General features: G+C 42.5%; 1 protein-coding gene, 2 non-coding genes and 1 pseudogene across 3 annotated transcripts; all 4 read left to right on the forward strand.

Moving 5' to 3' along the window:
• Positions 1-69,525: 69,525 nt before the first annotated feature.
• SUCLG2 (succinate-CoA ligase GDP-forming subunit beta) lies at positions 69,526-323,285 on the forward strand. The gene is made up of 11 exons (XM_038772750.1): positions 69,526-69,633; positions 131,064-131,205; positions 206,615-206,714; positions 207,077-207,167; positions 209,957-210,109; positions 211,474-211,563; positions 212,472-212,568; positions 227,983-228,144; positions 230,271-230,413; positions 308,132-308,252; positions 322,156-323,285. Exons 1-11 carry the CDS (start codon positions 69,550-69,552, stop codon positions 322,269-322,271), a joined length of 1,299 nt encoding a protein of 432 aa, XP_038628678.1. The 5' UTR covers positions 69,526-69,549; the 3' UTR covers positions 322,272-323,285.
• A 33,304-nt stretch (positions 323,286-356,589) lies between these two features.
• Positions 356,590-356,727, forward strand: LOC119920292. Its single transcript, XR_005448050.1, has one exon. It is a non-coding gene; the product is annotated as a small nucleolar RNA SNORA7 (small nucleolar RNA).
• Positions 356,728-510,518: 153,791 nt separating this feature from the next.
• On the forward strand, positions 510,519-510,656 carry LOC119920673. Its single transcript, XR_005448404.1, has one exon. It is a non-coding gene; the product is annotated as a small nucleolar RNA SNORA7 (small nucleolar RNA).
• A 39,536-nt stretch (positions 510,657-550,192) lies between these two features.
• Positions 550,193-551,131, forward strand: LOC119949864 (annotated as a pseudogene).
• Positions 551,132-576,716: the final 25,585 nt, after the last annotated feature.

Here is a 576,716-nt window from a genome sequence, read left to right on the forward strand (position 1 = left end):
AAAGAAAAAAACAAAAAAAACCAAAACAGATATGAATGCATTTTCCTCAAACAATTGACATTTAGTTAGCAACAATAGCATTGGGTGTTTTAACTATCATATTTTCCAGCCTGCAAGATAAATCAAAGGATGTATTTCATGCATTTCTTGGAGGAAATGGTTAAAGAGAGAGATAAATGTCATCCCAAAATAAACCATTTATCTTACCTATCTCTTGACCTATTTCCTTTCTCAATGTCCACGAAAGAAATGCAAGAGTCTTTTAACCTCTCCCTCACAGAAATAGAATCTAAAAATAATTGAGCTCAGAATAACAATTCAATCCTGTTATTTCTAAACAGAGAATCATAGGATCCCAGATCAAGAGATCATCAAGTTAAGAGTCCCTATGGCAAGAAATTCCAGCTTTGGTAAATCACTCCACTGTTTAATCGCCTTTCTTGCTGATAAATTATTTCTTAAATCAAAGTTAAATCCCTTTGACCAAGACTCAAGTCTTTTTCTTCAAGTTCTGTCCATTCTAAAGACAGAGAACGGTTTTGTTTTTATAATCTTTCATAAACTTGACAACAGTTATTAAGTTGCCCTTCGGCTTTTGTTTCTCCAGACTCTTCATAATCGTCAATAAACATAATTCAAAACTGTTTTAGGGTCTTTTCAAAGTACTACACAACTTTTTTAATTTTTATGCAACACACCCTGTTGTTAAAGCAAGTTATACAAATAAAAAAAGAATGTCAAGATATGGACTACGATACACTTTAGCTATCCCTTGATAGAAAAGACAGCCTTATTTGTTTTGTTAAACAGTACATAATTAAAAGTCAATATCCAGGATCATAATAAAATCTGTGTACCTCATCACACTGTGGGATCTGTGTGTTGGAAATCAAATCCATTAAAACACAGCAATGTGCAATTTACAAGAAATCAGTAATAAAATGTTTGCTCTCAACATTATCTGCAAAATGTTCTGTATATTACCAAAATAAATCTATATTACTTCAAGGCTGTAGATAAACATCCATAGGCAAAGTTCACGGTGAGGTTATCTGGCTTACACTCTGAGCCAGGCAGTGCTATTTAGAGGAGATAAATTGTAGTTTACTTCTTCAAGTCTCCAGTACATTGTGCAGAAATGAGTTTAGTTCCTGGGAGAGTATCTGTCATATCCAAACAGCAAAGAGCACCATAATGGGTTGTGCCCATTTCAGAATGAATACAAGATCTGTCTCCACAAGTGAATAAAGGAAGATTCTTAGAATTAAAAGCCCTAAATGTACAGGCTTTGTTGGAGAGAATGAGATAGTTAATCCATTTTAAAAGCTAATTCATTCATCCAAGTGTTGTCATCACTTGAAACCAGAAATCTGCAATCTGTGACTCAGGAGCCATATATGACTCTTTTGGGAACAAAATTTGGCTCTTGAACTTGGGGGGAAGGCATTTCAAACATCCATTCAGGGCCCAGGCTAAAGGGGAGGCCCTCACTGAGCACCCCACAAAGTGGGGTGCCACTGGGCACAACACTGCTACTGCAACCTACCTTAGAGCTGTGGTAAATGGTGTGGGGCCACTGGGCTCTGTCCAATCCATAACTGCTAGGGGATTCAACAGCAGGGAGCCTCCTGAGGTCCTGTCAACAGGAGGCCTTTAGAGATGTTTAGGGAAGCCATGTGGCCTAATGGATAGAGCCTGGGCCTGGGAGCCAGAAGGACCTGGGTTCTAATCCCAGCTCCGTCACTTGTCTACTGTAATAATAATTATAATTATGGTACTTGTTAACTACTTACTCTATGCCAAGCACTGTTCTAAGAACTGAGGTAGATACAAGTCAATCAGGTTGGACACAGTCCTTGCCCCAAATGGGGCTCACACTCTTAATCCCCATTCTACAGATGAGGTCACTGAGGCCCAGAGAGTGAAGTGACTTGTCCAAGGTCACACAGCAGCTATGTGGCAGAGTCAGGATTAGGACCCAGGTCCTTCTGAATCCCGTGCTCTATCCACTAAGCCACGCTGCTTCTCTGTGTGACATTGGGCAAGTCACCTCACTTCTTTGTACCTCACTGACCTCATTTGTAAAATGGAGATTAAGACTATGAGCTCCCAAGTGGGCCATGGACTATGTCCAACATGATTAAATTGTATCTACCCCGATGCTTAGTTCAGTGTCTGGCGCATAGTGAGTGCTCAATAAATAGGATTGAATGAATAGTTTGCCCCTAATGAATACCATTAAAAAAATGGGGGGCTGCCACTCCACCATCCTCTGCAGGAAGGGGTGGTGGGCAATGATCCCCAGAAAGTCACAAACCTAGTTCTGTGTCCTAGTGATCTCTGGGGAACTTTGTGACCCACCAATTGGCCCCAGATGGGACTGGACACACACCATGCCAAGTGCCCATGCTTACACTTTCAGACTGTGGAATCCTTAGCCAGTACTGCCCAGGGATGGTTTTCCCACCCCTTCCCCAAGAGTAAGCCCAAGTACCCAGGAGGTTCCCACGGGCTCAGTGGCTCTTTTAAACCAAGAGGGAATGAAGAAGGTGGGAAGCTGGGGGCAGGAGCAGGTCTCAGACAACCTCCACCCAACCCTGGAAAGCCCTTCCAGTATGTCTGTGCCCTAACAGAACAACCTAAACCTTTCACTGCATCTTACACCGAGCAGGGGAGAGCTGGATTCACCTGTCTGTAGAACTAATCTCTGCCAGTCAATGGTACCACTCCTCATTTCCCATCTAATTAATGTATGTTTGAATTATATGATTGGCTCTGTGTACCAGCTGCTCAAAAGGATCAGCACATTTGGCTCTTCTCCACAAAAAACTGGACAACCCCAGCTTTAAAGCATAAATGAGGAAACTGAAAATGCAACATATGATTAACAATACCAAGTAAATAGTTGTTTCATTGGTAATAATTCCTCTAGACTGTAAGCTCACCCCTCTAGACTGTAAAATTGTTGTGGGCAGGGAATGTGTCTGTTTATTGTTATATTGTACTCTCCCAAGCACTAAGTATGGTACACTGCACACAGTAAGTGCTCCTGAATGATTGAATGAATGCTCATTGCATCCTCATTATGGGACATACTACAAGTCTATGTTAGGGAATGACACCTCCAGTGGAAACTTGGGTAAGAAAATCTCTCAACCCTTGAGTAATTTCTTTTTTTTTTTTTTTACTTCCCAAGGATTTCAAGGAAAATCCAAGTCAGTAGATAAGGTAACTGTGACACAAAAAGTGGGAGTGGAGAAAAGGGAAATGGACTTGGGAAGATTCTGATGAGACTACAAACAGCAACAGCAAATGTATTTAACTCTCCTCCTCTTGGATCAGCTGCTGATGTAATAAATTTAATATTTCCAAAACAGCAAGGGAAGCAGGGTGGCCTAATGGAAAGATGATGGGCCTGGAAATCAGAGGCCCTGGGTTCTAATTCCACCTCTGCCTTCCATGTGACCTTAGGCAAATCACTTAACTTCTCTGTGCCTCAGTTCCCTCATCTGTAAAGTGGGAATTAAATCCTCCTCCCTCTGACTTAGACTGTTAGCTCAATATGGGATAGGGATTGTGTCATACCTGATTATCTTGTATCTACCACAGTGCTTAGAACAGTGCCAAGCACTTGGTAAGCATTTAACATTATACCTAAAAAAAAAAGAACTCCTCATCTGCCCTTCTAAACCTTCTTCACTGCATTGTTTCTCATTTAGGTCAACAATACAAAGTCCTCTCTGTCTTACCCACTCTCAGCTAGAGTCATCTTTGAAGTCTCTCTCTGATTCATCATCAGTCTTATTTCACAGTTCAGTCCTTTTTCTCTTTACTCCTACCCCAACCACTTCAGAAGTGGATTACTGAAACAGCCTACTGCTTCCCTGCAACCATGATTTCCGCCCTCCAATCTATTTGATATGCCTCTTCAAGAACGATCTTTGGTGAATTACCAACTATATCACACTTCTGTTCTCCTCAAAAACTTGCAATGGCACCTTCTAAAACCAAAATTTCATACCAGTGACTTGAACACCTGTTGGTTTCTTCATACATAGCTGTCCTCTTCTTCTCCACTCCTGCTTACGATCTCTGCTCTTTCCAAGATAACTCCTCACCAACTCACACATTCAACTTTTCAAACTCTTACACAATTCTTTCTGCTCAGAATGCTCTCCCCTCTCTGCTACTCCCATTGCATCCCTCCTGTCCTCTGAGGACCCGTAAAAAGCACACATCTCCAAGAGGCTTTCCCAGACTAAACCCCACTTGTCCTCATCTCCCATTCCCTTCTGTGTTGCCCTACCTAGTTCCATTTGCTCTTCCCCACTTCCAGCCCCACAGCGCTTATGTACATATCTGTAATTTTATTTATTTGTATTGATGTTTGTCTCCCCATCTCTAGCCTGTAAGTTTGTTGTGGGCAGGGAATGTCACTGTTTTTTGTTGTGTTGTACTTTCCCAAGTGCTTAGTTCATTGCTCTGCACACAGTAAGCACTCAATAAATATGATTGAATGAATGAATGAAAAATCCCCCCATTATAGAAAGTCTTCCCCCATCCATTCAATACTGCCCAGAACATCATGCTCTTCAGCTTGCTCAGGACTCATTGATATAACTGTCATTTTTTAATTTTATATAGATAGATATTTCTCATACATAATTTTTCTGTATGTTTGTGTTATTACAGTCCTTGTCTCCTCCTTTCAACTGTTACTCTTACAGAGCAGGCACCATTTACCTTTCTTTGTAAATTCTTCCAAGGCTTAATACAGTGAGTTCTTGGTAATAAGCAGTCAGTGGCGGTGTTGGTGGTGGTGGTGGTGGTCGTACGATGATGCTGATGACGATGATGATGAAAACGTTATGACAACTCATTAGCCAAAGAATGTTGGCCCTCAAAATGTCCAAGAATAGCAGGAGAAGAGTGAGCATTAACTCCTTTCCCCTGTAAATCCATATTACTCCCTCATAGAGATCTCCGCTCTCTTGACCCCATCCACCTTTCTGAGCACCTCACACCCCACCTCTCCTCCCTCTCCTCTCTACCCAATCTTGATGATCAGATTACTGCTCTCAACTCTACCCTTTCTACTCAGCTAGACTCACTCTCTCCCCTTTCCCTTCGCCGTTCTCGAACCACTAACCCACAGCTCTGGATCACTGCCGCTGTCTGCCTCCTTCGCTCTTATGCTCGAGCTGCCAAACGCTGCTGGCGAAAGTCTAAACACCATGCCAACCTCATTCACTTCAAGTTTATCCTTTCCTGCCTTAACTCAGCCCTCTCCTCTGCCAGACAAAACTATTTCTCCTCCCTTATTGACACCCATGCCCATCATCCCCATCAGCTCTTCCGTACATTCAACTCCCTTCTCAGGCCCCCGGTTCCTCCCCCTCCTCCTTCCCTCACCCCCAACGATCTGGCCTCCTACTTCATTAATAAAATTAAATCCATCAGGTCTGACCTCCCCAAAGTCACTCCCCCCCCCTCCAACCCCCCGGCTCTCAACACTCTCTGCTACTCTCCCATCCTTCCCAGCAGTATCCTCAGAGGAGCTCTCCTCCCTCCTCTCAACTGCTACTCCAGCCACCTGTGCTTCTGACCCCATTCCTTCTCATCTCATGAAATCTCTCGCTCCGTCCCTTCTCCCCTCCTTAACTTCCATCTTCAACCGCTCACTCTCCACTGGTTCCTTCCCCTCTGCCTTCAAACATGCCCATGTCTCTCCCATCCTAAAAAAACCCTCTCTTGACCCCACCTCACCTTCTAGTTATCGGCCCATCTCCCTCCTACCATTCCTTTCCAAACTCCTTGAATGAGTCGTCTACACGCGCTGCCTCAAATTCCTCAACACCAACTCTCTCCTCGACCCCCTCCAGTCTGGCTTCCGTCCCCTGCATTCCACGGAAACTGCCCTCTCAAAGGTCACCAATGACCTCCTGCTTGCCAAATCCAACGGCTCATACTCTATCCTAATCCTCCTCGACCTCTCAGCTGCCTTCAACACTGTGGACCACCCCCTTCTCCTCAACACGTTACCAACCTTGGCTTCACAGACTCTGTCCTCTCCTGGTTTTCCTCTTATCTCTCCAGTCGTTCATTCTCAGTCTCTTTTGCAGGCTTCTCCTCCCCTTCCCATCCCCTTACTGTGGGGTTCCTCAAGGTTCAGTGCTTGGTCCCCTTCTGTTCTCGATCTACACTCACTCCCTTGGTGACCTCATTTGCTCCCACGGCTTCAACTATCATCTTTACGCTGATGACACCCAAATCTACATCTCTGCCCCTGCTCTCTCTCCCTCCCTCCAGGCTTGCATTCCTCCTGACTTCAGAACATCTCCATCTGGATGTCTGCCCGCCACCTAAAACTCAACATGTCCAAGACCAAGCTCCTTGTCTTCCCTCCCAAACCCTGCCCTCTCCCTGACTTTCCCATCACTGTTGATGGCACTACCATCCTTCCCGTCTCACAGGCCCACAACCTTGGTGTCATTCTTGACTCCGCTCTCTCGTTCACCCCTCACATCCAAGCTGTCACCAAAACCTGCCGGTCTCAGCTCCGCAACATTGCCAAGATCCGCCCTTTCCTCTCCATCCAAACCACTACCCTGCTAGTTCAAGCTCTCATCCTATCACATCTAGACTACTGTATCAGCCTCCTCTCTGATCTCCCATCCTTTAGTCTCTCCCCACTTCAATCCATACTTCATGCCGCTGCCTGGATTGTCTTTGTCCAGAAACGCTCTGGGCATGTTACTCCCCTCCTCAAAAATCTCCAGTGGCTACCAATCAGTCTGCGCACCAGGCAGAAACTCCTCACACTCAGCTTCAAGACTCTCCATCACCTCACCCCCTCCTACCTCACCTCCCTTCTCTCCTTCTACAGCCCAGCCCGCACCCTCTGCTCCTCTGCCGCTAATCTCCTCACCGTGCCTCGTTCTCAACTGTCCCGCCATCGACCCCCGGCCCACATCATCCCCCTGGCCTGGAATGCCCTCCCTCCCCACATCCGCCAAGCTAGCTCTCTTCCTCCCTTCAAGGCCCTACTGAGAGCTCACCTCCTCCAGGAGGCCTTCCCAAACTGAGCTCCCTCCTTCCTCTCCCCTCCTCCCCCTCTCCATCCCCCCCGCCTTACCTCCTTCCCTTCCCCACAGCACCTGTATATATGTATATATGTTTGTATGTATTTATTACTCTATTCATTGATTTTACTTGTACATATCTATTCTATTTATTTTATTTTGTTAATATCAATCAATCAATCAATCGTATTTATTGAGCGCTTACTATGTGCAGAGCACTGTACTAAGCGCTTGGGAAGTACAAATTGGCATCACATAGAGACAGTCCCTACCCAACAGTGGGCTCACAGTCTAAAAGGGGGAGACAGAGAACAGAACCAAACATACCAACAAAATAAAATAAGTAGGATAGAAATGTACAAGTAAAATAAATAAATAAATAAATAGATAGAGTAATAAATATGTACAACCATATATACATATATACAGGTGCTGTGGGGAAGGGAAGGAGGTAAGACGGGGGGATGGAGAGGGGGACGAGGGGGAGAGGAAAGAAGGGGCTCAGTCTGGGAAGGCCTCCTGGAGGAGGTGAGCTCTCAGCAGGGCCTTGAAGGGAGGAAGAGAGCTAGCTTGGCGGATGGGCAGAGGGAGGGCATTCCAGGCCCGGGGGATGACGTGGGCCGGGGGTCGATGGCGGGACAGGCGAGAGCGAGGTACAGTGAGGAGATCAGCGGTGGAGGAGCGGAGGGTGCGGGCTGGGCAGTAGAAGGAGAGAAGGGAGGTGAGGTAGGAGGGGGCGAGGTGATGGACAGCCTTGAAGCCCAGGGTGAGGAGTTTCTGCCTGATGCGCAGATTGATCGGTAGCCATTGGAGGTTTTTGAGGAGGGGAGTAATATGTCCAGAGCGTTTCTGGACAAAGATAATCCGGGCAGCAGCATGAAGTATGGATTGAAGTGGAGAGAGACACGAGGATGGGAGATCAGAGAGAAGGCTAGTGCAGTAGTCCAGACGGGATAGGATGAGAGCTTGAATGAGCAGGGTAGCAGTTTGGATGGAGAGGAAAGGGCGGATCTTGGCAATGTTGCGGAGCTGAGACCGGCAGGTTTTGGTGACGGCTTGGATGTGAGGGGTGAATGAGAGAGCAGAGTCGAGGATGACACCAAGGTTGCGGGCTTGTGAGACGGGAAGGATGGTAGTGCCGTCAACAGAGATGGGAAAGTCAGGGAGAGGACAAGGTTTGGGAGGGAAGACAAGGAGCTCAGTCTTCAACATGTTGAGCTTTAGGTGGCGGGCGGACATCCAGATGGAGATGTCCTGAAGGCAGGAGGAGATGCGAGCCTGGAGGGAGGGGGAGAGAGCAGGGGCAGAGATGTAGATCTGGGTGTCATCAGCGTAGAGATGATAGTTGAAGCCGTGGGAGCGAATGAGGTCACCAAGGGAGTGAGTGTAGATTGAGAACAGAAGGGGACCAACCACTGAACATTGGGGAACCCCCACCATAAGAGGATGGGAGGGGGAGGAGGAGCCTGCAAAAGAGACTGAGAAAGAACGACCGGAGAGATAAGAGGAGAACCAGGAGAGGACGGAGTCTGTGAAGCCAAGGTCAGATAACGTGTGGAGGAGAAGGGGGTGGTCCACAGTGTTAATATGTTTGGTTTTGTTCTCTGTCTCCCCCTTCTAGACTGTGAGCCCACTGTTGGGTAGGGACTGTCTCTATATGTTGCCAACTTGTACTTCTCAAGCGCTTAGTACAGTGCTCTGCACACAGTAAGTGCTCAATAAATACGATTGATTGATTAACCTAAATTACCAGCCCATGGATAGGTTGGGAGGGTGTTTGGGGCAAGAAAAGGGGTGGTTTTTCCTCTGCTTTCTGAACTCCACCATTTCCCTTAAAGGCAGAATTCTCAGATCATTCCCCTGCCTTCATGTCTGCAGTTAACAGATTTGACATTCTATTGGCAGCGATCAGCTATTCATCTAATGATGAAATATCCTCTCTTCCAGTAATACACTCTTTCATTGTTATACTCAAAAAGTGTTCCTTTACAGTGGCTTGACAATATGGTAATTTAATGAATTACTGTGATAATGCCCAGATGAAGAAATACTAATGTTCAGACTAGAAAAGTAATCATCTTGGGGGGATTACTTTTCTCTTGATCAGTATTAAGCTGTTTAAAGTGTGATAAATTGTTTTTCAAATACTCAGAGTAATTAGCATCTTATTACAAAGAAGCTAATTTTACACTGCTATCTTCTGTCTTCTGTTATGACAATTTCACATTGACAATAATGGTAAGTCTTCAAATAAAATGAGCCGCTGGTAGTGTATTAACAATTTACTTAGGTCATAAAGCCCTGTGCTGTACACAGATTTAAAGTACAGTATAAGGTCAGCCTTGAATTTCATGTATAATATGTTTGTCAGGCACTCCTTGTGTAAAATTGACAGTTCTAACCTAGTTGCCACAGGCTGTTTTATATGGCTGGAAATATTGTGTCTATATGACTTGCTTGATATACATGTGGAAAAAAATGCTTTTTATCGAAGAAACTCCAAACAGACAAAATGATGAATTAGAAAATGTTAGTCCAAAAAGGAATAGTTCATATTACAGAGTGCTGAATGAAGGAGAGAAGCCATCAACTCACGCAATCTCCAATCTAGCATGCCTTTCCTAGAGGGTCCATCTAAACTCTTCACACTTTGCTCTGACCCTGCACTGACCCCTTGCCACTTCCACAGCCCCAGCTTTGGCCCAGTACCCCCAGGGCACTGGACAGGCAGCCCTGGGCTCCCAGGGGCAATCAGTACAAAGCTGCAGTAGTGAAGTATGGTGGCAACAAGGACAACATTTGGAGACCACTTCTCTAGAGTGATTCCACCTGGCTGGGGATTTCTGCCCTCCTCCATTCCAGCAGCAACACTGACTCCAGCTCCCAACTGGACTTATTCATTCATTCATTCATTCATTCAATCGTATTTATTGAGCACTTACTATGTGCAGAGCACTGTACTAAGCGCTTGGGAAGTACAAGTTGGCAACATCATCATCATCATCAATCGTATTTATTGAGCGCTTACTATGTGCAGAGCACTGTACTAAGCACTTGGGAAGTACAAATTGGCAACATATAGAGACAGTCCCTACCCAACAGTGGGCTCACAGTCTATAAGGGGAAGACAGAGAACAAAACCAAACATACTAACAAAATAAAATAAATAGAATAGATATGTACAAGTAAAATAAATAAATAAATAAATAGAGTAATAAATATGTACAAACATATGTACATATATACAGGTGCTGTGGGAAAGGGAAGGAGGTAAGAAGGGGGGGATGGAGAGGGGGACGAGGGGGAGAGGAAGGAAGGGGCTCAGTCTGGGAAGGCCTCCTGGAGGAGGTGAGCTCTCAATAGGGCCTTGAAGGGAGGAAAAGAGCTAGCTTGGCGGATGGGCGGAGGGAGGGCATTCCAGGCCCGGGGGATGACGTGGGCCGGGGGTCGATGGCGGGACAGGCGAGAACGAGGTACGGTGAGGAGATTAGTGGTGGAGGAGCGGAGGGTGCGGGCTGGGCTGTAGAAGGAGAGAAGGGAGGTGAGGTAGGAGGGGGCGAGGTGATGGAGAGCCTTGAAGCCGAGGGCGAGGAGTTTCTGCCTGATGTGCAGATTGATTGGTAGCCACTGGAGATTTCTGAGGAAGGGAGTGATATGCCCAGAGCGTTTCTGGACAAAGATAATCCGGGCAGCAGCATGAAGTATGGATTGAAGTGGAGAGAGACATGAGGATGGGAGATCAGAGAGAAGGCTGATGCAGTAGTCCAGACGGCATAGGATGAGAGCTTGAATGAGCAGGGTAGCGGTTTGGATGGAGAGGAAAGGGCGGATCTTGGCAATGTTGCGGAGCTGAGACCGGCAGGTTTTGGTGACGGCTTGGATGTGAGGGGTGAATGAGAGAGCGGAGTCGAGGATGACACCAAGGTTGCGGGCTTGTGAGATGGGAAGGATGGTAGTGCCATCAACAGAGATGGGAAAGTCAGGGAGAGGGCAAGGTTTGGGAGGGAAGACAAGAAGTTCAGTCTTCGACATGTTGAGCTTTAGGTGGCAGGCAGACATCCAGATGGAGATGTCCTGAAGGCAGGAGGAGATGCGAGCCTGGAGAGAGGGGGAGAGAGCAGGGGCAGAGATGTAGATCTGGGTGTCATCAGCGTAAAGATGATAGTTGAAGCCGTGGGAGCGAATGAGGTCACCAAGGGAGTGCGTGTAGATCGAGAACAGAAGGGGACCAAGCACTGATCCTTGGGGAACCCCCACAGTAAGAGGATGGGAGGGGGAGGAGGAGCCTGCAAAAGAGACTGAGAATGAATGACCGGAGAGGTAAGAGGAGAACCAGGAGAGGACGGAGTCTGTGAAGCCAAGGTCAGATAGCGTGTTGAGGAGAAGGGGGTGGTCCACAGTGTCGAAGGCAGCTGAGAGGTCGAGGAGGATTAGGCAACATATAGTGATGGTCCCTACCCAACAGTGGGCTCACAGTCTAGAAGGGGGAGACAGAGAACAAAACAAAACATATTAACAAAATAAAATAAACAGAATAAATATGTACAAATAAAATAAATAGAGTAATAAATACATACAGACACATATACATATATACAGGTATATACATATATGCAGGCACCAGCTGTCCAGCACCAGCAACTCCAAAAAGGAAGAGGAGAAAGACAGTGGTGTAGCAAGCTGCAGTGAGCATGTGCAAGCATCTTGACATGATGGAGGTATGATTTATCACATGATTAAACCACTAGCCTGAGGTTGACCCTGCTCTACATGGCCACTATCTTCAGGAAATCACACCAGGCATCACACAGGGGAAGCACTTCTGACTTTTGTCTCTGGCTGCCTCCCTCATGCACCTTCACATCATTCTACAAGGAGAAGCAGTGTGGCCTAATGGGTAAAGAACTGGCCTGGGAGTCAGAAGGACTTGAGTTCTAATCCTGACTCTGCCATTTACCTGCTGGGTGACCTTGGACAAGTCACTCAAATTCTCTGTGCCTCAGTTATGCCATCTGTATCATGGGGATTAAGATTATGAGCGCTATGTGAGACCTGGACTGTGTCCAACATGATTAGCTTGTATCTATACTAGTGCTTAGTACAGTGCCTGGCACATAATAAGACACAACCCAAATAATAAAAAAAACTACATTATCCACTTCTACCATCCACTACAAATGCTTGGTGCCGTTCTATACCAACTTGCAGCACCCAACTCCACATTCCTAGGTAATTCCAATGGCTTCTCACCTTCCTCCCATCAACTCTATCACCTGTTCTGATACTGGGAGACTTCCACAGTGATGATCTTGCTAATGCCCCTCGGTTTATCACTTTCACACTTACTAGAGATTGCTGACTTCCAACTCTGCCTCAGATTAACCACACACCAACATGATCATCCCCCTCCTACCTCACCTCCCTTCTCTCCTTCTACAACCCAGCCCACACACTTCACTACTCTGGCGCTAAACTTCTCACTGTGCCTCAATCTCGCCTGTCTCACCACCGACCCCTGGCCAATGTCCTACCTCTGGCCTGGAATGCCCTCACTTCTCAAATTCACTGGACAGTTACTCTCCCCCACTTCAAAGCCTTACTGAAGACACATCTCCTCCAAGAAGGCTTCCCAGACTAAGCCCCACTTTTCTTCAACTCCCACACCCTTCTGCATCACCCTGACTTGCTCCCTTTGCTCTTCCCCCCTCTCCCTGCCCCACAGCACTTATGTATTTATCTGTAATTTTATTAATTTATATTGATGTCTGTTTACTTGCATTGATGTCTGTCCCCATTTCCCCCTGCCCGCCCCCCAAGACTGTGAGCTCATTGTGGGCAGGAATTGTCTCTCTTTATTGTGGTATTGTGCTTTCCCAAGTGCTTAGTACCATGCTCAGCACACAGTAAGCTCTCAATAAATACAATTGAATGAATGAATGAATTCCCAGTGCCTCACAATTTCCAGATATTACACCATCTTTTATATTTAATCCCCTACTCCTCCAACGCTGAGTAGTGATTTCTGGTCATAATAAGGGAAGGCATGTTAGAGTCGGTTGGCTTTCAGGAGGGCTTTGGATATGGGGAATTGTGTAGTATCAGATTTCAGGAGAGAGGGAGTTCCAAGGTGGAACAGCTTGAGTGAAAGGACAGAGGAAGAAAGAAATCAGGTTAGGGAGTCTTGGGTGAGTTAGGAGGCAAGACTTGAAGCCAGTTGAGAGGAGTTTATAGTCATGTTTGTTTAGACAACTGAAGCGTTGCAAGGACTGAAGGATTGATCCATAATTTATTTAATGTCTTTCTCCCCCCTCTAGCTTATAAAATCATTATGGACAGGGAACATGTCTGCTAGTTCTGCCATATTGTACTCTACCAGCATGGCTCAGTGGAAAGAGCCCGGGCTTTGGAGTCAGAGGTGATGGGTTCAAATCTTAGCTCTGCCAATTGTCAGCTGTGTGACTTTGGGCACGTCACTTCACTTCTCTGGGCCTCAGTTACCTCATCTGTAAAATGGGGATTAAGACTGTGAGCCCCATGTGGGACAACCTGATGGCCTTGTAACCTCCCCGGCGCTTAGAACAGTGCTTTGCACATAGTAAGCACTTAATAAATGCCATTATTATTATTATTATTATTGTTATTACCAAAAACTTAGTATACTGCTGTGCACATAATAAGTGCTCAATAAATACCACTGATTGATTCAGAGGCAGCTCTATTGCCATCTGAGGGTCATTTATATCTCTGGGCAGATTTGAAAGACCTGATACTCATCATCGCCTGATTGCAAAATTAATGCCTGGTAGCTGCCCTTCCAAGAGAGATGACATTCTCCAAAAGAAGGTGTAGCTTGGCAATGTCTATGTGAGTGCCCTTCATCTGGTAGTCTAATTTCGCATATATATGTAGTTGTCCTTTTTACTCAAAAGAGATGCTACTGATGGAGAAATTCACCCAGAAGGTATAGCTGTGATTGAAAAGGATCCACAGTTCCAGTCACATTGTGCACACACAAAGGTTGCCTCTTGTTTTGCTGCCATGTTTGTCGCTTGGAGTGCCGGGTACTGATTTTTCTTTTGCCCCCTCGTTTCATGATCTTTACGGAGCTTTTCCTTCAAGAGAGCCACTCTTTCCTGATTGTAGCACACTATACTGGTACATTTGTAGCAATTGATTCCCGAGCCATTGGCTGAAATGCAGCATTGTTAATCCATCCATCAATTGTCTATGCTTTCGTGGTACTGCATTCTTAAATCATTTCCTTTGGAATCCTGGCTTTTAGTCTCCTAATTTCAGCTTGCTATACAACAGCTGTTCTACTTTCGCAAGTGCTTAGTACAGTCCTCTACACACAGTAACTGCTAAATAAATATGATTGAATGAATGAATGAATGAATACATTCACCATACATGCCCCCACCAGCACAGTTGTGTTGCAGTGGGCACTGGCTTCCCTGCTGAAAGACTGACTTCATTCTTCTGATTTCATTGCTTGAGTTCTGTCCTGCTATTTGATGTTGAGCATAGGCCTAATAATGCTCATGGAGCTGTTCAAGGAGTCAGATGTGTCATCTATGGGGAGTTAAGGTATCACAGCCATAGAGAAGGTCAGACAAGACTGTCTCCCCCTCTAGACTATAGGCTCATTGTGGGCAGGGAATGTGTCTGTTATATTATTTTATTATACTCTCCCAAGTGCTTATTTTAGTGATCTGCATATAGTAAGTGCTCAATAAGTATGATTGACTGACTGACTAGAGCTCTGTAGTTCGGTCTGGAGTCTGAAACCACACTGCCACCAGAACTCTGTTTGACAGTCTTGCAAAGTATGTTCTGGCCATCTTGATTTGGTTGTCTCCTCCCTTGGCTATAGTTGCTTATAAGTCCCCCTTTATACAGTAAGCTTCTTGTGGGCAGGGAGTGTGTCTGTTATATTGTTCTATTGTATTTATTCAACCGTATTTATTGAGCTCTAACTGTGTGCAGAGAACTGTACTAAGCACTTGGGAGAGTACCATATAACAATAAGCATTGTTATAACAATAACATTCCCTGCCACAATGAGTTTACAGTCTAGAGGAGCATTTAGTACAGTGCTCTGCACACAGTAAGCACTCAATAAATACCGCTGACTGATTGATTAATTGTTGTTGGATTGTTGCTTAGGTATCAAAATTCCGTAATAGCATTTAAGATCTGTGATGGCCGCGTAGATTTTAAATTGTGTGTATGGCTCTCCTGGTGCTGATTTACAGAGTATCATAGTTTCCTTCAGGATTATTGTCAGCCCATAACACCTGGTTGATTCGGCAAAGCAGTTTGAAATCATTTGGACATTTTCTTGGTCATGGACCTTGAGAGTCCCATCATCCGCATACAGTAATTCTTGAATGACTGTCTCCAGGACTTTCAGATGTTTAGTTAAAAGGAGTGGAAGCACATTCTAACATCAGCATCCAGGTCTCTTCTTCCATCTTCACTCTGAGCTTCAAGGCTCTCCGTCACCTCGCCCTCTCCTACCTCACCTCCCTTCTCTCCTTCTACAGCCCAGCCCGCACCCTCAGCTCCTCTGCCGCTAACCTCCTCACTGTACCTTGCTCTCACCTGTCCCACCGTCGATGCCTGGTCCACGTCCTTCCCCTGGTTTGAAATAATAATAATAATAATAATAATAATGATGGCATTTATTAAGCACTTACTATGTGCTAAGCACTATTCTAACCACTGGGGAGGTTACAAGGTGATCAGGTTGTCCCACGGGAGGCTCACAGTCTTCATCCCCATTTTACAGATGAGGTAACTGAGGCACAGAGAAGTTAAGTGACTTGCCCAAAGTCACACAGCTGACAATTGGTGGAGCTGACATTTGAACCCATGACCTCTGACTCCAAAGCCTGGGCTCTTTCCACTGAGCCACGCTGCTACACGTCTGCCAAGCTAGCTCTCTTCCTCCCTTCAAAACCCTACTGAGAGCTCACCTCCTCCAAGAGGCCTTCCCAGACTAAGCCCCCTTTTTTCTCTCCTCCTCCCCATCCCCCCTGCCCTACCTCTTTCCCCTCCCCACAGCACTTGTATATATATTTGTACAGATTTATTACTCTATTTTACTTGAACATATTTACTATTCTATTTATTTTATTAATTATGTGCATATAGCTTTAATTCTATTTGTTCTGATGACTTTGACACCTGTCTACATGTTTTGTTTTGTTGTCTGTCTCCCCCTTCTAGACTGTGAGCCCGTTTTTGGGTAGGGACCATCTTTATATGTTGCCAACTTGTACTTCCCAAGTGCTTAGTACAGTGGTCTGCACACAGTAAGCTCTCAATAAATACAATTGAATGAATGAATAATAATAATAATAATAACAATAACAGCATTTATTAAGCACTATGTGCAAAGCACTGTTCTAAGTGGTGGGTAAATAATAATGGCATTTATTAAGTGCTTACTATGTGCAAAGCACTGTTCTAAGCTCTGGGGAGGTTACAAGGTGATCAGGTTGTCATCATCATCATCAATCGTATTTATTGAGTGCTTACTATGTGCAGAGCACTGACTCACAGTCTTAATCCCCATTTTACAGATGAGGTAACTGAGGCCCAGAGAAGTTAAGTGACTTGCCCAAAGTCACACAGCTGACAATTGGCAGAGCTGGGATTTGAACCCATGACCTCTGACTCCAAAGTCTGTGCTCTTTCCACTGAGCCACGCTGCTGAATCTTCCAGCATGGCTGTGTAGAATAAATTGAAGCAGACCAGGCTACACATTCCTGCTTCACTGGTGAATGGATCAGCCATTCTGTTGTGATGGACTCTCAGAAGCTTATTGAACTTTTCAGGGCTACAATATCAACTCCATATGTGGCCAGTTCATGTGCTACCAGTGCTGATTTTTTTGGCCAATGAATGTTTTCATTGTCAGGTAGCATTCTGATATACCATGATGCACTGTTTCTGTATTAACTCTCAAAATTGCTCCACTTTTTGCATAACTTTTGCAACCCCAAAATAGGGGAGTGGCTAGTACACAGGGAATTCAGTCTAGCAATAAGGGAAGTGGGAGAAAAAATAGAAGAAAACGGGAGGAAGAAAGGAGAAAGGGAAGAGCCTGTATCCCAGGCACCCTAACTCAGCTTTTATTCCTGGCAAGAACATGCCATTATCACTGGTTACAAAAGAAAAGTGTATTTCCTTCTCAAAAACTGGGGAGGGAGGGGCAATTATGTGGCAGAGGCAATTGTGTAAGTCAGACTGTGAGCTTCATGGGGAACAGGTATTGTGTCCAATCTGATTGATTTGAATCTCCCCTAGTGCTTTTCACAGTGCTTGACACACAGTAAGTTCATAACAAACACCATAAAAAAACGTGATGTGTATTGTACAAATTTTTACATCAGCCAAGGTCTACTGGTGAATCCAGTTTAGTTGGCATGAGGCAACCAATAAATTTGGACATCTTTCCTAGACCCTCTTTCCCATTTGGGGTGAGCAGTGCATGCCTAAACAGGGCTGCTCAGATAGGAAGAATGTTGCCAAGTGACTCTACTGCTTCCTCAGTAACCAATATCCTGAAACAACCTTCCTTCGGGTTGCAGCTGCTGCTGCTCTTTTTTTTTATGGTATTTGTTAAGCACTTACAATGTGCCAAGCACTGTTCAAAGTGCTGGGGCAGGCACAAGCTAATCAATTTGGATACAGACTATGTTCCACATGGAGCTCACAGTCTTAATTCCCATTTTTCAAATGAGGTAACTGAGGCACAGAGAAGTAAAGTGACTTGCCCAAAGTCACACAGCAGGAAAAATGGTGTACCCAGGATTAGAACCCAAGTCCTTCTGACTCCCCAGGCCATGCCCTTTCCACTAAGCCACATTGTTTCCATCTACTGCACTATGTGCAGTGCCTGGTGCTGTTTTCAATTCTTCCTCCTTGATTTATTGTCTTACTGAAGCTTAGAAAAACCATCCCATTACATGGTAATCTGAATAACATGACGTTACATTCTTAGATTTAAAAAATGATATGGTGACTTTGGTTTTTTTTATAATAACAATAATAATAATAATGGTGTTTGTTAAGCACTTACTATGTGCCAAGCACTGTTCTAAATGCTGGGGTAGATAGAAGGTAATCAGGTTGTCCACTTGGGGCTCACAGTCTTCATCCCCATTTTACAGATGAGGTACCTGAAGCCCAGAGAAGTTAAGTGGCTTGCCCAAGGTCACATAGCAGTTAAAAGTGGAGAAGCTGGGATTAGAACCCATGACCTCTGACTCCCAAACCCGTGCTCTTTCCACTAAGCCAGGCTGCTTATCTCTTGAACTAATGGGGGGAATGTCTTACTTGGATTAAATAATCAAAACCAATGCTTGCTTTAAATATACATTTATACTTTCCATTGATGTGCATACAATTTTATGGCTAATTCTCTTTTATTCATAGAAATGGAGGAAGAGGAGAACTTCTCTGGTTGCCAAAAGTTAAAAATCTGGCTCCTTTGTATTTCATCTCTTTGCTTTTACCCCCTCGTTCTATTTTGCAGAGAAGCAGTGTGGTGGAAAGAGCTCGGACCTGGGAGCCAGAGAACCTGGATTCTAGTCCTGGCTCTGCCACCCATTTGCTGTGTGACCTTGGGCAAGTTACTTAGTTTCTCTGTGCCTCAGTTCCTTCATCTGCAAAATGGGGATTCAATACCTGTTCTCCCTCCTACTTAGACGGTGAGCCACGTGGGACAGGGACTGTGTCTGACCTGATAATCCTATATCTACCCCAGTAGTACATAGTAAGCGCTTAATGAATACTATTTTTGTTATTATTATTGTTATTATGTGCTGATGGCAGTGAACTGTGCCAAAACAGAAGGCAAAGGCTCTGAATAACCTACAAATTCAGTAATTTGTTTCTGAAAAACTGAAAGTTGGCTGTAAGCAGCACAAAGAAAATGCAAAAGACAATAGAGTAAAAAGTGTAAATTAGTTTTATGCAGAAATCTTCACCTCAGAAACCTACAGAGCATAAAGGGGAACAATGTCTTCTGACTGCTGCTCAACAAAGTAAGACAGTCTCTCACCCCTGGGAAGTAGTTATATTTCTGATCTTACTGACAAAGTGACTTGATGCTTTTTCCTTATTTTGAGACTTTTCCAAACAATGACGAGTTAGCAAAAGCAGAAAATTGAATTGATTATCCCAGTGATTCACACATATGAATTGATTTTCATCTAGTTATTTCAAGTTTATTTGCCTAGTTCATTGATTAGGTGTATTTTGCTGAGTTATCTGAATAATTGCACAACTCCAGGAGGATGGATGTGTGATGGTTGAATTGAGAAGAGGGAGGAAGTTGAAAGAAGGAGCAGTTGGGGGGAGGAGGGAGAAACCAAAAAAGTTTCTATGCCCTAAATATTACTAGGATTGCAAATCCCAGAAACGCTTGGCTAAGAATGCAGGAACACAGAGCTGTGGTCCTATGTCTCTGCCATCATGAGTTGCTCTACTCTGTCATGGCAGCCACTCCAGTAGGAAAGCATGCATTGGTGGAGTGGAGGCTGTAGACCTCTCTCAAGTCTGCAACATAGTTCCAGTGTTCCCTGGGACAAACTGGTCTAGGCAATTTGAACCTGGAAATTAGTAATAGTTGTAATGCTGGGCATTTTCAGATACGTCAACCCACGTTCCTCTGATTTCTTCAGGAAATTTAAGTGAAAATGGAGATTATTTGCCTGGGTTATCTGGATAATTTCTCCAATCTTCTCTCACTGCGAAGACATGGACTTCTAGTACCAATTATGGTGTTACTTGTCCAGGAAATTATTTTGGTCTGTCAACAAAAAATAAACAAATCTGATTTAGTTATTTTTTTTGGACCCCTTTGTGAACCCAATGACTCTAGCTAATTCTGCAATCCAAGCAACTTCAAAAACATTTCAATTTTTTTAAAACAGTATACATCAAAATATAACCTTGATTGGATTCATAAATGCCAAAATCTGCATGTGAACATCATCTTTCCTTTAGACTTGTGATATTCTTTAATACGCAGAGCAGTTATAGAACAATTTAGATCTATAATTTCCAAAGGCCCAAGAACTTAATTTGACATAATCACTAATGCAATACCTTCACAGAAAGTATACCAAAGGAAACCATCTCTATATTATAATATTTTCCATACACTTTGAAATATTTAGAATTCTGGTGGCACTTCTTATCTTCCTTTCAATGGAAAAGAAAATATTAAGCTGTCCTTTCTGTAATCATTTTGAATAGTAAACAGCACTTTAGCACATAGTACTTATCTCTGTTATGCTTAATTAAAGCCCAGTTCTCATTGTTAACCTATAAAGATGAATGATTTTACCAACATGAAAATTATCTTCTGTACTTATAACTTTAATTGTTTTGCTTTTTCTTAAAGTCAACCAAATTGTAATATAACCTGACACACTTTAGTTTCCTTTATTCAGTAGATTGCTTCAGAATATTCAGGTGCTTAAGAGCAGCTCTGTTATGGCTAATCCCTTTCCTTACTCCAAACCAGCAGCCTTTGGCATTCAGTGGTAATGATGGAGAAAACATTTATAATATGTAAGAAAAGCATCCTTACATGCATTGACTCCTAATGATGATTAATGCTGCTGATCTGATGTCTAGCTGAATTTATAATTTTTAAAATTTAGTTTTCATGTGAAGGATCACAGTAGTCATTATAGTGAAATGGAGCTCATACCATTAGCCGAGGATGAAAACAGAAGTTTTGAATGGAAACATCATGGTTTTGTTAAAAACACACATCCCAGACTTCCAAAGTCTTAAAGTGCAGCTAGTTAAATGGGAAAATGATATATTTTACCTTCAAAAATACTGAGGGTTTTTTTGGTAAATTAAGAAGTGAAAGGAGTGAATTTATTATTAGATTCATGTCACTTTGGGCCTTCTTAAGGTCATTTCCTTTCAGTTTGGTTCACAGATGAAAGCTTACAGCTGAGACCCAATGCCCATAGAGAGTTAAATCCCACACAAGCTCCTTTGATCAAAATTGTTCTGCTCTGTCCAGTCTTACTTTTATATGCATTTTAATGAGTAATTAGTAAAGTAACACTATTAATCACATGTATGGGATTTTAATAAGCATTTTTTTCCCTGTAAGTAGAGTTGAAAGATTTATGATGGAAAGGAAAGATTTCTGGCTTTATTAGCATATTGATATTCTTGTTAAATTAATGCAAGCTCTATATTTTCATTTAGCTGGAATTGGTTCCCCCAAACCAATTACACTATTTTCAATAAATGTTCACTAAGTTCAATGTTCGTTTTGATCATAAATTATTTTGTAAAATGAAGTTTTAGTGAAAATATTCCTTGATGCTAAATTTAACTGAGCAAATATGAAAAGCAGCAAGGCCTAGTGGATAGAGCATGGGCCTGAGAGTCATCAGGACCTGAGTGCTAATTCCAGCTCCACCTCTTGCCTGCTGTGTGACCTTGGGAAAGTCATGTCACTTCTCTGGGCCTCAGTTACCTCATCTATAAAATGGGAATTAAGGCTGTGAGCCCCATGTGAGACAGGTACTGCATTAGTCAGTCAGTCAATCAATCGTATTTACTGAGTGCTTACTGGATGCAGAGCACTCTACTAACCACTTTGGAGAGTACAATACAACAATAAATAGTCATATTCCCTGACCACAACAAGCTTACAGTCTTGAGGGGGAGACAGACATTACTATAAATAAATAAATTACAGATACAGCTCTGCACACAGTAAGTGCTCAATAAATACGATTGAATGAATACAGCTTAGTGGCAAGGGCTTGGGAGTCTGAGGTTGCAGGTTCTAATCCTGGCTCCGCCACTTATCAGCTGTGTGACTTTGGGCAAGTCACTTAACTTCTCTGTGACTCAGTTACCTCATCTGTAAAATGGGGATTAAGACTGTGAGTCCCACGTGGGACAACCTGGTTACCATGTATCTACCCCAGCACTTAGAACAGTGCTTGGCACATAGTAAGCACTTTACAAAATACCATCGTTACTGTTATAAATGCTGTGGGGCTGGGAGGGGGGATGAATAAAGGGAGCAAGTCAGAGTGACCCAGAGGGAGTGGGAGAAGAGGAAAGGAGGGCTCAGTCAGGAAAGGCCTCTGGAAGGAGATGTGCGTTTAGTAAAGCTTTGAAAGGGGAGAGAGTAATTTTCTGTCAGATATGAGGTGTCCAACCTGACTAGATTTTATCTACCTTAGCGCTTAATACAGTGCCTGGTACATAATACTTGCTTAACAAATACCTTAAAAAAACAATGAAAAATTTCCATTGGAGAGCAATATTTGTAAAATTGATATCCAACTAAATACTTAGGTAAAGCTGCCTACATGGGGCCCCCAAAAGAGAAACCATGGCTCTCTTCCCCAGTTCAGCAGCCCTCCCATCTTATCATTTCTTTATCTGATGGTTACATCTAGGACATAGCATTGCTATTACCAGTTAAGTTATGAGATTCTTTATGCCAATTTGGATTATTTAGGGAAAAAATAAGCTTAAGCGGGATGAAACTTAAGATAGATCATGTAATTACTGCTTCTGTAATTTCCTATTTATTTTTCTACAATCATTTAGCAATCAAATCACTTGTTGCTAACTCACCGACGTTTGCACTAGACAGGAACCATAATCCTATAGTTTATGCAGGGTTCTATGGCCCTGTATTTCTGTTGTTAATACATTGTAATGGTTTCTGCTATTGACTGGAGGAAAACTACTTGAACCAAAGCAAGACTAATTGTTTTTTTTTTCAAATGAAATGTTTGCCTAGATGGAAAAGGCACAGAAAATTGGGGGCAAGCCAAAAAAATAGATCTGGTTACATTGCAGGAGTTATTATTCTAGATTGGTAATAGCAGTAAAAATAACAGATTTGTTAATACTGAAGTATATCATAACTTGAAGAGGTTGTGCTTCCTGTGAAAGGACTGTCACTGAACTCAGAAAATTAGAAAGCAACTGGTGAAACTTCCTCATATCAGATATGCATAGCCGTAACTCCACTGTTGCTCATTCATCTGCACAATAGGCCACGTGGCAGATGTTCAAATTAGAGTGAATTGAAAAGAAGGAAATTGAAAGGGCAACAAGGAGAGAGGAGAGCGAGCTATGGTAATGATAGCATATGGGTGTACAAGATATTCCATATCACTGTGGAACTTCTTTCCCTGTAAATTTAGTTTCTTTGATATTATGATAGGGAAGCAGAATACTAATGAGACAATATTTAGACTGGCTACAAGAGTCACTTGCGGTAACAACTTTATTTCCTAAAGCTATAAAGCATTAGGTGCCAAATGAATCGCATTTGTCCCTGCTGACTGCCCCTGCTCACTGTCCCTTCATAAACATTTTTGGCTATGATTTCATTATCTATTAGTACCAGAATCTAATTTACTCAAGTAGTTTTTCACATTAGAAAGATTTGTTAGGTATTTTTTCCAAGAAACACAAACCAAAATGGATGACAGGGTGAGTTTTCAATCTGCTGCAAGACAGTGAATAAAGCATGAATACACTCAAATCTATTTCACAACAAAAATGTGTTTTGTGCACATCTGAATCATAGAATAGAAGATACTCCGAAATTTCCACCTATTAAGTTCTGTTTTGGTCCGTGCTAAACATTGTTCCCTTAGTGTATCTGATGAATACATTTTTGAAAGAAAAAGTAATAAAAGAGGAAGTAAGATCACTTTCTTATAACAATGGTTTATAATCATGTCACTGTAAATTCAATAAAACCAATCTATTTCTAGTATTATTACTTTGTTGAAATTAATTCTTCAATAGAAAAAGCAATAAACAAAACATATTTAAATGTCTGAATTTAAATCAATATCATTAATTCCATAATCCACTGCCATTTTCTTGAAACAATCTGTTGTATGTCTTTTTGCTTCACTGCACCCCCACTGACACTCATTTTTGGAGAAAAAGATATTCACCACAAAATTATTGTTGCAGACTATATTTCACCTTTTGTATGTAAATCCAAGCCCAACCCACAAAGAATTTCCATTTTTTTCTTCTTTTTTGTTGAATAATATGCACATTCATGAGCTTTGGAAACTAGAAAGCATATGGCCCCATCCTTCATGTTAATCTTAGTGACTGTTGGATGAAGAAGAATTCCCAGCTTGATTTCACAATCAAAACAGCAGAAGTCTCATGCTGAGGTATTGTTGGACTAATTTTATTCTTGAAGAATCATATCACCCAATAAGGAAGTATTAATGAAATCTCATATAAGATGAAAGCATATAGCTGTGGTAGGGATTTTTATTGAGGTTTTTTTTACTTCTCTCTTCTTGTAGAATCACCAAATGGTTGATCTTTCCATTATTAAGGCATTAAGCTGAATCTCCTAAGCTTTTTATATCAAAGTTAGCTGTAAATTGAATTTACTAAAATAATAGCCTAAAGTGGCAAGGCTCAAACACTGGTAAAGCAAATCAAATGATGATGTGAAATTTAAAGTGCTACAGAAGCTAGTGTCATGCAGCACTTTTATTGATGAAGCAGAATGAGACCGAGATCTGATTTCTTTAGACACTAGGATCATTGTGTATTGATTATGCCACATTGAAGTCAGACTACAAAGTTCTTCAGATAGGATAGTGATTTACTTTCCATCAGTTGATTTTAATAAGGATATCCTTTTAAAGCTTAACAAGGTAGCATTTTATTTAAGTAACTGTACTCTATATCCACTTGGGACAGAAGGGGAAGTTAGATTAAATTGAAGCTGGAGAGATTTAGACTAGACAGTGGGAAGAACTGAGTATATTTTCTGAAGCCGAAGTTTTCAACCTAGATTACAAGTATCCCTGTGAATTCTCCCAAGTATGGTAGTAGGTATGGCCATTAGGGCATGATGATGATGATTATGATGATGATGATGATTATGATGATGATGATGATAATCTGATGTTTTTGTTAAATGCCAATCACTGTGCTAAGTGCTGGGGTAGAGAGAGGGTAATCAGATTGGAAACAGTCTCTGTTTCACACAAGGATCATAGTCTAAGGGGAAAGGAGAACAGGTATTTATTACTATTTCACATACAAGGAGACTTAGGCACAGAAAAGTGAAGTGACTTGCCCAAGGTCACACAGCTGGTAAGAGGCAGATTCAGAATAATCACCCAAGCCTCCTGACTCACAGGCCCATGCTTGTTCCATGAGGCCTTGCTCTATCAGCTTTTATTGTTGTTGAGTTACTTCTTGCTGGGCATCCTGTTGAGAAAAGAACTCCGCAGAGCCCAGGAGAAAGTGGATGGGCAGTTGCTGGAGCAGGGGAGAAGAGAAATCAATTCTGCTGTTGCCACTGCTGTTAGAACTCCAGAGTTCATGGCTCTGCTGGGCTCATAGCAAGAATCAATCAATCAATCAATCATATTTATTGAGCGCTTACTGTGCGCAGAGCACTGTACTAAGTGCTTGGGAAGTACAAGTTGGCAACATATAGAGACGGTCCCTACTCAACAGTGGGCTCACAGTCTAGAAGGGGGAGACAGAGAATAAAACCAAATATATTAACAAAATAAAATAAATAGAATAGATATGTACAAGTAAAATAAATAAATAAAATAGAGTAATAAATATGTACAAACATATATACATATATACAGGTGCTGTGGGGAGGTAAGGCGGGGAGGATGGAGAGGGGGAGGAGGGGAGAGGAAGGAGGGGGCTCAGTTTGGGAAGGCCTCCTGGAGGAGGTGAGCTCTCAGTAGGGCCTTGAAGGGAGGAAGAGAGCTAGCTTGGCGGATGTGGGGAGGGAGGGCATTCCAGGCCAGGGGGATGACGTGGGCCGGGGTTCAACGGCGGGACAGGCGAGAACGAGGCACGGTGAGGAGATTAGCGGCAGAGTAGTGGAGGGTGCGGGCTGGGCTGTAGAAGGAGAGAAGGGAGGTGAGGTAGGAGGGGGCGAGGTGATGGAGAGCCTTGAAGCCGAGGGTGAGGAGTTTCTGCTTGATGCGTAGGTTGATTGGTAGCCACTGGAGATTTTTAAGGAGGGGAGTAACATGTCCAGAGCGTTTCTGGACAAAGACAATCAGGGCACTGGCGTGAAGTATGGATTGAAGTATGAATTGAAGAAGCCCTAGCTGCAGCCCTAGTCCCATACCCAGCCTGTGGTGAAATCAGCAGAAATGTTTTCTCTCCTTACCTGTTCTGGCTACTACTATCACAACTGCTTCCAGTGAGTATTCTTCACTGTGTGTCAGGGAGGTGGGTCTGGGGAGAGAGGGGTCAGGGAATGGAGAGGGCGGTGAAAGGGATGGTGGGAGGGCTTCTTTGGGAAAACCTGGAAACTGTAGAATAAGCATTTCTAAGACAAGATTGAAAATCCCTGGAAATAATCTGTATTTCAGATGTGAAATTGCTCTTCAATTATATTAAGGCAGTTTAAATATCTCATTCAAGTTGAATGCCAAATTTGTTTGGGAAAGTTATATCAATCAATGGTATTTATTGAGCACTTACTATGTGAAGAGCTCTTGGAAGAGCAGGCATGAGTTTACAGTCTAGAGGAGGAGATAGACATTGATTTACATAAATAAATAATGTACAATATATAATTTAAAGATATGTACGTAAGTGCTGCGGGGTTAGGAGTGGCACAAAAATCAAATGCCCAAAGGTCACAGATCCAAGTGCATAGACAATGCAAAAGGGAGAGTGAGCCAGGGAAAAGAAAGTTTAATCGGGAAAGTCATATGATTCATTTCCTGCCCACAAGCAGCTTACAAGTTAATGGAGCAACAAACGAGGTCCAAAATAAAGAGGACATATATACATGAGTACTAAAGGGGGGGGGGGGGGGGGTTAAATTAGCTCATGAGGACAAGCCATCTTCCCCCTTCACCCCTGCCTGATCCTTCCAGGAAGTTTAGGTGGGGATTTTGGTAGCAATAGCTTCCATCCCTACAGGGCTGTAGAGTCTCTGTGCCACTGCCACTTGCCATTTCCTGCTGCTGCTTGCCACTAACACTGCTGCCCTCACAGTGGCAGCAGCAAATGGCAAACAGTAAAGAAGCAGCATGGCCTAGTGGAAAGAGCCCAGGCCTGGGAGTCTCAGAGGACTTGGTTTCTAATCCCAGCTCCACCACTTGTCTGCTGTGTGGACCTTGGGCAAGTTACTTAACTTCTCTGTGCCTCAGTTCCCTCATCTGTAAAATGGAGATTAAATCCTACTCCTTCCACCTATCTAGACTGGGAGCCCTATGTGGGACAGGGACTGTGTCCAATCTGTTTATCTTATATCTAGCCCAGTGTTTGGAACAGTGCTTGGCACAGTGTAAGTGCTTAGTGGAAAGAGTATGGGCTTGGAAGCCAGAGGTCATGAGTTCTAATCCTGACTCCGCCACTTGTCAGCTGTGTGACTTTGGGCAGGTCACTTAACTTCTCTGTGCCTCAGTTATCTCATCTGTAAAATGGGGATTAAGACTGTGAGCCCCACGTGGGCCAACCTGATAATCTTGTATCTACTCCAGTGCTTAGAACAGTGCTTGGCACATAGTAAGTGCTTAACAAATACCGACATTATTATTATTATTATTATTATTAATACCACAAAGTATTATTATCAATATTATAAATTCAATTTATTTAACTCCCAATGAGACTAATGCACTGTTCTAACTGCTTAAGAAGTACAAAATAAGGAAATAACTCATTCCCTTCCCACAGTCAATCAATCATTCAATCATTCATATTTATTGATCACTTACTAAGTGCTTAGAGAATACAACATAATAGCACTGGTATACATGTTCTCTGCCCACAACAAGCTTATGCTCTAATGGTATTATCTGCAACCCCTGCTTCAGACTGGTGGAACACCCAGACAGCCTGGAGCTATTGGGTAGGGTGAGGCAGTAGGATAATTCATACTCATGTGGAGCTGGAGTGAGAGGGTACAAACCAAGTGAGGATGGGAACGATAGTGGTGGCAGCAGCTGCACAACCTTTTCCTTGGGAAACAGCGTAGCTTAGTGGATAGAGCACGGGCCTGGGAGTCGAAGGACCTGGGTTCTAATCCCAGATCTGCCATAGGTCTGCTTTGTGACCTATGTCACTTAAGTCACTTAACTTCTCTGTGCCTCAGTTACCTCATCTGTACAATGAGGTTTGAGTATGAGCCCCATGTGGGACAGGGACTGTGTCCAACCAAATTATCTTATAATAATAATAATTGTGGCATTTGTTAGGTGCTTACTATGTGCTAGGCACTGTACTAAACTAAACCTTGTATACAAGAAAATAGGGTTGGACGCAGTCCCTGTCCCATGTGGGGCTCAAAGTATCTACCTCAGCACTTAGAACAGTGCTTGGCACATAGCAAGTGCTTAATGAGTACCATAATTATATTATTTTTATTATTCCTGTCAGCTGAGAAGTAAGAAGCAGAACTGGCACCTCAGCTTCACCTCTGCTTTCCTTCCAGCTCTGAGGAGGAGGTGGGGGAAAGAGGGGGCAGCATTCACCACAGGTCATTAATTCATTCAATCGTATTTATTGAGCACTTACTGTGTGCAGAGCACTGTACTAAGCGCTTGGGAAGTACAAATCGGCCACCTATAGAGACGGTCCCTACCCAACAACGGGCTCACAGTCTTGACTGTACTGCCCAGAAATAGCCATTAGCCATTAACTCTGCCCCCTTGGTGTTAATCCCATAGGGCACTGCCCTTCCTGAACCTTTTGTCCCTATGGAGTTAGTGTCCATGCATGCTCACATTCCATTAATAGTACATATCAATGTAAGTTTAAAGTACTGTAAGTTATCCTGTACTGATTGCGGCTTCTCAGTCAATCAATCGTATTTATTGAGTGCTTGCTGTTTGCAAAGCACTGTACTAAGTGCTTGGGAGAGTACAATATAACAATAAACAGCCACACTCCCTGCCCACTGTGAGTTTACAGTCTAGAGGAGGAGCTTCTCAGCAGTGTGGCTTAGTGGGAAGAACACGGTTTGGGGAGTCAGAGATCGTGGGTTCTAATCCCGGCTCCGCCACTTGTCTGCTGTGTGACTTTGGGCAAGTCACTTAACTTCTCTGTGCCTCAGTTACCTCATCTGTAAAATGGGGATTAAAACTGTTAGCCCCATGTGGGACAACCTGATAACCTTGTATCAACCCTAGTGTTTAGAGTGCTTGGCACATAGTAAGCGCTTAACAAATATCATTATTATTATTACTATTATGACACAATTACAAAAAGGATTTTATCAATATAGCTGGTGAATGTAAGTAATTCAGACTACAAAAAAGTGTCTTCCTTTTGCCCTAAAATAGGGCATTTTAAACTTCTGGATAATTATCTCAATTCTCCACTTCATATGCCTGAGTATATTAAGCTCAAGATTTAGAAGCCTAGTCATTTAATTGTATATCCTACAGCTAATAAGCAATGCATTTTAGAGAAGGGGAAGGGGGAAGGTGGAGAAAGAAGTTAAGACAAAGGAAACTCGAAGTAATTATTTATTGTCTATGATAGAAAATCTTGGAGTAATTTTCCAGTATATTCTATCTACTACTACATGTCATCAAATAAATAAACTTCAGCACTGCATTTCTGAAAGCATAATGCATTTGAAATTTTTTTATTTACTTTCAATTTTTTTAATTCAAAGAACTTCCTAAATAAATTGAAGGCTTAAATCTTCTGTCAACATTGCTAATTAATATACAGTAACTGCTGTTCTATCAGATCATGCACTCCTTTATTCTGCAACCTTAGAATATTATGTAGTAAACCAACAGGCACCTCTATAGATTTTCATGTTTGTATCAGTAGTTTCTTTCCCTGATCTTCCTGACTTCTGTTTATTAGTAATGGCATGTAATAATTAATATTGACAACTCATAGATATTATTGATTTTAAGTAAGTAGCTTTATGACAATATATGAATTGTTTGCTTCCATTAATTTCATTCGTGGTTGCTTTTTGGTGCAACCTGTAGGCCTGATTTTTTTTTTCTCCAGTTGTTGCATCTCCCACAGCCCAAAGCATTTGTAAATTCTTAGTTAGTATAATATACGTCCCCGATAGAATCAAATTTGGAGAATTCTGTGGAGTTTTACTTTAAATTATTCTATATTACATTTAAAAAGCTAGAGGTTTGGAAATTGATCGCATCAGCTTACAGTGCTCTGCACACAGTAAGCGCTCAATAAATACGATTGAATGAATGAATCAGCAAATGAACGTTGATTCCATTAGATTATTTTAGATATTGTTTCTTGCCTGGAATTATTTTTCAACTATTCCATAGTGCTTTGTATGGATGAGACATAAATAGTTTTTGAAAGGAGTTTTCTCAAAGATATTGACTGTGCATGTGACATACCAATCACTAGGCCCCAACACAACATTTGCTGGGACTGCACTGCCTCAAAGAAAAAAAAAAAATAAGGAAGGGATCAATTTGTATCAGGCTTTGTAACATCACTCCACAATAACATTAATGCTATATCTGTCAAGTAAAGAGCTGAATCAAATTATCCAAATAATTCAGGTTAAAAAAAGACCCTGCTATTGAAGTAAGAGGGCTCTGGGGCCCTGAATTATCCAGACTAACTATTCACATTGATCAAATTCCAGGTAATTGTTATCTCTGCACTTTTTATCACATGGGTCAAGGCAGTCTAGGGCAGATATCAGCTGGAGAAGGTGCTAGAGATGCCACATATCAACCTACTCCAGGCTTCAACATACCTCCTAGCACTGTTTCATCTGATTGTTTTTTTTTTGCTATTTCTCAAGTGCTTACTATGTGCCAATCACTGTACTTAGTGCTGGGGTAGATACAAGTTAATCAGGTTGGACTCAGTCTCTGTCCCACATAGAGTTCACAGTCTTAATACGCATTTTCCAGATGAGGTAACTGAGGCACAGAGAAGTGAAGTGACTTGCCCAAGGTCACCCATCAGGGAAGTGGCAGAGCCAGGATTAGAACCCATGTTCCAGGTGTGACTCCCGGGTCCATGCTCTTCTCACTAGGCCAATCACCTGAACTGCCACTTCCTATTCCTTGGTGCCAGCTTGGGACCTCACCCCTCTGCTCCTGTTCAAGCATCGAAGACACAAAGGAGCATAAGGCCATCAATAGACTCCAAGGGGGAGAGTAGCATGGCAGAGGGAGAAACATCTTGAAATCCTGAAGTTATGGGAGAAGAGGAAACTTCTGAACAGAAAGTCTAAACAGACCACTCTGAAGCCAGAACTCATCACATTCATTTTTCCTCAAGAGCCCTACCATAACAGCAAAGCTACAGCAAAACTTTCCAGTAACTGGCCAATGGCAAAACTTTTTATTAATTAACTTTGTAATTTGGAGACACTTTGATGAGCTTGTCTCTCTTTTGAGCTTGTTCTAGAAACCTTTATATTATAAATTATTTATTTATTCACATGAATGTCTTTCTCCCTCTCTAGACTGTAAGCTCATTATGGGCACAGAACGTGTCTGCTAATTCTGTTGTACTCTCCAAAGTGCTTAGAACAGTGCTCTACACATAGTAAGCACTCAATAAATATCACTGATTGATTGACTAATTGATCAGGACCTAGACTTGATTGAGAAAATGCATTTCCACTTTTTCTGTTTCCCTTTTTGCCAGCAAGTATCCTTCAATTGCTCTCTCCCACTGCTGCTGGCCTTAGAGCAATTCCCAGAGTTCTGGAAGGCCAATGTAATGGTGCAGAATAAGCAGGGCTAAGAGCAACCCTAGATATCAATTGCCAATAATGCACATTTCAAACCAGACAGAAAACACGTATTTGGATGCTATGCCACTACCCTATCTTCACAAGGCTACCGCAGCACTGTCCTGAGAAACTAGATTCAATTGATCAAAAAACATAGCTATGTATTCACCCTTTAGTGGGTTAAAAATGAAGCTGGGCATAAGGTTTCAACTTGAGAATTAGAAGCATCACTTTAAAAGGAGGAGTTTTGAAGGGGTAGAAGACAGAGACAAAGATCCCAAGGAAACAGACTGGCATTCTGGCGGATGTCAGAAGCCACAACCCACCCTTCCCCCAAAACCCCTTCCTCCCAGTGGAGCTCCAAAGGCCTCCAACTAGGAATCTAGGTGAGAGCATGGTAGGGGTGCAGAAATGCTTTATCAGGGCCTGACAAGGGTTTTCTCCCTTCCCAGACCACAATCAAACAAATGTATTTCTTGAGTGCTTACTGTGTGCAAAGGCACTGCAACTAAGCACTCGGGAGAGTACAGTATAACAATATAACAGACATATTCACTGCCTACAATGTGTTTACCATCTAGAGGAAGGAGGGAAGAGCTCCCGACACAGCTTAAGTCTGATGAGGACAAGAGAAGCAAGCCCCAGCCCAGCTCTGGATCCTGGAGGTGGATAAAGTAGCACCCAGCAGGGCCCTAGAGTCTGCATGGAGCAAAGGAGACTCCAGTCAATTGCAACAACCCATGTGGGAAAGAATAGGCCTATGCCCAATCCCGGGACTTTGTGGGTCAACCTCTGCTGCTTGTGTGCTGTGTGACTTTGGGCAAGTCAGTTAATTTCTCTGGTCCTCAGTTACCTCATCTGTAAAATGGGGATCAAGAGTGTGAGCACCATATGGGACAGGGATTGTGTCCAACCTGATTAACTTGTATCTACCCCAACATTTAGAACAGTGCTCGGCACATAGTAAGCACTTTAAAAGTATTATTATTATTATTTTATCTCCTTCCCCCTGCAGGCAAGGTCCATAGAAAGCTTGACCATAGTCATGGCAAGAAGCAGAAGTGTTCCTGGCGGAGGAAGGTGGCGACCTAAAGTGTTCTGTCTGATCCATTCCCCTCTGCCAATGGAGTCAAGCAATCATGCATAATTGGCTCAGTCCTGGTAAATTTATTCTACTCAGCCATGTTGGAAAATTCGACATTTGACATGGATCCTTGAGTTAGAATGTGTTTCCACACCAATAGGAAACTCATCTAACTCAAAAGCCTTCAAGAATTCACCCCAAATCCTTGAAACAATTATGCAAGAATCATTGTTTTGCAACAATAGACAAGGAAATAGAAAACCTATTCAAGAAAGCCTGCATATCATTTGGGAGATTATCTAACAGAGTGTGATTATAATGATGATGATGATCATATTTGTTAAGTGCTTACTATGTGCAAAGCACTGTTCTAAGCGCTGGGGGGGGGATACAAGGTGATCAGGTTGTCCCACATGGGGCTCACAGTCTTAATCCCCTTTTTACAGATGAGGTAACTGAGGTACAGAGAAATTAAGTGACTGGCCCAAAGTCACACAGGTAACAAGTGGCAGAGCCAGGATTAGAACTTCTAGACTGTGAGCCCATTGTTGGGTAGTGACCGTCTCTATATGTTGCCGACGTGTACTTCCCAAGTGCTTAGTATAGTGCCCTGCACACGGTAAGTGCTCAATAAATACGATTGAATGAATGAATGAATGAACCTATGACCTCTGACTCCCAAGCCCATGCTCTTTCCACTGAGCCATGCTGCTTCTCCTGCAAGTGTGGCAACAGCACAGTATCAAGCTCCAGAACAAATAAGCATTTCCTTTGCTCAGTTCTCAAGCACCCAAATGCAAAGGTCGACCCTCCCCTCAGGCATGATCCTAGGCTTCCAGTGTGAGGGGGAGGGCCGGGAGGATTCAGTACCCCTTCCCTCCAGAGCGATCCCAGGTCCCCCGTAAGTGGGGAGAGGGGTGAGAGCAGTCAGAGGTCTCACTATCAGATCTACCAACTCCTAGGAGAAGGGGTTGAATTATGACCCAACAAGGAGCTGCGTCCCCTATGATTGACATCAGCCATGATGCAATCTGGTGCCCACCATGCAATCCACATCCATCTCCAGCAGAGGAAACTGTTCACCAGAGACTCCGTCCCCCAAGCCTGTACCACAGGGTCACCTCCCAATCCTTGCCACAATGGTCAGCTACAAAGGAAGGGCCTGGACAGCCTCTGCCCTCTGCTCTCTGCCCTGACATAGGGGTCAGCTCTGGAGGAAGGGACCCAGGAGAGGTCTTGTATTCAGACATTTCTGAGCTTGGCTCCCACCCCTTCTGGAGAAGGACCCAAGTCCTTCCTTCCATAGCTGAACCCCACAGTGGGGGGCAGTAGGTAGAGGCAGCTCATGGTCTTCCTCCAGGAGGGTGGGAGCTGAGCTCACAAACCCCCTGCAGGAGGGGGTGAAGCGGAGGAGAAGCAGGATCATCGAAAGTCCCACCTTCCTTTCTCTAGCACTGCCCCCCCGCCCCCCCCACCAGTTCCAAGAGCGGGCAACTTTGTAATTTAAGCTGTGAAGACAATCAACCGAGATCTGATATAAACTGCTTGTTTATCAGAGCATTTTGAAGTATTTGGCCTAAGGTGCTGTAGGGCAGAATGTTCCAATCTGCTGTGAAACCTTCTGCACTCCTGAAATGATGGACTGCCTATCTACTTTTGAATGAAGTAAAAATCCCACTGGCCTCAAGAACTCGACCAGTTTACTCCATTTCCCATATTAACTCTTTTATCGTGCTACTCCAAACTTGCACTCTGCATTCCTCCCCAGCTCCTAACTATATGTGGTAGTCATATTGCCCAACTTTGACCCCTTCGTCACACTGAACCTCAGTTTCCCATGCCTTCAAAGTCCTCTTAAAATCCCATCTCCTCCAGGAAGCCTTCCCAATACCCCAAGTCACAACAACCTAACTTTAACACTTAAGTGTTCATTTCTACCCCTCCTCAGCAATTGTGTATTTTGTTATATTCAATTATTTATTCCAATTGCACAGTTTGTACATATTTTCATGTCTGCCTCCCCTGTTAGAGTGTAATCTCCCCATGGGCAGGCAATGTGAGCTATGCTTCTGTTGTACTTTACCAAGCACTTATTATAATGTATTGCACTCACTAGGTGCTCAGTAAACATCACTATTACAACTACTACATGTGAAGCGAACTACCTTTGGCTGCCTGCCCTGCCCAAAATGCCATGAGTGGGAAACCAATGGCAATGCCAATTCCAGAAAGCAAATCACCCTCAAACCCTCTTGCAGTTGGCAATTATGAGGCTGGGAATGCTATGGCTTTTTAACAACAGGAGATAACTGTTCTGATTCTTTTAATATCTTTTCAAACTGAAAAATGCAGTTTGATGTTTGATGCAGTTATGATAATTCACTGACAATTTACTTGAGGGAACCTTAAACGAGTCTGATGTAAGTTAACCTATGCATACGTTGTTAAGAATAAAATGCTGGGAACTAGAAAAAAGAGAGAGAATGACTCAGATATTTACTGACATGAGTAAAATGCATTCTCACACTACCCCTATGTACATGAATATGAAATACCTTTTTTGCTCATATGATCTAGAGCATGGAAGTGATCTCTATAGAAAAAATGTCTTGCCCAGCACCTTATTCACAGAACAAAATAACATCAGGGAGAGACTTACACAGATCTTTTGGCATAAAATTGATCTAAGCATATTGTTGATACAAATCAGCACGGACAATGTTTATTAAATCAACTTTTCCAAGAGTTATATGTCACTTTAGCCATACCAAAATTATGCTTTCGTTTACCTTTCACAAAGTAAATCGAAGATAGAAGTTACAAATAGTCACTTAGAGAAGAAGTGTTCTTAGCAAATGGAGATGCTTTCCCAAGTGATTTATCACCAACAGGGGATATGTAGCATATGGGAAAATGGATGTTCTGAAGCAGTAATATCAACAAGAAGTGGGACTCCCTGAAACTCTAATATCAATACCATCTTTAAGATTTATTGAGCACCTACTGTGCGAAGGGCACTGTACTAGGCACTTGAGAAACATCCAGTAGAAGTAAAAGATGTCCTCTCGAGACATTTGCAAGTTTATGTCTGAGATTTAGTTTCTTTTCTAGGTGAGCCTGCAGAGAGAGGGTGTATTGAAGGCATTCAGTTGAGGAAGTGGAACATCATTTAATTAATTGGCTGGCTAGGAGAACTGTCAGATTTTGTCAGTTGCTTTTGGCTCCTTAAAAACATGAAAATAAAAGAAATTCCTTCACTAGGACAGACTGCCTCAGGCAGTAGCAACAGGATGCTTGGAAGACCATTGTATTGGTTGCCCTTCTTGACATCCCAAAACTAATATTTTCCAAAAGCCAGAATTGAACTAGCAACCTAAAAATGTCTTCCATGGGATAACCATAACTACAGCCTTGAACTCACAATTCAACTATCAAAGGGAATAAATATGAACAAACCCAGAGCCCCATGGTATTATTTTTCCTTCCCAATGCCCTACACATTCAAGAATGAGAATGGGAAAGAAAACTGTTACTACCCAGTGCCATTTATGTACTCTGGTCTCTTTTTTGGTGAAAGACAGAAAACAAATTTTGGGTTTTTTTCTTACCAATAGAGAAGGATTAGTTGAGAATCTAGGGGTGGGTGGAAACCATGATGGCATCAGCCTCCTTGCTGACCTCCCAGCCTCCTGTCTCTCCCCACTCCAGTCCATACTTGCTATGCTGCCTGGATCATTTGGAAGCAGCGCAGCTTAGTGGAAAGAGCATGGGCTTGGGAGTCAGAGGACACAGGTTATAATCCCGGCTCCACCACTTGTCTGCTGTGTGACTTGGGCAAGTCACTTCACTTCTCTGTGCCTCACTCAGTTACCTCATCTGTAAAATGGGGATTGAAACTGCGAGTCCCATGTGGAACAAGGACTGCATCCAACTCGATTCGCTTGTATCCACCCCAGTGCTTAGTACAATGCCTGGCATATTCATTCATTCAATCGTATTTATTGAGCACTTACTGTGTGCAGAGCACTGTACTAAGCACTTAGCACTGTACTAAGCGCTGTAGTAGGTACTAAATATGTACTAGTGCTTAGTATGTACTTAGTATGTACTAAGCACATATTAAGTGCTTAATAAATACCATCATTATTATTAAAGACAATGGGGTGGGGTAAAATGGAGAGGTGGACTGTGACTTATGGCAACCAAAGAGACAGCAGATTCCACATACTGGAGATGTGACCAGGAGGTGCAGCATCTTCCCTGTCCAACCCAATCAGCACTCCACCGCCGCCCCCCGCCCCCCCCCCGCCAAAAAAATACCACCTCATCAGCCATGCTGCCTCTGAACATCTATTCTTATAACAGAACTGAGTTCAGGCCAATTCCAACTTATTTCCAGTCCTGCTGGAAGACAACATCCAATGAAAAGAAAACTTAATGGGAAGTCCAAGAAGTTGGTTGTTCTTTAATCAACTAATTTATCAATAATGTTCTTGAGTGCCTACTCTGTGCAGAGAAATGGATTAAGTATTTGGAAGAGTAGACATGATCTTTGCCCTCAAAGAGCTTACAATCTAATGGAGGAGACAGGCAGACATAAATCATTTACAATTTAATCAGATTAATAAAGTGAATGAGTAATTGAATATCCTTGTGGGTAAGGAATGTGTCCATTGACTTTATTGTTCTCTCCCAAACACCTAGTACAGTAAGCACTCAATACACAGTAAGTACTCAATAAATACCATTGATTGATTGCTGAAAATGGATATAAGTACACAAAAAAGGGAATGTGTGTTTTATTCCTGGTTCTCTCCCAAGAACTTAGTCTGGTGTTTTTCACTTCATAAGCACCACTGAGTTAATGTGACCTGGTGCAATGGAAATTAGTCAGAAGGCCTTCCTGGAAGAGGTGCAATTTTAGGAGGGAGGATGAGAAGTTCTACAGACTCTAGGAACCAAATATACAATTTTGTAAGAACAAGGATAACAAGATGAAAAATTGGCGAAACCACAGAACTATTCAGAGATATGAAGGGCTAATGGGAAAGCTGCAAAAAAAAGTGGAAATAAGGCAGGATTTCTAAAGAGGAATATGTAAAGATAGCACAGTTGTGTAGGGACAAGATTAGAAAAGTAAAAGCAGAAAAGGAAATGAAATTAATGTGAGAAATAAAAGGTAAAAAAAACCCTCTTCAATTACACTGCACAAAAGAAGAGCACCAAGGAAAATGTCATCCCCTGGAGAGACAGGAAGGGAGAGTTGATAATTTGTGAATTGAAAAGGGCAGAAGTTTTCATTTTTTTTCCAACACCTGTCTTTACAAAAAAGATCAACTATGAGTGATCAAGGCTTAATTTGTATGCGGGATAATTGCCAGAACTCAACCCTGGGACCTCTGGCACTTTTAAGAGAGCTCAAACACTTTCTGAGATGTGGTTCCTTACCAATTTCAGGGGCTTCATGGATCATGAAGAGTGATGTGAGGATGCAGACCTGAATCTGTGGGGTAGACAGAGCCACTAGTATTTGCTCTAGCCAGATCCTGAAGGTAAGAAACCACTTAGATGTGGTAAACCCTCATCTCGGAAGTAGAGTTTTTTGCATTCCTCTTCTTTTTAATGGTATTTGTTAAGCACTTTCTAAGTGCCAGGCACTGTTCTAAGCACTGAGATAGATACAAGATCATCAGGTTGGACACAGTCCATGTCCCACATGGGTCTCACAGTCTTATTCCCCATTTTTACAGATGAGGTAACTGAGGCCCAGAGAGATGAAATGACTTGCCCCAGGTCACTCAGCAGACAAGTGGTGGAGCTGGGATTAGAACCCAGATCCTCTGCTCTATCCACTAGGCCATGCTGCTTCTCTTTCCCAATCCTCTCATTCTTCACTCAAGCATTCCATCTGGGTGCACTTTTTTTGTTACCAGCTGAATCTAAGCTTTTACTTTTCTTCCAGTCTTATGAATTCTTGCTGTGTGTGCCTAACCACCCCCACCCCCTTGCCCCTATAGATTGTTAACTCCTCAAATTCAGGGATCTTGTCTTCTTTTTTGACTATATGCTCCCAAGCTCCCATTATAGAGGCCCAGTCAATCTAAGTAGATCAAGGAAAACATCCCTCCCCACCCAATTCTGGAAATCAATGGTATTTATTGAGCACTTGCTGTGTGCAGAGCACTGTACTGAGCATTTGGGGTAGCACAATACAACAGAGTTAGTAGACACAATTCCTGCCCTCAAGGGACTTACAGACTAGCGGAGATCTTATACTGCTCTAAGATTTCGAAGAAAAAAGGGGCTGGAAGTGAGAGCATCCAGGCAAATAATTGCCTAAACGGTGATTGCCCAAATCAGCAGGAGCAATTTGGCACACATTACTGGTGTGTGATTGGGTCAGCAATACACATGTGTGTATTGATGACCAATCAAATTCTGAGCACCTCAAGCCTTATAAACCCACCAGTCATCTCTACCACTTCTGTACTTATTTATGTCCAATCCTCAGTAGTTTTGCAAATATGTTAATTCAATTGTAGAGTTAATGATTACCCTATTTAAAAATAGGTATATGTCTGTCTTCCCCATCAGAGTGTAGGTTCCTGGTGTGCAGGGAGGGGGTCACTTCTCTATTTTGTACTTCCCAAATACTCAGTACAGTGTACCGCATCCAGTAGGCCCTCAATAAATACTGTAACAATAATAATAATAATTGTGTTACATGAACACACTTATTATGTGCTAGGCACTGATCTTTTGGGGTAAGTACAAGAAAATCGGGTTGAACACAGTCCTGTCCCACAGAAGGCTCACAGTCTTAATCCCCGTTTCAGAGATGAGAGAACTGAGGCACAGAGAAGTTGTGACTTGCCCAAGGTCACACAGCAGACAAGTGGCAGAGATGGGATTAGAACCCAGGTCCTTCTGACTCTCAGGTCCGTAAGATATACACTAGGCCACACTGCTTATTACTGTTATTAGGAAGGTCAAAAATGTGAAAATCTACCGCTCCATCCTGTGATTTACTACTCATGCATTTTGTCAGCTGTGATTTCTATTAGCAGTCAGAGTAGACATCTTTATATTCATCTCCAGTGGACAAGAATCTAGAACCAAAGTTAAAAGAGAAGCCCAAGGGCTTAGACTGTGAGCCCTGCGTGGGACAGAGACTGTGTCCAACCTGAGTATTTGTATCTACCCCAGCAATTAGTACCGTGTCTGACACCTAGTAAGTGCTCTACAAGTACCATAATTATTAAAACAGCATGTGGAATGATTCCTATAGTAGAGGTATACTTGAATTGAATTATTACCAGTTGTTACACAATGGCAGCAAATTTCCATTTTAGAGCCAACTGACCTAGATTCCTGATGCAGATATGGAACAGGTAAGGCAAAGGAAGGGAAGTTGTTCCCAAATGTGCCCATACTTCTGAGGCATTCACTTCTCCATTCCTACATCCTTGATCTAGATTGATCTGCTATTAGCTACAGTCCTTTATCTAATGAGCAGAGGAACTACATGGCCTCAATTATGGAAATGTATCCAACTTAAAATATTACCTTTTGATTTAAGCTTTTTTTTTTCTCCAAGGGGGTAAAAGGACATTTTAATGTATATTAAAGTTATTTAACTTTCGCACCCACATAATGCACATGCTGACTTGGCCATAAAGGAACTGTGTGAGCATATCAATTCAATGATGAGTGTCACTCAGATGCAAGACTGGGAACTGCTACAGATGTCACACTCTGTTCGGGAGCATTTTCACCAGCAACACCTCCCAGTCATACCAAGAATCAACTGGCAATCACTCAAAATGAAGTCCTCAAGTAATGTTAATTTACCAGTACAGAAAACACACTTAGTAGTTTGGTTTCAGTGGGACAAACTTACAAAGAGATAGATGATGACATGATACCTAAGCAACTTTTGTTTGGGATGGTCAAGACCTACAGGAAGCAGTGTTGCTCAGTGGAAAGAGCACAGGCCAGGAAGTCAGAAGACCTGGGTTCTAATCCCTGCTCTGCTACTTGTCTGCTATGTGACCTTGGGCAAGTCACTTCACTTCTCTGTGCCATCATTACTTCATCTGGAAAATGGGAATTAAGACTATAAACCCCACATGGGACAAGAACTGTGTCAAACCTGATTAGCTTGTAGTGCTTAGCATGATGCCTGGCACACAGTAAGTGCTCAATAAAAATACCATAAAAAACCTACAGGAACAGAAAAATTGACTCAAAGGCCTTTGAAGCAGAGCTTGAAGCCATGTGGGTATAATAGGTTATTTCTCAGAAGGAACAGTAAGGCACATACTTTAGACTGTAAGCACATTGTGGACAGGGAACGTGATTACCAACTCTGCTATACTGTACTCTCCCAGGTAGTACAGTGTTCTGCACACATAAGTACTCAATAACTATGATTGATTGATTGATGCTATGATGGTATGAAGCCTTCAGAGATAGAGTAGCTCAATTTAAGTAAAAATATTGTAGAGCATGGGAAGCTAATAGATAGTATTCTGAGCAATGACAGAGTCTAAAGACTACATTCTCTTACCATAGGTCAGGCAAGTTGTACAGTATCCTAGTGGATAGAGCACAGGCCTGAGAGTCAGAAGGACCTGAGTTCTAACCCCAGTTCTGCCACTTCTCTTCTGTGTGGCCTTGGGTAAGTCACTTCCCTTCTCTGTGCCTCAGTTCCCACATCTGTACAATGGAGATTAAGATTGTGAGTCGTTTGTGGGACAGAGACTGTGTCCAACCCAATTATCTTGTATCTACCCCAGAGCTTAGAACAGTTTCTGGCACATAGTAAGCACTTAACAAAATACCATTATTATCATTATCATTATTATTATTACAAAAGAGTAGAATCTGTACAGGTATATGCTAGAACCAGTCATCCCATCCATTCCCTGAAGCCCTACATCTGAGCTGAAGGTAGGCTATTCTGAATGTGCTTCCTGGCCAGTATCAGGGCATATCTTAATTAACTACTCTTATCTATCTCAGAAACGCTGGCCCCAGCAAATCTGCCCAAGTGGCATGGCTTATGGAAAATTTGACCAGTCTGCTTCAAGAAAGTAAACTAGTATTATCTCTGACAATAATAACTTTCTCACACTTTTCTGGACTCGTGGTTGATCCGTTTATAACTTCTGCTCAAATAGATGTACCCCATTTCTCTCACTGTAGCATGTTAAGTTCCTCCCGGCATTATTTGAGGCTCTCTTTCACTGTTTCTTTAAGGTTTGTCTTCTTCAAATTTTCAGTACCTCACTGCATGCTTTAGCTAGAAACATAAAACCGTGCTTGGTTCATTACCCTCTACTATTAATTTATTTTTTCTTTAGATTTCCATTTTCATTGAGACAACCTTATGTTCTTCCTTGATACTACATCTGGGAGTACTCTTAATGTTAATCAGATTAGTAAATATACTATGATTTGCTTCCCAAAATGATTATGTGAGTAAAACCTATTATTATACCTTGAGAAAGAATACATAATTACCTACAGAGAAGCAGCATGGCTTAGTGGAAAGAGTACAGGCTTGGGAGTCAATCAATCAATCAATCAATTGTCTTTATTGAGCGCTTACTGTGTGCAGAGCACTGTACTAAGCGCTTGGGAAGTACAAGTTGGCAACATAAAGAGACGGTCCCTACCCAACAGTGGGCTCATAGTCTAGAAGGGGGAGACAGAGAACAAAACAAAATATATTAACAAAATAAAATAAATAGAATAGATATGTACAAATAAAATAAATAAATGAATAGAGTAATAAATACATACAAACATATAAACATATATACAGGTCATCAGGAGTCAGAGGTCGTGTGTTCTAATCCCAGCTCTGCCACTTGTCAGCTGTGTGACTTTGGGCAAGTCACTTAACTTCTCTGTGCCCCAGTTACCTCATCTGTAAAATGGGGATTAAGACTGTGAGCCCCATGTGGGACAACCTGATTACCTCGTTTCCCCCCGCAGTGCTTAGAACAGTGCTTTACACATATGCTATTATTATTATCATTGTTATTATATTTCTAACAAAATATCAAACCATGCAAAAGAAAATGTTCACCCTTGAAATTTGGAAAATGGAAGTGAAGATAAAAGTGAATACAGTCAAGATTAATCTCAACAGTAGAAGACAGGCATGCCTGTACAAATGGGCCATTATCGAACAAGGGACAGTGTGTACATTTTCAGGTCAGTGGAAAACAGATAAAAATAAATCAGCAATTGCACCAAGATGGTAGCAGAAACACATTTGGGAAAATAGATCTTACTACTCAGTCTCTAACAGAATACATACAGCCTACATGTCTTTATTACAAAAATATGCCTCTGACACTTGAGTCCTTCAGAAAGCAAATGGATCTAAACTCTAAGGAGGAAATAGTGTTCTCTTTGATGGCTGTTATTAGGGAGATCCAATCCAGGGCTGTACATCATAAATTGACATACATCTCTAGGACTGTATACTGAAAAGTGTATATTGAAAAGTGATACCAAACTTTCACTACAACAGTTCAACCCCAACCCAGAATTCTGAGATAGTCCAACCACTCATACACAAATCTTCACTGCTTTAGCAGCTACCTACAGACACATTCTTTCGGGGGAAGCACCGTGGCTCAGTGGTAAGAGCACGGGCTTTGGAGTCAGAGGTCATCAGTTCAAATCCCAGCTCTGCCACTTGTCAGCTGTGTGACTTTGGGCAAGTCACTTAACTTCTCTGTGCCTCAGTTATCTCACTTGTAAAATGGGAATTAAGACTGTGAGCCCCACTTGGGACAACTTGATCACCTTGTAAACTCCCCAGCGCTTTGAACAGTGCTTTGCACGTAGTAAGCACTTAATAAATGACATTATTATTATTAGTTTTTCATATTGGTTCCCATCCTAACAAATGGTTTCCCAATTGATTACAGCCTTTTCCCAACACTCCAGTCCTAGCTTTTCTTGTAAGTTCTTTAGTGCCTAGGTGGTACGAAAGTGCTGTTGTGGTATTTGGGGATATTAGGTGGGGTTATTGTTTTATACCATGGGCATATTATTAGAAATTAATCAGGGAACACCTCCTGGAGGAATGTGATTTCAGAAGGGTGTTGAAAATGGAGAGAGCTCTGGTCTGGTGGATATGAAATGGGAGGGAGTTCAAGGTAGGAGGAGGGTGGGAGCAAGAATTAGAGGCAGCAGGAGCTGAGAGTGAGGTGTGGTGAGCAAGAGACCTAGAGAGGAAAGGAAAGTGTGAGCTGCTGAAATGCAGTGGGAGAAGAGATTAGCTAAGTAGGGGGGAAAGAGCTGACTGAGTGCCTTAAAATCAAAATTGCTAGAAGTTTCTGCTTGATGTGGAGAGGCATGGGCAACCATTGGAGGATTTGGGGGAGTGGGGTGATGTGTTCAGAATGCTTTTTGGATAAATGATCCTGGCAGCTGACTGAGGTAAGGACTGGAGAGGCAAGAGACTTGAAACAGGGAGATCAGTAAAATGGCTGATGTAGGAGTAAAGCTGGGAAAAGCTGGGAAAAATGTGATGGCTTTTTGGATGGAGAGGATGGGGCAGATCCTGGAAATGTGGAGAAAAAGCAAACATGATTTGGCAAGAGACTACATATGAGGGTGAAAAGAGAGAGGCGTCTAAGATTATGCTGAGTTTATGGGCTTGAGAGAGAGGGAGGATAAGGGTATTGTCAACTGTAATGGGAAATTCAGATAGAATACTGAGTTCAAGGTTCTGGAAGAGGGAATGGCATGGGATGTGGATGCAGGTTGTATGGGAATGAGCTGATAGGATGTGATGCTCAGAAGGGGTGGTTTGGGATGGCGGTGAACAAGGAGAACAGGGATGGTGCTGGGTTGAGGGGAGAGGTCATGATGAAGTCCTGGGTCCACAAAAACCCCAAATTCCAATTCTTCATCTTGAGTAGGCACAGCCTCCAATCTCTGGTCCTGAGAGTACAACTAAAAGTCATGAGGTTTAGTCCCTGCAGCAGTGAGGGAGGGATGGGAGGGGACTTAGTGTGGGGTTCCCAGGCAAATAGTTTGCAAGGCTTCCCTTATTTTGAGCAAGTATTTCCCTCACAATGACTTCTTCACATTGTCTGAATGAGTCCAATTACTTTAAGAAAATCCTCTTTTTTATTATTATGGTATTTGTTAAGTGCAGGATCAGCTGAGAGAAGCAGTGTGGCTTAGTTGAAAGAGCATGGGCCTGGGAGTCAGAGGACCTGGGTTCTAATCCCGGCTCCACCACTTGTCTGCTGTGTGACTTTGAGCAAGTCAGTTAACTTCTCTGGTCCTCAGTTACCTCATCTGTAAAATGCGGATTAAGACTGTGAGCCCGATGTGGGACAGGGACTGTGTCCAACTTGATTTGCTTTTTCCCTCCCAGTGCTTAGTACAGTGCCTGGCACATAGAAAGCACTTAACAAATACCACAGTTATTATTGTCATTATTATTCACTTACTATGTGCCCAAGCACTGTACTAAGCACTGGGGTAGATGCAAGTTCATCAGGTTGGACACAGTCCCTCTCCCACATGGGGTTTACAGTCTAAGTAGGAGGGAGAAAAGACATTAAATCCCCATTTTGCAGATTCTCCTCTCCTCTATTGCTGGAGTGTGCCCCTTCTCTTGCAGCGGGTCTCCAATTCTTGCTTCTCAGATGTATCTTAGTTTAGTTAGGTTCCCACTCTGTGAATTTGGATGGAATTTATTCAAACTTCACTAATGGGTTTGCCTTCTGGGCTTCTTGTGTCTGTGGATTTGTCTGATTTACCTTGTTTCTTATGGATTAACTGTATTGCTATTGGGAGGGTAATGCCAGGACCTCTACTGTCACAATAGCAGTTAATAATGAACAGAACACCCTATAATAATGTTAGAAGTAAATTTAACAAGTTTAAGTGTCTCACTAAAGTTTTATCTAACAGAATGCTCTAGAGCATTTGGATAGAAGCCATTCTGGAAGAATGTAGGGAACTGCTGAATATGTTGGCAGTGTTTTGCATATTTTATTTTAATTTAGAGAGGAGCATTTGAGGGTTTCGGTTAAAAAGCAGTTTGGCAGTAATGAGCTGAAGTATTTCACCATTTAAACTCAGTTAAGGGAAATAACAACTGACAGTTTCCGTTTCCTAAGAAACAGATGTAATGGCCAAAAAAAAAAGTTTAGAAATGATTTCTATAGTTTAAAAAGTAAAAGGGGTGGGGTAAATAATTGTAGAAAGATTATTATGTTTTCTGTAACAGGGAGGGGAATTTACTTTGCAAAAGGACTCAGCGAAATAACTTTGGTTCAAGCTATTATTTGCTTTATTTCAGCATGTGTATAGTATAGTACATTGTTCTGCACACAGTAAGCGCTCAAGAGTATGGACTTGGGAGTCAGAGGTCGTGGGTTCTAATCCCAGCTCCGCCACTTGTCAGCTGTGTGACTTTGGGCAAGTCACTTAATTTCTCTGTGCCTCAATTATCTCATCTGTAAAATGGGGATTAAGACTGTAAGCCCCATGTGGGACAACCTGATAACCTTGCATCCCCCCCAGCACTTAAAACAGAGCTTGGCACAGAGTAAGTGCTTAACAAATACCACTATTATTATTAAATACCATTGATTGATTGATTAAGAGTTGAAGGCAAACCATACTTGGATATTAATTAAGCATTTTAACAGCATCCTAAATTTTCCCAAATATCTTTTGGGAAACTATGAAACTATCTTTTCATTCTGCCTTTTAAATCCATTTAAAAACTGTGAACTTTTCTATTCTAATTTTTTTAACATTAATGCTCTGAAAAGTTATAAATGCCAAATTCACACAGAGAGCTATTCCACTGGCAAAATGAATGTTCTGCCAAGTTTTTTTTCATCACAGTAAACAAAACTGAATAGAAATATTGAGACATCCATACATGTAATATGTCTAAATCATTGTCCAATAGTTGGAGCTTTTCCATTAAGCCATTTTATTAAAATCACCATATACCTCCACTGGATTTAGGTGGGCAAAATTGTGATCACACAATTGATTTAACAGTAATAAATCCAATTTTCTTCTTCGGTCCACAGCCAGTAATGGATGAAAGTCAATCAATCAATGGTATTTTGGGGGCACTTACTGTGTGCAGAGCACTGAACTAAACAGGAGAATACAATATAACAGAGTTGGCAGACATGTTCCCTGCCCACAGTGAGCTTACAGTCCTGTGCATAAGATGTGCTTACACTCCTCTTGGGTGAGAGCACCAGACTATCCTAAACACAGATGCAGGATCACTACCTGACAGAACCCTGCCTTCCCCTAACTGTCCCCCCAGGTATTGCTTCACAATCACGCTTCCCCCATTCAAAGCCCTACTGAAGGCTCACCTCCTCCAGGAGGCCTTCCCAGACTAAGTCCCCTTTTCATCAACTCCCCCTCCTCTCCCCATCACCCCAACTCACCCCTTTGCTCTACCCCCCTCTGTCCCTCAGCAACTTGTGTGTATATGTACATATCTATAGTTCTATTTATTTATATTAATGCCTTTTTACTTGTTCTGATGTGTATATAGATCTATAATTCTATTTACTTATATTGTTGCTATTGATGCCTGCTTACTTGTTTTTGACATCTGCCTCCCCCCTTCTAGACTTGTGAGCCTGTTGTGGGCAGGGATTGTCTCTGTTGCTGAACTGTACTTTCCAAGTGCTTAGTACAGTGCTCTGCAGACAGTAAGCACTCAATAAATAATATTGAATGAATGAGCATTGCTAGCTGCCCAGTTCTGAAAAGGAATGTGGCCAAGGATTTGAGAAGGCAGCACCATTACAACATAGATGAGATGATTTGCTGTCCAACATCTATACTACCGGTAACTGCTGAAGAGGAGTTTATATTCTTATTTGAGACTTTTCTTGGATGAAGCCCTGAGTCATAAATACCCGGGCTGCTGCCTCTATCCTCCAGATCAAATGTTGGCGTCCAAACTCTTATTCATCTGGCCTCACTGAATTTACCTATACTCCTCTCCCATTATACTGCAACAACAACCCCAAAGACCTACAACAGGAATCTTGGAATACAGTCATCTCACCAGCTAGGAGTCAATGCTCACAGCAACATCTGCTGGCCAGAACACGAGTGGAAAATGGATGACACAGGATGCCAAGGCAGTTATTGTATGGTGAACTGAAATGGGACACATGCAAGCCAGGAGGACAGAAGAAATGATTTAATGGCATTGTGAAACACAGTTTCAAACAATTCCAAATAATAGCGGACTGTGGGGAGACCACTACAGTAGGTAGACTCATCTGGCAGACAGCAATTAAGAGAAGGGTGGTAATCCTCAAAAAAAGATCCAAGTGTTGAAAGCAAGCTTAAAAAGAGATGCAGGCCCTATGTGCGACAAATGCATTACTGTACCAAAAAACAATCTTTGCAAGTCGAAAATATGGAAAGGAGTGTCTCTCTTCACACCAGTTTATTTGACTACTCACAAAAAATGGATAGGAGTAAGCACTCAAACACGATTGATTGATTGATCTCATCACCAGTTGCAACATCTTCAAAAATGTTCAGCTAAATATATATGCATTTATATAGCTGTGATTTTGGTGTTTTGAGTGACTTGGGGATGTGTCTTGCACTCTTGGCTGACTTACCTCGACATCCCCATCCTGGCATTACATTCAATCACTGCAGGTGAATCATGTCCCCACCTCACTTGGCTCACTCCCTCCCTTCCTCTGCTCTCAGTAGTTTTCTTGACAGCTCTTCTCGCACCCCAAACTCTCCCCCTCCTGTCTCTCAAGTCACCCCCTGTTGTAGAAGAAGTAGTAGTACTAGTTCTAACATTTACTGAGTGCCCACTTGCAGTGGTACACTCTACTAGGTGCTTGGAAAGTACAGCGTAAAGAAGCATTTTATTTTTCCTTTGTTTAGCTTTAATCATAGTAAAGGTTGTTGCTGTAGGGGCAACCTTTTCCTCCACGATTGCTACCTCTGTTCTCCCCACACCCTTTCCCTTTCTAGCTTGTAGAACTTCACCTTCCTAACCCCAGCCAAAGCCACTTGAATGGGATAGGGACAGACTGGGGCAGGATGGAGGAACAGTGCTCCTGTGCCAAGATGCTGTCATGACCACCACTCTTTCTTTACTGTCCCAGTTCTTTCTTGTCCCTATTTCAACAGCTTTGGCTGGGATTAGAAAGTGGAGCTCCAAATGGAAGGGTAAAATGAGGTTGGGTAGCAGCACTCTCAACAGCAACTGTCGCCATGGTCAGTTTTCAAAAAAAGAGAGCAAACTAGAGCACAGAGGGTAGGGGAGACATGGAAATGGAGATCCAAGTTTTTAGTGATAGGGACATGGAGGGTGGAAAATACTGGGGGTTGGGGTGAGAGGAAGAGGATCACAGAAGGATATGCAGTGTAAGTTTTGCTAACCTTTTAGTACTTGGCCATCAGGGCTGCTTCTGGAACTAATTCAAACTAATTGCATGTAGATCTACATGCAACATACTCCACTAGTCAACCATTCATAATACCAATTCTGGTTGTACTGTGGAGTACACTTGTGTACACTCAACAACACCCTCTGTATAAATCAGTTTAGCTTTTGGCCTCTCCACTTTGCCCTTCCTGTCTTCCTTCTAATCCTTTGGACACACTGACCCTTGCACAGGGAACAGCTTCCTTACTTCACTGCATAATCATTATCACCATTGATACTATCATAGTTCCGCGTCAGAATGGGTTTTGGTAGGGAGAAACTTAAAATCAAGACTTTTTTTTAATGGCATTTATTACTTGAAAGCAGCAACCTTTATTTCTACTTCCTTCAGGGTGGGAACAAACATGCCCACCAAATTCAAACAAGGAAAGGAACAAAGTTTCCAAATTACACAATAGCTTATATCCCTTATCTCCTGGGAGCTAATGCAGCAGACTCTCCTTCTCAGCACTGCTCCTGCTCCAATTCTACCCCTTGAACTTTACTCCCTTTATGGCCCCTTTGCATAGTCCTTTTAATATAATCAAGGACTTCCTGTCTTATAGGAAGTTCCACCCTCTAGCCTCTCCCTCTTCTTCTTCTTTCTAGTTCATTCAGCCCTTTATGATGATGATTATTATTACTACATGACCTTTCTTACCTCACTTTTAGATATGATTGCCATATTGTTATTACTTCATCTTTTTGTACTTTTGTTGATTTTACTTGTGTATTTTGTCTTTCCTATCAATACCAATCAAGATCAATACAAATCAATCAGTGGTATTTATTGAGTGCTTACTGTGCTCAGTGTGCTTGGAAGAGTACACTACAATAGAGTTGGAAGACAGGTTCCCTGCCCACAATGAACTTTATGTCTTCTAGAGGGGGAGATAGACATTAATATAAATGAATGATTTGTAATATATCATTTATAGATATGTATATAAGTGCTTTGGGGCTGAGGGTGGGGTGAATACCAAATGTCCAAAATACAGAGATTGTGTCTATTATTTAATGTGTCCTTCTAGAGCCTAGTAAAATGTTATAGTTTGTGGCCTACTTATCAATATTTATTGACTGATTGACATAGGCCTGGAGTCCTGTCAAGATGGGAGAACATGAAGGATTTAAGGGAGTGCAGAACAGTTTATCTTCCTTTTCCTTTATTCCTTTCCCAGGAAGCAAAACAATTAGATTTTTCCTGTATGGGAATTAGGGAATAGAATCAAATGAGCCCTATCTTTGTAAAAATTCAGATGATACAAACATGAAAATGTAAGAAATGGTATTACTAGGTCAGCCCCATTGCACTTCCAGCCCAGTTTTGGGGTCTCTGATGTGGCAACCAGATCCTTGGAGGAACTAGGTGAGGGTTGTCTTCCTTGACATTGATGCTAATATTTAGGGCTGTACCTCCTAGCATCTCCTAAATACCCCAACCTTCCTTCTAGCAACCCATTATATACCCATAAATCAATTTACCCAAGCCTTCCTGAAACTATAGACATGTTCTGCCTTCACTGTTTCCCAGGGTAATAAAATGTGTTAGCTTACCATTAGCTCAATGAAAGAGTGGTTTCTTTTGTTTGTTTTAAGCCTACCACTTCCAAGCTTCAATAAGTGTTCCCTTATTCTGGTGAGGTGTTATTTATTTATGGTTTCAGTGGTACTTATTGAGTGCTTACTGTGTGCAGAGGTACTAAGTACTTATAAATACAATTGAATGAATAGTACAGTGGTACTAAGTGGTTGGGAGAGTACAAATGGTGTTGGTAGACACAATCCCTACCCACAAGGCACTTACAGTCTATTGGGGGAGAAGACAGATATTAAACTAAATTAGAGATAGGGGAAATGGCAGGCTATAAGGATAGGTATATAAGTGCTGTGGGGCTAAGGGTAGGGAAAATATCAAGTGCCTTAAGGGTACAGATCCAAGTGCATAGGGAACACAGAAGGGAGAAAGAGAGAGAGAGAGATTAGGGGAAATGAGCCCATAGTCAGCAAAGGCCTCTTGGAGGGGATGTGGTTTCAGTAAGGCTTTGAAGGGAAGAATGGGAGTGTCTGTTGGATATGAAGGAGGAGGGAGTTCCAAGCCAGAGGGAGGACATGGGCAAGGGGTCAGCGAGATCAAGGTACAGTGAGTAGGTTGGCACAATCCACAGAATCCGTGTAGAGAACCCAACAGGTTATTGTACCTTTCCTCTCCCCTCTTTCCACCCCCCTCTTCCCTTCCCCATATTTTTCCTTCCATCCTCTTCCCCTTTCACCTTTCTTCCCTTTGTCCCCCTGAGTTCTGACACAGATGAAACCACAGCTTTTCAAATTTTCAAAGCCCTCCTCAAATTCCACCGCCTTCAGGGAGCTTACCCTGAGTAATTCCCAGTACCCCAAATTTGTCAATGCAACAGCCACTCTTAGCACCTGTGTATTTATGCCCAGCCTCAGCACTTAGGGATATGTGTATATTTAATCGAACTTTCAATTATTTATTAAGCTATTTCATCCTAATATATTTGTTCCTACTACTACCTATTATTCTTGTTCTTCCTGCTTTATCTATTTGTAAATAATTTATGTCTGTCTAGCTTCTCCATTAAATTGTAAACTCTTTGATGGCAGGAAATCTGTGTTTTGCTTCTGTTATATTCTGCTGCTTAAAACAGGGCTCTGAATTCAGTAGGGGCACAATGATATCATTGATTGATTGATTTGGGGATCTCCTCTGGACTCTGGGACTAAATAAGGGTTTTTCTTTCTGCATTGAGCCCTGGAGTCATCTGGGATCACTGAGGTTCAGTTTGGGGTGGGGTGTCTTTCTCAGCTTTGGCTTCTCAAAGCTCCTCTCCACGTTCTCCCCTGCCCTCGAAATGAACCACTGGCAGCCCAGAACGTTTTCACCCTTACATGTCCTGAGGCACCACCACTATGGCCAGTTTAAATCAGTCCTGTCTGCCCTAGGTAATTGTGATTTCTTGGATATTTCAACTCTCTGACCTCTGCATATTCTGAGAAGTTGATGCAATTGGTGGGTGTCTCAAATGTGACTTTAAGAATGTTAATAAAAAGAAAAATAAAAGACATGCCATTCCACAATATGACCTTAGTAATAAAAGTAGAGGCAAGAGAAATTCAGAGGAAATCACTCAATCAATCGTTTTATTGAGTGCTTACTGTGTGCAGAGCATTGTACTAGGTGCTTGAGAGAGTGCAATATTACAGAGTTGGTAAGCATGTTCCCTGCCCACAAGGCGCTTGTATTATAAGCAGGTCTGGAAGCAGAGTAGGGTGTGGAGGCAGGGACCAGTGCTTAAATTGTGCCAGGGCTTGCATCCCTTTCATTGCAAACAAAACATGTCTGGAAGCTGAGGGGAAAATGGAGGTAACCAAGCATTGTATTTGTTAAGGGCTTACTATGTGCCAAGAACCGTACTAAGCACTGGGGTAGATACCAGGCAATTAGCCCTTATGCCACATGGGGCTCACAATCCTAGTAGGAGGGAAAACAGCTATTGAATCCTCATTGAACAAATAAGAAAACTGTGGCACAGAGAAGGTAAGTGATTTGCCCAAGATCACACAGCAAACAAGTAGCAGAGCTGGAATTACAATACATTCTCTACCTTATATTTCAGATACCAAAATGCTATTTCTTTAGAAGCTTTGGATATACGTGGAGAAGGAAACCATTTTTCTGTGTAGTACCACAAGGCTCCTGATGCCACTTCAGTTTCTGCACTGTGTCCATTATGAAAGTTAAACATCTTTTCTTGAAACACACATTAAGTATTTAGATTTTCTGTGTGGAGTAATAGCAGAACCTCTCCTATGAATCAACGCCTTATCGTGGCAGGAGAGTTGAGTACGCTGATGAAGCTTGGAATTATGCCATATAGGGCTACCCATAATGAAAAGATCTAAGTAGATTCACCTGTGCTGGGCAGCAGTGGCATGGGAATGAGTCAAAGGCAGACGATCAAGTGATCAAAATGTTGATCAAATACAACAGCAGAGACTCAAGTTTTTCCTGCGCAGAAGAAGGCAATGGTAAGCCACTTCTGTATCTTTACCATGAAAACTCTATGAATACACATACCAGAACGACCCTATGACAGAAGATGGGACATTTTTAAGAGAGTCGCTATGGGTTGGAAATGACTTGACAGCATTTGAAGAAGAATAGCAGAACATTTTCATAATTACTTAGTACCCATTTGAAGTAATGGTGAACTTGCTTTTAGTGTATGTACTGACTACTTGTATGTGTCTGAGTTAGCTTGCCACTGAGAGTGGGGATACCGAGGATTTGCCAACATATTGTATTTATTTTTTCTACAATGATAGCACTGCTTTTCTTGCTCTTGAATACATACAATTTCTCTATCAGAACTCCATTCCGTTTTTACTTGCTTTCTTACCTTTCCCAAAAGGAATTTTAATAAAGTGTAATTTTTGCAATGTGATCACTCCAATTCTTTCAGAGGAGAGAATGAATAAATCATCTGCACATTTTTAACATACTAACCAAAATATGCTTTTATTTGAATGCCCAACTCCTGGACAGGCCTCTCTGTGTCCTACCTGACTAACAGTGGGCAGCTCCTCCCTCTACAGGTGTGGAGTGGGCAGAAATAGTGAATAAAACATGTACCTGGGAGTCAGAAGGACCTGACCACTTCTCTGCTCTGTGACTTTGGGCAAGTCACTTAACTTCTCTGGGCCTCAGTTACCTCATCTGTAAAATGGGGATTAAGACTGTGAGCCCTGTGTGAGATAGGGACTGTGTCCAACTCAATTACCTTGTATCCACCTCAGTGCTTACAACAGTGCTTGGCACATACTAAGCACTTAATAAACACCATTAATCAATCAATCAATCATATTTAAAGAAACAGAGAGTCTCTAAGACCTGAATCTCTGGGTTCCACAGGGCAAGTCTGCCAAGACTAACCTCCCTGGGTCCCATCTGACTAGCATAGGCCAGAAGCCCCATTCGCTTGCCTTTAGAACCTGTAGAACATCAGGAGAGTTATGGCAGTTTGTAACCGTTGGTTGTTGCCTGGAGTGGGGAGGAGCATAAGTACGTGGCTCAGTGGAAAGAGCACGGACTTGGGAGTCAGAGGTCATGGGTTTAAATCCCAGCTCCACCAATTGTCAGCTGCGTGACTTTGGGCAAGCCACTTAACGTCTCTGTGCCGCAGTTACCTCATCTGTAAAATGGGGATTAAGACTGTGAGCCCCACGTGGGACCACCTGATGACCTTGTATCCTCCCCAGCGCTTAGGACAGTGCTTTTTTTTTCCTGGGTAGGGGGTGAGGGGGAGTGGTCGTGGTGGGGGAGAGGGAGGGAAAAAGCTGGGTGGGAGAGGGGAAGGGCAAGGTGAGGAATGCGAATGGCAGTTGGGAGCAAGGGAATTGAAAGTTCATGGTGAGGTCAGCTGGGCAAGTGACAGTACAGCGGGAGGTTAACAATTGAGATGCAAAGATGATATATATATATGTATATATGTATGTATATATGTATATGTATATATGTATACGTTTGTACATATTAATTACTCTATTTATTTATTTTACTTGTACACATCTATTCTATTTATTTTATTTTGTTAATATGTTTGGTTTTGTTCTCTGTCTCCCCCTTCTAGACTGTGAGCCCACTGTTGGGTAGGGACTGTCTCTATATGTTGCCAACTTGTACTTCCCAAGCGCTTAGTACAGTGCTCTGCACACAGTAAGCCCTCAATAAATATGATTGATCGATTGATTGATTTTAAGAAGGAGCTTGGCTTAGTGGAAAGAGTACAGGCTTTGGAGTCAGAGGCTGTGGATTCTAATCCCAGCTCCACTACTTATCAGCTGTGTGACTCTGCACAAGCCACTTAACTTCTCTGTGCCACAGTTACCTCATCTGTAAAATGGGGATTAATACTGTGAGCCCTACATGGGACAACCTGATTACCATTTCCCCAGCACTTGGTACAGCGCTTGGCACATTGTAAACACTTAACAAATACCATTGAGAAGCAGTGTGGCTCAGTGGAAAGAGCACGGGCTTGGGAGTCAGAGGTCATGGGTTCAAATCCTGGCTCCACCAATTGTCAGCTGTGTGACTTTGGGCAAGTCACTTAACTTCTCTGTGCCTCAGTTACCTCATCTGTAAAATGGGGATTAAGACTGTGAGCCCCAAGTGGGACAACCTCATCACCTTATATCCTCCCCCATGCTTAGAACAGTGCTCTGCACATAGTAAGTGCTTAACAAATGCCATCGTTATTATTATTATTATTACTGCCTCCTTCAACTTTACTGTTTCAGATTGTTGAATTACTAATGTACTGTCCATAATTCACTCTTGATAGTCTTTGAAGCTGCCCCCACTCAGATGGACAGCCCCTGGTAGGATAGAGACTATGTCTAATCTGACTATCCTGTATCCACCCTAGCACCTAGCATAGTACTTGGCACATATTAAGTGCTTAATAAATATCATAACTATTCACAAACTGATGGAAATTCCAAGAAATTGTTCTGTTTCCCTAAAAGCTTGCTAATGTCTCATGGGATAATCATTAAAACATTCCCTTTTAAAATCATTTTCCTAAAAATAACTTCACCAATTCTGAAATTCCATTTTTCAACCGCAATCTCCTAACCTGTTTTCTCTATGTAATGACTGCCAAATCTACCTAGCTAGCATTGACCTCTCTCCTTTGCTTCAATCTCGCATTTCCTCCTACCTCCAGATAGATGTTCCGCTAGCACCTCAAGCTCAATATGTCCACAACAGTACTCCTCTCCTTCCCTCCCAAATCTTCTCCTCCACCTAACTTTGCCATTGCAGTTGACCACCCCATAATAATAATAATAACAATAACAATAATAATAGTGGTATTTGTTAAGCACTTACTGTGTGTCAAGCACTGTTCTAAGCACTAGGGTAGATACAAGGTAATCGGGTTGTCCCAAGTGGGGCTCACAGTCTTAATCCCTATTTTACAGATGATGAAAGTGAGGCAAAGAGAAGTTAAGTGGCTTGCCCAAGGTCACACAGCAGATAGGTGGTGGAGCTGGGATTAGAACTCACGTGCTCTGAGTCCCAAGCCCGTGGTCTTTCCACTAAGCCATGCTGCTTCTCATCATCCTGTTTCTGAAGCCCACAGCCTTGGCATTATTCTTCTCTTTTCTCTTTCCAGCCTCATGTCTGTTACCTAATCCTATTGATTCTTCATCCATAATATCCCCAGTCTTCCCCTTCCTCTCCAACCAAATGGTCCGGGCACTTGAATCCCAGCTTCGTTACTGTGCCAGTAGCCTGCTCACTGATCTTCCTGCCTCATTTCTCTTCCCCCTCCAGTCCATATTTCACTGTGCTGCCCAGATCATTTTTCTAAAACATCATTCTGCACATCTCTCCATTCCTCAAAACTCTCCAATGGTTACACATTCCTCTCCACATCAAGCAGAAACTCTTTCAAAGCACTCAGTCAGGTCTATCCCTTTTACTTAGCCACTCTTTTCTCTCCCACTATACTCTTAACTCCCACACTTCATTCTTTTCAAACTAATCTGGTCATTGTGCTTTTTTCTTGCTTCACCACCCACCGCTTCTTCATGTCCTTTCGCTTGCATGGAACTCCCTTTTAATATCTGACAGACCACAGTTATCCCCATTTTCAAAGCCCTTCGAAAATTACATCTCTTCTAGGAGGCCTTCCCTGAGAAGCAATGTGGCCTAGTGAATGGAGCACGGGCCTGGGAGTCAGAAGGACCTGGGTTCTAATCCTGACCCTACCTCTTATCTGCTGTGTGACCTTGGGCAAGTCACTCCACTTCTCTGGGCCTTAGTCCCCTCATCTGTAAAATGCGGATTAAGACCATAAGCCCCATATGGGACATGGACTGTGTCCAAGCTGATTAGCTTGTATCTACCTCAGTGCTTAGTACAGTGCCTGGCACATAGTAAGTGCTTTAACAAATACCATTTTAGAAAAACACAAAACAAAACATCTTGTCTCCTTACCCTATTTCATCCTCAACTATCATTTCAGCACTTCTGTGTCACCTAAGCACTTCAGCCACTCATAACCCCAGAAGCACTTATTTACCTATCTTATATGCTCCATTGTTTTCAGCTACCTGTAATTCATTTGTCTTTGCCTTCCCCACTCAACTGTAAACTCCTTGAGGGCAGGAATCATGTATAATAATTCTATTGCACTCTCCTAAACCCTTAGCACAGTGCTCTGCATGCAATAGGTGCTCAATAAAGTGCACCTTCTAAGAAAATATCTAGTTAAAATAACTGGGAAGTAAGCCTATTCCTCAAATATCATTACCAAAAGTAGCTACACTCTTTAAAAAAGGCTCCTTTATAGACTGTGATTTAAGCAATAATGGCAAAAGTCAAAGGGAAACTCTAGAAGTGCATATATAGCATTGGCTAACACCCTGTAATATATCCATCTTAATTATACTTAACACAATTCAGCCTTTTAACAGTGGCTTTCATTGCTCTTACTGAATTTTCAGTAAAATATGCATTTTGAATAATAGCTAAATGATTTTCAAAACAAGACATATTTTCCTATGGCAGTTATTGTTAATAATTTGGACTTCACTGATTTTTCTTTGAAAATCCACCTTTTCTCCATCATCGACAGATAAGTTAAAAATCCAGTGGGGGAATTTTGAGCTAAATCTTACCTTTTCCATTAAAAAATTACAGACTTTTCCCAGTGACACAGAATAATAATATAAAACCTCATTTTATTGATGGAAAATGATTTTAATGTCACAGATTACAGCTGATAGCAGGAAAATTAACTTTCTTTCTAATTAACTTTCTTAAGAAAGTTTAAATCACAAAAGCTCTGAACCTTTATTAAATCAGACTGATAGCAGAACCATTAACTGCCTGGAGAAAATTTTTACTTAGATTCGCTATTTCATGCAGAATGTTAGAATGGCATTTTCTAAACTTTGCTAAAATCAGACCAGTAGCATGAGAATTATCATAGTAATTCATTTAACAACTACATCTTGACATACACATTTTTATTCCTTGCTTTTTTATATATACAGTTATACATAAAAAAGATGTAGGACACATGAAAGGTACAACCTTTGCAGTTTTAAGCTGTGGAATTCAAAAAATGTATTTGGTGAAATAAAGGAGTGATCATTACTTACATGCAATTCTAAGCTAACTGCTACTAACACCCTTTCGTTCTATTCCCTTTATCCTCCATCCTCCACTGCCTCTTTTTCCCCAGAGCCCTCAAGTAATGCAGTTTGCATTTAGTTTGCTTAAGGTACCATTATATGTACCTGGAAGAATACAGGTAAACATAAGGTCAGCACAACCTACAAAGAATATCAGAGTATAAGAACAGGAGATGAGTGATGTGGTCCATGTGAAATAGGCAAGATCTTTGAACCTTCGGCAGCATTGCCCAGAGCTGACACAGCAGAAATCTTATCCACAGGAATTTCCAAGGTAGGCTTCTGTTCCAGATTAAATTCCCATCCCCTCCAATTTTTCCACTTACTCGAGTGCTCCTCCAGAGGCACTTCTTGCAGTGGTGACAGCAAGGCAGAGGCCAGCCTCAGTGCACCTTGGTCTTGGCCTTCTTAGGACCAGGAGAGTGGTGGATGCCCCTCTAGTGTGATTGCTGTGCATGACATGACACATTTGTTCAAGTCCCAGCAGTCCAGAGATAAACTTGCACACTCATTATAACACATAGAAGTAGTGTGGCCTAGTGAAAAGAGCATGGGTCTGGGATTCAGAGGACCTGGGTTTTAATCTCAACTCTGCCACTTACCTGCTGTGTGATCTTGGGCAAGGAACTTAACTTCTCTGCGCTTCAGTTCCCCCATCTGCAAAATGGAGATTAAATACCAGTTCTCCCTCCTACTTAGAATGTGAGCCCCATGTGGGACAGGGACTGTGTCCAATCTGATGATCTTGTATCTACCAGCACTTAATCCAGTGCTTGGCACATTGTAAGTGCTTAACAAATATCAAAGTTATTATTACTATAGCATGGTTTTCCCATATCAGGAGGTTTTTCAAAAATCCGAGCCCCATGAAATAGAACTCTGTGTATTGTAGTATGTCCATTCCATCAGATTTGAGCAATAGCAGAGGCAGCAGAAGGGGATTTATCTTTCCTTACCAGTCACAGATTACTCCTGGGCTTTATCGTCATCAAGAATTTTCTAGTAGATGTCTGTCTCTCTGTTGGACTTCCACAATGTTGAGTCTTAGGTCAGCAGCGTGGCTCAGTGGAAAGAGCACAGGCTTTGGAGTCAGAGGTCATGGGTTCAAATCCTGGCTCCGCCAATTGTCAGCTGTGTGACTTTGGGCAAGTCACTTAACTTCTCTGTGCCTCAGTTCCCTCATCTGTAAAATGGGGATTAAGACTGTGAGCCTCCCGTGGGACAACCTGATCACCTTGTAACCTCCACAGCACTTAGAACAGTGCTTTGCACATAGTAAGTGCTTAATAAATGCCAATAAATAAATAAGACAATTACTCTGGATCTCATCCTAAGGACCAAATTGTGGGACCACCCACCTGTTCTTCCTGGTTGTATTTATCACAATGAAACTCTAGATTCCTTCACTTTTCCCCCAAATCATCTCCTTTATAACGTTGGTTAGAGCTTTTTCCTATTCTTTTATCAAGGGAAGTTTGAAGGTGTTGCCACTTGAAGAAATTCATCTTGAGAGTACATTGTTCTTGTCAACAGCTGAGCTTTTACCAGCATTCACATACTTCTATTTTCTCTGACAGGAGTTCAATAACATCCTTTTTGCCCACAAGATCGAGAGTGCTCAACATTCTTGTAACTCAAGGTTACTGGGACCACTAGCCCATTTTTGTCAAGGGGGCCAAGCTCTTCACTTGCTTTATTATAGTTTATTTGCAAAGGCAACACATCTCCTTCAAAAGTTGATCTGCCACTTTAACTCTGCCTTTGATCGATTCACTTCTATCATAATTACGTTTGCTTTTCCGTGCACTCAATGGAGACCAATATCAGAGGATTGAGGAATCGTTATTTGCACCACTTTTAAACACTTCTGCTCTAAATCTTAGAAAAAAATGGGACGGTTACCTCTGATTTTTTTCCCTGCTTCTCTCACTGTATTTTCATTTCAAAAATCCTTTCTTGAGTTTCAAACCCTCATCATATCTTCAATGATAATGCCTAGATTCAGTAGTATTTTATAATTCTCCTACATGGTTCTAGCAGGGTATTTTATGAGGACCCACCGTGAGATAAACTTATGCAAATATTCTCCCTTACATTAGGTGTTTATAATTTAAAGAAATAGAAGAAACAACATGTAATTTTCTTTTATTTTAAGGGTAAGGAGGAAAGAAAGAGCTAGATGGCCCATGTTTCAGAAAACAGGCATTACTCATCAGCTTCCCTAATTAGTGTAGTTCCCTAATTAGGATTGACTCTAAATTTTATTTTTCAATTTTTTAAAAATAAATCTCCCTTCCTTCTTTAAGGTCACCAATGACCTTGTTCTTGACAAATCCAACGGCCTCTACTCTATCTTAATCCTCCTCAACCTCTCAGCTGCCTTCAACACCATGGATCACCCTCTTCTCCTGGAAAAATGATCAAACCTTGGCTTCACTGACACTATCGTCTCCTGGTTCTCCTCCTATCTCTCTTCCCCCTCCTCCCTTACCTCACTGATCTACTTCAACCGAGCTCAAACACCATTCCTCTAACACCAACCTATTCATTGTACAACTTCCTCTATCTTGCTGCCAACCCCTTTCCCACATCCTCCCTCTGGCCCGGAACTCCCTCTTCTTTCATGTACAACAGACCACCATTCTCTCCACCTTCAAAGCCTCATTAAAAGCACATCTCCTCCAAGAGGCCTTCCCTAAGTAAGCCCTCATTTCCCTTACTCCCTCTCCATTTCTACCCTTTAAGCAGTTGATACTGACCCTACCCAACAGCACTTAATGTACATATCTGTAATTTATGTTAATATATGTCTCCCCAACTAGACTCTAAGTTCCTTATGGGCAAGGAACATGTCTCCCAACTCTGTTGTATTGTACTCTTCCAGCTGCTTAGTAAGGTGCTCTGCACACAATAAGCACTCAATAAATACCATTGATTAATTGACCTACTGCCTGAATTGTGCAAGGCATTTCCATTGCTTTTGATTCACTTTCTCCTGCCATTTTAGTATGATGCTGTGTACATAGTAAGCACTCAATAAATATAGGTGATTGAATGATTGATTCTTCAGTCCTATTGTAAATTATTTAATGCTTTTTCTCATGGCTTCTTTATCACTTCATTTCTCCATACACCTCGCCCCCTCCTACCTCACCTCCCTTCTCTCCTTCTACAGCCCAGCCCGCACCTTCCGCTCCTCCGCCGCTAATCTCCTCACCGTACCTCGTTCTCGCCTGTCCCGCCATCGACCCCCGGCCCACGTCATCCCCCGGGCCTGGAATGCCCTCCCTCTGCCCATCCCCCAAGCTAGCTCTCTTCCTCCCTTCAAGGCCCTATTGAGAGCTCACCTCCTCCAGGAGGCCTTCCCAGACTGAGCCCCCTCCTTCCTCTCCCCCTCATCCCCCTCTCCATCCCCCCCCTTCTAACCTCCTTCCCTTCCCCACAGCACCTGTATATATGTATATATGTTTGTACATATTTATTACTCTATTTATTTATTTATTTATTTATTTATTTTACTTGTACACATCTATTCTATTTATTTTATTTTGTTAGTATGTTTGGTTTTGTTCTCTGTCTTCCCCTTTTAGACTGTGAGCCCACTGTTGGGTAGGGACTGTCTCTATATGTTGCCAATTTGTACTTCCCAAGCACTTAGTACAGTGCTCTGCACATAGTAAGCGCTCAATAAATACGATTGATGATGATGATGATGATCTTGCTATTCTTCTAGATTATAAACTCTTTGTGGGCAGGGATTGTGTCTGCCAATACCAACTCTATTGTTCTCTCCCAAGCACCTAATACAGTACTCTGCATACAGTAAATTCTCAATAAATATCATTGATTGATTGATCAATTGATCATCTGACACAATGTGATGTCCTTGCTTCTTTAATATCTAGCATTCTCCTGAAATTTTGTTTGCCTCTTTCAGCCAACTCAAATGCCTTTGCTAATGACTGTTTCTTCCCAACGTTAATTATGCTCTGTGTTTTTCTTATTTTTTAATCCTGACTTTGACCCAGTGTGTCATTACTACTCTAATCTGTTCTCCCTTGAATTCTCTGTGACATAGTGAGCACTTTGCAGGGCTTATTAGAGCCCTTTCAGAATGACTCAGCATCTTTTGTTTTAATTAGAATGACCTAGGAATTAAATCAAAATTAATTATTTCTAATGCAGTGCATTGCAATCATAGGATAATATGTACTGAGAAGTTTGTGCCCATGTAGTTTCCTAATCATACTGTTGAAAGTTAGAAAGAATGGACACAAGTTATATTATTCATGAAGAAAAAAATGGCCTGTCTTTTAATGTAAATTAAAGAGAATTATATTTTCCTAAGAAAACTTATAAATGCTCTTTGTTTCATTGTATAATAGTAATTTTATTCCTGACATGTATCAGCATGAATTCAGATATGTTATTCATGAAAATTACTTTTTTTATTCTAGTCAGCCCTCCTGGTTATAATGAGTTTGTATTTGTCAAATGGATTTATGCTTAAATGAAAAGTTGATGATAAACAACCCTACTGGAACTGCAAGACACACCATCCCATCTATGGGCTAGGTTACATGAAATCCATCTTTAGCAAATAATGGCTTGGAGGGTAACCTTCCTATATTATTTCACTATTAACAAGTACTGCCAAAATGAAGGAGAAGAAATGTGGGAATACTGAGATTTTTGTTTTTCTCTTCTTCTTACTATTTATTGTAACTTGCTGTGTGTTTCTAACACTGGCTAAGGAACAGTCGTTATAAATACTATTTTTAAAACAAATAGGTTGATCATCAAATAAAATACTCACACTAATCCCACTAATGTGTTATATTGAGAACCAGCATGGTGTAGTGGATAGAGCATGGACTTGGGAGTCGTACTGTCATGAGTTCTAATCCCAGCTCCACCACTTGCCTGCTGTGTGGCCTTGGGCAAATCATTTCACTTCTCTGGGCCTCAGTTACTTCATCTGTAAAATGTGGACTAAGAGTGTGAGCCCTATGCTAGACAGGGACTGTGTCTAACCCGATTTGCTTGTAACCACCCCAGTGCTTAGTACAGTACCTGGGACATAGTAAGTGCTTAACAAATGCAATGATTATTATTATATTTAAAATGGTTTATAAATGCCATATTATTAATTATTATTCAACTCTTTTAAGGCAGCAAGGCTTAAACATTTATAAAAGGGACAATTGAGTCACAAATTTTTTTTGGAACTCAATTTTTCGGTAATTTTAAAGAGAGGTAAAGGCAAGCATAAAGACAGATTATACAGAAAAGATGTCATAGAAATAGTGACTTGTGTGGGTTGACTCAAGTTATTCATCTCAAGACCCAGGCTGCAATTACAGTGAAGTTGGAATTACACTTCAGGTTTGCTTGGCACCAGTCAAGTATCCTAAATAAAATAATAGAAGATGTGGATTACTATAAGTATAAGCTTCATGCAAAAGACCAAGAGGGCTGGAACAGCGGTATATTGTAGCTCTCCACTGCCAAGGTTGAATAATAAATGGTTGAGTTCTCTACTGAAATTATTTTATTCACCACCCATTCCTTCACCAATCTCATGCCACTAACCCACAGCCCTGGATTACCTCCATAGTCCACTTCCTTCGCTCCTGTGCAGGAGCCGCAGAATGCTGCGGACTGAAATCCAGATAGCGGGCCGACCTTGTCCATCTCAACTTCACCCTTGCCGACTTTAATTCTGCCCAGCAACGTTATTTCTCCATCTTTATTGACATCCATGCTCATTTTCCTCGCCAGTTGTTTCAGATGTTTAATTCCCTCCTCAAACCCCCGTCCCCCCGCCTTCCCCTCCACTTGCCCCTAAGGACCCACTTTTATTGAGAAAATTGAAATCATTAGGCATGATCTCTCCAGTCCCTCCCTCCTCCTGCCCGTTCTTCAACACCCACAATTTTTCCAGCAGTATCTCAAGAGGAAATCTCCTGCCTCCTCTCAAAATCTACCTTCTCCACCTATGCCTTCAACCCAATCCCTTCACATCTTATCAAAATGCTTGCCCACTCCATTCTTCCCTCCCTGACCACCATCTTCAACTGTTCACTCTCCCATGGCTTCTTCCTCACTGCCTTCAAACATGCTCATGTTTCCCCTATTCTAAAAAAATCCTCCCTTGCTCTAAAGGCCCCTTTGTTATGATCCCATCTCCCTCTTACCATTCCTCTACAAAATCTTTGAGTGAGTTGTCTACATCCACTGCCTCCACTTCCTCTCCTCCAATTCTCTCCTTGAACCCCTCCAATCTGGCTTCCGCTCCCTTCACTCCACGGAAACTATCCTCTCGAAGGTTACCAATGATCTCCTTCTTGTCAAATCCAATAACCTCTACTATATCCTAATCCCCCTTTACTCCTCAACTACCTTCAACATCTTCAATGACCCCCTTCTCCTGGAAACATTATCCAACCTTGTCTTCACTGACACTGTCCTCTCCTGGTTCTCCTTCTATCTCTCTGGCTGCTCCTTCTCAGTCTTTTTCAAAGGCTCCTCCTCTGTCTCCCACCTGCTGTCAGTGGGGCACCTCACAGCTCAGCCTGTCAACCTCCTCATCAACCTCCTTGCCTCCCTTCTCTACCTGCTCCAGTCTTTATTTCACTCTGCTTCTCAGATCATTTTTCTACAAAACCATTCGGTCCATTTTCCCCCACTCTTCAAGAACCTTGAGTGGTTGCCTATCCACCTCTGCATCAAACAGAAACTCCTTACCATCGGATTAAAGCACTCAGTCACCTTGCCCCCTCCTACCTGACCTCCCTGATTTCCTACTACAACCCAGCCCACACACTTCGCTCCTCTAATGACAACCTACTCATTGTACCTTGATCTCATCTATTTGCTGCCAACCCCTTGGCCATATCCTGCCTCTAGCTTGTAATGTCCTATCTCTTCATATCTGACGATGGATCACTCTCCCCACCTTCAAAGTCTTATTAAAAGCACACCTCCTCCAAAGAGGCCTTCCCTAAGCCCTCATTTCCTCTTCTCCCACTCCCTGCTGCATCACCCTCACTTGGATTTTCATCCTTCATTCACGCCTCACTCAGCCCCACAGCAAGACTGTAAGCTCATTGTGGGCAGGGAACATGCTTACCACCTTGTGCTCTCCAAGTGTTTAGTACAGTGTCCTGAATACAGTAAGCACTCAGTAAGTATGATTGATTGAACCATAACGTATTTATATTAATGTCTGATTCCCCCTCTAGAGTGCAAGTTCACTGTGGGCAGGGAACGTGTCTGCCAACTCTGTGATACTGTACTTTCTCAAGCACCTAGTACAATGTTCTGCACACAGTAAGTGCTCAATAAATATGATTGAGTGATTGAACTAGTAAGTCATATAGGCATGAGCCACAAAGCAAATGAATAAGACCACATATGGATCATGAGCCATGATTTGGCACCTCTGCAGTATATCATCAACACTTTCATGGCCCTGATAAAAAGCTTTCTATAGTCTTGTACAGAAATCTGGCCTGGGGTTACAAAGCAAGTTAAGCAACACACATAATAAATAGTGGGATGCCAAGGCTAAGAGATCTCAGGGTAAACATAACAAAACCAGAGCAAGTCAGTCATTCAGTCAATCGTATTTATTGAGTGCTCACTGTGTGCAGAGTACTGTGTGCTCTTCGGGATGGAATATAAGCCATGAAGTAGCTTTTGTGGACTTAACATCTCCATTTAAACAAAGGTGTGTGCTTTCAGAGCCAATTAATAAGCACTATACTAAGTGCTTGGGAGAGTACAATGTAACAAACACATTCTCTGCCCAAAATGAGCTTACATTTCTCTATAGCACTCGTGAATAATCTAGATACCTCTACCTTTATCACAGACAAGGAAGAAATCTTTAAAAGATAGCATCACTTCAACAATCTTTGGAATATCCTTGCTACCATTGATGATAGGGTCATAGGAAGAATAACAACTTTCGAGCAGGGGAGTCAAGAGGACCTGGTTCTAATCCCAGTTCTGCCACCTGTCTGCTGTGTGACCTTGGGTAAATCACTTCACTTCTCTGTGCCTCTTACCTCATCTGAAAATGGGGATTAAGAATGTGAGCCCCATGACAGATATGGACTGTATCCAAACTTGTATCTACCTCAATGCTTAGTGCAGTGCCTGGAGCATAAATACGATTGATTGATTGATTGATTAGAGCATAGTAAGTGCTTAACAAAGACCATAAAAAAGTCACTCAACTTCTCTTTGCCTCTTTTTCCTCATCTGCAAAATGGGGATGAAATATGTGTTCTCCTTCCCTCTTAGGCTGTGGAACAGGGGCAGTGTCTGATTTCATTACTTTGTACAACCCCAGGATTTGGCACCTAGTAAATGCTTATATTATTTGTCTGTCCCCGATGCCCTATTTCCTCACTTATTTTTAGTTTATAAGCCCCTTTGGGGTCAGAAGCCATGTCTATTTCTCATCAGTGTATTATTTTTCAATGCTTAGAACAATGCTTTGTACACAGTAGGTACTTCATTAATACTATTACTATGTTTGAAAAGCAAAATTGCCATTTCAACTTTCTAAACATTGTATACCTGAAGCCTTAATGAAAGTGACTTGTGTAGGATGTTCTCCCCTCTAGAGAGTTGACATGGCACAGGGAATGTGCCTAGAGAAGCAGCGTGGCTCAGTGGAAAGAGCCCAGGCTTTGGAGTCAGAGGTCATGGGTTCAAACCCCGGCTTCGCCAATTGTCAGCTGTGTGACTTTGGGCAAATCATTTAACTTCTCTGTGCCTTAGTTCCCTCATCTGTAAAATAGGGAATAAGACTGTGAGCCCCCCGTGGGACAACCTGATCACCTTGTAACCTCTCCAGAGCTTAGAACAGTGCTTTGCACATAGTAAGCGCTTAATAAATGCCATTATTATTATTATTATTATTACCAACTGTGTTGTATAAGCAGCAAGGTGTAGTGGATAGAGCATGGGCCTGGGCGTGAGAAGGTCATGGGTTCTAATACCTGCTCTGACACTTAACTGCTGTGTGAACTTGGGCAAGTCATTTCACTTCTCTGAGCCTCAGTTCTCTCATCTGTAAGATGGGATTTGAGACTGTGAGCCCCATGTAGGATAGGGACTGTGTCCAATCCAATTTGCTTGTATCCACCTGAGCACTTAGTACAGTACCTGGCATATAGTAAGTGCCTAACAAATACCATTATAATTATAATTATTATTATTATTATTATTCATTCAATTGTATTTATTGGGTGCTTACTGTGTGCAGAGCACTGTACTAAGCGCTTGGGAAGTACAAGTAGGCAACATATAGAGATGGTCCCTACCCAACAATGGTACTCTCCCAAGTACTTAGTAGGGTGCTATGCACACAGTAAGCAGTTAATAAATACCACTGATTGATTGGTTATAACTATTGGTGTTTATTATTGCTGTAGTTAATGCAGTAATTGTGGTCTGCATAAATGTGCAATCAGTTTGGAACATGTAAGAAACAGGCTCAGTCTTCCAGAAGCTTGCTCTGGGGTGATGACATTGCTAGCTGTCACTTGTTACCTCATCTATAAAATGGGGATTAAGACTGTGAGCCCCACGTGGGACAACCAGATTACCTTGTATCTACCCCAGCGCTTAGAACAGTGATTGGCACATAGTAAGTGCCTAACAAATACTATTATTATTATTAATAGAAACACTGAAGTTAGAAATTCTGCTTGGACCAACACCCTGATTTTCCATACTGTTCTTACAATGAAGGTGAAAGAAGCCAAAATATGTTTCTTAAATGCGAAACCCGTAAGTGTCTCCACATTGGATAACTTGATGTGCTCTTCGGGATAGAAAGCAAGCACGAGGTAGCTGTTGTGGACTCAACATTTCCACTGAAACAACTGTGCTGGTTTTCATAGACAATCGATAAACAAAACAAGTGTCAGTCTACTCGGACATCATGACGGAACGGATTGTATCTGAGGGGAGAAGACAGGAAAACGGGGCGTTCGCATCATTCCAACCCTCCCGCCAACGAGCACCAACGGAACAAGGCGCGGACGCCGATTCTGAAAGTGCAAGAAGTGCAAGTGAGAAGCAGCGTGGCTCATCATCATCATCATCATCAATCGTATTTATTGAGCGCTTACTGTGTGCACAGCACTGTACTAAGCGCTTGGGAAGTACAAATTGGCAACATATAGAGACAGTCCCTACCCAACAGTGGGCTCACAGTCTAAAAGGGGGAGACAGAGAACAAAACCAAATATACTAACAAAATAAAATAAGTAGAACAGATATGTACAAGTAAAATAAATAAATAGAGTAATAACTATGTACAAACATATATACATATATACAGGTGCTGTGGGGAAGGGAAGGAGGTAAGATGGGGGGATGGAGAGGGGGACGAGGGGGAGCGGAAGGAAGGGGCTCAGCCTGGGGCTCAGTGGAGAGAGCACGGGCTTTGGAGTCAGAGGACAGGATTCAAATCTCGGCTCCGCCACTTGTCAGCTGTGTGACTTTGGGCAAGTCACTTCACTTCTCTGGGCCTCAGTTACCTCATCTGTCAAATGGGGATTAAGACTGCGAACCCCCCGTGGGACAACCTGATCACCTTGTGAGCTCCCCAGCGCTTAGAACAGTGCTTTGCACATAGTAAGCGCTTAATAAATGCCAATATTATTATTATTATTATCATGATGATGATTAAGAAGCCCAGCTCTGCCCCGACCCCTCGCCAAACGACCGGCCTAGCAGACTGCACCTTCCTCGCCCCTTTTCTTCCCGCCCACCCTCTGTGGGCGGGGTCTCCTCCTCTTTCTTGTCCCCTCCCCACCCTTCCGTGATCCGGCCCATGCTGGCAAACCCGTGACTAGTTTCCAGCTTAAGATGGCGTCTCCCATGGCAACTCAGGCCGGGAAAGTTGTTCGCGAGCTGGCTTGGAGATCGTTCCTCCTCCTGGGCAAGCCCCGGGTGAGTGAGGGCAGGGGCGCTTGCGGGCGGATGGGTCAGCGGGACCAGCGTGCAGAGCAGTCCGGTTTCTTCTCCAGTTCCTCCGTCTCTTTCCTCCTCCCCGCATGGGCGCTGCTCCTGTTTTGGGCCTCCTGTTTGTGCCCGGGCAACTTTGGAGTAGGCGTCTTGGAAGCGCGGGCCGTTTCGAAAACTTTGCGGTTGAGGAGCGGTGGGGCTGCGCTCCGGTGTGTCCCTTTAACACGGAGAGAGGGGGGCAAAGGGGGAGGTAGGAACTAGGGGAACGATAGCCCAACCCCCCCTTCACCCCCCTTTCGATCCGGCCTTGAAGCTGAGCTTCTCGGGGAAGAAGCCTAAGAGAATGGAAATCGTTTAGGTTTCTTGGGTGAATTGTCGTGAGGGGGGTCGGGGGGGAGACGGGGCTTTCTCCCCGCAAGTGATTCTTTCTCCATCATCATCATCATCATCAATCGTATTTATTGAGCGCTTACTGTGTGCAGAGCACTGTACTAAGCACCCGGGAAGTGCAGGTTGGGACAACTAGAGACAAGTTTCTCCAGTTTTGTGTACGTTGAAAGGTTGAGCCTTTGATTTGTTTGGGGCGTAAACCCGGAGTGTAAGCAATTAGGCCATGGCCGACTTGCTAGTTGTCCAACTGAACGTCCTTTCTAAACACTTTACAAATTGGCGGAAACAAAGATGAAATCGGGAGCCGATTAAAGTTAAAATGCTCTAGTAAATTGTCCTTCAAGTGCACGTGGTATGGAGGGGAGAGGGATAATAATGTTGGTATTTGTTAAGCGCTTACTATGTGCAAAGCACTGTTCTAAGCGCTGGGGGGAACACAAGGAGATGAGGTTGTCCCATGTGGGGCTCACAGTCTTAATCCCCATTTTACAGATGAGGGAACTGAGGCACAGAGAAGTGAAGAGACTTGCCCAAGGTCACACAGCAGACATGTGGGGGAGGTGGGATTCGAACCCATGACTTCTGCCTCCCAAGCCCGCGCTCTTTCCACTGAGCCACGCTGCTTCTCTTCCAAGCCTAAATTGGCAGTCCAACCAGAAGGGTCAGGAGCATAGGCAGCTGATCAAGTTACAGAATTGGGGTGCTCGTTGCATGTTACTGGGGTGGAAGGTTTGGCCAGGGTCACTGGAAGCGGGGAATCCCTTCAAGGGATCCTTTTCGTAATCATCTGTTTTTAAGAAAAAATGAAACTCTGTCCATCAATCAGTCAGTGGCATTGAGCACCTTAGTGTAGTGCAACTCCCTTTTTCATTCACTCACTCGTATTTATTGAGCACTTACTGTGTGCAGAGCACTGCACTAAACACGTGGAAAGTATAATTCAGCAACATGACAATCCTTGCCTACTCTTGTTTGTTCTATTTTTCGATTGCTCGCTTTAATTGACTTTTTTCATTGAGTGAAAATAACTTCCAAATCCAAATAGGGCCAAACTGAGTGGCTAATAAAGGATGGGCCTGAGAATCAGAAGGACCCGGGTTCTAATCCTCACTCTGCCGCTTGTCTGCTGTGTGACTTAACTTCTCTCTGCCTCACTTATCTCATCTGTAAAATAGAAATTAAGACTGTGAGCCCCATGTGGGACAACATGATTACCTTGTATCTACCCCAGCGCTTGGCCCATAGTAAGTGCTTAACAAATACCATTATTATTATTATTTTGGGCAAGCCACTTCACTTTTCTGTGCCTCAGTTAACTCATCTGTAAAATTGGAATTAAGATTGTGAGCCTCTTGTGGGACAGGAACCGTGTCTAATCTGATTAATTTATATCTACCCTAGTGCTCACAACAGTGCCTGAAACATAGGCACTTTACTACCATTTAAAAATAAATGAGGACCCAGCTGAAAAGTGAGGACGACACAGCTGAAAAGTTTCATCAGATATTCAGTCACATGACCATTCAATCATATTTATTGAGCGCTTACTGTGTGCAGAGAACTGTACTAAGCGTTTGTGAAGTACAAGTCGGCAACATATAGAGACGGTCCCTACCCAACAACGGGCTCACAGTCTAGAAGGAGGAGACAGAGAACAAAACCAAACATATTAACAAAATAAAATAAATAGAATAGATATGTACAAGTAAAATAAATAAATAGAGTAATAAATATGTACAAACAAGGCTATATTATCTAGGAAGGGAGGGAATTAGCCTGAATTGCACAATCTACTAAATGAACGAGTCTAACCTTTTTTTCCATTGGAAGCACTGTATAGTCAGTTTTTGTGGTACCCCTCAATTGAACAAGTATTAAGCCCTGTGTTTTCATTACGAAAAATTTTGAAGGCATATTAGATTCTTGTTTAAACAGATAAAGAAATTCACTTATGATTACTCTTGAATTTTTATATTTTGTATATTTTTTAAAAAATGTATGGCAATCACAAAGATAGCTAATATAACTGTTAAACCAAATAAAATTTTACTGACCTCACTCAGGGAATCACATGTGATTAAGGAAATCGCCAGGTAGCTTTTATCAAACATTCAGTTTTCTTCCCCCATCCCCTCCACCCCACCACATACACACACTTCTTCTCTCTGAACATTTAACTCTCTGTACACTTATTTAACTTTCTGTAATCTTTCTTTGAACAGATGGTTTTACAGCCCCATCAGGTTGCAAGCGCTCCCCATATAAGCAGTAAGATTCTTGAGGGCAGGGGCCATATCTTCTACTTTTATTGTTTGTTCTGGGTACTTGGGGGCAGTGTTCTTTGCAGAACAAATGCTCAGTAAGATGGATGATGATGATTTAAAAAATAAAAACTTTTCTCTCTCTATATAGGTATAGATGTATGTATAAATGTGTACTTATGCACACACCTAAATAAAATAACTGGTTGAGATCAGGCTCTCTGTCTGTCTCTCTGTCTGTCTATCATCTATCTAGATAGCCTGATCTCAGTCTGTTTGCTTTAATGACCATAGTTTGGGACAAAGAGAATTCTTGGGAATATTGACCTCTAAGATATTCACAAATGTGCCAAAATAAATCTGCTCAGAATAGATCTCCTCTCCATCCATACCGCTACCCTGCTCGTTCAAGCTCTCATCCTATCCCGTCTAGACTACTGCATCAGCCTTCTCTCTGATCTCCCATCCTCGTGTGTCTCTCCACTTCAATCCATACTTCATGCTGCTGCCCGGATTATCTTTGTCCAGAAACACTCTGGGCATATTACTCCCCTCCTCAAAAATCTCCAGTAGCTACTAATCAATCTGCGCATCAGGCAGAAACTCCTCACCCTGGGCTTCAAGGCTCTCCATCACCTCGCCCCCTCCTACCTCACCTCCCTTCTCTCCTTCTACAGCCCAGCCCGCGCCCTCTGCTCCTCCGCCGCTAATCTCCTCACCGTACCTCATTCTCGCCTGTCCCGCCGTCGACCCCCGGCCCACGTCATCCCCCGGGCCTGGAATGCCGTCCCTCTGCCCATCCGCCACGCTAGCTCTCTTCCTCCCTTCAAGGCCCTGCTGAGAGCTCACCTCCTCCAGGAGGCCTTCCCAGACTGAGCCCCTTCTTTCCTCTCCCCCTCGTCCCCCTCTCCATCTCCCCATCTTACCTCCTTCCCTTCCCCACAGCACCTGTATATATGTATATATGTTTGTACATATTTATTACTCTATTTATTTATTTTGCTTGTACATATCTATTCTATTTTATTTTGTTAGTATGGTTTTGTTCTTTGTCTCCCCCTTTTAGACTGTGAGCCCACTGTTGGGTAGGGACTGTCTCTATATGTTGCCAATTTGTACTTCCCAAGCGCTTAGTACAGTGCTCTGCACATAGTAAGCGCTCAATAAATACGATTGATGATGATGATGATGATGATCTGCATGTACAATATTAAGCCCATAAAATGCCCATATCCTAATCTATTGTGTTTTAGTTTTTTCCAAGTTATGTCTAACTACATTTCTACAGAACCTGATTGTGGCCTGCCACCATTCATTTTTAGAGAGTGGAGAATTATTTAGAAGAAGAAAACCATTGTTCAAGTCACTAAGTAAGGGGATTCTGTATTGGTGACTTGGCAAGGAAACTTAAGAAGATGATTTATTAAAGCATTTCTTGGGAAACATAGTGGCCTAGGGGAAAGAGTATGGGCCTGGGAGTCATGGGACCTGGGTTCTAATTCTGCCTTTGCCATTTGCCTGCTATGTGACTTGGGCAGTCACTTAACTTTTCTGGCCTCAGTCCTCTCATCTGCAAAATGAAGATCCAACACCTATTCTCCCTATGTGGGACCTGATTGTCTTGTATCCACCCCAGTGTTAAGCACATATGAAGCACTTAATGAAATTATTAATAATAAGGATGACATTAAGCACTTACTATGTGCAAAGCACTGTTCTGAGCACTGGGGAGGTTACAAGGTGATCAGGTGTCCCACGGGGGGCTCACAGTCTTCATCCCCATTTTACAGATGAGGTAACTGAGGCCCAGAGGAGTTAAGTGACTTGCCCAAAGTCACACAGCTGACAATTGGCGGAGCTGGGATTTGAACCCATGACCTCTGACTCTAAAGCCTGTGCTCTTTCCACTGAGCCATGCTGCCTCTCATTATTACTTTATCTGACTTCTGCCCTCTGATTTCTTGTCATACTATAACTGGGGTTTATTTGCCAGGGATAACACTTATTTTTGTTAAACTGAGACACTGGATCTTTTTCTTTTTTATTTTTTTTCTGGGGTGGGGTTCAGGGGAGAGATGGGGAGGGTGGATTAGCAGGGACACTGGCACAATTTTCCTAATTCTCTCACCTTTATTGTCCATTTTGGTAACTGTGAGAGTGGTGGTCTGTCTCCCCTGTTACGTTGTAAACTTGAGAGCAGGGATCATGTCTTTTATTCTATTGTACTCTCCTAAGTGCTTAGTGATACTTTCTAGTGTGATTGTTTGTATAATTGTTTTTTTCCTTGTCTAACAACTCCTATCTCCTGCAGTTTAAACCCATCTATGTACATTCTGCCCTCAAATATTCCAGTCCTGTCTGTCTGTCTGTCTGTCTGTCTGTCTGTCTCTCTCTCTCTCTCTCTCAAATAATCACAGTTCCTTTATCTTTTGCTCATTGTTTTTGCAGCTGTTCTTCAAGTTCTCCATACCTCTCCATTTGCACATCCAGAACTGAGCATAAGACTCAGAGACCTAAATTCCTTTAGTACTGAACATATTTTGAAATTTTCCACAAGCCTCCTGCAGTATTCGTCCAATGGTAGGCCTTCAAAAAACAAATATTGTTGATGAACAAAGACCTCTATGCTGGGTAGAGTTTCTTGCTCAATAGGTACTCAGCAAAACACTTAAGTTCAAAAAGCAGGGTATTTAGTATATCAAGGTTGTAAATCATAAAGGTTTTCCTCTGGTGCTTGCTTATCTTCATGATATGTAAGTAGAAAAATCTTTGTGGTCAAAGGCTTTAAGTACAAGTTTGCTGTTTCCATTTTCCATTCATGTATGGTCATAAAAGGGGCATATCTGCCTTTTTGCCCCATTTATTTACTTCATGCCTCTTCACCAGGTTTTACTTAGCCTCCCAGGGAACCCACATCCGTTCAAACTAGATTGCTATTACCCCCTCCCTTCCCAGGTTCCCCCGAATTCTCCACACTTGCCCTGTACACCCACACATTTGCTGAACGATGTGCACACTGACAGACTGAATTGCTCATATAGGTCTCTTCAACACAGAGGACCAAGGCAGCACATCAACAGGAGGGGTTTTCCTCCTGTTTCCTCTTTCCTCTCCATCCAAACTGCTACCCTGCTTATTCAAGCTCTCATCCTATCCCGTCTGGACTACTGCACTAGCCTTCTCTCTGATCTCCCATCCTCGTGTCTCTCTCCACTTCAATCCATACTTCATGCTGCTGCCCGGATTATCTTTGTCCAGAAACGCTCTGGACATATTACTCCCCTCCTTAAAAACCTCCAATGGCTACCGATCAATCTGCGCATCAGGCAGAAACTCCTCACCCTGGGCTTCAAGGCTGTCCATCACCTCGCCCCCTCCTACCTCACCTCCCTTCTCTCCTTCTACTGCCCAGCCCGCACCCTCCGCTCCTCCACCACTAATCTCCTCACTGTACCTCGCTCTCGCCTGTCCCGCCATCGACCCCCGGCCCACGTCATCCCCCGGGCCTGGAATGCCCTCCCTCTGCCCATCCGCCAAGCTAGCTCTCTTCCTCCCTTCAAGGCCCTGCTGAGAGCTCACCTCCTCCAGGAGGCCTTCCCAGACTGAGCCCCTTCTTTCCTCTCCCCCTCGTCCCCCTCTCCATCCCCCCGTCTTACCTCCTTCCCTTCCCCACAGCACCTGTATATATGTATATATGGTTGTACATATTTATTACTCTATTTATTTATTTATTTATTTATTTATTTATTTTACTTGTACATTTCTATCCTACTTATTTTATTTTATTGGTATGTTTGGTTCTGTTGTCTGTCTCCCCCTTTTAGACTGTGAGCCCACTGTTGGGTAGGGACTGTCTCTATGTGATGCCAATTTGTACTTCCCAAGCGCTTAGTACAGTGCTCTGCACATAGTAAGCGCTCAATAAATACGATTGATTGATTGATTGATTTATATTTTTGCTCGCTTTGCCAATGGGTACTCAGGGCAGGGAAGGAGGCGGCTAGCCTCCTCTGGGTTTTAAGTTCAGTGCTCCCCCTCAGTAGTGGGAGGTGAGGATTGAAAGGGCATAAGGACCCTGGATGCTTCTTTGTGCCTCAGTTACCTCATCTGTAAAATGGGGATTAAGTGTGGCCCCCACGTGGGACAACTTGCTTATCCTTTATCTACCCCAGTGCTTAGCACATAGTAAGCACTTAAATACCATAATTATTATTATTATTTTCCAGATGAGGTAACAGGGCCAGAGAAATTAAATGACTTGCCCAAGGTTACACAGCAGACAAGTGGCAGAGTTAGGTCTGACTCCCAGGCCCATGCTCTATCCACTAGGTCTTGCTGCTTCTTTCTCAAATAAGAAGTTAAGTGACTTGCCCAAGGTCACACAGCAGGCAGGTGGTGGAGGTGAGATTAGAACCCACGACCTCTGACTCCCAAGCCTCGGCTCTTTCCGATAAGCCACGTTGCTTCTAGATTGTGAGCCCCATGTGGGACATGGACTGTGTCCAAACTGATTAGCTTGTATATACCCCAACATTTAGAACAGTGCCTGGCACATAAGTACCGAACATACCATAAAAAGGAGGTAATTTTCATATCATATCTCACACACACACACACACACACACACACGTCCTTTGTAGTCAGTCATCATCACTCGTGGTGTATTTCACTTTCAGGCGCGTTGTGCCTGAAAAGGCCGATACAGGGCGCACCACCATGTGAACAGCAAAATGGATGTGATCTCTACTTGATTACTGGTTTATCTGGGGCAGTTAACTCAGTTTTCCAGCCTCATTTATATATTTATAAATAATTATTTGTAAATTATTAATTTATTAATAAATGAGGCATAAATAAAGGAGATTTTGTTACACTTAAAACATCTCCTCTCCCCTCTTTACCGCCTCTATACCCCAAAAGGTCCTGAGGTGGTGCCTTGTGAGACTCAGGCGGCCCCAAAGGGGGATAGTATGGCAGTTGTGCCATGAGAACAGTGCTCAGTGCTTAGAACAGTGCTTGGCACATAGTAAGCGCTTAACAAATACCATCATCATCATGATATGACCCCATAAACATGAGTCTGATTTCTGAGATGAGCTGTTTAATCTACCTTAGTGATGGGGCAGAGAGAAGTGGCTGCTGTCACTTTAACAGCAGCTCTCTAGACTGTAAACTCATCTTTGACCTTGAGCACATTGTGGACAGGGATTGCATCTGTTATTGTACTCTCCAAAGCACTTGGTGCAGTGCTCTGCACATAGCAAGCACTCAGTAAATACATTGACTGACCGACTACTACTGACTGTGCCCAAATCAATCAATCAATTGTATTTGAGCGCTTACTGTGTGCAGAGCACTGTACTAAGCGCTTGGGAAGTACACGTTGGCAACATATAGAGACGGTCCCTACCCAACAGTGGGCTCACAGTCTTGAAGGGGGAGACAGAGAACAAAACCAAACATATTAACAAAATAAAATAAATAGAATTGATATGTACAAGTAAAATAGAGTAATAAATATGTACAAACATATATACAGGTGCTGTGGGGAAGGGAAGGAGGTAAGGCGGGGGGATGGAGAGGGGGAAGGGGGAGAGGAAGGAGGGGGCTCAGTCTGGGAAGGCCTCCTGGAGGAGGTGAGCTCTCAGTTGGGACTTGAAGGGAGGAAGAGAGCTAGCTTGGCGGATGTTGGGAGGGAGGGCATTCCAGGCCAGGGGGATGACGTGGGCTGGGGGTTGATGGCGGGACAGGCAAGAACGAGGCACGGTGAGGAGATTAGCGGCAGAGGAGCGGAGGGTGCGGGCTGGGCTGTAGAAGGAGAGAAGGGAGGTGCGGTAGGAGGGGGCGAGGCGCTGGAGAGCCTTGAAACCGAGGGTGAGGAGTTTCTGCCTGATGTGTAGGTTGATTGGTAGCCACTGGAGATTTTTGAGGAGGGGAGTAACATGTCCAGAGCGTTTCTGGACAAAGACAATCCGGGCAGCGGCGTGAAGTATGGATTGAAGTGGGGAGAGACAAGAGGATGGGAGATCAGAGAGGAGGCTGATACGGTAGTCCAGACGGGATAGGATGAGAGCTTGAACAAGCAGGGTAGCGGTTTGGATGGAGAGGAAAGGGCGGATCTTGGCAATGTTGCGGAGCTGAGACTGGCAGGTTTTGGTGACGGCTTGGTTGTGAGGGGTGAACAAGAGAACAGAGTCGAGGATGACACCAAGGTTGCGGGCCTGTGAGACGGGAAGGATGGTAGTGCTGTCAACAGTGATGGGAAAGTCAGGGAGAGGGCAGGGTTTGGGAGGGAAGACAAGGAGTTCAGTCTTGGACATGTTGAGTTTTAGGTGGCGGGCAGACATCCAGATGGAGATGTCCTGAAGGCAGGAGGAGATGCGAGCCTGGAGGGAGGGGGAGAGAGCAGGGGCAGAGATGTAGATTTGGGTGTCATCAGCGTAGAGATGATAGTTGAAGCCATGGGAGCAAATGAGGTCACCAAGGGAGTGAGTGTAGATCGAGAACAGAAGGGGACCAAGAACTGAACCTTGAGGAACTCCCACAGTAAGGGGATGGGGTCGGGGGTGGGGGGGGGTGGGGTGGGGTGGGGAGGAGGAGCCTGCAAAAGAGACTGAGAATGAATGACCGGAGAGATAAATAAGAGGAGAACCAGGATTGTGGGAGTTGGTACTGGAATTCAGTAATCCAGCAGAAAGGCCTGGGAGGTGGCTGAGGTTGCAGTGGCATGTTTCCAGTCAGTTGTATTTATTGCATGCGTACCGTGTGAAGAGCACTGTACTAAATGCTTGGGAGTACAATACAACATACATTCTCTGCCCATAACGATCTTAGTGAGAGAAACAACATAGCGTAGTGGATAGAGCATGGGCCTGGGAATAGTAAGGTAATACATTCTAATCCCAGCCCCACCACTTGTCTGTTGTGTGACCTTGGGTAAGTCACTTCACTTCTCTGTTTCTCAGTTACCTTATCTGTAAAGTGGAGATTGAGATTCTGAGCCCCACGTGGGACAGGAACTGTGTCCAACCTGATTTGCTTAGTACAGTGGCTGGTACATAGTAAATGCTTAACAAATGCCATTATTATTATTAGAGGGCGCTTATATTGCTGTGTCTGTGGGCTCCCCAAAGCCACTGCCCTGTTCTGCCCGTTGCTGCTGGCTGAGTTGGGGCCCTGACTCTTGCAGCATCTGTGCTGGTATTTACTGCTGGGTGGGCAGAATGGCCAGGGCAACAGGATCAATTTACATCTATGCTTCTCTGTTTATAAAAACAGTGTGGCTCAGTGGAAAGAGCCTGGGCTTGGGAGTCAGAGGTCATGGGTTCTAATCCCATCTCTGCCATTTGTTTGCTGTGTGACCTTGGGAAAGTCACTTAACTTTTCTGTGCCACAGTTACCTCATCTGTAAAATGGGGATTAAAGACTGTGAGCCCCATGTAGGACAACCTGATTCCGCTGTATCTACCCCAGCACTTAAAACAGGGCTTGGCACATAGTAAGCACTTCACAAATACCATCATTATTATAGGGCAGCTCTGGTCATTTCTGGACTGAGGATGCATCAATGGTGGAGCATTTCAGTCTCCATCTCCAGGGGATTAGGGGGATTTAGTCCATTCTGCTTCATTCATTCGTATTTGAGTGCTGTGTGCAGAACACTGTACTAAGTGCATGGGAAGTACAAATCGGTAACATATAGAAACGGTCCCTACCCAACAACTGACTCACAGTCTAGAAGGGGGAGACAGACAAAAAAACAAAACAAGTAGACAGGTGTCAATACCATCAAAATCAATAGAATTATAGATATATAAACATCATTAATAAAATAGAGTAATAAATTTGTACAAATATGCACAAGTGCTGTGGGGAAGGGAAGGGCAGAGGGAGGAAGGTGGTGATGAGAGAAAAAGGGGGGGGGGCTCAGTCTGGGAAGGCCTCCTGGAGGAGGTGAGCTCTCAGTAGGGCTTTGAAGGGAGCTAGTTTGGTGGATGTATAGAGGGAGGGCATTCCAGGCCAGAGGTAGGACGTGGGCCAGGGGTCGACAGTGGGACAGGTGAGAACGAGGCACAGTGAGGAGGTTAGCAGCAGAAGAGCGGAGTGTTCGGGCTGGCTTGTAGAGGGAGAGAAGGGAGGTGAGGTAGGAGGAGGCAAGGTGATGGAGAGCTTTGAAGCCGAGAATGAAGAGTTTTTGCTTGATTCGAAGGTTGATAGGCAACCTCTGGAGATTTCTGAGGGGAGTGACATGCCCAGAACGTTTCTGTACAAAGATAATCCAGGTAGCAGAGTGAAGTATAGACTGAAGTGGGGAGAGACAGGAGGATGGGAGATGAGAAAGGAGGCTGATGCAATAAGGCAGTCCAGATAGGATGAGAGATTGAACCAGCAATGTAGCAGTTTGGATGGAGAGGAAAGGGCGGGTCTTGGCCATGTTGTGGAGGTAAGACCGGCAGGTTTTGGTGATGGATTTGATGTGTGGAGTGAATGAGAGAGCGGGGTCAAGGATGACACCAAGATTGTGGGCTTGTGAGACAGGAAGGGTGGTAGTGCCGTCTACAGTGATGGGAAAGTTAGGGAGAGAACAGGGTTTGGGATGGAAGATAAGGAGCTCAGTTTTGGATTTGTTGAGTTTTAGAGGGCGGGTAGACATCCAGATGGAGATGTCCTGAAGGCAGGAGGAGATACGTGCCTGGAAGGAGGGAGAGAGATTCTGTTTCTGAAGGTACTGGGACATGGGCCGCAACTGTGGGAGTGGTAGTGTAGCAAGCACCTTCCTGGATAATAATGGTATTTAAGTGTTTTATGTGTGTCAAGTACTGTATTAAGCACTGAGATATATTTAAGACAATCAGATCGGACACAGTCCCTGTCCCACATGGGGCTCACAGTCATATTGAACGCTTACTGTATGCAGAGCACTGTACTAAGTGTGGTGGAGAGTATGATATAACACACAGTCAATGCCCACGGTGGACACAGTCTGTGGAAGAACTGGTTAGACTGTAAACTTGTTATGGGCAGGGAACCTGTCTACTAATTTTGTTGTAGTGTACATGACAGCATAAGACAAGACTTTCCCAAGTGCTTATTATAGTGCTGTGCATATAGTAAGCATTCAAATACTGTTGATTTTTTTTTCCTCCCCATTTTATAGATGAGACACTATGGCACAGAGAAATTGTAACTTGCCCAAGGTCACACCACAGCCAAGTTGTGGAGCTGGGATGAGCCAAAACAATTTCCAGGCAACGTTGTCGCTTTTCTCAGTGTGAAGCATGCTGTGTGCATCCCTTTCCATTCTGACATTTTGGTCAGGCTTTACACAGAGCTTCTGCTGGCTTTCCCTCCCAGCCAATTACAGGATGCTAGGGTCATGACCCAGAAGGTGACAGGGCCTCTTTTCTATAGGTATGGCTAGATCATGATCTTTGAATTCAGACGGTTAAAGAAGCTCCTCTTTGATTCATAGAGTTGTACATTACACGATGGAGGCCTTGGTAGTTGGGGCAGTACAGGTGCTTAGAAGAAAAACAGATGAAATGAGACTGGGCCAACCTTTGCCCTTGCTGTTTTCTTATACTTTTTAACTAAGGATCCCGGCTTGCTTTTTCCTCTTTCCAGAGGAAAAACAAGTGTACATGTCTTTTGTAAGTGAAGGACCAAAGGTTATGTGCAAGTTCTTATCAGCTAAATGAGGTTGCACAAGCTGCCTTGTAAATGTTGCACCATACCTTTCGCCTTCTGGCTTGGCAAAATAAATGCCTTACTTTTTATGAAGCACACCAGCAATTTAAGTTGTTAAAGCTGAAGTATCCATCTCCATGTTGAAGGGATAAACATGCTGACCGTCTGTAGTGGATGTTAAATGATGTGCCATCTCCTTAAATTGAATTGGCTTTTGATCTGTTAACTGTAAAGGGAGAATTTGTGTTGGTCTGAAAGGGAATGTTTATGTAGAGTAGCAGTAATGGGAACTGAAATGTCCAGCTGTTCCTGACCTGTTTCTCTAGTGTTTACTCAAGTTCTGTCCCCTTTGAGTCAGTGGAATAAATAGATCTCTTCAGAAAATGCTTTGGAAACTGAGTTCCAAATCACCTTAGCTACCTTTGATAATTTGCACTACTGTCCTTGCCATACCTTTTTATAAATCGCTTTCTAGTGCTTGATAAAAGGCTTTTGCCAAAATGAACCTTAGAGAGTTAAGTGCAATTAAACTTTAAAGCATATATATCTTTTCCCTTATCAGCATCTTCACATGTAATACTCTATTCACTCAAATTGCACCTCCACCATTCTCAAAAGACCACTGAATAGTTGACTAACTGCTGTCCAATCTACAGTCATTGGTTTTATCAGCTCGTTTACTGTTTCCTGGTGTGGATTATCATTTAGCTTGGGTAGGACTTCTCCTGCTTGTATGATTGGTCTTAATGAGCCAGAATTTTTAGGGGATACCACAACCTTTCCTCCTTCTCCTCCCTATAGTTTAAAAGCGAATCAAATAAATCTGGAAAGAAAATTGTAGCCATATCTATACTAGCACAGTGAAACTTAAAGTTGAGGCAATTTAAATAACTTTTTTTGTGGTCCTGATTCATCCAGTATTTCTTTCAGTGTGAATTATATTCATTACATTTGATCAGCCCTTTACTTAGACTAGAAACCACATGGGATCCAAGGTTGCTCTTTCTTATACTTACAATTCTAGGTTAGCATAATGAGAAGTTTTTGCATGTCTCTAAAAGTTCAACCATCTGCACTTTGGAGCCCACTGAATTTCTTTGGAGCCCAAGAAATCAGATTTCATAATGATTTCTGATATAAATACAATATTGTTATAAACCAACTAAGTATTTCTGAGGCACATAGAATGCAAATAGTCCTGTTTATTTGAAGGGCGTGGCTCCAGTGATTTTTGGAAATGGAAGCCCAGTTATCTTTGCAAGTGGTGAGATAGTGAATAAAATGGTTCTCTTGTATTCTAAGATTGACTATATTTTCCTAATGTTGTAGTGCAAATCGTGCAAATCCCATCTCTTTTTTTTCCCTCAGAATTAAGATGAAAACAGTACTTTAAAAATAATGAAAGCTCAGGATTCTACAAATGCATAGATTCCTTTCAGTATTGAAAGATTTCATTTTTAAGTTCTCAAGCATACCAAGTGCCTCACAGAGGATTTGCATTTATAAATCCCATTGATTACGGAGACATCTTGTAAATATCTCTTTTGTGGGGAAGTTCTTTTCTCCTATTTACCATTTACTTACTGTTTAAATCTTCTTGTTCGTGTTATCATGGCTGCTGCAGAGAACTTTTTAGCCTGGTTTTTCCAGCCAAAGGTGTAGCTGCTTTCCGCCCTTGTACCATGAGGGATACTAAGAGGTTACTCAGCGTCTCTGCACAGGGACCAGAAGATGAGCGGATGGCTCCTCCTTTGTCAATCCTTGGGGATGCCCTCTATAGATTTACTGCGTGCTCATCTCACCCTCTCATTTTGCAGCCTGACTTTAGTCAGCGAGGCCTAGTGGAAAGAGTATGGGACTGGGAATCAGAGGACCTGGCTTCTAATCCTGCAACTGCCACTTGCCTGCTCTGTGACCTCAGGCAAGTCCCTTGTTCTCAGTGCTTCAGTTTCCCCATCTGTAAAATGGGGACTAAATACCCATTCTTCCTCCTACTTAAGCTGTGAACCCCATGTGGGGTAAGACCAATGTCCACGCTGCATATACTGCAGCATGGCTCAGTGGAAAGAGCCCGGGCTTGGGAGTCAGAGGTCATTGGTTTAAATCCCGACTCCGCCACTTGTCTGCTGTGTGACTTTGGGCAAGTCACTTAACTTCTCTGTGCTTCAGTTCCCTCATCGGTAAAATGGGGATGAAGACTGAGCCCCATGTAGGACAACCTGATTACCTTGTATCTACCCCAGCGCTTAGAACAGTGGTGATGATGATGGCATTTATTAAGCGTTTACTATGTGCAAAGCACACATAGTAAGCGCTTAACAAATATCATCAGTATTATATACTGTATCTGTCCCAGCATTTAATACAGTGTTTAGCAGACAGTGTTTAACAAATGTCATAATTATTTAAGGAACTGATTCTAAGTCAGCCTTTAACTCTGATCACACTACCAATGAAAACACCAAGTGGCCGACTAGCACCTTAACCAAGAATACTGAATGATTCGAAAGCTTTTAAATGAGTGTGTTAATGATTAGGCAATTATCCTAGAGGATAAATTTCTTATTTTTGTAAACATTCATCTGAGAGGTTTTGATACATCAATAAAATTGAAAATACTTATGAAGAAAGGATGGAGGAACTTTTTTTGTCAGTGTTACGGGCAGTGAATGAGACAATATAAATGAAATGTTAGACTAAGCTTATTCCAAGTAGACTAACCCTGAATGACAGAAAGCCTTCTAAAGAAAATCAGAACTAAAAATCTGTAGTAAATATAATTGCTCAAATTGGAAATTCAGATTTTTTAAAATAGTTCATTATTTGCAGTTTTGCCTTGCCTATCACCTGAAGCTTTGAAATTGTACCAAAAAAAAGCAGGATAGGAAAGTTATATCTTGAAGGTGGTAGGGATTTTCTATTAGCAGAAATATTCAAAATCTTAGTGTCCTGCTTTGCATAGGAGAATTTCAGTATAGTAAAACTTTAGTATGGTAGTATAACTATAAAGTTGAGCATCTTAAACCTGAGACAGTATTACACATTGTTTCATTTCACTTTTGAGTTAGTAATGCAGCAATAATGGTTTTTTCAAAAGTAGTGAATATTAGTTTTTCTATCCACTGTTTCTGTGTGTTGTACATTCCTCTGTGAATCTATTTTCATCAGATACTTAGGTCAGGAAGACATGCTTTTCATGAAGCTTTAAAATTTAAAATAAGCGAAAGGGCTAAAATTTAACTAAAATTACTAATACAAAGCAGTATTCCCCATAGTTATTTCATTCACAAAATTAAAATTGAATTTGAGAAATTCTGATATTATAAAACCAAAAGCCATATAAAACACATGAAAAATACCAGAAATATAAAGTTGTTGAGTACCTTTGGCTTAGAAGTATGAAAATGTTTAATGATGACATATAAAAGTCTGTATTAATAGCAAAGGCAGTCATATATTTTTGGCAAATTTTGATTCCGGTCTTTTTTTCTTAACTACAGGAGGTTTTTTTCTGAAATACTTTTCGGCTACATGTGTGTTAATATGTCCAAAACACAATTCCTCATCTTCCCACCCAAACCCTTTCTCCCTGTGACTTTCCTATCACCACCATCCTCCCTGTCTCACATGCCTGTATCCTGGGCATTAACTTCAACTCATCTCTCACACTCACAAAATCCTGTCAGTTCTATTGTCACATCTCAAGATTCTGCCCTTTCCTCTCCATCCAAATTGCTATCATGCAATTATCAATCATCAATTGCAACCAAGAAGTTATCATTTCCTGCTTTGACTACTGTATCAGCCTCCTCGCTGACCTTCCTGCTTCCTGTCTCTTCCCTTTCCAGTCCATACTTCACTTTGCTTCCCCGGATCATTTTTCTAAAAAAAAAAAAAAAAAAAAAAATAATCCACTTCTCCCTACTCCTCAAATACCTCCAATAGCCACCCTTCCACCTCTGCATCAAAGAGAAACTCCTTACTGTCAGCATAAGGCACTCATTCAGCCCTCTCTCTCCTTCTTTACCTCACTGTTCTACTGCAACCCAGTTGGCACACTTTACTCATCAAATGCCAACCTACTCAGTGTGCCTCGATCTTGTGTCTCCCACTGCCAACCCCGTTTCCACATCCTCCTTCGTTGTGGGTAAGGAATGTGTCTGTTGTACTGTTGTTCTACCAAGGGCTTAATACAGTGCTCTGCACTCAGTAAGTGCTCAATGAATGATTGACTCTGAGCTGGATCCCCTTTCCCCTTCTTATCTGACAGTCCACTACTTTCCCCACCTTCAGAACTCTCCTAAAAATTACATCTCTGAGAGGCCTTCCCTAACTAAGCCCTCATTTTCCCCTAGCTGTCCTTCCCTTGTGTGAACTATGCACTTGGCTGTGTACCCCCTTTAAACACTGTGATACCCCAGCCCGAGTGCATTGATATAAATATCCTTATACTACTTTCCCCTATCTTTAATTTATTTTAAAGTCTGTCTCCCTCTGTAGTCTGTAAGCTTGTGGGAGGGGATTGCATTTACCTACTCTGCTATCTTGTACTTTACCAAGTGCTTAATACCACGCTCTATAACTATCATTGATTGCTACCAAATATTTCATTAAATAGTTACATTTGTTACTATTTGTGAGACTACTTTTGCCTGAAGAAAACTGATTATGTACTGGCCTTCATTTGCTGTTTTTATCTCTACTGACAAATGAGTTGAAAGTGGAGAATGAGTTCTGCTACTTAAAGGCAGAATCATTATCCAATGATTCAGGAATAGATGAAGAAATTTCAGTCTCTGTCACAGTGAGCCTGCACACCCTGACCCCCGGCAGAAACTAGGGATGAGGAACAACCAGCCTGTAGAAACCCTAGCACGTTGGAGACTGCGGCAGTTTGGATCCAAGGACTGTGGTCTGGAGCAGGAAAGAAGACCATCAGGATGACACCCTTCAGTGACTATCATTTTTATCTACCTGTCTATGCTCTCAACATTTGATTATTTTTAGAACTTTGAATGTTCCCATTGCCTATAATTTGTCTATAATATATTTGTCTTCTATGTGTCTGCTCTGCATTCCTCTTCCCCATGTAACCCAGAGTGTGAGGTTCTTGTGGGACAGGAGCCATATCTTAGCTGTTTGTTTTTGTATTCACCCCAGCACTGCATAGCAACTCTTAATAAACACCATAACTAAATAGAAAATGCAAGCAAGAAGGCATGTGTGTGCTTTAAGAAACTGACAAGGGAATGATGCCAACTTGGCTTGGGGAGCCATTGTGATGTCTGACTTTTTTGATGGCTGTGAGATCTGGACCTACCAGAGATGCCACAGCTGACTTCAATATCAAGCTTACTGACGCTATCTACCTGCAAAACTTAAAATGCAGTGGCAAGACAGGATCACAAACATTGAGGTGGGGAATGCAATCAATCCATCAGACTAGGCAAATGGAGAAATAGTTTAAGGCACACTAAAACAAAGCCTCAAATGATGGGATCTAGCAGTAGACTGTTGCCAGATAGTGAAACTTGAATAGCCTGGTGTTCGTGAATTAGAAATGGTATAACTCTTAGCACAGAGACTTCAAGATGTTGTGATATAGGAAGAAAAGGAAATGGAGCCAGGCACTGGGGAAATAAATGCAGCAAGGGGTGATCTTTGTACACAATATGGGAGGGATTATTGGTCATGCATTAATCCTATGAGCCATGCTTGCTCACAGTGATCTAGCCATCAGTAGTTTCACCTGTAAGCCCAAAGGACATATTAATTGACATTTGATCAGCTCAAGGATGTGTAAATGTATGAATATATACAGTTGTCCTTTTGCTCAAAGACACCGCTGATGGTGAAATTCACCTGTGCGCTCATGGCTGAGAAGGCCAGTGCAAGACCCACAATTCCGACCATATCGATCTCATGCAAAGATTGTTCCATGTGCTGGCATTGTTGTCATTTGCAGTGCCTGGTAACATTTTCATTTTGCCTCCGTGTTTCAACATCCTTATGAAGCTTCTGCTCCTTCCTTGATTGCAGTATGCTATGATGATCTAACCATGGCAACCGACTCCCAGTTTTCAGGTGAGGTGCAGCATCATCTGAGGCTTTGTTTTACAGTATCCTTAAAAAGGTTTTCTCTGTTCACCTAGTTTCACTTTCCCCAGTTTCGTCTCACCATCCCTCAGCTCCTATTGTGTATTCTCCTCACATGCCCCATTCGGAGCAAGTATATGGTGGGAGCAAAACTTCAGTTCTAGGAGCCTGACTTCATTCTAGGACTTAGTTCCTGCTGCTTCTGTGTTGCCTTTTGATCTGTTACATCAACATACTCCAGACTTATACTCTGCTGTAGTAATAATTTGGGGCTGAACCGAGGTTAGGTCAACATTACTGGTGGTATTTAGTGAGTGAAGAGCCCTGTTGTAGTAGGTGCTTAGGGGTCATGCAGAAGAAGTGTAAGCACATTCCCTGAACTCCAGCATCCTGTGAACTACTTGTAGCAAAACAAAATCAACAGTACCTTGAAGCATCTCATGATAACAAAATGGAGACCTGCGGGGGGATGTACAGAGAAAGGCAAGAAACATGCTTGCTGGAAAATGGGATGCCAGAGGTAAAGATATCCAGAATTTTGCCAGCCACCACCAAAATAATGATTTGTCCTCATCACTAAAGAAGCTGTATAGCCTGTGTACTACCACAGACCTCAGAAAAATGTAGATGGACCCACCATTCCAGACAAAAATGGAATCTTACGAAGATGGCAAGAATGCTTTACCCTTCTGCTAGTTCTGTTGTGTTGTACTCTCCCGAGTGCTTAGTACAGTGGTCTACACATAGTAAGCACTCAATAAATGCCATTGATTCAGAGCCCACCTTTCATCATCAAGGAGGAGGCACTTCCAAATGGAGAAAATGAATCAAATGATGGCGTGACCTTCTCTTGGACTTTGGAGGAATTAACACTCACAGCAAAAGCCATGATAAATGGCAAAGCACCCGTTTCTTACCAAAATCTATTAGCAAGGAGGATATCTCTCCTTATATGTCTGCATGAGCTCTTCTGCAACCTCTGGAGCACTCAAGAAATGCCACAAGACTGGAACCTGGGTGCCCATAGTTTACCTGATCTACTTGCAGGAAGAATATGGTCATGGCTTGGGTACTGGAGCTGTGTCGAATGAATAAATGGAGTTACTCCCACTGCTGGCAAGATGCTAGGGTAAGTCATGGCTGGGCTTGCTCCATGGCTCTGCTGAAGCCTCCCCTCTCTGTGTTCCCCACTTCACCCTCTTCCCTCCTGGTCACCCCTTCCTAAGTAGGCCCTGGCCTCAGCATGACTCTGCCCTGTGGGGAGGAAGTCAAGATGACTGCCTGTTTCCTGGCTGAAGGAATAAGTGGGTTGCACACATGACTGCCCTCTTAGTAGAATCTCCAGTACCTGAAATGTAGCTGGCCCTACCAGTGAGCACCGGCTGCAAAGGAAAGTTGGGCTGGGCGAATAGGGTATTATGTGCTTTTTTTGTTTGTTTTGAGTTTGTGTGGGAGAGTGGATGAGTTCAGGGTAGCTTTGGATGAGTGCTTTGCAGATGTGAAGCTGGGCAGGTCTCTATAAGATGTCAGAGACACTGCCCAAATCACCCCCTAGAGAAAGAAAGGTGAGAGAGCTGATTGTGGAAACCACAAAAGCATCACACTGACAGCAAGATTCTAGCTGGGATCCTTTCAAACAGACTATCCGAACCGCAGTGTGACTCGAGGCTAAAATGCCACAGAGCATGTATTATCTTTACTATGACTGATTGAGAAGTGGCAATGCCTAGTGGAAAGAGCATGGACCTGGGTTCTAATTCTGGCTCTTCCAGTTGCTAGCTGTGACCTTGGGCAAGTCACCTAAGTTCTCTGTGCCTCAGTTTCCTCAACTGTAATATGGGGATTCAGTACCAGTTCTCACTCCCACTTAAGACTGTGAGCCTCGTGCAAGATAGGGACTGTCTGACCTAATTGATTTGTACCTACCTGAGTGCTTAAAACAGTACTTGACACCTAGTAAGTGCTTAATTACCATAAAACAAACAACCAGCCTCCAGACTGTACTAAAGCACTTGAGATCTTTAGACTATTCCATAATGGTAAAAACAGTTGAAAGTGTCTCCTATGACTCTTTCTCCCTCTTTGGAGAAAAGTTAGGGTTATGTGGTTCAACTATTCTATTGTGCCATGCCTGAGGATGCAAAATATTGTCTGCTATCTAGTGTTTGATAAGGCTGCAAGCCTACTGAGAGGCTCTTCCAACTCAGCAGGTTACGAGCATCATTAAAAGTTTCCAAGGCAGTTGCAAACTGGAGTCTACTGTATCCTCATGATTGTGTTCTGGAGCACATACACAAGAAAACAAGCAAACAATTTTGCCTCCCTTTACATAGTGAAGAGCTATATGCTGTTGTCAAGCCTGAAGAAAACTGAGATCACTTACTAGCCAGTGTCTGGGAAGCATTGCACAGTACCAAAGACTTTTCATATGTATCACAGATCTTAATGCTCTCACCAGATCCTGCCACCTCAGCAAAACACTATCCAATGATGCATGAATAAGTAAAAGTAGAAAAATGGCATTAAACAGACCAGCACAGCACTTGTAAGATTGACAAGTTTGACAATAGGTCATCAACTTCATGATAAACTGAAGGTATGTAATACTACTATTTCCAATCATATATGGTTATGGTGTGTGTATATATGTGTATCTATGTGTGTGTGTATATATATAAGGTATATACTATAGAAGATACATTGAGCTCTTTCAGCGGTTTCATCAGCAACACCAATGAACCATTCTCTGTAACCCTGGAACCCATCCTGCTCATTGGACAGTTCTGTGCATGTGAGGAGAATGGATCATAGCAGGACACACAGGCAGTTGTATGGGTGAAATAAAAGGAACACACAGGTGCAAGGAGGGCAGATCAGGCACTTTTAAGGATATAGTGAAATACAGTCTGAAACAATGTGATGCACGAGTGCGTTGTTAGAAGGCCATATCACTTGGTCCATAACAACTGGGAGAGAGGTTGCCCTCCTTTGAATGTAGGCTTCATGGAGACTAGGTTAACAGGGAAGTCTCAAGAAAACTGACAGGTTTTTCATGGGGCAAATACATCAGCACAGTGAGGAACTGTCTTTATGTGCATTCAGTGTGGAAGAGTGTCAATAATAATAATAATGGCATTTATTAAGCGCTTACTATGTGCAAAGCACTGTTCTAAGCGCTGGAAGTCTTGACCTATATTTGAATGTGGGTAAGAGCTCACTATACATTTTTATTATTACTATCATTATTAATATTCTGGTATTTAAATGATTACTATGTCAAACACTGATTTAATAAGGTTGGACACAACCTCTGTCCCATATAAGGCCCGCTGTCTTAAGTGGGAGGGAGAACAGGTATTTAATCCCCATTTTGCAGTTGAGGACACTGAGGTACAGTGAATTTAAGTGATTAGCCTAAGGTTACACAGCATTTGGCAGACCTGGAATTGGAACCCAGGTTTCCTGACTCCCAGACTAATGCTCTTTCCATTAGGTCATGCTGTTTCAAATGGTGTCATCTTCAAAAACACCGTTTATACTGAGGATGGTGTTAAGGCACACATCCAAATTGCTTTTTGTGGAGATGTCAGAAGAACTGAAACAGATTGTGAAAACATCAATGGGAGTCTTATACTAAATTAATAAACTAGAGATACCTAAATCACTGGGGTCATAAGATTTCCACTGAGACTTCTGGAGGAAATTGTGGAACTCCTGGCAAGAGTGTGTTGCCTATCATTACAAAAGCCTGTTGTACTGGAGGATGGGACTATTGCCAGCATAACTGCCATCTAAAACGATTCCAGAGGTGAAACGATTCCAGAGGTGATCTTTGGACTTGTCAATTGGTAAGTGTAACTCTTTTCTACTTAAGGAAACTTGAATCTTAAATTAATCATTGAACATATAGAAAAACACAAGCTGTTGGGGCAAAAGACAACATGGATTCTGTAGCAGGAATCATGCCTCACCCTTGGAGTTCCTTGAAGCAGTCAGCAATAATGTGGCTAGAAGGAAACCAATGAATATAATATTTGTGTTTTTGTGGGTTGCACATCAAAGGCTTAAAAGTAATTGTTAAATTGGAAGAAGTAATGTCAAAATGATGATACTCTAATCAGTCAACCAGTGGTATTTGAGCACTTACTGTATCCATAGCACTGTGCTAAATTCTTGGGAGAGTAATAATAAGTGTGGTATTTACTGTTTGCTCTATGCCAGGCACTTTATTAAGCGCTGGGGTGGATACAAGTAAATGGGGTAGGACATGGTCCGTGTCCCACATTGGGCTCACTCTTAATCCCTATTTTACAGATGAGGTAACTGAGGCACCCAGCAGACAAGTGACAGAGCTGGGATTAGAACCCAGGTCCTTCTACTTCCCAGGCCTGTGCTCTATCCACTAGGCCATGCTGCTTTAGTTCAACAGAGTTGAGAGATCTGTTTCCTGCCCCAAAGGATTTTACAGTCTAGAGGGGGAGATAGACATTAAAAGCAATTATGGATATATTCATAAGTGCTGTGGGGCTGAGGGTGAGGTGAATCTTGGTAGCTTAAAAGGTTCAGATGCAAGTGTGCATAGGTGACACAGGGAGAGGGAGTTGGCAAGAAGATTGTTTAGTTGGGGAAGTCCTTTTGGAGAGGATGTGATTTCAGTAAGGCTTGGAAGGTGGAGAGAGTGCTGAGCAGTCACATATGAAGAGGGAGAAAGTTCCAGGTCAGTGAGGACATGGGCAAGGGGTCAGCAGCAAAACAGATGAGATTGAGGTACAGTGAGCAGGTTGGCAACATAAATGCTAGCTGCATCTTGGCCTAGTGAATAAAGCATGGGCCTGGGAGCCAGGAAGACCTGGGTTCTAATTCTGACTCTGTCACTTGTCTGAAGTGTGACCTTGGGCAAGTCACTTAACTTCTCTGGGCCTCCGTTACCTCATCTGTAAAGTGGGGATGATCTGTAAAATCCGTAGCCTGTGAGCCCCATGTGGGACAGGGACTGTCCAACTTGGTTAGCTTATATATACCCCAGTGCTTAGTGTTTGACACATTGTAAGTGCTTAACAAATACCATTATTATTACTGTGCAATGAAATCTCTTGACATTCAGCATTTGGGAAGTGAAATGCCATGCATGTGTGGATAAACTTCAGGTAAACCTCATAAAACTGAATGGGCTAAAGAATGGCAGCTGAACTCCATTGTGAGCAAGTGCAGGCTAATGTATCCAAAAAGAAAAAAAAAATACCCAAATTAGAATTGCTTGTTGGGCTCTGAGCTGTCAGTTGTGATTCAGAAGAGATCTCAGATTCATTGTTTGTTTTTAAATTATTGGTTTAGTGTGTGGCAGCAGCAGGGAAAAAAGAAGAAAAACCTTGAATACTGGACATTAGGAAGAGGATAGAAAATAAAATAAAATGCATTGCTTTGCAAGTACAGAGAAACATATCCCTTAACATGGAATACTATGTGCACCTGTGTTCTCTGCATTTTAGGAAGGACTTAATAGAGCTGAGATGGTCCAGAGAAGGGAAATAAGGTGATCAGAGGAATGATAACACTTCTGTATGAGGCTAGACTGAAAAGGTTAGGACTCGGCAGTCTGGGAAGATGGCTGGCTGAGAAGAGATTCAGTTTAAACATACATGAAAGATTTGGGCAGGAGGAACAGGGAGCAGTTAATTTTTTTTTTTTAATAGTATTTAAGCACTTACTATGTGTCAGGCACTGTACTGGCACATAGTACACTTGGGTAGATACAAGCTAATCAGGTTGGACACAGTCCATGTCTCAAATGGGGCTTAGTCTTAATCCACATTTTGCAGATGAGGCAACTAAAGCACAGAGGAGTTAAGTGACTTGTCAAAGGTAACACAGCAGACAAGTGGAGGAGCCGGGATTAGAACCCAGGCCTTTCCGACTCCCAGGCCCGTGCTTTATTCACTAGGCCATGCTGCTTCTCTTCAGTTCCCACAACACCAGAATGGAGACCATCTGTGGGTAGGTTCAATGCAAAAGGTGATCCTTCTTCGATGGTGGGAAGGTAAGCAGGCGGAATTTATCGCAGCATGTCTTGCAAGCTAAAACAGTTTTGTAGGTTCAAGAGAAGATTTGGATGAGCAGCCCCAAATGTGTAGCTAGGTAGAAAAATTAAAATTATGGTACATATCAAAACAATACTGTGAACCAAGAGGTGGCCATCACACAGCTCCTGCAGGTGTCCTGTTGTTGGAGATAGAATACCAGGCTGAGTGAACTCTATGTTGAACTCTCCCAAGTGCTCAGTACAGTGCTCTACGCATGTTAAGTGCTCAATAAATGTGATTTATTAGATAGGCTTTCTATCTCCAGGGAGTTTGCAATGTGCATTCATGCTTATCGCCTGAGAATTATATTCTTTCCATTTTATTTTGAAAGCATCCCAAAGGTTAAATAAAAGATGCATTTTAATACCTGAGTTATAGACCTTATGAAAGATTCAGTTTATTTAACTGCTTTTGTAATCAGAAGCATAGCACCAAGCTTCATTTCTCTCCAGTAGAGCAAAGTGGAGATTTAAGAACAATCAGTATGCAATCAAAGACCAATTTATAAACCCACATTTAGGGATAGCAAGGTAAAAATGGGCGGGCGAAAAAACTGAAAGTGATCAGAAAGTGGAGACTTTAGAGTATTTCTATTCATAAGCCATTAATGAAGGTCAGCATTCTGTGGTATGTCAAGTGATTATAGATCTTTTTGTGTGTTTTAAGGGTGGAAAAAGATGACTCAAAGTATGCAAAGAATTACTCTGATTCTAAGAAGGTAATCTAAACCAGCCTTGTAAATAAGTTGAGGATACAAAATTTACCAGCTCACCCTCTAATCAGGAGTGAATTAACAAAATAAGTGTAACCCTTGGGATTATTTCTGGAAAGGAAAATTTTAAGTTAATTTAAAATTCTTCCAAGACAGAGATTCTGGAACTGCTTTTTGTAACCTATCACAGTATTTGTGTTTGCTTTGGTTGGAAATTCTTCCTTATCCAGGGTTTTTAATTCTGCTGAATTGTATTTTGGTACATTCTTCATGAGCTGGGATCAGGCTGGTATCGCAAGGCAAGGTGACATAAGGTTGGATCAGGTGAGAGTATGGTCAGGGTTGACTTACCTTTGCCCTCCCTCCTCCATTGACTACCACTGTTTCCCCACCCTATTTAATCAGGTGCATGGTATATTGCTAAACAGAAAGTAATCAAGATCAAATGGCAAGTTGCTCTGTATTTATTTCAAGTATGGATGCATCCACAGAGCAACTTTACATAGTGACAGCACCTCTGGAAGTGAGTTTTGGGGGTACTACCTGTTTGGGCTGCCACACTGGTGGTTCAGCAGTTCCCCTACATTACAGTTGACTAGAATTCCCATCCACATCTGCCCTGAAAAATCCTCATTGAATCAATTACCTATTCTATATAAAGTCCAATATAAAGCTTTTAAAGCATTTTTATTTTGCTTCTGATAAAATGTACTTTACAATTGTTGGCAGTCATAAGTACATCATTGACAATCACAACAGCCATGTGAGGCTGCCATCAGGCATATGTTGTTATCTACCAAATAAAAATGTTCTATTGGATGAAAAAGTTGTATGGTAGCCATTATTTCCCATATGGCTAACTTATGCATGTATTAATAATATATTTTACTGTTTTTGTGCCAAGCACAGTGCTGACTGCTGGGGTAGATACAAGATAATCAGGTTGGACACAGCCCCTGCTCCACATGGGCTCATGGTGTAAGAAGGAGGGAGAACAGGTATTCCCCATTTTATAGATGAGGAAACTGAGGCCTAGAGAAGTTGCAACTTACCCAAGGTCATAGAGCAGGCAAGTGATGGAGTCAGTATTAGAGCGTAATTATCTCATCCTAAAGTAAACACTGCTGAAATCAATATAAGGATATCAGTTTACTCTGTGGCTACGGCATTGATAAGTGCAAGTTGCATTAGGAGATGTATTTAGACAGATGATACATGGAAAAGTTAGTCCCAACACATGTGATTAATCTTTGACCAACTTGGGAAGCAAAGAGAGGAAATCAGGAGAGTCAAGGTCTCTGTATGGTCAGAAGAGTCATGTTGGCTCAACAAAGTCAAAGGAAAATTTAGAACCCCCCAATTAAGTATGAATTTACTCTACTGTTAGAAGCCCTGGATTAACTGAGGCAGTATTCTGCTGGTTCTCTTCCTATCTTTCCAACTGTACTTTCCTTTGCTGGCTATGCCTGTTTTTCCACTTTGGGTGTTCTGTGCCCTTTGCTTTTTTTTAATTCTGTACTCTTTCTTTTAGGGGACCATCATTATCAGTGTTGATTGCATCATGACTACTTACTGTGCAAAGTCCTGCACTATGTGCTATGAACACATACTTAAAGAGAAGACAATATCCCTTCCTTTCAGGTGCTAACAACTTGTTGAGGCTCATCTGCACACATGGCTTCAACTACAACTTCTGCATGATCCTCCACTCTGACCTCACTTGCTTTTGAGTCGCATTTTTCCCTTTTGGCCTCCAGGATGTCTCCCCCTAGATGACCCACCAACACCTTTTTGGCTAATGCTGAACTCGTTATCTTCTAAATCCTTTCTTCTCCCTAACTTTACAGTCAGGGCCAACTATACCACTAATTGTCCAGTTTCACAAGCTCATAACTTTGATGACTTTCTCCTATTTAGCATCCACATTCAGTCTGTCTTAAATCCAGAAAGTTCGTTTCACAGAACTACTTTCCTCTGCGCTCTTATAATTATTACTCCAGTATGAGCAACAATCGTCTTCTGACTGAATTACTTTAATAGCTTCTTTTTGGTTTCTCTTTGTTTATCATGTTTGTGACTGTAGAATTATAATTATGGTATTTGTTAAGCACTTACCATGTGCCAAGCACTGTTCTAAGCACTGGGGTAGATACAAGTTAATCAGTTTGACAAAGTCCCTGTCCCACATGGGGCTCACACTCTTCCCATTTTATAGATGAGGGAACTGAGGCACAGAGAAATGGAATGACTTACTCAAGGTCATACAGCAGACATGTGGTGGAGCTGGGATTAGAACCCAGGTCCTTCTGACTTCCAGGCCTAAACTCTATCAGTAAGCCATGATGCTTATCTTGCCGAGCACTTCAGTCAGATCACATATAATAATAATAATAATAATAATAGTAATAATAATAATAATAATAATAATAATGATGGCATTTGTTAAGCACTTAATATGTGCCAAGCCCTGTTTTAAGCACTAGGGAGGATACAGGGTGATCAGGTTGTCCCACTTAGGGCGCACAGTCTTAATCCCCATTTTACAGATGAGGTAACTGAGCCACAGAGAAGTTAAGTGCCTTGCCTGAAGTCACACAGCTGACAATTGGTGGAGCCTGGATTTGAACCCATGACCTCTGACTCCCAAGCCCATGCTCTTTCCACTGAGCCATGCTGCTTCTCTGAGCACATCACTTCCCTTCGCTGTGTGACTTTGGGGAAGTCACTTAACTTCTCTGTGCCTGTTACCTCATCTGTAAAATGGGAATTAAGACTGTAAGCCCCACGTGGGACAACCTGATTACCTTGTATCTACCTCAGGGCTTAGAACAGTGCTTGGCACATAGTAAGCACTTAACAAATAGCATCCTTATTATTATTATTATTATTCTCTAAAACCTCTGATAGCTCCCCATTGCCTCTACATCAAGCAAAAACTCCATACCATTGTCTTCAAGCTGCTCCATCAGTTGTCTTCCCTCTTACCTATCATCTCTCCTTCTATAATACTGTAGCTTGCTCTCCCTCATTTTGGAGCACCAATCAATCAATTGTATTTATTGAATGCTTGGGAGAGTACAATACAACTGAGTCAGACACGTTCCCTGTCCGCAACGAGCTCATAGTCTAGAGGGGGAGACAGATGTTAGAATAAATAAATTGAGGATATGTACATAAGTGGGGCTGAGGGAGGGGTGAATAAAGGGAGCAAATCACCCCTCCCTCAGCCCTTGCCCATCAACTTCACCAAATCACATACCTACTTATTTCTAAAACCCTTCAACAAAACTTTTCTTCTTTATGGCACTCTCTGATTAATCCCCCTCTATCACCTGCCCCCCCTTCTCCACAAGCAATTATGATCTCTGTATGTATTGAGTATTTGTTAGTGATTTTATGAACCTCTTCTTGTTTCTGTCTATTCTCATGTTCATTTAACTTCTTTACTTGTCATTTCATTCTTATCTTTTTCTCCGTTAGATTGTAAGTCTAAGGGCAGGGGCCATGACTTCTAGTACTCTACAGTACCTAGTCAGTATAATAGGTGTTAAGTAGAGCAATGGTGCATGTGAACCACTTTTTTGGGAAGATGATTCCCTTTTACGGTTGCTCCGAAAGTGAAATTTGGATCGTTTTTACTTTTGAGTCACTGGTAAACCTTGCAACAGGATTTATAATTGATATGCCCTGTTATACCAACACCAGGGTTGTATTCATTTGAAACCTAACATTAAGGAAAATCCACACTGTAATACCATTCCTCAAGCCACGTGCATGTGCAGAAGTGGTTTCTTTAACGTGGGATGTTGAGGCATGTGTTGTCTAAATATTCTCCAGTCCCCTATTTGCTATTTAGACAATGCATAGTGAAATAGCTTATTATACTTGTTAAGCACTTACAATGTGCCAAGCGCTGTATTAAGTGCTGGGGTAGATAAAAGTTATTCAGGTTGAATATTGTCTCTGTCCTACATGGGGCTCACAGTCCGAATAGGAGGGGTAGGAGTTCATCCACTTTACAGGTGAAGAAATTGTGGTACAGAGAAGGGAATGACTTTCCCAAGGCCACACAGAGCTTGGCAGAACTGGGTTTAGAACCCAGGTCCTCTGACTACCCGTGCTCTTTCCTCTAGACCACATTACTTCTCAATGGCAAAACAGAGTGTAATTAGACTGAGGAAGAATAAGAGATCTGGGAGACTAGGGCAGGGTCAGTATTAAAACTACTAAATTCTAAGGTAAAAATTCACCTAACAATTAACTGTGGGAGCTCTAAGTTTTAAGGCAAAAGCAGATGTGGAGCCAGTGAAGTAGGATTCACACTTTCTTTGATCTTATCAAAAGACTTAGTATTTTTAGGAAGGTAGAAAAGAAATTTAGATAGGAGCTGGTGGAAGATGTCAGTCTGGTCTGGATTTGGGCTCGGCTTTAAGTTGGTGCACATTGGCTGTGCTTTATCTCTTTGGCTTATACTTGCTGCTTGTTTTTGTATTGGTTCAGCAGCGCCCTAAATATGGGAGCAGAAACAGCTAATATTAGTGGCCCTTTAATCCTAGCCCATTACATAGTAAGCGCTTAATAAATGCCATTATTATTATTATACATAGGAGATCCCATTTGTTCCCCAGTATGTTGTGGAAATACAGCTGGCAGATATGAGGGAGTTTGAGTGGTGCTGGGCTTACCACTGGCATTATAATCCATTTCTTTGCCAGGTTCTGAATCCTGAAGTCCCAGGACCGAGGCTCATCCATCCTTGTCAGAAGACTCCACTGTCATCAATTGTTACACATTGCCATAATAAATGGAAAATCTAGAATTCTTGGGACCAGTCATCAAGGCTGCCCTCAGGCTGTACAAGGCAAAGGACATATCCGCTTGTGTGGTACTGCACATCGTGGCGGGACGAGAAAGAGGAGGGCTGTTACTGGAGAATGGTGTAGTAGTTGCACTCCTCTTACAACTGTCCTCTTTATTTTTCCACACCGAGCTCTTGAAGCATTGTTTCTGCGAGTCCTAACATTGGGTGATTGCCCCTAGAATAAGCAGCTTCACCTCTTGTGCGAGAGGGTTAGGGTCTCCTAAAGTCCATGATCTGGGGCAACAACCCTGATTCATCGTGTCCTAGGTATGTGTCTCAGTATGTGCATTTGGGCTTTTTAAATGTTTTAGATCTGCAATCAAATCTTTTTCTGAAATCTTTAATACAGTCCTATAACAAGGGTTGATGGCAGCGCGATTTAGTGGAAAGAACATGGGCCTGGAGGTTAGAGGACCTGGGTACTAACGCTGGGTCTGTCAATTCCTTGTTGTGTGTCTTGGGCAAGTCAGAGCACGGGTCTGGGAGTTAGGTCATGGGTTCTAATTCTGACTCTGCCACTTGTCTGCTGTGTGACCTTGGGCAGGTCACTTCACTTCTCTGTACATCAGTTTCCTCATCTATAAAATGGGGATTAAGACTGATCCCCATGTGAGACAGGGACTGTGTCCAACCTGATTTGCTTGTATCCAAGAAGCAGCGTGGCTTAGTGGAAAGAGCATGAGCTTGGGAGTCAGGGGATGTGGGTTCTAATCCTGGCTCTGCCACTTGTCTGCTGTGTGACCTTGGGCAAGCCACTTAACTTCTCTGTGACTGTTACCTCATCTTTAAAATGGGGATTAAGACTGTGAGCCCCAAGTGGGACAACCTGATGACCTTGTATTTAGAACAGTGCTTGGCACATAGGAAGCACTTAAATACCGTAATTGTTATTCTTATTATTATTATTATCAACCCCAGCACTTGATACACTGCCTGGGACACAGTAAGCGCTTAACAAATACTACAATTATTATTATTATTCTCTGTGCCTCAGTTTCCTCAACTGTAAAATAGGGTTTAAATACCTGTTCTCTGTACCACTTAGACTGTGAGCCACATGCCAAAGAGGGACTGTGTCTGACCTAATTAACATGTATCTACCCCAGTGCTTAGAACAGTTTAACCCATAGTAAGTGCTTAACAAATGCCATTTAGAAAAAAAAACTGCATTCTTTTATAGACTGTAAGCTCCGTGTGGGCAGAGATCACATCTACCAACTCAATTATTTTCCCAAGCACTTAGTACACTTACTGCATAGAGTGAGTGCTAAATTATGCCATTGAGTGTTTAAGGACAACTTGCATGTGTTGCTGGCACATTTGCTCAGACTTTCTGCTGACAGTGGAACTCTATATCTAAATAGATGTATGTTATTGGGAACCTTTCCTTCTTCCCTGACAGTGTTCTAGCCAACGCACGTAGTGAAAACATGCGGTGTGGCAGAGTTGAATGTAGTTACTTTATAACCTGACTTATGTTGCTTATAATGTGATAGTCTCTGTTTTTCATAATGATGATGTTTTATGTGCATTAAACTCAAGTTCATTTTAGTACTTAATATTTTGAAAGTACTTTTTCCAGTTAGTCTTTTTACATTCTTTAATTGAGCCTTTCCTTCTGCTTCATTAGGATGTATTGCAGTTTAACAGTGCACTTTCTTTTTAATTATGCATTTTAGACTACTCTGGCTGTTTTGGTGTTTGCTTTTAAAAATATTCAGTCACCATTCCTTTTGCAAATCCTTATTATTACAGCTACATTTAACTTTTACATTGAACTATCTCATGCTTCTAGAAACACTGGATTAGATATGCGGCAGAGGCAGTGTAGTTTACAATTCTTGGTAGCACCAGTTACTGCATTTTTTAATAGCTGTCATATGCCTGCTCCCTAGAACTGCTTCCTTAGTTTCTATGCTGTGTTCTTCCCTTCCATTTTACCCTGAGTTGGCTGATATCCAGGGACCTTCTCCAATACTGTGGCTTTGTTAATTTGATCTCATGCTTTTATTCTTCCTGCTTTCCTTTTACTGTTTACGGGTTACATGACCTGTAATAGAACATTACACCATCGGTCCAGAAGGTAGAAGCATTTAAGATGCAGCTTGTGAGATGTTATTTGTCATTTAGGAAAACTGATGAAGTTGTTCACACCCCCAGTTACCTTAACTTTCTTTCATTCATTCAGTCGTACTTATTGAGTGCTTACTGTGTGCAGAGCACTGTACTAAGTGCTTGGGAAGTACAAGTTGGCAACATATAGAGACGGTCTCTACCCAACAGTGGGCTCACAGTCTAGAAGGGGGAGACAGACAACAAAATAAAACATGTGGACAGGTGTCAAGTCATCAGAGTAAATAGAAGTAAAGCTAGATGCACATCGTTAACAAAATAAATAGAATAGTAAATATGTACAAGTAAAATAGAGTAATAAATCTGTACAAACATATAAACAGGTGCTGTGGGGAGGGGAAGGAGGTAGGGCAGGGGGGATAGGGAGGGGGAGAGGAAAAAGGGGGCTCAGTCTGGAAATGCCTCCTGGAGGAGGTGAGCTCTCAGTAAAGAGCTTTCTTGCCTCTTTATCTGGGGTCTTCCCCTATCAGTATTATTATCAATAGTATTTGAGTGCCTATTAAGTAGTTGAAGTGCAAACAAAGTAAAAGATGGGATCACTGCCCTTGTGGAACTTATCTCACACACAAAAACATGGTAGGTGAGGACAGAAAAAGCAGAGCAGTGGCTATTGAGATGGAGTTAGTGCCATTTGCAGCCAAACCAGACTCTTTAAGAAATGACAGATTGTCAGTACCGTGCCTTCTTGAAATTGTAGGATGTAAGCTCCCTCTAGACTGTAAACTCGTTGTGGGCAGGGAATATACCAACTCTGTTGTACTATCCCAAGTGCTTAGTACATTCATTCATTCAGTCGTATTTATTGAGCACTTACTTTGTGCAGAGCACTGTACTAAACGCTTGAAGTACAAATCGGCAACATAGAGACGGTTCCTACCCAACAATGAGCTCACAGTCTAGAAAGGGGAGACAGACAACAAAACAAGCAGACAGGTGTCAATGAATGCCATCAGAATAAATAGAATTATAGCTATATACACAGCATTAATAAAATAGAGTAATAAATATGTACAAATATACACAAGTGCTGTGGGGAGGGGAAGGATGTAGGGTGGAGAGAGGAGAGGAAAACGGGGGGCTCAGTCTGGGAAGGCCTGCTGGAGGAGGTGAGCTCTCAGTAGGGCTTTGAAGGGGGGAAGAGAGCTAGTTTGGCAGATATATGGAGGGAGGGCATTCCAGGCCAGAGGTAGGACATGGGCTAGGAGTCGACAGTGGGACAGGCGAGAACGAGTGAGGAGATAGCGGCGGCAGAGAAGAGGAGGGTGCAGGCTGGGCTGGAGAAGGGAGGTGAGGTAGGAGGGGGCAAGGGGATGGAGAGCTTTGAAGCCAATAGTGAGGAGTCTCCTTTTCCTCCCCGGCTGGTTGCCAAGCAACAGAGAGTCCAGGCCCATGGAAAAGTCCTGATCACCACAGCCATGTTGAGATGATGTTCACATTATCTAAGTTAACTAAAACTTTAGGAGAGCTAGTAGCCCTTCAGTTTCCTCTGGCAATTCCTAAGTACTCAGATTTTATTCTGTGTTCGACCAGTTGTGCCTTGCTGAAGGCCCATCTCCTGCAACAGGCCTTCCCTAACTAAGCCCTCTTTTCCTCTTCTCCCACTCCCTTCTGTGTCTCCCTTACTTGCTCCTTCTATTCATCCCCCCACCCCCAGCCCCACAGCATTTACGTAATAATATATCTGTGATTTTATTTACTTATATCAATGTCCGTCTCCCCCTCTCGACTGTAAGATCACTGTGGACAGGGAGTGTGTCTGTTATATTATTACAGTGTACTCTTTCAAGTGCTTAGTACAGTGCTCTGCACACAATAAACCCTCAATTAATACAATTGACTCCCTCAATACAATTGACTGAGTGACTGACCACAAGCCTTTCTGATAAGAGCTCTCTACACACAGTGAGTACTCAATAAATATGATTGATGACAAATTTTTGGAGCAGGATGGATGGTAGATGCAGGGTAGGAGATATGCGTGGTAGCAGACTGAGTAGGAGAGTGACTTCCAGGGGCTCCTGTGGGTTGGAGTAGAATGCCTGTTTGTCTGGCTTTATATGGGGCTGTCTGCTTTCCAGCTGATCTGCCCTGTTTCCAGTATAATAATAAAATAATAATAATAATAATGGCATTTAAGCACTTACTGTGTGTGAAGCACTGTTTTAAGCGCTGGAGTACTGAGGTGGATGCATTTTTTTTTTTAAAGTTTGGCATTTTAATTTAAAGTTCCTGGCCTCCCTTCGGCTCATCTCCTGCTCCAAGTTCCACAGCTTGGAAATGGTGTTGGGACCTTGGAAGGAAATGCAAATGAGGGTGGGCAGGGGATCAGTACTCACTCTGGGTTTGTATGGACTTCAGTAAAGCATCATTTAAACGATAATCACTTTACACTGCGTTTTTGGTGTAACACAAGTACTGTCTAGTGTGTCTCAGGATCCAGCACCCGTGATGGCCATCCTAGGTTTAATGAGGGTTGAGAGTGGGTATGGGGTGGTAACAGGGTAGTGGCAAAGCCAAGGAAGATTACTACTCTTCCTCCTTCTGGAGCAACCAACATCTCAGGAAAGCTAGAGACCCACTTTGAACTGTTACCGTGATTTCTGACAATGCAGCAGTTGCTGATTTCTGTTATGTCAATTTGTTCTCAGGCCATTCCTTGCTTCACATGCAAAAGTTGATACTTCATGGTCATCTTCCTTGGGCCCCGGGGAATTTTCATAGTAATGAATTTCTTAACACTTTTCAGGGCAGCTAAACTTTTTAAAAATCAGGATCCTAAAATTATTCCCATGTGATATAGTTGACCCTGTCAGATTGAGTGAGTCCTTGTCAGTTGCGTTCCCTGTTGCAGACAGCATTGAATAGGGCTACATACAGGTCTGGTTCCTGATGTTCTCAAGTGCCACTGCTTAGGCCAGTCTTTTAGCTAGTGTCACAATACAATTTAGATCCCCTGAGGATCTTTTACATCAGAATGAGAACATCATCAAAATCACTCATACAATACCTAGTGAAACAGAGCCTCAAACTAGCATTGAGCTGATGGGACACACCAACATTCATTCGTTCAGTTGTGTTTTTTTAATGGTATTAAGTGCTTACTATGTGCCAAACACTGTTCTAAGGCTGGGGTAGATATAAGGTCATCAGGTTGTCCCACGTGGGGCTCACAATCTTAATCCCCATTTTGCAGATGAGCTAACTGAGGCACAGAGAGGTGAAGTGACTTGCCCAAGGTCACACAGCAGACAAGTGGCAGAGCTGGGATTAGAACCCATGACATCTGACTCCCAAGCCCGTGCTCTTTCCACTAAGCCACGCTGCTTCTCACTAAGCCATGCTGCTTCTCATTATTGAGTGCTTACTATGTGCAGAACACAGTACTAAGCCCTTGGGAAAGTAAAATAATAATAATAATGATAATGGCATTTAAGCGCTTACTATGTGCAAAGCACTGTTCTAAGTGCTGGAGAGGTTACAAGGTGATCAGTTTGTCCCACGTGAGGCTCACAGTCTTAATCCCCATTTTACAGATGAGGTAACTGAGGCACAGAGAAGTTAAGTGACTTGCCCAAAGTCACACAGCTGACAAGTGGTGGAACCTGGGTTTGAACCCATGACCTCTGACTCCAAAGCCCGTGTTCTTTCCACTGAGCCACGCTGCAATACTGCAATAGAGAGTGACAATCCCTGCCCACAGTGAGCTCCTGGTCTAGAAATAGGGGAGACAGACATCAATACAAATAAACAAACTTACAGATATTTGCATAACTGTTGTGGGGCTGGGAGAGAGGGGAAGATCAAAGGGAGCAAGTCAGGGCTATGCAGAAGGGCTTGAGAAGCAGTGGCTCAGTGGAAAGAGCCCTGGCTTTGGAGTCAGAGGTCATGGATTCAAATGCTGGCTCCGCCACTTGTCAGCTGTGTGACTTTGAGCAAGTCACTCAACTTCTCTGGGCCTCAGTTCCCTCATCTGCCAAATGGGGATTAAGACTGTGAGCCCCACCGTGGGACAACCTAATCACCTTGTAACCTCCTGGCACTTAGAACAGTGCTTTGCACATAGTAAGCGCTTAATAAATGCCATCATTATTATTGTTATGAAGGGGAGTGGGAGATGAAGAAAGGTAGGGCTTAGTCTGGGAAGGCCTCTGGGGGGAGATGTACCTTCAGTAAAGCTTTGAATGTGGGGAGAGTAATTGTCAATTACAGGTAGGGGAAATGAGAGAATATATGAAATTTATATAAGTGCTTTGGGGTGCATATCAAATGCTTAAAGTGTACAGATTAAAGTTTTCACAGAAGGGAGGGCCAATATGGGACAAGGACATTCTCCCTTGACAGGCTGTAATCTCCTTGAGAGCAGTGATCATTTCTGCCAATTGAACTACACTCTCCCCAGCACTTGGCACTGGCACACAGTAAGCGCACAATGTGGCTCAGTGGAAAGAGCACGGGCTTGGGAGTCAGAGGTCATGTGTTCTAATCCTGGCCCCGCCACAAGTCTGCTGTGACCTTGGGCAAGTCACTTAACTTCTCTGAGCCTCAGTTCCCTCATCTGTAAAATGGGGATGAAGACTGTGATCCCCATGTGGGACAACCTGATCACCTTGTATCCCCCCCAGTGCTTAGAACAGTGCTTTGCACATAGTAAGTGCTTAACATATGCCATCATTCTTATAACTATTACTGACTAACATTCCCTTTCCATTTTTATGTCTGTGGTTGCAGATTCACTCCTCAGATCCAGTCCTGGAGGCACTCAATCAGCTGTCTTGCTGTCTCCTACCTAACCTCACTCATCTCCTATACCGCCTGCACTCTTCGCTACTCTAACACCAATCTCTCCTCCTTGCCCATGTTCCTCCTTGGGCCTGGAACTCCCACCCCCTTTGAATCTGACAGTCCACCACTCTCCCCCACTGCCAAATCCTTCCTAAGATCACACCTTCTCCAAGAGGCCCTCTCAGACTATGCCCTTCACTTCCCATATCCTCCTTCCCCTCTGCATCAGCAGGGCATAGACCGGTCTGGCTTGCTACTATTCTGCTATCCTTGCTGCTGCTGTCTTTGAGCAGAGGCTGTAAGATTAGGAGGCCAAGTGACAGATTTGAACACCGCAATTAGGCCCTTCTAGTGGCAGAGGACACAATTATTTCAGTATCGGTCTCCCTCTCTAGACAGTAAATTCCATGTAGGCAGGGATTGTCTACCAATCAATTGTATCGTGCTCTTCCAAGTACTTAGTACAGTGCTCTGCACACAGTAAGCATTCATTCATTCAATCGTATTGAGCACTTACTGTGTGCAGAGCACTGTACTAAGCTCTTGGAAAGTACAATTCAGCAGCAGATAGACAGTCCCTACCCAAGAACGGGCTATCAATAAATACCATTGATTAGAATGGCTTAGCTGTGCCATTGGTACTTTTCCATCACACCCATATGCATAGATAGGATCTCATCAACTGTAGAAGCATCAGAAACATGATGGGTATATATTCACAGTGGAACTATAGTAATGGAATCAGGAGTTAAGGTTATTTTAATGGTGAAAAACTTGTTTAGTGTATCTCAAGAATGATATTTTGGGTATTAAAATAGAAATTTCTGGGAGACTGAGACCTCTTGTATAGTGTTCTGTCCCACAGTCTGCCCATGAAAGTTTTTTTTGCTAATATGGCATTTGATAATTTTGAGTTACTAATAATTACCCAAAATAGTCGACACTTAGATTACATTAGTGAAACTTAAAGGAGGAAATAATTTTATTGTTTAATGAAACTGCCTGTGAATAAATGATAGAAATTTAATTGAGAGAATAATACAGATATTGCTTCTAGTCATTTTCCCCCATATCTGAAAATCCAATTACCTTATCCTTTCACCTTAGGAGCTATTTAAGTCAGTAAAATTCTGAGGAGATTAAAATAGAGAAGCCATAGAGACATTTTGAGTTAAATGTATCAATGCCCACTCTTATTTTCAGGTTTTTACCGTCACTGTAGACAGCATTGCTGTCTTCCTTGTCTCACAAGCCTGTAACCTCAGCATTATCCTCAACTCTGCTTATTCAACCTACATAGTATATGCTACCAAATCCTTTCAGTTCTACCATCACAACCACTAAAATCTGCCCTTTGCTCTTCATCCAAACTACTACTACACTGATCCAAGCACTTATCATCTTCTGCCTTGACTACTGGATAGCCTCTTCCCTGCCTCCTGTCTCTCCCCACTCCATTCCACACTTCACTCTACTGCCTGTATCATTTTTCTAAGAAAAGTTCAGTTCATGTCTTCCTCACTCGTCAAGAACCTTCACTGATTGCCCATCCACCTCTGTATCAGAGAAACTCCTTACCATAGGCTTTAAAGTAATTAGCTCACACCCTCCTACTGTTATTCACTGATGTCCTCCTATAACCCACTCCATTCACTTTGCTCCTCCAATGCCAACCTACTCTCTGTATCTTGATCTCATCTACTCACCGCCACCCCTTGCCCTCATCTCTCCCCTGGCGTGGAAACTCCCTCCCCTTTCATATACAACAGACCATACTCTCCCCTCATTCAATGCCCCATTAAAATAATATTTCCTCCAAGAGGCCTTCCCTGAGCCCACAGTGCTTTGCACATAGTAAGTGCTTAACAAGTACCATAATTATTTTCTTCCTTCCTCTCCTGCATCTCCTGCACTTCAATCTGTACCCTTTAAGCACTTGATATTCACCCCATCCTCAGCCCCACAGCACTGATGTATATCTGTAATTTAATGTCTTTTTCCCCTCTCTAGACTGTAAGCTTGTGAGCAAAGAACATAATAATAATAATAATAATAATAATAATAATTATGGTATTTGTTAAGCTCTTACTTTGTGCCAGGCATTGTACTACGCACTGGGGTGGATACAGTAAATTGGGTTGGACACAGTCCCTGTCCCACTTGGGGGTTACAGTCTCAATTCTCTTTTTCCAGATGAGGTAACAAGCCCAGTGAAGTGACTTGCCCCAGGTCACACAGCAAACAAGTGGCAGAGCCAAAATTAGAACCCATGACCTTCCCAGGCCCGTGCTCTATCCACTATGCCATGCTGCTTCCTCCAACATATTTGCCAACTCCATATGGTGCTTAGTACAGTGCTCTGAACATAGTAAATGCTCAATAAATACCATTGATTGATTGATTGGAAAAGTTGCATTAAGTTTATAGATGTTGACCCGTTTTCAAGATTGTTTGGCTCTTTGCTAGGATTCCTTGAGCAGAAGCGTTGTCTAGTGGAAAGAGCACAGGCCTAGGAACTAGAAGACTTGGGTCTGGCTTTGCCAGTTGTCTGGCAAATGACCGACCGTGGGCTGGTCACTTAACTTCTGTTCCTCAATTTCTTCAGCTGTAAAATGGGGATTCAATATGTGTTCTCCCTCCTACTTAATGTGGGATAGGGACTGTGTCCAACCTGATTAACTCATATCTATCTACCCCAATGCGTAGAACAGTGCTTGACACATAGTAAGCGTTTAACAAATATCATAATAATAATTCCTTGAACTAAAAAACACCCACAATAGAGGAAAATAAGCATGATTAACATGTTGACTCTGTCACCTAATGCAGCTATAAATTATTTGGGCTTGTAAATTAATTTTCTGGTTTAATCTTTAGTGCTCAAGGGTATGGTATGCTTTGTTCACCATGTGCCAATACCTGTGTTTACCTTTAAAGCAGTCTTAGAGAACTGCTCCTCTTAATTAATGTGGTAAAGACATGTTTTAGAGGACAGAAAAGCAGAAAGTCTTTTTCTCTTCCTTCTAGAGAATTTCACTTTTTGTGATTGAAGCCTCTTTCAAATATACACATTATTTGATTTGCCTTATATTATCATCGTCTTGATATTTCATGCCAGGATGCCCCACATTTCTGGCCTTTGAATCTCCAGTCTGCCGAAGTTTCTATTAAGCAACTCAAAATAGGATGTCTTGGAGTTTGACAGGTACCAATTGTTTTTTCATTGAGGCTCAAGAGTTACATGAAAGTTGTGAGGGATAGTCTCTAAGCTGCTCGAGAAGATTAAGTAATATTTATGAGACCATAAAGTTGACATAAAATTACTGACCTAAAAAATAGTGGATAGCATAACTTGTTACTAGAAATTTTAAAACAGAACCAAATGAAGTGGTGGAATTACACTTTTAAAAGCTATGTTTTGACTGTTTTCAGCTGGCAAGTTTATATTGAACTATTTTGTTTGCAAGTTTGCTTTAATGTTTAACTAAACATTTGAATTGTTTCCAGTAGGGTTTTTTTTATGACTGGAAAGCAGGAATTGACAGTAGTGATACAAACACTATTAAAGCCAACAATAGGAAGTATTTAAAGCTATTTAAAATAAGGATTATACCCAAATTACTCATTGGATTTTTACAGAGAACTGAGGGCTTTGGTGGCCTCAGGTCTCTGCCTCAGCACCCCCCCCCCCCCCCCCCCCACACACACACACCCATCTTCTCTTTCCATTTACCATTTCTTTCATGGAACTCTTTTCTGATGAACTCCCTTTTTGGATCTTGTTTTATGCTGTCAAGTCATCTCCGACTCATAGCAACACCATGGGCACATCTCTCTCCGAATGCCTCACCTCCATCTGCAGTCGTTCTGATAGTGTATCCATAGAGTTTTCTTGGTTAAAAAAAAATACGGAAGTGGTTTTCCATTGCCTCCTTCCACGCAGTCAACTTGAGTCTCTGCCCTCGGCTCTATGCCATACTGCTGCTGCCATGCTGCTGCCCAGCACATTTGAGTTTTGACTTGTAGCAGATTGCCTTCCACTCTAGCTACTGCCCAAGCTAGGAATGGAATAGGTATGCCTCTGCTTGACTCTTCCTATAGTAGTCGAGACTGGTAGAGTACTGGGAACTCTCCAGGTACCACCCTGAGAAAGGTCCTTGTGGCTAGAACCACCCAAAGTGGAATGTGAGTTCAGATATGCCCAGAGCAAATGACCAAAAGTCTTAATTGTCATGTTATTGATGCTTTGATGCCATTATTGCCTGTCTACTTTTTTGTTTTGTTGTCTGTCTCCCCCTTCTAGACTTTGAGCCCATTGTTGGGTAGGGATTGTCTCTATCTGTTGCCAACTTGTACTTCCCATACAGTGCTCTGCACACAGTAAGCACTCAATAAATACGATTGATTGATTGATTAGTACAGTGCTCTGCACACAGTAAGTGCTCAATAAATATGATTGAATGAATGAATGCTCTATCTTTTGTTTCATGGTAATAAAGTGAAGACATAAGCTATTAAATGGAAATTTTTTTTGTTTCAGTCTCTTTGGGGATTTGTCAGTTGCAGGAAATACTTGTTTAAACTTAATCTTTTTTAACATTTTCAAGTGATGAGTAGGAAGCTGTCAATCATCATCATCATAATAATTATGGTATTAAAAATACCTTAGCACTTACCATGTGCCAGGCAGTGTACTAAGTACCAGGGTGTATGTAAGCAAATTGGTTTGGAAACTGTCCCACATGGGGTGCATTTTCAATCCCCATTTTATAGATGAGATAACCGAGGCACAGAGAAGTTGTGACTTTCCCAAGGTCACACAGCAGACAAGTGGCAGGGCTGGGATTAGAACCCATGACCTTCTGATTCCCAAATCTGTGCTCTATCCACTATACCATGCTGCTTCCAATGCTAGGGAGAGCTATCATTTGCAATGTTTCTTTCCAATAAATAGATGTTAACCAGTTTGCACTCACTTTATATTCTATCTGTAAACTTTCCCCTTCTCCTCTCCCATCTGTGGTGCTTTCTTGAAGCTTGAAGCTGGGCTGGCCAGGCAGAGTGATTGGCACTTAGGATTTAGGCATGGGGCTTTCATGTTATGCCACAAAACCAATTGTTTGCTTATAGTTGTGCACCTAGCACTTGCAGACAAGAGTACCAGGCTGAAAATACCAAGCATGGTTTGTCCTGCAGCTCTCTGATTTTCTGTATTTACCTGTTATATTCTGCTTTCCAGGGTACTTCACATATTAGCTGATGAGTTAAGATATTCTTATGTTGTTCATAAGTGTTCCATATTCCTCATGATTTTAAGATGCTGAAGAAAATTAGGACCCAAAAGCCAAGAGAGCCCTCCAACTTCTGTGAAACTCAGGCCTTTGTAGTACTTCTTTCCTCCCACCTTCTCTGATTCTTGGGATCCTTTCCTTTTTCATTCTCCTAGCTTCATAATTTCTGGTGCATTTAAGTGTTGCTTTAACCCTTATTAGGAAAGAACTTAAAGTTGCTAAGCCCTTTGGTACCTCCAAACTATTTGAAAACCCATAAATGGACAGATAGTTCCTGGGCTTATAGCTTCATGGTGATGTGCCTTTTATGCTGTTATACTCTGCCTTTTGGGCTTCCCCTCCATTCTCTAGCTCATCATGGGCTAGCTTGAAGGTGGAGCCTCAGGGTGGACACTGAAGTTATGAGATTAGTGCTGGATGCCCCAACTAGAAGTTAAAACCGGGATCAAGTTGATGGACTGTGAACCAAAAAAAATTTAGCCATAGATGACACCCATGGGTTGATCAGTAATTGGAAAATGCTACGGCAAGCTACATGGGTGAATAGTCTAAGTAGGAAAGAGGCAACATCATCTTGTTATCCATTTTGAGAGCACAATTTGAGCACATTTTAGCAGGCCTCCATAAATAGGGGCAATCAGTATTTTTTTTTTAAAGGAGGATTCATCTCGTTCTACTTTACACATCATGATGTAATGTCAGAGCATCCTGAAATCATGATTACTGGAGATGTCTGGTCTTCCTTTCTGAACACAGTGTGCCATTTCTCCCTAGCAGGGCGACTAGAGCCATAAATGGAATTCAGTGACCAGCCCCCTGCACTGAATCCTGGAAATCCTGCCTGGGAATTTTCTGCACTTTATTAACCGGATGTGGTGGTTGGGCATTAACAAATATCAAGCTTTTTCTGGAAGAAGTAGTGTAATTGTTACAGTACCCAAAATAGGTTGAAAACAGTACCACTGTATGGATTTCTTTGTTCCTGATAATTTCTGGCTTTGTTCATAGACTCTGATTATCAGTCTGTCATCTGTGAGAGCATAGTGACAAGCAGCATTGTGGCCTAGTGGATAGAGCATGGGCCTGGGTGTAAGAATGATTTGGGATGTAATCCTGGCTCCACCGCTTGTCTGTTGTGTAACCTTGGGCAAGGCACTTTACTTGTCTGCCTCAGTTACCTCATTTGTAAAATGGGGATTAAGACTGTGAGCCCCATGTGAGACCTGGACTGTGTCCAACTTAGTTTTTTTGTATCTACCCCAGTGCTAGTACAGTGCCTGGCATATAGTAAGCACTTAACAACTGCCATTTTTTTTTTTTTTTAAAGTTGTCTGTCTATTCTGACTTTTGAATGTGGCTCTTCTGGTATATTGCTCACAGATCGATCATAAACCCTATTACCATCACTGAGAAATCTTCTGACGGGGAAGGCAGTGGAAATTGCTTTCAAAGCTGCTGTAGAGCTCAGAGGATTCCTATGTAAAGGGATTCTTTGCCATAGGGAGTCAATTATTGACAAAGCCAATGGTTTTTCAAGTGGGAAGTCTCTTATCTTAATCTGAGGAAAATAAGCAGTTTAGTAGGCAGAAGCATATTTTACAGTTTTGCTCTGAATGGTTTCAAGTTAAATTCCATAAATTTTAAAAATTGTAGTGCCAGAGTTCACTTTTCTCAATAGCAAAAACATAGTTAAATGAGCTGGTAAATTATCTTTATCATTTATCGATTAAAATGGCCCAGGTCTTAAAGGACTCAGATGAGTGATTTCTCTAAGACAGTTTATACACTGGTATTTTAAAATCCACCATTCAGGTCTGTGCATGATAAAGTGGAACCAAAGTGTTATTAATTTTTAATTGAATTTTGCTGGATAACTTTTTTCAGTTTATTTCAGAAGCAATTATATTCAGGAATCCAGTTGGAGGTACATCAAGTAATGTGGACTTCAGTTAGATCTGTCTGACTCCTTCACAAATTTGAGTTATTTTTAGAAACTTAAACTACAGGTATATTAAAATATTCTGCTCCCGTTCCTAAACCAGGGAAGAAGCAAGTGAGGGGTTCTGTTTGTAGGTGTAACTCCAAGTGTTTATTCTACAACTTTTAACTTTGTGTCTAGGTGTTAAGGATGGAAGTCTTAAATGCTGTTCTTTTGAATGGTAAAAGCACGCACCCCAAACCCAATTATAAAACTATTCATGAGCCTGAGACAACAGTTTTTCTTTGATCTTCTCAGATAAAGGAGGGCAAAATGATGACCACAGGGTGCCCAGCAAACATATATGAATGGTTAAATGACTTATCTGGCATGTGAGTTGAATTGAGTTCTTAAACTTGAAAGGAATTTGGTAAAAAGTTACCCTTTGCTTCTCCTTTTAAAGTGTGCCTAAACATTTTCAGGTAAATGTATTCATAAGAGGGCTAATTTCTTGCTATATTCTTTCATTGCAGCAATACCAGAATATTTTTTTCACATAGAATTGGCATTTTATTGGTTGTTTTTTGTGGCAAAGTACCCAAGTGCAAATCAAAATAGTTGAGTAAAATAATATGGATGTTCAGAGACTTGTTAGAATATGGCTTAAAAAGCACATACTTGCTTGAATCATGTAGCTTTTTCCAATTTTTAAAGATTAGCTACTTTGCCAAATAAGGACTTATCTACATAGTGCTTGCTGTGTACTCCATGTTAGCAAATATTGTATGGGAATAATAGTAATAGATAAAGATAATATAATTAATAATGATATAATACTAATTAATAAAGACAATAATAGATTATATTTCCACAGAAATGTTCTGGGCATGTCACTCCCCTCAAAAATCCCCAGTGGTTGCCTATCAACCTCCATATCAATCAAAAACTTCTCACTGTTGGCTTCAGAGCTCTCCATCACCTTGCCCCTTCTTACCTCACCTCCCTTCTCTCCTTCTGCATCCCGGCCCACACACTCCGCTTCTCTGGTGCTCACCTACTCACTGTGCGTCGTTCTTTGTCTATCCTGCTGTCGACCCCTGGCCCACATTCTACCTCTGGCCTGGAACGCCCTCCCTCCTCAAATCCGCCAGTCAGTCTTCCCTCTTTCAAAGCCCTACTGAAGGCTTACCTCCTCCAAGAGGCCTTACCAGACTGCCCCCCTTTCCCCAGCTCCCCCTCCCCTCCACGTTGCCCCGACTCACTCCCTTTGCTCTACCCCCCGCCCTACAGAACTTGTGTATATATGTACATATTTATAATTCTATTTCTTCATATTGATGCCTGTTTACCGGTTTTGATATATATCTATAATTCTGTTTGTATTGATGCCTGTTTACTTGTTTTGATGTCTTTCTGCCCCCTTCCAGAAAGCCCGGTATGGGCATGGATTGTCTCTCTTTAGTGCTGAATTGTACTTTCCAAGTGCTTAGTATAGTGCTCTGCACACAGTAAGCGCTCAATAAATACAACTGAATGAATGAATAAAATACTAATATTTTATGCTAATATCCAATAAGGAATCTGTAAAGAGGAGATGAATCTGAATGTCTACATTTCACTCATGGAATTACTTTATGTACTGTGAAGTCTGAGGGATAGGTAAGTTCGTTGTTGGCAGGGAATGTGTCTGTTTATTGTTAACATTGTACTCTCCCAAGCACTTAGTGCAGTGTTGTGCCCATGGCACTCAATAAATGTGATTAAATGAATACCTGAACTCTAAACACTTACCAACCAATGTGAGGGAGCTGAAGCAGTAGAGGGCTGTCAGTCCTGTGTAAAACTGAATGGAAATGCTGATCTTTCCCTTACCTTCCTTTGCTTAACTTTTTCCTTGGATCACCCTTATTGTCTTTATTCCTTGCTTCCCATTTTTATCATTGCTTCTTTCTTCTCTTGTGTTCTCCCCCTCTGCCTTCCCCCTCTTTCCTCATCTCTTTACATTCCTTTTCTTCTCATCCCTCCTGATAGCAAGTGTCCAGGGAAGTAGTGTCTGGAAGACCCCTTCCTTCCCCATTATCTTCAGTTAACGCTCTCCAACGTGGTTGCCGAGAACACCAGCTCGGGTGAGATACCCTCCCAAGCACTTACTGTGACACAGTAAGTGCTAAATAAATACGATTGAATAAATGAACGAATGCTGGTCTATCTTCATTTGTTGTTGTTCCTTCTGTAGCTTTCCTAAGGTGCAGTGCCCAGAACTCCATGTGGTATTATGGGTGCCAATGTGCCTTGTTTTGTATAATGGCAGAACTTAGTTCTTTGGATGGTTTTCTGATCTTTCCTGATGGTGCCTGCCATTTTGATGCTCTTTTTGGCTGCATATTGGACCAGTGAACTTGGAGATCAACAGCAACTCATGTCTTCTGTGAGTTGTTAGCTTAGAATCCATTATGAAGTTGTGGCTATTTCTTTTTCTTTAGGTCCATAATTTTGCACTTTTCTCATTCGAAGTACCTACTTTTCTGCCTACTCATTCAGCTTTCTTTGATGTTCCTGAAGTTTATTATAATAATAATAATAATAATAGCATTTATTAAGCACGTCCTATATGCGAAGCACTGTTCTAAACTCTGGGGAGGTTACAAGGTGATCAGGTTGGCCCACGGAGGGCTCACAGTCTTAATCCCCATTTTACAGATGAGGTAACTGAGGCACAGAGAAGTGAAGTGACTTGCCCAAAGTCACACAGCTGACAATTGGTGGAGCTGGAATTTGAACCCATGACCTCTGACTCCAAAGCCCCTGCTCTTTCCACTGAGCCATGCTGCTTATCCTCACTAGTACCCCATTTCACCACTCAGAAAAGCTTAATGTCATTTATGAATTTGAAAATTTTCTCTATCAGATCATTTGTTAAAATGTTATTAATAATAATGAAGTTGGTATTTAAGTGCTTACTATGTGCCAAGCTGTTCTAAGCGCTGTCAGGTTGTCCCACATGAGGCTCACAGTCTTAATCCCCATTTTACAGTTGAGGGAACTGAGGCATAAAGAAGTGAAGTGACGTGGCCAAAGGTCACACAGCAGACAAATGCCGGAGCTGGGATTAGAACCCATGACCACTGGCTCCCAAGCCCGGGCTCTTTCCATTAAGCCACACTGCTTCTACAGTGTGTGTTTTAGCACTGATCCTTGGGGAATGCCATGCTCACCCTTTTCCAACCAGGAAAGAGTCCGTGTGTAACTTTGAAGAGAAGAATGGGGTTTTTGTCAGAAGCTTCTTCGAGGGAGGTGAATGGCAGCTATCTCATACCCAGGTATAAATTCCTTTAACAAGATTAATTCTTGAACCTTGAGTTTCACATTATCCAGCTGTCTGGGACTAGTGCCTGAAATTACTTTTTGTGGTATAGGTAGACTGATAAAGCACACTCCAAGTTTGGCTAAGGAAACTTGAATTGAAATATAAAAAGAAGAGGGCTAGATGCTTCAAAGGGACAGAAGATTAGAAGGATTTACTTTTTCACCACTGAAGCCTTCTTCAGGCTGGAAGAAAAAGTAGAAAAGGTTAAGACATGATTATGATGCTTCTCCTATGATGAGGATTTTGAAAATGAGACCAGAAAAAGTGCACTTTAAGAAACTGTTTTGCTTTGAAAATAGCTATCTTCTAAAGCAACAATGTTCCATCAGTCAGCAAAAGTGATGCATTCTGCTACAAGCATAGCTTTTTTAATCATAGTTTTTTTTACCTGGGGTATATTCAAAATGCTTTAGAGAAAATCTGAGAGGTTTATATACAGGGATCATTTATTAGTATTTTCATTGGCTTTTGGCATGCTGATATGACAAGTGTGCCCATGTGTTTGGATTTCTCGAGTCAAAAACAAAAGGCCACTTAAAGTGCTGAAAAGTGGGATTGCTACCTAGAGTATATTAGGTTCCTGATTGTCCCATAGCATGGGGGTTGAGTTCACAGAGAACCTTGTGTTATGGAAAACCTGTGGTATAGTCCTGGGTCCCATGTTGTGTATGTGTGCACAGCCATTTCTATTGTTTCTAATGACAGCTCACTTGTGCTTCACACCCCATTCCCTCTCACCTTGTAAAAACTCTCACCCCTTCCCTCCTCAACTTCCATCTTCAACCACTCACCCTCCAATGTCCTCGTCTCCCCATCCTAAAAAAAACCCCTCTTGACCCCACTGCCCCCTCCAGTTATTGACCTGTCTCCCTCCTACCCTTTCTTTCCAAACTCCTAGAGTGAGTTGTCTACACACACTGACTTGAATTCCTCATCTCCAACTCTCTCCTGGACCCCCTCCAGTCTGGCTTCCATCCCCTCCACTCCATCGAAACTGCCCTCTCAAAGGTCACCAATGACCTCCTTCTTGCCAAATCCAGTGGCTCCTACTCTATCCTAATCCTCCTCGACCTCTCAGCTGCCTTTGACACTGTCAACCATCCCCTTCTCCTCTATATGTTATCCAACCTTGGTTTCACGGACTCCGTCCTCTCCTGGTTCTTCTCTTATATCTCTGGCCGTTCATTCTCAGTCTCCTTCGCAGACTCCTCCTCCTCCCCCTCCCATCCCCTTACTGTAGTGGTTCCTCAAGGGTCAGTTCTTGGTCCCCTTCTGTTCTCCATTTATGCTTACTCCCTTGGTGAACTCATTTGCTTCCACGGCTTCAACTATCATCTTTACGCAGATGACACCCAAATCTACATCTCCTCCCCTGTTCTCCCTCCCTCCAGGCTCATATCTCCTCCTGCCTTCAGGACATCTCCACCTGATGTCTGCCCACCATGTAAAATTCAACATGTCCAAGACTGAGCTTATTTTCCCTCCCAAACCCTGTCCTCTCCCCCACTTTCCCGTCACTCTGGACGGCACTACCATCCTTCCCATCTCACAAGCCTGCAACCTTGGTGTCATCCTTGACCCCCCCCCCTCTCATTCACCCCACACATCCCGTCCATCACCAAAATCTGCCGGTCTCACCTTCACAACATCGCCAAGATCCACCCTTTCCTCTCCATCCACACCGCCATCTTCCGTCCAGACTGTATTATCACCCATCGTGTCTCGGCTGGATTACTGCATCAGCCTCCATTCTGACCTCCCAACCTCCTGTCTCGTCCTACTTCAGTCCATACTTCACTCTGCTGCCCGGATTATCTTTGTACAGAAACGCTCTGGGCATGTCACTTCCCTCCTCAAAAATCTCCAGTGGTTGCCTATCAACCTTCGTATCAAGCAAAAAACTCCTCATTATTAGCTTCAAAGCTCTCCATCCACTTGCCCCCTCCTACCTCACTTCCCTTCTTTCCTTCTACAACCCAGCCTGCATACTCCGCTCCTCTGCCACTAACCTTGTCACTGTGCCTCGTTCTTGCTTGTCCCGCCATCGACCCCTGGCCCATGTCCTACCTCTGGCCTGGAATGCCGTCCCTCCTCATCCGCCAAACTAGCTCTCTTCACCCCTTCAAAGCCCTACTGAGAGCTCACCTCTTCCAGGAGGCCTTCCCCGCTTTTCCTCTGCTCCTCCTCCCCTGCCCATCACCCATACTCCCACCCTCTTCTCTACCCCCTTTCCCGCTCCACGACACTTGTGTATATTTGTACATATTTATTATTCTATTTATTGATTTTGATGCTATTGATGCCTATTTGTTTTGTTGTCTGTCTCCCCCTTCTAGACTGTGAGCCCGTTGTTGGGTAGGGATTGTCTCTATCTGTTGCCGATCTGTACTTTCCAGGTGCTTAATGAGGTGCTCTGCACACAGTAAGCACTCAATAAATATGATTGAAAGAATGAATATGCTTGTATTGTTGGAAAACAAGCTGACTGACAACCTCTTCCACATTGTGTATGTAAATTTTTAATAATGATATTTGTTAAGGGCTTACTATGTGCCAAGGACTGTTCTAAGCACTGGGGTACATACACGGTAATCAAGTTGTCCCACGTGGGGCTCACAGTCTTTAATCCCCGTTTTACAGATAAGGGAACTGAGGCACAGAGAAGTTAAGTGACTTGCCCAGGGTCACCTAGCAGACAAATGGCGGAGCTGGGATTAGATCCTATGTCCTCTGACTCCCAAGCCTGTGCTCTTTCCTCTAAGCCATGCTGCTTTCACTTGCTACCCTCTTGTATTGTTACCCATAGTACCTCCTGCTGTCATTTCCAAAACTTCAGTCACCTCAAGGCAGGCGATTCCCAAATATACCTCTATAACTTTGACCTCTTTGCAATCTAACATTTCTTCCTGCCTCCAGAACATCTCTACATGAATGTCTTGTTGGCTCCAGCTGCAACAAGTCCAAAATCAAATTCTTCCAATTCTCTCCCAAGTGCTCTCCTGCACCAAACTTTTCTTCATAGTTGAGAACCCTAACTGTGCCTTTCTCTTTGAGTCCTCTCTCTCTCTCTCTCTCTCTCTCTCTCTCTCTCTCTCTCTCTCTCTCTCTCTCTCTCTCTCCCCCTCCCCCCTCTCTCCCTCCCTCCCCCCATATTTCATCTGTCACCAAATCCCATTGACTCTTTCTCCACATAGTTCCAGAATCCATCCCTTCTTTTCTATCCTAATGGCTTTGACATTGCCCCAGACACATCACATAATAATTGTATTTGGTGCTTATTATGTGCCAAGCAGTGTTCTAAATGCTGAGGTAGATACACGGTAATCAGGTTGGACACAGTCCATGTACCTCATGGGGTTCACAGTCTTGGTCCCCATTTTACAGATGAGGTAACTGAGGCACAGAGAAGTTGTGACTTGCCCAAGGTCTCACAGCAGACAAGTGGCAGAATCAGGATTAGAACCCAGGTCCTTCTGACTCCCAGGCCCATGCCTGGCTCCATTCTCTCCATCCTCCAGTCCATACTTCACTTTGCTACCCTGACCATTTTTCTAAAGCATCATTCTGAACATATCTCTCCATTCCTGAACAGGCACATAGTGAGCACTTAACAAATACTATTATTATTATCGCCCATTCCTCTCTGCATTAAGTAGAAATTCCTGATCATTGGCGGCACTTAGAGCAGTGCTCTGCACATAGTAAGCGCTTAATAAATGCCATTATTATTATTTGGCATGCTCTCACTCCTACCTACTTACTCTCCACATGAACTCTTCATTTTTGTCACAGTAATCTATCACTGTACCTTCTTGTCATTCCCACAGCATACCTGTTGCATATACCTGCCCCCTACTGCCTGTAATTTCCTCCCCTTCATGTCTGACAGACTACAACTCTCCTCTGTTTTCAGAACCCTTCTGAAAGACATCTCTTCCAGAAGGCTGATCCCAATTCATTGCTAGTACTTCTTCCTTCCGTCCCCTAACTGCCATAAGTATAAGTACCTAAGTATAAGTACTCACAACCCACATAACACTTAACGTACAAATCTTACATCCTCCAGCCTGTAATTTAGCAGCTCTCCCCCTCCTGCTGATCCCCAAAATCCAAACCACCCATCTTGCTCCTCTAATGTTGGCCTGCTCAGTGTACCTTGATCTCATCTATCTTACCATTGCCTATCTTGCCTAAACCTTCCCTCTGGCCTGGAATTCCTTCCCCCTTAATCAATCAATCAATTGTATTTATTGAGCACTTACTGTGTGCAGAGCACTGTACTAAACTTAATGTTTGACAGATCACCACACTCTCCCACCTTCACAGCCCTTGTAGAATCACATCTCCTCCAAGAGGCCTTTCCTCACTAAGTTTTCACATCCCTTATTTGCCCTCCCTTCTGCGTCACTTGGACTTATTCACTTGGCTCTGTATTCTTTAAGTACTTGATATTCACCCCGGCCCCACAGCATTTATGTACATATAAACTCTGACATTTCCCCTATACATACTTTATTTTAATGTCTGTTTTCCCTGCTAGTCAGTCATATTTATTGAATGCTTACTGTATGCAGAACATTGTGCCGGGAAGAGTACAGTGCAGCAATAAGCAGACACATTTCCCAGATTGTAAACTGCTTTTAGGCAGGGATTGTGTCTTCCAACTCTATCGGATTATACTCTCCCAAGCACTTAGTACAGTGCTCTGCACATATTAAGTGCTTAACAAATACTTTTGATTATAACCTACTGGTTAGATTATTAATTCTTATCGATTTTAGTGCACTCCCTTGTTTAGCACATTGCTGTGCATATAGTAGACACTCAATACATGCCTTTGAGTGGCTGGTGCCATTTTAATTTCTCCCTCTTGGTGACATATTTTCCCAAAGCCTAGGTAATCAACACATTAGGATCACATCTCTTCTGTTGCTGTTTTTGAGCTGTCCAGTTGTAATGACCCACTTTTTCAAGCTTAGCTTCATCGTGTCTTAATAGTAATAATAGTAATACTCTTAATATTAAGTGCTCGTTATGTGACAAGCACTGTTCTAAGCACAGGGTAATCAGTTTGGACACAGACCCTGTCCCATATGGGACTCCTAGTCTTTGGGGGAGAGAGCACAGATATTTTATCCTCATTTTGCAGATGAGGAAACTGAGCCTCAGAGAAGTTAACTGACTTGCCCAAGGTCGGGAGCAGGCAAGTGGCGGAGTTGGGATTGGAGCCCAGGTCATCTGACTCCCAGGTGTTTGCTCTTTCCACTAGGCCATGCTACTTCTCTGTGTCCACCCTATATGCAGGTCTCCATTTCCACTCATTTAGTGATCAGTTGTTTGGATGTCTTGTTCCTCATTTTTTTGATTATAAAGGTTTAATCTGATAAATTTTGCTGGTGATTTGACTTTTTTTGTCTTGCCACTTGATAATTGCTGCACATGTGGTGTTGGAGGAATTTCTCTGGAAGTTCAATGTGATTTACAGTCATAAAGAAGTTTGGACACTTCATTTATTTTATGGGTCTTCAGTATAGTTTGAATCCTAATAGCGTGTTAGTCCATCTTGTAGCTTACCAATTTCTGAGGACATAGTAGCTTTCTTGATTCAGTTTTCTTACATCCTTGTTATTGCTTACATTATTGCATCAGGAGTTGTCTAGGTAGCAGAATTCAGTGACAGCTCAATGTTGCCAGTTGAGGCCCTTACTAGTGTAAAGGGTGCTAGGTATGAGCTGGCACCCGGCTAAATGTTAATCCATGGTGCTTTACTGATTCTAAATAGGATTTCATAGTCACTTTCATATCTTCTCAGGTTTGTGCTTCTAAAGCACAGTAATGAGTGTGTGTATATAGAATTGTCCATACAGTGATGCTTTTAACTTCAAGCACAGCTTGGTATTAGGTCCACTCTTGTTCACAGTCAAGTGTGGATAAGCTAGCATTCTGAAAGCTAGTGTTAGACTTCAATGCCAACTTTCTGGAAATAATTCAACTCAATATTTCTATAATAATGGTGTTAGGTGATTACTATGTGCCAAATACTGTACTAAGTACCTTTGGGGCTCACAAGCTACATAGGAAGAACAGGTAATTAATTCCCAATTTTACATATGAGGAAACTGAGGCACAGACAAGTGAAGTAGCCCAAGGTCACACAGCAAGCAGGTGTTTAGAATTGCTTAAAAATTTTGTATTCTAAAATATTGACCGTACGTCCTTGAAGAAATAAAGCACAGCTCTTTCAAACTCTTGACTTTCTTGACTATTTTCTTCCTCCTATCATTTTAGGAATGTCTGTTCTTTTTTGAATGGGTAGATATGCAGATGTATGTGGTGAGGGTGAGGAACAAGGTAGATTTTTTTTTTCCATGCCCAACGTGGGAATTGATGTTACGAAAGAGTGGAAAATCAAAGAACTGGGTAGTTACACTTTATTGAAGTTACACATGTACTTTTATCACTGAAGAAGTGATCAAGAGTAAACCTGAAACAGTTTTCTTTTACCAGTACAACTTGGGTCAGAAATAAATGTGAAACCATTTTCCAAGTATAACATCAGTGAGCAGTCATAATCTCCAGTAGGCCATAATTCTTTATTGTTACCTGTGATTGACACTTAGCAGCTTGTTATAATAGCCAAGATTGTACTTTAACTTCAGGGTGTGTTGTTATAGTATGGAATGAATTCTTTGGACAGCTGTCCTTACTGTGAAATACATTTGCCATTTTTCCAGTCTTTTTCTTTCTTTCTGCTTAACCTAGGATAAAAGGGCATGGCCCAGTTATCTTGGGTCTTGATTCCTTCAACTTAGCTCAGTCTATCCTGAATGTTGTCTTTCTGGTGAAAGGAAATTGGAAGATTCATCATTTCTACCAAGTATTTATTGTTGCTTTGCACTTTCTCTGAATTGAATCCAGAAACTAGAATCTTTTGTACGTTGCCATTTGTTGTTCTTGATTTGTTTCAATCTCTGTTGCTTTAGCTGGTCATCCATTATCTTTGATTCCTTTTTTCACTTTTTTCCTTTGAAAGTAAATGTGCTCTTTTCAGAATTCAGCACTCATAATGGAGACAAGACACCATGTTTTGTCATTTTCCTTGTAAGGGGTACCTTTTAAGCTAACTAATGGAGGCAAGTGGTGGAGATCCTTTTTTCCTTACGTCTTAAGGTAACTTGACTGTGCTTGGGCTTGGCATCTCTTTAACACAAAGTCAATTACCAGAAGAGTACAGATAATCACTAAATGCTGTACATAGTGGTAGGCTATGTACATTCATCTTTGCTTGTAGTTAATTTATCACCAAGAGTTTGTCTTGGGTGGAAAAATCCTGACTGAAAGTTGGTCTTGGTTGGAATTCTGTATTGAAGTGCAGTAGTTGCCTGTAACTATTGTAAACCTTTTCGACCTTTGACATTTGTCTAGCACTGTTTTATGCAGGTTGAAACCAGTGTTGCAGTTTGATTTAAGATCACAAACCTTGTCATAGGAGAGCATCATTTGGCTTTGTCATATCCACCTTTTACTGGGCAACCATATTTGCCAAATGAAGAGGGCAAGTGCAGAATTGCTACTAAGTAAGAGTGCTTCAGGAAAAGTCTAAAAAGACAGGAGATCCCCCTCCCTACCCCCCAAAGCCCCTCAAACCCACACACATACACACACTAATGGATTTCTGGTCACTTTATCCCTGAGGCAACATGAATAAAGGGAACAATTTTAGAAATAGTCATCCTCAGGCAGTTGTTCTCAAAGATTTCAACCAGAAATGCCCTCAGATCTTACATGAAATTCCTGATATTTCCTCTCAACAGTTGGCCTCTGGATTTGTGTTTATAGCAAAGGCAGAGGCAGTGAGCCCAGCAGTAGTAGGAGGCAGCCCATCATATAGGGAAGAAGATGTTTATACAAGTGGACATGGGACTAGTAGGGGAGGAAGAGTTGTCAGGGGTTGGGATAAAGTCAGGTCAGGGCAGCTACAGCTGGTGACCAGCTCTGGATGTTCTAGGCCTGCCAGTTCTCTCCCCTTTGCTTCTCTTTCCCCTCTCTTTCCTTTGCTTCTTCTTCCCCTTTCACCTCCTCCCCTCTTTCCCATCTTTTCCTTCTCTTTCTCATTTTCCTTAATGCAAGAATGCCAACCCCATGTGGGTGAATTAGGTGTATATTTTAATCATTTATCTGTATTTTTATGTAGCTCTCCTTGAAACAAGAGCTTGATCAATGGCAGCCTTATTCTTAAGCCAACAAGGCCTGGACCTAGGGTACCAAATGTCAAAGGTGAAAAATCTAGTCACTGCATCTTCTGAGTGGTCACTTGTAGTTTTCAAGCTCTTCTCGCTTTTTGTCCACTACTCGTACATTAGGAGACAGGGTAAATAAATGCCCACTGAGGATTGAGAATTGAGTGGAGCAAAAGCTTTGCATGGAAAAAGACAAGGAGACAATGGGAAAACACTGGCAGGTTCTGCATTAGGCATCTTTTTGTGTGGCCAGGACTGTGAATCCCACATTGGCTTTTTCAGTCACACCCACACACTCATAAGCTTAACAGTCAGTGGTGCCTTTTTTGGTGTGTCTGTATTTGTATGTAAATCTATCTATCTATCTATCATTTGAATTTCCTAGATTTTTAAGGGTACATGGTTTGATTTAGATTCTTGGGGGGGGTTAAAATGTCATCTTGGAACAGTCAGATCCTCTGACATAAACTTTGAATATGGGGACATTCAGACACTAGCCACCATCCTGAACCACACTGTAACCTGTGTGAGAAGCAGTGTGGCTTAGGAGATAGAGTACGGGCCTTGGAGTTAGAAGGACCTGGTTTCTAATCCTGGCTGCCACTTGTCTGCTCTGAGACCTTAGGCAAATCACTTAACTTCTCTGTGCCTCAATTCCCTCATCTGTAAAATGGGGATTGACTGTGAGTCCTATGTGGGATATGGACTGTCCATATGGAAGTCCATCCCACTCCATATTTGCCAGACCACCACTCTCCCCACCTTCAAAGCCTTTTAAAGTCACATCTCTTCCAGGAGGCCTTCCTAGATTAAACCCTCTTTTCCGTGGCTCCATCACCTTTCTATGTCATGTATGCACTTGGATCTGTGACCTTTGGGCATTCGATATTCATCCCCCCCCCCCCACCCCCCCCCCCCACACACACACCTCAACCTCACAGGACTTTTGTACATACCTGTTAAGTATAAATTAATTCCGTTGTCTGTCTTCCCCTCTAAGCTCATTTTGGTCAGAACATGTCTACCAACTTGGTTGTATTGCACAAGTGCTTAGTACAGAAGTACTTAGTAGAGAAGCAGTGTGGCTCAGTGGAAAGAGCCCGGACTTTGGAGTCAGAGGTCATGGGTTCAAATTCCGGCTCTGCCAATTGTCAGCTGTGTGACTTTGGGCAAGTCATTTAACTTCTCTTTGCCTCAGTTACCTCAACTGTAAAATGGGGATTAATACTGTGAGCCTCCCGTGGGACAACCTGATCACCTTGTAACCTCCCCAGCACTTAGAACAGTGCTTTGCACATAGTAAGCGCTTAATAAATGCCATCATCATCATCATCATTACAGTGCTCTAGACCCAGTAAACTTTCATAAATGCCATTGATGATGCTAACCATCCTGAAGTTCACTGAAACCTATGGTGCTCAGGAGAAAGCCCAGCCTATGCAATAGCCTGGTAGGTTCTAAAGGACATAGTTTTCTTTATTAGGGAAATTTCAGTAAGGGATATGTCTGACAATGCTCTCAAAGGTTTAGCTGAATATTTTTGCAAATTAAAACATTCATATTGCCTTGTCAATCTATAATTATTGCACATTTTTTCCCTTTTCCTTTGGGGACTCAACATATACATTTTGATTGCCCTCTTCCTTTAGTTAATGACTTAAACAGTAACTGTACTGGAGTGAAAATTAAAGTTTGATAATCATGTTCAGGGTTTTATTGAAATTACTGCAACAGTGCATGCCAGAGGTGATACATTGTGCTTTTGAAGGCACAGATGGTGCTGAGATATTTGACTATTTACAAAAAAACTCTTTTGCAGTTTATATAGTAGTCTGGCAATTTAGAAGTTCTGTTACAGTGAAGTATATAGGTTATTTTTGGAAGATATGTCTTCTCACTGAAATATGGCAGTTTAGGATTTGTTACTTGACAACACTTTCACTTGAAGAAAGCAGATGATAAAGTAATATTGGGAATATGACCATTTTCCCATGACTTGTGCTTTTCATTGCTGACTGTAATGTAATTTAGAGGATAGATGGTGTTCCTAAGCATATTTTGGTCTGAGAACACACACAAAATCAGTGAGTAATATCCTTTTTAGAAGTTAAGGAGAAAAGTTGGCCTTTATTTCCCAGAGCAACATAAAGGAATTAACTGTAAAACTGGAACTGCTGTACTTTAATTTTTGTGTAGCCTGAAAGTTAAACTTTGAATTCCCCATTGAACCAGTGCATAGGAAATGTTTTTAGAGATGAGGTGCTGTGGCTGCAGGCCTTAGAATAAATGGTGCTGTACTTTTATAGATATAAAGTTGTTCACATAGTACAATGGCCCAAGGCCACCTACTCTGATCAAGTCTTTCCAGCAAAGAAGAGCTCAAATAATGCTTGCCTTGATCAGTAAACTTTGAAGTTTTCCCTGTTCCTCCTGCCATTTTCGCTAATTAAATTGCCTATTCTGTCAGCACCATTGATAGTGTTATAGTGGTGAGCCATTGAAATTAAAACCTTGATTCTCCCAGAACCTTAAATTACTCCCTCATGGTAAATCATGCACTTTCATCTTCCAGAGCCTTGAGAGGCTGTTAATGTACAGGTGCATGCATTGAGCATAAATAAGCCCTAGTGTTTTGAGAAGATTAATGTGCCTTCAGAAGTTCTTGTTACCTACCAGAGAGTTACTTTAGGCACTGAGAGAAATAGCTCATCAATAAGAATTATAATATGAATGTCAGGTTTGAGAATGATGCTGTTGATGGGATTTTAAGCACAGTTGAAAAGAGAGGTGATTGAAGGAGCCTTTCCACAAAGTGTGTATATAAAGGTGCTGGCCTTGCTGTGGTGTTGCATTTCCTTCCCTTAAAGACACAGCAAAAGTTCATGAAAGGGGATGGAGAGCCGATTCTAAGGTGGTTTGCATACTTTGTTCTACGAAATGTTAATGAAGTTTAATCCTTAGAGATAATCCCATTCAGTGGGACTTTAAAGGCAATTCTATAAATACTTGAAAATTTCAGTACAAACTGATTGACTCATCCTGCCACTGGAGTGAGACAGAAAATTCCACGGGGCAGGGAGTGGATGATGGGTGGGCTCTAGGGATTATCTCAAATGACTGCCTGAGGGACCAGGGAAGTGGAGGAGGCATCCTGTAGGAGAGTAATTCAGCCCCTTTGCCTCCAAGTTAGTGGGATTGATAGGACCCCTGGGACAACCTCAGAAGCTAACAACTTGTTTGTCATGCAAATCACAAGTCAGTCACAGCACTGGGGAGACAAATGGATGCCTATGTGTTCCTGGGGAAGGGGTGAAAGTGAAGTGACAGGGAACATGTCAACAAAAAAATCAATAGTATTTGAGTGTTTACTGTGTGTAGAGCACTGTACTAAGCATTTGGGAGAGTACAGTATATCAGAGCTAGTAGACAGTATTCCCTGGATTAGCAAAATGCTGAAGCAATTATGGTATCAGCCTATAGGTTTATATCTGTATTCTCTGTCCATTTTGGTTTTAAGATGCAGGGCAATAGCTTTCATGGTAGTCTTTCATTAGAGTCAATTTATATTATATCCATGAAGCAAGAATGTGAATCAATGGCAATTAGTTTGTAGCAGATTGCATTAACATTTTCAAAATTAATACAGTGAACATTCTAATGAAAAGGAATTGATCCTGATCATATTGTATCTGTTATTTAGTGGCTATCAAATGTTCTTTTCACACAGATCTTTTTTCTTAGTAATGGCTTTAAAATTGGCATGTCAGCGTAGTCTTAATTTATTGATTCAGCTCTTTTCTTCGCCCCCGCCCCCTGCATTTTAGTTTTGGAGGTGGTCCTAAAGAATAGCATACTTTTATGTTTTCTTTAATGTTGTAATTTTTTCTCCTTCGGGGTGCTTTCGTTTTTCAGGCTAAATATTTCAAGCAATATTGAACACATCTCTTTGGAAAAAGTAGTCAATACAGTATTGAGTTGATGTACTTTCCTTACATTTATGTGGCTTTCTTTTCTTTCCCCGGAGTGCAAACCTTTTTTACTTTGTAGATGAAGTCCTGAGAATTATGTGCTTCATTTTTCCATTTGCAGCAGAATGGAACAATCCAGTATGGATGGCACATGTCTTAAGATTTAAGATCAAAGTGAAAATTTGAGGGAAATTCCCACTCTATAAAACTAAAATTATAGAAGTAGTGAAGTAGTTGAACTGATCTATCTTTTTTTTTTATTTCTCATTGACTTTGTTTAGTAAAAAATTCCCAGGGCAGAGAGTGGTGACCAGAAGGTACAGTATGCTGTACGTAGTGTGAATTTCACAGAGCCACTCTAGGAATAACAAAACCCCACAAACTATCTTCCTTGTCCTCTCACCCTTCTTTCAGAAGCCGCCTGAAAAACCAAAATTACTGAAGCGTGAAAAAATGGCAGATAATACTGTGTCTTTTGAATTTTGTTTATTGGTTGTACAAATGAAAATCTAAAAACTAAATTCAGTACAGACAAGCCTCAGTTATTCAGGGACTGACTATCCAACCCAGTGTGTCTGTACTGTTCTTCATCCTGTTCTCCAACTGTTTGTAATTCACAGATCATTAACACTTCCAGAGAATGATCAAGGAAAGAAAGAGATGAAACATAAAATTGGTCAATTTTACTAACTGACAGCTCTGGGAATGTGATTTGAGGGGAAGGAGGTGAGAAACAATGGCTAAAATGAGTATTCTAAATTTAGTTTATCCATTTTACCCTGTTGCTTATTGACATAGAATCATCAATCATACTTGAGTGCTTTTCATGTATGGGGCACTGTTACTAAGTGCTTAGAGTAATAATAATAATAATGATTATGGCATTTAAGCACTTACTATGTGCCAAACACTGTACTAAACGCTGGGGTGGGTACAAGCAAATTGGGAGGGACACACAGTCCCTGTCTCACATGGGACTCAATATACCAGAGTTGGTAGGCACATTTCCTGCCCACAAGGAATTCACAGCTTAGAGGAGGACATAGACTTTAATATGAATAAGTAAATTACAAATATGTACACATTTGCTGTGGGGCTGAAGGTGAGGTGAAAAAAGAGTGCAAATGCAAGGGCAACACAGAAGGGAGTGGGAGATGAGGAAATGAGGGTCTAGATGGGGAAGGCCTCTTGGAGGAGATGTGCCTTCAATAAGGCTTTAAAGGTAAGAAGAAAGGTAAGACAGATGATCACATCTGTCAGTTGTGAAGGGTAAAGGTGTTCCAGGCCGGAGAAAGGATGTTGGTGAGGTGTTGGTGGCAAGGCAGAAGAGAACTGCAGTATAGGATTTGAAATATTCCTCATCTCACACTTAACATTTAGAAACTTAATAAGTCAATTCCTGCAATGAGTTTTTTCTTTTGGTTGAAGCAACAAAGTGCATTCCCAAATATTTTTGACACAAAAATGGTCACGCATGACATTTTCCTGTAAATAGATTCATTTTCCTCCCCTTTTTAGAAACTATCTTGTGTTGTCAGCTTGAGAAAAGCATGAGGCCTTAATAGCTCAGTTGACTGTTGCATGAACTGTTGATAATTGGTGTTACACTTTTGTGTCTCATTTTTCTAGGCTGTTCAATTAACTCCCAGACGATGGCTTAACCTGCAGGAATTCCAAAGCAAAAAACTGATGGCAGACCATGGGGTTAAAGTTCAGAGATTCTTTGTGGCTGACACTGCAAATGATGCTCTTGAGGCTGCAAAGAGACTAAGTAAGTTGACTGGTAATGGGTAAGATATGCTTTCTGAGATTAGTGAGTTGACCAGCCCAGGCAATAGATTGCTCTGTAATAAGTCATATTTGTGCATAATGCTCACACTGACATTTAGAATAGAGGACTGTGATTTGTGGAATCATCAAGTTAGTAAACATTTGCTCTTTCACTTCACATGTGAAGAGAGCTAATGAGTTGGTACTCAGTGTTTTTCTCCATTGTGTTTGGTCTTATAATATGGCTTTCAAAAAAATTGCATTTTTGTGGAATACTCTAACTCATTTGTATCCGCTGTAATCATCTAGAAACTTAGTGTCATTTTAAGTGGTTGCTTAGATAGATGTCCTTATGGTATAATGGAATAATTGTGCAACTACTGTGCCAAAAATCCTGCTTTTTCCTTTGTACAACAAAAATGCTCCACAGCAACGAAGCCAATATTGGCTGAAGTGAAACTCACAAGGTTTTTTTCCCCCCTTTTTGGCATTCTTTTCAATTAAAGGATTTTTTTCAAAAATTATGTCTTTAGAAGACAAAATGTTTTGGGTGGACTAGGTTCTCCAGAATTCAGCTTATTCCCTAGTAGTGCTTGTTAGGTGCCTGTTATTTACTCTTTCAGGCAACTGACCTATCATTGGGGCACTTACCAATGATGTAATATACTTAACTACACTAGTGTTTCTCTTCTTCATATTCAATAATCAGTCAATCAGAAATGTTTATTGTGCAGCCACCAGTGCCTAGTATGAACAGGGACCAGTGCAAGGGTCCTGTGAGTCCTGAACCAAAAGGCTGGGCTGGATACCAAAAACTCCAGAAGGCTATGACATCCTCTGGTTTCCTTGTGCTCCTCTTTCCCATTGTAGAGCTGTTTCGGGCTGAGTGGTTTGTGGCACGGAAGTTGTTTACTTTCTGATATGTGTAGTGCAACAATAGTGTGTCATGTGGCAATATTCCCCCCCCCCCCAACACACACTCCCCCCCCCCACAACAAGGGGCAGACCATCTTCTAGACCTAGATGCCTCAGCCACCAAATGCATCTTGGGCTAGTGTCTCTTGAGTAGCTCCTTTTTTAGTAAAGTAAAAAGTTATGGTGGTATAGCTAAATCTTCCAGATTATTTTTTGCATTGGAGTATTTTAGCATATAGTCCTGTAAAAAAAAAAAATATGGCATTCACAAAGAACATGCATTAACCTATTACCAAAAATTCAAATGAGAAGCCAAAGAAGTTATTAGAAATTTTATTGTATTGCAAGGAATGGCAAATTGTTAAACTGTATGTAAGCAGTAGGGTGGATCACAGTCCTTTTCTTTTCTCTGAAAGATATGTCAGTTTTGCTGATTACAAGATCTCAGAAAAATGCCTCTGACCATTAGAGCTGGACCACTTTTTTTTGTGGTATTTGTTAGGAACTTTGTACTAAGCGCTAGGGTGGATACAAGATAATCAAGTTGGACACAGTCCCTGTCCCCCATAAAACTCCATATTTTCCCACCAAAACCCTGTCCTCCCCCTGACTCACCCCTGTGCCCCCTTTTTGGTATTTGTTAATAGTTTACTTTTGCTAGGTACAGTACTAAGTGCTGAGGTAGATACAAATTAATTAGGTCGGACACAGTTCCTGTCCCACATGGGGATCTCAGTTTTAATCCCCATTTTACAGATGCAGCAACTGAAGCACAGAGAAGTTGAGAGACTTGCCCTTGGTCACACCACACTTCACACCTAATTCTGTTGTGTGGGAAGTTGTGATCCTACAGAACCCTACGTTAAGGAAAACTCTATAGTTGCTGTTCTCTTGCACCCAACTGTTTGTTCTGAAACAGCATTTTGCTGTAGCCAGAAAAATGATCCCTAATCCTGCTGTTGAGTTCTGTCCAAAATGTGTGGTTGAAACCTGATGGCTGGCACAACTGATTGCATTTGAAATTCCTAAGTAAATCAACCTATAGTTTCAGTTTCCACATCCACCAAATTGAGGCCAAATTTTATTTCATTTTTTAGTGGTATTTAACTGCTTACTACGTGCTAGGCACTGTAATAAGCTCTGGGGTAGAAACAGGTTAATCAGGTTGGAGACACAGTCCATATCCCACATGGGGCTTACAGTCCTAATACCCATTTTACAGATGAGGTAACTGAAGCACCGAGGATCCTTCCGGGAGCAGTGGGGGCCAAGCGGTGTGATGGCGGGTGGGCCTCTCGGGCACTTGGACCCTAGAGCTCATCCTCTAGATTGTAAAGTTGATGTGGGCAGGGAATGTCTATTATATCGTACTCTCCCAAGTGCTTAGTACCGTGCTTTGCACACAGTAAACACTCCATAAATACAATTGATTGACTGACTTGGAATACCTTCTTTGGACCTCACAGTGACTCATTTCCTATCAGTCAATGGCATTTGAGTGCTTACTATGTGTAGAGCCGTGTACTAAGCACTTCGGAGAGTATAGTAGAGAAGATAGACATGATCCCAGTCCACAAGGCTCTTAGAATAGAGGGGAGCTACATTACAGATGGCTATGTACATAAGTCCTATGTGAATGGGGTGAAAATCAAAGTGCTTAGGTGATGCCGAAGGGAGGACAAATAGGGGAAGTGACATGGAAGTTAGGACAATCAGAGAAGGCTTCTTGGAGGAGATGTGATTTGAGTAGGGCTTTGAAGATAGGGGAAGTGGTGGTCTGCCGGATATTAATGGGGAGGGAGTTCCAGGACAGGGAAAGGATGTGGGCCAAGGGAGTTGGTGGTGGGATAGACAAGATTTAGGACAGTAAGTAGGTTGGTGTTAGAGGAATGAAGTGTGCAGATTGAGTTGTAGTAGATCAATGGGGTAAATTAGGAGTAGAGTTCATTGCCTTAAAGCCTATGGTAAGGGATTTGTTTGTGGGATTGCAAGCAACCTTTGGGAGTTTTTGAGGAGTGTGGAGTTGTGGACTTTTTTTGTTTTATTTTTAGAAAACTGATCTGGGCAGCACAGTCAAGTATAGACTGGGGAAGGGAAAGATACGCAGGAGGCTGATTCATTAGTCAAAGCAGAATGTCAGTGTTTGCATGAAGAGGAAGGGGGTGGATTCTAGAGATGTCTTGAAGGTAAACCCAACTGCATTTGGTCACAGGTGGATTGAATGAGGGAGATGAGTCCAGGATTATGACTTTGTGAGGTCGAGGATAGTCATGGTTATGGGAAAGTAGAAGAGGACAAGGCTTGGGTGGGAAGATAAGGAGTTCTGTTTTGGACATGTAGCAGTGTTGGCGGGGAGGTGCAATGTATTATACCTAGTGGGCACTCAATAACTCCATGACTCTTAATTGATGAATTAATGAAAATAAAACACCCAAAGCAAGCATGGCATAGTGTCAAAAGCACAGGCCTGGGCAGAGGACCTAAATTCTAATCCAGACACTTGTTTGCTGTGTAACCTTGGGCAAGACACTTAACTTCTCTGTGCCTGTTATCTCATTTGTAAAATAGGGATTAAGAATGTGAGCCCTATGTGGGACAGGGACTGTGTCCAACTTGATTATCTTTATCTAACCCAGTGCTTAGTACAGTGCCTGGCCCATAATAAAAATAATTATAATAATGATGATGGTATTTAAGTGCTTACTATGTGCCAGGCATTGTTCTAAGTGCTGGGGGAGATAACAGATAATCAGGTTGGACACAGTCCCTGTCCTACATGGGGTTCACAATTTTAATCCCCATTTTACAGATGAGGTTACTGAGGCCTGAAGAAGTGAAATTACTTGCCCAAGGTCACACAGCAGACAAGCGGTGGAACTGAATTAGAACCCAAGTCCAATGATGCCCATGCTCTATCCACTAGGCAATGCTGCTTCTCTTGTTAAAAGTAAATGGCATGATATTTTTATAGTTAGGTGGAGCTTTTCTTTTTGCCGGTTATGAGATAAACAAGGTTTATAAAACTAACAAATATCGGAACAAGGAAATTTGAAATAACAGTTTGACTCCATATTATTTTGCATGGCTTATTTATTAAATAGCCAGAATGAGTGGGTTGAGGATAAATATTTTGCTGTAGTTTCACCCTCAAAAGGAAAGGGCAGGGATCATGTATACTGTACTCTGTTGTGCTTAGTATAGTTCATTCAGTCGTATTTATTGAGCGCTTACTGTGTGCAGAGCACTGTACTAAGCGCTTGGGATGTACAAGTTGGCAACATATAGAGATGGTCCTTACCCAACAGTGGGCTCACAGTCTAGAAGGGGGAGACAGAGAACAAAACAAATTAACAAAATAAAATAAATAGAATAAACATGTACAAATAAAATAAATAAATAGAATGATAAATACGTACAAACATATATACATATATACAGGTGCTGTGGGGAGGGGAAGGAGGTAAGGCGGGGGGATGGGGAGGGGGAGGAGGGGGAGAGGAAGGAGGGGGCTCAGTCTGGGAAGGCCTCCTGGAGGAGGTGAGCTCTCAGTAGGGCCTTGAAGGGAGGAAGAGAGCTAGCTTGGCGGATGTGCGGAGGGAGGGCATTCCAGGCCAGGGGGATGACGTGGGCCGGGGATCGATGGCAGGACAGGCGAGAACGAGGCACGGGGAGGAGATCAGCGGCAGAGGAGCGGAGGGTGCGGGCTGGGCTGTAGAAGGAGAGAAGGGAGGTGAGGTAGGAGGGGGCGAGGTGATGGAGAGCCTTGAAGCCCAGGGTGAGGAGTTTTTAACTGATGCATAGGTTGATTGGTAGCCACTGGAGGTTTTTGAGGAGGGGAGTAACATGCCCAGAGCGTTTCTGGACAAAGATAATCCGGGCAGCGGCGTGAAGTATGGATTGCAGTGGGGAGAGACAGGAGGATGGGAGATCAGAGAGGAGGCTGATACAGTAATCCAGACGGGATAGGATGAGAGTTAGAACGAGCAGGGTAGCGGTTAGGATGGAGAGGAAAGGGCGAACCTTGGCAATGTTGTGGAGGTGAGACCGGCAGGTTTTGGTGACGGCTTGGATGTGAGGGGTGAGTGAGAGAGCGGAGTCGAGGATGACACCAAGGTTGTGGGCTTGTGAGACGGTAAGGATGGAAGTGCCGTCAACAGTGATGGGAAAGTCAGGGAGAGGGCAGGGTTTGGGAGGGAAGACAAGGAGTTCAGTCTTGGACATGTTGAGTTTTAGTTGGCGGGCAGACATCCAGATGGAGATGTCCTGAAGGCAGGAGGAGATGCGAGCCTGGAGGGAGGGAGAGAGAGCAGGGGCGGAGATGTAGATTTGAGTGTCATCAGCATAGAGATGATAGTTGAAGCCATGGGAGCGAGTGAGGTCACCAAGGGAGTGAGTGTAGATCGAGAACAGAAGGGGACCAAGAACTGAACCTTGAGGAACCCCTACAGTAAGGGGATGGGAGGGGGAGGAGGAGCCTGCAAAAGAGACTGAGAATGAACGGCCGGAGAGATAAGAGGAGAACCAGGACAGGACGGAGTCTGTGAAGCCAAGGTTGGTAGCGTGTTGAGGAGAAGGGGGTGGTCCACAATGTCGAAGGCAGCTGAGAGGTTGAGGAGGATTAGGAGCCGTTGGATTTGGCAAGCAGGAGGTCATTGGTGACCTTTGAGAGGGCAGTTTCCATGGAATGTAGGGGATGGAAGCCAGATTGGAGGGGGTCGAGGAGAGAGTTGGCGCTGAGGAATTAGAGGCAGCGCGTGTAGATAACTCGTTCAAGGAGCTTAGAAAGGAATGGTAGGAGGGAGATAGGGCGATAACTAGACGGTGAGGTGGGGTCAAAAGAGGGTTTTTTTAGGATGGGAGAGATGTGGGCATGTTTGAAGGCAGACGGGAAGGAACCAGTGGAGAGTGAGCGGTTGAAGATGGAAGTTAAGGAGGGGAGAAGGGATGGAGCGAGAGATTTCTTGAGATGACAGGGAATGCGGTCAGAAGCACAGGTGGCCGGAGTAGCACTTGAGAGGAGGGAGGAGAGCTCCTCTGAGGATATGGCTGGGAAGGATAGGAGAGTAGTGGAGAGCGTTGAGAGCCGGGGGGTTGGAGAAGCCGGGGGAGTGACTTTGGGGAGGTCAGACCTGATGGATTTAATTTTATTAATGAAGTAGGAGGCCAGATCATTGGGGGTGAGGGAAGGAGGAGGGGGAGAAACCGGGGGCCTGAGGAGGAAGTTGAATGTATGGAAGAGCTGACGGGGATGATGGGCATGGGTGTCAGTAAGGGAGGAGAAATAGTTTTGTCTGGCAGAGGAGAGGGCTGAGTTAAGGCAGTAAAGGATAAACGTGAAGTGAACAAGGTTGGCATGGTGTTTAGACTTTCGCCAGCAGCGTTCAGCAGCTCGAGCATAAGTGCGAAGGAGGTGGACAGTGGCAGTGATCCAGGGCTGTGGCTTAGTGGTCCTAGAGCGGTGAAGGGAAAGGGGAGCTAGCAAGTCAAGCTGAGTAGAAAGGGTAGAGTTGAGAGCAGTAATTTGATCATCAAGATTGGGTAGAGAGGAAAAGGAGGCGAGGTGGGGTGTGAGGCGCTCCGAAAGATGGATGGGGTCAAGAGAGCGGAGATCTCTGTGAGGGAGTAATATGGATTTACAAGGGAAAGGAATGTGAGTGAGGAGGCAGGTGAGAAGATTATGATCAGAGAGGGATTTCAGAGTTGGTGAGGGTGGAGACAGTGCAGTGGTAGGAGATGATGAGGTCGAGGGTGTGCCCATGTTGGTGAGTGGGCGAGGTGGGGAGGAGCAAGAGCTTGGCAGCCTCAAGGAGAGGTAGAAGGCGGGCGGCAGAGGAGTCACCGGGGATATCCATGTGGATGTTGAAGTCTCCCGAGGATCAGAGTGGGCACAGAAAAGGAAGGTGAGGAAGGGGTCAAAATCGTTAAAGAAGTTGGAGGTGGGGCGGGGCGGGGGGTGGTAGATGACGGCCACAAGAATCTGGAGGGGGTGGTAGAGGCGAATAATGTGGGCTTCAAAGGAAGGGAAGGAAAGGGAAGGGGGAGGAGGAATAGTGCGAGAGCGACATTGGGGGGTGGCGAGAAGGAAAGCAACACCACCTCCTTTTCCGGTGAGTCTGGGGAAGTGGGAGAAGAAGAGGCCTCCACTGGAGAGAGCAGCAGAAGAGACCGTGTCGTCTGGAGACAGCCATGTTTCAGTTAGGGCAAGGAGGAGTAGAGAGCTGGAAAGGAATAGGTCCAGGATGAAAGGGAGCTTACTTATAACGGAGCGGGGGTTCCAGAAGCCACACTTGGCAGCAGCTGTTGAGGGAGGGGGAAGGATACGAGGGGTGGGGAGGGTTTGGATTGGGATGAGTTGGCGGGGGCCTGGGCGGTAAGAGTGGGAAGAGAGGTGGTGATGGGAAAGGTGAACTGGGATGGGGTGGGGAGGAGGGGAGGGAGGGGGTTGGGAGGGAGGAGTTGAGGATTGGCACTGGTAGAGAGGGATCCTGGGTAGGGGGGGACGGGTGGTGGTGGGGGGAGAGGGAGAGGGAGGGGGAAAAGCTGGGTGGGAAAGGGTAAGGTGAGGAATGGGAATGGCAGTTGGGAGCAAGGGAACTGATTGTTCATGGTGTGGTCAGCAGGGCAAATGACAGCACAGCGGGAGGTTAACAATTGGGATGCAGAAGCGATAAAACAGTAGCAATGATATAAATAAGCGATGGCATCACAGAGGGTAGTTAACGATTATCATGCTATGGCAGTATCATTGCTACTGTGTTATTGCATCTGCATTTTAGTTGTTAACCTCCTGCTGTGCTGTCATTTACCTTGCTGACCTCACCATGAACTATCAGTTCCCCTGCTCCCAACTGCCATTCCCATTCCTCACCTTCCCCTTCCCCTCTCCCACCCAACTTTTTCCCTCTCTCTCCCCCCGCCCCACCACTCCCCCTCACCTCCTACCCAGGATCCCTCTGTACCAGCATCAACCCTCAACTCCTCCCTCCCAGCCCCCTCCTTCCCCTCCTCCCCACCCCCACCCCAGTTCTCCTTCCTCATCACCACCCCTCTTCCCACTCTCCCCGCCCAGGCCCCCGCCAACTCATCCCAATCCAAACCCTCCCCACCCCTTGCACCCTTCCCCCTCCCTCCCCTCCCTCTGCTGGCGAAAGTCTAAACACCAAGCCAACCTCGTTCACTTCAAGTTTATCCTTTCCTGCCTTAACTCAGCCCTCTCCTCTGCCAGACAAAACTATTTCTCCTCCCTTATTGACACCCATGCCCATCATCCCCATCAGCTCTTCCATACATTTAACTCCTTTCTCAGGCCCCCGGTTCCTCCCCCTCCTCCTTCCCTCACCCCCAATGATCTGGCCTCCTACTTCATTAGTAAAATTAACTCCATCAGGTCTGAGCTCCCCCAAATCACTCCTCCTCCTCCAACCCCCCGGCTCTCAACGCTCTCTGCTACTTTCCCATCCTTCCCAGCAGTAACCTCAGATGAGATCTCCTCCCTCCTCTCAAGTGCTACTCCAGCCACCTGTGCTTCTGACCCCATTCCTTCTCATCTCATGAAATCTCACTCCGTCCCTCCTCCCCTCCTTAACTTCCATCTTCAACCGCTCACTCTCCACTGGTTCCTTCCCCTCTGCCTTCAAACATGCCCACGTCTCCCCCATTCTAAAAAAAACCCCTCTCTTGATCCCATCTCCCCTTCTAGTTATAGCCCTATCTCCCTCCTACCATTCCTTTCCAAGCTCCTTGAACGAGTCATCTACACGCACTGCCTCGAATTCCTCAACACCAACTCTCTCCTCGACCCCCTCCAATCTGGCTTCCGTCCCCTACATTCCATGGAAACTACCCTCTCAAAGGTCACCAGTGACCTCCTGTTTGCCAAATCCAGTGGCTCCTACTCTACCCTAATCCTCCTCGACCTCTCAGCTGCCTTCGACACTGTGGACCACCCTCTTCTCCTCAACACGCTATCCAACCTTGGCTTCACAGACTCTGTCCTCTCCTGGTTCTCCTTTTATGTCTTCTGCCATTCATTCTCAGTCTCTTTTGCGGGCTCCTCCTCCCCCTCCCATCCCCTTACCATAGGGGTTTCTCAAGGTTCAGTTCTTGGTCCCCTTCTGTTCTCTATCTACACTCACTCCCTAGGTGAACTCATTCGCTCCCACAGCTTCAACTCTCATCTCTATGCTGATGACACCCAAATCTACATCTCTGCCCCTGCTCTCTCTCCCTCCCTTCAGTCTCCTGTCTCCTCCTGCCTTAAAGACATCTCCATCTAGATGTCTGCCCACCATCTAAAACTCAGTATGTCCAAGACTGAACTCCTTATCTTCCCTCCCAAACCCTGCTCTTTCCCTGACTTTCCCGTCACTGCTGACGGCACTACCATCCTTCCCGTCTCACAAGCCCGCAACCTTGGTGTCATCCACAACTCCGCTCTCTCATTCACCCCTCACATCCAAGCCGTCACCAAAACCTGCCGGTCTCACCTCCGCAACATCACCAAGAGCCGCCCTTTCCTCTCCATCCAAACCGCTACCCTGCTGGTTCAATCTCTCATCCTATCCTGACTGGATTACTGCATCAGCCTCCTCTCTGATCTCCCATCCTCCTGTCTCTCCCCACTTCAATCTATACTTCACGCTGCTGCCCGGATCATCTTTTTGCAGAAACGCTCTGGGCATGTTACTCCCCTAATCAAAAATCTCCAGTGGCTACCAATCAACCTACGCATCAGGCAAAAACTCCTCACTCTCGGCTTCCACGCTCTCCATCACCTCGCCCCCTCCTACCTCACCTCCCTTCTTTCCTTCTACAGCCCAGCCTGCACCCTCCGCTCCTTTGCCGCTAACCTCCTCACTGTGCCTCGTTTTCACCTGTCCCGCTGTCGACCCCTGGCCCACGTCCTCCCCCTGGCCTGGAATGCTCTCCCTCCACACATCGGCCAGGCTAGCTCTCTTCCTCCCTTCAAAGCCCTACTGAGAGCTCACCTCCTCCAGGGGGCCTTCCCAGGCTGAGTCCCCTCCTTCCTCTCTCCCTCCTCCCCCTCTCCTCCACCCTACCTCCTTCCCCTCCCCACAGCACCTGTATATATGTTTGTACATATTTATTACTCTATTGATTTTACTTGTACGTATTTACTAATCTATTTTATTTTGTTAATATGTTTTGTTGTCTTTCTCCCCCTTCTAGACTGTGAGCCCGCTGTTGGGTAGGGACCGTCTCTATATGTTGCCAACTTGTACTTCCCAAGCATGTAGTACAGTGCTCTGCACACAGTAAGCGTTCAATAAATATGATTGAGTATTTGCAGTGCACTAACTCAGGCCAGTTAACTGATTCAGTGACAGAAGGGAAGCAATCTCTTTGAAATTCAAAATGAAAATCTCTTGAGCAAAATACTCATTTTGTTACTCTGAAGTAGCTTTTATGGAAATACTATTTGATGTACTAAACTAAAACTTTTTGTTTAAACTTTATAAATTGAGTTACAACCATCTGTCCTATCTTTGAGAATTGTTTACCCTTATCAATAGATCTGCTTATTTTGTCTATTATTATGGGGTACTAGGAATACATTTATTCTACTCTTACAGATTTGTGATGCCACAGGTAATTATCAGATGAAAAGTAAAACATTAGACAAATATGAAGGGTCAGCAAGAAAGTTAATCCCCTAAAAATAGATATAACTTAAAAGCAGAAATGAGTTTATGGCTTGTTAGTTGCACAATTAATTAATGATGTCATGGGCTGGCGATATGAAAATCTCAGTGTGAAGAAGGTTCAATTTATATTTTTTGTTAGGAAAGAAATGTGACATTTTGAAAGTATAAATTAATTCTCTCTGCTAATGACATTGCATTTCTAGGATGGAGTTATGCAGCTTTTATTATACTTGGTTAGCTTACGAATGCTTGCAAATACAGCAGTGTCTCCATCCATCACTATGATAATTTTCTGTTCATTTGGTGTAATCACATCCTAAAGCCTGATGAATTACCGTGCCATTAAGGAATTGTATTTTAAGTATAAAGGCAACTTTTATTTTGAGGTGATTGACATACTCCATTAATCGGTTAGGTAATTAACTGAATCCCTATTACCATTTTGCTTGTGGCTTTGTTGTAATGTGCAGTTGGAACATTTTTACATTAAGATTTTAAATTCTGGTAGTGAAATGGTGGTCATCATTTCATTGGTAAGTGAGTGTTGTATTGAGTGCTGTAGTTAATCTTCATAATTAACTGATCAGAACACAAACTAAGTGTTGACAGGCTGTCACTACATGTTTTTTTAACTCTACTGAGTTCAGGGTATTTTGATCTGCATAACTACTCATAAAAAGTAACCAGATAAAACCTTTAAAGGACTGGTGGGGGAGTAAACTGACCTGAATGAGGGGATGAGAACCAGGAATAACTGTCTCTTTTCTGGGTTTGTTGTCAAGGTGTACAACCTGGTTGAATATCCTTTCCTGTGGAATAGTCTGCCTGGGGCAAAATTAGGGCCCTGTCCCTCTTCCTGAGCCAAATCCTAGAAATGTGGGGACCAAAGAGCTTAGTACAGTGCTTTGCATACAGAAAGCACTGAATAAATACAAATTAATGAATAACAATCCAGCTCAACTCCTGGACAGGAGTTGTGCATGGCTTTTACTGTGGACCGTAGTTAGTCCCTTATGTGCAGAATAAATGTCTTGTGTATTTTATTCTGTGATCCCTCAGTTAAAGGTATTGAGCACTTAACTGTGTGCAGAGCACTGTCCTAGGCACTTGGGAGAGTACAATATAACAGTCGGTAGACACGTTCCCAGCCCATGAGTTTACTGTCTAGAGGGACTGTCCCAGTGTAAGCAAGGCTCTCGGAAGGATGTTTTGTATTATTAAAAAATGATGATGAGTAAAAGAACAAAGCTTCTCTGAGTCGGAAGTCATTGCTACCCAAACCAAACCTAGATCTTAGGTTGTGGTTTTCCCCTCTCCCTCAAATGTTGTTTCCTTCCTCTCCACCCGTTCTTGCACCCAAGAATATGAACTATGGGAGACAAGCAAAAACTTTTACCAAAGAATCTGTTAGGCCTTTTTTTTTTAAAAAAATAGTATAATACCAATGTTGATACAAAGTGTTTAAATGTTTTGCAGTATATATGTATTGTGTATATATGGGACTCTTTAAGAATACTTTAAAGATTAATAAGGAGCTTATTTGTAGGAATCATATTTTGGAGGTGAGACTTGTAAAAAAAAAAAAAGGTAAGAGCTCAGCTGTGGAAAAATTTTTTAAATTATAATGTACTACAATGTGAGCATAATAAATATTAATGGCTTTGTGCTCTTTAACATCCTAGTCAATTCCCAGAAGTAATCATTACAGAGTAGACTGTTTGCCAGCTCATTCAAAATAATGCAATATTTCAAGTCAAGATTTCTAGGTTATCAATCAGTCAATCAATCGTATTTATTGAGCGCTTACTGTGTGCAGAGCACTGTACTAAGCGCTTGGGAAGTACAAGTTGGCAACATATAGAGACAGTCCCTACCCAACAGTGGGCTCACTGTCTAGAAGGGGGAGACTGAGAACAAAACCAAACATATTAACAAAATAAAATAAATAGGATAGATATGTACAAGTAAAATAGAGTAATAAATATGTACACACATATATACATATATACAGGTGCTGTGGGGAAGGGAAGGAGGTAAGACGGGGGGATGGAGAGGGAGACAAGGGGGAGAGGAAGGAGGGGGCTCAGTCTGGGAAGGCCTCCTGGAGGAGGTGAGCTCTCAGTAGGGCCTTGAAGGGAGGAAGAGAGCTAGCTTGGCGGATGTTGGGAGGGAGGGCATTCCAGACCAGGGGGATGACGTGGGCCGGGGTTCGACGGCGGGACAGGCGAAATACAAACTATTATGTGCTGGAGTAGGGTGGACCTGTTAAGGGGGTCAGGGAGCAGAGATACCTGAGGAGAGGAGGTTGCTTAGCAAAAGAGAGAAAAAGGCACATTGAGGAAAAATTAAATACAAAAATATTCGTAGATCCACTTTCATTAAGGAAACTGGATAAACAGTTGTAATTACAACCACAATTGTCAGTTTTCTTTTCATGATAGAACAAGTTGGGAGATTATTTTTTGACCCAAATTTAATTGTCAACCAATTATTTGAATAGAGATTTTTTTTCCTTTAGATTTTTCTATTTATTTCTGAATTAGTTCAAAGCAGGAAAAAAATTAGATGAAGTGTGAATAATGGGAGAAGTAGTAATAATGTATTTGAAATGTTAAAATTGAAAAGTTTCTGGTGACTTGATAATCTCCCCCCTATACTGTAAGGTAACTGTGGGCAGGGAATGTGTATGCCAACTCTCTTGTCCCACCTCTGCATCAAACTCCTTAGTATTGGCTTTAAGACACTCAATTACCTTGCTCCTGCCTTCCTTACCTCGCTGCTCTCCTAGTACAACTCAGCCCTCAAACACTTCATTCCTCTAATGCCAGCCTAGTCACTGTGCCTCAATCTCATTTATTTTGCCACCAGTCCCTCACCCATGTCCTGCCTCTACCCTGGAATGCCCTTCCTCTTCATATCCAACAGACAATCACTCTCCATACCTTCAAAGCCTCCTTCAAACAGGCCTTCCCTGACTATGCCCTCATTTCTTCTTCTCCCACTCCCTTCTGTGTCAACCTCACACGTGGATTTGCACCCTTTATTCACTCCTCCCTCAGCATATTTGTATTTGTGGCATATACGAAGTACTGTACAGTACACGATGGTTCAGAGACTGGGCGAAAAATAATCTGTTACTAAACCTAATCTTCTACTTCTTGGGCATTCTTTTATAGCAGAACACTCGTTGTGGGACAGAACATTCTGCGATTCTTGTGTTGTGCTTATATACAAATCATGCACAAAAACACGTTATCAGAACTTGATTGTATATCGATGCATACACTCTTTATTCACTCATCTCGTTAGCTTTCCTTACTCTTGCTACTACCAGTTGCATCCTTCTTCCTCCGGCTCCAATTATTTGTTTGTTATGTATATCTCTCTCCTCCATTAGATTCTATTCCTAGAGAGCAGGGATCTGGTCTCTTGCTTCTGTTCTACTCTCTAAACTCCTTAGTGCAGTTGCAGCTAGTGAATACCATCGAAGGTGATGATGGAGTCTCCTGTCGTAAGTGATAGACAGGTCTAGGTCCAGTCGCAAAGAATAAGGACCAAGAATCCCTGCGAAGACATTGATTTAAGTTCTGTTGTTTTGTGCAGTCTCTCTCACTCTCTCCCCCCTACCAGTTGTGCTACCCTGAGGACAGTGAATGTAGCAAATGAATAGATGATCAAGGATGCGGCACATTTTGAAATGCAGGCAAGAGTTTTACACACTCAATGCATTGATGACCTAAGGGTCTGCAGCATAATGCTATTACTGGACTTCAGCTGGTGGATTCCTGGTAGTTTTCTTGGTAACCACTGCTTTCTTTGCCCACATTAGCCAACTAGTTTCAGGTTTCTTGCTCCGCCTGCCCACCATGCCAGACACCCTATTTGATGCTTTGTTCTTGAACCTTTACTAGTGATGGCATAGTCCCAGCAGTAATTTCCCTTGTTTTTGGCTCTTTCACCTTCCACTGTGATGAGGTGTGGGTTGGGCTAATAAATGCTATTAAATGATTGAGTGATCTTGCTTTTCTTACCACTTTCTCAATTTCCACATTTGATTCAGTGATCATACTGTCGTCTTGGTATGGATGGAGGGGTAGTTGCATGCAAGAACCTGGGAAGTTATGAAATCCAGTGATTGATGGGAGCTCAGAAGTCAAACATTTTATTTTCATTTCCATGTATTTCCTTTAATGGTTGTCTTTGGATAGTTTCAAGTTTTGCAATTCCACGGTCACTAGCATCTTCTGGTTATTGTCCAGTTGATGCATTCATAGTTGTATTTTAATATCTGATTGTGAAAATATTTTCAAATAAAAATTGGTAAAATGAAAGTTTTGAACATGTTTTATAGGGAGATTAGCGCAATGTCTATTACAAAGCTATTAAATCTTATAATGCAAACTACTGTCTTTGCATCAGGACTTAGGGACTGAAAGTTGTGGGACAACAAGGATAAAATCTGTTATGCAAAACCCTTCATAATAATTACAGTATTTATTCAATACTTACTATGTGCCTAGGCACTGGTGTAGATACAGGATGATTGTATTGGACATAGTCCCTGTCGCACATGAGAGTCACAGTCTGAGAAGGTAAAACAGGTATTGAATCTGCATTTTAAATATGAGAAAACTGAGACACACAAATGTTAAGTGACTTGCCCAAAGTCATACAGCAGGCAAGTGGTAGAGCTGAGATAATCATATTGAGCGCTTACTATGTGCAGAGCACTGTCTTAAGCATTTGGGAGAGTACAGTACAACAGGATGTTTCACTATCAAAAACTCCTTGTGGACAAGGGACGTATATACCAAGTCTGTTGTATTGTACTCTTCCAGGTGTTTAGTACAGTGCTCTTTGCACTGTAAATGCTCAATAAATACCATTGATAGATTAAAATGTCCCCTTTCTTCCAACTTTTTGTCATCAGTTGATCCATACCATCACAACTCTTACGTCAGACAGAGTTTCTTCCAGGTTTTCCATTGCCTTTACTCACGTGACAGCTCCATTAGTAATGGAAAGGTACATTTTGTGGAAACATTAATTTGAAAACCTAAACATTGGTGCTTCTGGGAAATGATGTGGAAAAATGACAGTACCTTTGATCAAGTTCGGTGTTTTTTGTTGGAGAAGTACAAACAAAGCAGCTGTAAGCATCAGCCTAATCATTTTTGGTGTTGGTTATTTTACAACTAATCTTAGATGCCAAATGTCTTCATATTCAGTAGATTTATAGTAATGTGAGTAATGTGTAGGGGCCTAACAAATCAAAATCTCATTTCAGATGTTTGACACTAATGTTATGTTGACTTATTGTTTTATGTGTTAGATTTCTGATAAAATTACCAAAGTACCTCCTTGGAAATAGTAACAGAAGAAAAAAAAAATAGAATAGTGTTCTGAATTGTACTTCATTTGTCCTATGTAGGGAATTACTTTCAAATTTTTTTAGTTGTGTTAAAATGTACCAGTCTTAGGATTCCATCAAGTGGCAGTTGCAGAAGGAAAGAGTTGGCAAAAGCTGGCCCTTGAGAGCTCCTGGGGAAGAAGAGACCAGAGACCACTTAGAGGTGTGGGAAAGGAACAAAGAGAAGCCACAGGCAGTAGTAAAGAGTTGGTGGAGCTGGCATCTGGACATGAGTCTCACCTGAGCTCCCCACTTCTACTCTTTGAAGGTTCCTAGGAGCTGCGGTCTCCTTAACCCTCCTGCCACTGCTCTTTAGAATATTGTCAAAATAGCTGTTGATTCAGAAACATCTGATGTGTATCCAAAATTGCTAATGACTAAGCAGTAACTGCTGAATTAGTGTAGATTTAAATAATTGTCATTTCAAAAGGATCAGGGTAGGGTTTACAATGTTGTGCCAGCAAAGGCAAAGTTGTAAAAAGCTCATGGATACAAAACACCACCCCAAACTCCCACAAAGCTAGATTCCATATTCTTTTTTTTATTATCATTCAAGATGATTCTGCAGCTGCAAGATTAACTTGATGTTTAGTTTAGAAGCAAGTGCATGGAATTGTTTGTTCACAAAATTGGAAATATTTAGACAAGGTTTATGTGTAAGGGAAAATTAAACTCCCTCCATCCCTCCCACCCGGTGCAGTCATAGTGACTGTAGAAGAGAGAACTATCACCTTGTATAAAATCTTTGGCCATCTGCCTTTTAAGAGATTTGGAAAATGATTTATTATTTAAATGTCGTTGTGATTTTTTACTTAACTTGGAAAGTGCACACAATGAAGAAAAAACTTATAAATTCTTTAGCGTGTTTGATAATTTACAGGTTTTGCAGATGTTTTTCTATTAAAAATGGGCATAGGTAATGAGGGGAAAAAAAGGTGGAGATTGCAAACTCAGTTTAGTTGATAATTTGGAAGGGTCAATTAAGCCTATATTTAAGATTTATTTTCTTCTTAGTGGCACTTAAGTGAATCTGACTTTCCAATATATTTTTTCCCCTGGTAATAATAGTAATAATGATGGCATTTGTTAAGTGCTTACTATGTGCAAAGCACTGTTCTAAGCGCTGGGGGATACAAGGTGATGAGATTGCCCCACGTGGGGCTCAGAGTTTTAATCCCCATTTTACAGATGAGGTAACTGAGGCACAGAGAAGTAAAGTGGCTTGCCCAACGTCACACAGCTGACAAGTGGCGGAACTGGGATTCGAACCCATGACCGCTGACTCCCAAGCCTGGGCTCTTTCCACTGAGCCACTTTCTTGGGGGTTCCATGACAGTCTCTGTTTAAGGAAGAGATGTCAGATTTTCTTCATATTCATTTGCCATTTGAAGGTATCTCTATTATTTGAATTGCATAATTATAAGGAACACTGTATTTATTGTGCTGTTTTCTGCAGACACCATCTGGGAATTTACTCCATTATGGGAGAGGCTTATTCATGTTTTCATATTTTATCTTTGCATGAATAACAAATTTGTCTTTGTGTTTTTCTGGAACTCAGTGTTTGGTTAGGTTTTTTTAATTCTTTTTGGACAAATCAGTTTTTTTTTTAATCCCAGGAAAGAATAGGCTGAGGGAGTATTTTTATAATTGCCCTCAGGTGTGTGAAGTTTTTACTGGGAGCTCTGGAGGTCTGCTTGCTGGTCAGGGCAGCGTGCTTCTTCCTTCCTGACACCATGAAAATGAAACTGCATCCTTGCAAGAGTAGAGGGCCGGCAGGGATGGAAGTCAGAGGACCTCGGTTCTAATCCTACCTCTGCTAATTGCTTGCAGTGTGACCTTGGGCAAATCACTTAACTTCTCTGTGCCTCCATTTCCTCAATTGTAAAATGCGGATAAAATACCTGTTAGTCCTCCTACTTAAACTGTGAGCCCCATGTGGGACAGGGACTGTCTCTGACCTAATTAACATGTACCTACCCCAGTGCTTAGGACAGTGCTTGACACATAGTAAGTGCTTAACAAATACCATAAGAAATTAATGGAAAAATCCCATGTTAAGCAAAATTTGCCCTGTATTATTCACCAATTCTGCAGCCGTGTGCCACTTGGTATCATCTGACACTGTGGTATGTTCCTATTTTTTTGAAACCAAGTAGGCTCCCTTAGTCACCTGAATGTGTGCTAATTCTTTAATAATAACTTTCTAGCCAAAATGTATGTAAAAATGCATTTGGGCAGAATTGAATGTATTTATTGATCACATTGCACTGCCAATTTTATCTATGCTCATATACTTTTAATTGCATATTGACCTACCTTATGCACATGTTTTTTCCATTAGACTATAAGATCCTTAAAGGCAGGGACCTATACGTCTTTTGTTTATTATACATCTGTTAACAGTGCATTGCAAATAGGCACTCAGTACTCCAGGTGGTGATAATGAATCTGCATAAGTCATTTTTGTGTGTGTGATCCCTTAGTTTAAGGCTAAAGGATCTTCGAAACATAGGGATTGTACAAATTGCCATTATAATGCAGTTGAGTAATGAGTTTGTGACAAAGCACTAGAAATAATACAATCTGTCTGGACCTTAATCCTCTCCTTGATAATGAAGTGTTCAGCATTGAGAGTGCTGTTAATAATAATGGGGTTCATTGATTGAGAGAACTGAGGGAAGCAGTCTGAACAGCGGGTGTCCAATATACCTCCCTCAGTCAAGCAACAGCCAGTTAATATACCCTTCTCCAAATATGCCTGTGTCCAAGAAAGGAAACAGATAGCAAAGAAGATAATTTTGCTGGCAAAAATCGTCATTGTCCGTGACACACAAGAAGCTTGAATTCAGTGACTCGTAATGAATCTTCTAGGAAAGAGACAGTTTAAATAGCTTTGATACCATTACCCATTAAATTTGCTTCTGAATTGCTTCTCTATTAGTTTATAGGATCAAATTTTAAAGTTCACTTATGGAGAAGCAGCATGGCTCAGTGGAAAGAGCATGGGCTTTGGAATCAGAGGTCATGGGCTCAAATCCTGGCTCTTCCACTTGTCAGCTGTGTGACTTTGGGCAAGTCACTTAACTTCTCTGTGCTTCAGTCACCTCATCTGTAAAATGGGGATTAAGACTGAGCCCCAAGTGGGACAACCTGATCACCTTGTAACCTCCCCAGCGCTTAGAACAGTGCTTTGCACATAGTAAGTGCTTAATAAATGCCATTATAAATAAATAAAATAAAAAATGATAATATTTTCAGCAGCAAGCCCTAGCTATGTTAAATATTATCATGGGGTGGATTATGGTTAATTTTAAAATTTGAGTTATTGGTAATGTCACCTAGTTCTAGTCATAGTGTATTTAAACTCCATTGTTTCCCTTACATGCAATTAGTTTTAGTGTTCCTCTCCCCTGCTACATTGTAAGCTCTTTGAGGGCAGGGATTATGTCTAACAACTCTAGTGGTTAGTACAGTGCTTTGCAAACTAAGTGTTCAATGTAAATATTTGTATTCTCTACTGTTTCCCCTATCTGTAATTTATTTTAATGTCTGTCTCCCCCCTGTAGACTGTAAACTCCTTGTGGGCAGGGATTACTTCTACCAGATCTGCTATATTGTACTTTTCCAGATGCTTAGTACATTATGCACTCAATACCATTGATTAAGAAGATTCATAAACAATTAACAAAATAATAGGAATAAGTTCTTTGTTGGTTAGGATTGTTAATGGCAGCCCAAGTCAATATTTCGTAGAATAGCAATAGTGTTGTAGTAGTGCTATCTATTGAGCACCTACTGAATATAGTGTACTATATACTAAGTGCTAGGGAAGTGTAACAAAAGTACATGACACATATCCTGCCCCTGCCCACAAGGCATTTATACTCTGGGGAGATAGAAGAGCTGAGGATTTGCATGGATATACACATAAGGGCAAGAGGAGCCCGAAAGCTTCATAGGAATTAAGGTAGTGCTAATCATGTTGTCTCATTGAATTATCATCTTTAGGAATCAGCAGCCACGAGAAAAACGATGTAGTGGAACCATTTGTCCACATATTATCTATTCCCTAGGAGTCAAATGTTCAACCTCTACTAATTTTTTACAATAAAAATAATTTCTCATCAAGTGGTATTTTTGCATGTAAAGGGAAGAGGAACAGAGCTCCTTATCTTCCCACTCAAACCGTGTCCTCTCCCTGACTTTCCCATCACTGTAGACGGCACCACCATCCTTCCCATCTCACAAGCCCTTAACCGAGGTGTTATCCTGACTTCTCTCTGTCATTCAATCTGTCACCAAATCCTCTCTCTCCCACCTTCACAACATCGCTAAATTCTGCTCTTTCTTCTCCACCCAAACTGCTACCACGTTAATACAGTCACTCATCCTATCCTGCCTAAATTACTGCATGAGCCTCCTTGCTCACCTCCCAACCTACTGTCTCTCTCCACTCCAGTCCATACTTCACTGCCTGTGTCATCTTTTTACAAAAACGTTCCGGACGTCACCCTCCTCCAAAAATCTCCATTGATCGCCTATCCATCTCCATATCAAGCACAAACTCCTCACCATTGGCTTTAAAGCACTCCATCACCTTGCCACCTCTTACCTCACCTCACTTCTTTCCTTCTACACCCCAGCCCACATGCTTCACTCCTCTGGTGCTAACCTTCTCACTGTGCCTCGATCTTGCTTGCCTTGCTGCTGACTCCTGGCCCACGTCCTGCCTCTGGCCTGCAACACCCTCCCTCCTCAAATTTGACAGACAGTTACTCATCCCCTTCCAAGCTTTATTGCATTTAAGTGTTTACTATGCATCAGGTACTGTACTAAGCACTGGGGTGTCCCACATGGGGCTCACAGTCTTAATCCCCATGTTACAGATGAGGTAACTGAGGCACGAGGAAGTTAAGTGACTTGCCCAGGGCCACACAGCAGACAAGTAGCAGAGCTAGGATTAGAACCCATCTCCTTCAAGAGGCCTTCCCAGACTAACCCCCACTTTTCCTCATCTCCCACTCCCTTCTGTATTGCTCTGACTTGCTCCCTTTGCTCTTCCCTCCCCTTCCAGCCCCACCACACTTATGCATGTATCTGTAATTTTATTTATTTGTATTCATGTCTGTCTCCCCGCCTCTAGACTGTGAGCTCATTGAGGGCAGGGAATGTCACTTTTTATGGTTGTATTGTACTTTCCCAAGCACATAGTACAGTGCTCTCTACGCAGTAAGTGCCTAATAAATACAGTTGAATGAATGAATGAATGTTCTTCCATCACAGGTTACCAAGTGTGGTCTGTGTGGTATGAGCCATAGTAACATGCTGTGAACTCCTAGGGATTAGGTAACCCAAGAGAGTTGAATAAATTAGTAGCTCAACAGACTCAGAGTAATCGGATAGATGTAATGCCCATGGCAGTTGGATTCCAGTCGGTGTAATCATTGAACAGGATGGGGTTAAAGGCACAGAAGAGTATTTTTTATTCCCTGCACATCCATCAACCTCCTTTTCCTATGTCTAACACTGTTAACCAGAAATACTGAATTTAGATTTGTAGAAACATGCAGGAGAGGTAACATGATATAGGCTGAGGTAAAACACAAAAAACACCTGCACACAGATGAGTTTCAGTAAATATTGCTGTTTGACTTGACTGAGGGAAGGGAAGAGTTGTAGAGAATAGTTTGGCATCAGAGGAGTGGAGTGTGTGGGTTGGGTTGTCATAGATCAGCAAGGTAAGGTAGGAGGGAGAAAGATGATTGAGTGCCTTAAAGCCAATGGTCAGGAGCTTCTGTTTGTGGAGGTGGATGGGCAAACCACTAGAGGCTTTTGGGTATATGTGGACCCCATATCTGTTTTTTCTAGAATATGATCTGGACAGTGGAGTGAAGTAAACAGGAAAACTGAACAGTGATGCTGATTATATCTCATTATGATTCTGTAAGTCTGTGAAGGTTGGTGGCGCCTGGGAATTATTTCCTAGAGAGCCAGGCACAGTCAGCAGGGCCAGTCTATTCCTGTATTTGTAAATGAAGGTAAGAACTGGAATTTGTTTGACTTGACAAAAGAGGAGAGCTCTTTTAGTCTTCATACTTTGGGAGTAGGATTACCAAGACAGACAGGTAAAGAATCTTTGGCGAGTGCCAGGCCCAAGGGACTGGACAGTTGGCTCAAGGCTAAGCTGTGCCTGTGAGAGAGTTCAGGAAATTTTTGCTTCTGAGAGAAAGTAGGGAGGGGACGAAGGAAGAAAGCAAAGGAAATGAAAAGGAATCAACTGTTGGTGGTTCATGGTTTCTCAGAAGAGTCGATCAGAAAAGGTAAGGTCGAAAGAGAATGGAATGTCAGAGAGCTTAAGTTTAGGCTTTCCTAAACTTAAACTTTCCTGTGAGAAGATGAGGTATATGTTTGAGATTTGGGGAAACAGGCTGTTTTGGTCCTCGTGAAAACATGCTTGTTGGCACCAGTTTATTTACTTTTAAATAAAAAGTCTGGGAAAATGCAGGAAAATATCCTGGGCTACATTTGGGCCGGGGCAGTCTGTCTTCTCTCTTCTGTTTAGGTACATCAATATTTTTCTTGCTATGTTGTTCATTCCAAAAAATAGTTAAAATACATCTTTCATTTTAGAAGAAAGTTGCCAATGTTTCCGATTTGCTTCACTGAAGGAAAAGAACTTGGTCAAACATTTAGGGTCATAATTTCAAAGGGTCTTGCCTGAGCTTCCCTTTTGCACACCCACAGGCCTCCATACACAATTCAATTGTGTTTGACATTTATGGGGTTATGCTTGACATTTCCAAGTGCAATTGATATTTTTTTCCAGACAAGTCAGTTGTGAAATTATGATTGACATTTTGTAAGTGTAGCTCAGTTGTGCTCAGAATTGACTACTGGCCGAGAATGTGAGCTAACCCCAGCTATTGTGACTTAGGAGACACACTGAATCCCCTAACCTTGAGGTAGAAAAAATGACAAGGCAGTCAAGAAAAAAATTATATTTGGTCATCTTGCTACTTCTGCCGTAAGAACATTGTAATATGTTGATAACCTCATTCTAAATATCTCTAGTAACAGGGCTTCTTCCATTCCCCTTCAGAAACTAATTTTCACTTTAATAGATCTTTTATACAGTACAGTTTTTCTTTTCTGACAGAGACCCTTTTTGTTTTCTTTCTCATTGTCACCAGTCTCCCAACAAAATTTGTCTGACTAGTGTCCCCACTTTTTATCCCCGCTCATCTCATAGGAAAAAAGAATAAAAGGCAAAGACACTCCTACTAGTAGAGCAATGTATATGTCTATGAATTAATCTACACCGTGTCAGATTCAGTCCATCCATTATAAGAGAAAACAAGGGAAGCAAATGTAGAGTTAACAATATTATTTTATAAAGTGACTCTCACTATTAGACTACAAAGCAGATGCCAATAATAATTACATAAATTGTTCTATTACATTAAAAGTGGTCTTATGGGAGGGGGAGTAGGAAAAATTAAAGCTCATGCACATAGATTGACAAAAATTACACTTATACACAGACTACATATGGAGAGGGTTTACCCAAGCATTCGTGTACTCATGTATGTACTCACAATCATACCCAAAACTAACCACAACTCCCCCCATGTGTTACTACTAAAATGGGGGGGGGGGGGGGGGGCGGTGCACCAGTCATGTGGAAATTGGTGAATGAATTTAAGCCCTTGCACTGTACTACTGTACTATGCTCTGAGATAGACATAAGATAATCAGGTTGGAGAGAGTCCTCATCCCACAGATACATGATATAGATATGTACATACTTGTAAATTATATTAATGTCTTTCTCCTCCCATCTAGACTGTGAGCTCTTTTGTGGACAGGGAATGAGCGTACAAACTCTTTTGTACTCTCCCAAGTGCTTAGTACTGTGCTCTGCACACAGAATTGCTCAATAAATATCACTGACTGATTAAAGGGGAAGAAGGGAAGGAGGAGCTGGTGGGGAACAGGGGAGATTTTAGGGAGATCACACCTTGATGGTTTCAATTTTATTAATAAAGTATGTGGTCGAGTCATTAGGGGCAAGATTTTTTTTTGTGGGAGTGTCTGGTAGGACAGGGATTTTGAGGAGGGAGTTGAACGTTGGAAACAACTGTCGAAGGCAATGAACACGGGAGTCAATATAAATGGAGTAATAAATGTTGCTGGGCAGAGGAGAGGGTGGAGTTAAAAACAGGTGAAGATGAATTTTAAGTGGACGAGATCAACTCCATACCTGGATTTCCACCAGCAGTGCTCTGCAGCTCATGCCCAGGAGCAAAAGAAGCATACTGTGGAGGTGATCCAGGGCTGTGGGTTAGTGGTGTGAGACGACAAAGAGATAGGGGAGCAAGTGAGTTGAGTTCAGTAGAGGACAGGGCATTGGCAGTGTCAGCTTGTGTCAAAAGAAGGTAGTTTGGATATGGGGGCTAAGTGGGACATGATAACTTTAGAAAATTGGTGAGGATCAAAAGATTGGTCATCTCTGTAGTGTAACAGGACAGATTCTCAGGGAAGGGGTTTGTGGGCCTGAACTGGGCCCCCTTTTTCCCCTCCTCCTCCACATCCCCCCTGCCCTACCACCTTCTCCTCCCTACAGCACCTGTATACATGTTTGTACAGATTTATTACTCTATTTTACTTGTACATATTTACTATTCTATTTATTTAGTTAATGATGTGCATCTAGCTTTAATTCTGTTTGTTCTGACAACTTGACACCTGTCCATATATTTTGTTTTGTTGTCTGTCTCCCCCTTCTAGACTGTGAGCCCGTTGTTGGGTAGGGACTGTGTCTATATGTTGCCAACTTGTACTTCCCAAGCACTTAGTACAGTGCTCTGCACACAGTAAGCACTCAATAAATATGATTGAATGAATGAATGAGTGGGAGGGAAGGCAGGTGAGGAAGTTGTGGTTGGGTAGAGGGATTGAGGAGAAGGGTTGTTTTTTTTTGGACACACAGAAAGACATGCATTGAGAGTATCCCTATTTCTATTCAAAATTCTATGAATTGCTCAAGCACACATTTTTTCTGTCCCCATAGCTGGTGTTTCACATTTGAGATGTGAGAAAAGACTGTCTGGATTTCAAGATATATGCAGCAAATGAAACAAATCTTCCTCACAAAGATGTTAATATACATGATTTTTAAACTCCTTTACCAATGCAAGGTACTATAAAAATGTTGAATATAAGTTGAACATTCATCATTATTATCAAGGAGCAAATGAAATATTTATTGGGTTCCCACTTAAAACTGACCACTATAATCACTACTAAAATGAAAAGGATACTTGAGCTTAGTGGAGAGGTTAGGAATATATATTTACCATCCAGATTTGAGAAGAGTAAGCAGGGACACAATGATGTGAATAAAATTCAGAGAGGGATGGAGAGTGTATGTCACAAAGCTGTTAGAGAAGATAACTGACTCAAAGCCAAAGGGCCTGAATGAAACCAAGGACAGGCTGTGTCCTTCATGTCTGCGTAGAGAGAAGGCTGCATTAATGGACTACCACAGTACCACTGCTACTTTAGAACTTTTAAGCATATTTTTTCTCCATATCATTGTAATTGTGTCCAGTCTTAAAATAGTGCTTTGTGCATAGTAAGCACTTAAGTACCATCATCATTCTGATTGTTTGCAGCAAGGCCATTTGGTCTCAAAAGTTGTACTGAAAGTCATACTATGTACCATTCTGCATCATGGTATGTTTTCACTAGTAGAAATCAATTGATTGTACTTGAGAGCTTACTGTGTGCAGAGCACTGTACTAAGTGCTTGGGAGAGAACAGTATTATGGAGCTGATAGACATGTTTCCTGCCTGCAAGGAACTTAAAGTCTAGAGGGGGAGAAGTAATAATAGAGGGGGAGAAGAAGGGCCAAAATTCAAGGTCTTTAGTGTTTGCCAGCAGTGGCACCACACCCAGGGAGAGAGGAAAGGAGTCACTTCTGGCATGTCCCTGGGCATTACTGGTTTTTATAGTACAGTGCCCAAATCTTTGTGGGCTGGGAAAATGTCACTTCTTCATCCTCTACGTCCCAAGCATCAAGTATGGTGCATTGCACCAGGTGGGTGGTTTTTTTGTTTTTTTAATGGTATTTAATAATGATGGTATTTAAGTGCTTACTATTGTGCAAAGCACTGTTCCAAGCGCTGGGCACTGTATTTGTTAAGCACTTTATGTTCTAGGCACTGTACTAAGCACTGGGGTAGATCCAAGCTAAACAGGTTGGACACAGTCCATGCCCCTCATGGGGCTCACTGTTTTAATCCACGTTTTACAGATGAGATAACTGAGGCACAGATAAGTGAAGTGATTTGCTCAAAGTCACAGCAGACAAGTGGCAGAGCCAGAATTAGAACCCAGGTCTTTCTGATTCCCAGGCCCATCTTCAATCCAATAGTCCAAGCTGCTTAATACTATTGCTATCATTACTACTAACATCCTACACAGACTTCATGGGATGAGTAAGGTATCACATAGGTGTGACTTCCCAGTGACACTACAGACTAATGGGTTTTCTAGAAATTGTAGACATCCATAGTCCTGACCTGCCAGTGAGAGGCCTGAGGGCCTGATACTTGAGAAAACAGAGCAGAACTTGACCAAAACCCAACCAATGTGCTGGCTGGGTACGCTCAGAGGTCTAACTGTTAACAGTATTCAATGTTATAAAAGTAGCGTCACCAATACCTATGTCAGAATGTGTTTGGGTTTGGGAGAGCAAATTTAGAACCAGTCATCCATTCTAGCCACTTGGTGGACTGAGTAATGTCCCCCTGTCCTCTTGTTTAAAGATCCAAGAGGCTTTCTTGTTTTGACTCTGAATTGTCAAGTATTTTATGTCATCCCAAGTAGTAAATTCTTTACATAATGCTCTTGGTCCTGACACATATTATGAATTGTATTAAAAAAAATCACAGAACAGTTACCATAATTTCAGCAGAGCTCCCCACTTAATAGTAACTGGAGTGGAGCCATTATTGTTCTTCTTAGAAGTGTATACTGTATATGCTAGGATTTGTTCTGAAAGTTTTACACTCAAAAATTTTTTTTACCATTTGGAAGGTGAACTGATGTAACTTTGATTTAGGGTTTTATAAATTGTTAGTGGCATTCTAATTTGATAATTGAAACTTTTATGCTTGTGATACTCATCTAGTGCTTACTGTGTGCAGAGCACTGTATTAAGGTCTTGGGAGAGTACAGTACAATAGAGTTTGGTAGATATGTTCTCTGCCCACATGGAGCTTACAGTCTAGAGGGTGACAAACATGAAAATATACAGATAGGAGAAGTGGTGGATTAAAAGGATAGGTACATAAGTGCTGTGGGACTGGGGTGAGTATCACAGTGCCTAAAGAGCACAATCCTAAATTGGCTTATGTGCCTATGGTCCATGCTTTCTATTCTTTTTAGTTGCTTTTGGAGTGCTGCTTTGCACCTAGTAAGTGCTTAACAAATACCATTATGATCATGATTATTATTTTTTCTTATCCTTCCTATTACCTATATTTGCTTTTGTTAGAGAAGGGATCTAAAGATTTCCTAGGTTTAAGGCATCATGGAATTTTCAGATTTTTTTTGTCTTTCATCATTTGTTACCAGATTATAAGAATTTCAGACATGCATTATGGATTTTGTCAACAGTATGTTTTATGTCTTTTTTTTCCTCATCTTTCAATTCCTAGATTCATTCATTCATTCAATCAATCGTATTTATTGAGCGCTTACTGTGTGCAGAACACTGTACTAAGCCTAGATTCTTATTTAATTCTCTTTAACCACCTTTTAAAAAATAAATATGTATTAAGTTGCATTGTCTTAAGTTGTAACATATTGACTCTAAAACCGTAGATCTTTTGTTATCAGTACCCATGCCACAGCCACAATAAAAAAAAAAAATTGGATGGGTTTTCTCCAAGGTCCTTGTTTTACATTTTGGTGAAGTTTAATTTGTGCAACTGTTCCTAAGAGAGCTGATCAACACACATGTTCATTCTCTATTGTAATGGCTAATAGGGTTGTCATCATTTTCTTTTCTTTTTACTTCTCCCTTTCCTTTTTGTCATTATGTACAATTGAATTAACTTTAGAGAGCAGTCCTTTCTGAAAACATTCTCATGAGAACAAAAAGACAGATTTTCTTTGTATTTGAATAAAGTAGTGGGCTTATGTTGGGGAATGAGGCATCTTTAATAAAACATTGTCCCTTTTCTACTTCAGTTCAACTAGGAAAATCAATTTTTGGTTCTTCAAGTGCAAAGAAAGATCAAAAGGGCAAAGTGCGATGCTCTGCTTGTGCTTCTATTCCCAAATGGCTTTTATGCAGGCACCTCTCCAAGCAGAATATATTTACAGAAGAATAAAGTTTTCTTCTGAATTAGTGATATTGGAAGTAGAAGCGACCTGAATATAAAAATTGGAAATCCGTTTCAAATTAATTTTTGCAACTGTCATAGGCAAACAGATCTTTGATATATCAAATCACTAGTACTTACACTGGAAAGAATTGTCACTTATTTTTACCTCTGCTGAATTGGTTAAATTTTCAGTTTCTAAACACATTATGTGATACAAAGGCACCAAAGTTCAACATAATGAAGGGTACTGTTTTTTTCAAAAATGTATTTGAGTCATATTTGAAATCACCAACTAAAAATGAATTTCATTACTGCAAAGAGAAACTGTGTGGAAATTAATTTTTTGGAATGAGGTTTGTCCTTACTAATGCAATTCTATCATAAATGCATATAAAGAAAATTTTTGCTCATTTTAAAAACAGTATAAAAATATTTTTCTTTGACACTTTGATTCAAAATCAAAGTGCTTAGTGGATCGTATTCTTTCATATGAAAATTTGGTGGGCCAGTTTGTGTGCCAGTTGAGTGGGGAAGTGGGGCGATAGTGATAATGAAGTAGGAGAGAGATTTTTCTGAGACTGAACCAAAAGATATAGGGTCCTTCAGTAGTATTTGTTTATGGGCAGAGAACACCAGTAATATTAGAAGTTGCTGAGTTCTGTTCCTTGAAAGATCGAAATTGTGGCCACTTTGCTGTTTACCCATAAACAAGGATCAAAATCAACCATCCTATTTTAAGATCACGATAGAAAGGTGGGGAATTAGGCACTCCCTGTGAACCCAGTTAAGAGCTCTATGGAAGACCCAGCAACCATGACTGAACCAGATTCCCAAATCAGTCGAGATCGAAGTCAGAAGTAATTAGTTCCACAAATGGGAAAAGATTACAACAGAAAATAGTAAGGTCAAGATTTGAAAGATGCTCAAAGCCACTGAGGATTAAGATTGTCAGGGCCAAATTGAGGATTTGAATACCAGAAGGCAGGAGCCATGTGTCCACGTGAGAACCCTACATGAGGAAAAACGTAGGGAGATGGAGACCATCTTAAACCCTAAATTTAAAAAATTACTAAATTAATCTGCTCTCACTTCCTTTATACCCCAGGTATAGCTCAGGTAGAGAGAAATAAATTTATCCCATGAAGGTATCTTCTGGCTGGGTCTCAGGGAAGGCAGTCAACACTTTACAGCCAACAGGAAGCTCCCAACTGTTTGAATCCCCTTCCCCCTGCCCTCAGGAGATCTTGGCTTTGCCCCAAGGCAATGGTTGGAGCTTTTTCACTACTGGCAGAGAATCCATTTTCCTCCCGGATTATTTCAAACTCTTCTGGCATTCCCAGAATATTCTAAACAGTACAGATGGGGAAATTTGTCATTCTGCCAGGCCTGTGTCCTTGCTGCCTAACTAGCAACTAAGGATTTGGGACAGTGTACAAAAAGTTAAAAAAAAAAAAAAAAAGGAAGAACATAAACACACCTGGTAACAGCAAATTCATTCATTCAATCATATTTATTGAGCACTTACTGTATGCAGAGCGCTGTACTAAGTGCTTGGGAAGTACAAATTGGCAACATAAAGAGACGGTCCCTACCCAACAACGGGCTCACAGTCTAGAAGGGGGAGACAGACAACAAAACAAGTAGACAGGTGTCAATACCATCAGAATAAGTAGTTATAGCTATATACACATCATTAATAAAATAAATATAGTAAATATGTACAAATAAAATAGAATAATTTGTACAAGTGCTGTGGGGAGGGTAAGAGGGGAGGGTGGGGGGGCAGTGGGGAGGAGGAGAGGAAAAAGTGGGGTGGGGGGTTCAGTCTGGGAAGGCCTGGAGGAGGTGAGCTTTCAGTAGGGCTTTGAAGGGAGGAAGAGAGCTAGTTTGGCAGACGTGTGGAGGGAGGGCATTCCAGGTCAGAGGAAGGACGTGGGCCAGGGGTCAATGGCGGGACAGGTGAGAACGAGGCACAGTGAGGAGGTTAGCAGCAGAGGAGTGGAGTGTGCTGGCTGGGCTGTAGAAGGAGGAAAGGAGGGGTGAGGTAGAAGGGGGCGAGGTGATGGAGAGCCTTGAAGCCAAGAGTGTGGAGTTTTTGCTTGACTTGAAGATTAACAGGCAACCACTGGAGATTTTTGAGGAGGAGAGTGACATGCCCAGAGCATTTCTGTACAAAGATAATCCAGGCAGCAGAATGAAGTATAGACTGAAGCGGGGAGAGACAGGAGGATGGGAGATCACAAAGGAGGATGACGAAGTAATCAGGAGGTTGATGCAAATATATGGAACATGCTTAAATAAGTACATTTGTTCAACTGACTAGACCACCTTTATACACAAGTGCTAAGGGGTAATAAATCAAAGATTTTGAGTACTTTTTATGGCATTTAAGTGCTTACTTTATGCCAGGCACTGTACTAAGCACTGGGGTAGATCCAACTTAATCAGGTTGGACACAGTCCATGTCCCACATGGGGCTTATAGTCTTAATTCTCATTTTACATATGAGGGAACTGTCCCAAAGAAGTGAAGTGAAGTGATTTGCCCAAGGTCCCACAGCAGACAAGTGGCAGAACAGGGATTAGAACCCAGGTCCTTCTGATCCCAGGCCTGTGCTGTAACCACTAGGCTATGCTGCTTCTCATACTGTACTAGAACACTGTACTAAATGCCTTGAAGAGTACAGTAGTCTTGGGAGACATGATCCCTGGCCACAAGGAGTTTAGAGCAATTCAGATCAATTAGAGATAGGGGAAATGGCAGAATATTAGGATATGTACATATGTGTTGTGGGGCAATTATCACGTGCGTAAGGGGTACAAATCTAAGTGCATAGATGATGCAGAATGGAGGCTCAATAGGGGAAATGTTGGTCCCGGATTGATGCCCGCCCACCATCACACCGCGTGGCCCCCGCTGCTCCCGGAAGGATCCTCTCCTCAGAGCGCCCCCATAGACGCCCCTGCTTCCACACACCCCCCCCCGACCCCCAACTTAAGCGACCTTCCTTAAAGTGCCCCCCATTCCCCCGCCGCCATTGACGCCCGGGACTCCATTCCCAAGAGGCCCGCCTGCCATCACACCGCGCGGCCTTGCTGCTCCCGGAAGGATCCTCTCCTCAGAGCGCTGCCATAGACGCCCGGGACTCTGTTCTCGAGAGGCCCGCCTGCCATCACACCGCGCGGCCTTGCTGCTTCCAGAATGATCCTCTCCTCAGAGCGCCCCCATAGACGCCCCCTGCTTCCACAACCCCCTCCCCCCCCCCACTTAAGCGACCTTCCTTAAAGGGCCCCCCATACCCCCCTTCCTGGTCTGGACCTGACTGACTCCCCCCCCCCCCCCCCCCCCCCCGGAAAAAGGCTCTTGTTATCACTGTTACATTAACGACAACCTCATTCGCACCTACTCAGCAGTCCCATGCTATTTGGCTGTTCACTCCTCTCCCCAGGTATCTCTGCTCCCTGACCCCCTTAACAGGTCCACCCTACTCCAGCATATAATAGTTTGTATCTGCTCTCTGTGGCATCATCTGCCAATTTTATTATTGCCATAGCATGTTAATCGTTAACTATCCCCGTGATGCCATCGCCTATTTATATCATTGCTGCTGTTTTATCGCTTCTGCATCTCATTTGTTAACTTCCCGCTGTACTGTCACTCGCCCTGCTAACCTCACCATGACCTTTCAGTTCCCTTGCTCCCAACCGCCATTCCCATTCCTCACCTTCCCCTTCCCCTCTCCCACCCAGCTTTTTCCCTCCCTCTCCCCCACCAAGACCACTCCCCCTCACCCCCAACCAAAGATCCCTCTGTACCAGCACCAATACTCCACTCCTCCCTCCCAGCCCCCTCCCTCCCCTCCTCCCCACCCCCACCCCACCCCAGTTCTCCTTTCCCATCGCCACCCCTCTTCCGACTCTCCCTGTCTAGGCCCCCAGTCAATCAATCAATCATATTTATTGAGCACTTACTGTGTGCAGAGCACTGTACTAAGCGCTTGGGAAGTACAAGTTGGCAACATATAGAGACAGTCCCTACCCAACAGTGGGCTCACAGTCTAGAAGGGGGAGACAGAAAACAAAACATATTAACAAAATAAAATAAATAGAATAGAAATGTACAAGTAAAATAGAGTAATAAATATGTACAAACATATATACAGGTGCTGTGGGGAAGGGAAGGAGGTAAGACGGGGAGATGGGGAAGGAGGTAAGACGGGGGGATGGAGAAGGGGACAAGGGAGAGAGGAAGGAGGGGGCTCAGTCTGGGAAGGCCTCCTGGAGGAGGTGAGCTCTCAGTAGGGCCTTGAAGGGAGGAAGAGAGCTAGCTTGGCGGGTGTTGGGAGAGAGGGCATTCCAGGCCAGGGGCATGACGTGGGCCGGGGGTCGATGGCGGGACAGGCAAGAACGAGGCACAGTGAGGAAATTAGCAGCACAGGAGCGGAGGGTGCGGGCTGGGCTGTAGAAGGAGAGAACGGAGGTGAGGTAGGAGGGGGCAAGGTGATGGAGAGCCTTGAAGCCGAGGGTGAGGATTTTCTGCCTGATGCGCAGATTGATTGGTAGCCACTGGAGTTTTTTGAGGAGGGGAGTAACATGCCCAGAGCGTTTCTGGACAAAGACAACCCGGGCAGCAGCATGAAGTATGGATTGTAATGGGGAACGACACGAGGATGGGAGATCAGAGAGAAGGCTGATGCAGTAGTCCAGACGGGATAGGATGAGAGCTTGAACGTGCAGGGTAGTGGTTTGGATGGAGAGGAAAGGGCGGATCTTGGCAATGTTGCGGAGCTGAGACCGGCAGGTTTTGGTGACGGCTTGGATGTGAGGGGTGAATGAGAGAGCGGAGTCGAGGATGACACCAAGGTTGCGAGCTTGTGAGACAGGAAGGATGGTAGTGCCGTCAACAGAGATGGGAAAGTCAGGGAGAGGGCAGGGTTTGGGAGGGAAGACAAGGAGTTCAGTCTTGGACATGTTGAGTTTTAGGTGGCGGGCAGACATCCAGATGGAGATGCCCTGAAGGCAGGAGGAGATGCGAGCCTGGAGGAAGGGAGAGAGAGCAGGGGCAGAGATGTAGATTTGGGTGTCATCAGTGTAGAGATGATAGTTGAAACCGTGGGAGCGAATGAGGTCACCAAGGGAGTGAGTGTAGATCGAGAACAGAAGGGGACCAAGCACTGACCCTTGGGGAACCCCCACAGTAAGGGGATGGGAGGGGAGGGAGGAGCCTGCAAAAGAGACTGAGAATGAACGACCAGAGAGATAAGAGGAGAACCAGGAGAGGACGGAGTTTGTGAAGTCAAGGTTGGATAGCGTGTTGAGGAGAAGGGGGTGGTCCACAGTGTCGAAGGCAGCTGAGAGGTCGAGGAGGATTAGGATAGAGTATGAGCCGTTGGATTTGGCAACCAACTCATCCCAATCCAAACCCCCCCCACCCCTCGCACCCTTCCCCCTCCCTCCCCTCCGTCGACATCTACTGCCAAGTGTGGCCTCTGGAACCCCCGCTCCGTTATAAGTAACCTCCCTTTCATCCTGGACCTATTCCTTTCCAGCTCTCTACTCCTCCTCGCCCTAACTGAAACATGGCTGTCTCCGGACGACACGGTCTCTTCTGCTGCTCTCTCTAGTGGAGGCCTCTTCTTCTCCCACTCCCCCAGACTCACCGGAAAAGAAGGAGGTGTCGGTTTCCTTCTCTCCCCCCAATGTCACTCTCGCACTATCCCTCCTCCCCCTTCCCTTTCCTTCCCTTCCTTTGAAGCCCACATTATTCGCCTCTACCACCCCCTCCAGATTCTTGTAGCCGTCATCTACCACCCCCCCCGGCCCCACCTCCAGCTACTTTAATGATTTTGACCCCTTCCTCACCTTCCTTCTCTCCTTTTCCATGCCCACTCTGATCCTTGGAGACTTCAGCATCCACATGGATATTTCTGGTGACTTCTCTGCCGGCCGCCTTCTATCTCTCCTTGACGCTGCCAACCTCTGGCTCCACCCCACCTCACCCACTCACCAACTTGGTCATACCCTCGACCTCATCATCCCCTACCGCTGCACTATGTCCACCCTCACCAACTCTGAAATCCCTCTCTCTGATCATAATCTTCGCATGTGCCTCCTCACTTACACTCCTTTCCCTTGTAAATCCATATTACTCCCTCACAGAGATCTCCACTCTCTTGACCCCATCCATCTTTCTGAGTGCCTTACACCCCACCTTGCCTCCCTCTCCTCTCTGCCCAGTCTTGGTGATCTGATTACTGCTCTCAACTCTACCCTTTCTACTCAGCTAGACTCACTCGCTCCCCTTTCCCTTCGCCGCTCTCGTACCACTAACCCACAGCCCTGGATCACTGCCGCTGTCTGCCTCCTTTGCTCTCATGCTCGAGCTGCCAAACGCTGCTGGTGAAAGTCTAAACACCATGCCAACCTCGTTCACTTCAAGTTTATCCTTTCCTGCCTTAACTCAGCCCTCTCCTCTGCCAGACAAAACTATTTCTCCTCCCTTATTGACACCCATGCCCATCATCCCCGTCAGCTCTTCCATACATTCAACTCCCTTCTCAGGCCCCCGGTTCCTCCCCCTCCTCCTTCCCTCACCTCCTACTTCATTAATAAAATTAAATCCATCAGGTCTGACCTCCCCAAAGTCACTCCCCCCCCCCCTTCTCCAACCCCCTGGCTCTCAACACTCTCCGCTACTCTCCCATCCTTCCCAGCAGTATCCTCAGAGGAGCTCTCCTCCCTCTTCTCAAGTGCTACTCCGGCCACCTGTGCTTCTGACCCCATTCCCTCTCATCTCATGAAATCTCTCGCTCCGTCCCTTCTCCCCTCCTTAACTTCCATCTTCAACCGCTCACTCTCCACTGGTTCCTTCCCCTCTGCCTTCAAACATGCCCACGTCTCTCCCATCCTAAGAAAACCCTCTCTTGACCCCACCTCACCTTCTAGTTATCGGCCCATCTCCCTCCTACCATTCCTTTCCAAACTCCTTGAACGAGTCGTCTACACACGCTGCCTCGAATTCCTCAACACCAACTCTCTCCTCGACTCCCTCCAGTCTGGCTTCCGTCCCCTACATTCCATGGAAACTGCCCTCTCAAAGGTCACCCATGACCTCCTGCTTGCCAAATCCAGTGGCTCATACTCTGTCCTAATCCTCCTCGACCTCTCAGCTGCCTTCAACACTGTGGACCACCCCTTTCTCCTCAACACGCTATCCAACCTTGGCTTCACAGACTCTGTCCTGTCCTGGTCCTCCTCTTACTTCTCCGGTCATTCATTCTCAGTGTCTTTTGCAGGCTCCTCCTCCCCCTCCCATCCCCTTCTGTGGGGGTTCCTCAAGGTTTGGTTCTTGGTCCCCTTCTGTTCTCGATCTACACTCACTCCCTTGGTGACCTCATTCGCTCCCTCGGCTTCAACTATCATCTCTACGCTGATGACACCCAGATCTACATCTCTGCTCCTGCTCTCTCTCCCTCCTTCCAGGCTCACATCTCCTCCTGCTTTCAGGACATCTCCATCTGGATGTCTGCCAGCCACCTAAAACTCAACACGTCCAAGACTGAACTCCTTGTCTTACTCTATTTATTTATTGATTTTACTTGTACATATCTATTCTATTTATTTTATTTTGTTAATATGTTTGGTTTTGTTCCCTATCTCCCCCTTCTAGACTGTGAGCCCACTGTTGGGTAGGGACTGTCTCTATATGTTGCCAACTTGTACTTCCCAAGTGCTTAGTACAGTGCTCTGCACACAGTAAGCACTCAATAAATACGATTGATTGATTGATTGATCCTCTACCCCACTCTCTCGTTCACCCCTCACATCCAAGCTGTTACCAAAACCTGCCCGTCTCAGCTCCGCAACATTGCCAAGATCCGCCCTTTCCTCTCCATCCAAACTGCTACCCTGCTCGTTCAAGCTCTCATCCTATCCCGTCTGGACTACTGCATCAGCCTTCTCTCTGATCTCCCATCCTCCTGTCTCTCCCCACTTCAATCCATACTTCACACCGCTGCCCGGATTGTCTTTGTCCAGAAACGCTCTGGACATTTTACTGCCCTCCTCAAAAATCTCCAGTGGCTACCAATCAATCTGCACATCAGGCAGAAACTCCTCACCCTCAGCTTCAAGGCTGTCCATCACCTCGCCCCCTCCTACCTCACCTCCCTTCTCTCCTTCTACAGCCCAGCCCACACCCTCCGCTCCTGTGCCGCTAATCTCCTCACCGTGCCTCGTTCTCACCTGTCCTGCCGTCGACCCCCAGCCCACATCATCCCCCTGGCCTGGAATGCCCTCCCTCCCCACGTCCGCCAAGCTAGCTCTCTTCCTCCCTTCAAGGCCCTACTGAGAGCTCACCTCCTCCAGGAGGTCTTCCCAGACTGAGCCCCCTCCTTCCTCTCCCCCTTCTCCGCATCTCCATCCCCCCGCCTTACCTCCTTCCCTTTCCCACAGCACCTGTATGTATGTATATATGTTTATACATATTTATTACTCTATTTTACTTGTACATATCTATTCTATTTATTTTATTTTGCTAATATGTTTTGTTTTGTTCTCTGTCTCCCCCTTCTAGACTGTGAGCCCACAGTTGAGTACGGACCGTCTCTATGTGTTGCCAACTTGTGCTTCCCAAGTGCTTAGTACAGTGCTCTGCACACAGTAAGCGCTCAGTAGATACGATTGATTGATTGATTAATCAGGGAAGGCATCTTGGAGGAGATGTTAGGAGGGCTTTATAGGTGGGGAGGGTGGTAGTCTGCCAGATATGAAGTGGGAGGGATTTCTAGGTTAGAAGGAAGACATAGGCTAGGGGTTGGCATGGGATTGATGAGAGCAAGCACAGTTCCAGGCACATAGTAAGCTCTTAATAAATGTCACAGTTATTGTTATTAATCAATCAATCAATCAATCAATCATATTTATTGAGCACTTACTATGTGCAGAGCACTGTACTAAGCGCTTGGGAAGTACAAATTGGCAACATATAGAGATAGTCCCTACCCAACAGTGGGCTCACAGTCTAAAAGGGGGAGACAGAGAACAAAACCAAACATACTAACAAAATAAAATAAATAGGATAGATATGTACAAGTAAAATAAATAAATAAATAAATAAATAGAGTAATAAATATATACAAATATATATACATATATACAGGTGCTGTGGGGAAGGGAAGGAGGTAAGATGGGGGGGATGGAGAGGGAGACGTGGGGGAGAGGAAGGAAGGGGCTCAGTCTGGGAAGGCCTCCTGGAGGAGGTGAGCTCTCAGCAGGGCCTTGAAGGGAGGAAGAGAGCTAGCTTGGCGGATGGGCAGAGGGAGGGCATTCCAGGCCCGGGGGATGACGTGGGCCGGGGGTCGATGGCGGGACAGGCGAGAACGAGGTACGGTGAGGAGATTAGCGGCGGAGGAGCGGAGGGTGCGGGCTGGGCTGTAGAAGGAGAGAAGGGAGGTGAGGTAGGAGGGGGAAGGGAGGTAAGGTAGGAGAGGGAGGAGGAGGAGAATGAATACGATTATTCATTCAATTGTATTTATTGAGCGCTTACTGTGTGCAAAGCACTGTACTAAGCGCTTGGGAAGTACAAGTTGGCAACATATAGAGATGGTCCCTACCCAACAGTGGGCTCACAGTCTAGAAGGTGGAGACAGACAACAAAACAAAACATATCAACAAAATAAATAGAATAAATATGTAGAAGTAAAATAAATAAATAGAGACACATATATATATATACAGGTACTGTGGGGGGGGAAGGAGGTAAGGCGGGGGTGATGGGGAGGGGGAGGAGGGGGAGAGGAAGGAGGGGACTCAGTCTGGGAAGGCCTCCTGGAGGAGGTGAGCTCTCAGTAGGGCTTTGAAGGGAGGAAGAGAGCTAGCTTGGCCGATGTGCGGAGGGAGGGCATTCCAGTTCAGGTAGAGGACGTGGGCCGGGGGTCGACGTCGGGACAGGCGAGAACGAGGCACAGTGAGGAGGTTAGTGGCAGAGGAGCGGAAGGTGCGGGCTGGGCTGGAGAAGGAAAGAAGGGAGGTGAGGTAGGAGGGGGCGAGGTGATGGAGAGCCTTGAAGCCGAGTGTGAGGAGTTTTTGCCTGATGCGTAGGTTGATTGGTAGCCACTGGAGAGTTTTGAGGAGGGGAGTAACATGCCCACAGCGTTTCTGCACAAAGACGATCTGTTATGATGTTTTCCCATTTGTGGTACTGCCGAGCTATCGACTTTAATCTTGGCCATGGGACTGGGAATCAATTGACTAGGGCCCTTGTCCCAGATCTTCCACTTTTTCCTACTTCATGTTGGGCAAGTCAGTTAACCTCTCTGTGCCTCCAGGACAAGATACTGTCTCTTTCCACCTCTTAAACTGTGCGGGGGGTGGCGGGTGGAACAGGGACTCTGTCAAATCTGCTCTCCCTGCCTTCAGCCTCTCCCCTCTTCAGTCTGTGATACCCTGCTGTCTAGATCCTCTTCCTAAAACTGATTCGTATGTGCCCCAGTATTAGACTGTGCTGGGGCACATGGTAAACGTATAATACATACCATAATAATAGTTTTCAAAGCCATTATTTGGAAGCTTGATGCAGATCGAAGTCGTTTATCATTGGAGGCTTTTGAAGAGTTGTGATGCTTTCTGAACAATTGGGCCTCAGTCATGGCGTGGATAGAGCACAGACCTGGGAATCAGAAGAACATGGGTTCTAATCCCAGATCTGCCACTTGTCTGCTATGTGACCTTGGGCAAGTCACTTCACTTCTCTGTGCCTGTTACCTCATCTGTAAAATGGGGATTGAGACTGAGCCCCATGTGGGACAGGGACTGTGTCCAGCTCAATTTGCTTGTATCTACCCCAGAGCTTAGTACAGTGTCTGGCACTTAGCAAGTGCTTAAGAAATGCAACAATTATTATTATTATTAACAATTCATTCATTCAAATGTATTGAGCACTTAGTGTGCCTAACACTGTACTTACTAAGCAGTTGTGAGAGTACAGTACAACAATAAACAGATATATTCCTTACCCACAATGAGCTTACAGTCTGGTTGTGGGGAGACAGACATTAATATAAATAAATTACAGATATGTACGTAAGGGCTCTGGGGCTGAGAGGGGGAAAGAACAAAGGGAGCAAGTCAGGATGACACAGAAGGGAGTGGGAGAAGAGGAAAGAGGGTACTTTATTGAGGGAAAGCCTCCTGGAGGAGATGGGCCTTCAAATAAGACTTTGAAGAGGGGCAGAGAGTAATTGTCTGTCGGATTTGAGGAGAGAAGGCTTTCCAAGCCAGAGGCAGGATGTGGGCGAGGGGTTGGTGACAAGATAGGTGATATTGAGGTACAGTGAGAAGGTTAGCAGTAGAGGAGTGAAGTATGCCGGCTGCGTTGAAGTAGGAGAGTAGTGAGGTGAGATAGGAGGGAGCAAGGTGATGGAGAGCTTTAAAACCAATAGTGAGGAGTTTATGTTTGATATGGAAGTGGATGGGCAACCGTTGGAGTTTTGAGGAGTGTGGTGACATGTCCTATACATTTTTGTAGAAAAGTGATCTGGGCAGCCCGCTGATGTGTGGACTGGAGTGGGGAGAGGCAGGATGCTGGGATTTGAGCAAGGAGACTGATGCAGTAATCCAGGCGGAATAGGTGGTGACTGTATTAACATGTTCATGGAGAGGAAAAGCAGATTTTAAGGATGTTGTGAAGGTGAGACTGACAGGGTTTAGTGATCGTTTGAACATGTGAGTTGAACGAAAGAGAGGAGTCAAGGATAACACCAAGGTTACAGGCTTTTGAGACAGGAAGGATGGTAGTGCCATTTCCAGTGATGGGAAAGTCAGGGTTTGGGTGGAAAGATAAGGAGTTCTGTTTTGGACATGTTTAGCTTGAGGTGACGGGAGGACATCCATATAGAGATATGTTGAAGGCAAGAGGAAATGCACGACCACAGAAAGGGGAAGAGATCAAGGCTGGCGATGTAGATTTGGGAGTCATCCGCAGAGAGGTGGTAGTTGAAGCCATGGGAATGAATGAGTTCTCCAAGGAAGTGGGTGTAAATGGAGAATAGAAGGGGACCCAGCACTGAACCTTGAGAGACATCCACAGTTAGGGGGTGGGAGTCAGAGGAGAAGCCTATGAAGCTGACTGAGAATGAACAGCCAGAGAGATAAGAGGAGAGGATAGTCAGTGAAGCCAAGGTTGGATAATATTTCCAGGAGAGGGGAGTGGCCACAGTGTCGAAGGCAGCTGAGAGGTCAAGGATGATGAGGATGGAGTAGAGGACATTGGATTTGGCAAGAAGGAGGCATTGGGGACCTTTAAGAAGGTGGTTTCTGTGGAGTGAAGGGGATGGAAACCAGATTGGAGGGGGTCAAGGAAAAAATTGGAGGAGAGGAATTAGTGACAGTGGGTGCAGACAACGTGCTCAAGGAGTTTGGAGAGGAATGGTACGAGGGAGATAGGGCGATAACTGGAGGGAGCCATGGGGTCAAGGGAGGGTTTTTTTTTTTAGAATAGGGGAGACATGGGCATGTTTGAAAGCAGTGGGGAAGAAGCCATTGGAAAACGAACAGTTGAAGATGACTGTTAGAGAAGAAGGGGAAGGGCAAGAGTTTAGATACGGTGTGAAGGAATGGGGTTTGAAGTGCATGTGGGATGGTTGGTTTTTGAGAGGAGGCAGGAGCTCTCCTCTTGATACTGCTGAGAAGGATGTAGAGTTGAAGAGGGGGGCAGAAGGGGGAGAGACTGAGGCAGGGCAGGGGCAATTTTATGGAGCTCATGCCTGATAGTGTCAATTTTCTAAATAAAGTAGTTGGCCAGGTCACCGGGGACAAGGGATGTGGGAGACGGAGGGACGGGGGCCCGAGGAGGGAGTTAAATGTCTGGCGAGGGCAATGGGCATGGTGTCAATAAAAGTGGAGAAATAATTTTGCTGGGCATAGGAGAGTCAGAGTTAAAGTATGCAGGAGAAACTTGAAGTGGACAAGTCGGCCTGATATTTAGATTTCCTCCAGCAGCACTCTGCAGCTTGTGCACAAGAGCAAAGGAGGTGGACTGTGCAGAGAAGCAGCGTGGCTTAGTGGAAAGAGCACGGGCTTGGGAGTCAGAGGAGGTGGGTTCTAATCCTGGCTCTGCCACTTGTCTGCTGTGTGACCATGGGCAAGCCACTTTACTTCTCTGGGCCTCAGTTACCTCATCTGTAAAATGGGGATTAAGACTGTGAGCCCAACGTGGGACAACCTGATTAGCGCTTAGAACAGTGCTTGGCACATAGTAAGCACTTAACAAATACTGTTATTATTATTATTATTATTATTATTATTATTATTATTATTATTATTATTATTATGTGATCCAGGGATCTGGGCTAGTGGTACGAGATCAAAGGATTAGGGGAGCGAGTGAGTTGAGTTCAACAGAGGGTGGTATTGAGAGCGTCTGGTCATCTACGGTGGGTAGTTTGGGTATGGAGGCTAAATGGGTCACAGTGAGTTGAGAAAATTGGATGGGGTCAAAAGATCAGCGGTCTCTGGGGGAAGTAGTACAGATTTACAGGGAGGTAGTGTGTAGGAGAGGAGACAAGTGAGGAGGTTGTGGTCAAAGAGAGGGATTTCAGAGTTGGTGAGGGTAGAGATTGTGCAGTGCTTAGAGATGATATAGAGTGTGTCCAAATTGGTGAGTAGGTGGGGTAGAGCAGGAGGTCAGTAGAGTGAGGAGTGCTAGAAGGTGGTCAACAGAAGGGTCATCCGGAACATCGAGGTGGATATTGAATTCCCCAAGGATCAATGTGGGCATGGAGAAAGAGAGAAGGAATGTGAGAAAGGAATCAAAATGGTTAAAGAAGTTGGAGGTGGAACCTGGGGGGCAGTTGATTGACAGTTACTAGAATCTGGAGTGGGTGGTAGAGGTAGATGATAAGAGCTTCAGAGAAAGGGATGGGGGAATTGGAAGGGTGTGATAGTGGCATTGGGGCATGAGAAGGAAGCCAACACCACCTCCTTTCCCAGCGAGTCTGGGGAAGTGGGAGAAGATGAAGCCCCCTCTGAATAGAGAGCAACAGGGGAGACTGTCCTCTGGGGAGGGCCAGGTTTCAGTGATGGCGAGGAGGAGGAACGAGTGAGTCAGGAATAGGTCAGGGATGAAGGGAAGCTTTCTCTTGATGGAGTGGGTGTTCCACAGGCCACACTTGGCTGAAGCTGTGGCGGGGGAGGGGATAGTGGGAGAGGGGACAGCATGAGGGGTGGTGTGGATTTGGTTGGTAGTGAGTTGATGGGGCTGGGGCAAGAGGAGAGGGATGAGCGGTGGTGCTGGGACAGGATTACAGGATGAGGTGAAGTGGGGGAGGAGGGGGTAGGCATTGAATGGGAGCAAGTTGATGGGGGCCTGTGCAGGGGAGAGGATGAAGGTTCTAAAACAATGATTTGATGATCTGGGCAGCAGAATGTAGCAAAGACTGAAGTGGGGAGAGGCTGGAGGCAGGGAGAGCAGATGAGAATAGTAAAGAGCAGTCAGGGTCCATCCAGGAGGTGATGAGAGCCATCCAGGGTGGTGGCTGTAAGTGTGGACATGAAGGGGTGACTCCAGGAAATACTTTGAAGAAAAGCCAACAGCCAGAGTGTGAGATGTGAATGAGAGAAGTTAAAGATGATGCCAAAATTGTGAGCTTCTGGGATAGGGAAGATGGAGGTTGGCTTTGCTCATGATGGGAAAGCTGGGTGGAAAAGCCGGGTGGAGTGGTGGTATGGGAGGAATTATGATTAGCTTAGGTTTAGCCATTAAGGTTTTGGAAGGTCATCCATGGAGAAATGTCCTGGAGGCTAGAGGGGATGTGAAATTGTAAAGCTTGTGAAAGTCGGGGCTGGCGACATAGATTTGTTAATCACGTGCCTAGTTGAAATTGTCCTGCTCCATCATTCTGTCAGCACCCTCCAACTTTAAAATCAACTGACCATTAATAATTTTATGATAAAAGATCTCATTTTCTCCATTTCATAGCCTTCTGTATTGTCCACTCTTTTCTCATCTCTTCCACTATGATGAGCTCATCTTCCATTATTCTGTACATCCTGCAAAAGGAATATGTCTCTTTGAATGTATTATAGAATGTAGAGAATTTTCCTGTAGATAATTGGCTAAGAAAATAAATGTCATTATTAGGCACTTTATTGCAGTTGCATTAGTTTGACATCTATTTTGAGTGTACTTCTTTCTGAGATCTAAGTTTTTAAATAAGTGGATGTGAGACTTTTCCTCTTCTACTGGCTCTTGCATTTTCATGTGGTGAGTCTCTGGTCAAGTTAGGGCTGTCCAATTTCTCGCATGTAACGTCATGTCAACACAATTTCTTTGTCTTCAGTCTGCATTCCAGGTTGCTCAGAACTTGAATTGAATTCTAGTGTGAAGTAAAGATCGAAGAGAATGCCAACAGGAAAAACATGCTTTGAACCATGTAAATCAGTTGTGTAAAATATATGTGCCCAGATCAAGCTCATTAAACGTAGTGCTCCAGGGAAAAAACTGTCCAAATGCAGAGAGAGTTTGCTTCTAGTCTGGGGATATCATCTGTTTACAAAATGAAAGTGTGTTAACTTTGTGAAATTAGACTGCAACTACAAATAAATACAGGCTTTCAAAAAGGAGAATTAAAGCATGTAGATTCAGAGAAACAATTTTTCAGTCCTGTTTTCCGTGTGTTTTTAATTGTAAACAAAAATCATTAGACTACAAAGCCCTTTTCTCATTTTCTAACCTCAGCATGCCACCGCTTCCATTCTTATTTTCCAGTGACAAAGGCTAGTCCAGTCATCATTGCAACATGCTTTCTTATAATTCTTTGAAAGACTGTGCCTTAAGGAGTTGCTCAAATAGAGCATCTTTGGGAATTCAGACTTGAACAATTCAGGAGACTCTGATTCTTAAGAACCAAATTCCTTTGATCTGGCCCTTGTAGCTTAGTTCCCCCAAGTGTGAAAGTGCGTCACCATTATCATTAGTAAGGGCCCCCTTTTATCAGCATTGTATTCAATTCTAGTGGAGTGTCCCAGAAAGTATAAGCAAAAGGCCCAGATTTTTAAATATTTTTAAAGCACTTACTATGTGTCAAGTGCTGTACTAAGTGCTGGGGTAGGTACAAGTTAATCAGGTAGGACACATGGGGCTCACAGTCTCAATCCCCGCTTTACAAATAGGGTAACCGAGGCACAGAATAGTTAAATGATCTGCCCAAAGTCACAAAGCAGATAAATTGAAAAGCCAAGATTAGAACCCAGGTCCTCTGACTCCCAGGCCCATGCTTTATCCACTAGGCCATGCTGTTCATAACAAAGTCAGCCCAAGCAAAAACTCAACCACTAGAGGGTCCAAAATTATAACTGGTCCATGGATCCCATGCCACTGTCTTTTTAGTCAGGTCCATCTTGACTTTCAGTGAGGGAAATGAGGCAGTTGAGGAAGTTGAGGCAGTTGAGCTCATGTGGGCTGGGTGTTTCCTTTGATAGCCAGAAGGTCCTGTCTCCCCCGCCATTCCCTTCTTCACATCTTAAATTCTGTCAGAAGGCTGTCATGCTTCTGGAGGCACTCATATTAATTTGATTTTGTGTATTACTATTAACAGGGCTGTGGCTAGAGATAAATAATCCTCAGGGAAAGCCGCTCTTTTTTCCATGGTATTTAAGTGTTTAGTATGTGTCAGGCACTGTTCTAAGCCCTGAGGTAGATACAAGCTAATCAGGTTGGACACAGTCCTTGTCCCACATGGGGCTCACAGTCTTAATCTCCATTTTATGGATGCGGTAACTGAGGCACAGAGAAGTGAAGTGACTTGCCCAAGATCACACAACAGACAAGGAGCAGAGCTAGGATTAGAATCCGGGTCCTTCCAACTCCCAGGCCCGTGCTTTATCCCCTAGGCCACATTGTTCCTTTAGCCTCATGTAAAAGAAGAAGTGAAGTGATCTTAGCAGAGCATCATAGGTCACCCCTTCCAGTTCCAAATCCCTCTCATTCTGTTGGTTAGGAGGCTAAACACTCTGATTGGAACTTTTATTTCTTCTATTGTAGTTGGAAAATGGTCTAGAGTCAGTTGTTTGAGTACCTGGTAGTAATGTAGAGGCACTGCTTTTAATTGAACTGAGTTACCACATATACCATGGTCTGATAGGTACATCAGGCAGAAACTTCTCACTCTGGGCTTCAAGGCTGTCCATCACCTTGCTCCCTCCTACCTCACCTCCCTTCTCTCCTTCTACAGCCCAGCCCGCACCCTCCGCTCCTCTGCCACTAATCTCCTCACCGTACCTCGTTCTCGCCTGTCCCGCCATCGACCCATGGCCCATGTCATCCCCCGGGCCTGGAATGCCCTCCCTCTGCCCATCCGCCAAGCTAGCTTTCTTCCTCCCTTCAAGGCCCTACTGAGAGCTCACCTCCTCCAGGAGGCCTTCCCAGACTGAGCCCCTTCCCTCCTCTCCCCCTCGTCCGCCTCTCCATCCCATCTTACCTCCTTCCCTTCCCCACAGCACCTGTATATATGTATATATGTTTGTACATATTTATTACTCTATTTTACTTGTACATATCTATTCTATTTATTTTATTTTGTTAGTATGTTTGGTTTTGTTCTCTGTCTCCCCCTTTTAGACTGTGAGCCCACTGTTGGGCAGGGACTGTCTCTATATGTTGCCAATTTGTACTTCCCAAGCGCTTAGTACAGTGCTCTGCACACAGCGCTCAATAAATACGATTGATGATGATGATGTGCACCTTACAAATGTATATGCACCCATATAGAAGTAATAGCATAAGTGGCGTTATTGAGTAAAGAGAGCAGGTAAGAAAGGTGGGACCAGCTGATTGGGATTTTTTGTTTGTGGAAAGACACAGAAAGCCAGTGTATATTTTAGTAAAGAGTGGCCTAATAATAATAATACATATCAAGTGCTTACACTGTGTGAAGCAATGGATTAAGTACTGAGAGTATGTGTACATTGATTCAGACATATCCTTGGCCCAGAAAGTTGATTTTTAGGTAATTTGTTGGTAAATCCTGGAGATATGGGTCTTTGTCTTCCTGGCTCCTCCTGGATATAGGCAGGACCAAACTTTGATAATCTTCCCAACATTCCAGAGGTTGGGAAGGCAACATTGCTCAGCCTCTGCTCTTGTAGGAGTAGGACTTGTTTCCCACTCATTTCTCAAATGAGATGGGAGAGACCCTGGTCCTCAGGGCCCTCCCTGTGGACCTCAGAGCACCCATGGTAGGGAAGCTCCAGGGCACCTGGTGCAGTGAAGTGATCTGCACATAGCAAGAAAAGCAGTTTATACCTTGTATTTGTGCTTTCCCAAGTGCTTAGTACAGTGTTCTGCACACAGTAACTGCTCAGTTAATGCCATTGATTGTAGCAACTATCAGCTAGTGTAACCGAGTTTAAATAGTCTAGGTAGGTCTTCATATTAAGATTCAGTATTGTGGTCTATGTAGCGTTACAAATTAGTGCTAATTGTTAATACTCTTATCAAAATATAAAAAAGGCATAAGTAAACATTTTGGGGACTTTGTTAGAAGGAAAGTGATTTTTAGTTTCCTGACGGAGTTTTAAATGTATGCATAATGTGAAATGTTACAAAGCAGTGTATTAAGCATATGGCGTAGTGGATAGAGCGCAGGCCTGGGAGTCAGTAGGTCATGAGTGAATAATCATTCATTCATTCAGTCGTATTTATAGAGCGCTTACTGTGTGCAGAGCACTGTACTGTGCACTTGGAAAGTACAATTTGGCAACAGAGACAATCCCTACCTGCCACTTGTCTGCTGTGTGACCGTGGGCAAGTCACTTACCTTCTCAGTGCCTCAGTTGCCTCATGTGTAAAATGGGGATTAAGACTGAGCCCCACATGGGACAACTTGATTACCTTGTATCTCGAACAGTGCGTGGCACATAGTAAGTGCTTAACAAATACCATCATTATTAATATAGTAAAATTATAGAAAATGAGAATGTGATAAACACACAAACATGCATGCACACATCCTGACTTCCTGATTGTTTGATGTACCTGTCTTGTCTTATTCTGTTGTTGTGTCCGACCCATAGCGACACCATGGACACATCTCTCCCAGAATGCCCCATCTCTACCTGCAATCCTTCTGATAGTGTATCCATAGAGTTTTCTTGGTTAAAAAATACAGAAGTGGTGTACCATTGCCTCCTTCCATGTGGCAAACTTTAGTATCCATGCTCAACTCTCTCCCATGCCACTATTGCCCAGCACAGGTGAGTTTTGACTTGTAGCAGCCTTCCTCTTGCTAGCCACTGCCCAAGCTAGGAATGGAAATACCTCTGCTTGACTCTCCCTCCCATAGTCAAGACTGGTAGAGAACTGGAAACTGTCCTGGTGCGACCCTGAGAGGGGTTGATGTATTTACAACGGGTTAAATTTTTAGTTGCCACTTACTTTGGAGCTCTCAGATACTTCATAAGGATACACTGTCCTTTGAAAAGTTATAATAATTATTATAAAAAGTCAAGGCACACACAGAATGTGAGTACAATCCTGGCTAAGTGGGGTCTGTTCTCCTTAATTGAAAACGTGATTTCAGAAAAAGAATTTGTCTCCTGGCACTAGTATGCCTGACATTCTTGATTCAGTGTGTGCAAAACTTTATTCAGTCATTGTAGCTGAGATTGTTTGGGCCTGAATTTTCATTTTCTTTTGGGAACTGCTATCCAGAGTGGTAAAAAAAACTCATAAATATGGCCTCTACATATCCAGAAAACTGTTATCCAGTTTTTTTCTAAGAAGTATATGCTTGTCCAGTAGTTCCAGACTGTTAAGTATTGAAGGCCTGTCCCTGCGAAAATACACTTCAGGGTGGATAACTGAAATCTACTGGCTGAGCTCAACAGCAACATAAACTGGACCCTCCAGGACAAAACGATCAACCTGTCACAAAAAAAATGTGTCTGATTAAATACTTTGTAATGCCTTACAATCCAAAATGTCATCTAATTTTCAGGCTATACAATTAACGCCCCCACATGTCCATAAAACTCAGGATATCACTGTGCATTTAGTCCTCTGCATTCTGGATAATTTAATTTTCAAGGAATTGCCCTTGGGTGAAGATCATAAGGAAATGGTGGGGATGGAGCATACCCTAATTTATAGAACAATATGGGAGGTTAATGTCTGAGTTTCCAAAATAGATATCTGTGGCACTTTACCATCCGCAAAAGCAAATCTTAGAAATCTCCACTAAGCATGAGCTTGAAGCAGAATTAGGAGGCATAAAGTGAAACAATTGCTATTATAGCATGTTCTTGAGTGTATGAGGAATTAGTCATTCTGTTCATGTACAATTTTAGGATAAGTTATGCTGTATATATTCAGGGTATTAATCCTTTCAAAAGGAATCCCAATCACAGATTGAGACTTAAATATTTTTAGTATTTTATTAGGAGCTTTCTTATGGACATGAGAAGGATAATCTTGTCTGAAAAACATTTTTTCTTGAGTAAGTGAATGAAGTTCTTAATTGAATGAATTTATTCTTTGATATTTGTGTCAGTCAAAAAACAGTCTCGACTGAGTCTAGGAGATTGATAGCAGCTAAAATTAAACCCTGTCAGATTAATATGAATTACAAAAAGTGTGATATGGATTTTTCTGCTGAACTATTTACCTTGAAAATAGTCCTGAAATGTTTTTACTTCTTACTGATGTTAGGTTTGACAAAATTGCTCCCTTGAGAATTGAGGAAATTCAGGTCACTGATGGTTTTTTGTTTGTTTTTTTTAAATTGGTATTTGTTAAGTGCCAAGCATTGTTCTAAGTGCTGAGGTAGATACTGTGAGCCCACTGTTGGGTAGGGACTGTTTCTATATGTTGCCAACTTGTACTTCCCAAGCGCTTAGTACAGTGCTCTGCACACAGTAAGCGCTCAGTAAATACAATTGAATGAATACATGGAAATCAGGTTGTCTCACGTGGGGCTCACAGTCTTAGTCCCCATTTTACAGATGAGGTAACTGAGGCACAGAGAAGTTAAGTGACTTGCCCAAAGCCACACAGCTCACAAGTGGCAGAGCCAGGATTCAAACCCATAATCTCTGACTCCCAAGCCCGGGCTCTTTCCACTAGGCCACGCTGTTGAATGGGAGGGAGACCAATCCAATTTACAAATTGGCATAAGTTTCAAAAGGAACTGTTTTAGAACCTTCTGGCTAGCGGAATTCCCACCGCTGCATGAAAACTATAACTTGCATTTGGCAGAGTTACTGTTTTCTGGCTATCACTTTTATGGGGCCACTATGAAAGTCATTGTGTGTTGTTCTAAATTAGGTGTGCACTTTCACAATAACACCAAACCACTTGCTGTCTCCTAGCGTGGAGTAAAGAATCCAGAAACTACTCAAGAATGTAGTCAGATGTGTAGTTTGTGCAAAGGTATTACTTCCGCACCCTTTTCCATGAGATAGGAAATGATCAAACTAAAGGTGGTTCATGACGACAGTACTTAAATCCAGGCTTCATGTCCATTGGGCTATGTCTTTTAATGGAGAGAGGGGAGTAACTTAGTATTATTGAAGAAAAGTATTAGAAGTGATGAGCTGCTTCGTATTAGACAGATGCTGTTGATGTTTCAGTGTTCTCCATGGCATTTAAACCATATGTATTTTTTGTGTGTCAAAGGATAGAAAATTAGATTTAATTGTTACTTATGAGGCACCATATGGCTACTCTATAATTTTGGCTTCCCATGGAGCTGCATGTGCATATGGAAAATGAAATTAATTGGAACTCACACCCTGAAATCTATTATTAAGTTAATGTCATTAACAGCTTGTGGGTGTCCTCATACACAGTATGATGTAATTGGGTATAAACGCAAGTTACCATAAACCCGTCTAGAAAGGTATGAGTACAAGGAGGACAAGCCTTTCAAAAGGAAGTCTTGTCAGTTAAGGAAGGATCAACTCTTTCTTTTTTTTAATCCCTCCCAATGAACAAGAAATAATATTGAAATGTTTTAATCATTGATAGCCCTTCTGTTTAGAGACTCAGGCATAATGGCTTTTATTTTGCAGAACACTAGAAAGGTTTGGCCTCATGGTTGCAAAGTCTAAGTGGCAATAGAATTTTAGGAGATTTGTTCTAAAGAATTCACCTTCTGTGTTTGTTCCTGCTATCTTAGTGCAAAGGAAAAAGCAAAAGCTGAAAATCATTGTTCCTTCAAAATAAGCTGGCTTGAAGCACTGGATACAGACACCACAACCAGTATGCACCAGTGAGATTTGGGAAGTATTACACTGGAATACACTTTTCAGGAACCTCTCCAAATCAGTTGTATATGTTGTCTTGAACCATTAGAATGAGTATTCGTATATATGAATATAAAATAGAATGAGTATACTTGTTAAGTGCTTACTATGTGCCAAACACTGTTCTAAGCACTAGGGTAGATACAAGTCAGTCAGGTTGGACACAGTCCCTGCCCCACATGGGCCTCACAGTCTTTGTCCCCATTTTACAGATGAGGTATCTGAGGCCCAGAGAAGTTAAGTGACTTGCCCAAGGCCACAGCAGACATGTGGCAGAGCTGAGATTAGAACTCATGTGATTTTGACTTCTGGGCCCATGCTCTATTTACTAAGCCATACTGCTTTTCTGGCAAGCGGAGATTTGTACTGTTTTGCAGAACTCCCCCAATATTGATTCCCTAATAAATGCCAGCTCCATGGCAGACTTAAGGGGATGTAAAACTAGCTGAGAAATAAGCTATGCATGGAAGGTTGGAGTGCATATTGTATGTCAGGTTGAGAATAATTTGTCACCATACCCTCGGAAGTCTAGTTGGTTTATTTTAATTACCATTGAAATGTTCAAGTACTCATCTTCTGTAATCTTTTGAAGTGTACAACATTTGTAGTTCAAGACTGATCAAAGCAAAACAAAGGTTTCTAGGACAGTATCAAGCAGATGGAAACAAGGTATGCTAGAAAAAAACACTGCTATCGTAAGCCGCCTATCAAGGTAACTACCAGGTCTTCTCTGAGCTACATTAGTGGGCAGATCTAATGTGTAAAAATGGCACTCATCCCCCGGCATCATTCCAAATTTGAGACGTGGCAAAATTTTCTAATTCTCCCCCCGCACCCTTTTTCCCTAACATGTTGCTACTGGTAAACTTTTAAAACTTGAAGGCCTTCTTTCTTCTGTGGAGTGCTACCATTTTATAAAGCAGATGTGGGATGGAAAAGCAATAATGCCGGAACTATGTATTGGGTTACTAATGATCCTTTAATTTGATCTCCAGCCTGCTGGTTAGTTTTATTTTCATTCATTCATTAATTCAATCATATTTATTGAGCACTTACTATGTGCAGAGCACTGTGCCTGGGCTTGGGAGTCAGAGGTCGTGGGTTCTAATCCTGGCTCTGCCAACTCTCAGCTGTGTGACTTTGAGCAAGTCACTTAACCTCTCTGTGCCTCAGTTACCTCATCTGTAAAATGGGGATGAAGACTGTGAGCCCCCCCATGGGACAACCTGATGACCTTGTATCCCCCCAGTGCTTAGAACAGTGCTTGGCACATAGTAAGCGCTTAATAAATGCCATCATTATTATTATTATTACTAAGTGCTTGGGAAGTACAAGTTGGCAACATATAGAGATGGTCCATATCCAACAACAGGCTCACAGTCTAGAAGGGGGAGACAGACAACAAAACAAAACATGTAGACAGGTGTCAAGTCGTCAGAACAAATAGAATAAAAGCTAAATGCACATCATTAACAAAATAAATAGAATAGTAAATATGTACTGTTCTGTTTTGTATGTACTACAAAATAGTAAATTTTGTGTTCTAGCTTCATTTCCCCTGGGTTTTCTTTTTAAATCTTGCTAGCATCTACTATCCCTTCCTATCCTGTAAAAACTTCAGACAGTGGTGCTTGAGTCACAGTAGTTACTCTCAGCAAAGAAAAGTTGTAGAAACATATACTGTTGTGTATCTAAGTGTGTGAGTAGCTCTGAAGTCTAATTTGGGCTCTGTCATAGTTTTGCATTTTGCCTCAGGAAAAGCCACTTTACTACAGCTGTAATCAAAGCAGGATATTCTTGAGCTACTTCATAAGAAGAAATAAGATTTCTGAAATTAAAAAGTACTACACATATAAAATGAATCCCATTTCAGCATGTTAACTGTGCTGTCCACACAATGACAATACTGAAATCAGTTTTTAAGCTAAATGGCCTTTTTTATCTGAACATCTCAACCACTTAACAATTAAGTAAGTAGCTTCATGTGCTTGAATGTCAAGTTGTGAGGTTAAAACTTGTCTATCATATTTCTGTGCCCGTGAAGTTTGTACTCAGGGCCTTGGTGTGCACTTTCACAATAACAGCAAACCACTTGCTGTCTCCTAGTGTGGAATAAAGAATCCAGAAACTACTCCAGTGACTGCCTGGTAGTCTGAGTGGCCCCTTCCTTCCCACTTCCAGCTTCAGTTAAAATCTTAGGAAGTTCCCAAAAGACTGCTCGTTTGGCACTTTGAGTTGCCTAAAGGCTGTACAGTGAAGTATGTTTGCACATTGGCTGTTATAACACTACAATTGTTCTATTTTATATTTCCTCCTGGTCTGGATTTTCCCTGTGAGCCTGCCAACTCCCCCCCCCCCCCCATTTTTTTGAAAGTGAGCTCCTTGTGGGTCAGTGAACTTCTGTGTCAGTATCTACATAACCTACCAAGGACTAGGTACAGTACAGTGTGAGTGTTATTGAAATCTTTGAAAGGCTTTGTTATTGCAAAAGATGTGAACTGTTTATGCAGTGCAACCGGAAGTCCTATCTCACCTTGGTCCTAATAATGTGTCTTTAATATTTAAATACATTTGAGAGGGACAGTCAATTGTCCCTATTTCTAAAGCCTGGGTATCATCCCTAATCTCAACTTTCTCACATCTATCTTTAGGCACAATATTTGATTTTTGTACATTGCGTATTTAATCAATAATCAATCAATCAATCAATCGTATTTATTGAGCGCTTACTATGTGCAGAGCACTGTACCAAGCGCTTGGGAAGTACAAATTGGCAACACACAGAGACAGTCCCTACCCAACAGTGGGCTCACAGTCTAAAAGGGGGAGACAGAGAACAGAACCAAAGATACCAACAAAATAAAATAAATAGGATAGAAATGTACAAGTAAAATAAATGAATAAATAAATAGAGTAATAAATATGTACAACCATATATACATATATACAGGTGCTGTGGGGAAGGGAAGGAGGTAAGACGGGGGGATGGAGAGGGGGACGAGGGGGAGAGGAAAGAAGGGGCTCAGTCTGGGAAGGCCTCCTGGAGGAGGTGAGCTCTCAGCAGGGCCTTGAAGGGAGGAAGAGAGCTAGCTTGGCGGATGGGCAGAGGGAGGGCATTCCAGGCCCGGGGGATGACGTGGGCCGGGGGTCAATGGCGGGACAGGTGAGAACGAGGTACAGTGAGGAGATTAGCGGTGGAGGAGCGGAGGGTGCGGGCTGGGCAGTAGAAGGAGAGAAGGGAGGTGAGGTAGGAGGGGGTGAGGTGATGGAGAGCCTTGAAGCCCAGGGTGAGGAGTTTCTGCCTGATGCGCAGATTGATCGGTAGCCATTGGAGGTTTTTGAGGAGGGGAGTAATATGCCCAGAGCGTTTCTGGACAAAGATAATCCGGGCAGCAGCATGAAGTATGGATTGAAGTGGAGAGAGACACGAGGATGGGAGATCAGAGAGAAGGCTGGTGCAGTAGTCCAGATGGGATAGGATGAGAGCTTGAATGAGCAGGGTAGCGGTTTGGATGGAGAGGAAAGGGCGGATCTTGGCAATGTTGTGGAGCTGAGACCGGCAGGTTTTGGTGACGGCTTGGATGTGAGGGGTGAATGAGAGAGCGGAGTCGAGGATGACACCAAGGTTGCGGGCTTGTGAGACGGGAAGGATGGTAGTGCCGTCAACAGAGATGGGAAAGTCAGGGAGAGGACAAGGTTTGGGAGGGAAGACAAGGAGCTCAGTCTTCGACATGTTGAGCTTTAGGTGGCGGGCGGACATCCAGATGGAGATGTCCTGAAGGCAGGAGGAGATGCGAGCCTGGAGGGAGGGGGAGAGAGCAGGGGCAGAGATGTAGATCTGGGTGTCATCAGCGTAGAGATGATAGTTGAAGCCGTGGGAGCGAATGAGGTCACCAAGGGAGTGAGTGTAGATTGAGAACAGAAGGGGACCAAGCACTGAACCTTGGGGAACCCCCACAGTAAGAGGATGGGAGGGGGAGGAGGAGCCTGCAAAAGAGACTGAGAAAGAACGACCGGAGAGATAAGAGGAGAACCAGGAGAGGATGGAGTCTGTGAAGCCAAGGTCAGATAGCGTGTTGAGGAGAAGGGGGTGGTCCACAGTGTCAAAGGCAGCTGAGAGGTCGAGGAGGATTAGGACAGAGTATGAGCCATTGGATTTGGCAAGCAGGAGGTCATTGGTGACCTTTGAGAGGGCAGTTTCCGTGGAATGAAGGGGACGGAAGCCAGACTGGAGGGGGTCGAGGAGAGAGTTGTTGAGGAATTCTAGGCAGCGCGTGTAGACAACTCGTTCAAGGAGTTTGGAAAGGAATGGTAGGAGGGATATGGGACGATAACTAGAAGATGAGGTGGGGTCAAGAGAGGGTTTTTTTAGGATGGGAGAGACATGGGCATGTTTGAAGGCAGAGGGGAAGGAACCAGTGGAGAGTGAGCGGTTGAAGATGGAAGTTAAGGAGGGGAGAAGGGATGGAGCGAGAGATTTCATAAGATGAGAGGGAATGGGGTCAGAAGCACAGGTGGCTGGAGTAGCACTTGAGAGGAGGGAGGAGAGTTCCTCTGAGGATACTGCTGGGAAGGATGGGAGAGTAGCAGAGAGTGTTGAGAGCCGGGGGGTTGGAGAAAGGGGGGAAGAGACTTTGGGGAGGTCGGACCTGATGGATTTAATTTTGTTAATGAAGTAGGAGGCCAGATCGTTGGGGGTGAGGGAAGGAGGAGGGGGAGGAACCGGGGGCCTGAGAAGGGAGTTGAATGTACGGAAGAGCTGGCGGGGGTGATGGGCATGGGTGTCAATAAGGGAGGAGAAATAGTTTTGTCTGGCAGAAGAGAGGGCTGAATAAGTATTGTGTATCCAGTGGATGCTGCTTTGTATGAATCAAATGCCTCCATTTCCATCAATAAATCGTCCTGGAATTATGGTCTTTTTTCCCCGCCATGATTTTATGAGTCTCGTTAACCTAAATGCACATGACGAAGTGATATGCAAAAACTGTGGGTCAGGTATAATAATAATTGTAATATTTAAGTGCTTACTATATACCAAGCACTATAATTGCTGGGATGGATACAAATTAATCAGATCAGAACAAAAAAGAAGCATAATTGGAGAATAAAACTATCCCTATTAATGTTTTGCTGATACAAACATAATCGGTGGGGGCTTTGCTGAGCTGGGGGTTAGTGGTCCAAAATTACGTGAAGAAGAAAGCAGGAAAAGTAGAGCTGAGACAGAATGGAAGTGTGAAACAAATGCATACTTTCCCTCTCTCCCCGCCTCTTTCCCTCTCTCTACATCATTTTCACATCATTCACAAGAAGGAAGGCACACCTCTTCACCCCTTCTTCAGATTGCCCAGCTCTTTGTTTCTTTAGGGTCTGCTGCTATGGTATGAAGTGATACTCTGTGTAAAGTGCTTTTCCTAAGAACCTTGAACTGTGGAAAGCAGGACTTGGTAGTGGTAGCAGTAGTAGTCCATTTAGTTTGGAGCAAGCCCGGCTTCCAGCAGAGGGAAATAGGTGGACTCCACTGTATCCCTCAAAACCCACTTTCTTGCTATGGCTGTCCTCACAAGCTCTGAGTTTGATGTGCTTATTCTAGGCTATAGACTGCTTGTAGTATATGTTTGTGTGTAATTATGGTATTTGTTAAGCGCTTACTTTATGCCAGGCACTGTACTAAGCACTGGGTTGGATACAACAAGCAAATGGGATTGGACACAGTCTCTGCCCCATATGGGGCTCAAAGTTTCAATTCCCATTATACAGATGAGGGAACTGAGGCCCAGAGAAGTGAAGTGACTTCCCTGAGGTCACAGAGCAGAAGAGTGGCAAAGCCAGGATAAGAACCCATAACCTTATGACTCCCAGGCCGGTACTCTATCCACTATGCCATGCTGCTTCTGTATGTATATACATACATATTCATTCATTCAATTGTATTGATTGAGCGCTTACTGTATGCAGAGCACTGTACTAAGCACTTGGGAAGTACAAGTCGGCAACATACAGAGACGGTCCCTACCCAACAACGGGCTCACAGTCTAGAAGGGGGAGACAGACAACAAAACATGTAGACAGGTGTCAAAATCATCAGAACAAATAGAATTAAAACTATGCACATCATTAACAAAATAGAGTAGTAAATATGTACAAGTAAAATAAATAGAGTAATGAATCTGTACAAATATATACAAGTGCTGTAGGGAGGGGAAGGAGGTAGGGCGGGGGGCATGGGGAGGAGAAGAGGAAAAAGGGGGCTCAGTCTGGGAAGGCCTCCTGGAGAAGGTGAGCTCTCAGTAGGGCTTTGAAGGGAGGAAGAGAGCTAGCTTGGCGGATGTGTGGAGACAGGGCATTCCAGGCCAGGGGAAGGACGTGGTCCGGGGGTCGACGGCGGGACAGGTGAGAACGAAGCACAGTGAGGAGGTTAGCAGTTTCAGAGGAGTGGAAGGTGCGGGCTGAGCTGTAGAAGGAGAGAAGGGAGGTGAGGTAAGAGGGGGTGAGGTGATGGAGAGCCTTGAATCCAAGAGTGAGGAGTTTTTGCTTGATTCGTAATGTAGTGTAGTCTGCCTGACCGTTGCTGGCAACTCTTTATTGTACTTTCCCAAGTGCTTATTACAGTGCTCCCCATACAGTTAAGTGCTCACTTAATGAGTGATAGATTTAGTTAATTATGTTATTTGTTAGGTGCCTACTTTGTGCCAGGCACTGTACTAAGTACTGGGGTGGTTACAAGAAAACGGGTTGGACACAGTCCCTGCCCCAAATGGGGCTCTCAGTTTCAATCTCCGTTTTACAGATGAAGTAACTGAAGCCAAGTGAAGTGACTTGCCCAGGGCCACACAGCAGGCAAGAGGTAGTGCTGGGATTAAAACCGATGACCTTCTGACTCCTATGCTAGCCATAATGATTATAACAGTGATGGTGGAGTATCCCATTAAAAATCATGGCCTCGAGGCCTCAGGATTGAGAATTACTTAGACTGTGAGGTCCATGTGGGACAGGGACTGTGTCTGACCTGATTAACTTGCACTGTTCCCAATGCTTAGAATAGTGCTTGACATACAGTAAGCACATAACTGATACTGTTTTAAAAAAATACACTGGAAGGGATCATCACACAGTGTTTTATGCTGTGCCTCTTGTACTCTCATTCCTTTTTTATGGTATTTGTTAAGTGCTTACTATGTGCCAGGCACTGTATTAAGTGCTTGGGATAGATGCAAGCTATTCAGGTTGGACACAGTCCATGTCCCACATGGGCCTCACAGTCTTAATTCTCATTTTACAGATCAGGTAACTGAGGCACAGAAGTCAAGTAACTTGTCCAAGGTGTCACAGCAGGCAAATGAGCTAGACTGTGAGCTTGTTGTGGGCAGAGATTGTCTCTTTCTATTGTTGTATTGTACTTTCCCAGGTGCTTAGTACAGTGCTGTGCACACAGTAAGCACTTAATAAATACGATTGAATAATAATAATAATGATGGCATTTCTTAAGCATTTACTATGTGCAAAGCACTGTTCTAAGTGCTGGATGAAGTGGCAGAACCAGAATTAAAACCCAGATCCTTCTTACTCCCATGCCCGTGCTCCATCCACTAAGCCATGCTGCTTCATTTGTATCCATTATGGTCAGTCAGCCATTTCTCAGGATTTTCAGGAGTCAGTGATTCAGAAGCTTTCACCACCAGTGGCAAAGTCCCAATAGATTTTTCCCATTTTCTGAGCCAGGACTATACCCCCAGAAGCCATAATGTAAATCAAGGGAGAGGCATTAGTTTTGTGTATTTAATAAAATAATGCAGACACATATGCTCTTGGTTGTTGCATTATTAGTAGGATAATCAGATTTTAAATGTAATATACCTGAGTCCTGCTTAACTATTGCCTTCAAAATTAATTTTATCTGGAATATAATAAGATGAGTGGAATGGTGATGATTAAGTAGCCCGAATATTTTCAAGGATTTATCTGGTTTTATTTTTGGTAATATAATGCATTATGAATAATGATAAAAATAGACAGAGTTCCAGTAACCTTTGTAAATATATATATATATATATATATATATATATTGATTTGGATTATGCTTATCTTAGAAGTTACTGTGTGTGTGTGTGTGTGTGTGTGTGTGTGTGTGTGTGTGTGTGTGTGTGTAGAGAAGCAGCGTGGCTCAGTGGAAAGAGCACGGGCTTTGGGGCCAGAGGTCGTGGGTTTGAATCCCGGCTCCGCCACATGTCTGCTGTGTGACCTTGGGCAAGTCACTTAACTTCTCTGAGCCTCAGTTCCCTCATCTGTAAAACGGGGATTAAGGCTGTGAGCCCCACATGGGACAACCTGATCACCTTGTATCCCCCCAGTGCTTAGAACAGTGCTTTGCACAAAGTAAGCGCTTAACAAATGCCATTATTATTATTATTATTATTATTATTATTATGTATTGGCTTTTAGGCCCAAGTGTATGTTTTCATTTTCCAACCCAGTATAGAGATTCATTCATTCATTCAATCATATTTATTGAGCACTTACTCTGTGCAGAGCACTCTTACAGCAAATTATGCTTCAGGTTGTGCTAATTTTCCAGATTTCCTACATGTAATATTTAAACCAAGTTCACCCAATCTTCATTTCTGCAACTCAGCAAAGTGTGAATTGAGCAGAACAAGTCCAAAATGAAAATTTTCTTGGTCTATCACACTACAGATAATCACCAAAATGAGATTTTGAAATTGGAGAGCTGGTGCATGTATTGCTATAGCTTGTGGATGGGGAATGTGTCTATAACTCTGTATTATCATATTCTCCCAAGCACTTAGTACAGTGCTCTGTACAAAGTAAGTGCTCAGTAAATACCATTGATTGCTGCTGATCTGGAGTGGTGTTGCTTCTTAATGACTGCTTTCACTGTTATGAATTGCATAAAATTCTACCTTAACGAATACATTATTGTAGGATCTGCTATTTCATTAAGAATTTTAGGACAGTAATGATCTCTCTGGCTAAGCAAATTATAGCTAAATTTCATAGTGATATTTTGATCAGGAAAATCAGATATTTGAAATATAACCAAAGCCCCATATTATAAGTGGAGAATGGAGCCACCATCTGTGAGAGAAGAGACATAGGCAAATAATTACACAGTCACTTGTCCACATGGCTCCTTGGGTGTCTAATTCCTTTCCCTCATATGCACTAAAAATGTCTATTTCATGAAAAGCTATTATTTTAAACACAACAAAGAGGAGAGGAATTTGGAAAACTCATAAAAACTCCAAAACAGGGTGATCAAACATGGGTTAGAATGATTACTAGTTTTGATCTTGTTAGGGGAGCACTTGTGACAGTACATGGAAACACACTGAGTTAAGCATAAATTAATAATGCCCAAGTACTTAATACAATACTACTACTATTAATAAGAAATAGAGATAAACCTATATCCAGCCCGAAAACTCCAGAAAAAAACAGTACAGTAAAGAACACGGGACTGGAAGTTAGAGGACTAGGGTTCTAATCCCAGTTCCACCACTTTTCTGTTGTGTGACCTTGGACAAGTCACTTGCCTTAGTTTCCTTGTCTGTAAAACGGAGGTAAAATCATACTCTCTTCTTAGACTGTGAGCCCTGTATGGGATAGGGACTCTGGCCTGATTATCTTGTATCTACCCCCAGCATTTAGTGCAGTGGTTGGCACATATTAAGTGTTTAATGAATGCAATAATAATTATTTAATGTTGTGGGCAGGGAATGTCTACCAACTCTGTTATATTACACTCTCCCAAGTGCTTAGTATGGTGCTTTGCACACAATATGTGCTCAATAATGATTGATAATAACTGTTTAGTATAGTTTCCAATTCTCAATCAGTATCTGGTGGGATAAAACCATATCAACTTGGTATAATTTTAACACTATACATTTTTTCTATCCTATGATGAATATAATGAAATAATAAAGACCATTGAAAATTTCTCCAATGATTTATAATGATGACATACCTAATAAATATTAGAAACTATATTATTAATAAAGGCCACAAAGCTCAGCCTTATATAAAGTTTTATATGAGATTTGGTAATTCTACAGTCTCATCCAAAAACTTTTCAGTAAATTTATATTTCTTAACAGAAACAATATTTTATTTAAACAATTACCCATTCCCACTCCCCATATTTTTTTCAGAATAACCCTAGGAGCAATAACTCAGCAATAACTATTTTGTTTTCACAAGAAGTCTTGCACTTTTCATAAGTGTAGATTTTTTAAATAATCGGGTAGATTTATCTGAATAGTATGATGACCTATAATCAAATCAGTAATCAATGTTTTCTGCAGTTAATTTGTGGTACTTATTGAACACTTTCCGCAAGGCACTGTACTAAGTACTTGAGTACAATGCAATAAAGTTGTAGACCTGTAGCCTGACCCCTCTTTTCTTTTCTTTTCTTTTCTTTTCTTTTCTTTTCTTTTCTTTTCTTTTCTTTTCTTTTCTTTTCTTAGTATTTAAGTGCTTACTATGGTATTTAAGTGCTTACTATGTGCCAGGCACTGTGCTAAGCTCCAGGGGTACATACAAGTCAAAGCAAGGACTGTCCATGTCCCATATAAGGCTCACAGTATTAATTCCCATTTTACAGATGAGGTAATTGAGGCACAGAGAAGTTAAGTGACTTACCCAAGATCACACTGCAGACAAGTGGCAGAGCCAGGATTAGAACCCAGGTTTTTTTTGACTGCCAGGCCCATATCCGCTACGCCATGCTGTTTCTTGATCTTATAGTCTATTGCACTAAAGAAAATGTGTAATACTATCTCCATTTCTCATAAAGAATTATAATCCATATTTCCACTCTACCTGGCTTTCAGTTAAAAAAAAAACCACCAAACAAAACCTTGTTCCTATAGTTGTAGTATAGTAATGACAAAAATCCTTTGGTTACCTCTAGGAACATAAACAATGTATTTTATTTATGTCAGTCTTTTTGCAGCAGTCAAAGCATTTGAGTCTGAGATATTTACTGGCCATACATGAAATAACATGAAGCCTGTATATTTTGTTATGTATGTGGGAATGAATCTTTACACAGGTGATTTTATCTAACTTTAACAATTTTCATCACCAATGAAATGTGTAGTAATGGTTATGAAAGCAATAAATATCAGTGACAGGATCAAGAAAGATTAATTTATTATTATCGATCTTAATGAGTCTTATAATTTAGTAATAAATATACAGTATATTTCATAATGTTATAAAAAGCATGATTTATCTAACTAATTCAGCAAATTGTTAAAATTGTGTATGTGATGTGTGCTTTGTGTAAAGTAGAATGAGATTGTTTTAATGCTCTTGTCAGTGAGGTTGTAAGTAATTACTAAACTTGGAAAGAAGCATGACCGAATTCGGGAAACAAAGTATCCTAATATGACAAAAAATGCTTACCAGACTGCATCTGTGCTATAGAGGATTTTTGAACACATTAAACAAACAGCTGTTTTTTTATGAACCAAGTGGGGTAACACTAAACATGGACTGAAGAAATGTTCTAGGTGTATAATGAAGTTAAACCTCGGGAGATATGGCATAGCCTTGGGCAGCTGGAAGAAAGCAACAGAAAACAAATCCACCTGACGTCTAGCAGGCAGATGTTACCTTGTTAAAATGAAAATTTTTCCCCATTCCAGTGCTGTTTTTATGACAGGATTGTTGGAGTATATGTCAGTGCATTGGACCTGCGATGTCCAAACCAGACCCAATCTTATGCAGAGTGCTGTATTAAGTGCTTGGAGAGTAAAATATAAAAGATTTGGTAGACACGTTCCTTGCCCACAAGGAACTTACAATATAGAGTGGGAAATGGACTTTAAAATAAATTATGGGTATATGTGTGAGTGCTGAGGATGTGGTGAATTAAAGATACAAATTCAAGTGCAGTGGCAATACAGAAGTGTGTGGGGAGGGGAGTAGAGGAAATGAGGGCTTAATTGGGCAATACCTCTTGGAGGAGATGCCATTTAAATAAAACTTTGAAGGTGGGAAAACTGATCATTTGGTCAGAGAGCAGAGGGAGGGCATTGTACGCCTGAGGCAGGATGTGGGCAAGGAGTAGGCACCGAAGTAGTTGAGACTGAGGTACAGCGAGTAGGATTAAGTTGGTGTTAGAGGAGTGAAGTGAGCAGCTGAGTTGTAGAAGAAAATCAGTGAGGTAAGATAGGATGGGGCATGGTGATTGAGTGGTTTAAAGCTTATAGTAAGGAGTTTCTCTTTGATGCAAAGATGGATAGGCGACCACTGGAGATTCTTGGGGTGTGGGGAAACATGGACTGAACCTTTTTTTAGAACAGTGATCCAGGTAGCAGAGGGAAGTATAGACTGGAGTGGGAAGAGATAGGATGAACGGCGGTCAGTAAGGAGGCTGATGTAGTAGTCAAGGTGGAATAAGTAAGTGCTTGCATTAACGTGGCAGCAGTTTGAATGGAGAGGAAAGGGCAGATTTTAGCGATGTTCTGAAGGTTGAACTGAAAGGATTTGGTGACAGATTGAATATGTCAGTTGAATGAGAGAGATGTAATGAGGATAATGCCAACCTATTTCAATTAATCATTATCCATAGAGTAGGCTCACAAGCTGAGGTGGGAGATTTATAAAGGAAGTCCTGGGGAAAGAAGGCTTCTCTCTTATGTTGCCACATTTCCTGAAATTTAAAGGGCTATGTCCCCTCTAAAAGTCAGGCATGCTGGCGTAGACAAACTTCCACTAAAACAGTCCTACCTAGCTAAGGTCACCAATGGCCTCCTTCTCATCAAATCCAGTGGCCTCTATTCCATCCTAATCCTCCTCAACATATAAGCTGTCGAAGGCAGCTGCCTTCAACACTGTTGACCACTCCTTTCCTCCTGGAAACATTAACCAACCTTGTTTTCACTGACAGTGTCCTCTCCTGGTTCTCCTGTCTCTCTGCTCTCTCCTTCCCAGTCTCTTTCATGATCTCAGTTCACTTTGAGTACCCTTCTATTCTCCATCGACACCCACTGCTTTGGACAACTCATTTGTTCTCATGGCTTCAACTACCAGTTCTGTGTAGATGATTCCCAAATCTACTGCTGTAGCCGTGACCTCTCTCCTCTGCAGTCTCATATTTCCTCTTTCCTCAGGACATCCCTACCAGGATATCCCACCACCACCTCAAACTTTCCATGTCCAAAACAGAACTCCTCATCTTCCCACCCAAACCCTGTCCTCAACTTTCCCATCACTGTATACAACACCAGTATCCTCCCTGTCTCACAAGTCTATAACTTGGCATTATCCTTGACTCATCTGTTTTATTCAACCCACATATTCACTCTATCAACAAATCTTGTTGTTTCTACCTTTACAACATCACTAGAATCCATCCCTTTCCTCTCCACTCAAACTGCTACAATGCTAATCCAAGCATTTATTGTTCTCAGGTCTTGACTACTGCATTGGCCTCCTCAATAATAATAATGATAACAATAATGGTATTTGCTAAATGCTATGTGCCAGGCACTGTACTAAGTGCTGAGGTGGATACAAGCAAATCAGGTTGAACACACTCTTTTGTCCCACTTAGGGCTCACAGTCTCAATTACTGTTTTACAGATGAGGTAATTGAGGCACAGACAATAATAATAATAATGTTTTTTGTTTAGCACTTAGTATGTGCCAAGCACTGTTCTAAGCACTGGGGTATATTCAAGGTAATCAGGTTGTCCCAAGTGGGGCTCACAGTCTTAATCCCCATTTTACAGATGAGGTAACTGAGGCACAGAGAAGTGAAGTGATTTGCCCAAAATCACACAGCAGACAAGTGGTGGAGTTGGGATTAGAACCCACAACTTCTAACTCCCAAGCCCATGCTCTTTCCACTAAGCCACGCTGCTTCTCTAAGTGAAGTGACGTGCCCTGGCTCACACAGCAGGCGTGTGGCAGAGCTGGGATTAGAACCCATGATCCCCATGCCCATGCTCTATCCACTATGCCATGCTGCTTCGCTTGACCTCCCCGCTACCCAGATTGTTTTTCTAAAGAAATGTTCAATTCAAGACTCCCCTTCCCCAAGCCTCCTATGGTTGCCAATCCACCTCCACATCAAACAGAAACTCCTTACTGTTGGCTTTAAAACACTCAATCAGCTTGTCGCCTCCTATCTTACCTTGCGGATTTTGTGCTACAACTCAGCCCATATGCTTCACTTCTCCAATAACAACCTGTTCACTATACCTTGATCTTGTCTATCTGACCACCAACCCCTAATCTGCATTCTGCCTCTGGCCTGGAAGTCCCTCCCCCTCCATTTCCATCTTCTAAGCCTTATTAAAATCACATTTCCTGCATGAGGCCTTCCTCAGCTAAGCCCTCATTTCACCATCTTTCTCTCCCTTCTGTGTCACCTATGCACTTGGATCTGTACCCTTTAGGCATTTGATATTCACCCCACCCTCAGCCCCACAACACTTACATACGTATCCACAATTTATTTTAATGTTTGTCTCCCCCTCTAGACTGTAAATACTTTGTGGGCAGGGCTCACTTAATACAGTGCTCTGCACATAGTAAGCACTCAATAAATACCATTGATTGAGTGATCAACAGGCTGAGCACATCATCTGAAATCCTAGTGGCAGTTAATTCATGGGGTTTCTCAATCCTTATGACTGTGGCCTAGAAGCACACACTCAAGAAGACTCAGTTGATTTTCAACCACTTTCAGAGTCAGCCAGAGCTATGGGCTGAACAGTCCGAACTATCAACGTACACTAGGGAAGCTCTTCACACAACAAACAATTTTCACTGGCAGCGTGGAACCGAATACTATTAACTAGGCAGTAAACTGTCCAACAGTGCAATGACAGATAAAGAAGTCACAAATCAAATCAAGAAGGTCACCATATCCTTTGAGAGTCTGTCAGACTGGCAGATAAAAGGGTGGTGGCAATGTGCTATCAGGTCACTGACCAAACTGAAGGGCTGTGGGGCTGAAATGCTGGTTTTGAGACCTGGATCCCAAATAAGTTCCATATCTAGCATCGTACCTGAAAGTTGGGAGATGACTGCAGCAGGCAAACTAATGTAGCACACTGCAATCAAGAAAGGAACTATACTTTTGGAGTAGATGCTTCAAGAGGGTGAGGCAGAGATAAAAATGAAGACAGCCCCAGAAACCTAAAGCACAATTATGATAGTGCAACAAAGTATAGTGTTTTTATGTGTGCATTTGGGGGCCAGGACCATTGATTGTGTATCAAATTTTCAGCCTCACTGTCATAGATAAACTTTGAATATTAAAAGGCAGTTACATATAAAATCTTCATTTCTAGCTGGATGATGAAGAGCATCAAATTCTCTTGCTATGTAGGATGAAAATCCCAGACTGCCCCTCAGAACAAATTAACCCTAGGACACTTTGTGAACCCGTTGTTGGGTAGGGACCGTATCTATATGTTGCCAACTTGTACTTCCCAAGGGCTTAGTACAGTGCTCTGCACACAGTAAGCGCTCAATAAATACGATTGAATGAGTGAATGAATGTGATCTGTAAAGAAAGTGAATATCTTCAAGGTGATTTTGTGTATTGATCAGTTGTATTTGAGTGCTTACCGTATGCAGAGCACTATGATAATAATTGTGCCAAGCAATGTACTAAGCAGTGGGCTAGCTACAAGGTCGTCAGGTCCCAGATATTGAAACCCCTTTTTGCAGATGATGGAACTGAGGCCCTAGTGAAGTCAAGTGACTTGCCTCAGATCACACAGCAGGCAAGTGACAGTGGTGGAATTAGAACCCAGGTCCGCTGACTCCCAGGCCTGTGCTCTTTCCACTAGGCCATGCTGCTTCTCTAAGTTCTTGGGTGGGTACAGTACAGTAGAGTAGCTTGACACCATCTTTGCCCACAAGGAGTGTACAGACTGGAGGAATTTACACTAGCCTTACCAGTATAAATCTTTTGTATTCACTTTCAACTAAATAGGGGCATGTCTTGAAAATGAAATGAAATTAACCAATTATACTGTTTGCCTAATTTAAAAATATGTCCAACATTATGCTTTCATCATTTCACTTGTAATGAGTTTAATTATTAATCAGAATTAATATGCTACCAAAGTCATTTCTTCTGCCGCATTGCACAGTTAAAGGGTATTTTCTCTAAATTAGTGATACTGTAAAATTTAAAACTAAAGCCTAATTACAGTATTATCATCATTTTTATTATAGTGAGTAGGGTGTGGAGAGGAAACACACAGAGAAAATTATTAAATTATTTTTGCATGATTCTACAGTTGAAGACTTTTGCAAATTACAAATCTGTAGTTTATTTTGTTTATGAATTTTAACTTTGGTGTTGTAAATACTGGGATTTAAAAACTCATATTTTTATAGCCTACCAATGTAGGTTTATTTAGAATAAAATAAGTTTGATAAATGCTAACTGAATCCATTCTATATAACTTGGTTGTGAGGATCCAGGTTTAGTATGTTTCTATGCAAAATCTACTAGGGCCTGTGATTTTTTTTTTAATGTTATCCTGAGAGTACTGTTAAACCATCTTATATATTCAGGCTTAAATTGTATTTCTTGTATGGGATATTCTTTTGTAATTCACTTAGGGAATTCAGGAAGAAGATAACACAGAAACAAACATAAATTTTTGTGAGCTTTTCAAGAAGAAATCAGATTTTTAAATAAAATGGAAATAGTGACACAAGTAGTCATTCAACTTGGTAAATACTGAGTGAGCAGGCCTAATTATTGTAAAATAGGATTTGAATATTTTACTTAATTTTCCAGAGCTTGTGTAAGTAACTATTGAATTAAAGTATTGCATGTTTGTTTTCCCCTAAGTTGAGAGAACCTGCTGCATGTATTTCTAGCATAAACAGAAACTTCACCGAGGTTAGATGAATCCTATACTTCTCGCTTCTCATTCTTTTTCTCTGCCCTCTTCTCTTTCCTCTCTGGTTAATTCTCTACATCATTCTCTTTTTCTCCCCTTACCACTCTCCTCCACTTTTCTGCCTTGCAGCTGTTTGTTGGTGCGTATATCTTCCACTTTCCATCTACCTGTGCCTCTGTCATTTGTCTGTCTCTATCCCTATGCACCTCTTCCTTTAGTGACAATACCTGGAATCTGAGTAGCATCATATTCTTTCATTCACTCTCTCGTTCCCCTTTTACTTTGATACTCGGTTATCTTCATTTTCTGAAGTAATAATAATAATAGTATTTATTAAGCGCTTACTATGTGCAAAGGACTGTTCTAAATGCTGGGGAGGTTACAAGGTGATCAGGTTGAATTCTAGATTGTTGTGTTCAGGGAGAGGAACTGGTATTTATTTGATAAATTAAAACCTAAAGAAGCTATCTCATATAGTTATGAAGATGCATGATTAGTCACAGGTGCTATTTAGGAAATGACATGTACTCTTTTTCAGTCAATGGTATTCATTGCATGCTTAGTCTGTGCGGAGCATTGAGAGAGTACCCCACTACTTTTCCACTACCACACAGCTTACACACTTCACTTCTCCAACTTATAACACTTTGATATAGTCTCTCTCACTATCTGCCCTTCCTCACACACTCCCTCCCATTTCATGTCCCACACACTACATTCTCCCCATTTTCAAAGCCTTACTAAAATCATACCTTCTCCAGCCTTCCCTGACAAACCTATTATCCCATTCTTTGATAATTATTATGGTCCTTTTGAGCACTGTACTAAGTATTGTAAGTATTGGCATTGATACAAGATATGAGAAGATATGATAAGCAGCATGGCTCAGTGGAAAGAGCCTGGGCTTGGGAGTCAGAGGTCATGGGTTCTAATCCTAGCTCCGCCACTTGTCAGCTGTGTGACTTTGGGCAGGTCAACTTAACTTCTCTGTGCCTCAATTCCCTCATCTGTAAAATTGGGATTAAGACTGTAAGGCCCCCGTGGGACAACCTCCTCACCTTGTATCCCCCCCCCAGCGCTTAGAACAGTGCTTCACACATAGTAAGCACTTAACAAATGTCATCATCATCATCATCAAGATAATCAGGTTGGATACAGTTCCTGTCCCACATGGAACTCACAATCTAAGTAGGAGGTTGAACAGGTATTCAGATGAGGAAACTGAGGCATAGAACAGTTAAGTGACTTACCCAAAGTCACACAGCAGACAATCAATCAATCATATTTTTGAGAACTTACTGTTTGCAGAGCACTGTATGAAGTGCTTAGGAGAGTAATAATAATGGTAATAATAATGATGGTATTTGTTAAACGCTTACTATGTGCCAGGCACTGTTCTAAGCACTGGGGTAGATACAAGGTAATCAAGTTGTCCCACGTGGGGCTCACAGGCTTCACCCCCATTTTACAGATAAGGGAACTGTGGCACAGAGAAGTTAAGTGGCTTTCCCAAGGTCACACAGCTGACAAGTGGCAGAGGCAGGATTAGAACCCACATCCTTTGAGTCCCAAGCCTGTGCTCTTTCCACTGAGCCACACTGCTTCTGTACATACAGTGCTTCTGTACAGTATAGCAAAGTTTGTAGACAAGTGGCAGAGCAAGATTAGAATCTAGGTCCTCTGACTCCCAGGCCTGTGCTCTTTCCTCTAGGCTACCCTGCTTCCTTTCCTTCTGCATCACCCATAAACTTGTAGTGGGATTGTCTCCCTCCCTCCAAAACACACACACACACACACACACACACACACACACACACACACACACACACACACACACACACACACACACACACACACACCCTTTTTTACAGTCCAGTGTATACCAGAGTGTTAGTCACCACTTGGGGGTAATACTGCATGATAATGATAATTGATATGATATGATAATTGGTTCCACTGTGGCTGCAGTTGACAATTCTAGGAACTCATTAGGGCTGTTCTGATTCTCTAACTTAATGCAGTTGTATTATTTAGTGTTTACTGTGTGGAAAAACACTGTATTAGGCACTTGGGAAAGTAACATAATAACGACCTTGGTCTCTGGGTAGCCAAGTGAAATATGGTCTGGAAGATCCATCAGCATCTCAATCTCAACATGTCTAAAACTGAACACCTCATCCCTTCCAAATTCAATCCTCTCCCCCACCTACCTTTGTCATCACAACTAACCACCATCTTCTCCTCAAACCCATAATTGTTCATTCATTCATGCATTCAATCTTATTTCTTGAGCATTTACTGTGTGCAGATCACTGTACTAAGTGCTTGGGAAGTACAGTTCAGCAACAGAGACAATCCCTACCCAATAACGGCCCCACAGAATAGAAGGGAGGAGACAGACATCAAAACAAGTAAACAGGCAAATTGTTGCATTATTGTCAACTTCTCCCTCTCTTTTTCTGTTGCCATATTCAGTCTGTTGCCGAATTCTGTTGATTTTTTTTCTACACAATTGCCAGAATATTCTCCTTCCTCTCTATGCAAACTGTCATCATACTGATGCAAGCACTTGTCATATCTCAACTTGATTACTGCTTTTGCTTCTTCCCTGACCTACCTTCCTTACTGTAATTTCTTCCCTCTCCAGTCCACACTTTCCTCTGCTGCCTGGATCATTTTCCCAGTACATCATTTGACGTACTTTTCCTCACTTGTCAAAAGCCTTCAATGTTTGCCCATTCCTCTCCACAGTAAGCAGAATCTCCTGATCATTGGATTTGACACTAAACCAGTTCTCCTCTTTATTTATGCTTCCTGATTTCCCACTACATTCCAGCTTGTTTGTTTTGCTCCGCTGAAGCTAATCTATTCACTGTGCCTCATTTTTGTCTCTCTCTCGCCATTGAACTATTGGTCATGCCCTTCCTTCTGCATGATACTTCCTCCCCCTTCACATCTGCCAGAACTCTGCTGTTCCCATCGTCAAAGCCCTTCTGAAATCAAGCCTTCCCTGATTAATCGCTTAGCTCCCTGCTCTATGTCCACCCTTCCCACCCATCAAATGCCACTGTGTCATTCAAGGCTTGGGTTCTTGCTCTCTCCCCCTCAAAAAAAAAATAGCAAAAACACATAAATATCTTTATGTTCTTTCTTCCTCTACCTGTAATTTCATTTTACAGAAGACAGTAGTGGGTCCTAGTGGAAAGAGCACAGGTCGGGGAATCAGAGAAACTGGGTTCTAATCCACCACTTCCCTGCTGTGAGACCTTTTACAAGTCACTTACTCTGTATCTCAGTTTTCTCATCTGTAAAATAGGGATTAAATACCTGTTCCTCTTCCCCCTTAGACTGTGAGCCCCACGTGAGACAGGGCCTGTCCTACCTGATTAACTGGTATCTACCACGGCCCTTGATTCAGTTGTCTAACCGAATTTCACCACTCTCATCTAGCAGGTCTCAGTCCCAGAGCCAGTTTAGATAATGTCACGTGGTTTGTGTATATTACCAAGGGTTCCAATCCTTTGGTCACACCACCGAAGGACAACACAACAGTGCCCATGCCATAGGGTCTTTCAACCCTCCCCACCTGTCCCTAGATTGGCACATATTCTCCTGTTGCATAAATTGTCCTTGGGTTCCTGAAGCGTCTGTTCTCATCCAGATAATGGTGATGTTCATTTTTCTCGGATCAGGTGAAGTGTGCCAGCAATGCAGTTCATTCATTCATTCAGTCGTATTCATTGAGGGCTTACTGCATGCATAGCCCTGTACTAAGCACTTGGGAGAGTACAGTATTACAATAAACGGACACATTCTCTTCCCAAAATTAGCTTACAGTCTAGAGTGTTTTCTTTCCAGAAGGAAAGCTCTTTGCTATGGTATTGAGTGACTGTTTCTGCCTAAGACCTGTTTGTACAGCCCAGGTTGTTCTCCCGATCTTTCCCCATGAGTCTGGCTTTGGGTAGAACTCATGTAGCATCCTGTTAATCAGAAAAGTGCAATCTTATCTATAGACGTTCTAGGCAAAGAAGTATCCCGCTTAGACTGGCCACCAGGGCATCATTGTTCAAAAGTGAGAACAATTCTGTAATCATAGGAAGAAGCAGTACACTCTAGGTTTCTCAGAATTGAGACCTAGGATTACACTGGTCTATCTTTTTGAAGACTGTTCCTCTGTTGTTTAATTTCCATAAACCTTGTAACCTGAAACCTAAATCTTGGTCCAAATAACTGTAAATTATCCCTCCTGTGCTGACAATTCTATTGGTAAATTGCAGACCTGGTTTAAAATTACAAATTGTTTTGATCTTTCCCCTTCAACTTTTTATATCACCCATCACCTTTGAATTGTTGGTATTTTAAGGTTACTAAAGATAGGTGCAATTAGCATGTATTAGTCTTTACTAAGTAGGTATGGCTTTCGGAAAAGATGCCTGCAAAAATGCTATGAACATGTGAAATCCCCATTTTATAATAATGTTGACCCTCATTGCACCAAATATTTGCAGTTAATATTTGGGACATAGTAGAAGGAAAATGGTAACATTTTCTTTGACCTCATTACCACGAATATACTTTTTCACTTTCAGTGGACATGTAAATATCTTCAGAAACCTCTGTTTGGGACTTTGGCCAAAGGTTCTCCTATGGGAAATATGCAATGTTGACAAATACACAGTTCTGGGATGCCTTTGCTTTGGAGTATTGCTTCAGTTTCAGTACTGATTCTAGGCCAAGGGCACTTCAACTCCAGGAGACCTTCCCCAATTAATTGCTTTTCTCCACACCTTACTTCCTGGGGATTAAAATACCTGTCTTCCCTCCCCCTTAGACAGTGAGCCTCATGTGAGACCTGGACTATGTTTGATCTGATTGTTTTATGTCTACCCCAGCACTTAGCACACAGTAAGCACTTAATAAGTGCCGTTGTAATTATTACACCTAAAGGAATAGTGGTGGCAGTTGAAGGTAGGGGGGAGTGGATGAACTTTCCTGGGGGGTGGAGGGGTGGTGGTGAATGAACTTCCCTAAGGGGTCAGTGTAAAGTGAACAAGAGACAGAGACACAGAACCTGTGTTTACAGGTTGTGCCCAAACAACCACCCAGCTTTCCTGGTTTCTGAGTTTCATTCATTCACTGGTATTTATTGAGCACTTACTGTGTGCAAAGCCCTGTAGTGAGTGCTTGGGAGTGTACAATATAACAATAAACAGACACTTTCCCTGCCCCTAACTGGGACTATGCAGGAAGCAGAGTAGATGGCCACCAGGGGTTCTGAAGTGATTTGCCCAGTCACCTTGTATTTACCCCAGTTCTTAGTACTGGCACATAGTAAGTGCTTAACAAATACCACAATTATTATTATTATTTACACTCAGAAATTCTGCTTTGAACCCTTAGGAAGAAAAGGCATATAAGAATTGAAAATATGAATAAAACAGTTATGCTAAAGGAAATCAGATATGTAATTATATTGAAAAGTGGTACCTGAAATCTGTCAGGTACCAGATAGAGAGGCTTGGCTGCCAATCAGTGATGCAGATACAAATCACTAAGTGCTTTTGTTTCTTTTCTTTTTCGCAAAAGAAAACAATAACAAATGTTGAATGGTGAAGAATAGGAAACAGTGTGGGAATTTAGCTGAAAGAGAAGAAAGACAGGTTAAGGGCTAAATCTGTTTAACACCGAGACAAAGCTATTTCAATTTGCCACAGCACAGCTATTAGTTTAAGCTAGCCACCCTCTGCTAACTTTACAGATGAATAATAATAAGGGGCCTAATTCCTTTGGAAAGAACATTAACTATTTCAGAACAGTATGGACATTTTTAATGCATGCTGCATGTATCAAATATACACTGTTGCAAAACACTAAATGATTCCTCAAAAGGATGTTCATTAAAACCTAACCCAAACTAGAATAAACTAGGAAATATGTGAGGGAAAACAGTGAGACCATAAACAGAAAAGATACAAGCCTATTGATGGCTCTAAGGAGGTAGGGGCGAAAAGAATTGACATTAGAAAGATGGCAAGATTTTAGCTAGAGTGTCCTAGACTAACTGTTGAAAAACATAATTATCTTTGTCCACATAGAATTGTAGTACCCACGTCAGAGCATAGTGGGACACCATGTACATAATTTTTGCTGCATGTCAGATAAAGGAGAAGTGTAGGGAACAACTGCAAGACTTGTAGATATCAAAAAACACTTGACACCATCAGTCAGTCTTGGCTCTGGCAATTACTGAAAAACTTTGGTTGCTGTGATTGGAAAAAAAAATATTAACCTCCTCCTCATCATGGTCTAATGGGAAGAACACACTCCTAGGAGTCAAAGGACCTGGGTTCTAATCCCAACTCTGCTGCTTGCCTGCTGTGTGACCCTGGGGAGTCACTTAACTTCTTTGTGCATCAGTTTCCTCACCAATTAAATGGGCATTCAATGCCTGGTCTCCCCTCTCCTTAAACTGTGGTACAGGGGCTGTCAGGCTTGATTATCTTGTGCCTTCCCCAGGACTTAATATGGTGCTTAGCACATAGTAAGCACTTAAATGCCACAAATATAATTACTCAAATTAGGCCCTGGCAGATTTTGGTTATAGAGAAATTTATTGAGATCCTAAGATTCTTCCCCAACCATCTGGGTAGTTGCATCAGAATTGGAGAGCCCATATCTCATCTTTTACCCATCAGCAACTGAGTAAAGCACAACCAGTTCAGCCTGTTCTATGCAGTCATGCTCGAGGTTCCAATAAGGAATCTGAAAGCTGGTGTCAAAATATGATTCCAATCTTCTGGAATACTTAAAACTAAGAAAAGTATCAAAGGTCCTTGACACAAGGTGGCCTATGTTCCCTTTGGTTGACTGACAGACAGAGTGGTGCCAAGATGGAATCAGGAAAGACCTATACTGTAATTTTTGTTTCCAACCCCCTTATGACTGGGAGAACTTTTGGAGCCATTTCACCAACTTCATCTACCTGTACCATATTAACATCAAACAGCAAGAAAGAATTAGCTAAGTTGAGGTCTTGGCATACAGTTCCATCCCTCATCATTGAAACATACCTTTACTGAGAGGGATGTGTGAGAAGAGTGGAGGGCAGCTAGACCCCAAGAAAGTTGCTCCAGAGTTGGCTGCAATGGGGTCAACATAAACTGAGTGGATAGAAGAAATATTTTAAAGACAGAATGAAGTGACCCTCAATACCATGGAGTCACAGTGGAAAGTTGGAAGGCAGTGGCAGAAGACAAGCAAGCTTTGTGTATCCCAACTGGAACTGAGGGAATTGTTAGAGAACAGAAAGTTTGGAAAGATAGTGCCACTAAAAGGAAAAGCAAAAAAATGTGCTGGGCACTTTGCATACAAATGCAGCAGTTTTTACATGCACATCATGTGGATATGATTGTTGGTCCCATGTTGGTCTTGTCAGTCCACATTCATTTGCACTGAAATCATCTCATCATCATGTTCCTAAAAACTTGATGCCATATATTAGACAGCTGGCAGAATTGTGTTCATTGATGTCTGGTTGTATCTAGGAAGAACTATTCTTCCTAGAGTATTTCCTCCTTCATTAATGTGATGTTGTGACACTTTATTTTTAGTATTTAAGAAACACTGTGCTACCCTTAGTGCAAAAGTTTGATATGAAAACATTTTTAAAGCAAGTCTTCAGTTTTTTAAGTTTGAAAGGTAGCTTGACAAAGCATTTATTCCATGAGCAAGTTGTTTCTATCGCTTCTGCATGGCTGCTTCCTTATTTTCATGGTTTTTAAACAAATGCTAACTCTCAGTATTTCTTTTATAGATGCAAAAGAAATTGTTCTAAAGGCTCAGATCTTAGCTGGAGGAAGAGGAAAAGGGACTTTCAATAGTGGATTGAAAGGAGGAGTTCATTTAACCAAAGAGTAAGTTTTTAAGTATCGTATCTCTGCCAAATCACAATATGCTGTATTGGATCTGGGCTTGGGCACTGGGAGCATTGAGGACAAAGAAATTGATACTTGTGTCCAATAAAAGGACCTGGTATAACTGTGGATGATGATTTGAAATCTCTCTGCTTTTCCCTATGGAAGCTTCCCTGCTAATCAGGGAAGGTATTTCATGATGGAATTTCGTCCCCTGGGTAATGTCCAAGAACAACCAGGAAGTTTGAGGAGGAGGAGGAAACACGGGTGTACTTTTGCATTGAGGAATTTTCATTCATAAACATTCTTAAACAGTAATAGGAGATTCAGTATGTTTTTCAATTTTCTTTTTTCTTTCTTAGTCCTAAAGTTGTAGGACAGCTGGCTAAACAGATGATTGGGTATAATCTAGCAACAAAGCAAACGCCAAAGGATGGTGTGAAAGTTAATAAGGTAGTATAAATTTTTTTCATTTTATTTTGTATGTGTGTGTGAAAAGCAAGGCAAACCACATTGAGGAAATAATGAAACAATGCCTCCCTGAAATTTACACTTTATTTCTTATGGTTGTATAATATATGCAACACTGTGATTATTTTTTCATATAGGAAAGCAGTTTATAAATGCAAAGCACATCTGTTAAAGCTGTGTTGGGATAGAAAAATTAGAGGTACTGATTAGGTCCCAAGTTCTGGTTAATTACAAGTACGGTTTATCTAGAAGAGTGCATTGTGTAGTCATGATGAGGACTAGAGAGAGCAGCATAATAGAGGTTATGAGTCTCCCCCCTTTTAGACTGTGAGCCCACTGTTGGGTAGGGACTGTCTCTATATGTTGCCAACTTGTAGTTCCCAAGTGCTTAGTACAGTGCTCTGCACACAGATCACGCTCAATAAATACGATTAATTGACTGATTGATTGAGTAAGGGCTGTAATAATAATAATTGGTATTTGTTAAACACTTTCTATGTGCAAAGAACTGTATTAAACACAGAGATAGATGCAAAATAAGGAGATTGGACCCAGTCCCCATCCCATATGGGGCTCATGGTCTGAGGGAGGGAGAACAGATATTTTATCCCCATTTTACAGATGAAGAAACTGAGACCTAGAGAAGATAAGTAACTTATCTGAGATCACACAGCAAGCAGATGGCAGATTCAGGATTCTAATCCAGGTCCTCTGACTTTCCAGGCACATGTTCTATCCACTAAGGAACAGACATCAGCAAGGAGCTCATGCAAAGGCATGAGCTGAACCATAACTGGATTTGAAATTCCTTTGAAAAATGTGGGTCTGAATATGTAACCTCATGTCATCTCTCAGGGAATTTCCTTAGCCAAAATGGTTGACTAAGAATGGTTTCTCTTAGCCAAAGAAGCTAACACTCCTTAAGTTTGGTTGAGATTGCCTTGTATTTGTGAGGATGGATTTTAGGAATTGAAAGTCATGGTCATCCATTATTTACAATAGTAGACGCTCATCAGTATTTAATAAAATCGCTACTTGCATAAAATGTATTTTTTTTTAATTGATGTATGACAATGTAAATGTAACATACCAGAGAGTAATATGATAAGCAGTTTGATTATAAAAAGTTCTGTTCATTATTAAATCAATGAACTGCAAGCCTGTAATATATTACAGCTATTAAGCAATCTATACATTTGGAAATTCTGAAACCATTAATTTACAGGTGTAATGAAAAACAATTGACATGGGAAAGGGAGGCTAGTTATTACTCTCAGAAGGAACACCAGAAGAACAAATGAACTATGCCTTATGTTTACAAGAGATATAATTTATACCACTTCTTAAAATGATCTAATGGAGATGAATGCATAAAAATAATATAGCATCAGTTGCAATGGAAAAGGAATCTATCTTTGGCAACTGAACTTGATATTTTTTAGTCAAATGCGAGTAAGCAATAATGTTTTTTATATTGCTGTACTCTTGAATTAAAACAGCTGCTTTGTGAAGCTTTTGTAAGTGATTTTTCTGTAAAGAAAAAAGGTAGCAAGAGTTTCTTCTGCAAAACTATGTAGCTGTCACTTTTCAGGCTAACAATATTAAGAAATGGTATGAAAATGGGCATTACAGAGCCTTCAAAATTTCCAATAACTAACTCGATGCTTTTTAATTTCATGGATGGAAAATAAACCCACCCTTTATTTTGCAGCAAGTTTTCATATTGGTCACTTAATAATTACCAGGACATATTCTGTGTCAAATACTGGGTTAAGCCCTGTGGTACGTACTGCATCAGGCATAGTTCCTGACAATCTTGGAATTCATAATCTAGATGGGAATAGACAATGGTACCAATGGATTGCAAGCAACAAGAGTCGATCAATCAGTAGTATTTACTGAGTGCTTACTATGTACAGATCTAGGGAAAGTACAATACAACAATTAGTGGACACATTTCCTGCCCACGATGAGCTTACATTCTAGAGTCAGCAAGCCAAAGTGACAATATCAAGACAACAAGATAGATCTTGGAGATAAGGTGTCTTCAGCCTCTCCTTTAACAACTCAGACAAGATAGAAATCAGACAGCCTTCAAGGTTTGCTTAGAATTTAAGCCTGTATTGAAATTAATATACCTGTGTATCTCTATAGATAGATATAGATAATAATAATAATAATAATGATGACATTTATTAAGCGCTTACTATGTGCAAAGCAGATACATAGGTATATACATACACACACACACACACACACAAACACTTCTGGCACTTTCTTTTGCCTCTATTGTAGTCTTCCAAGCTCTTAGAACAATGCTCTGCATACAGTAGCATAATAATAATGATGGCATTTGTTAAGCACTTACTATGTGCAAAGCACTGTTTTAAGCGCTGGGGGGATACGAGGTGATCAGGGTGTCCCACGTGGGGCTTACAGTCTTAATCCCCATTTTACAGATGAAGGAACTGAGGCACAGAGAAGTGAAGCAACTTGCCCAAGGTCACACAGCAAGCACGTAGCAGAGCTGGGGTTAGAACCCACGACCTCTGACTCCCAAGCCCGTGCTCTTTCCACTGAGCCACGCTGCTTCTCAGCACGGTCTCCTGGAAAAAGCACCAGAAGACCTGGAATCTAGTCCCAGCCCTCCCATGGACCTGCTGTGTGACCTTGCGCAAGTAACTTAACATCTCTAAGCCTCAGTTTGCAAGCAGATTTGGAGGGAAAGACTCACTGCCAAATTAGTTTTATTTTTCTTGCTAATTTTGTAGGTGATGATTGCTGAAGCATTGGATATTTCCAGAGAAACCTACTTTGCTATTTTGATGGACCGGGCCTGCAATGGGCCTGTTTTGGTTGGCAGCCCTAAAGGAGGTGTTGACATTGAAGAAGTGGCAGCTACTACTCCAGAACTCATCTTTAAGGTATATGTGCATTTGATACTGAATTTTATTAATTCATCTTTGTTTAGAAATTCATTTTCTTTCTCTTTGAACTTGATTCATAAAGATTGTATGGCTAGGCTCAAATCATTTCTTGTTCATAGAATGTGATAATTTCTAAAATCTCTGCACAGATATTTCATCTTTTAACTTCAAATACCAGGTAAATACTCTGAGAATGCTACGTCCTGGGTTGCTCGGAATGCCCAGGGATATAATATTTTGCCATAACTTAGAATGATAATATGTCCTGTTCAGTGTGTTGTGAGAATAAATCAGGTAATTGCTGTATTTAAAAGCCTGGGGTTCTTGGGGCTAAGGAGAAGTATTGATGCCAAAGGAGCCTTAGTAATGTCATATATATGTTTCAATAATAAAATAATATTTAACATATATATATAAAGTTCTTTAAAGCAATACTAATGGACCATGGACACATGCTTTGGGAGCATTCCAGAAAATGCCATAAAAATTAACTCGCACTTGGCTTCAAGGCTCTCCATCACCTCGCCCCCTCCTACCTCACCTCTCTTCTCTCCTTCTACAGCCCAGCCCGCACCCTCCGCTCCTCTGCCGCTAATCTCCTCACCGTGCCTCGTTCCCGCCTGTCCCGCCGTCGACCCCCGGCCCACGTCATCCCCCTGGCCTGGAATGCCCTCCCTCCCCACATCCGCCAAGCTAGCTCTCTTCTTCCCTTCAAGGCCCGACTGAGAGCTCACCTCCTCCAGGAGGCCTTCCCAGATTGAGCCCCCTCCTTCCTCTCCCCCTCCTCCCCCTCTGCATCCCCCCCATCTTACCTCCTTCCCTTCCCCACAGCACCTGTATATATGTATATATGTTTGTATGTATTTATTACTCTATTTATTTATTTTACTTGTACATATTTATTCTACTTATTTTATTTTGTTAATATGTTTTGTTTTGTTCTCTGTCTCCCCCTTCTAGACTGTGAGCCCACTGTTGGGTAGGGACCCTCTCTATATGTTGCCAACTTGTACTTCCCAAGCGCTTAGTACAGTTCTCTGCACACAGTAAGCGCTCAATAAATACGATTGAATGAATGAATGAATAAACATTCCTCAAAGCCATCTGTATAGTAATTAGAAGTGAAAACTGGTGTCAGATTGACTTGTCAGCATGCCACCCTGTAGAATTATATATATTTTTGGAAGGACTGTTTCATAGATGGTTTGGTAATTAAAACATATCCTATAGGCAGCAGCAATAGCCCTAATCTTAGAGAACTTTGGCAAACTGCCAGGCTTTAATTACTAAGCACTTTTCTTTTGAAGTCATAAATCTTCTTTCCAATTAAACATCGTAATTCTGTTTATGCATTATAATAGGAAGAAGTAGACATTTATGAAGGATTAAAGGATAGCCAAGCACTTCGAATGGCGGAAAATTTAGGCTTCAAAGATGCTCTGAAAAACCAGGTACTGTGATAAGAAATGTAGCTTGAATCATAAAATATTTGAATCTGGAAATAGCTTTATTGATATATTTTATTAGCATAATCACCAAATATATTTCAAATTAAATATACATCTGTGAAAGTTGTATACATTTTTTATACCATTTATCCAAAATTTGTCTTAAGCAAAATTAACCCTATGATTTTCCCCTTTTCAGTGGAATAAATTGGACTGCCACAAACCCATGCTGCTTTTGCCAGTGCCTTTAACCATAGAAAGGGAAGTATTTCCATGGTTTACAAGTGGAGTCACTTCTATGGAATTACTCCTTAGGTTTCTGAGAAGGCATGGCTTGGATGTTCTAGGAGTCGGTCTGGATGCCACATCTAATGAGAAGTCTTTTGAGGGCTTGGCAATGGCTCAAATTCAAACAGATTACTTGGTTGAGTTGTTGAGGGGACATAAGAACCCTGCATGGTAGTCCTGTAAACTTGGCTTCAGGGTTATTTGAAGAGTTATTGTAAATATCTGGCTGAGATACCCACATAAACCCTGTCAAGAACTTTTGCCCATGTTTGGAGACAAATAGAGGCCAGTACAGGAGAGAATGGTGGTGTTTTCTAAATCCAGAATTCCACTTTCCTTATACTATGTTTCAAAGAAATAATTTGTCAACCAAGATAATTTACCAAAGGCTGATAGCAATTTTTTTGCTGTTCTGAAAATATTTTAGATACATTTGGTCCCTGGAGGAAATTATAACTCCTTTTAATGAGTAGGTAACAGTGGAGAGTTCAATAAATATGTTTTCTAGATTCATTTTTTCTCCAGGTAATCTGTTGTAAAATAGTCATGATCCTTTGTTTTTTTTAATATTTCTTAAAAATAATTTTTTTGTTTTATACAATTTAATTTCATGTCAAATTTAGGCTGCAGATCAAATTAAGAAACTGTATACTCTCTTCCTGGAAATCGATGCAACCCAGGTTGAAGTTAATCCCTTTGGTGAAACTCCAGAAGGACAAGGTAAAAAAAAAACTAACAACAACAAAAATGAAAATATGTTATGATTTTTTAAATGTAAATACTATAAATTAAATTACATTGGAGACATTTGCAGGACCTTAGCATTAATTTTATTTGGGCATTTCATTCCTGTACAAAGCAATGTAGCCTAATGAAAGGAGCATAGGACTACTATAAATCAGAAGACCACTTGCCTGCTGTGTGACCTTGGACAAGTCAGTTAACTTCTCTGTGCCTCAGGTTCCCCATCTGTAAAATAGACATTAAATATGTGCTTTCCCTCCCATTTAGTCTGTGAGTTCCTTGTGGGACAGGAACTATCTGATCTGATATGCTTTCTGTAGCCACAGTTATTATTATTTTAACCATATTCCCAAGTGCTTCCATGCTACAGTTTAACATTTCATAGTATTTTGCTTTTATTATCTAATTACTAAACATAGTAAGAGTGTCATGTTTCACTTAGAAATAACAACTTTTCTTCTTCTGGAGATATTTTTTTCTGGAACTCAGAAGAAATATGGTTAGGATTTTAGTACTCATTGTTTTATGGATGTGACCTATGAACATGATCTAATTGAAATTTTGTAAATCTTTCTGGTTAGTCCAGACCTATATACATTTTACTGAGTTGAAATTTCATTACAAACTCAAGTGGAATCATCCACTCACTATGAATCCTCATATATTTATATTTATTTATATTTTATATTTATATCGGAAGCAGCATGGCTTAGTGGAACGAGCACAGGTTTGGGAGTCAGAGGTCATGGGTTCTAATCCCTGTTCCACCATTTATCAGCTGTGTGATTTTGGGCAAGTCACTTAACTTCTCTGTGCCTCAGTAACCTCATCTGTAAAATAGGGATTACTGTGAGTCCCACATGGGGCAACCTGATTACCTTCTATCTACCCCAGTGCTTAGAACAGTGCTTGGCACATAGTAAGCGTTTAACAAACACCATCATTATTATTATTGTGAAGCAATTCTAGGAGAGTTTTATGGGGTGACTCTGCTAGGCATACTTCTGCAATATGGAAGAAGGAATTTTTAGGTAACATTGACTAGGGATATGATGACTAACTTTTTCAGATGTTTTTTATCATAAATTTAGAGGTGTTCCTAAGGGCTTAGTGCAGTTCTCTGCACACAGCCTTGTGCCCTGAAATTTCTCATATGGCTAATGCTGTTTCTGATAGGCATCACCTTGGTGAGCAGGGTCAGTGAATTCTAGACCTCAAGTTCATAAGCAAAATATAAAATGACTTACACTTTAAGGAGACATTATCTTCCTCTTGTTGTTTGTAATTTCCTATAAAACCATAAGGAAGGACACCCTACTCCCATTCAGTACCCTAAGGGCTCTCGGTTTATCTCAATCAGCACCAATTTTCTCGGCCAAATCAAATCAACAAAAAATCTTTCCAAATGGCTTTAGAGTTTAGGCTTTAGTACCAGGATGTGTCATCACCTCTGCACAATGTAAGCACTCAATAAATACGATTGAATGAAAGAATGAATCACCTATAGATTACCGTCATTTTATCATCTGTACAAGATGGCCAATTAAGGGAAGAAGATCACTGATTCCAGTGCTTTGTTGCCAAACTTAAATTCAATTCTCATATATATGTTTTTTTTCTATAGAACTAGTTTCTTGCTGGGGCATTTCCTCCTCAGGGCTGCAGCCCCTTAAGGAAATTTTAGATTTAGAAGCAAACTCCCGAAAGCCACTATCAGTATTCTTCCTGCCATCCGTGTGCTCCCCACCCCTTGCCAACCTCCTGAGTTTACCACTGCTTTGGGAATATGAAATGTAGGTCATTATTCCTCAGTGATAATTTGTTAGCTATTCATTAACGTCTCTTAATTAGCCAAGTGAAGACGATTCCATCAATGGATGGGCAGTCACAGCAGCAAACCTGTGTAATGTTCCTGTAGATGAGACCTGCAAAGCCGCCATCTGGTCTACCACTCAAATTTTCTCAAAATGCTATTTCTTGGATTACTTTTTGGAATATGAAACCCACTTTGTGTTTTTCTCCGTCATCCTTTATGATATTTCACTACAGTTTTTTGAATATTGACGTACATGATACTAAATCAGTCAAAGGTATTGAGCGCTTATGGTGTGCAGAGAATTATACTAAGCACTTGGGGGAGACTATAAGGGCTTATTCTGTAGACTTCAGAATATGCCTGTTAGATATGATACATTCGAAGAGGCCTAGACCCATTTTTAAAGAATTAAGGGTTAGTCACATGTGTCCATTGCTCACTAGGTTTGTAGCCTCATCAGCTTTTTACGTTTTTTAAATGGCATTTGTTAAGCGCTTACCATGTGCCAGACAGTGTACTAAGCACTGGGATAGATACAAACTAATCAGGTTGGACATTCATTCATTCATTCAATCATATTCATTGAGTGCTTACTGTGTGCAGAGCACTGTACTAAGCTCTTGGACAAAGTCTAAATCCCACAAAGAGCTCAGAGTCTTAATCCCCATTTTGCTGATGAGGTAACTGAGGCACAGAGAAGTTAAGTGGCTTGCCCAAGGTCACCCAACAAACCTGTAGCAGAGCCAGGATTAGAACCCAGGTCTTCTGACTTACAAGCCTATTCTCTTTCCACTAGGCATTCCATCATCTTCTCTCAGTGGGCAGATCCACCAATTTGAGGAGCATCTTGGCCTAGTGGATAGAACACGGGCCTGAGAGTCAAAAGGATCTGTGTTCTAATCTTGCCTCCTCCATTTGTCTGCTGTGTGACCTTGGGCAAGTCACTTAACTTCACTGTGCCTCAGTTATCTCATCTGTAAAATGGAGATTAAGACTGAACCCTATGTTGAGGTTGAAAAGGAGGCATGTGCTTCATGTGAGTCACCTTCCACTTTGGTTTCTCTATTGAAAGTCTTCAAGACCTGAAAGGATAGTATCTGTGTCCAAACAGTACAAGTTTTCTTCCCGCAGACCATCTCCTGCTTTTGTTTCTCTACCTAAGGGCCGGAAAGAGTATTAAATAGGGTTAAAGAAGGAAAAATTTGCCTCCTAGAAAAACTCACCTCATCATTTTTCTACCTAAGGTCTTCAAGACTTGAAGAGAAAATATATGAAGTAGAAAAGGACAAGTCTACTTCATGCAGAAACATCTGTGCGTTACTCCACTTAGGCCTTCAAGGGAGAAATGTGCTTCATGCAAAGACTTGCCTTTTAGATTTCTCTTTTTAAGGTCTTCAAGGCTAGCAGAGAGAATATTTGAGGAGCATAAGGAGAAATCTGCTTCGTGCAAACCATCTCCAGCTTTTACTTCTCTGCCAAAGGTCTTCAAGGCCCGAAAATAGAATATTTGAGGTAAGGAAGGGGAAATGTGCTTCATGCACACCGTCCCCAGCTTTTCTTTCTCTACTTAAGGTCTTCAAGGCCTCAAAAGAGAATATTTGATGTGGGAAAGGAGAAATTTGTCTTATGCAAACAAAGTCTAGCTTTTATTTCTCTAAGGTCTTCAAGGCCTCAAAAGCGACTATTTCAAGCGAAAAAGGAGAAATTTGCTTTATGCAAACAATTTCCTGCACTCATTTTTCTAAATCAGATCTTCAAGGCATGACAAAATATGTGGGATTCAAGAAGAAGAATTTTGCTTCATGAAAAAACTCCTGTTAATTTGTCCACCTTAGGTCTTCAAGGCCTTTCCAAGAGAATCTATGAGGTTAGAAATGATTAGTTTACTTCAGGCAAACAATCTCCAGGTGTTATTTCTATAAGGTTTTGGCATTAAAAAAGGAGAGTTTTGCTTCATACAAAAAATGTCCTGCTTATTTGTCAGTCTAAGGGCTTTGGGGCCATCAAAGAAAATGTATCTGGTGGAAAAAGGATGAATTAGCTTCATGCAAACAATCTCCAACTGTTATTTCTCTATACAAGGTCTTCAAGGCCTTCAATAGCAGATACACTTCCTGTGCACTACTCCACCTCAGGCCTTCAAGGCCTTGTAATTGAGAGTATTTGAGGTGCAAAAAGAGAAATCTGCTTCACGCAAATCACCTCCAGCTTTTACTTCTCTGACTAAGGTCTTCAAGGCATTAAAAGAGAATATTTGAAGAGGGAAAGGAGAAAATGTGCTTCATGCAAGCAACCTCCAGCTTTTATTTCTCTACCTAAGGTCTTCAAGGCCGGAAAAGAGAATATTGGAGGTGAAAATAGAGAAATTTGTTTCATACAATCCAACTGTAGTTTTGATTTCTCTAATAAAGACTTCAAGGCCTCCAAAGAGAATATTTGAGGTGAGAAAGGAGAAATTTGCTTTATGCAAACAACTGTAGCTTTTATTTCTCTAAGGTCTTCAAGGCCTGAAGAGATAGTGTATGGCATTAAAAAAGGAGAATTTTGCTTCATGCAAAAACTGTCCTCATTTTTTCAACTTAAGGATGTCAGGGCCATCAAAGATAATTTGTGTGGTGAAAAAGGGTGAATTTGCTTCATGCAAGCAGTCACCGGCTGTTATTTCTCTATAAAAGGCAGACCTTCAAGGGCAGATACACTTCCTGTGCACTACTTCACTTCAAGGCCTTGTACTTGAGAGTGAATAGAGAATATTTGAGGTGCAAAAGCAGAAATTTGCTTCATGCAAACCTTATTCAACTTTTACTAGAAAAAGGAGAAAGTTTCATGCAGACAGTCTCCAGTTTGAGACCCTGAAGGCCTTAGAGACATACAAAGGAGAAGATTTCAAGTGAAAAGAGGGAAATTTGCTTTATGCGAAACAATTTCCTGCGCTCATTCTTCTAAATCAGATCTTCAAAGAATTAAAAAAAATACATGAGGTTAAAGAAGGAGAATTTTGCTTCATGAAAAAACTGCCTGCTCATTTGTCCACCTTAGGTCTTCAAGGCCTTTCTAAGAGAATATATGAGGTGAAAAATGCTTCGTTTACTTCATGTAAACAATCTCCAGGTGTTATGTCTGTAAAGACGTAGGTCTTCAAGGCCTCCAAAGAGACTATTTAAGGTGAAAAGGGATAAATTTGCTTCATGCCACCCAACTTTAGCTTATATTTCTCTAAGCTGTTCGAGGCCTGAAGCAACAGTACATGGCATTAAGAAAGGAGACTTTTGCTTCATGAAAAAAAGGTACTGCTTACTTGACAACCTAAGGTCTTCAAGGCCATCAAAGAGAATATCTGTGGTAAAAAAGGAGGAATTTGCTTAATGCAAACCATCTCCAGCTTTGATTTCACTATACAAGGTCTTCAAGGCAGACCTTCAAGTGCAGATATACTTCTTGTGCATTCCTCCACCTCAGGCCTTCCAGGCCTTTTATTTGAGAATGAATAGAGATTTTGTGGAGGTGTAAAAAGGAGAATCTCCAGTATTTTCCTTCTCTAAGGTCTTCAAGACCTCAAAAGCGAATATTGGATTGAAAACAGAGAAAATGGGTTTCATGCGAAGCACCTCCAGCTTTTATTTCTCTACCCTAAGGTCTTCAAGGCCAGAAAAGAGAAGAATTGAGGTGCGAAAGGAGAAATTTGCTTCATGCAAACAACCTCCATCCCTTATTTCGTTACCTAAGGTCTTCAAGGCCAGAAAAGAGAATATTTGAGGTGAAAATGGAGAAATTTGCTTCATGCATACAATCTCTCTTCAAGGCCTCAAAAAAGAATGTTTGAGTTGAAAATGGAGAAATTTGCTTTGTGCAAACCATCTCCTACTTTGATTTCTCATACTGAATGTCTTCTGAGAAGCAGCATGGCTCAGTGGAAAGAGCCCAGGCTTGGGAGTCAGAGGTCATGGGTTCTAATCCTGGCTCCGCCACTTGTCAACTGTGTGACCTTGGGCAAGTCACTTAACTTCTCCGTGCCTGTTACCTCATCTGTAAAATGGGGATTAAGACTGAGTCCCACCTGGGACAACCTGATCACCTTGTATCCCCCCCAGCGCTTAGAACAGTGCTTTACACATAGTAAGTGTTTAACAAATGCTATTATCATTATTATTATATGGACTGTGTCCAACCTGATTAGCTTGTATCTACCCCAGCACTTAGTACAGTATAGCAAGTGCTTAACAAATGCCATAAAAAAATTACTATCCATCACAGAATGTGTTCAGTTTTTTCAAAAAACATCGCAATGTGCCATAAACCAGAGTCATTGTATTTTCAGGTGCTGCTGCTTACTAAAGAAATAATTTATTTTATAGTGTAACTAGCAACACATTGCTTGGTCACATGAGCCTATTCTCATTTATTAATATTTTCTTTCTAAATCCCATTACTGTGACAAAAGCTATCATTAATTAGTAGTTCTCATGAGATGATTTTTAGAAAGCTTTTCATTACATTTCACTTTCATCAAGAAGCAGTAGAAATGAAATAGTGTTGTCTTTAACCTCTTATATTCTTGCAAAAAAATCTGTTGGTTGAAGAAAAAGCTAAAAAAAAATGCCTGGAAATGAACCTAAACATTGGGTGATTTGAAGAATAATTAGGATTCCATTATAAACAAAATCTTTTTTAAGGATTCCAAAACTTGGGAATAAATTGCTAAATGAGATAAAGGCTACAATGATTATCAACTTCTAGTAAATCTGGAAATCAGAGATGGGGAAGTGCACAAAAGAAAGTAGACTGCACCTGTTTCATAGAGAAATATTAAAATGTACTTTAAGAATGGTCCCCATACACAAGCAATGCCATAACATCTAGGAACAGCATAGGCATTACAAAAAGGAAAACAAATATTGATAATTTCAATACTTAAGTTACTATTACAATTCATGTAGGTTCCTGCAAAATATATGACCTTTTAAATGAAAATTTTAATCAGTTAATGGATAGTTTTTTAATTAAAAAGTTTTTAAAACCATGAAACCTCCATTTTAAAAGGGAGTTATTGCATCTACATTTCTTTAGGGTACTTTCTTTCCCTAGTAACTTATACATTTTTTGCTTTTATAACATATACATGAAGGTGCTAATGTTATATTCCCAACCTGTAATGTGCTAGGCTGCATATGTAATTAAATAGTATTTTTGTCACACAGAATTAACTTCAACTATCACATTTTCAGTGCTCCCCTGTTTTAATCACATGCAATTGGAAAGTATTATTGGGTGGGGGAGCGTTCCTCTTTATTGAAAGAGAGGCCCTTAAAATGAAATGTAACCTGTTGTTTAAAATCATTCAGCGCACTACTACCACTTAGATGCTTTGTCCCTTCATATTGACAGATTTCCATCTCAAACATATAGTTTTCTTAATTTTATTAAACAATGAATTCTCTCGACTTCTAAGACAATCACAAGAATGCTTTATTTCATGATTGCTGTGAAAGTTATATGTTATAGATGTCCACTTTGGAGCTACATTTTTTTTCCCAAACTATAGGTACATAATTGGACATTTCAACAGTTAAAGTGGAACTCACAAAAATATTGTAACTTTCATCTGTTCCTCATAATATTCGATTCTCCGTTTTGTTTTTTTTTTTTTCTGTCACTCCCAGCTAGGTCAACAATCCTACACACCAGTTCCTTTTAGTTGTTTAAAGCTTTCATCTATTGGAATTAGATAAATAAGATCCAATTTGAACCAGTGGGTTTAGTAACAAAAATTATTGGAAACCTAAGCTATCATCCAAAGTTAGCCAACCAATTAGGTTCCAGTTTTAGTCCAAGTTAATTTTGCTAAATAACTTCAGTGCTTTTTCTTTTTTCAAGAAGGTTTGGGTGTTTTTGGTGGGTGTTTTTAGTGGGTGTTTGCTTTTTTACTCATGTAAAATCATATTGAAGGATATTTTTGCTCTGTCCCTTGTCTTTTTCACATCAACTAAGAGTGTGATCGTAAAATCCCCACAAATACTGGGATATTATTTTTGAGAATGTAAGACTAATTTGTTTCAGAATTTTTAATTTTTCCTGGATGTCCAGGTTTTTGTCAGTTATCTCAAATCAAATGCAGCTTGAAGGCAAAACATATTTTGATTTAAATGCTACACCTATTTCACATAGTTGTGTTTCTGTCTGGGGGCAAATCTCCCATTGGTATTGTGATTCTTATTTAATTTCATTCTGTGCACATTTCTTCTTTTAACATTTTGAGGATCAAAGGTTTCCCTAAAGTGTCAATCATGTTCACCATTTAAATTGTTGAATTAGCAGCTCAGAAAATCTCATGCCACTAACCAAAACAAAAACACTCTGTGAATATAAGAACTGAAACTTTCTTTGATATTTGTCCAAAATGAAAATTCATTTGTATAATACAGCAAGCATATAACAATGCACTTTTGATAGTTAAAAATTGCCTTATAAATATTAATAGGTGTTTTTTCAGCTACTTTGTACGTGGAATGGCCTTTGTTTAAGATGAATATTCTCCAGAACTGAGATTCCGTTAATGTGACATTGAAAATGTTCATGTTTTAGCCAAACTAAGCCTCTAAAACTATGTTTAACTATTGTAGCTTTCTCATTAATAAACCAACCAACAAAAGTCTCACCCAGGAAATTTATTGTTCTCCTGTTGTTAGCATAAAAGGCAGTGGATTTTTAATATGTACATTGTCCTGAAATGTATGTGAAAAATGTGAACTTTAGGTTTCTTATATGAAAAGATTAACATAATGAGCTCAATTCTCCCATATTTTAGAAACAGTGTAAATTTAACTTTGTGGAATTGCATGTAAAATAAATGTCATAAAAACCATGAGGGTCACTACTACATTCTAAACTTCTTCATCCTTCCTCCACACAAACATAGGTACTAGTCTTGAGTCACCTTTGGAATAATGGGAGAATTAGCTTGTGAGCTAGATTTCTTTGATGTGTAATCTACTTCATCAGACTAACATTGACACTTTTATAAAGTTCAGTATAGCAGCAGTACTGGTATTCAACAAGCACTTGCTTAATAGCGTGGCTCAGTGGAAAGAGCCCGGGCTTTGGAGTCAGAGGTCATGGGTTCAAATCCTGGCTCCGCCAATTGTCAGCTGTGTGACTTTGGGCAAGTCACTTAACTTCTCTGGGCCTCAGTTACCTCATCTGTAAAATGAGGATTAATAATGTGAGCTCTCTGTGGGACAACCTGATCACCTTGTAACCTCCCCAGCACTTAGAACAGTGTTTTGCACATAGTAAGCACTTAATAAATGCTATTATTATTATTATTACTATTATTATTTGTACTGAACACTGTGTACTGAATGGTGGAATGAATAGAAAATAATCAAGATTTAGACATGATCCCTGTCCCATTATGGGCTCACAATCTAGGATGGAAAGGATAGTTACTTAGTAAAGAGAAAATGATTATAAACAGTGCACAGAGTATTTTGGCACTTTTTTTTCCAGTGGTATTTAAGCACCTACTGTGCTAATCACTGGGATAGACACAAGATAATCAGGATGGTCACAAGTCTATGTCTCACATGGGGCTCACAGTCTTAATCCCCATTTTGCAGATGAGGTAATTGAGGCCTAGTGAAATGACTTGCCCAAGTTCACATAGTAAAGTGGCAGAGCCAGGATTAGAACCCAGGTCCTCTGACTCCAAGCTCGTGCTCTATCCACTAGGCCAACTTAAAATACAAGAAAAAGTATAAGAAAAAATCTCTCTCTGCTCTACTACAGTCCTTAGAAACAAACTGCTGCAGCCTCCCCAACAATTGAACATTTTGAAAAGTTAGCTATAAGTTTGAAGGTCCCTGCACTTCTTAAAATTGGACTCCAGTGGAGGGTGGCATCTGAGTTCCCATAATGACTGGTGAGGGGAAGTAGGCTGTTCAGGCCCAGAGAAACCCCCTGTAAAGACCAGAGCATGAAGTTACATGAGGGCTCAAAGTCTCAGTATAATTCTATTTTATAAGTTATTACTTCAGTATAAAGCATTATGTAATCCTTGTGGGCCTGAAGTAGGCAGATGCAAAGATGTCTGATTTAAAACCAGGGGGATTATTTAGGCATTAACTCAAGAGGGAAAAAATGTCAAATTGTAATCATTCATTCAGCAGGGCTTTTGAACTGAGGAAGCGTGATTGGCGGATTTGAGCCGGTGGCGGGGGGCATTCCAGGCTAGAGGTAGGATGTGGGCCAGGGGTCGATGGTGGAACAGGTGAGATCAAGGCACAGTACAGCGGAATGTGCGAGCTGGGATGTAGAAGGAGAGAAGGGAGGTGAGGTAAGAAGGGGCAAGGTGATAGAGAGCTTTGAAGGCAATAGTGAAGAGTTTTTGTATTTGAGTGCTGCATTAAATAATATTTAGGATCTTGGGAAAGTATAAATCAGTAGAGTTATTTTACACAATCCTTGGCATAAAAGAACTTGCAGTTTGAAGGGGGAGACAGATGTTAAAATAGATTGCAGATAAGAGAAAGCAGCATGGACTAGTGGAAAGAGGAGTCAGGCTGGGGAGTCAGAGGAACTGGATTCTAATTCCAGCTCCAACACTTTTTTTATGGTATTTTTCAGCACTACTGTGTAACCGTGGGCAAGTCACTTAATTTCTCTGGGCCTCAGTTACCTCATCCAGAGTATGGGAATATGTACACAGAAACCACTACAGTAGCCCTCAGTCTGCCCAGAGTTTTGTGGAGGCCTTACATTGTGCGTATCTATTTCTTGCAGGGGTGGTGGAAGGCAGGATGGGATGGAGCCTCGCTAGTGCTGGTTCCTGGGAAGGCAGCCTCGCTGGCTGTTCAGGGTAGGGGTCTGATAGCATGCGGCAGCAGCTTTTATCCCCAGCTTGGCATGCACAGAGTGCGAGTGGGGCCCTCAGTGACAGGAGGGAAGGCTGCAGTTATTGAGGTTGCATTCCTCAGCCACGGTTGGGGGGATCCTAAGAGTGTGCTTCTGAGCACATCATTTCAAGGAAAATTATATCTCTGAATCGTAAAATTTATGATCTCAGAATATAATTACTGCCTGGCTGGAGGATAGAGCATGCAACGTTTGGGGAGTACCCTCTGGGGAGGTGGGCAAAATAATCACTCTTACACCACATAGAGGGACTTTAAACACTCTCCCCTACAAACAGCATCTCTCCAGTGATGGGCAGTTCAAGACTCAATTTGCATTTGGATCCATTAGGCTGCTAGGCAAAGATTAGCCTTCGAGTGTCACTTGAGGCACATTTAAAGTGTTGTCCAGTCCCTAGATTTCCTCAGATTGTGTGGCTGTATTGGGGTGCTTCTCCATCACAGGGCTTGAGGAGGCAGCTGGGATCCAGTGCTAGCATTGCATGTCCCTAAGTGCAAGGCAGGTTAGCATTGGACTGATCCCCTAGACTGAGAACTCCTTGTGGGTGGGGAATGTGTCAGTTTGTTGTTATATTGTATTCTCCCAAGTGCTTAGTACGGTGCTCTGCACGTGGTAAGCACTCAATAAATATGATTGAATGAATGAATGATTAATACTGAAGTGATTGGTCATGCGTTGCCATCCTCACACACATTGGTACAGTCTCCTAGCCTATATGGAAATTAGCAAATACCTTCAAATTTTATGTGTTATATTGGTTGATATTTGATGTTACAGATGGAGAAATCAGTCTGTGGAAAGCAAGGTGATTGATTTAAGGTGGTAGGCATGGGCTGGAGAACCCAGGTCTTCTGACTCAGGCTTTGAATGTTCAAGCAGAATGAAGTGTGAGATTGAGTACTGAACCCTCCAGTTATCACCTAATCTCCCTTGTACCATTCCTCTAAAAACTCCTTGAGCGAGTTTGTATGCACCCACTGCCTCTTTTTTTTCCTCCTCCAATAATTCTCTCCTTGATTTCCTGAAATCTGGTTTCTGCCCTCTCCATTCAATGGAAACTGCCCTCTTCAAGGTCACCAATGACCTCTTTGTTGCCCAATCTAATGGACTCTACTCACCCGAATTCTCTTCAACCTTGCAGCTGCCTTCAACGCTGTTTACCATCCCCTTCTGGAAACATTATACAATCTTGGCTTCACAGACATTGTCCTCTCCTTTGGCCACTTCTTAGTAGTCTCTTTCACAGGTCCTCTTCTGCCTCACACCCCCTAACTATGTGGAGGGAGTTCAAGACTCAATTATGGGTCCCCTTCTATTTTCCTTGTACACCCACCCTCTTGGAAAACTCATTCACTTTCATGATTTCAACTGTTACCTCTTCACAGATGATTCCCAAATCTACCTCTCCAGCCCTGACCTCTCTCCTTCTCTGCAGTCTCGTATTTCCTCTTTGCCTTTAGGACATCTGTACCTGGACTGTAAAATCATTGTGGGCAGGGAATGTGTCTGTTGATTTTGTATTGTACTCAGGCACTCAGTACAGTGCTCTGCACAAGTAAGCACTCAGTAAATACAATTGACTGGCTGACTGGATGTCCCGCCAACACCTCAAACTTAATGTGTTCAAAACAGAACTCCTTATCTTCCCACCCAAACCCTGCCCCCCACATCTTTCCCCATCATAATCATTATTATTACTAAAGCGCTGGGGTGGGTACAAGTAAATCGGTCTGGGCACAGTCCCTGTCCCACATGAGGTTCACAGTCTCAATTCTCATTTTACAGATGAGGTAACTGAGGCCCCGAGAAGTGAAGTGACTTGCCCAAGGTCACTCAGCAGACAAGTGGCAGAGCCGGCATTAGAACCCAGGTCCTTTTGATTCCCAGGCCCATGCTTTATCCACTAGGCTATGCTGCTTCTCTAAATGGCAGACAATACCACTATCCTCCCTCTCTCACAATCCTGTAACCTTGGCATTATCCTCAATTCATCCTTCTTATTCAACCTCCGTATTTAGTCTGTCACCAGATCCTGCCAGTTTGACTTTCACATCTCCAGAATTAGCCCCTTCCTCTCCATCTAAACTACTATTAAACTGGTCCAAGTTCTTGTATCCCACCTCAACTAGTGCATCAGCCTCCTCACTGACCTCCCAGCCTCCAGTCTCTCCACCTCCAGTCCATACTTCACGATGTTCCCTGGATCGTTTTTGTAAAAAAAAAAAAAAGTTCATGCATGTGTCCCTACTCCTCACAAACCTCCAGTGGTTTCCCTTCTATCTCTGCATCAAACAGAAACTTCTTACTTTTGGCTGTATAGCACTCAATCAGCTCTCTCCCTCCTACCTTACCTCGCTGCTCTCCTACTACATCCCAACCCGCACACTTTGTTCCTCTAATGCCAACATACTTACCATACCTACTCATCGCTCTTGCAGTCAACCCCTTACATTCTCTCTTTTGAATGAAATCTCCCCTAAGGTATTGATGGGAACAGACCAAATGGGTTTAGTCATGACCTTTAGTTTAGTCACGTACTTGGATTTGTACCCTTTATTCACCCCTCCCTCAGCCCCACTGCACTTATGTACATATCCGTAATTCATTTATTCATGTCAATGTCTGTCTCTCCTTCTAGACTGTAAGCTCAGTGTGGTCAGGGAATGTGTCTGCCAACTCTTTCGTGTTTTAAAGCACTCAAGTATTTTAAAAGTGCTTTAAAAGTATTTACCTCACTCCAACCCAACCCACCCCACACACTTCACTCCTCTAATGCTGACTCATTCACTGTGCCTCGATCTTGTCTCTTTCACCACTGACTTCTCACCCGTGTCCTGCCTCTGGCCTGGAATGCCCTCCCCCTTCATATCGACAACATTTTCTCTACCCACTTTCAAAGCCTTATTGAAGGCACATCTCCTCCAGGAGGCCTTTCCTGATTAGGGCCTCACTTTCTCTTCTCCTACTTCCTTCCACCTGACCCTGATTTGCTGCCTTTATTCACCCCTCCCTCAGCCCCACAGTACTTATGTACATATCCATTTTTTTTTATATCATTGCTATCTTCCCCTCTAGACTGTAAGCTCGTTGTGGGCAGCAACTCTGTTATATTGCTGTGGTATTCTCACAAGGGCTTAGTACAGTGAGGTGCTCACAATAATCACTCAATACAATTGATTATTATACTCTACCAAGCACTTAGTACAGTGCTGTGCACACAGTAAGCTCTCAAAACATAGGATTGATTGATTGAGCATTCATTTAATTGAAATTGAATGTAATTGCAGCCAGATCTGGTACTAGCATTTCAGCTATAGAAAATACTATTTTGAAAATACGGTTCAGGAAGCGTAATACTTATAGAATTGTACACATTAATTAGTCTTTAGTTTATGGACAATTTTAAGTAGTCTATAACTGCAAATTGCTCTGGAACACTTTTAACCTTTCATTAACTGTGGTAAAAAATTATTTAAATGATCAACAAATCACATCTATTGTCTACACAGAGTTAACACTCAATAAATACCATTATGATCATTTATGTTCAAATAGGTTAACAGCAATGGATTTAGACATGAGATACTCAGGAGTTAAGTTTTTAACAAATTTTTTAATATATGGTGTAAACCTCATGGGAGGGGACTATTGAAGTCATTTTTCTGTTGATTTAGTACACCAACCATTCACTGCTGTGAAGTACCAGTATAGTAAGCAGAACTCTGGGGGGTAGGAAACACTAGCAGTAGCAATATTCCACTGTAAGATTTTCAGTGTTCTAAAAGGTAATTGTTTTTCAGTTCTATAGAGTCAAAATGATGTGGGTTGGGGCACTGGGCGTTTTATAGCATGGTTAGAGAATTCAGTGGTTCATTAAATACCAGGAAATGGGCTCCCATGTCAGTCATTCTTGGTTTGAGGTAATTTGTCATCTGAGTATGTTATTATGTTTATGCATGGGATTCTACTGTATTAATGAACTCATTTGTTGTAAAGACTATAGAGGTGTGTGTCATCTAGTTCAGTTTTGAGCAATCATTTGTAATCACTATCATTTATTTTAAGTAATAATTGACTCAAAAATGAGCCCTGAAAAGATGAATAAACAGGGCCAAAGGGAATATCTTTAACTTCTGACTTTTTTCTTTGATTTAAAAGTATCATTATGATTATACTGGCAATAACCAGGGGAAAGAACTAAGAACAAACAAAATGGCTAAAACAAGTGTCTGAGTGACCCTTCTGTTTACCTTTAACTCAGTAGATTGGTGATCAAATTAAGAACCCTCTTTTTCCCTCATGTAGTACTGAGTTTTTAACCTTGTAACTGTTGCACCTGCATGTTCAGTACCTTTAAAAAATAAATAAAAGGCCGCAAATGCCTCACTGAAACACACTTGAGCTTCAAAAGCAACCTAAATAATTAGCAGCAATTGCCAGCTCATTCAGCAAAGTCAAAGATGAAAAAGTTGGGAAATTGAACTGTCTGTCCAGGATCCATCTGTGAAACCTTGGTAAATAGATAAGATAAAATGTTTCACTTATGTTTATCACGCAGGGTAATGGGTGTGTGTTAGTTACTGTTTACCCAGTGTGCATAGCCTAATGATCTTTAGTAAATATTCAATAGCTGTTTTCTTTATTTTTTCCTTTCTTTATTTTAGTTGTTTGTTTTGATGCCAAGATAAACTTTGATGACAATGCAGAGTTTAGGCAAAAAGAAATATTTGCAATGGATGATAAATCGGAAAATGACCCTATTGAAAATGAAGCTGCCAAATATGACCTAAAATACATTGGATTGGATGGAAACATTGCCTGTTTTGGTATGAAATGAGTTTCTGCTTTACTAATAGCCTATGTAGCTATGAATAGCTCAAAGTTTCTGCAGTGGAAAAAAGTTAATATTTGAATACTAAATAGATTATCCCTTTTAGTAGCCAGTTGACATCCCCTGATTCATTCTGAAATGTTGTATGTGGAATTCAATAGAGCTAACACTATTTACTGTTTGCTATATCGTTCGCCACAGTTCAATTTTGATTTCCTAAAATTATGCATTTTATCTCTGGAAACAAAGTTGATAAAATCTTGTAATTGTTCTGAAATTTTTGCTGTATTTAAATAGTGTTCTTAGTGAAGTACAAATAGTAATAGTGTTTATTAAGTGCCCACTGTGTGTAAAACACGGTACTAAATGCCAGGGAAAAAGTATCAGAATGAGAAATAGCCAAGGTTGTAGGACCCCAAAGTGTTCACAATCTGAAAGTAAGAGGACGGAGGGAGGTTAGAGCCATGGACACATGAGGAAAGATTAAATCAAAAAAGTACAAGGAGACATGTATATATTTAATCCTTACTCTGAACCTTTTCCATTTCAGTGATAATAGAAATGTAAAGTATTTAATCGGCTACTCCATTTTATTAACAGAAAAATGGATTTCATCATTTTGATCTAAATTTTCTGAAATGGGCTTATTCTGCTGAAATAAGGTTGGGAATGTAGAAGTAGTGTAATTTTTTTTAATGTCCACAGCTTATAGAGTTTAGATTTATACTCTACCTACTTAATTGTAAGAGGCTGTGATTCTGGTGGAACCAATTCATTGCCTTGATACTGAGGTCTTAATCTTAATGGAATTAACATAAAAAAGATTTGTTGCTCATTAAACCAACAGTATCATTATATTCAGAGCCTCAGAGACCTCAGCCTGGTAGTTTGCTGTTCAATACAATGGAAAATGACATAGAATTACATGCCTTACAAAAAGGCTTACTTTGTGTAGGAGCAATAACTTTAATGGGCCAGGCCAGTTACATCAGATAAACTAATATACAGTTTTCCTACTACAAAATTTAAAGGGTAAAACTATACTGGTGTGTTTAGAATAAGTGAAAAAAGCCTCTGTGGTTTTTTATGGTTTTAATAAATGAAATGCTTCAACTTGGTAGAAGATATTTGGCAATCAGTCATATTTTTTGAGCACTTACTGTGTGCTAAGCACTGTACTAAGCGCTTGGGAGAGGACAGTATAAAAATATAACAAGCATTCCCTGCCCACAATGAGCTTTCAGTCTGAGGGGGGAAGACAGACATTAATATAAATAAATTATGGACATGTACATAGTTGCTATGGGGCTGGGAGGACAGGGAGGAATCAGGGTGATCCAGAAGGAAGTGGAAGAAAAGAAATAGAGGACTTAGGGAAGGCCCCTTGGAGGAGACGTGCCTTCAATAAGGCTTTGGGGGTTGGGGGAGAGTATTTGTCAGGTATGTAGAGGACAGGCATTCCAGGCCAGAGGCAGGATGTGGGTGAGAGTTTGGCAGTGAGATAAACGATATCGAGGTACAGTGAGTAGGTTGGCATTAGAGGAGTGAAGTGTGCATGCTGGGTTGTGGTAGGAGACTAGTAAGGAGAGGTAGGAGGGGGTAAGGTGATTGAGTGTTTTAAAGCCCATGGTAAGGAGTTTCTGTTTGATACAACATTTGTAATCTTAGTTGCACCAGAATTAATCAGTCCTGGGTCAAAGGTCTATCGTGGGAATTGAAGGATCAGTAAAAAGTAAAGGACACTTCCAAAGATATATTGTTGAGAAATTATTTGGTGTTTCAAGGAAGATATGATCCAATCTGAGGAAAGTGATTAAGGTTGAGATACCAGAAGGGCAAGTGATCGATATAATTTTAACACAAATATAGAGCATTTTGATATTTTAGAAGTCCCTTTATTCACTTCTTTTTTCTCTAAATCCTAGTGGAACAATGTGTGCAAATGTCAAGAAAGGGACATTTCTTTCCAAGAATCTGTTGTCAATTAGGTGTTGTCCAACATTTCAGATCCTAATGTAAAAGAAAAGCAAGTGGTATTTGTATGTTTTCTCTTTTTTTTGGTTGAAATCATATTTTATTTTGTTGCTTGTTGGATGAAAAGTGTGGCTCTTGCCATTTCAGTGAATGGTGCTGGTCTTGCAATGGCTACGTGTGACATCATTTCCCTTAATGGTGGAAAGCCAGCAAACTTCCTGGATCTTGGTGGTGGTGTAAAAGAGGCACAAGTGTATCAAGCATTTAAATTACTCACTGCTGATCCTAAGGTAACTCATTTAATTGGGAGGGATGCTCTATTGCTTTGTAGTACTATCTGATTCATGGCCAAATATAAGTCAGCTCTTCTATAATATAGTCATTAATGTTCTTTAAGAATTCCACTTTTAGGAAAAGTCATGTTGCTGATTGCACACTGTGTCTGATGCTGCATGATATGTACACCACTGTTTCTTCCAATAATAAATTGTGTTCTATCCAGACAGATTTGTATTGTCTGAAGATCTTGCCCTAATTTTCCATTGTGTTACTAGTAATAATGTTTCTTGAACACCCACTGAGTGCAAGGCACTGTTCTATGTACTTTGAAAATACAAAACAAGCAAGTGACACAATCCCTTCCCCCAGGGGGCTTACACTCTATTGTGGAAAACACACATGCAGATATTTACAAATAGGGTAATCAAAGGAAGTAATTGTATATAAATAAGTGCATCTGAGCTGAAGTATGCTGGTATGCTTATATAACATGGTTGCTGGGAACTAATTGGAGAAGCTTGCAGGAGGAGGAATTTTAGGGAAGGGTATTAAGTGGGGTGGATAACTGTGGTCTGTCAGATTTCTGGAGGGAGGGAGGGAGTTCCAGGGGAACAGGATGGGCAAGGGGACAAAGATGGGAGAGGAAAGCACAGTTAGGTTAGTTTGAATAGAGTGAGTGGGCGCTTTGGAGAAATGGGTGAAAGGTATATATGTTGTAATGATGCTTTTGTGAGACGGGCAAGTTGATGGAGTGCCTTGAAGCCAAGTGTGAGGAGTTTTTTCTTTGATTCAGAGGGATATGGGAATCCAGGGGATGGTTTTGCAGAGTGGAGCAGTGTATCATTCCAAGAAGGTGGTCCATGCAACAACTTGCGATGTAGATTGGAAGGAGAGACTGGAGGCTGATACAATAGTACAGGTGTTTAGGTGGAGAGGAAAGCGTGGATATGGGAGGTATTATGTAGGAAATAGCAGAATTGGGAGATGGCTGGAATGTAAAAATGAAAGATAGAGGAGTCCAGGGTGATACCAAGGAAGCGGGTTTCTGTGAGGGGGGGTATAGTGGTGTTACCAATATAGATGAGAAAGGAGGAGTGAATTTAAAGGGGGAAGAGGAATAGGTCCATTTTTTGATTGAGTTTGAGATGCTGGTGGGATATTCAGGTAGAGATAGTCTGGAAGTAAATGGAGATGTTGGATTGTAGGTTATATGAGAGGTTAGGGCTAGAGATAAATTTGGGAATCACTCTCATAGAAGTAATAGAAAAAGCCATAAGAGTGGATGAGTTCCTCCGGAGAGAGTGAGCTCACTGTGGCAGGGAATGGTCTGTTTACTGTTACATTGTACTCACACAAGCATTTAGTACAGTGCCATGGACACAGTAAGCACTCAATAAATACAATTGAATGAGTGAATGGAAACTTAAAACAGAGTCTTACAGGATACCCTCTGTAAGAGCATGGGTGACAGAAGTGGATCCAGCAAACGAAACTGAGAAGGCACAGTCAGAGAGGTAGGAGAACCAAGTTACTACTATATGCAAAACTGAGGCTTGGTAGGGTTTCGAGAAGAGTATAGCCCTTTGGACTTCGCTACAGTGAGATGATTGGGGACCTTAGGGAATGCAGTGTTCATCAAGTGAAGGAGGAGCCAAAGCTTTAATATGCTGGATTATAAAGGGAGTTTGAGGAGAAGGATTAAAGGTGATGAGTGGGCACAACCTGTTCCAGGAGTTGGGATAGTAATGGGATCATGGAGATGGAGTGGTAGTTGGAGGGGGCTGTGGGAATGAAAGGAATAAAGATGGTTAGTGGGTACAACCTATGCCAGGAGTTGGGATAGTAATGGGATCAAGGAGATGGAGTGGTAGTTGGAGGAGGCTGTGGGAATGAAAGCAGGCTTTTTTTTAGTATTGGAGAGATTTGAGCATGTTTATGGGCAGGAGGGAAGGAACCATCAGCGAGTGAAAGGTTCCAAATAGTAGTGAGGTGATAGAGGAGTGTGGGGTTAAGTGATTTTAGGAGGTGAGAGGAGACAGGGTAGGAGGCACAGGTAGAGGGATGGATTTGGAGAGCAGATGGGACACCTTTTGAGAAACAGCTGGGAAGCAAGGGAAAGATTGAGTGTAGCAATGGAGTGATGCAAAGACTTTGGGGAGTTTGTGCCTGATTTTTTTTCAAGTTTTCCTAAGAAACCAGTTGGCAAAGTCATCAGGAGTTTGGGAGGGAGGGATGAGACTGCAGCCTTCAGGAAAGAATTGAGGATTAGGAAGAGCTGGAAAGGGTTTGTAAGCATGGGAGTCAATGAGGGAAGATGAGGAAGAGTTGCTGAGTGGAAAAAGAGAAAGGGGTGATCACAAGATAGAGTGAATTTGTTAATGGCAAGAGCCAACCTGGAACCTGGATTTCTACCAGTGCATTGAGCGCTGCAGGAGAAGAGGAGGCAGACTGTAGGGGTCATGGAGGGCTGGGAATGATGGCATGGCAGTGATGAAGAAGAAGGGGGCAAGAGAGTTGAGGTTAGTGGGGAGGGCAGGGTTGATGTACTTTTGCATCTAGGAATGGGAGGGTTAACAGAGAGTCATGGAGGGGTGAGATGACATCACACGACCATCTATACCCCAAAATACATACTGTTCAAAACATTAGCAATTCAAGCTCATTGTATTCATTGTCGTATTTATTGAGCGCTTACTGTGTGCAGAGTTCTCATTCTTAAGTGTGTCCTTTTAAAGCAACCATACTGTTTCTAATCTTCCATAATGTCCATAATCATTCATTCATTCATTCAATCGTATTTATTGAGTGCTTACTGTGTGCAGAGCACTGTAGTAAGCGCTTGGGAAGTACAAGTTGGCAACATATAGAGATAGTCCCTATCCAACAGTGGGCTCACAGTCACTGTACTAAGCGCTTGGGAAGTACAAGTTGGCAACATATAGAGACGGTCCCTACCCAACAGTGGGCTCACAGTCTAGAAGGGGGAGACAGAGAACAAAACATATTAACAAAATAAAATAAATAGAATAAACATGTACAAATAAAATAGAGTAATAAATACATACAAACATATACATATATACAGGTGCTTTGGGGAGGGGAAGGAGGTAAGGCGGGGGGAGGGGGAGGAGGGGGAGAGGAAGGAGGGGGCTCAGTCTGGGAAGGCCTCCTGGAGGAGGTGAGCTCTCAGTAGGGCCTTGAAGGGAAGAAGAGAGCTAGCTTGGCGGATGTGTGGAGGGAGGGCATTCCAGCCCAGGAGGATGACGTGGGCCGGGGGTTGACAGCGGGACAGGTGAGAACGAGGCACGGTGAGGAGATTAGCGGCTGAGGAGCGGAGGGTGCGGGCTGGGCTGTAGAAAGAGAGAAGGGAGGTGAGGTAGGAGGGGGCGAGGTGATGGAGAGCCTTGAAGCTGAGGGTAAGGAGTTACTGCCTGATGTGTAGGTTGATTGATAGCCACTGGAGATTTTTGAGGAGGGGAGTAACATGCCCAGAGCGTTTCTGGACAAAGACAATCCGGGCAGCAGCATGAAGTATGGATTGAAGTAGGGAGAGACAGGAGGATGGGAGATCGGACAGGAGGCTGATACAGTTATCCAGACGGGATAGGATGAGAGCTTGAACGAGCAGGGTAGTGGTTTGGATGGAGAGGAAAAGGCGGATCTTGGCAATGTTGCGGAGCTGAGACCTGCAGGTTTTGTTGACGGCTTCGATGTGAGGGGTGAACGAGAGAGCAGAGTCGAGGATGACACCAAGGTTGCAGGCTTGTGAGACGGGAAGGATGGGAGTGCTGTCAACAGTGATGGGAGAGTCAGGGAGAGGGCAGGGAATGGGAGGGAAGACAAGGAGTTCAGTCTTGGACATGTTGAGTTTTAGGTGGCGGGCAGACATCCAGATGGAGATGTCCTGAAGGCAGGAGGCGATGCGAGCCTGGAGGGAGGGAGAGAGAGCAGGGGCAGAGATGTAGATTTGGGTGTCATCAGCGTAGAGATGATAGTTGAAGCCATGGGAGCGAATGAGTCACCAAGGGAGTGAGTGTAGATCGAGAACAGAAGGGGATCAAGAACTGAACCTTGAGGACCCCCTACAGTAAGGGGATGGGCGGGGGAGGAGGAGCCTGAAAAAGAGACTGAGAATGAATGGCCAGAGTGATAAGAGGAGAACCAGGAGAGGACAGAGTCTGTGAGGCCAAGGTTGGATAACGTGTTGAGGAGAAGGGGGTGGTCCACAGTGTCGAAGGCAGCTGAGAGGTCAAGGAGGATTAGGATAGAGTATGAGCCCTTGGATTTGGCAAGCTGGAGGTCATTGGTGACCTTTGAGAGGGCAGTTTCTGTGGAATGTAGGGGACAGAAGCCAGATTGGAGGGGGTCGAGGAGAGAGTTGGTGCTGAGGAATTCGAGGCAGTGCGTGTAGACGACTCATTCAAGGAGCTTGGAAAGGAATGGTAGGAGGGAAATAGGGCGATAACTAGAAGGTGAGGTGGGGTCAAGAGGGGTTTTTTTTAGGATGGGAGAGTCATGGGCATGTTTGAAGGCAGAGGGGAAGGAACCAGTGGAGAGTGAGCAGTTGAAGATGGAAGTTAAGGAGGGGAGAAGGGATGGAGCGAGAGATTTCATAAGATGAGAGGGAATGGGGTCAGAAGCACAGGTGGCCGGAGTAGCACTTGAGAGGAGGGAGGAGATCTCCTCTGAGGATACTGCTGGGAAGGATGGGAGAGTAGCAGAGAGCGTTGAAAGCCGGGGGGTTGGAGAAGGCGAGGGAGTGACTTTGGGGAGCTCAGACCTGATGGATTTAATTTTATTAATGAAGTAGGAGGCCAGATCGTTGTGGGTGAGGGAAGAAGGACGGGGAGGAACCGGGGGCCTGAGCAGGGAGTTGAATGTATGGAAGAGCTGACGGGGATGATGGGCATGGGTGTGAATAAGGGAGGAGAAGTAGTTTTGTCTGGCAGAGGAGAGGGCTGAGTTAAGGCAGGAAAGTATAAACTTGAATTGAACGAGGTTGGCCTGGTGTTTAGACTTTCGCTAGCAGCGTTCAGCAGCTCCAGTATAAGAGCGAAGGAGGTGGCAGTGGCAGTGGCAGTGATCCAGGGCTGTGGGTTAATGGTACGAGAGCGGCAAAGGGAAAGGGGAGCGAGCAAGTCAAGCTGAGTAGAAAGGGTAGAGTTGAGAGCAGCAATCTGATCATCAAGATTGGGTAGAGAGGAGAGGGAGGCGAGGTGGGGTGTAAGGCACTCAGAAAGATGGATGGGGTCAAGAGAGTGGAGAACTCTGTGAGGGAGTAATATGGATTTACAAGAGAAAGGAATGTGAGTGAGGAGGCAGGTGAGAAGATTATGATCAGAGAGAGGGATTTCAGAGTTGGTGATGGTTCAGATAGTGTAGGAGATGATGAGGTCGAGGGTGTGCCCAGGTTGGTGAGTGGGCAAGGTGGGGCGAGGTGGGGTGGAGCAGTAGGTTGGCAGCGTGAAGGAGAGATAGAAGGCGGGCAGCAGAGGAGTCACCAGGGATATCCATGTGGATGTTGAAGTCTCCCGAGGATCAGAGTGGGCACGGAAAAGGAGAGAAGGGAGGTGAGGAAGGGGTCAAAATCGTTAAAGGAGTTGGAGGTGGGGCCGGGGGGGCAGTAGATGATGGCTACAAGAATCTGGGGGGGGGGTGGTAGAGGCGAATAATGTGGGCTTCAAAGGAAGGGAAGGGAAGGGGGAGGAGGGATAGTGCAAAAGCGACATTGGGGGGGCGAGAAGGAAAGCAACACCACCTCCTTTTCCGGTGAGTCTGGGGGAGTGGGAGAAGAAGAGGCCTCCACTGGAGAGAGCATCAGAAGAGACCGTGTCGTCCGGAGACAGCCATGTTTCAGTTAGGGCGAGGAGGAGTAGAGAGCTGGAAAGGAATAGGTCCAGGGTGAATGGGAGCTTACTTATAATGGAGCGGGGGTTCCAGAGGCCACACTTGGCAACAGCTGTTGAAGGAGGGGAGGGAGGGGGAAGATTGCGAGGGGTGGGGAGGGTTTGGATTGGGATGAGTTGGCGGGGGCCTGGGCGGGAAGAGTGGGAGGAGAGGTGGCGATGGGAAAGGTGAATTGGGATGGGGTGGGGGTGGGGAGGAGGGGAGGGCGGGGGCTGGGAGGGAGGAGTTGAGGATTGGCGCTGGTAAAGAGGGATCCTGGGTAGGGTGAGGGGGAGTGGTGGGGGTGGGGGGAGAGGGAGAGGGAGGGGAAAAAGCTGGGTGGGAGAGGGGAAGGGGAAGGTGAGGAATGGGAATGGCATTTGGGAGCAAGGGAATTGATAGTTCATGGTGAAGTCAGCAGGGCAAATGACAGCACAGTGGGAGGTTAACAATTGAGATGCAGAAGCGATAAAACAGTAGCAATGATATAAATAGGTGATGGCATCACAGAGGGTAGTTAACAATTAACATGCTATGGCAATAATAAAATCGGCAGATAATGATGTCACAGAGAGCAGATACAAACTATTATGTGCTGGTGTAGGGTGGACCTGTTAATGGGGGTTAGGGTGCAGAGATACCTGGGGAGAGGAGTGAACAGCCAAATAGCATGGAAGGGCTGAGTAGGTGCGAATGAGGTTGTCGTTAATGTAACTTGGTGATAACAAGGGCCTTTTTCCAGGGGGAGGGGGAGCGGGGAGAGTCTGTCATGTCTGGACACGGAAGGGGGGTATGGGGGCACTTTAAGGAAGGTCACTTAAGCGGTGTCTGGGGGGTGGTGGAAGCAGGGGGCGTCTTTGGGGGCGCTCTGAGGAGAGGTTCCTTCCGGGAGCAGCAAGGCCACGCGGAGTGATGGCGGGCGGGCCTTTCGGGGAAGGAGTCCCAGGTGCCTATGGCGGTGCTCTGAGGAGAGGATCCTTCCGGGAGCAGCGGGGGCCATGCATTATGATGGCGGGCGGGCCTCTCGGAACAGAGAAGCAGTGTTGCCTAGTTGATAGGGCAGGGGCCTGGAAGTGAGAAGGACCTGGGTTCTAATCCTAACTCCATCTCTTGCCTGCTGTGTGACTTTAGGCTACACTTCCCTTCTCTGTGCCTGTTGCCGCAGCTGCAAATTAGGGATTCGATACCTGTTCTCCCTCCTACTTAGATGGTGAGCACCATGTGGAACCTGATTAACTTGTATCTATACCAGGGCTTAGAAAAGTGCTTGGCATCTTAGTAAATACTTAACAAATACCATAATTAATCCTGTCTCATCGAATGTAGTAGTATTTTATCTAATTTGATAAACCAATGTTTTTGATCGTATCCTCACCCTGCACAAATGCATAAATATGAAAACCTGCCAAATTTATCCACACTATATGGGTGAAGATAGCTGGCACTTTTCTGGCTTCTTGCCCAGAAGAGCTGAACAGTCCATCCTAAATATGGGTCTGTGCTTCATTTATAGTGGAGGAGCCAAGACCCAAGCAGTTATGTAGTTTTCACCCAAGATATTATGTAGTTTTCTCCTTGGAAGTTTTTCATGACTTTGAATGTACAGTGGCAATGTAATTCGCAATTCTAATTGACTGGCAAAGCTAAGAATGGCCAAAACCAGAGGTTCCAGGGCTAAGCCCCAGAAAGCCCTAGCATACATTAAACACTGATAGGGCCATCCCATCAGAGGTACTGTCAAAGATAATAATAATAATAATGGTGGTATTTCTTAAGCACTTACTGTGTGCCAAGCACTGTTCTAAGCACTGGAGTAAGATACAAGGTAATCAGGGTGTCGCACGTGGGGCTCAAAGTCATAATCCCCATTTTACAGATGAGGTAACTGAGACACAGATAAATTGTGACTTGCCCGAAGTCACACAGCTGATAAGTGGCAGAGCCGGGATTAGAACCCACGACCCCTGACTCCCAAGCCCAGGCTCTTTCCACTAAGCCACACTGCTTCTAAACCAAGCAATCATGAGGGGTTAACTGCTGAGATCTAGTGATTATGTTTGGAGAGGGGGAGAGGAAGGAGCATCTTACTATCAGCAGGACGTGAGCTTCATTTGTTCCTCCACAGCTGATGATGTGTCACAGTGCTCTATTGGCACTCTTTTGCCTTGTTTTCAAGTAGCCAATGGCATGTTATGTGAGACACCTAGCAAGGGTCTTACATGAGAAGCTACGTGGCCTAGTGGATAGAGCACCGGCCTGGGACTCAGAAGGTCATGGGTTCTAATCCTGGCTCCACCATGTGCCTGCCGTGTAACCTCAGGCAAGTCACTTCACTTCTTTGTGCCTGTTACCTCATCTGCAGAATGGGGATTGAGACTGTGAGCCCCACGTGGGACAGGGACTGTGTTCAACCCAGTTTTTTTGTATCTGCTCCAGTGCTTAGTACAGTGGTTTGCACATAGTAAGTGCTTAACAAATACCATAATTATTATTATGGGTGCAATTTATGTTATGGTTGCAAGGTGAAATCATCTTCATACTGAAGAACTGTACAAATGGTCACTGATAACATTGGACTTGTTTCCAAAGTAATTTACCCCTTAGGAAGGCATGTGCAAATGATGCATAAGATCATCTTGTCATCAATAATTAAATGTGAAAAAAGTGTGTGCTTAGCATTATACTAATTTGGCAGAGTACAATAGTTTGAAAACGTGATCCGTCCTAAAGGAGCTTACCGTCTAGCAGGGGTGAATGATACAAAATAATTCACAGGTAGAAGAAGAGAAAAGAGAAGCAGCGTGGCTCAGTGGAAAGAGCACGGGCTTGGGAGTCAGAGGTCATGGGTTCAAATCCACCAATTGTCAGCTGTGTGACTTTGGGCAAGTCACTTAACTTCTCTGTGCCTCAGTTACCTCATCTGTAAAATGGGGTTGAAGACTGTGAGCCCCACGTGGGACAATGGGACAACCTGATCATCCTGTATCCTCCCCAGCGCTTAGAACAGTGCTTTGCACATAGTAAGCTCTTAACAAATGTCATCATTATTATTATTAAAAGGAAATGGAATATTTAGATAGGTGTTTAGATAGGCTGTGCTATTGATACTTACAGAAATGCTAGTGTTGGGTGTGAGTGTCTGAAATGTATGATTGGCATAGAAGTGCTGAGGTGGTAATTTGTTGGGGTGGGCATACTTCCTGAGGAGATGAAAAAATGATCAAGGAGTGTTGCCCAGTGGAGCTGTGATTTCAGAAAGGTTTTGAAGATGGGAAAGCTTCAATCAGTGGTATTGATCAAGCACTTACTGTGTGCCAAGCACTGCACTAAGCACTAGGGAGAGTACAGTGCAACAGAGTTAGTAATAATAATAATAATGATAGCATTTATTAAGCGCTTACTATGTGCAAAGCACTGTTCTAAGCGCTGGGGGGGTTACAAGGTGATCAGGTTGTCCCACGGGGGGCTCACAGTCTTCATCCCCATTTTACAGATGAGGGAACTGAGGCCCAGAGAAGTGAAGTGACTTGCCCAAAGTCACACAGCTGACAGTTGGCGGAGCCGGGATTTGAACCCATGACCTCTGACTCCAGAGCCCGGGCTCTTTCCACTGAGCCACGCTGCTTCTCTAGTAGTAGACACATTCCCTACCCACAGGGAGCCAGTGTAGCAGATTTGAAGGAGGGGGACTTCCAGGCTGTAGGAGAGGCATGAGCAAAGGGTCAGAGATGGCAGAGAAGAGATCGAAGTGCAGTGAATATGTTTGCTTGAGAGGAAGAAGGGTGTGAGCTGGGGGGTAATGGGAAAATAAAGTAGATAAGTAGGAGGGAGAGAGCTGATTATAAGCCTTAAAGCCAGCGGTCAGAATTTTCCCATTGATGTGGAGAGGAGTCACCTATGGTGAAGTGAAAAGACCTCTGTGCGAAACAACATTGTATGAAAACGATCTGTGTAGCTAAGTGAAATGTGGACTGGATAAAAGAAGAGATAGAAGGCAAGGAGACCAGTGAGCAGGCTGATGCAGTTGTGTATCTGGGATGTGATCAGTGCCTAAGGGGTGTGGGCCACTTGTGTAGAGAGGAATGGGTGGATCTGTGAAATGTTGTTTATTAATTACCTTCTCCTTGTTTCCTGTCCTAATCAGAGGGAAAAACATTTTTTTCTTGAGGATTTCCAGGCCAATTAAAGATTGTAAATATCACAGATATAGCACATGTAACCTCTTTGAGCTCCTTGTTCCATAAAATGCCCTGAGGATAGATGACTGCAATAAAGTACTGAACTTTTAACTCTATTGAAATATAGCTCTCAGAATAATTGAGAGCCCGTGAGAGATTCAATCTACCCGGACAATGATTAGGCTTGCTCTGAAATGGCTTTCCTCTAATGTAGGCTGAATTTCAATTTTATGTGAAATACATAAAAAAGCTATCTTGGAGGAGGAAGGCACACTAACATATTATTCCCTTTTCATTGAAAAGTTTTAACCATAATTAAAAAAGGAATACCCAGACCTTCAGATTAGCTGCCAGTTCATACTGAAAATTCTTAATAGGGGGATTCTCCATCATGTCTTATCTTTCCCATATTTGTCTTCTCTTAAATGTTACATAAGCATTTGAATGTATAATGTAGCTGGCAATGAAATTTATGTATTTTTCAACAACTGCTTGAAATACACACGAAAACCCCTGCTCTTCTGCGCACGTTTCTATAAGACTATAAAAGTGCACGAAACCTGCTATGCTTATGCAAGGAACCTGCTAGTGCTTCTTCCTATAAATATTTGACTGTAGACCCACAATAGCTTGCCGATAACAGAAGACTCCAGGAGTGCAAAGCTAATTATTTCAAAGAAATCAATTTTCTTGTTAACTAGTTTATTCTCTTGTATCCATGGAATCTTGCAATTATAAAATGCATTATTGTTGGTAAATGGATAAAATCAACTGATATTAACAAGTGTTTACTTGTCATATACACAGTTAATTATTTTGATGGATAAACAGTATCATTCCAGAAAAATCTTGTACATTGAGATCCAACACACAAAAATGTTATAATTAATGTCAGATACCCAACTGAACTTTAATTTGTTTTTCTTAATTCTGTATCTTACATGCAAATTTTTCTTTGGGGTGTGTGGGGAAAAAAAATTTCTCATTAGTGTCACAAATGCCTTTCATATGTTTGTTTTGATGCTTTTTAGCCCAGTGCAGTGAAACAAAAAAATAATGAGCCCAGTTCTGCTCCCTGTTTAGGGGTAAACCAGGCTTTTGAGTGAGTCAGTGAAATACTATCCATGCGTGCAGGTATGACTGAAAAGACTAGTGTGGTTCCTCAACAGAGAGAAGCATTTATTTGCCTCACCCAGAACCAGTTAAAAACTGTCTACCTTCCTGATTTTCAGAACCCTCTGCTCAGAGAGGGGCAAAATGTCTCCTCATTGCTCCCCATTAGGCTATCTTCCCTGCAAGTGTGTTTTCCCCTTTCTCATCACCTTCCCACAGTTGCTTGGCTAGCCTAGTACAGTAGCTTAGTACAGTGCTCAGCACCCAATAAGCAGTCAATAAATATGATTGATTAGGAATCTTGTGCTGTCATATAATACTTGATATGGCCTGAAGAAGACAAATCCAGCACTCTTCAAGAAGCTGAATGTGACATTTTCAGTAGGTTAAGCTTCATAGACAACTGAAGCAGCGTGTCGTAGTGGAAAGATCACGGGCTTGGGCTTGGGCTTGGGAGATCACGGGTCGTGGGTTCTAATCCCAGCTCTGCCACTGATTAGCTGTGTGACTTTGGGCAAGTCACTTGACTTCTCTGTGCCTCAATTACCTCATCTGTAAAATGGGGATTAAGACTGTGAGCCACTTGTGGGACAACCTCATTACCTTGTATCTATCCCAGCACTTAGAACAGTGCTTGGCACATAGTAAGCTATTAACAAATGCTATTATTATTATCTGAAAGTTTGGACCCCTATAACTGCTTTATCTACTTTGAATTTCATATGAGGCCTGATGCCTCCTTGTTGCCTATCTCTGTCAATCTAGTAAAATGTAGCACCTAGTACAGTACTCTACAAATTATTCTGTAAATATCATTAAATAGGTATGTCAATATGTTAAAAACCATGCAGGCCTTTTCTAATCTGTTTTTTCTTTGTCCATCCACATGTTACTGTGTCATATTTGTCCCAGGCAGCAGAATTTGATGACAGCACTGTTATTTGTTTGTAATCAATTATAATTGATTGTGTATGTTGTTTTTTCTGACTTACTATCATCTCATAGTGATGACCGTCTCCTATGATGTGATGCATAATCTTTATGCTATTATTCATCCAAAGCACTTTCATGTCAACTAATCTCATTTTATCATCACACCATCCCTGTGAGGTAGGGCAAGGCAGATATTATCGTCTCTCTTGGGCAGTTTATCAGACTGAGGTATAGTGAGGTTAAATGACTTTTTCAGGGTCAAATTTCCCAAATTTCCTGACTCCCAGCATCCTGCTCTTTCCTCTAGATCACTATGATTCCCGTGATACATTGGCTTGTGCAGATCTTTAGACTTGGAAGCGTATGAGCCTTGATGATTAGTCCAGCATTTGGCCATAAATGTGGCTGTAGTGACTCGTGCATCTTTTGGATCAGTCAATCAATGGTATTTATTGAGCAGTTTCTGTGTGCAGAACATTGTGCTAAGCATTTGGGAGAAATACAGTATGACAGAGTTGGTAGGCATGTTCCGTGCCCACAAGGAATGGATGACGTTATGTTCTGTAAAGTACCATTGTGCAACCCAAATATCATACTCCTATTTGTAGTAATAATGTTGGGAACATGTCTCTCGACTCTGTTGTATTGCATTCCCAAGTGCTTAGTACAGTGCTCTGCGCACAGTAAGCACTCAGTAAATTTGATTGATTTTGTTGAGCATCTATGGTGTGCAATGCATTGTACTAAGACCCTGGCACAGAAAGCAATTTTAGTTTATCTTTTCTAAACCCTTATATCAGTCGGGTGATCAGTTTAGCCATAAATCAGGCTGCTGCTTTTTCATATTTCTTAAACGCTTACTGTATGCCAGGCACTGTTCTAAGCACTGGGGTTGATGCAGGCTAATCAGGGTGGAAACAATCCAAATCCCACACAGGTCTCACGGTCTTAATCCTCACTTTCTAGATGAGTTAATGAAGGCCCAGAAAAGGTAAGTGACTTGTCCAAAGTCACACAGTAGACAAAGTGGCAAATCTGGGATTAGAACCCAGGTCTTTTGACTTCCGGGCCTGTGCTCTTTCCCCTAGGCCACATTGCTTCTCACACACTAGCCTTTCAGTGAAAGCCATGGTTGCCTCATCAGCCACTTAGTGATCAGTACTGTGGACTGACAGCTTTTCTCTAGTTGAGTAAGAGTGTCACACTCCAAACAGGGCATGAGGAAGATTTGTTTTTCCCGTAGTGGTGGTGATTTGTGCTCATGTAGACTTTTCAGTGGAGAAGGGCAGAATGTGAATATATTAAGCAGTGTATGCCAGTGACAGTGCTTAACACCCTTTGGGGGTATGTCAGCAGACTCCCATTCCTGACCATTCTGTTGTTTTTTCCATTTCCTGTAGATTCTCACAAGTGCAAGCTATGAAAAATAATAATAATAATATTGATGATGATTGCTTATAGGTTTGCAACAAACAGATGATGAGCACTTACCTCTCCTACTTTACAGGCAGGGTTACAGGGCAGGGATAAAAGGAGGTATTCATGACAGTAATTTATCTTTCTTTAGGATGAAAAGGACATTAGTCCAATTTGTGTATTATTGTTAATTGAGGAAGCATTAGGTATCGTTGGCAGATTCATTTATACCAATGTGACTGCAACTTCCATTTGGAAATTATTAAAATATAGCTCATAGAGCTCAGCAGCTGGTTTCATTGATAGGCCCTTTTTGTTATTTTTGTCACTGAAGTTAGTATTCATGTAATATTTATTTGGAGAGGGCTTAATTATTGAAGGGCACAGATAAATATGGTTCCATGTCATTTAGTACCACAAAGAAATCATTTGAAATAATCTTCAAGAAGCATACATCATTTTTAAGTTATGTGACCCAAGACTTAGGTGTGTTGGTAAATATCAGTTTCTGTGGGCATATTTTCAGCATAAAGTTTATGTAGATGAATTAAGCTTTAACAAATGCATTTAGGATTAATACATTCTATGTTTCCCACTTTTTTAAATTATTCTGCACTACACTCAGTTCAGAGGCATGAAGCAAAATGTTACTTTGATACAGTCCACCTTGATGTCTTTAATACTGTATCTATAATTTGCCTAATGAACTAATGAAACTCTTTAAAAAATTTATTTTGAAATGGAATCCTTACATTTCACAGTTTGCAAGCATTGCCACTCAAATGGCAAGTTTAAATTCCTAGTTTTTCAGGAGGATGATGGTAAGGGCGGAGTCTTATGTTGAAAAGGATTAAGTGCAAAGAAATTAAGGAATTAATGGTATTAAGCTGTTTGCACGATGCTACTTTGGCAAAGGTACAGTAGTTTTGAAAACAACCATTACTTTCATCCAGAATTTAGCACATCACGCAGATTTTTTTTGTAATAGTAATAATATTTTTAAGTGCTTATGGTGTGCAGGTCATTGTACTAAGCTCTGGGAAAGAATGCACAGGTAGGAATTAGACATGGTCTCTGTCCCTCAGGGAAACTCAAAATCTAAGAGAGTTTCTTGATTGACTTCCGGCTTTTACAAATAATAATTTTGTTATACTTCTATACTTAAAGATTGCTTTTATAAACTGGTTTTCATGCACAAACTATGAATAAAACACAAGAATGCCAATGTTTCTTTGATTGGAGGTCTTTTATAGTAGTCTTGACAATGTTATGAATTTGTAGACCTTCATCTTTCCTTGTTTCTAATTCTTTGGAATTCTGAAGTCCCATTGTTGGGGTCCATTTTATTGGCTGGGTATTCACAGAGATTTTGCTAAGCACTTACTGTGTGCCAAGCACTGGGGTAGATATAGTTAATCAGGTTGGACACACTTCCCTAAGTAGGAGGGAGAACAGGTATCAAGTCCCCATTTTACAGATGAAGAAACCAAGGCCCAGAGAAGTTAAATGACATGCCTAAGGTCAAACAGCATGCAAGTGGCAGAACTGGAATTAGAACACAGGTCCTTTGATTCCCAGGCCTATGCTCTTTCCATTAGGCCTAAATAATTTGTATTTATTTTGCATATGATACAAGGAGCCAGACTTTCCAAGGTATCACTAATGGATGCTGTCAGTGTCCCAAAATTCTATGTCACAATTGTCCATAAATAGGTCAAAAGAAGTGTTAATTCTTTATTTTCCTATGATCTATATCCCAAAGGTTTGGCCTTTCCTGGTTCTGAAAAAAGCATCATTTTGGTGGTATTTTGAGGTTGTTTTTAAATTTGGGGTCACATTTGGTTTGATTATATTTTTTTAAAGTTGACTTCCTGGCCCAGACAATTCCCTCAAGGGCAGCAGGAGAGGAAGTTTCCCTTATCTTAAGAGGGAGCAATGGGAAAGATTCATATAGGAGCAAGCAATATTCTCTGAAGCTGAATCTGTGAGATAGGATTATAGGCCAACTGAATGTGGAAAGTCAGTGACAGAGAGGAGTCAAAGGTGATACCAAGGTTATGATGTTCTGGAACAGGCTAGATGGTTTTGTGAATGTGATTAGGAGAAGATGAGTTCTGTTTTTGAGATTATGGTCATGATGGGCCATTTGGTGGTGCTGTCTACAGTAATGGGAGGACAAGGTTTAGGTGGGAAGATGAGTCATCCTATCAGGTTCTCTCATCAAAGTAATTAGTAAAAGGGAAGCACTGGAAGCTTCAGGAAGGAATTATATATTGGGAATAATAACGGGGGATGCAATAGAAAGGCTATCATTATTATTATAAATCATATTTATTGAGCACTTACTGTGTGCAAAGCACTTTACTAAGCACTTGGAAGAGTACAATATAACATCAGACACATTCCCTGCCCACAACAAGCTCAATCTGAGGGGGATATAATAGAATTCTTGTACAGATGAAAGAGCAGCTCAGTAGTATTTGAGTGCATATTTATTGAGTGCTTACCATGTGCAAAGCACTGTACTGAGCACTTGGGAGAGGACAATATAACAGAGACAAATTCCCTGTCCACGACGAGCTTACTTGGGAGAGTAGAAAAAAGACACAATCCTTTAGAGATGGTGCAGATAAAAAATAATTTGCAGATAGGCAAAGAGAAAATACAAATGGTTATGTATAGGATTAAGTGCTCCAAATACTAGGGTGTGGAAGTCAAAGTACGGGAAGGTACATTTATATTAGCAGAAGCCAGTCTGAGCTTTGGATATTTGCCAGGCACACTCAGCTGTATGACTGCAGGCACACTTAGCTGCACGTATGTTTTATAGTAGTAGGATTCAGTAAGCAATTACTGTTTGGAAAGCACTGGCAATTAGATGAGATTTAGACACAGTGTCTGGCCCAAGGGGCTTAGCGTCTAAGTAAAAAGGGAGAAGATCTGACTGGTGACAGATACATATGAAAGATAAAACAATAAAAACACAAAATCAACATGAGACAGGGACAAATGCAGAATATAAAAACAAAAAAAAAACCCCATAAGGCTATTATGACTAGAGGAGTAGTTTCAGGCACCCAAGGCTTAGAGTCCAATAATCACAGCCACAGTAACGGCCACAGCTACAGCAGTTGCCACAGCATTCCCAAAGCTCTCTATTATATGGAGGTTGTGCCCTGCTGCTACTTGTGTCCTCACTACCACAGTGGGCTTGGTTGACAGCTGCAGTGGTGAGAAGTCCCTCTGTCTCTTACATAGCTTTCCTATTTACGACCTTGCAGTTAATCTATGGTATTTATTGAGCGCTTACTATGCAGAGCTACCGTACTAAGCACCTGGGAGAGTACAGTACAACAGAGTTGGTAGACATGGGCCCTGCCTACAAAGCACTTGTATACTGTATACCTTATATACCTGTATATATGTATATACGTTTGTACATATTTATTACTCTATTTATTTTACTTGTACTTATCTATTGTATTTTAGTTTGTTAATATGTTTGGTTTTGTTCTCTGTCTTCCCCTTCTAGACTGTGAGCCCACTGTTGGGTAGGGACTGTCTCTGTATGTTGCCAACTTGTACTTCCCAAGCGCTTAGTACAGTGCTCTGCACACAGTAAGCACTCAATAAATATGATTGATTGATTGATTGAAAGCACTTAAAAGTGTAGAGTACTGTCTTTCAGTATCTGTCTCCCCCAGTAAATAGACTTTTCAGCTTCTTGCAGACAGGGATTGCGTATAACTTGGTTGTACGCTCCTCAAACCTTCAGTGTCTGGGAATATCCATTTTCTAATCCTTTCTCACCTCCCTGATTTTCACCAAAGAAATCAAATACCATGTTTAAAAAAGGTTTTTAAAGGGGAGTAAGATAATTATTCCAAACTATATCTCTCTGAAAATGACCCATCTCCTCTTTCACAGTCCTCCATGTCAGCTGCCACTTTAACTCCTGAGAGCCTACTTGACTTGAGCGCCCTTGCTCTTCCAATCCTGTTCATACCCCTCCACTTACTACATGTTTTTCGTGGCTCATTGAATTTCAATTTCTTCCCTCATTTATACCTCTCCACCACTCTGCTCAGCATTTTAAAGTTCTCTAATTTCTTCCTTTACACTCCTTTCATTTTGCCAGATACACTGTTTTTGGAGATGTAATATGACTTAGGGGAAAGAGCATGGACCCAGGAGTCAGAGGACCTGGGTGTTCATCCCAACTCTCCCACTTGCCTCCTGGGTGACCTTGGGCAAGGCATTTAATGTTTTTGTGCCCCAGTTTCCTCATCTATAAAATGGGGATTCAATTCCTGTTCTCCCTCCTACTTAGATTGTGAGCCCCATGAGGGACAGGGCCTCTGCCTAACCTGATTTTCTTGTGTCTACCCAGGAGTTTAGTACAGTGCTTAGCCCATAGTAAATGCTTAACAAATATTGCAATTATTGTTCTTATTTTCCACTTTTTCCCTTACTCCTTTCTTTGACAATGTCTCTTTTGCCCTGAGCTCAAAGTCCCCTTGCTTTCATATTTCTTTCTCCAAGCCTCTTTTTCCCACCTGTCAAAATAGGGGTAAACTATTTTAGGTTCTTCCTAGAACCATTGAGTAAAAGGGATCAGAAAGAAGGAATAGAAAACAGTGTGGAAGACAGCATCAAAATACAGGAAGTGTCCAACTAATCTTTGTATGTATATATAGTTAATCACACCATTCAATTACTTTCCTCAGTTGTTTTGTCTTTACTATTATCATTATCTACTATTTGAAGCAAGCATATCCTATGGAATTTTATTGACATGTTTCCTAAGCTTTGCAAATAATGGGTATAGATTGTCTTTTGAACGTGCACATTGTATTAACACTGAACAGAATATACACCTGAGATTTTTCTGACGTCTAAGAGCTTTCATTGTAAAAAGCATGGTGTCCATACGACATACAAATTCCATTCTAAAATATTCATTCATTCATTCATTCAATCATATTTATTGAGCGCTTACTGTGTGCAGAGCACTGTACTAAGCGCTGGGAAGTACAAGTTGGAAAATATCTGTTGAAGCAGCATGGACTAGTGGAAAGAACATTGGCCTGGGAGTCAGAGGACTTGGGTTCTAATCCTGGCTCTGCCACTTACCTGCTGTATAACTGTGGGCAAGTCACTTACCTTCTTGGGACATCAGTACCCTCATCTGCAAAATTGGAGTTCAATACCTGTTCTCCTTCCTACTTAGATTGAGCCCCATCTGGGACCTGATTATCTTATATGTACCTCAGTGCCTAGTACAGTGCTTTGTATATAATAAACACTTAGCATATATCACAATTAAGTAATTTTTAAAATTTTTAAATTTTTCTTCAGTTCATTTAGTTTGATATTAAAGATTCACAGATTGTGTCATTCTTAGCCAGAGAGATCCCTTTAATATTTTGTATCAAACGGTGGGAAAAAAAAGTCTTGTGGGTTGCCTTCCTTGACATCCAACTTCGTGGTAGCCATGAACAATCTAATATCTTTATCTGTTCCCCCATTATTGGCCATTGTGGCTTACATTTTAAACCTTTATGAATATTGATATTTTCTAATTTCACAACTTTCAAGTTAGCCATCAGTTTTTTTATTGCTGATGAAACTCTTTGATTATTCACTTGGTACTGACAGACCTACTGATGGTCAGTGTGACCCTAATTCCAAAAAAAGTTTGTTAATCTTTTGTAGTCTTGTGTTTGTGCTTCTAGACCACAGTTATCAACTTTCAGTAGCTCATCTAATAATTGTGGTATTTGTTAAGTGCTTATTGTGTGCCATTGTGATTCCAAAATTATAGTCAGGAATCAAGTCTTTTCTTCTGATGTACTCTCCTAAGCACTTAGTATAATGCTCTGCCGATAGTATGCCCTCGATAAATATTATTGTTTTATTGTTTGGTCTTCATAGTCTGTTAAAATGCAAGAGTTTTCAGAGGACTAGGACCAGAAACTTATTTTTCTACCACCTTCCTGATGCCTTGATAAATCGCTAAGCATGTCTGCATGGACTAAGTTAAATAGGATTGGACTCAGCAAAGGTCTGATGGGGCACTTTCAACTTTGATCATTTTTTTTGTTAAAGTATTTGATAAGCACTTAATATAGTCCAGGTACTGTTCTAAGCTCTAGGGCAGATACAAGCTAATCAGGTTGGACATAGTCCATGTCCCACATGTGGCTCACAGTCTCTATCCCATTTTACAAATGAGGGAACTGATGTTCACAGAAGTGAAGAGGCTTGCCCAAGGTCACACAGCAGACAAGTGGCAGAGCTGGGAATGGAGCCCAGATCCTTGTGACTCCCAAGCTGGTGCTCTATCCAGTAGACCACACTGCTTCTCCCATGATATGACCATTTTGGTCATCATGATGAAACTTTTGGATTTTGATACACTCAAACCAGCCACATTTATTTTGTAGCTACCAGAATTATCAGGTCTTCTAATGGTATATGTGAACATGCAGTGAAATCAATATTTATGGGCAAGTCTCCTTTTCTTACACTTTTCTTGCCTCATTCATTCCTTAAAGTTGTTTTGAAATGTATTTTTCATTCTCAATTTTTGTGATAATTTTATTCTAATTTGGGTGTCAACTCTGTTACAGTCAGTAATTTTTTTGATAGTCATGGATATTCATCTGCATTTCCAGTATTCTCTCCTGGGAATTGCCTGTTAACGGTCTTCTGTAAACTGAGCATTTTGCACACACATATTAGTTTGCATTCCCATGGGGCAACTGGCACAAATCCAAATTAATTATTTTTCTTCCAGCTTATCTATGGATTCTTTCATTAATGGTTATCCGTACGCATTCTGGACACATCCTTTCTCAATTTGAACTTGGATAGAATATTTTTGAGCAAACATTTGGGGTTCTGCTGTAATACTTGAAGCCAAAGTTAGTAAACAGTGTACAGAAAACCCATTTGATGTTTTAATTCTTGATCCTTATGATTGTATTTGTTCGTTAATTCCAAGACAGTTTAGTATTGTCACAAAAATCCAGCAGAGATGAGATGCAATTCTAGGTTCAGTTATTAGGTGTAATATGTACCATGCCATATTTTAATATGGGCATCAGTGTTGTTGTTCAAAATTTATTTTGGCTGACTTGTGTCCTCTCGTGTTAAGTTTGTTTGGGAACTTGCATTTTGTCCATGACCAAAATTGTGGACTAAAAGGTAAGAAGTAAGAATAGCTTTCAGCCTATTAAGGACAGTCTTTGGGTTCATTTTGGGGGCTTCTGAAAAGAAGTAGGCCTGGTCAATGGGAGTGAAGGAACCCAGTCAATCAGGTTACAGGCAGTCTTGGCAGAAAATCAGCTTACACTTGCTAAAGCCATCAGTAGAGCTACTACAGCTTTCATTTTTCACTCTTCATCTCTCCCTCTCCTTCATGTGACCCTTAATTATAAGTATCTGTCCAAATACTTTGGCCAAATTATATTTGGGTAAAGATATTAGAACTGCAGCAACTTATTCATTTAATACCACTGTTGGTTTGCCTTACTGTAAGAGTAAAGAACTGTATCATTGGTAACCACTAGTTCACAGGATAACAGCAAACTTTAAACAATTACAGTTAAGTTTCTAATAATGTTAATTATTGATGCAGGAATGGAGAAACAGTGCCAAAGGCAGCAGGTATAAGTTTAAGTAGCTTGAAATGTCAGATAGTGTTATTTATGGCCATGGAATATGGTGATCACACAAAACCATTAATTCAGTCGTATTTATTGAGCACTTACTGTGTGCAGAGCACTGTACTAAGCGCTTGGGAAGTACAAGTTGGTAACATATACAGATGGTCCCTACCCAACAGCGGGCTCACAGTTTAGAAAGGGGAGACAGACAACAAAACAAAACATATTAACAAAATAAAATAAATAGAATAGTAAATATGTACAAGTAAAATAGAGTAATAAATCTGTACAGACATATATACAGGTGCTGTGGAGAGGGGAAGGAGGTAGGGTGGGGGATTGGGGGGGGAGAGGAATGGGGGGCTCAGTCTGGGAAGGCCTCCTGGAGGAGGTGAGCTCTCAGTAGGGCTTTGAAGGGAGGAAGAGAGCTAGCTTGGCGGATGTGCGGAGGGAGGGCATTCCAGGCCAGGGGGAGGATGTGGGCCGGGGATCGACGGCGGGACAGGCGAGAACGAGGCACAGTGAGGAGGTTAGCAGCAGAGGAGTGGAGGATGCGGGCTGGGCTGTAGAAGGAAAGAAGGGAGGTGAGGTAGGAGGGGTCGAGGTAGGAGAGCCTTGAAGCCGAGAGTGAGGAGTTTTTGCCTGATGCGTAGGTTGATTGGTAGCCACTGGAGATTTTTGAGGAGGGGAGTAACATGCCCAGAGCGTTTCTGCGTAAAGATGATTCGGGCAGCAGCGTGAAGTATAGATTGAAGTGGGGAGAGACAGGAAGTTGGGAGATCAGAGAGGAGGCTGATGCAATAATCCAGTTTGTATACCATGAGAGATTGAACCAGTAGGGTAGCGGTTTGGATGGAGAGGAAAGGGCAGATCTTGGCGATGTTGCGGAGGTGAGAGGGGCAGTTTTTGGTGACGGATTGGATGTGAGGGGTGAATGAGAGAGCAGAGTCAAGGATGACACCAAGGTTGCGGGCTTGTGAGACGGGAAGGATGGTAGTGCCATCAACAGTGATGGGAAAGTCAGGGAGAGGGCAGGGTTTGGGAGGGAAGATAAGGAGTTCGGTCTTGGACATATTGAGTTTTAGATGGTGGGCAGACATCCAGATGGAGATGTCTTGAAGGCAGGAGGAGACACGAGCCTGAAGGGAGAGAGAGCAGGGGCAGAGATGTAGATTTGGGTGTCATCAGCATAGAGATGATAGTTGAAGCCGTGGGAGCGAATGAGTTCACCAAGGGAGTGAGTGTAGATAGAGAACAGAAGGGGACCAAGAACTGACCCTTGAGGAACCCCTACAGTAAGGGGATGTGAGGGAGAGGAGGAGCCCGCAAAAGAGACTGAGAATGAACGGCCGGAGAGATGAGGAGAACCAGGAGAGGACAGGGTCTTTGAAGCCATGGTTGGATAGCGTGTTGAGCAGAAGGGGATGGTCAACAGTGTTGAAGGCAGCTGAGAGATCAAGGAGGATTAGGATAGAGTAGGAGCCGTTGGTTTTGACAAGCAGAAGGTCATTGGTGACCTTTGAGAGGGCAGTTTCCGTGGAATGTAGGAGACGGAAGCCAGATTGGAGGGGGTCGAGGAGAGAGTTGGCGTTGAGGAATTCGAGGCAGCGGGTGTAGACGACTCGTTCAAGGAGTTTGGAAAGGAATGGTAGGAGGGAGATAAGGCGATAACTAGAAGGGGAGCTGGGGTCAGGAGAGGGTTTATTTAGGATGCGGGAGACATGGGCATGTTTGAAGGCAGAGGGGAAGAAACCAGTGGAAAGTGAGCGGTTGAAGATGGAAGTTAAGGAGGGGAGGAGGGATGGGGCGAGAGATTTCATAAGATGAGAGGGAATGGGGTCAGAAGCACAGGTGGCCAGAGTAGCACTTGAGAGGAGGGAGGAGATCTCATCTGAGGATACTGCTGGGAAGGATGGGAAAGTAGCAGAGTGGGTTGAGAGCCGGGGGGTTGGAGAAGGGGGAGTAGTGACTTTGAGAAGCTCAGACCTGATGGCGTTAATTTTACTAACGAAGTAGGAGGCCAGGTAGTTGGGGGTGAGGGTAGGAGGAGGGGGAGGAACAGAGGGCCTGAGAAGGGAGTTAAATGTATGGAAGAGCTGACGGGGATGATGGGCATGGGTGTCAATAAGGGAGGAGAAATAGTTTTGTGTGGCAGAGGAGAGGGCAGTGTTAGGGCAGGAAAGGATAAACTTGAAGTGAACGAGGTTGGCTTGGTGTTTAGACTTACGCCCGCAGTGTTCAGCAGCTCGAGCATAAGAGTGAAGGAGGCGGACAGTGGCAGTGATCCAGGACTGTGGGTTAGTGGTACGAGAGTGGCGAAGGGAAAGGGGAGCAAGGGAGTCGAGCTGAGTAGAGAGGGTAGAGTTCAGAGCAGTAATCTGATCATCAAGATTGGGTAGAGAGGAAAGGGAGGCGAGGTGGGATGTGAGGCGCTCAGAAAGATGGATGGGGTCGAGAGAGTGGAGGTCTCTGTGAGGTAGTAATATAGATTTACAGGGGAGAGGAGTGTGAGTGAGGAGGCAGGTGAGAAGGTTATGATCAGAGAGAGGGATTTCAGAGTTGGTGAGGGTGGAGATAGTGTAGGAGATGATGAGGTCAAGGGTGTGGCCAGGTTGGTGAGTGGGCGAGGTGGGGTGGAGCAGGAGGTTGGCAGCGTCAAGGAGAGATAGAAGGCGGGCGGCAGAGGAGTCACCAGGGATATCCATGTGGATGTTGAAGTCTCCGAGGATCAGAGTGGGCACGGAAAAGGAGAGAAGGAAGGTGAGGAAGGGGTCCAAATCGTTAAAGAAGTTGGAGGTGGGGCTGGGGGGGGGGGCGGGGGGCGCGGTAGATGATGGCTACAAGTATCTGGAGGGGGTGGTAGAGGCGAATAATGTGGGCTTCAAAGGAAGGGAAGGAAAGGGAACTTTCCTTCTTTTCCTGTTGTATAGTATACAAAACTATAGCATGGTAGCCAAAATGATATACATAAAAATGATGCTGAATATACAAAAACACACTAAGCCACACTGAGATAGCATTGCTTGTTGGTCTCAGGTTTGGTACACAGTAAGCAGAATATCTGTTGAAGGACATTAATTTATTATCTTTTCAAACAAATTTGCTGTGTTGTCTCAGGTGATGAGAGAGGATCATGTAGGCTACCTTGGTAACAAGTAGCTCATAAGCTTCTGATATCAGTTATTATTATGAATAATAATAATATGAAGCTTGTGTCTTTGTACCCTATCCTGGCTGAATTTCTGCTGGAAAGCGGAAGTTGACTTCCTACATTTTTTGGTCTGTATCTAAACACTTATGAATTATAATTGTAACTTTCAAGAAGGTTTATTTTACATAAAAAACTGCTACATCTATATACATATATATGTGTGTGTATACATGTGTATGTATATATATATATATATATACAGAGCAAAGAAATAACATTTTTGGTTTTGGGGAGCTTAGATTCCTGCTGATGTAGGTTTCCTTTCGTGAAGAAATGTGCATTATTTCCACAATTCATTCAGTCCTAGATGAGAAAATGAAAAGCAGTAAATGAAAAACATAAACCTAGCCTTCCAGTAACAAGTTTGAAGAAATAGGGCTCTGTAAACTTTGTGTTTGGAAATAGGTAATAATTAAAACTCAGATGAAATGTAAGCAGTTTGACAAGGCGTAGATTGGTTTTGAATCCAGTACAGTTCGTTCTATGACCCAGGTTGGTTGATAGGAGTTCGTGAAGTAGGAAGGCAGTAGTCCCTTACCTACCTTAGATGTCATGGTTTTCTGGGAGCCATCCCTTTCTCAATTCTCCCTCTCATTGGCTCCTGATTCCTGAGGAAGTGTGCTAAACCACCCTATTGGAAAAGTACCATTTACCGCTATTTCTTGGGGGCAATTCTAAATTCTAGGCAAGTTATAACTCAGAACTAGAACTGATTTTTATTCTTTTCCAAATCAGAAAGCTATCGGGTTATTCCATCTGGACCACTGCCAATTTAGCATCTCTATTCAGTCACCTTGGGCACTTTATTTTCCTCCATATTTGAGGTGTGGGCTCTCCTCCCTCACTTTTTTCCTGTTTACCTTCATGCTTATGTAAATTTCAAACTCCAATTAAAATCTTTGATTCCAAAAAAACTGGTTATTTTTCAGACATTACCCGAAAAGATTACGTTTTGATAATGTGAAGGTTCATTTGAAGCAGAGCTTCAAAAATATTTCTCATTTTTCGTAATTTTATTTACTGTCAATAATTGGTAATCTGCATTGTAATTTTCAAGTAATGTTTTTTCTTAACTCCTTGAATCTAATACAGATCATCCCACCTTGATCATCTACTCTAATAGGTCTAATTCATTTTTGTCTCCATTGAGAGGAGTCAACTACTTTTTTTTTAAAAGGAGATTTCTTTCATATTGCTCAGTACATTTAATCTCTCTCTGTATTTTGACTTCCTTTTCCCCACATTGTCATTTGTATTTTGCTGTGATTCAGTCCACTGTCTATTCTTATTTCAAGGTGCAGTTTATTTGGCTGGGTTGGGGGGGGAGGCTTGGTGGGGAGGGGTGGTTTGGTGTGCACTTTTGATGATACTGGGGGATGGGTCATGGAAGTGTTCCAGTCTTTCTGTATTTGCCAATGGAGTGATAATAAAACATCTCAAAATAAAAATGCTGGGTTGACCTTAATATTTGACAAAGGAAATTGGAACATGCAGTGTGTGACATTATCTTGTGTGACTTTCAATCTAAAGATGGAAAAGCGACAAATTGGTGTTTCTAAAATTTCTTTCATGTTGAATGTTGTTCATTCCTTGAAGGAGTTTTTTGTCAAGCACATTCCAGTTTCTTTTTCTGTGGCTAGAAAATAAATTGGTTAGTCTCATCAAGCCATTGGAGAAATGTATATTCCCTCTATCATTTGGAAACACAGAGTTGTGTAGTAAAGTTTTTATTCAGCTGATTATGCTATTCTTTCACTTTTTCTGTTGCCTGCCTCTTTTGGCTATTTCACTGATTGTTAGCACTCCATTTATAACTGGGTAGGAGCTAGTATATAAACTGAAATTTGTCATTAGCCACTGCTATTTGTTTTCATCTCTTTTCTATATCTCTTGATTTACACAGTGTGTGGTTGTTTTTTGTATTCAGTAGGACATGCATCCTTCTAAAGATGTGGTGGAAGAGGTTCAAACAAATGGCCAAAATGAGGTTTGCCAATATTTCTGCTTTCTGTATCAACCTTACCATATACCAGACAGTTGGCTGTAGTGAAAGTCTACGTTCCTATTGGCCCAAGCATCCATTTATTGAAGAGTGGAGCTCTTATATTTGGCATAATCTTTCTGAGTCCCTGTAACCCTCCTTCAATACACCTTGACCCTGTGGCTAACCCACAACTTGCATATTGCATCCTGAAAGGCATTTTTCTGGCTCTCTGATTTCTTTATTTTATAATTTCAACTGTGTTTCTAATTATCATGCCTGAAGTACTGACTTTTTAAATCTATAGTTATTATGAGTAAGCACACTTGAAAGTTTTATAATTTGTAAACCAAGAAAATCAAGAAACAGTAGAAAGTTATGGCATAAACTGAGAAAAACATCTCTAATCACTGTACAATAACTAACCTCACCATCTCAGAAATCCCAGTGTCCGACCACTGCCTCTTCCCCTGCCTTCTCTTTTGCACACCCCTCCATGCCACACTGTCTTTTTACCCCCTAATGGTCGTGCCATATATTTCATCAGTCAAATTAAAACCATCAGGTGTGAATTCTCAGAAATCTTTTCTGCACCTGTTCAGTCTGACCTTTGACTCTCCCATCCTTCCCAGCAGTATTTCAAGAGGAAATCCCATGTCTCCTCTTAAACTAAACCCCCTTCAGCTGCACCTCTGACCTAATCCCATCACCGTATTAAAACATTTGCCCGTTCCCTTCTCCTTTCCCTGACTTTCATCTTCAATTTTTCATTCACCAGTAGCACCTTCCCCGCTGCTTAGAAACATGCCCATGCATCTAATTTCCACAAAAGCCTTGACCATGCTGCACCCTCCAGTTATCATCCCATTTCTCTCCTACTATTCCTCTCCAAACTCCTTGAGTGAGGTGTTTACACCCACTGTTACCACTTCCTCTCTCTGAGTTCTCTCCTTCACCCCTCTCCTCCCCCCCAAAAACAATTGAGTGTTTGAGTGGGAAGACAAGGAATTCTTCTATCCTCTCTCTTCTCCCCAAAAAGTGGTCTCTCCAAGGTCACCAATGACCTCCTTTTGTCAAATCCAATGATTTTCCTTCACCTCTCAGCTGCCTTCAACATTATGGACTATCACTTCTTGCTGGAAACACTACGTAGCCATAGCTTCACTTGTACGGTCCTCTTCTGGTTCTCATACCTGTCTGCCACTCTTTCTCTGTCTCTTTCGCCACCTTCTTCTCTGCCTCCCACCTTCTAATTGTGGGAGGTCCCTCAAAGCCAAGTTCTGGTTCTGCTTCAGTTCTCCATTTACAATCTCTGCTTTGGAGAATTTTCAATAAATACAATTTGAAAGAATGAATGATTGAGTAAATGAACTCATTTGCTCTCATGACTTCAATGACCATCTCTAAGTGGAGGATTCCCAACTCTACCTCTCCAGCCCTCACCTTTCTCCCTCTCTGCAGTTTCACATTTTCTCTTGCTTTCAGGACATTTCTACCTGACCGTTCTGCTGACATCTCAAACTTAACATGTCCCAAACAGAATTCCTTATCTTCCCCAATGTTGAAGACAACACCAGCATTCTCCCTGTCTCACAAGCCCCAAAACCTTGGCTCTATCTTCAACTCAAATCTCTTATTCAATCCGCATATTTTTCAGTCTGTTACCAAATCCTCTCAGTTCTACCTTCACCGCATCTCTAGGATCTTTCCCTTCCTCTCCATCCAAACTGCTTCCAGTCTAGTCCTAAGCACTTACCATGTAATAATAATAATGATTATGGTGTTTGTTAAGCACTTACTCTGTGCCAAGCACTTTTCTAAGCACTGGGGTAGATACAAGGTAATCGGGTTGTCCCATGTGGGGCTCACAGTCTTAACCCCATTTTACAGATAAGGTAACTGAGGCACAGAGAAGTTAAGTGGTTTGCCCAAGGTCACACAGCAGACAAGTGGCGGAGCTGGGATTAGAACCCAGGTCCTCTTGACTCCCAAGCCCATGCTCTTTCCACTAATCCATGCTGCTTCTCTATATCCCACCTTGACCACTTCATCAACCTCTTCACTGAACCTCACTTCTGCTCAAATTATTTTTCGTAACTCATTCTGTGTACATCCTTCCAACTCTTCAAAAACCTCCACATTAAACAGAAACATATCGCCATTGTTTTTACAGCATTGTCATCTCTTCCCCTCCTCCTTAGCATTGCTCATCTCCCACTACCACCCAGCCCACACGTTTTACTCCTGTAACGCCAACCAACTCACTGTACCCCATCCTTGTCTTTCTAATCATTGACTGCTTGCTCATGTCCTCCCTCTGGTGTGGGACTCCCTTCACCTTCACAACTGGCAAACCACCGCTTTCCCCATCTTCAAAATCGTATCTCCTCTGAGACTTATTCCTTGACTAGCATCTCATTTCCTCAACCTATATGCCCTCCCTTCTACATTGTCTGTCCTCTTGCATCTTTACCCCTTAAGCACTTTGATGTTCATCCCACTTCCAGCCCCACAGCACTTATACCTATCCTATCAGTAATTCGTTGTAATGCCTACTAGGATTTAATCTCCTTGAAGGCAGTGATAGTGTCTGCCAACGATATTGTATTGTACTTTTCCAGGTGCTTAGTACAGTGCTCTCAACGTAAGTAAGCACTCAATAAATACACTGTTATTTTAATTCAGAAAAATAGTTTTGTTACCCTATTTCCTAATAGTTTAAAAATGAGCACTTTTGTGGAAATTATGCAGGAGCTGTGGTTTACACTAATGTTTTATAAAAAGTGAGATTTATGATAACTTATAATACAAATAATATGGATTTGAAACCATCCAGGCTTTCAGAGAAAGAAATCCATTATTGGGGGGAAGTACAGGAATGTGCAGAGTCAATATTTTATAGTTGGGAATAGTACTTGAATGCCTGATATCCAGCAAATAATTTGATTTAAAGATTTGGGGCTGTAATGCATGACTTTTCATTGAAGAAATACAAAAGAGTAAATTACTATTTGCTGGCAAGTTACAGAAACCTTATCAGATTTGTTTAATTCCTGCTTTCTAGAGGTTATCCTCCTGAATTACTGATTGAGTATGTGCTCTCTGAATTGTGAAGGATTTGCCTTTAATCAAAACTTTTGCAAGACCCCAAATACTTTTTTTACTTCTTGGAGGAGAAACTCAAATAATGTAGCTTTGTTTTTAACTATAGGCTATAAACTAAAGAGATTTAAATCGATAGATGAAATAAATTACAGCTGACCACAATATGAGGTAAGCCAAATCATAGTGACCCTGTGTCTGGACTCAGTGAGTTGAATTCCTAAGTATTTTCTTTTTACCTTTTTGTTGTAGGGATGAGGCAATTAGAAAATTGTGCTTCTGCCAGACAGATCAGTGTGGAAAAACATTGAAATCTACACTTTGAGCCTCTAAAATAGAACTTAGTGTTGTAAGGATTGTGTGCTGCCCTGAAAGGCAAACAAATGCCCAGAATCCCTAATCTTTCACAGCAGCCTTTCAAATAGCAGGTTTGAGTAATATCCTAATTGGTAGTACAATTTTTGGCTTAACATGTAAGGACCTTAGAAAAGAGTTAAGCCATTCCCTCAAAATACAATATATACACATCAAATCATATATTATAGTTTATTTTCCATTCTTCGACATGGTGGCATTGAATAGGTTGAACCTGAATGGAGATCTGTCAAACAGCCCTACTTGACTCCCTGAAAAGTCTGAGGTGGTAGAATTTGTGAGTGTTTGTAAAACCAAAGTACGCCTTTATGGGGTTTTTCATTCAGTCGTATTTATTGAGTGCTTACTGTGTGCAGAGCACTGTACTAAGCGCTTGGGAAGTACAAGTTGGCAACATATAGTGACGGTCCCTACCCAACAGTGGGCTGACAGTCTAGAAGGGGGAGACAGAACAAAACAAAACATATTAACAAAATAAAATAAATAGAATAAACATGTACAAATAAAATAGAGTAATAAATACGGACAAGCATATATACATATATACAGGTGCTGTGGGGAGGTGAAGGAGGTAAGGTGGGGGGGATGGGGAGGGGGAGGAGGTGGAGAGGAAGGAGGGGGCTCAGTCTGGGAAGGCCTCCTGGAGGAGGTGAGCTCTCAGTAGGGCCTTGAAGGGAGGAAGAGAGCTAGCTTGGCGGATGTGCGAAGGGAGGGCATTCCAGGCCAGGGGGATGATTTAAGTGACTGTAAGGCCGACTTACACCTGTTTCCTTTCAGCAGTCAATGCCATCATGAATAGGATATTCTAAGGTATATAAAACCTTTCACAATGAACTATGAATGTAAATTTAGTGAGAAGCAGCATGGCCTAGTAGAAGGAGCATGGACCTAGGAGCCAGATGACATGGGTCTAATCCTAGCTCTGCTACTTGTCTACTTTAGTACCTTGAGCAAGTCACTTAACTTCCGAACTTCTGTGGGCCTGAGTTACCTTGTCTGTAAAATAGGGATTAAGACTTTGAGCCCCATGTGGGACATGACTGTGTCCAACCTGATTATATTGTAGCCCCCTAGTGCTTAGTATAGTGTCTGGCACGTAGCACTTAACAAATACCTTTTTTATAAAATAGAATACCCATAGAATGATTTGAAAAAATAATTTTGTTCTCTCAATTTCTTATTGGGCTTCTCCCTCTGCTTGTTATCCCACTTAGTTCTTCAATTAATCATATATATTGAACACTTACTGTGTGCAGAGCACTGAATTAAGGACTTTGGAAAGTATTACGTAATGGAAGATTGAGTCTTGAAGCCAGTGGTAAGGGGTTTCTGTTTGATATGGAGATGGTATTGATTGAGTGTTTACTGTGTGCTCTCTCCTTGCCACTCTGATCATTTGGCAAGGTTGGGGCGATGGCAAGAGAAAAAGGAAACAGAAGGAAGGACCATGTTGTTGTTTTTTTACCAGCAATAGTTCAAGAGGAAAATTCAAGAGGATTTAGGATAAAGAAAAATATACACTAGGATTTTAGGTGTTGGCTCCACAAGAGATTCGTTTGTGAAGCTGCAGTTCCAGAAATGTTGTATTTGCATAAGTGTGGAAACTGAGGTTATAATCATACTTCAAAAATGTCATGTTTCTCATTCATTTTTAAAGTTGAACATTTTATTGTATTTGTTTCAGGCTTTGCCAAGACGTAGCTCCCACATAGAAGTTAGTGCTTAGGCTTTAAGTAAAGTACTGATTGCCCTGTCAGTCAGAGCTCTGAGGAGCTTGGAACTTCAGAGATTGATGCTTGACAGAATAATTAGAAAACTGTCACTTGAAGTAACCACTCCAGTTTTCCCTAAAGAAATGTGCCTATGCCAAATGTGTGCTGTCCAAATCTAGAGGTTAAATGTTCAGTAAGAGAAAACATAGCATGTCACCAGAGAAAATTGCTTCAGATGCACAGTGGCACTGATGCTCTTCAAGCTCATAAACAATGACTACCAGTTTGTTGCACCTGTTTTGATCTGACCCATATTTCAGAGCTCTTTAGACCTTCTCCGAAATCGTTGATGTTCTTTTAATACCCATTTGGTTTATTTTGGGGTGCAAGATCTCCCCCTGCAGAATATATATAACGCTCTCTCTCTCTCTGTCTTTCTCTCTCTCTCAATATACACATACCACACACAGTAACTAGGACCCAATGATCTTTCCAGTTACCTTGCCTCCCAGACTTGCCAGTGCCCTAACAACTGGGAAGTAAACTAGTGGCACCTGGTTGCTTCCACCTGATCGAGTACCTCAGACGCTTTCCAAAACTCAGATACTCCACTTCTGTGAGTGGCAGGGATACACGCAGGAACAGTGAAAGATATAGCACGAGTTCTAATCCCAGCTCCACTCCCTGCCTGCCGGGGGACCTTGGCCAAGTGTCTGTGCCTCAGTTTCCTCATTTGTAAAATGGGGGTTCAATACATGTTCTCTCACCTATTTCCACTTTGAGCTCCAGGAGGTAAAGCGACTATGTCCGAACTAATTATCTTACATCTCCACCACCGCTTATTACAATGCACTTAAAAAGACTACAGTTGTTATCTCATGGTCAGCCTGGATAGCCCTACTCTTTCTAGGAGCAGCACCACACTATACCTGACTGCAGGAAAGCACAGACAGATTAGATGAAGTTCCTTGTGCCTTACATTTTCCTAGGTATAATCCAGGGCTTTCTTTTAGACCTCTGAGAAGCTTCTATATCCATGTCTATTGTGTTCCAAGATGTTGCTGGTAGAATTGTAATCTAAATATGTAGGTATGACTGAAAAGACTATGTGACCAATTTTACACTTAGAACAATTCATGGTATTAGTTATTATAGGTCTCAATCATCATATGTGATGTTGTAGCTGAGGTATTCTGTCCAGGTAGAATTTGCCAAAGGAGTCCAGCCCCAACTCTTTCCTCCCTTTCTTGCCTTCACATCTCCCTCTCCCTTTCTATTGCCTCCTCTCTCTCCCTTCTCTCCTTTTTTAATCTCTTCCCTTCCCTCATTTCCCTTTCTACACCCGACCCCGCTCCCCCGCAATCTCCTTTTCTGTGTCTTCATTTCTCCAGTTGTCTCTTCTTTACCCTATCTTTCTTCTCTCAGTCCATTAGCCCCTCCTCATTTTCCTGCTGTCCTGCTTCCCATCTACACCCTGTGTTTCTGCCCTCAGTACCTCACCTCTTATTTTCTTTTTCTCGCTACTTATCCTTATCCCCAAGTCTCTTCCACCCTGATTTTTATCCATACTTCAGAACTGTGGAATTTAGGAAAACAATATGAAAAACAAAAGGTAGAATCTATGGCCATAGGTATACAGCTGGTTGTCCTGAGAACATGGGAAAATCTGGGGAAGAGGAAGAAAAAGGTGAGGATGGGAAAGGAGGTAAATTGAGTCAGAGGATGATCAGAGGCAAAGGCAGGAGGAAAAAATGATAGGAATTGGGCAAATTTAATTTGTGGGCCACCATATTTCCTATACAGACTTTGTTTGGATGGTGTGTTTGCAGATCTACCATGATAAAAGTTTTAATGATCCATTATTTAGTTTTATTTTAGACACTCCATTCTTTGATAACTTGTTTTAGATCTATTTTTTTTGCCTGGTTATAATCTGCATGTAAAAGGGAAGGATGTTCTCTTTGAAAACGTTTTCGTAGTATGTTTCGGTGTTGGCCTTATTGGGTAGAGGTCTTTAAACTTTAAAATACCACAATTATTAAACTATAACATGACAACATGAATAGTACACAGATGAAAAACTGATTTGTTATTTTTATCAGGAACTGAAATGTCACCAGTTTAATGTAAATAGTACTTTTGACCTAGAGTATTTTAACCATATTCCCTTTTCCTTCACTCTGTTATGTGGTTGACAGTTTAGGATAAAAATTGTTTTCAAGTTATGCAAACTACCAATCTATCACTTTGGGGATTTAACATTTACATATTGCCGTCATGAATTTTCTACTTAGCAATTGTGTCATATAGAAGTTGTGTGTTCCCCCACATTTCTATCTAGTATGCATTTTACTACTAATAAAGAAGAATAATAATAATGACATTTGTTAAGCGCTTGCTGTGTGCAAAGCACTGTTCTAAGCGCTGGGGAGGATACAAAGTGATCAGATTGTCCCACATGGGGCTCACAGTCTTAATCCCCATTTTACAGATGAGGTAACTGAGGCACAGAGAAGCTAAGTGACTTGCCCAAAGTCACACAGCTGACAATTGGCAGAGCTGGAATTTGAACCCATAACCTGTGACTCCCAACTGAGCCACTCTGCTTCTCTAACTCATTGGGTGCTCTAGTATGCGCCTTATCAAGTGATACTTTGCATTCTAAACCATTTGATTTTTGGCTTTTTCTCTTGGATAGTCTAGATAAGACAACATTTGATAGTTAATGTATGTAGGGTGTCCCCTGGAATTCTTTTGAAGTTTTTAACCCTGACATCTGTTTATCCTGTCATTAAAGATTAGTCTTAGAGAATTCCAAATATGATTTTTCTTTGGTTATAATTTGAATGTTGGTATATTTGAATATTCATTTTTATCAACTCATGGCATTTGAGTGTTTACTGTGTGCACAGCACTGCACTAAGCGCTAGAGGTTTATGCCTTGTGCTTGGAAGAAAATCCAAATTATTAGTTAAGAAAATTCATTTTGAGCTGTGATGGCAGAATTTTGCTTCAACTAGTCATTATCAAGTAGAAGCCAAAGATGTTTATTTTGCAACAGACAAGGCTTTCCACACCCTAAGCACTATCTCAGAATGTTCATGGTTTAGATTTCTCCGTTTAATGTGTGGTAGACATATGGGAGTTTTTTCATTAACATAATATGCTCTAGAACCTAATAATAACAATAATAATAATTATGGTACTTGTTAAGCACTTACTATGTGCCAAGTTCTGTTCTAAGTGCTGGGGTAGATACACTTTAATCAGGTTGGACACAGTCCCTGTCCCACATGGGGCTCACACTCTTAATCCCCATTATATGGATGAGGGAACTGAGGCCAGAGAAGTCAAATGACTTGCCCAGGATCACACAGCAAGTATATGGCGGAGCCAGGATTAGAACCCAGGCCTGTGCTCTATCCACTAAACCACACTATTTCTCCATTTGAACAATATGTCGATTGGGGCTCTGCAGGTTATCTAAATAACATAGTGCTGACATGCTTTTGGTAAACTGAGGATTGTCGTGCTTGCTTTGTCAAATCCACTTGGATTGGATGCTTGCCCCTCATTTGACCTGTCCTTTACTAGGTTAATTTTTTTTCTATGACCTAAGAGACAGTTCTACCCTTAAGAACCTCTTCTTCTATAGATCAAACAAAAATCTCTCCTAGAGCCACCTCACTATTTGATGAATCATGCCCCAAATAATAGTTCTTGAAATAATCTGTATTCAGGTCTATTGCATATAAGAAATTCTTAAGATAAATGAAAATTAGTTTCCTTTGGCAGCCATATCCTGAAACTTCCCATTGGATTTTTTTGTATTTATGTTTTGACAGCCCTTTTTTGGTGTTTTCTGCTATTTCTGTCTCTAATGACTATTGCATTAGTAAGCCTGTCCATTTCCCAGCCTTTAGCTCAGCTCTGTCTGCTCTGTATTGTCAGGTTTTTTTTTTGCCACTTTTCGTTCTATTTTGCTCTTGAATATAAATGTGCTGAAAATTATAGTTGTCATCATTAAGGTAGATTTTCATTATCATTATTATTATTGTTATTATTAATTGTGGCATTTGACTAGCACTCATGTGCTAAGCACTGGGCTAGACAAGGTGATCAGCTCAGACACAGTACCTGTCCCATGTGGAACTCACAGTCCAAACATATATATTTACTTAACTTTTTCTATCTTTGATAGAGTTTTTAAAATGCACATACTTTTGAAACAAATTAAATATTTAGTGGTAGATTCTCTTAATGAAGAATAGTGTCCTTATGCTTCATGTAGACTTCAGATGTTTAATTTTAGAAAATGCACATATCTTTCCAGTTTTAGGTTTCCTGAGTCTGTTGCCTTGAATAAATTTGTGGCTTAAATAGGCAGCTTACTATAGCAGAAGTGAGAGAATCTGTGTTCCAATCCCTATTCTTCCACTTACAATATAAACCTGACCACTATTTCATTTTTTCCACAAGACACCTCACATTTCTGTTTCTACCATAGTTTTCAGATGTTCATTATTTCCATCATCTGAAACCTCCAGGTCACTTCCTGTTCTACAGCTTCCTTTCTAATGTGGTTGGATTCCCAACTCCATGCACCTTCAAAGCTCTCCTTAAATCATATCTCCAAGAAGCCTTCCCTGACTAAGCTCTCATTTTCCCTACTCCCTCTCCCTTCTTTGCCACCTATGCACTTGAATCTGTAACCCTTAAGCACTTGGCAGTCACTCCACCCTCAGCCCCACAGCACTTATGCACATATCTGTATTAACTTATATTAATGCCCGTCCCTCTAGACTGTAAACTCCTTTTGGGCACGAATCGTGTTTACCAACTCTACTGTATTGTACTTTTTCAAGTGTTTCATAACAGTGCTTTGCTCACAGTAAGTGCTCAATACCATTGATGGATTGTGAAGATCCCAGAAAACACCAAGAGGAGAAGCAGCAAGCTTGGGAGTGAGAGGTTGTGGGTTCTAATCCTGGCTCTTCCACTTGTCTGCTGTGTGACCTTGGGCAAGCCACTTAACTTCTCTGTGCCTCAGAGAAGCAGCGTGGCTCAGTGGAAAGAGCACGGGCTTTGGAGTCAGAGGTCATGGGTTCAAATCCCGGCTCTGCCAATTACCAGCTGTGTGACTTTGGGCAAGTCACTTCACTTCTCTGGGCCTCAGTTACCTCATCTGTAAAATGGGGATTAAGACTGTGAGCCCCCCGTGGGACAAGCTGATCACCTTGTAACCTCCCCAGCGCTTAGAACAGTGCTTTGCACATAGTGAGCGCTTAATAAATGCCATCATTATTATTGTTATTATTATCTGTAAAAATGGGAATTAAGACTGTGAGCCCCATGTGGGACAACCTGACTACCTTGTATCTACCCCAATGCTTAGTACAGTGCTTGTCATATAGTAAGTGCTTAACAAATACCATAATAATAATAGTTATTATTATGGTAGGAGTGCATATCATACTAAGTTGCTGAAATGTCTGCCTCTGAGCAAGGGCCATATAGGTATTCTGTTCCACTACCACAGGATGTATACCTAACCCAGGCTGTCCATCTTGCCTTGTGAGCTTTTGACTCCATTGAGATCAGAGAGGAGTATGTCAGGGCTCAACATAACCTTTCACTATTATTGGAAAAGCAAATCAGTGAACATCACAGTGGTGGGATGAGTTTTTTGATTCCAAATAGGCACCCTGCTATTAGTTGCTTGGTTTCTGAAGAGGCAGCTGCACATTTGACAGCACTTTCCATGTCTGAGTATCCCTGCTTAGATAGAAACTGCTAATTTAGACTGGGAAATCATGCAAAACATGATGCAGAAGGGACATTGGTGGTCTTTCTTATCCACACCCAAGTCATATTGGAAACAGTTGCAACCTCAGTTGTATCCCCTTTTCTCAATCCACTGGAGTGATATGTGTGTATGTATCCAAATGGAGGTAGCTGTACCTATGCACACATTGTGGGACACACATTTATAAGATTGATTTATCAATTTAGGTTATGTGTGCCTAAGTACCAGCTTTTCATTTTCAGGTTAGGGGCAAACTGGGAACAAAGACTCTAGGGCTCAGAAATATTTAAAAAAATGGGGAGGTGGGGCTAGAAAGCAACTCAGCCAGACATGCTACTAGAGATGCACCCAGAAATGCTTACAGCCATATACAGCACAGCTAAAGAACGAGAGACCACAACTGGCGATGCACCAGCAAAGGAAAGGCAGACCGTAATAGTATTGCATCTGTCCAATTGTTGTTTTAGTGGGACACAGGAGCAGTAGAAGTCCTGAATACTGGAATTGGCAATTACAGTTGGATGACTTTGATTTGAATTGCTAAACTTCATAGTTCACTATTAATGCTGTTTCTGTTAATTTTTTCTAAATTGAAAGGGTATAGGACATGGTAAACCTTTTCTGAGTGTATTTGAAGTGGCTGCAAACCATGTGCAAGATAGATGGCTTGAGAAAGATAAGGAGAATAGAACAAGAGGGCCAATTCCTGAACAAACGCCAGATACCTTATTTTTATCAAAACTACTCAGAATTGTTTGGTCAATTGTTTGGTCAATCATGATGTATGATCTTTTTCTCTGGTGTTTTGACAGAGCTAGGGTGTAAACAGAAGCATAATAGCATCCTTAACAGTTACCCATGAGTACAGCAAATTTCATTTCCTAATCACCCAGGCTCTTGCTTCTACCATCGCCCTATTCATTTTTCCATTTTGACTATTGTTTGCTCTACTCTTTGGGCAGCTTATATTGTTGTTCCTATCACAGTTTCATGATCTCTGCTCCCTGAGCCACAAAACCAAGGGCACCAATTGCCGTGGGATGGGGGAAGGAGGACGGCAGTTTGGAGAAAAGGGAAAGTCTTCTAGACTGTGAGCCCGCTGTTGGGTAGGGACCGTCTCTATATGTTGCCAACTTGTACTTCCCAAGCGCATAGCACAGTGCTCTGCACACAGTAAGCGCTCAATAAATATGATTGAATTGAATGAAAGGTGCTACCACGTCAGGCCTTCTGTCCTGCCCTCACCCCATCCTGTCCCAATCTGCCCCATTCCTCCAGCTATGCCACCATGAAATGTTTGGACTATAAATTCAAGAGGATGAAAGTTGACTTACCTGGAATTACTGGGCTAGCATCAAAGTCAGAACCAGTGTCATAAGGCCAAAATATTGTTAATTTAGAAATTTTGGCAGTGCCTTACTTCAAAACTCAGACATCGTAAGATCGGGGACTGCCTGTATCTGTTATTTTTAAATAAGAAACTCACCGAGTAGAAATTTGCCCTTCTGGATTGTGGTGAATGGATTTGTTTTTCCACTTAAATGTGCTTTGTCAAGCAGGTCATGTTAGCTTAAATAGGGGAAAAAGAACAGATATAAAATGTGGTGGCCTGTTTACTTGGAAAAAAGTGCTCCAAACAGATGCCCTTTAAATGGTTCATTGATTACCAAGGTCAGGTATAGTGTGATTACAAGCATTTGGATAGTTGACCTTTAAGTGAATAAGTAACCCATAACAATTTGAATGAAAACTTTTCTGTTTTCTAGTGGCTGTATTAAGTTTTAGGATTGATTGAAAATACTTTATATGAAGACTGTTAAATACAAATTAGAGGTTGGTTAAAATATAGAAATATTTACCCATTCTTGGAGTTTTAGTTTACAATAAAAATCTAAGGCCACTGTCAATGACAGGGATTTCAAAAAGACTCTGAATTAAAAAGGTTTTAGGGTGGCGATATTCATTGCATACTGTTTTAAAATGATGCTTCTAACCTATATGTTGGTGCCCCCCGACATATCCTGTCCAATAAGGTGAAATACTGGCAAAAAAAATAATGTGTTATGTTTGCAAATTTTGTGCTCTGAAAACTTATAGTCTTAGAATGTGATATTTGTTGAGGCAGACAGCAGTTCTCGGTGATGAATTACCAGTATGAGGAGTTCATGGCCTGAGGCATGGCTGGGGGCTGTTAAAAATCCAGTCCGTTATTAATTTCTAATGAATGGTTTTTGATAAGGTCATTATTGTTATTATAAAGATAAACACGGGGGAAGGGGTTTGTTTTCTAAGTACATATGGCCTGCACTTAATTTTTAAGGAATATGAAGGCCTAAGATGTCACAGTGCACTGGATGTTGTGCTTTGCTATCTCATATACTGTGTTGATACAGTAAGGGGTGTTTTTCTGACTCCAGTATACCTTACCTGAAGGGTATATGGACTTCTTTTCCAGAGAAATGTTTTTTAGAGTATTATCTCTGTATTAAAAAATCACAAGGTTTTAAATCCTAGCAGTCAAGTTTTTTTAGTTTTGCAAGGAAGTTATTTTTATATTTGACATTTATTAAGACCTTATACAATGAACTTATGCAACATTCCTACTATTCATGAATGTAGATACAAGAAAATCCAATGAAACCTGATCTCTGTCCCAAAAGAAGCCCAAAATCTAAGTGGGAGAAGTTAGAAAAATCCAAAATTGAAGACAAATTCAAGCTCCAATCCAAAATGCCAGTGTAAATAATATAAGTAAAACCACACGTAAAGGGGGCAATATTTGGGTACTCTGCTGCTACAGGTACAGTCCTTCAGAAGAAAATATCCAGCACATGGCCTAGTGGATAGAGCACAGACCAGGGAATCAGAAGGACCTGGGTTCGAATCCTGTCTCTGCCACTTCTCTCCTGTGTGCCTTTGGGCAAGTCATTCACTTCTCTCTGTGCTTCAGTTACCTCATCTATAAAATTGGGGATTAAGACTGTGAGCCCATGTGGGACATGGGCTGTGTCCAACCTGATTAGCTTGTATCTACTCCAGCATTTAGCACAGTGCCTGGTACATAGGAAGTGCTTAACAAATGCCATTAAAAATGTGTAGGGAAGGTTGGGGAGAATTCTCTGGCCATCAAGTGGCCCTAACAGACCCTGGAGCATATTATTGGATCTCAGCTGCATTGATCCAGGTTTTACTATGCACCTTTTCAAATCACTTGCCCCCTCCCTTAATAATAATTATAGTTATGGTATGTGGTAAGCACTTACTATGTGCCAAGCACTGTTCTAAGCACTGGGGTAGATACACGTTAACCAGGTTGGACACAGTCCCTATCCCACAAAGGGCTCACGCTCTTAATCCCCATTTTACAGATGAGGTAACTGAGGCCCAGAGAAGTTAAGTGACTTGTCCAAGGTCACATAGCAGGCAAGTGGCAGAGCCAGGATTCATTCATTCATTCATTCATTCAATCGTATTTATTGAGTGCTTACTGTGTGTAGAGCACTGTACTAAGCGCTTGGGAAGTACAAGATGGCAACATATAGAGATGGTCCCTACCCAACAACAGGCTCACAGTCTAGAAGGGGGAGACAGACAAAAAAAACAAAACATGTGGACAGGTGTCAAGTCATTCATTCATTCATTCATTCATTCAGTCGTATTTATTGAGTGCTTACTGTGTGCAGAGCACTGTACTAAGCACTTGGGAAGTACAAGTTTGCAACATATAGAGACGGTCCGTACCCAACAGTGGGCTCACAGTCTAGAAGGGGGAGACAGACAACAAAACAAAACATATAAACCAAATAAAATAAATAGAATAAATATGTACAAGTAAAATAAATAAATAGAGTAATAAATATGTACAAACATATGTACATATATACAGGTGCCGTGGGAGGGGAAAGAGGTAAGTCAGGAGGGATGGGGGAAAGAAAGGAGGGGGCTCAGTCTGTCAAGGCCTCCTGGAAGAGGTGAGCTCTCAGTAGGGCTTTGAAGTCATCAGAATAAACAGAAATAAAGCTAGATGCACAGCATTAACAAAATAAATAGTATAGTGAACATGTACAAGCAAAATAAATAGAGTAATGCATCTGTACAAACATATATACAGGTGCTGTGGGAGGGGAAGGAGGTAGGGCAGGGGGGATGGGGAGTAGGAGAGGAAAAGGGGGGCTCAGTCTGGGAAGGCCTCCTGGAGGAGGTGAGCTCTCAGTAGGGCTTTTAAAGGAGGAAGAGAGCTAGCTTGGCAGATGTGTGGAGGGAGGGCATTCCAGGCCAGGGGGAGGATGTGGGCTGGGGGTCGACGGTGGGACAGGCAAAAACGAGGTACAGTGAGGAGGTTAGCGGCACAGGAGCAGAGGGTGTGGGCGGGGCTGTAGAAGGAGAGAAGGGAGGTGAGATAGGAGGGGGTAAGGTGATGGAGAGCCTTGAAGCCGAGTGAGGAGTCTTTGCTTGATGTGTAGGTTGACTGGCAGCCACTGGAGATTTTTGAGGAGGGGAGTAACATGCCCAGAGCGTTTTTGCACAAAGATGATCCGTGCAATAGCGTGAAGTATAGATTGAAGTGGGGAGAGACAGGAGGATGGGAGATCAGAGAGGAGGCTGATGCAGTAATCCAGTTGGGATACCATGTGAGATTGAACCAGCAATAATGCCTTTCAGTGGTACTATATGGGAGGGAAGATAAAGAGTTCAGTCTTGAACATATTGAGTTTTAGATGGCGGGCAGACATCCAGATGGAGATATCCTGAAGGCAGGAGGAGACACGAGCCTGCAGGGAGGGAGAGAGCAGGGGCAGAGATGTAGATTTGGGTGTCATCAGCATAGAGTTGATAGTTGAAGCCGTGGGAGCGAATGAGTTCACCAAGGGAGTGAGTGTAGATAGAGAACAGAAGGGGACCGGGAACTGAACCTTGGGGAACCCCTACAGTAAGGGGATGGGAGGGGAAGAAGGAGCACACAAGAGAGACTGAGAATGAACGGCCGGAGAGATAAGAGGAGAACCGGGAGAGGACGGAGTCTGTGAAGCCAAGGTTGGATAGTGTGTTGAGCAGAAGGGGGTGGTCCACAGTGTCAAAGGCAGCTGAGAGGTCGAGGAGGATTAGGATAGAGTAGGAGCCGTTGGATTTGGCAATCAGGAGGTCATTGGTGACCTTTGAGAGGGCAGTTTCCATGGAATGTAGGGGACTGAAGCCAGATTGGAGGGGGTCGAGTAGAGAGTTGGCGTTGAGGAATTCGAGGCAGCGGGTGTAGACGACTCGTTCAAGGAGTTTGGAAAGGAATGGTAGGAGGGAGATGGGGTGATAACTAGAAGGGGAGGTGGGATCAAGAGAAGGTTTTTTTAGGATGGGGGAGATGTGGGCATGTTTGAAGGCAGAGGGGAAGGAACCAGTGGAGAGTGAGCGGTTGAAGATGGAAGTTAAGGAGAGGAGGAGGGACGGGGCGAGGGATTTCATAAAATGAGAGGGAATGGGGTCAGAAGCACAGGTTGCTGGAGTAGCCCTTGAGAGGAGGGAGGAGATCTCATCTGAAGATACTACTGGGAAGGATGGGAGAGTAGCGGAGAGGGTTGGAGAAGGGGGAGGAGTGACTTTGGGGAGCTCAGACCTGATGGAGTTAATTTTACTAATGACGTAGGAGGGATGGAAGAGGGGGAGGAACAGGGGGCCTGAGAAGGGAGTTAAATGTACAGAAGAGCTGACAGGGATGATGGGCATGGGTGTCAATAAGGGAAGAGAAATAGTTTTGTCTAGCAGAGGAGAGGGCAGAGTTAAGGCAGGAAAGGATAAACTTGAAGTGAAGGGATTAGAACCCAGGTCTTCCGGACTGGGTTCCCCTGACTGTCAGGCCCATGCTCTATACATCTGATTATCTTGTACCTACTCCAGTACTTGACAATGCTTGACACATAGTCATTACTTAATAAATATAACAAATATAACAATTTTTAGGTTATTGTTATACCTGGAATACCCTCCCTCCACACATCTGCCAAGCTAGCTCTCTTCCTCCCTTCAAAGCCCTACTGAGAGTTCACCCCCTCCAGGAGGCCTTCCCAGACGGAGCCCCCTTTTCGCTCCTCCTCCCCATTCCCCTCCCCCCCTGCCGGCCCTTCCCTGTTTTGTTGGACTGGAGGTGGGAGACCTCCTAGGCAATCAGGTGGACCATAGCTTGATTTGATTTGGTAAATATTTGTTGATAGATCTTCTAATTTCAGATTTCCTCTTTAAAACTCACCATGTTTAGCTGTTTGCTTTTTGAAAAGTGTGTAAATGGTGTGTTTTAAACTTTGCATTATTTATGGCACCTGCTTAGTAGCTTGAAATTAAAATTTCTTTCCCTACTGATTTTCATCCTTTTCTGTCTAGCACACATTGATTTCACCACCCTGTGTTTCTAATGGAGCCTGAAATTACCATAGCCTGTTTTCCTGGGGTTTTTCCCCCCCTGTATTCACAAGCAGGGTGGATGTTACAGTAACCTTCCCATTGTTATCTCAACTTTGGTTCAGTGACATCTCCTGTTATCTGTGTTTACTCCAGTGTCCTGAAAGAAACATGGTCTGTGCTTTTTCATGGACATGCTTCAATTTACAGTTCTGTAGTAAGAGAATCTTTGATTCCTTTCCATCTGGTCCTCCCCTTTGCACCATTCAACTCGCCAGTGGTTTAATATTTTCCTCAGACCATGAACTCCTAGGTGCCTCCATGAACAAAATGATAATATCTTTTGAAGATATGGGGCACCCTAAAGTAGATCATCATAAGACAGAGATTAGAGCACAAAGAGGAGAGATAGTCTGAAAGTTTTCAGTTTCCATAACTGGATCATTTTGTTTACAAGACTTGGAATACTTTAAAATATGTTTTTTTTCTGATGTAATTCGGAGCCTGACCCTGTCCTTAAGGTGATCACATGATGGCTATTTTGCAGCTGCACAATTGCTGTGTCACATGTAGAATAATTAAAATTAATGGTAGTATTTAAGTGCTTACTATGTGCCAAGCACTATACTGTATATATGTATATATGTTTGTACATATTTATTACTCTATTTATTTTACTTGTACATATCTATTCTATTTATTTTATTTTGTTAGTATGTTTGGTTTTGTTCTCTGTCTCCCCCTTCTAGACTGTGAGCCCACTGTTGGGTAGGGACTGTCTCTATATGTTGCCAACTTGTACTTCCCAAGCGCTTAGTACAGTGCTCTGCACACAGTAAGGCTCAATAAATACGATTGATTCATATACTGAGCACTGGGGCAAAGGTAATGAGATCCCACATGGGGTTCACATTCTATGTAGGAGGGAGGACAGATATTAAATCCCCATTTTGCAGATGAAAGAACTGCAAAAGTTTCTTAAAAATTAATGGAAAGGCAATTTTGGAAGATTAACTTAATGTTCAATCAATTTCAGTGCACTCAAAGGTATTTTTGGAGCTTCATCTCATTGGTGTGTAGTAAATGTAGCATTATTTCTTGAGACACTTTGTAGTAAAATTCCAGAATGGTCCTGACTACCCGACTCCATTCAAATTTAAGAAATCTAAGTTCTAGGAAAACATGGGGGACAGGAGAAAAGGCAGAGAAACTTTCTGTAGGACATAAGACATGAGTGCTTTCTTTGGAAAGTGTAATGCGTTGTTTGGAAATATTTATGAGGGAAAGAATTGAAGTCAAAGGATTAAATTTGGACGCCAAATCAGAGTGGTTTTCCAGGCTGGTTCTGTCACACCATTCTGATTCAGGAGTGTAAGTGTCTGCAGCAGGCACTGAAGACAACGTGTGGCTTGACAGCATTTTCAGCTGGTGCACATTCCAAAATGACAGAAATCCTCAAGTAGCAACATCAAAATTATGGATCTTTATTCCAGCAGAGAAGTTCAACGTTTCATAGTTTTAGGCTACCTCATTTTGTGATAATACACAGGTATGCAAATTGAACAATTACTTGTCATTCAAGCAATGGTATTGAGCAGTTACTGTGCGGGCAGCATCATTATCATCAATGGTGTTTGAGTGTTTACGGTGTGCAGAGAACTCTTCTAAGCACTTGGAAGAGTAAGTGTAACACAATTAGTAGATGTTCCATGCCCACAGTGGTAAATAAACTTTTATGAATTAGAAAACTGTAAATATTTTCACTCTCTAATTTCTAAAGATGACTTTTTCACAACCTTGAACAATTGTTTCAAAGAACTAAGATCAGCCTTTGGCCTTTTTCTCATCCCCCCCCCCCCCCCCCCCCCCCCCCCCCCCCCCGTCAGATAATAATGGGCTGGCACTGTAGCAATGAGTATTGTTCAGGGAGTCTGCAGTTAATAGATAACTTGAAACAATGGTTTTAATAGCCAGGGATGGAGAATGTTTATCATGTTAAGAGATTTTCTTAGTTAAAACAAAGACTACAAGAGCCTCACATGTGTAGATAGTTGATAATTCTGGTAATTATACAATTGTTTGTATTGGACTTTCATAATGAGAAGGTGCTTTAAGTTCTGGGTTTGCATTTTTATTTAGTCTGAAATAGAGAATGATTAATTACTGAGCTATAGTTCTTGTCAAGCTGTGAATAAGTACATTTAGCATTAGTATAGTTGTTTACAAACAAGAAAGCCCATACTGCTTGCCAAGCATTTGATTAAAAAAATACATTCATCCCATATCCTCTATAGGAACAATATGTACATTTGAATAGTTTGACATATTGTAATTAAATGCTTTTTAAATATTTTAAATAGGCTGATGGCAAACCCACAGCCTTTGCATTCCTTTCTATAAACACTTTGAGATATGAGCAAGTGAAAATCTATTTATAATGCTGCAGGGCAAGATTGTCTTTCTGCATTAGTTTTCAAGAGTATTCAGCTGTGTTATCTATCTTCAAAACTTGATTGCTTTGGCCTAGTTATAACTGCTTTCAAAAACAGTATAAGCTTTAGCCTGACAACTACTTCATACATTCTGAAAACAAGTAAAAGAGGAAAGCAAGAGTATGACGTCTGAGATGAAGAAAAACTGCAAATTTCTTAATGTATCAGGTACACTTTAATTTCTTTCTCTCTTGCACTCCTAGCCAATCTCATGAGGTATTTGCATGAAGATCAATATAGGAGCTGTGACTGTAAGCATTGGCCCATTGCATTCATGGCCCGGAAAAAATCAGGGAGGACCTAATGAATATTGGTCTGTAGACCTAATGATATATTTTTAATATTCTCTGCTTCTCTTTGTATTTCGTTTCAGTGGGCATCTGTATTTATGGAGTTCTTGCTCCAAGTAGGTCTTATATTCTCTTTACCAGAGTGAGGATGAAACTGGTACTTGTGGGTGGGACTATATAAAATTATCTCTATAATTTTGTGAGCTTCATTATTCTGGAAACCTTTTGCAAAGTTGTTGTAGGTATTAAACATAGAGTCATTCCAGTATAACACTAATGATTCTATCTCAATTTTGGATGTACCACTGAAATTGTTAGCACATTCCCAGGAAAGATAGCTGCATTTTCCTGCTTCACTAAAGAAAGTGATTTTTTTTTCTCCCTGCTATTGTCAATGTAGCAACAACACTTCCAAACATCCCAGACCTTTGGAACCTTTTCAGTCAACAAGTACCCATTCTCATGATAGAGCAGCGAGGCTGAGACATTAGGGCTGTGATTTGTACCTCAGTAACAAAGCTTGCAGGCTAAATTTATTTTTCTCATTATTTCCTGTCGCCATCGTGCTTCCGGCAGTCACCTCAGCATACACCAGACACAATTCTTCTGTTCCACAACTAGGTTATGTTATTGGAGAGGGAATGTAGAGGGAAGGATCCTTTCTCCTGAAAGCTGTGTTGAGTGAAAGTTTACTGGACAGTGTTTTGCAATGAACATGAGTTATCTTATTTTTTAACACCAGGATTTCCTTATTAGTATGTGGGTGCCTTACAATAAGGTACTTCTAAAAGCGATAGTTTAAATTCAAATTTGAGTTCAAGATGGTTCCACATTACATTGAATTCCCAGCTATTAATGGGTCACATTATGGACGTGCAGCAAATTATTCATGCCCATTATAGCACAACATGCACAAGCTATAGCCAGTCTTTCACTTCAGCTGAACATCATATATACCTGTATATATGTATATATGTTTGTACATATTTATTACTGTATTTATTTATTTTACTTGTACATATTTATTCTATTTATTTTATTTTGTTAATGTTTTGTTTTGTTGTCTGTCTCCCCCTTCTAGACTGTGAGCCCGCTGTTGCGTAGGGACCGTCTCTATATGTTGCCAATTTGTACTTCCCAAGCGCTTAGTACAGTGCTGTGCACACAGTAAGCGCTCAATAAATATGATTGAATGAATCAATGAATGAAGTAGTTGATATACATTTTAGATATAAATTAACCAAAGTTAATATGTGACTGACTTCTCAAAACTTGTTATAAAAATGACAAAAAGGCCAGAAATAAGTCAGTATGAATAATGTGCTGTAGGTCAAAACTCATTGATACATACCTTTATAGATATAGAATGCAGACATAACCTAGGACATAATCAGATTACTGCACTGGAAAAATATGTTGTGACTGGTTGAATCATTGGGTGTGTTTTCCTGTGAACTTGTTGTATATTAGGGTCTGTTCAAGAACTAATGGAAATACAATAGAAACTTCTTTGCATCCAGTATAATAAATGTCACTGAACTACTGCTTAATTTTTTATGGTATTTGTTATGCACTTACTATGTGACCAGCACTGTTCTGAGCAGTGATATAGATACAAGGTAATCAGATTGGACACACTCCCTGTCCCAAATGGGGCTCACAATTTTAATCCCCATTTTACAGATGAGGTAACGGAGGCACAGAGAAGTCGTGATTTGCCCAAGTCAAACAGCAGACATGGGGCAGAGTTGGGATTAGAACCCAGGTCCTTCTGGCTTCCAGGCCCATGCTCTATCCATTAGGCCACACTGCTTCTTCTTGAGTGGAGGTCCCAGTAAAATGTGAAAACCAGGGCCTAGGCTCAAAAACAGAGACAGGGTTTGTATAGAGCAAACACAGCAGCACCTGTACATACATGTACCTCCAGAATCTATCCCTTCTCCTTCCAGTTGTCCACTACACTGGTCCAAGCAGTGTCATTTCTCAGCTTGACTACTGCATCAACCTCCTCACTGATATCCCTGTCTCCTCTTTCCTCCTTTTCCAGTATGTTCTTCATCCTGATGCCCAGATCACTTTTCATAAATTTTTCAAACACCTCATCTTCCCCCTCCTCAAAATTCTCCACTAATTATCCATTCACCTTTGCGTCAAGCAGAAGCTCCTGACCTCTGGCGGCTTGAAATCATTGTCAGTGTTCTCCTTCCTATTGGATCCACTCTCTTTTACAGTGAGCAAGAAATATGGTGGCACAGGCAGATCTTAAAAATTACAAATTGAATTGTGGTATTTGTTAAGCACTTACTATGTGCCAAGCGCTGGGGTAAATACAAGATAAGCAGGTCCCACATGGGGCTCACAGTCTAAGTAGAAGGGAGACAGATACTGAATCCCCATGAGGGAACTGAGGCCTGGCAAAGTTATGTGACTTGCCCGAGGTCAAACAGCAGCAAGTGGCAGAAGCCGGATTAGATCCCAGGTCCTCCAACTCCCAGGCCCATGATCTTTGCACTAGGCTTTTCTTTCTAGCTGGATCTTAGGAAGAGGAGAGAGAGACAAGACACAGTCAGTTCATATCTAGCTTCCAAAAGATTCACTTCTCCTAGCTCAGCCCCAGTGAAGTTTTTCTCCCTGTTGTCAGAGGAACCAATTCCTTCCCAAAATATGCCACTTATCCTGAAAGAGGAAAAGAGGGGCCTCCTTTTTTAATCATCCCCCAACTGCGATTTTAGCCATTATTCCATGCCACCGAACCACTTTTTACCCCAACCCCATAGCACCTATATACATATTTTATATAAACTGTTAATCCTCTTATCTATATGTGTCTGTCTCTGCTTGAGGGCAGAGCTCAGGACTTCTTAGTTTTATACTCTTCCAAGTGCTTAATATGGTGCTTTGCATCAAGTAAGTGCTCAATAAATGCTGTTGATTAATAAATGCTCATAATATAGAACAGCAGATCAATTGTAGATTGGTCTTTTCACCCACATGTACATGCCTGGATAGGATTTTTTTTAAAAAAATGGCATTTGTTAAGCGCTTACTATGTGCCAGGAACTGTTGTAAGTGCTGGGGTCGATACAAAGTGATCTGGTTGGACACAGTTCCTGTCGCAGAAGAGGCTCACAGTCTTAATCCCCACTTTACAGAGAAGGTAACTGAAGTTAAGTGACTTACCCAAGGTCACACAGCAGACAAGTGGCAGAGCCAAGATTAGAACCCAGGTCCATCAGACTCCCAGGCCTGTGCCTTAACAATTGCCAGGATCATCATCGTGAAAAGCAAGAGACAGGGATTTACACTGCTAGGACTCAATTATATTATAATAGGGTTGCCCTGGATGCCTTTTGTTGTTAATGGTATTTAAGAGCTTACTATGTACCAGACACTGTACTAAGCTCTGGGGCAGATAAAAGCTGATCAGGTTGGACACAGTCCATGTCCCACATGGAGCTCACAATCTAACTTGGAGGGAGGAAGATTAAATCCCCATTTTACAGATGAAGTAACTCAGGCACAGAGAAGTTAAGCAACTTTCCCAAGGTCACACAGCAGACAAGTGGTATAGCTGGGTTTAGAACCCAGGTGCTTCTTACTCCCAGGCCCATGCTCTTTTCACTAGGCCAAGCATGCTGCTTCTCACCCTGGAAAAAGTAAGCCAAAGCAATTGTTCCACTGGCATTGATAATTTTTTTTCCCCCCAAAGTTTTACTTATCTCTATCCTTAATGAAGGCTGTGAAGACATTGGATTGTGCCTTAGGACACTTACCAAATATATGACTGTTTCATTTGTAAATTTGATTTCTGTTATGCTCATCTGGCTGGCTTTGTACTGTAGTTTTACACCAACTTCATCAGCTTCTTCCTTCCACATTCCTTACACAATTAAGATTTGCTGACTTTATCAGCTTAGGGTTCTATTATAACTCAATTTGATAAGGTTGTATAAAGATCGGGGTGGGGAAAAGAGACCATAAATTGTTTCATGTTTGGTTTGGGAATGGGTGTTTTTATCTCCGAGGCACTAAAACATGGTAGGTTTTATAGTTAAAGGGCAGATGGGGAAAGGAATCTCATTGAAATGCACATGTTTATTTTAAATAACCTGTTGTGCCCAATTCTTCCATATTCTATCTCATAGTTTTGTACAGGTCTCAGTATATTGTATTCCCTTTACTATGATTTAAATAACTGGAGTACTTTCTGTTAATTTTATTCCTACTTCTGAATTCACCACCACCAAACAGAAGAATGTTGATCAGCACAGTGTTTTTGGATGCAGTGGTTCTCACTTTTTCATAAAATTGTAAAGTTCTTTGAGGGTAGCAACTGCAGTACAGTGATTTGCCCACATCAGGCATTCAGTCAATCACCCAGTGGTATTTATTGAGCACTTACTATATGCAGAGCACTGTTCAAAGTGCTTGGGAGAGTACAATACAACAGAATTAGCAGACATGTTCCCTGCCCATAACGAGCTAATGGTAATGTTTGTTCTCTTTAAGCAATTGCAATACAACAGAATTAGCAGACATATTCCCTTCCCATAATGAGCTTATAAATATGAGTGATTGGTTCTCACTTTTTCAGTCCATTTGCTGTGATAGGAAAGCCCAAGGATCTAGAATCTCTAAGAGAGTTTCATCCTAGGGAGGAGGACCTTCCTCTATCAGACTATACCCTCAGGGATGGGCAATGAGAAGGAAACCCCACTCCACTCTGGTAGCTTTTCCTTTCAAGTGTTTATAGGCAAACCCTACCTCAAGGTTCATTGTCCATGGGGTCTTCAGGATCCTAGTAAAGAAAAATATATTTTAAAAGTTTACCTGGGTGACAAATGGCTTCAGAATGGAAAAAAATATATCCAATGTGAGTCAACCCAGATGTAAAAGATGTCACTCTGGCCCACCTCAAATGTTCACAAGCAACTGACTACTTGGCACTGGAGTGGTGACCTGGCTTCCCTTTCTTGCTCCCTTGATGATATCTTGAACTGTAAATATTTTAAATCCAATTTAAAATTAAATTTTTGGGCAAATGAATAGCAAGCTTGCTTTTAAACTAATGCAAAAGAAAATGTATGTTGCTCAGAGTAATGCACATTAGAAAAAAAAAATTTTAACGTTACACATGTTGTACAAGTTTCAAAGCCCTTATCCTATGTGCGCCTTGACTACTATATCAGCCTCCTCAGTGACTTCCCTGCCTTCTGACTCTCTCCCCCCACCCACCTCCAGTCCTTCTCTGCTGCCTGGATCATTTTTCAAAAAAAAAAAAATTCAGTCCATATCTCCCCACTCCTCAAGAACCTCCAATGATTGCTCATCCACCTCCACATCAAACAGAAACTCCTCACCATTGGCTTTAAAGCACTCAGTCACCTTGCCCCCTCTTACCTTCTCTCACTGATTTCCTACTACAACCCAGCCCACTCACTTGATTCCTAGCACTAATCTACTCACTGTTCCTCGATCTCGTTGCCAACTGCTTTCTCATGTCCCCCCTCTGGCCTAGTATTCCTTCCCCCTTCAGGTGTAACAGACCACCACTCTCCCCACCCTCAAAGCCTTATTAAAATAATATCTCCAAGCGGCGTTCCCCAACCAAACCCTCATTTCCCTATTCCCTGTCCCTTTTGTGTCGCCCCTACAATTGGATTTGAACCCTTTAAGCACTTGACATTCACCCCACCCTCAGCCCCCACAGCACTTATATCTTTACATATCTGTAATTTATTTTAATGTCTGTCTCTCCTTCTAGACTGTAAGCTCATTGTGGGCAGGGACTGGATCTACCAACTCTGTTGTGTTGTACTCTCCCAAGTGCTTACTGCAGTACTGTGCACACAAAATGCTCAGTAAACACGAATGAAACATTGATGTATTGCAAATATGCAAAAAGAGTATTGCCCCTCTAGATTGTAAGCTTGTTGTGGGCAGGGAATGTGTCTGTTGTTATAGTATATTCTCCAAAACACTTAGTACAATGTTCTGCACACAGTAAGTGCTCAATAAATATGATTGGCTGGCCTAGAAAAACATTGCCCAATTGTTACTACTTGCCCCCCCCCCCACCCCCCAAAAAAATAAGGATTTGCCAGTATGGAAATACATAATCACTCTATGTTTATTTTTAGGAATTTGTACCTAATTTGCCATGATTTGATCAGGGTAGTATAAAATGTTGTCAACATATGAACCATTCAATTATTTCCACTTAAAAAAGACCTTCAAATGTTGCTCAATCCAAATGAAGAACTTAGAGCCTTCTGTTCAGTGACACCCCCTCAACCTTTGAATGCTGCTGTGCCACCCCCCGACCACCACCACCACACCATTTCATAGTGAATTCATCCATCTCCACAGGTTTCCCCTGCCTTCCACTGCCTTCTATGGCACCTTAGTTTTCTTCTGTTACAGCTTGACTTGACCTCACTTTTTCTACACCTTCGCTCATCGGTGGTATTTTGGGGGCACCTATTGAATGTGAAGCACTGTATTTAGCCCTTGGGAGAGCTCGCTGTGGGCAGGGATCATTCCTTCCAACTCATATTGTACTCTACCAAGTGCTTAGTACAGTGCTTTGCGTACAATTATCACTCAGTGCCATTGATGAATTACATACATCAGGAGCAAGACTTACAATCACCTGTCCTCCAGGAGTTTACAATCTCAAGGGTGTGATAGAGGTGATAATTATTTACATTGGTGGGTGTAGGAGGAAGAGCACAGATATAGCTGGAAGTACAGTTGCATCCGGATGAACATAGCTGGATAAATTTAATGTACCAATAAAATGTACATAGATGCGTAAGTGTCGAATACAGGAATGAAGTCACTGAGTTGAGGAGTGATGTTGGGTTGATGTGATTGGAATGTTGGAAGTTAATTGAAGCCTCCTGAAGGAGATGGGGAAAACCTGTGCTCTGGCAGGTTTAGGAGGAAGGGAGTTTCAGGCTTGGTGAACAGTCTAAGAGCGAGCTCTGGAGGGGAGCGTCGAGCAAGATTCAGTTAGGTGAGCTGGGGAGTGAACTAGTGAAGAGAATCAAGGTGTTAGATGGAAAAAGCTTGTGGAGAAGCCTCAGATGTGCTGGCAAGGAGTTTTGGCTTGCTGTGGTAGGAAATGAAAATCCTTCAGGAGTTTCTGAAGAGTGGAAAGATGTTTGCTGAGTTACACTTCAGGTAGATAATTTTTGCTGCGTAGTGTGTAGTATAGACCAAAGGCAGGGGTAGCAAGACTGGTGAAGATGCTAATGCAAACCATTCTGTTTTTCTGTCACCTTCTTGAGCTTCTAATTTGGGGGCTTATTTTAGAGCTAGAAAATGTATTTAATGCACCTAAGGGTGGATGAACTGCCTCAGTTTGATCCTTGTCAGGATTATGAATAACCCCCAGAAATGTCAAAGCTAGTATACAAACCACTGGAATGTATGGAGGAGCAGGAGCTTGAAATTCCTGAATAATAATAATAATAATAATAATGGTATTTGTTAAGCGCTTACTATGTGCAAAGCACTGTTCTAAGCACTGGGGAGGATACAAGGTGATCAGGTTGTCCCACGGGGGGCTCACAGTTTTAATCCGTATTTTACAGATGAGGTAACTGAGGCACAGAGAAGTTAAGTGACTTGCCCAAAGTCACACAACTGACAGTTGGTGAAGCTGGGATTTGAACCCATGACCTCTGACTGCGAAGGCCTCCAATGAGCCATGCTGCTTCTCCTGCAGCGTGAATATGCAGACAGCTCTTACCACATCAGTCAGTCAGTGTGGGTTCTGACATTTTTAATGTTTGGATCACATAACTGAGGAGCTATTAGTGTCCCAAACTGGGCCATAGACATGCGGTCCTCCCATATGTCCACATGGGAGCTATAACTTAATCCCCAAATCTAAGAAAGTGCTGTTGTGTCTGAGCCTCAGGAAGAGTAGCAGCCTCAAGAAGGTAGAAGGAAGGAGTGGAGGGGTCAGAAGAGAAGAGCATCAGCCAGAAGAGGAGCAGTGGGACAGGTCATTGGTGAATAGGACAAGCTAGTGATGCATAGAGAAAATATGACAGATGTGGGGAAAGTTCCAAGGTAGGCTCTGGGGCGAGTAAAGGAAGCTAGTCTATTGTGAGGGCACAGTGCAGGCTGGGAGTAGTGGGGGAAGGAGATGAATCATGTTTGTTGATTAAGTATTCAGAGCACTGTACTAAGCGCTTGGGAGAGTACGGTATAACAATTGGTAGACACTTTCCCTTCCTACAAGCTTGCAGTCTAGAGGTGCTTACAGTGTAGAAGTGGGGTTAAGGAAGTTGGTGATGGGTGGAAGTAAGGAAGTGGAGGAACATAGGCAGGAAGGGAAGGCAGAAAAGGGTGGATCAATAGATGGGGAAATCCTGATGCCTTTGAAGTAAATGGGAGTGGAAATAACATCAGTGTGGGCTCTAAATCCTTAATGGCATTCCAGGAGAAGAGAGAATCCATGCATCCTCTAGATCCTTCCCACCAGTCACTGGTGAATCAAATCTAAATTCCAGGATGCCCTCAAGCAGTCCATAAGCTAATCTACAGAGAAATAGCATGAGCCTGGGGGCCAGAAGGACCTGGGTTCTAATTCCACCTCCACCACTTATCTGCTGTGTGACCTTGAGCAAGTCACTTAACTTCTGTGGGCCTCCGTTACCTCATCTGTAAAATGGGGATTGAGACTCTTGAGTCCCATATGGGACATAGACTGTGTCCAACCTGATTAACTTGTATCTACCCCAGCACTTAGCACAGTTCCTGGTACATAGTAAGCCCCTAACAAATACTATTAAAATACCCTCCTTACTTTATTTGAAAGTGCAAATTCTCTGCCTGCTCTGTTCTGCCAGATTTTCCACATTTTAATCATTTTCATATTACATTTGATTTCCTTGCACTACACCATTATCTTAAAGATGCTATTTTCCCAGAAACCAATGATGCTAATATGATATAATAATAAGTACTTACTGTGTGCCAAGCACTGTCCTAAGTGCTTGGGGAGATATAAAATAATCAGTTCAGAGAAGGTCCTTGTCCCACATGGGGTTCACAGTCTAAGGGGGAGGGAGGACAGGTATCTAATCCTCATTTTACAGAGGAAATCTTAGGCCCAGAGAAGTTGACTTGCCTAAATCCTAAAAGATAATGGCTCAAGGTTGATTTTATAGGTAATGTTTAGTTTATTTGCTCAAGAAATGTATTTCAAAAACTTTTCATTGCTATGCTAATGTTTTTAATTGTGCAAACACTGCATTTGATTTTTGTGTTCCACTCTGATCCCAGTTTTCCCCATGCTAAGCTACTCAATTTCAAAATAGGCCCTTTTGTAAACTGAATTAACTCTCACTGTGTAATTGGCTTTTTCCTAAATTGTTAAGTAGCGGCTTTTCCACCCAGGTAAGAACCATTGGTTTCTCAACCAATCACGCTAGTAAATGACAAGTAGAAACCAATTGTAATGGTAAATGAGACACTATCAGGAGTAAAAGTCTGCCTCCTAAAGCCACTTATTCACCTTCTATTTTGATTTTGATATTCACACCCTAATTGTATAGAATATGAATACAATAGAATGCCCAACTATACAATCTAATTGGGAAGGAGCCAGTTCCAATCGTTATGTAGATAACTAGGAAAAAATGTGTTTGGCTTTCATGAAGAAACACTTGCCCAATTTTGTTTGGTTTGCTGGGTGGTTTTTTTATTATTATTATTACCTTCTTTCAGTTAGCCTAACAGCTTCACTTTGGGAAATGACATTTAGATAATCTGGTTTCCCCTGTAATACCACTTACCTTTTATTTGAAGGTCCCCAAGCCTTTTTGGAAAAGAATTATGTTAAAACATTGAAAGATTTTTGATCAGTGTCTCTCCAGTTTGTCCATGTTAAAGGAAAAAGTCTTAAGGAGAAACCCAATGTCAATGAAAGTTGCATTGATTTAATGTAGCCTGTTCTCAAATTAAGACTGGACTAAAAGAAATTGCAGTCATGCTTTAGGGTTATGTTCATGAATAACCAAAAATCTTCCTGTATTTGAAATTATTCTCCCTCTTTTTCTTGTAAAGAATTGTGTTTGTTTATCCTCTTAAATATTTCATGCATTATTCAACACATAGCACCTGGCTCCAGGTATTGTACAGCTCACTAGGAAATTAACACCACAAGAGCATTCATAACCATTTTGAGGTTTGCTGATCCACATTAATATGATCCTGAAACTTCTGCCCTATAGCAAATGCGCACAATCAAACACAGTGTCTTGTCTAAATGCTGGTAGAAAACCCAAGCACCACTTTAGAAGGTGAATAAAGTTGACCATGTTACAGTAACTGTTTAAAGTTTGCTGTTACCATAAGTTCCCTACATGATGCCAATGAACCACAGATACAGTAATGATGCAAAGCACAGTATAATTGGAGTGTCAGGGTAGCATATGGCTTGAAATAATAGGTAGCACTATGCATGGCCATCAAAAACAGTGACTGCTCATAGTGGTATGCTGTGATAAAAATTGTGTACAGATTGTTAAATGTGGAGACCTGTATAAGGTGAACATTAAACATAATTCATAAATATAATTATTGCATGCATTGGGGTTTTTGCATTCCTTTTTGTATTTATCCGGGGAAAAGTAGGTCATTGGGGCATCTGGAAGGACTAATGGGGGTAGGCTAGGTAATGATTGATTGAGTCAAAAGAGGTTAAACTGTGTAACTGAGGGAGCCAGGGTAGCATGTCACCCACCCTGAACTACAGCAAGATCCTTCTACAGCATAAAATTCAGTACTGTGTTCTCATAGAGCACAGCTATGTTTTTGACAAAGCTTACACTTAGAATCAGTGTGGCCTAGTGGAAAAGGCATGAGCTAGGGAATCAGAGGACCTGGATTCTAATTCCAGCTCTGCCAGATGACTCCTGTGAGACCTTGGGCAAGTCTCTTTAACTCCCGTACCTCAGTTTCCCCATCTGTAAAATGTAAGTGCCTAGTATGTGTCAGGCACAAGGTAATCGGGTTGGACACAGTTCCTGTCCCACATAGGACTCCCAGTCTCAATCCCCATTTTACAGATGTGGTAACTGAGGCGCAAAGACTTGCCCAAGGTCACACAGCAGACAGTTGGTGGAGCCGGGATTAGAACCCAGGTCCTTCTGACTCCCAGGCCCGTACCCTATCCACTAGACCTTGCTGATTCAGTGTCTGTATTTCCTCTTACTTAAATTGTGAGCCCCATGTAGGATAGGGACTGTGTCCCACCTGAGTAACTTGTGTCTACCCGGGCACTTGCAACAGTGCCTGACACACAGTGAGTACTCAACAAATACCATAATGAGAAGAATAGGAAAGAATTGGAAGTATGTTCTAGAAAGCACATTTTAACTAATAACTGCAAACGTGTATGCAACTGTTTTTCTCAATTAACGTTGTCTATTTTAAATCCACATTGAATGTATACATTTTGGAAGAACTGACTATGTAATATAGGCCTATCTTGAACCTCAAATACCCAACAGAGAATCCCTATGGTTCCCACGGCCCCAGGAATTCCCTGGAGCGAAAGCATTTCAGACATCATGGAGTATAGGAGCCACAGTTTCCTTCTCCAGTCCCACAAGGTGCTGGGGCTTTCCTTCTGGTAGTGCCCCAGAGGGTTTGAGGAAAGAGAATCCCATTGTCCACCCTCAAGCAGTGCCACAGGAAGAGATCTCATTAATGTGGCCCTTCCTATAGTGTGCTTCTAGGATATGAATGCTATCTATCGCTTTATCTCAGACCCTTAATTATAATGTCTGGCAATAAAAATGAACTACTAGACTAATTTAGGGTTGGAAAAACAATATCATCGGTTAAAGTATATATCGAGCACCTACTGTTTGCAGAGCACAGTCTTAAGCACTTGTGAAAATACAATAGGATAAGTAGAACTTGATTTCTGCCATCAGGGACTGTACAATCTAATGAGGAAGATAGGCACTAAAAAAACTTACAGATAGGAGGAAGTAATAGAGTATAAAGATAGGAAAATAAATTCTGCATGGGGGTATGCGTACCCAAGTGCTTTGTTGGCACTGAGTTGCTTAAGCAGCTGGTGGGAGATATAAAATTGGGAGACTATATAGTAATTGGGGGAAACCAACTGGAGGAGAGGAGATGTCAGAAGGACATTGAAGATGGGATTGCAGTCGTCTGTGGGAAGTGAAGATGTGAAGGGGGAAGATGTGAACAGGAGGTCAGCAGTGAGAGACTGAAAATTGGAAGACAGTGAATAGGTTACCTTGAAAAGAATTAAGTGTGTGAACCAGGGTGTATTGGGAGAAGAGAAAGGCTAAGTAGGAGGGAGAGAGGTGATTGCCTTAAAGCTGATGATTAGGAGTTTCTGCTTGAATGGCTCTCCCTTCCTCTATCTTCTCCTTTGTGGGTTTCTGAGGAGTGGAATAATATGCACAGAATGATGTTTTAGAAAAATGATCCATGCAGCAGAGTGAAGTATGGACTGGAGAGGGGAGAGACTCAGCAAGGAAGCTAATGTGGTAATCAAGCCAAGGTATGACAAATTCAATGCAATTCAGTCATATTTATTGAGCACTTACTGTGTGCACAGCACTGTACTAAACACTTGGGAGTACAGTATACCATTAAACAGATACATTCCCTGCCCACAAGAAGCTCACAGTCTACAGGGACAAGTGTCTAGACTGAGGGAACATGTCTCCCAATTCTGTTGTACTCTCCCAAAGTGCTTGGTACAGTACTCTTTACATACTAAGCGCTTGATAAATATCATTGAAGTATCTGGAACAATGTGGTAGCCTTTTGGACGGAGAGGAAAGGGTGAATTTAGAGAGGAACAAAACAAAGAAAATGCTAAAGCTCCAGAGGCAGGAAAGAAGGTGGTGCCATAAACTGTGATGGGAAAATCAGGTGGAGGAGAGAAAAATTAAAATGAAATATCCTAAATGGGGAAAAAATGCTCTGAGAAGTTTCTATTCATTTGCTTCTGTGTCAAGTGGGACATATATTTCTGCCAGGAACTAGGGTATCACAAACTTTTACCCACATTTACTGATAATGTTTTTTTTCTCATAAACTCAGTAAATCCATTCACAAAATGAAATTACTTTCCTTTTTTGTTTTTGATACATACTCTAAATTATCTAAGCCTCTCATGACTTTTGCTTTTTCTAGACAGAAGGTTTTGCATAGAACTTAATGTTGCATGGCTTTGGCATAAATTGATTAGCTGCACTATTTCAATCATACATCTCACAATAAGGGTATTCATTTTTTTCTTTGATTCTTGCTCATGCCAAATTACCACCAAACATAGGTTACTTAAAAATCAATATTCCCTAATGCTTTTTTCATTGTTTGTGCCATTTCAAATTTCAGAGTGAACTGAAAATATTCCTCCTTATAAAGTTAGTGACTTTCAAACTAAGTGCATAGAATAGTAATGCCTCATATCCGTCAATCAGTCGTAGTTATTGAGAGCTTACTGTGTGCAGAGCACTGTAGTAAGCACTTGGTAGAGTACAATGCAACAGAGTTGGTAGGCATGCTCCCTGCCCAGAACTATAAGCAAATTATACTATCTTATCTTCATAGTACCCGTGTGAATCTTATAAGGGGAAAGAACTTTTTTTATTTTGGATGAAAAAAATGAAAAACAGAGAATTTCATTGACTAGTTCACACACTTAGATCTGGGATGAGACCTCCTTCTCCTGGCTCACCATCACACTGCCTTATGGAACTGACATGCCAGGCAGGAGGAGTGAAAATTCAAAGTGTCAGGAAGGTCTGTGAGTATAAGTGCAGCCTGAAGGTTGGGGCAGTGTTGAGTAGCAAGCTTAAAGCTTATTCCACTGTAATAATAATAATAATGGCATTTATTAAGTGCTTACTATGCACCAAGCACTGTTCTAAGCGCTGGGGAGGTTACAAGGTGATCAGGTTGTCTCACGTGGGGCTCACAGTCTTAATCCCCATTTTACAGATGAGGTAACTGAGGCACAGAGAAGTGAAATGACTTGCCCAAAGTCACACAGCTGACAAGTGGCGGAGCTTGGATTTGAACCAATGACCTCTGACTCCAAAGCCCAGGCTCTTTCCCCTGAGCCACACTGCTTCCATGTGCAAGACATCACAATGAGTGCTCAATAAATACCACTGATTGAGTGATTGATTGTAGCAAAAGCAACAGTGTGGCTAGGCAGGTTTGTGAGCTGACCCTAGCAGTGTTTTTCAATATAGAGTCCACAACAGCCTAGGGTGATGTAAATTTTGGTTGTATAGGAAGAAAGTTCTCCAGTTGCCTAATGCTAATAATAAACTGCCCGTAGAATATTCCCAGAAGACTTGCTCAATTCTTTTCCATTAGGATGAGAGAAAACCAGCCAAGAAGTGCCAAACTAATCTGCTTTGTCAGTATGGGCTGAAGGAAAAGTGCAGTCTGGGAATCCATGCCATAGTGCTGCAATAAATTGACAGGTTTGCCACAAACTGGACTATTGCACTGGACTATTCTCCTTGCTTCAGGCATTATTACTGTTAATTTTTCTAGCACATCCATATTCATTCTGTCCATTACAGGCTTGTGAGAAAGGTAGGATAGTGGTGGTGTCAACAGTTATGGGAAAGTCTGGGGAGGACAGGGTTTGTGTGGGAAGGTGATGAGTTAACTTTGAATGGAAAAGACCCATGATGCTCTGAAATGGAGCACAGGATAATTCAGACAGGATACTGAGAAAATTAGCTTGCCTCTCTCCTGTGTAAGCTACAATGGCTATGTACTCTAAGACAATAAAAAGGCTAGAAGCCCTTATCCCAGTTCCCAGCCTGTACTGAGCCAGAGAATCACCTGGCCACCCCTCTGTGTACATATACCATGCTTTACAATGATGGGCAGCAGCATTTCCTTCAGTGGTGCAGAGCTGAAAGGTGCCCAGGAAGGTAGACCTTTTTGTTCCCTTACTCAGTTCCAGTATCCCAAGGACCTTCTTCAAGTGTTTCAGGGTTTATAGGTGAGTGGAACAATGCATCCTCTCTAGACTATAGGCTCCTTGTGGGCAGCAGTTGTGTCCACTAACTCTATTGCACTGTACTCTCTCTCAAGGGTTAGTACAGTGCTGTGCACCAAGTAATCGCTTAAAAGATACCATTGATTGATTCTTCCTTGCAGGCATGCAAAGAAACTGAAAATGGGGGCGATGAGAGGGCAGAACAGGTCTTGGGTGGGTGTTTTCATATCACTCAACCGTGATCCTTGTAACAGTACATAAAGTATGATGAAATGGTCTAGCAGTTGGCTATTAGCTGCTTTACAAAAGTAATAAACCTTATTTCCATTTTCACTGCTATTTTTAGTATTATGAAATTTAGTTCAAATAGTTAAAAATACTTTGAGCATCATGTGATACAGTATTGAGAAATGCATTGCAGAATTTATTAAGAAATGTAATGTGCCATTCATGTAAATTATTTATATATTTCATTCATCTTTACGTTTGAAGGAGCTATTTAGCCTTTGTACAATGCAAATTTTCAGGAAAATGTTTCATTTTTCATTTTCAGATCCTTAATATTCTTAATGTAGCAGATAATGATTATTGTGTTATTGAGTACATCAGTTATTGTGTATATGCCTAGAAAACAAGTCATTGTATTATTGCCACATACTAGATATTAGTTACCTGTTGACTTATGTATTCATTGCATTCATATGGTGTTTATTCTCTGAAGGTTTATTGTTTCATACCATTGACATATGAAACAGTTATGGAAAAATTTACAATTAAACAAATCATCCTGTTGGAAGATTTATGATTGCATTGGCTTCAGTATCCAACATTGTATGTGAGTCTTATGTCTTCACAAGACTGAAAGATTTTTTTTATTTTCATATTTTCCTTAATTTGCTTTTTCTGTCTTGGAAATGTACGCCTCAAAGAAACAAAATCTGTTCTTTCCTTAATATTTCTTCAGTCTGAATCTCATTTTCACCAGAAGAAAACAATACAACCTTTTCTATGGGAATTGATTATATATTCCACCTTCATATTGAATCATACTGTCCTCTAGTGGATATCTTATACAATTATGTTTCATATTGATCTTTCATTAGGTGACTTATTCCAGTATAATGTAGTAAATGCATTTAATATAATGAAGCAGTGTTTTCAAATGCAGTTACAGAAATGGAACCAGCAGTGTTCGTGGCATTGAAGTAGATACCATTTTAAAATAGAGTAATCTTTAACTTATTTCCAAGCCACCAATATTTTCTAGATATTCTATTCATAAATTCTCAAATGGTAATCTGTAACAATGGTTACTAAGATGAATAGTTTATCTTACTATTTAACATGGTATTCCTAGATATTTTAAAATAATTTATATATTTTCAATAGTTCAATAAGTTTTCCCAGTTTTTTCATGTCCCATCAAAATCTTCCAAAGGTTTCTTTTAAAGATTAAATATTAGAACATAGAAATACCATTACTGGGTAAGAATAACGGGAAGCAGCATGGCCTAAGGGAAGAAGCACAGGCCTGGGAATCAAATGACCTGGGTTCTAATCCCGGCTCTGTCACGTGCCTGCTACATGACCTTGGGCAAGTCACTTAACTTTTCTGTGCCTCAGTTCCCTCATCTGCACAATGGTGATTCAATACCCTCTTCTCCCTCTTACTTAGATTATTAGCCCAATGTGGAACCTGATTTTCTGGAACCTACCCCAGTGCTCAGTGGTTGGGACATAGTAAGCACTTAACAAATACCACAATTACTGTAATTATTGTATTCTCCCAAGCACTTAGTACAGTGCTCTGAACATAGTAAGCACTCAATAAATATGAGTGGTTGATTGATCATTATTACAATGGTCCAGTATTCTGTTTACAATAGTAGAAATTGGATGTTTGTGGGAACAGGGTAATGGTTGCACTCTGTGACACCAATAATGATTATATCAAAATCTCCTTTATCCCTAGTACCTAAGCATGTCCATGTCTCCCCCTCATAAAAAAAACCCTCCATTTACCCCACGGCTCCCTCTAGTTATCGCCCCATCTCACCCCTACCATTCATTTCCAAACTTCTTGAATGAATTGTCTACATGTGCTGCCTCCATTTCCTCTACAATTCTCTCCTTGATCCCCTGCAATTTGGCTTCCCCCAACTTCTACTCTATGGAAACTGCCCTCTCTTAGGTCACCATTGACCTCCTTCTTGCCAAATCCAATGGCCTATGCTTCATCTGAATCCTCATTGATCTCTCAGATGCCTTCAACACTGGAAACACTATCTAACCTTGTCTTCACTGACACTATCCTCTCCTGGTTCTCCTCCTTTCATTCATTCAGTTGTATTTATTGAGTGGCTACTGTGTGCAGAGCACAGTACTAAGCACTTGGGAGAGTACAATACAACAATAAACAGACATGTTTCCTGCCCACAACAAGTTTAAAGTCTAGAGGTGGGGAGACATACATCAAAACAAATAAATTACAGCTATGTACATAAGTGCTGTGGGGCTGGGAGCGGGAAAGAACAAATGGAGCAAGTCAAGGTGACATAGAAGGGAGTGGGAGAAGAGGAAAAGGGGGCTTTGTCTGGGAAGGCCTCTTGGAGGAGATGTGCCTTCAATAAGGCTTTGAAGCAGGGGAGAGTAATTGTCTATTTGATTTGAGGAGGAAGGGTGTTCTAGGCCAGAAGCAGGATGTAGGACATCTCCACCTGGATGTCTTCCCTCCATTTAAATCTCAGCATGTCCAAGACTGGGCTCCTTATCTTCCCTCCCATACTCTGTCCTCTCCCTGACTTTCCCATCACTGTGGATGGCACTACCATCTTTCCTGTCTCACAAGCCCGCAACCTTGGTGTCATCCCTGACTCCGCTCTCTCATTCACCCTACATATCCAATCTGTCACCAGAACCTGCCAGTCTCACCTTCACAACATCACCAAGATTTGCCCTTTCCTCTCCATCCAAACCGCTACCTTATTAGTACAATGACTCATCATATCCCGACTGGATTTCTGCATCAGCATCCTTTCTGGTCTCCCAACCTCTTTTCTCTCCCCACTTCAGTCTATACTTCACTCTGCTGCCTGGATTATCTTTCTACAGAAATGCTCTGGGCATGTCATCCCCCTCCTCAAAAATCTCCAGTGATTGCCTATCAACCTTCGCATGAAGCAAAAACTCTTCACTGTTGGCTTCAGAGTTCTCCATCACCTTGCCCCCTCCTACCTCACCTCCCTTCTCTCCTTCTACAGCCCAGCCCACACACTCTGCTCCTCTGGTGCTGACCTCCTCACTGTGCCTCATTCTTGCCTGTCCCACCGTCAACCCCTGGCCCACGTCCTACCTCTGGCCTGGAATGCCCTCCCTCCTCACATCTGCCAAACTAACCCACTTTCCCCCTTCAGAGCCCTGCTGAAAGCTCACCTCCTCCAGGAGGTCTTCCCAGACTGAGGCCCCCTTTTCCTCTGCTCCTACTCATTGCCCCGACTCCCTCCTTCTGCTCTACCCCCCTCCCTGCCCCACAGCACTTAAGTATATATGTACATATATATTATTCTATTCATTTTATTCATGATATGTATATATCTATTTATATTGATGCTATTGATGCCTGTCTACTTGTTTTGTTGTCTGTCTCCCCCCTTCTAGACTGTGAGCCCATACTAAGCTCTTGGGAGAATACAGTCTAACAGAGTTGGTAGATGAGATCCCTGCACACAAGGCTCTTACAATCTAGAGAGGAAGACAGACATTAAAATAAATTATGGCTTTGTACATAAGTGCTTGAGGGGATGAGGGTGGGGCAACTAGCAAGTGCTTAAAGGCTACCAAACGTTTTTGGTATAGTTTTTCCTGGTGAATGTACAGAGGAATATAGTGTCCTGGTTTTCAGCTGTATTTGTTTTGATCATTTTTCTGGAGGTCACCTTTCTATAAACTAAAAATTACCATAGAAGAAAAACTGCCACTGTAACCATAAACAAATATCCAGCTTATAAATTAATAAATGGGTTCTGCAAAGAATTGCTAGCTTTATAGATATTCATATTAACTCTTAAACTAGTGATGATGGAGAATAGCTGCTCAAATTTGTCAAAATGAAAACATTAGGGATGATTGAACAAAATATGCAGAAAGAATGCTTATAATCGTTCTTAATCTCAGAGCCTTAACTCCCCTTAAAAATATGGGGTGTGTATGTTTACACATCTATACATATAGGCATATATAAATATATATGTGTATCATTACAAAGGTTATCCTGCCTTGGGAAGCAATTATATGTTAAACTGAGTTGACAGTTTTGAAGCTAGATCATTTTAATATAATATGCCTCCAGAGTTCATTTCTTCTGTGAGGAATAGTAGAATTGCTCACTTTGTTTTTAGTAATGTTTCCACCAAGAACAATCTCTAGATGAAAATTATGTGACTATTCCAAATCAAGTACTCACTATAAATGGTTTATCCAAATATATTTTGATCCAAGATGCCTGTTTATATGAAATTTATATTTGTATATCTGTATCTTCTTGGCACCTGCCTTGAAAAAGTAAAACAGAGGCTTTGTAATGTACCTTTGGCTAGGTTCAGTTAAATAGACACTAAGGTAGTATTACTGGTGTTAGAAATTGTATTATTGCTTATTTTAGCGTTCGTTTTGCTCCTAATGAGACTACTGGGCTTTGCTATATATTAAAGCCTTCCATTTTTAGACCTATAAAATTGTGCCATTGTTGCTCATCTCTTCAAATTCCTAGCAGTATAATGTTTTTGAGATAAAATATTTGGAAAAAAATATTTACAGGAAAAAATAAAGGTATGCTTATTATGGATTTGTTATAATTCATTTGGAACAATGGATGAACATTTTTCCCTACGCAGTTCCAAAAACTTCTGTCCAACACTTTACGCATAACCAAAGTTCTTCTGTTATCTTTTACAATGATGCTGCCCATCAGGGGTCCAGGTTTTTTGTAGCTGATTGCATAAAAGTTTTTTAACAAGGCTGGAGTATAGCCTCTGTCCTCATCAACTCTGAAATTTCGCTCTCTGCCCACAACTTCCTCACCTGCTTTTTCTGGCACACACCTGCTCCCCACAAAACCATCCTATTCCTCCACAGAGACCCAGTTCGGTCTCTATACCCAACTTACCTTCCATGCCCTTAGCTCTGCTCTCTCCATTGAACTTAACTGCCTCATTCCCCTGTCCCTCCACCAATATCAGGCAACTGATATTCACCACTAGATCACTTCCGCAGTCCACTTCCTCTACTTCTATGCACGAGTTGTGGAGCACTGCTGGAAGAAACTTTGTCCATCGCAAACTCACCCTCACTTGTTATAACTCTGCCCTGTCCTCCGTCCAGCAACAATACTTCTCTTTCCTTATTGACCCCTATGCCCGTTGTCCATGCCAGCTGCTTCAGATGTTTAACTCCCTCCTTAAAACCCCCTGTTCCCCAGCCCCCCATCTCTTGCCCCAATGACCTTGCCTTACATTTCATCAAAAACATTGAAACTATCAAGAGCGCTCTCCATTTGTCTCCTTGACCCACATATTCAGTCTATCACTAAATCCTGTTCGTTCAACCTTCACAAAATTGCAAAAATCCACCCTTTCCTCTCCATCCAAACTACTACTGCATTAATCCAAGCACTTATCCTAGCCCGCCTTATCAGCCTCCTTTCTGACATCTTTGATATGTGCTTTAATAAGACTTTGAAGATGGGGAGACATCTGTTGAATATGAAGAGGGAAGGCATTCCAGGCCAGAGTCAGAAGCAGATCTTGATTTTATGGTGCATCATCCTCCATGCTATCCTCTACCTCCTTTCTCTCCTCTCTCCACTGTGGTGCCTGGATCATTTATCTAAAAAAAAAAAAAATCATTCAGTTCATATCTCCCAACTCTTCAAAAACCTCTGATGATTACCCATCCACCTCTGTATCAAACAGAAACTCCTTATTATCAGCTTTAAGACACTCAAACAGCTCTCCCCCTCTTACCTCTCTTCACTGAATTCCTACTACAACCCATCACTATCTCCTTAATCATTATGAGCCCTCACTTTCCTCCCAACCTCTCCAACTCCTCTGCAGTTCCTCTTCCAGAGGCTTATGGCTACTTAAGGCCAAGGCTAGTGATAATAGTCCAATGGTTAATCTGGTTGGGGACAGACTAAGAATAATGAATCAGACAATGATATTTACTAAGTGTTTACTGCATGCAGAACACAGTGCTAAGTGCTTGGGAGAGTACAATCAACAGAGTTGATTATGAGACTCAGCATGGCATAGTGGAGAGAGAGAGTCAGAAGGACATGGGTTGTAATCATGGAATTCAATTCCACCCCTTTCCTGCTGTGTGAACTTGGGCAAGTCACTTCCTTTCTGTGTGCCTGTTACCTCATCTGTAAAATGGAATTTGAGACTGTGAGCCCCATATGTCCAACCAATTTGCTTCTATCCACCCCAGCACTTAGTACGGTGCCTGGCACCTAGTAAGTGCTTAAACAAATACCACAATTATTATTATTAGAGTTAGTAGACCTGTTCTCTGTGTACAAGGAGCTTAATGAGAAGCAGTGTGGCTTAATGGAAAGAGCCCAGTCTTGGGAGTCAGAGGATGTGGGTTCTAATTCTGGCTCCATCACTTGTCTGCTGTGTGGCCTTGGGCAAGCTACTTAACTTCTCTGTGCCTCAGTTGCCTCATCTGTAAAATGGGGATTAAGACTGTGAGCCCCAAATGAGGCAACCTGATTACCTTGTATTTACCCTAGTGCTTAGAACAGTGCTTGGCACATAGTAAGCACTTAAAAAATACCATAATTATTAATGAATTGGAGGTGATCAGTGGAAAAGCATGTCCTCATTGAAGTATCTGACATCAGCAAAATCGGGTTAGCCTGTTCCAAGGAGTTAGTAGAACCTTGATTTCCATCCTTATAAAAATACTTTTAGCCGTTTTCCTTCATTGTAGATTTTGGATTCTGGAAATTTATTATTCTCAACCTATTTGAATAAGTTGTTCTGTGTGGATTGGTAAGAGCTGGGAGTTGTTTTCTTTAAAAAGTTCTGTAAAGTCAATAATGTTTTCCATTTTTCTCAGGTTTACCAAACACTTAATCCAGCCATCTAAATCATAAAATTTCCCGAAAAAAGTTATTCAGAAATAAAGATCATATCGGAAGGAGAAAATCAAATCTAAGCTTTGTTTACCAATTCCAGCAAAATTGCAAGATGTACATTTGCACCAGTTCACCTAATTTGTTGACTTTTTTGCCTTTTAAGGTTACAAAAAGCTCAAGATTGAATTCTCCACCTGATTCAATTCTTCACTGATTGAATCCTTTTAGACTCTCTTCTAATTGAACAGTGTATTTTTATTAAAGCCAGCCATACAAACATCAATTATCCTAGCTGCGTCTAATTTCCTTAAACTTTTTGTCTCCTGTAGCTGCCAGTGGATTAGAAGACTTGATTAGAATTCAGCTGAAAAACCAAAAAAACCCCAGATGCTTAAGTGAGCGACACAGCATTAGGAATTAAAATATCTGTACTGACCAAAAAAAACCCCAAACCCTCTTCCCTATCTTCAATAATGTGAACATGCTTGCCTGACACTTTCTGCAGAACTACTGGATTAGCTTTGCATATTAAAATAGGTAAAAGAGAATCAGTTTCATTTACTAGTTCTTAATATATGCATTATGATGTCAGAAAATCCAGTGTGAGTATCTCCATAAAGTGGATGACCTAGAGCATAGTTTATCTTTGTTTTTCCCCGGTTTCAATATTTGAGAATAAAAGAATAAAATGCACAATCCCAAGTTTTCACTTTTTTGAAGCCTGATTCAAGAAAGTATAGAAAATAAAAATTGCATAAAAATGGATAAAATTGAGCAAAACAGATTCATCCAACCAAAATAGAAAGAATGGAATACTTGTGCCCAAGATTCTTGATGTCGGGGACCTTATTTTATACTTTTGTTGCATGCCCCAACAGTGTGCTTAAAATATACTGATAATGATTTTGATTGTAAGCGCTTAGTACAGTGCTCTGCATACAGTAAGTGCTCAATAAGTATGATTGAATTAATGAATTGTGAAAAAAACAGAACTTTGTAAGAAATATTATTACTGAATTCTGAGAAGGTAATGTTAAATAATATATAATATATATAATATATAATAATCAATTTTCAAAAGAGAGGCCGTTGTGTCTAGTGGAAATAGCAAGGGGTTGAGTGCCAGGAGTCTTGGGTTTTAGCCCCCGTCCCTTGTCTGGGCAGTGTCCTCCGGAGAGGTGTTGCATCTGGTGACATGCCAAGTGATGAGTGTCAAAGCCCCAAGAGCCCTACTGGGCCGACCACCCGCCCCACTGTGTGGGAGGCTGGGGGGCCTTGGGGGTGGCGGAGGGCCCCCCTGTGCAGGGTGGCCCAGACAGGAAAAAGAAGGCCTTTTGGCCAAGACTTGTATCCATGGGGGGGGGGGGTGGGGGGGGGCTTCTCCTCCAAGAAGCCTTCCCTGACTAAGCCCTCCTCCCTTCTTCTCCCACTCCCTTCTGCCCCACTCATACTTGCTCCTTCATTTATCCTCCCTCCCATCCCCACAGCACATATGTATATATCTGTAATTTATTTTAATGTCTGTTTCCCTCTCTAGACTGTGAGCTCGTTGTGGGCAGGAATGTGTCTGTTGTTATATTGCACTCTCCTCCCAAGTGCTTAGTACAGTGCTTTGCACACAGTAAGCGCCCAGTGCTTAGAACAGTGCTTTGCACATAGTAAGTGCTTAATAAATGCCATTATTATTATTATATTATTAGTAAACACAATTGAATAATAGCCAGCTGTGTTGCCTTGGGCAAACCATTTCACCATTCTGTGCTTCAGTTTCCTCATCTACAATACAAGAACAAAATAACCTGTTCTCTCTACCTCTTAGTATGTGAGCCTTAAACAAATACCACAATTATTATTATTAGAGTTAGTAGACCTGTTCTCTGTGTACAAGGAGCTGTCTTTGAGCAAATTTTCTGGTATCTACCCCAGCACTTAGCACAGGGTTTGACTCAAAGTAGGCATGCTATTATAATTTTAAAAATCCGCAATCATGTGTAGAAAAATGTACCTACCCCAAAGCTCTAGTAACTAGCTGGTGTAATATTGTCCAATACAACAGGAGTCTTGGCTGATTGAGTCATTGTGGGGAACACCTCTGCTCAGCAAGAGTTGTTTACAATGATCAGAATATGTTTGAATTCTCCCCTAGTGGGATGGAGAGGGCTAATGAAGTCAAACAGTAGGCAGCTTCCCTGGAGGCTTCCTCATAAGCCATTCCCTGTGGGACTAGTCAATTTGGGAGATGAGCAAGCACAACAGTGTTGTGCTAAACAACCACTCTCACGAACCATTTGAAGAGCACATTCCTAGGGTTAGTCTCCTGCAAAGCTGTTACTAGCTGCAATTCTAGAATTATTGGTTAATAGGCACTCCCCATTCTACCAGCATGCTGGATAACAAAGTTTTTTTTACTGTATTTGCACATGGATTTCAAGTTTTTGAAAAGAGGAAAAATTCACTATGAAGTTGTTGGTGACTGGTAAATGTCATGGGTGGAAGTACAAATTATTGTCAGTATATCTAGGTTCGGGTCTCAGTTCCATCACAGCTTACTTTGTGGCCTTTGCTAGTCCACAGTAAGTTCTGACATAGTAACTGGAGATGCATTTCTGTATTACAGGAGAGTTAGCAAAAGTGATGTCAAGGATTACTAAGAAATAATTAGATTCTCTAGATCTGGGTTGTCAATTATTTGGGCTGGAGAACCACTTACCTGCCTTTGAAGGCTGCATGCAAACTTTTTTTTATCCCCCTGATTGACTGATTGATTGAAAGTGCGGCGGCGGATCCCCAGCGCTGGCTGCCGCTGCTGCTCCTACTGCTCCTGCTGCGCGCGGGCCTCCCGGAGGCAGCGGTCGGACCAAAGGATGGGTCGGGTCGGGTCGGGTCCGGGTTCAAGCTCATGCCCCTGGGGGAGGCAGCGGCGACGACTCCTCCCGGCGGCTTGTCCCCGGCCCGGCCCCTTGTCCCCCTGGCCCCCTCCGGGGGATGTCCCCAGTCGCCGGGGCCCGATGAGGAGGAGGAAGGCCCCCGACCTACCAGACCGCCCCCCCCCCCCCCCCCCCCCCCCCGGACAGAGCTCACTTCCTCCAAGAGGCCTTCCCAGAATGAGCCCCCTTTTTCCTCTTCTCCCCCTCATCCCCCCGCCCTAGCTCCCTCCCCTCCCCACAGCACCTGTATATATGTATATATGTTTGTACGTATTTATTACTCTATTTATTTATTTTATTTGTACATATTTATTCTATTTATTTTATTTTGTTAATATGTTTTGTTTTGATCTCTGTCTCCCCCTTCTAGACTGTGAGCCCACTGTTGGGTAGGGACCGTCTCTATATGTTGCCAACTTGTACTTCCCAAGCGCTTAGTACAGTGCTCTGCACACAGTAAGTGCTCAATAAATACGATTTATTGATTGTAGGGAAGCAGCTTGGCTCAGTGGAAAGAGCCCGAGCTTGGGAGTCAGAGGTCATGGGTTCTAATCCCAGCTCCACCACTTGTCAGTTATGTGACTTTGGGCAAGTCATTTCACTTCTGTGCCTCAGTTCCCTCATCTGTAAAATGGGGATTAAGACTGTGAGCCCCATGTGGGACAACCTTGATTACCATGTATCCCCCCCGGCACTTAGAACAGTGCTTGGCACATTGTAAGTGCTTACCAAATACCAACATTATTATTATTATTATTTATTAAAGCACTTACTATGTGCCAGGCACTGTGCAAAGCACTGGGGTAGATACAAGCAAATCAGGTTAGACACAGTCCCTGTCCCATGTGGGCCTCTCAGTCTTAATCTCCATTTTACAGATGAGGTAACTGAGGCACAGAGAAGTGAAGTGACTTGTCCATGGTTTTACAGAAAAGTGGCAGAGTTGAGATTAAAACCCCAGTCTTTCTGACTCCCAGGCCCGTACTCTCTCCACTAATAATAATAATGATAATAATAATAATAATAATAGTGGCATTTGTTAAACACTTACTATGTGCCAAGCACTGTTCTAAGCACTGGGAGAATACAAGGTAGTCAGGTTGTCCCACGTGGGGCTCACACTTTTAATCCCCATTTTACAGATGAGGTAACTGAGGCACAGAGAAGTTAAGTGACTTCTCCAAAGTCACACAGTTGACAAGTGGCAGAGCCGGGACTAGAACCCATGACCTGACTCCCAAGCCCGAGCTCTTCTCACTGAGCCACGCTGCTTCTCTCAATTGCCAGCTATGTGACTTTGGGCAAGTCACTTAACTTCTCTGTGCCTCAGTTACCTCATCTGGAAAATGGGGATTGATTGTGAGCCCCCCATGGGCTGAATACCTTGTAGCCTCCCCAGCGCTTAGAACAGTGCTTTGCATATAGTAAGCGCTTAACAAATGCCATCATTGTTATTATTATTATTATTAGACAAAAGTACTTTGTGTTTTGTGACTGGCTACACAACAGGCACTTTGTAAATTGTATTTTGACTGCCACTCCTCTAGATATTTGACTAGTGCTCCCCTGTTATGTGGGCCTGAAAGGAAAAACTTTGTTGCTGGGGATAGCATATCATAGCAATTAATGGCACTAATAATGAATGAATGTAACACACTTTGAAAATTTGATATGTTTTATAAATGCAAAATAATAATAATGTCATGAGATCTTCATTTTTTAGACTGTCTTAATTTCATTCTCAGTTTGAAATTATAGATTACAGCAGTTAATTATAGAAATTGGCCCAGAGTGAAACCTTAAATCAGATTTCCATTAAAGTGCATGACTGTGGCAAATTACTTTATAGTGGGAATGGATGGCATAATCTCTAGGACAGTGATTCCACCAGTTGTTCTTTTTTTTTCCTTTCAACATTTTGTGACATAAAATTTCTTTTCTCCTTCTTCAAATTGTTCCCCACCCTTACACCCACCCTCCTTACTAACCAAATTCTGTTCCTCTCTTCTCTAACTCTTTTCTCCATCTTTTGAAATTTATTCTACCATTCTTTCCATCCCCTGGAGCTTCAGATGTTTCTTGGGAACCTTTTCTATCTTTGGACCCTGATTGAATCCGTCTTGGTAGAAGCCAGGTGCCTCAGCTTCCAATGTGGAGAATTCTTCCCTAGAAACAAGTATGGTACAAGTGGCAGAATTGGGATTAGAACCCAGGTCCTCTGACTCCCAGGCCCGTGCTCTTTCCACTAGGGCCAGATTGCTCCTCACTTGTCTGTTGCATGACCTTGGGCAACTCACTTAACTTCTCTGTGCCTCAGTTACCTCATCTGTAAAGTGGAGATTATGACTTCTAGCCCCAAGTGGGAGCACTTAGTACAGTGCCTGGTGCATAATACACACTTAACAAATGTCATTTTAAATATAGAGTTATATATGTACATACATGTAGACACATACACACATATAGATATTTATCCTAGGACAGCCACAAAGTCTCTTATTTCCACAGTTTTCTCTCTTTTTCTCTAGACTGTAAGATCCTTGTGGGCAGGGAACATTTCTAAGCAACTCCCTTGTATCATACTCCATATTGTCTGGCACATAGTAAGCACTTAACAAATACCATTGTTATTGTTATTGCTCACCCATGTGCTTAGTACTTTGCTGTGCACAAAGTGCTCTTAAATACCATGGATTCATTTTTTTATGTTATTTGTTAAGTGCTTACCAGTGTTTTAAACACTGTTAATTGGTTTCCTTGCCTCTCTGTGGTGAGGAACTCCTCACACAATCTGGGTTCCTCTTGAGGTTTGCCAAATGATGCTTTGGAAAATCGTGATGATCATCTGGCTTCCTGAGAGTTTTCATTTATTTTCAGCCAAACATGCTACAGTTGTTGAAAAACATATTGTTTTTCACTAACTTTGTTGTTTAGAACATTTAATAGCATTCATTCGAAAGATAGCTTCTGTTAACTAGTGGCACCGCTCTAAGTGGTATTGTGAAATCTCCTTTTGTCAATTGCTGTCTTTCTCTAATTGGTTTTAAAAATAATGCTCATTTCCCTTTGCACATACAGTAATATTGCATTTGCAACTTATTATTTAAGTTAATGCTCCTGTATGTTGGAATTCAATACTAATAGCAGCGATAGCATTTTTGAGCCCCCACTTGGTGGAACACATCTTAGTAAGTCTTTGGAAAGTATAAAACACCCATGCGACACACACATTCTTTCCCCACAAGACTTATACTCTTGAATGAGCACACACTAAATTTAGTGGAATACAATATTTTTGAATTTCCTGTGTATATATTTTGTCAACTTAACTCGTAGTAATATGCTCCCCAAATGGTTTCAATCAATTCAATCAATTGCACACTTACTGTGTGCAGAGAATTGTACTAAGCACTGGGGAGAGTACAATATAGGAGACTTGGTTAGACACATTACCTGAGCTTACAATCTAGAGGGGAATATAGACATTAATAAACATAAATTCCAGATATGTACAGAAATGCTGTGGAACTGCAGAGTGGGTGAACAAAGAGTGCAAACCCATGTTCAAGTGTGATGCAGAAAGGAATGGGAGAAGAGGAAATAGGGGCTTAGTTGAGTTTCTCTTAGATACAGAGGTAGATGGGCAACCACTGGAAGTTCTTGAGGAGTGGGGAAACATGGACTGAATGATTTTGTAGGAAAATGATCCAGGCAGCAGAGTGAAGTGTGGATTGAAGTGGGGAGAGACAGGAGGCAGGGAGGTCAGCGAGGAGGCTGATGGAGTAATCAAGGCAGGATAGCATAAATGCTTGGATTAATGTGATAACTGTTTGGATAGAGAGGAAAGGGCGGGTTTTAGCAATGTCAAGAAGCAGCATTGTCTATTGGATAGAGCAGGGGCTGTGAGTTAGGAGTACCTGGGTTCTAATCCCAGCTTCACCACTTGTCTGCTGTGTGACCTTAGGTAAGTCACTTAACTTCTCTGTGCCTCAGTTCCTCATCTGTTAAATTAGGGATTAAGATTGTGAGCCCCATGTGGGACAGGGACTGTGTCCACTCTGATTAATTTGTATCTACCCCAGCACTTAGTACAGTGTCTAGCAGTTGCTTAACAAACACCATGAAAAGGTGGGTAGGGAAGTCAGCAGGAGGACAGGGTTTTGGTGGGAAGATATAGAGTTTGAGGTGACCGAGGGACATCCAAGTAGAGATGTCCTAAAGGCAGGAGCAAGTGTGAAACTGCAGAGAAGTAGAGATCAGTGCTGGAGAATCATCTGCATAGAGATGATAGTTGAAGCCATGGGAAAGAATGAGTTCTCCAAGGGAGTGGCTGTAGATGGAGAATAAAAGAGGACCCAAACCTGAGCCATGAGGGACTCCCTTAGTTAGGGGGTGGAAGACAGAGCAGGATCCCACGAAAAAGAGTGAGAATAAGAAACCAGAGCCCGTTGTTAGGTAGGGACTGTCTCTATATGTTGCCAATTTGTACTTCCCAAGTGCTTAGTACAGTGCTCTGCACACAGTAAGCACTCAATAAATATGATTGAATGAATGGGAGGAGAACCAGGAGAGGATAGTGTCAGGGAAGCAAAGATTAAGTAATACTTTTAGGAGAAGGAGGTTGTTGACAGAATTGAATGCAGCTGAGCAGTTGGGGAGGATTAGGATGGAGAGTAGAGACCATTGGATTGGCAAGAAGGAGGTCATCTGTGACCTTTGAGAGGACAGTGTCTGTTGAGTGAAGGGGTGGAAGCCAGGTTGGAAGGGGTCAAGAAGAGATTTGGAGGAGAGGAAGTGGAGGCAGTGGGTATAGACAACTTGCTCAAAGAGTTTGGAGAGGACTGGTAGGAGGGAGAGAGATAATAACTGGAGGGAGCCTTGTTTCTTGAATGGGCACCAAAATCTAGTGTTAATGTACCATAATTCAAATATAACTTAAATGCAGAAATTTCAATTTCTACATATTGATGAATAGCTACTTTCTGTAGGTATTATCAATTATTGGTAATCTGCATAACAAATTCTGTTAATTACTTAGCTCTTCATGTTCATTATACAGGATTCTCTTATACTTCATTAGTAAATGAGGATGAATTCACTTCCTTGTCTGCATTTCTTTATGTATGGCCAATGTACTAACAAGTAAAGACCCCTCATATGAATTTACATCCCTGAAATATTCCAGGGAAGCACTTCAAAATCTAATTATATTGACTGTTGTGGGCAGAAATATGTCTGTTTGTTGTTATGTTGTACTCTCCCAAGCACTTAGTACAGTGCTTTGCCCACAGTAAGCGCTCAATAAATACAATTGAATGAATGAATGAATAGTACAGATTTACAGTTGATATACCATTTTTATCTTTCTGCAGGGAACTTTTTTATTGTATAGTTTTTAAAGTACCAAGAGACCATTCAACTTGTGTATTTATATGGGGAAGATTAAATCACTGACTACATTAATAAATCAATTATTCAATAGTATTTATTGAGTACTTACTGTGTGCAGAGCACTGTCATAAACACGTGGGAAAATGCACTAGAGTTGGTAGACGTGACCCCTGCCCACAAGAAACTTCCAATCTCCTAAAACTCCAGTTTTCCATTGGTATATTAAAAGTAATATTTTATCATCATAGCACCTCTGTAGTAGTAACTTTACTGAAAATTGGATGTTTTATATATTCCACATTGCAATAAAAATATAAAAACTGCTGCTTGTAAATATGGGAGCAGCAGGGCTTAATGGATAGAGCATGGGCCAAGGAGTCAGAAAGACCTGGATTCTAATCCCAGCTCCACCACTTGCCGGCTGTGTGATCTTGGTCAAGTCACTTTACTTCTCTATGCCTGTTACCTCATCTGTAAAATGGGGATCAATACTACGAGCACATTTGTGGTACATGAACTGTGTCCAACCTGATTAGCTTGTATCTACCCCAGCACTCAGGACAGTGCCTGGCACATAGTAAGTGCTTAACAAATACCATAAGAAAAAAAGAAATATGGTATGATTACGTCGTTATACATTTTTTTTGGTTGAATATGTGACACTCTGCTTTTGATTTCTAGGTTGAAGCTATACTTGTCAACATTTTTGGTGGAATAGTAAATTGTGCTATCATAGCCAATGGCATTACTAAAGCTTGCCAAGAACTTGAATTGAAGGTGCCTTTGGTGGTCCGTCTGGAAGGTGAGTTAGAAGCACTTGAAATGTTTTGATTCATCTCTTTTCCAGAAATTGTTAGGTTGAAAAATCAGCTTTAGATCCCAGAAAGTGAACACTGACCCTGGCCTTCATGTTGTGTTCACTGTATTGTGAGCCTTAGAAATTTGGAATATTTCTTAAATCATAAATTTGTGCACCTTTGGTCACCTCCTCAATTCACTGGAGGAATGGACCTTTTCACGAGGTGCTTTTTTCTTCAGATTTTCTAATCCACTTTTCTTTGGCATGATGAAATAAGTGCTGTGATACCAACTACTGTAAACAACATTGCTTTCCATGTCTTGATGGAAAGTAAGATTTATCTGGATTTTCTGTTTCTCTCTTCCTCTTCCTGGTTCCTTGTATCTCACACAGTCAGATTGATTCTCTTTAGGGGCAGTATTCACTGTTGCTAAGGAAAACATCATCCATGCTAAACAAGTGACTTCAGAGTCCCCAGATGTGTGATTACATAGACCAAATTTCTCACTCAAGCTGTCTTTGAAACATTAAAACAATTTTTGAAAATTCCCATGTTACAGTTTGAAACTGAAATATCCTGACAATTTGTCTTAACACGCCACTAAATTATACAGCCCGCTGGTAACTGAAAATTGGGTAAATATAGCTAGCTCTCTGCTCTCCAGAATGATCAGAGTCAAATATCTCTTGAAGAACTGAGAATCGGAGGATGTCAAGATCGCATTTCTAAACCAGAGTTAGGATCCAGGCTAAAAATAGTTCACCAGCACTTCAAGTCCAGGGCTGCAGAAACAGGAGAGAAAGCCTGTATGTGTATGCAGTAATCTCCTTTAACTGGAAAAAAAAATAAGTATCCGAAAATTCAGATCTGATACCTGGATATACAAGAAAATGATGACATGCATCTTTTTGGAGTTGTTATTCCATACATAAAATTCTGAAAACTCAGCCTGTTGAAGTACAACTCTTCTCTTCAGAAAACGAGTTTTCTCCCTAATTAAGTAGGATATATCTGCTCAATCTCTCTGCATTTCTTATTTTCCATCCTTTGCATTTCTCCTAACATGAGTGTCCGCCCCCTCTGTACATCTTCTGCCCCTGTGGGAATTGTGTGTGTGTGTGTTTCTATGTTTCCCTATGTGACCCAATCTGAGACCACTGTGTATGTGAAAGTATGTTACTGTGTGTGTCTGTGACCCAGCTGCAATTTCTATCCAGATGTTTTTCTGTGTTTGTGTACTTGTATGTGTGCTCATCTGTATATTTGCATTGGTCCCAGCCTTTGGTCTCCTGTGTTCTGTTTGTTTATACCCCTGTGTATCCAAATGATGCTTGTGTATTAATATTTGTATATCAGTAAAGGTAGGGTAATGGGATGCCTCTTACTGGCATCAAAGGCCAAAAGTGGACTCAGGAGACCTTCCGTCTCCTCTTGTAGCTAGGGAGATAGTGCAGGAGAATCTAAGGCTTCAAGCTCCCCACTCTAAACATAGTTATGCACTCTGGCAGGGGAGGTGGAAAGATCTTCTTCATATCAAGAGATTTGTTGGCATTTTTGAGATGGGTAGGTCCAATTTCACAGATTCCCTACCTGGCCCAAGGCTCAGCCCTTGTTGTGCCCTCTTGAAGGGAGTGGTGGTATGGTTGGGAGAAGTCTGAGATTTGAAGGCCCAACTCCTTTCGATTGAATCAATCAATTTTATTTATTGAGTGCTTACTGTGTGCAAAGCACTGTACTGAGCGCTTAGGAGAGTACAGTGCAACAGAGTTGGTAGACAAGTTCCCTGTCTACAGCAGGCTTACAGTCTAGAGGGGGAGGCAGACATTGAAGAGTAGAATCCCAAGGAATCCAGTATCTGAGACCTCAAAAAACAATCCCATTGGCTTACCTTCAGTGGTCTTCAGGCAGTGTTCTGTCTTTTGATTTCATTCCTTTCAGCAGTTGGAAAGTATCCCAGTTATATTCGTATCATATAAGTCAAAATTATAATGTCTCCATTTGATTCATCTCAGTTATATAATGTTCAGTGGTTTTCAACACTACACTACTAGCGTCTCATCTTCCAGGTTTGCAGATTTAAATACAGTATAATATTAAACCAACAATACTTCCTTCTCTTCCTCTATATTTGGTTATGTTTGTGTGGGTGAACAAGAAGTGTTTAGTTCTTTTTCATCTTTCCATATAAGTGGATTTCCTTGGGTCCTTAGGCAATATTTCAATTTTCCTAAAGTCACCAATTTGAAAGTCATTATATAAAAAAGTAAGACATTATATTAAAAAAATTTTAAATTTTGCAGCCATGCAATTTTTTCAGTGGTGTGCATTTTACAGGGAGAGAGAAGTTGGCTCACTTTTAATTCCATTTTGCACATTTTCCTGACAGAAGTTTCATGATTATTCCCATAAATCTAACAGATTTGTGGTTTGCACTTTAAAGACTCTTTGCCCACATGCAATGTATTAGAAATGTCTTGATGAGAAAAGTTTTAATCAGTCAAATCTGTCTTGATTTAGTGGGATTTTATGGACAAATCTTTGTTCTCAGCTGTATTATAATTACAAGCTGTTTTACCACTGGATAAAGAAAGGATTATGCTCCTCTGTGAAAATGGTAACTTTATAATTACATGTATTTACTTGCTTTATAAGAAGAGAACTCACCAGCTGAGACATAGGATTGTTTTTATTTAAAATACTCAAAACTAACTTGTAAAAATATGTTTGAGGTTTTTATTTTTATAGATAGTACTTCTTCCAGAAACAAGAAACAGATTTTGCAAATTGTTTTGTAAATTTTTTCTATTTGAATTTAGGTAGACCCTAGAAAATTTAGCTGTTATCCTTTTTCCTCAATATATGTAAAAACAAACTATGTACAACTAGTGCCAGCCTTCATGGATTTAACAGACACTAGTTAATATTAACAAGAATAGTTGTGGTGTACTAAGCACTTACCGTTTGCCAGGCATTTTACTGAGCAGTGGGATAGATACAAGATAATGAGATTGGATACAGTCCCTGTCCCTCGTGGGATTCACAGTCTATGGTGATGGAGGAGTTGGTATTTGATCCTCATTTTTCAGATGAGGAAACTGAGGTACAGATCATTTAAATTGACTTGCCTGAGGTTGCATGGCAGGCAAGAGATGCATCATGGCTTAGTGGAAAGCACCCGGGCTTGGGAGTCAGAGGTCATGGGTTCTAATCCCAACTCTGCCACTAATCAGCTGTGTACCTTTGAGCAAGTCACTTAACTTCTCTGTGCTTGTTACCTCATCTGTAAAATGGGGGTTAAGACTGTGATCCCCCATGGGACAACCTGATTACCTTGTGTCTACCTCAGCACTTAGAACAGGGCTTGGCACATAGTAAGTGCTTAGCAAACACCATCATTTGGAGCTAGAACCCAGATCTTCTGACTCCCAATCCAGTGCTTTTTCTACTAGGCCACTCTGTTTCCCAAGTTTTACTGGAACTTGGGACTTGGAATGGCCTAGAATAGAAACCAATGAACAACATTCCCATTTCTAGAGCCAGAAAATGGAATGACTATAGAAAGGACTTTGCTTTATCAGTGAAAACGAAAATTTTCCACAGTCATCATCATCTGGATTGCCTGTTTCCTTAACAGATCAAAATGATAGGTAGCATCTCTCAATACCTAAGATATTGCAATTAAAATTAAAATTACAGATATGTACATAAGTGCTGTGAGGGGGGAAGAGCAAAGGGAGCAAGTCGGGTCTATTCAGAAGGGAGTGGGAGATGAGGAAAAATGGGGCTTAGTCTGGGAAGGCCTCTTGGAGAAGATGTGCTTTGAAGTGGGGAAGAGTAATTGTCTGTTGGATTTGAGGAAGGAGGGCCTTCCAGGCCAGAAACAGGATGTGAGCGAGGGGACAGCAGCGAGACAGGCGAGATCGAGGCATAGTGGGAAGGTTAACACTAGAGGAGCAAAATGTGCAGGCTGAGTTGTAGAAGGAGAGCAGTGAGGTAGGAGGGGGGCAAGTGATGAAGTGCTTTAAAGCCAATGGTGAGGAGCTTTTGTTGGACGTGGAGGTGGGTGGGTAGCCACTAGAGTTTTCTGAGGAATGGAGTGACATGTTCTGATCATTTTTGTAGAAAAATGGTCCAGGCAGCAGAGTGAAGTATGGACTGGAATCAGGAGAGACAGGAGGCTGGGAGGCCAGTAAGGAGGCTGATGGAGTAATCCAGGCAGGATAGGTTCAGTGATCGTATTAACATGTCAGTAGTTTGGATGGAGAGGAAAGGGTGGATTTTAGCAATTTCATGAAGGTGGGACTGACAGGATTTAATGATGGATTGAATATGTTGTTGAATGACAGAGAGGAGTCAAGGATAATGCCAAGGTTATGGGCTTGTGAGACAGAAAGGATGGTGGTGCTGTCTACAGTGATGGGAAAGTCATGGGGAACACAAGGTTTGGGTAGGGAGATAAGGAGCTCTGTTTTGGACATGTTAAATTTGAGGTGACATGAGGACATCCAAGGAGAGATGTCTTGAAGGCAGGAGTATGCTAGATAATAAAGCTTTTACTGCACTTATAAGGTAAAAGGGATTTGAAAGTAAACTGTGGCTATTTGATGGTGTCCTATTGTGCTGAAAGTTGGTCCAGTTTCCGCAAATATAGAGAAGATAAAATAGACACTGGCTGAAACTTGTTCTACATGTTTTATTCTGTTTTTTGCCCTTTTTAACATTCCAAAATCAAGTTGCTCTCTCAAATGTTTGCTTTTTTTTCTTATGCTCTTGGTCTAGATTTTTTATTATGTACTTTTTTTCTCTCTCCGTGTCTTTCCTTTTGAAGGTGAGAATCTCTCCCCTTGTGGTGCATAACTCCCTCTTTACCTGGGCCTTATTGTGCAGTCCTAACACTGATGACAGTAGGAGTTCTTGCTTCCAGGAGGACCCCTCAATTGGACCCTACCTGTTTCTGTATGTGGTTTTCCCTCCTTATATTTTCCTTCCACCATATTTTCATGTTTCTTTTCCATTATTATTCTCTGATCTCTGTTTTATTTCTTATGACTTTCCCACTCTCTTTTTCCCCTTTTCTTCCACCTGTGCATCTTTTCTTTTATTTTTTTTAATTCACTATTCTCCTCTTCATTATCTTAACATCCTTTGCTGATCATTTTTCTTAACATTTACTTCCCCATTTTGCTGTTTACTTTCACACTGAAAAAATCGGAGTTAAACATTTCAGATCATTTGATTTCATCCAGAGACCGAGTATTTTATGGTAAAATATCTTCTTTTCCAGCTTAATAGCTAGTCGTTTCTACGATTCTTCCTACTCTGAAGTAGAACCCTAGATGGAATTGGGTAGTCTGTGGGTACCCTGGTATCTGAGTCCTTAGAACAACGCCAGAGTGATGTATAAAACTGAATACAGCAGGGCATGGGCAGTTTCATTCCTTCATTCAGTTGTATTTATTGAGGTCTTACTGTGTGTAGTGCACTGTACTAAGCGCTTCTCCAATCCTTCTTACCCCTTGCCCTCAGTCCCAATTCACAACAACCTCCCATTTCATGCAGAAGGCCAGCAGCTCTAAACTAGAAATGGGTATATTTATTGAGCACCTACTGTGTGCAGAGCACTGCATTAGGCAATTAGCAGAGTACAATAAAAGTGAAAATCACAGCCCCTTCCCTTAAAGCTTATAATCTACGGGTTGCAGGTACTGTTGCAAGAGCTCAGTACTTTCCATTACTGGCAAGATCCTTACCAGAAAATATATTGTTAAACAGGCACTCACAAAATTGCAAAGTGATTTCAGACCCAAGAGTCACAGAGGACATAATCTTAGCTCCACATCAGAAATGGGAGATGGGCAAGTGACAGCATCAAGACCAATAGACAGTGTGTTAGTAGAATTTTTTAAAAAATGACAGCAGCAGCAGTCATGGGCCCTGACAAGGTTGTCCTGTAATAATCACTTCACCAAGAGTAAAGCGGTGCCTGTGTCATTCTACCTTTACTGGGTGGGATGCATGAGAAAAATAGATAACAATAGGATATCCAAATTGTTGAATTGAAGGTATTGAAGGCAAGGAGAACTGAGGAAGTACTTTAAAGGCATGACAAAGAAAAGCTTTGGAAAATATGGCACAGCTGGGGACAACTGGGGAACTGCAGCTGGACAGCAAATAGAAATGGGGTCACAATCTTGGTAGAAGTGTCAAAAAATCACAACACCTAAAAGGCAGTTACCAAAATGGTGTCTGGCACTGTGAGTAGCAAATGTGAACATGCACCGAAGGAAGAGCCTTGCGTGCAAATAGTGTCCAAGTTAGTCACACATCGGTCTTTGTAGCTACTCACACACCGATGAAATTTCAGTAACTCCTGAAGAACAGGTATGAACACCAAAAAGCAGGTCAGCTATCAGTGACATCTATGGAAGTGTATTGTAGTATATTTATGTTCAATGCATTATATTTTTAAAAAATATATCAATTAATTAGGTAATTACCTGGTTTTCCAAGTAGGGACAGCCTTGGGGTCTCAGGCAAAATCATCGTGAAACTAAGTACAGGTTTAGGAGAGATGCAAATGAGAAGAAACAAGAAACTAGTCACCTTCATCTCTATTTCTGGCATAGAAGTAGTGGAGTGGGCCTGGAAACCCAGGGCAGATCAGGGAAACCAGGGAAGCAGCATGGCCAAGTGGAAAGAGCACAGGCCTCAGAATCAGAGGACCTGGGTTGTAATCCCCCTCTAGACTGTAAGCTCATTGTGGGCAGGGAATGTGTCTGTTATGTGGTTATACTGTACTCTCCCAAGTGCTTAGTGCACATGGTAAGTGCTCAATAAATACGATTGACTAATCCCATTCATTCAATTGTATTTATTGAGTTCTTACTGTGTGCAGAACACTATACTAAATGCTTGGGAGAGAACAATATAACAATAAACTGACACATTCACTGCCCACAATGAGCTCCCAGCTCCACCACTTGTCTTCTGTGTGACCTGGGCAAATCACTTAACTTCTTTATGCCTCAGTTACCTCATCAGTAAAATGGGGATTTAATATATGTTCTCAGACTGTGAGCCCCATGTGGACCTGATTGTCTTGTATCTACCCCAGTGCTTAGTACAGTGCTTGAAACACACTGAGCATTTAACAAATACTACAAATATTATTATTATTATTATATTAAGTCTGAGGTGCCAGGCATTGTTTATTACAGGATTTCCATTTCATTAAAGGAATGTGAGGGTACCTGGAAGGCCTACATCTGTGGCCCCTGAAAACCATTTAGGTCATTTATGTCTTAAACTGCCTATACTCCTAGCCCATAACATTGAAGTGCATTGAAGGCTTTGGGAAAATGATGTGCTCCAACCTCATTTATTGCAATTCTGTACTATAGGAATTAGTGCTCCGCCAACCCTTATCCATCCTCCAAAGAGCCATTTTCCTCCTTTTGAGTTAACGTAAACCTTGGGAAAATCTGAGTGCTTAAACCAAAAATTAGTCAAGGAGGAATCACAACCTGGTAACATCTTTCAGCTATTGCTGTGTGTGACCCATATTAAATCAGTGTGTAGCTTGAAAGCAGACACTTTGATTTTCTTCAGGTTCTTAACAGCTTTATCCATTTCTAGTAAACCAGGAAAAATGAAAGGATACCATAAATTATACAGATTTTAAGTGACATAATCAATCATATTTATTGAGCGCTTTACTGTGTGCAGGGCACTGTACTAAGTCCATGGGAGAATACTACTTAATATAACAGACACATAGTGTGTTCCAAGATGTGCGAGGTTTAATTATTAGCAAGTACAACTTTCAAACTGCTCTTGAAGGAAAAAAGGGTTTCTACTGTTACTCCTTGCCTTGGTCAGCTTTTGCAAGGTACGTCTTGATTAAAGATTGTTGTGATTCTGTGAACTTTCACTACCTTAGCTGGTCATGATAATAAACAAATTATTCTGATAAATTAACTGTCTCTTTACAGTTCTCTGACACCATCCAGTGGCGGGAGGTTAGTGGTAAAATAATGCAAAAGTGTTTTTGAAATCTAATTTCCACGGGCTTTTTGGTATGATTTCATTTTTAAATCTGTTCCCTTCAATTCTGAATGCATTAACATTTTTAAAGCCTTTAGGGAGTGTGCTAAGATCACATTGTAGCTGTGTATTTTTGTACAAATCAGATATCAGAAATTCTAAATCTCCAGAAACAGTAGATGATCAGTCATCTATGCATGTGTTTATTAAAATATTCATCAAATTTATGAAGATTTATTAAAGGGATGCTTAGCATTTAATAAATATTAGTATATGTGTAAAACTCAGTTAAATGTGGTAAAGATACATTTCTGTTTCAATGAATTATGTACCCACCTACCTATAACTCTCTCTAATACTCTCCTGCTTAATTCACATTCCATTTCAGGAGTTGTTGCAGAAAAATACAGGTTTATGATACTGGTTTCTATTCAGCCCTAACTGGAAAGCCATGATTAGCATCTTGATGGTTAGGCAAAAAAAATTGATACACCTTGGATAACCATTAATAGCATTTTTTATAATAATTACAAAGCATCATTTCTCTCTTTCTTTTTACCTATGCTGGATCTTCTCCCTTTTGAATTCTTGCTCCTCCACCAGCCCCACTTGCCATTTCCCTTTTGAGCTGCTCATTGAATTTCCAGGAGGAGGAAAGACTTGAAATCTTCTGACAGGGATGTTTCGACAAGTAGTAAATGCCTAGTTTGTCTTCATGCCTGCCTGCCCCTCCTCCACCCCCCCCCCCTTCAACCCCTCTTCAGAAACGACACCAGATATGTCCTTCAAAACTGAGCTCTTAACATTTATAAAAGAGGCCAAGAATTAAAATGGACTTTTAAAGCCATATATCTTGCCACATAAATCTTTACTTTTCATGCCACTTTTACATAGAATTTTAGGGATGTGTGTTTATTTTTGTTGTTTCTGGGATGAAACACAGCTGAAGTTTTGAGTCTCATAGAAACTGCATAGCACTGAGCATGCTCAATAATTGAGTATAATTGTACTGTAACTGCAAATATAATTAAAAATCTTTTTAAAAGGTTCAGAAATTATGAAGTAATTAGACATTTTGACATGGTAATGAACAGGGAATGAGAAGAGGAGAACCTGATGTTTCTAAAGAGAGAAATTCAATTCCCTATTCAACTGCAATTTCAGCTTATATTTCACCTTTAGAACAAGTTGCCTGACTCCTGCACGAACCAATAGCGGCATGTTGAGTTGTATGGCAGATTTTTAGAACGGTCATTCAGACCATTTCCTAGAAGAAAGAGACTGAAATGAGGGGAGCATTTTGAGATTTGAAAGTGTGCTGATAGCCTTTCCTTATTTTTCTAACCTTTGAAAACGTGAGTTTCAGGTATGCCCCCAGGTAGTCTAGCAAAGTGAGTCAATCAGTGGTATGTTTTGAGTGGTTACTCTCTGCAGAGCACTGTACTAAGCACTTAGGAATCAGTTGTATTTACTGAGCGCTTACTTTGTGCAGAGCAATGCACTAAGGGCTTGGGAGAGGACAATATAACAGTAGTAGGCTCATTCCCTGCCCACAAGTATTTAGGCTTTTTTGTTTCATGTATAAAAAGCAAATGGTAGAAAAATTATTTTGAAAGTGGTTCTTATGGGGATGAGAACATTAAATTGATTTTGATCATTTGGAGTTTAGATACTAAGGGGGTCTGTAATCTCAAAGGTGTGTATAGGTGTGTAATCTCATCCTATCCCAACTGGATTACTTCATCAGCCTCCTCTCCGATCTCCCATCCTCCTGTCTCTTCCCACTTCAATCTATACTTCACGCTGCTGCCCGGATCATCTTTGTGCAGAAACGCTCTGGGCATGTTACTCCCCTCCTCAAAAATCTCCAGTGGCTACCAGTCAAGCTACGCATCAGGCAAAAACTCCTCACTCTCGGCTTCAAGGCTCTCCATCACCTCGCCCCCTCCTACCTCACATCCCTTCTTTCCTTCTACAGCCCAGCCCACACCCTCCGCTCCTCTGCCACTAACCTCCTCACTGTACCTCGTTCTCGCTTGTCCTGCCATCGACCCCTGGCCCACATCCTCCCCCTGGCCTGGAATGCCCTCCCTTCACACATCCGCCAAACTAGCTCTCTTCCTCCCTTCAAAGCCCTACTGAGAGCTCACCTCCTCCCGGAGGCCTTCCCAGACTGAGCCCCCTTTTTCCTCTCCTCCTCCCCATACCCCCCGCCCTACCTCCTTCCCCTCCCCACAGCACCTGTATATATGTTTGTACAGATTTATTACTCTATTTATTTTACTTGTACATATTTACTATTCTATTTATTTTGTTAATATGTTTTGTTGTCTGTCTCCCCCTTCTAGACTGTGAGCCTGCTGTTGGGTAGGGACTGTCTCTATACGTTGCCAACTTGTACTTCCCAAGCACTTAGTACAGTGCTCTGCACACAGTAAGCACTCAATAAATACGATTGAATGAATGAATGAATGTAGGAGAATCAGCATGGCCTAGTGGATAGAACAAGGGCCTGGGAGTCAGAAGGACATATGTTCTAATTCTGGCCCAGCCACTTGCCTGCTGTGTGACCTTGGGCAAGTCACTTCACTCTCTGGGTCTCAGTTCATTTATTCGTTCATTCATTCAATCGTATTTATTGAGCGCTTACTGTGTGCAGAGCACTGTACTAAGCGGTTGGGAAATACAAATCGGCAATACTCATCTGTAAAGTGGGGGTGGAGACTGTGAAACGCACATGGGACAGGGACTGTGACCCACCCAGTTTGTATACACCCCAGTGCTTAGTACAGTGCCTGGCACATAGTAAGCACTTAACAATACCACAATCATCATTATTGTTATATTTGAGCAATTTAGAAATTACTAGGAATGTGCCTGCTGTAGTGCAGATCATTTTGGAGAATGTCTAGAAGTCCCAGAGTGTCTACTACCATAGGAGTAGCAGAGGTGGCAGTTGCTACAGGCTAGGAGTCCAGAGGTCAGTGATTTTGAGGGTGGAGTATTTTAATATCAAGGGAAAGGGGTGATGGAAAGGAGATTTTTGGTATGGAATGAATGAATCAATCAATCATAGTATTGATTGCTTGCTGTACAGTGCTGTACAGAGCACTGTACTAAGTGCTTTGGAAAGGACAATATAACAGACAAATTCCCTGCCCACAATGAGCTTACAGTCTTGAGAGGCGTTTACAGTCTAGAGTAGACTTAATGAGGCCTGAATTAGTCAAATACCTGGGCATTTCTTTGTGCTGTATCTCATTAAAGAGTCATAAGGGCCTATTGGAAAGAAGGAAGGGGAATCTGGAGCATTCACAGGGGTAACTGAGATTGGAGGGGGAACTAGGGGCAAGGATTGGCAGTTCCTCTAGTAGAGATGAGAGAGCAGGTTCAGAACCTGCCATGAAAATGAATAATAATAATTATGATGTTTGTTAGATTGTTAATTACATATGAAGAGCTGGAGTAGATACAAGATAATCAGGTCAGACACAATCCCTGCCCCACATGGGCATTACAGTCTAAAGGGGAGCGAGGACAGTTATTTAATCCCCACGAGAAGCAGTATGGCCTAGGGGAAAGAGCATGGGCCTGGGAGTCAGAGGACCTGGGTTGTAATCCTGGCTGCCACTTGGCTGCTGAGTGACCTTGGGTAAGTCACTTAACTTCTCTGTACCTCAGTTTCCTTATCTGTAAAATAGGGATGTGAGCCCTATGTGGGATGGAGATTGTGTCCCATCTGATTATCTTGTAGCTAGCCCAGCTCTTAGTACAGTGCTTCTCACACGATATGTGTATAACAAGTACCACATTTATCATTACAAATTTGAAAATGATAGAATCTCTGATTGGTTGAGAAAGCCAGCTCATTTTCTAAAATTTGGCCTATTTTTAATACTATTTGTTACGTGCTTACTGTCAGACACTGTACTAAATGCTTGGGTAGATAAAAGCTAATCGGGTGGGACACAGTCCATATTCCAATTGAGGTTACAGTCTCAATCCCCATTTTACAGATGAGGTAACTGAGGCACAGAGAAGTAAAGTTAGTTGCCCAAGATTACACAGCAAATAAGTGGTGGAGCTGGAATTATAACCCAGGTCCTTTAACTCCCAGGCTAATGCTGTATACAAATTTAGACTGCTCTGCTGATCCAACATGGTTTAGTGGCTAGAGCATGGGCCTAGGAGTCAGAAGGACCTGGGTTCTAATCCCAGCTCTGCCACTTGTCTGCTATGTGACCTTGGGTAAGTCTCTTCACAAAGAAGTGAATTCTTTATGCCTAACTTACCTCATCTGTGAAATAATAATAATAAAAATTATGGTACTTGTTAAGCACGTACTGTGTGGCAAGCACTTTTCTTAGCGCTGGAGTAGATACAAGCTAATCAGGTTTGAAGACAGGCCCTGTTCTACATGGGGCGCACACTCTTAGTCCCCATTTTACAGATGATGTGACTGAAACCCAGAGAATAATTATAATTATGATGGTATTTGTTTAGCACTTACTATGTGCCAAGTACTATGCTAAGCGTTGGGGTGACTACAAGCAAACTGGGTTGGACACAGTCCCTGTCCCACTTGGGCCTAGAAGTCTCAATTCCCATTTTACAGTTAAGGTAACTGAGGCACAGAGAAGTGAAGTGACTTACCCAAGGTCACACAGCAGGCATGTAGTGGAACCAAGATAGGAACCCATGTCCTTCCTCTGCTCTACCCACTAAGCTATGGTGCTTCTCTAAAATGGGGATTAAAACTGAACTCCATGAGGGATATGGACTGTGACCAACCCGACTACTTTCTATCTACCCCAGTGCTTAGAACAGTACCCAGCACATAATAAACACTTAACAAATACCATAAAACACAAACACAAGTACCACAAAACAGAAAACTGCCCTTCGGTCAACTTGAAGCTTTCAGAAAACAGGCCTGAGCATACTGCATAAGCTTAGTCAGTTCCTTCCAGGGAATAGTGAATGTGATCACTATGCCAGAGTGGTTCAGAAAGCCAGTTCTATTGTTGCTTTAATTAATAACATGCTATGGGATGTGAGTGACAGTCAGTTCTCTTTTAATTAATCTGTTCTCATTTAAGCAGGACTTTGCCTTTGATATGATTTTGATGGTGTGAATCACATGCTTCCCTGAAAAGTCTCTCTTCATTTACAGCATTTTTCACAAGTCTGAATATTCCTTTGCCTACATTTTGAGGTGTTTGTCTACAAATGGAGCACTTCTCCCAAATAGATAAGCTATCTTAAAGAAGTATTTTGTATTTAATATTTCACTGGGCTCGAAATACCATCATTTTTTACCAATAATTTTCAATTTGTACATTGTTTCAACTCAACTTTTAACACTGTGTGTAGCTGCAGAATCCCGGAAGCTACATTAATAGACAAGCTGACATAGTGGAAAGAGCACGGGCTTGGAAGTCAGAGGTTGTGGGTTCTAATCCTGGCTCCGCCACTTGTCTGCTGTGTGACCTTGAGCAAGCCACTTAGCTTCTCTGTGCCTGTTACCTTATGTGTAAAATGAGGATTAAGCCTGTGAGCCCCAGGTGGGACAACCTGATTAGCTTGTATTTATCCCAGCACTTAGAACAGTGCTTGGCACATAGTAAGCACTTAACAAATACCATTATCATCATCATCAACAATTAGGTAGAGGGTTGCTTTTTTGAACAGAGGCTGCCATTTTCCCCTTTTTTTCCATTTGAACAGTAGTTAAGGGAGCTCTACTTTTTGCTTTTATTTTAAACACTTTAATTCCTTTAATCACATCTAATAAAAGCATCCTTGAATATACTCTTCAATTTCATTATTGTGACCTTTCTATTTTTCATCACTCCTTTCTAGGAACTAATGTGCATGAAGCTCACCGTATCTTGAACGAGAGTAGACTCCCTATTACTTCCGCCAGTGACTTGGAGGATGCAGCTAAAAAGGTGGTAGCTAGTGTGACACAGAAGTGATGCCTGTGAGTTAATCCTGTGGCAAAGAAGTCCATCTCACAAAGAATAAAAGGTTTCGGTAGTTTGGAGGAAATGGATAAGTATGTGTGCAATCATAGTAGTGCTGATTTGATGCAATTGACAAAAAAGAGAAAATATTAAGTCTAAACCTTTAGAATTGGGAGTCCTGATAAAATAATTTACAATGTTTACAGGTTATTTTGCAAATGATGACCCCTTCTCCCTGAATTTCCTTCATTTCCTGTTGAGTTTTGCATTGATTCTAGTGGTGGTAGCCCTTGTAGCAGAATGCTGGTACCCCTGGTGGAAAATGTAGTCCAGGTTCACTTGAGAAGTTTCCGATGGGACTCATCTAATTGCTGACTTAACAGTAAGACTTTATTCTAGGTAAAATCAGACATGAATGTATTGACCACAGATGTTTTTGTCACTTTCAGAATGAGGCAGCTAAAACTTCCAGAATAGAAATGCTCAACAGGATTAAGCTGGACAGTGGTTTTACAAGATTAGCAATTTCAACAAATGTTGGTATATTTTCTTCCAGTTTTTTTTCCTCCCATAAAATATGGGTCGTGCCACACAGTTGCATTGTGCCTTATGCCTTAATATGGATTGTGATCTATCCACCCTTTGTATTATAACCCAAAAGTATACCTCACTGTAGAAAAAGCAAATTGAAGATCCTGAAGACCCTATTTGTGACTGTGGTGGTTGACTTGCTACCATTCTTCTCTCTTCAACTGAAGTGTGATTCTGGTGAAAATGTGTTTTATTAATTGGAGGCAAAGTGTAAAATTTTTGTAGGTGACAGTTCCTTAAGACCATCTTTAGTTGTGTTAACCTACTTGAGGAAAAAAACAAACTACTGCTACTTGATTTTCAATGTTGAGAATGTGACCTATATTAACAATACCATCCTCATGTTGTGGGGGGATTTGAATTTGATTTTTAATGAAATTTTTGCAAATGTTTATATCTGTTACAAAAATTGAATAAAATCCTATATTACATGCACCAGAGTAGAGATTGTTTTTGTTTCCTTTTCACTCTTGCTCTTTTTCTCACTCAACCAAACAATTCCTAAACATGTACAGGAAGTCACATTTGGGAATTATATATTGGTTCCATATCATTGCATAGGATAACTATTTTAAAACCTAACCATGAAATTGCCCTAAAAAGAATAACAGTTACATGCCATTCAGAGATCCAAAGCAAATGGCATTGCAAAAGACTAATTGGGCAGACTGAATGAACTTCAGTATGATTAATACTGAAAGGAAGAAAGAGCACCAAATCTTTTAGCCCAGTAAGGTTTTATTATATAGCAACAGAGAAATTTCTAGTTACCCAAAGGGAACATGTGTACTCCCCTGTAAAATTTTCCAGTTTACAAATGGTTCTTCCTTTGTGCCTTTCTTCTGTGGAATAAGGTGTACATTTTGTATATTTTTTATTTTGTTCCTACAAGGACTTTGTACAGTAGTAAAGAACATTATTTTAGACTTCTCACTGAGGATGTCATTATTTTATCTAAGCAAGTGGTCTGGCAAATGATAAAGCAATGATTCTAAAATGTGATATGTCCTAAGCCCTCCCATGTGCTAATCACCTCTCAGGATCAGGATTTCTGTGCCTTTGAGAAGGGGAAGAGCAGTGATTCCATTTTTCCTCTGTTTCACCCAAGAGAGGAGCAGTCTGAGAGGAAGATAAGGAATGAGGTTATAAGAAGCAAGGCTGGGAGAGGTGGAAAAAATAGGAGACGAGGAATGCGGCAGTGAATGTGCAAGTCTCATTTCCACTACCTCCATAATACAACTGTTCCCATTTCTGGCCTCTCTGACCCTTATGATGATGCTCTATAACAGGGGAGACTAAGCATCATGAACTGAAGAGCTGCCATCTAAATTTGTAATATGTCCAGGAGCCACAGTTCGCTCCCCCTGACACCAAAAAAAAAAAAAAAGTATTGAGTCAAAATCAAAATGCCTGCTTGCTGTTCCAGACAGGAGGTTGGCAGCTGGTAATGAGTGGTGGTGAGCAGGTGTTTCTGGAGGGTTGGCAAAAGACTGCAGTAAGCAAGATACACTGAGGGGAAGGGGTGGTGCTGGTTGTTAATAGCTGCCCAGAATCCAATTGTCTCTGCCATCCCAGTGTTCTTTAAAGTTGGGAAAGCACAGTGATAAAATATGATGCTTATTATATCAGGTCACTCAAGACTAATGACTGGAAGCTGTGGTCAGTTGGGACCAGGAACTGGAACCTGTGGTCCCTCCCCTCTCAGGACCATGGATGAGAAGACATGGTCACTCAGGACCTGGAATTGGAACCTGCATTTTTTCAGGATTTGGGACTAATAACTGTGATCACTCAGGACCTGGGCCTCAAAATTATGGTCATTCTGGACCAGAGACTGGAACCTACATTCTCTCAGGATCAGGGACTGGGACCTACATTCTCACGGGATCAGAAACTGGAAGCAGCCAGGATCAGGAACTTGAAGCTGCAGACCTGGGACCCACCATGACCTCCTGACCCCAACCTCTGTTCACTCTGACCCTGTCCTTTCTCTCTATTATCCCAAACTACCCCTCCTTAGCAATACCTTCCATCACCTCATCTCCATCCACCCCATGGTCCTGTCGAGAAGCCTATGGAATTCCCATTCCATCATGGACAAACTCCCCATCACCCCGGATCCACTTTCTAACACAGTCTCTGCTCCTCGTTGCCATCACCGAGACCTGGCTCACTCCAGATGATTCCATCTCCCCTGCTGCTTTCTCCCAAGGGAGCATCTCCTTACTCATGACTAGAGGAGTCTAGCAACTGACTGGAAAAAGTAGCAAATGTGATATTTGATCATTTTTGCTTTTAAGCACTGTAGGAAGTTGCCGAACCAAAAAAGTCACTTGGCCAATCAAATCTCTTCCTTTCCATTTAATTAAATTGTGTCCTTCATCCCTCAGAAGGATACTTTGTAAATGAACTATTTAGGGATTCATTATGTACTATTCTTAATAAACTTAACTGGGTCATGGATTACTAAATAGGGACAATGTATATTAAATGTACAGGTAAGTATGTGTACCCATCCAACAGTTAAAATAACCTAACATTGTTACATAGTTTGATTTCATTTGAAATTTACAAAATACTGAAGAAGCCAATGAATTGTTTTTGTAGTATATTTGTGAGGATATTTACTCACTTCTTTTATAGATCAGCTTAATCAAAGAATTGATCAATGGTATTTATTGAGCACTTACTGTGTGCAGAACACTGAATAAGTGCTTGGAAGAGTATGATTGTTAGTAACCCTGATCCCTGCCCTCTAGGACCTTACAAACTATAATAGCTTTATTTATGTAAATTGTATATTTTGATGTGTATTTTGGAACATTTAAATTATTTTCCATACCCTTATAATGGAGAATTGATGTGTCGAAAAGAACGTGCAGTGGTTGTGTGAAAATTAAACATCTCTAGACTGTGCGGTAAGATTAGACCAAGGGTTGGGTTTTATTCTCAGCTCTCTTACTAAAAATCTTTGAGAGTCCTGGGTCCTACTAGTAGCCTAGAATGGGTCTAGTAAAAATACATTAATATTTGAAAAGAATTGATGTTCTCTGGTAAAAGGTCAGGAATTTCCAACTATAACACTATATTTATCCCTTCTCTCCTTCTACAGCCCAGCCCGCACCCTCCGCTCCTCTGCCGCTAACCTCCTCTCTGTGCCTTCTTCCCACCTGTTCCGCCATTGGCCCACCTTCACCTGGCCTGGAATGCGCTCCCTCCACACATCCTCCAAGCTAGCTCTCTTCCTCCATTCAAAGCCCGAGAGCTCACCTCCTCCAGGCCTTCCCAGACTGAGCCCCCTTTTTCCTCTCCTCCTCCCCATCCCCTCCCTCTGCCCTACCTCCTTCTCCTCCCCACAGCACTTGCATATATTTGAACAGATTTATTACTTTATTTATTTTACTTGTACATATTTACTATTCTATTTATTTTGTTAATGATGTGCATATAGATATAATTCTATTTGTTCTGACAATTTTGACACCTGTCTACATGTTTTGTTTTGTGTCTGTCTCCCCCTTCTAGACTGTGACCCCATTGTTGGGTAGGGATTGTCTCTATATGTTGCCAACTTGTACTTCCCAAGTGCTTAGTACAGTGCTCTGCACACAGTAAATGCTCAATAAATATTATTAATAAATGAATAAATGAATTTGGAACCACTATGGTTTATCATGCCCTTTTAAAATCATTTTTACTTAGTTTCATATTGTCTTGCTGAAAGGAAGTTCCTGACTTTAAGGGAGATACCCAGGTAAAAATCCTTTACATTTCTATTGCAATTTAGAAAGTTTTGATATTTTCTTTACAGATGATGGGCTTAGTAATTTTTAAAAGTACTTTGAGGGACTTTCATCATCATCATCATCAATCATATTTATTGAGCGCTTACTGTGTGCAGAGCACTGTACTAAGCGCTTGGGAAGTACAAGTTTGCAACATATAGAGACAGTCTCTACCCAACAGTGGGCTCACAGTCTAAAAGAATGGGCTCACCCCAGAGCTTAGTACAGTGCCTGGCACATAGTAAGTGCTTAACAAATATTAATTATAATTTAATATTAAAATGTTTTCATTAATTTTTCAGTGATTGGATGTCCTATCAAAAAAAACTAGAATGTTTATAGAAGTACATTATTGTCACTGCTTCAGTGAGGTGAATGACAATGAGTTCCATTGTCAAATTGAAGAAGTCTAATTTCTGTCCTTGAATATTTTTAAACAGATCAGATACCCCTTACAATTCTTAAGAATCTAGTGGGTTGGACTGATTCTGGAAAGCAATGGAAATGGAATATTTGAAGCAAAGCCTTTGAATGAGCCCATCTCTGCCACTAGGGATTTCCTTAATATAGCCTTTTCTTGCTCCTCCCTTTCCCCCCTGCAATCTAGGTTTCTTCTGTGGAATGCTAGACTCACCAAGGTAGTCGGGATAGTTATCTCCACTCTGGTAAGTAAAGAACATAGACCCCACAGTTGCTGCAGCAAAAGTGAGGAATGCCACACTCAACAAACATCTGAAAGGGGCTTATGAAGGCACAGCAGTTGTCTGCTGCTGAACAGGGCACACCAGGATGTTCACAAACTACAAGCCTAACAGTCAGCCATGTTGCAGTGAATACTGTTGGCCACTGGGAAGCCAGGGAAATAGTATATGGGTGGCTCAGGGCAATCCATTATTTTGTCTGCAAAACCAAATTGGGTGAATCCTCCTGGTAGTCAGATCCCCTCCTCTGTCATAAGCAAAAATCCTATGCAGATTGGCAACTCAGGATGTTTGTCATTCTGCTCCCACACCCTTCTGTGACACCTTTGCACTTGGGTTTGCACCCTTTATAATAATAATGCTAATGATGATGGTATTTGTTAAGTGCTTACTATGTGCCAAGCACTGTTCTAAGTGCTGGGGTAGATACAACAGGGTAATCAGATTGTCCCACATGGGACTCACAGTCTTAACCCCCATTTTACAGAAGAGGTAACTGAGGCACAGAGAAGTTACGTGACCTGCCCAAGGTCACGCAGCAGACAAGTGGCAGAGCCGGGATTAGAACCCACGACCTCTGACTCCCAAGCCCATGCTCTTTCCACTAAGCCATGCTCCACCCCTCCCTCAACTCCACAGAATTTATGTACATGTCCATAATTTATTTATATTCATGTCTTTTTCAGCCTCTAGACTGTAAATTCACTGTGGGCAGGGAATGTGTCCATTTTGTTGTTGTCTTGCACTCTCCCAAGCACTTAGTACAGTGCTCTGCACACATTAAGCACTCAGTAAATGTGATTAATTGATTGTGGTTTTTCACATGACCTAATTATCTGAGTAGACCTACTTAGAAATTCACTGTTGACCCTGAAAAGGGAAGGAATTTTAAAAATGCCCTAAAAAATGTCTGCCTTTCAGATTTGAAGCTGACTAGCAGGATTTAACCTTGTGGTGCTTTAACCAATAGAAAATTAACAAATGCAACTAAAGTAACCTTTGTGTCTTGGAACATCAGTTTAACACGTGAGAGTGACTACAGAAGTTGGTTCAAATAGAAAACTGGCACTTGCCTCACATGAACGGGCTGTAGAAAAACCAGACAGTATAATACAGTAAAGCTTATAGACATGGTTGATAGATACACCATTGCTGGAGAGACCTTCCTCCTTTGGATTAATGTCTTTCAGCATGGGTTAATGAAAAGAGGATGGGCCCGGTTTGTTTTTACAATATTTGCTAAGCAGTAGGTACCAGGCACTGTATTAAGCACTTGGGTAAATACAAGCTAATCAGGTTGGACATAGTCCATGTTCCACATGGGGCTCACAGTATTAATCGTATTTTACAGGTGAGGTAAATGAGGCACAGAAAAGTTCCCCAAAGTCACTAAGCAGATAAGTGTTGCAACCGGGATTAGAAGCCAGGTCCTTCTCACTCCCAGGCCCATGCTCTATCCTCTAGGCCACACTGTTCTCATCCTGGCTCTACCACTGGCCTGCTGTGTGGCCTTGGACAAGTCACTTCACTTCTCTGTGCCTCAGTATCCTCATCTGCAAAATGGGGATTCAATTCCCATTCTCCCACCTACTTAGACTGTGAGCCCCATGTGGGACAGAGACTATGTCTAACCTGATTACCTTGTATCTGCTCCCACACTACCATGAAAGAAGGCAATGGTAAACCACTTCTGTATTTTTCACCAAGAAAACACTGTGGATAAAGTTCATAATGTTGCTATGAATAGGAAACAACTCGACAGCATTTGATGATGATGGTGATGGTGGTGATGATGACTCCCTCACTTAAAGCAGTGCTCGACACATAGTGCTTAAAAAATACCACAATTATTATTATTTCAGGAATTGGAATCAGACCAGAGGCTTAAGAGACTGACTGAAGACCCTATTCCTGCTTGTAAAGCAAAAACAGTTACCAACCTCAATGCATATCCTGCAAAGTGATGAATACCAATGAAGAGAAATATGAATTCTCTGAGATTCACTGGCATCATACCAAATGGAACAAACTGATCATCATGGTGGATTTCAATCTAAAGGTGGGTAGTGATGCTACAGTGAGGAAAGTTAAGCTTGGTAAGTTAAATGGCAAGAGTCTACTCCTACACAGTGTGATGTTTGTAATGAAAAAGGCAATATAACTAAGTGGAAAGTGCGTGAGACTGGGAATCAGGAGACTTGGATTCCAATCCCAGATCTGCTACTGGCCTGCTGTGTGACAGTGGACCACAAGTCACTTAACCATTCTGTTTCTATTTTCTCATTCATAAAATGGGTATAACCCTAACTCTAGCCCTGCTCTCCTTGTCCCTTAGATTTTGAACCTTGTGTTGGACAGAGACTAGGTCTGAGCTGATTATTTTGTCTCTATCTCAGGGTTTAGCCCAGTGTTTGCCACGTCTTACCATTATTATTACTAAGAATATGGATGTGTCATTTGTAAATGTGTTTCAAATTTAATATGATTTTGGCCACTTTAATTCCCATTTTAAGTACTGACCCTACTCTTAGTATTGTTTTTATGATTTCTATTTTGCTATGCTCAATCACTGCTCTGGGTTTTTATCCTGTTTTAAAGATAAACATTTCTCGAAAGAAAGCCTATTAGTTATTAAACCATAGATTATGGTTGTGGGCAGGGAATGTGTCTATTGATTGTTGTATTGTAGTCTCCCAAGTGCTTAGTACAGTGCTCTGCACACAGTAAGCACTCAGTAAATACGATTGAATGAATAAATGAACTCCTGTTAGGCTAATTTTCATTTGCTTGTAATTTAAGTTGGCATGTTGTAAAAGAAACCAAAATGTTGCAAGAATTTGTTTTTGCAGAGAATCTTAGATTGCCCTTATCCTGTTGGAACATTTGACTTACCGGACTAGCTCTTCAACCAATCAATTGTATTTACTGAGTGCTTACTGTGTGCAAAGCGCTGTACTCAGTGCTTGGGAGAGTACAGCATAACAGTTGGTAGATACCTTCCCTGCTCACAATGATCTTGCCCATTTCTTACACATCTACTGGACCCCAATTCTATTTCTAAGAATGTTTCCAGTCAAAAGGGAATTTCCAAAACAGTATAGTGGCTTAATTCAAAGGATGGAAGATTTTCTGTTATTCCTCAGAGGAGTTCAATTCTCTTGTCACTTTCCTATTTACATTGGCAATACCAACAACTCATTTGAAAGACAGATACCTTCCAGAGCAATACTGAGCTGTAATTCACTCAGTTGCATGCCTGATTTGTTTAACATTACTCGTCCATTGATTTTGCCACTAGCCTTTGGACTAATCCAAGGTCTTCAATTTGTGAATAGCAGAGTTCAGGAACTCAGGGACTAGAAGTGTTGACTTAATGTTCTGCCTCCTGGAGGTGGCCTGCATTTGGATGCCAAGTGGAAAGCCCTTCTGTTGGTTTTGAAATGTGTGTTCTTGCAACTGGGCTTTGAATAAAGCATAGAGAGGGGATGGTAAGAGGGTTGCTAAGAGATAATCTGCAGAATGTAATTGATTCCACAAATCACTAAATTCTGCTTTCTCAGATGAGTTGGAAGGTCACAGAAGGCTAAGTTTCAGCAGACAGCTCATTAATTCCTAGATCCTCACAAGAATTGAACTGGTGGGCAGTTGAAATGCCTTATGTTTGTATGGTGTCAGATGGTGCTGTAAGAGAAAGCTCTCAGACGAAGTGTCTGTCCCATAAAAAGCTGAAATCTTAATCAGTCATATTTGAGTGCTTACTGCATACAGGGCACTGTACTAAGCCCTTGAGAGTACAACACAGCAATATTAGATACACATTCCATGTACACAATGAGCTTACAGTCTAGACAGGGAGACAGACATTAATATAAAGTACAGATATGTACATAAGTGCTGCGGGGCTGGGCCACAGTTCTAGGTCTTGCATTGCATCCCGATTTTTGCTCTACTTCACCGTTATGGGTGTTAAAAAATATTCGGCCTTTTATTTTTTTATGATATTTAAGTGCTTTCTATGTGACAGGCATTGTACTAAGCGCTGGGGTAGAGAAGCAGTGTGGTTCAGTGGAAAGAGCCCGGGTTTGGGAGTCAGAGGTCATGGGTTCTAATCCCAGTTCCACCACATGTCTGCTGTGTGACCTTGGGCAAGTCACTTAACTTCTCTGAGCCTCAGTTACCTCAGCTGGAAAATGGGGATTAAGACTGTGAGCCCCACGTGGGACAACCTGATCACCTTGTATCCCCCCCCCCCCAGCGCTTAGAACACTGCTTTGCACATAGTAAGCGCTTAACAAATGCCATCATCATTATTATTATTATACAAGCTAATCAGGTTGGGCACAGTCCAAGTCCCACCAGGGGCTCACAGTCTTAATCCACATTTCGCAGATGAGGTAATTGAGGCATAGAGAAGGTAAGTGACTTCCCCAAGATCACACTGCAGACAAGTGGCGGAGTTGTGATTAGAACCCAGGTCCTTCTGACTCCCAGACCCACGCTGCTTCCCACTGTCTACTATGTCCAATCTGAAATTACAGAATCAGGAATTTTATTCCTTTGTAATTTCCTTCTCTGTCCTTTTGAAGCAGACAAGTTAACATGCCAGAAGTATGCCCAGGGAGCTCCATCGAACTGCAAACAATAGTTTGCAAACAATAGTCTGCAGACATAGTAGTGGTAGTGGTATTTATTGAGGGCTCACTAGGGGCGGTGATCTGAACTCAGTGCTTGGGGAATCAATGAGATTGAGTGCTTACTGTGTGTGGAGCACTGTAGTAAGCATTTGGCACTGTACTGAACAGAAGCACAAAACATAATCCTTGCCCACAAGACAGTCATAAAAATATTTTACAGTCAGAATAAATGAATGTATAGATTTAATATAGCTACGTGCACAGGTGCTGAAAACAAGTATACATTAAAGACGTGAGTGCTAGAAGTGGCCATTGGGTTGATATGATCTGGGGTGTCAGGAATTAATCTGGGAAGGTTTGTTAGCAGGGGTGGGGGGTTTTGGAGGGGTTTGAGGGTGGGGAGGGCTGAAGTCTGCTGGAGACCAGAGGAACAGCGTGAATGTTTAATTGGGAATGTGAGAAGTTAGAATGAGGTACAGTTGGATGGTGAACTTTAGAGGAAAAAAGATTGTGAGTTGCAGAATAGCAGGTGGGGTGAGTTGATGCATAATCTTGAAGCCAGTAGTAACCCTGCAAACAAACAGAGGACAAGTGGTCAGAAAGGGAGGAGAACCAGGTTAGTACCACGTCAGCAAAACCTAGTGTTTTAAGTGGGAGGAGGGAATGGTCCACATGGTCAAAAGCAGCAGAGAAAGTGAGGATCATCAAGATGGACTTTCATAAGGACTTTCATTGGTGACCTCTAGCTTGTTGTGGGCAGGGAAAGTTTCTGCCAACTCTGTTGTATTGTACTCTCCCAAGCACCTTAATACAGTGCTGTGCACCTAGTTCGCGCTCAATAAATGCCCTTGATGATTAACTTCAAGAGAGTAGTCTTGATGGAAAGAAGAGTCGAAAGCCAGGCTTCAGAGGGTGGAGAAGAGAGTTGGTGGAGAGGAAACAAAGGCAATGGGTGTATATTACCCCTTCTAGGAGTTTGAGTAGTAATGATGCAGGGAGATGGGGCAACAGTGGAAGGGAGCAGCAGTCAAGGGTTCTTTATAATGGAGGAGTCTCACACGTCTGTGAAGGCAGAGGGGAAGGAGCCATAGGAGAGTGAGGTTGAAGATGGCAGTAAGGGAAAGATATTGGGAACAAGTGATTTTAGGAGGTAGTAGCAATTGTAATATTAAGCACTTAACTATGTGGAAAGCACTCTGGGAAAAAATGAGGGAAAATATGCAGTTAGAAAATTGACATAGTCCCTGGCACTCATGTTGCCCACAATTTAAGTATAAAAGGGGAAAGGGCACTGAGGACAGACTCATAAGGAAAGATAAAACATTTGAGAGCCCAAAAACAACATAAAAGACAAGGATAGGGCCAATGGTGGAAAACCAAACTCTTCCTGTAAAATTTAGCCAGAGTTATGTGAGTTGGGTAGTTGAAAATTCAGGTCTTTAATGTGATATTGAGCTATCAAATGAAATGTTTGATGAAATGTCATTTATTTGATTTATACATTACTTTTTCTCCAAATTTAACTCTGCTTTATTGTCCCCATTGTATTCTGTAAATATTTCTGAAGTCTGTTTCTATTTGATATTCTTCTTTTGAAGCAGTCCTCTTTATGGTTTTTCTTTCCAAGTTGCTGTTAATTATTAATGTTTGGCAAAATGACCACCCACAGATTCCTAGACTTTTGAACTTAGATAATTTGGGAAAAAGAATCACCAACTAATTGGCTACCAGGATGCTCTCACACTAATTATTTCAAAATCAGTGATGCAGATAGAGATATGAGGTCATAGCCCTGTTTGTTACATGTCAACTTGCCTTTCATTTCATAGAATATTGGGGAGACAGTCTCCTGGGGGTAAAAAAACTGAATATTTGGTTGGGGGGGGGGCACTCTTACCAATTCATTAGAAAATTGGCTGTTGCTGTTAAGATTTCAACATTAAGTGGGCATAATCTAGAACATGCACCCTATTTCAAAAATGTTGAACTCCCTTTTTCTTTTTTAAATCCTTCAGGAAAAGATTCTTCTTCCCTCCTTTTCCCAGCTGTCAATTTCCTCCCTTTCCAGACCTTTTTTCACCAGGCTTCAATCATCAACATGCTGCTGAATTTTGTTCTATTCTTGGTAAGCAAAGGATGGGTTCTTTATCCTGCTTCAAATGATGAAGGCTATGTGTTTGCTGGCTTTCAAATCATCACTCAAGGACCTTCATTTTTAAATCCGTATTCCTTCCACACAAAGTACTCCATTCCTGTCATATGTATTATTATGCTTCTAAAACAGTGGGCACTGGACTCAGCTATTCCATTTCATTCAATCGTATTTATTGAGCACTTACTGTGTGCAGAGCACTGTACTAAGCACTTGGCACTGTACTATTTGCAGATGCTACACTTCTGCTGCACTCTTTTCTCTTCCCCTATCATTACCTCTTACATTGACTGTGTTGCATGTTTCTCCTTAGAAATTTTCAGTCCTATTTATATGTACCTTGCCTAAGCCTCAAAGTAACCCTTTGAAATTCTTCTGCACTGAGACTGACAGACCCAGTGAACCTACCACCCCTTCTCCAGTGTGCACATGTCAATATTGTCCCTTGTTGCATTTCTTACCCTTAGTACTCAAGGTGGTTTTTGTTTTATGTGCAAACAGGTTGCTTTGTGCTAATGCTGTTTTCCAGCATTTAAGGCAGTGGTTGGCAAACATTTTCTGTAGCGCCAAACAAGATTAAACCTTTGAGCAGTTGGTGCACATACCTTGAAAAAGGTACAGTGCTGTACATTGCTTGGCACAATGCTAGGCACACAATAAGCGCTTAACAGATACCACAGTTATTATCATTAATATTATTATAGAGCTAATCATACAATTTAGACACATTAATGTAGCATACTTTATTATAACTGTAGCAATTTTAAATGTGTTATCCACTCCTATCCTACCTCCACACTATGCCTGCTCTATGTGGTTGGTTTGGATTAATCCCCCTGCCCCCAACAAGGGCCCATGGCTACTAGGTTTCATGTGACCCACCCCCCATGTGATGCATGACATCATCCTTCAAGCAATACATGCTACCAAGTAATAACATTGTGCAGCTGCTTCATAGCAACAGTTGTTGCTGCAAGCAGGGAAATGAGCAAAAGGAAGGGGGATGCAGGGACTGGCAGCTAAGAATTACTGCCTTCCCTCCCTATTGTGAAGAGCACTGAGCCTGTAGGAGGCTTCAGAGTGGATTCTGGTCACCCTCCACAAAGGGTATGCGTTCTTTTCCTGGACAGAACAGGAAAAGGATCCCCCAGTCCAAATGGTGTCGAGTGGGCACTCAAGTAAGCTTGTTGTGGGCAGGGATTATGTCTATTTATTGTTGTATTGTACTCTCCCAAGTGCTTAGTACAGTGCTTTGCATGCAGTAAGCACTCAATAAATACGATTGAATGAATGAATGAGGCGGGCGACTGGATCCACAACCTTCCAGGAATTGGTGCCCATCTGGCATCAAGCCCTGAGCAGGCACACTATTGCTGTTTAGGAGGACTGCCCGACTCTACTGCCTTCCCCCTCCTTCCCCTAATCTCTGGCAGGGATGGATTGGGTGGAGCCCAGCAACTCTTCACCATCTAGACTGGAAACTCACAGTGGGCAGGGAACGTGTACCAACTCTGGTATATTGTATTCTACCAAGCACTTCTTACTACAGTGCTCTGCATATAGTAAGCGCTTAGTGAATACCATTGATGTATTGATCTGCCATGGCCCCCCTAAGGTAGGCTGCAGTAGCATTACTGTGCACAATAGGGGTACTGTGCATTCTGGGGTGTTCAGTTGGGTCCTGTCCTCTTTGCTCCAGGACCTGGGTGGCCGTTTTAAGTGCCTTATACCACCCTTCCCCACCATCTCAACACCTCTTGAGGGACACATCTGCTTCCCAAAAGAGTCAGGTATGGTTTCTGAACCACAGGTTGCAGGCCCCTGATTTAAGGTTTTACTTCACTGCGTCTTTAAAGGTTTCCTTCTTCCCACCCTGTTTATGGTTACCCCGTTCAAGCTCACCACAGAGCAGCCATTCAGAAATCATACTGACATCCATTTTTCTCACTTATCTCAACAGACAAGGCATGATGTGACTATTGCTTTGTTGCTTGTGGTCTGACCGCTTTCTAAGTCCTCATTATTCTTGCCCTCATTTTGCTTCTTAATATTAAGGACTGCATGGCACCCATGGTATAGGTCTGGTTCTCACAGTCATTGAAGACCATGATTGTCTGCTGTGTGACCTTGGGCAAGTGACTTAACTTCTCTGTGCCTCAGATATCTCATCTACTGAATGGGAATTCAACACCTATTCTCCCTCCTGCTTGGACTGTGAATCTTATGTGGGAATTAATGGTCTTGTTCCTGCCTCAGCGCTTAGTGCAGTTCTTGGCACATGGTAAGCACTCAACAAATGTCACAGTTATCATTATTATTAGTAGTAGTAATAATAATAAAAAATATACAACATATTCCAGATGTGGGTCAGAACACTTCCCTGATTAAGCTATCTTCCCTGTCTCCCTCTCCCTTCTGTGTTAACAATTAATAATTATGATGTTTGTTTAGCACTTACTATGTGCCAGGAACTGTACTAAGCACTGGGGTGGATACAAGCAAATCAGGTTGGACACAGACCCTGTCCCACATGGGGCTCACAGTCTCAATCCTCATTTTATAGATGAGGAAACTGAGGCCCAGAGAAGTGAAGTGGCTTGCCCAAGGTCACGGAGCAGACAAGTGGCAGAGCCGGAACTAGAACCTATGACCTTCTGACTCCCATGCCCATGCTGTATCCACTAGGTCATGCTGTCTGTGTTGTCAATGCACTTGGATCTGCAACCTTTGGGCATTTGATATTCACCCCACCCACAACCCCATGGCACTTATGTACATATCTTCAAATTATATATTATAAATTACTCATATTAATATCTGTCTCCACCTCTAGACTGTAACGTCTTTGTGAGCAGGGAATGTGTTTGCACACTTTTGTATTTATTGTACTCTCCCAAGCACTTGGTACAAAGCTTTGCGTATAGTAAGCACTCAATAAATACCATTGATTGATTGATTATTCTGCATAGCTTCAATTTGGACTGAATCTTGATGCCAATATTGCCACCAATGTCCATCTGTAATTTTCCCATAGGGCAAGCTAACCTTTTTGATTTAATTTTCTACCTCCTTTCCTATCCTTTATTTCATTGGAGAACCCCTTCCCAGGTAGCCAAATTCAGTGACTCCTTTAGGTCTGTGTCACTAATAGATATCTGTGGTTGTGTATGTAGGATTTGTCAAATGCAGCTGTTACATTATCCATTTTCTTAAAACTAATTGATCATCCATAAAACTTTGTCGAGTGTGAGAAATGGTTCAAAGCCGAATGTCTACAGGTTTTCTTGGGGATGTGCTTCCAGAGTACAGTCATTAGTATATAGAAGCTCCTATATGAGGGATTCAAGGACTTTAACAATGTTGAAACCCTATCAAGTTGAAAAAAAAATTCCCAGAAAATTCTAATTGTATTTTGACAACATGCTCAGTGGAAAGAGCCTGGGCTTGGGAGTCAGAGGTCATGGGTTCTAATCTCGGCTCCACCACTTGTCAGCTGTGTGACTTTGGGCAAGTCACTTAACTTCTCTGGGCCTCAGTTACCCATCTGTAAAATGGGGATTCAGACTGTGAGCCCCACTTGGGACAACCTGATCACCTTGTATCATCATCATCATCAATCGTATTTATTGAGCGCTTGCTATGTGCAGAGCACTGTACTAAGTGCTTGGGAAGTACAAATTGGCAACATATAGAGACAGTCCCTACCCAACAGTGGGCTCACAGTCTAAAAGTGTAAGTTGTATCTATCCCAGTGCTTAGAACAGTACTTTGCACATAGTAAGCGCTTAACAAATACCATCGTTATTATTATCTTCCAGGATCCTTGTTATATTCTCAACCATGGCTGTATAGAATAATTTGAATAAGATTGAACCCAATGCACAGTCCTGCTTCACTCTGTTGGTGATAGGAAAATGGTGAAACAAGGCCCTTTTGATTCTAAGCTGGCCAGACATGTCATCATATTAGGATTGTGATTGATCAGTAATAAATGAATGGTATTCATTGTGTGCCTACACACTGTACAATACAGAGCACTGTATTCTAAACACTTGGACAACTGAGTAAAACACGTAGTCCCGGACTTCAAGGAGCTAACAATCTAATGGAGGAGGCTGACAATTAATCAGTCATATTTATTGAGAGCTTACTGTGTGCAGAACACTGTACTAAGCACTTGGGAAAGTATAATATAACAAAATTGGTAGACATTCCCTGCCCCCCAAGAAGCTTATAGTTTATAGGAACACATGCAAAACATTCACAAATTATTGAAAGCAAAACTGTATAGAAGGATAAATAGGTAAGTGTAAGTTAATATGTCAAGGAGATAATGAAGTGCTAAGGTGTTCAAATATAGCCACTAAGTACAGTTGTTGAATGAACACTACCTAGGAAGATAGGGCTTAATCGGAAATGCCTCCTTGAGGAGGTTGTTTTTCAGTAGGGCGTTGAAGACGGGGAGAACAATGGTCTGTCAGATGTGACAGAAAAGGGAGTTCCGGGCAAAAAGGAAGGTTGTGAGCTAGGGGTAAGAGATGGGAAAATTAGAAGGAGGCACAGTGGGTGAAAAGTAGCATGACATAGTGGATAGAGCACAGACCTGGGAGTCAGAAGGTCATGGGTTCTAATCCTGGCTCTGCCACTTGTCTGCTGTGTGACCTTGGGCAAGTCACTTCACTTCTCTGTGCCTCAGTTACCTCATCTGCAAAATGGGGATTGAGACTGTGAGCCCCACGTGGGACAAGGACTGTGTAAGTGCTTAGCAAATACCATAATTATTAATTCTTTACCTTGGGAGGAATGGAGATACTGAGCTGGGTGTGAGAGGGAGAGAGCTGTTGGAAAAACCAATTGTCAGGAGCTTCTGCTTGATAAACTTTTCAGTACATCCAGACATTGTTAGTAGTTTACACAGTCCAGGTCTACTGATGTTTTTTGTTTTGTTTTTTTATTATGGTATTTGTAAAGTACTTACTGTGTGCCAGGCACTGTTCTAAGCACTGAGGTACATACGAGATAGTTGGACACAGTCCATGTCCCTCAAATGGCTCACAGTCTTATTCCCTATTTTACAGATGAGGGAACTGACGCACAGAGTAATGAAGCGACTTGCCCAAGGTCACAAAGCAGACAATTGGTGAGCCAGAATTAGAACTCAGGTCCTTCTGGCTCCCAGTCCCATCCAGTCTCTATCCACTAGGCCATGCTGCTTCAGTGCTTTTGTAAAATGTATGGCCATTCAGAGAGTTCTTGATGTCATTCCCTCCATTCCCGTGACCAACATGCAGACTGTAAGCTTGTTGTGGGTAGAGAATGTGTCTGTTTATTGTTGTATTGTACTCTCCCAAGTGCTTAGTACAGTGCTCTGCACACAGTAAGTACTCAATAAATACAATTGAATGTATGAAATATCTTGTCAGCTGTAGTCCTCTATGAAGCGGGACTGGTTCTGGAATAATGTGTATTCTTCAGTAGTTGCCCAGAAGGACTGTGGTTAAGATATTGCTCACAACAGGGCTTGGTTTCCATGGGGGTGGTTTTAGCCTAATTTCTGGGGCGTCCCTATCATTCCAACTGCCATCATGGGAGCAAAGCCCCTCCCCTTCCACCCAACTCTCCAGCAGTGGACAGCAGGGAGAAGCCCACCGTCATGGTCTCTGGAGCTCCTCCAACATTGGGGCACTAAGATCTGCAGACTGTAAACTCCTTGTGTGCAGGGAATGTGTCTGTTGTATTGTACTCTTCCCTGCACTTAGTACAGTGCTCTGCACACAGTAAGCGCTCAATCAATACGATTGAATGAATGAATAACTGCCTCCATACTGTCTCCCATAATTGTGTTAACAAAGCTCCAGTCGCTGGAGGAAGGGAGGGGAAAACCCCTATCTTCTCAGAGTGGTTTGACTAGAAGAGGTAAGGTGCCCAATGACAGCCCTTTTAAAGTAGTTAGTAACTCATACTTCACTGCCAATGTTTTTGAATTATTGAATTTTAACCATATTTTTATGGTTGAATAAATTACATTGTCATTTAAATTATAAGCCCCCTGTGGGCTAGAACCAGGTTTTAATGGATTTTTATGTAATTGCTTCAGTGCTTTACCCACCCTAATTACCTGAAGGAGATTTGTATTCCTGTAGCTATGCATAATAAGAAATGCTGGGCTGACTGCATTCCATGCTTTCATTTATGCTAAACTAACCGTTTAGCAGAGTGGCATCCCACCCACCTAGTCAGCTGAATGTCAAACTGCTGAAGAATAAAGACACCTGCAAGCACTCTGTAGTAACACTGTAACAATCCTATTAATGCACTTGGATCTGTGGAACTTTGGGCATTTGATAGTCACCCAAACCTCAGTCCCACAGCACTGTGTACATATCGATAAATTATATATTTTACATATATTTTAAATTATATTTATATATTTTAAATTATATATATTTATATATATTTTACATATATATTTTAAATATATTTATATATATTATGTATTGTCTCTTCTCACTTCAGTCTATACTTCACGCTTCTGCCCTGATCACCTTTGTGCAGAAACGCTCTGGGCATGTTACTCCCCTCCTCAAAAATCTCCAATGGCTGCCGGTCAACGTACATATCAAGCTAAAACTCCTCACTCTCGGCTTCAAAGTTCTCCAGCACCTCGCCCCCTCCTACCACACCTCCCTTCTCTCCTTCTACAGCCCAGCCTGCCCCCTCTGCTCCGCTGCCACTAACCTCCTCACTGTACCTCGTTCTCGCCTGTCCCGCCGTCGACCCCCAGCCCATGTCCTTCCCCTAGCCTGGAATGCCCTCCCTCCACACATCCGCCAAGCTAGCTCTCTTCCTCCCTTCAAAGCCTTACTGAGAACTCACCTCTTCCAGGAGGCCTTCCCAGACTGAGCCCCCTTTTTCCTCTCCTCCTCCCCATCCCCCCTGCCCTACCTCCTTCCCCTCCCCACAGCAGCTATATATATGTTTGTACAGATTTATTACTCTATTTATTTCACTTACATATTTACTATTCTATTAATTTTGTTAATGATGTATATCTAGCTTTGTTTTTATTTATTCTGGTGACTTGACAGCTGTCCACATGTTTTGTTTTGTTGTCTGTCTCCCCCTTCTAGACTGTGACCCTGTTGTTGGGTAGGGACCTTCTCTATATGTTGCCAACTTGTACTTCCCAAGCGCTTAGTACAGTGCTCTGCACACAGTAAGTGCTTAATAAATACAATTGAATGAATGAGTGAATATAGTATTAATCATTTATATTAATGTCTTTCTCCCCTGTAAGTTTGTTGTGGGCAGGGAACATGTCTACCAACTCTGTATATTGTGCTCTCCCAAGTGTTTAGTACAGTGCTCTGTTCACAGTAAGCAGTCAAGCATGGGCCTGGGAATCAGAAGGACCTGGGTTCTAATCCTGGCTCTGCCACATGTCTGCTGTGTGAACTTGGGCAAGTCACTTCACTTCCCTGGGCCTCGGTTACCTCATCTGGAAAATGGGAATTAAGACTATTAGCCCTAAGTGGGACAGGGACTGTATCCAGCCCAATTATCCTGTATCTACCCCATTGCTTAGTGCAGTGCCTGGCACATAGTAAGCACTTAACAAATACAGTTATCATTATTATTATTATTATGAACATAAGACCACCTGCCTTTACCAATGTGACTGGTGTCTGTATCAAAATTTTTTTTCAGCCAGCCTTTTAGATATGGATGCTACTAGAAGAAAGAACCAGCATTGGTTTGATGCGAACTGACTCGGATCCAAGAGCTACTGTACTGAAATAATGCAATGTCACCTTGCTGATTCTCATTATCCTGATGAAGAGGATGCTAATGAAAGTCTATGGAGGGCAATACAGTATAATATCAAGGTAAAAATTATAGACTGGCCATATTCTTTTTGCTGAAAACTAGAACACCAGGATACCACTCCAAGTTTGGACACCTTCTCAATCAATCAAGCAATAGTTAATTGAGCACCTACTATATTCAGAGCTTGTGAGAGAGAGTACAATAGAATTAGTAAGTGAAACAGTATGGTTTAGTGGAAAGAGCATGATCTAGGAGTCAAGGGACCTGAGATCTAATTCTGACTCTCCTTTTTGCCTGCTGTTTGAGCTTGGGCAAATAAATTAATATCTCTGTGCCTCAGTTTCCTCATCTGTGATAACTGTTCTCTCTCCCCCTTAGACTGTGAGCTCCATGTGGGACAGGAACTGTGTACAATCTAATGTGTGTACCTACTCTAGCATGTAATACAGTGCTTGGCACATAATAAGCACTTAAAAATATTATTATTATAATTATTATTAAACAGAATCCCTGCCATCTCTCTCCTCTGGGGGACTAAAATAACAGGAGGTAGGAAAAAGGAATATGAACATATGTTAATGCCCAAGTAATAGGATATGTAAAAAATGTACAGAACTGCAAAGGGAGGTTGTGATTCCTTGAGGGCTTAAGTGGCACAGAAGTGCTGGAGTGGAGTTGGGAGTTGTGGGGTTCGGGGTAGAGACCCACAAAACTTACATGCATATCTGTACTTTATATTAATGTGTCTGGCTCCTCCTCTAGACTGTGTATATCTTTAAATTATATATAATAAATTATTCATATTAATGTCTGTCTCTCCCTGTAGATTGTAAGCTTGTTATGACTGGGAATGTGCCTGCTAAGTCTGTGGTATTGTACTCTCCCAAGTACTTAGTATGATGCTCTGCACATAGTAAATGCTCAATGAATGCCATTGATTGATTGCTATGGAGCTGAGGGAGGGGTGAATAAGGGGTGCAAATCCAAGTGCAAGGGTGATGCAGAAGGGAATGGGAAAAGAGGAAAGGATGGCTTAATGAGGGAAGGACTCTTGGAGGAGATGTGATATTAATGAGGTTTTAATGGTGGGGAGAGTGATCGTCTGTTGGATGAGGGCGTTTCTGTCCTGAGAGAGGACTTGGGCAAGAGGTTGGTGATGAGATAAATGAGATTGAGGTGCAGTGAGTATGTTGGCATTAGAGAAGCAAATTGTGTGGGCTGGGTTGTAGTAGGAAAGCAGTAAGGTAGGAGGGGGCAAGGTGATTGAATGCATTACAAATTATGACAAGGAGTTTCTGTTGGATGCAGAATGGGCAACCACGGAAGTTCTTGAGGAGTGGGGAAAAATAGACCAAACATTTTTTGTAGAAAAATTATCCAGGCAGCAGAGTAAAGTATGACCTGGAGTGGGGAGAGACAGGAGGCAGAGAGGTCCGCAAGGAGGCTGATGCAGTAATCAAGGCGAGATAGGATAGCTTGGGTTAACCTGGTAGCAGTTTGCATGGAGAGGAAAGGGTGGATTTTAGCATTGTTGTATCGGTTGACGGACAGGTTTTGGTGACAGTGAATGTGTGGGTTGAATGAGAGTTATGAGTCAGGGATACTGTCAAGGTTACAGGCTTGTGTGAGGGGAAGATGGTGGTTCTATCAACAGTGGTGGAGAAGTCAGGAGGAGGACATGGTTTTGGTGGCAAGATAAGGAGTTCTGTTTTGGACATGTTAAGTTTGAGGTGTTGACAGGAGATCCAAGTAGAAATATCCTGAAAGCAAGAGGAAATGTGAGAGTGCAGGGAAGGAGAGCGATCAGGGCTGGAGATGTAAATTTGGGAATCATCTCATAGAGATGGTAGTTGAAGCCATGGGAGTGAATGAATTATCCAAGGAAGTGGGGGTAGATGTAGAACAGAAGGGAACCCAGAACTGAGCCTCAAGGTACTCGCACATTTAGTGGATGGGAGGCAGAGGATGGACCCACTGAGAAGGAATGGCCAGAGAGATAGGAGGGGAACCAGGAGAGGACTGTGTCAGTGAAGCCAAGTTTGGTCACTGTTTCTAGGAGAAGCGGGTGGCCAATCGAAGGCAGTTGAGAGATGGAGGTGGATTAGACCTGACATGGAAATTCAAGAATTTAACTTGAGCAAGAGCATCTTGAGGGTTATTGCAATGTACATCAACCCATTTAGCCAGGGCAGTCCCAATATCTGGATATTTTCAAATACTCAGCTGGTCATGCAGAACTCCAGGACCATAAAAATATATTACGTAGGTACTGAAAGAGGTGCCCTGAATTTTTAAAAATATCTCAGAACAACTTATGAGTACCCAGAAGTATCCCAGATAAATCATGTGATCAGTCTGTAGAAATATAATTTATAGATGCAAAAGATTTTGACAGATTTGAAAGATTGAAAGATTGAAAGAAAGATTGAAAGATTGAATTGAAAGATTTCTGTCAGTCAATTTATTGAGCCCTTAGATCTGCTCTAAATGGCTCTTCATTGTTTTTGTTTTCCCATCATATCAGAGCAATTAGACACAGTAGTCCTGACTCCTACGTTCTACTCTCTATATAAGAAAAAGTTCCTACTTGTATGCTACTTGTGTTATAGATGAAAAAGTAAGACCCAACAGTCTGAAGGGTCTAAGTAGATGTCTTAACAAATGAAGGGAAAAAGGAAAAAGTTGAAGTCTCAAAGCAAAGTCCAGGGGAAAAGGAAGCAATGCTATTATATGGTTTTATCAGTGTTCAAGGGAAAAAGTCCATTTTTGATACTAAAACATTGTATGTCTCAATATATTGCAAGAAAAAATCATTACAAATATATAACTCCAAATTGCAGTTACTGCTATGAAGAAAGAGAAAGCTGTTCCTTGAAGCAAGAATAAAACTAGAATAAAATTGAGCAGTCAGTGGGGCACCTCAAAAAAGGAAGACTTTCGTTTGTTCTAGTAGTTTCAGCTCATTTTGCTAATATGAAGTTGATATCTTTATGAATTAATACATTAGTGTTTATGGTGAAATGCAAGACAAAAAAATAGCTAAACTTGTTTCTACTTGCTTAGTATATTGGAATTTTTGAAGTGTGTACAAAATAACAATAAACAGACACATTCCCCCCTCTAGACTGTAAGTGCATCGTGGGCAGGGAATGTGTCCAGTTATTGTTATTTTGTACAGTGCTTAGTAGAGTGCTCTGCACACAGTAAGCACTCAATAAATACAATTGAATGAATGAATGAATGAACTGGCACTAGCATTGGGATTAGGATTGAAAGTTGATTACTGTGTGCAGAGCACTCTAGTAAGCGCTTGGGAGAGTACCAGAGAACAGAACTATAGTTTGGTATATTGTAAGCGCTTTCTGCCCACTGTCCAGCTTCCCTTGCTCTCACCCACTCCATCCCCTGCTTTCCTCTCACGCAGTCTGTCCCCTGCTTTCCTTCTCACCCACTCCATCCCTTGATTTCCCCCTCTCTCACCCACCCTATTCCTTGCTTTCCCTCTCATTTCCCACATGGAACTGCCCATACCCGACCCAGGGACAGCTTGTCTCTGCTGCCCCCTACTCCTGTGCAACAAAACCCACACTATCCCTCCTGCCTTGCATCATTTCTTCTGTCCCCCACAGCCCTTTACAATCTCTCCAGGCCGGCCCTCAGTGACACCAGACCAGGCCTCTGACCCCAGACACAGCCTCAGTGACTCCAGGCCGGCATTCAGTGACCCCACCCCCCTCACTAACCTCTGATGACCTGGCCTACCTGGTTGATAAAGATAGAAACCATCAAGTATGGGTGGTCATTCTTCCAGTTTTCACTAGGTCCAGGTCCTGCCCGGCACTGATATAGCAATGCATTTGTATCCACGATTTTTCATTTTCACATCCAGCCTCCCTCTGCTTTGGCTCCCACCACCAAGTTCCTGTGGCTCGGAAGGGGCACCCATGTTCCTGGAATTCACAATGGCTCTGGAGCCAAGACATCTTCTGGAGAAATGCTTTAGGATTTGCCCATCCATGTGATGTCATTACATGATGTAACATGTGCCCGTTACTTCTTGGCCAGCAAAAGGGTACCTGTTTTTTTTGCAAGTGCCACCTGTAACCATACTAATGAGCTGGGAACTTCCTCAAACCCCCCCATTTCCTCCTCCCTCTCAACTACCATCTCCTTGGGTTTCTCCTCTGCTGAATGCCTTCACAGGTACTGAACAAGGAAACATAGCTGGTGACATTGTAGCAGCATTTTGTAGAATTCCAGGGCCACCCAAAATCAATCAGTCATATTTACTGAGCACTTACTGTGTGCACAGCAATGTACTAAGCACTTGGGAAAATACAACAAAACAGATTTGGTAGATATCTACCTCGGCACTTAGTACAATGTCTGGTGCATAGTAAGTGCTTAACAAATACTGTTATTATTATTATAGTTAACATATAACATCTAATAATATATTATAATTAATTATATTGTAATTAATATATAATTAATTGTATCTATTATATTATAATTAATATATAATTAATTATAATTAATAATATAATAATTATTATTGTTGTATTTGTTAAGTGCTTACTATGTGCCAAGCACTGTTCTAAGCACTGGGTAAACACAAGGTAATGAGGTTGTCCCACGCGGGGCTCACAGTCTCAATCCCCATTGTACAGATGAGGTAACTGAGGCACAGAGAAGTGAAGTGACTTACCCAAGGTCACACAGCAGACAAGTGGCAGAGCCGGGATTAGAACCCATAAAAAAAGATGTAAGTGCCATATCACTATCATACAAGAGATAACCTCTCATTCTCAAATGTCTCCTTCCCTTCCGCTTTCAAGCATGCTCAAGTCAATTAATCAGTGCTAAAAAGGCTTTTCTGGACCCCCTGCTCCACATCTCCTCCCATTTCTGTCCAAACTCCTTAAACAGAGTGTCTATACCAACTGCCTTCACTTCCTCTTTACCAAATCTCTTGGCCCACTTCAATCAGGTTTATGCCACCTTCACTCTATTGAGGTCACTACTCATGTGATAATCAGGTCCAGTAGGCTCTTCCCTGAGCTAATTCTCATTGACCTCTTGACCACGTTTGACCCTGTTGGCCCCAGGAAATGCTATCATACATTGGTTTTGCTGAGGCACTACTTGAGACTGTGAGCCCCATGTGGGACAGGGACTGTGTCTGACCTGGTTACCTTGTATCTACCCCAGCGTTTAGATCAATGTTTGGCACATAGTAAGCACTTAACAAATGCCACAACTATTATTATTATTATCATCATCATTATCAATAAATGCCCCATCATCATTATATCATCAGTTCCAACCGGAATTGGCAGTCGGGCATTTATTCTGTAACTGGTGCTCCATTCTGAACTGTTCCACCTTCACTCCTGATCTGATCCAAATTCATCTGAGTTTCTCATCTACATTTCATAATGAGCAGTGTCTTTTACTGAGACATACCATCTGCCTTGTGCAGCTTGGACAAGCAAGTTGTATGCAAATTTTTATCAGTCACTTTGTCCAAAATATTAAACAAAAAAAATCCAGCTTGTTCATTGGACATATACTGTTCTTTTTATAATCCTGAAATCTAATATTTAGATGCATCATGTAGACATGACCAAATGATCCAATAGGTTTTGCAGTAGTTTTTACAAAGCTGTAGACCATACTTTGGGTCAGATTAAGGTTCCCCAGGCTAATAGATTTTTCAGGGACCCCCGCCACAATGAGTCATGCTATTGTGTCATTCTTTGATGAGATCTTGTCATTACATGTACCTGTCTTCTGGTCCCCCATAGGATGGAAACCCACAAGAACCAGGCCAGTGTCTCCACCCACTTCCCCTCTCTTTTCCCATTCTCCCTCATTCCAGTTTCCCGTTGGAAACCTGCCTCAACTTGGTAGCCATGGTGTACCAGAGTTTGAAGTCTTCCAGGCACACATCTTTGTGGTGGCAGCAACAAGAGAGCCGGAACTACAGCAGAGCAGCACTGGGTTGCTGATCCAAGTGGCATCCAGGTGTCAGAGATGAGCTCTGAGCGCAACCTCACACAGTTCCCCTTCAGCATGGCACAGGCCTCCACCACAGCCTCCCTGCTGAAACCCAGCACTACACACTGCTCTCTCACAGGCCCTCCCACCTGCCTCCCTCAGCGTGACCCAGGCTGAAAGACAATGATCTCTGACCCTCATCTCACCAGGCCACTTGGCTGGCTCTAATGCCACCGCTGCACTCCTCCTTCCCCTTTGCTTCTTCCCAGACCCCGGCCCCGCCATGGCAAACACTTCCCTAGGTGTTCCTTAAGGTGAATATTTTGGGAGGGCCAGAAGGAAGGCAGGTGTAGGGAGTTCTGGCAAAATGGATGATCTCCATTGTAGACTGAGAAATCTTCTCAGGGCAACTCATTTAGGAAGCCTGCAGCAGTGTCTCAATGTGTGCAGAAGCCATAATTTGAACCATTTCAGATGGGTCGTCACTTTTCATAACCATTTTTATTGTAGGGGATAGCTGAGGAGGAGATGTTAGGGGAATAAGGGGGTGGAGAATTGCTGGAAAAATTAAAAATTCCTAAAAAAGCTGCTATGCGTACACCGTTGCTCCCCGTGGTTTCGGGGGCAACTCTCGGGTTCTTACCCTCTCCGGGTCTTCGGATGCCTCCGGACGCGGCCCGCGCGTTCATACCAGGAAGAGTCAGCCAGAGGTTCCAAGCTTGGTTGCCGTTTATTTGCTATCAGCGGTTACATGGTTGAAAGAGAGAGAGAGCGCGCGAGAGAGAGAGAGAGAGAGAGAGAGAGAGAGGGAGAGAGGCGCGATAGAGAGAGGGAGAGAGCACGCGCGTGAGAGAGAGAGCCCCCCCCCCCTTGTCTTGTTTGTCTCTTATACCCCCCGTTGCCCGGGGGCAGGGTTTTCTCGGGGGATGGCGTATCGAGGCTTTGACCGCCCTCCAGCCACTAGCCTAACAACAGCTCTGTCCAGTCACGAAGCGTTTGCTCTGGCTCGCCCCCAGCCACCCATTGCCAACCATCGCTGGCTGCGGATATGGCCTTGAGGTTGCCTCCGAGCCTTGCAGGTGCAAGCTTGCTTTTCTTGCCCTGGTCTCTTTATCTCCTGTTGTTGAGTCTGTTTGGCCTTGAGCCGTTGGGTACGGTTTGTGTGCACATACTGCCTGTCTCATCGCCTTCCCCCGCTCCCTACGGTACACAATGTCAGACAGGGTGGCAGAGACTGCAGATCAGCTCTACCGCCTTCTGGCACTGCACATTTCTGGCTGCGATCTTAGGTTGGTCTGGTATGGCTGCTATCTTAGAATGTCCCAAGCAGTGGCCATGTTGACAGTGTCAGGAGACATGTGATTACAGACTGAAGTCAGGTCTCAGTCACTACCACCCCTCTTTAGCCCAAAACCTTGAGCTTCAGACCCTGTAAACCCCTACATTAATTCAGCCCTGCCCTTAGAAGAATCTTACCCATAGTCTCTGCAGCTTGCCTGCAGGGCATTTCCTGATCCTGAAAGCAGGAAGAGAGCTCATAGTAATGTGCATTGGAGGTGCGGATCATCATGAGTTCACGTAAGGTAATTCTGGTATTTGTTAAGCACTTACTATGTGCCAAGCACCATATTAAACACTGGAGTAGATGCAAGACAATCAGCTCTTGCTGTCTGTCAGAGGTAGAAGAGGTATTGAATCCCCATTTTACAGATGAAGAAACTGAGTTGCAGAGAAGTCAAGTGATTTGACTTTGACAGCAGGCAAGTGGCAGAGCTGGGATTAGAACCCAGGTCCTCTGACTCCCAAATCCAGGCTCTTTCTACTAGGCCATACAGATGGTACAGGGTTAAAGCTAGGGCCCCAGGAAAAGCCATTCTCTCATTCCTGGGGTTTGTCATTCATGACAAGTGACTGTCTGTAAATATTAATTTGTCCCTACCTTCAAAAGTGCCTTGTAGTAAAACCTAGAATGACATGGCTTTGCCTTGTTTACGATTGGCCTTCTGCATTATAGTTTAGAAGTGATGAATATTTGGACTGAATCCTTGACAAATGCCCCAGGTGTATTTGTAAGTGCTAAAAAGAAATCAGTATGTGTCAAATATCAATAGCAGAGTAAAATATCATATACTAGTTTCGTTTGTGATGAAAAGTTTGGATGGGATAACTTTTATTGAACTATACATCACCGTTTGGCCTAATGTGCTATTAAACATTAAGAATGATTGATCCAAATGGTGCCCAATAGAAAGAATACATCTGCCATAATGAATTCCTGCCAGAAGGCATTGAACAGCTTTGTGCCAGGATTTTGTCAACAAAAATTTTACCCTCTTAGCTAGCGCATTAGATCTTTTGTACCATGTTTAACATATTCTTTATGGCAACTTAATTGCCTTTTTGCTTCTTCCTAGGCAGTTAAAGAATGTTACCATTCAAAAAAGCTATTAATAGCTGTATTTGTTACTGATTATACAAAGTTGAACATGCTAACCATTAAGAAAAGAACAGCTCAATAAAGGAAGAAATATAAGCCTCATATAATTATCCTAATAAAAATATCCAGACTTCACCCAAGTTTCCCCTTTTCCTTTAGGTGCCTTCTCCCTCAAGTGGATATTCCCTCTCCTTAGAGCTGCCATTTCCTTGATTCTCTCTTCCTTCAGACTTCTCTATCTCTCTCCACCCCCAACACCCACACACGCCCACACTCTCTCTCTCTCCCTCCCTCCTGTCTTCCACTAAGATTACCTTTTCTAGTCCCCACATCTATGGACCTCTGTGGTAGGTGTGGTGGGAGGTTACCAAGGATAAGAATATAAAAATATACAATTACCAAATGAGACCAATGATCCATCCAGGCCAGATTCTCTCTGAATGTGCAAATGATGTAATTGGAGGACCAGTGTGATGGCTGCTTTTTTGGCATCAACCCTAATGTTTAAGGAGTGGCTTACACAGCATCTGTAACTTTTTCCCTCTGGTAATTCATACTGAACTGTTCATCTATTAATTTAGCCAAACCATTTTTGAACTACAGATACTTTCCAACTTCTTGTAGTAATAGTTTCCACTTATATACCACCCCTTGACATATAAGGATACTTTTCTAGCTACTCCCTAGTTTTAAATTAAACCTCTTTGTAAACTGGAGTAACTCCTTCAGATCATTAGGGTAGTATTCAGCCAATGCTTTCAGTATTCAGTAAATGCTTTACTGCATTTATGGTGTCCTTGTGGGGGGATGGGGATGGCAGTCTTAATGGTACCTACAGGCTTGAACACATTTTGGCAACTTCCAAAATGTGCCCAATTCACATCAAGGGTGTTCATAATATTTGTGAAAATTGGCCTCGAAAATATATTGAGCCAAATCAATCCTTATTAATCCTGAATACGTGTGTTCCCGAATCCCAGCAGTACAAGTTAGCTGGGAAAGTTTTTCTCCCCAAAGTGAACATGGTGTTACAGTTGGTGTTTAGTTTGGCCTGGACTTTTCAAATTCATCTTGATGAAAATAGCATAACTGCTGACTAGGAAATTGGCATCAATTCTGATAGGCAGATGTTCTAATTCCAGGTCCCAGTCAGAAAGTCAGATATGCTTTTGCATTTTCTTCTGACATATTAGTTGGCTATTTCAGTCTATCCTCCAGAGACTGAGAGATGAGAGGAGAGTGAAAACAACACAATTAGCTTGATAATACCTACTCTCTGACTTTCTGTCTTGTGCGTCCCTAAGATATATATTTAAAATTCTTCTCTTTTATGCTTCTGGTATTTTCATTTTATAGATGCAAAAGCACATCCACTAATCATTCCTTCCAAAGTAGTTTCCCACTTGCAGACTGTCCATGTAACGAGCTAAGGTTTTTCATTCCAGATGAAGTAATGGATTTGCTTTGGTGCATTTGTGACAAAGCATGCCAATATCATTTGGCCACCCAGAAAATATAGTGCACTGTTATGCTCCTATAAAAAGCTAATGTTAAAGAGCAAATGACGGGCAGATAATGGTTAGTGTTTACTAATCAGGTGTTTAAAACCATGACTTTGTGTTGCTTTGCACTACAGAAATTCCCAAGTTAATGTTTTACAAACCTTGGTCCATTTGAAGATATTTCCAAAATAGATGTCATATATCACGTTGCTAACATTTTTGTAAGCCGTTACTAGTTTAAATTTACATGCTGACAGGAGAGAATTATCTTTATTTAAATTACAGGAAGAGAGAAAATGCTAAGGATTTGGTGGAGGGGGGTGGGGGAAGTGAAGCAACAGAACATTAGAATTAAGTGCTGATGAATCAAAATTTGGGGATTCATTTTCCTTTCTAAAATAATTCCATTTAAATACATGCCAAGCCTTAAAAATATGGAAATATTTGGAGGCATGCAACCCGATTGTTTTACACTATGTAATGTACATCAGCCAAAGTGCTTTGCACATAGTAAGTGCTTAATAAATGCCATTATTATTATTATTATTATTATTATTATTATTATTATTATTATTATTTATTGACTACCTACTGTGTGGAGAGAGCCATACTTAGCTTTTGGGAGAGTACAATAGAAGTAAAAAAAAAAAAACATGGGCCCTGCTCTCAAAGAATTGACCATCTAAAAAGAGTGGCTGACAGATCCGAATTATTTGCAAATAGTGGAAGCCTGAGGAAAAGTAAACCTAAAGCTGGCAATGATAGGATGATGACTTGATGAATAAATGGCAAAGTAGTGTAAAGAATTGATACATGCATTATTACCAAGAATGGCATTTAGGTTGACATGACCCAATTTTGCCCGTCACCAGTCCCTTCACCCCCTTTTCATTTTTTGATTGTGAGCCCTCTGAGGGTCAAGGGATATATCTAATTTCCACCTGTTTATTCTTTCCCAGTGTTCTGCACATGGTAAGCATTTAATAAATACTAGTACTATATGACCTGGGAGGGTCATTTCAGAGTAATCAGAAAGTGAAGGTGGATGTTCTCAAGACCTCTAGGCTGTAAGCTCTTTATGGGCAGGGAATGTGTCTGCTAATTCTATTGTATCGTACTCTCCCAAACACTAAGTACTGTGATCTGCACATAGTAAGCACTAAATACATTATTTATTGATTAGTGGAAAATAATATTTTTCGTAATTTAAGTTTTTGGTAGAGGGTTTCATTTTAACCATGATTCCATATTAGACTAGCCTGACATCGAACTGCTAACTGATGCTCAGAATGTTTAGGCCACATCAGGTTCAACTAGACCTCTATCTGAGCCCATCCCAACAGCCCTGCCCTCAGCCCATCAAGCTGACTGACTACATCTTAGACTTTGTCAGCTCTAATGGACATCTACCCCCACTGCTACTGATCTAGGTAGGTGAGGTTTCAGAGCAGTACTCAGATCTTAGCTGTTGTGGGCAGGGAACACGTCTACCAACTGTGTTATATTGTACTCTCCCAAGCGATTTGCACACTAGAGGCACTCAAATACGATTGATTGATTGATTGACCTCAGGGACAGTGACAGGGTGGAAGGGGAGGGCCACCCCAGGATGTCAGTTGTCATCAGACCTTCCCTTAATCCATCAATGGTATTTATTGAGCACTTACTCTGTGCAGAGCACAGTACTAAGCACTTGAGAAAGTACAGTGCAACAGAGTTGGTAGACGCGTTCCCTGCTCACAGTGATTTTAAAGTCTAGAGGCCAATGACTTCATGAATTGTCCCTTTCTCTCTAAGAGCCAAACTTAGAGTCCTCAAGGTGAACTGTGTCAAATTCCATCAAAAATACCAGTCACCTTACACTGGGTTAAAAATTGAGACTGGATCTGTTACAGCTGTTAAGCCTCAGGCAAGATCTACCAAGAGTGCTGCTTTCAATGTTTTTTTTTTTCCAAACTGTTGTGCACATTGCCTGTCGCAGTCATGATAAATGTGTAATTCCCCCAACTCTCTTCTTTTCATTGACTATAATGATCAGGCTAACAAGTCAGTAGTGGTTTCAAATAATCAAGAGCAGACTAATTCCCAGTGTGATGCTCTGTCCACTGTTCTGCTCAATATAAAGGTTTAAGCAAGTCTTAATCATGGAAGGAATCTTAAAGTTTAGTCAGTTTGAGGCCAGGCCTTGATGATGATGAAGTGGCTCACTGGAAATTTTACCTGGACTGTGTTGTTTCCTGGTTGCTATGTTTTAATTGCCTTTACCGCCTGAAATGTTTTCAACTTCATTGTTTGTAGTGCTCTGGCTTGACCTTCCCAAAGACTAGCCATCAAATGTTTCTTAGTATTTTCCTTGCTCCCAGCACACTGATAATGGTAAAAAACAATGTAAATTACTGGTTCCCTTTTCCCCTTTTCAGCTGAGAGCACATTTCCCTTACCGCTTCTGTCCTTGCTCACCAGAAAACTTGCCTATTCTAAGTCTCTAAGTCCTGCTTGTTCTCTTTGGAATGAAAAAATGCCCATAGCAGAACCAAATAGAATTTCTTAACACCATGTCATTATGATGGGTGATATCCATGTCAGATTTTTGTGTGAAATAAAATAAGATTCAATTCTATCATCTCGAGTGCTGGTTCACTGGGAAACATTTATAACTAAAACTGTTGTTCATTTGCAGGATGTAGAAGAAGAATGGTGCTCTGACCGGGAAATATGCTGAAAAGTCGCTATCATAAATTTAATATAATATGCCTGACTTGGGTGGATGGATCACTGTTCACAAGGCTTAGATGAGTAAAACTCATGTCGTAGAGCCAAAATTACAATGGGAGAAACATTGGTCTGTAAGACATGCTTCAAATGCAAATTCTTGTCTGAAATTCCCATAGACCTTTTTTTTAAATAATAAGAAATGTTTTTTTGAGAACCTAGAAAAGGGCACTGCTAAATAATAGTCTTTTTAGAAAGGTTTTACATGATAAATTGCAAAAACAGTAAAACAGTATACTAGGAATTTTCAGAGACTGTGGAAAACACTTGAAGGCATTGTCACAGAAAAATTATGTTTTGGGTTTTTTTTTCTCTATTTCTGACCTACAATGGAAGGATTAATTTCCAATCAGTTTGGAATAATCTAAATCAATGTTCTCCAGACTGTGACCTGTGGACCAGTGGTACTCCAGCAGGTAACATTTGTGGACCTTTCCTCCCCTCTGTTTTTCCTTCCTTTTTTAGGGCATATTATTAGTGTATTGGGGTAATGTATGGATGAGAAAGAAGAGGAAGTTGAGAAATGATGGTGAGTTTAGGGCTAAGCACCTCTTAACTGGGAAATGGGTTTGAACTGAGAATAGGCTAAACAGGCTGGATAAGTATTGGCATACCATACACAAATCAGATGCGAAGACCTGAGTGGCTCTTTTATTTCATACAATTGGATGTGCCATTGGAAAATAACAGACACCACTGTTCTGTTCTGTTAATCCAGGTCATCTTTTATCTCAATTATCTAGGTCAGTTACCAGGATTAGCTCATCCTCTAAATGATGACTCTTCACTCTGCCCTTTGCCAGGCAGTAGCCTGAAAGTGCTGATAGATGAATCATATCTATTAAGAAGAAATTAATTCCCTCAGGCATCAAATCTATACAACAACAAGAACAGTGAAGCAAAGAACAGTGTATACAACAGTGATTGGGGGATAATGTTTATCCAGTGTCCCTAGGTAGCTAGCTAACCTCAAAGAGCTAAACTGGTCTTCAGAAGCTGATAGTCACAGGCATAAAATGGAATTTGGAGTCATCTTAAACAGTGAGGTTCTGCACTAATTAATTTTGAGGAAATGCAAAAATGCTGTGATAGAGTTTGCAGTAGAAGATGTCAGGTAGGGAGGAAAGAAGGAGGGGAGAAAGGCTTTCAGAAGGTGAGAGGGGATGCGATCAGAGTCACAGCTAGGGAAGGCAGATTTTGAAAACAGGCAGAAAATCTCTTCTTAAAAGGTGGTTGGGCAGGATTAGAGAGTTGATATAGGGGTGGGAGGGAGTTGGGGAAGCTTTGGGATGCTCAGGCCTGATGGTTTCAATTGTGTTTACAAAGCTGAAGTCATCAGGAGACAGGATCTAGGGGAGGGGGCACTGAGGGCTTGTGACTGAAGTTAATGGTCTGGAAGAGTTGGTGGGGGCAGTGGGCACAGGAGTTGAGAGAGAAGTAGTGTTGCTGAGCCTAAGAAAAAGGCAGACTTATAGCAAGGGAGGAGGAATCTGAATTTGCAAAAGTGCCCTGGGCCTGTTTTTTTGCCAACAGTGCTTCTTGGTATAACACAGAGTGGAGGAAATGTACTGTGGAGTTATCCAGGGTTGACGGTTCAGGGGGTTTAGGGAGTTATTTGGTGGCAAGGGCAGTACTGAGGAGATATTTGTGCATCAAGGGAAGGGAGGGCTGTTGGGGAGTCTAGTTGAGGTCATACTAGCTTGGTCTAAAAAATAGGCATCTCTGTCAGGAGAGAGACAGTTTTGTGGAGGAACAGGGTTGTGGCAAGAGAATGGTCTTTTGGAGTCAGTGAGGTTATAAATTGTGAAGTGATTAGTGATAAGATCCAGTGTATAGCCATGTTCATTTAGGTGGGGTAGAGCAGGATGTCTTCAGAATTGAGAAGGAAGAGGAAATCTCAAATATGGTTTACCCTTTGTAAACGTTACTCCCCTCTCAGGATCACACCTGGAGAGTTTCCAGTACTCTACCAGTCTTGACTGTGGGAGGGAGAGTCAAGCAGAGGCATACCCATTCAATTCCTAGCTTGGGCAATGGCTAGCAAGTGGAAGGCAATCTGCTACAAGTCAAAACTCACTGGTGCTGGGCAGCAGCAGCATGGGAGGGAGTCGAGGGTGGAGACTGAAGTTTACTGTGCGGAAGAAGGCAATGGTAAACCACTTCCATATTTTTACCAAGGAAACTCTATGGATACACAGCCAGAATGATTGCAGATGGAGGTGGGGCGTTCTGGGAGAGATGTGTCCATGGAGATGAGATGACTTGAGAGCTTAAGACAAGACAAAACATTACTACCATGACAAAAAGCATTGGAGTCATTACCCTCAAGTGATTGGGAATACCCCAAGTAAAGAGAATTAATGCATACAAAACTCTGTATTATATTTGTATCATCCTACCAGCCTATGAAATTCTAGAAAGTGGTATCCTTTGTGTTGCTTTTGGAAGATGGACCACTATATTGTATTTGACTGGTGTGCTTATTCATTCTATGTGAGTCGTCTTCTCCATTATAAAAGGAATCACTAAACCATACTGAAACCAATTTGATAGTTTACCGTTGAACGTGTCAATGTGAGTTTCTTAGTCTGTCTTTCATCCTTTGTCTTTACAGGTAAAGAAGTGCAGTATTAAAAAAAATTTTGTCTAGCTTCTCTCCACCTAGTGATATATGTAGCTGCCCTTCATATTCGAAGACACTGCTGACGGTAGCGTTTACCTATGAGTGCGTATTTGTAAAGGCCATTGTCGGATCCACTGTCCTGCCCCCTTTGTGCACACAAAAATGCTGCCCCTTGAGTTGTCATGGGTAATATTTGCATCTAGAGATAACTTTATGATAGGGCCTGTTTGCAGCACAGTGGCTGTATTCAGGAATTATTGGCCTTTTTCTTTGAGGTTTTTAAAAAGTTAATAGTCTGTCTCATTTATTCTTCTCCATTCATTCTTTCCTTTTGACTCCTATTCCCACGTCATACATGAGCCTTGAGTAGTTTAGAGTTTCTTCTCTCTGTCCCAGAGGAAGAAGCAGGGGAAGAAGGCGGCACAATACCATGCCCATTTGCTCTCTTCTTACCTGCCGAGGTCCAGGTGATGCTCTAGATATTTTGACAGAGTGCTAGGCAGTGTGCTAAGATACTGGGTTGGCATGGAGGAGAGGATAGACTTTTTTGGGTTTTTTGGTTAAATAGGAAACTCAATCAATCAATTGTATTTCTTCAGCACTTGCTGTGTGCAGAGCACCATACCACAGAGTTGGTAGACACGTTCGCTGATGATAACGATGGTATTTGTTAAGTGCTTACAATGTGTCAAGCACTGTTTTAAGCTCTGGAGTAGATACGTGGTAATCAGGTTGGACACAGTCCCTGTCCCACATCAATCAATCAATCGTATTTATTGAGCGCTTACTATGTGCACAGCACTGTACTAAGCGCTTGGGAAGTACAAATTGGCAACACATAGAGACAGTCCCTACCCAACAGTGGGCTCACAGTCTAAAAGGGGATCACAGTCTTAATCCCCATTTTACAGATGAGAGAACTGAGGCACAGTGAAGTGAAGTGACTTGCCCAAGATCACACAGCAGAGAAGTGGCAGAGCCTGGACTAGGGCCCAGGTCCTTCTGGCTCCCAGGCCCGTGCCCTATCCACTGTGTGATGCTGCTTCTCACGCTGCTCACAAAGGATGGTAGTGGCTCTGCTTGAACTTAAGATCTGAGTAGTCCAGACTTCTGAACTGCTGATTAATGGCAAGTGTCCAGGGAGGCTTTGTGGTTCAGACCCCTCAAGTTAAGGAGCCCATAATAATTAGGTACTAATGTTTCCTGATTTCCTGTTCAGCATAAGGATTCCCATGTCTGACAGTGATTTTCTGCTGTTGCTTTTGTTTTAAGGCAAGGAAACCATTAAGCTGTCAGAGCTGCCATTTAAAACCACAATAACACTAACTTTCAATACAGGGGAACTGCCTGCTGCCTGGTGCTTTCCTTAGGGCATATCTAGAGCTGCAGCATTTTACTCAGAGCAGCTATGTCCAGAGCCTTATAAACTCTTGGTTAAGAAGAGAATGCAGCAATAAAGCTGGCAGGCAACAGGAACTGGGGCCTCATACAAATTCTTGCCCAGAACTGAACATAGAAGAATAATGAGGGTCACTTAACAGGGAGGAAAAAAAAAGTTAAAATCTATCCAGAACATCTTCGAGCTATATGGCCTTTGAGGTTCCCCTAGGATTCATGGTGAATTGGGCAAGAAGTCTGTTGTTTGGTGTTGCCAAGTCTAAAGTTTTCTTCAATAGGGTTCAGATCTTATTCTCCTCACCCCTTCCCTCTGGAATAACCCTGGCAAAACGAGTTGGCTCAGCATGAGGTTTCTGATGTTAAGTGCAGTCTGAAAGTTGGAGACCTCTAGGCCCACTGTACGGTGGTGATGAGGGGTCTGAGGTTTCAGGAGAACAGAAGCTGCAAATGTTCTTCATAAACAGTGACACTTAGATGGCTGGCTCTGGGAATAGGGAAATTATTTTGGGATTTCTCGGTGGAAGGCATCCTGGATTGACTTTTTCAGGCCACTAGGGGGATATTCATGCATGGAAATAATTTTCTCAGAACTACTACAGAGGCCTGAAAGAGCTTCCACAGCTTCCAAAGGTGCCTAAGTTGCAACTAAGACTTTGGAATAATTGCTTCAGTGGGTTCCTGCAAAGTACTAGGCATTGTACTCAAAATATAATAACCTCTGCTCCTCTCATCGGTTACTCCCCTCCAGATATTCCTACAGTGTAAGCTATCCATCAGGAAAGGCAGTAGGAGAAAGATAGAAGCAGCAAAAAAAATGATGTCTACAGGGGAAGAGGTGTTTTTATGGTGGAGGAGGATTTCAGCAGTTAGCATGTGGTAGACACATATTACTTTCTAATTCTGTTATCAATTTCTGGGTTTAACACTAATTTAATTTTAATTAATGAGTAATCCAACCCAGCTCTTACTTAAACATCATAAATCAAAATCCTTTAAGAGAAACATTGGACAAGAGAAAAGATCTATCTACTGGGCACAAAAATATTCCAGTGGGAAATATGAATTCATAAGCGTCATCTTGTCGATCTTAATGATTACTTGCTAAAAGGCCTAATGAAAATAAATGCTGTTGTTTTCTTATTAACAGATGACTCTTATATAGATACAAAGCTTTACATTAAGACAAGGGCACTGTCAAGAAATTGTGTTTCTAAGAAATTCATTATTCCCTATCCAATGTCGCTTTCGCACTATCCCTCCTCCCCCTTCCCTTTCCTTCCCTTCCTTTGAAGCCCACATTATTCGCCTCTACCACTCCCTCCAGATTCTTGTAGCCGTCATCTACCGCCACCCCCTCCGGCCCCACCTCCAACTTCTTTAACGATTTTGACCCCTTCCTCACCTTCCTTCTCTCCTTTTCCATGCCCACTCTGATCCTCGGAGACTTCAACATCCACATGGATATCCCTGATGACTCCTCTGCCGCCCGCCTTCTATCTCTCCTCGACGCTGCCAACCTCTTGCTCCACCCCACCTCACCCACTCACCAACTTGGTCATACCCTCGACCTCATCATCTCCTATCGCTGCACTGTGTCCACCCTCACCAACTCTGAAATCCCTCTCTCTGATCATAATCTCACCTGCCTCCTCACTCACACTCCTTTCCCCTGTAAATCCATATTACTCCCTCACAGAGATCTCCGCTCTCTTGACCCCATCCATCCTTCTGAGCACCTCACACGCCACCTCGCCTCCCTCTCCTCTCTACTCAGTCTGGATCATCATCATCAATCGTGTTTATTGAGTGCTTACTATGTGCAGAGCACTGCTTGATGATCAGATTACTGCTCTCTACTCTACCCTTTCTACTCAGCTAGACTCACTCGCTCCTGTTTCCCTTCACTGCTCTCGTACCACTAACCCACAGCCCTGGATCACTGCCACTGTCCGCCTCCTTCGCTCTTATGCTCGAGCTGCCAAACGCTGCTGGCGAAAGTCTAAACACCATGCCAACCTCATTCACTTCAAGTTTATCCTTTCCTGCCTTAACTCAGCCCTCTCCTCTGCCAGACAAAACTATTTCTCCTCCCTTATTGACACCCATGCCCATCATCCCCGCCAGCTCTTCCGTACATTCAACTCCCTTCTCAGGCCCCCGGTTCCTCCCCCTCCTCATTCCCTCACCCCCAACGATCTGGCCTCCTACTTCATTAACAAAATTAAATCCATCAGGTCCGACCTCCCCAAAGTCACTCCCCCCCTTTCTCCAACCCCCCGGCTCTCAACACTCTCTGCTACTCTCCCATCCTTCCCAGCAGTATCCTCAGAGGAGCTCTCCTCCATCCTCTCAAGTGCTACTCCGGCCACCTGTGCTTCTGACCCCATTCCCTCTCATCTCATGAAATCTCTCACTCCATCCCTTCTCCCCTCCTTAACTTCCATCTTCAACCACTCACTCTCCACTGGTTCCTTCCCCTCTGCCTTCAAACATGCCCATGTCTCTCCCATCCTAAAAATACCCTCTCTTGACCCCACCTCACCTTCTGGTTATCGCCCCATATCCCTCCTACCATTCCTTTCCAAACTCCTTGAATGAGTCGTCTACATGCGCTGCCTCGAATACCTCAGCACCAACTCTCTCCTCGACCCCCTCCAGTCTGGCTTCCGTCCCCTACATTCCACGGAAACTGCCCTCTCAAAGGTCACCAGTGACCTCCTGCTTGCCAAATCCAATGGCTCATACTCTGTCCTAATCCTCCTCGACCTCTCAGCTGCCTTCAACACTGTGGACCCCCCCTTCTCCTCAACACGCTATCCGACCTTGGCTTCACAGACTCCGTCCTCTCCTGGTTCTCCTCTTATCTCTCCGGTCGTTCATTCTCAGTCTCTTTTGCAGGCTCCTCCTCCCATCCCCTTACTATGGGGGTTCCCCAAGGTTCAGTGCTTGGTCCCCTTCTGTTCTCGATCTACACTCACTCCCTTGGTAACCTCATTTGCTCCCACAGCTTCAACTATCATCTCTACGCTGATGACACCCAGATCTACATCTCTGCCCTTGCTCTCTCCCCCTCTCTCCAGGCTCGCATCTCCTCCTGCCTTCAGGACATCGCCATCTGGATGTCTGCCCGCCACCTAAAACTGAACATGTCCAAGACTGAACGCCTTGTCTTCCCTCCCAAACCCTGCCCTCTCCCTGACTTTCCCATCTCTGTTGACGGCACTACCATCCTTCCTGTTTCACAAGCCCGCAACCTTGGTGTCATCCTTGTCTCTGCTCTCTCGTTCACCCCTCACACCCAAGCCGTCACCAAAACCTGCCGGTCTCAGCTCCGCAACATTGCCAAGATCTGCCCTTTCCTCTCCATCCATACCGCTACCCTGCTCGTTCAAGCTCTCATCCTATCCCGTCTGGACTACTGTATCAGCGTTTTCTCTGATCTCCCATCCTCATGTCTCTCCCCACTTCAATCCATACTTTATGCTGATGCCCGGATTGTCTTTGTCCAGAAACGCTCTGGGCGTATTACTCCCCTCCTCAAAAATCTCCAGTGGCTACCAATCAATCTGCGCATCAGGCAGAAACTCCTCACCCTCGGCTTCAAGGCTGTCCATCACCTCCCCCCTCCTACCTCACCTCCCTTCTCTCCTTCTACAGCCCACCCCACACCCTCCGCTCCTCTGCCGCTAATCTCCTCACTGTGCCTCGTTCTCGCCTGTCCCGCCATCGACCCCCGGCTCACGTCATCCCCTGGGCATGGAATGCCCTCCCTCTGCCCATCCGCCAAGCTAGCTCTCTTCCTCCCTTCAAGGCCCTACTGAGAGCTCACCTCCTCCAGGAGGCCTTCCCAGACTGAGCCCCTTCCTTCCTCTCCCCCTCGTCCCCCTCTCCATCCCCCCCATCTTACCTCCTTCCCTTCCCCACAGCACCTGTATATATGTGTATATGTCTGTACATATTTATTACTCTGTTTATTTATTTATTTTACTTGTACATATCTATTCTATTTATTTTATTTTGTTAGTATGTTTGGTTTTGTTCTCTGTCTCCCCCTTTTAGACTTTGAGCCCACTGTTGGGTAGGGACTGTCTCTATATGTTGCCATCTTGTACTTCCCAAGCGCTTAGTACAGTTTTCTGCACACAGTAAGCGCTCAATAAATACGATTGATTGATTGATTGATTAGTCATTCGCAGCCCCATTCTTATTATCGCCACTTAGTATGCAGTTACTGAGGGGCGATACAGAGTGCTGCAGACAATGATTAGATGGGAAATCTGAAGACAGTTACACTTAGGCACAAATAATACTGCCATTGAGTCAAACTGAACAGCAAACCGCGGCAGGGGGTGGAGAGTGTTGTAATTACTCTCTTTCAGAAACATTACATGTGTTTTGTATATCCCCTCTGAGAAGAGAATGATCTGTGCTTTTCACTCAGACCAATGAGCCATTTGTATGGAATTGAAGGTCACCTTGCCACTACTAACTAGAATTATCTGAAGGAGTTTAGATATTGCTCCTCTTTCTCTATTTTATTCTCATAAACTGAATTTTCTGGCATTACTTAGGAGAGAACATATCAAACCCGCAGATGTCAAATGCTATTGACATCAAATACCTTTCATCGAGGCCCAAGCCTCTTGGTATCTTTTGAGCTCTTCACCCAGGAAAGTGGCTTGTCACAGATGATTTTTCCAAGTGAAGAAGCTTGTGGATAATGAGACACTAGCATGAGCATATATTTTCCGACTAGTTTCCCTATTGTTCTGGCTCTAAACATGAGTCTGCATAGTAATTAGACTATAAAAGAGTTGTAGACACACTGAGCACATAGGTTGTATTAATAAATCCTTTATGAACCTTTGTTCCTTTCTATATAAAGTAGGTTTTTGCCACTAAGACGGAGGTGAGCTGTATTGTTTTCCAAAATTGGGAACAGATTTTTGGGAAAATTATTATTTCCTTCCAAAGACTGTGTGTGTGCGTGCGTGCACATAAGTAAAATGAATGTTTTAACAATACTAATGGAATCTTTTATGACTAGGTTTTCTGTCCATACTAAGAACAAGCAAAGCTTTAATGACAGAAAAACACACTTGGTAACTTTTCAGGGCTTTCCTCCAATGTCAGCATCTTCTCTGAAAATACTAGGAGTCAGTACCAAAGATGACAGCCTAGGAGATCCAGCTCAGTTTAAGGCTTGAGGAATAATATATGCTTTAAAACTATAGGCCCTTTGAGAGAAATCATTTTCCTCTACCATGCCTTTTCTTCTAAGGAGCTCCTTTATGAAAATGATTCAAATTATTCAACCATGGAAACATAGTTCATCCTACCATCTTTGACTAGTGGCCTAGTGGAACGAGCACAGGTCAGGCGTCAGAAGACCTGAGTTATAGTCCCAACTCTGCTGCTGGCCTGCTGTGTGACTTTGGGCAAATCACTTAACTTCTCTGTGCCTCAGTTCCCTCATTTTCAAAATGGGAATTCAAGTCCTGTTCTCCCTCCTACTTAGACTGTGATCCCCATTTGAGACTTAATGATCTTGTATCTATCCCAGTGCTTACTACAGTGCTAGGCACATAGTAAGTACTTAACAAATACCACAATCCTTTGATGAATAGGGGCTTGCTTGTTAATACACAAGGTTCTGTGTGGTGTTTTGCCTAAGGAAAATACCTAGTGCTTGTGTGTCAGTACTCCCAAACCTGTAAATATGCACCCAGTCCTAAATAGTATCTAGTGAGGAAAAAAGGCCAAATAGTATCTAGTTTTATTTGCATATGACCGTAAGTTAAGCCAACGGATTCACTATGGTTCCATGGTTGAATAGTTTGAATCATTCTCAATGCCCATTTAAAAGCTATTAATTACATCAGAGTGGATGAAATTCTTCAAAAAAAAAGTGCTTGTGAGTCCTCAAAAGTTAGTGATGCTATTTTCTGACTAGGATGGTTACTTAGAAGTGTGTCCCCTTTCAAGTCCTACCAGTAGTTCAGTAGTGGCCAGTGACCTTAAAGACATGCTTCTGACCTGAATCCGTTTTGAGGCTTAATTCATGTTAAAGCTTTGTATTCTATGTGGGTCTTCAATTTCCTCCAATGGTGTCCTGCCTTGAAGTCAGGTGTGTATTGTTTCCTTCTATGCCCCTCATAGAGAATGAGATTTCTCTAGTCTATTGCTTTGCTTCCACTATAGCTAATATTTCTTCTATCCCATTTCCTCTTTGATCCATTTCTTTCTTTATATGATTCCATAGATGGACAGTGTCATCAATCTGACTCAATCTTGGCTCCTGCCCTAGGCATGAGACATCTTCTGTGTTTTTTATCCTTTTTCACTGCAAAAAGTTTATCGATTGAAAGCTAACGATGTGCTGATGTTGACCTCAACATTACCTCTATGCCTCTTAGTTCCTGGGGCTCACCTGAGCCTCCAGGGAACTTAACTATATCTCACTTCAATCTTAAAATAATGTTCTTAATTGAACCCTAAAAGTGCACCTGACACATTTGTACTGGGACCCACTTTTTCTGTGGGGTGATAAGTCAAGGGTTGTTTCTAGGTACACTTGTGACTGTGGCATGACCTTGATCATATGCCTTTCCAGACACTTTTTGACCATGCTGACTAACTGGGTGAAGGTAGTGTGAGTCTTGCCTGGTGATCAACCCAGTATCTGCCTGTTTTATTCAATAGGAATGACTTGTTTATGTGTGTCAACAGTGTATGACTGCATCACTCTTATGCACTGATCTTCTGTTACTTGCTTCTAGCACTTCCCATCACTCTCTGGAACTTTCCTTCTTGAAAGCAGACTATCCTAAAAGTTAGCATGTAGCCTGATGTTTGTCCCCTTTCTCCCAAAGCCCTCATAGTTTTCTTCTGTACATGAACACACCCCTGCCTGTTTTTGTTAGCCAGTTGATTTAAAAAAAAAAAAAAACTATTCTACCCCAGCTGGTTCTCATCATCATTAGTGGTATTTATTGAGCACTTGTGTGCAGAGCACTGTGCTAAATGCTTGGGAGAGTACAACACAGCAGAGTTGGTAGAAACATCCCCTGCCCAGAACAAGATTTCGGTTGAAAGGAGAGCCAGTTAGCAGCAGAGCCAGTACCAGACAGAGACAAAGCCGACCAGGAGATCGGCAAAATTTCAGTGCCCCTGTGGGATGAAATGGGCCAAGGTAGACCATATCAGGGCTCCCAACGTGGAATGATCTCCTGTCTGCTGGGAGCAAGCAGAGAACTGCACAGGGTCACTTACAGCCCCTTAGGAGAATGGCATGGTAGATGGAAATAGGAGGAGCTTAGCTTCTCAAACCCTTTCCCCCCACCATTCGATTCTCTTCATTTTCTTTTCTCCCTCACAGCTTCTCTCTATATTACCATCCCTGGTCCCAAAAGTGTTCAGTAATTCCTAGTAAGAATTTTAGAGACAGTCTAGCCCCGATTCCTGGGTATGACAGGAGCTGTATCCTCCCAGCCCATGCCCCTCTGTAGTTCTATAGGAACCTATGACTGAGCTTGGAAAGTAAGTACGCACAGCCTGTTTCATGCTCCACTTCCTAGTGCCCTGCCTAAAATTATCTGCATCTTCCCCACTTCAAACTGAACATAGATGATAATTATAGTAATCACAAATGTTGTGGCCAGTCATCTGAGTTTATGTTGGACAGCCCAGCTCTCAAGTAATAAATAAATAGTATTTATTGAGCACCTACTGTAAGCAGAACACTATACTAACCACTTGGGATAGTACAGTAGAAGATAATGTGATCCCTGCCCACAAAAAACTTACAGTCTAGTTGGGGAGACCAATATAAAATCATTAGCAAACAATTGTTCTGTCCCCTATCTTGAATTGATACAGCATTGTATGCCTTTACATCCCCTATTTTTATTTCAGCCTCCTGGCCTACTCTGCTGTGGCTTAGAATTCCATGGCTTGGAAATGATGCCTTTTGTCACAAGGACCTGGGAGGGGAATGCAAAGCTCTGGAGCAAGTGTAGCATCACAGGTCTCCTTGAGAACCATTCTTGGTTTGAGCAACCCTAAGCAAACATCTACAAAATGGTACTAGTGATATCATTACACTGTGTTGTGTACCCATGTGACACATGAAACATCACATCAGTCAATCATATTTATTGAGCACTTACCATGTGCAGAGCTTAGAATAGTACAGTAGAACAGAGTTAGCAGACATGTTCCCTGAAAATAATGAGCTTGCAGTGTAGATGGGGAGATGAGTCTAGAGGTCACATGGCTCTCCCTATCCAGTATTTTTGAGTGCTGTCAGTAGCCATCCTAGTTTCTGGGGTTGCAGAGCAGAAGATAACTAGTTCTGGTTAATATCCCTGGCATTTGCCCCCTGTGATTCATTTATTTTCTGATTTTTCAAGTATAGCCCTTATCTTGCATATATGATCAGCATGAAAAGCCAAAGTCCACAACACCCCATATATCATCATCATCAATTATAGCTATTGAGCACTTACCATGTCCAAGTACTAAGCACTTGGGAGAGTATAATAGACACGTTCCCTGCCCACAAATAATTTGCAGTCTAGAGGGGGGCTTACAGGCCAGAGGGAGATATCTATCCATATCTAGCTATATAAATACATATATATTTATACATAAATACAAATGAATATATATATATATATATGCACACACACCGACATATATGCCCCCCCCCCACATACATATATGGGTGTGTGTGTGTGTGTGTGTGTGTGTGTGTGTGTGTGTGTGTGTGTGTGTGTGTGTGTGTGTTATAGGATATCTGGCTGAAAGCAATCACACATACTTCAAAACCAAGACTCCTAAGGTGCTGATTTTGCTCCTTTCATTCAAGCAGATGAATGACTGAACCATCAACAGACTATGGCGGGCATTTCACAGTGTATAACTGCTTTCTGTTCACCTACACCAGATATAAAATGTAGCCTATGTCATGGATGCAGAAGATAATTGTAAATGAAACTAAGTCAAACATACCTGAGAGAAAAAGATCACAAGGGCTCCACAAACATGACTTATGTTTGCCCAGAGCAAACCCTACTAACATTAACTGGCACCAGAGGGTTAGATTGTCCTACGCAGATTCAGGTCAAAAATGGAGTTATCCTCTCAAAATGACTTTTGTGGTGTATCCATGTACCTCATATTCTCTCAGAAACTTTTCAACTGCATACTTGTTGCTGTTACAAATACTGAATCTGTACGAAGAATATAGTCACTTTTTTCTTAGTGTTACAGTGCAGTACAGCATTGAAGAAGTCTGTAGGCAGCAAGCCCCTTTGGGCAGGAAACATATCTTCCAAATCTACAACTATACAATTGTATTGTACTCTCCCAAGTGCTTAGTACAGTGCTCTGCATGCAGTAAGCACTCAGCAAATATGATTGCTTGGTTAATAGCCAACTATCATTAGGCAATGCAAATAAGTTGCATATGTAAAAAAAGGAAGATCCTTTTGACTTCCATAAAGTATTCTTGGTGTCTGTCAACTGGGTACTAAACCTATTTGTATTAAAACCAGCCCTGAGGCTTTGTTTCCAGAACCTCCTGTAGTCACTAATATTAAACCTGAAGAACAATTGTTCAATGTAATAAACTTGTGGTATGACAGAAGCTTCTATCCCAAATATATTCATAAAAATAATCTACAACAGTAGATTTCTTCTCTTTTATGCAGGTCAGATAAGGTCCATCACTGCTGAATCTATATATCTAACTTCTTGAATGTCCAAATTTAAAAAGAATACATTCATGCTAAGGTTTCTATCATTTTTTTTATTGTTTCATAAAAGGAAATTCACATAAGGTGCGCTTTTAAAAGGAACAATTTTCTGCTGCTCTTGAATACACAAGACACTCCGAAATTAATGAAAAAAGTGATGCCTGCCTGGTTTATAGGCATCACAGTCTTATTTCTGCATAAATTCTCACAGGTCAACTCGAAAAACAGTTCAGGGTCAAAATCTCATCTAGTCACCTAGATTAAAAACTAATTTCTCTAAAGTATATCCTATATTGAAGCTTTTTCATGCAAATAAATAGCAGGGGCCTCATCCTCTCCTCCTTTATTAGTTGTGCATGTCATGAATTTGAACAGAACATTTTGTTCTGTACTCTAATTACATGCATTATAAGGAAAAATGTATTCCTTGCATACATATCATTAGTGGCAGTTCTGAGGCCCTAGTTCTATCAGAGAGGCCGACACGGTGGCTCATCCACAGATTGAGAGTTTAATCTTTTTGTTTCATACAAGATTAAAAGTCACATGATAGCCATTTCTTCATAGACTGGATGCTGAATCCAATTGGAGACAGTCCGTGTCTAAGAACCATTTCTACATCGAAGATGGAATCCATTTTACAAAATATATTAGGTAATTATCAAACGGTAAAGGGGAAAAAAAGACCACATTGATGAAAAACCCCAGTAAAGCTACTTTTTAAAATGTTTACTTAACGTGACATAGCTGTTTCTCTGTCTCTCTCCGTATTATGTTTATTCATTTTCCATAAAATTATATCAGAATAACTCTAATTCCCTTTACCTTAAATTGACCCACTGCGTTTTCCTTATCCAGACTGAACATGGTGTTTTGGGTAGTCACCACAACAGTAAAATACAAGAAAGGAAAACTCCTTCAACTTCAAATCTTTATTCAAACCACAACTTGCAAACTATCTCTGTAATTTAGCAATTCTCAAATAAGAATGATAGGCGCCTCTTGTTTGGTTGAGTTCAGATTACGTGGAAGCTTTTCATCAGAGATGTAATGGCAATTTAGAAAGGGACTCATCAGCACATATGTTGTTCAAGAAGGCTAGAAAACTATCTTTAACCTAGGATAAGAGACACGGGAAAAATATCTCATCCAGAGGAAGCAATTCTCGGGAAAACTCATGGGATTCATGGGGATTACTTGCCTTCATTGAATGGGTTTTTCTGTTTTACCTATCCACACAAAGAAGCATTGTTGACTAGTGGAAAGAGCCCAGTTCTTGAAGTCAAAGGACCTGGGCTCCAATCCTGATTCTGCCACTTGTCTGTTCTAGGACCTTGGTCAAGTCACTTTTCTTTGCCTTAGTTTCCTCATCTGTAAAGTGAATATTCAATGCCTGTTTTCCCTCCTATTTAGACCGTGAGCCCTGTATGGGACCTGATTAACGTGTATCTACCACAATGTTTAGAACAGTGCTTGACACATATAAGTGTTTAACAAAAGCCATAATCATTATTATTATTATGACAGTGCTTGGTACATAGTAAGCACTTAATTGCCATTATTATTATAACATTTATTATTACTGATAGTCAAGTTAATGTGTTTTTTTAAATGGCAGAAAAACACCCTAATTTGGTTTCTTATTATGGATGGCGTTTTTATACTCTTGTTTTTGTACCATGATGTGGACATTTTTTCATAACAAATGGTGCAATCCTGAGACTGTAGCCCAGTGTGGGCAGGGATTGTCTCTCTTTAATGCTGAATTGACATTTCCAAACATGTAGTACGGTGCTCTGCACACAGTAAGTTCTCAATAAATATGAATGAATGAATGAATGAATGAATGAAACAAGCATAGTGTGATGTCCCATGCCTAGGGCACTTGCACACTGGTAATTCAATAAATATTGAGTTCAATTGGATTGAGATGAGATCTAAGAAGAAGCTTTGGCTACAGGGAGGTAAAGTCCCTTTGGTTTTTAAAATGCTCTTTTGTAGCCTCACTGGTTCGCTGTAAGGAAGTTTATGTGCTGGGGAAAATCGGTTTTGTCCAGGCTTGTTAATGTAAATTGGAGGAGTGCAGGTGAAAGCCAGTTGGGGTACAAGCCCACAACCCCACCCCCCCAACACACACACACACACACACACACACACACACACACCCCTCCCCCCCCCCCCCCCCCCCCCCCACTCCTGTAAACAGCAGAACAGGTGAAGACAGGAGACAGAAGTGTGGAGCTGAAAGGCAAATTTTAAAGAAAACCTGCAAAGAGTGCAAGCCCTGATATTGCTTTTCATTCAATTATATTTCTTGCTTTGGTGTAAAGAGCATGGATATGTGAGTTAAACTCTCATTTCTGCCTGGAGCTGACTAATGTGGGCCGAGCCCACATATGAATCTCCAGTACAGTGCACTCCTGCCTTCCCACTCACTCGTTGACCTCTGTGCCCCAACAGGGCACAGAAGAAGCAGCATGACATAGTAAGAAGCAGTGTGGCATAATGGAGAGAACAAGGGCCTGGGAGTCAGAAAGTCATGGGTTCTAATCCCAGCTCTACCACTTACCTGCTGCATGACACTGTGTAAGTCACTTCACTTTTCTGTGCCTCAGTTACTTCATCTGGAAAATGGGGATTAAGACTGTGAGCCCCGTGTGGGACAGGGACTGCACCCAACCTGATTTGCTTGTATGTACCCTGGCACTTAGTACAGTGCCTGGCACATAGCTTAACAAATACCACAATTATAATTATTAGGGACAAGAGAGTGTAAGTGGTACTGCACAAGCCACTAGCACCATAACCAATTCTTCTGTGCAAATTTTTCATCTCTGTAGTCTCAGGACTGAAGATTCATTTATTCATTCAGTCAATCATATTTATTGAGCACTTACTGTGTGCAGAGCACTGTCATCTGTCATTCCTTCTAGGAGGCTCCATCATTTTGTGATAATTCTTTTGCATATACCTCAGGGTTCTTTGGCCTTTTTATGCATTTGGTGGCCCTTTCTCCTTTCACAGCCCCTTTTAGTGTGCCATACTGTCAATGATCAATTTCATCTGCCCCTGCTCTCTCCCCCTCTCTCCAGGCTCGCATCTCCTCCTGCCTTCAGGACATCTCCATCTGGATGTCTACCCGCCACCTAAAGCTCAACATGTCGAAGACTGAACTCCTTGTCTTCCCTCCCAAACCTTGCCCTCTCCCTGACTTTCCCATCTCTGTTGACGGCACTACCATCCTTCCCGTCTCACAAGCTCGCAACCTTGGTGTCACCCTCGACTCTGCTGTCTCATTCACCCCTCACATCCAAGCCGTCACCAAAATCTGCCGGTCTCAGCTCCGCAACATTGCCAAGATCCGCCCTTTCCTCTCCATCCATACCGCTACCCTGCTCATTCAAGCTCTCATCCTATCCCGTCTGGACTACTGCATCAGCCTTCTCTCTGATCTCCCATCCTCGTATCTCTCTCCACTTCAATCCACACTTCATGCTGCTGCCCGGATTATCTTTGTCCAGAAACGCTCTGGGCATATTACTCCCTTCCTCAAAAATCTCCAGTGGCTACCAATCAATCTGCGCATCAGGCAGAAACTCCTCACCCTGGGCTTCAGTCAATCAATCAATCAATCAATCGTATTTATTGAGCGCTTACTATGTGCAGAGCACTGTACTAAGCGCTTGGGAAGTACAAATTGGCATCACATAGAGACAGTCCCTACCCAACAGTGGGCTCACAGTCTAAAAGGGGGAGACAGAGAACAGAACCAAACATACCAACAAAATAAAATAAGTAGGATAGAAATGTACAAGTAAAATAAATAAATAAATAAATACATAGAGTAATAAATATGTACAACCATATATACATATATACAGGTGCTGTGGGGAAGGGAAGGAGGTAAGACGGGGGGATGGAGAGGGGGACGAGGGGGAGAGGAAAGAAGGGGCTCAGTCTGGGAAGGCCTCCTGGAGGAGGTGAGCTCTCAGCAGGGCCTTGAAGGGAGGAAGAGAGCTAGCTTGGCGGAGGGGCAGAGGGAGGGCATTCCAGGCCCGGGGGATGACGTGGGCCGGGGGTCGATGGCGGGACAGGCGAGAGCGAGGTACAGTGAGGAGATTAGTGGTGGAGGAGCGGAGGGTGCGGGCTGGGCAGTAGAAGGAGAGAAGGGAGGTGAGGTAGGAGGGGGCGAGGTGATGGAGAGCCTTGAAGCCCAGGGTGAGGAGTTTCTGCCTGATGCGCAGATTGATCGGTAGCCATTGGAGGTTTTTGAGGAGGGGAGTAATATGTCCAGAGCGTTTCTGGACAAAGATAATCCGGGCAGCAGCATGAAGTATGGATTGAAGTGGAGAGAGACACGAGGATGGGAGATCAGAGAGAAGGCTAGTGTAGTAGTCCAGACGGGATAGGATGAGAGCTTGAATGAGCAGGGTAGCAGTTTGGATGGAGAGGAAAGGGTGGATCTTGACAATGTTGCGGAGCTGAGACCGGCAGGTTTTGGTGACGGCTTGGATGTGAGGGGTGAATGAGAGAGCAGAGTCGAGGATGACACCAAGGTTGCGGGCTTGTGAGACGGGAAGGATGGTAGTGCCGTCAACAGAGATGGGAAAGTCAGGGAGAGGGCAAGGTTTTGGAGGGAAGACAAGGAGCTCAGTCTTCGACATGTTGAGCTTTAGGTGGCAGGCGGACATCCAGATGGAGATGTCCTGAAGGCAGGAGGAGATGCGAGCCTGGAGGGAGGGGGAGAGAGCAGGGGCAGAGATGTAGATCTGGGTGTCATCAGCGTAGAGATGATAGTTGAAGCCGTGGGAGCAAATGAGGTCACCAAGGGAGTGAGTGTATATTGAGAACAGAAGGGGACCAAGCACTGAACCTTGGGGAACCCCCACCGTAAGAGGATGGGAGGGGGAGGAGGAGCCTGCAAAAGAGACTGAGAAAGAACGACCGGAGAGATAAGAGGAGAACCAGGAGAGGACGGAGTCTGTGAAGCCAAGGTCAGATAACGTGTGGAGGAGAAGGGGGTGGTCCACAGTGTCAAAGGCAGCTGAGAGGTCGAGGATGATTAGGACAGAATATGAGCCGTTGGATTTGGCAAGCAGGAGGTCATTGGTGACCTTTGAGAGCGCAGTTTCTGTGGAATGAAGGGGACGGAAGCCAGACTGGAGGGGGTCGAGGAGAGAGTTGTTGTTGAGGAATTCTAGGCAGCGCGTGTAGACAACTCGTTCAAGGAGTTTGGAAAGGAATGGTAGGAGGGATATGGGACGATAACTCGAAGGTGAGGTGGGGTCAAGAGAGGGTTTTTTTAGGATGGGAGAGACATGGGCATGTTTGAAGGCAGAGGGGAAGGAACCAGTGGAGAGTGAGCGGTTGAAGATGGAAGTTAAGGAGGGGAGAAGGGATGGAGCGAGAGATTTCATAAGATGAGAGGGAATGGGGTCAGAAGCACAGGTGGCCGGAGTAGCACTTGAGAGGAGGGAGGAGAGTTCCTCTGAGGATACCGCTGGGAAGGATGGGAGAGTAGCAGAGAGTGTTGAGAGCCGGGGGGTTGGAGAAAGGGGGGAAGAGACTTTGGGGCTCTTCAAGGCTCTCCATCACCTCGCCCCCTCCTACCTCACCTCCCTTCTCTCCTTCTACAGCCCAGCCCGCACCCTCCGCTCCTCCGCCGCTAATCTCCTCACCGTACCTCGTTCTCGCCTGTCCCGCCATCGACCCCCGGCCCACGTCATCCCCCGGGCCTGGAATGCCCTCCCTCTGCCCATCCGCCAAGCTAGCTCTCTTCCTCCCTTCAAGGCCCTGCTGAGAGTTCACCTCCTCCAGGAGGCCTTCCCAGACTGAGCCCCTTCCTTCCTCTCCCCCTCATCCCCCTCTCCATCCTCCCCATCTTACCTCCTTCCCTGAGCCCCTTCCTTCCTCTCCCCCTCATCCCCCTCTCCATCTTCCCCATCTTACCTCCTTCCCTTCCCCACAGCACCTGTATATATGTATATATGTTTGTACATATTTATTACTCTATGTATTTATTTATTTATTTATTTTACTTGTACATATCTATTCTATTTATTTTATTTTGTTAGTATGTTTGGTTTTGTTCTCTGTCTCCCCCTTTTAGACTGTGAGCCCACTGTTGGGTAGGGACTGTCTCTATATGTTGCCAATTTGTACTTCCCAAGCGCTTAGTACAGTGCTCTGCACATAGTAAGTGCTCAATAAATACAATTGATGATGATGATGATCTGTAGTCAAGCCCATCTAAAAATCTATAGAAATCTCCTTCCTAAAAACCCCTGTTAGACTGTGAGCTCCTTGAGGGCAGGAATTATCTACTAACTTTATTGTACTTTCTTAGGCAGGAAATACCCATGCTCTGCACACTATTGATGGATTGAACCCCGCAGTGGGTTGATTGAACCCCTCCTGGAAAAACAATTCATATGCATATTCTGCTGATGGTCGGTTACTCTCTTCCCTGTCCTATATCAAAATCCTACACATGATGTTCCAGAATATTAATTTTTCAATTTCTGAGGAGACAGAAGCAGTGTTCTGCAACACTCTGGGTGCAGCCCTAATTTAAGAATGCACACCTCAGCCTGAATGATGCAGGAAATAGAAAGGTGCCCTAAATATTGCCTATCTCATCAAACCCAGGCCTTATTCACCACAGAACAGCAGAAAACACTGAATAAGCAGAAAATAAACATACCTTCATACCTTCATGGAACATCAGGACCCTACTTCCCTTGTAAGGCACAAACCTCTTAGTGCATCAAAACTCTATCCCCAGATACAAACAACATGGAAGGAGTATCAATCACCCATTGGTCTTTTCCACTAGACTGTAAGCTCCTTGAGGACAGGGATCATGTCTACCAACTCAACTGCACTGCAAGCTCCTAAATGCTTAATCCAGTATCACGCACAGAGCAAGTGCTCATTAAACACCATTCATTGATTCAGCCACATTCACACACATAACTTCACCATCGGTAATGTCATCTTTGAAAATGAAGGCCAGGTACATGTCAATAGCTATCTGTATATGCATTCCAGATGATAAATTCTAGTTTCCTTTTTTGATTCAAAGGTGTCCACTCCTTCAGTGATTTATTCCATAGCAGTCCAATGCTGTGTGTTTCTAATAGATCATTTTAAGCTCTCATTGCTTACCTCCAAAATGTTTCTACACTCCGGCGAAGCTAGAGGTCGCAGATCAAATCCAGTCTAATGACTAAATGCTCTGGGAGTTCTGAAGGTTATGCTTATCTATTATTTGGTACATTAGATGAAATGTCTTCTAATCCAACCAGTTAGGAGCCTTCTGTTGAAACTGAAAGTTTGCTTTTAAATGTGTTGGGTAAAAATATGGGATTACAACTTTAAACTTCTGTCAGGGACTTTGTACACACATTACCAGGGGAAGTGGGTTCTCATTAAAGCTGGAATATTTCAGTCATATTCCCTAGGATAAGTGTAGTCCTTGAGCAAATGAAGTGTGGTTAGATAATTATGAGAAAGTTCAGACATATCTAATGCCAGGTTGGTGTTTGTTTTCTAACAAATTAGAAAGGATGCATTTACCCTTGGAGTGAGACTATCGCTTTGTAACTATGAAAAATGCAGAGGGCATTAAGAAGGCATTGTCCCTGGGGTCATAGGGATATCAGAGTCGATTAGTATTTACATTTGAAATGCTCTTTTTAAAGTACACAAATATTTTCTTTCTGACCAGGCATAAGAAGCCATACTCTTTAGGTAGAGAAAGTGACTTTATGCCATAAGAAATAAATGCTTATAAACAAGATGGGAATATGTAATTTATGCAAAATGATGTGCCCATGAAAAGTTGCTATTTTGGGCATTTAGCTTTTAATAAATCAGGCAAATTGTTCTCTCTTTATATATTGTGAATCGAAGCATATTGCTTTTCTTTTGATGGTACTATTCATTTGATAAATTTGAGGTCAGGAAATTGTTAAATAACAAGTTCTAAACTGTGTAATAAATGTAACCAATTGCCTCTTTTCAAAAAGGTAATTAAATAGGAGTGTGAGTCGACGATATCTTCCTAGCTACTGATTCCTTTTTATAGACATTTGGTGATGATGAATTGAACAATCAAGTGTTAGTGTAAACTGATGCAACTTTTCATCCATAGAGGCAGTTATAGCTGTAGTTAAAACTGCTGCCACATCAACAACTTAAATTGATAGCAAGTGTAGGTTTAGCATGAAAAATAGGCACAACAATACATTTCAGTTCATAATTGTTATTTATAGGCGTGCAATATGGTTTAAATTGCTCATTGCGGAGACTTTTCTGCTCCAGCATTTTGAACGGATCCCACATCTGAAAAGACTTTCTAATGTTGTGTTTAAACCAAGCCAAGAAAATGTTTTTTCTTCACTATATTTCTTCAGTCCAGATGCTTTTTTGCTTAGAAAAACAAGGCCCGTCATTATCATGCTGTGTTTTATGTTGACCTTTGACAGTAAGGACATCCAGGTTCTAGTTTCGTTTACTTATCTTGACCTTAAAACTGTCTCAGCCTCAGACTTCTGGGCTTTATCAATCAATCAATCAATCAATCATATTTATTGAGCACTTACTGTGTGCAGAGCACTGTACTAAGCATTGGGAAGTACAAGTTGGCAACATATAGAGGCAGTCCCTACCCAACAGTTGGCTCACAGTCTAGAAGGCGGAGACAGAGAACAAAACCAAACATATTAACAAAATAAAATAAATAGAATAGATATGTACAAGTAAAATAAATAAATAAATAAATAGAGTAATAAATATGTACAAGCATATATACATATATACAGGTGCTGTGGGGAAGGGAAGGAGGTAAGACGGGGGGTATGGAGAGGGGGACGAGGGGGAGAGAAAGGAGGGGGCTCAGTCTGGGAAGGCCTCCTGGAGGAGGTGAGCTCTCAGTAGGGCATTGAAGGGAGGAAGAGAGCTAGCTTGGCGGATGGGCAGAAGGGAGGGCATTCCAGGCCAGGGGGATGACGTGGGCTGGGAGTCAATGGCGGGACAGGTGAGAACGAGGCACGGTGAGGAGATTAGCGGCAGAGGAGTGGAGGGTGTGGGCTGGGCTGTAGAAGGAAAGAAGGGAGGTGAGGTAGGAGGGGGCGAGGTGATGGAGAGCCTTGAAGCCGAGGGTGAGGAGTTTCTGCCTGATGCGCAGATTGATTGGTAGCCACTGGAGATTTTTGAGGAGGGGAGTAACATGCCCAGAACGTTTCTGGACAAAGACAATCCGGGCAGCAGCGTGAAGTATGGATTGAAGTGGGGAGAGACACGAGGATGGGAGATCAGAAAGGAGGCTGATCATCATCATCAATCGTATTTATTGAGCGCTTACTGTGTGCAGAGCACTGTACTAAGCGCTTGGGAAGTACAAGTTGGCAACATATAGAGACAGTCCCTACCCAACAGTGGGCTCACAGTCTAAAAGGGGGAGACAGAGAACAAAACAAAACATACTAACAAAATAAAATAAATAGAATAGATATGTACAAGTAAAATAAATAAATAAATAAATAGAGTAATAAATATGTACAAACATGCATACATATATACAGGTGCTGTGGGGAAGGGAAGGAGGTAAGATGGGGCGGATGGAGAGGGGGACGAGGGGGAGAGGAAGGAAGGGGCTCAGACTGGGAAGGCCTCCTGGTCCTCATGGTCCAAACTCCTTGAACGAGTTGTCTACACATGCTGCCTCGAATTCCTCAACACCAACTCTCTCCTCGACCCCCTCCAGTCTAGCTTCCATCCCCTACATTCCATGGAAACTGCCCTCTCAAAGGTCACCAATGACCTCCTGCTTGCCAAATCCAACGGCACATAATCTATCCTACCCCCTTCTCCTCAACACACTATCCAACCTTGGCTTCACAGACTCCGTCCTCTCCTGGTTCTCCTCATCTCTGGTCGTTCATTCTCAGTCTCTTTTGCAGGCTCCTCCTCCCCCTCCCATCCCCTTACTGTGGGGGTTCCCCAAGGTTCAATTCTCGGTCCCCTTCTGTTCTCTATCTACACTCACTCCCTTGGGGACCTCATTCACTCCCACGGCTTCAACTATCATCTCTACGCTTGGATAAATTAATGGTTGGGTGGTCCACTAGAGAGAAAAGAGATGGTCTACTAGGGGAAAGATTTGGAATGTGTCATTTTACACATTCTTTAACATTAAGGTGGCTATCGAGAAGCGGTGTGGTCTAGTGGAAAGAGCACGGGCCTGGGAATCAGAGGATATGTGCTCTAATTCTGTCTCTGTCACTTACCTGCAATGTATGCTTGGGAAAGTAACTTCTCTGTGCCTCAGTTCTCACATCTGCAAAATAGGGATTCAATACTCATTCTCCCTCTTACTTAGACTATGAGGCACCCCATGTGGGACCTGATTATCTTGTATCTACCCCAACACTTAATACAGTGCTTGGCACATAGCAAGTGCTTAACAAATATCACAGTTATTATTAAGGACAACCACCCTTGCAGTCAATGGTATGAATTGAACTCTTACTGTATGCAGAGCACTGTACATTATCACATCCTGTTGATACTGCTGGGACACTGGGCTGGATAAACTATTGTTCTGACCCAATAAGAAATTGGAATGATAGGAGTAAAAAGTCAGAGAAGATTTCACAAAGGAGTTGTGGTTTGCGATCTGCTTCCAAGGAGTTCAATGGTTTCTTCAATTTGCTGAAGTTTTAAAACATGAATTTATTTTCATGGCAAGGTTTTTTTTTAATTTTATTTTTTTGAAAAGCAGGAATGCCTAAAAGAGGTCTTCTCAGATCAAAATTTTAGAGCCTCCACTTGCCTGTCCATTTCTCATTGCATCAAGCAGAAACTCCTGATCAGTGGCTTAAGACACGCAGTCAGCTCTCTCCTTCCTAGTTATTGACTCTCTTCTCCTACTACACCCCAAGTTGCACTTTTCATTCCTCTCACATTAACCTACTCACTATGTCTCGTTCTCATCTCTCCTCCAGCCACCCTCTTGCTCATGCTCTCCCCTCTGCCTGGAACTCCCTGCAGATTCATATCCAGTAGAAGATTTTCCCATCTTCAAGGCCATTTTGAAATCATGTCTCCTCCAAGAAGCCTTCCACAATTTATCTTTAGACTGGTAAGTTTGTTGTGGACAGGGAACGTGGCTATCAACTCTGTTACATTGCTTAGTACAGTGCTCTGCACACAGGAAGTGCTCAATAAATATGATGGATTGTTATACTGTACTCTCCCAACTGCTTAGTACAGTACTCTGCACACAGTAAGTGCTCAATAAATATGATTGATTATCTTTCATCTTAGAACAGTGCTTGGCACATAGGAAGCACTTAACAAATTCCATAATTATTATTATTATGATATTGACACCTGTCTACTTGTTTTGTTGTCTGTCTCCCCTTTCTAGACTGTGAGCCCGTTGTTGGGTAGGGACTGTCTCTCTATGTTGCCGATTTGCATTTCCCAAGCACTTAGTACAGAGCTCTGCACACAGTAACCGCTCAATAAATATGATTGAATGAATGAATCTTCCTACTCTCTATCCCCTCAACCCCTACTGTCACTTTAGCATTTATGGCCCAACTAATCACTTGTGTGCTCAGACATCCACATTAGTGTCCATCTCCCCCACTAGATTGTAAGTTCCTGGAGGGCAGTGATCATGTCAGTTAGTTCTATTGTACTCTTCCAAGCACTTAGTATAGTCCTCTGCACACAGGAGAGGCTCCATAAATACTATTGATTGATTGGTTCAGCCCAACACTATGTTTATCTCAAGTATGTTGCTAGGCTTTGTCCAACACTGGATTTGTTTTTTTGTCTCAGGGGGAGGGACTGAAACCTGATGTTGGTCATCCTTCCCTCTCCCACTCTCTGTCCCAAATCTGGGGATGTGGACCCTAATGGGAAGATGGTGCAATTTCTCAGAAACACGATGAAACAACAGCCATTCAATTCATTGGAAGTTTTGGTCTCTTCTGTTCCTGCTTTGGCACACTGTATCATCTCTTTTCAGCAAAGGATCTATGAGACCCTCATATAAGAATGAAGTAAATCGATTTCATCTTGATCCTAGCACAATTCAAAGTGAATCTTGTTGTTGTTGCCCAGGCAAGCCTGACCAAGTTATACTGAAAACCCTCAGGTCTCTATTTCTTTTGTGAACTTATCACTCCCAATTGTTGTGACCTTTAAAAGATCAGTTGGTGTATCTTTGTTTCACTCTTCAACATGTTCCATGTCGCATTTCAAATTTTAGACTGCTCTAAAATTTTCCTTTATTGCTTTGTCATTCAACAGATCAAAGTCAGGGTATTCACTTGCCTCAATTTAAGGCTGTTTTAGCTGAAACAAATCATTTAATGACACTTTATCTGTCTACCATCCATATGTGATGTGAGTAATGCAGTAAGTGCTCAAATAGGATTGATTGAATAAATTAATCAATCAATGGTATTTATTGAGCACTTACAGTGTGCAGAGCAAACAGAAACTCCTTACTTTCCCAAGTGTTTGCACCCATTTAGCACTCAGTAAATACACTGATTAAAATAAGTGCTTGAGGGAGTACAATAGAGTTGGTAAACAGGATCCCTGCCCACAGGGAATCGTTCATGTTTTATTATGCAGTTGATAATGGCTATCCAAAAATTGACTGGGGACTCTATGTTCGGTCATCTCAATTTTAGATATCTTTTCTTCATCAGTATTTCTGAGCCAGCTTTAAGTAGAATTATAGTCCTTCTTCCATTTGAGTTGATTTTTCGGTCAGAAAACTCAGTGGATGACCTGAACACCTTCCATGTTATAATATAATAATAATAATAATGACATTTATTAAGCGCTTACTATGTGCAAAGCACTGTTCAAAGCTCTGGGAAGGTTACAAGGTGATCAGGTTGTCCCACAGAGGGCTCACAGTCTTAATCCCCATTTTACAGATGACATAACTGAGGCACAGAGAAGTTAAGTGACTTGCCCAAAGTCACACAGCTGACAATTGGCAGAGCCGGGATTCGAACCCTTAAGCCTCTGAATCCAAAGCCCGTGCGCTTTCCACTGAGCCACGCTGCGTCTTCATCTTTTTCTATAACTGTTCGATTACCTGGCAAAGTTCATGGTAGTTCTAGAATAGCAATTTGCTTTTACACTGTACTCTAAGATCAGTTTCTCATCAAATGCTACAGTCTGCATATCCACTTCCTAGAATATATCCGGACTCTAGGGATCCAGTGCATTATATGTAAGTCCTTAACTTTTTTTGAGTTGATCTGTGAAGCTATCATTTTTAGCACAGAATTTGATCCAACCAATTCAAATTAGTACTTAAACTATCAATTGGTACAATTACTGCTACTTCTCCTTGGAGTAATTTAAATAATTCATGTTGTGATTGTTGTCGAACTGGATGAGAATTTAAACATTCTATTCAGTTACTGTTTGTGAAGTGGAGAAGAAATGACTCATGGTGCAATATTCAGATGACTCACCTGAAGGCACATTTAAAAACTTTAAGCTTTTTTTCCCCCAAAGTGGAAAGAATTGTGATACCTTATTCATTGCCATGTGGGACTCGAATCCAACCATTCAGGAGTGCCATTGAATAACAACCAGATCTACTTTTCAGAAACAGGGTTTTGCAAATGCCTTTTTTGATTGATTTCCCCCATATGTTGTTAGCTTTTGGTTGGGTACAAGAATTTCTGAAGTAAAGATAGTTCCAGCTGATAAAGTGTGGTTGCCCAAGTACTTAAAGACAAAGATTCCATCACACATAAAGCAAAGCACAAATGAATTCAAACTGACTGCTTTCTTTTCATTTACATTTGACCAGGAAAAGTCCTTCTATCTTCATTCTTATCCCAAATTTGGTTTATTTAAAGAACAATGACTTTTTTGATGAAATTGGTATAACCTCTCTGATCAGTTAATCTCCAGTGGCTACTGATCAACCTACGCATCAGGCAAAAAACTCCTCACCCTCGGCTTCAAGGTTCTCCATCACCTCGCCCCCTCCTACCTCACCTCCCTTCTCTCCTTTTACAGCACAGCCCGCACCCTCTACTCCTCTGCCACTAATCTCCTCACCGTGCCTCGTTCTCACCTGTCCCGCCGTCGACCCCCGGCCCACGTCATCCCCCTGGCCTGGAATGCCCTCCCTCCGCACATCCGCCAAGCTAGCTCTCTTCCTCCCTTCAAAGCCCTATTGAGAGCACACCTCCTCCAGGAGGCCTTCCCAGACTGAGCCCCCTCCTTCCTCTCCCCCTCCCCATCACCCTGCCTTACCTCCTTCCCCTCCCCATAGCACCTGTATATATGTTTGTACGTATTTATTACTCTATTTATTTTATTTGTCCATATTTATTCTATTCATTTTATTTTGTCAATATGTTTTGTTTTGTTGTCTGTCTCCCCCTTCTAGACTGTGAGCCCGCTGTTGGGTAGGGACCGTCTCTATATGTTGCCAACTTGTACTTCCCAAGCGCTTAGTACAGTGCTCTGCACACAGTAAGCACTCAATAAATACAATTGAATGAATGAATGAATCAGTTCTTTGATATGAAATTTGACAGGAGAACTGGTTACTTATTTTAAGTTTTTCATTGTTGCCCCATGCTATGGGCATGGGGTGCATATCAGCCTTTGCCATGAAAATGAACTAGGAAAAATGTAATGTGTCACCTGTGTTCTTTACTAAATCAAGGTTTTCTGGCCAGTTAAACAGGATTCTGAGAACTGATTGGTAAATTATTACAATTTATAAGAAATGAACCTTTTGGATCTAGGTGGCCTTATAGATGGACAAGAAGAGAAAGAAATGGATCTTGCAAAGAAAGATGCAATGGATTTCCACACCAGCCCTTGATTAAAAAAACAAAAAAAAAAAAACAGTCTTCATACAGTGTCCTGCACACTGCAGTTTGCTAACCATTTACGTTGGATGGCGGTGAGTGATTTTTACAGAAATCTGTTTGATAAATACCTCTTCCAGTTGGTATTCACTTAAATCCCGGAAGATTTTTTCTTCTGAGCAATTCCTCTGCACTTATGCTAGACAGAGATGAGATCTCCTCCCTCCTCTCAAGTGCTACTCCGGCCACCTGTGCTTCTGACCCCATTCCCTCTCATTTTATGAAATCTCTCGCCCCATCCCTCCTCCCCTCCTTACCTTCCATCTTCAACCGCTCACTTTCTGCTGGTTCCTTCCCCTCTGCCTTCAAACATGCCCACGTCTGCCCCATCCTAAAAAAAACCCTCTCTTGACCCCACCTCCCCTTCTAGTTATCACCCTATCTCCCTCCTACCATTCCTTTCCAAACTCCTTGAACGAGTCATCTACACCCACTGCCTCGAATTCCTCAACGCCAACTCTCTACTCAACCCCCTCCAATCTGGCTTCTGTCCCCTACATTCCATGGAAACTGCCCTCTCAAAGGTCACCAATGACCTCCTGCTTGCCAAATCCAACGGCTCCTACTCTATCCTAATCCTCCTCGATGTCTCAGCTGCCTTTGGCACTGTGGACCACCCCCTTCTCCTCAACACGCTATCCGACCTTGGCTTCACAGATTCTGTCCTCTCCTGGTTCTCCTCTTATCTCTCCGGCCGTTCATTCTCAGTCTCCTTTGCGGGCTCCTCCTCCCCCTCCCATCCCCTTACTGTAGGGGTTCCTCAAGGGTCAGTTCTTGGTCCCCTTCTGTTCTCTATCTACACTCACTCCCTTGGTGAACTCATTCGCTCCCACAGCTTCAACTATCATCTCCACACTGATGACACCCAAACTTACATCTCTGCCCCTGCTCTCTCTCCCTCCCTTCAGGCTTGGGTCTCTTCCTGCCTTCAGGACATCTCCATCTGGATGTCTACCCGCCATCTAAAACTCAATATGTCCAAGACTGAACTCCTTATCTTCCCTTCCAAACCTTTCCCTCTCTCTGACTTTCCCATCACTGTAGATGGCACTACCATCCTTCCCGTCTCACAAGCCCGCAACCTTGGTGTCATCCTTGGTGTCTGCTCTCTCGTTCACCCCTAACATCCAATCCATCACCAAAACCTGCCGGTCTCACCTCCGCAACATCGCCAAGATCCGCCCTTTCCTCTCCATCCAAACCACTACCCTGCTGGTTCAATCACTCATCCTATCCTGACTGGATTACTGCATCAGCCTCCTCTCTGATCTCCCATCCTTCTGTCTCTCCCCACTTCAGTCTATACTTCACGCTGCTGCCCAGATCATCGTTGTGCAGAAACACTCTGGGCATGTTACTCCCCTCCTCAAAAATCTCCAGTGGCTACCAGTCAACCTATGCATCAGGCAAAAACTCCTCACTCTTGGCTTCAAGGCTCTCCATCACCTTGCCCCCTCCAACCTCACCTCCCTTCTTACCTTCTACAGCCCAGCCCGCACCCTCCGCTCCTCTGCCGCTAACCTCCTCACTGTGCCTCGTTCTCACCTGTCCCGCCGTCAACCCCCGGCCCGCGTCCTCCCCCTGGCCCAGAATGCCCTCCCTCCGCACATCCGCCAAGCTATCTCTCTTCCTCCCTTTAAAGCCCTACTGAGAGCTCACCTCCTCCAGGAGGCCTTCCCACACTGAGCCCCCTCCTTCCTCTCCCCCCCCACCCCCCCGCCCTACCTCCTTCCCCTCCCCACTGCACCTATATATGTTTGTACAGATTTTTTACTCTATTTTACTTGTGCATACTTAATATTCTATTTATTTTATTTTGTTAATATGTTTTGTTTTGTTGTCTGTCTCCCACTTCTAGACTGTGAGCCCGTTGTTGGGTAGGGACCGTCTCTATATGTTGCCAACTTGTACTTCCCAAGCACTTAGTACAGTGCTCTGCACACAATAAGCACTCAATAAATACGATTGAATGAATGAAGGAATGACAGAGACTCCTTCCAAGTTTCCCGTAACCTAATGCATAACTCCCTAAAGAAGCTTCACTTAGTAATTGCATGTTCTCCCAAGAGCTTGGAACTGGCTTGGCAGAGAGTAAGATGAAAACGGTTAAATTCTGGAGCAGAAAGTCTTAGCAAAGGGCACTAGCTCCAGCTTTCCTTCATATAACCCAGGTTTTGTTTTTCTACGAGTTGTTGCCTCTGTTCTCCCAGTAGTCCCCTTTCATCATCAAAACTTTGGGGAGTTTGTCACTGAAATTGTTGGAGTTACTGCTGTCCACGGTCTGCTCTAATTTGTCTCTGTCATCTCCTAGAGAGTTTTGCTCAAAGTGACAGTGTATTGCTAGTCCTGAGTTTAGGTGAGTTATGGCAAGTCGTTCTCCACTTACCTGCGTTCATTCTGCCCATTTAGCTAAGAGCAGCTCAAGTAGGGAGCAGTTGTGTTGATGCCCCATAGCTTCTTCTCAGGCTCCTGTAATTCCATTCCCTGTTTACATTGTGCTGGTTTCCCTGTTCTAGGTTCCACATTGCCTCTGGGGCCCCAGCAGGCCAAAAAAGAACACAAGAGGGAATGGGGCAACAAGCATGGACAGAATTAGAGAAACAATTTTTTTTGTCTTTCCTTTCAAGTTGTCACTAGTTTATTGTAATATTATGGAGGAGTAGTTTTTCTGAAGCTGGGATGCTCTTGCTGTTTTGCTTGGTAATATATGAAAATGTAATTTCAAAGACCTCCTTTCTGCTTCTCTGTTACTGACACTGTTGTGACAGGGACAAAAGTAATGGGCTGGTAAATCAAAATAATTTAAAGAGGGCTTGTAGGTGCTGACCAGTTCTTTGCTTCATAATGAGTTAGGCATTGCAAGGTTGTTACTAGAGTTCAGTGACACAGAGTGCAATGAAAATGGAAAGATGGTAATGAGTGAGTTGGGAGAGAACTAACCTACCTGGTTGGTGAAACTGTAAGAAAAAAGAAAGTAAATAAGCCAGTTTTATTGATTGTTAAAATGAATGTATTGAAGTTTTCCAAGTCTCCCTTATGATCTTTCCTAAAGCTCTTTATTAATGGAGGAAGTCTTCTAGATAAGAAGTTCAATTTGTTGTTATTTAAAAATTGCCAAAGTCGACAAGCCACCCACTTTGAATGCCTTCACTTTTAATAACCCTTCTTAAATGTGTGATCTTCTAAGGGTAAAATCTTACATCTCTGTTGTACTCTGTCAGGTCCTCACTACAGTGTTCTGCACACAATAAGCACTCAATAAATACCACTGACTGATTGGCTGCCATTTTACCATACCTCCCACCTGGAAAAAAGACCAAATTTAGTCAAAGATATCCTCCATGCCGATGATCTGAGATGTGTTTCCAGATCCAGTACTGAACTTCTGCCTCTTTCTTCCCACCCTCATTCTAAACCAAAGACTGCTGATTCTCCATTCCATATCTTCCTAAACCTGAATCCCCAGTCCAGCTCTGAAATTTCATTTCTGTATTGTGATAAATTTCTCGGCCCTTGACTCTCCAAGGAAACCATGCAAAAAGGCCCAGTATCATTAGCTTTCTTTCATAATGCTTCAAACACATCAGCCCCTACCTCAGGACCTTCTCTGGCTCTCTGTTGCTGCTATCTTAAGGAAAAATTACTCCTATTGGATTTTGAGGGTCTCCACTAGGCAACTCCTCCTGAAATCTCCTGCTTTATCCCCCAATACACCACTACCTGTATTAATCCACCCACTCAAACCTTAATTCATCCCCCTTTGTTTCTTCTTGAACCTCTGCCTCCACCTTCAGTTCCTGAAATCCTTATGGCTAAAACAACCCTGTACTTTCTGTCTTCCGGGGAAATTCCTTTCCATAAATCTCACCTCTTGTTAGACAGAAGGTCACAGCAGTATGCTTTAAATATCCTTTTAAGGCAGTTCCGGCAGGACAGTTGTGGGGAAGGAAGCTGAGACGTAAAACTATAATACCCACGGGGCAAAGAGACTGGTTTTGCAGTCATTTCTCTCAGAATGTTATTAGAACACAGTGGAATAGGACTGATTCTGCCAGCAGGGAGAAATCCCTGGACGGTTAAGACTATGTTCCAAGGTAGAAGTTAGAAGAATTCAGTCTTTTCTGGAGTTTCATGTGCTGTGTTCTACCTGCCTACTTGCTCCCCTGAGACACAATTAGACTGTGAGCCCACTGCTGGGTAGGGACTGTCTCTATATGTTACCAACTTGTACTTCCCAAGCGCTTAGTACAGTGCTCTGCACACAGTAAGCGCTCAATAAATACGATTGATGATGATGATGATGATGAGACTTCCACATGCTAATGTATTTCTCTCAGCCTAAGCTATAACTGGGGTAAAAATGAGCCAGGGTGAATTTATTTGGGAGTTATATATTCCCTATAGACTCTGAACTCCTTATGGGCAAGGAGTACGTCTACCAATTCTACTGTTTTGTACTTTACCAAGCACATAATACCATGCTCTGCACACAGTAAATGCTCAATAAATGCCATTGATTGATATATAAGACCAAACCCTGTGTCCGGCCATTTCCCCATATAATCTTTAAGCAGCTGCATGGCCAAAACACGAGATGTTTGGCTTCTGGTGATCAGATCGCCTGCTGTGCCTTAGCAGTTTTGAACCTCAGTGGCTTTAAATATTACCTTGTGAACCCTGACTTATCTTTTCCCATCTGTGATCCAGGTTAAATTCTGATTTAGATCATTCTCTTGTTTGCGAATCTGGTTCAGCCATGATCACTGGGACCTTCACAGTACTCTAAAATAGGTCAATCAGTCAATCAGTGGTATTCATTGAGTGCTTATTCTTTGCAGAGCACTGTATTAAGTGCTCGGGAGAGTACAGTGCAATACAACAGAGTTAGCAGACACATTCCCTGCCCACAGTGAGCTTACAACCTAGAGGCCTGGCTAGAACTTTTAATCCTATATTTTCCTTGGGCTCTCCTAAATACAGAAGGGCTGATTTTGGTCCCAGTTTGGCATTTACAGCTAAAGTGGCCCCAATTTAATTATCCTGAAACAAAAGCTGCAGAATACAATACTCCAAAACCCATTTCCTTTAGGAAGCGTATCTTGGCTAAAGGGAGTCAGGCAACAGTGAGGAAAGCATTATTGGTAGGAGCTCTGTAGCTATTCAATTTGGCACTGAAGTGTTTTCAAAATTCGAAGAAGCTATGTGATAATTGAATCAGCCCATTGAGAGCCCTTAATAATAATAATTGTAGTATCTGTTAATAATAATTATGGTATTTTTTAATCGCTTACTATGTGCCAGGCACTGTGCTAAGCACTGGGGTGGGTGCAAGCAAATTGAGCTGGACACAGCCCCTGTCCCACATGGGGCTCACAGTCTCAATCCCCATTTTACAGATGAGGTAAATGAGGCACAGAGAAGTGGCGTGACCTGCCCAAGGTCACACAATGGACAGGGGGCAGAGCTGGGATTAGAACCCAGGACTTTCCGCCTCCCAGGCCCGTGCTCTATCCAGTACGCCATTCTGCGTTTATTATGTGCTAAGCACGGTTGTAAGCACTAGGATAGATACAGGTAATTAGGTTGGACACAGTCCATGCCCCACATGGGGCTCACGGTCTTGACCCCCATTTTACGGATGAGGTAAGTGGGTCACAGAGAAGTTAAGGCACTTGTCCAAGGTCACACAGCAGACTTGTGGCAGACCCGGGATTAGACCCCATGTCCTCTGACTCCCAGGCCTGTGCTCTTTCCACTAGGCCATGCTACACAGTGCCATACCCATATGTTTGCTTGATAAGGTTCTAAGATGAGGTTCACACTGGAATGGAAAATGCTAGCAAAAAGCAATGTTATTTAATTCTCAATTTGGTGTCTAACTCACCGTGTATTTTTTAATCAATATTAACTTAATCAGGTTGTTAGGTGTTTTGAATTCTTTGGAATACTGTCTGTTTTCTATCTGTCCTTCAGTTTTCAAAATGACACTACTCATGGATAGATTTTTATCAGTTGTAAGAGTGGGGCTGATGAGGCTAATGAATGACCAACGATCAAATCCATCCCATGCTGTGGACATGTGCAGACTGCAGCATTCCTACACACAGTGCCTGGTGCTATTTTTGTTTCTCCTTCTTTGTGCTTCAGTCTTCTCAAAGATTCTGTTCTAAAAGATTCACCTTGTTACCAAATGCCAGACCGGCCCGTCTCTCTGCCATCTTCCAACTGTTTACCTCCATGCCACTTTGCTGGAGGCTTTGGTTCATTTTGTCTAAAATATTTCTCCACCCTGCTTGAGATTATCTCATTCCAGCTCACTTTTTCCGCACTTGTTCCATGCTGGTAAACTGACTGATCCAGGACCTCATTGTTTTTGATCCTGCCTTGTCACTTGGTGTTAGTTCAGCACATAGGTCATGTTACTGGAACTGCTCTAGATGTCAGATGTGATTGACTGTTGCTGCTTTGGGGCACTGGCAGTTTCGTGCTGTTTCTGTCACTTCACTGCCAGCCTGGCCTCCGAGACTGCAGTCAGTCTCCCCCGAACTCTCCCACCAACCTTGTGGCAAAGGGGTGGGCAACAGAGCTGAAGGATTGAAAAGCCTGAAATACGGTCTGTCAATCAAGTAGAAATGCTGGCATCAGGGCCCGGAAACTGGCTTGGAGAGGGGCTGATGATACGGGACTGCTGATGTGTGCCTCCAAAGCCATTTGCCTTTTTGGCACAGAACAGTCCCTGCAGATGCTTCTTTGCCTCTGGGGATGTGGTTTCATCCCACACAGAATCAGGTCAAAAATAGATAGATCCAACAATAATCCATATACGAAAGTACACGTGTCCTTTGCAGATGGCCAAGGAGTCTTAAAAAAAAGTCATATGCTCATTTTTTCTTTCTAGTCCCGCTTTTTTTCCTTTTTTAATTTTCATTATAATCTCTGTGAGAGAACTATTGGGAAGCAGTACAGCATGGCCTAGTGGAGAGAGCACGAACCTGGGATTCAGAGGACCTAGGTTCTAATCACTTTTTCAGGTGCCCAAATGCCACACTGTTACGACAAACGTTGGGCAAATTTACAGGTAACTGAATTTATTCATTTATCAGATTTCTCCCAGTATATATCAAGTTTTCCTCTATAATGCAGATGTATATTATGTGTTTGTGTGTACACTGTGGCAATGGAGGAAGGTAAGTAACCACTCCCCATTGTATTCCTCTCCCTTCTCTGCCTCCCTTCTCTCTTCCTCTCCTTTTTCCCCTTTTCTTCTTGTCCTGTCCCTCCTTTCGCTTTCCCCTATCTATTCATCCTCTGCCCTCCTTCTTCCTTCTCCCCATTTTCTTCTCTCTCCATTCCTTTCTGGCCCCACTCCTTGACCCACCTAAGGTAACCAGAATTAATAATAATTATAATTAATAATTATGGTATTTGTTAAGTGCTTACTATGTGCCAAGTACTGTTCTAAGCACTGGGATAGATACAAGGCAATCAGGCTGTCCCACGTGGTGCTCACAGTCTTAATCCCCATTTTACAGATGAAGTAACTGAGGCACAGAGAAATTAAGTGGCTTGCCCAAGGTCACACAGTATACAAGTGGCGGAGTTGGGATTAGAACCCACGTCCTCTGACTCTCAAGCCCATGCTCTTTCCACTAAGCCATGCTGCTTTTTCATCTAGCCTCCCTTAACAGGGAGTGGAGTGCAGAAGCAGCAGAGTGAAGGGCAGAAAGGTCAACTCAACCAGAAGAGATTATTCTCCCTTCCATACCAAGCCTCCTCTGACAGATAGGTCTGGGTAAATAGTAGCATGTTTGAATTATATGTGTATGTATATCTGGGGGTACTTCTACACTTAGATAAGTGCATTATCGGTATGTACTGTAGAAGCAGCATGGCCTAGTGGAAAGAGCACAGAACTGGGAGTCAGAGTGCCTGCATTCTAATTCCTGCTCTGCCAACTGCTTGGTGTGTGATCTTGGGCAAGTCACTTAACCTCTCTGTATCTCAGTTCCTTCAATTGAAAAATGGAAATTCAATACATGTTCTCCCTCCTACTTAGATAGTGAGTCCCTTGTGGGATAGGGACTGTGTCTGACCTGATCAACTTGATTATACCCCAGTGCTTAGAATAGTACATGACACATAGTAAGCGCTTAAAATATAATAGTAATAATAATGTAAATTACAATGGTAGCAGTTCATGTCTTCCTGAATACATGTATGTGTTCGCACTAATGGGAAGCAGCATTGCCTAGTGGATAGAGAATGGACCTGGGAAGCAGAAGCACCTGGTTTCTAGTTCCGGCTCTGCTACTTTCATTCATTCATTCAATCATATTTATTGATCACTTACTGTGTGCAGAACACTGTACTAAGCGCTTGGAAGTACAAGTTCACAACATATAGAGATGGTCCCTACCCAACAACGGGCTCACAGTCTAGAAGGAGGAGACAGACAACAAAACAAAACACGTGGACAGGTGTCAAGTCATCAGAACAAATAAAGCTAGATGCACATCATTTACAAAATAAATAGAATATTAAATATGTACAAGTAAAATAAATAGAGTAATAAATCTGTACAAACATATATACAGGTGCAGTGGGGAGGGGAAGGAGGTAGGGCGGGGGGATGGGGAGAAGGAAAGGAAAAATGGGGCTCCGTTTGGGAAGGCCTCCTAGAGGAGGTGAGCTCTTAGTAGGGCCTTGAAGGGAGGAAGAGAGCTAGCTTGGTGGATGTAGGGAGGGAGGGCATTCCAGGCCAGAGGTCGGACGTGGGCTGGGGATCGACAGCGGAACAGGTGAAAACAAGGCACAGTGAGGAGATTAGTGGCAGAGGAGCGGAGGGTGCGGGCTGGGCTGTAGAAAGAAAGAAGGGAGGTGAGGTAGGAGGGGGCGAGGTGATGGAGAGCCTTGAAGCCGAGAGTGAGGAGTTTTTTCTTGATGTGTAGGTTGATTGGTAGCCACTGGAGATTTTTGAGGAGGGGAGTAACATGCCCAGAGCATTTCTGCACAAAGACGATCCGGGCAGCGGCGTGAAGTATAGAGTGAAGTGGGGAGAGACAGGAGGATGGGAGATCAGAGAGGAGGCTGATGCAGTAATCCAGTCGGGATAGGATGAGAGATTGGATCAGCAAGGTAGTGGTTTGGATGGAGAGGAAAGGGTGGATCTTGGCGATGTTGCAGAGGTAAGACCAGCAGGTTTTTGTGACTGATTGGATGTGAGGGGTGAATGAGAGAGCGGAGTTGAGGATGACACCAAGGTTGCAGACTTTTGAGATGGGAAGGATGGTAGTGCCGTCTACAGTGATGGGAAAGTCAGGGAGAGGGCAGGGTTTGGGAGGGAGGATAAGGAGTTCAGTCTTGGACATATTGAGTTTTAGATGGCGGGCAGACATCCAGATGGAGATGTCCTGAAGGCAGGAGGAGACCTCAGCCTGAAGGGAGGGAGAGAGAGCAGGGGCAGAGATGTAGATTTGGGTGTCATCAGTGTGGAGATGATAGTTGAAGCCGTGGGAGTGAATGAGTTCACCAAGGGAGTGAGTGTAGATAGAGAACAGAAGGGGACCAAGAACTGACCCTTGAGGAACCCCTACAATAAGGGGATGGGAAGGGGAGGAGGAGCCTGCAAAGGAGACTGAGAATGGACGGCCGGAGAGATAAGAGGAGAACCAGTAGAGGACGGAGTCTGTGAAGCCAAGGTTGGATAGCGTGTTGAGGAGAAGGGGGTGGTCCACAGTGTTGAAGGCAGCTGAAAGGTTGAGGAGGATTAGGATAGAGTAGGAGCCATTGGATTTAGCAAGAAGGAGATCATTGGTGACTTTTGAGAGGGCAGTTTCAGTGGAGTGTAGGTGACGGAAGCCAGATTGGAGTGGGTCGCAGAGAGAGTTGGTGTTGAGGAATTGGACGCAGCAGGTGTAGCCGACTCATTCAAGGAGTTTGCTACTTGCCTGCAGTGTGACCTTGGGCAAGTCACTTCACTTCTCTGTGCCTTAGTTATGTCATCTGTAAAATGGGGATTGAGACTGTGAGCCCTACATGCGACAGGGACTATGTTCAACCCAATTAGCTTGTATCTATTCCAGTGCTTAGAACAGTGCTTGACACATAGTAAGCACTTAACAAATACCATCATTGTTATTATTAATGACAAATTAACACTTAAATGTGCATCCCAGGAAGTAGAAAACTCTCTAAGTGAAGGCCTCAGGCATCACAGGGTGTGGATGAAGTATTCCAGATTATTTGGCTCTAAGATCTACGTGTCACATCCTGGAGAAAGTAACAATCCACAAGAGTGTAGTTTATGAGGAATTATAATACAACTGTGTTTTGAAGAGTTACCTTGTATTTACAGTATAACTGTAGAAAACTGTTCCAGTGCTTTGATCCATTTCTCCTCTGAGATGCTCAGGTCATGGCTGTTCCAAGGCAATACTTTCAGTGTATTGCAATAGTGGATTCCACTTGGAGACCGAGCATATTTCATGTTGTTGCTTGACTATGTTTTGACCTCTTCTCATATTGGAGGGTTTCACCACATGTGTCAAGTCTCCTAATAGTTCTTATGGGAAAATGATTGACTTCAATGAAAAAATGTCCCAGTGGGGAGAATTTTAACATGAAGGATTAAGGCCATTTAAAAAGCTTAACTATACTGGATGCGAATATATATTCCTTTAAAATGACATACCAAAGTTTAAAATATTTCTTATGCTGTAGAAAATTAGGAAACATAACAAGTTTGGGTATTTAGACTAATAAATAGCAAAGAGAAAATACCTCCCTACAGTTCTAGGATGCATGAACTACGATTCAGTCAGTGCCTCAGTTTAACCTCCTTGGATTCAATAAAACCTTCCATACAGGTTTGTAAACAACTAAGACATATAGCTAATCTTGAAGAATACACAAATGAACCATATTCTCTAATGCTGGTTGCTTGCTAATAACTTTCTAAAATTGCTCTCTGGCATTAATTGAAATCATAAATCCCAATCACATTCCAAGCATAACTACTCTATGTCATTAGCTCACTTCATAGTCTTTGGAGGAATTTTTTCACCGCTTCTTTGTCCCTTAGGATCAGCCATATTTATTATTGCAGTTCAAATGCCTTGAGATATTTCAGTGGAAAGTTATATAATATCTCTCTAAGCATGTCAATACGTGTGTAGCTTAATATGAATGAATGCCTGAACCATTCCCACTGGAGAAAAGTGAAAAATGTCAGTGAAATATATTTTTCTCATTTCTGCACAGCTGCCTGCAGATATTTTGTATCTAAAGAATATTTAAATTCTGTTTTTTTAAGACAAGATATTTATACTATCGTGGGGAGCAGCCAGGAGGTTATAGTCTTCACTAGACATTTTGGGAGACAAGAAAGATGGCTTTGCAGACAGTCTGACAGCTTTATTCTTGTGGTGCTGGTAGAAAAATAGGCAAAAAGATTGCAGAGGCAGCTGGGCAGGATACACCGCGAAAGTTCAGAAAAATATTAACTGGTTGTAAAATGAGTGGGTGGAGGTAGTAAAGGAACTGGCATTTCAGTTATATAACAACACTTATTACAACATTTTTATGGCCAAATTATGCTCTCTTTCTGTACTGTATCTTTGTGTCGGTTGCCTGGAACAGATAGTAAAGAATTCTTCCATGAGGTACACAATGTTTATTTGAGAGGAGAGAGTAACAGGAGTCATGAATCATTTTATGGCTGAATTACTCTGATGATCCCAATGAAGATCCCTTGACAATTTTAGTCTGTTTTATATTAGGAATTGTACACTTCCAGATCTGTACCCTTCCTATTTATTTGCCAATATTGGCCTTCATTGGAAGTCTGCCAGTGGACACACTGAGCTTCACCACATAGTCACTGATCTTTATATTGATATTGCTGAAGTTGGGAGTGTTAACCTGATCTTCCCAGGAACACAGCCCATCTGTTTTCTTTTCTCTGATGCAAAGAAGTCAGAGCTATTAGAAAAAACAAACTTACTTTTAATTAGCCTTCCCACCTCAGTAAATCCCCAATCAGCCCTGACTTTGGCAAGGACTCCTTTCAAAGCTGCCTGGCTCCTCTACCCACTCAGGGATCTTGTGCCCTGCAGAGCACAGGCAGGGCAGGGAAGGTTGGTCATCTCCACTGTGATGACCAGGGAGAGTCTTGCAAACCTGTAGGGTAGTTTACTATTCCTTCCACCTCTTGTGATCTTAAGGTAGTGGGGTCAGTGCTATCTTTTTCTATGTTCATTAATGCCATTTGAAATTCTCTAATTCTGTGCTAATATTTATTCATTCATTCAGTCATATTTATTGAGTGCTTACTATATGCAAAGCACTGCCCTAAGCACTTGGGAGAGTACAATCTAGCAATAAACAGACACATTCCCTCCCCACAATGAGTTCACAGTCTAGAGTCTCTACATTTAGAGAAGCAGTGCGGCCTAATGCATAGACCACAGGCCTGGGAGTCAGAAGGACCTGGGTTCTTATTCCAGCTCCACCACTTTACTGTTGTGGGACCTTGAGCAAGTCACTCAATGTTTCTGGGCCTCAGTTTTCTCAGCTGTAAAATGGAGATTAAGCTAGTATTTACTCCATCACTTAAGTACAGTGTCTGGCACATATAAGTGCTTAGCAAATACCTTAAATAATGGAATTGATGCACACAATAAGTGTGCAGGTCCATGATGATATCAGTTAACACAAATAGATTACTCTTCAATAATAATAATAATAGATTTTAAGCATTATGTACCAGGCACTGTATGAAGCACAGGGGTAGATACAAGGTAATTGGGTTGGATACAGTCCCTGTCCCATATTGGGATCACGGTCTTAATCCCCATTTTACAGACAAGGGAACTGAAGCCCAGAGAAGTTAAGTGACTTGCCCAAGGTCACACAGCAGACAAGTGGCAGAGGTGGCATTAGAACCCAGGTTCTTAATATTAATTGTGGTATTTGTTAAGTGCTTACTATGTGCCAGGTACTATACTAAGCGCTGGGTAGAATCAAGCAAATTGGGTTGAACACAGTCCCTGTCCCACATGGGGCTCCTAGTTGCAATCTCCATTTTATAGATGAGGTAACTGAGGCATAGAGAAGTAAAGTGACTTGACCAGGATCACGCAGCAGACAAGTTGTGGAGTCGGGATTAGAACCCATGACCTTCCAGCTCCCAGGCCCATGCTCTGTCTGCTATGCCATGCTGCTTACCTTTATTCCAGCATTACAATCCAAGTACCAATAAACGCAGAGAGACCAAGGAGAGAGACTCTGGGTCATTGCCATCGTTAATTGGGGCTTTTGTTTGTCAGATTCGGAATAGGGTTTGAGACTGATCGTGTTCCCACTCCAAGAAGTGATCCTTTTATTCCAGGGGTTGAGGACAATGGCAGATCATTGCTTACTCAGCTTCTGTCCTTGCTACAGTTGCTGTCTGGGTGCATAGAGGACTTCTCTCAGGTTGTAAATCTGACACCTTTCATAAACTATGAATTTGCTTCAAATTAGGAGTCAAGAGAGAGATGGAGCTCTTGTAAGGGGAATATTTATTTCATTCTGGTTCAGTAGAGGTTTTACCATCCGCATCATAGTACAGATTATATTAGTGTGGGATGGAGAGAATAATTGAGCATAAACGTGTGGTTGAATGAATGGATGTGAGTGTACCCATTTACAGTTCATTTGATCAGTGCTGAAACCTACAAAAAATTTACCAGGAATTTTTTATTCAGCTTTATCCTCCTCTTCTACCACCTGTTTCTATTCCTTTGTGGGTTTTTTTGTTGTTGTTGTTGTTGTTTTCAATCTCTCTTTTTTTTTAATGGCATTCGTTAAGTGCTCCATCTCTGAATCACACAAACATGGCATTATTCTGGACATCTTGCTTTAATTCAACTCCTGGATTCAGACTATTGCCAAATCTTCCACAGCATTTCCAGGATCCACTCCTCCTTTTCCATACAAACAATCACCATTCTGGTCCAGGCACTTGTATTATCCCAGCTTGACAACTGTATCAGTTTCCTCACTGACCTCCCTGCCTCCAATGTTTCCCCTTTCCAATCTATAATTAACTCTTCTACCCAGAAAATTGTAATATAACACTTTTCTGCACAGGTCTCCCCATTCCTCTCTGTATCAATCATATTTATTGAGCACTATTATGTGCAGAGCACTGTACTAAGCCCTAGGGAGAGTACAATATAACAGAGTTGGTAGACACATCCCCTCAGTGAGTTTATAGGCTAGAAGGGGAGATAGACATTAATATAAGTAAATACATTATGGCTATATATATGAGTACTGTGAGGTGAATAAAGGGTATCAGTCCAAGTGCAAAGGCAGTGCAGAAGAGAGTAAGACAAGAGGTAATGAGGGCTTATTTGGGGAAGGCCTCTTGGAGGAGATGTGCCTTCAGTAAGGCTTTGAAGGTGAAGAGAGTCATTGTCTGTGCATGTGAGATAGATGAGATCAAGTTACAGTGATTAGGATGCTATTAGAGGAGCAAAGTGAGCAGGCTGGATTGTAGTAGGAAATCCAAGAGGTAAGGTAGGAGGGAGCAATGTGATTGAATGCTTTAAAGACTGTGATAAGGAATTTTTGTTTGCAGATGTTGATGGGCAACAATTAGAGGTTCTTGAGTGGGGAGACATGGACTGAATTTTTTTTTTAGAAAAATGATCTGTACAGCAAAGTGAAGTAAGACCTGGAGACAGGAGGCAGGGAGGTCAGTGAGGAGGCTGATTCAGTAATCAAGGAGGGATATAGGCTAAGTGCTTGGATTAATGTGGTAGCAGTTTGGATGGAGAGGAAAGGGCAGATTTAAGCAATGTTGCGAAGATAGAATTGGCAGGATTTGGCAACATATTGAACATGTGGTTTGAATGAGAGAGATGAGTAGAGGTAATCCTGGCACTGACAATTGCCTGCTGTGTGACCTTGGGCGCACCTCAGGTGCCACATCTATAAGATGGGGATTAAATCCTACTCCCGCCTACCTGTCATTATGCCAAGGTTTCAGGCTTGTGAGATAGAGAGTATAGTGGTATTGTCTACAGTGATGGGAAAGACAACGGAAGGACAGGGATTGGGTAGGAAGATAAGGACTTCTGTTTTGGGCATGTTTAGTTTGAGGTGTCGGGGAGAAATCTAAGTAGAGATGTCTCGAAGTCAGGAGGAAATGTGAGATTGCAGAGGCGGAGAGAGGTCAAGGATGGAAATGTAGATTTGGGAATCATCCACATAGAGATGGTAGTTGAAGACATGGGAGTGAATGAGTTCTCCAAGGGAGTGGGTGTAAATGGAGAATAGAAGGGGACCTATAACTGAGCCTTGAAAGACCCCGCCCCCGGCCTCCGCTTCACCCCATGTCAGAGAGTGGGAGGCATATGAGGAGCCTACAAAAGAGAGAAGCAGTGTGGCATATTGGAAAGAGCACAGGCCTTGGGAGTCAGAGGCCCTAGGTTCTAATCCCGGCTTCACTCTCATTCCTTCTGAAATGTCACCTACTCTAGGAGTTCTTCCTCAATTAATTTCTAACCTCAACAATTTATATTCCTCAACTGCCACTTCAGGACTTATACACCACTTAAGCACTGAAGTTCTCACAGCCTTTTGTAACACCTCATGTACATAGCCCCTTCTTAGTCTTCCTCCTATTTTGTTATTATTATTCTTACTATCCTATTTGTTAAGCCTTTACTATATTTCAAGCACTGATCAGCCTCTGTCCCAAATGGGGCTTACAGCCTAAATAGGAGGGCGTAGGCGGGAGTAGTATTTAATCACCATTTTACAGATGAGGCATCTGATGTATCCCCAAGATCACACAACAGGCAATTGTCAGAGTCAGGATTAGAACCCAGGTCCTCTGACTCCCAAGCCCATGCTTTACCCAATGGGCCACACTGTAATTTATCTTTTTTTTTAAGCTCCTTAAGGGCAGTGATCGTTTTTGGAAATTCTATTGTTCTTTCCCAAGCATGAGTTTGAACACAGTAGATGCTCAGTAAAGGTGATTAAGTCTCTAGTCAAGTAGCAAATAGCCAAGTACTTTAGGACCTTGAGGCTATCTTTGGGCATGTGATTTGAAAAGAGGTTGAAAAAGTCACTAGCCAATACATGGTGATTTATAAACCATCCCAAGGTGGAAGGGAGCTCTCTCTTGGACCACAGCCACACCAGAAATTCAGTTTATCCCCTGCCTTCTTTAGCAAGACAGTGCTGCAGCTGACATTGTTTTTGTTGTCATCCTAGTTTTGTTCCTCTCCAGCCCCGTTTAGACTTCAAGCCACTTGTGGACCTGAGAACACATGTAAATCAGTATCCTTTATTCAGTGCTCAGCATGGTACGCTGGGTAAGGGAAATGTTTGACAAAGAAGTGTGGCCTAGTGGAAAGACCATGGGCCTGGAAGTCAGAGGACCTGGGTTCTAATCGTGACTCTGCCACTTGTCTGCTGTGTGACCTTGGGCAAGTCATTTAACTTCTCTGTGCCTCATTTCCCTCATCTGCAAAATGGGGATTCAGTCCTTTTGTCCCTTCTTCTTAGATTGTGAGCCCTATATGAGACCTGATTATCTTGTATCTATCCCTGCACTTAGTACAATGCTTGACACATACTAAGTGCTCAACAAATGCCACAATTATTATTATTAAATGCAAGAAATAATTATTGGGCTTGGGTACCGTGCTCTCTATAGGCCCAAGTTGTTACTACTGATATATACTGAAGCTTCTTAAGGGCAGGGAATGTGTCTATCAACTCTGTTGTATGGTACTCTTCCTAGCTCTTAGTATAGTGCTCTGCACATAGTAAGTGTTCAATAAACAGCAACAATAATAATAATGATATTTGTTAAGCACTTTCTATGTGCCAGACACTGTACGAAGTGCTGGGGTGGATACAAGCAAGTCAGTTTGGATACAGTCCCTGTTCCAAATGGGGCTCACAGTCTTAATCCTCATTTTATAGATGAGATAACAGAGGCACAGAGATGTGAACTAACTTACTCAAGGTCACACAGTAGACAAGTGGAGGATTTGGAATTCAAACCCATGTCCTTCTGACTCCCAGGCCTGTGCTCTATCCATTGAGCCCGCTTTTGGGTAGGGACCGTCTCTATATGTTGCCAACTTGTAATTTCCAAGTGCTTAGTACAGTGCTCTGCACACAGTAAGTGCTCAATAAATACGGTTGAATGAATGAATGCTGCTTCTCCATTGATGAATTGATTGAGCTTCCCCAGGTCCAGGTTTTGTAGCTAAGGCCCATAGGACGAATGACAGCCCAAGAATGGGCAACAACAACCTGTCGTGTCATGCAGGCTGGAAAATCATATGGGGACCGAGGGTGTATTTGGGGGCTGTGGCGGGAGACATAGAGTGGTCAGATATGAAGTGACAGAGTGCACTGTGAAAGGCAACTCTATGGCTCTGTGAAAATTCTATGTCTCACTTTGGGCAGGGCAGGGAGGTGAGTGGAATACATGTGAATAGAATGGGCTAAATGTCATTTCAGCCCACCAAACCATATGTGAGGCTAATTCAAAGCATCCAAGGAAGATGGTTATTCATCCTATTTTTAAAAATAATTTGTCACCTCCCAGTGAAATTCTGCCATCATTTTCATTGTCATTCCCTCTCTTCTATTCTCTACTGAAATCCTTATTTTCCCTCTCTTTCTGAAGATTGCAGTCATCCTTAACATTCTGTTCTCTAAACTGAGTCTTAATAGTCATTGTGGTATTTGTGAAGCACTTGCTATGTGCCACTCACTATACTAAACACTGGGGCAGAGAGATTATAAATAGATTTGAAGCTCTAAATCCTTTATACCCTCCTTGGAAGTTTTATTTTCCAATCTTTTATTCATTTTCATTGTGTCTGATTAGTGTGAAGAATGCGACTGTTAATAATAATAATAGTAATAATGGTGGTATTTGTTAAGTGCTTACTATGTGCCAGGCACTGTATTAAGCTCTGGGATCGATACAAGCAAATCGGGTTGAACACAGTCCTTTCCCACCTGGGGTTCGCAGTCTAAATCCCCATTTGACAGATGAGGTAACTGAGGCCCAGAGAAGTGAAGTGAATGCTCAAGGTCACACAGCAGACAAGTGTAGGAGTGAGATTAGAACCCAGGACCTTCTGACTCTCAGGGCCGGGCTCTAGCCACGAGGCCATGCTACTTCTCTGTTGTGACTACCATTAGTCTGATTGACTAGATATGCTTGGGAACAAAATCTGCAGCTATCCAATCATTTTGGATTCAGGCCTTTGAGGGGTTAAAGTGTCGGTCAACCAGGTGCTCCGTGGATCATCTGTACAGGGTCAGCATAGGGATAAGGAAAGGGTGTCTTGCTTCATATCCATAAGCTCCTTTGCTCCTGAGAAAATAGATCTGATATGTAATTTGGATGTCTCTTCAGTTACTTTGAAAATAGACAGGAAGGGAAACTCTGATGGAAAATTGGACATTGTCCTATATACCGTGTCATTTCATATTCTCATTACCATGACATATTCCAGGTTTTGTGATTAATTGTGCAGATGCTGAATATAGATAGTTACATTTCTCTGGAGCTCTAGCTCTTCAATACTAGGACATTTTATAGAACATTTTTACAGGCACAGGGTGTGTGGCAGGGAAGAAGTAATTGAGGGGATACAATAGAAAACAGACTTCCAAATTCCCCTCTTGCCCTAAGCACACATAAAAGAGCATGGGAGGTGGAACAAGAGATGGGAGTGAACGATGCCCTGCAACTCTTAAAACATCACCCATAAACTTTCCATGAGGGAAATATTCTTTCAAGGAGAATAGGCATCATTCTCTGTCATTCCTGTAGAATCAGATTTAATTTTGGGGTAATGATTCTCAAGGTATCCATCCCTAACTATATCAGCAATCAGTGATCATCCAGGAAAATAAACATTGGTCCATGGAACCTAGCCTAAAGTAAATGAAGACTGGTCCAGTGAGAATTAGGACCCAAGGAAATATCAATCAATCAATCAATCCCTCAATCATATTTATTGAGTGCTTACTGTGTGCAGAGCATACTAAGCACCTGGTAGAGTACAGTATAACAATATAGCAGTCACATTTCCTGACCACAACGAGCTTACAGTCTACAGGGAGAGACGGGCATTATTACGAATACATAGATTACACTATGTACATAAGTGCTTTGGAGCTGGAGGGCAGTGAGTCAAGGGAGCAAGTCAGGGCAATGCAGGAGAGTGTAGAAGAAAAGGAAAAGAAAAGGAAGGCCTCTTAGAAAAGTTGTGCCTTTAATAAGGCTTTGAATGACGGAAGAGCAATTGTCTGTTAGATCGGAACAGGGAGGGTGTTCCAGGCCAGAGGCAGTAAATGGGTGAGAGGTCACTGGTGAAATAGGTGAGTTTGAGGTACGGTGAACAGGTCAACAGTAGAGGAGCGAAGTGTGTGAGCTGGGTTGTAGTAGTAGAGTAGAGAGGTGAGATAGGAGTAGGCAAGGTGGTTGAGTGCTTTAAAGTTGATAGTGAGTTTCTGTTTGAAATGGAGGTGGATGGGCAACCAGTGGAGGTTCTTGAGGATTGGGGAAACATGGACTGAACATTTTTGTAGAAAAATAATCTGGGCAGCAGAGTGGAGTATACACTAGAGTGGGAAGAGACAGGAGGCAGGGAGGTCAGCAAGGAGGCTGATACAGTAATCAAGGCAGGGTAGGATAAGTGCTTGGATTAACATGGTAGCAGATCGGATGGAGAGGAAATGATGGATTTTAACAATGTTGGGGAGGTTGAACCATCAGGATTTAGTGATAGATTGAATATGTGGGTTGAATGAGAGAGAGGAGTCAAGGATAATGCCAAGGTTACAGCCTTGAGAGACAGGAAGGATGGTGGTGCTGTCTACAGAAATGGAAAAGTCAGCAGAAGGACAGGATTTGGGTGGGAAGATGAGCAGTTCTGTTTTGGACATGTTAAGTTTCAGGTGATGGCAGCACATCCAAGTAGAGATGTCTTGAAGGCAGGAGGGAGATCAGAGCTGGAGATGTAGATTTGGGAATCATCTTGTAGAGGTGGTAGTTGAGCAATGAGTTCTCCTAGGGAGTGGGTGTAGATGAGGAATAGAAGGGAACCCAGAACTGAACCTTGAGGGATACCCACAGTTAGGATGTGGGAGGCAAAGGAGGAGCCCATGATAGAGACTGAGAATGAGTGGCCAGAGGTAGGAGGAGAATCATTTCCTTCTTGTTTGACTTTCAGGGAAATCTGTGTCTGGGAGGGGAGTCTGAGTGAATCATTCATTCATTCATTCAGTCATATTTATTGAACACTTACTGTGTTCAGAGCACTATACTAAGTGCTTGGAAAGTACAATTTAGCAGTAGAGACAATCCCTGCCCACACCAGGCTTACAGTCTAGAAGGGAGGAGACAGACTTCAAAGCAAGTAAACAGGCATCAATATAAATAAATAGAATTATAGATATATACATAAATGCTGTGGGGCCGGGGGTGGGGGTGGGGACCAAAGGGAGCCAGTCTAGGTGACATGGAAGTGGGGGGAGCTGAGGAAAAGGGGAGCTTAGTTTGGGAAGGCCTCTTGGAGGAGGTGTGCCTTCAGTAGGGCTTTGAAGTGGGGAAGAGTGATTGGCAGATTTGAGGAGGGAGGGGCGTTCCAGGCCAGAGGTAGGACGTGGGCCGGGGGTCGACAGCAGGACAGATTGAATTGGTTCCAGGCAGATGTAATTCCTTAGCCTAATTTTTAAGAAATCACTTCAGAATTTGTATTCTGTTATAGCTTCTTTGTATATGTTTTATGGAATTTACCTAAGGCAACTTACAGAAAGCAGTGCATTGCAGTAAGTAGGTGCTCAATGAAATAGCATTGCTACTACAGAATAAATTCTTCCTCACCTGGTATTTATATGCAGAACTAGGTGATATAAAACAGGGTTCTATCCCTAGCACCATACAACACTAAAATTTGATAAATGAAAGGTCAACAATATGGACCAGGGGCAGGAAGGGTTGGGGAGGGATTTCAAGGTGGCATATGTTCCGGAGGTGAAGGTTTGGGGATCAGTAGTTTTAAGATTCAAAGAAATGGCAGATGCTAGCTAAATGGAATGACAGAGTGAGGCTTCTCTATAACTGTGATTAGGTTTGCCCATGCCAGGCCTATCTTTTGAAGATAGTTTGTAGGAAATTGTTTTGGGCCGAAATCTGTGTATGGGAGGGGACCCCAGTCATTTGTTAATAGAGAGAGTGCCTTCAGACAGAACAGATGTTTTTGAAATCAGGTACCGGTATTTGCTCCTTCCACCCCTCCTTAATATCCTCTCAGAACCCCCACCTGGTGAAAGCCATGTTGAGATTGTCCATGCCTTCTTCCTGTCTCCTTGCCCATCGTCGGTCCCCAGTGCCTAGCACCTCTGGCAGCAGCTTTAATCAAAAGGGCCCCCTAGGTGGATTTCCCTTAGGTGGAATGCTCTGAAACCCAAGCTCACAGGAAAAGTATCCTGTCTATCCTCAAGCTAATGTTTTCCAGGCTGAATTGTAGCCAGGAATTCTGATATCAATCTCTGTTCCATTAGCTTGCCATTGAACCAGATGTTGTTAAGCCAGGAGGTTCTACAAAATTGTATCTGCCTATTAGGTTTACCCCATGCAGACACAGCCCCAGTCTCTAAATGGATGTGTGCACATACGTCTGGCTATGGCATACCTCGTTCAATAGATCCAAAATACCATTCTTTCCAGAAAACGTTTTTCAGAGGCTTGGCAAAGGAAACTCCCGATGTGATAGGATGTTGGGATGACTGCAGAATAACAAGCTGACACTGCTGACTACCATAGTTTTGTGTATAACCCAGATTCATAGCCCTTGACATGGCCTGTCAGCTTCTTCTGCCTTCGGTTCTAAATTTGTAAGATCTTAGCATAATTACCCCAGTTTGTGTCATTCTACAGCTGCTAAGTATGCAGTGGCTGAACAGCATTATGGCTCTTCTCAGAAGCAGATGACATATCATGAAATATTTATAAAAAACAAGCGCAGGGTTTCTTAATTATTAGCACTGAATGTTTTTCCCCATGCAGCCCGGGAGAGTTTTGCCTATATATTGTGAAAGGTTCTTATGGCTGGCATATAATTATTTCTTTTTGATCTTTAATTTTCTTCCTCTACTTGATCTGTTTTACAGCCCGATTTAAAATCCCCACTAGTCATCACATGCTGCTTGTTTACCTTCCCAAATCTACAATGCCTATTGTTTTATCATTTATCATCTCAGAATATTTAAGATGAATAAATATAACTCCTACTATTGCTCATTAAAAATCCAGGTAAGGATTAGTGAGAAAACTTCTGGATTTTGAAAAATAATTGCCTTCTTAAAACAGCTTCCTTTGTGACTTTCCAGCTACTAGTTTCTTTCTGCTTTAGAATATCCTACATGCAGAAGCAAGAATTGTTTTCTGTAACATCAATTTGACCATGCCACTACTCTGCATAGATACCTGCAAAGGCTGGTATCAAATCATGATCAGTGGTATTTATTGAGTGCTTATTATGTATGGAGCACTGTACTAAGCACTCAGGAGAGTATGGTACAACAGAGTTGGTAGACATGTTCCCTACCCACAATGAGCTTACACTCTAGGGGGGAGACAGATATTAAATATTATCTATATGTTGTTGTACAAAGCATCTTCTTTGCTGATCCTATAGATTACATCTATTAGATCTTAAATTCCTTGAGGGTAGGGAATGGGTGTCTTCCTTCCTTCCCAGGGGTGTTGTACAACACTTCACACCTAGTGATTATAACAATAACAATGACCACTTGCATCTTCTTCTATGTCCTTTATCCTCATTAGAATAAAACACCACAAAGGTGGGATACTTACTCAACATTGTTGACAGGATGATTGAGTGGTTTACCCAGATATAGAATTCATGGGTTCCATTGAGATGGGGCAAGATCCTCTTTAGGGAGCCCAGTCTAAGTAGGAGGGAGAACAGGAGAACAAAGGAACAGAGAAATTATGTGACTTGGCCAAGGTCACACACAGCAAGCTTTTGGCAGAGCTGGGAGTTAGAACCCAGGTCTCTGGCTCCCAGGCCCATGTTCTTTCCACTTGGCCACGCTGCTTCTCGCTCCTGCCAGTAATGTTCCCATTGGCAATCGGAGTGCAACCAACAAGTAGGAGGTCAGGGATGTGACACATCGTGAGGTGCTCATGAGGGTTTTTTGAATGCAGGATCTATTTATAGCCAAAGTGACTGTGGCACAGTGCCGATGCTGTTCTGTAGTGCTGTGACCCAGCAGGTGGCTCCTTTGTAGCTGCTGCCGTCTTCTCCTCTCTCATTAGTCAGCTATTTTTCAAGATTATTATGTGGTATTTGTTAAGCGATTACTATGTGCCAGGCACTGTACTAAGAGCTTGGGTGGATGCAAGCAAATCAGGGTGGACACAGTCCCCATCCTGCATGGGGCTCACAGTTTTAATCCCCATTTTACAGATGAGGTAACTGAGGCACAGAGAAGTAAAGTGACTTGCGCAAGGCCACCCTGAAGACAAGTAGGAGAGCCCGGAGTAGAACCCATAACCTTCTGACTCCTAGTCCCATGCTCTGTCAACTACACCATGCTCCTTCCTGGGTCTGCCGGCCTCATAGAATGCCTCAGGTATTTTTTCTTTAGAAACCATCACCATTGATGGTATAGTTCTAGCAGACAGAAAACCAGGATTTGAGTCTAAGTTTATTTGCACTGGACTAACTGGGCTATTCTTCAGATAGAAACCTAGGGACTGTCGCCTTCTTGTTGAAGGAAGGCAATGTGGACTAGTGGAGTGAGCCTGGAGACAGAGGACCTGGGTTCTAATTTTGGCTCCACCATTTACTTGCTGTGTGATCTTGGACAAGTCACTTATCTTCTCTGTGTCTCAGTTCCCTCATCTGCAAAATGGGGATTCAAACTGTACTCCCTCCTCCTTGCTCTGAGCCCCATGTGGGACCTGATTCTCCTGTATCTACCCCAGCACTTAATACAGTACTTGGTATCTAATAAGTACTTAATAATTACCATTATCATTATTATTATTGTTAATAGTATTATAATTATCACACCTAACTACAAGAAGTGGGGCTCCTGTTTTTCCCCTTGAGTGAATGAGGATTTTGCAATGTTAATTAGGCTTTGAAATTAAAAACTCATATTTATTGAGCACTCATTGTGTGCAAAGTACTGTGGCTCAGTGGAAAGAGCCCGGGCTTTGGAGTCATAATGGGTCATGGGTTCAAATCTTGGCTCTGCCACTTGTCAGCTGTGTGACTTTGGGCAAGTCACTTAACTTCTCTGGGCCTCAGTTACCTCATCTGTAAAATGGGGATTAAGTCTGTGAGCCCCACGTGGGACAACTTCATTACCTTGTTTCTACCCCAGTGCTTAGAACAGTGCTTTGCACATAGTAAGCGCTTAATAAATGCCATTATTATTATTATCATTATTATTTTTAATGGCATTTATTAAGCACTTACTATGTGCAAAGCACTGTTCTAAGCGCTGGGGAGGTTACAAGGTGATCAGGTTGTCCCACGGGGGGGTCACAGTCTTCATCCCCATTTGACAGATGAGGGAACTGAGGCCCAGAGAAGTTAAGTGACTTGCCCAAAGTCACACAGCTGACAATTGGCAGAGCCGGGATTTGAACCCATGACCTCTGAATCCAAAGCCCGGGCTCTTTCCACTGAGCCATGCTGCTTCTCCTGATTATTATTATTACTAAGCTCTTGGGAGAGTACAATATGAAGCCTTGAATCTTGATACTGTCTTTTGCTCCCATGAGACAGTTGTGAGGAGTTATCTCTTTCTAAAATAACCCCATTTTGTCTTCACTAAAAATTTGTACAGGAGCACATCCTTTCTTGTTTATGAATTCAAGCTACTCAGGTTGTCTGGGGAACAGAAACTATGATGAAGTCTTGTCTTCCTCCTCCTGGATAATGCTACTCTGACACTTAGCATGCACCAATCCCAACATAGACATCACATTCCTGCCACCTCACTCAACATCAGTCTTGCAAGTAAAGGATCAGGAGGAACATGAAACCTTCAACTACACCCAATGATTTTATAGGCTTGCCCCCCATGTCATTGTTTCTGGTTCAGCAGTTAATTCTGGAAAGCTTCCAACACTCAAGAATGCAATGACAGCATCAACGAGGCTTGGGTTGCTGTCAAGCCTACACCAATGCTTGTGTGCATATGGGAACAATCTGTGATCCATACTTGTGAATGATTTTGATGGAATTCCCCATTGCAAACAAAAATATAAAAGAAATAGTGATATTGGCTAGGGATCTCGGAGTGGAAGCAGGGGCCGCCATCGCCACCACAGCCAAGATGTCTGGCCCATGCTGTCCGGCCAGGTGAGCCGTCCCCCGACCCTCTCTAGGGCATGTTCGACATCTGCTGGGTGACCTTGGCCAAGTCCCTTCCCTCCTCTGGGCCTCAGTTCCCTCATTCATAAAATGGGGATGAAGACTGTGAGCCCCACGTGGGACAACCTGGTTACCTTGTATCTACCCCAGTGCTTAGAACAGTGCTTGGCACATAGTAAGCGCTTAACACATGCTAGAATTATTATTCTAATTATTATTATTATTATTATTGTTATTATTATTATTGTTATTATTATTATTGTCAGCTGTGTGACCTTGGGCAAGTCACTTAATTTCTCTGTGCCTCAGTTACCTCACCTGTAAAATGGGGATTGAGACTGTGAGCCCCACATGGGACAACCTTGCCTTGTATCCACCCCAGTGCTTAGAACAGTGTGTGGCACATAGTGCTTAACAAATGCCGTTATTATTATTATCATTTTCAACGTGTCCATCAGGACCATTTATTGAGCGCTTACTATTCACCTCCTCCAGGAGGCCTTCCCAGACTGAGCCCCCCTTTTCCTCTGCTCTTCCTCCTCTCCCCTTTGCCCCTACTCCCTCTTTCTGCTCTACCCCCTTCCCCTCCCCACAACACTTTGTATATTTGTACATATTTATTATTCTATTTATTTTATTAATGATGTGTATAGATCTATAATTCTATTTATCTATTTTGATGCTGTTGATGCCTGTCTACTTGTTTTGTTTTGCTGTCCGTCTCCCCCTTCTAGACTGTGAGCCCCTTGTTGGGTAGGGATTGTCTCTGTTGCCGAATTGTACTTTCCAAGCGCTTAGTGCAGTGCTCTGCACACAGTAAGCGCTCAGTAAATACAATTGAATGAATGAATGAATGAATGTGAGCCCGTTGTTGGGTAGGGATGGTCTCTGTTGCCGAATTGTACTTTCCAAGCACTTAGTACAGTGCTCTGCACATAGTAAGCTCTCAATAAATACGATTGAATGAATGAATGAATGAGTGGAAGGCTTTGATGATATGCAGGAAGAGAAAAATAGAATAATTGCTGGGCTTTTACACACATACAAGTCAACCAACAAGGAATTGCAAAGACTGATAGTATCTAACAGAGAAAGTGATGATGATGGAGATGAGGTTAAATCAGTTAACCCTGCCGTCACAAAAACAGACTTTACCTGAATTCATCTGTATAATGGAAGTTGCACACAGAAAGTCTTGGACAGAAAGTCAAGCAGAAACTCTTCACCCTGGGCTTCAAGGCTCTCCATCACCTCGCCCCCTCCTACCTCACCTCCCTTCTCTCCTTCTACAGCCCACCCCGCACCCTCCGCTCCTCTGCCGCTAATCTCCTCACCGTACCTCATTCTCACCTGTCCCGCCATCGACCCCCGGCCCACATCATTCCCTGGGCCTGGAATGCCCTCCCTCTGCCCATCCGCCAAGCTAGCTCTCTTCCTCCCTTCAAGGCCCTACTGAGAGCTCACCTCCTCCAGTAGGCCTTCCCAGACTGAGCCCCTTCCTTCCTGTCCCCCTCTCCATCCCCCCCATCTTACCTCCTTCCCTTCCCCCAGCACCTGTATATATGTATATATGTTTGTACATATTTATTACTCTATTTATTTATTTATTTATTTTACTTGTACATATCTATTCTATTCACTTTATTTTGTTAGTATGTTTGGTTTTGTTCTCTGTCTCCCCCTTTTAGACTGTGAGCCCACTGTTGGGTAGGGACTGTCTCTATATGTTGCCAACTTGTACTTCCCAAGTGCTTAGTACAGTGTTCTGCACACAGTAAGCGATCAATAAATACAATTGATTGATTGATTGGCATTGACCCCATGATGAAGATGAGGCCAAAATTTAAGGAATTGAAGGTCACCTAACATCACACAGGCCAAGCAGTCATCTATCACTGTTTTTTTTTTTTTAAGCCAGGTGCTCCGTCAATTCCTTTGACTCTTCCTGCTTCAACTCCTTGTGACACCCCCAAAACATCTATCAAACTCTTTCCTCTCACTCTCCTCAAACCTTTTTCTTTAGTGGAAGAAGTGGAGTTTGCTTGTAAGGTCCACCCGTAGACTCTATCCTCTTTGAGGGCAGACTGTGTCTGCAACTACTATCCTTCTCTCCTAAATGCCAGGTATAGTGATTTACTGTGGCCCATAATCCCTTGTGAGCCCCATGTGGGACAGAGATTATCTGTTTCCTGGTTATCTTTATTTACCCTAGTGCTTAGTACAGTGCTTGGCACATAGTAAGCACTTTACAAATACTGATTATTATCAAACTAATTCCGTAACTAGCTAAATTCATTGTTATCCAATGGCCACACATTACATGATTGCAATATTGCATTAAAATATTATATTACAATATTTTTGTTGCATTTACAGTATATATCATTTATATTTAGAATTTTATAGTTTGTTCAATATGCATTACTATGACATTTTTCAAGGTTATATTGAAAAAAACAAATTACCAATACAGTCCATTTTGGGGATTATGTGTCATATATTCTTCAACTTCTTGGAAGTAAGATTTGATGAATATTAGTTTTACCAGGAACCCAACCCTTGAGTTGGCAAGAGCTGACTGAAATTCTGGCATGTGGAAGAATCTTAGGCAATGCACCAAAGAAAGAGACATGTGAACCATATTATCTGGCCTGAAAAAAAGCTTGTATAACCTGAATAGCTAATATTTTCCAGGAACCCTTCTTGTACAGTAGACATGAGGTATATTTCTATGTGTACGCATGCTGATTGCCAAACTTCATTCAACCAATGTATTTAGATGACTACCTGGCACCTAGGCTAAGTTAAGAGCTGTTGAAAATGTTGCAATTAAAACAGGTTAAGAGGATGCAGTGACCTAAAATAGAGACATTTTGGCAAATTTGGGGCAAAAGGTCTTTATTTGAGACAATTAAAGTTTTTCAGCTTAGGTCCAGAAACTAGGACACTTTATTTGACTCCTCTGCTTCCTTTCAGCCTTGTCAGTCAAACTGGAACATTTGGAGGAAAGAAAAGAAATGAAATAGTTTTAAATGAAAGCATGTCCCAGAGTTCTCAAGGACACTAAAGCCTGGATGTATACTGAAAAATTATACTTTTCCTCAGAAAACTTTTCAAGTGAATATAATATCGTGAAAATGCCAGTTTCATCCCAAACCACCTTTTATTTTTATTTTATTTTCTGAAAGAATTCTAACCAGGTCTAACCAACAAGGACACTAAAGCCTGGATGTGTATTGAAAAATTATACTTTTCCTCAGAAAACTTTTCAAGTGAATATAATATTGTGTAAATGCCAGTTTCATTCCAAACCACCTTTTATTTTATTTTATTTTCTGAAAGAATTCTAACCAGATCTTTGTATCTAGTGTAGCATCCTTAGTTTGGGATGACATTAACCATTTTAAAATGGTATTTTTTAAGTGCTTACTATGTGTCAAACACTGTTCTAAGCTCTGGAGTAGGTACAAGGTAATCATGTTGGACACAGTCTTTGTCCCACATAGGGCTCATAGTCTGAGTAGGAAGGAAAACAAGTATTGACCCCCCATTTTGCAGTTGAGGAAACTGAGGCACAGGGAAGTTAACTGACTTGCCCAAGGACACACAGCAGGTGAGTAGTGGAGCCAGGATTAGAACCCAGGTCATCTGGCTCTGAGGCCTGGGCTTTATCTACTAGTCCATGCTGCTTCTCTATTTCCTTTAGGCTGGTACCTTCCTAGTGCCAATTGGATTTTAAAAGTTTAAACAATATTTGTATTTTCTAATTTTGTGGAGTAACACAATTATCTTGTAGTTGAAGCTCAGTATGACATCCTACAATTCATTGCAGTATTTAAATTAAACCTTTTAAAATCAATCAATCAGTGATATTCATTGAGTGCTTACTATGTGCCAAATACTGTACTAAGTGCTTGGGAGAGTACAGTGAAATAGAGTAGGCAGACACAATCACTGCCCTTAAGGAGCTTGCAGACTAGAGGAGGACAGAAACATTAAAATAAATCACAGATGGATATGTACGTAAGTGCTGGGTGGAAGGGAGAAGGTTGCATTAGGCCATCTCCTCTCTCTACCTGAGCACCTCCAAAGGCTTCAAGCTGTGTGGTTGCAGCATGTGCCCAACCTCCTTTCCTTGGGCATTGGGAAAGCTATCCTATCCCCTTCCCCACGCTCTTTTCCCACACCTTCCTATGGATGGGGTGCTAATTCTGACTTCACAATGTGCCTGCTCTATGACCTTGGGCAAGTCATTTAACTTATCTGTGCCTCAGTTTCCTCATCTGCAGTGTAGCCTAGCGGAAAGAGCACACACCTGGGAATCAGAGGACCTGGGTTCCAATTCCACTTGCCTGCTGTGGGAATCTGGGCAAGTCACTTAAGTTCTCTGTGCCCCAGTTTCCTTATCTGAAAAATGGGAGTTAGATACTTGTCAATGATGACAGTAATGATGCTAATGGTATTTATTAAGCCTGTTTTTGTGCCAAGCACTGTCCCCGATTGTACCTCATATACCTGATTATACAAGATCAGGTCACACAGAGTCCCTATCCCAGACGAGGCTCACAGTCTAAGGGGAGAGGAGAATAGGTACTTAATCCCCATTTTACAAATAAGGATGCTGAGGCCCAGAGAAGTTGAAGTGACTGGTCCAAGGTAACACAACAGAGCAGGTCTCTTTCCTTCTTAGACTGTGAGCCCCATGTGAGACAGTGACTGTGTGCAATCTGATTATCTTATCTGATTATCTATTAAGAGAAGCAGCGTGGCTCAGTGGGAAGGGGAGCCAGAGGTCGTGGGTTCCAATCCCGGCTCCACCACTTGTCAGCTGTGTGACCTTGGGCAAGTCACTTAACTTCTATGGGCCTCCGTTTCCTCATCTGTAAAATGGGGGTGAAGACTGTGAGCCCCATGTGGGATAACCTTGTATCTACTCCAGCACTTAGAACAGTGCTTGGCATATAGTAAGTGCTTAACAAGTATCAACCTTATTATTAACATTATTATCTTGTTTCTACCCCAGTACTTAGTACAGTGCTTGGCACAGAGTGGTGAACAAATACCAGATATATTATTATTAACTGCTACTGAGACTAGTGGCTAAGAAAATTGTAACTCTGGAATGAGAGGAAAAGATTCTGATCGATGTGGAGATAGTTATGTAAGCAGGTAGTTATATATAGATGGTCAATGCTGACTAGAAACAGGGACTCAAGTCCAAGTCTGAAGTGTTCCTAATCACCCCCTATCCATATCACATATTTTCTTTTTACTGATGTCTCTTAGTATTTCAAACACCTTATGCCTGGAATAAATTGTTGCTCCCTGTCAGAAACAATCAGACAGGTACTAGACAGCAGGCATCTTAGCTAAGATTAGATAAGCTCAATTTAAGATTGCTTTTAAAGGATACTGTTTACGTTCTGTTTTAGTTCTCAATAATTCATTATCCATTAATGTTTTGTGTATTTTTCAATTTTATTCTCAGTGGAAGCAGCCAAGTTTTATCTTAGGGCATGTTTAGTGTAAGGATGTGGAAAATAGGAATGTTAATGGGTTGTCCATTAAAGTTTTGAATTTCACAGGCTTAGATTTTCACAGGTTGTTGTTTTTTTCTTTTCTTTTTAGTGTTTTATTGAAATATACATTTCAATAGTTTAAAGAACTCCAACAGACACTTATATCAACAACCCAAATAAATACCCAATAAAAGCATTCCTTTCTAACCCCTAATAAGATATGTAATGTGATAGATATATGTTAAAAAAAAAAGCACTTGTTACTGTAGGAGTACAAACATGTCCTCATCTTTTTTTATATCTTTTTGCTTTTGAGGAATTGGCACACATTTACGCTAAACACATTCACTACTGTTACATTATTGTAATAGTGCTTTGAGTTCCTTAGAGGAAAGACACCCTATAAATATAAGGTATCATATTATTTAGTGATTTTTAGGATATATTTATAGTATACCTTCAACAAAGAGCTCAAGGTATTATTACTCTAACCTTAATGTCTGGGAAAACTGGGGAAATTCTGAGCTAGTGAAAATTTTTATAGATGGATAATTTGTTTACATCAATTACATCTGCCTGGGAGAGTTACATATAGATGCATATAAACATCAGGATTTATTGAGTGCCTACTGTGTGCAGAGCATTGAGCAAGGTGCTTGGAAACATGCACTAGATATAAAAGGTGCTGACAGTCCAATGGGGGAAGATGAGTCTGGTCCTGGCCTGCTCACTCCTCTTCGCCACCACTGAAACTTGATTCTCTCCTGATGACCCAGTCCCTCCTCTGCTGTCCTTTCTGGAGGGGGCCTCCTCTTCCTCATAATGATGATAATAACAATGATAATAATTGTGGTATTTGTTAAGCTTGGGAGTCAGAGGTCATGGGTTCTAATCCCGACTTTGCCACTAATCAGCTGTGTGACTTTGGGAAAGTCACTTAGCTTCTCTGTGCCTCAGTTACCTCATCTGTAAAATGGGGATGTCTGTGAGCCCCACGTGGGGCAACCTCATTACCTTGTATCTATCCCAGTGCTTAGAACAGTGCTTGACACATAGTAAGCGCTTAACAAATACCATATTATTATCCAGCGCTTAGAACAGTGCTCCAGCGCTTAGAACAGTGCTTCACACGTAGTAAGCGCTTAACAAATGCCATCATTATTATTATTAAGTGCTTACTATGTTCCAGGCACTGTAATAAGTGCTGGGGTAGATACAAGATAACCAGGTTGGACAAAGTGCCCTGTCCCACATAGGACTCCCTGTCTTAATCCCCATTTTACAGATGAGGAAACTGAGGCACAGAGAAGTGAAGTGGCTTGCCCAAAGTCACACAGCAGACAAATGGCAGAGTTGGGTTTACAACCCAGGTTCTTCTGACTTCCTGGCCCATAGTCAAGTCCCTTCTCTGCTCTCCTCTCTGGAGGGGGCCTCCTCATCTCCCTGCTCTCCCTTCTCCTTGTTCTCACTCCCTCTTTCTCTTCCTTCGACTGCCACATCATTTGTTTCATCTTTATCAGCCTGAACAACTACTAGTCCCTAATCACTTACCACATATCTAATGATTTTGAGGCCTTTCTTGCCTTTGTACTCATTCTCTCCTTTCATTCAGATCCTAGGGGATTTCAACCTCCATGCTGATGATCCCTCTGACTTCCCAATCAACCTACGCATCAGGCAGAAACTCCTCACCCTGGGCTTCAAGGCTCTCCATCACCTCGCCCCCTCCTACCTCACCTCCCTTCTCTCCTTCTACAGCCCAGCCCACACCCTCTGCTCCTCTGCCGCTAATCTCCTCGCTGTGCCTCATTCTCGCCTGTCTCGCCGTCGACCCCCGGCTCACGTCATCTCCCTGGCCTGGAATGCCCTCCCTCCCCACATCCGCCAAGCTAGCTCTCTTCCTCCCTTCAAGGCCCTTCTGAGAGCTCACCTCCTCCAGGAGGCCTTCCCAGACTGAACCCCCTCCTTCCTCTCCCTCTCCTTCCCCTCTCCATCCCCCTGCCTTACCTCCTTCCCGTCCCCACAGCACCTGTATATATGTATATATGTTTGTATGTATTTATTACTCTATTTATTTTACTTGTACATATCTATTCTATTTATTTTATTTTGTTAATATGTTTTGTTTTGTTCTCTGTCTCCCCCTTCTAGACTGTGAGCCCACTGTTGGGTAGGGACCGTCTCTATATGTTGCCAACTTGTACTTCCCAAGCGCTTAGTACAGTGCTCTGCACACAGTAAGCACTCAATAAATACGACTGATTGATTTATTCCCCAACCATCCATTTCCTTTCTCTTCTCAATTGTGCTGACTGCCTATTTCACCCCACCTCAGTCTCTGGCTCAAGACCCCTACCCCAATCCCGCTGGGTGGGTTGGGGTCCCTCACACTTCGGAAGTCAGTCTTCCGAAGTATGGACAGTTGTGGCAATTTGGTAAGTTGTGGTACCCAAACACTTCCCCTTCTCATACTTTTTCATCATGTTCATTTTTAATACTGACATTTTCAATTACTCAATTGTAACCTGTTTCCATTGTTATGTGCATTATACTCCTTTGGCTCTATTTTCCTGTCCTCCCTCACTTAGATTGTGAGCTTCTTTTAGGACAGGGACAGTGTTTTAATTGATTGTCTTGTTATTGCTTAGGTGACTATTATGTTTTTTATGTTGTCAGTGCTTAATAAATGTTAATATGGGAAACAGTGTGGCTTAGTGAATAAATCATGAACCTGGGAGCCAGAGGACCTCGGTTCTAATCTCAGCTCTGCTACTTGTCTGTTGTGTGACCTTGGACAAGTCACTTAACTTCTTTGGGCCTTCGTTTCCTCAACTGCAAAGTGGGGATTCAATACCTGTTCTCCCTCCAACTTAGACTGTGAGCCCCATGTGGGACAGGAACTGTGTCCAGCCTGATTAAATTTTTTCTATCCCAGCACTTAGAACAGTGCTTGACACATAATATGCACTTAAAAAATACCATAAATATATAGTAATGAGTATAATCTCCTATTCACATAAAATCTTATTTAAGATAGGACAGAAATCATCCTTCCATCCACAAGCCATGGATTTGATTTGTTTTTGCAGAAGTGTTGATGAGTTGCACTGAGCTTTCTCTCACCTGATCCCCTCAATGGTGGTTATAACTAGCTGGATTTATGGAAACAGACTATGACCTTAAAACAGAATATCTCCATGTGATCTCCTCATCAGGAGATTTTGTTATACTCTCATCTGCCTCACAGTTGCTACCACTCACCTCCACCCTAAAAAAATGTTAGTTTGTTAGTGACTGTAATGCTTCAACCCTCGGAACAGTTGTGGTCTTTGTGACTGACGTACCAGCATTGGGGGTGGGGTCACCAGCTGTATTACTAAAATGGATATAGTTCATAGAAATAACCTGGATTTCAAGTAGCTGGAAAGATAGCAGTCATCATTCATGAAATCTTAGAAGGAAGAGGGAGGTAAGGGGGGGAAATTAGAAGGGGAAAAAAATGGAGTCCTTATCGTGTCTTATGCTGTCAAGTCATCTCCGACCCAAAGCAATGCCTTGGACACATCTCTTCCAAAGCACCCCACCTCCATCAGCAATCGTTCTGGTAGCATCTTCATAGAGTTTTCTTGGTAAAAATACAGAAATGATTACCATTGCCTCTTTCTGCACAGTAAGGTTGAGTCTTTGCCCTCGGGAGTCCTTATCAGTAGTTAGTAAATAGAGTATGACAGGATTGATAATGCTATGTTTGAACTTAGTCATGGCAAACTGAAACTGTCTTCAAAAGTGTGTAACAGTCAACACAAATGATCTTGTTGCTGCTTCCATATGCACAGTATGTGTTAAACAATTGTGGAGCAAGTAACTTGTAACTTGTAACTGCCAATGGTAAAGAGTTGTAACAGATTTCTAGTGCCAGTATTCAAGTAACTGTACAGTCATAAAAAAAAAACAGGATGTCTGGATGGCCAAATTTACCTAAGAGCTGCCATAAGCTGAAGGAATCGTGTCTAAAACTTATCAAGTCAATCAACGAAGATCATGATTTTGTTCTTGGGCATACTTCCTAGATTTCTCTGGCTGTGCCCATCATGACCACATAAGAAACACACTGGCTTGCTGGCAGGACCTGTCAGCTTTTCCATTGGTGAGGCTTCTGGTCACAGTCATTGCTAGCTCTCTGCCATCAGTGGCTAGAATTTATATCATACTGTAGGGGTCGTCTCCCACTCCCTTCTGTGTCATCCTGACTTACTCCCTTTATTCATCCCTCCTCCCAGCCCCACAGCACTTACGTGCATATCTGTAATTTATTTATAATAATAATAATAATAATGATGGCATTTATTAAGCGCTTACTATGTGCAATGCACTGTTCTAAGGGCTGGGGAGGTTACAAGATGATCAGGTTGTCCCAGGGGGGCTCACAGTCTTAATCCCCATTTTACAGATGAGGGAACTGAGGCACAGAGAAGTTAAGTGACTTGCCCAAAGTCACACAGCTGACAATTGGCAGAGCCGGGGTTTGAACCCATGACCTCTGATTCCAAAGCCCGTGCTCTTTCCACTGAGCCACGCTGCTTCTCTGTATACCTATTTATACTAATGTCTGTCTTCTCGCTCTAGATTTTAAGGTTGTTGTGGGCAGGGAATGTCTGTTTATTGTTATAGTGTACTCTCCCAAGTGCTTAGTACAGTGCTCTGCACATAGTAAGCACGCAATAAATAGAATTGAATGGATGAAAGAACAGGTCACAAGTTATCTGGTCTTAGCAATAATGGGCATTCTTTCCTCTCCTTCCCTTCCTTTTTGTCCCTTCCTTTCCTTCCTTTCCTTTCCTTCCCTTCATTTCCTTCCCTTCCTTTTCTTCCTTTCCTTCCCTTGAGTCACTCCAAAAAATTGTACCATTTTCATGCATTGTTCATGACATCCTTATTGAAAGATTTCAGCGAGGTTACTACCAGGAGCTGGTGCTCTGCCATTAAGCAACTGGTTGGGGCCCTGAAGAGAGTCTGCAGGATTGAAGGAGAGGCTAATGGTTTTTGAACTGGAAACTGAGGAAATGCATTGAATGTCTCTTGCAAAATGGCACAAGAATAATTTTAGCCAAGTGCTGACAGATTTGGGCCCAATGTCTCAATACGCCATTTTAACCAGTTAGAAAGGTTTGTCCATCTTCAGTGTGGTTGTTGTGGTGTTTACTTTTGCAATAAAGGACTTTCAGTCTATGCATAAATATGCTTGGAGTCTTACTGCTTTGTCAGCCCATTCCTCCATCATGGCTTGAATTTTTGTGCTTTGCAGCACCTGCTTGGTTTTCTTGAAGGTAATCTTTTTGAGTAATGAATTTTTGTAACACATCCATGTTTTGTGTATGTTCTGCGTGGATGCCAGCAGGACGTTTTATGGTTGAATCATTCTCGATGAACCACGCCTAGTTTTTACATTCAGCAAAATATAGAACTCTACTTGTGTTTCATGAAATGCACCCATCAGATTCAATACTGCAGCATTGTCTGATGATGACTCCGTTAACTTCATTCATTAAATTACTGGTTTTTCAGCCATTTAAATTGTAAACAATGACTGGTATACTGCATTTCTGATCTGGAAGATTCAACTGACTGCTCCTCAGATGACGATCTATCCAGCAGTCATGCATATTACATGAGAGAAATTGGTTTCTGGAAGAACACGCTATAAAGTAATAAGGTACCGTTGGCTTTGAGTATGAGGTCCTTCAAGTGGTGGTGTACTTAATTGCTTGTTGAAAGATGGTATTGATAGCTTGCCTGGTCAAGTGGAAAGACCGTGGGGCTAAGTGTCAAAGACCTGGGTTTTAATCCGAGCTCTGCCACTCACCTACAGTATGACCTTGACAAGTCACTTAATTTCTCATGCCCAGTTTCCTCTTCTGTAAAATGGGACTAAAGATCCTTCTCTCCCTACCTCTTATAGCGTGATTCTCATGTGTGCTGGGGACTATGTTTAGATAGAGAAGTGGCATGGCTCAGTGGAAAGAGCCCGGACTTTGGAGCCAGAGGTCATGGGTTCAAATCCCACCTCCACCACTTGTCAGCTGTGTGACTTTGGGCAAGTCACTTCACTTCTCTGTGCCTCAGTTCCCTCATCTGTAAAATGGGGATGAAGACTGTGAGCCCCCCGTGGGATAACCTGATCACCTTGTAACCTCCCCAGCTCTTAGAACAGTGCTTTGCACATAGTAAGTGCTTAATAAATGCCATTATTATTATTATTATTATCTATGAGTTCTCTCCCTCCTACCTATCCACTCTCTTCTTCCACTATACCCAAGCATGCAATCTTCATTCATCTCTAGATAACCTATTCAATGTGCCTTATTCTCAACTCTCCTGACTCAGACCTCTTTCTCTTGCCCTCCCCAGGCCTGGTTTTCCTCCCCATTCAGACCCAACAGATCTCAGTTCTCCATCTTCCAAGCCCATCTGAGAACACATCTCCTCCAGAAAGACATCCATGAGTTATTTCTATTCTCCCCGTGTTATATCCCCCAACTGTGTGCCACTTCAGCGCTTCCATGCCACCTAAACACTTAGGTTTCCACACACCCCTCAGCACTATATGTAAAATAGCAAAAAATGAAGTTCTGAAACATAGTCAATCTCATAGCATTGAAGCCATGCTCATCTACAGCTCAGCTACATGAAGTGGGATATATGGGAGGAGTGGTTGGATTGTGTCCAATTTAATTATCCTATAATAATACTAATCATGGTATTTGTTAAGCGCTTACTATGTGCCAGGCACTATACAAAGCGTTGGTGTAGATGCAAGTAAATTGGATTGGACACAGTCCCTATCCCACATAAGGTTCACAGCCTTCATCTCCATTTTACAGATGAGGTAACTGAGACACAGAGAAGTGAAGTAACTTGCTTGAGGTCACACAGCAGACAAGTGGTGGAGTAGAACCCAAGACCTCCTGACTGCCAGACTGTGCTCTATCCACTACACCATGCTGTATCTACCTCAGCACATAGAGTGGTATTTGACACATAGTAAGTGCCAAACAAATATCGTAAAAAAGCAGAGAATGAGCAACAGCAGGATGCCCAGAATAACTTATGTATGGAGAGCTGAAATAGGGGCACATTTTAAGGACATGGTAAAATAAAGCCTCATAATGCTGCATCCCAGGTGAAAACTGAGGATAAACTTGCATGGTATACTGCCAAAGGTCTTATAGCCATATAGGAGGTTGTACACCACTGATGATTTACAAACCTTTGACTTGGTGTGGTGCTAGGTGTTTCATTGTCACTAAATGGTATTTAAGAGCTTACTATGTGCCAGACACTGTATTAAGTGCTGGGGTAGACACAAGATAATAAGGTTGGACATAATCTATGTTCCACATGGGGGTCCCAGTTTAAATTCCCATTTTGCAGATGAGGTAACTGAGGCACCGAGAAATGAAATGATTTGTGCAAGGTCACAGAGCAGACAAATGGAAGAGCCAGGTCCTTCTGACTCTCATAGATCACCCAAAAGCCACACTGGTATTCTTTTCTTGGTTTCTTCCTCTGCCTGTCATTGAATAGCATACTGCTAGTAGTAAAATTTGGTTGTTGTAGGGCTTCCTGAGTGTAAAGCTTGTACATAATCTTGATTTTTTTCAGGCTTATTATTTAATAGCATGTGCTGACTCTGTGAAGTGCTGTAAAATCATCTTCATGTCTTATTACGCGTGCACCTCTGGAAAACAATTTCAGTAGTCAGCAGTTTCTTAATAACTGTCACAAAGACTTTTGATGGTGGTCATAGCAGGGCTGGGTTACCCCTCCTATGGGCCTTGCGGCTAATTGATTTTGTGAGGTCCCTATATGATGCTATATGTCATTATGTGCAGGATATGATGTCATTGGAACCATCTCCCAGCTTCACCTTGAATCGGCCCCTATGCCAAAATGACTTCCCTTCTCTGTGGGGTGAACTGGGGTTCTGAGTTTTGTACTTGGTGAGAAGCTGCCCCCCTTCCCATGCTGGCTCTCCCCATCCCCACTCTCCTGACCTTGTCTCTCTCTCTCTTTGACTCTCCAGACTATGGGAGACGTAGCAGCCAGTTGGGGCTGGCATGTATTCCTGGGGTCCCGCCCAACCTCCCAATCTTGTCCCTCAGGACAGGAGGAACTGCCATCAATCAGGAACCCTCCTCCATGTCTCCCTTCCCCTCTTACCCCCAAACCAAGATGTAGCATAGGAGAGTGTTGCAGAAGGTTTCCCCCTCCCTTTTCAATGGGGCAAGAGAGTGGCCAGGTGGAGATGGAGGTTCTGAATTCTTCAGCATGCTGCCGCTGCCCAACATCCTCTTCCCTCTCATCCGTTATGTCCCTGGGCCCTGTCTTCTTCCCTGACTGAAGATACAGTGCTGGGCTCTCCATGCTTGAGCTGGGAAGGTGCTAGATACTGCACTCTGCACAGCTCTGCAGCTTGTCTAGCCCATCAAGGCTTGATCAGCCACAGGAGTCAGTACGCCCCACAGTCAGATACAGACACTCAGAAGGGTCGCCAAGATGTGGTGCAGGACGCTCCCGCCCCACCTGCTTCATGACCCTCTGGTCCCTTCCAACTCCAGTCTCATCCCCCATCCAGCTCCCTCAGCCCCACTGAGACACTACGAAGATGGGAAGGAAGCCAGGAGAAGGTGGATAGGGGCCAGGTGAAGCAGCATGCTGTAGTGGATAGAGCCACGGTCCTGGGAGTCAGGATGTCATGGGTTCTGATCCCGGCTCTGCCACTTGTCTGCTGTGTGGCCTTGGATTGAGCCAATGACATCGTCACTTCACTTCTTTGTGCCTCAGTTACCTCATGTATAAAATGGGGATTAAAACTGTGAGCCCCATGAGGGACAGGGACTGTGTCCAACCCGATTTGAGTGTACAGCACTTAGTATAGTGCCTGGCAGATGGTAAGCACTTAAATAATGGCTCAGTAGAAGAGCACGGGCTTGGGATTCAGAGGTCATGAGTTCTAATTCCGCCTCTGTCACTTGTCAGCTGTGTGACTTTGGGCAAGTCACTTAACTTCTCTGTGCCTCAGTTACCTCATCTGTAAAATGGGGATTAAGACTGTGAGCCCCACATGGGACAATCTGATAACCTTGTATCTCCCCCAGTGCTTAGAGCAATGCTTGGCACATAGTAAGTGCTTAACAAATGCCATCATCATCACAATCATTATTATTATTATTATCATTCAGTTCAGTTCAGTTCAGGGTGACTCGGACAAGCCATCAGCTCCAACCTGCTGGGGCCAGGCAGTATGGGTGTCAGTCAGTCCGTTGTATTTATTGAGTGCTTCCTGTGTGAAGAGCACTGTATTGAGCTCTCGGTAGAATACAATATAACAATAAACAGACACATTCCCTGACATCATGTGCTTGATCTGGCCTCATTTGTGGGTGGATTAAAGTGCCAACTGAGATGGTGACATCTCAGGCAGCTATGGGCTTTATTGTAGGGTATTTGGGGGGAGCCCCCAACCCTTTACCACAAAGCCCAGAGCTACAGTCCCTAGAGCTCATGTTGTTAATCTAGTCTTACTCTCAGTGAATCAGAAATGCCTCCAGACTCCAGCTTCTAGGTTCCTTGTCATACTCAGAGGTGGCAGACTTCCTGGTTCCAGTCACTGTGCCAAATTATTGGGCCATTTTCCATTAAGGTCATACAGTCTTGAAGTGTAACAACAGTTCTGTGACCTTTTTTGGTAGAAAAACAAGTGCTGAGTAGTTGTAAATTGTCTTTGGCCCAAGTTTAGAACTGTAGATAAATGGATTCCTCTTGGATTATAGCCGTACACTTTACCTCTATTTGCTAAGTGGTGGATGCCTTTCTACTCAGGGTTGGATTAGCCCCTACGATAAGGACCAGAAGCCCTGTCTACAGATGTGGGTTTAAAGCTCCTAGGAGGTCTTTTGTGGAGTAACTAGCCATATTTTTGCCAGAAGCACCCATCTTAAAAAATCATCCTCATGAAACATTCAGTGGTATTTATTTAAATAAATGTAAAGCACTGTACTAAACACTTGGGAGAATATAATAGAGTATGTAGAGAAGTTAAGTGACTTGTCCAGGGTCACACAGCAGGCAAGTGGCAAAGCTGGAACTAGATCCAGGGTTTTCTGCCGCCCAGTCCCATCCTTTTGCCTCTATGCATTTCTTGCATTTCAAATCTCATGGTCTTAGCCACCTCCTCTAAGTAGTCTTTCATGACTAAGCCCTCATTTCCTCTACTCTCTCTCCCTTCTGCATCACCCTTGTACTTGGATTGTTTTGTCAACCCCATAGCACTTATGTACATATCCATAATTTAGTTAGATTAATGCATGATTCCCTCTCTAGACTGTAAACTCCTTGTGGGCAGGGAACTTCTCTACCAATCTACTCTCCCAAGCACTTAGCACAGTGCTGGCCACACAATAAACACTCAGTACGATTGATTGATTGATTCTTATTGTTTTGATATTGAGATTGAATAGTTGGTGCTAATTGTAGACCTAAGCCCCTCCTGTTAATGTCAACTGTGTTCACTTAGACTATTCATTGATCAACTCTCTCTCTAAGCCTCCCTAAACCTCTGCTATTGCTTCTGCAGCATCTGTGGGACTGTGTTTCTCCTCCCACATCTGGTAAGAGTGATCAGAATGTTTATACATAATGTAAATGGAGGTGTTGCAGCCGGGATGCTCATTTCCAGCCATGGTTATTGCAGGCCAGGGTTATTGCATCGATATTCCACAGATGTGCTGTCCAGTTTGTTTGGAATCCACTGGGGAAACCTACTGCCAGATGCTTGGGTTATCATTTTTGAAAGCCTGCTTTGGGAAATGTAAAAAAAACAAAGGAAAAAGATCATGTTAAGATCAATGATGCATACTAGGTATCTGTGTTCACATGCCCCATGGGATAATGTATGTGAGGTGGGGAGATAGAGGGGCCTCAAGACACTGAACTGAGTCAGAAACAATCATTTCCTAAAAGTTTCCAAAATGCATTTGTACTATTGAATAATGTATCAATGGTGCCTAGTGCTGAGACGCCATCTTTAGCTTTGACCTCCTGGAACTAGAATCAATCAGTCATATTTATTGAGCATTTACTGTATACAGAGCACTGTACAAAGTGCCTGGAAGAGTACAACACCACAATATAACAGACACATTCCCTAGACACAGTCTAGAGTTCCAGGAGTTATTCAATCATATTTGTTGAGCGCTTACTGTGTGCAGAGCACTGTACTAGGCACTTGGGAAGGAGCGTGGCTCAGTGGAAAGAGCCCGGGCTTTGGAGTCGGAGGTCGTGGGTTCGAATCCCAGCTCCGTCACATGTCTGCTGTGTGACCTTTGGGCAAGTCACTTCGCTTCTCTGAGCCTCAGTTCCCTCATCTGTAAAATGGGGATTAAGACTGTGAGCCCCGCGTGGGACAACCTGATCACCTTGTATCCCCCCCCAGCGCTTAGAACAGTGCTTTGCACATAGTAAGCGCTTAACAAATGCCATTATCAAGCGCTTAGTACAGTGCTCTGCACATAGTAAGCGCTCAATAAATACGATTGACGACAAATCGGCATCATATAGAGACGGTCCCTACCCAACAACGGGCTCACAGTCTAGAAGGGGGAAACAGACAACAAAACAAAACAAGTGACCTTAGAAATAATTTGCTCTACAAGTTGCTCCCTAGGACAGATTAGAGTGTTCTTTTTTCTTGTAAACTAAGTGGAGACCAAAGGAAATAGTAATTAAGAGTAGGAGAAGTGAGAGGTGCAGGGTAGGAGCAGGGAGAGGAGGAGATCCTGACACTACCACTTGCTCCCTGACAGCCAAAGTGACACGAGTCCAGCTGCTAGGGTGATGTCTCTTCAGGCAGCCAAGAACTCCAGATGTGTCTTGCAATGATATTTCCCACAGCTCAGCATCTGGATCTTTTGCAAGAGAGTATTCAACCCTGAAAAAATAGTGGTCTTGATGTATTCGTATTTTGTTTTAAAGGAAAATGATTTTACTGTTAATGGAAATTGATTTTTTTTCTTTAAAAGAAAGCAAAAATGCAAAACCAAGTTGGAGCATGTGGACTAACATGGGAAAAAGTTACTCGGAAAATGGAAAGGCGGCCCCAAGGTTAACTGCCTTGGGGTTCAGAGTGAACCTTCTGATCACTCTCACCTGATGTGGGAGGAGAAACACAGTCCCACAGATGCTGCAGAAGCAATAGCAGGGGTTTAGGGAGGCTTAGAGAGAGAGTTGATCAATGAATAGTGGAAGTGAACACAAAGTCACTGCCTCCAGCTTGAATTTACATGATTATTTTTGCCTCGAGTGTCGTAAGATATTACAGGCTTTTTAATTATACATTGAGACATGGAGAACAGTTTCACTTACCAAACAGGCACCAGCTGATTTAAATTTAATAAACCATATTGCAGCAAAATACTCTATGCCTTTTTGTTCCAAAAGTTAATGCTTTTACTGATTGCATGCGATGCCTATAATGGATGCTTAGAAAGAAATAGAAAAATAGATGTAAAATATTTATGTAATATTTTTAAAAATTAATGGTCAGTAACATTAGGTACAATAATAGAATGCTCTGATGCCCATTTTTTTGGATCATTGTCTTCGTACTTATCAAGGTCACAATGAGCAGTGTGAACTGAGGCATCGTATTTTGCTTGCCTTGGGCCAGGAAAATGAGTGGATTCTAACAGCAAGCTAGGTGTACCAAAATGAGAAAGAAGAAATATCTGGATGGGAGTAGAGAGGGAGATAGAGAAGACCCTGTGATGGGAGAAGAGGGATAAGGTAGGATTATTTCTTAATACAGTGCTCTGCACACACTAAGTGTTCAATAAATATGATTGATTGACTGACTGACAGGAGGACAGGGGAAGGGAGAGACAGGCAAAAGATTGAAGTTAATGCCCTTTCCAAACTGGCTAACTTTGTTAAAAAGTACCTTGGAGATCCCACCATATATATTATGGGCAGGAGAACCAAGATTTTTATTCAGTGCCAGGCTAGCCAACCCTTCTATCTGATTCATGAGAATTGCCTAAGCCTGGCCTTGCAGCACTTTAGACCCTCACATTGATTCCACCTCATCACCCCACGGTCTGAAAACCCTCTAACTACTGACCTGGCTCCTTCTCTGATTTTGTGTGTCTCCTGGATTTTAGTCTTCATCTCTGCTTGACATGGCTACCAGAATCCTGGTGGGAAACAGCAAACTGTGGAACCTTGGTTTTATCCCACTACAATTGAAGTTGTCACTGTTGGCCATACTTGCTACCTTGAGGCCATATTGAGAGTCTATCAAGTTCCACCTGTAGGAATATGGCTGCTTTCAAGATATGAAGGGCTAAAGCCAAATGGTTTTAAATATTTCACAAAAGTCTCCAAAATACAGTATGCCCCCTCCACTTGAGGATAGACTGCTCCTGCAAGATGTGATCTGTCAAGCCAGAAAAGGAATTCAATCGATCAATCAATCAATTGAATTTAGTGCTTACTGTGTGCAGAGAACTGTACCAAGCCCTTGGGAGAATACTATATAACAATATAACTGACACATGCCCTGCCCACAATGAGCATACAGTCTAGAGTTTACAGTCAAGAGTTCCAGGAGTTATTAGAATACAGTGTGCAGGGAATGTCTACCAATTCTTTTGTATTGTACTCTCCCAAGCACTTATTACAGTACATCTTCTAATGTTTAGTCACCATGACTAATCAAGAAGAGGAATATCTGTTCCCACCATAGTGTCTACAATGCTATCGAAGAATTGTCTTGTTTTCTGCTACCTAGAAAGCACAAGGTACACAAAGCAGAAGACTCAGGAGTTAATTTGTACATTTTGATATTGTTCTGGGGTGCTTACTGATGCCAGCAGCATCACAATCCCACTTAACAAGAGATGTGCTGTCTACCTCTCCCCACTGGGGAGATCACCACTCAGGGGAAGAGGGGATGGTATTAATGGTCGAAGAAAAGACCTTAAAAAAGAGGAATAGAAATCCCTGTGCATATAATTTCCTATCTTGATTTTTTTCCCTTTCTGTTTCTTCTTACCCACCGCTAAAGGTGCCCCCTCAATGAAGGCAATCACTCCCATAGCTTTTTCAGCTGGACTTTTAGATTTGCTTCTCCCAGCTCTCTGAGAAGTCTTGAGAGTTTCCATCCAGAACTGAAAAGACCCAGATTAATGGCTTTCTGGTCTCGAGCTCTTTGAAGTGTGTCCCTTCCCAGCCCTCATCCCTCCTAAAATCCCGGCCCCCTTTTCAGCTCGGCACTTTCAGTGAAAAGTTGGCACTTAAGCTCACTCAAAACTCCCACAGATGAAGGACAACTTAGAGGGAAGAGACACAAGAAGCTAGGAGAGGAAGAGTTTGACAAGGACCCCCAACGTCCCCTGAAACCAGTTGAAAGTTCACCACATGGCTTCAAAATCACAAGCCCAAGAAGCAGCATGGGTCGGTGGAAAAGAGCACGGGCTTTGGAGTCAGAGGTCATGGGTTCAAATCCTGGCTCTGCCAATTATCAGCTGTGTGGCTTTGGGCAAGTCACTTAACTTCTCTGAGCCTCAGTTCCCTCACCTGTAAAATGGCGATGAAGACTGTGAGCACCCCATGGGACAACCTGATCACCTTGTAACCTCCCCAGTGCTTAGAACAGTGCTTTGCACATAGTAAGTGCTTAATAAATGCCATTATTATAATTATTATTAAGCCCAAGGAAACTCTACCTTACAATGAACTAGGTGACTCTTGTGTGTTACCTGATTTAATTTCCCTTCTTTGAGTGACATAGAAATGAATTTAAGAGTCTAAAATAGGGGCATATGGGCCTTCCCCAACTAAACTCTTATTTCCCCTACTCCCTCTCCCACATTACCTATGCTTTTGGGTCTTTACCCATTAAGCACTTGATATTCACTCTACCCTCAGCCCCACAGCACTTATGTACACATATCCTTAATTTTATTATATGCCTGTCTCCCCCTCTAGACCACAAGGTCCTTGTTTCTAGGGATCACATTTACCATCTCTATTGTATTCTCCCAAGTGCTTAGTGCAATGCTCTGCATGCAGAGAGTGCTCAATAAATGCCATTGTTTGAAATGCAGCCAATGGTGTGCAGGGTTTAAGATTTATCCATTTTGGAGAATTTCAGGCTTAAGATTGTATTTGGGGCTATTTGTCTAATTTTAAGGCTACTCTGAGATTTTATCATGATACTATCTTTGTTCTTTCGGATTGTGAGATATTTTCAAAACTTTGTATATCTCTAAAAATTTAGGACATGGGTAGGCAAATGGAATTAACCAACTAGACTTTAATAGGAAATACTTTTAGAACAATCTGTATATGGTATCATTTGCATCAAAGTCCAAGATAAACATGGCCCAAAGCAGTAAACATGTCTTGTCATCCCTTTCTACTGACCTGGTTTGTGCTGTTTTGTTTTTCTACCGGTGTGGAGTTTTATTTTGTTGCCACCAAATGTTGACTAATTTTGCCAACTGATTTTATAGTCCTTTGGACTTGAAATATCCAGTTTCTCATTAGGAGATCCTTTCTTGACATATGCCAGCAAATTTAGGTTAAGGTTGCTCGGTGTTCAGTTAAGCATTTTTTTACCACAGTATTTAGTAAGATGGGAGTACTTGAACAAGTTGGCCATCCTTTTCTGCCAGTACTATTGCTCCATTTTCCTAATCACGTGGGTACCTTTGCGCATATTTGAGAAAACAAATGGCCACCCAGCTGTCCTCCCTGTGCTGTGGGATGATGGTAGCAGACCTCATTCCTCATTAGCATCGTACAACTTTTACTGTGATTGGTTGATGAGCACCATGGCGACAGCTTAATTTTGGTTGATATAGATTAAACACGCATTGATGTACCAATAAACGTAGCATTGCATTTCTTCCTTCTGTTTGGGAACACTGTCATAGACTGTAGTTACAGTTTCCTTAGCTTTGACAACCTTTGTTTTCTTCCTAGAGGGATGACGTGGGGTTCATGCAGGGTGACATAGATGCATGTGAGCAGAATAGGTAGATGGAGACAGATGGGGAAGAAAACCTTTACCTTCTTCTGCCACTGCTGCTCCGTTTGTGGTCGGGTCCTTGGTGTCACCACTGTGGGAGAAAGTGGAATTTTTGCACTCCTGCCAGCCCTGGCTGCCATTCGATCCTATTTGGGAAGGAGATGAGGCAGAAGCAGCTATGGCCTGGTGGGTGTGGCCTTTCAGGCCATTTTCACTATAGTACTGCTCTTCCAGGAAGCTGGGCTCCAGCAGGCAAGAGGCAAATTGAGGATTGAGGTGGGGGGAGTGGGAGAGGAACAGGAGGGAAGGGAAGGTGAAGAAGAGAGTAACTTGGAAAGCCTCACAGCCAATCATTGCCTAGGACCACCTAAAAGCCAGTCAAAATAGAGTGATGGGAGCCTAGGAAATCATGACCTTCATTTTTGTTTTTAAGAGTGTGAGAAAAGTGTTTTCCTCTTTTTAGAATCCACTTGCAAGCTAAAGCTATGAATATCATCCATTTTGCTTGTGAGGGTGCAATATACTGAGTGTAAAGACATTTTGGAAAGCGTGTGCTTTAACATTGTGCACAAAAACACACTTTCCAACACTTGTGTGTTTTGTGAATTTCTCACTCGGATTTTTCCAGACTTTTAGAAGATCAAAACAGGAGAGAAATTTATGTTGGTGTTAGCCCTGCTTAGAATATACCACACTGTGTGGGGCCTCAAATATATGCTCTTAAACCATACCTTTGGCCTGCAGTACGTTCAGATTCCACAGATGATGAACTCATCTAAATCTGCTACTTGAAAAATGTACCACTTTTTATCAATACCTCCTTGTTAGATTGTTTTCCAACTGCATACAGAGGAAATTCCTCAACCCATCCCTAAACTTCTTAACAAGTCTGCCGATGAACCCCAAGACTTTTGAGCAAAAGGTTATTAACCTGGAGCTCTCGTGTAACTTTTGCTCTGTAAGTGGGAGTGTGGTCTGAGTCAACACTTACAGCAGTAGGGCCAAAGAATTGTAGTGCAGATTCCATTGATCACAGGGTACTGCAAGCAAACACTTCATTGATCCTGTCTGGAGTGCCAAGCTGCATCATGGTGAACAAAGGCCATTAAAGGAGAAGTGTTTTCTTCAGAGTTTTCATTTCCAAATAGCAGATTTATATTGAGAGTTTGGGGAATCATTGACCATTTTTCACGGAAGGCATTTAGATGAGTGAGAGTTGCTGGTCTTCATCCATCCCATATGTTTCTTAGAACAGAAAGAGTCCAGTCAGCAAAAGGCAATGCCTTTCTGGGTCCCTATCGAAATAGGTGTAATCCGGTCTTCTACTGAAATAGAGGCAGGTTTTCTGAATCCCATTCTCTGTATTTCTCAGAGGAACTTTCAGAAGACTCGGTAGAAAAATGACTGGAAAGAGAACCTGGATGTCACTTTCACAACATTAATCATCTCCAGCTGGTTGATTTTTTTTTCAGTGTTCTTTCATCCCTGCCCTAACTCTGAACTACACCATCTCACAGCTCCATAGCATGTGACGGCTGATTACCTTCTTATAAGTCTTTCCTCTATAAATGTCAGCTTCACAGAGCCATTCCATGGAGACAAAGAAAGGTCTATCTTGTAAATCCTTTGTAACCTAGGAATCATCTTGACATGCATTTGTGTTGATCTGTCCTAGAAATATAACCTTGTTCTATATTTAATCAGACAGTTTTCCCCCAAATCCCAGATTAAAATGTAAACCTCATTTTTGGCAATGTTTGTGGGATTGCATAGAGACTTGTGTGCAATTACCCGTTCAAACGCAGAGATGGAAAAGACCCTTTGAACTTGGGTGATAACTATTCAGCTAGACTCAATCTTTGAAGACCTCTTCAATCCAACTTGGCAGTTGCTTAGTTGCTGAAACATAAACAGGAAGGAGCAAGAGGTTGCCAGGAAATAGGATACTTGACATTGGAGGTGAAATGAGTGTGGGTGTTGAGATCTTCAGAGAAAATAGTATTTATCATAAAGGAAAAAATACTAAAAGTTATGGAATTCTCGGCAGTCACAAGGACTCCTGGCCTAGAATGTTAAAGAAAGAAAGGGTTTGGGAGGATGTATGTAGGTATCTTGAAAGTTCAAAGAAGTTTAACTGTGAAGACCAATGCATGCCTGACAGTCCCTTCCACATCAAGCAATCAATCATATTTATTGAGCACTTACTGCATGCAGAGCACTGTACTAAGAACTTGAGAGAATACAATATAACATAGCTGGTAGGCATGTTTCCTGACCACAAAGAGCTTAAAGTTTAGACGGGGAGACAGACATTAGTACAAATAAATTGTGGGTATGTACGTCTTATGTTTGTTCACTAAGTGTCTGGAACTGTTCTGTTTCTCTCCTTTGGTGTGACTACAGTCTCAACTATTTCTAAATGCTGCATGCCAAGCTGACTAGTGTCCTGCTGCTGTCTCCCAACTCTCCACTGATATGCCACATTGCTTGAGGCTTTGCTTCAGTGTGCCTTTAAAGCATTTTGTCATCCAAACTTTTACGCTCGAGCAGTCGTTTGGGTATTCTGCTGTCATCCATTCTCCTCATATTTCCCACCCTGCAGATCTGTGATATCGTAAACATTGCTTTGATGCCAGTGGACTGATTGTATTCCAGGATCTCATGGTCTGTGATTACAGTCCTCTAGATTGTAAGCTTGTTGTGGGCAAGGAACATGTCTACCAACTCTGTTGTATTGTACTCTCTCAAGCACTTAGTAAAGTGCTCTGTACACAGTAAACACTCAGTAAATACCATTGATTGTAAATTGCCAATTATATTAAGTATTTCATGTAGGTGGTGTTGCTGGAACTGTTGTAGAAATTTACTGGTGCCTCTATAAAGCTGTAGAGAAGGTTGGTTTTCATCTTGATACCCTGTTGACATCGGGTTGTCCATCTCTCCAAGGGCCCACTGGCCTTCTCTATTCTTTTTCCTACCTACTTGTCCAGACGTGTGTTATTGGACATTGTGCTGCCCAAGCAACATCATTTTTGGTGGCAACTTTCAACTTTGTGTCATTAAGTCAATCAATGGTATTTATTGAATGCCGACTGTATGCAGAGCACCTTCCTAAGATCTTGAGACAGTACAATACAGCAGAGTTGGCAGTCAAATTCTCCACCCACATCGAACTGATAATAATGCTGATAATTATGGTATTTGTTAAGCACTTACTTAAGTGATAATAATGCTGGTAATTATGGTATTTGTTAAGCACTTGCCAGGCACTGTACTAAGCGCTGGGGTAGGTACAAATTGGGTTGGACATAGTCCATGTCCCTCATGGGGCTCACAGTCTCAATCCCTATTTTACAGATGAGGGAACTGAGGCCCAGAGAAGTGAAGTGACCTGCCCAAGGTCACATAGCAGACAAGTTGCATAGGTGGGATTAGAACCCACAATCCCTGACTCCCAGGCCCATTCTCTATCCACTATGCCATGCTGCTTCTCTGATGATGTTGATGTTTATCCTTGGTTTTATGTAGGGTTTGCCTGGATCGGGCAATCCTCCCTTATTGACACCCATGCCCATCATCCCCGTCAGCTCTTCCGTACATTCAACTCCCTTCTCAGGCCCCCGGTTCCTCCCCCTCCTCCTTCCCTCAGCCCCAACGATCTGGCCTCCTACTTCATTAATAAAATTAAATCCATCAGGTCTGACCTCCCCAAAGTCACTCCCCCCGCTTCCTCAATCCCTGGCTCTCAACGCTCTCCGCTACTCTCCCATCCTTCCCAGCAGTATCCCCAGAGGAGCTCTCCTCCCTCCCCTCAAGTGCTACTCTGGCCACCTGTGCTTCTGACCCCATTCCCTCTCATCTCATCCCATCCCAACAGTGATCCCACATCTCATCCCACAGACGCCCGAGACTCCATTCCCGAGAGGCCCGCCCGCCCGCCCGCCATCACACCGCGTGGCCCCCGCTGCTCCAGGAAGGCTCCTCTCCTCAGAGCGCCGCCACAGACGCCCGGGACTCCGTTCCCGAGAGGCCCGACCGCCATCACACCGCGTGGCCCCCGCTGCTCCTGGAAGGAACCTCTCCTCAGAGCGCGCCGCCATAGACGCCCGGGACTCCGTTCCCGAGAGGGCCGCCCGCCCGCCCGCCATCACACCGCGTGGCCCCCGCTGCTCCCGGAAGGCTCCTCTCCTCAGAGCGCCGCCACAGACGCCCGAGACTCCGTTCCCGAGAGGCCCGCTCGCCCGTCCGCCTTCACTCCGCGTGGCCCTCGCTGCTACCTGAAGGCTCCTCTCCTCCGAGCGCCGCCAAAGACGCCCCCTGCTTCCACCCCCCCCCCCCACTTAAGGGACCTTCCCCCCAACCCCCCTTCCCGGTCCGGTCCTGACTGACTCTGCCCCCCACCCCGGGAAAAAGGCCCTTGTTAGCACCAAGTTACATTAACGACAACGTCATTCACACCTACTCAGGCCTCCTGTCCCACCATCGACCCCCGGCCCACGTCCACCCCCGGGCCTGGAATGGCCTCCCTCTGCCCATCTGCCAAGCTAGCTCTCTTCCTCCCTTCAAGGCCCTACTGAGAGCTCATCTCCTCCAGGAGGCCTTCCCAGACTGAGCCCCTTCCTTCGTCTCCCCCTCGACCCCCTCTCCATCCCTCACATCTTACCTCCTTCCCTTCCCCACAGCACCTGTATATACGTATATATGTTTGTACATATTTATTACTCTATTTATTTTACTTGTACCTATCTATTCTATTTATTTTATTTTGTTGGTATGTTTGGTTTTGTTCTCTGTCACCTCCTTCTAGACTGTGAGCCCACTGTTGGGTAGGGACTGTCTCTATTTGTTGCCAGCTTGTACTTCCCAAGCGCTTAGTACAGTGCTCTGCACACAGTAAGTGCTCAATAAATACGATTGATTGATTGATCTCATGAAATCTCTAGCTCCATCCCTTCTCCCCTCCTTAACTTCCATCTTCAACCAATCACTCTCCACTGGTTCCTTCCCCTCTGCCTTCAAACATGCCCATGTCTCTCCCATCCTAAAAAAACCCTCTCTTGACCCCACCTCACCTTCTAGTTATCGCCCCATCTCCCTCCTACCATTCCTATCCAAACTCATTGAACGAGTCATCTACACGCACTGCCTCGAATTTCTCAACACCAACTCTCTCCTCAACCCCCTCCAATCTGTCTTCCATCCCCCTCATTCCACAGAAACTGCCCTCTCAAAGGCCACCAATGACCTCCTGCTTGCCAAATCCAATGGCTCATACTCTATCCTAATCCTCCTTGACCGCTCAGCTGCCTTCAACACTGTGGACCACCCCCTTCTCCTCAACACGCTATCCAACCTTGGCTTCACAGACTCCGTCCTCTGCTGGTTCTCTTATCTCTCCAGTCGTTCATTCTCAGTCTCTTTTGCAGGCTCCTCCTCCCCCTCCCATCCCCCTACTGTAGGGGTTCCTCAGGGTTCAGTTCTTGTCCCCTTCTGTTCTCAATTTACAATCACTCCCTTGGTGACCTCATTCGCTCCCACGGCTTCAACTATCATCTCTACGCTGATGACACCCACATCTACATCTCTGCCCCTGCTCTCTCTCCCTCTCTCCAGGCTCGCATCTCCTCCTGCCTTCAAGAATCTCCATCTGGATGTCTGCCTGCCATCTAAAACTCAACATGTCCAAGACTGAACTACTTGTCTTCCCTCCCAAACCCTGCCCTCTCCCTGACTTTCCCATCACTGTTGAAAACACTACCATCCTTCCCGTCTCACAAGCCCGCAACCTTGGTGTCATCCGCTATCTCGTTCACCCCTCACATCCAAGCTGTCACCAAAACCTGCCGGTTTCAGCTCCGCAACATTGCCAAGATCTGCCCTTTCCTCTCCATCCAAACTGCTACCCTGCTCATTCAAGCTCTCATCCTATCCCGTCTGGATTACTGTATCAGCCTCCTCTCCGATCTCCCATCCTCCTGTCTCTCCCCACTTCAATCCATACTTCACGCCGCTGCCCGGATTGTCTTTGCCCAGAAACGCTCTGGGCATGTTACTCCCCTCCTCAAAAATCTCCAGTGGCTACCAATCAATCTGCGCATCAGGCAGAAACTCCTCACCCTGGGCTTCAAGGCTCTCCATCACCTTGCCCCCTCCTACCTCACCTCCCTTCTCTCCTTCTTTAGCCCAGCCCACACCCTCCGCTCCTCTGCTGCTAATCTCCTCACCGTGCCTCGTTCTCACCTGTCCCGCCATCGGCCCCTGGCCCATGTCATCCCCCTGGCCTGGAATGCCCTCCCTCCCCACATCCACCAAGCTAGCTGTCTTCCTCCCTTCAAGGCCCTACTGAGAGCTCACCTCCTCCAGGAGGCCTTCCCAGACTGAGCCCCCTCCTTCCTCTCCCCCTCCCCCACCTCTATCCCCCATCTTACCTCCTTCCCTTCCCCACAGCACCTGTATATATGTATATATGTTTGTATGTATTTATTACTCTATTTATTTTACTTGTACATATTTATTCTATTTATTTTATTCTGTTAATATGTTTTGGTTTTTTTCTCTGTCTCCCCTTTCTAGACTGTGAGCCCACTGTTGGGTAGGGACCGTCTCTATATGTTGCCAACTTGTACTTCCCAAGCGCTTAGTACAGTGCTCTGCACACAGTAAGCACTCAATAAATACGATTGAATGAATGAATGAATGAATCGGGCCAGTACATAACTTTTGTCTTAAGACTAATTGTCAATTCAGATTGCTTTGTTCGTTCTGAGAAGTGGTTCAGAGTGATCTGCATGTCTTCCTCTATGTGCATCCAGAGCACAGTTGTTAGCCTATAAGAGCTCCTAATCAATCAATCAGTCACTGGTATTTGAGCACCTACTCTGTATAAAGCACTGTACTAAGCATTTGGGAGAGTACAGTGTGATAGAGTTGTATCCTAAATGACTGTTTCAAGGACTTTTAATGGTGTTCTTAACTTGTTGATTGAATTGAGTTTTCTGAGGATTAATTGTAGTCTACCAGCTTCTAGGTTCCTTGTTGTAGCCCTGTGCATGGGTGAATGGAATAAGCTGGACAACACTGGATGAAGTACACAGCCCTGCTTTACTAAGGAAAAGATCTGACCGGGCACTGACCTGGCCAGCATATAATTAATAATAACTGAAATTTGTTAACTACGTACTGTGCATCAAGCACTGTACTAAACACTGGGGTATAGATAACATGATCATCAGGCCCCACATGGGGCTCACATTCTAAGTAGGAAGGAACACAGGTATTGAGTCCCCATATTACCAATGAGAAAACCAAGGTCCAGAGAAGTTAAGTGACTTGCCCAAGGTCACAAAGCTGACAACTAACAGAATCAGGGTTAGAACCCAAGTCCTCTGATTCCCAGGCCCAGGCTCTTTCCACTAGACAACACTGCTTGATTGTGGAACAATCATAGAATCTTGATCAATTTTTCGAAGCAGCCAAACCTTTTCAATTGTTGTCAGTCTTCTGATGGTGCCAAAGACCATATCGAGGTCTTCCTTTACTCTGTTCCCTGAATTTCTCCTGTATAAAATGTGCAACAAAGATCATGTCTGCTGTCCTGCTGAAGGTTAAAACTGCATTGCAATTAGAGGAGATGGCAAACATTGTTCTCCAGAAGTCGGTCTAACAGTACTGCCTAGAATCCTGCCAGAAGTGGAGATAATGATGTTGATCAATCAATCAATCAATCAATCATATTTATTGAGTGCTTACTGTGTGCAGAGCACTGCACTAAGCGCTTGGGAAGTACAAGTTGGCAACATATAGAGACAGTCCCTCCCCAACAGTGGGCTCACAGTCTAGAAGGGGGAGACAGAGAACAAAACCAAACATATTAACAAAATAAAATAAATAGAATAGATATGTACAAGTAAAATAAATAGAGTAATAAATATGTACAAACATATATGCATATATACAGGTGCTGTGGGGAAGGGAAGGAGGTAAGATGGGGGGATGGAGAGGGGGACGAGGGGGAGAGGAAGGAGGGGGCTCAGTCTGGGAAGGCCTCCTGGAGGAGGTGAGCTTTCAGTAGGGCCTTGAAGGGAGGAAGAGAGCTAGCTTGGCGGATGGGCAGAGGGAGGACATTCCAGGACGGGGGCTGACGTGGGCCAGGGGTCGACGGCAGGACAGGCGAGAACGAGGCACGGTGAGGAGACTAGCAGCAGAGGAGTGGAGGGTGCGGGCTGGGCTGGAGAAGGAGAGAAGGGAGGTGAAGTAGGAGGGGGCGAGGTGATGGAGAGCCTTGAAGCCCAGGGTGAGGAGTTTCTGCCTGATGTGCAGATTGATTGGTAGTCACTGGAGATTTTTGAGGAGGGGAGTAACATGCCCAGAGCGTTTCTGGACGAAGACAATCCAGGCAGCAGCATGAAGTATAGATTGAAGTGGGGAGAGACATGAGGATGGGAGATCAGAGAGAAGGCTGATGCAGTAGTCCAGACGGGATAGGATGAGAGCTTGAACGAGCAGGGTAGCGGTTTGGATGGAGAGGAAAGGGCGGATCTTGGCAATGTTACGGAGCTGAGACCGGCAGGTTTTGGTGACGGCTTGGAAGTGAGGGGTGAATGAGAGAGCAGAGTCGAGGATGACACCAAGGTTGCGGGCTTGTTGTTGTTAGTATAGTGCTTGGCACATAGTATGTGCTTAACAAATACCATTTTAAAAAATACCATTAAAAAAAGCTATTTATGATCTCTCCACCACTGTCTATGGCAAATTTTGATGATGATGATGGTATTTGTTAAGCCCTTACTATGTGCTAAGCATTGTTCTAAGCACTGGGGTAGATACAAGGTAATCAGGCTTGTCCCACAGATTTAATCCCCATTTTACAGATAAGGTAACTGAGGCAAAGAGAAGTTAAGTGACTTGCCCAAAGTCACACAGCTGACAACTGGCAGAGCTGGAATTAGAACCCATGACCTCTCCCAAACCCGTGCTCTTTCCACTAAGCCACACTCATCATTGTGGTATTTGGTAAGCACTTACTATGTATTAGAGAAGCAGCGTGGCTCAGTGGAAAGAGCCCGAGCTTTGGAGTCAGAGGTCATGGGTTCAAATTCCGGCTCTGCCAATTGTCCGCTGTGTGACTTTGGGCAAGTCACTTAACTTCTCTGGGCCTCAGTTCCCTCATCTGTAAAATGGGGATTTAGACTGTGAGCCCCACATGGGACAACCTGATCCCTTGTATCCCCCAGTGCTTAGAACAGTTCTTTGCACATAGTAAGCGCTTAACAAATATCATCATCATCATCATTATTATTATTATTACTGAGGTAGATACAAGGGAAGTAGGTTGGACACAGTCCCTGTCGCAAATTGTGCTCACAGTCTAAGCAGGTAGGAGGATAGCTATTGAATCCCTATTTTACAGATGAGGAAACTGAGACACAGAGGTTAGGTGACTTGTCCTAGGTCACATGACAGACAAGTGGAAGATCTGGGATTAAAAATCAGATCTTCTGACTCTCAGGGAGCAGAGAGAAGGGAGATCCCATTATCATTTCCACAGTCAGCTCTCTCTTCTTTCTTCTTGAAGATGGTGATAATGGTGGCATCCTTGAAATCCTGTTGCTTTTCCTCAGAGTTCTACATAGCGAGTTTTTTGAAGGCAGCTAAGCATTTTGCTCCATGCTTACTATTACGTCCCAACTAGTATACCCTGAGATCTTGGAAATTTGCCATGGACGGCGGTGGAGAGATCATAAATAGTTTTTTTTTAATGGTATTTTTTAAAATGATATTTGTTAAGCACATACTATGTGCCAAGCACTATACTAAGCTGTGGGGTAGGTATAAGCTAATCAGGTTGCACACATTCCATGTCCCACATGGGGCTCGCAGTCTAAATCCCCATTTTACAGATGAGGTAACTGAGGCTCAGAGAAGTGAAGTGAATTGCCCAAGGTCACACAGCAGACAAGTTGTGGAGTCAGGATTAGAACCTAGGTCCTCTCACTCCCAGGCCTGTGCTCTTTCCCCTAGGCCATAGATGGATTGAAAGCCATGTCTTCACAAGCTGGCAAGTGAACTGCTCTTTGTAGAACTTCATCCTCACTGGTGGGAAGGGTGAGAAGGAGATCATGGATGTGTTCTTGTCCTCTCTTTGAAGATCCCTGTTTTCTCAACTCTAAAATGGGGCTGACACCTGCTCTCCCTACCTCTTTCACTGTGAGCGCTCCACGAAACAGGAATGGTGTCTGAGGTCAGTATCCTAATGAGGTAGAGTTATCTCTTTCCAGTGGAACTGTGGTGCTTGTGGGCAGGGAAGGTGTTTTACTGTACATGCCCAAGCACTTAGAACAGTGCTCTGTACACAGTCAGTACTCAATAAATACCACTGATTGATTGATTTAGCAATGCTTGAAGTCCTTAGTTTGATTTTGGAATGTATAGCCTTGTATATTTTCAGCTTTGGCATTCCATCACTTGTCACTCATGCTTCTTAACATGTTTAGCATTACTAAAAGTAAGTTTCAGTACTAGCCAGATGTGTGACTTACGGCAAGTCACTTAACTTCTCTGTGCCTCAGTTACTTCATCTATAAAATGGGGATTAATCAATCAATCAATCGTATTTATTGAGCACTTACTGTGTGCAGAGCACTGTACTAAGCGCTTGGGAAGTACAAGTTGGCAACATATAGAGACAGTCCCTACCCAACAGTAGGCTCACAGTCTAGAAGATTAAGACTGTGAGCCCTATGTGGGACAACCTGATTACCTTGTATCTACTCCAACACTTAGAACAGTGCTTGGCACATAGTAAGTGCTTAACAAATACCATCATCATCAGTATTATTATTATTATTGTTACAATGTAACATCCATTTGTCAGGGTTGTAAGGTTCTGCAGGGTGTTATCGATCTATTGCTTGTTTTCCCACAATTAGCTCCTTGATCTCAGAGGCATTCTTACCAAAGCAGTCCTGGTGTTTTCTTCTGGAAACTCCCACAGTTGTAAGACCCCTAATTGTTGGTCACATTGATAGAGGTAGATAGATTTTCTTGTTATTTCAAAAGAGTTGCTTCAGTGTTGTTGTGATGTTTCTTGTGTATTTCTTCATCCTACAGGAGTTTGACATTCCTCCACCTTGGTAGTTGGGGAGCCACCTTTAGCTTTATTGTTAGTGAAAAGTTCAGAATGCATCTGTTAATGATTACTTCAGCCACACCTAACAACAGTAATACAAAGATCCTTCAGGTCTCCCTGCTAGATGATGATGTAATCCATAAAGTGGCCCTGCTTGGATCTTGGGAACATCAAAGATGTCTTTCTCACATCCCAGAGGTGTGAAGCAGGGTGCTTACTCCAAGCAGATGTTTGGTAAAGTTGTTGAGTGTGAATAGGCCATTGCTGTCAAATTAATCAATCCCATGTTGTACAATGATTTCTCTCCATGTTTCAGCATCACTGCCCAAACATGCTTTGAAATTTCCCATGAGAATCAGCTTATTGGATATTACCACTGGTGTGATGAGTCTGTCCAAATTGGTATTGAATCTTTCTTTCTCCTCATTAGTGACAGTTTTGGTGAGGGTATATACTCTATTACTTCCCTGTACCTGTAATTTATTTATGTATCTTTCTCCCGCACTAGGAGGCATGCTCCTTTAAGCAGGAATCCTCTTTACTAACTCTATAGTGCTCTCTCAAGAGGTTAGTACAGTGTTCTGCACACAGTAGATCTGCAGGTTGTAAACCATTTTAAACAGGATACTGTGAGGAGAAAATTATTCTTGCAGAATGAATCTGTTTGGGGCAAACCTCACCCTGGGGCACCATGACAGTGTGCAGAGAGGGAGAATGTTTCTGGTGTTCTGACACCCTAGTTCTACTCCAGAACCTTCTCTGGAAACCACTACATCAACAAATCACCTCATTTTTTAAATGGCATCTGTTAAGAACATATTATGTGTCAAACACTATTCTAAGTGCTGAGGTAGGTACAAGTTAATTAGGTTGGACAGAGTCTTGTCCTGCATGGATGCACTGTCTAAGTAGGAGGGAGAACAGGTATTGAATCCCTATTTTACAGTTGAGGGAAATGAGGTTCAGAGAAGTTAAATGACGTGCCCACGGTCACCCACCAAGAAATTGGCAGAGCTGAGTTTAGAATTCAGGTCCTCTGACTCCCGGGCCAATGCTCTTTTTACCAAGCCATGTTGCCCGATTGGAAGAGATATATTGGCTTTTTCACCCATGAGTTATCTTCCTATCTCATTGATGCCCCTAGAAGTTTCAGGGCAGCCTCCAGTTGGGGCCTCCAGCACTGCTGGCCCCCAGCCAGCCACCTGGTGGACTTCTGAACTAAACAAGTGGGCCAGAGGAGAGAGCAGCCCAACAGCCCTGAAGTTATAGCTTCCTGGCTGCATCCAGATCTCAAAATACTTAGACAAATTTTTTCTCTTTCCAAATTCATTTTGTGTTGAGAGAGGCAGACTCACTGACATCAAAATATCAGTCTGACTGACTGAGCAGGGTCACAGTAAGAGAAATTGGAGCCATAGACTGGATCTTCTATTGGTGACCCCCTTCTCAGATGACCCTCGATGACATCATTACAGCACTACCAGGCAGAGTTGTGGCAGAGATGTATGGGAGCTGTGGGAGATGAGGGGAAGATATTGATGAGTTCATACCTGCACTTCCCAAAAGGTATTGAAGCATTCTGGGAGAGTCTAGATTCTCTAAATGGGTGATTTCTACCACACTGTGGGCTAGACAGAGTTTGCTGTGCTGTGCTTGCCTGCTGTTACCCTGGGATGCAGCCAAAAGAGGTATCTCTCCCTGTTTAAGCTATACCTGTGGTAAAGAGGAAGCTACAGGGAAATTGCGGTTATTTTAGCCTAAACCTTTTTCCACTAACTTCCCCACAAGCCAAGTCACAGGGTGGCCATACAGCCAAGCACAAGGGAGTAGCTCCTGGTAAGCAAGCAATCAAGTTTTGTATTTACAGCTTTAAGCAATTTTCTGTACAGATCACTGTACCAAGTGCTTGGGAGAGTATAAATAGAATTGGTAGATATGATCCCTGCCCTCAAGGACCTCACAATCTCACCAGAATGGTGTACACGTTTTCTGTAAATCTTAGTCTTTGTGTCATCTGTCACTATTCTTTCATATTTGTGATATTGATTAAATCTTGATTTAGGCCATTATTCTGCTTGAGAATCTGTTTTGGCCATGATTACCCAGGCCTTCACAGAGCTACCAACTGTATCTTGGCCGAGGTTTCTCATCCTGCCTCTCCCTTGGATTGCTCTGAACATAGGGTTGTCTGTTTTCATTCTACCTTGGTGGTACAAAAGTTAAACAGCCCCGTTCTCAAGCTCATGAAGCAAAAGTTTCTAAATCTAATAGAATGTTAATTCATGGAGGTTAAACCACTATCTCTCTCTGTGAGCTGCTAACATGAGGGAAGAATATAAAAAATGAATTTGGGGAAAAAGGTGTTACTATTTTGAGTTTCTGAGTATGCTGTTCTAGTTATATTTTTCCCACTCTTGTGTGCCTTGCTTGGTAGGTCTCTTTCTAGTTGTTATGCCATTTTAAAGCCTTCATTTGCTTACACAGCACTGGAAAGGAAATCCTTGTAAGCCCTTCTGAAGTAAATTCACTAGAAAAGCAATACATTGGAAGGAAGTGTGCCTTAAATGTGGTCTTCTCTGCAAAGCTACTTCTTTAGGAAAAAAGCGGGTAAAGCATTAAAGCTTTATTTTTTATTTTTTAAATGGTATTGGTTAAGCACTTACTATGTGCCAGGCACTATGCTAAATGCTGGGGAATATGCAAGATAATCAACTTGAACACATGGGGCTCGCAGCCTTAATCCCCATTTTATAGATAAGGTAACTGAGGCACAGAGAAGTGAAGTGGCCTGCCCAAGGTCACCCAGTAGACAAGCGGTGGAGCCAGGGTAAGTGGAAGAGCCAGGAAGCTGAGGCATTTTAGAGCACTGACATTTATTTTTCCACAATTTCACTCTGTTCAGTCAGATTCTGCTGTTTTATCCAGGAAATGGAATTGCAAAGCACACATCTTTTTGGATGATAGAATCTGTTTATAAATCCCCATACCTATGAAATGTGTATGTGGAGGCCAGGTGAAAACTGCTGGATGCATAAAAGAAATTGATTTCTACCTACAAGCTATATTCATTTTCACAGTCTGCCTGATACTAACATTGTGACTGAACTCTATGATTAAGATTAATTACATGTATATTTTTGATGAGTTAGCTAGTAACCAAGTTGATTGTTTTACTTGATTTTTCCTAGTTAATACTTAATAACATGATGTGAAACAGTCCTGCTCACCCTCATAAATTAATCCTCCAAATCATTATCAGTAAGCTTTTTGGGAGCTGTTTTGCTAGCTACAGTGTTCTAAATCCCATGATAGAGAAGGAAAATGTATTTAAGAAGCATTGCATTCTTGGAGTTATGCACATGTGTATGCTTTGGCTGGGTGTCTCAAATAAATGGTGAGAAATGCAGTGCTTGATTTAAAGTCAGCCTCTTAAGGATTATCCCATTTCCTTTTGCCTGATGGGTGTAGACAGAGCTTATATTTATCCAAAAGTGGTTCTGGGGCTGTCCACTTATGAATTTGAGCCTGGCTGTAAGGGGCAGTGGGGAGAGAAAAGAGAAAGAAATCCTCAATAGTATTGGTGTCAGAGACTAGGGTCAGGAAATCCAAGACCACAGGGGAGAGAGATGAGGGCTGGGGTTGTAGATTTGGGAATCATCCGCATATGGATGGTACTTGAAGCCATGCGAGCAAATAAGTTCTCCAAGAAAGTGGATGTAAATTGAGAATATAAGGGGACCCATGACTGAGCCTTGAGGGACTCCCACATTTATGGGGTGTGAGGCAGATGAGAAGCCCATGAAAGAGACTGAGAATGTGAGAAGAACCAGGAGAGGAGAGTGTCAGTGAAGCCAAGGTTGTATGATGATTCCAGGAGCAGGGGTTGGTCGACGGTGTTGCAGTAGAGGCCATTGGTTTTAACAAGAAGGAGATCATTGGTGACCTTTGAGGGGGCAGTTTTGGTGAAGGGGGCGGAAGCCAGATTGGAGGTTGTCAAGGAGAAAATTGGAGGAGAGGAATTGGAGACAGCAGGTGTAGACAACTTGCTCAAGGAGTTAGGAGAGTAATGGTAGGATAGAGTTGGGGCAATAACTAGAGGGAGCCAAGGGTCAACGGAGATTTTTTTTTTTTAGGGTAGGGGAGACATGAGCATGTTTGAAATCAGTGGGGAAGAAGCTATTGGAGAGTGCACAGTTAAAGATGGCAGTCAGGGAGGGAAGAAAGGAGGGGGCAAGTGCTTTGATTCGGTTTTAAAAAGGCATTATTAACCCTTGAGCCTCTGGCATTTGTATGCTTGCTTGTTTTAAATGTCTGGATGGGCAGGTAAGAAAACAGTTCTACTCTGACCCCTGAGGATCGCATACTTATGATACTGCTCAGTAGTCAGGGTTGCTCCTGTACAGTTTAAATGCCGTCTGAGAATCCCTGCTTTGGGATTAGACTTGATAAGAAGCTCAGAAATACCTATGTCCCTCAAGTGTGTTTCAGTAAAGAAATAAATTCTCCTTTGGTGGTCAGAATGTTCAGACTTCATTTTTACTGGCCTTTTTCCTATTTAGCTGTAGAAATGGGCTGACCGAAAAGCTGTGGAAATGCTGTCTGGCATGACAAGTCCTGTGAAAATCATTTTCAGAAATTTGTCCAATAGGTGCCTGTGGGAAATGCAGGGAACTATGTTTAAAGAAACTGGTCAGAGATCAATACCTGATGTAGATTGGCATTTCCTCTTTGTTCATGAATGTTAATCTCCCCTGGATGCTGGGAGGATGTCTGAGCTTCAGAAGAGTTCAGGAGGACTGCCAGTAGAGAGCCCGATTCTTCACCTATGGCGGGCGGGGGTTGGGGGCATGGGGGTGTATGCCTACCAGATTTGTGTACAATTGTGTTGGAACAGCAACAGTGACCAAGGGAGGTGTAGAAGCAGGGCCAAACAGCACATGAGCCCTGTAATTTCCAAAGTATCCTCTCTGGTGTCAGTGACTGTATGAAGGGCTGTTTGCATATATTATCATCGATAATTATTAAGTGTCTATTGTGTGTAGAGCACCTGGGTGAGTATACCAGAAGCAAAAGGCAGGATCCTTACCCTCTGGGGATTTACAATCCAGTGGGGGAGATAAGGAGACTTAAATGATTTACCAATATTGGGAGGAGGAAAAACAAAAACAGGTAGTACCGTAAATATGTCAGAGTGGGATAGCCGGATAAATAATTGAATATACAATTGAGAAGCAGCATGGATTAGTGGATAAGGCACAGGCCTAGCAGTCAGAAAGACCTGGTTTCTAATCCCAATTCCAACATTTGTCTGCTGTGTGACCTTAGGCAAGTAACTTCATTTCCCTCTGCTTCAGTTACCTCATCTGTAAAATGAGGATTAAGACTGTGAGCCCAGGGACTGTGAGGCACAGGGACTGTGTCCTATCTGATTAGCTTGTATCTACCCCAGCACTTAGTACAGTGCTTGCCCCGTAGTAAGTGCTTAAATACCATAAAAAAACAATTGAATTGAATATGCATATACTTTGTTCATGGATTGGCTGCTCCACATGATCCAGTAAACATATTCTTCTATTCTCTGAGACACAAGCCTAATGAAAGGAGAATGTGGGAGAGGTACATATTTTCTTGGCTCTTTCCCCTCTGTGGCTCACCACAACTATCATCAATCGTAGGTTCAGGCACCAAGAAATCTCCATATTTATCTTTGAGTGAATCCAGAGGCCTTCATTTGGATGCATTTGATGTGTTTGTCTCCTTCAAGAGTGTGAATTCAGATGGAAAACATTTACGGTTTGTCAAAATCCACAAGTATCCCTGGGAGCTCTCTAACTAATCTTCTAGGTTTACCTTGTTCTATTTCCTCCAATTAACCCCTAATCCCCTCCCTTTATAATCCCCAACTACCAAATCATCCCTTCTAATCCATCTAAACACTTAAGTACTCTAAACTCCTCATAGCATTTATCTTCATACTCCACTACTTCCTTCTAGCCTTAATTTATTTTGTCCATCTCCCCAGCTAGATTATAAACTCCTTGAGGACAGGGGTCATGTATGCTAATTTCTATTGTACTCTCTCAAAAGTTTAGCATAGTGCTCTGCACACAATAAGCACTTAGTAAATACCATTGATTGACTGATTGGGGTCAACTGATTTAGGCTTCTAGGTGGAAAGAAGGAGGAGGGGGCCAGAGAGGTGAAGTTGTACTGTGCTCTCCAAAGCACTTAGTAATAATAATAATAATAATGATGGTATTTGTTAAGCACTTACTATGCTTGCCAAATCCAACGGCTCATATTCTGTCCTAATCCTCCTCGACCTCTCAGCTGCCTTTGACACTGTGGACCACCCCCTTCTCCTCAACACGCTATCTGACCTTGGCTTCACAGACTCCGTCCTCTCCTGGTTCTCCTCTTATCTCTCCGGCCGTTCTTTCTCAGTCTCTTTTGCAGGCTCCTCCTCCCCCTCCCATCCCCTTACTGTGGGGGTTCCCCAAGGTTCAGTGCTTGGTCCCCTTCTGTTCTCAATCTACACTCACTCCCTTGGTGACCTCATTCGCTCCCACGGCTTCAACTATCATCTCTACGCTGATGACACCCAGATCTACATCTCTGCCCCTGCTCTCTCCCCCTCCCTCCAGGCTCGCATCTCCTCCTGCCTTCAGGACATCTCCATCTGGATGTCCGCCTGCCACCTAAAGCTCAACATGTCGAAGACTGAGCTCCTTGTCTTCCCTCCCAAACCTTGTCCTCCCCCTGACTTTCCCATCTCTGTTGACGGCACTACCATCCTTCCCATCTCACAAGCCCGCAACCTTGGTGTCATCCTCGACTCCGCTCTCTCATTCACCCCTCACATCCAAGCCGTCACCAAAACCTGCCGGTCTCAGCTCCGCAACATTGCCAAGATCCGCCCTTTCCTCTCCATCCAAACTGCTACCCTGCTCATTCAAGCTCTCATCCTATCCCGTCTGGACTACTGCACCAGCCTTCTCTCTGATCTCCCATCCTCGTGTCTCTCTCCACTTCAATCCATACTTCATGCTGCTGCCCGGATTATCTTTGTCCAGAAACGCTCTGGGCATATTACTCCCCTCCTCAAAAATCTCCAGTGGCTACCAATCAATCTGCGCATCAGGCAGAAACTCCTCACCCTGGGCTTCAAGGCTGTCCATCACCTCGCCCCCTCCTACCTCACCTCCCTTCTCTCCTTCTACTGCCCAGCCCACAACCTCCGCTCCTCCACCGCTAATCTCCTCACTGTACCTCGTTCTCGCCTGTCCCGCCGTCGACCCCCGGCTCACGTCATCCCCCGGGCCTGGAATGCCCTCCCTCTGCCCCTCCGCCAAGCTAGCTCTCTTCCTCCCTTCAAGGCCCTGCTGAGAGCTCACCTCCTCCAGGAGGCCTTCCCAGACTGAGCCCCTTCCCTCCTCTCCCCCTCGTCCCCCCTCCATCCCCCCATCTTACCTCCTTCCCTTCCCCACAGCACCTGTATATATGTATATATGGTTGTACATATTTATTACTCTGTTTATTTATTTATTTATTTATTTTACTTGTACATTTCTATCCTATTTATTTTATTTTGTTGGTATGTTTGGTTCTGTACTCTGTCTCCCCCTTTTAGACTGTGAGCCCACTGTTGGGTAGGGACTGTCTCTATGTGTTGCCAATTTGTACTTCCCAAGCGCTTAGTACAGTGCTCTGCACATAGTAAGCGCTCAATAAATACGATTGATGATGATGATATGTGCCAAGCACTGTTCTAAGCGCTGAGGTAGATACAAGGTCATCAGGTTGTCCCACGAGGAGCTCACAGTGTTAATCCCCATTATACAGATGAGTTAACTGAGGCACAGAGAAGTTAAGTGACTTTTCCAAAGTCACACAGCTGGCAAGTGGTGGAGCTGGGATTAGAACCCACGACCTCTGACTCCCAAGCCCGCGCTCTTTCCAGTAAGCCATGCTGCTTAGTACAGTGCTCTACACACAGTAAGTGCTCAATAAATACGATTGAATGAATGAAAGAAGGAAGGAAGGCAGGAAGGGAGAAAGAAATCCCATCAGCATCTTGCAACTACTAAATCGGGGAGTTCCTTACTAGTCCTTTTGTTTTCTGCTCATTCAAATATAGAGGGCTAGTTTCTTCAGAGAAGTCTGGGGCAGATGATGTTCCCTTTCAAAGGACTGTCAACTCTTTGACTCAGTTTAGGGCAAAATCTGGAGAAGGCTGGAAAAATAAAATAGTTTTTAGAAGCCATGTGGCCTAGTGAAAAGAACCCAGGCCTGGGAGTCACAGGACCTGGGTTCTAAATCACAGCTCTGCCACTTGGCTTGTTGTTTGAGCTGGGGTGAGTTACTTTTGTGTGACTCAAGTTTCCTCATCTGTCCAATGGTGATTCAATACTGGTTCTTCCCTCCTCAGGCCGTGAGCCCCATGTGGGACAGGAACGGTCAGACCTGATTTTCTTGTTTCTACCCCAGTGCTTACTACAGTTCTTGACACATAGTATGTGCTTAAAAAACACCATTATTTTTATTATTATTACAGTGCAGAGCACAGAGTAAGTGCTCAATAAATAAAATGGCTTGATTGATATTAAAGAGCCATCTCTATTGGAGTCAGAATGTTTAATCTATGGATCTGACCCAATTGGGTATTTTTTAATGAAGAAAATGAAATTCCTACCCTCATGAATTTACGGTCTAATGGGGAAGACAGACAGACACCATCTTCCCAAAGGCTCCTTTCCCCCTACACTTGAGGCACATTCTTTGACACACAGGGGAGTAAATGGACCTTCATAGTTTTGAAAGGCTTTAGAGAAGATTTCAGTTCAGCCAATGAGGAGGTAACATGAACCAGACTAAAGAGACATTCATTTGGTTCTGTGGATTTGTGGGTGGCCTCACATTTTTCTCTCTCCTCTCATGGTGCCAAAAAACAAGGTAATGGAGTAGGCCTGAGTGTCTGGCCTGCCAGAGAAAAGTGGGGGTTGGGGTGTGTGTGGTGGTGGTTTGGGTGGTGGGAGCAAGCAAACACTGTCAAAAAGCATTTCAGCCTTCAGGGCTGCCAGCAGCCAGAGCAATTCTTGGGCTTTTAAAAAACGTTTTATTGAAGTGAAGTGGGACACACGTGAAATGCTCAATTGAAGGGCATCACAGTTTCCCCGTGCTGCTGAGTCCTGAAAGGGGCATTTTTACAACAGATTATTGGAGCAGACATCTTCAAACCTTCCCTAATCTCAGTCAAGTAGCCCTCAGAGCTTTGTGTGTTCTCCCCTCATCTGTAAATGCAGAACATGCCCTTCCAAGACAGAGCTGCCTGCAGAAAAGAAGGCACTTGAATGTGACAGCCCAGTACAGGAGGAAAAGTGACTGTCTCTTCCTGAACAAAGTGCTTCAGAAATGTAGAATGCTGAGGAGAGAAGGAAAAGTCCGTAACCATATTTTATATTTTTTCTAGCATCTCCTTTCAAGATAAAATGATGCCCCAAATTTTGTCCTAATTTTAGTAATAACTCATAGTTCTCTGAGATTTTTTTTAAATGGTGATTACTCAGGGGCTAATTTCCCAGTACGTGGAATATCCAGGGCCTTGCTTCTCCTTCCCAGCCTTCAAACAAATCCTGTACATTAATGCAGTGAAAGAGATAGAGTCAGGAAAAAGGAAACATATATCACTCAATTTTATTGCTGGTTAGCAGCTCTGATTAAGACATTTGGTTAAAGAGGAGGGTGCCTTATTGAGCCAATATGAGCTTGGAAGATTAGATATGTGCCTGGATTTGATTAGAACCCCTTACTTCCAATCACCAGTGGTGGGAATAGATCACTAGACTAGGCCACACTGTCATTTCTGGTTGCAGAAGGCCAGGGACAAAGCAGGTGGACTGAGAAAACCAGAAGTACTCCAGTTCAGACCAGGAGCATACGTTGCCCTCATTTTAGAATATTTGTGCAACTACTAAAGATGGTTATTTTTGGCAAAGCGGTATTCTCGCTTCCAGTTCGGTCCTCCCCACATCATCTCTAATTATGAAAATGAGCCACCTAGCAAATGCTATATAAATAACGTAATTGCTGTTGTGGAGAATCCTAAGCACTCACCTAATGACTGATATGCTCAGATTTTGCTTTATGAAGTAAACCCGTCCACCAGCAAAGATTCTGAAAGGTTGCCTGTTTTGTGCACTGCACAGAAATCATTTTAAATGAAACAGATTTGAAAGTCATTACATTGAGAGGGGCTTCCTGCTCACCAGGGCTCTGTGCACCTCTCTTCTGTCAGTTCTGTTCAAGTATCCCTCCTGACATTTTCTGCTTTTCTGCCAGGTTATATGTTTGACAGCTGTTCTGGGGAGTATTTTCCCAGGCCTTGGCCTGGCTACCATCATAAAACCAATTACAGTCACAGGCAATTAATGTTATCCTCCTCAAGTGCTCCTGGAAATGAAATGTAATGTAGCCATTCAGCATGAAATCTGTGACCTTTGGAAATATAAGCATGAGACAGTAGCCAAGCTTGGCTATGTATTTACAGTGTTCAATTAAGCCATTAAGGAACAGAAATGAGGTGGAGATGCTGGGCGATAGAAAAAATACTCTGTGGTTTTATCATTTTTCTCACCTTCAAGGGCTATGGTTTTTCAGGAAAATGGCAAGCTTCCCCTTTCCTTTTCTTCAGTTCTGGCTTGTTTTCATCAATGATGTAAAGCATCAGGCAGTATTATGCCATCAAACACATGATCAGCTTCATTCAAGATGAAAATAAACCTCCAGTTAATTTCCTGAAGTGCCAACACCATCCACCATTTATCCCACCGTGGTCTTTTCTTCGTGTAGATCCTGCAGGGATGTCTTGACCAAAGGATGCCAAACTGTTGCTGCAATTAGCAATCTTCCTTGTTGTACATCAACCTTCTCTTCATGGGCATTCTTTCACCAGCCTTTTTTATGGTATTTGTTAAGAACTTGCTATGTGTCAAGCATTGTTCTAAGCTCTAGGGTAAATAAAGTGAACTAGGCTGGACGTAATCTCTGTCCCACATGTGGCTCACAATCTAAGTAGGAGGGAGGACAGGAGAACTGGGGCACAGAAATTAAGTGACTTGTCCAGGGGTCACAAAGCAATCATTTGGTAGAGCCAGAGTTAGAACCCAGGTCCTCTGACTCCCAAGCCCATGCTGTTTCCACTAGGCCATGCTGCTTCTCCAGTATGCAGCTTCTCCATGCTGCTCGCCTTTGCCTAGGTGGGAGAATGGGTGTCAATGACAGGTAGGGGAGAGGGTGGAGTGGTGGGGAAGGGGTGAAAAGGAAAGGGCAAGGACAGCGGGGTGAGGAGGGGAGGTGAAGAGTGGAAGTGCACTTTGGTCTTCACCCGAAAGGACTAAAAACAAGTTCATGTCATCACGGTATTTTATTTTAATGGCATTTGTTAAGTGATTACTTTGTGTCAGGCACTGTACTAAGCATTGAGGTAGATACAAGCTAATAAGGTTGAGCACAGTCCATGTCCCACATGGGGCTCGCAGTCTTAATCCCCATTTTGCAGATGAGGTAACGGAGGCACAGAGAAGTGAAGTGATTTACCCAAGGTCACAGAGCAGATATGTGGCAGAGCTGGGATTAAAACCCAGGTCCTCCAACTCCTAGGGACATGCTCTTTCTAATAGGCCACACTGCTTCTCCTAGGCAATTAAGCCTGCTCAGCACATGCTCTCCTTCCATTTACTGACAACACAACTCACAGGATGGAAATGGCCCAGAAATTGAGACTCAAGTTTAATTTCTCTTATCTGGGAGTATAAAAAGGTCTGGACTGGGAATAAAGAGACATTTCCTAAGAGTATCCTATAGAGTATGAACTAAGGTACTGTCGTCGTTTTTTTTTTCTCTAACTTGTATTTACTGGGGATTATATGTTATAACTCCAGTTTTCTTGAAGTTTATTGTCTGTCCATGTCTGTGTGTTTTTGTATGAATGTTCATCAAGAGCACAGTCATCAGTATACAGCAACTCCTGAATGACAGTCTTAAAGGCTTTCAATGATGCTCATGGCCTGTTGAATTGAAAGAGTTTCCTCGTGGAATGGAAGCACACTCTGACTCCAGCTTCCAGATTCTTTCATCACCTTCTCAAACATGACAACAGAAAATCCATCAATCAATTGTATTTATGGAGTGCTTACTGTGTGCAGGGCACTGTACTAAGCACTTAGGAGAATACAGTGGAACAGAGTTGATAGACGTGTTCCCTGCCCACATCGAGTTTATAGTCTAGAGGATGACAAAGCATGACCAGCCCAACCCTACAGGCTTGCTTTACTCCGGTAATGAGGAAAAGGATCAGACAGGGCATCTTCAACTCTGGCACAACTGGCCATTCCATCACAGAGTAATATAGACATCTTGGGGAAACTTTTGGGGCAGCCGAGTAGTTATCAAAGCCTAAGTCTGTCAAATGTTTTTGTAATACATGAGAATAATCTTGGTGTTGCTCTGCACTTCTTTTGTCTCTGTTGTGCTGCAAAGATCTTTACTAGGACCATGGCATGGTGGATAGAGCATGGGCCTGGGAATCAGTAGGTCATAGGTTCTATTCCTGGCTCTGCCACTTGTCTGCTGTGTGACCTTGGGTAAGTCATTTCACTTTCCTGGGTCTCGTTATCTCATCTGTAAAACAGGGATTGAGGCTGAGCGCACCATGTGGGACAGATACTGTATCTAACCTGATCTGCTTGTATCCACCCCAGCACTTAGTACAGTGCATGTCACATAGTAAGTGCTTAACAAATACCACCATTATTATTATCATTATTATTATTATCTTACCTGCTTTGCCAAATTTTATCTGAAATCACTTTGCCATTCAGGTAGGGCATGGTTGATTAAGTCTTCAATAGCCAGACTGGTACTGACATTAATCAATCAATCAATCATATTTATTGAGCGCTTACTGTGTGCGGAGCACTGTACTAAGCGCTTGGGAAGTACAAATTGGCAACATACAGAGACAGTCCCTACCCAACAGTGGGCTCACAGTCTAGAAGGGGGAGACAGAGAACAAAACCAAACATATTAACAAAATAAAATGAATAGAATAGATATGTACAAGTAAAATCAATAAATAGAGTAATAAATATGTACAAACATATATACATATATACAGGTGCTGTGGGGAAGGGAAGGAGGTAAGACAGGGGGAATGGAGAGGGGGACGAGGGGGAGAGGAAGGAGGGGGCTCAGTCTGGGAGAGTGTTTCTGGACAAAGACAATCCGGGCAGCAGCATGAAGTATGGATTGAAGTGGGGAGAGACATGAGGATGGGAGATCAGAGAGAAGGCTGATGCAGTAGTCCAGACGGGATAGGATGCGAGCTTGAACGAGCAGGGTAGCGGTTTGGATGGAGAGGAAAGGGCGGATCTTGGCAATGTTGCGGAGCTGAGACCGGCAGGTTTTGGTGACAGCTTGGATTTGAGGGGTGAATGAGAGAGCGGAGTCGAGGATGACACCAAGTTTGTGGGCTTATGAGACGGGAAGGATAGTAGTGTTGTCAACAGTGATGGGAAAGTCAGGGAGAGGGCAGGGTTTGGAAGAGAAGACAAGGAGTTCAGTCTTGGACATGTTGAGTTTTAGGTGGCGGGCAGACATCCAGACGGAGATGTCCTGAAGGCAGGAGGAGATGCGAACCTGGAGGGAGGGGGAGAGAGCAGGGGCAGAAATGTAGATTTGGGTGTCATCAGCGTAGAGATGATAGTTGAAGCCGTGGGAGTGAATGAGGTCACCAAGGGAGTGAGTGTAGATCGAGAACAGAAGGTAACCGAGAACTGAACCTTGGGGAACCCCCACAGTAAGGGGATGGGGGGGGGGGGGGAGGATCCTGCAAAAGAGACTGAGAATGAACGACCGGAGAAATAAGAGGAGAACCAGAAGAGGAAGGAGTCTGTGAAGCCAAGGTTGGATAGCGTGTTGAGGAAGAAGGGAGTGGTCCACAGTGTCGAAGGCAGCTGAGTGGTCGAGGAGGATTAGGATAGAGTATGAGCCATTGGATTTGGCAAGCAGCAGGTCATTGGTGACCTTTGAGAGGGCAGTTTCTGTGGAATGTAGGGGATGGTAGCCAGACTGGAGGGGGTCGAGTAGAGAGTTGGTGTTGAGGAATTCGAGGCAGCACGTGTAGACAACTCGTTCAAGGAGTTTGGAAAGGAATGGTAGGAGGGAGATGGGGCGATAACTAGAAGGTGAGGTGGGGTCAAGAGAGGGTTTTTTTTTAGGGTGGGAGAGACATGGGCCTGTTTGAAAGCAGAGGGGAAGGAACCAGTGGAGAGTGAGCAGTTGAAGATGGAAGTTAAGGAGGGGAGAAGGGATGGAGCGAGAGATTTCATGAGATGAGAGGGAATGGGGTCAGAAGCACAGATGGCCAGAGTAGCACTTGAGAGGAGTGAGGAGAGCTCCTCTGAGGATACTGCTGGGAAGGATGGGAGAGTAGCAGAGAGTGTTGAGAGCCGGGGGTTTGGAGAAGGGTGGGGGGGAGTGACTTTGGGGAGGTCGGACCTGATGGATTTAATTTTATTAATGAAGTAGGAGGCCAGATCGTTGGGGGTGAGGGAAGGAGAAGGGGAGGAACCGGGGGCCTGAGAAGCAAGTTGAATGTACGGAAGAGCTGGCGGGGATGATAGGCATGGGTGTCAATAAGGGAGGAGAAATAGTTTTGTCTGGCAGAGGAGCGGGCTGAGTTAAGGCAGGAAAGGATAAACTTCAACTGAACGAGGTTGGCATGGTGTTTAGACTTTCGCCAGCGGCGTTCGGCAGCTCTGAGCATAAGAGCGAAGAGACAGACAGTGGCAGTGATCACTGAAAACAGTGAGGCACCCCAATTGTTTCTACAATTAACTTTCTGCCCTTTCTTTTTGAAGATAGAGTATGGCATTAATAGGTATCAAGCTTCATATCAGCTATTCATGCAGATCGCCAAGTTCCATGAGAACCATTTCCTAGTTATATATCTTCCTCTCTGCTACCGTAAGGAAATGAGTTCCTTTCAGATACTTTTCCCTGGACTCTGATAAAAAGGAGAACAGAAAAAAAAAATACCTTTTTCCAAGTCGAGAGTCAGTGCCTAACAACATTACTGATTTGCATGAATTTTCTAGCACCAGATTTCTAACACTTCATGTACAAATGTTTTATAGGTGCTACAAAAAAAAGAAACCTAGTGAAACAACCTACCAGAGAATTGGAGAAAAATAAATCTTGAAAACGAATTACACAACAAAATTGTATATAAACACGTGAAAGGGGAAGACTGTGTCATTTATTTGTTTTCACAATGTTTTGTTCAGTTAGGTTGAGAGGTTTCAGACTTCACAGTCAGTCCCCTTGGTGCTATAGCTGGTGGAAGGTTGCTGTCCTTGGGCCACAGATGTTTGTTCTTTGTGTTGATGTCCAATATGCCCAGCCATCGAGGCAGATGGTGATCAGAAAAATATTTCTGAACTTCTGGAAAATATACCACCCGAGAGTCTGACAAGGGAGACGCCTGAAATTGGAAAATAATGTAATAGAATATTTGATTTGCCACAAAAGACCCCAATGCTGGGACGAGTGCCATATCAGGAAAGAAAGCTTGGCTGACTTCCCTGTATTCTGCTCCATTTAATAGTATATCGCTACCCCTGACTCTCCCCTTTCTCCCCCCCTACCCCCCGCCAAATCTATTCCCATCACACCCTTGCCCACCAGTAACACAGCCACCTTCCTGTTTTATACTCAGCCAGGGGTTTGTGCTGCATCTGCAAACTGCAAAATTTGACATGGAGTAAAGACTGGATAATGCAAACACACACAAAGATTGGGTTTTAGCAGTGGTTCTTCCTGATTCTTGGCAGCTGACAAGATTGATGGAAAGGTTAAGTGAAATGTTATTCCATGGAATTCACTTAGTTGCTTCTTTGTCCTGTCAACTTATTTGGATTTTGAGGGGAAAGTTTGTTCAGGCTCTGTTTGCTCTCTCGTTCAGAGGTGTCTATTTCCGGTGATGGTATTATTGGTAATGCTAACTTTAAAGCTGAATTGTCCTTTTCCATTACAGATGCCAATTTTCAGGATAAAATCTCAGCTCTCCCAAATGCACTATGCTTCTTAGCAGCTCTTCCCATTGCTGAAGCGGGCCTCGTGTTGGTGGTATTAGCAAGCATGGGAAACTATGTAGCCTGATGTCTGTGTCCTTGGGCTTCACCCTCAAAGTTTTGTGTTGACACCCTCCAATAAGAAAAGTAATGAAAGCTATTAAAAGCCTGCAGAGATTGATTTGAAAGAACATATAACCTTAATAAATATGTACAAATTGGCCAAGCGCCTGTTAGGGCCCTGATTCTGACTCATTAGAACCAGGAAGCTGCACTCATATATAGTCAGGTGCTGAGCAGTGAGGCTGAAATGGCATAAGACTAAGGAGGAAATGGATTACTTAGGTTGACCCAAGGGGATATTACTTGGAGTAATGGGATGAAATTCAATAACAGAACAGATCCATTTCAAAAAGGCTGACTAGGAACAAAGACATTAAAGCCCAAGGCCAGGAGAGACAAGTTGACTAGCAACCTTGCAAATAGTTTCTCATTTTACTAGCCTGCCAGTATTTTTACAAACCTCACTCTCGCCAGAACTGATTTAGCAATGTCACTTAGGCAAGTTGGATTTGCCATGGCAGTATAAGTCTTTGAGGGCAGGGATCAGGTCTACAAATTTATTGCTCTCTCCCAAGCACTTAATATAGTCTCTGCACAGAGTAGGCACTCAATAATCAATCAATGGCATTTGTGCCCTTACTTTAAGCAGAACACTTTTTGAAGTGCTTGGGACAGTAGACTACAAGAGTTGGTAGACAAGTTCCCTGCCCACAACAAGCTTACAATCTATATTGCTTGAATAACTGACACAATGATATTGATGGCGGCGGTTGTTCCGGATGGCCACCAACTCGCCGGGCGACTAAAGAATTAGTCAGACAGCATGTGACTGCCGGAAGTTTTAATAAAGTTTTATTAGTGAGGCCGAAGACCGAATAGGGGGTAACACACCTGGCGGGCTCATTTCCTTAAGGGAAAAGGCCCCGAAGACCAGATAGGGGGCAACACACCCGGCGGGCTCATTTCCTTAAGGGAAAAGGCCCCGATTGCCCGATACAATGGGCTTATGTACTGGTGTTGCTGATCACAGTGATTGGTAGATTTGAAAACAGTGGGGACTGGATTGGTGCAGTTTTGGTACAGATTTTGTGCAGAGCTGGGCGGAGTCTATCTCCTTATTTGGTTTGGTTCCTGGACCCAGCCAGTGGGCTGCAAGGTCTAAGGCCCATACCAAATATGACAACAGAACCTCGTACATTCAAACAATATCTGCAACCTTTCCATGGTACATGGGAGGCCCCTATCAATATATCTCAAATTTTCCTTTTCTGCAGCACATAAAAGCTCAGTTTCATTCGATCATATTTATTAAGCATTTACTGTGTGCAGAACACTATCCTAACCACTCAATCACACCATGGTAATTAAAGTTAACCATTGCTGGCTGATAGAAGATTGTTGACGGGGAAGCAGCGTGGCTTAGTGGAAAGAGCCCAGGCTTGGGAGTCAGAGGTAGTGGGTTCTAATCCCAGCTCTGCCACTTGTCAGCTGTGTGACTTTGGGCAAGTCACTTAACTTCTCTGTGCCTGTTACCTCATCTGTAAAATGGGGATTAAGGCCGTTAGCCCCACGTGGGACAACCTGATATAACCTTGTATCTATCCCAGCTCTTAGAACAGTGCTCCGCACATAGTAAGCGCTTAACAAATACCATCATTTTTTTTTAATTTACATGATCTAAATATTTACTAGCCAGAGGCAAGAGTTTAAGACTCCTTTTGTAAACGAATGTGTCAATATTCTAGGCAAGTTTACAGGCGTGCTCTGCTGTTGTGTGATTGTAATGGATTTCAGTTGTTCAGACTTAGCTGCCCTAATTAACTACACTCCCCAGAGGACTTCTGAGCTGCCCCTGACAATGAGGTTATTTTAAAATACAAAGCTTCCTCTTGAGAATACTCTTCTTCAGCACTTGAATATTATTGTCAGACATAATTACTCAAGGTGCTCTCTCACTTTTAGATACTCTTGCAAAGTTTACCTTGGTTTAATCACTTCCCCTCCCTTTGAAGTTTGTAATTGAATAGCGTGATTAAAGCCCATTTCAGTTTTGATAAGGGCATCTATTTAGTGGATATTGGTAGACTTCTTGTTTTAGCTCAGGGTGCCTTTTTACAGATTAGTATGTGCATGCTATATAACGAATATGCCCTTCTTCCCCCCAAAAATCTGATCGGTCACCTTTTTTTGTATCTTGAGAATAACTTAATTCACTGATGTTATTGCCTATGAGAAACTGTACTTTGTTTAGTGCTTATTTGCTTAACACTCTGTTTTCATGAAATCAATTAAGAGTGCTAATCAGGGTGGGTAGAGCAGTGTCATGAATGTTTCAATGATCTCTGCTGGATTTTCATCATTAGTCTCATTTCAAAATGGGGCATTTGCCAAAATGTGTTCGTGGCAGCAAAGGCAGCCCCAGCATAGCTGCACTGCTCTGAATAAAACACTCTACTAAACTCTTGGAAGAGTTCAGTATAGGATTTAGTAGACATAATCCCTTTGTAGTCACTTTATATGAGGTGAATATAACCAGGTGCCCACTCCACTGGAGCCTAGGACCAGCATGTGGTCAACAGTGCTCTGAACCCCGTTCTATGGCTCCCAACCTTTCTTCTGAACACTGGAAACCATTGATGATGATATTTTTCAAGCACTGTTCTAAGCTCTGGGGTAGATACAAGCTAATCAGATTGGACACAGTCCCTGTCCCACATGGGGCTCACAGTCTTAATCTCCATTTACAGATGAGGGAACTGAGGTTCAGAGAAGTGAAATGACTTGCCCAAGGTCACACAGCAGAAAAGTGGTGGAGACAGGATTAGAACCCAGGTCCTTCTAACTCCCAGTCCCGTGTTCTATCTACCAGGCCATGCTGCTTCCATAGATGGAATGCAGGAATCTGTAGAGGTCTTTCTGCAAGCAGGCATTTGGAGTAAGCATTAGCATGGGACCAGCCATTGAACCATCCCCTGGCCTATACATGCACTATTGTGGCTTCAAGTGGCTTTCAGAAAATTCTGATGGCCTCCTCCCGCAAAAGGGCCCAGGGAGCTAGAGATGCATGTATAGTCACTTGGAGGAGGGGGTGAGTACACCTGTCTCTACCCCACATTTACAGTCTCTTATCAGTAAGGGAAATGGACCTGTTTACTACAGCAATCAAAAAACCAGACCCCTCATAAATCTTTGGGGGGATATTGATGTTATCAATATGACGAATACTAAAATGAATATATCTGTGAGAACTTTCTTCTAAAAGTCAGAATCTCAATTGGACAGTAGAAGCAGTATGGCCTAGTGGAAAGAGCAGGGATCTGGGAGTCAAAAGACCTGGGTTCTAATCCTGACTTTTTAAAAATAATGGCATTTGTTAAGCACTTAATATGTGCTAGGCATTGCACTAAGTCCTGGGGTCGCTCCAAGTTAATCAGGTTGGACACGATCCATGTTCCACATGAGGCTCACAGGCTTTATCCCCATTTCACAGATTAGGTAACTGAGCCACAGAGAAGTTAAGTGATTTGCCCAAGGTCACCCAGCAGAGCAGTGGCAGAGCCAGTATTAGAACCCAGGTCCTCTCTCCCAGGCCCATACTCTTTGCCACTTCCTTGCTGTGTGACCTTCAGAAAATCACTTGCTTTCTCTGTGCCACAATTTCCTTATCTGTGGAATGGAGATTCAGCACCTGTTCTCTCTCCTACTTAAGACTGTGAGCCCCATGTGGGACAGGGACTGGATCTGACCTGATTTTCTTGCGTCTACCCTGTGCTTTGTACAGTGCCTGGAACATAGTAAGCACTCAAAGTATTCCACAATTATTAGTTTTAGAATCAGTCTGCTGTTTAGAGGACTTCAGGGAAACTGCTGGTAAAAGGAAACATCTAGGCATTTTAACATATAACTGAATGCACCCTTGTAGCATAAACATGCTTCCATTTAGATTATGAGAGCTTGGTTCATTTTCACTTCAATGTAGGTGGTATTATGTAGAAAATCAGAGGGCAAGTTTTTGAGAAAAAGTCTTGGATGAGTATTAAAGTGCAATTTTTTTTAACCTCCAATACCATCAAATGTCTGTTCCACAGTGATTTTCAAGTATCCAAAGGAATACTGACTTGGTTCAGTCATTTTGGCCTTATGGGTAAGTATGTGTTGGGATTAAAACCTTATGCTCTAAACAGGTGTTGTGAAACTATCTTGCCCTCCAGAGTGCCCACTTGTTTCACACAAAAGGGAATGTGTCCTTTCTCATATGTGTTTTCTGCCTCGCCAAGTGGTCTGGGCTTGTAATGCCTCCCAGGATGGTTTCTTCAGTAATATGTTTCTGTGCCATGGATAAATGCAAAAGCAAGAGCAGCACATTCCTTGAAACATTCAGTAGTCAGATCCCGCTGGATCCCAGGTTGCCTGTTTTCACTGGACCTTCTACGGTGTTTTCCTGGTGGAAAAAGATGGTCCGAGGGTTCCTACTCCACAGTCAGATCCTCAGGCTGTAGATAATGGATCCTTCAGGCCAGTGGTCATTTCCAACTATTTCAGCCACTTCATCCTTGAGTCTTCCTTTTGTCTTGTGTAGTCACACCCAAGGTTAAATCTTCTTCATCCAGCAGACTGAGCACATTTTCATCATAGCAGGCCCTCAGGTAGATGTTCTAGGGGAGATATGGTTGGCCACTCGGGAAGTCACAAGTGTTGTCACCCAAGGCCTAAGGCACAGGTGGAATTGAGTGACAGGTCTTCCTAGAAACGTGAGATTTTCTCTGTTGCCCACAGAATACTCTCTGGGGTAATCCAGTGTTAGAATCAACTGCAGATGTTTTGACTTGCTGGTGCTGACACCCTTTAATAACACCACTTATGGAAAAAAGGGGGAGAGAAAAATATAACCCCAACAGCATCATGAACCTGTAGAGAAGGAGTCTGGTCTGCAGGGGCCATAATCGTCATTCTCCATTTGTTGCCACAGCAGGGGCAGGAGAGACTGTCTCCTCCCTCTTACCCTAGGAGTGAAGAGGTTCTCAAGCAGTGGGGTTCAGTTGCCAACTGCAACTGTTGTATATGTGCCAACCATATAAGCTAGTTGTGTGTAGAGCTGAGAGGAGGCTGGAGACTTCTGCTGAAGGCACGGTAGCAGCTACTCTACTCTCCATTATATGATAGCTACCATAATAATAGTAATAATAATAATAATTATTATGATATTTGTGAGGCACTTAATATGTGCCAGGCACTATAGTAAGTGCTGGGGTGGATACAAACAAATCGGGTTGGACACAGTCCCTGTCCCACATGGGGCTCACAGTCTCAATCCCCATTTCACAGCTGAGGTAACTGAGGCACAGAGAAGTGAAGTGACTTGCCCAAGGTCACAGAGCAGATAACTGGCGGAGTCAGAATTAGAACTCATGACCTTCTGACTCCCAGGCCTGTACTCTATCCAACACGCCATGCCACTGCTCTACGATAAAGTCTCTTTGAGACATATTGAAGAACTGAGTTGCCAGTGACTAAAAAGGCCATTAGGTTCATGTGGGTGGTTCTCTAGTTGAAACTAGGAATACATGTGTGTGTTGGGGGTCGAGGATGGGGACTGGGCAACAATACTGAGGCATTCTCAATTATCTAGTCAGAGAGAAACCCTGAGTTACAATGGTTCATGTGATTCTCACTTGGCCTTGGGATTCAGGAAGCTCTCTCTTTTGCAAGGGTTAACAATGATGCTTTACTAACAACATTTTCTATGGTTTGCCAACTTCATTTACTTAAAGAATTACAGAAATTATTCTGTTTCGTCGTGGTTCAGGCAGTAATACACACTTAATAGCTCCTGCAAAATGAAAAGGAAGGAAAGATTTGTTCATTTTTTGAAACCTCATGGATTAATCGTACCTCCCCATGTCATACAAGGAATAAGTATCTAAGCAACATCATTATAGCCCTTTGCAACACTAATATATAGTGACAGTTGTGGTTAAAAATTGATGCACTAGTCAGAAAGAACTCATTTCATTTTTCTCCGAGCCCCGTCTTTCATTAAGGAGAGGGGGATGAAACTGTCAAGAGGGGACAAAAGGAAAAGCCACACCTGGAATTGACAGTGTTTGCTCACAGAAAAGGCAGTTTTCTCAGAGGTTAGGCTTGCCATCTTATCTATCCTCTGTGTATGTTGTAGGGCTGTGCCAGCAGGGGCACTGTTTGAGGCAGTTACTCTTTTCAATATGACCGCCATTCCTCTTGGCTAAGCCAGATTTGTGAGCCCGACAGAAAAATGAGAAACAGAGTGAGCTTGCTTGCCTACTCCTGTCAGCCGTCCTGTTACCAGAGAGGAAGTTCTTTATTGTCCTAGGTCCTGCGGGATCTGCATATGCAGCCAGGAAGAGTCCAAAACCTCATGAGAAATCCTTAAGGGATGTCTCCTTCCACCTTTGGAAGTACAGCATTATTGCAGGGAAGGTTTCTGAGGTGCCACTGATGAAATATAAAGCTATTATCTCAGCTAGTGGCAAGAGACTATAGGCCAGGGAGTAACCTTTGGATGCGGAGAGCACACAGAAGTAACAGAGAAGGGAAATTGTGTTTGTCCATTGATAGACTGACAGTATTAAATATGCTTGTAAAAATGGGATGATTATAAAATGTCTCATGAGAGAATTTGATAAACAAGTGGGTTGGGGTGCTGAAACATAGAGAAAAATAATAAAATAACACAAAATTGGTAACAGCTTGGCCTGCTCGGAAGAGCATGGGACTGAGCGGGGGGGTCAGAGGACCTGGGTTCTATTTACTGCTCACTGAATATGCTAAATATTAACTTGTGATTGACAAAAGTAAAAGTTTTCATTTACAAAATAAGAAAAAGACAACTTGGATGTCCCCGAGATCTAAGCAAAGGCACCTCATTGACTGTCCAACAGTGAGACATGAAAGGGACGGTAAACTTATTGAGGGCAGGGAATGTGTGTACCAACTCTCCCAGGTGCTTAGTACAGTGCTCTGCACACAGTAAGTGCTCAATAAGTATGACTGATTGATTCATATTACTGCGGCTCTGCATGGTGACAAGTACTGGATTGACAACCTATCAGTGATAGTCATTGAGCACTTACTGTGTGTGGAGTATAATAATAATAATAATTATATTATTATTATTATTATGGTATTTGTTAAGTGCTTACTATGTGCCAAGCACTGTACCAAGTGGTGGGAGAGTACAATACAATAGAGTTGGTAGAAACGATCCCTGGCCTACATTACATAATTGCACAAAAGATAAAGCAAATATATTATAAAGTGGCATCCAAACCACTTTGGCTGAATGCCAAAGGCCTGGAGACTCAAGAAGCACCCAAGAAACTTAGTGATAACATCGAAGCATGCCACTTAGGGCCAGAGACCCCATCTGCCACTACCAACGTGACTAGCAATGTGTATTTCTCTGAGATATTGACTAGAGTGACCTTTAAGACTGTTGGTGCTACCCAAAAGAAAACACTGGTCAGATGAGAATGACTCTAAAACAGTGAGCTATTTGCTGTGAAAAAAGCCATATATCGATCAATCAAATTTATTGAGCACTTACTGTGTGCAGAGCACTGTACTAAGTGCTTGAGAAAGCACAATATAACAGAGTTGGTAGACAAGTTCCCTGCCTACAACGAGCTAACAGTCCAGAGATGAACTTCCAGTTAAGACCCAAAGATCTTTATAACCCTGACAAAAGGAGGGTTTTTTGAAGTCTATGAGATGGAATCCCAAGCCAGTTAGAAGCACATGGGAGAAGGAATGGTAGTCAAGGCTCTCTGGACCAAATCTCATCCAGAGACTTTTGTGCAACCCTGAAGAGTATCTGTGAAGCCATACAGATTGCCGTGGCACCACTAAAGAAGCATGGAGATGGCCCCACTATTTCCATAAACAAAAAGGAGATGACTACAGTGTTTTGACGTACTCTTTAGGGTACCTTCCACCATTGGAGATGACTCTCTATGAAGAATGTAGCCAGGCTGCCTACACTATGGGGGGTTGCATTTTGCAAAATCCCAGATAATAATAATGATGATGATGATGATGACAATGGTGTTATTTGTTGAGCGCTTATTATGTGCCAGGCACTGTACTAAGCTCTGGGGTCGATTCAAGAAAATTGGGTTGGACACGGTCCCTGTCCCACATGGGGCTTACAGCCTTAATTCCCACTGGACAAATGAGGTAACTAAGGCCCAGAGAAGTGAAATGACTTCCCCAAGGTCACACAGAAGACAAGTGGCAGAGCTGGGATTAGAACGCATGTCCTTCTGACTTTCAGGCCCAAACTCTATACATGAGGCCCTGCTGCTTTGTGATATTTACTGTGCCCAATGCCACGTGGATGTGAACTAACTGCTTTTTCTAACATCACATTGCACTGCATCCGAATAGGCTTAGATTGTTGGAAGAAATTTCCTTAATTCTCTAACAGCATTCTAGTTAAACACATCAGTGCTTAGAACAGTGCTTGGCACATAGTAAGCGCTTAACAAATGCCACCATCATCATCATCATAGTGAAAGTGTGCATGATGGCACAACTGGATGAGGATGACAGGCAAGGACATGAGATTCACTCTGGTATTTTAAGAAGTCACTGTTATGGAAGCAAGGGAGAGATGAGCCAAGGCTATCATGCGAGGAACAAGCTTTGTTGACTTCCCACTGAGGAGAGAACTTAAGCCTTTATTTCTGGGTCTGGGTAGAGAGGAACATTTAATTCCACTCACCTTTCCATCTAATAAAAGAAGGAGAGGGTAATTGTTGAAAAAAGGTTTAATATGACACAGGTACTTAAAAGGGGTAACCTTCCTACATAAAAGAATTAAAAATAAAAATTTAATTTAATTTAATTAAAAATTAAAAAAAGAGTTAAAAATATATTAACTCTGAATAATCAGTCAATTGTATTTATTGAATGCTTAGCTTAGTGTGTGCAGAGCACTGCACTAAGGGCTTGAAAGACTATAATATAACAGAGTTGGTAGACACATTCCCTGCCCACAATGAGCTTGCAGTCTAGAGGAGGAGACAGCTATTAATATTAATAAATAAATTACAGATTCATTCATTCAATCATATTTGAGCACTTACTCTGTGCAGAGCACTGTACTAAGCGCTTGGAAAGTACAATTCAGCAACATATACAGTCCCTATCCTATCCATAGAAACAGCATGGCTCATTGGAAAGAGCATGGGCTTGGGAGTCAGAGGTCATGGGTTCGAAACCTGCTCCACCACTTGTCATCTGTGTGACCTTGGGCAAGCCACTTAACTTCTCTGTGCCTCAGTTGCCTCATGTGTAAAATGGGGATTAAGACTGTGAGCCCCACGTGGGACAACCTGATCACCTTGTATTCCCCCCAGTGCATAGAACAGTGCTTCACACATAGTAAGCGCTTAACAAATACCATCATCAACAACGGGCTTGTATATATACGCTGTGGAGCTGAAGGAGGGATGAATAAGGGTGTAAATCCAAACAGCAAAAGTCACACAGAAGGGAGTTGAAAAAGAGGAAATGAGGGCTTAGTCAGGGAAGGCCTCTTGGAGGAGATGTGCTTTTAATAGAACCCTCTCAAGTCTTATTCTAAATGATCCCTCCTAAACCCAAGGGCTTCTCCCATATGACCTTAGGTGGTCCTTGGTCCCTTGGTCTGCCAGTATAGGTCTCCTTTCTCAGCACTCAGCTTCAATACTCTGACTCTGGCCGAGGACCAGAGAAAACTCAGACTCTCCTTTTGCAGCCCAAAACATCTTTTCCTTTCACTATAATGCTTTTCTCCTTTGTCTCCTAGAACACCTTCACTCACATCCTCCTCTGAGTTAGCTCTTGTTTATAGATACAGATAGAGTCTGTAGTTGCTAGAATTGTTCTAGGATACGTAAAAAGACAAACTAAAAGAGCTAGCTATTAAGTGCTTTGTCCTTTCGCCTCTCAAGAATCTTATTTAAGCATTAACCCTCATCAACCAATGGCTGACAGTGGGCATCTCCAAAGCTCTGTTCTGGGTCCCCTACTCTTCTAATTCTTCACTCTCTTGGGGAGCTCATCCTTTCATATGACATCAGTTACTGGTTCTATGTGGGTGACTCCCATTTCTATGTCAATAGCTCAGACCTCTTGTCTGATCTTCTCATCTGAGAAGCAGCATGGTGTAGTGGTTAGAGCATAGACCTGGGAGTCAGAAGGTCATGGGTTCTAATCCTGGCTCCACCACTTGTCTGCTGTGTGACCTTGGGCAAGTGACTTCACTTCTCTGGGCCTCAGTTACCTCCTCTGTAAAATGGGGATGAAGACTGTGAGCCCTATAAGGGACAAGGGACTGCGTCCAACCTGATTTGCTTGTATCCATCCCAGTGATCAGTACAGTACCTGGCACATAGTGGTTAACAAGCACCATAATTATTAACTGTTATTATCTTCAATCCCACATCTCTACTTGGATATCTTGCCAGCACCCCTAACTCAGCGTGTCTAAAATGGAACTCCTCTTTCTCCCTAAACCTACTGCACTCCCCAGGTTTCCCATCTCAGTTGATAATACCACCAAAAGCCCACAACATGGGTGTCATCTTCGATTTCCTACTGTCCTTCAACTCTTACATTCAATATACTGCCTGAGTTTGCAAGTTCTTCTTACATAACATCTCCCAAATTCTGCCCCTTCCAACACCTAAATTGCTACTCCTCTGGTATAAACTCTGATCTTGTATCAATTAGACTATTGCATTTGCCTCTTTGTGGATCATCCCATTAACAGAATTTCCCTTCAGCAATCTACACTGTGCATTGCTGCACAGGTCATTTACTTGAAATGTTGCTCAGCCCACATATCTACTCAAAGCCCTACACTGGCTTTCTTGGTCTCTGCATCAAACAAAATCTTCTCACAATCTCAAGGCACTCCATCCCTGTCTTCTCTCTTTACTCACTGTTCCCCAAATTACTCTTAGTTTCCCCCCAAAACAGGCTTCTAACTATACCTCGCTCTCTCCTCTCCTGCCTTCATTTTTTTTTGTTTCCGTTTTCATTTATAGTATTTGTTAAATGCTTACTATGTACCAGGCCCTATACTAAGCACTGGGGTAGTTACAAGCATATCAGGTTGGACACAGTCCCTGTCCCACATGGGGCTCACAGTCTTAATCCCCATTTTACAGATGAGGTAACTGAGGCACAGTGAAGTGACTTGCCCAAGGTCTTGCAGCAGACAAGTGGCAGTGCTGGGTTTAGAACCCAAGTGATTCTGACTCCGAGGCCCATGCTCTATCCCCTAGGCCATGCTGCTTCATTCCCTCACTCATGCTGTACCCCTGCTTAGAGCTCACTCCCTTCCCAAATCCAACAGTCCACAGAGCTCCCTACATTCAAAACATTCCTAAAATCCTACCTCCTACAGCAAATTTTCCTTGATTAATCTCCCAGCTCCCTGCTGAATGAAATCATCAGCCAATTTTAGCAATCAACCAGTAATATTTATGGGCATTTATTCTGTGATGAGTACTGTACTAAGCATTTCCACTTAGTAATAATAATATTTATGAAGCACTTACTTTGTGCGGAGCCCTGTAATAAGCTCCGTGAGAGAATGCACAAGTGGGAATCAGACATGACCCCTGTCCTTCAGTGGGCTCACAACCTAAATTATTTCTGTCCATCCTCAGCATACTTGTATATATGTCTCTTCAATTGTACACTCAATTATTAATTTTGGCTACTTCTATAAATATTCTTATGCCAATCTCCCTGATTAGAGTGCAAGCTCCTTGTGGCATTGAGTGTGTCACTTGTGTATTCTGTACTTGTCAAGTGTCTGGTACAGTGCACTGCATCAAGTGCACTTCCTACTTATCTTCCTAAACCAGCCAGATGTGCAGAGACTTGTACTCAGGGCTTTAAACTGTAAAAAGATTATTTTACTTTTAAGGCCATGCCTTCTTACAAGGAGCTCACAGTCTAGGAGGAGGGAAGACAGCACAGACACAGGTACCAATAATTCATCAAAAGAAACAAATCAACCTATGGACAAGTGTTGCTTGGCAAAATTACTCAGAAGAGCATTGTGATTTCCCCATTGTTGTTCTTCATCCCCAATCCAGTTAACAGGAAAATCCCCTTCTACCCCTGCCTGGGAGGGTGTGTGTGTATGGCTGGGGGGGAAGGGGAGCTTCAGTACTACAATGACAGGTGGTGCATTTTGGAGTGAGGATGGGGGAGAATAAAGCTTTATTAATTATACATTTCCAGAACCATAATTGTATTCAGACAAGAATAGAGCACAGTGAAAAAAAATATTTTCTGCCATCAATACAGGAGAAATGTAGGGGATACCATCAAGACCGTCACATGGTGTTTAATAAACAAACATTAATCAATCAATGGCATTTATTGAGCACTTATGTGCAGAACACTGGGAAGCGTACGACAGAATTAGCAGACAAATTCCCTTTCCATAACGAGCTTGCAGTTAAAACATTTGACCCCATTGCTGGATCTGGGTTTCCCTGAGAACTTTATCGATATCCTGAGATTATTCCATGGTGATGTGGTTGACCTTGTCAGAAAGAGAGGGGCCTACTTTCATCCTTTCTCAGGAGTAAACAGTCAGACCCTTCCACGCCATTACTGTACCACCGTCAAAGAGAGGCTTATCCCATCATACTTTTGTCGGGTGGGACATGTAACAAGAATGGACAACTTCAGCAAATCCAACAACTTCTCTCTAGTGATGGAAAAACTGAGTGGACAAAAGTACTCTAAAAACACAATGAAGCAGCATTAGAAGACAAATCAGCCTATTATAAGGCAATTATAGTTTTACAGTCCCTCTACAATGTAAGCTCACTGTAGGCAGGAAACATTTCTACCAACTCGGTTATAATGTGCTCTCCCAAGTGCTCAGTACAGTGCTCTGCACAGTAAGCACTCAATCAAATATGATTGATTGACAATTAGAAATGGAGCGACTATTAAAACAGAGGCTTTGGGAAGGTCGTGCTTCCAAGAGGGAGAAACAAGAACTATGTCAAAAACTGTGGGTAATAAATGCCACAGCCTAGCAAAGGGAAAATCTTTTTATGCTCCTGATGTTAAAGGACTCTCCAGACACTCATTGGTCTTGTCAATCACATTCCCACATCTTACTGTCAGTGGCATGACATCTTTGACTCAGAAGGACAAAACTCCACATGCATACATATAAAACATTTCTAATTTGTCCCACAGTTCCTCACTGGCAGTATTAGAGCAAAACAATAGACACTAATACCCAGAAAACTCTTTGGAGCCTGGAAAATAAATGTTAATGGTTGGAAAATGGGGTCTGGGCTAAGAAATTGTACTGTCTCAGGTGGAGAGTAGTAAGAGTGGATTGGAAAAAATGAATAATTCAAACCTCAGAGGATCCAAGTTCTTGAAATTGTATGTTCAGTTCACTAAATTAATATTCATCTTGATAACTTTTTAATCAAAAATAGCATTCATTAAGTGCTTGTGATGTGCAAAAAATGATACTGAATACTCTGATGAATGGCCTAGTGGATAGACAGTGGGCCTGGGAGTCAGAAGGTCATGGGTTCTAATTTTGGCTCTGCCACTTCATTCTTTTCATTCATTCAGCCGTATTTATTGAGCAGTTACTGTGTGCAGAGCACTGTACTAAGCACTTGGGAAAGTACAGCACAACAATAAACAGTGACATTCCCTGCTCACAATGAGCTTTCAGTCTGGGGATATGGGGGGAGACAGACATCAATGCAAACAAATAAAATTACAGATATGTACATACGTGCTGTGAGGTTGGGAGGGGGAAGAGCAAAGGGAGCAAGTCAGGGTGATGCAGGAGGGAGTGGGAGATGAGGAAAAATGGGGCTTAGTCTGGGAAGGCCTCTTGGAGGAGAGAGTAATTGTCTGTCGGAGGGAGGGCCAGAGGCAGGATGTGGGCTAGGGGTCAGCGGTGGGACAGGAGAGATCAAGGAACAGTGAGAATGTTAGCACTAGAGGAGCAAAGAGTGCGGGCTGGGTTGTAGAAGGAGAGAAGCAAGGTGAGGTAGAAGGGGGCAAGGTGATAGAGAGCTTTAAAGCCAATGGTGAGGAGTTCTTGTTTGTTATGGAGGTGGATGGAGAACCACTGGAGGTTTTTGAGGAGGGGAGTGATACGTCCTGAATATTTTTGTAGAAAAATGATCCGGGCAGCAGAGTGAAGTATGGACTGGAGTGGGGAGAGACAGGAGGCTGCGAGGTCAGCAAGGAGGCTGATACAGTAATCCAGGCAGGTTAAGATGAGTGTCTGCTGTGTGACCTTGGGAAGGTCACTTAACTTTTTTGTTCCTCAGTTACCTCATCTGTAAAATGGGGATTGAGACTGCAGGCCCCATGTGGGACAGGGCCTGTGTCTAACCTGATTTGCTTGTATCCACTCCAGTGCTTAGTGCATTGCTTGGCATATAGTAACCACTTAACAAATACCACAATTATTATTATTATTTTTATAAATCATTTGTATTCAGTGAACTCCCTCCCCCCTCCTTAAAATGGCCTTACCATCTAAATGGGAGTATATTGAGACTGAGAAGTCAAAAAGAACTAAAGATAGGCTAAAATAGTATTATTAATAATAATAAAAGTTGTGGTGTTTAAGTTCTATCTGTGTGCTGAGCAATGTACCAAGTGTTGGGGTAGGTACAGGATAATAATGATGGTACTTGCTAAGTGTCAAGTACTGTTCTAAGGGCTGGAGTACATTCTAGATAATCAGATTGGACTCAGTCCCTGTCTCACATGGGGCTCACAATCTAAGTAAAAGGGAGTTGGAATTTAATTCCCATTGTACAGATAAGGAAAATAAGGCACAGAGAAGTTGTGTCTTGCCCAAGGTCACACAGCAGACAAGTGGAAGAACTGGGATTAGAACTCAGGTCCTCTGACTCCCAGGCCTGTGTTCTTTCCACTAGACCATGCTACTTCTCAGGCTGGACACTGTCATTATCCCACATGGCGCTCACAGTCGAAACCCCATTTTCCAGATAAGGAAACTGAGGCCCAGAGAAGTTAAGTGACTTACCCAAAGTCACATAGCAGACAAGTGGCAGAGCTGGCATTAGAACCCAGGTCCACTAAATCAAGCCCATTTTCTTTCCATTAGGCCAGCCTGCTTCTCTAATTGACATTTCATTCATTCATTTATTCATTCATTCAATCCTATATATTAAGTGCTTATTGTGTGCAGAGCATTCGTGCATTCAATGTCATATTTATTGAGCACTTACTGTGTGCAAAGCACTGTTCTAAGCACTTGGGAGAGTACACTATAACAATAAGCAAACACATTCCCTGCCCACAACAAGCTTACAGTCGATAATAGAAAAAGCATGCAGGTGAACCCCAAATTATGAACCATTTACAATAAGTGCAATCTGGGGATGCATCCATCCTAAACTATTACTGACTTAGCAAAACAAACATAAACTCTTCTCCCAGTGTTATGTTTTATTGCTAAAGGTCAATCGGTCCCTCCCCTTCCCTCCTCCCCTCTTTGCCCTCCCTATGTCCTGCCTTTGGCCTGGAACACCCTCCCTCCTCAAATCCAACAGACCATTACTCTCCTCGTCTTGAAAGCTTTATTGAAGGCACATCTCCTCCAAGAGGCCTTCCCTGATTAAGACCTCATTTCCTCTTCTCCCATTCCTTCTGCATCATCCTGACTTGCTCCCTTTAGTCATCCTCCCTCCCAGCCCGACAACACTTATGTACATATCTGTAATTTTATTTATTTATATTAATATCTGTCTCCTCTAGACTGTAAGCTTGTTGTGGGCAGGAAATGTGTCTATTATTATATTGTACTCTCCCAAGCGTTTAGTATAGTGCTGTGCACACATATGGTTGATTAACTGCACTCCAGCAGTTTTCCTTCTCCCCTCCTGCATGAAGTGGCACCATTGTTTAATTTTTTTAAATCTGACCTGCAGATTCTACAAACTATAAACTATAAATCTTGAGTAGTGTTGACTTAGCATCAAGCACCATCCAAAATTCTTGAATACCAAATGGGATCCATGCCCTCCTCATTGTCATTGCCCCTCTGATCATTTGGGAACACAGAACACAGACCAGAATCTGGCCCTCATCCTGTCCTCTTTAAATTTCATGTCCCCCCTCCACAAATGGAATTCGTTTCTGTGATACTTGGGTGATGGAGTATTACAGAGGTAGAAAGAACTGTTTCCATTGTTTTCTTAAGGGGGTTGTTACGAAAGAAAAATTATCATTCCTGAGGTTCTCAACCTCGAGCTCCTACCAAAAGACTCTTAGCCCCTTTCCTACTATGTGGATTTACGATGCATATGAAGGTTTGTAGCACCTATGGTGCTATGTGGAAACTGCCATGCTTGCAGCATTTTTGAATAAATATTTTGCTACTCCAGGAGACTGTTCTTTTTTTCCAGGGGAGACCCAACAGGCTGCTTTTCCCCTCCATCAGTGAGACAAAATATGGAGTGGTGCAAGTGAGGACTTTTACTTGTGATCTTTCCTAAAGTTCCAAGGGGATTGATTGCTGGATGTTAGTGGCAGTCCTATAATTGCCTAAGTTGGCTCCCTTCCAGACATTGCTAACAATAATTTGACAGAAGAGATTTCTGTGATTAGATCCACATATTGTGGCACCTAGCTGGGAGCCCCAGGGTCCCTTGTACTTCCCAAGCGCTTAGTACAGTGCTCTGCACACAGTAAGCACTCAATAAATACGATTGATGATTGATGATGGGTTCTAGAAGAGTGGTCCACTTGAGATCTGGAAGGATTTGTTAACAGCCCTGGCTTTTCCAAAGCAATTTCAACTTTTGAAGCTTGGCCTTTGGGCACCCATTTTGAAAACAGAGCAGCACTGAACATGGTAGGAGCTTTCATTCTTGCGTTTAGTGTATGCTTGTTTTGATTAGAACCCTAAGAAATGTGTCCTGGGATCACATTTCCCAGGAAATGGGGGGCTTTATATGCCATGCTGACCATATTGAGGAAAGAAGGTCTGATTACAAACTCTATTTGGCACTTAGGGATAAGTTGGACAGACACTGGGTACATTTATAACCTCAGAGGATGAGTGTGATAAATTTGCATTCACTGTTGTAGACTCAAAATTCTCAACATCATATACGTATTGTACTGGTAATGGGCTTTGTGGGTGCAATGCAATCTACTAAGCACTTGGGAAAGTGCTGCAGATGCACGAGATACATTCCCTACCCACAAAAAGCTTATACTCCAATAAAGGAGGCAGACATAGAAATGTTTACAAATACAGTAATGAAAATAAATACTTGAATATATAATGGCTCATATATCTATATATATATGTGTGTGTGTGTGTGTACACACAAGTGCTGAGGGTATGTACTAGAGGTAGCTTTTGAGTTGATTCAGAGGATTAGGAAGTAGCAGGGAAGTCTTGCTAAAAGAAGTGGGATTTTTGGAGGGCTTTGAATATGGCAAAAACTGTGACCTGTCATATTTGGGGGAAGGAGAAAGGAGTTTCAAGCCAGGGGACCAGCGTGAGTGAGGGGACAGAGGCAGGATTGTCAAGGGAGAAGATGGAGTGCCAGTGATTGCCCAGCATTCTTCTTTAATCATCAATCAATCAATAAATCAACCATATTTATTGAGCGCTTACTGTGTGCAGAGCACTGTACTAAGCGCTTGGGAAGTACAAGTTGGCAACATATAGAGATGGTCCCTACCCAACAGTGGGCTCACAGTCTAGACAGTCAGTGTAGTTACTGGAATATCATCTGGCTAATGACTCTCAGGTGTCCTACCCAATTTTCATGATAGAGTAACTCCTTCCACTGAACAATAAATAAGTAAAAAATAAGCATTTATATAGTAGCCTTTACTAGGCATATTGATCCCTTGCATTAACTTTTACAAGAAAGGTGAATAAATATTTCAGCAATTAGAATAAATATTTCAGCAATTACAGACACTGTAAGATTTGATTCCAATCCCTTTCATAAAGGGACTGTACTCTCAGTAACAGGTAATTAAGCCAGGGCACGTGAATTCTCTATGGCCCCCCAAAAGGAAGGATAATGGTGAATGAGATAACTAGCAGGGAGCTCAGTGGTGGACATTTAAAATGGCTCCTGAGCACTAGACCTTTGATGGAAAATTCTTCACTCAGCAAATATAAATAGGGTTTGTTGGTAAACACACTGGCAGCTGAAAGATTGATATGGCTCTCCAGAACCACGAAAAATGACAACATGGCATGCCTTTCATTCATTCATTCAATCATATTTATTGAGTGCTTTCTGTGTGCAGAGCACTGTATTGGGAGCTTGGGAAGTATAAGTTGGCAACATATAGAGACGGTCCCTACCCAACAGTGGGCTCACAGTCTAGAAGGGGGAGACAGAGAACAAAACAAAACATATTAACAAAATAAAATAAATAGAATAAATATGTACAAGTAATATAAATAAATAAATAGAGTAATAAATACGTACAAACATATATACATATATACAGGTGCTGTGGGAAGGGAAGGAGGTAAGGCCCGGGGATGGGGAGGGGGAGGAGGGGGGCTCAGTCTGGGAAGGCCTCCTGGAGGAGGTGAGCTCTCAGTAAGGCTTTAAAGGGAGGAAGAGAGCTAGCTTGGCGGATGTGCAGAGGGAGGACATTCCAGGACAGGGGGATGACGTGGGCCAAGGGTCGACAGCGGGACAGGCGAGAACGAGGCACGGTGAGGAGATTAGTGGCAGAGGAGTGGAGGGTGCGGGCTGGGCTGTAGGAGGAGAGAAGAGAGGTGAGGTAGGAGGGGGTGAGGTGATGGAGAGCCTTGAAGCCGGGGGTGAGGAGTTTTTGCCTGATGCGTATGTTGATTGGTAGCCAGTGGAGATTTTTGAGGAGGGGAGTAACATGCCCAGAGTGTTTCTGCACGAAAACGATCTGGGCAGCAGCGTGAAGTATGGATTGAAGTGGAGAGACAGGAGGATGGAAGATCGGAGAGGAGGCTGATGCAGTAATCCAGACTGGATATGATGAGAGCTTGAATGAGCAGGGTAGTGGTTTGGATGGAGAGGAAAGGGCGGATCTTGGCAATGTTGCAGAGGTGAGACTGGCAGGTTTTGGTGACGGATTGGATGTGAGGGGTGAACGAGACAGCGGAGTCAAGGATGACACCAAGGTTGCGGGCTTGTGAGACGGGAAGGATGGTAGTGCCATCAACAGTGATGGGAAAGTCAGGGAGAGGGCAGGGTTTGGGAGGGAAGATAAGGAGTTCAGTCTTGGACATGTTGAGTTTTAGATGGTGGGCAGACATCCAGATGGAGATGTCTTGAAAGCAGGAGGAGACACAAGCCTGAAGGGAGGGAGAGAGAGCAGGGGCAGAGATGTAGATTTGGGTGTCATCAGCATAGAGATGATAGTTGAAGCCGTGGGAGTGAATGAGTTCACCAAGGGAGTGAGTGTAGGTAGAGAACAGAAGGGGACCAAGAACTGACCCTTGAGGAACCCCTACAGTAAGGGGATGGGAGGGGGAGGAGGAGCCCACAAAAGAGACTGAGAATGGACAGCCGGAGAGATAAGAGGAGAACCAGTAGAGGACGGAGTCTGTGAAGCCAAGGTTGGATAGCGTGTTGAGGAGAAGAGGTCCACAGTGTCAAAGGCAGCTGAGAGGTTGAGGAGGATTAGGATAGAGTATGAGCCACTGGATTTGGCAAGCAGGAGGTCATTGGTGACCTTTGAGAGGGCAGTTTCCATGGAATGTAGGGGACAGAAACCAGATTGGAGGGGGCCGAGGAGAGAGTTGGCGTTGAAGAATTCGAGGCAGCGCCTGTAGATGACTTGTTCAAGGAGTTTGGAAAGGAATGGTAGGAGGGAGATAGGGCGATAACTAGAAGGTGAGGTGGGGTCAAGAGAGGGTTTTCTTAGGATGGGAGAGACGTGGGCATGTTTGAAGGCAGAGGGGAAGGAACCAGTGGAGAATGAGTGGTTGAAGATGGAAGTTAAGGAGGGGAGAAGGGACGGAGCAAGAGATTTCATAAGATGAGAGGGAATGGGGTCAGAAGCACAGGTGGCCGGAGTAGCACTTGAGAGGAGGGAGGAGATCTCCTCTCAGGATACTGCTGGGAAGGATGGGAGAGTAGCAGAGAGCATTGAGAGCCGGGGGGTTGGAGAAGCGGGGGAGTGACTTTGGGGAGCTCAGACCTGATGGATTTAATTGGTATCTGAGTCAGAGAGAAGACATCCGGCTATGATGAATAATGAGGATTTTGTGGCATGACTGTGTGAAACCATCAGTCATGATCTTCCTAAATTATCCCCTGCTGCTCTCCAGTTCCCCCCTCCTCCTGTCCCTTCTTTGACTCTCCCATCTTTCCCAACAGAATCTCAAGAGATCTTCTGCCTCCTCTCAAAATCTACCTCTCCACCTGTGCCTCTGCCTCATCCCTTCACACCTATTCAAATCATTTGCTCCCTCCCTTCTTCCCTCCCTGACCATCATCTTCAACCTTTCACCTTCCAATGGCTCCTTCTCCACTGCTTTCAAACATGCTCATGTACCCTCTCAAGACCTTGTGGCCCCCTCCAGTTATTGCCCCATCTCCCTCCTACCATTCTTCTCCAAGCTCCTTCAACGAGTTTTCTACACCAGTTGCCACCACTTCCTCTTCTCCAATCCTCTCCTTGACCCTCTCCAATCTGGATTCCACCTTCTCTCCATGGAAACTGCCCTCTCAAAGTTCACCAATGATCTCTTCCTTGACAAATCCAATGTCCCCTACTCCATCCTAATCCTCCACAGCCTCTTAAACTGTTTTTCAAAATGTGGCTTACCCATTTTTTCTTGAAAACACTATCTAACCTTGGCTTCACTGACACTGTCCTCTCCTGGTTCTCCTCCCATCTCTCTGGCCACTTCTTCTCAGTCTCTTTTGCAGTTTTTCCTCTGCTTCTCACCCTTTAACTGTGGGAGTCTCTCAAAGCTCAGTTCTGGGTTCCCTTCTATTCTCCATCTACACCTACTCCCTTGGAGAACTCATTCGCTCCCACTGCTTAAATGGCCATTTCTACACAGATGATTCCCAAATCTACCTCTCCAGCCCTGGCCTCTCTCCTCTGCAGCCTTCAGGACATCTCTTCCTGCGTGTCCTGCCAACACCTCAAGCTTAACATGCCCCAAACAGAACCCTAATCTTCCCACCCAAACCCTTTCCTCCCTCGTATACTCTTATCACTGAAGACATCACCACCATCCTCCCTGTTTCACAAGCCTGTAACTTTTGCATTGTCCTTGACTTATCTCTCTCACTCAACCTACATAAAAATTGTCATTTAATCCTGTTGATTCAACTTTCACAACATCACTAAAATCCTCTCCTCTTCATCCTAACTTCTATTATGCTGTTCCAAAAACTTATCCTATCCAACCTTGTCTACTGCATCACTCTCCTTGCTAACCTCCCTTTCTCCTGTCTCTCCCCACCTCAGTCCATACTTCACTCTGCTGCCTGGATTATTTTACTAAAAAAAGCCTTTAGTTCATATCTTCCCCTTCCTCAGAATCCTCCAATGGTTGCCCATACACCTCCAAATCAAACCGAAACTCCTTACCATTGACTTTAAAGCACCCAATCAGCTCACCCCTTCTGATCTCACCTTGCCGATTTCATACTGCAACCCAGTCTGCACTCTTCACTCTCCTACCTTCAAAGGCTTATAGAAGGCACAGTTCCTCCAAGAGGCTTTCCCCGATTAGGTCCTCATTTCTTTTTCTCCCATTCAATCAATCAGTCAATCAATCAGTGGTATTTATTGAGCGCTTACTATGTGCAGAGCACTGAACCTAGTGCTTTGGAAAATAAAACAGACACGTTCCATACCCATAAAGAGCTTCTGCATTGGTCTTGCACTTGGATTTGTACTCTTTATTTACCCCTCCCTCAGCCCTACAGCATTTATTTACATAATCATAGTTTATAATAATGTCTGTCTCCCTCTCACGTTTGTAAACTCATTTTGGGCATGGAACATGTACCAACTCTGTTATATTGTACTCTCCTAAGCACGTAATACAGTACTCTGCACACAGTAAGTTCTCAATAAATACAATTGATCGATTGCTTGATCTTCAATGCCAATCTACTCACTGTACCTCAATCTTGTCTATTTTGAGGCTGACCTCTTGTACACATCCTCCCCTTTCATATATGACAGACTACCACTCTCCCCATCTTCAGAGCGCTTTATTAAAGTCACATCTCTAATCGGCCTTCCCTGATTAAGCCATCTTTTCTTCTCTTGCTTCTTTCTTCTGTGTCACTTATACATGTGGATCTGTATGGATCTGTACCCTTTAAGCACTAGATATTTACTCTGCCCTCACTCAGTCCCACAGAACTTAAGAACATATCCATGATGTATTTTAATGTCTGTCGGCTCCTCTAGACTGTAAGCTCCTGTTGTATTATACTCTCCCAAGCACTTTGTATGGTGCTCTGCACATAGTAAGCACTCAATAAATACCACAGGTTGATTGATTGATGGAGCAGGTAGGTTGAAAACATTTTGAGGTATCACATATTTCTCAGTCCTAATAGTACACCTCATGTGTGGGGTGTAAAAAGAACAATAACAATGGTTAATCCATATCCCCGGTTCAATTTGAAAAGAGTTGAGCACTGTCTGCCCATAAAATCCTGCAGGCCATTCCCTGGTCAACTTGTTAGCATTGAAGGAAAAGGCAAATACTAAAACAAACCATAGAAAATAATAAGCACTTGTAAAGATGATCCAGATATGTTTGTGAGTCACGTTTTCTGTTTTATGGTGTGGTTTTCTGTGACCAGAGACTTTATGAATATCAGAATTCCAAAAAGAAGCTTCAAAAGCAGAAACAAGTCCTGGTTAAAGCTTTTGCTTAATGAGATTGGAATTGGGGCTGTTTTGCTGTATAACCGCTAAACTAGGATCAAAGTGAGCATTCTGTATTTAGAGGAAGGTCTAAGATGAGAAACTCCCATCATATTGCAATCGAGAGCTCTGTGAAAGCCCCAGTAATCATGGCCATATCGAATTCCCAAAGTAGTTGATGACCAAAGTTGAGATTTAATGTGCTCAATAAATACGATTGAATGAATGAATCCTCCTCAGGCCTGGAACTTCCTCCCCCTCTGTATATGCCAGACCAGCACTCTCCCTGCCTTCAAAGCCTTATTAAGGTCCTATCTCCTCCAAGAGGCCTTCCCCAATTAAGCTGTCTTTTCATTCATTCATTGCATCATATTTATTGAGCGCTTACTGTGTGCAGACCACTGTACTAAGCTCTTGGGAAGTATAAATCAGCAACATATAGAGACAGTCCCTACCCAACAATGGGCTCACACTCTTTTCCCCAGTTCGCTCTCCTTTCCGTGTCGCCTATGCACTTGGATCTGTGACCTTTGGGCATTGATAAGAGAAGCAGCGTGGCTCAGTGGAAAGAGCACGGGCTTTGGAGTCAGAGGTCATGGGTTCAAAATCCCGGCTCTGCCACTTCTCAGCTACATGACTTTGGGCAACTCACTTCACTTCTCTGTGCCTCAGTTCCCTCATCTGTAAAATGGGGATTAAGACTGTGAGCCCCACGTGGAACAACCTGATCACCTTGTAACCTCCCCAGCACTTAGAACAGTGCTTTGCACATAGTAAGCACTTAATAAATGCCATTATTATTTATTTATTATTTATATTCACTCCACCCTCAACCCCACAACATTTATGTACAGATCTTTATATTATACTTTAAAAATTATTTTTATTAATGTCTGTATCCCCCTCTAGACAGTAAGCTCATTGTGGACAGGGAATGTGTCTGCCAGCTCTGTTGTGTTATACTCTCACAAGTGCCTAGTGCAGTGCTCTACACATAGTAAGTACTCAATAATTACCACTGATGATGATGATGGAAGAACAATGAGAAGTGTTAGGGAATTCAAACCCAAAGTGGTGTGCTTTGAAATCCTTTCAAACAGGTCTGACCAAAGGGCTGGCAAGAGAATTGCAAAGTAAGGAAGAACAGGTAAAACTACAAACCCCAAGGGCACAGGGGTTAGTTTTGCCTACTCAGTCAATCCTTATTAAGGTCACATCTCCTCCAAGAGTCCTTTCCCATTTAAGTCTTTTCCCCAACTTCCTCTCCCTTCTGCATCAATTACGTACTTAGATCTGTGACCTTTGGGCATTCGTTATGTGCCCCAGCCTCGCAGCACTTATATACATATCTATAAATTATACATTATTTATTTATACTAATTTCTATCTTCCTCCCCTAGACTGTAAGCTTATTGTGGGCAGAGAATAGTGTTTACCAACTCTTATGTTGTACTCTCTCAAGCGCTTAGTACAGTGCTTTGCACACAGTAAGTACTCAATAAATAGCATTGATTGATTAAGTGATTGCACCATGAGGTTTTTAAGTCCATGCTCCCTTCCCACCAATCCTCCTGCCACCATTTTGAAGCACCCCTTTCTGGTTGTGGCTTTGCTTTCTGACAAAAAGTATCAGCGTAGCCAAGAACTATCACACACTGTGGAAGGGAGGTCAGTTGTGCACCTGTTTTCTCAGCTAGATAGCACAGCCTAGTGGATACAGCATGGGCCTAGGAGTCAGAGGATCTGGGTTTTAGCCCAGCTCTGTCACTTGCCTGTTGTGTGGTTTTGAGCAAGTCACTGAAAACTTCTCTGTGCCTAACTCATCTGTAAATGGGGATTAAGGTTGGGAGCCCCATGTGGCACATGGACTGTGTCCAACCTGATTAGTAAAATGCTTGACACATAGTAAGCCCTCAACAGATACAATAAAAATAAAAAACAAAAGATATTAACCACTAGTAGAATATCAGTTCAGAAAATGAAGCACAGCTATATATAGACCCAGTGGACAGAGAATGTGTGTACCAGCTCTCTGTTGTACTCTCTCAAATGCTTAGTACAGTGCTCTGTCCACAGTAAGTGCTCAATAAAAGCCATTGATTGATTATGTAAAATATGCACATACATTTGTATTTTATTCAAAGAAGTCACTAGTGAGCATAACTACATGAGTAGGACTAAGTAAGATTGCTCGTCTCAGGATCACACCTGGAGAGTTTCTCAACTATGGGAAGGAGAGTCAAGCAGAGGTATATCCATTCCATTCCTAGCTTGGGCAGTGGCTAGTGAGTGGAAGGCAATCTGCTACAAGTCAAAACTCACCCTTGCTGGGCAGCAGTGGCATGGGAGAGAGTCGAGGGCAGAAACTCACGTTTATAATAATAGTAATGATGGTATTTGTTAAGCACTTACTATGTGCCAAGCACTGTTCTAAACACTGGGGTAAATACAAGGTTATCAGGTTGTCCCATGTGGGGCTCACAGTCTTAATCCCCATTTTACAGAAGAGGTAATGAGGCACAGAGAAGTTAAGTGACTTGCCCAAAGTCACACAGCTGACTAGTGGCAGAGCTGGGATTAGAACCCATGACCTCTGACTTCCAAGCCCATGTTCTTTCCACTAAGAAGAAGGCAATGATAAACCACTTCCATATTTTTTAACCAAGAAAACTATGGATACAATACCAGAATGATTGCAGATGGAGGTGGGGCATTCTGGGAGAAATGTGTCCATGGAGTCACTATGGGTCAGAGGTGACTCGACAGTATAAGACAAGACAAGTAGGGTTGACAAACTGACAGTTCCTTCCATCCTGAGCATACGTATAGGTACTAGTAGGACAGGCAACACAATTGGCTCCTGAAAAGTGCATCTTATGTTGAAATGTTGTACATTGGAACCAATTTTTTTCATAGGAACAATCTTATAAATGGGTTATTGGTTCTTGAACCACAGTCAAATACTGTAGGTTTAGCAAAATTACCCAGAATTGTGGACTTAATTGTATATAATAAGATAGCAACATTATTGTATTTATATTGAGTTAGATTCTCCATTAGGCCTGAATTTTACTTCACCTGAGGTAAAATGGATGTGTAAACCCTCCCTGGTGATTCTACCTGGTAACCCTTTCTCCCAACTCTGTTTCCACAGCCCTCTTTACATTTTCTCCCCCTCCTCTACCACACCTCATCGCAGCTGTTAAAATTGTTTCCTCATTTCCCTGTAGCTTCTATGCCTCCCCTCAGACTCCACCTCTAAAGCCCCTGTTACTAGTGCCACAAAGGATGCTAATGTTATAAAGTCCCAACCAATGTTTTGTAAAACAGAAACGGTGCAAATTTAGAAATGTAAACTCTGTTCATGGTAATGTGAAGCATCTTAAGCAAAGACAGCCTGTAAATATGATCTTTTTATGAGTTTTGTATTTGTCATTTATCTTGATTCTCTTTCTTAAAACCACTATCAAATCCAAAGCTTCTGTTTGAAAGATCACCCTAGTTGTGATTGATGAATGTCAAACTGACCTGTCTACTGCCAGTGTCCGAGATCTAATATGTTTGCTCCTCTGTTTCTGTTATCCTTGTACTTCCCAAGCGCTTAGTACAGTGCTCTGCACACAGTAAGCGCTCAAGAAATACGATTGATGATGATGTTTTTGAGGTTTCATCTTAGTATCCTGATCTTTATTGGAAAGAGAGATAGGTGAATAAGTGCTCATATAGTAGAGTAATTATGTCCACAGGTAATAATAATAATAATTATCGTATTTGTTAAGCACTTACTATGTGTCAGGTACTGTACTAAGCCCTGTGGTAGATACAAGCAAATCGGGTTGGACACAGTGAAGTGACTTGCCCAAGGTCGCACATCAGACCAGTGGAAGAGCCAAGATTAGAACCCATGACCGTCTGACTCCCAGGCCGTGCTCTAACCATTATGCAATGTACAAAAGTGCTACAGGTGGATATGAATGCATAAATGCTGAGGTAATATCAGTGTGGCCTACTGGCAAGAGCGTGGCCCTGGGAGTCAGAGAACCTGGGTTCTAATACCAGCTCTGCCACCTGCCTGCTGTGTGACCTTAGGCAAATCATTTCACTTCTCTATGCCTCAGTTTCCTTGCCTGTCAAATGGGGATTCAGTACCTGTTCTCCCTCCTAGTTAGACTTTGAGCCTCATGTGGAACCTGATTATCTTGTATCTTGGCACATAATAAGCACCTATCAAATATTATTATTATTATTATTATCATCATTATATTCGTTGTTATTGTAGTTGGAAGACTATGGCCTGAGGAGAAGAAAGCATAATTTGGGCATGCCTCCTCAAGGAAGTGGGATTTCAGGGGGGACTTTGAAGATGGAGAGAATGTGGTCTGAATGGATTTGAAGGGGAAGGGAATGCTAGCCAGGAGACAGTGCATGAACAAAGGGTCAGAGAAGAAAGAGTTGAAAAAGTGGGACAGCGTGTAGGTCAGTTGAAGAATGAGCTGTAGTGGGAGAGAAAAGTGAATAATAATGAGAAAGAGAGAGAGAGAAAGAAAGGAAAGAAAGAGAGAGAAAGAGAGAGAGAGAAAGAGAGAGAGAGAAAGAGAGGGAGAGAGAGAAAGAAAGAAAGAAAGAAAGAAAGAAAAAGAAAGAAAGAAAAATAAAGAAACAACTGATGGAGTGTTGATTTTGTCCTTTGTTTTAATCACTGTTCGTTTGGCTGTGTTCCTGGGTCTGTTCCTTAGGCAGAAGTGACCCAAGCAAATACTCAGCAGAACACTACAAATAGGAAGAGGCTACCAGGGCAATTTCAAAGGCCATTAGAGGAATTTCGATGGTAAGGGGTCTTTGCTGAGCCCATAGGAAAAAGAGAAGAAATAACAGGGTGGTAAGATCAAAACAAGAACAAACAGGATTATTATTTGGACCCATTATGTGGTCAAGATTGAATAAAGGTGCTGTTTTGGCCACACAGGAAAAATAATGTAAGTTCGTTGAGGAAAAGAAATTTTACACAATTCAGTACTCTAATAATAGAATTCCCCAATAAAATTCCTTTGTGTTCTCACAGCAGCTACTACCCCATTGCTTCCTAAATCATTCCTAAATTACTACTCTATAGTTGCACATTGAAATGATGAAGCGAGGCAAATGTATAAACTATTTGGGGACAGTTTCCTTGCTCACGTCAGCTAGAGCATGATTTGGAAACAGAAGATAGTTCATGATTTGGATTTTTAATATTCCTCTCACAAACAGGCCTCTGGAAAGATTAGTACCTGTTTTAGGCATACTTACAAGGGATTAAAAACATGGTTTCTTCAGCAGCATTTTCATTGTTTTATCATCTTGGTTTTGAAGGACATAACAGAGGGTAACAATATTCCTTGCTGGAAAATACAGTGCCATTAGACTCCTTGGCAGCAATAACCAAGGGGTTTAGACAATGAAGAGATCACTATCTCGGACCCTTTCCCAGGACACATACCATGATAATGTCAGATTTCTGAAGTCACACTCTTCTGTCAGTTCTATTCCTATCAAGCAGGTGGTGAGTGAAAAGTTATTCAAGGATGGTGTTATGTACCCTTCATGAATTATGCATCTTAAACAAACTTACATGATCTGAAGCACTTGAGTGGAAGCCTTTTAGCAAGGAGGAAGCTACTGGAGAACTCAGCTACAGATCTCCAGTGATGATTTAAAATAGCTCAGTGTAGTGTGTCTTCTCTCTGTCTCTCTGATTCAATGTCCTGTATTTTGCGTTATTTGCTTGCTGCAACTGCAATACAGTTCTTTTGTTCCCAATGATATCCATTCTGCAGCTCTTCCTTGGATTTAATGAAGTTAGTGTTTCGCTGCCTGAGATGATGGAAAGAAATCAAGCCAAGAGTAATTAGTTATGCTATTTAATAATAATAATAATGATATACAGTATTTGTTAAGCGCTTACTTTGTGCCAGGCACTGCACTAAGCACTGGGGTAGATACAATCTTATCAGGATGGACACAGTCCCTGTCCCAGCATTTAGTACAGTGCTCTACACACAGTAAGCACCTAATAAATATGATTGAATGAATGAATGCATCCCCATTTTTACATATGGGAAAACTGAGGCAAAGAGAAGTGAAGTGACTTGCCCAAGGTCACACAGCAGACAATTGGCAGAGCCAGGATTAAAACCCAGGTCCTTCTGACTCCCAGGCCAGGGCTCTGTCCACTAGGCGATGCTCCTTTGAGTGCATATCAAGCACTGTGCAAAGTACTGGGGTGAATAATGAGGTAATCAGATGAGAGACACTCCCTATCCCACACTAGTCAAGGTCACATCGGGATTTTATAGGAAACAATAATGACTCTTCATCTTGTCTGTTTTTTGTTTAAATGGTATCTTTCCTTATTTTAAGTAAAAATGAATCTTCAGCTCCTAGATTGAGGGGACTATTGTTGGCTGCTCCAACCACAGAACAGTTTTTTCCCTTTCTTTAGGACTTTCATTTTGGAAGCAATATGCTAATTTATAATTATAAATGAATTACCACATTTCTCAGGCTGTATCACCTAATTATAGAGTAAATTCTTCACTTTGATGTGCCCCAAGTGCCTTGGCTTCTTCGCCCTGCTTCTTTATCTACGACTGTGGAAATGGAGACCGATAGAGCAAGAGGCACTATCCTCATCTTATGAGAGTGCTAGCCCTCTCTTTTCTCAACGTTCTTTTCTGGATCTTTTTTCCATAATTGCTAATCAGTTCAGCTGCTTCCTTGGCTCTTCTCTGTGGGTGGGAAGGGAGAAGTCAAAACTTTCTATAGTAGTAATAATATTCATTAAGCACTTACTGTGTGCAGAGCACTGTATTAAGGCCTGGGAGAGAATAGACAGATGGGTAAGTACAGTCAATCAGACAGAAAATGGTAGTTTGGTGAGTGCCCCCTGAGTACAAAGCACTGAATTAAGTGCTTGGGCGAGAATAATAGACATGAGACGTGTTCCCTGCCCTCAAGGAACTTTTAATGGGGAAGGCAGATAGACAAAAATAATTTACTAGGAAGAGGAAAACTATGTTGCTAGTACCCTCATCTCATTTTTAAGGATAGTCTCTTCTCTAACTTCCTTAGTTTTTATCTTCTGTTTTATTTTATAGTTAATATTAATGCATGATCTAATAGTAATAATATACTCGAGTCCATAATTCCCACTCAGATGTAGGTACTACCTCCAGTAAGATAAGTGTGTTATGATGTGTTTTTTAATATGTTGCACCTGAAGTTGTTAATTTCATTTCTTTATTCATGTGGGAAGCTATCTTATGGAATTCAAACTTTAAAAATCAAACTGAGATCCTAGTGTTGTACAAATGGAAGGCTGTCTGATGGCAGCTACTCTACAAGAGTGCTGATTCGTTTACTCGCTTTCACAAAATCCTAACCTTTTTTAGAAATCGTATCTCAGAAGTCTCAAGGTTTCACGCTTCATCAATATTTCCTCATCATGTATCCCTGCTCATGCATGTTCTCCCCCCACCCTGTTCAGGCCTGGTCATGCCCTTAAGCATCTCCATGGAGAAGTGGCCTGAGCTTCCCTCCAGTTTCATAGTTTTGCCCTGTGAGACTATACCTTCTGGAAAGCATGGAAGCTGGAGCACTACTGTGAAAGCACAGTGAATCAGATTGCACAGAAGTAGCTGTCCACCAGTTGTCTATAAGACACGGCAGCCCATAGTGACCACCAAACATACATGTCATTCAGATGTGACCACCCCCTTCTTCAGAAGTAAGATAAAACCCAACCTATCAGGGTCCTCTGGGCCCAAAGTTTCTGGGGCTGGCCCAGGCCCTGTTGGGTCAATTTGGACCAGGTCAAAATCCATACTGTGCTCTATGCAATGCTCTGGATCACAAATGCTGGAGGATGTGTCAGTAACTGCCTGATTGTAGTCTAGTAATCACAGGGTGAAGTGCTCATCAGGCTTCTAGAGGCAGGCTCAGTGATAGAAGTTTGATGTACAGCTGCAAAAACATTACTTCTTTTTGCATGGGATAATCTTTGCCGATCCCAACACCTACCTGTAGACTCTACTATAAAGTTGATTTAATATAAGGTTTTAAGTTACACAGAGGCTGGAATGGTTATTTATCACTAACAACAGGAGAAATGTGAAAAGTGAGTAGTAAGAAAGGAGGGTTACAGTTGAGCGGGGCAACCAACCTTCATTTGCCAGTCTATTCACTAGTAAACTATCTTTTCTGATTGAAATTATTTTAAGTCAAAAGAACAAAGGAATTCAGCTTGACCCCTAGTAACTCCTCCTTAATCGCTTCTCTGATCAAAATTTTCCCCAAGGAACTCTGTCAGCATCCAGAAACATCTTCCTTGGCACGCAAGCTGTCTCCTTACAGACTCGGATGCAGTGATCTTGTCAGACACCTGGCATTGGATAGCGTGTTCTTTTAAATTATTACTGTACCAGCTCTGCCCTTCTCTGACCCTCCTATTGTCCTTTCCAGGCCTATAACTTTCTCCTCTTTCAGTTCTTTGGAAATAACATTAAGACTGAGAACTACACACCAAACCATAGCTCCCCAAATGCTTGCAAAATTAAACTCCCTTTAGTTTGTGTCAGTTCAAGCTTGCATTTAAGCATCATTTCAGTGTGTGGAGAATAAGCATGCTGGCATAAATTTGAATGGTATGTGATCTGCAATATTAAAGAGGAAACAATATTTGCAGAAGCTTCAGCACAAAAATATTGAGCTAAGCACATTAATTATGTGATAAGATTCTCATACTGTTTTAATGAATCACCATTCTGATGACTTAAAAATATAAAAAATAGTTTAATGGACTGTAAAATTAAAATGAAAATCTGGAGATTGAATACAGTTACAAGTGAGGGGAAAAAGGAAAAGGAGAAAAGTTTTCAATTTAGAAAGGATATGGTCTTGCATCTCCCTTATGACCTCTATTGATTTTATTGTTCCTACATATGGTAACTGTAACAAATGAACTGCATAATATTTGGGAAAAAAAGCAGATCTAAAGGAGGATAATGCTTAATAGCCATTGTAATCTTAGAGTCATTTTCCAAGTCAGAAATGAGACTGGTAAACTAATATTGTTGCAGTTCTGTATGGTTCACCTCAAGAATCTCAACTAATCAAGGCACTGGAATAGTTTCCTTTGCTTGCCTCCTGATTGGTGTCGATGGCCTCATATCATTTCACTCTTCCACCAATCTTCCTGGACTGTGTCCCGAGGCAATCCAGAATTATAATGGGAATGAATATGTGTGAGGGGAAACTCACCAATGGAAAGGATGAAAAGACTCCAAATGTTCATTCTGTCAATCAAGGCAAAGTAGTGATATCATAGTTTCTAGGGCAGGCTTAGAGGTGGGACCAGTGGCATAGGCCTTTCTAACCAATAACTGGGTTTATGCAGCCAAAATACCACAAGTGTTAGGTACTGGGTATCAGATTTGGCCCTGGAATCATAACTAAGTGGTGTAGGCAAGATAATTAAAAAAAACATTTTAGGGTTTTCCCAAGTCGGGGGTATGGACCTGGGGAAATTCACTCCTCATGGTGTCTGTTTTGCTAATGAAATAGTTGTTAAGGTCATCAGAGATTAGAGAGAGCCAGTAAGGTGGGTCACTGGAGCTTCAGGAGGGGAGTTAAAGATATAGACTAGTTGGTGAGTGCTAAGGGCATGAGAGTCAAATGAGTGAGGAAAGGTATGTTATTGAGAAAATGAGAGGGCTGAATTCTAGCAGGCCAGAATGAATTTGCAGTGGCAAACTTTGGACTGGATTCTGGATTTCCACCATAAACATTCAGCTACAGGGAGGAGAGGAAGTGGATTTTGGGGGTGATCCAGGGCTGGTAGTTAGTAGTGCAAAATCGGTGGAGGGAGAGGGAGGGAAGGAAATTGAGTTTGGTGTTTAGATCTGGTCAGTAGCATCAAGAGAATTGAGGTGAAGCGTGATAATTTAGGCCAGGAGGAGAGGGTCGAAAATTTGGGGAGGGGGCAGAGGGCAGATGTGGTGGGTGAGGTAATGTAGGTGAGGTGGCAGGTTATGATGTTGTTGTTAGAAAATGGCAGTTGAGAGTTCAACAGATGAGAAATGGGTGGGGCTGAAGGTGGTCATGGAAGGTTGCAGTGTGTGGGTTGGGAGAGTTGCACCTCAAATATTGCTGCAAGTGTCACCACCATGTCAGAAGATAAACATTTTGAAGACACAGTGAACTGTGGTCTCATACAATATCATATAACAGAGAATGTTTGGAAAAGCAATTGATCAATCAATCAGTGTTATTTATAGAGTGCTAACTGTGGGCAGAGCACTGTACTAAGTGCTTGGGAGAGTACAACGTAGGAAGTAGACATAATAATAATAATGATAGTATTTGTTAAGTGCTTATTATGTGCCAAGCACTGTTCTAAACACTGTGCTAGATACAAGGTAATCAGGTTGTCCCCGTGTCTCAGTCTTAATCTCCATTTTGCAGGTGAGGTTACTGAGGCACAGAGAAGTTAAGTGAATTACCCAAAGTCACACAGCTGATAAGTGGCAGAGCTGGGAGTAGAACCCACAACCCCTGACTCCCAAGCCCAGGCTCTTTCCACTAAGCCATGCTGCCTCCCTGACTCCAAGGAATTTACAATCTAGTAGGAGAAACAGGCATTGAAATAAATTATAGGTGGGGGAAAGCAACAGAGTATAGGGATATGTACATAAGTGCTATAAGGGTATGTGCATGAGCCCTGTACCTACCTAAGTACCCAACTGCTTAGGGGATACAGACACAAATGCATAGGTAGGAGGGAAAACAAGGTGGGGAGATGAGAAATTAGTCAATGAAGGATTCCAGGAGAAGATGTGATTTTAGTAGGGCTTTAATGATGGGGCTTAATTTGCTCCAAAGCCCTTTTGTTTGTATTTTGGGCAGTCCATAGTATTCACCAAAGCCTTCTCCAACACCACATTTCAAAAGAATAGATGCTTTTTCTATCCTGTTTTTTCACTGTCCGGCTTTCATATCCACTGCTTAGAACAGTGCTTTGCACATAGTAAGCACTTAATAAATGCCATCATTATTGCTTATTATGTATATCCATACATTGTCACTGGAAACACCATAGAATTGACAATTTGTATTTTTGTGGCAATTGTTACATCAGCCTATTTCATGACTTTAGATTAGCATATTTTGGACACATCACCAGGAGGACTAATTCTCTGGAGAAGATACTAATGCTAGGAAAAATCCAGGGAAAACGTGGAAGAGGCAGACCAGCAGCTGGATGGATAGATAGAATCTATAACAATGATAATGGAGGAACTGTTAGCAAGATTATGGATTATGGCAGAAGGACATTCTGGAGAAATAGAGAGTTGCTATGAATCAGAAACCACTTGACAGCACTTGATAGTAATAACAATAATCAATGATGGGGAGAGTGGTAGTTTGTTGGAAATGGTCACAACAGACAGACCAGCATTTGGCAGGAATTGTGAGAGAGTAGAAACTCTCTGTCTCTCTCTCTCTCCCCCTTCCTTTACCTGCCCCTTCATGTTATATATGCTAAGTGCTAGGGTCAAAATCAGATGCTCTGATTAGTCACAGTACCTGTGACACTTGAAGCCCCATGTGAGAAAGGGAAAACAAGTATAATATCCCCATTTAACAGATGAGGAAACTGAGGCTGAGAGGTTAAGTACCTTTACTCAAGGTCAGCAGCAGGCCAGTGGCAGTGCTGGGACTAGAACCCTGGTCTCCTGGCTGTCAATCCTGTGTTCCACCCACTAGGCCATGCTCTTCTTCATTACTAGAACATTACAACTTTTTAAATTAAATGCATGCCTAGGAATATGTATCCTATGAGACCAAAATAATTTTACAAAATATGAAAAATAATTTGGAATATATGGAAGGAAGGAGTGTGTGTGTGTATATAGGTGTGCTTGTGTGAAACTCCTTGTAGGCAGGAAACATTACTTTGTTTTGTACTTCCCAAGCACTTATTACGGCATATAGGTACTCAACAAACATTAATATTATTAATTTAAAATCCATAAACATACCATTTCATTATGTATTACTTTTATGGGATTTATTAAGCCCTTACTATGAGCTAAACCCTATGCTAAATTCTGGAGAGGGGACAAGATAATCATTTATTTATTTTAGGTGGACATGCAGTGCACCAGAGTTGATACCAAATAACCTGAAGCTGTATGCCTTTCATTTTTGGTTTTCTCTAATCCTTGATTTCCCTGTTTTACTCCTCATACTCTAGAATTTGGTATTTCTCTATGGGAAATACCTGCTGAGGATCATAATTCCCAAATCTTCCCTTTTTTGCTGCTGGAAATTTTATCCTCCCAGATTGTAATTTTTTTTTGCCTTCTCACCCTTGAATTCCTCAGCCTAATCTTTTGTCTCATAAGAGAGTTCCTTAAATGTGCCTTGAGAAATGCTCTAGGGGGACCACTTAAATTATATAACAACTTAACCTGATCTCTTGGGTTGAAGCCAATTTTCATTTCCTACCAATGAGACAAGTGAATGGTCTGATCATATTAGCGGATACCACGTGTACATATGAGATATTTGAGTCTATTGCCAATATCTGTCACCCCCATTTTAGAAGAATAAAGGGTAAAATGTCTGGAGTATGCTTTAAAGAGTCCTCTGTCATAATAAGTGGACATAGGAAGAGTCACAGATACTTTAACTTCACTGTAATGGGAATTTTAAGAAAACAATGGGGCCTCCAATTCCTTAACTCCTTGTATATATCTGTTATTTATTTATTTATATTAATGTCTGTCTCCCCCTCTAGACTGAGTTTATTGTGGGCAGGGAATGTGTCTGATGTTGTATTGTACTCTCCAGAGCGCTTAGTACAGTGCTTTGCACACTAAGCACTCTAATAAATGCAATTAATAATAATAAAATAATTCCTTTATCCTTCACTGGGTGAGGAAAGGAGGGTACATAGATTCTATGTTGACAGTAATCCAGTTCATTGTCAGCTGGGATGAGGCCTAATATGTCTTTTCTGATGAGCCTCTTTGAAGCATGTTGCAAAGGTGCTCAGAGATTGGAGTCCACAAATATCATCGTGCCGTAGGGTATTTTGGGTATCCTGGGCTTGCTCAGAGCTTGGGACAATCTTGGGAAGCAAGTCTGAGTGACAGATGCTCTCAAAGACATAAGGTCCAAGCCAGACCAGTTCCTTATTTGGGAACCCAGTCCTTGCCTTTAGGAATGATTCTTGGATGGAACAATTTTGGGGAATCAGAATTGAGTTGAGATGTGGATCATATGACACTTCAAGCCTATGATCCATGCAGGAGCAGGTAGTAAGGTTTGGACTAGGGAAAGGCTGGAGGCCAGAGGCTGGGAGACCAGTGACTGTGAGCTTGTTATGAGTTTTATTTTACTTGTACATATCTATTGTATTTATTTTATTTTGTTAATATGTTTGGTTTTGTTCTCTGTCTCCCCCTTCTAGACTGTGAGCCCACTGTTGGGTAGGGACTGTCTCTATATGTTGCCAACTTGTACTTCCCAAGCACTTAGTACAGTGCTCTGCACACAGTAAGCACTCAATAAATATGATTGATTGATTGATTAAGGAATGTGTCTACCAACTCTGTTTTTTGTTGTTGTTGTTTTTTAATGGTATTTGTTAAGTGCTTACTATGTATCAAACACTGTTCTAAGTGCTGGGGTAGATACAAATGAATTAGGTTGGACACAATCCCTGCCCGACTTGGGGCTCACAGTCCTAAGTAGGTGGGAGAACAGGAGAGCTGAGGCACGGAGAAGTTAAGTGACTAACCCAGGGTCATATAGCAAGAAATTAGCAAAGCTGGGATTAGAACCCAAATCCTCTGACTTCCAGGTCTGTGATCTTTCCACTAGGCCACACAGCTTCTCAGTAATGTCATACTCTCCCAAGTGGTTAGTACAGTGCAGTGCTCTGCACAAAATAAGCGCTCGGTAAATATGATTGATTGATTGAGGTGGCTGATGTGGTATTCTAGCCATTATATGACCAGAGTTTGGACCAAGGTGGTTGTAGTTTGTGCGAGGAAAAAGAGGAGGATCCTGAAGATGATATGTAGGAAGAACTGGCAGGATTTAGCAGTAGAGTTCTTTAGGATTATCGGATGCACATTAGAGCAATGTTCTAGGAGAATTCCAGGAGACTAGACTACAGTATAGTTCCTCTAGCCTGTAAACTTGTTTTGGACAGGGACCATGTCTGCTAACTCTGTTGTTACTCTCCCGAGTGCTTGGTACAATACTCTGCACATAGTAAATGCTCAATAAATGCCATTGATTGATTGACCAATTGATTTATTGAATTATAGTTGGTGATCCTTATTGAATAGTTTGAACTTTTGTACCTCTCCATGTCTCTTTATATGTAATTTTGTTTAAATCTACGATATAAATTTAATCATATTTTGCCTAAAATGTGATTGATAGCTTTTCTAAAGACCTCTAGATAAAACTTGGGGCACCAATCCCTCCAGAAACCAGATTTTTAAAATTGAATATTTCTGTCAAACTATTTCATCTACATTTTTCTAATCCAGATTATGTAGTACATTTTGTAAGTATAAACTGTCATGGTAACTCATGTAATTCCCTTTAAACCCTGAGCTTCCTGACATTTTCATATTTTGCTTACTGTGGTCAGGGAGAGCAGCTGTTATAAATGTGTCAGAGTCTGTTCTGTATCCATTAACCTTTTCAGTTTTTATTAGGAAATAAATGGGAAAGAAACAATAAATAGTTTTGGCAACCAACAGAGAACCTTGGAACAAGCCTCTCACCATTTAGGATTCTCACTTGAGGCTGGAGGGACATCTAATCATGATCGGGAGCATCTTGATTTTCAGCATTCTTGTTGGAACATAATCGGAAGCAGAAATTTTTATAAATGACCAAACTGAAATGTTACATCTAAATTCTGCTTCGGCTCAACCTGATGTTTCCCATTGACGTCCAAGGTAGCCGTGATTAGCCCTGATCACTACGGTTAGTACTTAAAGTCCAAATGTAAATTAGTTCAGTCAAGAGGCTTCAGGATCATACCCATACTTCCCAATTAGAGCAGATTTATGAAACTTCTGAAGAAGGGCATGGTTTTTAGTCACTCCCCTGGGTCTACTACAGAGTTTCACATTTTCATAGATGTGGATAAATTTAAAAAGATATAGAAGAAGCAAAAAGAATTGAAAAGGATTTCAGGAAGAAAGTTTGTTTCCCAGGTTCCTGAGCCCAAAGAAGAGGAAGCTGTCTCATGTTTATGAAGGATCAGTGTCAGAATGCTTATTACCAATACTTACCTTGCGAAAGAATGCGAAGAAATGAATCTTAAAGTAAAAGCAAAGAAAGGTCAATTAAGCATAGAGAGAAAATAATTGGGTGGAAGCATTGTGAGGCTAGTGTCTGAGGGAGGGAGATTGGAATTTACTGAAATTTTTAGTCATTGGAGAAAAATGATCTGTGTAGGGTGGGTGAACTGTAGTCCTTCTGGATTCTAGGAGGTGGACTGATATTTCCCTGGCATTTCTTTTAGTCCGATGACGTAAAAAAAATAGGTTGAAATGTCTTCAAAATGTAAATTAGAAGCTCTTTGTTGCCCATCGAGGAGGTACTTTGATTTAAAAAGTACACCAAAGTTAGTATGCTATATTTATCAACAGATTTCCAAGCTTTCTTAAATCAAAGTACAAGCTCTGTACAAGGCTACACTAGTTAGACATCCAATTTTGTAACTACCAACTGCTTGCACTAGAAGACATTTCATAAACTTCCAAAATGCTGGAAGGAAAAAATGGTCGAGTGTCTATGTGTGAATTAAGGATTATGTAGGATAAGTGCTGTCCGTTTGCTGATACTAGTAACAAAATATGGACTGCTTGGTTTTTCTTGATACCCTTTTGAATTGATCTCAAAAGAGATCTTTGGACCGAGTTTGCGCCACTATAAAATCAAATCCAGTGCGAAGAAGAAATAAGTGAATAAAGTTTAAGAAATCTGGTTGTGAGTTCAGAGAGAGTTCAAGGTATGTTACTCACTATCTATTTTTATTACTAATGCCAAACCCTTAATAGTTTTTGGTGTTTATTCATTCACAGTGCTATTTATTGAGTGCTTACAGTGTGCAGAGCACTGTATTAAGTGCTTGTGAGAGTACAGTATAACAATAAACATTAACTACCAGCATGGCCTGAGAAGCTGCATGACCTAGTGGCAAGAGCCCGGGCTTGTGAGTCAGAGGACATGCGTTCAAATCCCAGCTCCACACTTGTCTGCTGTATGACCTTGGGCAAGTCACTTAACTTTGCTGTGCCTCAGTTACTTCATCTGTAAGATGGGGATTGACTGTGAGCCCCATGTGGGACAACCTGATTACCTTGTATCCACCCCAGCGCTTAGAACAGTGCTTGACACATAGTAAGCATGTAACAAATACCATAATTATTATTTAAGATATCGTCATATTTAAAAAACACTTAAGATCTTAAATTTTGACTAATTGAAATAAACCAATTATTTTACATGCAAAAATAGTGAACTTGTTGGTAAAAAAACAAAATCAATGAGAAAGATTTTAGGGAAGGATTAATTAGATAATGTCTGGAGAGCACTTTGCAATCTTGAGAAAAAATGTGCTGTGTGTTTCCAAATATTGCTATCATTATATTCTATTGTTTCACAAGCTATAAAATAAAACAGAATACTGTTGTAAATCAAGAGCTTAGAGGTAAAAAATCAATGAAATTAATTGTTTCAATTGTGTGTATTTTAAAGATGTTTTCTGAACAAGTGAAGACTATTTTGATATTTATAAGGATTTTGAATAGTAAAAATAAGAGTTCTTTTTCTTAAGGATGTTGTAACCTGATTCTACCTTGTACCCAAAGAAGCTCTCATTGTTTGAAAAGTAGGATTATCACATCTCAGATAGGGACTTAAGTCAGTGACTATTTAAAGTCTATTGTTTTGGGAAAGCCTGGTGACTAAAATAGATTATTCACACCCTACACTGTTTCTTTCATTGACTTTATGATTTATGTTCAGGGTGCTTAATTTCCTCTATTTTACATCATTCATTTAAAAGAACCCCAGTATCTGGGACAATCCGTAGAAAACAAAGTCAGATGGCACTCAAGTTTAGAGAAACAAGCTAGGTTAATTCCTACCAGATGAAAGAAGACGAGCTGATGAAAAATGGAATGTCAAACTGGTCCAAGTTGTACTGATACCAGTACAAAGACCTTGGAGAGGCAAAGCACTGATGAAAGATATTGAGTTATTCTGGCAGACATCTTCAGACTGGCTTTACTTTTTCAGAAGACCAACATGATGAGGGAGCAAGAATGAGGTCAACATCTTTCAGAGAGACCTTGGGCCTAGACTGGCTGGAAATGTATTGAGAAAAAACCTCTAACATTGGAAGCAAGTTCACACTTGCTAAGTATTTATTAATGCCCACTGCCAATATAAAACAGCTCCTCTTATCAATCAATAGTATTTATTAAGCATTTACTGTGTGCAGAGCAGTGCACTAAGCATTTCCCAGAACAAGCTTCCAGGATAAAGGAAATATTATGAAGCAGGCCCTAGTGAGATATGAACTCATGATCCCTGATTTATGAGACCAGTGCTCTCACCCCTCAGTTATAGGGTCAGCTAGCTTGATCACGTATTAAAACTAATTTTATTAGTACTAATATCACTAATTTTGTCACTTAAAAATGACCAGGAGCACACCTTTCTGTGAAAGTGATAACTCTTCAGCAAATCTGAAAAAGAACATTTTAGAATTGAGGTCTAAAAATACCTGGATATTTTTCATCTGCCTGAAATTTTTGGATAATTGAGACTAAAGTGTATTTTTATATTTGAATTATCTGGATAACTTACACCCGGAGTGGCTTACATGGCTGGGATTGTGGTGCAAGATTAAATAGGGGCAAGAGGAATGGGAATTGAGTTTGCTGGAGAGGTCAGTGTGGAGTTTTGCATCAAAAGAAGGCAGGGTTTGTAGGGAATCCAGGAAGGACATGACAGCTTGGAACAAGTAGAGAGGTCCAGAGTTGTGGGGGTGGTGGTCTCATAAGCAGATGAGTTTGGGGGCAGGGTTAGAGCCACCAAATGCAGGGTACAGCTGCTCAAGTCTAGGTGGGCAGAGTCAGCTGAGAAGTTGAAGTGCCCCAGTGGCCATTTCTTGGAATCCTGGCCTGATAATAATTATGACATTTATTAAGGCACCTACTACATGCTAAGCTGGGTAGATACAAAGTGAGCCCGTTGTTGGGTAGGGACCATCTCTATATGTTTCCAACTTGTACTACCCAAGCGCTTAGTACAGTGCTCTGCACACAGTAAGCACTCAGTAAATATGATTAAATGAATAATCAGATCAGTTCCTTTCTCTCATAGGTCTCACAGTCAAAGAGTTTGGAGGAGCAGGTATCTTATCCCCATTTAATAATAATAATAATAAAAATAATTATGGTATTTGTTAAGCACTTACTATGTGCCTAGCACTGTTATAAGCACTGGGGTAGATACAAGGTTATCAGGTTGTCCCATGTGGGGCTCACAGTCTTACTCCCCATTTTACAGATGAGGTAACTGAAGGCACAGAGAAGTTAAGTGACTTACCCAAAGTCACACAGTTGAAAAGTGGTGGAGTCGTGATTAGAACCCAAGACCACTGAATCCCAAGCCCATGCTCTTTCCACTAAGCCACGCTGCTCCTCTATTTAATAGCTGAGGAAACTGAGGCAGTTCGAGGTCACATTGCAGGCCAATGGCAAAGTTGGGATTAGGGCTCGGGTCTCCCAACTCCCAGAATCTATACTCCTTTCACTAGACCACAGTGCCTGAACTCTCCTAAATGCCTCCCTATGTCTCCATGGTTGTTGCAGGACTGAAAAGCACACTGCGGGAGAGCTGAAAGTTGGGGAGCCAGTTTTTAAGGAGTTGCTTGCATATGTACACATGTGCATGTGTGGTTGTTTCTTTGTTTTTTTTTGAAGGGAGATGGGAATTTGGCTGTTTCATTTGTTACTGAATCAATAGCTTTCTATACTTTGAGGCATAAGGGAAGAGTGAATTCCTGCAGGGATTTCTTACTCAAGTCATCCAATTTGACATCTTTATGGAATTAACTAGTAAATGCAAAACAAAGACATTGAGATGTAGTGTCTGTTTTCTTTGAATGCACAGATAATATTGACTTGTATGAGGACCCACAGGATATCCAACAAGTTTTTTTTTTCCTAGAGAAGCCAAGTCAGTTTTCATCCAGGGCAGGCAGTCAGAAAAGATGAACAGAAGGAGGGAAAATGCCAAGAAAGCATCTCACCCCACCTCACTCTGAGCACAAGCTGGCCTGCCAGTATTTTCATAAGATATTCCACCATCTGGTAAATTTTAGTTTAACATCCCTGAACTTCATGGTTGTCTGCCTTTGTGTATTTTCTCTGTCATGAAACTGTTTCAGTTAGCTCATAATTTATAAGTTAAATTCCAGACAGACAGCTTTCCATGGAGAATACTAGACAGAAAGAAACACAAGACTAAATTTCAGACAAGGCTTCCTATAACACTTTCTACATCTGTACAGAGTGGAAGAAAGACACTGATTCATGCTCATCGAGGCTTATTGATCGTATTAACTATCTCACAGTGAATTCAATGCTAGAGATTCAGTCTTGCAGGAGCCATGTAAATGAGGCGATGAAAAATAAGCCAAGACAAATCGCTTCCTGATGGAAAATGAGATGTGAATGAAGACAACTGGAGCCCACCAGCATATGGGAAAAATAGACCCATGCTTGAAACTGAAGCTCTTCATTTAGCAAGCTAGCATTTCTTGATGCTTCAATTGTTGATACCATTTAATAACTTATTTTCTCACATATACAAATGTACTGACCTAGCTCCACATTCTTTTTTTTTAAAAAAACGGTATTTGTTAAGTGCTTACAATGTGCCAGGCACTGTTCTAAGTGTTGGAGCAGATTCTAGCTGAGCAGGTTGGTTACCATCCCTGTCCCACATGAGGCTCACAGCCTTAATCCCCATTTTAGATATGAGGCAACTGAGGCCCAGAGAAGGTAAGTGACCCGCCCAAGGTCACACAGAAGGTAAGTGGCAGAGCTAGGATTAGAACCCAGGTCCTCTGAAAGGCCTGTGCTCTTTCCCCTAGGCCATTCTGCTTCTTCCTCTTTATGGGCAGGTTGACTAAAACTCATAATAATAATAATAATGGCATTTATTAAGCACTTACTATGTGCAAAGCACTGTTCTAAGCACTGGGAAGGTTACAAGGTGATCAGGTTGTCCCACGGGGGGGCTCACCGTCTTAATCCCCATTTTGCAGATGAGGTAACTGAGGCACAGAGAAATGAAATAACTTGCCTAAAGTCACACAGCTGACAATTGGCAGAGCCGGGATTTGAACCCATGACCTCTGACTCCAAAGCCCATGCTCTTTCCACTGAGCCATGCTGCTTCTGACCAAGACCAGGCTGTAGGCCCAGGTGTTCAAAGTAATAGAGTTTTACCATTGCTGAAGTCATGGTAAATTTAGCTAGACTAGTCTCCTGATACCAGACATTCGGTGTTAACATCATGAGTGATTGTGGCCTCTGTGGTCCCCTTATCAGACCAGAAGAGGATTTAACCTCCTGTGGTAGAGACTCCACCAATTCAGATAAAATTTTCCCAATAAATGGAATCCAGGTGTGGGATATTTTTATTTTATACCTTTTCTCGTGCTGTTGGTTTTAATTTGAGTTGTCATTCATCCTTTTTATTAATTGTTCTCTCCCAAAGGAAAGAGTTGTTTCACCAAGTTCATATTTAACAGCTGTTCTTGTGAGTTCCATCATATAGGCAAACTATCTGTGTGTTCAGTGATAGATCATAAGCTGCTTGAGGACAGGGATTGTGTCTACTAACTCCATTCTCTCCCAAGTGCTTACTCTGCCTGGAGTAAGCAGTTAATAATTACTATTGCTTGATAATAGCTTTTACCTCTTACTAAAGAATGACTCAAGCAAGGGAACAGCAATCTATGACGCCCTAAGTGTCAGCAGTGACGTTGAGCAGGCCTAAGGAATGATGTACAGGAATAAAGGGAAAAAGTGAAGAAAGGAGAGAAAGAGGAGATGGGGAGAAAGAGAAAGGAAAGAGAGAGGAAGGACAGTTGTATCTTATATCAGCAAATGTGTTGTAAACCAGAAATCACCTTAGGAATCATTCGGACAAATTGGTGCCACTGGTTACTAATGCCTGATGTAGGCTGTTTAGGTACTGTTCTCACAGTCTTTGCCCAACCTCCCAGCCAAAAGACTGCTGATCTGTTCAACCTTCTAGGGAGATTTGGAAGGACTTTAAATCCAACTGCTCTGTTTTAATCAAATGACCCCGAGAGAGTTAGAATTTGACATGCCTCTCTGGAAACTATTGAGGCCTGCAAAAAGATAGGGGTAGTCAGAGGAGGAGAGCAGATAAGAAAGCCTCTCTTATGAGTGTTGCCTACATTTTTACTGCTTGAATATTTTTTGACATCCTGGATATATTAGGTCTTAAAATGAACCCCCAGGCAGCTTTGACTTGCACAATTGGTTCTTAGTCAGTTGATCACCGGTGACCTTGGCAGCAGTGCAAGGATTATGTTTTCACAAGGGTGAATGGTTCTGGAAACATTTCTCCGATGTATTAAGCAGGAACAAGTTTTTTCTGCTCTCATCAGACATGCTGTCTTCCCTTACCACCTATGGTATATTGTTGTCAACAAAATTAATTGTGGCTATCATCAAAAAAAAGCAGCACAACTCTATTACTGTCTGAGTTCCTTTCTCTTTTCCCTGTTTAGGGCCCAGTAGCTACATGGCCCATTATAGAAATTTTATCTCTACTGTGTTGCTTTTATTTCTCCTTAGTTAGGAAATGAATTTCTAAACTGCTGGTAAACTATATGAAAGAGAGAAGCAGTGTGGTCTAGTGGATAGAGCAATGTGCCTGGGAGTCACAGGACCTGGGTTCTAATCTTGACACTTGTCTGCTGTTTGACCTTGGGTGAGTCACTTAATTTCTTTGTGCCTTAGTCACCTCATTTGTTAATTGGGGATTAAAACTGTGAGCCCCATGTGGGAATGGACTGTGTCCAACCTGATGTCAGCACTCAGTACAGTGCTTGGCACATAGCACTTAACAAGTGACATTTTAAAAAAAGATAGAGTATGTTGCTTGCCTCTATTAGCAGATCCTTGAAGACAGGGATTAAGACAGATTTTTCCATTTTTACAAAGATTGCTAAATGTCTTCTTCCTTGCTTCAGTTTTGGAAAGGACACAGAAAGATATAGAAATCTTCCAGGAGAAAGTAGTGAGATCAGCACAGCAGCAGCTGGTGAAGTAACTTTGAATATGTTAACCAGGCATTGCTGGACCCTTAAATATCTATCATACTGCCCCTTAATAATAGCAAATGTTCTGTTTTCTAATGCCAGGGGTACCAGGATAAGTCATTACAAATTTCCTCAACTATAATAATGATAGGATTCATTCATTCATTCAATCGCATTTATTGAGTGCTTACTGTGTGCAGAGCACTGTACTAGGCACTTGGGAAGTACAAATCGGCTGATAACTGGATGAGAGAAGGAGAAATAAATAGAATATTATTCCAGGGATTGGCAAAGCACTGCCAATCCTAAAATTAATCAATCGGTAGTATGTATTCAATCAGTCAATTGTATTTATTGAAAGCTTACTGTGTGCAGAATACTGTGCTTAGAGCTTGGGAGAGTACAATACAACACAGTTGGTAGACACATTCCCTGCCCACAAGGAGCTTACAGTCTAGCAGGGGAGACAGACATTAATAGAAATAAATAAGTTATGGATATATACATAAGTGCTGAGGGACTGAGAGATGGATGAATAATGGGTACAAATCCAGTGCAAGGGTAACACAGAAAGAAGTGGGAGATTGGGAGGAGATGTGCTTTTAATAAGTTTTTAAAGGTGGGGAGAGTGATCATCTGACAGATATGAAGAGGGTGGGCATTCCAGGCCAGAGGCAGGATGTTGGCGAGAGGTCGACAGCCAGATAGCTGAGGTCAAGGTACAGGTTGGCATTACAGGAGTGAAGTGTGGGTGCTAGGTTGTAGTAGGAAAGCAGCGATGTAAGGTAGGAGGGTGCAAGGTGATTATTTTAAAACCAATGGTAAGGAATTTATTTTTCACATGGGGGTGGATGGGCAACCATTGAAAGTTCCTGAGGAGTGGGGAAACATGGATTGAATGGTTTTGTAGAAAAATGATCTGGTCAAAAGAATGAAGTATGGGCTGGAGTAAGGAGTGACAGGAGGCAGGGAGGTCAGCAAGGAGGCTGATGCAGTAATCAAGACAGGATAGAATAAGTGCTTGGATTAATGTGGTAGCAATTTGAATATAGAAGAATGGGCAGACATTAGCGATTATGAAGGTTCAAATGACAGGATTTGGTGACACTGAATAGGTTGAATGAGTGAGATGAGTTACAGACTTGGAGACAGGGAGAATGGTGGTGCTGTTGATGGCATTGGTAAAGTACTGTATTGAGCACTGTGTGCAGAGCACTGTACTAAGCACTTGGGAGACAATAATACAGTAGAGTTGCTAGATAGATGCTGATGCCTGCCAACAAGGAGCTTGCAATCTAGTGGAAAGACAGACATTTTTAAAAATTACAGTTAGGAGATGTGGCAGAGTATAAGGGTATGTACATAAGTGCCGTGAGGCAGGGGGTGGAGTATCAAAGAGCTTAAGGAGAACAGACCCAAACAGAAAGGAAGGCAAATAGGGTGGGGTTTGTCAGGAAAGGCCTCTCAGGGATGTTATTTTAAGAGTTTTGGAGGTGGAGAGAGTGGAAGTCTGTCATATATGAAGCAGTGGGGGGGGGGGGGGGGGTTCCAGGCCAGAGAGAGGATGTGGCCAAGCAGTCAGCAACAAGGCTGATGAGACTGAGGTACAGTGCGTAGGTTGGCATCAGAGAAACCAAGTGTGTGGGCTGGGTTGTAGTAAGAGGTTTGTGAGATTAAGTAGGAGTGGCAGAGCTGATTGTGTGAAACATTCTAAAATATTCCAAAACATTCTAGTATTATGTACCTGCCCCTGCCTATGGCCTGGAACTCCCTCCCTCTTCATATCCGGCAGACGTTCACTCTCCCTACCTTCAAAGCCTTTTTAAAAGTACATCTCCTCCAAGAGGCCTTCCCCGACTAAGCCCTAATTTTTCTCCTCTCCCACTCTCTTCTGCATCACTCTTGCACTAGGATTTGCACCCTTAATTCTCCTCTCCCTCAGCCCCATAGTACGTATGAACATATCCATAATTTAATTTATGTATATTAATATCCATCTCCTTCTCTAGACTGAAAGCTTATTGTGGGCAGGGAACATGTCTTACCAGCTCTGTTATATTGTCCTCTTCTAAGCGTTTAGAGCAATGTTCTGCACACAGTAACTGTTCAATAAATATGATTATGTACCTTCATTTTTTCTCTCTAATCATGAGTCAGCATGGCTCAGTAGAAAGAGCACGGCCTTTGGAGTCAGAGGTCGTGGGTTCAAATCCTGACTCCACCACTTGTCAGCTGTATGACTTTGGGCAAGTCACTTCACTTCTCTGGGCCTCAGTTCCCCCATCTGTAAAATGGGGATGAAGACTGTGAGCCCCCCGTGGGACAACCTGATCACCTTGTAACCTTCCCAGTGCTTAGAACAGTGCTTTGCACATAGTAAGTGCTTAATAAATGCCATTATTATTATTATTATTATGAGGCATATAAATAACATACAGTTCCCAAAGTGTTTCCAAAGAAGCAGACCTGGAGCGATTACTTATGACTGAACCCAGCAAGTCATGGTTAAAGAATCTTAGTCATATATACATTCGTTCCTTGATCTGAAGTTGCTTATGTCCCTAGAATTGGTAGTTATTTACCAATACTGATATCTATTAGAATGAGCTTTCACTATTTGGAAAACTGGTGGCAGTACTGGTGGAACTGGTGAGGGGAAAGTCTAAGTGGTCTCATCTCTCCTGTTCTGTTGCTCTGGGCTGAAAGCTCAGCTCCAAGAATAGGAATGTTACTGGCTAGCAGCCCCAAAGCCCAAACCCACATTACCACATTTTTAGGTCAGGATTCACCAGTGCCCATTTTCATCCCCTATGCAAATCATTTTCTAGTCATACAGTGGGGGATACAGAGTGAGTAGTTCCAATTTGTGACAGCAACCCTCTCTAATTCCCAACAGTGTGTTCTCTCTCAGTGTTTATAAGGTACAGTGCTCTACATACATTAAGCACTTCATAAATACTAGGCAGCCTGAAGGTGATCTATAAGGATACTCACTGACTCAACCAAGTGATGAACTGGATTCTAGCATCACTGTTGAACTGGAGGAAGAGAATCTTCATGCTTCAAGATCCGTTACTCATTGGGGTACCATCTGGCATTAAGCTCACAGTGAGCAGGGAACATATCTACCACCTCCATTATATTGTACTCTCCTAAGCACTTAATACAGTGCTTTGCACACAGTAAGCACTCAGTAAATATCACTGATTAATGTGCAAGTCCTGTTATATAATAGAATGAAGTATGAGATTAACTTGATTTGTGACCAAATAAATTAGCCATGTCTTTACAGCAAATGTCCACCTCTCAAAGTTGTATTAAGCCATCAAACATAACTGGAGTCCTGTAATTTGATGTTCCCTGTATGGAGGGTATAAAATGTCTCTGTAACCATTTCTAATGGATTCATTAGGAATCAGTTCCAAATAGAAACATTGACATGAGCTTGTCAGCACAGGGTTATTTTTGATAGGTCAAATTCTATTGGATCGATAAGAATGATGTTTCATCAGGTGATGGTTGGTGAACTTTTGCTGAGCTAATCTTATCAATTTATTCCAGATGGCCAATGTTTATATGGTATATTGGTTCAGATTTTTATTTTTTCTGCAGGTAAGAGCAACCTTTTCGAGCATGTTTTTAATGATCAATTAGTGAGTAACAAAGCAACAATCCATACTACAGAATGACAAATTGGGTAAGTTTCTTGTAAGATAATTTTCCCCTCTAGTACATTTAAATTAGTGGAGCTTCATTTGTGGGGCAGTTTGATCATCAGGATTGTCAGTGCATGAATTGATGTGTTGCTAACTTGAAGCTATTTTTATATCTACTAGGCATTAATGTTTTATTTTAAATTGGTTTATAACTCATTTAATATCAATCAAGTTATTAATGAGAGATGTAATGCATGGTTTGGCGGAAAATGTAGTGAAGGCAACACATAAGAGTTACCTGAACTAAGGAAATGAATATGGACCCACTGAAATATTCTGTCATCTGTTTGGGTAAATAAAATGAAATAGAAAGTAAATTTAGCTATCACTTCTCACAATATAATTTTTCCTGAAGGAAAAATCAGCCATTGAAGGTGTCCACATAAGAAGAAAGGTACGGGTCCCTTGAAGGCAAATCTCCTTTTACTGTTCTAAATCAATTAACTTGTCTCCCCGCCACTGGGGAAAGACTGAACTGTTAACTGCTGCACATCTGTGGAGGCAAGTTCCCACTGGGTGTTTGAGAAGAGGTGAAGTGACTAGAATGACCACCTCATATAGACTCATGCATGGTTTCAAATACCACAAGGACGGTGGGGAAGATCATCCCCACATGCATAAGCTACAGGTGAGAGAATCATTTCACCACAACAAAGAAATCTTGATTTCCCCCTCCTGTGATTTCACCCTGCTCTTCCATGCCTGGTAGCAATTTTCAAATGCCAGTGCCTGCTCAGAGATCATCAAAGTCCATTCTAAAATTAACACCATGGAAGGGAAGGCACGTGAAAAAGGCAAGGACTGTTGTGTGACTATGATCAAGTCACTTAACTTCTTTTTGCCTCAGTTTCCTCATCTGTTAAATGGGAATAAAATAGCAGTTCTGCCTCCCTCTTAGACTTTGAGATCAATGTAGGACAGGGACTCTCTGATCTTCTTTTCGTGTACCTACCCTAGCACATAGTAAGCCTTTAATAAATACTGTCATCATTAGTGCTTCTCTGGCTTAGCAGAAGTATTTAGGGCAGGAAGACTTGAAGTACTGAAGGCTTGAAGGGTGCACTCTGGTCAGGAAAGCAATGGGAGTACTAAGGAAGATTTCATCAACACTCCACATTCTCAGCACAAATCTTGCCCTTCTTAAGAGTATTCATTCATTCATTCAATTGCATTTATTGAGCGCTTACTGTGTGCAGAACACTGTACTAAGTGCTTGGGAAGTACAAGTTGGCAACATATAGAGACGGTCCCTAACCAACAGTGGGCTCACAGTCTAGAAGGGGGAGACAGACAACTAAACAAAACATATTAACAAAATAAAATGAATAGAATAAATATGTACAAATAAAATAAATAAATAGAGTAATAAATACGTACACACATATATACATATATACGGGTGCTGTGGGGAGGGGAAGGAGGTAAGGCATGGGGATGGGGAGGAGGAGGAGGGGAAGAGGAAGGAGGGGGCTCAGTCTGGGAAGGCCTCCTGGAGGAGGTGAGCTCTCAGTAGGGCTTTGAAGGGAGGAAGAGAGCTAGCTTGGCGGATGTGTGGAGGGAGGGCATTCCAGGCCAGGGGGATGACGTGGGCCAGGGGTTGACGGCGAGACAGGTGAGAATGAGGCACAGTGAGGAGATTAGCGGCAGAGGAGTGGAGGGTGTGGGCTGGGCTGTAAAAGGAAAGAAGGGAGGTGAGGTAGGAGGGGGTGAGGTGATGGAGAGCCTTGAAGCCGAGGGTGAGGAGTTTTTGCCTGATGTGTAAGTTGATTGGTAGCCACTGGAGATTTTTGAGGAGGGGAGTAACATGCCCAGAGCGTTTCTGCACAAAGATGATCTGGGCAGCGGTGTGAAGTATGGATTGAAGTGGGGAGAGACAGGAGGATGGGAGATCAGAGAGGAGGCTGATGCAGTAATCCAGTCGGGATAGGATGAGCGATTGAATGAGCAGGGTAGCAGTTTGGATGGAGAGGAAAGGGCGGATCTTGGCAACATTGCGGAGGTGAGACCAACAGGTTTTGGTGATGGATTGAATGTGAGGAGTGAACGAGAGAGCGGAGTCGAGGATGACACCAAGGTTGTGGGCTTGTGAGATGGGAAGGATGGAAGTGCTGTGAACAGTGATGGGAAAGTCAGGGAGAGGGCAGGGTTAGGGAGGGAAGATAAGGAGTCCAGTCTTGGAATGTTGAGTTTTAGATGGCAGGCAGACATCCAGATGGAGATGTCCTGAAGGCAGGAGGAGATGCGAGCCTGGAGGGAGGGAGAGAGAGCAGGGGCAGAGATGTAGATTTGGGTGTCATCAGCATAGAGATGATAGTTGAAGCCGTGGGAGCAAATGAGTTCACCAAGGGAGTGAGTGTAGATACAGAACAAAAGGGGACCAAGAAATGACCCTTGAAGAACCCCTACCGTAAGGGGATGGGAGGTGGAGGAGGAGCCCGCAAAAAAGACTGAGAATGAATGGCTGGAGAGATAAGAGGAGAACCAGGAGAGGACAGAGTCTGTGAAGCCAAGGTTGTATAGCGTGTTGAGGAGAAGGGGGTGGTCCACAGTGTCGAAGGCAGCTGAGAGGTTGAGGAGGATTAGGATAGAGTATAAGCCATTGGATTTGGCAGGCAGGAGGTCAATGGTGACCTTTGAGAGGGCAGTTTCCGTGGAATATAGGGAATGGAAGCCAGATTGGAGGGGGTCGAGGAGAGAGTTGGTGTTGAGGAATTCGAGGCAGTGCGTGTAGATGACTTGTTCAAGGAATTTGGAAAGGAATGGTAGGAGGGAGATAGGGCGATAACTAGAAGGTGAGGTGGGGTCAAGAGAGGGTTTTCTTAGGATGGGAGAGATGTGGGCATGTTTGAAGGCAGAGGGGAAGGAACCAGTGGACAGTGAGCGGTTGAAGATGGAAGTTAGGGAGGGGAGAAGGGACGGAGCGAGAGATTTCATAAGATGAGAGGGAATGGGGTCAGAAGCACAGGTGGCCGGAGTAGCACTTGAGAGGAGGGAGGAGATCTCCTCTGAGGATACTGCTGGGAAGGATGGGAGAGTAGTGGAGAGTGTTGAGAGCCGGGGGGTTGGAGAAGGGGTGGGGAGTGACTTTGGGGAGGTCAGACCTGATGGATTTAATTTTATTAATGAAGTAGGAGGCCAGATCGTTGGGGGTGAGGGAAGGAGGAGGGGGAGAAACTGGGGGCCTGAGAAGGCAGTTAAATTTACAGAAGAGCTGATGGGGATGATGGTCATAGTTGTCAATAAGGGAGGAGAAATAATTTTGTTTGGCAGAGGAGAGGGCAGAGTTAAGGCAGGAAAGGATAAACGTGAAGTGAACGAGGTTGGCATGGTGTTTAGACTTTCGCCAGCAGCGTTCAGCAGCTCGAGCATAAGAGCGAAGGAGGCGGACAGTGGCAGTGATCCAGGGCTGTGGGTTAGTGGTACGAGCAGCGAAGGGAAAGGGGAGCAAGCGAGTTGAGCTGAATAGAGAGCGTAGAGTTGAGAGCAGTAATCTGATAATCAAGATTGGGTAGAGAGGAAAGGGAGGCGAGGTGGGGTGTGAGACACTCAGAAAGATGGATGGGGTCAAGAGAGTGGAGGTCTCTGTGAGGAAGTAATATAGATTTACAGGGGAATACACATATTATATATGTGTATGTACAGAGACCTTTCAGGATTCCACCTGGAGAGTTTCCAGTACTCTATCAGTTTCACCTACAGGAGGAAAAGTCAAGAAGAGGCCTACCCATTCCATTCCTAGCTTGGCCAGTGGCTAGTGAGTGGAGGGCAATCTGCTACAAGTCAAAATTCACCCATGCTGGACAGCAGCGGCATGGAAGAAAGTCGAGGGCGGAGATTCAAGTTTACTGTGCAGAAGGAGGCAATGGTAAACCACTTCCATATTTTTACCAAGAAAACTCTATGGATACACTACCAGAATGACTGCAGATGGAGGTGGGGCACTTTGGAAGAGATATATACCTGGAGTCGCTATGGGCTGGAAATGACTTGACAGCATAAGACAATGTACATAATAATGATGATGGCATTTATTAAGTGCTTACTATGTGCAAAGCACTGTTCTAAGCACTGGGGAAGTTACAAGGTGATCAGGTTGTCCCACGGGGGGCCTCACAGTCTTAATCCCCATTTTACAGATGAGGTAACTGAGGCACAGAGAAGTTAAGTGACTTGCCCAAAGTCACACAGCTGACAATTGGTGGAGCTGGGATTTGAACCCCTGACCTCTGACTCCAAAGCCGTGCTCTTTCCACTGAGCTACACTGCTTCTTTTCAGAGATGATGTTAATGTTGGGCTGGAGAGGTAGATTTGGGAATCATCTAAATAGAGTTGGTAGTTAAAACTGCAGGAGTTTTAACAACTATCATCTCTACGCTGATGACACCCAGATCTACATCTCTGCCCCTGCTCTCTCCCCCTCCCTCCAGGCTCGCATCTCCTCCTGCCTTCAGGACATCTCCATCTGGATGTCCGCCCGCCACCTAAAGCTCAACATGTCGAAGACTGAGCTCCTTGTCTTCCCTCCCAAACCTTGTCCTCTCCCTGACTTTCCCATCTCTGTTGACGGCACTACCATCCTTCCTGTCTCACAAGCCCGCAACCTTGGTGTCATCCTCGACTCCGCTCTCTCATTCACCCCTCACATCCAAGCCGTCACCAAAACCTGCCAGTCTCAGCTCCGCAACATTGCCAAGATCCGCCCTTTCCTCTCCATCCAAACTGCTACCCTGCTCATTCAAGCTCTCATCCTATCCCATCTGGACTACTGCACCAGCCTTCTCTCTGATCTCCCATCCTCGTGTCTCTCTCCACTTCAATCCATACTTCATGCTGCTGCCCGGATTATCTTTGTCCAGAAACGCTCTGAGCATATTACTCCCCTCCTCAAAAATCTCCAGTGGCTACCAATCAATCTGCGCATCAGGCAGAAACTCCTCACCCTGGGCTTCAAGGCTGTCCATCACCTCGCCCCCTCCTACCTCACCTCCCTTCTCTCCTTCTACTGCCCAGCCCGCACCCTCCGCTCCTCTGCCGCTAATCTCCTCACTGTACCTCGTTCTCGCCTGTCCCGCCGTCGACCCCCGGCCCACGTCATCCCCCGGGCCTGGAATGCCCTCCCTCTGCCCATCCGCCAAGCTAGCTCTCTTCCCCCTTTCAAGGCCCTACTGAGGGCTCACCTCCTCCAGGAGGCCTTCCCAGACTGAGCCCCTTCCTTCCTCTCCCCCTCGTCCCCCTCTCCATCCCCCCATCTTACCTCCTTCCCTTCCCCACAGTACCTGTATATATGTATATATGGTTGTACATATTTATTACTCTATTTATTTATTTATTTATTTATTTTACTTGTACATTTCTATCCTATTTATTTAATTTTGTTGGTATGTTTGGTTCTGTTCTCTGTCTCCCCCTTTTAGACTGTGAGCCCACTGTTGGGTAGGGACTGTCTCTATGTGTTGCCAATTTGTACTTCCCAAGCGCTTAGTACAGTGCTCTGCACATAGTAAGTGCTCAATAAATACGATTGATTGATTGATTGATTGATTGAGTGGATGAGCTCCCCAAGGTAGTGGCATAAATGGAGAATGGAAGGGAACCTAGAACTGAGCCTTTGGGTACCCAATCAATCAATAATATTTAATGAGTGATTACTGCTTGCAGAGAACTGTACTAAGTGTTTTTAAGAGAACAATGTAACAATATGACAGACCCACCCTCAATTAGAGGGTGGGAGGCAGAGAGACAGTGAAAGAGACCAAAAAGGAGCAGTCATATGAGAAGAACCAGGAGAGGGTGGTGTCAGTGAAATCAAGTTTTGATAGTGTTTCCAGGAGAAGGGGGTGGTCCACAGTGTTAAAGACAGCAGAGAGGTCGGGGAGAATTAGGATGGCCTAGAATTCATTAGATTTAGTAAGGTGTTCTTTGATAACTTTGGAGAGAGCAGTTCCAGAGGAGTGGAGGGGACAGAAGCCAGACTGTAGGGGCTAGAGAAGGAAGTTGAAGGAGAAGATGTAGAGGTAGTGGGAGTAAACAACCCATTAAAGGAGTTTGAGCCTGCCTTCTGATAGCTTAATATTTTCCAAGCTTCCACTCAAGGAAAGCGATCACAATTACTGCCTGCCAGGCTGGATTCTTTGCTGCTGTTGCCTTTCAGTCATCCACTGCTATGGCACATTGTGTAAGACCATGCTTCCCTATGTTTTGTAAACATTCACTCTGCTCTCCTTGCCTGAATTTTCCATACAGCTCTTGCTTGGTCATCCTGTTATCAATTTTCCTCATGTATCCTGCCCAAGAGAGCTGGTTTCCTGGACGTGTTACTTCAGTGCTGGTGAGCTGATTACATTTCATGACATCAGTTGTTGCTAATCCTATCTTGGCATTTAGATGCTGACTATGGATTGTAAGAGATGGTGTTCAAGAAGCTGAATGTATCATAAGTTGTAGGCCCATTGACTCATAGGTGTTTAGAGGACTGGATGCCAAAATAGGCTTGGGCACCTTCATTTTGGTTTGAAATTTGATATGCCTTTGTCACCCCAAAAATGTCTGTCAATCTCTTGCTTCTATTTGGCACTTGTTTGCCACCCAATGATGATTGGGTGGCACTGGGTAAGTGGTAGAAATGGTCAGACAGAACAGAACACCTTTAATTTCATCTTTCATTCATTCATTCAATCGTATTTATTGAGTGCTTACTGTGTGCAGAGCACTGTACTAAGCGCTTGGGAAGTACAAGTTGGCAACATATAGAGACGGTCCCTACCCAATAAATCACCACTCCCAATCTTGGGTTCATCTCAGACTCCCTTCTCCTCTTCCTCCTCCTCTCCCTCTCTATTGCATTTGGCCTCCCTGCCCTTCTGACTCTCCAATGCTCTTGGCTTCCTTGCGTCTCTGCCTCTCTGTTGCTCCCAGGCTCCCCGAACCTCTGACTCTTGTCTCTCTCATACCATCATGGAATAGTGCTTACTGTGTGCAGAGCACTCTAAGTGGTAAATAAACTGGTTTAGCGTTGTCAGTACTTAGTCTTTTGGTTATGTTAAATGTTTCATACGATTTATGAATACAGTATTGAAGTTTTGGTGTCGATCCCTGCACTTTTTCATGTATCTGTCTGTGCTCTGGTCTGAAGACCAATTGGGATTCAGGTAGTACATGGTTGACTATATTATTCATAGCCTATCCAGAAGGATTCTGATGAGAATCTCAGCAGCAGGAGATAACAGTGAAATAATCTAATTTCCACAGTCAGCTCTATTCCCTTAATCCTTGAAGTTGTAGGATAGGATGTCCTATTTGAAATCTGTGCCATTTCCTCAGTATTCTATATGTTGATAAAGAGCTTGTTTGATGACTGAGAACTGTGCTGATAGATTCCTCTAGGAGGTCATCAGCTTCAAGTGCTTTATCACTTTTCATCATTTTGACTGTGGAAGTAACATCTTTAAAAGTAGGTTCTAAATCTGTGTCTTCACACTGTGGCTGATTCTCGGTGCTTCAAAAGTAATAATAATAATTATGGTATTTTTTTAAGTGCTTCCTATATGCCAAACACTGTTCTAAGCACTGGGGTAGATACAAGGTAATCAGTTTGTTCCACGTGGGGCTCACAGTCTTAATCCCCATTTTACAGATGAGGTAACTGAGGCACAGAGAGGTTAAGTGACTTGCCCAAGGTCACATAGCAGATAAGTGGCAGAGCTGGGATTAGAACCCATGCCCTCTGACTCCCAAGACCATGCCCATTCCACTAAACCACGCTACTCCTCCTCGATGGTGAAAGACGTAGTGGAAGTTCTTGCCTTCTGTATAAAACCTTCCTCTTGTTTGTAATGAGGGTGTTTCCAACTACTATAAGCTCCTTTATTGATAAGGAAAAATCCTTAGTTTGGTAGTGGTCAGCACGCTTTCATATCTCTTCATCTTTACTGCACTTTATCAACCCCCCTTCCCCATATTTCTCCTCACTCCTCTCCCACTGCAATCTGCACACTGTGCCTCATTCTCATTTTTCTCTTGCTGCCCACCTCTTGATCACACCCTCCCTCTTGGGACTTTCACCCCCTTCACATCCATATACTATCTCTGTACTATACAGTATATCACTATACTCCCCATCTTCAAAACCCTTCTAAAATCCCATCTGCTCCAGGAGGTCTTCCCTGATTAAGACTTCCCTCATATCCCCACCCTACTTCACCCTTTATTGCCACCTCAACACTCCTGCCCCAGCTATGCATTTGGCAGGCGGACAGAACTCTCTTGGCCCTGGTACCCCATAAGGACAAACCATTGTCCTGCCTCATGCTTATCTGGTCTACCAGGGGAATCAAGGCAGGGGTTATGGTGGCATGCACTCTATAGGGCTGAACAGTCACTTCATCTCATGAAATTGAGGAAAATAGTAATATAATCAAGTCTCTTGAGAATCCATTGACTGGTTTATTTATGTGGAACCAGCATATCAGAGATAACAACAAAGGATGATGGGTTAGGAATTTCAGGTACTCAAAAAAAAGTGCTTTGGATGCTCAGGGTGCTATGGAAATGCATATACTGTGCAGTTGGTTAATTTAGCTATTGTATTTGTTGTTTTGTGAATTTTAAGAACATTTTGAAGAATATACTGGGCTATACTTTAGATGAATTTAATCACTTCTTTTGAGATGTTACAAATGTCAATTTTAACTTATGCAGTAAGTGACCTAAAAACAATTAGAGGTCATTGCTTACATATACTGCAATGAGAAGACACAAAGGTCAGTCTACTATGGAAAAGTGCAATTGGGTTTAAATTACAGCAAAAGACATTAAGGTAGACTAAGGAAAGATTTCCTGACAATGAGGTTGTTTTAAACTTCCTCCAACAGACTAGAGAGGCGGTTGCTGAATCTCCCTAGCTGATCAGAAAAAAAAGAGGACAGGGAGTCAGGGGCACCAAATTATCAGTCCCATTACTTATTCCCAGTTCTTTATCTGAACCTTTAGTCTTCAATCTGCAAATGAATCTGATGACCCTGGATAAATAGTGGGACCAAAATGAAGTGTAAAAATCTATGTAGATTTTTAAAAAGAATTATATTTTTTGGTTAATTTGGTATTGAACAGTTTATTATTCAGTAGTGTAATATAGAATGCCTTGAAGTTTTAATTCACTAAATTATTTTCACTTTAATGAAACTATATTGTTTGGCCCTTTTATTTTTAATGATGTTCATCGAAAAGATCACTCAAAGATGAACTTTTTTCATTTAAAGACAAGGACTCCACAGTTATAAATATCAGTGCTTGACAAGTCTTCAAACTCCACTAGTTTACAAGAGAAAATTTTAATTGTGCCTCAGATTGCTTTATATGGCTTTGTTAATGTAAATGAGTAATGTGTATTGATTCTTCACGCTGCTGAAATCTTTTTTCTTCATCTTGTATAAGAAAGTCTGTTAAAGAATTATTAATGACATGATAATTGCTTTAAGATCTATGCCCTAATTAAAGCCATAAATTCTTTATTGCATCTTTCTTTTAATTAGATGTACAGAATGACAATATTTTTTACAAGAAACTCGGTGTACAATAAAATTACCTCATTTACAAATGCTTCAGAGAGACTTCAGAGAGGCCATACAGAAATGCAGTTAGGGCTTGCTGAATTAAAACTCGAGTGATTAAGGTCCAATCAAAATTTAGCATGCCATCCTGAATATAATTAGGCAACTTGTCTAGAAGTCATCTTGCTCTATTGGATAGAGCAATCACCTTATCCAGTCCATCCATTTCACCTACTTTAAATATTTTATCAAATCTAAGAGTCCAAATATGAGTTTTCTTCAGTTTGAAAGGCCTAATTTCAAGGTAAAAAAAAAAAAATAGGTCATTTTAATGGAAAGAATTCCAGCTCAGAAGTGTCATGCCACCTGGGTGGTTTCCGGGTTCTTCTAGATGGAAGAGGTGACTCACCTCCAAGTACAATAAACCTGGCATAGTTTACTGTTGACTTTTTGGATTGTTGAATTAATCAATCAGTGGCATTTACTGAGCACTTAATTGTGTGCAGAGCACCATATTAAGCACTTGGGAGAGAACAATATAACAGAGTTGGTGGATGCCTTCTCTGCCCCCAAGGCACTTACAATCTAGAGGAGAACAGCTTCACAACATGTGGCTGTCCTCTCCATCTTGAATTAGGAGCCCTTGTGGACTGAGTGTACTCCCCTGTGCACGCAGCTTTCCTATTATGCGCCAATTATGTTCTTGATGAACACCACATTAAGGAAAATTTACAGTTTAGTATGCTCCCCTTGACCAGTATTTACACACTCATGGCATAGTGAATAGAGCGTGGGCCTGAGATTCAGTAGGTTATGGGTTCTAATCACAGCTTTGCCACTTGTCTGTTGTGTGGCCTTGGGCAAGTCACTTTCCTTCTCTGTGCCTCAGTTACCTCAGCTGTAAAATGGGGATTAAGACTGTGAGCCCCATGCAGGACAGGGACTGTGTATAACCCAATTTGCTTGTATCCACCCCAGAACGTAATACAGTGCCTAGCACATAGTAAACATAGTAAGCACATAATAATACCACAGTTATTATTATTATTTGCACACCATTGCTACTTCCAATATCACATCCTGTTCTAGCCCAATAGATGCAAGTTGTTGAAAGTGTCCCTTAATTTCTTCCAGTGTTCTATCCAAAATGGGTGATGAAACATGTTACAGCATAACTGAGCATATTCACTCAGGAACTTAGTGTAGCATTTTGCATATTGTAACTATTTAATTAAATGTTTGTAATGAAAATACTAATAATGCTAAGGTAATTTTGTTCATGCAGTTCTGTTTCAGTGTACATTTTCCATTCCCCTGAATAGTGTAGATGTGCAGTAGAGTAATTTATTTTTTTCTATTTCTGTAGCCTCTAATATGTATGCGTGTGCAGTATCAGAATAGGTCTTTGAGTATGTCTCTGTGTATTAAGACTGTGAGCCTCATGCGGGACGGGGACTGTGTCCAACCCAATTTGCTTGTATCCACCCCAGCACTTAGTACAGTAACTGGCATAGAGTAAGAGTTTAACAAATACCACAATTATTATTATTATTGTTGCCCCTGCCTCCTCCATCTCCTCTCTCCCTTTTTGTTTTCTATTCCTCTCTTTGTCGCTCTCTCCTCGATCCCTCCTTTCATTGACCCCCTCCATATCCCCCTTATTTCTCTGCTTTCTGTTCTCTCACCTTATTACCCCTTCACTTTCTGTCTGTCTTTCCTTTTTTCCTTTCCTTCTGTCTCTCTTTCTCTTTCCCTACATTTTTGTACACTTCTGACTTTGGCTTTTTTTTTTTGGTTCTGGTTTGTTTTTTTTGTCTGTCTTGTCTTTTCTGCCCCATTCCCTGGAGACCTCATTTCATGTTCCACTTTGAGCTCACAAAAATCTGGCCACCTTAATGATGAATCACTTCTGAGTATCCGTCACTCCCCATCTCTGTCTTTGTTATTAATTATTTGTTCTACTTTTATATTTGCACAGGCTTCAACCCACTATTCTCCTTTATCTACTTCCATGGGAAGCCACCAATTTATCTTGGTCTTGTCCAGCTGAAAATTTTAGATTCAATTTAGAAATGAGGATAAATACAAGCAGAGACTTTTGCCTTTTTCAGGCTGCTCCATACAGGCCTTAGGTTTAGCACTCGTAGCCCATCACTATCTGTAACATTTATTTCATGCCTTTCAAATATCCTGACGTTCTTCTGTCCTCATGGATATCAGCTGTCTTCCCAACTTTTCCCAAATATCTTCCCAAATATTCCAATATTACTGGAAGCCTTTGTGGGCCTGGAACAGCATCTGAATGTATTTCCCTGTCCTCTCAGCTTTCCTATGATGCAGCAGTTATGTTCTTGATGAACACTGTATTAAGGAAAACTCACATTATAGTAAGCACTTCTTGACCAACATTGTTCAAAATGTTCCAGTGCTCAATAAAGCAGACTACCTCCAAAGTTATCAAATTACCTCAAACAATTCAACTTTAGGGTTCCATTTCAAATTGTCTTTTTGTGTTCAAAAGCCTCAGTGCTGGGCATGCCGAATATGAATCCTTTGGGCCACACACAGCTCTCTATTTGGTCCTGTGCAACCCACACCAAACAGCCAGCTAGCCAGTAGTTAGGAAGTAGTAGGGGAGGCAAGCAGCCAATCCTGCTTCTTCCTTTCCTTTTCAAGGAATCTTGCTACCTCCTCCAGACTAGTAGGGCTGCTGATACTGGGTACTGCAGTTGCAGGTTCCACTCTGCACTCTGTTCCCCTATGACACAAATCCCATAAAACAGACTCAGGCACTACAGTGAACAACAGCACCGCATCCTATACAGATCAAAGAGCGGATGCCAGCAGAGGTAGGGGAGGATGGACACAGTTCTATCTTTAGAGAAGCAGTGTGGCCTATTGGAAAGAGTTTGGGCCAAAGAGCCAAAGGACCTGAGTTCTAATCCCTGCTCTGCTACTTGTCTGCTGTGTGACCTTGGGCAAGTCACTTAACTTCTCTGCACTTCAGTTCCCTCAACTGCAAAATAGGGATTAAATACCTGTTCTCCCTCTTCATTCATTCATTCATTCATTCAATCATATTTTACTTAGACTGTGAGCCCCATATGGGACCTGGTTATCTTGCTTCTACCCCAGTGCTTGGAACTTATTAAGTACTTAACAAGTACAATTATTAGTATTATCTTTCTTCTTCTGCTCCCTGCTGCTGGCCTACTGAAGGAAAGTTCGTCTTGGTGAGTAGAGGTGTGTGAGAGAGTTATCTTGTGAGCAAGAGAGAGAATGAGGGAGAATGAGAATGGGAAAAAGTGTGCACATATGAGGAAGAGGGGCTGTATCCTCTCTCCAGTAGTAGTACTACTACTAGTGGTAGAAATGGTACTGAGCATCCACTTGGGGCAGTATGCTATATTAGGCTCTTAGGAAATTGAGAATGAAGCAATGCCATGTTCCCTGTCCACAAGAAGCTTACACTCTGGGGGAGAACAACATAAAAGTATGTACAGGAGTAATCAAAATAAATAATTGAGTGTACAAGAAAGCTGAGGATGAATATATTTAAGTTCCTAAGTGCTAGAGTTAGCTAACGGGTTGATATCAGTTGCTCAGATATTCATAGGGGAAGGCTTGTTGGATTTTGATGGGATTTTAAGAGGACCTTGAATGTGGAGAGAGGTGTAATCAGTCTGATATAAGGAGGGAGGAGGGAGGGAGCATGGAGAACAGCCTGAGTGAGGGGACAGAAGTGGGAGAAGTGAGAATATGAAATAACTTGAAGGTTGGCTTTGGAAACTTGAAGAGAGTATTCTGTCTATCTGTGTGTCAGTCTCTCAATCTCTTTCTCTTCTCTGTGCCTCTCTGTTCCATATCTGCTTTTTTCCCTCCTCAAATCTTGGACCCCTTTCTTGAAGCTCTACCCATTAACACTAAGTCTGTAAGAAATTAGCAATTAGTTCTATTTGCCAATTTCATTTCCTTTCATTCTATCAAATAATATTTTAGGTGCTAATTATTTTACAAAAGACATAGTACTTGCAGCTTTTCAAAAGTGTGGCCCATACATGAATGTCAAAAATGAAACAGGTGGCCCATTCACAGGAATGAGTCTGTCACTCCTGCTCTATTTTTTTCTCCAGTGCACTTTACGAACATCATTGACTTCGGTTTTCCCTTGCCACTTACTTCAGTAATAGGATTTATGTTCTTATGTTTTTCATTCCTTTAGCTCCACCTCTGTATTAATGCTAGAGACTTCTCCTTTGCAGTCCTCAGATCTTGCTAACTCAAGTTCTCATTGCAGCCTGCAAAAGAAACATCCCTTCTCCCTTACCTAGATCTTGGAATCTTCTTTTTTCTGTTACTGTTATCATAACTCTGTCATCACCCTGCTTGACTCTGTTGAGCACTTAGGGCTGCAGTTGGTAGGAAACCTGCCAAATATGTTGAACACTATCACTTTATATCTCTCATTCATTTTAAATCTAGTATTCTACATCTCTCACAGAGCCTTTTCTGGTAGAATACTTGCAGCCTCCTTTCTGGGAGCGGAGAGTAACAAAGCATGCATAATTGAAATTGACCAGCAACTCTTGCTCTTTTCTGGGCAAGCTAAATAAAAAGAATGATATGAGGAGAATGTGCTGTCTGTTCAGAGGACAACACATTCTTTCTTTCATCGGAGAAGTACAACTGGTGAGGAAGAGACTGTTGAGGAGGCTGCCTTCCACCAAGCAGATTAGCAAATGGATAGAACATCATTGCCAAGAATGCACTCTTCTCTTTCCAGTATTTTGCTCACCCTGCAGTCTCCAAAAATTTTGGAAGAGCTGCGTGTCCTCAAAACTTGCTTTTAATATGTGGGATGGGGTGGCCTGATCTAACAGAACTTAGATGCTGAGAAGATCCTCTCAGTTTAGCACTCTAAAACGACTTGGGTGAAGGATTGGGCTTTGATGGCTCTTGGAATTGAGAGTCTCGCCAAATAATTAGATATTAAAGGGTTGCAGTTCCTCATCTAGGACAAAACTGGAAGTTGCCAACACTATACTTAGGTGCCAGGGTAGAGCCAAAATAATCAGATTAGACATAGTCCATGTCCCACGTGGGGCTTACAGTCTTATTCCTCATTTTACAGATGAGGTAACTGAGGCACAGATAAGTTAAGTGACAGACAAGTGGTAGAGTTGCAATTAGAACCCAGGTCCTCTGACTCCCAGACCCGTCTTTCCACAAGGCCACACTGCTTCACTCTGCTGTATTGATAGACTTCATATCAATTTAAATACTGATGCATTAACCAACCAAAAACCTCTGCTGTTGAGTAAGAAAAATAGCTTTGACATCCTTACTTCTTGGAGTTGTGCCACACACCAGCCCTTAAAAACACTGGTCTACACGCCCAAACCCTGAACAGAATCAGGCTGGAGAACAGATGTTAAAGCAATTTATCCTGCCTTTGATTTACATGATATCTCATTTGGCTTCAGAGAAATCTCTCAGTGTATTTGCTGCAAGCAGATGCTTGGTCATCCAAGCTTAGTGACCTGGGGAGCAATAGAAGGACAGAGGATGCGGTTAGGAAAACAAACAAGTGATTGGCAAATGTGAATGTGTTGATATTCATCTTTACTAGAATTTTTTAATAGAATTTTTGCAGACTAGTGATTTGTGTATACTATGCTGGCAGGCCACCTACTGCTGGGTGGCCTCCAGTAAGCCACTTAAGTTTCCCGATCCTGTTTCCTCATTTGTAAAATGATTTTTTTATTATATTTGTTAAGAGCTTATTATGTGTCAAATACTGTTCTAAGCACGGGGGTGGGTGCATGCTAATTAGGTTGGACATAGTCCCTTTCCCATATGGGACTCACAGTCTAAGTAGGAGGGAGAACAGGTATATAATCCCCATTTTACAGTTGAGGAGACTGAGACACAAAGTTAAGTGACTTACCCAAGGTCACACAGCAAGCAATTGGCAAAGCTGGGATTAGAACTCAGGTCCTCTGACTACCAGGTCCATCCTCTTTCCACCAGGCCATGCTGCTGCTACAAATGATAGAAGGAAGGTTTCTATGAATATGCTTTATAGGAACATTATATAATAACAATAATGTTATTTGTCTAGGAGCTAAGCCTAAAATTGTTGTAATGCATGGTCCTGCTGTTCATGTTTTTGAGTTCTAAACAACAGAAGTTTCTCCAGTCACAAGCTCTGTTGAATGTTCCAGTCATTATGAATTCCCAATCAACAGAACTGGGATTTTGTTTTTTCTCAACCCAGTGAAAACATTTTCCTTCTAATAAATGAAGTAGAAATGATAGGCTTCCTGTGACTCATTGATGGTCTGTGAGTGAAGTCTACTGAGTTTATGAATAAGGCAGTGAGATATGGAACGCTATGCTACAAAACACAGCGCAGTTGTAAATGGATATCTCCTCACCCTGGGCTTCAAGGCTCTCCATCACCTCGCCCCCTCCTACCTCACCTCCCTTCTCTCCTTCTACAGCCCACCCCGCACCCTCCACTCCTCTGCCACTAATCTCCTCACCGTACCTCGTTCTCGCCTGTCCCGCCATCGACCCCCGGCCCACGTCATCCCCCGGGACTGGAATGCCTCCCTATGCCCATCCGCCAAGCTAGCTCTCTTCCTCCCTTCAAGGCCCTACTGAGAGCTCACCTCCTCCAGGAGGCCTTCCCTGATTGAGCCCCTTCCTTCCTCTCCCCCTCGTCCCCCTCTCCATCCCCCCATTTTACCTCCTTCCCTTCCCCACAGCACCTGTATATATGTATACATGTTTGTACACATTTATTACTCTATTTATTTATTTATTTTACTTGTACAAATCTATTCTATTTATTTTATTTTGTTAGTATGTTTGGTTTTGTTCTCTGTCTCCCCCTTTTAGACTGTGAGCCCACTGTTGGGTAGGGACTGTCTCTATATGTTGCCAACTTGTACTTCCCAAGCGCATAGTACAGTGCTCTGCACACAGTAAGCGATTGATTGATATCTCTTTGCCATTAAAGAAAAATATACAAATGAAATAGGAAGGGGCTAGGATCAAAAGAAAGGGCTTAAAAATGAACATTTGAAACAGCGTATGAATGCATTTGGACCTAAAGGAAGCTGTCTGGGTCCATTTGAACTTGACCAATCTGGCAACCTCACTGGACTGACAGTTCCAAGTCTGTGGGCCTGAAGTGTGCAAGGCTCCAACATGAGAATATAATCTAACAGAAAAAAGTCCTTTCAGGATAACATCAACTTCAATCTTAACCTTCCCTACTGAATTAGAAGGAAAACCAATGTGCCATTAGAAAGCTCCCCTTTTTAGTGGCTTAACAGGACAGATTTTATTAGGACCATTAAGGAAACAGGTGGCTTCTGCAGATGCTTTTCAAACTGATGTCAGTTTTGCCTGTGAGTCTCTCTGTGATAAATAATTTTGTTAGGTCTGACTGAATTTAAATCATGTCAAAGGTTAGTACACCCAAGTACCCTGGCTTGCCTCAAAGGATAGTTTGTCCCAAGATACTTTTTTGTGTCTACTTGTCCCCCTTATTAGATTGCAAGCTCCTTGAAGGCAGGGATCAATCAATCATTTATTGAGCACTTACTTTGTACTTACTGAGCACTATACTAGGCACTTCATTCATTCATTCATTCAATTATATTTATTAATAATGATGGCATTTGTTAAGTGCTTACTATGTGCAAAGCACTGTTCTAAGCGCTGGGGAGGATACAAGGTGATCAGGGTGTCCCACGTGGGGCTCACAGTCTTAATCCCCATTTTACAGATGAGGTACCCGAGGCACAGAGAAGTTGTGACTTGCCCAAAGTCACACAGCTGACACTTGGCGGAGCCAGAAGTTGGTCCCATGACCCCTGACTCCCAAGCCCGTGCTCTTTCCACTGAGCCACGCTGTTATTGAGAGCTTACTGTGTGCAAAGCACTTGGGAGAGTACACTATAACAGTGTTGTTAGACACATTTCCTGCCCACAAGTAGCTTTCAGTTTAGTGGGGGAGACAGGCATGAATATAAATAAATTGTGGATATATACATAAGTGTTGTGGGACTGAGTCTGAGATGAATAGAGGGTGAAAATCCAAGTGCAAGGGCAACACAGAAGGGAGTGGGAGAAAAGGAAATGTGGATTTAGTCAGGGAAGGCTTCTTGGAGGAGATGTAATTTTAAGAATTGTGTCAGATTTTTATTGTGTGTTTCCAGGTGCTTAGTAGGTGCTCAATAAATGTTGTTGTTGATGATCTGGCAGAGGATTTTTGAGCCCAAATGATACTTGATTAGATGGATGATAACAATTTTTGCAGCTGTGGGTTGAAAAAAGATTTGCCCTGGATTGAAGTCTTTTGGTTGCTATTTCATCCAAGTTTCCCCAAATATCCTCATACTGGTTTCTTGAGGGAGGTGAAATACTAAAAGATCTGTATTTCATATGCATATAGTGGTCACATTGTCAGGCAGAAGATGTGGACAAAATTAAGGAGCAGGGACCCATTTAGGACAACTGTTGATCAATCAATCAATGGTATGCTTATGTGTGTGTGTAGCACTACACTAAGCATTTGGGAGAGTACAGTAAAACAGAGTTGGTAGACATGTTTCCTGCCCACAATGAGCTTAGTCTAGAGTTGATCCTGAAAAAGTTGTCTTCCATATTTCAGAACATCTTTTCCACTGAAGATTTATATGAATAATAATTGCGGTATTTGGTAAGCACTTACTATATGCCAAGAACTGTACTAAGTGCTAGGGTAGATACAAGATAATCTGGTGCCACATGAAGCTCACAGTCTAAGTAGGAGGGAGAGCAGGTATTGAATCCCCATTTTGCAGATAAGAGAGCTGAAGCACGGAGAAATTAAGTTTCTTGCCCAAGGTCACACAGTAAGGAAGTGGTGGAACTGGGATAAGAACCCAAGTTCTCCGATTTCCGGGCCCATGCTCTTTCCTCTAAGCCATGCTGCTCCACAAGAGCATCAACTTTGGACAACTCTAGACATCAAATGTCCAGAGACAGGGACAAATTTATGCTGCCTAAGGGCTAGGAAAGCAGAGCCAAGTGGAAACTGGGAACAGAAAATCTATCTAAATAAATTCATTTTGGGCAGCCTGTTTCCCTCATTTATAATCTTTTTCTTCCAAGGTTTCTTGGAGAAAAGTATAAATAACATCCTATAAAAGCCTAATTTTATTGGCCTGAGCTTGAATGTGCTGTATTTGGGAGGCTAGTGTGAAAAGTCTATCTTTTTTACTTATGTTTAATTTTGTTTTGTTGAATTTTTATCTTCATGCATAAACGTCCCATGTTATTCAAGCATTGCAAATGGTACATTCGTATCCTATACCTTCGTATTCGTATGAAGCAGCGTGGCTCAGTGGAAAGAGCACGGGCTTTGGAGTCAGAGATTATGGGTTCAAATCCTGGCTCCGCCAATTGTCAGCTGTGTGACTTTGGGCAAGTCACTTAACTTCTCTGTGCCTCAGTTACCTCATCTGTAAAATGGGGATTACGACTGTGGGCCTTCCATGGGACAACCTGATCCCCTTGCAACCGCCCCAGCACTTAGAACAGTGCTTTGCACATAGTAAGTGCTTAATAAATGCCGTCATTATTATTATTATATCCTGACATCTCTAAAAGGAAAACTAGCATATTGCATTACAATGAGCATTGATCTCACTGACATTGGGCTGAAAAGCAAAAGTGGGCAAGTACAAGATAGCATGAGAACAATAGGAGCAACTTCAAGCAAAGTAATTGATAAGTCCTTAATCCTCCCCTTAAAACATGCAGCTAGTATTTGAGGTAGCATTATAAGTGAATCTGAGTTATGATGTGGATATAAATAGGTTGGTAATAAATGTAAATATATCCATACAGAGCTAGTGGAGTGCTAGTAATTTCCCATCATTTGAGTGAAATCAAAGCATCATTATGCTGCTTTGAAAGGAAAAAATAGAATCATTCCACGTGGTTAGAGAAGATTCTTGTGTAGCTTTGCTCAGCAGAATCTGACAACTCTAACCCAGAATACCACCCCAGCATTAGCTCTGACCCCCGTGGCCTCAGATCTTCCAGTACCTTCTCTGTTGATGACTGTCCTTGGGCCCATTTCAGAACAGTTGCATAAGACAATTGCATAACATAAAGAAGCCATATTGCCTAGTGGATAGAGCGTGGGCCTGGTAGTCAGAGGGTCCATAGTTCTAATCCCGGCTCTGCCACTTGCCTGCTGTGTGACCTTGGGCAAGTCACTTGGCTTCTCTGTGCCTCAATTCCCACATCTGTAAAATGGGGATTAAGACTGTGAGCCCTATGTGAGATGGGGACTGTGTCCAACCCGATGATCTTGTATCCACCCAAGTGCTTAGTACAGTATCTGGCACATAGTAAACACTTGACAAATACCACAATTACCACAATTTTTATTGCCACAACTTTTATAAGTAGTTTCCCAGAGTGAGCCAACAGAGCCAGAAACTGGAATAGTAGTAACAACCAAAAACACAACCGGCAACTTGAAAATTACAAGAGTTTGATCTCAATCAAGTAACTTTGATAGTGTAGTCAGTCAATCAATCAGTGCTATTTATTGAGCACTTACTATGTGCAGAACACTGTCCTAAGTGCTTGGGAGAGTACAGTAGAACAGAACTAGCACATGTGCCTTGCCTGTAATGAGTTTACAGTCTAGAGAGGGAACCAGACATTAATATAAATAAATAAATCATTTATAATATCTAATCGAAAGATATGTATGTAAGTGCCGTGGGGTTGAGGGTAGAGCAAATATCAAATGCCCAAAGGGCACAGATCCAAGTACATAGATGACCTAGAAGGAAGAGCGTGCTGGGGAAAAGAGGGCTTAATTGTGGAAGGCTTTTTGGAGAGTTTTGCTTTGGAAGTTGAAAAATGGCCATGACCTTTGTAGCACTGGGAGGATTAAATGATAAACTGAAGGTCTTTGAAGTCCCATGAGTTTATCTGAAGCTTTATTAAGTGCAGTATTTTTCATGCCATATTTACTTTCTAATCCCGGCTCTGCCATATCTGCTTTGTGACCTTGGGCAAGTCACTTAACTTCTCTGAGCCTGTTACCTCATCTGTAAAATGGGGATTGAGTGTGAGCCCTATGCAGGACAGAGACCGTCCAACCTGAATAACTTGTATCCACCCCAGCACTTAGAACAGTGCTTGGCTCATAGTAAATGATTAACAAGTACCATTATCATTATTATTATTATTTTACTTTTCACATTTCTCAAATTTGGTGAGGTTATTATGCAATCACTGTGGGCTCCATGTGTGATAGGGATTTTGTCTGTTCTGCTTATATCTACCCTAGCATTTACTATAGTAAGTGCTTAACAAATAGGACAGTGATTTCATTATCATAATTATTATTATTGTTATTTGTATCAGTATATCATTTAGACCCTTTTTATGAATGGATGAAAAGAAGTAGATCCATTAAACACACTTCATCATCTACCAGACATACTTGAGATTGGTACATAAAGCCTAAACCTTAGTCTTACTCTTGGTTCCCTTCTATACTCTTGCATTCCACAAGAGCTCATTTTTTGTTTTGTTTTGTTGCAATTCAGTATGGTGGTTCATCTTGAGATTACCATCTTGGGCTTGTGGGGACAACGTGTGATATATTTAAAGAGCTTACTATGCTAAGGGCTAGGGTGTTACAACATAATCAGATCAGACATAGTTGCTCAGTCTCAAAGGGAGGGACAACAGGTTTTAAATCCCCATTTTACAGATGAGGAAATGGAGGGACAAAGAAATTAAGTGACCTACCCAAGGTCAGGTCCAGAGGTCTTCACAGTTGTTAGCTGATATCTCAGAGGGTTATTGATGCTGCCTTCCCTAGTGCAGTGGGCTTGATCTCTCAGTGCTGCCCTGGGGCCATCCAGACTAATGAGGTGGAATGGAAAGGACCAGTGAAAATAACCTGAAATGCAGTAAGATAAGCAGGTTGATGGGTTGACAATCAGAATTCCTGCTGCTGGGATGAAGGTCTAGCAGCACGAATCTCCAGAATTGATTCTTGCAACTACACAGCTCAGTCAGTATGCGCTTTAGTTAGGTGTTGTACATCAAGTTCTAAAAAATACGAACAGGAAAAGTAGCAGTTACTATTGAGGACACAGTATGAACTATTTGGGGCTATTACTTTGAACATGTTAGGATTGCTTTATGACCCGAAAGAAATGATTTGGCTTAAATGAAAATATCTTTTCACCTCCTTTTGGAAACGTCTTCCATGAAGCATTTCCATTTGTAAACAAATATTTTGGATGTTAAGATGTTACCAATTAAATTGTTGCTGAAAGAACAGTTTTTGAGTGGTAGAAAATGCTTACCAATGTAGATGCAGCTGAATTGAATATTCATCCGCCACCCAACTGACAGAAAATGGAAGCCCAACTCGATGATGCAGTAAAGCAGATCCCAGCCAAAGCTTTTGCAGAAATATAGTATGCTATAGGAAAAAAAAATAACCAGTTAGAAGTACCTCAGGCAGGGGGTTGCTATTTTGTCCGTCAGTTACGTGCAATTTCTCTATACCTTGAAAGATTAAAGGCTGTTTGTTTGCAGTTATATGTAATGTCATGCTCTGTTTGTCAACTTAATAACTCTCTTGGGATCACAAGGAATGTTTAAGTGCTACAGTGCCACCTTTCACAAAACTGCCTACAGAAGCTAATTAATAGCCTACCCTAGTTAACACATGTAGATTTGGTGTTATTAGTCTAATTAAAAGGATTTTAACAGTCCCAGCTCCCCCTCCACCCCACCCCCAAAGATTCCTACACATTCCAAAGTAAATTAAACCCATTAATCAAGAGTGGTGAAAATGATATAAGTTATAGCAATACAAGCTGCACTGAGAAGAGACTAACAGCCCTCATTATGTTTAATTTTGTTCCCCAGCAAAGGATAATAAATACAAATTGTAACATCACAATAAAACGTTTAATTATTCAAGAGCAGAGTAAGGCGCATTATAATTAGCTTGCTATTATGTGTCTTCATTTGTTTGATAATAGATACAGTTTAGAAGCTTAACCACTCAGGGCAGAAGATTTAATATGTGTTCTCAAGAACTTTAACCCTCAAATAGGCATTTCAAACATCCCAGTGACTTTTGCAGGCACAGGTGGCAGAAGTGGCTAGGCTTGTTTGGGGTCTGTTTTATGGTGTACATAGGAGAGACTATCCTGACAGATGTTTCAAGTGGTAACGGTTGATAGGGAAAGTTGTAGAGCTCTTTAAGGGTAGGCTAGCTAGCTCTGTCTTGGAAAGCCAATATTTCAAACATTTTCCAAGAGTCACACAGAATTCGACTGGAAAATTTCAATCCAATGAATTTCCCCCCTGCCCCAATCTGAGTTGTCTCTGGTGCTCTCAAACAGACTTGAAGCTAGGTGTTTGCCCCCAAAGTGAGCCGGCCTGCTGAGGACCCTCATATTCTGTTCAAACCAGATTTCCTTGTGGGACCACAGGCCCAGACAGGAGCCTGGTGGCCTGCCTTGAATCCTGAACCTTTAGGGCATCACCAGAAGCCGTACGACTGATTCAAAAGCCTAATAAGCTCCTGCATGGCAGAGTTGTCTGATGTGCAATGACCTATGAACCCAGTGGTGTTGGGGAAGGAAACATTTTACTTTTCACCCCTCACCCCCACAGTGCTTATGAGCAAATCCGTCTGTGATTTATTTTAATATCTGTCTCCCCTTCTAGTCTGTAAAGTCCTTTTTTTAATGGTATTTATTAAGCACTTACTATGTGCCAGGCACTGTTCTAAGTGCTGGGGAAGATAAAAGGTAATCAGGTTGGGCACAGTCCCTGTTCCACATGAGGCTCACAGTCATAATCCCCATTTTACAGGTGAAGTAACTGAGTCACAGAGAAGTGAAGTGACTTGCCCAAGGTTACACAGCACACAAGTGATGGAGCCAGGACTAGAACCTAGGTCCTTCTGATTCCCAGTCCCATGTTCTTTCCACTGGGCCACGATCATCTGTAATTATTCTTTTGTACTGTGCTTTCCCAAAAACTTAGTACAGCGCTCTGCACACAGGAAGCACTCAATAAATAGCATTGACTGCTGATTGATTGATGACCTAGTGGAAAGAACACAGATCTGGGAGTCTGGAGGCCTGGGTTTTAATCCCAACTCTACCATTTGCCTGCTGCGTGACCTTGGGCAATTCACATAACTTCTCTGTGCCTCGGTTGCTTCATCTGTAAAATGGAAATACCATACCTAGCCTCCTCCAGCCTAAAACTGTGAGCCCTATGTGGGACAGAGTGTGTTTCCATATGCTTATATTGTACTTAACCCAGTACTTAGTACGTAGTGTTTAATAAATACAACATTTATCATCCTTGGAGGGAGTTGATCTATCTTCCCGTGTAGTATGAGTCCTATAGCATTAGGTATCTCTGTCTTAAATTATTTAGCAGCAGATTCATTCATTCATTCAATCATATTTATTGAGTGCTTACTGTGTGCAGAGCACTGTACTAAGTCCTTGGAAAGTACAAGTGGGCAACATATAGAGACGGTCCCTACCCAACAATGGGCTCACAGTCTAGAAGGGGGAGACAGACAAGACAAAATATGTAGACAGGTGTCAAAGCCTTCAGAATAAATAGAATTATAGCTATATGCACAGCATTAATAAAATAGAGTAGTAAATATGTACAAGTAAAATAGAGTAATAAATATGTACAAATATATACAAGTGCTGTGGGGAGAGGAAGGAGGTAGGGCGGGGGGGCGATGGGGAGGAGGAGAGGAAAAAGGGGGCTCAGTCTGGGAAGGCCTTCTGGAGGAGGTGAGCTCTCAGTAAGGCTTTGAAGGGAGGAAGAGAGCTAGCTTGGTGGATGTGTGGAGGGAGGGCATTCCAGACCAGAGGAAGGATGTGGGCCAGGGGTCAGTGGCAGGACAGGTGAGAACGAAGCACAATGAGGAGGTTAGCGGCAGAGAAGTGGAGGGCTGGGCTGTAGAAGGAGAGAAAGGAGGTGAGGTAGAAGGGGGCAAGGTGATGGAGAGCCTTGAAGCCGAGAGAAGCAGATCAGGCTGAAAGTGAGGATGGATGAGATAAATGTCAATTCTTTGATTTCATGATCAATATTAATTGGTTCTGACTCAATTCTGACCCTTGACAAGGGATCTCTCAAATGCGATTGAGTGAGTGATTGATTGGTTACTGTTGTTCTACACTAACTCCCTTGGTGAACTCATTCGCTCCCACGGCTTCAACTATCATCTCTACACTGATGACACCCAAATCTACATCTCTGCCCCTGCTCTCTCTCCCTCCCTCCAGGCTTGCATCTCTTCCTCTCTTCAGGACATCTCCATCTGGATGTCTGCCCGCCATCTAAAACTCAACATGTCCAAGACTGAAATCCTTATCTTCCCTCCCAAACCCTGCCCTCTCCCTGACTTTCCCATCACTGTTGACAGCACTACCATCCTTCCCGTCTCACAGGCCCGCAACCTTGGTGTCATCCTCGACTCCGCTCTCTTGTTCACCCCTCACATCCAATCCATCACCCAAACCTGCTGGTCTCACCTCCACAACATCGCCAAGATCCACCCTTTCCTCTCCATCCAAACCACTATCAATCAATCAATCAATCGTATTTATTGAGCGCTTACTACCTTTCTGGTCCAATCTCTCATCTTATCCCGACTGGATTACTGCATCAGCCTCCTCTCCAATCTCCCATCCTCCTGTCTCTCCCCACTTCAATCCATATTTCACGCCGCTGCCTGGATCGTCTTTGTGCAGAAACTCTCTGGGCATGTTACTCCTTCCTCAAAAATCTCCAGTGGCTACCAATCAACTTACGCATCAGGCAAAAACTCCTCACTCTCGGCTTCAAGGCTCTCCATCACCTCGCCCCCTCCTACCTCACCTCCCTTCTCTCCTTCTACAGCCCAGCCCTCACTCTCCACTCCTCTGCCACTAATCTCCTCACTGTGCCTCGTTCTCTCCTGTCCTGCCATCGACCCCCCAGCCCACGTTATCCCCCTTGGCCTGGAATGCCCTCCCTCCACACATCTGCCAAGCTAGCTCTCTTCCTCCCTTCAAAGCCCTACTGAGAGCTCACCTCTTCCAGGAGGCCTTCCCAGACTGAGCCCCCTCCTTCCCCTCCCCTTCCTCCCCCTCCCCATCCCCCCGCCTTACCTCCTTCCTCTCCTCATAGCACCTGTATATATGTATATATGTTTGTACATATTTATTACTCTATTTTATTTGTACATATTTATTCTATTTATTTTATTTTGTTAATATGTCTTGTTTTGTTGTCTGTCTCCCCCTTCTAGACTGTGAGCCCGCTGTTGGGTAGGAGCCGTCCCTATATGTTGCCAACTTGTACTTCCTAAGCACTTAATACAGTGCTCTGCACACAGTAAGTGCTCAATAAATATGATTGAATGATGAATGAATGAATGTTGTTCAGAAGTGGCAGCATTGGTGATGGCATAGTCCTGGATTCCTAGCCAAGACGAAAGGCAGGTGGGTGATCCATGGACCAGATTGAGTCCCATGGGAACAAAAGTGTGGCTTGGTTCTGAAGTGACTTGGAAGGAGGCAAGCCAGCCTTGGTCCAGGATTTGAGGGAAAGCTGCTTGGCTGTGGTTTCAGTAAACAATTAAACTGTTTGAATCTGGGAGGCTGCTGTGATTTGGTGTGTTTTTTTTAATGGAATTTTTTAAGCACTTACTATGTTACAAGCACTTTTCTAAGCACTGGGATAGACACAATCCTTGTCCCACATGGAGCTCACAGTCTAAGCAGGAGGGAGAACAGGCATGGAATCCTCTTGACTGCAAAATTTGCCCAAGATCACACAGCAGGCAAATGGCAGAGCCAGGATTAGAACCCAAGTCCTCTGCCTCCCAGACTTGTGCACTTTCTACTAGATTTCGCTGCTTTCCACGTTGATTCCAATCTATGTCTGGCCTGTGGCCTTGTTTGCTGGAATCGATAGGATCTTTATTTTTATATCATTTGCTCTTCTAAATTTTAACGTAACTTGCTAATTCTCAACCAAAATCTCCTCCCATAACTGCAGATTCTGAACGGTGTCTTCCCCATGTTTCTCCACCTGGCACTAGGGAATGGGCTGCTGTGACTTTGGCTGCCCTCCTTACCTAAAATGCTATGGGGAACAGCCAGTGGTTTGGCCCTACAAATTCAAACGTTTTAGGCAGTGATATCCCCTAAGGTCCTGCTCACCCTGCCCTTCCTGCCATATTGGTGCTCCTTTATTTGAGAGCCATGTCTTCACACACTTGTAAAATCACTATTTGCTTTAGAACGCCCTCCTTGATGGTAGACAGTGTGTTGAAATGATCATTTGAGTGTTGTCATTTCTTTAGGATTCTCTCTTTGTCAGTGAACAGGGTAGGGCCTTCTAAATTCTTCAGTATGGAAGTAATCAATCAATCGTATCTATTGATCTGTTGGGAGAGTACACTATAACAGAGTTGGTAGACCTACTCCCTGCCCACAATGAGTTTACATAGTGTTTATTGAACACAGACTTTTTAATGATATTTGTTAAGTGCTTACTATGTGCCAGGCACTATACTAAATGCTGGGGTAGATACAAGCTAATCAGGTTGGACACAGACCCTGTCCCATATGGGGCTCACAATCCTAATCCCTATTTTACAGATGAGGTAACTGAGGCCCAGAGAAGTTAAGTGACTTGTCCAAGGCCACACAGCAGACAAGTGGCAGAGCAGGGATTAGAACCCAGGTCTTTCTGACTCCCAGGCTTCAGCTCTACCCACTAGGCCATGCTGTTTCTCAAGTAGTGCACTGTATTAGGTGTTTGAGAAATGCAGAATGAAGAAGTGACCTATTCCCTGTCCACAGGGAGCTAACACTATTACAGGGAGGATAAACAGAAAAATTAGAGTGGACATGATAAAAATTGAGTACACAGTGGTGACACAGTGCCGTGTATAGAAACATCTAGCTCCTTTAGGAATGAAAAGAAATCCCGAGTTTGGTTTTGTTTTGATTAAGCTTGGGTTTCTACAACTTCGTCGCCCCACAAATTTTCAAGTATGTTCGTTATCATGTGCCATATTGCCACTCTCAAGATTTTGATACACATTTATTTTAACAGCGTGGCTCAGTGGAAAGAGCACGGGCTTTGGAGTCAGAGGTCATGGGTTCGAATCCCGGCTCCACCAAGTCTGCTGTGTGACCTTGGGCAAGTCACTTAACCTCTCTGAGCCTCAGTTACCTCATCTGTAAAAATGGGGATTAAGACTGTGAGCCCCACGTGGGACAACTTGATCACATTGTATCCCCCCCAGCACTTAGAACAGTGCTGTGCACATAGTAAGCGCTTAACAAATGCCATTATTATTATTATTATTATTATGGAATTGTTTGTTTTGCTGCAGGTAGATCTTTGACCACTAAATCAGTTTCATCAAAACAGTCCTGTTGTTGAAAACATAAGCAATACTCCGGCTAGAGGAGATCAACGATCCCCAGCCCAGTGTTCTACCTGAGAGTGGCACCAGAACGTTTGGAGGAACCACATGTTTGTTGCCCTCCTTGACATCCATCCTAATATTGAAGGCTATTCCCTCTAATATCCGTATCTTAGGCCTGTCACCTTGGCATCATCCTTGAGCCTTCCCTCTCTTTCAACTTCCATATTCAGTCAGTCATAAAATCCTGTAGGTGGTTCTTCCACAGCATTTCCAAAGTCCATCTCTTCTCCATTCAAACTACCACCCAACTGATCCAGGCACTTTAACATATCCTAATTCAACTAGATCAGTCCCCTCAGCCGTCCCTGCTTCCCTGCTTCCCAAGCTATCTCTCTCCCTCCCTTCAAGGCCCTACTGAGAGCTCACCTCCTCCAGGAGGCCTTCCCAGACTGAGCCCCCTCCTTCCTCTCCCCCTCCTCCCCCTCTCCATCCCCCCCGCCTTACCTCCTTTCCTTCCCCAGAGCACCTGTATATATGTTTGTACGTATTTATTACTCTATTTATTTTACTTGTACATAGCTATTCTATTTATTTTATTTTGTTAATATGTTTCGTTTTGTTCTCTGTCTCCCCCTTCTAGACTGTGAGGCCACTGTTGGGTAGGGACCGTCTCTATATGTTGCCAACTTGTACTTCCCAAGCGCTTAGTACAGTGTTCTGCACACAGTAAGCGCTCAACAAATACGATTGATTGATTGATTGATTGAAAGTGCGGCGGCAGATCCCCAGCGCCGGCTGCCGCTGCTGCCGCTACTGCTGCTGCTACTGCCGCTGCTACTAACGCGCGCGGGCCTCCCGGAGGCGGCGGACGGACCGAAGGACGGTCCGGGTCGGGTCGGCTCCGGTCCGGGTTCAAGCTCATGCCCCTGGGGGAGGCGGCGGCGGCGACTCCTCCCAGCGGCTTGTCCCCGGCCCGGCCCCTTGGCCCCCTCCGGGGGCTGTTCCCGGCCGCCGGGGCCCGGTGAGGAGGAGAAAGGCCCCCGACCTACCAGACCCCCCCCCACCCCCAACCCGGACAGAGCTCACTTCCTCCAAGAGGCCTTACCAGAATGAGCCCCCTTTTTCCTCTTCTCCCCTTCATCACCCGCCCTAGCTCTTTCCCCTCCCCACAGCACCTGTATATATGTATGTATGTATTTATTACTCTGTTTATTTTATTTGTACATATTTATTCTATTTGTTTTATTTTGTTAATATGTTTTGTTTTGTTCTCTGTCTCCCCCTTCTAGACTGTGAGCCCACTGTTGGGTAGGGACCATCTCTATATGTTGCCAACTTGTACTTCCCAAGCGCTTAGTACAGTGCTCTGCACACAGTAAGCGCTCAATAAATACGATTGATTGATTGATTCTTATGTCTCCTCTCTCCAGTCCATAGTTCACTCTGCAGCCTGGATCATTTTTCTAAATCATCAGTCCATGTACATCTCTCTGCTCCTCAAAAACCTGATATGGTTGCTAATTCCTCTCCACATCAAGCAGAAACTCAGTGCTCAGTCTTCTCTCTTCTTTCTACGTATCCTCACCCTTTTCTTACTACACTACAGCTCGCCTTTCCTTCTACCTGCAACTCCCCATTCCCATCCTGCAGGCCACTGCGCTCCCATCTTCAAGGCCCATATTAAACCACATCTCTTCCAGGAGGACTTTCCTTTTTAATCTCTCATCTCCCGACCCTCCATCCTTATCAGCGGAAAATGTGTCTACCAACTCTTGCTACTCTCTCAAGCTCTTAGTATAGTGTTCTACACATAGTAAATGTTCAATAAATACCACTGATTGATTGATTATCCCCTCAACTGCCATTTCAGCACTTCCATGTTACCTAACTCACATATCTCCATTGCACATATGTGCATGTCTTTATACTGTATTGCTTCCCCATCTGTAATTTCTTTTAGTGCATGTCTCCCTTGCTGGATTATAAAGCCCTTGAGAGAAGAGATAACTTCTACTAAATTGTAAGCTCCCAGGTGCTTGATATAGTGCTTTGTACAGAGTAATGAATACTGTTGACTAATTCCTACTTTGTAATACATTAATTATATCACTATATATGTTATCTCTATATGAAGTTGATGTTATCGATGGTGAAATTCTGTGAAAACAATTATGGCTTAAAGAACCTAAGTGTGATCCACAATCCATTCTGCATTGTGTGCACAAAAGGTTCTCTTCTACTGTGTTGATGCATATGCAGGTTGATGTACTTGTCACGGTTCTAGAATCTTTCCTGTAAACTGTAAGCTCCTTGGGGGCAGGGATCACCCCTACCAACTCCGTTATGGTGTATTTTCCCAAGCATTTAGTATAGTGCTTTGCACACAGTCTGCATTCAATTAGAGAACTGAAGTGACTTACCCAAGGTCACATGGCAAACAATTGGCAGAGCAAGGATTAGAACCCAGGTCCTCTGACTCCCAGGCCCATGCTCTTTCCACTAGACCACACTGCTTTTCTATTAGCTGTTACTGTCTCCCAACAGTCAACTACTATACCACATTGTTTGAAACTGCCACTATGTCTTTAAAATGTTTGTTTTGTCTCCCCTCCCCATGTATGACCCATTTCAGTTCACCATTCAGTAGCTGTTTGAGTATCTTATTCATTTTCCTCACGTTTCTCCCTTAGCAAAACTAAGTGGAGCTGTGTTATTGTTAGCATTCCTTCAATGATGATAAACTGACTGCTCTCTCGGATTTCTTTAATGATGATCGTATCTTGCCATTTGATGTTGAGTTTGGCCCATAAGTGAAATTGATGAAACTGCACTAGAAGCCATAAGTGCCTTCTGTGGTAGGTCCAGGCCTCTCAGTCCCTTAATAGATTAGACACTATTAATCTTTGTAGAAACTATCATTTAGTTGTAGCTTGATTCCTTGTTGTCATCACAGTTTTGTCAGTTTCTAAGAGAGATGCTAGCTTTCTGGATTCAGTTTTATACTTCTTGGTCTATCAGCGTATTGTTGAATAATGTTGGAGTCTCCCATGAGGAATGATGGATGAGCTTCAGACCTGAGACTTCAGGATCAAGAACCTGCTCTGAGCCATTGATTTCTGGGGAAGCTCATCTATTTACCTTCTTCAGCTACAACCTGTCTAAATGGATATCTCTCCAATCAATCAATGGTATTTATTGAGTGCTTACTGTGTGCAGAGCGCTGTACTAAGTGCGTGGGGTAGTACAATACAATAGAGTTGGTAGTTATGATCCCTGCCCACAAGGATCTTACAATCTAGAGGTGGGGACAGATGGTAAAATAAATTGCAGATAGGGAAAATAGAGTTTAAGGATATATACATAAATGCTATGGGGCTGAGGCAAGCACCAAAGTGCTCAAGGGGCACACAGCCAACTGCATATGCCACGCGAATGGGAGGGTGGGCAAGGAAAATTAAGGAGATATTACACTAGGAGGGTTTTGAAGGAGAGGAGAGCAGTGATCTGACAGATATGAAGGGGGAGGGAGTTCCAGAACAGAGGGAGGACATGGGGAAGGGGTCAGGGATGAGACAGACAGGATTGCAATACAGTGAGTCGGTTGGCATTAGAGGAGCAAAGTGCACAGGCTGGGTTGTAGTGGGAAATCAGTGAGGTAGGGTAGGAGGGAGAGCAGCTATGGAATGAGAGATTCTTCCTCCCAGCCCAGGGCCATCATACAAGGTTGGGACCATAGGGGACCTCTTATCCAGCCTGTGGCTCCTGCTCCCTCGGAATAGCCATGGAGAATTTCCACCCTCATTAGGGATGCACTGAGCAACTATCTCCTATATCTCCTCTTATTTGCAGGACATCTCCACCCAGAGGTTTCACTGGCCCCTCAAAATCAAAATGTTAGTATCTTTAAAATCTTTCCTCCAAACCCATTCATTCTTCCTCTTAACTTTCCTCTTTGTTGATCAGACTTCTATTCTCCCTGTCTCAATTCTAGGAACATCATGGCTAGGCAATTGCGATCTTATCCTCACTGGTCTTCCCACTTCTAGCCTCTTCCCTGTCCAATTTATACTGAAAAGTTCTGCATGAATCATCTTCTTAAAGTGTCAGTCAGCATGCATCTCCCCGCTCCTTAAAACCCTCCACTTAATAACTGTGTTGCTAATGAATAATTTTGGTTTGTGGCTAGGATTTCCCAGATGTTGATTGTTACATAAATTTAGTTTTTCTTCTGGTTCATTGTCAGTCCACAGCACTGTGATTACTCTGCAGAATAATTCATAATAGTCTGTATGTCTTCTTTGGTGAATGCCACCAGAGCATGGTCTTCAATACTTAGGAGCACTTGGGGGTGCACTGTTTGGTACCTTGAAACAAGATTTGCTAGTTGGTACTCAATAACTTGAACTAATAACTAATGAAGATTCACTCAATTTCTATTTTAAAAAGATTCACAGATTTCAGGCAAAAACTCCTCACTCTCGGCTTCAAGGCTCTCCATCACCTCGCCCCCTCCTACCTCACCTCCCTTCTTTCCTTCTACAGCCCAGCCCGCACCCTCCACTCCTCTGCCACTAACCTCCTCACTGTGCCTCGTTCTCGCCTGTCCCGCCGTCGACCCCCGGCCCACGTCCTCCCCCTGGCCTGGAATGCCCTCCCTCTGCACATCTGCCAAGCTAGCTCTCTTCTCCCTTCAAAGCCCTACTTAGAGCTCACCTCTTCCCAGAGGCCTTCCCACACTGAGCCCCCTCCTTCCTCTCCCCCTCCCCATTCCCCCTGCCCTATCTCCTTCCCCTTCCCACAGCACCTGTATATATGTTTGTACAGATTTATTACTCTATTTTACTTGTACATATTTACATATTCTATTTATTTTATTTTGTTAATATGTTTTGTTTTGTTGTCTGTCTCCCCCTTCTAGACTGTGAGCCTGCTATTGGGTAGGGACCGTCTCTATATGTTGCCAACTTGTACTTCCCAAGTGCTTAGTACAGTGCTCTGCACACAGTAAGCGCTCAATAAATACGATTGAATGAATGAATTCCCATTCATCAGCATAATGTGCACAGCATGTCCTAGTGGATAGAGCATGGGCCTGGGAGTCAGAAGGACCTGGGTTCTAATTCCAGCTCTGTCACCTATCTACTCTGTGACCTTGGGCAAGTCACTTAACTTCTCTCTGCTTCATTTACCTCATCTGTAAAATGGGGATTAAGACTGTGAGCCCCATGTGGGATAGGGACTGTGTCCAACCTGATGATCTTGAATCTACTCCAGTACTAAGTACTGAAAGAGAATTTACTCCATCAATTAAACCTTGTCATATGATAAATGATTAGTAAGATCAACAAAACTTATGAAACAGCAAATGAAATTGGTCACCTATGCATGCAGAATCAAGTCATGATACATAAAGAGAAATATTAAGTACTCTGGCTATTTCACACAATTAGTTTAAAGTTCACACTATTTTACTACAAAAGAGAGAGATTGAAGAATCTGCTTTGTCACTATCTGCTGGAAAAAAAAATCCTATTGACAAATATCTCCTCAGAAGGCTCTGATCTACATAATAAATAGGAAACTTCTCTTCCTGATCTCTGTGGATAATAAAATTTGTCATGGTATAGGCAATGATGCTATGTCTGCGTATTCAGCAAAATTGTGTGTGGGTTTGGGGGCAGCAGGGGTGTGTTGCCATTACTGGCCTTTTGAATGAGTGGTGGAAAGTGTTTTGTGTATCCTTTGGATTCATTTTTAAATTGTTGAGCCCCCTCCTGTTCAGTTCCTTGCAAAAGCGAGGTGGATGAAGAAGCCAGTGTTAAGATTGCTGTAAATCATTTTCATTACCAGGTGCACCATTGAGCTGGGAAATTATGCTAAAAATGTAAAAGTTTTGCTCCATTTTATGTTAAAAAATCAGACTATGCTTAGACCATCATTAATCACTTGAAAAGCGTTTTACCCCTTTAATGTTCTAGTGGGAAGACATGACAAGGCCTTGTTAATGAGCCTTGGGTATGTTGTGTGCACAGCTGAAATCAGAGCTTCTTGGCAACCTTAAGATGGTTCCAGGGGGTTACAAGGCCATCCACCCCCCAACCCTCCTGGAAAATGCCTTTTCCAATCTGAGTTATTCAGGTATTGGCTTCTTCAATTGAGTGTGTTTTAAGTACAAAATTAGTTTAACTGTAAACCAAAAGTAAGAAATCATGTTAAAATTGTAATTGAAGCTAGAATATATTTCTAGTTTAAATGGGAGACAGATTGTCAGTCTTCCCTTCCAACGATTGTAGAACTATAAATTCATATAAATGAGAGCGTTTTGGGACATAATTTTCTCCCATCAAAATATCGGAATCGGGGTTAGGAAGGATAAGAAAATTAATCCACAGCTAAACAAACAGAGTTTTGAAAGTTGGAAGACTGACATTTTCAGATAATTAGAATATCTGAGAGCTGGAATGGGCCACCAGGTATCAACTTCTCCAGTCCCCTACCTCCAAGAAAGTAATAACTAAATTATCACAGATGTCTACTCTTTCCTTTCAAGATCTCCAAGGACAGTGACTTCACAATCTAACTTAGTAGAAATTCCAGTGTTTTAATGGTCCTGATAAGAACTACTTCTTTATGTTGTACAACTCAGGTGTATTGTACGTTCCCAAGCACTTAGTACCGTGCTCTGCACACAGTAAATGCTCAATAAATATCTTTGTTCGACTGATTATATCCAACCATATGTCTCCTCCTTTGAGCATATTTCCTCTGCCCCCAAACCCTTCATGTTCTTGAAGTCAGTTATTGAATCATCTCTTAGACTTCTTTTTTATAGGCTAATCAAGTTGAAATATGGAGTCCAACTCTCTAATCATGTTTTCTGCCTTCCTCTGCATCCTCTCTGGAGTCTTTACAACCTTTGTAAAAGTTCAGATGGCTAAACAGGATACAGAACTCTAATAATCAATCAATCAATCAATCATATTTATTGAGCGCTTACTGTGTGCAAAGCACTGTACTAAGCGCTTGGGAAGTACAAATTGGCAACATATAGAGACAGTCCCTACCCAACAGTGGGCTCACAGTCTAAAAGGGGAAGACAAAACCAAACATACTAACAAAATAAAATGAATAGATATGTACAAGTAAAATAAATAAATAAATAAATAAATAGAGTAATAAATATGTACAAACATATATACATATATACAGGTGCTGTGGGGAAGGGAAGGAGGTAAGATGGGGATGGAGAGGGGGACGAGGGGGAGAGGAAGGAAGGGGCTCAGTCTGGGAAGGCCTCCTGCATAAGGTGAGCTCTCAGTAGGGCCTTGAAGGGAGGAAGAGAGCTAGCTTGGCGGATGGGCAGAGGGAGGGCATTCCAGGCCCGGGGGATGACGTGGGCCGGGGGTCGATGGCGGGACAGGCGAGAACGAGGTACGGTGAGGAGATTAGCAGCAGAGGAGCGGTGGGTGCGGGGTGGGCTGTAGAAGGAGAGAAGGGAGGTGAGGTAGGAGGGGGCGAGGTGATGGACAGCCTTGAAGCCCAGGGTGAGGAGTTTCTGCCTGATAAGAGGGCCCAGTGCAAAGTTGAGAAAGTGGATTAAAAATAAAAATAAATAAAATAAATAATGGCATTTATTAAGTGTTTACCATGTGCAAAGCACTGTGCTAAGCACTGGGGAGGTTACAAGATGATCTGGTTGTCCCACGGGGAGCTCACAGTATCAATCCCCATTTTACAGATGAGGTAACTGAGGCACAGATAAGTTATGTGACTTGCCCAAAGTCACACAGCTGACAGTTGGTGGAGCCGGGATTTGAACCCCTGACCTCTGACTCCATAGCCCATGCTCTTTCCACTGAGCAACACTGCTTCTGCATTTACTTACTTTTTTATGGCATTTAAAGGCTTACTCTGTGCCAGGCACTCTACTAAGTGCTGGAATAGATACAAGATTCTTTCAGTCGTACTTATTGAGCGCTTACTGTGTAATCAGGTTGGACACAGTCCATGTCCCATATGGGACTCACAGTCTTAATTCTCATTTTAAAGATGAGGAAACTGAGGTACCCGAAAAGTTAAGTGACATGTCCAAGGTCATACAGCAGGCAAGTGGCTGAACCAGGACCCAACAGGTCCTCTGACTCCCAATCCCATACTCTTGATGCTAGGCCACTTACTTCCTGTTGGTCCATCCCAAACCCAGGTTGGCTGGTTTCTTAATGGTATTGCTTTGCAGATTCCTATTCAGTTTGGGATCAACTATGTCCCCCAGGTCTTTTTCTGTTGTACTTGGGCCTAGGCAGGCTTTCCCCATCTTGTATGTGCTTTTCCTGTTTCTGCAGGGCCACTCCTGTTTCTGCAGGGCCACTTATCGAATTTGTCTAAGTTATTTCAAATTCAATTTTCAATTCAATTTAGTGCCATCCGTGTACTGAAGAGCTTGTTTTTGGTTCTTTCAGCCAGGTCATCAATAACGATACAGAATACAACTAGTCTGTTGCTTGATCTCTGGGCAGGAACATCTTTCATTTTTTGAGGATGATGCCAAGGTATTGAAATGTACCTGTGGATGTGTTGTACCCCTCTAACCAGCTGTGCACCCTCTTAAGAGTAGTTTTATTTCTCTTCTCTCACTTCTCTGGGTCTTTATCTCTACTTTTCTTTCCCTTTCCAGGTCTGAATTTCTCTTGTGTTTATTTTTCAGGTCTCTCTCTTCCCTATGACACTGATTGTGGGAATCTGGATCTCTGACTCTCAGTATCAACCAATCAATTCTATTTACTGAACACTTAATATGTGTAGAGTACTGTACTAAGCACTTGGGAGAGTACAGTATAACAGAGTTGATAGACATGTTTCATGTCCACATGGGGCTTAGAGTCTAGAGGGGGAGACAGGCATTAATATAAATAAATTGCCTATATGTACATAAGTGCTACGGGGCTGAGGGTGGGGGAATAAAGAGTGCAAATACAAGTGCAAAGGCTATACAGAAGAGAGAGAGGGAGAAGAGGAAATTAGGGCTTAGTCAGGGAAGGTGTCTTGGAGGAGATGTGATTTTAATAAGCCTTTGAAGGTGCGAAGAATGGTGACCTGTCATATATGAAGGAGGAAGGGGGTTCCAGACCTGAGGCAGAATGGGGGTGAGGGGTAGGTGATAGATGAGATAGACGAGATTGAGGTACAGTGAGTAGGTTGGTGTTAGAAGAGCAAAGTGTGGAGTCCAGGTTGTAGTAGGAAATCAGCAAGATAAGGTAGGAGGGGGCAAGGTAATTGAGTGCTTTGAAGCCAATGGTAAAGAGCTTCTGTTTGATGCCATTATATCACTGGCTGGTTTCTGTCCTTTTGTTTGATTCCATTCCTTTAAAACCTTGCCCAGAGTCCCATCCTTGTTAGACCCTGTGCTCAAAATGCAAAGTTGGCACCTCTTTTCCTAGTATCTTCTACTTTTCTTGGTGACTGACAATTGATTGTGTGGGCTCATTCGTCCCTCCAGGTATCCTACGAGGTTTCAGTGCTAAATTAACTGATCTGTAATTCTGAGAGTCTTTCTTTTCCTCTCTTTTAAAGATGAGCCAAGCATTTGTCATTTCCCAAACATCAGGGACAACACCTGTCTTCCATGAGTTCAAATTATAATAGTTGCTCTGAATAACCTCTACCAATTCCTCAAATACCCTAGGTTGCATGTCATCCAATCATATGGACAAATGCACCCAGTTTATAGAAATCCTGTTCAATTGTTTCTTCCACTATTCTTCTTTGGCTTTCCAGCCTTTCATCTCTAGTAGGACTTGTACTGGCCAGCTGCTGACTTTTCTGTGGGCAACACTGAGCAGCCTAGAAATGCTATCCAATCTTGGTTTCACTGAGGCTGTTCTCTACTGGTTCTTCTATCTTTGTGACAGCTGCTCTTCAGCCTCATTCACTGGACCGTCTTCTCTCTTACCCTCTTACTGTGAGCATTGAACAGTGCTGTCTTCTGGGTCCCCAGCTCTTCTCACTGGGGATGCTAATTTGCTCAGGAAGCCCATCCACTCACCCAACTTCAGCTTCCACTTCTATGTGAATAACTCCCAAATCTTTCTCTCTAGCTCCATCCTTTTACTTGCTCTGCAAACCCACATTTCCTCAACTCCAGGACTTCTCCACATGGATGTCCCCCAAGAAGCCCAGTTCAGTATATCTAAAACTGAGTTCCTGATCTTCCCTTCAAATCTACTCAATTTCCTGATTTTTCCATCTCAGTAGACAACAGAACCATCCTCTCTGCCCAAGAAACCTGCAACCTTGGATTCATTCTTTTCTCTTCACTGTCTTTTAACTTTCATATTCAGGCAGTTGCTAAATCCTGCTGGCTTTTCCTTCAGAAAATTTCCTAGATCCACCTCTTTCTCTCATCAACCATCACCCTGGTTCAGACTCTTATATCCTAACTTACTTGTATTACCCTTCTTACTTGTCTCTCTGTCTCCATCCTCTTCTTCTTTGCATTCTATTCAATTCTCTGTAGCCAGGATCATCTTTCGAAAATGTCATTCCGCATGCATCTATGCCCTCCTAAAAAACCTCTAAATGGTTACCCATTTCTGCTTCAAACAGAAATGCCTTACTATTGGCTTTAAGGCACTCAGTCAGCTCTCTCATCCAGCTCTTCCTTAACTGCTTGCCTTACCTGCTACAACCCAACTAACTCACTTGGTTTCTCCCAAACTAACGTTTTTACTGTACCTCATTCTTAATGCTCCTGACTCAGACCCCTTTCCTTTGTCTTTCCTCATGTACTTCATCCTGTTTGGATCTCCTTCCCAATCCAAATCAATCAATCATATTTATTAAGCATTTACTGTGTGCAGAGTGCTGTACTATGCTCCAGGGGGAGAACAATATAACACTGCCAGACCTCATCTCCTCGATTCTTCAAAGCCCCTCTGAAAATCCACTATCTCCAGAATGCAGTCTCATATTAATGTCTTCCTTCCCAGGGAATGTCAAACAACTCCTTAACCATTTATGCTTATTCATCTCCACTCATTGGTCTATTTGTCTTGCCATACACCTCCTACCAAGAGCTTAGCATAGTTCTTTTTCCTGTGTGCACTACTGATAAATAACTCAGACCTGTTTATTTCCCCCATTGGATTGTAAGCTCTTTAAGGCCAGGGGCCAATGATTTCTTCTTCTTGTACAGAGCTCAAGAGTGCTGCACACAATAGGCATTCAATAATAACTATTGATTAATTGATCATATTGCTCAGTTGGAAGTTTTTAAAAAGTATATGTATCTGCCTTTTCACTATCGCCAATTATCAGTTTACCCTTCTGGTCTACCAGAAAGTGACAGTTTTCTCTCGTACTTCTCTTTTACTAATATAACGGAAGATTTTGTTTTGTTACCTTCTATACTAGTTGCCTCTCATTTCCAGCCTTTGCTTTCTCATCTTGTCCATGCATGATTGTGTTAGCTCTGTGTACTTTAGTGATTTGATCCAATTCCTACTTTTCATATCTCTCCCAGTTGCCCTTCAGATCTCTCAATTGCTCTTGGTTTATCCAATTTGGCATCTTGTTACCCTTATTGGTGTTCCTCTGCTCTGATATAGTTTGTTTCAGAGCCTACAGAACTAGACTTTTGAAGGACAGCCAGCTTTCTCTGAGTCCTTTGCCCCTTAGGCTTTTCTTTCCTCAGGTCCTTCCAAACTAGTGCCCTAACTAAATCAGTTACAGTTTGCTTTCTTAAAGTTAAATTTTTAGTCCTGCTTACTTCTTTCTTAGGACCTTGACATTGATCATTTGCAATCCCAGCCACTAAGTTAACCATTCACAGGTAGACCCCCCTGCCCTGCCCCCCCCCTCCCTCCGTCCCTCTCTCCCTCCCTCCTTCTCTCCCTCCCTCCCCCCCTCAAATTAAGATAATCTGTCCTGGTAGATTCCTCTATGTTCTGCAATGGGAAATTGTCTCCAGTGCACTCCATTGTCCATGGGCTACTGAGTTGCTTGTCCACCAGATAACTGGATTCATGTTTTGAACCAAGCATTTAGTGTGTTGCATTACATCCACTAGGTGATCAGTAACTACTATAATTACTACTACCTCTTAAAGTTTTCCATCACCTGAACCTGACTCAAAGTCTCTGCCACCCCAAACAGATACCAGTTTCCATCAACACAGGAAGCCCCATTTCCCTCTTTACAACTTTTAGAACCCTGGGGAGGCTGTAGTGGGTTTTATAGGACTGTTTGCCTGGAGCAGTGGGGAGTCAGAGGACTCGAACCACCAAGAACTGTTCATTTAGTTGTCTTTACTTAGTTATGCTGACTTTGTTTCCTGTTATTTACTATCTACCGCTATCTTGTTTTTATGTCTATCCCAAGGTAAATTGTGAACCCCGTGTATAGCAGTGAGTGTCTGATTTGTTATCTTGCATCTACCCCTGCACTTAGCACAATGCTTGACACATAGGAAGTGCCGAATAAATAGCATAACAAACTCAGTAGGTCTAACACTGAACTCTGCGTCCTCCTTTCTAAATCCTCTCCTCCACCTAACTTTCCTATTACAGTTGACAAAGCCATCATCTTCCTGGAATCTGAAACCCGTAACCTTGTCACTATTTTTATCCTTGACTCCTCCATCTCTTTCAAACCCATAGTCACCAAATCCTGCCAATTTTTTCCTCTACAACATTTCCTGAATCTGCCCTTTCCTCTCCATCTGAACGGCGGTGTCACGCTAGCCGAGGCACTTGTCATATCCCAGCTTGACTACCTACTGCATCGGCCACCTCTCTCCTCTCCAGTCCGTACTTCAATCTTTATTTTATGATATTTGTTAAGCATTTACTATGTTCCAGACACCATACTAAGTGCTGGGGTAGATACACATTAGTCAGGTTGGACACAGACCCTGCCCCATATGGGGGTCACAATCTTAATCCCCATTTTACAGGTGTGGTAACCGAGGCACAAAGGAATGAAGTGATTTACCCAAGTTCACACAACCATCAAGTGGTGGAACTGGTATTAGAACCCAGTTGTTCTCATTCACAGGCCCATGCTCTATCCACTCTCTGTATAACATAATTATTAATTATTATTATTTATCTGTTTCTGTCGCTACACAAACTTTTCCCCCAGCTCAGAGAGTTGACAAACTCCACCTGTTCCTCTACCTCTGTCGCTCTTACTCCCAGAGTCCTGATACACTTCAAGTGCCACCAGGCAATATTATTTGGGTAACCAGTACGTGGCGGAGCCGGCATTAGCACAGGCCTGGGAGTCAGGAAGACCTGGGTCTAATCCCGGCTCCACCACATGTCTGCTGTTTGATCTTGGGCAAGTCACTTAACTTCTCTGGGCCTCAGTTGCCTCATCTCTAAAATGGGGATTGTGTGTGAGCCCCATGGGGGACAGAGGCTGTATCCAACCTGATTGACTACCCCAGCATTTAAAACAGTTCTTAGCACACAGTAAGTGCTTAACAAGCATCATAATTATTATTATTAACCAGTATAGGGAAGTAGTGACTGTGCCAGAGGGGTTTGCCCAGTCTCTCTGGGTAAATCTTGGATGCAGTCCCCTGGCATGCCACACACACAAACTCAGCATCCTGCTAGCCAGTTGGTACCTCTGGAGAGGACAGATGAGTCCACTGATCAATAAGATCTTCCTCTCCATCTATGGAGCTGCTATTTTCATTCCTCTGATTTCTGGTAGGTTGGTGTTTTCCCTTCCTGATGTCTCTCAGTGAAAGAGGATTTCTGTTTCCAGGGAACAAGAGTGGAACACCCTCCTGAAGGTCAATCCCTTTTTCCTCTTTTGGACAGCTTTCATCAATCTTGGAGGTCACCCAGTGCATCTGGTCAATTAAATCTTCATCCTCCCATATGATTTTCTCATAAGAGCCTTTCGTACCAAAAGAGAAATAATGAGAAATGGTCCTGGAAACATCCAGATTTTATTTATTTTTTTTCGCAAAGGGAGAAATTGAGCCATAGCTATTTCAGTGAGTCAGAAATTGCCTACTTCAGTAAAATATTGCTCCACAATCTGTTCCATGCCCAAATCATTCTCTGTCTAAATCCAAGATGCCTATAATGGCAGCTCTTCTCAGTATTTGTCCAACACAGTATTCTCTTACCAAATTAGAAAAAAGATTTAGATGTAGCCAGTCCTAAGTGGTGGTATTTTTTATCTATATCATTGTTTGATGGTGAGACATGAAATATATTTTTATTATTATTAATAGCAATAATAATAATTGTGGTATTTGTTAAGTCCTTACTATGTGTCAAGCACTTTCCTAAGCAATGGGGTAGATACAAGTTAATTAGGCTGGACACAGTCCCTGTCCCACACAAGGTTCACAATATAAGTAGGAGGGAGAACATGTATTGAATCCACATTTTGCAGATGAGGTAACTGAGGCACAGAGAAGTTAAGTGTCATGCCCAGAGTCACCCAGCAGACACATGGCAGAGCCAGGTTAAGAACCCAGGTCCTCTGGCTCCCAGGCCCATGCTCTTTCCACTAAGCCACACTGTTCCTCATTTAAGTGGAGTGTCAAAAGCCAATAACCCCAAATCAGCCTACTAAATATGAAATCTAAATCATCTAAATTCCTTGAGATTGTGTTCTGTGCTCTATTTTCTCTTGTGCTTCTTTTATGAAACACTATTTTTTTCAAATGTTCTGTGCCCCTTGATTGGGAATGTTCGAGATACTTTTAGATGACATGCATCCTAGGCTACATATGCTCTGGGGTGGAATAGTCTGATGTTACTTGCCAGTTTCACATATAATTCTATAACTAGTTTTGTGACTTAGAATTATAAGATAAATAATGTTACACCAGGCCCAGCCTGAAACCATCTAAACTATGTGATAAAACACCTACAGCTGTCCCAGCACCTAAAACCTGAGCCAGGACAACGATGAGCTGCTAACAGGACCTATAAAGGGCTTACGGAGCTTAGTACAGGGCCCGGAATATAGTAAGTGCTGGATTAAGCACCAGGTAGTGTAAAGTAGAACTAGCAGACACATTTCACGCCTACCCCAGCGCTTAGTACAGTGCCAGGCCCATACTAAGTGCTTAAGAAATACCATTAAAAAAAAGAATATAAAGGATGAAGTAATGAGTAAAGCAAGAAGTGAATGAACACGCTCCGGGGCTAATACAGCATCACAAACAATGAGCTGCGGGCAGTTGAAACTCCTTAATGTGGAATCGTCTTCACCAAGACATGGGGAAAACCAGTGGGATTGGGTGGCACTTGCTGTGCTATTTCTACACCGGAGTAACCCGATCCAGTTCCGGGGGCTTCAAGTTCATGTCGGTGGGCTACGTGGACGACCCGCAGTTTGTCAGGTTCGACAGCGACAGTGGGAAGTATGAGCCACGGACTGCCTGGATCTGGGACAATGAAGGACCGGAATACTGGGACCACTTCACGGAGATCGCTAAGGGCTGGGCGCAGACTTTCCGCGTGGGCCTGCAGAACATCATGGGCTACTACAACCAGAGCAAGGATGGGGCTCACTCCATTCAGCTGATGTACGGCTGCCAGCTGCGGGAGGACAACACCACCGGCGATGGGTTTCACCAGTACGGCTACGACGGGCGGTACTACATCACCTTCCCCAAGGCCACACTGAGCTGGATGGCGGTGGACGGCAGGGCCCAGAACACCAAGCGCAAGTGGGAGGCTGACAAGACCCTCGCTGAGCAATGCAAGGCCTATCTGGAGGAAACATGCATCGAGTGGCTCCGGAGATACCTGCAGTTCGGGGGGCCCAGCCTCACCAGGGCAGATCCACCCACGGTGCAGGTGATCCATCACCCCGGCCCCGATGGGGACAATGTCACCCTGCGGTGATGGGCCCTTGGCTTCTACCCGGCTGATGTCAAGTTTAAGTGGGAGCGGGAAGGGGAAGACATGAGCCAAGAAATGGAGTACATGGACACGCGGCCCAGCGGAGATGGCAAGTTCCAGAAATGGGCATCGCTCAGAGTGCCTCAGGGAGAGGGGCAGAAATGCATCTGTATCGTGGACCACGACGGTCTGGCCCGGCCCCTTGCCGTGCACTGGGTTCCAGACTCGTCCTCATCCACCGGGCTCATCATGGGGGCTGTGGTTGCCATCCTCATCATCACGTCACTCGTGGTTGGGTTTGTCATTTGAATCCGCACATCTGCCAAGCTAGCTTTCTTCCTCCCTTCAAGTCCCTACTGAGAGCTCACCTCCTGCAGGAGGCCTTCCCAGACTGAGCCCCCTCCTTCCTCACCCCTCCTCCCCCTCCCCATTCCCCCCACCTTACCTCCTTCCCCTCCCCACAGCACCTGTATATATGTATATATGTTTGTACATATTTATTACTCTTTATTTATTTATTTTATTTGTACATATTTATTCTATTTATTTTATTTTGTTAATATGTTTTATTTTGTTCTCTGTCTCCCCCTTCTAGATTGTGAGCCCGCTGTTGGGTAGGGACCGTCTCTATATGTTGCCAACTTGTACTTCCCAAGCGCTTAGTACAGTGCTCTGCACACAGTAAGCGCTCAATAAATACGATTGAATGAACAAATGAATGCGTTTATATTTTGGGATGGAGTTGTCTAAAAGTTTTGGTTTCACACAATTAAGACTTATTTGCCTATTATTCACTGATGTTTCTAATAGAAGATACTTAGTCCTTCTTGCTCTTCATTCATCCCTTTTATAGCTGGGCAGTATATATTGAATAGATAGAATTCAGGTTACTCAACCAAAACATCTAAGCTATCAGGATTGGCAAGAGCTTTTCAAAAAGAGAACGGTATGCTCTCTTTTCCCTTACCATCTGATTTTAGAGAAGCAGCAAGGCCTAGTGGAAAGAGCACAGGCCTGGGAGAGAGAGGACCTGGGTTCTAGTGCCAGCTCTGCGACTTACCTGCTGTGAGACCTTGGAGAAATCACTTAACTTTGCTGTGCTTCAGTCCCTTCATCTGCAAAACAGGGGCTCAGTACCTGGTCTCCCTCCTACTTAGACTGTGAAGCCCATATGGGACCTAATTATGTTGTATCTACCCCAGTGCCTGACACATAGTAAGGGCTTTATAAATACCACAGTTATTATTATTAAAGAAGATATGTGTGTGTACTGGGTAATGGGTTGACCATTGCTTTATAGGTTCCTGAACTTCCATTGATGATGAAATTAATGCTTTAAAACCCAAATAATCTTGACAGCTTATATCAAACTTCTTGCAAGTGAAGGCACCTGGAAAAAAATGTATCACAATGTCAAAGCAATTCTAACACAGCAAGAACCCTCAGATGACAGTGAATGTTTTTTTCTATAAGATACTAACAGGTGACCATTAAGACTGTGGGGGGCTGTTAGTATATCATTCCAAGACTGGTTTGATGAGAATAGTGCTAACACTTGAGACCCACTTAGAGAGGAAGCAATGAATCACTAGTAGCTTGCAGATCTCAAGCCTTTGACAAAAGGGATGGTTCTGGATATCTGTACTTTTAATCAATCAATGGTATTTATTGAATACTTACTGAAAATTATGATAATTGTAGTATTGTGTGAAAATCATGAAGAAAGGCGAGGTGTCTGGAACTGATGATATTCCTGCTGATCTCTACAATCAGGGAGAGGATGTGCTGTTCAAATGTCTGCCCAGGATCTTCCTCAACGTATGTAATAATGAAGAAAGATGACACCATTAGCACTGTGTTTAAGAAGAAAAATGAGAGAGCTGATTATGGAAACTAGAATGAAATTTCACCGTTTCCACTGCTGGCAAGATCCTAGTCAGAATCCTTCTGGAACAGCTACTGAAGAACAATGGGAACTATGGGCTTATGGAACCTCAGTGCTACTTTAGAACAAAGTGGGGTAAAGTGGACATGATTTTGGCAGCATGCCAGGTACAAGAGAAAGTGCAGGGAACAACACTAGGGGCACTATAGGTAGCTTTAGACCTTATAAAAGCATTTGACATCATCAGCAGACCTGGGCTCTAAAAACTACTAAAAATGTTCAGCTACTTTGAAAAGTTTTTCAAGATCCTAATGATGTTATGGCTAGCCATATCAGACTTAAAGGACCTTTGTTTGATGCTTTCTTCAACATCTACATGTCCAAGACTGAACTCCTTGTCTTCCCTCCCAAACCCTGCCCTCTCCCTGACTTTCCCATCACTGTTGACGGCACTACCATCCTTCCCATCTCACAAGCCCGCAACCTTGATGTCATCCTCGACTCCGCTCTCTTCTTCACCCCTCACATCCAAGCCGTCACCAAAACCTGCCGGTCTCAGCTCCGCAACATTGCCAAGATCCACCCTTTCCTCTCCATCCAAACCGCTACCCTGCTCATTCAAGCTCTTGTCCTATCCCATCAGGACTACTGCATCAGCCTTCTCTCTGATCTCCCATCCTCATGTCTCTCCCCACTTCAATACATACTTCATGCTGCTGCCCGGATTGTCTTTGTCCAGAAATGCTCTGGGCATGTTACTCCCCTCCTCAAAAATCTCCAGTGGCTACCAATCAATCTGCGCATCAGGCAGAAATTCCTCACCCTCGGCTTCAAGGCTCTCCATCACCTCGCACCCTCCTACCTCACCTCCCTTCTCTCCTTCTACAGCCCAGCCCACACCCTCCGCTCCTCTGCTGCTAATCTCCTCACCATGCCTCGTTCTCGCCTGTCCTGCCGTCGACCCCCGGCCCACGTCAGCCCCCTGGCCTGGAATGCCCTCCCTCTGCCCATCCGCCAAGCTAGCTCTCCTTCTCCCTTCAAGGCCCTACTGAGAGCTCACCTCCTCCAGGAGGCCTTCCCAGACTGAGCCCCCCCTTCCTCTCCCCCTCCTCCCCCTCTCCATCCCCCCCGTCTTACCTCCTTCCCTTCCCCACAGCACCTGTATATATGTATATATGTTTGTACATATTTCCTTCCCATCTCACAAGCCCGCAACCTTGGTGTCATCCTCGACTCTGCATCAGCCTCCTCTCTAATCTCCCATCCTCCTGCCTCTCCCCACTTCAGTCTATACTTCACTCTACTGCCCGGATTACCTTTGTGCAGAAACGCTCTGGGTATGTTACTCTCCTCCTCAAAAATCTCCAGTGGCTGCCTGTCAACCTACGAATCAGGCAGAAACTCCTCACTCTTGGCTTCAAGGCTCTCCATCAACTTGCCCCCTCCTATCTCACCTCCCTTTTCTCCTTCTACAGCCCAGCCCACACCGTCCGATCCTCTGCCACTAACCTCCTCACTGTACCTCGTTCTCACGTGTCCCGTCGTCGACCCCCGGCCCATGTCCTTCCCCTGGCCTGGAATGCCCTCCCTCCACACATCCACCAAGCTAGCTCTCTTCCTCCCTTCAAAGCCCTACTGAGAGCTCACCTCTGCCAAGAGGCCTTCCCAGACTGAGCCCCCTTTTTCCTCTCCTCCTCCCCATCCCTCCCCCCCTACCTTCTTCCTCTCCCCACAACACCTGTATATATATTTATACAGATTTATTACCCTATGTATTGTAAATATTTACTATTTATTTTGTTAATGATGTGCATATAGCTTTAATTCTATTTGTTTTGACGATTTTGACACCTATCTACATGTTTTGTTCTGTTATCTATGTCCCCCTTCTAGACTGTGAGCCCGTTGTTGGGTAGGGACCTTCTCTATATGTTACCGACTTGCACTTCCCAAGCGCTTAGTACACTGCTCTGCACACAGTAAGCGCTCAATAAATACGATTGAATGAATGAATGAATGAAAGTGGAGAGGCTGGAGACATGAAGATCAGTCAGTTAATTGTATTTACTGAGAACTTAGTGTGCAGAGTACTGTAGTAAACACTTGGGAGAGTACAATACCACAATATAGCAGACACATTCCCTTCCCACAAGGAGCTTACAGTCTAAAGGGGTAAGGTCTGAAAGGAGGCTCTCTGAGAGGAGGCTGATGCCATTGACAAGAGTTGATATGACAAGTGACTGGACCACCGTGGAGGAAATTTGGATGGAGAGGAAAGGGTGAATTCTGGAAATGCTGTGAAACTAGAATTGACAGGATTTGGCACTTGACTGAATATGTGGGTTGAAAGAGAGAGATGAGCCAAGGATGGTACCAGGTTTCTGTTGTACTCTCCTAAGCACTTAGTACAGTGCTCTGCACATAGTAAGCACTCAATAAATACCATTGATTGATTTTGAGACAGCGATAGTGGTGGTGTTTGTCATCAGGAGCAGTGTGGCCTTGTGGAAAGAGCACAGGCCTGGGAGTCAGAGGACCAGGGTTCCAATCCCAGCACTGCTACTTGTCTGCTGTATGACCTTGGGCAAATCACTTAACTTCTCTGTTCCTCAGTTCCCTCATCTGTAAAATGAAGATGAAGACTGTGAGCCCCAGATGGGTCTTGGACTGTGTCCAACCTGATCGTATTGTATTTACCCAAGTGCTTAGTGCAGTGCCTGGCACCTAGTATGTGCTTAACAAATACCATTTAAAAAAAAAATAGTGATGGGAAAGTTGGTGGGAAGAGAGGGCTTGGGAGGGAAGATGAGTGAAGAAGCCCCAGAAGGATTTAGAATGCTAACTGGAGCTAGTTAAAGTGAGTCTCTTTGGGGACTATCAGTCTATTCAACTTCCTAAAGGAAACTGTGAAAGCAGAGCCATGCCCAGCCCAGCAGAGGGTAGAATTATGAAAATGATGGTCACAGCAAATGGAGAAATCATTACATGTTGCATTTGATGGTTAACTTGACAGTCTTGGAGATTTTGCCAAATTGGAAGAGTAGTCTTTTGATTGTGCGGAGAGGGCAGGAACTGCTGAGCCTGCAACAGCTGCTGCAAGAAAGTTCAAATGATTAGCGCAAATGAAAGTCCCATTATTACTCTGACATGAGCGGGAATGATAGTGACCTCTTTGAGCATCACTAGGAAACAAAATTAAATATAAGTTCTGCAAATGATCTTTGGGTGGATTGCTCAACCTAAATGGGGCTTGACTAGCTCATTAGTGATTCATTGTTCCCTCTCATTTTTGCATGTAGATATAATTATTTACCGAATAGCTAGTTAAAGACTACAGGCATTATCCATTGTTTCAGCTTTGGCAGGTGGGGTTTTAGGGTAAAATCTTTTCCTGACCTTTCTGAATATCAAGGTACCAGTCAATAGCCTTATCAGCTGAGAGAATGCCACACATATTTATTTTCAATAGTCAATCCCTAAAGTTTTAGAAGGCCAGGGTGTCAGCCTGCTGAACAGATGTAACAAAATTGCCAAATGGTTTCCAAGTATTTTGAATGAACTCAGCTCTGCTCAGAAATTCTTTTTCCCCAGATGACAGTGATCTAATCGTTGCGAGGGAAATATCAGTCATTATCCATATCCAGGATGTCCAGCAAAACCAGCAGAAGTATTTTTGATTAATGTGCACATTGTGACCTAAATTAAAGTTGCGGTTAAAATGAGGTACAGAGTAATTGTTTTTTTTAATAACCATGCTAATTCACCTTTCTCGGGGTTCCTCTCCTGATTGCTTAATTTTGCTGATTATTAAAATGCATTCAGTGAAGTTCCTCTCTCTCTTTAAAACAGGTCTTGCGGTGCAAGGAGCCCAGACTGGTCTGCTGTTCATTCCCAGATGGTGATTGACCGAGATATCAAAGATACCCCCACCCAGGAACCTCAGCCCACTAGGCCACTGATGCCATAGGCACAGCATTGCCTCTATTGCCTGTGGGAGTGGGAGCAGGACTCAGCCATGGCTGGTCAGACCCAGAACGTTCCTGCAGTCATCTAAAAAACACAGAGCCAGAGAGGTAAGTGTCCAGTCCTCATATGTCCAAGTCACCTTCCCACCGACCCCAGCTTTGAGCCTCCCGTTTTCCCTTCCCCCACCCTCTAGGATCCCCCATTGTTTTTCCAAGCCTCAGGATCCTCTCTCCCTCCCCCAAACTCTGAAACACCCCTTCTTCTCTTCCTCTCCCTACTGCTACTTCGAGACACTGCTCTAATTCTCCAATCAATCCATGGTATTTATTGAGCACTGTCTGAATGCAGATCACTGTACTAAATATTTAGAAGAGCAAAGTGCAGTTCCTCTCAGGGTCACACCTGGAGAGTTCCCAGTCCTCTACCATTCTCCACTACAGGAAGGAGAGTTAAACAGAGGCATATCCATTCCATTCCTAGCTTGGGCAGTGGCTAGCGAGTGGAAGACAATCTGCTACAAGTCAAAACTCACCTGTGCTGGGCAGCAGCAGCATGGAAGAGAATCACGGGTGAAGACTGAAGTTATTGCGTGGGAGGAGGCAGTGGTAAACCACTTAGATATTTTTACCAAGAAAACTCTGTGGATACACTATCAGAACGATTGCAGATGGAAGTGGGGTGTTCTGGGAGAGATGTGTCCATGGTGTCGCTATGGGTCAAAGATGACTCGATGGCATTAGACAAGACAAAGTGCAGTTGGTAGACATGATCCCTGGCCACAAGGATCTTACAGTCTACTGAGAAGCAGTGTGGCCTAGTGAGAAGCAGTGTGGCCTAGTGGAAACAGCATGAGCCTGGGAGTCAAAGGACCTGAGTTCTAATTCTGGCTCCACCGCTTGCCTTTTGTGTGACCTTAGGTAAGTCACTTAACTTCTCTGTGCCTCAGTTACCTCATCTGTAAAATGGGGATTAAGACTGTGAGCCCCATGTGGGACATGGACTGTGTCCAACCTGATTAGCTTGTATCGAACCCAGTGCTAAACTCTGTGCCTGGCACATAGTTTACATACATTACTTAAGTAAACAATGGGTGCAAATGTCCATACAACAGTTCAAGCAGCGTGGCTAGAGAAGCAGCGTGGCTCAGTAGAAAGAGCACAGGCTTTGGAGTCAGAGGTCATGGGTTCAAATTCCGGCTCCACCAATTGTCAGCTTGTGACTTTAGGCCAATCACTTAACTTCTCTGTGCCTTAGTTACCTCATCTGTAAAATGGGGATTAAGACTGTGAGCCCCCCGTGGGATAACCTGATCACCTTGTAACCTCCCCAGCGCTTAGAACAGTTCTTTGCATATAGTAAGCACTTAATAAATGCCATCATTATTATTATTATTCCTCCCCTCAACTCTAGATACTTGTTTTCTTTCTGCCAGGCCTTATAACATTTTTAGCTTTTTACATACTAGAAAAACTAAAGCTTATTCCCACACTGTTTTTTTGATTTGAAAAGATCATCTGCAAAATCCCATCTCTGTACTTTAAGGGAGTGAATGGGTGTTTGAGAACAAAATAGAGCAGAGCACATGGTCCCACAGAACCAACCAGAACAAAAAGGTGTCAAACTAGGGTCTAGAGTCAGAGTTTGATATGCCTCTACCTTTCAAAGATCAGGCTGACTGAGGGAGTGTGAATACTGCAGCCATAGGGCTCTAAGGCCGAAATTAGGACTTCTGCTACAAAAGGTTTGCCTCAGGTGCCACGTAAATTAGGATCAATTGGGAAAAATGAAAACAGATTTCTGCTATGTCCACGGCAACACATAAAAATGCAATATTTCAGAGGAGCAACAGTACTGTGTATAACGCACACAATTCATATCATTAGGTGTCTGTTTCAAAGAAAACAATAAGGCTAGGGCAAGCACCATTGGCATTTACGAAAAGTGGGACGATCCAGTGAGATTATCCAGTGAAATATTGGAGAGTATCCAGTCCTCAGAAAAGCAGAGAGCAACAAAGCCAGAACTGGAGATGGTGGAGTTATTCTGATGGATGGAGCGCTGCTGTTACAAAGCTACCCTATGATTCTCCAAGAATAGCAACACTCGTTCAAAAGATGGCTTTTCAGAAATAGTACAAGAATTCAGTTTGATACAAGGAGGACTAACTGACGGATTCTAAATAGAAGTAGAAGTTGTAGAAGTCAACAAATCCTATTACATAAGGGGATTTTAATGCTGTCATCAGACAAAAAGAGAGTGATGAAGAATGCTGCCTTAGCAAGTCTGGAAAAGTACCGAGAAGTGAGCGAGGCACATGGTTGGCCATTTTAAACAATTTGTTGAGCATTTGCTCTGTGCCAAACCTTGAGGTAGATACAATATAATCAGAGTGAACACAGTCCCTGTCCCACACTGGCCTCATAGACTAAGAGGTAATACTAATAATAATTGTGGTATTTGTTAAGTGTTTTTTTAATGTGCCAAACACTGTTCTAAGCAATGGGGTAGATACAAGCTAATCGGAGCACTTACCTCATCCCCGTGCTGCAACACCTTAAGAGGAAAGAACTTTTGATTGGAGTGGAAGGGTCAAGTCTGTACAAGGATGAAAATGTAAATGATTTATTCTGAGATACCTGAACTGAATATCTGAAATGAGTTTCATAGCACTGAAGTGAATTGTCCAGAAATGAGGTTGGGGCATCCACTGATCCCAATTCCTATCACCACTTTAACAACTATTTTCCAACATGTTGTGTAAGACATGTCCTGCCACAACTGGGAGATGGTTCCTTAGAAAAAATATGTCTGGAAACATTTTTAATCACTGTGAAACTGAGTTTGATAATAAGATAGTACGTATTTCTAGTCAAGGGGAATGAGATTCTTATTTGCACAAAGGGAGCTACAAGAGCAAGCAAGCAGAAGACAGTAATTGTGATTAACATTGCTTGATTGTTTTGTTCATAAGTGGGTCAGCAGCTCTTTTTTTAATTTCTCTGTTGGCATAATTCTGGTTTCATTGGTTTGGAAAGAGAAAGGATGTAGAAAAAGCCAGTATTTTTGCCAAATAAGTGAGTTAAGGCTGAAATTAACTACACCTGGAAACTGCAGGGTGCTCTTGTTGTTTTTGGGCAATGAGCAAAAAGAATTCTTTCTTCAATTCCAGTTGTGACATGATGTAAAGAAAATGTAGCACAGATGCTTGAGATAAATAATTCAGCAAAAAACAAGGGGCATAAAACTGGTGAGCCATGAATTTGCCACCAAGATATCTACTGAAACTCCATTTCGGCATTGCTTTTCTGACAGTATCTGCTTTTGAATTTTAGATCCAGATGTTAATCCTTAATGATAAAAATGCAGTTTTGTGGGAAGCTATGCCAAACCAATGTCTAAATTCAGGACTACTGATGTAAGGACAATAATGGCTTTGTAAATTCTAGCAAAATAATTTCATGCTCAAAATGCAGATTTTACTTTTTTTCTTTTGCATAGAAGTCTTCCCCCTCTGAAAGAATCAGAAGATACTAGAAATTATAACTCATAAAGTGATTTTTTTTATTTTAAGAAGCCAGTGCAAGGGGATCAATCACAAGCTGAGATGTTTTGGCCACAAGAGTTGGCAATTGAGTTTCTAGTATCATCCAATAGGAAGACATCTAGAGTTGAGCTCTTCTATTAACATTGGTATATGGGAGAAAATTACCTCATAGCCATCCTGAAAGTTGCTAAACCAGAGGCAATGTCGATGAATAAAAGGTAGAACTTGTTTTGAATAAGAAATTAATCATTTTTGTGATTTTTTAAACCAGATTTGTAAAATTAAGAATCTTGCACCTCTGACTTATGCAACTGTACTAAAAGAACCACAAAGTGACAATGAAATCCCTACAACTTGCCTGAGTCAAGACAGAAGCTAAAGCTACCACTGTACTCCATGGTGGAAAGTGGAACAGGCAGGATTGGGGAGCACTGAGGAAATTAGCCAGGGATTTCATAGCAGGGCCCAGCTGGATTGGTGCATTGGAATTAAAATGCCTATTAGGGTTGGGAAACTGTGGAAATGTACAGGACTGCATTGACCTTTTCAGTATTCCATCTTCTGATTGATTGACCATTTTCCCCTTGCTCCTCTGTGGCAAACTGGATTGGGACTGGGGGAGGGGCTAGAGTAGCTTTACCAGGCAAAGCCCACCTTGTGTGATATATAGATGGAGCTACAATTTATAATGGAATCAAATCCTGTTATCTCCTTTGTATCATAAAAATTATAAAGAGAGCAGAAAAGGTCATAAAATCAATCTAATTTCATGACCGAGATCATTCGGTGGCAAGAAAATAATACCATCTTATCACCTTCTAAAAGTGGAAAATTCTTTTCTGTTGTCTAGATAGCTAAGAGGTAATCTTGGTATATAGTTTTGGTATGCTTTGTTTTTAAAAATCAAGTAAACGATCTGATACAAATAGGTCCAATTTGAGAGAAGCAGAATTATAGATGGTCTCAGCATCATAGTGTTTTTAATCAGTTGCAGTATTTTAAGTTCAGTTGCTTGATTTCATCTGAGGTTCTTTAAGGGAAAGACTTATCAATTGGAATTGTATATTAATGTCATCATTAAGGACTAAAAGCACCATATAAAATTCCTCAAAATAAGGTGATCACATGGCACATCTCAACTTTTCATTGGAGGAACCCCAAAATTACTGAGTATACCTTAATTTGTTGGCTAAGGAATATGTGGCAAGAATTCACAGTATAAGGTGGTTCTGAGGCAAGTGTCTCCCCACTGCCCTGTCCCCTACAACCACTGGAAAGCAGCAGAAAATCATCCTCAACAGTAGGAGAAACTAGGGTAGAGGCCCTAGCTCCCTGAGGTTTGTTTGGGTAGGTAGTGGACTGGGAGTGGATGAGGTGGTGGAGACAGAGAAGGAAGATCAGGGATTGTGGTGTTTCCAGGGAAACATATCATATTGTCCTCCCAGACTTGGGGAAACCTTGGGAAGCAAAACACCTCCGCCTCCACACCTACACCTCCACACCTCCTACTCTGGACTACTCCCATGACTGCAGAAAATATGGCTGCAGCTCACCAATCAATCAGTCATATTTATTGAGTGCTTACTGTGTGCAGAGCACTGTACTAAGCACTTAGGAGAGTACAATATAACAGATTTGGTAGACACATTCTCTGCCCATAATGGCTTATAGTCTAGAGGGGGATATGGACAGTAATATAAGTAAATAAATTATGGATATGTACATAAGTGCTGGGTAGCTGAGAGAGAGGTGAATAAAGGGTGCAAATCCAAGTGCAAAGGTAATGTGTAGAAGGAAGTGGAAAAAGAAATGAGGGCTTAGTCAGGGATGTCCTCTTGGAGGAGATGTGCTTTTAATAAGGCTTTGGAGGTGGGGAGAGCGATTGTCTGTTGGATATAAAGAGGGAGGGCATTCCAGGCCAGTGAGAGGATGGGGGCAAAAGGTTAGTGGCTAGAGAGACGAGATCGAGTACAGTGAGTAGGTTGACACTAGAAGAGTAAAGTGTGCGGGCTCGGTTGTAGTAGAAAATCAAATAGGTAAGATAGGAGGGGGCAAGGTGATTGAGTGCTTTAAAGCCAATGGTAAAGAGTCAGTATCCATTCCTTGGTATTTTAATGTCATTTTTAACAGTAATTGTCATGAATACAAATTAACAGTGTATAACATAATTGACCTCATAGTTACTAGTGAAAAGCAGATAGAGCATGGGCCTGGGAGTCAGAAAGTCATGGGTTCTAATCCCAGCTCCACCTCTCATCTGCTGTGTGACTTTGGGCAAGTCACTTCACTTCTCGGTGCCTCATTTATCTCATCTGTAAAATGGGGATTGAGATTGTGAGCCCCACATGGGACAGAGGACTGTGTCCAACCCGATTTGCTTGTATCCTCCCCAGCGCTTAGTACAGTGCCTGGCACATAGTAAGCACTTAACAAATGCCACAATTATTGTTATTATGTCTAACTTCAACTCTGAAATCTCACTTTCTGACCACAACCTCCTAAACCTGCCTTTCCTTCCACAACCTCCCTCCCTGAAAAACTGCCCTCTTGCCCCCACAGAGCCCTCCATTCTCTTGACCCTCTTCTCTTATCCCAGGCCATAATGCCCCATTTGGATTCCTTGTACAACCTCCCCTGTCAAAATGCACAAATCCAGGCCCTCAAAAGTCACCCACTCTGCTGAACTCAACCCCTTTGTTCCTCTGCAGATTTTGCACCACCAATCCCAGCCCTGAATCACCTCCACAGTATGTGTCATCTGCTCTTACACTCATGCCACAGAGAACTGTTGGCAGAATCCAGATACCAGTCTCACTTCAGCCATTTTACACTCATCCTCACTTGCTGAAACTCTGCCTTGTGAGCTCCCTTTTCCCAGACTGAGCCCCCTTTTTCTTCTCCTCCCCATCCCCCCGTCCTACCTCCTTCCCCTCCCCACAGCACCTGTATATATGTTTGTACAGATTTATCACTCTATTTATTTTACTTGTACATATTTACTATTCCATTTATTTTGTTAATGATGTGCATTTAGCTTTAATTCTATTTGTTCTGATGACTTCACACCTGTCTATATGTTTTGTTTTGTTGTCTGTCTCCCCCTTCTAGACTGTGAGCCCGTTGTTGGGTAGGGACTGTCTCTATATGTTGCCAGCTTGTACTTCCGAAGCGCTTAGTACAGTGCTCTGCACACAGTAAGCACTCAATAAATACAATTGAATGAATGAATGCTCAACCACACCACTCTTGCTGAATCTAACAGATTCTACTCTGCCCTAAACCTCCTCAAACTCTAGGCTGCCTTCAACACTAGGGACCATTCATTTGTCCTGGAAACACTATCTAACCTTGATCTTAGGGACACAGTCCTCTATTGGTTTTCCTTCAACTTCTCAAGCACATCTTTCTAAGTCTCCCTCCCTGCCTCTTATTCTGCCTCCCACTCCCTAACTGTGGGCATCTTTGAGGGCCCCACTCTGGTTCCCTTCTTTAATCAGTCTACTACATTCATTTCCTTGGGGAGCTTATCACTCCTTCAGCCTCAACTACCACCTCTACAGGGATGGGTCCCTAATCTACTTCATAAGCCCCAACTTCTCTTCTCTTTTGTAATCTTTTATCTTTTCCTGCCTCCAAGACATTTCTATATGGATGCTCAGTCGGTACCTGAAACTCTGTCACAACTAAGCTTCTCATCTTCTTCCCAAATTCTGTCCTCCACCCAAATTTTGTCACAAAATTGACAGCTTCACCTTCCTCAACTATAGCAGTGGAATTGCCCTTGACTCCTTCTTTTTAGCCCTCATATTCATCTTGTCAGCAAATCCTCTTTGTTATTCCTCTTCATTTCCAGACTCCACCCCTTCCTCTCCATCTAAACAGGCACCATGCTGTCCAAGGCACGTGTCATCATCACAGCTGGACTATTGCATCAGTCTCCCCACTAGTCTTCTTGCCTGTACTTCTCTCTTCTTCAGTCCATATTTCATTCTGCTGCCTGGGTCATTTTTCTAAAACATCGTTCTGCATACGTGTCTCCACTCCTCAAAAAACTCCAGTGATTATCCATTCCTCTCTGCAGCAAGTAGGAATTCATAATCATTTCTTTAAAGCACTCAGTCAGCCTTCTATCTCATTATCCACTCTCTTTTCCCACTGATATTACTACTATCAAACAAAAACTCTTCACCATTGGCTTTAAAGCACCACATCACCTTGCACCCTCCTTCTTCACCTAGCTTCTCTCATTCTACAACCCAGCCCGCATACTTCACTCCTCTAGTGCTAACCTTTTCACTGTGCCCCGATGCCAACTCCTGGCACATGTCCTGCCTCTGGCCTGGAACACCCTCCCTCCTCAAATACACCAGACAATTACTCTCCCCCCTTCAAAGCCTTATTTAAGGCACATCTCCTCCAAGAGGCCTTCCCAGACCAAGGCCCCAGTTTTCCTCATCTCCCACTTCATTCTGCGTTGCCCTGACTTAACTCCCTTTGCTCTCACCCCCACCCCACCCCAGCCCCACAGCAATTATGTATATATCTGTAAATGTATTTATTTGTATTGACATCTGTCTCCCCCACCTCTAGACTCTGAGCTCATTGTGGGCAGTGAATGCCACTGTTTATCGTTGTATTGTACTTTCCCAAGTGCTTAGTACAGTATTCTGCACACAGTAAGTGCTTAGTAAATATGATTGAATGAATGAATAATAATAGTAATAACTGTGGTATTTGTTAAGTGCTTACTATGAGCCAAGCACAATACTAAGCGCTGGGGTAGATACAAGATCATCAGGTCCCACATGGGGCTTATAGTCTATGTAGTAAGGAGACTAGATGTTGAATCCCCATTTTGCAGATGAGGGAACTGAGGCACAGAGAAGTTAAGTGACTTTCCCAGCAGACAAGTAACACAGCAGACAAGTGGCAGAGCCATAATTAGAACCCAGGTCCTCTGACTCCCAAGCCCAAGCTCTTTCTCCTAAGCAATGCTTCACCCCAGCTCATCTATCTCATTCGTCTCAACCCAACTACCCACTAAGTCTCCTTCTCATCTCTCCTGGTACCAACCTCTTGTTGGCAGCTTCCTTCCTGCTTGGAACTTCTTATTGACAGCCAACAGATCACTGCTCTTTGCATCTTTAAAGCCATCCTGAAATTAAATCTCCTCTAGGAGGCCTTCCCTGATTAATTTAATTTCTCCCCACCTTATATCCCCCAAGTGTCATTTCAGTGCTTCTGTGCCACCTAATTAATTATGGTATTTGTTATAAGTGCTTACTGTGTGCTAAGCACTGGACTAAGCACTGGGGTAATTACAAGATAATCAGGTCAAACCCAGTTCCCATTCCAAATGGAACCCACAGTCTAAGTGCACACTTTGGTGCTTACATCCCTCAACCCGTACCACTTATATACGTATCTTTATACTACTTTACTTCTTCCTATCTGTAATTGATTTTAGTATCTGGATACCTCAGTAGACTATGTGCTCAATGAGGGCAGGAATCCTGCCTACTAATTCTATGGTAGTCTTCTGAGTGCTTCATATAGTGCCCTGCACAAAGTAAGTGCTCAAGAAATACTATGGATTGATTGAAGGGAATAGCCTATTTTGGTCAGTCAGTAGAGAACAACATACCTGGAATCACAGTGAAATCATGTGAAATTCCTAATAAGTGAAAAATCACAGGGCACAAGTTCCTTGCTTTCCTCTGAAATTCTTCAAGGCCTTCTAAGACATCTTAGGATACATTTAAAAGTCTAGTCCTGTTACTGTACTGCCAAACAGATGCCGTTCATTTGGGGACTGACATCTGGTGCTGTCAGTATGTATAACTGGTCCTGATTTGTGATGTGAGCTGAATATACTGATCTTGTTCACATGCTTATTAAGTAGAGAAAGACAATATTAACTGTAGGGCTGAAAGAAAACTTCTATTCTCTCATAATGTGTCTAGGCCAAAACATTCAGCCAGTGGTGGATATGGAAATGATTTATGCTGGTAATGCTCCCTGTGAATAATTTGCATACTGATGGGGTCGGGGAGATGGGTGGGGCGGGGTTCAGAACTGTATTACCACGGCTGTCTGATGAGCCCTAAGGGGCAAAGCCACATGACTGAAAATGGAATGGAACACAAAAGCAATTAGAAGGAAATTCTGTTTTAATTTGATTGTGACCATTTTTTCCCATCATTTCAATTCAAAATTGTTGGCTGGCTTTCCCCAAACCATTTTTCCATTAATGGACTTGGAATTGTTTTCCAATTGCTACCTGTTGTGTTCCCCTACTCCTCCAATCCTTTCAGCAAGTAGGTATCATCCTAATATTAGTGGGGGTTGAGTCATACAATTCAAAGCCCCTGTTTTGAAGCCATTCCCTCACCAATGCCTGTCCCAATGTGCCAGCATGTCATCTTAAATTAACTGATTCCAGTTCAGGCACTGCCACCCTTCCTTCCACTTCTGCCTCAGGTGGGTCACTAACTCTGGGTAATAGAACCTAGGGGAATTCACAAGTAGCTGCAGAATCTCAAGTGAAACAGGGCCCATATAAGCAGAGAATGCAGGATAGAAGTTTCAAAGTATCGAAACAGTCTCAAACACTGTGGTAGAGCAGCTTGTAACTCAAAAGCAGTACAGTGACTGGCCAGTGAGCTCCATTAGAATAATAAACAACAAATCATCCTACTCTGAGGTGGCTGCTAAACATCAGGTAAATTCCTGAAATTCCCCCAATCCATGTTTGTCTTGTCTTATGCTGTCAAGTCATCTCCGACCCATAGCGACTCCAGGGACACATCTCTTTCAGAATGCCCCCACCTCCATCTACAGTTGTACTGGTAGTGTATCCATAGAGTTTTCTTGGTAAAAATACGGAAGGGGTTTGCCATTGCCTTCTTCCATGCAGTAAACTTGAGTCTCCGCTCTCCGCTCTCTCCCATGCCGCTGATGCTCAGCACAGATGTTTTGATTTATAGCAGATTGTCTTCCACTAGCTAGCCATTGCCCAAGCTAGGAGTGGGTATGCCTCTGCTTGACTCTCCCTCCTGTAGTCAAGACTGGTAGAATACTGGAAACTGCAGTCCTGAGAGGGGTAATCCATGTTTAGGTTGGGCCATATAGATACAGCCTCTGTCTCTATTTTCCTATTCCAAAACTTTTCGAGAATCAGAAAAATCAGCCTATGACCCCTGTAATGTCTTTTATGTACTCATGTCTGATGCTGTGTAGATATGTTGACCCCTGAAAGCAATATGTAGTTCAAGTTTAGGGACAGAGATGTTTTTCCCCTTGAGCACAGTTATGAATTTGGCCAGAAAATGAAGCAAATTACATTGACCAAATAACAGGGAGCCCTATTCCCCACTGCTCCCACACCCCTGTAAAAATGGGAGGCTAAGGTGCATAACCCCAGGAGAGACCCTTTCTAGATCAATTGATTGGAGAGGCAAGAAAGGCGAAGGATCTTTCTCCCTTCCATAGCTGGTGCAGGGACAATATTTTGTCCCTGGGCAGACTACTACCATGCTTATCTTGATGGTATTTCATTTTTGGAGTGGCTTTGATAGTCCTGGCCAGACTGCGACTTTAAGCACTATGGACACACAAACACACACACACACACACACACACACACACATATTGAAGAACCAGAATCCCTAATCCCTGGAGGAACTCAGCAATATACCCAGGAACCTCAAGCTTGCCCAGGATTTAGGATGGCATCTGGCAGTTTCACAGAACCCTCAGTAACCCCAAGGTGCCTGCAAAGGGAATGCAATGTATCTATGGAATCATCCAGCCTCTAGGGAAGGTTCATATTTCAGCCCCCTAAAGCTGGAAAATGACCTACATTGAGTTGGATCATTCCAGGTATACCTGCAAGCCACCTGAGGCTGACTGAAATCACCCAAAAACCTGAAATATTGCAGAGCACGGGGATTCTGGCCAAGGGAGAAAGTGGCTCTCTGTATTAGTCCAGTCTACACAGGCCTGCATTACTGCAGAGTGCAGATCATTGGCTAATCCTCTGTCTCTCGGTCTCAGGATTGTTGAGGAAGTGTAACAAGACTGCCCTCCTCCCCGCCTCTTTTGTGGGTGGAGAGAATTGGGCTCAACCTATTCTCCCTCTTGATGAATCTGGAAAATGGGCAAAAATAACAAGTTTCAATCTGCCAGCACATCTTAATCATTCAGTCAGTCAATCGCATATATTGAGTGCTTACTGTGTGCAGAGCACTGTACTAAGTGCTTGGGAGAGTACAGTGCAACAACAGACACATTCCCTGCCCACGATGAGCTTGCAGTCTAGAGGAGGAGACCGGCATTAATATAAATAAATAAATTACATAATAAATTACATAAATTAATGTTGTTTCCCAGAAGTTTTTATGAAAGAACCGTGCTGATTATTAAAGTTTGAGAGAGACTGGAACAGGAAACTAAGAATCTATAATCTCCTTCTCTGGAAATTTTCAGTTCAATATATCAGATGCTTTAATGCTTGTGTAGAAGAGGCGAGTGACCTCAGGGCCGACTGAATAGACAGGAACTCTAAAGGGGACTTTTCATGTAGAACTAGCTCAGAGCAGTGGATTGTTTATTACTACAGCAGCTTTGAGCCATGCTAGGCAATTCAATTTCCACTTAAACAACATAAAAGTTTATCTTTTAATCACAATGGAATAGAATTGCTTTCTTAATGTAACTGTTTTCAGCCTCCTAAGTCCCAAAAAGCTGACCCATGCACCCACTTAAGCCCCCATTACAGAGTCCAAGTGTCAGAGCAATAAATGTTAAAATTTGTTTTAAATGGACAGGAAAAATATGGGCCTAATTAGAACCCAATCATGAAATGCACTTCCAGTTAAATCCATGGGCTCACACCTATCTGAGAACTATGGGATCAGGGTCATCGCTATGAAAGAGCTCCAGAATTAGATTGCCGATGAGCCATCCTCGAAAGCATAAACCTTATGCTATTTTATGGGAGGATAATTACCAGTGGTTCAATGCCACTTTTATTCATTTCACAAATCATGGCATTTACTACATTGTGTGTGAGTATATGTCTCTGTGTGTTTGTGTGTATGGAATTCACTTTCAATTCTCCGAATTACTCAATGAAATAACAAAGCAATAAAATATTCAAAAAGAAAAGCACAACACTGGTTTTCTGCCTAAAAGGTTTTATGGTATGTTATTTTTTTCTCTAAATGAAGCTACTTAGGTTTTTATTCATGTGTGATATTAGGGGTTCTGACAGTTTAGTCCTGACCTTTTTATTCCAGACATTATTTTCCACTAGAAAGCCACAGAAAAGTGTCTTAAAAAGTCTAGGATTTTTTTTTCAATTTGTTCTTATTTTGGCTGAAAATTTGAAGGAAAATTCAGAATTATGTTTTTGACCTTTCCTTCTGGTTAATGGGATTTTTTTTTCAGGCTCAGTCTTGCTTGAAGTGTAAGGGAAAGAATTCTAGTTTGGTACTATATAGTCCATAGGAATTAAAATGTAGTCATGCTATTTAATGACATTTGATGTTAAGGATATTAATGCATATTAACCGAGAAGGAAGTTAGAAAGATATAGTAGAGAGGAATAGCTACTTATAGTGAGGTATTCATCTCATTTATGGTCTTGCTAGAGATAGGATTTGATGAGAAAAGTTCCCCTGCAGCAGAGTGGTTAGGTCTGATAGGGAGGATGAATAACGTTCTCTCTAGACATCACATGATGTTTTATTAATATTTTGCTATATTTCAAGAAATATTTACTCATTTGTTACCCTAACAACTGGAACATACTGTGTTCCGTAGAGACATAACAGCATTGGATCTGACTCACAAGTGCCTGATGTTTGGTCAGACCCAGCTACTGAGTAAATTTTTTCCTCAAAATAAATAAATCCCTTGTATGGAATACTAACTCCCTTAGGCAGTTAGGGTGTCGTATTGTCTCACTTCTTCCAACAGAACATTATTTCTTAGTGGCATGAAGGAGTTAATGCACCTATCTAGAGACTAATTTATTTCAGGATAATAAGGTATTCATTGGAGAGGGATAATGTCTACCTACTCCATTGTATTGTATTCTCCCAAGCACTTAGTCCAATACTCTGCATAAGTAAGCTCTCAATAAATACCAAACAATCTTGAACCTAAGATTGTTTGATAAGAAGTATCTAGTTGGGATTCCAAGAGACAGTCTTGAAAACAGCAACAGGCCCTGCAAATATCAAATGCACCACTGCAACAAGGAAAAATGAGACGAGTATAGGACTGGGGATCAGGAGATCTGGGTTCTAATCCCAGCTCTGTCACTGGCCTGATATGTGACCTTGGACAAGTCACTTAACCTCTCTGGACCTCTGTTTTCTTATCAATAAAATAGGCATAAAATGAATTGTGTGCCTCATGTGGGATGGGGATTGGTTCCAATCTAATAACCTTTTATCTACCCAACATTTAGCATATAGTAAGCAGTTAATAAATGCATTAGTTATGAGCACACCAAATAGAATGGATTGTGGGTTATGTAGCTTTCTTTGCATTCATACCTGGGCTCTTGGATAGGTTCTGACTCTCTAACTTTTAGAACTAAAGTAAATATTATGATGCTATAAGGCAGGTTAAGGCCTTTAGATTTAGACAGTACTGTTAGGCATATTTTCATTTCTCTGTGTTGCTCCTTCTGAAATTAGTGGAAATAAGAGTGACCAAAATCATGACCTCAATTGTCACAATGGTGTGACAATTAACACCATTGATTAGAATACTTTATTTTCTGGGTCTCATAATATTTGTGTATTTTTTTTCCTCCCAAGAAGGTGGACTCTGAGCTACAGCCCAGGGACCTCAAACTTTAATCTGGCTCTGACTTCTATAGTCAAGTGCATTGAAGGGACTATGATGTGATAAAGACCTTTCTCTATTAGAATTCGCCTTGGCTTCTTAGAGATTTTCTTGCCAGTAGTCTTATATGAATGTTGTTAATAATGAACTAAAAGTCTCCATAAATAATTAGTTTAGTCAATCTTAGGATTTGTATTTAGGTAGTTGCTTGAGAAACTAAAGTATTATTGCTGAAAAATATTTATGGAGCTTATTTATCACTGTCTTCAATTTTTGAAGATGATACTGCAAATGGTGACATCCTAACGGTTATGCTAGCTTGTAGAGACTGTTGCATGTCTCCCTGATGATTGCATGGGATGCTAAATTTGCATGTAAATATCGAACCTTGCTGCTGTATCAAATACAGGGCTCTTTTATTATTATTATTATTAGTAATAATAATAATAATAACAATTATCATTATTGTATTTGTTAAGCACTTACTACATGCCAAACACTATTCTAAATTCTGGAAGGTACAAGGTAATCTGGTTGTCCCACCTGGGGCTCACAGTCTTAATCCCCATTTTACGGATGAGTTAACTGAGGCACAGAGAAGCTGAGTTGCCCAAGGTCACACAACAGATAAGTGGCAGGGCCAGGATTAGAACCCATGTCCTCTGACTTCCAAGCCCGTGCTCTTGCCACTAGGCCATGCTGCTTCTCGTGTTTCTCTTGCTTCTGTTTTAGGGTTGGCCACTTTGCATCCCTACCTCTGCAAGCTTTTGTTTGAAGAAAGTAAGGCATTCCAGTTGCTGCCCACTAGACTGATCTGACTGCTGCAGTGGTTTCCCAACTGCCCATTGCTAAGCTAAATCGCTTTGTTTGAGACTGGCCAGGGTACATGAACTATTTCTTCTCCTTCATTGACTCTCATACCTATTGCTCCTAACTGCTATTTAAGATCTTTAACTTCCTCCTGAAATCCTCAATGCCTCCAATCTACCTCCTTGCCCCTCATGTCCTCACCAACTACTTTGTTCTATTTTACCTTTAGGTGTGACCTTCCCAAAGGGCCCCCCACTTACCTCCACAACTCTCTCCTACTCCAACCTTCACTCTCTCCTTCCCTGCTATCTCCATGTGCCTTGGACCCCATCCCCATCTCACCTCACTTCCTTCATAGATGATCAAGTCTCCCCTATCACAAAAAACCCTCTTGACCCCATTGCATCATCCAGCCAACACCTCATCTCCCTCCCTCCATCCTTGTCCAGACCCATCAAACAGGTTGTTTGCATCTGCTGCCTCCTTTTCCTCTCCTCCAAATCCCTTCTTGACCCTCTACAATCTGGCTTTTGTCCCCTTTACTCTATTGAGACCAACATTAGCCATGGTTACCAATGGCCTCCTCCGAATCAACTCTATAGGGCTTTTCCATGATCCTCCTTGCCTCTCAGGTAATTTTGACATTGTCAGTCATTCCCTTCTCCTTGAAACAGTATCCAACTGCTGCTTCTCAGTCACTTTCACTGGCACTCCTTCAGTCTCTCACCCCTAGCTGTGGGTATCCCCCTCAAGGCTCTAGTCTAGGTGTCCAGCTCTTCTCACTATATACTCATTTGCTCGCACAACTTCAGCACTTTACAGGTGACTGCCAAGTCTACCTCGCTAGCCCTGACCTCTCACCTGCCCTGACATTTCTCATTTCTTCTTGCCTCTCATGCGTCTCTACATGGATGTTCCCCCAACTTTTTAAACTCAACATAGGTAAAATTGAACTCATCTTCCCTCCTAAATCCCTTCCCAACTTCCCCAGCAGAGTTGATGCCACTACCATCATTCTTAACTCAGAAGCCTATAGGCTTCTTGTTACCCATGCTTCCTCACTGTTTTGCAGCTCGGACATTCAACCTGTCACTAAATCTTGTCAGATTTTCTTCCAGAACATTTTCTGAGTTCACTCATGACTCTCCATCCACAGGGCCACCTCCCCCTGCTGGTTCAGAATCTCATCATAATTTGACTTAGAATACTGTATTAGACTCCTCACTCATCTCCCTGTCTCTAGCCTTTCGCCTCTCCAATCTATATGGTGCTCTCCTGCTCAGATCAGCTTTTGAAAAGTTTGTTCAGCATGTCTCTCTCCATTCTCCCAAAACATCTAATGGTTGCCCATTTCTGTTTACATCGAGCAGAAAACCCCGACCATTAGATTAAATAACACCATCAGCTCCATCCCTCTCTCATCCCAACTCCACCACATGTCTGCTGTGTGACTTTAGGCAAGTCACTTAACTTCTCAGTGCCTCAGTTACCTCATCTGTAAAATGGGGATGATGACTGTGAGCCCCATGCGGGACAACCTGATCACCTTGTATCCCCCCCCCCCCCAGTGCTTAGAACAGTGCTTTGCACATAGTAAGCACTTAACAAATGCCATCATCATCATCATGTCTACCCTCTCTCTTTATCCACTACAACTCAATTTCTGCTCTAAGCTTCTCCCATAGGGTGGCCTCCCACACCCCTCCCCCACACCCCCTGCCCTGCTAAGGTGATCAGTCCAAACTCAGAAGCCAGCCAAGTGGAAGGAGGTCCCTGAGTTGAGCAATATCTGCCTGGGTCCCATGTATTGCAGATGCAGAGTCTCCATGTGCAGATAGCACATGAGCACTTCTCTATCATGGCCCTAGGGCTTGTGATACTGGGGTGTGCATGGAGAGAACATGTCCCATTCAGCAGCTGCCACCCCGGGTGCATGTGGAGCCCAATCAAAAACTGCCAGTTGATTTCAGGTGGGCTGATATACACCTATCCAAATGGCAACAAATAGCACTTCTGCAGTCAGTGATGGGATTCATTCATTCATTCATTCAATCGTATTTATTGAGCACTTACTCTGTGCAGAGCACTGTACTAAGCACTTGGGAAGTACAAGCTGGCAACATATAGAGACGGTCCCTAACCAACAACGGGCTCACAGTCTAGAAGGGGGAGACAGACAACAAGACAAAACAGGTGGACAAGTGTCAAGTCGACAGAACAAATAGAATTAAAGCTAGATGCACATCATTAACAAAACAAATAGAATATTAAATATGTATAAGTAAAATAAGTAGAGTAATAAATCTGTACAAACATATATACAGGTGCTGTGGGGAGGGGAAGGAGGTAGGGCAGGGGGATGGGGAGGAGGAGAGGAAAAGGGGGGCTCAGTCTGGGAAGACCTCTTGGAGGAGGTGAGCTCGCAGTAGTGCTTTGAAGGGAGAAAGAGAGCTAGCTTGGCGGATGGGTGGGGGGAGGGCATTCCAGGCCAGGGGGAGGACATGGGCCGGGGGTTGATGGCGGGACAGGCGAGAACGAGGTACAGTAAGGAGGTTAGTGGCAGAGGAGTGGAGGGTGTGGGCTGGGCTGTAGAAGGAGAGAAGGGAGGTGAGCTGGAGCGGGTGAGGTGATGGAAAGCCTTGAAGCCGAGTGTGAGGAGTTTTTGCCTCATGCATAGGTTGACTGGCAGCCACTGGAGATTTTTGAGGAGGGGAGTAACATTCCCAGAGCGTTTCTGCACAAAGATAATCCGGGCAGCAGTGTGAAGTATAGACTGAAGTGGGGAGAGACAGGAGGATGGGAGATCAGAGTGGAGGCTGATGCAGTAATCCAGTCGGAATAGGATGAGAGATTGAACTAGCAAGGTAGTGGTTTGGATGGAGAGGAAAGGGCAGATCTTGGCGATGTTATGGAGGTGAGATCGGCAGGTTTTGGTGATGGATTGAATGTGAGGGGTGAACGAGAGAGCGGAGTCAAGGATGACACCAAGGTTGCGGGCTTGTGAGATGGGAAGGATGGTAGTGCTGTCTACAGTGATGGGAATAAAGGGGGAAGTAGCCAGAGGCTCAGGGCAGTTGCTGTGCCAACTCTCTCTCCAGCCTGGACCCACACATCTGCCTGGTATGATGGGGACATCTGTACCACGATACCTAGCAGAGCTCAGGGGGCGGGGGCACGAGGATCAGCACCTGTAAGGGGAAGATGCACTGTTCATGAGAGTAACTAACTGCTAGTTAGCACTGGGGAGTTCTATTTATTTTGTTAATGATGTGCATATAGCTATAATTCTATTTGTTCTGACGATTTTGACACCTGTCTACACGTTTTGTTTTGTTGTCTGTCTCCCCCTTCTAGACTGTGAGCCCGTTGTTGGGTAGAGACCGTCTTTAATATTTAAGTGAAGTATGAATAAACGATGACAAGAATAAATAGGATAGAGTGATGGGTCTGACCCTACTAAATACACTGAGCCCTTATCTTCTGATTGAATCCTCAAAGGTGCTAAAGTACAAGTGTTGCCGACTTGTACTTTCCAAACACTTAGTACAGTGCTTTGCACACAGTAGGTGCTCAATGAATAAGATTGAATGAATGAATGAATGAGTTGAATACTCTAAATGCCTGCATTTGGATAAACAAAGCCTTGGCTAAGAAATTTACAGGCTTGTGTCTTCGCCTGTCTCCCTCTGACTTTTTGCGGCCCTTCAGATCTTGAAGAAACCCATTAGTCCCGACTCTACCCCACATGGACTGTGATTTAGGACTACCCTTTTGATCTTGATCTTGACACTCCTGCTTCTAGACCCTTTTCCATGCCTTCCCCACTGCCTGGAACTCCCTTCCCTTTTAAATTGGCCAAACCACTGCTCTCCCCATCTCCTCTAGAAGGCCTTCTCTGCCCAAACTCCACCTTCCAGGTTTAGTCAACCCAACAATCATCCTTAGCACTTGTATTTGTACACCTACCCTGAGGAGTGGTTTTAGGTAACAAATTGTGTTCAACTGGAGGATTTATTTCTAGGATATTATTTTCCAAATACCACAAATTGTCGTCCACTTCATGAGAGTAAAACTCTGATCAATACAATGGTTTAATTATTTAAGTGAAGTATGAATAAACAATACAAGGATAAATAGGGTTGAGTCAAGCGTCTGACTGCTATATCTTTCGACTTAAATACATAGATGTAGGTGAATGTTTTTGTTTTTTTCTACCATGCTCCTCCTATCACTTGCAATCGTTTCCTCTCCTGATTCTAGTACGTGTAAGCGATTTGTGCCTGCCTGTCTCCCCCATTACATTGTAAGCTCCTTAAATATAATAATGTAATAATATGATGGCATTTATTAAGCGCTTACTATGTGCAAAGCACTGTTCTAAGCGCTGGGGAGGATATAAGGTGATCAGGTTGTCCCACATGGGGCTCACAGTCTTAATCCCCATTTTACAGATGAGGTAACTGAGACCCAGAAAAGTTAAGCGACTTGCCCCTAGTCACACAGCTGACAAGTGGCGGAGTCAAGATTTGAACCCATGACCTCTGACTCCAAAGCCCATTCTCTTTCCCATGAGCCACGCTGCTTCTCTGAAGGGACCTACCTTGTAGTTCTATTGTACTCTCCGCAGCCATTGGTAAAGTACTCTCCACACAACAGGGACCACATCTACCAATTCTATTCTATTGTACTTTCCTAAGCACTTAGTATAGTCCTTGGCACACAGAAAGTGCTTAATACCATTGATTGATTGATTGAAATAGGCGCTCTATGAATGTTATTGATAGTTGAGCTCAATTTTACCCTTTGTCTAAGGAGAAAAGGTTCACTTG

The sequence above is a fragment of the Tachyglossus aculeatus genome, chromosome X1 (genome assembly GCF_015852505.1).
Source record: "Tachyglossus aculeatus isolate mTacAcu1 chromosome X1, mTacAcu1.pri, whole genome shotgun sequence".
NCBI lineage: Eukaryota > Metazoa > Chordata > Mammalia > Monotremata > Tachyglossidae > Tachyglossus > Tachyglossus aculeatus.

What these genes read in the sequence shown, in the direction of transcription:
- SUCLG2 (XM_038772750.1), top strand. Translation starts at nt 69,550, where the DNA reads ATGGCGTCTCCCATGGCAACTCAGGCCGGGAAAGTTGTTCGCGAGCTG. An exon ending in TCCTCCTGGGCAAGCCCCGG is followed by an intron (nt 69,634 to 131,063) that starts GTGAGTGAGGGC and finishes TCATTTTTCTAG; the next exon opens with GCTGTTCAATTAACTCCCAG. An exon ending in AAGATGCTCTGAAAAACCAG is followed by an intron (nt 211,564 to 212,471) that starts GTACTGTGATAA and finishes TGTCAAATTTAG; the next exon opens with GCTGCAGATCAAATTAAGAA.